The sequence below is a fragment of the Arvicola amphibius genome, chromosome 17 (genome assembly GCF_903992535.2).
Source record: "Arvicola amphibius chromosome 17, mArvAmp1.2, whole genome shotgun sequence".
NCBI lineage: Eukaryota > Metazoa > Chordata > Mammalia > Rodentia > Cricetidae > Arvicola > Arvicola amphibius.
The window spans coordinates 3,424,838-3,859,159 of record NC_052063.2 but is presented as its reverse complement, the minus strand read 5'-3'; the positions used below and the strand labels follow the sequence as shown (position 1 = coordinate 3,859,159).

General features: G+C 47.4%; 10 protein-coding genes across 38 annotated transcripts; 4 read left to right on the top strand and 6 right to left on the bottom strand.

Annotated features, from left to right (window-relative positions):
- Positions 1-40,632: 40,632 nt before the first annotated feature.
- On the top strand, positions 40,633-179,419 carry Stab2 (stabilin 2). 2 transcript variants are annotated; one of them, XM_038314950.1, is made up of 69 exons: positions 40,633-40,905; positions 44,477-44,610; positions 47,131-47,246; positions 56,969-57,054; positions 57,773-57,842; positions 60,776-60,871; positions 63,298-63,423; positions 63,768-63,964; positions 65,617-65,750; positions 71,316-71,449; positions 71,924-72,006; positions 72,670-72,819; positions 73,597-73,737; positions 74,548-74,604; positions 74,739-74,864; positions 78,045-78,098; positions 78,403-78,483; positions 79,483-79,635; positions 82,529-82,591; positions 85,272-85,358; positions 86,153-86,239; positions 88,044-88,155; positions 90,554-90,734; positions 92,722-92,818; positions 93,810-93,968; positions 99,624-99,719; positions 99,981-100,076; positions 102,400-102,447; positions 103,777-103,913; positions 104,309-104,423; positions 107,161-107,238; positions 118,444-118,542; positions 118,637-118,744; positions 120,108-120,239; positions 124,500-124,628; positions 126,024-126,080; positions 127,600-127,692; positions 128,834-129,029; positions 131,672-131,767; positions 133,944-133,989; positions 134,715-134,791; positions 137,117-137,242; positions 138,807-138,880; positions 139,877-139,948; positions 141,846-141,965; positions 143,670-143,717; positions 145,207-145,290; positions 146,499-146,645; positions 147,202-147,339; positions 148,413-148,469; positions 149,410-149,586; positions 150,852-150,941; positions 151,308-151,454; positions 153,614-153,670; positions 155,239-155,368; positions 159,029-159,178; positions 160,008-160,112; positions 161,537-161,644; positions 162,821-163,014; positions 163,958-164,099; positions 166,975-167,108; positions 169,500-169,665; positions 169,770-169,876; positions 171,265-171,384; positions 172,177-172,317; positions 173,303-173,410; positions 174,109-174,237; positions 176,433-176,549; positions 178,953-179,419. In XM_038314950.1, exons 1-69 carry the CDS (start codon positions 40,801-40,803, stop codon positions 179,007-179,009), a joined length of 7,677 nt encoding a protein of 2,558 aa, XP_038170878.1. In that variant the 5' UTR covers positions 40,633-40,800; the 3' UTR covers positions 179,010-179,419. The 2 variants fall into 2 exon arrangements, with proteins under 2 accessions (XP_038170878.1, XP_038170877.1); XM_038314949.1 differs by having other exon boundaries at positions 148,410-148,469.
- On the bottom strand, positions 113,348-116,845 carry LOC119803610 (activity-dependent neuroprotector homeobox protein 2-like). Its single transcript, XM_042054256.1, has 2 exons — positions 115,625-116,845; positions 113,348-115,591 (listed from the first exon to the last, which is right to left on the bottom strand). Exons 1-2 carry the CDS (start codon positions 116,816-116,818, stop codon positions 113,348-113,350), a joined length of 3,438 nt encoding a protein of 1,145 aa, XP_041910190.1. The 5' UTR covers positions 116,819-116,845.
- A 1,636-nt stretch (positions 179,420-181,055) lies between the features above and the next one.
- Nt5dc3 (5'-nucleotidase domain containing 3) lies at positions 181,056-231,009 on the bottom strand. The gene is made up of 14 exons (XM_038314943.1): positions 230,814-231,009; positions 210,529-210,713; positions 202,097-202,171; positions 201,390-201,445; positions 197,643-197,733; positions 196,445-196,582; positions 193,932-193,992; positions 193,392-193,494; positions 193,154-193,255; positions 191,295-191,376; positions 190,154-190,240; positions 188,819-188,959; positions 184,721-184,785; positions 181,056-182,695 (listed from the first exon to the last, which is right to left on the bottom strand). The coding sequence occupies exons 1-14, from the start codon at positions 231,007-231,009 to the stop codon at positions 182,443-182,445; spliced, it is 1,635 nt and encodes a 544-aa protein (XP_038170871.1). The 3' UTR covers positions 181,056-182,442.
- Positions 231,010-234,407: 3,398 nt separating this feature from the next.
- On the bottom strand, positions 234,408-285,620 carry LOC119803435 (tetratricopeptide repeat protein 41-like). 23 transcript variants are annotated; one of them, XM_038314742.1, is made up of 17 exons: positions 284,596-285,555; positions 281,329-282,295; positions 275,604-275,808; positions 271,018-271,232; positions 265,133-265,293; positions 263,722-264,163; positions 261,222-261,461; positions 259,674-259,872; positions 259,463-259,504; positions 257,494-257,672; positions 256,243-256,382; positions 249,667-249,838; positions 248,752-248,899; positions 244,598-244,750; positions 241,923-242,056; positions 235,217-235,343; positions 234,408-235,125 (listed from the first exon to the last, which is right to left on the bottom strand). In XM_038314742.1, exons 2-17 carry the CDS (start codon positions 282,119-282,121, stop codon positions 234,435-234,437), a joined length of 4,041 nt encoding a protein of 1,346 aa, XP_038170670.1. In that variant the 5' UTR covers positions 282,122-282,295; positions 284,596-285,555; the 3' UTR covers positions 234,408-234,434. The 23 variants fall into 23 exon arrangements, 20 of the variants coding, with proteins under 20 accessions (XP_038170670.1, XP_038170667.1, XP_038170668.1 ...); XM_038314739.1 differs by having other exon boundaries at positions 235,217-235,346; positions 284,596-285,553; XM_038314740.1 differs by having other exon boundaries at positions 235,217-235,346; positions 285,048-285,553.
- Positions 285,621-286,408: 788 nt separating this feature from the next.
- Positions 286,409-300,314, top strand: Hsp90b1 (heat shock protein 90 beta family member 1). Its single transcript, XM_038314532.2, is given in 19 exon segments — positions 286,409-286,438; positions 286,441-286,474; positions 287,400-287,502; positions 288,195-288,336; positions 288,695-288,811; positions 289,709-290,040; positions 292,796-292,907; positions 293,054-293,173; positions 294,498-294,614; positions 295,524-295,661; positions 295,746-295,823; positions 295,935-296,000; positions 296,509-296,778; positions 296,958-297,203; positions 297,664-297,800; positions 298,700-298,778; positions 298,868-299,023; positions 299,287-299,412; positions 300,009-300,314. Coding segments are annotated over 19 exon segments (2,418 nt in total). The 5' UTR covers positions 286,409-286,423; the 3' UTR covers positions 300,039-300,314.
- Positions 300,315-302,314: 2,000 nt separating this feature from the next.
- C17H12orf73 (chromosome 17 C12orf73 homolog) lies at positions 302,315-305,660 on the bottom strand. Its single transcript, XM_038314881.1, has 2 exons — positions 305,238-305,660; positions 302,315-302,980 (listed from the first exon to the last, which is right to left on the bottom strand). Exons 1-2 carry the CDS (start codon positions 305,343-305,345, stop codon positions 302,885-302,887), a joined length of 204 nt encoding a protein of 67 aa, XP_038170809.1. The 5' UTR covers positions 305,346-305,660; the 3' UTR covers positions 302,315-302,884.
- Positions 305,661-310,348: 4,688 nt separating this feature from the next.
- On the top strand, positions 310,349-331,734 carry Tdg (thymine DNA glycosylase). 4 transcript variants are annotated; one of them, XM_038314501.1, is made up of 10 exons: positions 310,349-310,438; positions 316,907-317,043; positions 319,372-319,613; positions 321,025-321,094; positions 323,757-323,892; positions 324,037-324,119; positions 324,203-324,297; positions 327,060-327,231; positions 327,718-327,843; positions 328,172-331,734. In XM_038314501.1, the coding sequence occupies exons 2-10, from the start codon at positions 316,956-316,958 to the stop codon at positions 328,288-328,290; spliced, it is 1,131 nt and encodes a 376-aa protein (XP_038170429.1). In that variant the 5' UTR covers positions 310,349-310,438; positions 316,907-316,955; the 3' UTR covers positions 328,291-331,734. The 4 variants fall into 4 exon arrangements, with proteins under 4 accessions (XP_038170429.1, XP_038170428.1, XP_038170427.1 ...); XM_038314500.1 differs by having other exon boundaries at positions 310,414-310,545; positions 328,175-331,734; XM_038314499.1 differs by having other exon boundaries at positions 310,414-310,545.
- Positions 331,735-332,229: 495 nt separating this feature from the next.
- On the bottom strand, positions 332,230-347,611 carry Glt8d2 (glycosyltransferase 8 domain containing 2). The gene is made up of 9 exons (XM_038314503.1): positions 347,593-347,611; positions 344,651-344,743; positions 341,957-342,128; positions 339,811-339,928; positions 337,991-338,075; positions 337,325-337,437; positions 335,507-335,673; positions 333,884-333,996; positions 332,230-332,627 (listed from the first exon to the last, which is right to left on the bottom strand). Exons 1-9 carry the CDS (start codon positions 347,609-347,611, stop codon positions 332,458-332,460), a joined length of 1,050 nt encoding a protein of 349 aa, XP_038170431.1. The 3' UTR covers positions 332,230-332,457.
- A 19,942-nt stretch (positions 347,612-367,553) lies between these two features.
- Hcfc2 (host cell factor C2) lies at positions 367,554-398,047 on the top strand. Of its 2 annotated transcripts, XM_038314938.1 has the most exons (14): positions 367,554-367,726; positions 369,153-369,301; positions 370,604-370,764; positions 373,961-374,169; positions 374,870-374,954; positions 376,678-376,784; positions 376,882-377,070; positions 380,760-380,927; positions 381,437-381,489; positions 385,934-386,108; positions 390,175-390,248; positions 392,225-392,359; positions 394,642-394,827; positions 395,320-398,047. In XM_038314938.1, the coding sequence occupies exons 1-14, from the start codon at positions 367,564-367,566 to the stop codon at positions 395,632-395,634; spliced, it is 2,169 nt and encodes a 722-aa protein (XP_038170866.1). In that variant the 5' UTR covers positions 367,554-367,563; the 3' UTR covers positions 395,635-398,047. The 2 variants fall into 2 exon arrangements, with proteins under 2 accessions (XP_038170866.1, XP_038170868.1); XM_038314940.1 differs by lacking the exons at positions 381,437-381,489; positions 385,934-386,108.
- Positions 398,048-405,533: 7,486 nt separating this feature from the next.
- On the bottom strand, positions 405,534-422,628 carry Nfyb (nuclear transcription factor Y subunit beta). 2 transcript variants are annotated; one of them, XM_038314798.2, is made up of 8 exons: positions 422,479-422,628; positions 420,136-420,219; positions 414,783-414,876; positions 413,035-413,165; positions 409,169-409,366; positions 408,184-408,265; positions 407,529-407,608; positions 405,534-407,247 (listed from the first exon to the last, which is right to left on the bottom strand). In XM_038314798.2, exons 2-8 carry the CDS (start codon positions 420,139-420,141, stop codon positions 407,215-407,217), a joined length of 624 nt encoding a protein of 207 aa, XP_038170726.1. In that variant the 5' UTR covers positions 420,142-420,219; positions 422,479-422,628; the 3' UTR covers positions 405,534-407,214. The 2 variants fall into 2 exon arrangements, with proteins under 2 accessions (XP_038170726.1, XP_038170727.1); XM_038314799.2 differs by lacking the exon at positions 422,479-422,628 and adding an exon at positions 421,904-422,077.
- Positions 422,629-434,322: the final 11,694 nt, after the last annotated feature.

Genomic DNA, 434,322 nt, shown 5'->3' with positions numbered 1-434,322 from the left:
AGGAGAGAGGAGAGGAGAGAGAGAGAGAGAGAGAGAGAGAGAGAGGGAGGGAGGGAGGGAGGGACGGAGGGAGGGAGGGAGGGAGAGGGAGAGAGAGAGAGAGAGAGAGAATAAACAAACAAATTCATTTAAAATACAAGTCAGATCAGGCACAACACAATTATAACAAAACACAAAGCCCTTAATGTCCCTAGACAGATCTGAAAGCTACAACCAATAACCGGAAGGAGAATTATGTCAATATCACGCTGACAGTATTGAAATTGTCTTTGGTCTGCCTGAGACAAACTCTTACCTCACAGACTCTGTCCCAGCCTTCTATTTATTTATTTATTTATTACGTGTTTTTGTTTGTTTTATTTACTTTATTTCTAGAAATTGCCATTACCTATAAACACGTGTGCCCTTCTGCACTGCGAATTTCTTTAGGGCAACACAACCCTGAAAGGCTAACAGCCTACACAACAGGGTCACAAGCACCGTGGCTCAGTCAACACACCAACTGCACAGCCTTGTATGAGCTCCCTGACCTCTCCGACATTAGATTTCCCGCCTGTAAGAATATATTAATCATTTAAAAATAATAGCAAATGTTTATAAATGTTTAAATGTCAGGCGGGGGAGCAGAGCGCAAGTGTTTTGCATGTCACATCTTAGTTCTCGCAAGAGCCTTTTGAGGGGGCAACTAATATATTTACCCCTATTTTACAGATGGAGTAGACTGAAGAAGAGAGATAGTTCGAACCCATAGGTGGTCCAGATGGCATTTAAACCCAAGGTGAGATGGTGACTAGCTCTTGCTTGGTATGGTAGTCCTACATTTGCAGTGCCCCTCAGACATCCCAGAAGAGGAAATGCTAATGCAAAATCAATATAAAGTCTGTCCCTTTAGTGTCTACAGCCAGAGTCCGTGCCATCCTCAATCCCAATTACACTCACTGCAATCCCCTTTTACATCCTGCCCATCCATCTCAAATCCAGCCCCCATTCTACTAAAGGTTTGCATGCTGTTGGGTATCCCCAAGCTTTACGGGAAAATACATTACACCGCCAGATCAGGATACTGCAGGAGGCCTCTCCTTTCGGCCTTTTCTCATGGGGTCCACAGAAATGACTCCCAAGAGGCTCACGGGCAAACCTCTGCCACCCTGCAATCACAAAAGAATAGGTTGGGGGTACAATGAGAACACACTGGCAAAGACAGTTTCATTCATTAACTAATGTCCGCCTCCACTTTACCAGGTTGTATCCATTACAGTGCACAGCTTTCTGTGTGTGATTCCAGACCTCAGTAAAGCAACTTAGAGAGCAAAAGACGGACCCTGGGGAGGTGGCTCAGCCATAAAGCTCTCGCAGCGTAAGCTTGAGGATCTAAGCTCAATACCCAATGCGCTCATAAAAATACCAACGCTTCAAATCCCAACACGAGGGAGGAGGAAATGGGAGGAGCCCCTAGGGTTTGCTGGCCAGTCTTTCTAGCTGGATCAGTGAGCTCCAGATCGAATGAGAGAATCTTTCTCAAAAAAAAAGTGAAGAACAATTGAGGAAGACCTTCAGTAGCAACCTCTGGCCCCGTACAGGTGCACACACATGTATGTACAAGGGCACACACACACACACACATCCACACAGAGGTGAAAACAAAGTTGACTTGTGGCTTCCACACTCTCATGAACACAAACGTACATGCACATGCACCCACACACATGTGCACAGACACACAAAAGAAGAATGAAAGGTACCCTTATCGTGATATTATACTGGATTCCCTAATTGTTGGAAAGTCTAAAGGAAATAAAGCAAATTATATGTAATTTTACAGTTAAAGTTTATGTTTTATATAGCACGAAGTTATCTGACTTATAGCTATCGTGTATATTAACATCATTTATAATAGCATATATTAGAAATATACATAATAAAATTATATGACTTGTGTGTATATAACAGAAACATGTATATTCAGATGTGCATGTATGTATAAAGCTGATGTATAATGAAACATAGTTGTACTATAAAAAGCAACCTTTAGCCTTCAATTAAAGCCATACTTCATGTTGACACGCTGCTCCATTGCAAAGTCCAACTTTTCCCTCCCACACAATCTAGGGAGATAGAAAGTGTGTTCAGTTACTTCAAAGGGCCACTTTCATCACCCCTTGAAATCTACCAGTGGGAATGAGGCCAGGTGAGGACATTTCCTTGGGTCCCACATTGGCTAATGATGCTCTATCCTTGGTAGAGGATGTATCCTTCTTATCCAATAGGCTTGTTTATTCTTGAAGAGGCTAGACAGTGTTCCGAGGACTCAGCTCTAGGGTAACTTCTGTTGGAAAACTGAACACTTCCTCCAGGATTCTTTAACCAAACTTGCAAAGCTGTCTTCAGATAGCAGTTAAGGAATAAGGAAGTTAATAACTGGAGTTAATGGGGGATCTTGGTCCCTACTTAAATTAAGGTCCTCCTGAGAGGTTTTGGTAAATTTGATTCTCTCCCTCCCATTACATTTCTGTGAGATTTTGTTTTAAGTTCAGGGGAAATGGCGCATGCCACACACCCTCCAGTGAAACCTTGGGAATTTATAAGGATGTGGATGCTGGGCTGGGGGTGAACTTGTCTGCCACAGGTTGGTAGCCACTGCTACCCCATCTGTTCATCATTCATTCCCCCACCTTTGGGTGAGGATCTGTTGACATTCTCTTAGGAAGACCCTCCGCTTTAGTAGGTTCCCATTCGCACTGAATTTGTTGACAGAATATGAAATTCTTCTATGGATACTTAATGAATTCTGGACGCAGTAGTAGTCTGAGTACTTTGTCACGAGTGAGGGACAGTGTGAACCTCATGACACTCACATTCCAGCAAAGAAAACCAGAACACAATTATGCATTTTGCTGCAGGGGGGTGAGGTCAGGCCCTCCCTGGTAGGGGCTTTCCTGAAAGACAAAGGGCTAAGGGAAAGACAGGGGCACAAGATAGCATGGGTTGAGACAGGGATAAGGACACAAGGCAGAGTTGGCAGCAGGTAGATATCATGGAGTCACACAGGTTTTCAGGAAACTTAGCTTCCACTCTGAGTGAGCTGGGCTCCAATGGAGCTTTTGGGGACCCAGGCATGATATGATTTGACTTCACTTCTTCACATAAAGAGTATTCATTCAGTGATCTGTGGGGTGTCAAGGCAGGGCATGGACAGGCTCTGAAAGGTGCTTTTTCCTAGGGAAAACTCTCCTCAATCCTTTGGGTGGAAACAGAATAAAACCTTCTAAATCCAGTTAGCCTGCCATAGTCCGTCATACTTTAAAATGAAGAGCTGGACACTGGCAAACTATTCCCAAACACACCTGTAGAGAAGGGCTCCAAGACCATTGTTTACAAATAAGTTTTGGCTTCTCATCGTTCTAAAGAAATCCACAAGGGACACCCTCTACCTCCACCACCCAAGTGCTGCTTGGCAGTATCTAGAAAGGCTTACTGTTGTCCTGACAGGCGGAGTGGGCACAACACTGCCATCTAGTGTATGGAGGCCAGAGATGCTGCTAAGCATTCTAAAGTGCATGGAACAGACACCCTTCACGCTCAACACACACACACACACACACACACACACACACACACACCAAAGAATTATCCAACTCAATACCAACAGTGTTGAGTCTAAAAGTTCTAGTCTGTTCTCAGATTTGCTGTTAGTGACTCTTAAACCTGCACAATCCATATGAAGTCAGGAAAACATACACCGAGTTTGATCATCTTTCTCTCTGGCTGGTGTTTGTAAAAGCAAATATTATGCTTGCTGTTTCACATTTCAGAACAACTTATGGTGGAGAAAAATGAAGAGTGGCCTATGTTCTCAAATTAAAGCAGATCACTAGGGAAGAGTGCGTGGAACGATGCTTCTGAGTCTGCAACTGGAGAAATTTAAATACATATTTAATTTATATATTAATTTAATTATATAAATTAACTTAATTTATATATATTTTTATATGTGTATATATATATATATATATATGAAAGTGTCATTCCAGAGAAACAAAAGTACCTGGTGCAGTCTGTGCTTTAGGGAGGAAAGTGTCTTTGAAACCCAACTGGCTGTATAATTGAGAATGAATGCGGAGCTGGGCTTTGTATTCCATTCCAGCACACTGGACTTGAATCTGAGCTTGCAATGCTAAATCGCTCAGCGCTCTGGCCCCTCATCAGTGAGGTGCAAATAAAGGTCTTTGATTGCTCCCGAGGACGGTTCAGAAAAAAAAAAGTTGTGAACTATAAACACAATGTTTTCAAACTGCCTGCTGTCCAGTGGGGGGATGGGTCATACACACGAACTGCAGTGGGGGGGACTGAGTCAATAAATTGCATTAAATAAAAGTGTTTCCTTGTAGTAAGAAAGTGAGGTTAGTGTACGATGCTTCATACAAAATAGAATGATTATGTATTTTAAAGGGTATTAATTTTCATTTCATCTGGAAAATAGAAATACTCTCTAGGTTTTCAGTTCACTGGTAATTTCACTTATAGAAAAACTAAATAATGTTTTGTTTCATTTTTGTGCTATAGCTAGGGTTGTGCAAAAGATGTAGAAGAGGTGTGTGTGTGTGCGCGCGCGCGCATGCGTGTGCATGCACACACGCATGCCTATTATACTGAGATTTTTGCTTGGGTATGTGGAATAGAGTATGTTGTAGGAGCCTGCTTGTTGGTTCCTTATTCCGGGGGTTTGGCTCAGCCCCGAAATAACCACACAGAAAATGTATTAATTAAATCACTGCTTGGCCCATTAGCTCTAGTATCTTGTTGGCTAACTCTTACATCTTAATTTAACCCATTTCTATTAATCTGTGTATCACCACGTGGCTGTGGCTTACTGGCTAAAGTTCCGGCATCTGTCTCCAGCAGGGCTCCATGGCTTCTCTCTCACTCTGCCTCCTTTCTCCCAGGATCAGTTTAGTTTCCCTGCCTGCCTGTATTCCCTGTGCAGGCCCAAGACAGTTTCTTTATTAATTAACCATTGTATTCACAGCATACAGAGGGGAATCCCACATCAAGAGTGCTTGGCAACTTATCTTTTTTGGGGGGAAGGAGTTGGTTTTGGTTTTTTGAGAAGAAATTTCTCTGTGTAGCTTTGGAGCCTGTCCTGGAACTCACTCTGTAGACCAGGCTGGCCTCGAACTCACAGAGATCCGCCTGCCTCTGCCTCATGAGTGCTGGGTTTAAAGGTGTGCCACCACTGCGGGTTTGGCAGCTTGTTTTAACAGAGATTTTTAAAGCTCATCGAAACAGGGGCTCAATAGTTGAGAGCACTTGTTGCTCTTGCATAGGACCTGTGTTTGGTTCCCAGTAACCATATGATCACAACCATCTCTAACTCCAGTTTCAGGTGATCTGATGATTTCTTTTGATCTCTGTGGGTACCAGACAACACATAGTACACACACATACATGTAAGCAAAACATTCATACACGTAAAATAAACTCAAATTTTTTAAAACACAAGATTACTTTTAAAGAAATCATTGCACCAAAAGTGTAATAGAGATCTTTGGAAATGTAAGAAATCTGTAAGTTAATGAGCAATTTAACATTTTACCATTGTAATTAAATGTGTAATGCAATCAATTTGTGGCTATCCAATCATTCAGAAAGTACTCTTATGACATGCTTTTTAGTTATGTTCTAAGAAAAATAATAACATTAAAGAAAAACTTCTTTTTGATTTTATACCAACTGATTTCTTTTCAAAGGCCTAACACACAGATTACACACACACGCACGCACACACACACACACACACACACACACACACGGCTTAGGAGGGGAGCACAGTGGAAAGTGCTCCAAATGTTCTGTTCCACGTAACTAAGAAGGCTCAAGTTCATACAACACTTTAGAAACTGGCTTGGACGTCCAGAGCAAAGCAGGGCTCTGGCAAATAAAGATAAACAACAAAGGGGAAAGAAACACCCTTGCGGGCTCAGCTAGCCTGGCCCCTGCTGGGTACGCTTGAAGGCACAGGCTCTTGTATGGCACAGGACTGTCGTCCATCCTGGGTGATGACATGGTGAGGGAGCAACCTGAGGACACATAGACATCCAAGCCTTACAACGGCTCTAGCTTAAGTTGTTTGTTTTGTTTTCTTTACATGGGAGCAAAAGCAATCTGTACTCAGAAGAACCCATAGTTTGCCAGTTTGAATTTTAATCTTTCCCCACACAAATGACATGCCATATGAGGCGGTGATGGTTTGGATCTGTAGTGTTTTGTGTACCGAGTCTCCACAGGCTGTCCCAATTTACCCCATGTGCCAGGGAGGGCATCCTGGGCACACACAGAGGAATCAAGGAATCTTGGGTATGCTTAGCAGCATTAGAGAACAAGACGAGGATCCTACCACTTCCAGCTCGCTTTCTGGAGATGCCAAGTGACTGCAAGAAAGAAATGCATGGTCACATTTTCTGAGTGTGTCCCTTTGTCCCCAAATCAGGGAGAGCTGCTTTCTGGGCCCCCTCGCACCCTCCTCTGCTCATACAAGCACAAGAGCCCCAAGCAAGCCCTCCTTTGAAATGCCAGCAGCATATACCCAACCCCACCCCTGAAGCCCCAGGCAGCCATCAACCTTGCCACTCGTCAGAATGACCGTAATGACACAGTGGAGCTGGACCCAGTCAACCTTGGCTGATCTGCATGTGTGACTCACTAAGTATGTCTGTCATCTGTCACAGTGCTGTCACCGGGCCATTCCCTGGCGGGGTGTGTCTCCATGAATGGCCCCTAAGGGGCAGAATGAACAGAAGTAAGGCTCCCAGGTCCGTCAACAGAGAAGACTGAATGTCAGTGTTGAAGGGTTACAGGATATCTCCCCGGGAAGGGTTTCCAGACTGGTTTTTATAGATGATTGGATGTTAATAGTGATGAAGATGAAGATGATGATGATGATGGAGATGATGGTGGTGATGATGATGATGGTGGTGGTGATAAATGAAGTCTGGCCCTGGTCGATATGACTCATGTATATTCTTGGTTTATTTTCAGTGATTTTTTTGAGGTAAAATACAATTATTACTAATAAGAGTAAATATTATCATCAATGTTTTTATTAATACATCATTAACCAGCATTTTACAAATGAATAAAATGTCAAACAATGTCATCGATATTTAGAGGCAGCCTTCAGAGACTGTAAGAAACCAGCCACTATTTTTGTCTTATGTTCCAGAATGTTCCATACACCGTTTAATTTTCAACAAAAATGACAGAAGACTCAAAATCATAGTCACATTGTTGTAACAGTATCAAGCTGCATTTAAGGTGAAATAATGTCTCAGCCCTCAGGCAGAATGGCACATGCCTTGACTTTTCTGCATTTATGGTAGTGTGGTTGCTAATCCAGTACATACTATGGAAAGTCGTCCCTGCATGAAGTTTCTGGTTTCAAAACATAGAGTGAGAAGAACAAAAGATAACTTAATTCAAGCCTTTGGGTGTGTTTGATCATGCATGCTGTTTTAACACCAGGATAAGCTGTAACATGACCTATTTTAAAGGAAATAGATAAACAAAGAAGCCATTTTCCCAATACTCTGGAACAAACTGTGTCCCCCAGATTCATGCACTGAAGAACCAGTGTGACAGTATTTGGAGAATTAGAGAATTCAGTTAAATTAAGTCATACACACAAGGTGAGAGGTCTAAACTTTCTCCTTTCACAAGCTGGGTCTAAGCTTCATTTCTTTTTAAAACAAAGGGCTATTAATCAAAACAACCCTGACAGCAAGGGAGGAAAAAAAACATGTACAAGGTCAGAGTCAGCTTCACAGACTCTCATAACCATGACCAAATAAGGTAGTTCCTGCAACCCCCTTGAAACTTACCCAAGTTTTCTAAAGATAAAGAACTAAAACCTCAGCCTATCAAAACTGTACTAATAATAACTGCTGCCTGCTCATATCATAATAAACCAATTATGTTTGAGATGACCTAACTGTTTCTGAAATCCCCCGAGCTGTGATTTAAAGGAGCCTGCACATTCCTATCAGGATCATCCACCACCATATTGTAAGGTGTCAACCCCGCATGCGAGCTAGAATAGAGGCTCTTTGTCCTTGCATGCTGTCTGAGTCTGGGGTCTTCCTTCAACATTTTCTCAGACCTTACAAGGGCCCTATTCCAATATTTCCTTCTCTTACAGAAAGAGGCGTGGGAGTGCCCCCTTCCTCTGTCCCTCCTTCCTTCTCTCCCCAACCGACCAACACCTCCACCTGAGACTCTAGCATCCATAAATGCGGGAAAGTAGGTTTCTGTTGTTCTAAACACACAGTCTATGGTACTTTGTTACCGCAGCTTGGGCAGCAGGTGTACCCAAGGTCACACAGCCGTCAAAGTCTAGAGCAGAATCTCATGCAGCTCCCTTCCTGAGTCAGGCTGCCACTGTTGATTCACACCCTGCAGCATCCGCTTTCCTTCCTGCTTCCGTGGAGAATTCTAGCTGAATTCTAACAGCCTGTGGTGCTCCTGTTCTTATTAGAGACTGGCTAAATCTGGTCTAGGTTGCAATGTGGAAATGAGATGGAATCGCAAGTCTACCGAAAGATTTCTTTGCAAAGAGGTAGGTGGGAAGAAATGGATTCTGTTCTACCACTAGGCATGAGCAAGCTAGCTCTTGGAAGCTAGGATTAGTTTGGGGATCATGAGTCACCCTGAGGAAGGGATGCTAAGGACCAGGGAGTGGCAAGACGGCATGAATCTGTGTCATGTCAACATCACACAGACCCTCTCTGGTGTCTCGTTGATGAACTGATTTGTTTTTCTTGTCCATGCTATTGTGGGCAGTGTTTTCTGTTACTTATAGTAGACATGCCAACTGAAAACATAATCCCTATAGGAAACCCCCAAACACAGCTGCCCACAGGCCTCCAAGGGGATGGGAATGACAAGTCCGGGACCTGAAAACCACTATAACAATGGCATCCCCTTCCCGACAGAGACAGTTCTTAGTGTCAGAGTCCTTTACACTAACAGGACAAGACAGCTTGGGCGCTTCTTACCCAGTGGGCTGATGCCATCTTGAACTTTTTTTTTTAACTTGTTCTCTTAAGGACAGCCTGGACAGAGCTCCAGGTTGGAACATTAGCTGAGTAAGACACAACCGTTTGCTGTGTGATATTTTGATCGCATTGTGACACTCCCAACACTGCCCATGAAGTTTGCTTTGAATGAGAGGGTGGAGCTACCTACTAGGGGGACCAAAATTAATCATAGAGGTTTTGGAGGAATGAGAATAGATAGAGAGACACAGGAAGTAGTAAGGCGGGGCTTGGAGAGGGTCTCAGCCCTTTTTGAATCCAGGAATGGCAGAGAGGAGGTAGCTAGCCACTTTCCCACTGCTTCTCCTATCCTTCAGATTCTGACCCCTCTATCTGACTCACCGCCAGTTTTTATTGATAAAGAATAATTAGCCGGGTGGTGGTGGCGCACGCCTTTAATCCCAGCACTTGGGAGGCAGAGGCAGGCGGATCTCTGTGAGTTTGAGGTCATCCTAGTCTACAGAGCTAGTTCCAGGACAGGCTTCAAAGCTAGAGAAACCCCATCTCGAAAAACAAACAACAACAAAAAAAGAATAATTAGATACACGCTTCAGCCCTTGGCTCCTGTTCAGCAGTGACTGGTAATCCTCACTACAGGCACCCGGATTCTCTCTCTCTCACACAATTGGCAGCTACCCAAACGTATACAGACTTTATATTTACTTCTAGCGTAACCTTAGCTTGTTATAAGCATGCTACAGATTTTGTTGAACAAATGGATTGATTGATTAATTAATTAGAATGTTTAATAAGTGTCCAACACAGGGCCACAAATATATACTGCTCATGCAAGATATCAAAAGAAGAAGACATAACGAAGGAGAAGAAGCCCAAATAAAAACACTTGAAAATCAATTGTGGGCTGGGCACTGGTGGCGCACGCCTTTAATCCCAGCACTCCAGAGGCAGAGGCAGGCAGAGCTCTGAGTTCAAGGCCAGCCTGGTCTACAGAGCTAGTTCCAGGACACTAGAGGTGAAGTCACTGATACACAGACCTCTGGAGGAAGCCTTTGTCCAAAACAACTGAAGTTCTTGTATTTAATTCCTCGATAATTTAGACAGGAGTTATCAGCTCGTATTTGAGACAGGTTCAAAGTCACACAGCCAGTAAGGGGCAGAGGCAAGATTTCAAATTTGTTCTTGTTAGATGACATCTTTTGTTCCTACCATTTGGTGTTTCCAAAGGAGGGTAAGAGTTGTGTCTTCTGATAAAAAAAAAAACCACAAATTATATTTAATAGTTTATGCTCTGATCTTACAGAAACCAATGTGTGTCTGGGTACTCAAATCAACGGGACAGATGTGATTTAAAGACAGGTGATCCTCAACCTGCCCCAAGCATCTCGACTTGCTGGGTACCCCAGTGAAAGACTCACAAGCTCTCCACCCGCTCATGTATTTTGCTCTTCTCCTTAGAAACCACAGACATTGGGCTCTGGCAGAGGTAGAAGGATTTCCATTAACAAATGAGGCTTCAACTTGACGGGACCCTTCCTCAGTACATAGTCCTGAGATATTAGCTTTCTTTATCTCCTCTACAAATGTCCCGGTACCTCAGTGTCAGAGCCCCTCCCAGCTAACAGCTTTTGTGGTTAATGATCATGCCCCCTGTGTCCCAGCTGATCCTGGCTTCTCAGGATAACGGTTGCCAGGTAAACACACAGCTTAAACAATGGCATGTTATCAACAGACAGGCGTTGAATTAGCCCAGTGAACCACAGGTCTGGGCTGGCAGCAGGGGACAGTGAGGGGTGGGAGATTGGAGACTGGAGCTCTGCAGACTTCTGGGGTCCTGCTGGAGTAGATTAGTGGGTCTGCGTTCTGCTGACAGGAGCCATTGAGGCTGTGAGATAGTACAGCCTGCAACTTGTGGATCCAAGTGTGTCTTTATGATACCCAGGTCTTTGAACAATGAGAAATCTGCTCCACTTGAGGGTGTTGAATTCACACCGCTGCTAAACATGTGTGCATTCCCTGCATCCTGCCCTATGGAAGGTGATCCACGAAAGTTCCCTCTGAGCTCAACCTTTTCCTTACCTTCTTAGATCATATCACCCTTAAGAACTTCCAGATTCTCCCCCCAGAGAACCACAGAGGGGATCTTGGTGGCGGGGTGGGGGTGGTGGTGTCTTTCTCTTAAAATAATTCTGGTTGGCTTGATTACTGTCAATGCATGAGCTTGGGGTACAAGTTTTTAAAATGTGTATTCTCAGCTTGATTTGAGCTTTAAAAGTACAAAGTCACATCTGGACACTGTTCATAATACAAATGATGAATCCTGGGATGGGTACTCCCCATCTCATTCCTCTTTGGAAGATCCTCTACAGCAAGAAGGTGACCCATGCCAGGACCTCAAATCGAAGACGTGCAGAGTTAGTCTCCCGGGGACAGCTCGTCGGAATCCGGCCTGTCAGCAGCACATGGCCCAGCTAACTTATGAAGAGTGTCATGTGAGATTATTTGGTATTCTGTAGCGGCAGTGGCCTACATTGGGGGCCAAGGAGTGCAGGACACTTCGGGGTCTGCCAGACTTTCATTCCCTCCAGATTGCCCCTGCCTCCCAGCAGGAGATGACCCGGGCTTGGAAGAGGTTAACTAGCACAAACAGCCTTCGTTTGTGGCGAGTGGGAAAACCCCATGTGCTGCCCCAGCATCCCTTTATGAGGCCCGTGGGGTGGGTCTGCTCTGTTGTTCCGTGGTTGGCACTGTGTAAATGCCCAGCGTGCTTCTGCTTGAGGGACTGGAAGGGCCCGTCTCCAGGACAGAGCCTAGGAAGAAGAAGAAAAAGCCCACCCCATGCCATCAGTACCCTCCCATGTCTACACCCGGGGGAAGTGAGGGGTGAAGGAGGGAGGGACAAAAGTTGGGGACAGAATGACTCCGGAGTACTGAATACAGGCGTTCACCTAGACCTAATTGGTTCAAATGCTCCGTTTCAGACCCCATCTGCTTATCTCAGGCGAAGTTTGGAGACCGGCTCCTGTCCTATTGTGAGTCCATCATTTTGCAAATCTATTCCTGTCTGAGCTCTCATTATAGCAGATGTCAGCGGAGGAATCCGAGCTGTCAGGGAGCCGCCAGCCATGAGAAAGAGCGGCAGAGGCAACAGGCCAGGCAAACAAAACAGTTGCCCCCACTGCAAACGTAAACAGCAACGTTTGTCACAATATTTTCCCACATTGCCCAACAATTCCAGGGAATGAGATTTCGAGAAGGAGAAAAGAGTCACAGTAGCAATACAGAAGCAGGGGACAGCCGTCAGATGCACTTTCTGTGGGACACCCTCTGGATGTCCCCTAGCCCTAAAAATCATCTTCCTCTGTAACAGAAATTAATTTATGTCTAGCCTCACGGGAGAGCTTATTGATGGGGTTAAGAATTTTGTTCCAGTTATCTTTTAGGCAGGGCAGCAACGAAAAGAGTTCAAGGCTTCTGTTGTTTGTTTTGTTGGGGTCCCCTCTCCCCAAGTCCTCTCCCTTTTCTTTTACAAATTCTGTGGCATCTTGGGTGTTGGTGAGCGGGAGTCATTGCCTTGCCTCATGCAAGGAGATTTGCTGGGACAGTTTCTTGCCAGCCACGCCCTCTGTTGAGTGTTAGGGTAAGCTGAAAGGCTGCCAGCAGTGGGATGCAACTAAGGGCTGCTGCCTCAAGGGAGAGCTCAATCAGGCTTTCTTGTCGACAGAAAGCAAAGAGCTGTGCTTGGGAACGAGACATATTGGGTCCCTGGGTTGTCTCCCAGCTCCTTAGCTCACGGGTTGGAGATGGTCTTTTTCGTTGCACTGGGTAAAGGGTGTAAAGCAGGGAACTATGAATAGTTAGCATTCATCAAAACATAGTCATTTCTGGAACCTTCTGCCGTCTGGGGTAGTGGACTATGCCTCTGTCTCCTAACTTCTGCAGTGTAGAAGCCATCTTTTCATTCCCAGCCTGAGGTAAAGCCCATCCTTAGCTCTGCTTCAGGAACGAAACCCTCACTACATCTGCAAATGAAGCTTCCAGTTACATGGATTCTTGTTGAAACAAGGCAGAAGAGAAATCACAGATAGGGTCTGCTGGCTCTTTCCTTTTAATCGACCCTCAGCTCTAAAAGCGGTTGTAACTTTGTGGTGGAGCACCTGACAAGTGTATGCGAGGCCCTGGCTTCAACAGTAAGTACCACAAAACAATTTCAGAAATAAACAAACTTCAGACAACAAAACAATTGTGGATTAAAATCTTGGTATAACTTAGACTGGTGTTTGCTGGGGGACATTGCTTGTGAGATCTAGAGATTAAGGTGAGACTGTAGTATAACAGTCTACCTAAACCACGCATCACCAAACACACCTTTAAATAATCCTTTATCGGCCATATGGAGCCCAGGGTCTGTGCGCTTGTTGGTGTCCAGAGGCCATGCTGCTACCCGAGCCATCCTGATCTGAGTGGTAGGGGCTTCCACCTGGAGCCAGGATGTCCACCAGTGGAGCTGCTGCATAGGGCCGTATCTCAGTCTGTGGCCCAGCTGCAGCTGGGGTCTGTGTTGAAGTCTGTGGCCGAGATTGCCACTGCACCTACAAGGAGGTTCAGAATCTGGGCTGCGGCCCGTGGCCCTGTTGGGGCCAATCTGGGTACCATGCTACAGCAGGGACCATACAGATCAGGGTGGCCTGTGCTGCCACCCAGGGCCACGGTGCCATCTAGGCCCAGGCTGGGTCCATGACCCCCATAGCCGCCAGGGTCTGGGTTGACACATGTGGTTACTGTTGCCACTGAGGGTCATGAGGATGCCCAGAGTCAGGTCAGACACCTGAGTCCAGGTTGATGTCCGAGGGCCGTGATGCAGCCGGGTCATGCAGATCGGAGAGGACTGTGCTGCTACTCAGTGTCATGGTGATGTCCGGGCCAGAGCTGCAGCTGAGGACCATGTCTGGGTCTGTGCCCCTACTACAGGCAGAGTCTGTGTTGATGTCTGAGGCTCCTGTTACCATTGAAGGCCACACGGATGCCTAAGGCATCTCTCAGACATAATCTATCTTTTTGCCATTCTGATATGACGGACATGATCCCATGGATCCTTTTTGACTCCCAGATCTATGCATCTGCCATTTGAGTGATACATTTGTTAAATTTTCATTACATGTTGCCCTACTGTGTGGGAGACTGCAGAAGCATGAGATGACTAGACTCCTCCGACACAGACCCAAGTCTTCAAAGTGGCCCCTATCAAGCCACCCCCACCCATGGCAAGTCAAAACAAGGCTCCAGTGACACCAGGGAACTGTGTTCCTACCCATGAATCCATGTCTGTTGCAGGAAGTTCAGCTTGCTCCTGGCAGACTGTGGCTCCTGTCCAGCAGATGTGACTGACAGAGTGAACTGGGAACTTCCTGGCTCCTTTTCAGAAGATGAATGACGGAAATGACCATTTAGCCAAGAAAGTTAACTTTGTTTAACCACGGCGTTTACATCCTCCAGCTCAGTAATGACTTTCCTGAGCTCGTCTGCCATCGTCCCGAACGACTAACTTTCTTAATTATCTCTTCATATCTTTTGTCAGGGCTTCATTCTGATGGGAGAGACTAATATGCATTGTGTCTCCAAAACTTGCTGTTAATCTGATTTTTACTGGGCTCAGTTGTACCCAGCAGCCTCTCTGCTCTTCATTACTGGTCTTACCCATCATGTTTTTAGTTCTTGCGGGGGTCTGCGTTTAGAAACTCTCTCTCTCTCTCTCTCTCTCTCTCTCTCTCTCTCTCTCTCATCTGTTTTCCACAGAGCATGTCCCCTGTGTGACCCCAGGCCCCTGTGAAAAGTGGAATCTGACACCAGGAGAGCTAAGGACCACAGCACACACTGTATTAGGGACAGTTCATATTTCTAAAGCTGTCTGTTAGAAGCAGTCTCTCAAAAAACATTGTTCATGGCACATATTTTAAATCAAAATGTGTGAAATTGGTGTTCCTAAGATCAGGGGCCCTCAGTAATGCTGCAACCCTTTAGTACAGTTCCACATGTCCCAGTGACCCTCAACCGTCAGCGTTATTTTTGTGGCTCCTTCCTAATTGTGATTTTGCCACTGCTGTGAGTTGTCATGTAAATATTTCTGGGGGTAGAAGTTTCCCAAAGGGGTCTCGAGAACCACTGCTGTCGATCAAAAGACGGAAACACGAGCAGCTTATTTTTGTTCGGCCACGCACCGTTTGTCAGGTTACAGACTTTCAAGTCCTGGGATTAGAGAAGATGTACATGTCATGTGCCCAGATATTCTACTCCAAGAGCCTTCGCCAAGAGAGCCAACACTGGCGTGTTTTTGAGCAAAGGCCTGCACTGTGTTGAGTCACTGCCGTGGTTTGAACACCAGCCCAGCTCTTCCTAACGGGTCTTCATGTCTCTTGGGCCTCAGTCCTTCACCTGAGAAATGGGATGATATGGTATCTGCTTCATAAGGTTTCTATGTAAATTAAGTAAAGCATATTAGTGCTTTATTCAATATAATATTCATTATATCCTGGGCATATAATGAATGTCAATAAATTTTTAAATTTTTAATTTGGTCAATAAAAATGTATTAAGGACCTATTGTCTCTGAAAATATTTATCTTTATGGAACACGTATTCTAGTGCGTGTCACTGTTACCTGGGATTCTGTCACTGGCATTTACATGTTTTTCCTCTGTCTGTCTTCATCTAAAGTCATTCTGAGGCTTTGGACTTCTGGCTTCTATGCTCTTCCTCTTGCTTTTTACTGCTGTGATTGTCTCTTCCTAATAGAATGAAAATTCCATGTTCTAGCAGAGAGGGGAGGGGAATGCTGGGAGAGTGGTAATTGATACTTTCTATTCAAGCAATTATGTCCCCAGTCCTTAACAAGCCCTTTAAAAACCCATCCCAGGGCGGAGGAGAGACTGTAGCATTCAGAGGGGATAGAGGCCAGCAGGACTCACATGGGCCCACAGGGACTGAAGGGCCATGCCCGGGACCTACAGGGGTCTGTACCAGGTCCTCTGCGTCTATGTGGCTGTTAGCTTTGGGTTTCTGTGGGACTCCTAACAGTGGGAGTGGGTGGATTTCTGACTCTTTCGCCTGTCCTTAGGGCTCTTCCTCCCATTGGGTTGCCTTATCCAGCTTCAGTGTGAGCATTTCTGCCTTGTCTTATTGTATTTTTTTTTTCATCTTTCGTTGTTATTCCTTGGAGGTCTGCCCTTTTCTGAAGGTACACTGGAAAGAGGGTTGATCTGGAGGAGAGGAGTGAGGGGGACCACTGGAGTGTACTGTGAGAGAAGAATCTATTTTCAGTAAAAAATAAATAAATAAATAAATAAATAAATAATAGAATCCATGGCTGGGGGCTGGAGGGATGGCTTGGTGGCAAAGAGCGCTGGCTGCTCGTGCAAACGTCCTGTCACATGCTTCCTTCCAGTGTTTCTTACCTGTCTCTGCCTGCGAAGATGGCAAGTCCACGAGCAGGCATCTATTATTTATCCATTGTTCATTTGCTCTTTGTCTCCCCCAGAGACTAGCGCAGTGCCTGCAACCCAGACTATGGAGATACTACTTACCGGGGGAATAAATAAGCAAATCAACCTAAAGAAAACACTCTTTGTGTGAAGCAAAGCTTGGTGCTTTGGGTTTATGTGCTCCTTAGCAAAGACAGTCTTTGTGACTCTAGCACTGATTAACAGGAAGAGTTAGAATCTTCTGGAAAAATCCACCAGTGTAGCTTTTATTTCAGAGAGCTTGATGAATATCCGTTATCTCAGAAAATGTTTGCCAGTAAGAGGAAAATCCGATGATCCTTAGCGAGTCCTTTGGGAAGAAACAAGGACTGTTTGGTTTCAAAGGCACCCAAGATACAGAAATAACCTGAGCCAACATTTCTAGAGTTGGTGGGCATCACACAGTGGCCTATGAGAGTTATACACTCTACAAACAAGAGGTCATGCTTCACCAACACAGAGAACCCCAAGCCTCTCCCAGATCTCTGCAAGGCACATTTGCTGAGGGGCAGGCAAGCAGGAGCCTGCAGGGGGGAATACAAGGCAAGAGGTGCCCTCCCCTCTACGTTCTGCCCATCCTGTAGCCGCTCCTTCTCAGCCTGGAGGAACCGTCTTAGATTCTCTTCTGATTGGTGGGATAAAATCAACTTAGGGATGAAAGTATTTTTTCAGCTACCAGTTCCAAGCTACAGTCTGTCACAGCAGGAATGTCACAGTGGCAGGAGCTAGAGGGGGTGGGCACATCTCAGCCACGCCCAGAAGAAAGACCAATAAACACATGCATTCCTATATGCCAGCCCATCACCTTCTCCACTCTCACAGAGCCCAGGGCCCAAATCCAGAGAACAGTGCCTCCCACAGTGGCTGGACCATCCGTTTCAATGAACGTGATCAAGTCAGTCTCCTATAGACACACCCACAACCAGTGTGGCCCAGACAACCCCCTCACTGAGACTCTGTATCCAGGTGACTCTAGATCAGCAGTCCCCAATATGTGTGTCACACCCCTTTGCTATCCTGCATATCAGATATTTACATTGCTATTTATAACAGTAGCAGAATCAGAGTTATGAAGTAGCAATGAAATAGTTTTATAGTTGGGAGTCACCAGAACACGAAGAACTGTATTATAGGGCTGCAGCTTTAGGAAGATTGAGAACTGTTCTAGATTGTGCCAAGTTGACAAACTGACCACTGAGGAACTAAAGCAGAGTCTTTGCAGCGATGCTCTCTGGCCACTGGGGTTCAGGATGGTTGAAAACAGGAGTAATAGGAACTGATCAAACACTAGCAACCCTCCAGTCTGGATTTTTCTCAGCCTTGAAAACAGTTAGATGATGTAAAGCCAACAGGCTCAAGGAAAACATGTAGTCAGTTTCCTGTTAGTTATGTGTGAAGGGTTTTACTTGGAAAAAGAGACCTTATGACTAATTCTATTGTAAGTCTGTAGCACTATGATTATTAGTTTTGTGAAGAAACTAAAAGAACAGATAGTCTCATAAAGAACAACATGATCAGCATTGCCAAATGCTATAGAAAAATGCAGATTGTACAGCAAAGATCACACAACACCTTGGTCCTAGCTTTTGAGATGATTTGGAGGCAGAAGCCATGATGAGTTAAAGCGAAGACGTGATGTAGGAAATCACCTCAGGGCTGTGCAGGTATTTTTTTCCAAGAGAATTTTAATAAAGAAGAAAGGAAGCACAAGGACAAATCCAACCAGCTCAGGGGGAAGGAGGCCAAGGATTTTGCTGAGGAAGTGAGAAGCCTGAGTATGCTACACTCCGAGCAGGGAATCCCTGCTGGAATAGAAGGGATGCTTAACACACTGTGCTTGTTTTCCCATTAATTCTCTAGCAGCATGCATCCCCAACTTCTTCTCTGTTATCTTCTACTTCAGAGGCTAGAAGCCTGGAAACAATATCTCCCAGAATCCCTTAGATTCCGCCAATAAGAGGACAGACCTGACAAGGAAGGGGCAGAAGCCAAGCAGAATGCCACTACTGTTTGACAAAAGGGAGTGAAGGAGTGACAGAAAATTTGCCCACTCCATTCGTTCCCCTGAGAATCGTCCCTATGGTGCTGCAGCAGCTGAGGTCTTTGGTGACAGTTTCCCATGCTTGCTGAAGATTCCATTTTCCTGAGAACTGGCTCTAGCTCTTTGACCCTGTCCACCCCTGCCTCCAGCTCTCCCAGTAGGTTTCATAAACCTGTAGCTCCCTACATTAGCCCTCCACCGGCTCAGAATGCTTTGAGTAGTTTCTGCTTTCCTAATCAGATCTCAGTGGAAACAAGGAGAATGGAGAAACGTGAGAAAGAAGGATGGTTGACAGAATGAGGTGTCTCGGGTAAACATGTGAACAGAAACGTACTGCATCCGAAAGTGTTCTTCTCACCCACAGAATAATCATGTGTACATTTATGGATCTCTTAAGAGATGTCAACTAATGACCTAAGGACTTTAAATTAATTTTCCCAAAGAATTTCACACGTTCTTTGTCTTATGTGCCTTATACTCTCATGATTATGATTATTATGATTATGATCTAATACGATGCCATGTTCTATCCTTCCGTCCTCCTCGCCTTGATGTTTTAAATTTGCCCCTTTTACTTTATTTTATTTCTATTTTATGTGTGTGGGAGTTTTGCCTGCGTGATGTCTGTGCTGACATTCACTTTGGGGCCTGACCCTATAAAACCCTCACATGAGAGATTCCATATAGGGCTATACCTGGAGTGACGCGGTCTCCCTGAGAGAGGACGCAGGGAACAGGCATCGGTAAACACCCTCCTGGCTACTGCCCTCAGCCAACACCTCTGTCCTACCACTCCTCCCGTGATTCTGCACTCTCTCCTTCAGGCCTCATGCAAAAGCAGGGCTCTTGCCCTCCTTGGGTCTTTATTTCTTCACGATGCCTCCAACTTCATGAAAAACTTATATTCAGTGCACACCTTTCGTTCAGGTGGTTTTCATCACAGGGGTCCCAGCCAGGAATTCGGAAAGATGCAAGGAAGATTTTCCTCCCCAGGGTGTCCGGCGTGTCCACCTCTAGCTATCTGCGGTGGTTTTAATTTAAACTAAATAAGATAGAAGAAGAAATCAAATGCTTCAGTCTTTCTCACTATCAACATCTCAAGTGCTCAAGAACGTTGTCGCTAACAGCCAACATAGTAGACAGCTCGGACACGGGGCAGTCTCACTAGTCTAGAAAGTTCTGTTGTGCTAAGCTTGGAGCTAGCAGAAAGCCCTCTATAGTATCTTACACACGTTCAAGTGTAATGTTCTGTGAAGGTCGCCTTTGTTTCAAATTCCATCTCAGTGAGCATTTTATTAAGTCATTCTCTAGAGAGCCAGGCATTGAATCCCCCGAGGGATTTTTTTAAAAAAAAAAAATCAGATATGGTTGCAAAAAGTTCCTACCTTGTGTGGGGAAACGGCTCTGAAGCTGAGCTCCTGATGCACACAAGACCTTGCTGTGATGCCTTGTACTGCCAAAATATAGTAAATAAATATGGGAAGTGGCTCTGTGCGCAGCGTTTCCTCTAACCTACGCTCTGCCTGTGAGTGTGGAATGGATGGCGAGCTCTGTCGTGGAGCTCCCTGCTGTGATGTCACGGCTGGGTGAAACTCCGTCCGCACCTTCGGAGGGAAGGGAGGCCTGTAGAGTTGTCTCTTCCTCGCCGCCTGCAGAAGGAACAGACTGACATGGCATCGCTCACTGCGGTGCAAAGAAAACTCGCCTAAAGGGCCTGTATATTCTTTCCTGGAGATATAGGTGAGAATAAAATCAAAGTGTTACTAACCTGAGTTGGCACCAGGCTTCATCCAGAGCCTGCATCTTGATGGAAACCTCAGGCAAAGGGCTCTCCTGCAAGAGGGAAAACCCAGTGTGGGAGGGGCACGGCCCTTTCCGTGTTCTGTAACATACTACAGTTGGGATTCCAGTAGGAAGACAGATGTAAGTTATCTTGATTCCATAACCAGTTTTCTAAGTGATGCATTCAGAGCAGCCACAGATTATAACACCTGACACTGTCGATATCTGTCGCTTTCACATTAAAAAGGAGCAACTGAGACTATTTCAGACGAATGCTTGCAAGCAAGAAAATGGTATTGGTCCAAGTTCGGGTCAACGGCATCTGAAGACAAAAAGCATGGTCCTATAGTAAAGAGTAGACGTGAAGAAAACTCAAAGGATGTAGAATTATCAAAAAGACCGCTGTAGCACATTTTTCTCCCACTAGTTTTGAAAGTCGCTGTAAATACATAGGTGATGACCTCTGACAGAACGAAGGCATCACTAACGACTGGTTATCTTGCTGTTTATACCGATTTCTGGTGTTGGGGCGATCTCTGGGATGGGGTGCCCAGGGGACCCTCCCCAAGGTCTGTGGTGGAGATGGCCTGTGCTCTGCTGCCACCTCGTGGCGGAGCGCTGTATACACACCTCTGGGAACAACCTAAAGAAAGGCTTTTACTCCTGGCAAATGGGGAATGTTTTAGGAGCAAAGAAATAAATTTCTAGGTTCTCATGACCATATCCCCTACTGACCCGTACGTGGAAAACTTCACAACGCAACCCGGATTCCCTTCAGGCCACGGAAACACGAAGGTGGCCTTACCCCCGCAGATCCGTTGTCTCCTATTGATGATCTCCCAGCGTTTGCTGAGCCGCACAATCCCTCCAGCCCCAGGTGCTCGCGTATCTAGATTGGTAACCACTAGTCGCTGTGCGTGCTTCACGAGCTCCCAAACCCTACTTTCCTTCCGTCGTTTATTCCATGCAGTTTTCAATCACATTGCCTCGTCTATCTTTCGTGGTAATTGTTAGGCTGGGTGTTTTTCGTTTGGTTGTTCTCTTGTGCGGCTTTATTTGGTTGGTTGGTTGGTTGGTTGGTTGGTTGGTTGGTTGGTTGGTTGGTTGGTTGGTTGGTTGGTTGGTTGGTTGGTTGGTTATCTACACAAACGCAGCTCCTTGGCACCTGTGAGATCCGTGCAAGCTTCTCAGCGCCCCCTGGTGGTGACATCTTAAGTAGCCGTACATGCGCGACCCCACCCAAGATACTGACAGGCTGGCGACCCACAGCATCTATTGAGGTTCTGTTCAAACATCACTTTCTCGTGAACGCATTTGTGAGTGTACATACTGTTTATATGTGTTCAGTCGTCTTAGGTTCTTCGGATTTTGCATCATGCCTAGCAGACGGATTCCTTATGCATTGGCGAGGGAAGGCTGGGGGGAAGATGGGATGGAGGTAGGAGGGGGAAAGACTTCCGTGAATAAAATAATCCGAACAGTTGGTGGTTAAGAGTGGTTGCTAAATCAGACTTTCTCTGTGTGGTCGATCGATGTGGAAACCCAGCTTTTCACTTAGAACTGAAGTAATAATTTTTTTCCTAAATTATCACCCAATACCTCGTTTGATATTCTAATCTCTAATGCATAAATGACTTCCAAATAAATTACGGAAGCTCTTAAATCTTTTTTAAAGTTTTAAAAATTCTACATGCTAGCCTCAGTTCCCCCTCCCTCTCCTTCTCCAGCTCCCCACCTCCCCCCATTCCCCCACATCCACTCCTCAGAGGGAGTAAGGCCTCCCTTGGGGAGTCATCAAAGTCTGGTATGCCTAGTTGAGGCAGGACCAAGCCCCTCCCACCTATAGCAAGGCTGAATAAGGTGTCCCACCATAGGGAATGGGCTCCAAAAAGCCAGTTCATACACCCCAGGATAAGTCTTGGTCCCACTGCCCCCCCCCCATAGATCAAACCACATAACTGTCATCCACGTTCAGAGGACTTAGTTCAGAACTAAGCAGGTTCCCGGGCTGTCAGTCCAGAGTCCGTGAGCTCCTGCTAGCTCAGGTCAGCTGTCTCTGGTTTTCTCAGTCATGATCTTGACCACCCCAGCCCCACCCCCGCTTATATGATCCCTCCTCCTTCTTTTCAGCTAAGCCCCAGGAGCATCTGAGAAGCTCCTCAATCTCCCTGACAGCAGGGATGGCTTTGGAGTTTTGTTTTTGCTTTTCATTTCTATTTCCGTTTGTTTCGCATTAGACATAGGCATTGCTCCCTCCCAGGGCCTGTTTTTCCTTCTCAAAGACAGCACGGACTCTTTAAGAAACGATATTATAAATCCCAGCACTCGGGAGGCAGAGGCAGGCGTATCTCTGTGAGTTCGAGACCAGTCTGGTCTACAAGAGCTAGCTCCAGGACAGGCTCTAAAGCTGCAGAGAAACCCTGTCTCGAAAAACCAAAAAAAAAAAAAGAAATGATATTATATGATAAGCCTGGTGTGCTAATGCCTGCCTATAATTCCACCACTCATGGAGCCGTGAAGTGGGCAGTGAGTTCAAGTCCGGCCCAGGCTACATAGTTAGTACCTGTCCCCAAAATAAAAACTATCATCCTGATGGACAAGTTTTATGGTTCTGTGATAGCAAAACTTCCTTTTTATTATTTCTTTCATTATATACATTGTATTTCTTTTGTTATACAATAAATATTTGTTATTTATTTTGTTATACAATATTTACTTGTAACAATTTTTACTTGTGATAAAATTATGTAATAAATATTTACTGGCAATAAAAACACCAAAGAATATGAAAAGGAAATGTCAAATCAGTTATAATCCCACCCACTGGTAATGCAGCACTGAGATTTTGAAGTGTCTCCTTTGATTTCAATCTTGTCTACGTCTAGTTCTATGTGTATAGGGAGGCAGCCAGGCAATGGGAGGACATGCCCTTTGGGCCTCTGAAGGGCATGTCACTTGAATCAAGACTTTTTAAAATGTAACCAACTCAAGGACTTTGTGAGACATAGCCTTGTCCTGTCACGATGAGCTGCAAACCCCATGACAAATGTCTTCCCAAAGAGACAGTCTGGGAAAGGCAGGCGGGGCTAGAGGAATGTACGAAGAATGTCACAGATATCAGACACCCACAAGCAAGGAACATCTTCCAGCAAGGGAGGCTCTCCAGTGGAATCCTTGGGGGAACCGGAGGCCTGGTGACCTGTGATTTCAGGTGTTCTTTCAGACCACCAACTCTGAGAAAAATCTGCTCAAACGGATGAAGGGAAGTAATCGGTACCAAAGAGCAAGTGCAAGGAGATTCAGTTCCAAGACAGCGTTACGAACTCATCCAGAGCCAGGCAGGGATATGAAGAAGGTGGATGGATAAGTGGGAACCAGCGGGTGTGTAATTTGGGTGAAGCTCCTCCAGAGGGCACCAGCCGTTCTTGTTCAGTGTGGTATCCCCCAGCATACAGTTCCTCGTTTGGCGTGTTGTAGCCAAAGTACTGACGAGAAACAGATGAATGCATATAAATAGGGAGACGAATAAATGAGGTGATGGGTGAATCTGGAACGTATGTGACCCCTTTATGGCAACTGTGCCGTTTTAGTGATCATTTTCACCCGTGAGCACAGCTCGACAGTCAAATGCTAGGGGACGGAAAAACCAGCCCGAGCTTTCGGGTATTTTCCCAAGTCTTATGACAGAAATGTGGCGATTATAAAATGTATCTGGGAAAGTCCACACAAAATTGTTCGAAACACAACAGTACCCTCTTCACTAATTGTGTGCCTTTTCTAGATAAGAAACTATCTAGAAAAGAAAGCCTGGCTGCTTTGTCAAAAGTCACCAGCCAATCAGTGGAAGACTGAAGATTACAGTTTTGCTAAAAATGCTCCTTGTACCAGATCTTCCTTGTTGGACTTTCTTTGGACCCGCCGCCCCCCCCCCAATAATGACAAGGAGATTTATAACTAATTATGAAAGCTTCACCTTAGCTTAGGTTTGTTTCTAATTAACTCTTAGAACTTAGATTAGCCCGTTTCTTGCCACATGGCTTTTGCCTCTTCTCCATCCCGTACGCCTGACTTGCTTCCCATCTGCTGGTGTCTGTCACCGTCTCTCTTCTTCCCAGAGCTCCTTTCTCTGCTGGGAAGTCCCGCCTAACCTCTCTTGTCTAATTGTTGACCATTTTGCTCTTCATTAAACCAGTCGGGTGCCATAGGCAGGCATGGTAAACAGTGACCCCATCTTCCCAGTTTGCTCAGCAACCGCTCCTCCTACATCTGATGAAGGAGATTCCGCAATTGAGATCCCCTCTTCCCAGGTGTATCAAGTTGACGGCCAAGATTTGCCGTCAGACGATTCAACATAATTCTGATAAAGGTACATATGAAACCATCTTCATGAGTGTGAGCTACCGTAGCTCCCACAAGCCAGCCTGAACCCCGTCTTGACTGACTCATCTTTTTTTTTCTCCTCAGCCTTCATGGGTCAGGCTTTGTTCGATGTTTTAAAAGGTACCCCGGCTTTATTACCCCAGAACCAGCCCCCTCCAAGGTAGATAAACACCAACACTAAGAATACTTAAGACCTCAGATCTTGACCTTAGACCGGTATAAGACGGGATAATGAATAAAATTCTCACCTCACAGCATGAGGCCCTGAGTTCAGATCCTTGGACCTCACATAAAAAAGCCAACCATGGGGGCTGGAGAGATGGCTCAGAGGTTAAGAGTTCAATTCCCAGCAACCACATGGTAGCTCACAAACATCTGTGATGAGATCTGGTGCCCTCTTCTGGCCTGCAAGTATACATGCAAGCAGAACACTGTATATGTAAAATATTTAAAAAAAAAAAAAAAAAAAAAGCCAACCATGGTCCTGTGCATCTAAAATCCCAGGACAGGCTGAGCACATGATAAGCCAGCCCATCTAGCCAACCAGCGAGCTCCAGGTTGACTGAGGGACCCTATCTTGAAGAATCAGACCTAGAGTAATAAAGGAATCGCATAGGCTTGACCTCTGACGAGTTCACGTGTGCTCACCCGCTCGTACACGCCCATGGATGCACACGCATATCCCCCTTGCCTGTGCCCATGGATGCACATGCATGTCCCCCTTGCCTGTCTCCCGGAACTGCACTTTTCAAACATTTTGGTCCTAGGAGCTTTCTCGCTTTTAAAAATCCCTAAATTGTACTTTTATACATTTTTGTCTCAAGTCTAATAAACTTGAATTTATATTTTTAAAATATATTTTTAAAATATATTTTTAAAATTCCGCCATGCTTTCCTCTAACCTCTGGAACCAAGCACCACACGTGTGCCTTATGTAAGCTCATTATGGTGTAGCCCAGAAGGGCCAACAGGTGCTTCTCTTCTGGAAGCTCCGAACCAGCGGGAGCTCAGGCCGAGCTAGCGAAACCGGTCCTTTAACTTCACGGGCCCCTTTCCGCAGAGCTGCGTGCACACCATTTGAAGCCCCGAGCTTGCCCCTTCGCCAGTGCCCCACACTGCGGAAACTCATCTGTGGGGCCAGAAATGTCGAGAGTTTGCCCCGCCCGCACGAGGTGGTGCATCCCTGTGATCTCAGCACTTGAGAAGCAGAGGCAGGATTTTCGGAGGTTAAAGGTCATCCCTGGCTACATAAGGGGCTTGAAGTCAATCTGGACTACATGACAACCTGCCCCTGCCCCGCAAAAAAACTAAAACCTCATTATCTGGAGCAGAGTTCCTATCTCAGGTTAAGGATGCTGTTTTCTTTCTGTCTCATTTCAGCAGCTGGAGGAGCCAAACTCTTACCCCTCTGGGCTGTAGTCAGACCGCTTGGTTGTCCGGCAGTTGGAAGCTGGCAGTGACTCCGTTTTCTGGGTGTCTCTCGTTGCCCGGCACGGTATTAACATGCGCAATGCTTTGTCTTCACAGGAACACGTTGCCAAAGATGCTTCGTTATCTTTATTCTACAGCGACAAGGGGAGTAGACAGAGAAGTCACTTGCCTTCCAGTACACGGTGGTAGAATGCAGTTTTCTGGCTCTGGAAAGAGGGACACTTGCCAGCCCCACCCACGGTTCCCTTCTCCTGGGACGTAGCTCCGTCCCACTGCACTCAACAGCAGCACGAGTTGTCAGAAAAGTAAAGATCCAAATAACTGTGCCGCTTGCTTCCAGAATGTTCTGAGACTCCATTCATCGGTGGGCTCTGACTACCCTGACAGTGAAGGGACCCTCTTCAGAACTCTTGACGGATCAAGGCACTTCCAAACATTACCTCCGGACACATCAACCCACATCTCTATAACCCAGTGCGTCCTTTCTAAGACCCCTTAAACACTACAAATCAGTTGCCTTGCCCAAACACTGTCCCTTGTATGGTGATACTCTTATGGTTTGAGTGTGAGCAGAGTCTTATGTTTGAGCACTTGGTCCCCAACTGATGGCATTTTGTGGGGGGAGGTTGTGGAACCTTTAAGAGATAGAGCCTCATTAAAGGAAGTAGGTTGCTGTATGACTTTTATTCTTTATTTTTTTTTTAAGGGGGCCACCACCTAACTTCCAAATAAATAACACACAGAGACTCATTCTTTGTTATGAATGCCTGTCTTAGCTTGGCTTGTTTCTAGCCAGTTTTTCTTAAATTATCCTGATGACCTTTTACCTCTGGGTTTTTATATCCTTCTCTATTTCTGTACACCTTTCTTTACGTCTTCTCCGTGGCTTGCTTTGTAGCTGGGTGGCTGGTCCCTGATGCCCTCTTCTCCTTGTTCTCTTTCTTCCTGTTTTTTTTTTCTCCTTCTATTTATTCTCTCTGCCTGCCAACCCCTCCTATCCTTGCTCCTGCCTTGCTATTGGCTGTTCAACTCTTATTGGGACCATCAGGTGTCTTAGACAGGCACAGTAACACAGCTTCACAGAGTTAAACAAATGCAGCGTAAACGAAAGTCACAGACCTGAAAATAACAACAGTAGGTCCCTGAGGGCTGGGCCTTGAGATTTTAGAGCCCAGTTCTGGCTCCCGTTCACCCTCCACCTCCTGGTTGTGCATGTGACCAGCTGCCCCTGGCTGCTGCCAGGCTGTGCCGCCACAATGCGCTGCACTTCCTGAAACTGGGGTTCGCAGCAAACCCTTCTTTCTTTAAATTGCTTGCATCAGGTATTTTTGTCACAACAATGAAAGTAACCAGTGCCACCGCTGCCATCTGTTCCTGGGGTGGGGCGGCGGTCTTACTCCAGAAACCACGGAATATGGATTTGATTGATGAGAAGATACACTTCAACAGTCTCTTCTAAAGGTTTCCCGTGTACCGGGTGTGTGTCCTGATATATATCCATAATCTCTCCAGGTCCCTTGAACAATTAAGCCTTCCTAAGGACCTGTGGGCAGTGACCCATCTGTGAGTGCATCTCCTCCTGTCTCTCGTCACTCTGTCTCTGGTTGACACCCAGAAGTGACCATCCTGGGCTAGTTCTTGTCACTGGAGACCTTGTCAGCGACCGTCATGCATGTGGACACAGCAGGGCTAATGAGCAGGGGATGAACAATGGCCAGTTCTCTAGATATCCCTGCCGGAAGTGTGTGTGCAGCTCCAAGTTTTGATTTTATGAGCAATTCTTTGGTGGTTAACCCTTATTGCCAACCTGACTGAAATTTAGACCCAGCCAGGAGGCTCACTTCGGAGTGTGTCTGTCAGGATCTTCCAGAGAGGAGTAACTCTGGGGAGACCCACCCTATAGGTCACTGATAGCATTCCCTGGGCCGGAGTCTCTGGCTGAAGAAAAGGGAAAAAGCGTGATCAAGGCCAGCATTCATCTCTCTTTGTTTCCTGAGTACGGATACGGTGTGGCCAGCTGCCTCAAGTCCCTGCCCTCACAGCCAGAGTCCCCCTCCTTACTGATACACTTTCTTTACCCTCAAATAGGGAACCACAACAAACCTTTCTTTCCCTTGGTTGCTTGTGTCTGGTATCTTGTTAAGGCGATGGGGAAAATATCCGATACAAACTTACTCAGTGAGTCAACACACAAAAGAAGCAAATCTTAATGTCTCAAGAGTTCTCTTCTTTAAGCTTTATTATCTCTTATGTACATTAATGTTGTGCCTGTGCTCATGCCTGGCGCCCAGAGATGACAGAGGAGTGTACCTGGTCCCCTGGGGCTAGATGTGTAGACGGCTGAAAAGACCTATGTGGGTGCTGGGGATCAAACCCGGGTCCTCTGGAAGAGCAGCAACCGCTCTTAACCACTGAGCCATCTCTCCAGCCCTCAGAATTCTTATCCTGTCAGAAACCTGTCATAATCTTTTGAATCTTTGACAGTTAGCTTTGTCTTTTCTACAAACACCACAATATAGAAAAACTCAAATTGGGCCATCTGTTGAAGTCTTTCTTTGGCATGTTCAATGTCACCAGTCCCATCAAAGTGATTACCTCGACGAGCATCCTTTCCTGAGTTCCCCCACGTCCCTGGTCTCTGCCTTTCAATGATTCATGTTATAGGAGTGGTACAGATTCTATCCCAAAGGCCTCTCTTAACCACTCCACTCATACATAAAACCTGTGCAGCCCATGAAGAAACGACCCCATATCTGTGAGCCTCCATTTTCCTGTCCGGACTACCAGAATGTGATTCCCTGTTCAGGGGACAGCGTCAGTGCTGCAGGAAGTTCCCAGCATGCATTATAACATTTGATCTCATCCCTGTGTCTTCCTTCATCCGAAGGAAGATCCAGGAGAGAAGACCTCAGAAGTAGGAGGAATAGATCAGGAAAAGCGTGAAGGACATTATTCAGAATCGTTTTAGGGGGAAATGGATGTGGGGCTCAGTTATCTAAAAATGAAGGGCTTGATGAAGCATGATTAATAAAAACTTCAAGACAGAAATTGGGGTTCAACCTGAAGGTCAGAACATCCAGCTACTATCTCTTCCCTCTACCTCAGTATGAAATGGCCATCCCGCCTTCAGGAATCTCAGAATGAGACTGGGAGCTGTCTCCTCCCGTTTTATAATCCTCTCTAGTGCTGGGATTAAGGGTGTGCACCACTACCTCCCAGTTTCTATGGAAATCTAGTATGGCTACCGGGATTAAAAGTGTGTGCCACCATTGCCTGGTCTGTAAGGCTGGCCAGTGTAGCTGTATTACTCTCTGACCTCCAGGCAAGCTTTCTTTATTAAGATACAAATGAAACACACTACAGCTTGCTCTTCTTGAAGACCCTGATAATGCCGGCCCCTCCCTGTCTTCACGGCCTCCCTCATCTCCACGCCATTTCTCATAGGCTTTCGTTCTCGTCAGAACGCTTCTGTGACTCGAAGATCGCCACACGCTGCTCCAGGTCCGGTGGAAGTAACCCAAAAGCTACATGAGGTAAACTTTTAAAAACTGTTGGCTATTTTCACACTTGTTGAAATGCATAATGTAACTGAGTGTAGTAAATGTTTTCTCACAGTGCCTACTTGAGCCAGAGCAAACTGATTTTGCTATTAACTGAAGGGAAGAGAATGCACATGAGGGTGCACATACACACACACACACACACATACACACACACATACACACACACACATACACACACACACACACACACACATACACACACACACACATACACACACACACACACACATACACACACACACACACACTCGGAATGAAGGAAGAAAAGAAAACCGCAGGTTTGTGGTGAAGAAGAACTGGGTTTCTTTCTTTCTCTGCCCCGAGCTAGCACCAGTGTTAATCTATAGGTAGACCTTGGTAGACAGAGGGAAGATGTTTCCTTTCTTCACAAAGAGTTCATTTACATGCAGTCATAAAAACTTAGAACCAAACCAGAATGTAAGAATTCACTGCCATCCACCCCATTATTGAACAAACAAAGGCTCCAGGACTCTAGGCGTTGAAACACCCAATCCAGTGTCCCATGGGACAGAATCTACTTTCAGATTCTGAGTTCCTCAAACAGAATCCTAGAAATCACTATTTCTCTGTCGGTCTTTGTTAGAGCATCTGGAAGAGGAGACACTGGGGGCGACTTGTGTTTGCAGCAATCTGAGAGCCAAAGTCCTGCTATGTGCACATTCAACATGTGCGTCACCAGAAAGGTAGCGTGTCCACTGAGCAGTGTGCCTACATGGATGCAGAGACTTCTTCAAACTGTGTGCATGCCCCTGTAGAGCCCACTTACAAACTCTGGCAGAATACACACACACACTTACACACTGTCTCTCTCTCTCTCTCTCTCTCTCTCTCTCTCTCTCTCTCTCTCTCTCACACACACACACACACTCACACTCTCTCTCACACACACACACACTCTCACATACACTCACACACACTCACACACACTCACACACACAACTCTTTCACACACACACATACACACACCTCCCCTCCCAGGGAACCCCAACCCTGCCCCGTTCAAAGACAGCTTCCTTTTGTTGACAGCAATTGTGCCAGCTGAGCGACTCTTTTGAGCCACACAACAAAAAGACATGCACAGAGGCAGCTTTCAAGACCTAATTTATGGTTAAGGCCACCCCTTCCCAGACAAGTAGGGTGGCTGTCAGCTGCCGGCCACATTCCAGGGCTGGGAGGCAGCGTGTGCCCTCTGCCCAGAGCCACCTCAGTGCCGCCCAATAAAGGCCGGGGCCTGCATCCCGCGGGCGACATTCCTGCGCAGCACTGCTGCACTTAATGTCTCAACCCATCCCATTGTTCTGCAGCCTTAATGAGGACTCTAGGACACCGTGTCTGTGACCGACAGCCACCGGGATGCCACAGCTCAGACACTCGAGTTATGTCCTCTGAGAGTTTTGGGCCATGAGCAGAAAAAGTATTTATTTTAAAATAAGAACACTCATAGTAAAGCCCACTTTACCGACAGGGGCATTTTGTTCATTCTCTTCTCGTCCTAATGAAAGGATATGTCAAACAGAACACCCACTTTGCAGACAGAAGCAAGTCTCACCACGCATGCTGGCTGGGGAAGGCTTCCATTTCTCGGCTGTGAAATGCCTATAAAAACCACATCTTCCTCCAAGGGCTGCCAGAAAGTTGAGTTAAACAATGCACGGTGGAGACTCGGTACCATACCCAGTCCCTCATATGAGCTCAATGAACGTTAGGTGTAATTACTCTTATCAGAATGTATCCAATTCTGGAAAAGCATCCAGGACAACTGTTTTATCCCTGCTATCTGGACCTCCTCTTTATCATGTATTCATCCTTTTCTCCAACACTTCCGGAAAAATAAATTATAACCAGATAGAGGTTTGAACATTGACTACCTGATGATAATATCTCACTTCCAGCTATTGTTACGGTTTTTGTTGCTAGCACTGCTATTATTACTGAGTAAGAAATTAACTACAGCACTCACGGAGATAAAAATCAACCAACGTTACCTATTTGATGACCCCACCTGTTTCTGCCTGTTTAGTTGAGGCAGGGTCTCATTATGTAGTGCTGACTAGCCTAGAACTCTTTGTAGCCCAGGCTGGCCTCAAACTCAGAGATCTGCCTTTCTCTGCCTTGTGAGTTCTGGGGTTCAAGCTAGGTAGCTACGTGCCTTCCTCTGCTATGAGACTTTAAGAGGAAAAAGAAAATGAAGCTTACGGGGTGGAGCGGGGGAGCGAGAGAAAACATGATCACAACTTAGCTCTGAAACAGGAGTTCATAAATTAACGCCCACAGGGAGAAACTACCCCCTACCCATTTTGTAAATAGTATTTTATTGAAACACAACCCATTCATTTGTCTTCATATTAGCTCTAGTTATCACATTACAAGAAAATGATGTAGCTTCCAGATACATTATGACCTATTAAGTCTACAATTTTACCCTCTGGTCCTTTACAGAGAGTTTGCTGACCTGAAGTCTGAAGAGAATGCAGTGGGTTAAGAGACAGCATCTGACCCTACGATACTGTGGTGACAGGAAACAGTCTTATTCATTTTTTTAGTGTTGTTTTGTTTTCTTTTTCAAAAATGAAATAACTGAATAAATGAAGAAACAGGAAACAGTTGAATGATTGTCATGGAGCCGTGACCACCTCATACTGGTGTGTGAGCTCTGTTACTGTCCTGGAGAATTGTTTAAACCATTGTTGGGAAAGAATGGGACATAAATATTGCTCGGAAATCAGACAATAATAATGAGTTCCGGCCAGTAGGCTCCAAGTGTTCTATGTTCTGTTCAAGTAGGAGGAGGGACAGGGGAAGCTGGTAACTGCAAAATGTACATTGGATTTTACATTAAGGTCATGTGGGGAATGGAGAGCGAAGGGGAAAGATTATCATCAAAGACTAAAGGATGCTCTTATTTCTAGAGAGCAAAGGAAGCAGGTCCACATGGTCCTCAATCCTGCTGAGCTTATTGATAGAATGAGAAAGTGGACCTCTGCATTCAGAGATCACTCACGAGCACATAGAGAGCAAAACCTAGACCAAAGCTGCTTAATATTTGCTTAGGATTTAGGATGGGTTGCACTATTGATGTTTAATGCATCTGTGAGCTAAAATTTCTACCAGTGTTCCTAGTCTGACAGCGTGTGCTCAGCCAAGTCCTCCATGGCATGGGGTAAGCCTAGCTTTATCTTTGTGTGCTACACCTATCCCCAAGAGTCTAGCACGTTGTTGCACAGGGTCCCCGAGCAAGACCAGATGAATGAATCGAGTCTGACGGCACAGGCTGTATTCCCAGCACTTGAGAGGCTGATGCGAGAGGATCTCTGTAAATCTGAGGTTAGGCTGGACTCCATAGTGAATCCCAGGGTTACAGAACAAGACCATACTAAGAACTAAAAAGACAGTTGAATGAGCAGTGGAGTGGTCAGCCAGTTGTCGGAAGATTAACTCAGTAAGAACACCATCGTCAAGTAAGAGATTTGGAGGGGGGATCTTTGTAGCATACAGAGGGAAATCCCACATCAGCTCTTGATTTGGAGGGGGGTCTTCACTCCCAGATCTGCCCCCATCATTTACTTTGGACACAGCATCTTCCTTCATGCCTTGCACGAACCTGACTTTCCTCTGAGAAGCTATCCCTTCCCCATTTTTAGCCATGCTGATGATCCTATTCCCGGTCCCATTGCCTGATACTATATTCCTTCCCTATAGATATTCTATCAGGCCACTTTAGAAAAAGGATAGTCGAACAAAAGCCTGTGGTTTTAATGTAATAGGTGTTTAATTTCTTGTTCTAATGGGTAGACTCCTAGCCAACAAATGAGCCTGGCCTTGGATCATTCCAATATCAGAGTTCCTTCTGTTTGACTAATCCACCAATTTTGCAACTGGCCTAGTTGGAGATCTCCACTTGCCTCGGCTTTCTGATTTGTAACATAAAGATATAATAGTGTGCTCCCTATGGGGACTTTGAGGGGATTAAATAATCCGGTGCAAAGGGCAGAATGCATAACAAACATGTGTGAACTCATTCCCAACAGTGCATCAGCTAGCCGGGCACTGAAGAAGACGTGCAGAAAGATGTCATCCCAGAACTGATGCTTCAGTGGGGAAAGACAGGTGGCAGCAAACAAGACACTAGCCACATGGTTTTACTTATATCTGTAAAAGAGATCTCTAAGTGAGCACTGTTTACAGGAGGATCGTAAAGAGTGGAGGGAGATGAAGCAGGATGCTACTACCATGACACAGGCAAGCAATCATGACGTTCTCATTCAAGGGTAGATAGTGGAGACGGGAAGAAGTTACAGGATTCATGATAGGATTCCACCAGTTAATGGTAGACTCGGTAACAGCTGCTGATATTTCTGATTTAAAAAAAGAGAGAGAGAGAAAAGCAACCTGAGCTGGGTATGATGGTGCACACCTGTAATCCCATACCTTGGAGCTAGATGCAAGAGGATGGATGCAAGAGCTTCCTGAGTTATATGAGGCTTGTTTAAAGCAAATGCTGGAGCAACTGGGTGGTAAATTTTCACTATTCCTGTGTGTTAAATGATCCCTGTCTGCCGTGGGCTGACATCCATACTGTTGGCTATTCCTGTGTGTTAAATAAGCCCTGACTGCTGTGGGCTGGCATGCATGCCAGGAAAGTGGTATAGGAATGGTTATGTGCCCACTGTCTACTGATTGACTAAATGACTGAATGAACGAGAAGAAGAAAAATACAGAAAGGGAGAGGGAGCGCTGGAGTTGAAAGAAACTTTGCCTACTTTACAATTTTGCCTACCGCAAGATCAGCTGACAGGCTTCCACAAAAAGGAAAAAATAAAAATCACACACACACAGAGAGAGAGGGGGGGGGTTCTGTGTGCAAGGATCTAAACTAACAGAGGAAAAGGAAGGGGCCTTGAGAGCAAGGACACACGTGCTGGACACATCCCCTGCTTAGGGAAGCTGACTCCTCAAAAAGCCAGGATCCCGTGAGAGTTCAGGAAATCCCCCAGCCATGTCAGCATCCCACAGCCACCCGATGCGTTGATTTACTAGGGTAGAGCATCATACTGAGGAACCGGACCAGCACAGGGCCAGACACAGGCAAGGACCTTTGTCCAAGGCGCCTTCATCCTGCTATGTGTTATAGGAGGCCTCACCCGCAGGCTGTGCCTTGGCCCCAGTGTGCATCCTACCCAAGACATTAGCTGAAACTGGCAGCCTCTGGAATCTTAGTCTGTGATACCTCATAATAATAATTCTCCTTAAAAAAAAAAAACAGCAGTTCCCCAAGAATAGTGATGAACTAAACACTTGTCTCTCTGTGAAGATGTACATTCTGGGATAGCTCCTAATAACACTTGACGCTAAACAAGTCTATGTTCAGATGTCTTTAGCTGACCTTTGACTCTGGAGAGGGCCTGCTCAGTTTGGTTGAGCCTCTGGAGGCTGGTGAAATACTGTGAGTAAAACCCCAGCATGGCAAGAACTCCTCAGCTTCAGTGCGTTCCCGTTATTTTGCCTGCTCAACATCCTAGGATACTTTCCCTTTGGTACCATCATTGTGAGGCGTTGAAGCAATCCCACCTGACTTGGAGGTGGATCATCAGGGCAATAGTCAGGCCAGGTGGCACACACCTTCAATCCAACCTACTCCGGATGTAGAGGCAAGAAGACCAGGAATGCCAGGTCACCCTCGACTATGTAGCATGCTTGCATTGGGCTGGATTCCAGCTACATTCAGGCCATAGGTCACATGATGGACATGCCTGCACAGGCATGACCCTTTACATAAAACTTGAAGCTTCAGGTGATCCAATCTGCCCATGTTATACCATGCAGGGACGGCAAAGCCAGTAGTCTGGCTAATGGGTTAGCAGTCTGAGTAAGCCATCACTCTCGGTCTGATACGCACTGATGAGAACGTTGGTCATAGTTGTTGTTTGGTTGTAAGGTCTCACTATACAGCCTTACTAGCCAACAGCTCTCTATGCAGACTGGCCTAAGAAAATAAGTATGCCTCAGGCGTGTCCAGCATCAACCACAGGTTCTCTGTGGCCATGCCTCCGTGTGACAACGAAGAGACAGCAGCCAGTTTGATTAAGCTTTACTGAATTATAACTGGATTATACGGGACACAGATCATTCTTAACTTAAACCCCAGATGCTAGAATGGTGGCTGCCTGCATTGGCAGAGTACCTGGCCAGGGTAAGAACACCAGGACATACGTTGCTACTACAACCCCACGTCACCTTACTGACCATGAATAAACATTCTATTTCCACAGGCCTTAATTGTCATACCTACCAAGCCAAGATCACACTCCTTGTCCATTCTGTTTTGCAAAATTGTAATAATATTTAAGTGAGACAGTATATACACACGTGTACTGGAAGCTATAATGAATGAGTGAATATGATTTATCCAGTTCCGTGTTCCCAGAAGCCAGCAGAGTGTGTGGCATTCTATAAATGTTTGCTCTGTGACTAAGTAGATATAAAAAAAAAAAAATCTATCCAGCCAGGCGGTGGTGGCGCACGCCTTTAATCCCAGCACTCGGGAGGCAGAGGCAGGCGGATCTCTGTGAGTTTGAGGCCAACCTGGTCTACAAGAGCTAGCTCCAGGACAGGCTCTAAAAAAAAAAAAAAAAAAAAAAAAAAAAAAAAAAAAAAAAAAAAAAAAAAAAAAAAGCTGCAGAGAAACCCTGTCTCGAAAAACCAAAAAAAGAGAAAAGAAAAAAAAATCTATCCAATAATCAGGCGAACACCTACTTATATCAGCCAAATAAAATGTTATTTGGAGTTTCACCTGAAGAAATCCTTAAACAGAGATGACTTCTGTTTAAACAAGGTGGAAACTATGTACCAATCTCAGTTTAGCTCGATGTGTCCTTTGATTTATAAAAACACAAGATATTCTCACCCAAACCTGGGAAAGAGGTGGGCAAAGAGAAAAAGAATGCAATACTAATCAGTAGGTCAGTACAAAAGAAGAGATTTTTTTCTAAAAAGAAATATAAGAATTTCTTTTTAATAAATTCTATATTTAAAATATAAAAAGCCAACATTTTGTTTCAATGTTATAATCAGATTTAAAGAAGACTATTTCATACTCTGGCCAAGATGCTGCGCTGCAAAGAATTCTTCATAATGAGCAGATACAAAGAACACCCAGGTGAACCTGACACCAAGCGTTTTACACCATTACATCGCTCTGAAATAGCCTTCTCAGCTAGCAATCTTCAAGAGAGAAAGTACCCTTCTCCCGCTGGGAGGGTCTCTTCGGTGCTGCCTGAAATCACGAGCTGGGATTCTGAAAACTGTATGTGGATTTGGAGTGTTCAACCCTAGCCAAAATGGACATTTTATCAGGGACCACAGATGTTATAGAAGGCTCTTGGCAGGGTAGACAGCATACCCAAATAGTTGCTGATGTTTTCTCCCGAGGGAACTTAAGGACTTCATTGTTAGCACTTCTGTGACAATGACCCTTCCCAAAGCACTGGCTACTTCTGAGAATGTTCTAGGCATCGTGAGATCTGTTGAGATTACTTGGTGAACTGGCTTTTCCCATTTTCTTTCATTGAGTGTGTGTGTGTGTGTGTGTGTGTGTGTGTGTGTGTTTGAACATGCACATTGATAATGTGGAGAGGTCAGAGGATAATCTTCAGTGTTATTCCTCAGGTGCTGTCCACCTCTGGTTTTCATTGTTGTTTTTATTTGTTGGTCCAGGCTCCCTTGCCAGCCTGGAGTTCACCCACTGAGCCCACCTTGCTGGCCAGCCAGCCCTAGAAATCCATCAGTCTCTGCCTCTCCCTGGGGTAACAGGCACTCACCACTGCCCCCAGCTTTTATCTTTATAGGTACTGGGCATGAAACTCAGGTCCTCTTGCTCATAAGGCAAACGCTTTACCAATGGGACTAGCCCAGTTTTTTTGGTTTTCTAAAGCGAGGTCCAAGAACTTTCGGCATCTGGCTACTATTCTCATGGTGTTTTTATTCTTTGGTTTAGCGAAAGCTGCCACGTTAAAACACAATTTAACCAAAGAATTTGCTATGCCCAGAAAGACCACCAAGAGACCAGATTCAATGCAAAAGTAAAGAGTCTTTTTATTATTATCCCAGCATGCTGGGATCGACTATCCTACGCAAAGGAAGGATGGCCACGAACCAGAGAAGGAGGCAGAAGCTGTTTTAAAGCCTGACTAAGGGGAGTTTCTGAGGAACTTAGGTCATTTTAGATATAATTGGCTTAAGCAGGCGGCAATTTTATTAGTACGTTTTAATGGGCTAGGGCTAGTTAGGGGCTAGTCAGGGCTAGGCCTGGACAAGTCCCAGGTCCTGTCCTTGAGCTGCTGACTGTGGCTCTGACTTAGCCTAGCACCATGTCCCAGCCCTCCTCCTTGCTATCATGGGGGTTGGTGATGGTCCTTTGTGGCTCTTTCCAAAACTGCCTGCTCAGCCTCAGGAAATTGAAACTTCGGCCTGAAGTGAAGACTGAGCAGCCTGTTATGGTATCTGCTTGGTCCTTTCAAATTAAACTCAACTTTTTTTGGTTTTTCAACAGTATTTCATTTCCTGCAAAGCAAAAGATGCTTTAGGTCCCCATGTGGACAGTGAGGTTTGATCTACTTCACAACTCTGTGGTCATCTCTTAATATCCAGAAGGAACTGGCTCAAATGCATGTGCAAAAGCAAACTGTTTCCTCAGTATAAACCTTGGAGTCCATACTGCCTGTTATTCAGATAATTCTGTGGATTCAGAGCCCTATCCACCTGTTACCATGGTGACCTCAAAGAAGGGATACAGTTAACACTCTGTCCCAGTCTCTTATCTGCAAAAGGGTGCTAATAGGAATTCTCTACACAAGGCTTACAGCGAATACTCGGTAAGTTAAATTCAGTTACCTGTGTTTAAGTAAATATCTAAGCTCACTAAGGTAAAAGTCAGATTAAGCTCATTAGGAAATGAGCCAAGTCAATGAGTTTACAATCAGAACAGTGATGAAAGCTACAAGTGAGTTTACCATGATGGCGGTGATGATGGTGGTGGTGGCGGTGATGATAAAATCATGATAGTGAGGGACCATGGCTGCCGTAACAGGGGACCTTTAGACTCTCACCAGCATCTCACAGTTTCTCCTCAAGTAACAGCCAAGTGCAAACGAAATCAACCAGGAAACCTCAAGACGTCCTCACCTTTTCCTACCCCCCTGGGAGCTCAGAGGTGGCTTCTCCGAGATTGTCCTGGACATCAGGGGTTTTGAAGGGTCCTCCTGGGAATTCTCGTGAGCAACCAAGTGGAAACTCACTGAGACACGGATAAAATAACTCCCCGCTTCTTATCGTTTGAACCCGTATTTAGTTCCAAAAGGTCCACGCTGGAACGTTATCAGTGACTGAAGCTCACTATAACGTTTTAAAAGTTTGGGGGGAGAAAGGTCACACAACCAAATCTATTGCATGAGTCTCCGGGTTAACTCAGTGTCTGATCTGCGCATGAGCCCAGATTTCATCCTTCCTGTCCAGGGTCTGTCTCGGATCCACCATGGTCTCCAGCAGGGCTAGAGATCTGTTTAATGTTCATGAGCGTGTAAGCAGCGGAAAGCACGGGAACAGCATTGACTCTGAAACCGGATTCAGGGTTGGGTTAGTTGTCCACCAGCACAGAGTCAAGACACTAGCTGTCCTCATTCGCTTTCTGCTGCAGTGATAACACCGTGACCAGAAGAAGCTTAGAGAGGGAAAGGGTTAGTTTCACCATATAGCTTATCATCAGTCATAAAAGGCTGTCGGGGGCAGGAACCTGGAGGCGGAAGCTGATGCAGAGGCCACTGAGGGGCGCTCTCACTGGCTTGCTCTTCCTGGCTTAGTTAGCCTGCTTTCTTATAGAACCCAAGACCACCTACCCAGGGTTGGCACTGCTCACTATGGCCTGGGCTCTCCCACATCAATCCTTAATCAAGAAAATGCCCACAGACTTGCCTACACCCCAATCTACTACAACCATCCTCTCAGTTAAGGTTCCCCGTTCCTATATGACTCTAACATGTGTCAAGCTGAAAAAAATAAAAAACACTATCATAGCTGCCTCACTCCTCCGCCCCAGTTTCTGTGTCTGGAAATGTAACGCCCCTACTATTCCACCAAGTATTGAGAGAACAAGCAAGCCAGTTCATTGAGAGAGCTAGAACGGCACACGGTGAGTTTCCAGAGTGTTTGTTGCTGTCGTTTTTATTCTTTTCAAAAATGGATTTCTGCTCCGGCCTTCATGGGGTATAGGAAAGAGGGGCACGGTGCCACTGCCCTCAAGAAATTTACAACTGGTATGGGAGAGAGACAGACAGGTATAGCGCAATATGCGTGACTGGGCTTTTGTGACACAGTGCACAAAAGTCAGGAGGCACAGGAGAGGATGTCTTCCTGAAAGAGACGGCATTAGACTCAGCCTTGAAGGGCTAGATTGGAGGAACAGGCTCAGTCAGTCACTCACTGCTTGAATAACCTTGAAGAGGAGAAGGGGTGAGATGAGAACCCAACCATCGGTACCAACATGAATTTTGACAGCCACAGGAGAATGAGGACACCATCATCTTCCAAGGCATGGGCCAGGCTTCTGGAACATTCTCTCCATACCTGGCCATGCCCACACATTCTCCCTACAGAAAATCTGAACCTATGTGTTGGAACAGACAGGCCCAGGATGACTCATCCAGCGGGGCAGCAGGCAGGTCCAGCAGGCATAGCAATAGGAGAGGGAACCCTCCATCCCTGGGAATTTCGCAGGGCACAGAAATCCAGTTGGGTCTCTGCCTCAGCCCCTTCAGGAAATCCTGTCAGTCAGCCAGGATTTATATACAGCTCAGAGTGGCCACTTCCACCAAGCTCCTGTGGACCGTCAGCCAGGCCTCAGCTACCTTTGCTTTCTGACCAGGGAAAGAAAGGAAAGGAATTAAAAGTAGACACAGACATGAGAAAGAGTTCCCCAGGCACTTAGCAAAGCAAAGTAAAATAGCTAAATTGCCCTGACCTGGCCCGGCATGGGAAGGAGCCAGCATTTGCTCAGCATGCTGCTGCCTTTAATCCCCCTCTTCCTGGGGTTGGCTGTGCAAAATACCTGCACCCCGGCTGAAGCCACAAGACCGGTAAGAGAAACTTTCCTGCATTTTTTTCCTTGTTAATTTTCACACTGTGCTTTAGATGGTTTTGTTTTCTCACATAATCTTGGGCAAAAAGCCATGCCTGGACTTCATAAAAATCAAAAGAAAACTTCCAAGACTAAGATTCTCAAGGTGAGATGCTGTCCTTCTGGGGTGGACTGAGTTGGCTCTTTCTCATCTGCTGTGCTGACTCTGCAGTTGGAATCTCTGAGTTTAGTCCTGACGTTTCTCTTTATGCAGAGCTGTGTGCTCTGGACCACCTGATCACTGTGGGTACCTCACACCCCATCTTCCCAAATGTACCAGCTAAGCGCAGCTATGGGCAGACGCCCAGGGGAATTCCAGGGTAGATTGATAGTGTCTTGTTGATGAAAGCAAGCATGAGAAACATTTCCAAAACCCATCAGGCACTGGCAACGTGCCTTCTGCCTTCCTCAGACTGTAGTGGAGGACCACGGTGACCTCTCTGGGGTACCTCGAGAGGATCACACTGGTACCGTCGCAGGATGAAGTTGAATCTCGGTGAGTAGAAACCTCAGGTGATTTGTTTTAAGATGGGTTTAGAGCGTCTGATCTCAGCAGCAGACGGGTGCCCTTTGAGGGCTCTTTCCAGAGAACATGGCAGATAACACAATGTGTGACCCTCTAGCTCGGGAGTTAGAGAAGGGTCCATCTGATCTGCCACTTCACAAGACAGCAGAGGAGGGGCCCAGGGCTGTCCACTACGCCAGCCTTAAGCAAGCGAGTTAACCCCTCCAAGTTTCCATCGCTCCCAAGACACAGCTCTGCCAATGGTAGAAAATGCTGCCACTGTTAACTTCAGTGTGGAGAGGGTTTGCTTCTGAATAGGCACTTGGCCTTGACTGCTGTTCAAAGCTGAGTTTCTTCTTCTGTTGGCTTAAGTTTATAAAAATGAGTCGTTCCATTTGAAAACAATAATTTGAAAGTCAGACAAATATGTCTTGCAAAAAAAAATATCTTGCAAATTTGCTATGTAGCTGAGGATGACCTTGAATGTCTGATCCTCCTGCCTCCACCTCTTGGGTGGCAGGATTCATAAATCCAACGGTTTTATGCAGTACTGGGGATTGAACCCGGGGCTTTGGGCATGCTGGGCCAGTATTCTATGAACTGGCCCGCATTCCCAGCCCAAAGAATGTCTTTAAAAGAGAATCAAATTGGACATATTTAGAAGGAAAAAAATCAACATGACCTCAACTTATCCATCTATCCAAAGAGAAACTCCAGTGTAAATGAAACCCTGCTTTTAGAAAAATTGAATCATGCCACAACACTTAAAGGGAGTGTTGTGTGTTCTACAAGTAACAGCCAGGGGCACACTGGGCAAATGGAAGATTTTTTAGTCAAAGTAGAGGTTGTTTATCTCTGTGTCATTTGGGTGCTTACGGAGAGGGCTAGTTCAGGAATCGAGAGGCTGATAGCTCATATGTGACCTTGGGCAAGTCGCTGAGTATTCCAAACTATCTTCAGTCCGCACCCCACCACCGCTGCAGTGAGAGCTGTGACCCTTGCCCTACTCCCTGGAGCAATGCAAATGATATCTTTGGGAGTCAGCACAGTCACACTGTGTTGGAAGGTGTCTTCCTCTGCAGACTTCCTACCTTCTGACAAATTTAGAGGCAGCAGTGATGTTTCCATCACCCCTAACGGGTGCTGTGATGACAAAGAAGTACGAGACACGGCCCTGTGCTGCCTGGAACTCTTAGAGAGCAAAGACTCACAACGGGGGCACTGGGTTTGCACCTCCACTGGCAGAGCATTTGCCTAGCCTCCGCAAGAACGCAGATTCTATCCCTGGATCCGCACACACTCGCTGTGACGGACCACACCAGTGCTTAGGAGGAAGGATCAGAAGTTCAAGGCCATCTTTGGCTACCTAGCCTGCGTGAGGTGGGGTGTGGTTATTTAGAACACTCTCTCAAAACTATAAACAATAACAAACTGCTGGAAGACCCAAAGAGAAGGAATGAGTGGGGTTTGTGGGAGAGACGGCGAAGAGACGCCCTTGAAGGATCTAGGACGGTTCGTTAGCCTAGGCAGGACATTCCTGTGAGGCCAGATCACCACCAGACTCTGAGGACAGACAGAAAAGAGTTCAGGAGCTGTTGACTGTTACTACGTTCATCCAGGCACAGGGTCAGGCAGCTTGCATCTGACATGTCCCAGAGAGTTAGCTAATGTCTCCCTTCAACAGCAAACGACAAAGAGTCAGAGCTCACTCAAGGCTGCAAGACGCAGAACTGGATCCAGACTCCACCTTGGGCTCTGAGGTTTTGTCTCCCGACTAAATTTGATAGAGAGATTAAGGAAGCTTGAATGATAGGGCGCTCTATGAAGGAGGGTCATCTCCAACATCAGGAGCAACAGGGGACCAAAGTCTGCCTGTATCATTCAGTAAGCAGTTAATGCTGGACCACATCATGTCATCAAATAGCTGCCCCTAACGTGCCTGTCTGATGTCCCCAGTGGGTTAATTTAATCAACACATGTTTGCTGGGCATCGCCGCCGTGTGTCCTGTCAACATTCTGAGGGCTCGGGCACAGCAATAAACATCCATGCTCTCGTGCTGCCTGCTTTCTAATTGTATTGAAATCTAAAAGCTACTGATCTCTCTAGAACAGAAACTGCCCCCCCACCCATAGCCCTTAGTACAGCGCTAGCCCCACAGCAGATATTCCTGGGGATGCAATTCGGAAATAGTGTCCTTGAAGACAATCGATCTATGAACAACAATTGGTCTTGAATAACCCCTACTGTCACACTAGCCCACTTGAAAGGGGTCCTCTGCAAGAGAGCTCAGGTTCCTCATTTTGATAAACATGAGTAGTAGTGGCATTCCCCTGCCTTGTAGGGCTCCAGGTTCCAGACGAGGCATGGGGCATGTGTTTAGCCCAAGCCATACTGCGTCCACACACTCAGCCATGGCAGATACTGCCCGCTGATCATTGATCCCAGCACTCATGGCAGATAAGTCATGTCAGTGTTCTGTTTAGCTTGGGTCTGTGGAAGAAAAGGGTCCCACCGGGGTGAATTTTAGGTTTAGCCAAACAGCAGGGAAATCAGTTTTTGATGAACTAAGTGCCCGTTGCTTCAAAAAAAAATAAAATTATTGTTCACAATTTACACCTCTTAGCAAGTCAATTTCTGGAGCATTTAAAAAAAAAAAAAAAAAAAAAAAAAAAAAAACAACCATTTGCCCAAGCAATTCTCAGCTTTGAGACTTCTTGGCTTTCCAAGCTCTGTCTCATAACTAAGTTTTGCCAAGGCTCCAAATCCTTCAGATAAGAAGTAAGCAAGCCTTTCAAACAAAATGTAGCAGTTCCAAAAGGCCAATCAAAGCCTAGGTGCTGACACTCCAGAATTCAAGCCGGATATGATGCCCTATGGAAGCTCTCACTACAAAGCCAGCTGATGCCAATCACCTCATTGCCACTCCTGGCTGTAGTGAGATGAAGCAGGTAGACAAGCAGTCACACCAGGTACGTCGCAAGGCTCTGGTAACAGGAACCGGTGTTCTCTGCTGCATTTGCACAGGCGAAAAGGTGTGACAAGAAGTCTTTTCTAACGATCAGGACAGAGTGCCAAGCCTGCTCAGCCAATTTTGCAGCCAAGTGTCCAGATGGTTATATCAAGATTACCAACGACTCTCTCGGGGTTCGAGACTGCAGGTACCCATTATGAGAAGATAGCCGTGTCTGTGTTTGGGTACCCTAAGAATTGTGACTCCCCATAGGAACATCTCACACACTGCAGGGTAGTTCCGGGATTTCTCTCTTACTCTAAGACTATACTGAGCCCTATTTAGGTAACTAATAATCTATGGTCTGGAGTTTGAATCTTTATAATTATTGACTCACGTTTAAATACAAAATTGTGCTGCAGATACACACTCTCCTTTGTCTTACCCTTCTATTTTTATGTTGGAGTCTAGGTTCATTTGGAAATGGTTCTATTATTAGGAGATGGCTCAGTTAACAAGTGAGCATGAGAAGCTGGGGTCAAACCCCCAGCACTCATTTAAAATACCAAGTGTAGCTAGGGTGCCTGTGACCTAGCATTGAAAAGCGGAGAAAGACGGGTCCCCGGACTGGTCTGGCAGCCTAGCCCAAATGGCAAGTTTCCAGGCCAGTGAGAGACCCTCTCTCAAGGGGACAAGGTGGAAAGTGACAGAGGAAAGCACCTGACATCCTGTCCTGGCCTCAGTTCATGAGCATTAGCATGCATACCTACACACTCGTGTGCACGCAACATACATACATACATACACACACACACACACACACACACACACACACACACACACACCATAGACAGATAGGCGGATAGACAGACAGACGAAAGAAAGAAAGAAAGAAAGAAAGAAAGAAAGAAAGAAAGAAAGGAAGAAAGAAAGAAAGAAAGAAAAAAAGACAAAACAGGATTCTAATTTGAACAACTGTAGGTTGCCTTGGCTACCTACATATCAAGATCCTGTCTCAAAAGCAAAATAAATTTCTTAAGCCTTGGGTCTGGTATTCATTTTGCTAAAAAGCTGTGAAGCCTGATACTAACTAGAACCCAAAGGTGTAAGATAGAAAATAGAAAAAGTTAGCATTGTTGGATTGTCTGTATTATGTTCCTGAAGGTCACTTCTGATCCAGAACTGTCACAATTCAAGGCCGGTCCTCTCAGAAGGGGACAAGTGTGTCTATGCAAACAGGTGTAACCAGGAGGCTCAAAGGCAACCATAATTCTTAATTTACTCAGCTAACCAACTTAGAAATTAGGCATTGTTCAATTAGTTAAGTTTTTAATTTATGTGTTATATGCACGTGTACATGTTTGTGAGTATTTGTGTGGTTTGAGTGTGTGTGTGTGTGTGTGTGTGTGTGTGTGGACAGAAGTTGACATTCATCAATTGCTATCCGTCTTGCATGTTGAGACAATGTCCCTCACAGAGGCTGGAGCTCACTGATTCAGCCGGGATAGCTGCCCAGCGAGCTCTAGGAAGCCTCTGGTCTCCAATCCCCCCAGCACTACGGTGTAGGGCACCACGGTGCCCAGCTTGTTATGTGGGTACAGGACATCCAGACTCAGTTCCTAATGTTTGCATGGCAGACACTTTACCCACTGAGCCATTTTCCAGACTAAGGAGATCATTTTTAATTCAAGAATGACAAATTACTGTTTTTTTAACACAAGTGAAATGAAACCTTAGCATTGTTATACAATGTTTTACATTCACGTCTGCCTAGTGTGATCACATCATGCTATAAAACCAGAGTTAATCGATAGAGACAACAATGTCGACTTGGAACTGTGTGGGTACAGTTTGCAAAGATGGGGGATTGTGGGTTATTGTTCTTGTCAAAGAGAAAGAGAGGATGCAGTGAGATGAATGGAAGTAATAGGTGTGCCTTCAGGGAGCCTGGCATCATGGGATTGCGGGTGTCCTGACCTCTAAGTGCCGATGTCATGGTATAGCAGGTGTATTGACTGCTAAGTGCTGACGTCATGGTGTGGCAGGTGTGCTCACCTCTAAGTGCTGACGTCATGGTGTGGCAGGTGTGCTGACCTCTAAGTGCTGACGTCATGGTGTGGCAGGTGTCCTGACCTCTAAGTGCTGATGTCATAGTGTGGCAGGTGTCCTGACCTCTAAGTGCTGATGTCATGGTGTGGCAAGTGAGCTGACCTCTAAGCTCATTGAATTGTATGCATTAAAAAGGTTCAGCATTTGTATGTTAATTATACCTCTATAAAGTGATTCCTTAAAACATCAAAAATATAAAGTAAAATAAAACAAAAGAGCCAATCAGGTTTTGTTTTTGTTTGTTTGTTTGTTCTAGCATAAATGAACGACAGGCCAGTCTTCCACTCTAAAATGAGCAGCATCCATGAAAAATATTGGTGTGCACAAGTGTGCAAGTGTGCGTGCGTGCGTGCGTGCGTGCATGCGTGCGTGCGTGCGTGCGTGTGTGTGTGTGTGTGTGTGTGTGTGTGTGGTAGTAATAATAGTAGCTGGGGTGCATACAACCAAGTGCTCTTCTTGACCCTTATTAGAAGAGTACAAAACATTCTATATAAGAAGCCATATAATTTTGACCTTGAACTTTGCTAGGCTCTTAATAGGAGAAGAGAGTCATAGCAAACATGCTCTCAATCAGGGAATTCCTGGGTTAACTGATGCATGTGCTTGCTAATTCTCCAAGGTATTCGATTGAGATCAGAGCATACTCTCTGTCTGTCCCTGGATGCCGACATATATGTAGGAAGGACTACCTACAACCTCAATGCTGCCCAGGCCACTGGGGCCCAGACTGCATGGGTAAGTGACACAATCTTCGGATTTTGAAACTTGCTTCTCCAATTTACAGAAATGTGACAGGAAGGAAGGCCAGTGAAAGAAGAATGTGTGTATGATTTTCGAGACATGTAAAAAATCTCTCTTTACCCATCAGCTTTTAGGCGGGAATCTGCTTGCTACAGTTAGTGAACTCTCTTCAAAGTAATCCCTTGGAACCAAGCCTACTGGCCTATTCCTATAGTTCCAGTACTCCAGAGACTGAGGCAAGAGAATCATGATTTCAAGGCTGACCTGAGCTGCAAAGCAAATTTTACACCAACCTAAGATATATAGCAAGATCCTGTCTCCAAAGAGAAAAGGAGAAAATTAAAGAACAAAAGAAAATAAAAATCTTTTGTAAGTCATAAAAAGATACAATTGAAAAAATATACATATATCATACACACATGTATCATGGAGATCATATGTTTATGTGTAGATATAACACATATGTATATGCATATATGAAAAGGCAATGTTCGAGGAAAAAACACTGGGCAGTTACGACACCAAACATAGCTTTTCTTAAGAAGCTTCATCACAGCGTCTCAAAGAATGTTGCCATTCTTTATCCATGATCAAAACCAGCCATGAAGCATTCTAAAATTTTACATCCAAAGATTTTATATATCAAAAACTATAATGTTGAAGTTAAAAGACCTAGTGTGAGAAACTGTGTAAAGGTAACTGTGTTTGGGGTTATAGGAAATCATATGCATACTGTTGGGGTGTTTTGATTGGTTGGTTGATTGGTTGATTTTGTTCATCAGTTTGATACAAGCTAGAGCCATCTGGAAAGAGTGGCTCTCAATTGACAAAATGCCTTCCACAGATCAGCCTATTATAGGCAAGCCTATGGGGAATTTCTTTGGTTGATAATTTAAGTGAGAGGGCCCAGCCTGCTATGGTCAATGCCGCCCCTGGACAGGTGATATTGGTTAGTACAGGAAAGCAGGCTGAGGATGCTAAGTGATACAGCAGGCTCCAAAGGCTCCTATGTTCCCATCTTGTCCTCTACCTAAAACAGAGCTTGTTAGGGAAAGAAGAGGGGAGAGGAATCTGGGGTGTCTCTGACTCCTCTCTTGTTTTTCCCACCTTCCCTAGTCAATGCCTGGAGTGTGTTTCTTTCCCTGGTCAGATAAAGCTTTGGGATTTAGACATCTCGGCCATTCTATGAGTTGCTCTAATCCAGCCTTACTCTGTATTCTAAATTCATTTCTATTCCCACGACAAAATACTCTAACAAAGAGCAACCTGGGGGAGAAAGGAGTTTACTTTATCTTAAAATTCCAGATTACACCCAGCATTGTGGGGAAGTCAAGGCAGAAACTCAAATAGTTAATTAAATATGCAGTCAGGAGCAGGAAGAGCTCTGTATGTGTTCGCTCGCTCATGCTCAGCTTTATTCCCCCGACTTAAACAGTTCAGGATCCCCTGCCTACAAGATAGTGTCACCCACAGGGTGCCAGCTCTTCCCACACTGGTAACTTCAGAAAATCCCCCCACAACAGACAAGCACAAAGGCCGAGTCGATGTGGACAGTCCCCCACTGATGCTCTCTTCCCAGGGAATCTACCCTGTGCCAAGTTGCAGTTATAGCCAGCATCAGACCCACCTATGGCACTGCGTACTTCCGGAACTCGAGTGCCGGAGACAGTTATCTTTACAGTACTTCCCGCGTTTTCAGGGTTCAAGGATGGCTTTTGGTGCCAAACATAACCATGCCTGTATCCACTTCTCATCGCCTTCCTGATGGACCAGGAAGAGCGTTTATATTCGCGTTTGCCTTTCTGTCTCATAAGAAGAGCTAAAACGCTGCCATTATTGACCGGACATGCAGTGGACAAGAACAAGCCTTGTCTGAGATGGAGCAGGAAAGTCAGTACGGCGTGTGCAGTGGAAAGATAACAGGCTATATCCAGGCTACGCGAGAGCATATTTAAAATAAATAAAACGGTGCCGTCCTCTGAACCTTGTATGTACTGCAGGCGTCCTCTACAACACGAGCTGCAAGCAGGACTCAGATCCTTAGCAGTTGTCATGGTATGCCATGTGCTGGCAAATATGGCAGGGTTCTCCACAAGGATCAACAGTGCTAAAAATAAATAAATAAATAAATAAAAATTCTTTTGTGAATGCTCAGGCATTTCCTCTGGAAGCAGATCGATGGCCAGAGAGGCTAACATGAAAATGGATGCCTACCATTACTTCTGTTGTTCACTAGTGAGGCCAAAGGGTACTTCCCTTTATCTTAAACATGCCAAGTGTCGCAAAAGGCTTCCTTCCTTCCCTCAGCTCAGGAAGAAGATAATTCCTTTCCTTTACCGCTTGCTTTACCATGTCCACTTGTGACCATGACAGGCCTGATCTTGACTATCGCTTTACACTTCCGCAAGGACAAGGCCAGTTTGGGACTGCTGACTCAGGTCCATCCCTCTAGTCTGAGGAAGCATGTTCCCATTCCCCCCACCCCGTGACCTTGTGGAGGCAGATGGGGTTCTCGCTTCCTTTACGACGTGACAAGAAGCACATCCACATCCATCCCCAGCATCTCTGGCTCACTGTGAGAAGTGCTTCTATCATTGTCTGGCTCTGGAGACAACTGATCAGTCCTGCAAGCTCAGAAAACACCAAAAGCAAAGTGGGGGGAAAAAACAAATCACCCATCATCTTCTAAAAATAAGAATAAGGCATGCATTCTCGCTGAGAGGAAAAATATCTTCCTAACAGAGGAGACGCTTTTACTTCAGTTCTATCTGATTCGCCCTAATTAAAATTGCTGCCACTTTTCCAAACATGTATATAGAGAATCATATTTTTAACTAGCAACTTAATCACATTTGAAAAGAATCTCGCTCTGTGGCACAGGCTATCCTACCCTCATTGTGTAGCCCAGGCTGGCCTTGAAGCCCAGGCAATCTTTGTGCCTCCACCTCCAGGCTGCTCAGCTTACAGACATGCACCGCCGCATTTGGCACCGGGTAGCTAATATCCTACCTGGCATGGAGTCCACCCCTTTTTGTAAATTTAGTCATGAATGCACAGGTTTTGTACAGCTCAAGTAGCAGACTCTGAACGTGGGCAGAGGAGTCACACGCATCAAAGCCTGGCCGTGATGCTAGCAATCCACTTCAAAGAGAAATGGCCTCTTCGAAATTTGGTTAGTTCTATGTGTATGCGTGTTCGTCTGTTATATGTGTTGTATGTGTGTGTTCATCTGTTAGAATTTATGCACACCACATGCGTGTAGGTGTCCACGGAGGCCAGAAGAGTGTGTTGGATCCCCCTGGAACTGGAGTTACAAGTGGTTGTGAGCCCCCAGGTAAGGGTTCTGGGAACAGAGCCCTGATCCTTTGCAGAAGCAATAAGCATTCTTAGCCGTGGAGCCATCTCTTTGGTCCCCAAAGGAGAAAGGATTTCAGTTTTTCTCTCTCCAGCTCAGCGTTGCTATATTCCATGAGACCAGTTTTTGCCCTGTTGTTTATACTCCCTAGTTCCCTTCCCACTCTATAGACCTTGCTAGGTGCCACACGCTTTGCAAATAATTAACAGATCTATGGGTCAAGAGCCATTCTCTTCTGCCACTTTGTATGAGCTCTGCGGGATAAATAATGCTAAGTTCACACGAGGAACTAAGCTCGCGTCTGTTTTCCAGGCAGACAGTTGCAGCTAGCGCTGGAATATCAGGACTTGTCTTCAGCTACTGCTGCACAATAAGCTAAAGCCGCCAGGGCTCAACAACCCCTTAGGAGATAAGGCTCCAGGGAGGCCCAGTCTCTTGCTGGGCAGGAAAGGCATTATCTTAGTTTAAGGCAACAGCCCAGCTGGTGGTTTGCTGACAGTTTACAATAAAAGCCTTGACCCAGAGGCCACCCACCAGCAGTGACCGAAGAGAACCGTGATAATGACCTAAAATTGTCTCATCAGCTACTTCAGCCCCACAAGACACCACAAATGTGCCCCTGAAGCGAATTCTATGCCTGCTCTCTCAGGCAGGGTTGCTGAGAACACCGATTTTGCTATCCTGTTCTCAGTGGGGCCCCCAGGTGAGGCGGAATGATTTCAGATGCAGAAAATAAATGCTTGCTTTTGCTTTAATAAGTAGTTTTTATGTGTCATTGAAAGATCCCACGTAGACTATCAAATGAGGGCTTTCTATACCCCCATATTTCTGCTACCTTTTTTCCAAAGCTCCTTTCAGGATTGGCCAACCCATCAAAAGCAAGTATTTATTGATCACCTACTGTATGCTGCTCATAGTCACACATAGGTTAGGCTTGCCTCTAGTCACATATGCCATAGTCCATAACCCTGCACATCACAGATGAGCAAGAGAGACTGACACTAATGTGTGAGGAATCAGTTGTAGAAGGATCCCAGGAGAGGAGGTCATGACCTTGAAGATCCTGCCCCATGCCCTGCTGCCTGCCTAACCACTTCCAAAAGGCCCCACCCCCTGGCACCATCACACTGAAGGGATTTGACACCGAAATCTGTGAGGGACACATTACCTAACAGCTGGATCAGGAGAAAGTTCCTACAGAGAAAAATGTCTCATTTCCTGCAGAGTGGTTGATGCTGGGGCTTTAGGAAAGCCCCTAGGGCACAAACATTACCACCTGGCCTTCATGCTCAACCCAGCTGAAAGCAAACATCCGGAAGGCCAATGGCCTGAGAAGGCCAATGGCCTGAGCAATGGAAGACCACTCATTAAAGACCGATCCTGACTGAGTCTCCTCTAGAAGCTTTGCCAGTCCCTTCTGTCCTGGCTAAACCTTATTTTACTTTCTCGTAAAAACACAAAGATAAACTATTACCGGCCGAGAAAGCCACACTAAGCATGCAACAAGCATTATATGAATCACACAACAAGCATTATATGAATCAATTAGCTGAGTCAGTGATTCGGAAAACCCCGTAAAACTAGGGAAAGGTCATAAGCAACCATGCAGAGAAGTCATCACAGACTGAAGTCGGAACCAGCCAGAGTCCTCTGAAAAGCTCACAGATATATGGCTTCGTTATCTGACCCCCTCTGTGCCTCAGTTTCCTTTTAGATAAAATGATAATAATAACCACTCCATGGTGTCTGCAGGGGATGGTGCATGCAATGTGCTTGTCATTCTGTTCAGGATCTAGAAGGAGAATAAGAACCATAATAATAATAATAATAATAATAATAATAATAATAATAAACCAAAGGCAAGGACTGGGAATGTGGATCAGTGTCAGAGGGCTTCCTAGCACGTACAAGGGCCTGAGTTCCACCTCGGTGCCAAAAACGTAGATGGATAGATGAGAGAGAGAGATGGACAATAAATGATAAATAACTACACAGATGCCTAATGATAGGTACATAGATGCTAGAGAGAGAGGATAGATATAGATAGATAGTAGATACATACATACATAATAGATATAGATAGATTATAGATAGATAGATAGATAGAAATAGATGATAGATGACAGATGATTGATAGATGATAAGTAAATAGATAGGTCGATCGATTGATTAACATAGATAGTGATAGGTAGATGATGGATATCAGGGGCATCATCAAATAGAAGCAGATGAATAAAGAAACCCTTTTAAAAACTGCATTTGGCTCCTGGCTGGTGCAGTTCTGATTTGTTAAATGGCTGATTAAACACTGAATGAAGTCTTTCCAGACACTCACATTGAGGCACAGTGATATCACAGCGCGCTTACCATGCGAGGATACAGAGACCAAAGGTGGGAAATGTTTAAATATACACACGTCGGGAGAAGAGTATAGCTTAGATGGTAGAGCGTGTGTCCGGTGTGAACAGGGCCCTGGAACTGGCCCTATGCACCACAATAAATACATAAACAACACTTCTGAGTCTGAGAACTGTTTCCAGGCCAGTGGTATAAACTACAGAAAAAGACACCGTGTTCACGGAAGAAAGATCAGTCACTTATGAGAACACTGGTTACCTTCTCCTAACCTGACACTGAGGCACACACCCATTCTAAGGCACATTTTTCTCATGGATTCGGCAGCCATAATTTACTTCCAGTAAAATTCTTCCCTAGCAGGATGTATTCACTTAGTCTTTTTTAAAAACTTATCTTTCTTTCCCCCTAGTGTGTGTGGTCTGCACTGGTGTCTGCATGGGTGAGCACAGCTACGTGGAGATGATGGAGATGTTGGGAGTCTCCCTCTGTTGCTCCCCACCACTAAGGCAGAGCCCCTCCGCTAATCCAGACATCACCGATGCAGATAGTCTAGCCAGCCAGTTTGCCCTGAGGCCGCTGTCTCTGTCTGCCGCGTGTACGGGTTCAAAGGATCTGAACTCCAGTCCTCACTCCTCGAGGCGAGGGCTTCTTCCACCGAGCCACCTCCCAGGTCCGGTTCTTCAGCTGTCATCTAGTGTGGTAGCCCACACCCTTCAGCTAAGGCGTTCAGACATTTTACGTAATCCGGCAGACTTGCATCCACTACCTTCTGTGCTTTATGCTGTGTGCACTCTGTTGCTTCGTCTCCTTTGCAACCCTTCTGATGATTATCTCCTATGACCTCGCTTTGTCTTCTCTATTGACGCGCCTGCTGTGCTGTTTATTTAGGGGAGTTAAGCGTTTGCTTCTCGGTATGTATGAAAACGCCGTTCATTTTCTGCAGTCTGCCTTCATACGACGCCACCCTGTGCCCAGGTCTCCACAGCATCACACTTCCGGCTCTGAATCCCAGGCTTGCTGCTCTGGTTTTCTGCCCCTTGCCGCAGTGTGCCAGAGCCCCCACAGCATGGCACAGCAATCTGGCCTTCACCGGCCATTCTTCAAATGGCTTAGAATACCAGGGAGGCGATTTTACACCTAAGCTCACAATGACACCTTCTTCCGGCATCTTTCATCCCTCTGTGTGGCTCTAGATCTCTGTTCACTTCTTCCTGGCCAGTTAATTACGTTTCTCTTTCAGCTTTTGTATAACTGGGGGAAAAAAAAGTCCCTGTCGTGCCTTTGTTCTTACAAATACTGTTGTTTTAGGTGGTGTGTTAGATTGGCAACAGTGGCTCTGTATTTTAAACATAAATATTCCACTGTCCTCTAGGTGGAAGCAAGTCCAACACACAGAAGCTGTTGTCGTGGTGATGACTCTTTTATCAACACATTGACTTTGACTGCGTGTAAGATGTTCTCCCTGATTTTAAGGAGTTCTGTGGTGGTGTGAGAGTTTCATCGTGTGGACTTTGCTCAGGGTTTTTTGTGTGCTGGGAACTGGATGTTAGCATCTCCATTATATCTGGGAAATGCAGACTTAAAATTTCCACATCTTCTCTCCTTTCCCCTGACGTAGTCCCGCAACTCATTCATGTTCCCTTGCTGTGTCCAGTATTTTCTCTGCTTCATTTTTGTCTTTACTGTTTGTCTGTGGGTCAAACATTTTATTGTTAGCGTTCAAGTAACCATGAATTGGAGAGGATTTGACTCAAAGGCTGTGCTTTTGCCTGGAAACTTTCGGCTCGGATTTTATTTACGTTTCTCCCTAACACACTTTTCCTTTCTGCCCCTCTTGAACATATGGAATAGAACTGTCATTTTCTCAGTCTTTGTCTGACACAGGCATCCTATCTGTTGGTTTTAATTAACTAGTTTTCTCTTCATTACTCATGCTTAGTTTTTATTGGCTTCAAATATTGTAAATTTTACTTTGGTATGGTGTACCATACCAAACTTCTATCTTTTATGTTTCTTAGATGTGGGGGGTATATATGTGTGTGTGAGAGTGTGGGTATGTGTTTATGTGTACATGTGTGTGTATGTTTGTGAGTGTGTGTGAATATGTGCGTAGGTATATATGTGTATAAGTATGTGTTTGTGGGGTGTATATGTGTATTGTGGGGAGGGGTGTGTGTGTCAGTGTGTGTGTGTGTGTGTGTGTGTGTGTGTGTTGAGCCACAATAAACATGTTGGGCTCAGAGAACAACTTTCAGGAATCCGTTTTCTCCCTCCACCATGTAGGTTCCAGAAATTAAACTCGGGCGCAGGCTTGGCGGCCAGCACTTCACCAGACCTCATACTTGTATTTTCTTAAGTTTTCTTTGCAGCCTTTAGCTCTGATGAAGCCCTGGCATCCTTAGCCGTGTCAGGGGGACATGGACTTATCCCAGAGCGGGAGAGACCTTATGCAAATTAGAAAAGGCCTGATGTGTATAACACACACATGCCCCGAGGGTTTTCCTGGTACCAGCTTAAGAAATCTCTGTGCCTCTTTCCTCTCCGTCTTCACCTTCAGCTGGTCTTCTTCAGGCAAAGTTAAAAGCTTTAGCAAGGCCTTGCTTTTACGATCTGGCCGTCCCTGTCCATTGAGGCCAGTGGAAACCAACTGTCCTCTCAAAATTAGGCTGTTTGGAATAAATCCTGAAAATATCCAATAGGGGTTTCTGCGGGCACCAGGCCGCTTACAGCCAGTGCTCAGCTGACTTGTAGAGCAACCTCAGCTGAGGCCCCACACCCTCTCCTCCCTGAGGCTCCACACCCTCTCCTCCCTGAGGCCCCACACCCTCTCCTCCCTGAGGCCCCAAACCCTCTCTCCTCCCGGAGACGGGTCTACGCACTCCTCTCTTATCTTTTCCTTTCCTCGATTTTTTTTCCTGAGCATTGTTAGCTGTTATCATGATAACCCTAAAGAAAGAAAATATCAGAGTGTCCACTCGGAGTCGTAGGTTTGCATTACTGTAACACTGCCAGGGGAACAGCCTGGAACCGAACCTCAGAGCCAGACGTGAGCTATGCGGAGGGTCAGCAAAGCTCAGCTGGGATCCCAGTTCAGAAGATTCCAGGGGCCAGGCCCAGGCTCCTCCTACAAGTCCCTCACATACCAGTAGCTGAACGGCCCAGACAAGCCTTTTCTTTCTCTTCTTTCCTTCCTTCCTTCTCTCCTTCCTCCCTCCCTTCCTTTCTTTCTTTCGATTTTTCTTCAAGGGATAGAGGTGACACTAATATACCAACATCTCATTTTCAAAAGTGACTGTCAATGTCGCATGGATCCTAGAGCTTCTTTTCCTCTCACCGTGCAAACATTTCTGCCACCTGTGTCGTGGTCCTGGCCTGTCTGGTTGCTGGATGAGGGACCATCGCAGTAACTTCCTGAGAGAGCCACTAGCATCTTACAGAGGGCCTTTCTCTGTGTTTAGAAGTCACTTTGCTTAAGGACTGCTTCTGTGGTCTGGATATTTGTGTCCTGCCCCTATGTGGCCATCTGGTTTTGTTACTAGAACAAAGCCTCTGAGGCAGCCTAACTGCATAAAAAAGAGAGGCTTGTTTAGCTGACAGATCTGGAGAGGAGGCACGGGGCTGCCAGGGGCTCGGTGGGCTCTGGTGAGAGCCATCTTAGCTGTATTGCAGCGTGGCAGGAGCTCACAGGGAAAAAAGAGATCACATGGAGAGATCAGAAGCCAAGGGCCAGTCTCAGTTTTTAGAAGAAAGACATCTTGCTATGTGATTCACATTGACCTTGAACTCACTGTGTAGGTCCAGGGGGCTTCCAGCTTGGGATCAGACCAACAGGATCTTCAGTTGTTGTTTTGTTGTTGTTGTTGTTGTTGTTGTTGTGGGCTTTTTTGTCCCCGGTTACTGTCACACTGAGTGGCACATGCTCATAGGTGCATGCCTTTGCAGCATGCCTTTATTTGCCCAGTCTGCAATGAATGAAGAAATCTCGTCTGTTTGATGATTCCAGAATGCCCAGGAGGAGCAGAGTCACCGTGCAATGGCAGAGGCACTTGCGACGAAGGCATGGAAGGAACTGGAAGCTGCTCCTGCCGAGTAAGTTCAGAGAGCTGCTCCACCCCTGACACGCTGCCTCCTCCTCCCTACCTCTAATCCACCTCCATTACAGCCCACACTAGAAGTCGCTGAGAGTAACAGTGTTAATAAATTAAATTTGCAATGTGAAACAAGACATCTGCCTGTAAACCCGAGGAATGATCCATGGAAGAACCTCCATTGAGGACACATGAGGTCACATCTATAAAACTATCTTATGAATCCATCTATGGGTGCAAAGTTGTCACTTCTTGATACTGTTAGCTGCTAAGCTACCCAGGGCCAACCACGAGCCTGTGGCCCTTGAAGGATTTCTTTATCTAACACAATTGACTCTTGTGAATCTCAAACTGGGAGAATTAAACACAGCTCCTTCTAAAGGGGATTGAGTTCATCTCCCTTCAGAACAGTCCTGGAAGTGTTTTTGTGCCACCCTTGGGTAAGATGGTGAGGGGCTGTTGGCATTTACCGTCTACTTATACATGGTTGGGCTGGCGGCGTTCTTCTCCAGGGCTCTAGACCTTTAGCAAAAGAAAATTTAGAAAACAAAACCAGAGCTGGACATACACAAAGGCTTCAAGTGGCCTGAGGAAAGAAAGGCCCAGAGGAAAGACAAATGCAGGCCAGACCATCAGTGGGTTGTCCAGAGGCTTTCTGGCTAGCATAGGAGTTCCTCGGGATGGCCTTGGGTCTGATGTCATCCACCTGTGCTTTGCAGGCTGGTTTTCGTGGGACAGCCTGTGAAACCTGTGAGGCTGACAACGTGTTTGGACCCAATTGTTCATCAGGTAGGTCTGAATTTTGTCCGTTTAATACATTGTGAGTGTTTCAAGTCCCCAGGGAGGGTTACTTCAGTTTTTAACAGGGGTTATTTCTGGCCTCCAGGAATGAATGGACTTGTGTTGTTTTAAGATGCTGGTTGTCTTAGCTTACCATTGCTGTAACAAAGAACACACAAGCGGAGTGTTAGCAAAGAGAAGGTTGGTTCAGCCCACAGTTTGGGAGGCAGAAAGTGTATATATACCACGCTTTCATTGCACAGTCTTGTGTTGATAAACAGCTAGGTCGGTTCCACATCCTTGCTCTGAGAGTGGAGCCGCAATAAACATGGCCGAGCAAGTGTCTTTGGGGTAGGACACAGAATCCGGGAATTCACCCAGGAAGGGGAATCACAGGGTTATATGGCACATCTCGTAAATTTTTTTGCAAGAAAAATCTATAAACACATAAATACTTCAGCCCCGTAAGTTCTTTGGCATGTCCCATAATATATTTCGCTGGCTGCGGAGAGGAGGCATCCTTGTTCTGATCCATGGGCTTGTTGAAGGCAAGACTCCACTGACTTTTTCTCTCCGGCAGCTTCTCCAGTGTTGACTGCAGGGGACACAGCTGTTGTCAGCCTCATGAACAAATAGGCATGAGAATGAATGATTGAGTGACCCAATGAATGAATGATTGAGTGACCCCAGTGACACTATCCTGACCCAGAAGCACAATTTCCAAAGGTGACAGGTAAAAGGATTGAAGCCCAGGCTATAGACCCTGGCGGAGCTCTGGCTCCAGGACTGCTATCTACCCCCTAGGGGTGACAACACAGCCATGCTCTTACTGCGTCCCATGGAAGCACATGTTAGGTGGGCGAAGGGATGAGTAACCATGGCAACTGGCAATGCCCCAACACAAGGCCCAAGGAGCTCGCAAACTCTTCGGGATGCCGGTGTGGTCCCACCCACTGGGGTGTTGGTCCCAGGAGGGTGCACTCCTGCCTGAAAGTGGGGCAGCTCTACCAGGGATCGTCTATTTTTAATCCTGACTTTTCCCTGCTGCCAGGATGCTCCTTTACCAGGCTGTTGTGATTCAGAGTTACATCAGCCAGCGGCTTTCATCTCTGCCGCCATCACCAGAGATACTCAGTGCCTTGTTCTTGTCGGGAACCCAATGCAAAACCTGCTTTCTCTGTGTAACCCCTAAATCAACCCTTACTGTGTGCCTGGCAGTCTAAAAAGAGGTTTCCCACCCACAATCTCCTCTAGTCCTCGGAGCACCTCTTGGAGCTGACGTCATTTACTGGGTAAAGGAGCAGAGGTGACAGAAGACCACGTGACTAGCACAGTATTCTCAGCACGGCAGTTTACTGGCTAATCGTGAAAAAAGGAAAGGAACAAACCAGATTCATCCTGTACACCTAGAAATCAAACGTGTAAAATGCAGTGGTGGATGGGCTGGCGGCAAACTGGGGACAGTGCCACATGATGCTCCTGCAAAGCTTGGGGAGGACCTGGTCAAGGAGAGGACCAGTTAGACCGTGAGCAGGATGTCAAGGATGGAGATGCGGACAAAGAACACTGAGGATTTGGTGCAATTTTTGGTGTTCAGAAAACTTTAAACTTAGCAGCTGCTGAGTTTCTAATTTTTTTTTTTTTTTTTTTTTTCTGTCATTAAGCAAGTACCTCTCTATAATTGGGACTCATTTGAGCTTATATGAAATGCACTCACCTGCATCAAAAACATGTACAGTAGGCAGAACAATGAACCCTACCCCACAAAGAGCCATGTCCTAATCCTGGAAGCTGAGAATACTATGTTAGACAAGTCTCCATCCTCAAAGGGCTCACAGTGCAAGGGCAGAAGCAAACAGCCAATCACAGCACAGCGTGATCCATGCTACCACCCAACACAACAGTGGGAGTGGCTAGGAAGAGATGGGGTGGGGGCAGACAGAGGTTACATGACAGAAGAAAATTAAGGTTGTGGTGGGGTCAGGGCTGCTAACGAGTCGGTTTGGTGGAACAAGATTGTTGATTGACAGGTGGGAGCAATCCGGTTAAGGGGGGTGTTATGGAGGTAACCATAGAGACAAAAGTGTGAGAAGGACTTGGTAGTTCGCCTGGAAGTGAAGAAAGGGGTCATGAGCCTGGAAATGTGGGATTTGTCTAGAATCTAGGGAAGGAAATAGAAGATTCCAGAAGAAACACAGTCTTTCCGCAACATTGATTTTAATCTGATGTGACATTTCGTATTTCCAACCTCCAGAACTATCAAGAGAATTTGGACTGTTTCAGGCTCCTCCCGGGATGGCTTGTCACAGTAGCAACAGAAACCTCACACAATGGGCTTTGTGGGCGTCTTGGTTTTAGTACTCTGGGGCTGGCTGGAGAGTAAACTGTAGAACAGATGAGCCACCAGCTGGGTGCTGAAGCGTTGACCGTTTCTATCGAAGCCCCTTCCTTGGTCATCCATGACCTGTCACTGGGCTGAGAAGCCATCTTTTTGAGCAGAAGACAGGACACAGTTATTCCGGGCCCTAGTGGGTTACTTTTCTTTTCTGACCCTTGCATTGCCCCTTGTCTTTCAAGAAGTATGATTTGCTTACAGAGATGTCAGATGCCAACAGGGGGAGCTCTTCTCTTCATGCCATTCCTGTTGTGGGGCTAGCCAAAGGTGAAGCCATCAGCTCAGTAGGGAAGAGAACCATGCTTGAAGATTCGCTTCCTTTCTTAACACTCCATTAGCGCAGGCGCTACGGTCCACCATACACACCGAAAATCCCAACTCGAATAAAAGAAAGACGAAGCCAAGATTCAAATTAGGGCCTCTCTGGAAGGTTCCTCCACCTTGTTGTACAGAGAGAGTCTCGGAAGGGCTGTCTGACCGTGACCCTTCCTGGGTCCTTAGGAGCCATCTCTGTGAGCTATGACCCTGCCCCATCTTCTGCCCACAGTGTGCAGCTGTGTCCACGGTGTGTGCAACAGTGGGCTCCACGGTGACGGGACCTGTGAGTGCTTCTCTGCGTACAGGGGACCCAGGTGTGACAAACGTAAGTGACTGTGGTTCCTCAGTGCTACCCCAGACCGAAGAGACGAGGGTGTTCCACGAGGGGGGGGGGGGACGGAGGATGGTGGAGGGTGCTGTGGCCAGAGCTGTGCTGTGGGAAGGCTGAACAGGAGGCAGCAAAAGGGGGAAGGGGGTGCAGAGGGAAATATTCAGGCTGGGGGGCCAAGAGGGGTTATCCCGGTAAGTTAGTCCGTAAAGGAGACAAAGTAAGCTCTCAGTTACAGAAACACATGAACAGCCACAAGCAACAGAACAGTTTCCTATGTGACTTACCCAAGGGCACCAGAATGGCAGATGGGATCCGTGGGAAATTATTTAAACAGTCTATGACGCCGGGTCCAGTTAGAAGATGAAGAGCAGGGGAGAGATAAACAGGGGGAGATAGTGGGAGAAGAGGAAAAAACCGCAGAGAACTCTAGGGGGCCTGGAGTCCTAAGGAAGGACCTGGAAGGAGGCAGCCATCCCCATGCCTTGTTAGACACGGTAGGACGGCAGACACGGAAGGCAGAGAAATTGGCTGTTTTGCCCAGGTCAGCATTGGTCCACAGTCTCCTGACAGTCACGGGCAGCCCTCTAGGGACCTGGTGAGAGAGGCTGGTGTGTCAGGGTGCAAGGGGCAGGTTCACCTAGAGTGTTCAGTGTCTCTGTGGGGAGGGGTGTGGGAGAGTGAGCACTGGGTCCATGCCAAGGATGCAGCATTACGGAGGGATGGTGCGCTCTGGATGCACCGCCTGGGCAGACATCCCACTGCAGCAAGGGCAAATACTACAGAGGCGCCACACTGAACCTTTCGCCCGGCGTCCCACAGCTACGCCTGGGACGTTAACACTATCGCGCCAGCGCCCTCTATTGGCAAAACTTAATTCTCTCTAGAAAGGCGAAATCCTTCCACCCCGCCTTTCACACCCCATCCCAAGCCTACCACAGCCCTATGCCAAAGCAGTTTACACAGGATGAATTGAAAGCCGAGATGTTTTTTAAAAATAAACAAATATTTAGCCTGTGACACTAGGCTCAGCCAGCGTATCATATGGGTTTTAGTCTCCTATGGAATAAAAAGGTTAGAAAAGTTTGGAATTCTACACTGGAACGGGGCTCTGTCTTCTCCACAGAGGAGACAGCTCTGCAAACCAGCGATTCCCACAGGCCCTCTGTGACCTCGATCAGCCTCCTTCCAAGCCCCACCCACCAGCGCCCAGTAGGAGCAGATGCCCCTCCCAGAAAGGCAGGTCACAGTCCAGAAAACCTCCCAAGAAAGAACACTGTCAAATTCACTTCCAAGCGAAAGATAATTTTTGTCTAATCAAAAGTTAAACAAGAGACTGGCACAAAAAAAATGTTTGCAATTCTCATGGCAGGTACATGTTTACTAATGTGAAGACCATGGCTGAGTTTTAAAAATAGACCCAGGAACAGCTAATGCTCAGAACAGCAATGACCACAGGGTGGAAAGGCCACAAGTAACTACGCCAACACATAAAGTCAGACTGAAGTCGGATAACCACTCTGGAGCGTGCTTTTGTTCGGTTTTGATTTCTTGCCCATTCTATTTCTCAGTTTGCACATGGATTATGACCATCTGTGGGCAGAGAGGAATGGCAAGGAAAGTATGGATTCCTGCCAGCTGGGGGAGGAGTGATGTGGCCTGACTTTTAGGAGTTTACCTTGAAGGGGGGATTCTGAGAATGGGTAGATAAGAACACATGAACCAATAAATCCAGGGAATAGCATTGTGTAAGAAGAAACAAGCTGGAAATAATCTAAATGTTGAACTTGGATGAATAAATTTTGCTACAACCTACACTAGTTAATGCCAACTTGTATATGAACTAAACACAAAAAAACTTCATGGGTTTAACATAATGGTCCTCAGGCCATGTACCAGGGCACCACATCAAAGCCATGAGTACTTCGGGATTATTTAAATTGTTGGGAGAAACAAGGAGAGTGGAAACACATACCTGACCCATGCCATAAGACCTGCTAGCCTGAGTTTGTTCATAATTCCATAGCTGATGCTACATTTTTTTTCATGACACAGTATCTTTGCCCAGCAACCCTGTTAGTGTTTGTTGGGGTTAAAAGTAAGTCCCAGAGCTGGGGAGGCAACTCCATGGGTCAGAGACCTTGCTGTGTAAGCATTGAGGACCTGACTTCAAACGCTCAGAGTTGGGTGTGGCTTGTGCACATAGAACTCCGGCACTGGGGGACCCAAAGACAGGAGGATAGTTGGGGCTTCCTGGCTACAAGCCTAGCTCCAAGTTCAGTGAGAGACCCTAATTCAAATAATATGACTACATAGCAAGTTTGCACAGTCTGAATCACAAGAGGTCCCGTGTCAAAACAAACAAGCAAACAAACCTTGCCTTCTCCTACCAATGGGAGGACTTCCATCGCTTTCCTATGCAGCCATCCCTGAGTGTGTGGCCCTGCTCTGCCCAGAGAACTCCAGATGCTCACCTTCCAGCCAAGAGGAAACCAAACTCAAATGCAAATGCCTTCCCGGTTACCAAGGCGACGGCCAACACTGCAAGCGTGAGTAGGAACCCACTCTGTGTTTCTGTATAGTTCAGAGAGAGATACACAGAGCTCTGGCCGAAAGCTCGGTGGTCTGCAAAGCTTGGCCGACGCTGCTTCTGTAACCAAGCACACACAGAGATGACGTCAGCACAGCATTCACGGTTACAGTCTCTGATGTTCCCGTGTGATCTGTTTGGTGGAGCAGGGTGGTCAAATGGGACAGAAGGCTGCATTTCCTCCTGAACACGGCCCAACTGCCTTTGTGCCTATGACACATTTGAGCCACCGTTCCCTGGCAGCGTGTTTCTCTCTCCTCCGCCTACGAGAGCGCTCACTCTCTTATCTCGTTGTCTCTCAAGCCATCAACCCGTGTTTAAAAAGCATCTGCCACCCTCACGCGAGTTGTACCTACCTGGGACCAAATCGGCACCGTTGCTCATGCCAAAAAGGCTACCGCGGGGATGGCCAAGTGTGTCTTCCAGTAGACCCCTGCCAAACAAACTTTGGAAACTGCTCTACAAAGTCTACGGTGTGCAAATACGATGGGCCTGGACAGGTGAGCTAAGAACACGTGGAATTGATGTGCAGTGCAATTTCTAATTGGTCTTAATGATAAAAACCTGGAGTCAATTAGAAGGGGTTAATGATGAAAGAGCAGAGAAGCAGAGTCCTTACCTCTACTGAGTCCTCAGACTGAATGCCTTGATCTCCTGTCTCCTCCTGCCTTTACTCGTCTCTCAACCCAGCCACTTGTCTCCTCCTCCCTAGTGTTGGGATTAAAGGCATAGGACTCCCAAGGACTGGGGTTAAAGGTGTGAGCCATCACCCACCTGATTCTATTTCTCTTTGAGACTGATCAGTTTCGTGTAGCCCAGGGTGGCTCTGAATTTACAGAGATCCGCCTGCCTCTGTCTCCCGGGTGCTGGGATTAAAGGTGTGCGCCACCACTGCCTGGCTTCTATGACTAACTAGTGTGGTTAGCTCCACACTCTGATCTTCAGGCAAGCTTTATTTGTTAAAGCAGAAACAAAATACCACAGCACTGACGTATGTGTTCAGGAATAGGGAAAGGAGCCCCAGTCCCCCAAACCACTGGACACTGTGTCTTTTGGGCCTTCCTGCTCTGGCCCCCATGCTCAGTTTGGTGTGCCTCTCTAGGCAGTCCTCACTGTGCTCAGGGCCCAGTTACAAGGCTTCCCTAAACGATCCATCTCTAAACTCCACATTCCCAGCCCCCGCCCAGGGTCTCTCCAAACCCCATCCCATGTAGGAACTGACAGGATACAGATAGAATTCAAAATTAGATCAGATTAGTTTAACCGAAGTTATACGGATCAGTCGACATCCACCTTCAATTCTCTGATCTTGGAATTGTCTTTTTAGATTCAGGGAGGCCCTGGGAGCCCAAAAGGATGGGAACTGAGCAAAAGCCAGCAGCATTGGCAGGTTGTAGGGACTGGGGGTATCCAAGGCAAGACACCATCCCTCTGAATTGTGTTATGACCTTGAGTGACTTAAACAAAATTGCCCTGACCTGGAACCTACCCTACTGAGGGAGAACAGTTGAAAGAGCCCTGCCCCCTGTAAGACCTGCCCATCAAGTATTTAGTGGATGCTGACTGTGGCCACACCCACCCATCGTGTCCATGTGGAGGATTGCTACACATGATGGAGAAAAAACTCAGTTTTTGCACAGAAGCAGAACATTGCATCGCCTCGGACTTTTTATCTTGGTGTTGTGCACATTTTGAATCGCAGCATTCTTTGTTGGATAAGGTGCGTGGCAGCATCTCGGTCCTAGTATGCCCCTTCTCTTCTCATGACAGCCAAAAGTTTCTCTAGAGACCGTCCAGGTCTCCTGCTCCACTGCAAACCAGTGTTCTAGAGGAATTGTGCCTCCCGTCTGAATGGCAACCTCTATAGACCTGCAAACTGTCTAAAGGGAATTGGGGGGAGGGGGTTAAGGTTCAGGAAACAATAAAACTAAAACTCCAAATTTTGCAGACAACAGTTATGAGCTTTCTAATAGGAAAGTTATAAAACCATGACTTAAATTTCTGGAAACTTTGACAAGGGTTTTGGGGAAGCTCACACTTCAGTCCTGTTTACTGTTAGCTTTTGTGGGAGAATATTGCATCGAGTTTAAAGAATACCGGCTGAGGAAAATAACCGGGGTCCAATTTGGTCTTCTCTCCCCGCCTCTTAAAGTCTCACTGCGAGTGTAAAGAGCATTACCGCGACTTTGTACCCGGAGTGGGGTGCAGCATGATCAACGTCTGTGAATCAAACAACCCGTGTCATAAGAATGCAAACTGCAGCATGGTCGCACCAGGCCAAGCCCGGTAAGTCTCCTCCATCACACTGGGTCTGTCCCAGAGGGCGAAAGTGGAAACCAGCCACTGTGGTAAGTTCCCTGAAGGAGAGGAAGCATTTCTTAATCGGCCCTATATCTACTCCATCGCAAGCAGTGGCAGCAATGAGCATAGTAAGCGTTCCCTAGAGCTGCTTAATCAATGAGTGTGTTGTTCGTTATTTCCTTCCTGATGATGATGAGAATGCTCTGAGCATTGACTTGGCCCAATATTTGGGTTTAAAGGAATCCCAAAGGAAACCACTATGCCTGGGGAAACAAATGGCTGTTGGGGTTACCGTAGTTAGACCACTAATGTACCCTTCTCTACCAGCCTTCCAGGGACAGGGCTTGTGGGTGATACAGAATAAGACTGGAAAAAAAGCAAATACGCGTGAGAGGTTATTTCCTGAACACAAAGTTTTAGAAGAAGTTTACCATCAGGAAAAACATTTGTTTGTAAATTCCCAAAGCAGGAGCAACTTTCATTGTGGGACAGGAATAATGAGGAGAGTTTAAAGACCTGAGGTTTAGTTGGGCATGGTAGCACCTGCTTTTACTCCCACTTGATAGTCAGAGGCAAACATATCTCTGTGAGTTTGCGGCCAGCCTTGTCTATAGAGCAAGTTCCAAGGAAGTCAGGGTGGCTTAATAAGACCCTGTCTCAAGAAAGAAAGAAGAAAAAATAGAGATAGGAAGGAAGGAAGGAAGGAAGGAAGGAAGGAAAGAAAGAAAGAAAGAGAAAGGAAGAAAGAAGGAAGGAAGGAAGGAAGGAAGGAAGGAAGGAAGGAAAGAAAGAAAGAAAGAAAGAAAGAAAGAGAAAGGAAGAAGGAAGGAAGGAAGGAAGGAAGGAAGGAAGGAAGGAAGGAAGGAAGGAAGGAAAGAAGGAAGAAAGGAAGGAAGAGAAGCAGGGAGAGAGAAAAAAACCAAAGAAAGAGACTTGCGGTTAAATTGTGGCTTTGGTACCTACCCAGTGTGTGCCCCTGGAAAGGGGCATCACGTGTTTGTGCACACAGAAGTGATGTCTACTCCACAGAGCAGCGGGGACAACATGAGAAAACACTGTTGTGCAAACCCTGAGCCGGGCTGTCGTGTTTTCGCCAGGAATTGAGCAGAAGCTAGCATCCACATCCTTCCCCCTCAGACGATCTCTCTACCACTTAGTTCTCACAGCCACCAGCTTGGTGAAGGACTGGTGTGCCCCACCTGTGACCTCAAAAACATGGCTACATTGAATCAGGCAACCAGGAAACTTTCTTTGCTTCCGGGGCCAGTCACTTCAGCTTTTTCCAGATTTATTCCTTTAAAATTGGGTCTTGAGTGTGCAGGGTTTTTTCCCAGATGAATTTTATGAGCATCACGCTCTCTGTAGATAAATACACTAGATGTGGATGGAGTGCCAGGCCGGGGTATCATGGCTCCTGAGCTTACCTCACAACTCCAGCACTTAACCTCCGGGAACTGACCGTTCTTAAGCCATAAAGTGGGGAGGACTGTGTCTCCTCTCAGAGCTGTGATGAGGACCAAATGAAAGTATCTTCCTTTTCCCTTAGGCAGAGACTAACGCAGAAATAACTCACACCAGCTAACCACAGGCATGCATTGAGGTACACCAGACCCCCAAGACTTGTGTGGACACATAGACACAAGTCTTCCTCAGAGTCTAAGGAAGTGAGAGATAACTAAACCAACTTGCTCATTTATTGCCCTGCTAGAAGGTCTGAGTAGACCGCCTAATAGAATCTCTCTCCTTCATGTTCATAAAGACAGAAATATACAGACTGAACAGTATAAACTTCCGCATAACCTGGGTTTAGGGTGTTCGGCAGAACTACAATGAATTTTAGGACGGTGCGTGTCGTTTGTCAGTCTTCCCAACCCTCCTCCTCCCCAGGAAAACAAGTCATCTTCACCTTAAAGAGGCCAAGATAGAAAGTCTGGCTGGGCAGGGCTGGAAAAAGGAGAAGCCGTTGGCCCTAGGGTGATGTACAATAGTTGAACTGGATTAAATAATTTGTTAAATTTATGCCTCCACACGGCAAGCTTATGCAGAATCTCAAACCACACTGTTAGTCACAGGAGGTCACCAGTTGGGAAGAAGGGGCTCAAATGTAGGCTTGGCCACTCACCGCTCAAGTCTTCTTGGAGAAGTCTGAACTCCAAACACAATCTCCTTACCTGATGAGAGAGCAAGAGACCACTTACACCTTCCCATGAAGAGCTGGCTCCATTTTTCCCCCTACGCTCTATTTTTATTATTACTAAAAGAGCAAATGGCGCCAGATGGGTATGGCTTCCCATTCTACTTCCCAGTGAGGGTAGGAAGTGAGGGGCAATAGGTAGAGGAGAGAAGCTTCCTCTGACATAATTCATTTCAGCTGAAAAGAAGCCAAGCTGGACAGAGACACGCTGAAAAGGCAGCGTGAAAACAGCAACTCCACACTCCCACCACACAAAAGCACAACAGTAGTGAACGTTAATGACAATCAGGTTCTTTTTGATCATTACATCCAATAGGAAGGGGGGCTAGCCTCAAAGCACTAATCCCATCGGTGTGGCTCCACCTTCATGACCTAATGTGTTCCCAGCTCCTAACATATCACTAGGGAGAGTTCAGCATGAGAATTTAGGGAGGACATAGCCAATCTGTCCAAGCACTGTTCTGTGCCATGTTATTCTTAACTGCATGCGTCCTGTCTTCTCTTCCATGTAGAAAAACCTCCAACATGTATGTACACCTGCTTCATCTGAGGTGGACACACACGGGTGCTGTGATGCTCAGCTGGTGTCTCTTCTCCTCTGGGATAGCCCCCCTGTCCTCCCCTGTGCTCATCCCTCAGGGCTCCCTGGGACACATCTACTCTAGCATTTCTGGACCAGATCTGTGATGAGCAATGAGCACACCTAGAGATATGGAAGCCCCCGGTCTCTGTTTCCTCCTTTGAAAATGGGGCTAAAGAGATGGATCAGTAATTGAGAGCACATGCGGCTCTTGCAGGGGCCCGAGCTCGGCTCCCAGGATCCGTATCTGGCAGCTCACAACCACTTGTAACTTCAGCTCCCAGGAATCTGACACCTCTGATATTATGAAACACTTCCCTCGAGTATAACACACCCACAGACACACAGAGACACTATACATACACACACACACACACACACACACACACACAAACACACAAGTTACACATTTAAAAGCTTAGTAAGTTATTAACAGCTCTCCTCTCCTATGTGGGTTGTGTTAAATTAGATAATACGGAATTCTTTTAGAAGCATGCCTGGCCTAGGAGTTATCGATAAATGCTAGTTATTACTATCACAAGGCTACATCATAGTCACCTTTGATGTTAGTGTCTATCACTGACTGAACATTGGGATGAATGAGCATTTGGAACAACTCATGAATCAATGAAGGAATAAAAGAAATGAAGGAAATAACCAACCTGAGACCCCTGGAAGAACTACACTAACTCAGCTTGCACAGTATCCAGAGTTACTTACGTCAGTGAATAACATAAAATGCGAATGACTTATAGGTGTTTTTAAAGCCTTAAGATAGTGGAAGATGTTTGTACTCAATAAAAAACCCGTTCCCCAAAGAGGGGAGTAGGTTCCACCTCTTTGTGCCACAGGGAAACCAAGACGATTCAAGTCAGAAAGCAATCACAAAGGCTTGGGCTTTGGCCTGAGGGTTAAAGTAAAAATTAAAAATAGTTACGTCTCCTACATTCCTCAGTGCTGAGGCCATTAAGACAGGATTCTCACTCCCCATGAAATAAACCATTGGCCTCATAAGGACTTGTGGAGAGAAACATCCTTAGGAGCTGGCAAGAGTTCCACATCATGTCCTGGCAATTGTCTTCAGATGCAGCCTGTGTGGCTTGTACCGAGACTAAACCTCTTCATTGAGGGCCAAATCACTCCAAAGAGGTATAATCTTTAAATTAGCTCCCACTCTTAATTAATGTGGTGTGGTCCTTTATGGTCAGATAAAGGGTCAGTAGTGCCAGGAGGGGAAGCAGGCAGAGGAAGAACGCAATAGCCCTTGAGAAGGGAATACGGTGTGATATTGTATCATTGTGTCAAAGAATTCCAAAAGCTGGGGCAGGAGGATTGAGAATTTGAGACTAGTCTGGACTCCATAGTGAGATCTTATTTAAAACATGTATCGATTTAGTGCTTCCAGGGCTGATGGTGGGCCCAATTTCTGTATATTGTCCTGTAAGGGAAGGGACATGCCGGCAACAGGTTTCTCTTTGGAGGAAATTGCTTTGAGGTTCAGCGATGGGTGGGCTGGAGAACAGAACAAGAGGACAGAAAGACCAGTTACAGGGCCAGGGTTGCAGTCTGGGTGCCGGAGGTCTGAGCGGTTTGTAGCACAGACTTGAAAATAGATGTTTTCCAAGAGCACAGCTGGGTACACAAGAGTGTAGTTATTCCCTGGGATATAGCCCCGAAGGCATCGCCTCTGTGTTTGGTGGGAACCTACCAGTACCTCTGCAGCTCCCGTTAGCTCTACTGTCTGGAAAGTTCCTCTCCCTCCTCCTGTTTGGTTTTGCTCCTCTCCCAGATCCTAGTCAATCTCACCTTCCTACACACTTTCTCGGTTTTAGCTGCCACTCAGAGCCTCCGCTCCTGATTCAGAGCCGAGTGCTACATTTTCAGGAATTTCCCAGACGTGTTGACACCTTGTTAGTAGTTTGAAATTAGCCAAGGTACAATGATAAACCATTGAGATTGCCAGATGCTGTCAATCAATGCTTTCCTGTCAGCCCCTCGAGAGACGACAATTAGACATTTGCCAGCATGCTGCAGCTAGCATATCTTCACAACTTCTTATGAGACTGAACTATTGCATCAAATCTCTATGGTTTCTCTGGCTCCTCAGACAGACAGACGACAGACAGACAGATATTTGACTCAGTTTCTACTTAGTGGCTGACTACTGATTAAGAATGTCCAACCCTGTTCTACACTCTGGAATGACCGCAGTGAACAAAGACACTCAAAGCCTGTGTTTTCACAGGGGAGGGAAGTAGATGTTTATCACATAACCAGACTGACCAGGGGGTTAAAGTGGGTTTACCCTCCTCGGTAAACCTGTTCTAGATAACCACACAAAGGCATGTCCATAGATTTGCCTCCAAGGTGACTCTATAGTCAATCAAGTTGGCAGTCAATTTTAATCACCAAGGTTGGCTTATTCTGCCCTGGAGCTCTTTAGTCTACATTTGTAGCAAGCATTACAAGTGATTCTTATGTGAATGGGGTTTGGACTGCACTTTGAAAGTTACTTCTATAAGGAACATGCAAAGTTATCTGGCATTTGTAAGTGTGTGTGTGTGTGTGTGTGTGTGTGTGTCTATTCTGGAAATGCAACTCTAAACCAGGTTCTGCCACTGACGGCTCCCTGAGTCTGTGTCTCTCCGGCCTCTCCAATCCTGTCCATTGTATGGATCTCCCCACCTGTGAAACCTGTGGAACAAAGCCCTGGGCTGAGTATCTCGGCTCTCGAAGGCTCCAAGGCCCTGAGAATGTGACTCTACCCTCTCTCCAGGTGCACTTGCCGGAAAGGTTACATGGGCGACGGCCTGACCTGCTATGGAAACATCATGGAGAGACTCAGAGAATTAAACATGGAACCCAGAGGAATGTGGCAAGGGAGGCTGACCTCTTTCATCTCCATCCTGGGTATGCATCCCCTGGGTGATGGAAACTGACTGGCTACACAGCTTGCAACGCTCAGAGCAGAATGCAAACGTAAGGTCCTGTGTTCAAATATTCTGCTTTTCAAGAGAGCATCAATGGAACACTCAGTCTAGTGTGGGCTCCCATGAACTGCCCTTGGATGGAACCAAGGGCTGTATCCTTATATGTGAGATAGGCAGCTCAGGCAGGCAGGGACTGTAGGGCCGTCCACAGGCCCTGTCACGCATTGCCCTTCCACAGCAGATCATCTGGAAAGACACAGCTAAGTCTCCTGGGAATATGTAAGGCCAGCACATCCAGTACCGTGTGCTCTTAGAGAACCTCTGTTAACCAAGGTCACCACAGAGCCGTTGAGAACAGAGAGAGACTGATTCTAGACCCATTGGCTTCTTTCACTTCCCATGTACCTCTGGCCCACGTGACATTTTTCTTCCACTGTGTGTTTGGACTCTTAAGACAGAACTTATGCCTGGCCACTGAGCAACCTGGGACCCTTCACTGTGCTGCTGCCCTCAGACAAGGGATTAAAAGGATTCAACGTGAGTAGCTAAAATAACCCCCTCTGAGATACCAATATAAATTGCCTTAGCAGGCAGCATCTTATTTAAATTGAGAAACCTCAATTACACTCAAGATGCCAGGTTCTTCTGCTTGCTTGGGTTGGAGTCTGTTACCTTTCTTTAATCACATTTGCATAAGCTCTGACTTGTTGATTTCCTTTGCTGCATTAGCTTTGACTGCTTGATGGTTTCCTGTGCTGCATTAGCTTTGACTGCTTGATGGTTTTCTTTACTACATAAGCTTTCCATTCTACATGCAGCAGGATTCCCTGGTTGAGATCATATCCTGAGGACATCACCTCTTTTATTCTGTTCAGCGTTTGGCATCAGACTTTTCTTCAACTTTGTATCTCTTTAAGCATAGGATTTTGCTGCAACATTACATTTCCTGGGGCTCCTTTTCACCTCAAACTGTGTGTTTGCAATTTTCCTTGTGGCACTTGCTCTTCTTCATTGTAGATCTGCATAAGAATGATTACTAGTACCCATAAGGCACAGTCAATGCTAAATCTCTGCTGCTAACACCATGAGTTCAGAACTCTTCGTTTTACCCTCCAGCAGAACTTTTAGACAAGGACAAAAGCAGCCACACTCTTTGCTCTTTTCCTTCCGACACCATCCCATCCGGCTCTCTCTTCTTAGCTGAAGGAGCTTCTGATGAACAACGAGGTGACTCGGTACTTTGTGAAGCTCCACATCATTGCGGGGCAAATGAGCACGGGGCAGATGAATGACACGGCCACCTTCTACACACTGACCGGAAAGTCGGGGGAAATCTTCAACAGGGATAAGGTCAGAATATCTCCGAGTTTTACTCCCATGACAGCACCAGGGCAGCAGCTGGGCCAGAGGGAGTCCGGGAAACTGTTACAGAAAGGGGATTATGGGGTCTGGTTTGGGTTTGGCTTGAGTTAGCTTTCCAGGCAACCATCATTTGGCTACGGCTGTTAACCCCACAGAGGTGAGGAAAAAGACCACTGACTCATCATCGTGGACAAATTATTAAAGCAAGTGACTAATTAAAGCAAGCTTTTTTTTGTTCATGTACATGGGATATCTCTCCCTAAAGGTGAGGTTCCTCAGGGTGTGGCAACCCCAACCATAAAATTATTTCACTGCTACCTCGTAACTGTAATTTTATTACTGTTGTGAATTGTGATGCGTATCTGGTATGTAGAATATCTGACATGTTACCCCTGTGAAAGGGTTGTTCGACTCCCAAAGGGGTCACAACCCACAGGTTGAAAGCCACCGTATTATAAAAAAAGATGCAATGCAACCAATTGAATTGTTACCCCCGGTGGAACTTGCAGCGTATTGGAGGAGGGCAGACACTGACTGACTTGCCCAAATTTTGCATGTGATATTTGTCAGTGATGTCATATACTATCTCACTTGAACTTAGTGGAAACGGTGCAAAGTGGGTCAAGCAGACATCTTCATCCTCATGTAGGATCATATGACTTATCCCAAGTCTCACGGCCAAGACCTTCTGAAATCTGATCCCAGAACTGTTCTTCCCAGAACGCATATTCATTTTATTTACCTTTTCTTTCTTTGATATTTTAGGACAGCCAACTAAAACTCAAACTTGACCGAGGCGAAAAGGTGAAAATTATCCAGGGAGACATAGCTGCTTCAAATGGGCTTATACACATCCTCGACAGAGCCATGGACAAGTTAGAGCCCACACTTGAGAGCAACCCTGAGGTGAGAGAAGTTAAGGACAGGTGAGGTCTGGAAATGGGACCAGGATTTATCCCTAGTGCTTGAACTGGTGTCTTGGAGCCCATTCTCTATGGAGGAATACCTTGTTCAGCCTAGATATAGAGGGGGAGGGCCCTGGTCCTGCTTCAAAGTGATGCTCCAGACTTTCTTGACTTCCCATGGGAAGCCTTACCCTTTCTGAAAAGTGGATGACAGGTAGGATGGGGGAAGGGTGGGGGAGGGAGTAAGAACAGGAATATCTATGTAAGATGAGAAAAGATTGTATTAAAAAAATAAAAAATATAAGTGAGGTCAGTCCATGTCCACCTTCTTTGCTGCCTGGGGAGTAACATCCAAGAAGAAAGTGTTTGCCAGCACTTAGCCTTCCTGTTCCAAGGAGGGCCTTGAGCTGCAAAAAGACAGTTTTCAGTAGACTTTTGAGTGCTTCTGCGGAGAGAATGGAAGACATTCTGGGGATGTTTTTATGGATTCTTTTAACCTTGCTTGTGGCCACATCAGACAACTCAGTCTGAGGCCCATAGTCCCAGCGGCTCACTCCTGTGTGTCATGGAGGGCAGCTGGAGTCGACGAATTTCTTCTTCCTGCCCTCCGCGGTGTGGCCAGAGACTTCTGTAGAGTGCACAGATTTGGACAACTGGTCAACCATACCAACAGCTGTCTAACCATGGCTGTAGGCTTGTCCTTTCAACATGCTCACCTTTCACGTTAGCCCTGCACCGTCTCCTAACACAGAGGTTCGTACTCCCCAAACCATTCTGTGATTTGACTCTTCTGCAAAATCTCTCTTTCCAGCAAACCATCATGAAAATACTACAGCCAAGGTTCAGCAGGTTCAGCTCTTTGCTAGAGGTATGCCCTCTACATTTCAAAAAAAGACTGGTTAAGTCCTTTGCAGAGATGCCTGCTTTAAACATTTTCTGATGGCTGCTTCAAGTATTATTTTGAATGAACAAAAAATATAAAATTTAATTTCTCCAATGCAGAAAACCAATGTTGGACACGTCCTAGATGAAGGTGGAGCTGGTGGTCCATACACCGTTTTCGTTCCAAGCAATGAAGCATTGGATAGCATGAAGGCGGGAACCATCGATTACCTCCTCTCTCCAGAGGTAGAGTAGCCACCCACTGATGCTCTGAATGCTGTCCATCCTGCGAGTCCCTGAACTAAGACCAAGTCAACAAGTAAATAAGGAAATCAGCAAATATTTTCAGTTCCATACATCTTAAAGTCACCCAGAGAATTACACCTTAGCGGGTCATTTAGGGTCTGGCTTAGACTAAACTTTCAAAGAACCAAGTGTTACTGTTAGATGCTCTAGCCTCTCTTTTCTTTTGATTTCTCTCTCTCTCTCTCTCTCTCTCTCTCTCTCTCTCTCTCTCTCTCTCTCTCTCTCTCTCTTTCTATCTCTCTCTCTCTTTCTATCTCTCTCTCTCTACTACTCTCTCTACTGTCTATCTCTCTTCTCTCTCCTCTCTCTTCCTCCTCTCATCGTCGTCTATCTTTCTCTCTCTGTCTCCAGGGATCCTTTTCTTGTCTACCTTAATTCTTCAGTGCTGCCATAGTTCCCCTTGAAAATGAGATTGTGAATGCCTTTCTATCAAGATCAGGGTTAATATGATTTGAAATCATCTCTCGGACCTAACAGGCAAGATCTGAAGAGATAAATAACTGGCTAAGGATTTTTTTCCCACTAAAATGACAAACAAACGGGAGGGTTTGATGGTTGCAAGTTTGTTCTGTGGGTTTCCAGAAACCACACTGCCAGCTCAGTACTGATGGCACAGAATGTAGGGAATGGGAACTGCCCAGTTCTTTAAAAGCAGTGATTCCCAGACTCCGGTGTAATCAGGAATCCCCTAGGGAACTTGTAAAACAAGCAAGTTCTGTAGTCTGATCCCAACCACTGTGACAAGTGGCACTAATGTGAGACTGAGGGACAGACCTGCGGAACAGAGCAGAACACACACACACACACACACACACACACACACACAAACACAGGCCGTCTCAGGCATGCTGCTGTGGTGAACCTGAAACCTATTCCCCTTTTGGTTTATTGATTCATGGATATAGTTCTTGCTACAATGTCTTCATGTACCAGCAAGGACATCTTGCAATAAAAATGCTAGGAGAAAAGACACAGACACACATGAAGACACACACACACACACACACACACACTGACCTTGCAGAGGACCCAAGGTCACTTCCTAGAACCCAGAGAGAGACAGCTCCCCTTCTCCATTTCATTCGACCCGGCACCCCAAGCCCAGGGAGTCCTCCACAGTTAAGATGGGGCTTCCCACGTTAATTAACCAATCAAGACAATCCTCCACAGGCTTGTCTTGAGACGGATCTCCCAGGTGGTTTTCGATTCAGCCACATTGACAACCAACACTGATCACAGAGAAATGAGAGTGCTCCTAAGAGAAGGAGCACGGGGCTTCTGAAAGCTCCCACACATCTCACCTCGAAGCATCCGTATGCTGGGTGACACCACTGACCCTATCCAGCTAGGGCTACAGCACACAACGACCGCAGATGGATTCCTATGTCCTTTCACGCCCTTGTCTTCCATATGACATGGGCCTAACCCTCATGAGACTTCAGAAGTGGATTCTCCCATTGAGAGACTCTTCCCGAGGAGAAGCAAAGCTATAGAAGAGATGCACACTAGTGCCTTTATTTTTCAGGAAAACCAAGCCTTAGCAATGAAGTAACTCATTCAAGGTCACACTGAAGCTAAACCAGTATTGTTACCCAGGCTTCTAAACTCAAGCTAAGTGCTCTTCCTGGCACACAACCTCTGTTTTTAATTTACTGATGCAAATGCTTGGAGGAAAGTGACGTGTGTGTCCCCAGTGTCCCCTATCTGAGCACAGAGTGACAGTAGCTCCACATGGGCACACATGATCCTGTCATTCAGGAACTGACCATCTAGTCTGGCTGGACACGGTTCAGCAATGTTCTCTCTGCACCATCCTCTTTGGCACCACACATTGAAGCCTGTAGCAATGCTGTTTTCTCTTGAAAGTCCCAGTGTCTGGGAACCGCAGAGTAGCTGAGACCCAGAGGCTGACTCGTTCAAGGTCCCATGGTGTCCCCCCACCCAAAGACCACAAAGCACCACGTCCAGAGCTGGTAACTGGCAGGAAGCTGGGCTTTCTTCCCGTAGCACAGCCCTGCATATCGCACCAGCAGCTTGTAGTTATGGCGGACCGATCATTCATCATCCACACCAGGATGCTTCTGAAAATGAGTAAAGCAGCCAAAGCATAAGTGTGAGCTAGAACTGAACCAGACCAACTGAGATGCGTGGTCATTGCTTGCAGGTAACTCCCTAGCACCATGACCAAAGTCAAATGCTAAGAAGAGGCTGAGTGAGGGGGGCCTCGGGTTCAGCCCGAGCCTTGATGCTATAAGAACATGTCCCAAGAAAGGACAATCTTCTGGAAGTCATTAGGCCCTTGGTCAATGATCTTGGCCTGTCCAAGCTGTGGTACAGACCTAGTAGAACTGGGAAGTTTCTTATGACCAGCTGAGTCAGGGCAGGGGTAGACACCACTGCCTCTACCTTCTGCCACAGGGAATGAGACCTTTGGCTCCTCCATTCTGTAGGCTCCCTCCAGTGCACCTGCCTGCAGTTCTCCTTGAGAGGGCCTGGATCCTAGCTGTGGCAGCGGTCGGGTTGCGCTGTCATGATTTGGTTTGGTTGGTTGTTTTCTTCCATTGTTGCTCAGGCATTTTGAAGCAATAGGAAACCTTGGAGATGTCTTGGAAGAAGGGTGATTTCTTTTGAGAGAATAGGTGATCAGGGTTCTTATAGCTGAACACTCCTAAAATATCAGTATGTGTCCTGAGAAGCAAATGTTGATTTATGGGGCAAGTGATGGATGTCATAGAATTCCAAAATGTGACCTAAGACATTCAGAGGGAAGGCTGAGCAGAGTGGCTGAGAGTGTGGTTCATATCCTGAGGAAGCTGTGTGACTTGGGTGTGTTTGATGCTCATTGTTATCACATGTAAAATGGGCTAACAGTGGGCTCTACTCACAGGGATGCTGGGTTAACATGAAATGTGTGTGCTATGTTCTTGGAACAGCCAAGAGATTTGATGAATGTCAGCTATTTGTGCGTGGAGTTTCTTATCTCCAGTTTCCTAATAAGGAAGTTGGGTCTTTGTCTTTTTATGATTAATATCCAAGGTCATTCATGTGAAAGACTTCAACAAGAAAGAAGCATGTAGAGTTTTCTTCATTGATTGATATAGGCTATTGGTTCCTTTGCAGGGCTCTCGGAAACTTCTGGAACTCGTAAGATACCACATTGTCGCGTTTACCCAGGTTGGCCCTATTCTTCCTCCTACTATTTTATCCCTGATTTTAAAGTACCCGTCCCAGTTTTGATTTCCAATATGTTGGGGCCAGAGAATTATTTGTGACTTGTATTAGCTCCAAGCAACCTTCAGTCTATAACTGTTGTCTGTGATATTTTTATCAAAGAAATCCTTAAAGCCACACAAATGCTCATGACATCCAAGTTCCCATTATTTCATCAACGGTTAAGGACTTTGTTGCAGCAAGGACTGTGAGAAATGGGAACACTGTGTGTTGCTGCCGATGACGTCCCAGTCTCTTCCCATTGCAGCTGGAAGTGGCCACTCTCATTTCGACACCCCACATCAGAACCATGGCCAATCAGTTGGTGCACTTTAACACAACCCGAAACGTAAGTGAGAAGCCCATGGCTGGTACTGACTCTCGAGCATTTACTCTGATAATTCCTCTACACTACCTCGCAGACACGAAGCCTTGTCTCATTAGGCAACATCTGGGGGGATGTCCAGGTGTGTGCAGGCACGTGGGTACACACATGGAGGACAGAGGGCCACCTTAGGTGTCATTCCATTGGCTTCCTCCTCTTTGAGATAAGGTCTCTCATTGGCCTGGAGTTCACCAAATAGGCCAGGGAGCCCCAGAAATCTGTCTTCACCTCCCCGGTGTTACAAGAGCATGCTACTGTGCCTAGCTTTTTAAAGCCGGGTCTTAGGGATCATGTCTTCCTACTGGAAAGCCATGTTTTGTTGAGACAGGGTCTCACTATGTAGCCCTGGCTGTCCTGGAACTCACTATGTAGATCAGGCTGGCCTCGAACTCACAGAGATCCTCCTGCTTCTGCCTCCCGAGTGCCTCGCCAATATATTTGACAAGTGATAGGCCTGAGATAGCCAAGGATAACTCTGAGGCTTCTGACCTGGGCAACGAGAATGAAGCCACCATTGATCTGCAGGGGGGCAGGCATGGGAAAGGTAGAACTCAGAAATCTTGACAAATTGACTCATTTTCTGTCCCCCTCCTACTAACTGAGAAGCAGCAGGATGTCTGTTCGTTGTCTGATGCCTCCACAGGGCCTAAAGCAGAGTTATCTGAGGTCAAAAAAATGTATTGAACAGACGAATCTTTGCTTGAGAACTAAGACGTAAAATAAACGTCTGTGTGGAGTGTAAGTAGACAGGCCTCTGGCCCACGTCAGCGTGCACAGGGACAGCCTTGCCCAGGAAGGGATTCAGTTCGCAAACGCAATCATTTGCTGACCGAGAGCCACCACTAGCAGCCTTCCCTCTGAGGAGAAATCAAGGGGTCCTAGAGATGCCTTTACCGGGCACCTCTGCCTGGGGATTACTCCAGCTCTCGCCATCTGAATGGAAGATGTCTCTGCTTCTTCCAGGGACGGATTCTGGTAAATGGTGTGGCAGTGGAAGAAACCGAGGTCGCTGCCAAAAACGGCCGAATTTACACACTGACCGGCGTCCTCGTTCCTCCCTCCATCGTCCCGATCCTTCCCCATCGATGTGACGAAACAAAGAGAGAAACGAGATTGGTAAGGGAACTCGGGAAATTTGGGAAGTTGGTGCTCGCACAGCCACTGAGAGCAGGCAGCATTCTGTGCTCACCGTTCTGAGCCGGCTAAAACCACCCCCTAAAGGTGGATCTCTATGAGGTCCTACGGGATTTCCACCAGAGATGGCCTGAGGTGTGCAGGGTTCTTTATGTGCCATAACAAATTACCTTAGCTGTCAGTCATTTATCAGTCACATTTATGGGTGCTAGAAATCTGAAATTAAATTATCTGCCAGGCCATCCTGTCCTTGGAGGCTCTGAGATCCCAGGACTCTTTGATTCTTTGAAGAGTGGCTTCATGTTTGTGTACTCTGAAGATCCCCCTGCCTCTGCCTCCCTGAAGCACGCTGCTTCACTAACTCCCAAGCTCCTGACAGTTCCCAGAAGCCCCGGGCACTCTTCATCTCGTAGCTAGCTATACACCCCATCCATCTCTGCCCTCACTTCGGGTAGCTTTGCTCCCCGTGTGTCTTCTCCTAGGTTTGTAAGAACAGTCACCGGATTTAGGGACTCCCCAGCCTGAATACATCTGTAGACTCTATTTCCAGACAAAGTCGCATTCTGAGGTTTGGGGGGACATGCATTGGAGGAGAGATGCTATTCTGCCTATTCAGTCATAGGGGTGAAATCTGGGCAGCGTTTTCCCCCTGGGGTGCAGGATGGGTCTCCTTCCTTTTTCTTCCACTGCCCCTGTCACCTGGGGACACCTGCTCATGGCCACCACTTTACCCTCTCCAGGGAGAACAGACAATAGAACCTTTGCAGGTGAATGCTCTGGCCGAGGGACTCGCTTGACTTTCTGTAATTTTTCTCCTCCAGATACCCGACTTTCTGCTTCTTCGTGAGCTTCTCGCCCTCTAATGACCTCTTCTAACTCAGTATCAGCTGTTTTGGCTCAGCAAGTTTTAATTAAAGCATCCTTACTACCAATATCGCTCCATGGGCAATCTCTAACTTAACTCCGGGACTAAAAAGCCCAAATTACAAAGAATCTTTCTTTGTAAGATATTTCAGTCGTGATAACTGATCTCACGGTATCTTTGTAGCATGGACACTGAACAAGGGAACAAGAGAAAAACACCTAAGCTTACTTTTTAATCTTTCTCCTCCTCATCCTTTCCTCTTTGAAACAGGGTCTCAGTATGTAACCCAGTCTGGCCTCGAACTCACAGTTTTCATGGATCTGATGCCAAGTGTTGGGATTCCAGGCATGAGCCAGCAAACCACCTTCCTGTCCTCTCTTGTAGGCTGAATGGTGACTGGCTTTCTGATCCCAGGGCTCTTGGTTTCTGCTGCATAAAGCCTAACCTCTGAAAGTCAGGGGCAGTCTGGGGACCGCTATGGCACTCAGACCAGCCCTTCTTAGGGAAGGTTGAAACATTTACTCTCCTGGCAGCAACCTGTTTGGTTCCTTCTTTGGAAATAATAACCATGGGCACATTGCCTGGCTTAAGCCAGAGAGAGTGGCCTCCCTCCTAACACAGATGTGAACCTATTGGAAAAACGGGGACCTGCAAAAGTGAGAAAGAGAATAGAACTTAATTATTTAATGTGCTCGTCAGAGTCTTCTGCCACAGGCATCTCTGTTTTTCCAGAGAAAGAAGTTTGTAGGACAAGGGCAGCCCCACAGCTGGCCGTGTTCTGCTTCTGTGTGCTCAAAACTTCTTCATCGTTCTCAGGGACAAACTCAAGATGTGGGCTTGAGTCACAACCCAAAGAATTGCGGTTTGATAGGAAAAAGAACTCTCCAAGAGCTGCCTAAGAATGAACCCTTCCTCCACTACTTAGCCCTCACCATTTTCTCTAGGTTTAAAGCCAGCCTTGCCTGCTGTGCTTAGCTCGGGGTGGTTTGGATTGGAAAGCTGTCTTAAAAGCCCAAGTGATTCCTCTGAAAAATACGTCTTTAGATCTATAAAGAGTATAAATAGTTGAAACTTCCTAAAATCTCCTGTTTAGACACACTTGGAGTATGGTGGCCCTCGGACATTTTATGTTTGGACTTTAGAAGTTTAATAAATAGCACTTTTAAAGTCAAGTCCCTGCGGGAAGCAGAATCTATCACAGATGGTTTAGAGGAATGCAAACAGGTGGATGCAAACGTAAGCAGAGATAAACAACCACAGCAACCATCTCACCCATGGCCAAAGAGTTAGGAGTGAGGTGCAGAGATACCTGTGAGAGTAGGAGAAGCTAAAGAAAATATGGAGGGTTGTAGAGATGGTGTGCCAACCAGTGCAGAGCTGCAGGGACCATGTGCCAACCAGTGCAGAGCTGCAGGGACCGTATGCCAACCAGTGCAGAGCTGCAGGGACCGTGTGCTGGCCAGTGTGGAGGCAAGGAGGAAATCCTTGATTTGTTCTCTTCCTGCAAGAAGCACCTGCTAGTGTCTCCAGTTGATCACAACCAGCCAGAAGTTGGTCACAGAGCCTTACAGAGGACAGACAGATCTGGACAGATCTGCAGACATGCATCTTGTCCCTTCCTTCCCAAATTAAGAACCAGTGGAGGCAAAGGCAAGAATGGGAAGGCTGAATTTTATTGTTCAGCTTTATGACTGCTAGGTGCCTGCTCTAAATCCCTGGGGTGGCTGAAGGGGCCCCTCCGGGGCAGGGGCTTCTCCATCAGAGAGATCAGAATGCTACCGCCTGTTCGCAGGCTGTTCTGCCCAGAGAGAGAAGGGAAACGTGGGGTATATCCAGATTCCACAACTCTCATCCAGTATTGGCTTCCCTCCTGCAACCCAGGAAGGAACTGGAGGGACAGTGGGAAAGCCCAAAGGAGCACTCTTTACAAGGAGGGAAGCCGACACCCTTGAAGGCTGTCTCCCCAAGGCCTCATGGGGACGCCTGTGCTGACGGCTGTCGCTCTTTCAGGGCACTTGTGTGAGCTGTTCCTTCATACGTTGGAGCAAATGTCCTGCTGACTCCGAGCCCATGGTGAGTGTGGTCAGACTGTTTCATGGGCAGCCTGGGCAAGCCCACTCTGTCCTGTCTCATCTTCTCTGCCCGCTTCCTCCTGGCTTTTACCACAGTTGCAGTGGGAGGAAGGGGCCCCACAGACCTGTTGGATACCTAGCTGGTCCTGGTTACGTTACTTAACCTCTCTATCCTAAGTTTCTTTCCCTGTAGATAACAACAGGGTTAAGTATAAATAAAATTCACAATAGCCAAGTGTAAGCAGCCTGTCTCAGAACTTCCTCTCTATTTCTCCCCCTCAAATAAAGCCCAGTGTTGGTATTTGCTCTTACCAATCATAATTCTAAATTATCATGAAAGACCACACACTTTCAGTCAGGTCAGAAAATAAGTCCCAGGTTAGGCATGGTATCCCGACTGTATATGATAGTATCTAATCCTGTGTACTTCAAAATGCTAAAACTAGATTTTTAAGACTAGATTTGTTTTCCTCACAAAGGGATAATAAGTAGATAAGGCAATAATGAAATTAATTAGCTTAAACATGTAATGTCACACATTTTTTTATTTATTATTTGCCCAAGAATGAAAACAGGGGCTGGAGAAATGGTTCAGCATAAAGAGCACTAACTGCTCTTCCAGGGCACAGGAACTCGGTTCTAGCACCCACATCAAGTGGTTCACAACCTCCTGTAACTCCGGCTCCAGGGGGTCCAACACCATTCTCTGGCCTCCAGGGGTACCCACATACAGAAACAAATAAAATTTTTTAATTAAAGGAATAAAGAGAAATGTCAGGAAATTACTTTGAAACTGTTTTAAGTTTTTTATGTTTAATTGAGTTCTTTACATATTTATTGAAGCTTGATCATATCTTAGAAACAGTGCTTGATTATGGGCAAAAAGATATTGTATTGGTTTGGGTTTTGCCTTAAGAAGTTCATTCATATATATGAATATATATATATATATATATAGCAATTATACAGTAATCTTTAATTACATACCAAGTACTCTGTTGGAAAAAGCAACATGACTGCATGTTCTAACACAAGGATGACATAAATTTCTGTCCTTTAAGAAGGACTTTCCCAAACAGATTCTTTCAACACTAGACTACATCATTATTGAAAATGATAAGATCTTTAATACACTCCTAGTAGAAAATGCTTAATACAGCAGAATATTAAACATAAATAGGTATGGGTGCTCAAGTGTTTGTTGTGCCTAATGAAGCTGTTTCCCACAAGTCCTTCGGGAAACTGTTAGCCAGGAAACAGGAGAAACACGTTGGTACCACAGCGACAGCTGGATGACAGACATTGTTGTACCCGCTCTATGCGGCAACCCTAGAGGATCTGTTACTTCTTCAGTTGCTGGGATAAAGTTCCTGGCAAGTCATTTCGGCTCACATCTCAAGGGGACACAGTTCCCCATGGAAGGGAGAGCTCAGCATGCTAGCTTCCTCCTTGTTGAGGAGTCTGGGGCCCTGATGCATGGACCGGTGCTGCCCCACTCAGGATAGATAAACTCAGTTTATCTAGACGTTTCCTCCCAGGCACGCCCAGGGTGTGTCTTCTGGGTGATGCTAGATCCTGTGGCTTTAATGATCAATATCGACCATCAAACTAGGAAGGACATACATTGTCAACATCGCTGCCGCTCGGCTGGGGAAACAAGGCGAGGTCACAGAGCCGAGGGCCCTGTGGTAGGATCAGGATTCTGTGTGTCCGACACCATTTACTTAGCCTCAGACTAAAGGGGTGGGGGAGGGAGAGAAAAAGAAATCGGCAAGAACCGTAAGAGCTCCTGAGATGGCCTTGATCCACCCTGGCTCGTTACCCAAAATATCCCTTTCCTCGTGATCTCAGGATGCATTTATGTAGATAAGATTTTAGGATCTTGTGGCCCTGGCATGATCCATTCTTCGGCAGAGCCTAAGACCCGGGAATAAACGACACAAAGATGTATCTAGTACAAAATCGGAGCCGAGAGTTAAATTCTTAGGGGGAGATTTGATATCAGCCTCGTTGTCCCATGTCAGCTGAAACAGCGGAGAACCCACAGAGACCATGGGATACTGAAGACGGAGCCGTGAGTCTAGCAGGGAGAAGCGGCTTAGTCTACCTGCTCCTCGATTTCTGTATATCTTAAAAAAGAAACATGAAAATCATTCACATGAATTGGCTAGCTGATGAGCCATATGCGCCGTGTCTAGCCTATTGTGGGCCCTTAAAAATGGGAGTTAGCACCAAAGATTTACAAATGAAAGGATGTATTTAATCAATCCCCAAATCTAAGAGTAAGTCTCAAGCTACTGATATATTTTTTCAGTTGGTGGATTTTTTTTTTCCACATAGAAGAGATCAATACTTCCTGGCTCCAGAATGCCCACATGAGCTTATGGTTGGCTGTAGAGCAGAGGGAGAAGCCAGACCGCATGCAGGATAAATCAGAGTGTTCAGTGATCGATTAGAGATGCCTGCCATAACATGAGAGAAGGTGAAAAGATCCTTGTGCCACGGATTGTTCAAAAAAAGAGGCTTCATGAACATGGCGGTCTGATTTGGACTCGGTGTGGCCTTGCTCTGGTACCAGTGGCACTTCAGAGCAGACTGGCTGGCACAGGAAGAGGTTGTGTAATGTCCAGGGCATGCCGGGATGCACACGACAGCGTTCTTACCCTCTGGCTTCCTCCCAGGTACTCTTCGCACGCAACTGTGTCTACAGGACCAGGACACAGAACCTGAAAAGTGGATGTGCCCAGTACTGTAATGCCACCATGAAGGTGAGGAGGGGACAGCCAGGGCTCCACCCAGGACACTAGGACTTGGGGAGCTCCAAGCCATGCCACCGAGCTCTAGAGTCTGCACGGTCACAAATGACCTGCGGGAATGTGGGATTTTCCTGAATGGTAATCAGAAAGCAGGCATGGTAGTGTGGTGGGGTTGCTACCTCCCTGAATCATGCCCTGAGTGCCCCTGCCTCTCAACATAGAGTCCATGCCCCTGACCCCTACGTGTGTGCCACCTTCCACCCAAGTCCCTGATCATGCATATTTGGCATTCTCTTCGGAATGCCCGTCCAGAAACACAGGGACTGACTCATCTTCCTGGTTTCCCTCTACCTAAGCCTCCTGTCATGACCCAGCAGGCCTGCCAACCGCCTCTACGTGCCACCAATCTGTCCCAGCATCTGTCTTCCTAGCATGTACTGTCCCTAGGAATGTTCTTTTATTTTCTGTTTGTTCGTGTGTTTATGAAATCAAACCCAAGGCCTTGCAAAGGCTAGGCAAGCAAGCGCTCAGGCACTGAAAGTTTCTCCAGCCCCGTTATTTCTCTGTTTCCTCTTCCATGTTGACTCTTCCCTCCTGTCGTATGTTCTCCATAAGCATGAGCCTTCGTCTGCCTCATTCTCCTGTTCGTTTGAGAGACATTCAACACACTGGCGGTAAAGCGCTAGCGAGTTCCTAAGAAGGGTTTGGCATTGTATCCCAGTAGTGGAAATCAAAACACCTCTCTTTTGAGAAATCCGTGCTCTCCTTGAGGTCCCCAAGGGCAGTGTGTGTGTTGTGTGTTCCAGATACCAAAATGCTGTAGCGGCTTCTTTGGGCCTGACTGCAACCCATGTCCGGGAGGCTTCTTGAATCCATGTTCTGGAAATGGGCAGGTGAGTATAGTCCCTGGTTCGCACTGTTTCATGTGTGCTGACCTTTCTGGAGTCATGCAGTAATGGTGAAAACTCCTAAGCCAAAAAGTGGCAGTGCTGGCCAGCGTTCCCAGGAATCAAGAGAATCGGAGCTGTTGCTGAAACAGGAGGTACCTGGTAGCCCAGGAGTCTGTCACTGGAGAGGGAAGGAAGGAGGGAGAATGTTGCTTAATCTTTGCCTCCCTAAAGTTCCCAAGAGATCTTGGACAACTCAAAACTCTCTGAACGTCGCTTTCCAAGCCTGTGGAAGATCCTAATGTCAAAGTTTTCCATGATACTTCAAAATAATAATAGCGTTGGCCAATGGCCGCTTTGTTGTTGTGTTTCAAACCCAACTTCAGGACCTAGTGAAATGTAAAAGCCGAAGCTTACCTTGTCTATTTGGAGGTCAAGACCAAAACTGAATGGTAAATTCATGTAGGAAAACTATAGTTCTGGGAATCTCATAGATCCGCATCTAAACCACTGCTCTTGCAAATGGAAAGACACGTGGGGGCGGGGTGTCTCACACAGAAAGTGGGAAGAGAGCAGCAGTGCTGCCTGGGGCCTGGTGGTTGTGGGAAGGTAGCCCACACCCAACTCTGATGTGCAGTAACCAATATCAACATGGTCTTGCCAGGGCTGGGCAGGTAGGTGTCGTAGTTAGGTTTTTATCACTGTGAAGAACAGACACCATGACCACGGTGACTCTTATATGGAAAACCTTTCATTGGGGTGGCTCGCTTACAGTTTTGGAGGTTCTGTCCATTATCATCATGGCGGGGAGCATGGCGGCAGGAGGCAGATGTAGTACTGGAGCTGAGAGTCCCACATCTTGACTCAGAGGCAGCAAGAAGTCAACTGACTTTGCTAGAGCAAAAGGGACCTCAAAGCCCGCCCCCACAGTGACACACTTCCTCCAACAAGGCCATACCTCCTAATAGTGCCACTCTCTTTGGGGGCCATTTTCTTTAAAGCTACCACAGTAAGCGAGCAAGTGAGATTTACAATGGAGAAAACACACTGAGCAAGCAAGGATGTAGAGAGAACAGAGCCGGACCTCGTCTGAAAGGCCTCTGCCTACTGACACCCCCTTAGCCTTAAGTGAAGGGTCTCACTTCTGTGATATGGCTCATTCTGAGGAGACATGAACAGTTCTATTCACCACAGAGAGAGTACTGGGGAGAAACAGAAGTCATCCAGGTCTGTCTTAACGAACCAGTGAGTTCACTGGGCTTACACCCGGAAGCAAGGGTGGCTGAGCAGCCACATCACAGCAAAGGCCCACCCCAGCCCTAGTGGTAACTCGAGAAAGCTGCGTCCACAGTGGACCTGCCTGCCCATCTCTTTGACCCCACTGAAGAGTCTCCGGCCTCAGCCAGTGTTCCCTGCTCACCTAACTCCCCAAGGCTCCCTGTGGGTCATAACCGTTTAGGCTTCTTGGTTCTCGTGTCTTGTGAGCTTCCTGAGCCATCTAGGTTTAGCTAACCTTCTCAGTGCTGAGTCTCGCTCCTTGCAGAATGTTTCAGTTCAGAGGAAACAGCTATACAGCACACCCTTGCACCTTGTCCCTTAAGGTTCTAAATCCTAGATCAGGATCCCCAAGCTGAGTGCTATTCTTACATCCTACGGGATAGCAAGATGACTCTGCCTCCTGCAAGGAGTGGGAAGTCACTTCTGGTGGGACCAAGCCTGAGTTCAAGTTCAAGCCATCAAGCAAAAGCATCTGCTTCTCCTTCTCTGCCACATGTATCCTAATGGCCCACGGGGCTGTCTTTGCTCTCAGTGCATAGATGGCCTCAGTGGCAACGGGACCTGCATCTGTGAGGATGGCTTCCAAGGCTCCAGGTGTCAGTTCTGCTCCGACCCCAACAGATATGGACCTCGGTGTAACAGAAGTAAGTGGGGCCTCTATCCTGTCCATGGGTTCGTGCTCATCCTGAGGATGCTGATGATGTGGTCTGCTGTCTTGTGGATTCTGCTTGTGGTTGTCATCATCCCAGCGTGGGTTTATTAAGTGATGCTTCCCAAACTATAGCATGTGCCAGACAGCTGGGCACGTGGGGCCGAGTTTCTGATTCTCTCTGGGATGAGTCGGAGAAAATACACTTTTAACAGCTTTGCCGGGGGGGGGGGGGGCTTCCTGGCAGTGCTGATCCAGCCACTACACTTTAGAAAGCACTTTCTGTGTTCATGAAGATGTAAAAAGAGTCTATTTCAAGAAACAGATCTGCTCCTTCTCAAATAATCCTTTTTTAAAATATTTATTTATTTATTCATTTATTTATTATGTATACAATATTCTGTCTGTGTGTCTGCCTGCACGCCAGAAGAGGGCACCAGACCCCATTAGAGATGGTTGTGAGCCACCATGTGGTTGCTGGGAATCGAACTCAGGACCTTTGGAAGAGCAGGCAATGCTCTTAACCTCTGAGCCATCTCTCCAGCCCCTCTCAAATAATCCTTACCCATCAGTGCCTCCATTTTAGAATCATGACTTTGGATGAGTCCACCCTCAAATAGCAAATGAAATAAAAGCGGAGGCACTAATAAGCATTTTATAAATTCATCACAACTTATATGTGGAAAGCTCTCCCAAGGACACGCCTAGCACATCGCACATACTGAAAACATGCTGGCTACTGTTGTGACCTCTTACTGTTTTGTTTTTGTTTTTTGTTTGCTTGTTTGTTTTGCTGTTATTATAACAGCCGTAACCACACCTCAGGGGCATAGGCATCAAAAAGTCTGTAGAACAAATAGAAAGTCCCACAGTAGACATATACAAATGTAGCCCTAACACTGCAGAAAAGGAGCCATTCTTTAAAATGACTTCATATGTATATTTAACTATATACATTTTTAGATGCCCGTTTCTAAGCTAAAATCAGAATGCAACAAAGTGAAAGGAATAGGCCAGAGCCTCCCATGGAGTCAGGCCAGCCAGAGTTAAATGCTCATTTCTAGTTTAGTGGCCGTGTGACCCGAGAAAGTGTTACAGTGTCTCCGTCGAGAAAATGAAGACAAGGTTGCAGAGTTGTCCTCACAGCCATGGGGATTGATTCCAGCACTCCTCATTGCCACTGAACTCCGCAGCTGCTCTAGTCCTCCACATAAAAAGCCCTTGTCTTTGCCTGGACCCTATACACAGCCTCACACATGAGTGCCCTCCAGGGGAGTCACCGTACAAATACTATAGAAACCACACACAAATGGGATGATGCCTGGCTATATTTTTTTAGACAATGGTGACAAGAGAAAGATATGGATACGTTTAGAACAGACATAAGGATTTTTTAAAATATTTTTGATCTGTGGGTCACAGATACAAAATCAGGAGCCAGGCAATGGTGGTGCACGCCTTTAATCCCAACACTTGGGAGGTAGAGGCAGGAGGATCTCTGTGAGTTCAAAGCCAGCCTGGTCTATAAAAGCTAGTTTCAGGGTAGGCTCCAAAGCTTCTGAGAAACCCTGTCTCAAAAAAAATCAATCAATCAATCAATCAATAAAAGCCAAGAATACATCACAGGTTGCTCACAGTATCAAGCCAGATCATAACTGGGGGCTTCTAGCGCAGAAATTATATCTACTAAATAATCAGTAGACCAAGTCACGTCTATTGCTACCCCCACTAGCTCCACACATTTGGTGTGAACACACACCCTTCCTTTACAGTGTATTTGACTGGGAACTCGCAGACCAATTGGACGGTTTGCTTCGGCTCTCTGGGCCTCTGCCTATGCATCTAAAATGTAGAACGTACTTACACTGTGACACAGAGGGTGGTTAGTGAGGTGGCGAGAAGCCAGTCCAGGACCTCAAATGGAGTCAGCCCAGATACCGGCCACTAATTATCACTAGGTTTGCTGTGATTCCAAGTGCAGAATGAACACCTGATCCCATCTGGAGTTATACAAACAGAAGAAATCTTGCCTAGTTATTCTCGAATGTTTTCAAAAAGTGAGAAACTCCTCAGCTAGCATCTCCAACCACAAAGTAGTTGGGAATTGGGTTCCTTGGCTCTTTTTGCCACATCACGAACCATCTTCTCCTCCATGCCCACACAGAGAGACACAGAGGGCACAATGGGAACCAATATGGCCCCGTCCTGGGGGCACCGTCAGCTCTCCAAGGCTGCCCCTGGCACCCCGAGAAATGCTGACGATCCTGAGTTCAACCCAGCTCTGATTCGACAGCACTGGGTGAGGGCAGAGACAGTCCCCACCCTCCACAGTACTGCGTTCCAACGGGAAACGGTCCTCCAAGCCCTGATCAGCCTGTCCCCTTCTCCTGCAGCCTGCCTGTGTGTCCACGGAGCGTGTGATAACCGCATAGACAGCGATGGAGCCTGCCTCTCGGGAACATGCCGAGAGGGCACTTCCGGGAGGTTCTGCGACAAGAAGCCCTCAGCCTGCGGGCCCTACGTACAGCTCTGTCACATCCATGCCACCTGTGAATACAACGAAGGGACAGCCAGGTAGGCGTGAGAAAGGAAGGCCATCGGCCACGCAAGGCAAGGCCCTGCGCCACCTGTGGGTGGAGCCAGCCCGGACCTCGTGCTTGATGAAGTCAGGCACGCTCTGCCTGGCTCTTGTGGGAGCTAAGACCGAGCGGAATCCAGCTTTTAACTTTCCCTTGTTTTGAAACGCACCAGCTATGTGACCTTCAGCAAGTTAGTTTACCTCTCTGAGCTTTATTCTCCTCACTGGTAGTGGTGAACCCTGCCTAACAACAGTGGCAGCAGTTAAAAGACTCAAATGTAAAAGCATGGTGTCCCGGCCTGGATCTGTCCTTATTATGAGCACATTTAAGAAAACAATGAAGGTCACGGGTGTACATATGACAATTTCTGCACTCCAAGGGGATTGCTGCAAGTGCCAGGCCAACCAGGGCTACAGCAAGACCTTGCTTTAAAAATCCGGAAAGGGGGGGTTAGAGAGGAGGTTTGGCAGGTAAGAGCGGTCGCTGCTCCTCCCCAGGAGTCAAGATGTGTTCCTAACACCCATGCCTGCAACTACAGCTCCAAGGGACCCACCACCATCTTTTGGCCACTAGAGGTGCATTCATGCATGTTGCATGTGTGTGTGAGAACACATACACACACACACAAATCATAACCTAAAAAAAACCTGTCAGTCAATGTTAAACCATCACAGAAAGAAGCAACAAAATGTCATGCTTTGAAGACATCTTTACTTCCCAAGGGTGTCAAGAGCAGCTCCCCTGTGAAGGGCATTCGGCATGAAGTCGAACGGTGGAAGGGACTGCCGTTCATTTCCTTAACTGTGTAAGAGCTAGAGTAGCTTTAGGGAGTAACAACTGCCCTCAGAAAGCTTGCTCTCCTCTGGTTCAGAGGCAATAACCACCTCCAGTACCCTGGAGGATACAGAGGCTGTCCGGAATCCCAGCCCTGTTCTGGCATGGTTCCTTAAGTTGTATTTGAATAGTTACTTTCTTGTTTCGGGGGACTGTCATCCTAAAGAGAAGACTTTGTGTCTTTCCTGTGGTTACATGATGTGTCTGCTTCAGGAACTGGGAACCATGGCAGTGTGTATGCCTAATATGGCCCGTGAGCATACCAGCCTGCCCGCAGCAGGCTATCTGCATGTTCTGCGTGACCTCAGGCAGCACAGAGACCTGTGTTGGAACAAATCAAACTCGCTCTGTGTGTGAATGCCAGACAAGTCACTTCCTCTTGGAAACTTGATCCTGGATGAATAGTCTATAGTTTTTTAAGCACATGTTGCTGAAGTTTCAGGGGGGCATGGAGGTTTGAGGGAAGCCACATGGTATCCCGGCCTCTCACAGGGCTTTCAATAGATTTGATCAAACCAATGAATGGATGAGCAAATGACCCACATTAGACAGCAAAATTATTATGGTAGAGTATTTTGGAAGGGATGTCTGAAAGCAGAATGAAACCAGAAATTGTCATATCACAGGAGGTACACATGAGTGTGTGTCTGTCCATCTGTCTGTCTGGGGGTGCTATGTGAAGGACCAGAGAAGGGGAGAGGGGTCTCACCTGTTAACATGTTCAAGTATCTTCAGACCTGTGCCACAGACAGTTTTTGTCTCTGCTGAAGCAGGGGAATAAAACTAGCGTGGAACAGGTTCTAAACAGTGCAGTTCAGGTCCGGTCAGAGCAGGCCAGCTGCCACCAGTGCACCCGATGGTGCCAGTGAACTCTGATGAGCTCCCTGCAAGTATTGGTGCCATTTTCCAAATGAGAAGATAGTGTCCCAGTCGTGAAGAGACTCAGGCAGGCCACACAATGGCTAAGGTAGAGTCCTGACTGCAGACCCCCCCCCCAAATCATCCATCCGTGCTTGCACCCAGGCTCTCTGCACAGAGCAAACCACTGTGGTCCCGGGCACATCAGGCTCCTCCCTAGCTGGCTGCATGCACCTGCATGGCCAGCACCGGGTATCCTGGGCTGACTGTGCGCATTCTGTCCTTCACAGCTGTGTCTGCAACGAGGGCTATGAAGGGGACGGAACCCTCTGTTCTAAGAAGGACCCTTGCATAGGATCAACCTCCAGAGGAGGCTGTAGTCCAAACGTGAGTGCCGTTTCTCAGAGCCAAGAGCCCTGGCTTTGGCTTCCTTTCATGTGGTTTGCTTTTTACAAGTAACACAGCAAGAAACCACTAAATGAAGTCACTCTGTGGATACCAAAGACGTTTCTTAAGGGAAACAAAATAACCTGCCGTGCTCCCATAGATAGTGGAAGGCAGTGACAGCTGCCAAAGCCTGTTGGGTTTTATACGGATGTGTGGTTCCAGCCACGATCAGGGTGGGTCTTGTCATCTCAGTTAACCTAATCTAGAAACTCCCTGGCAGACACACCCAGATGATGTCTCCTATGTGAATCTAGACGCTGTCAAGTTGGCAATGCTGCCCATCCCACCCCCAGATTAAGAGTTGTAGTATCACTTAGAGGGTCTTGGACCCTAGTATCACGGAGCCCTAGATTCGAGCTTCTCTCTGTAGCTGGGTGACGCCGGTGACCTGTTTCCCCATCTGTAAAATACAGATAATCACAGTGTCGTCCCCCAGAGCAGCGGTTCTCAACCCATGGGGTCATGACCCGTTTGGGGTCAAATGACCCTTCCACAGGGGTCGCATATGAGACATTTACATCACGGTTCATACCAGTGACAAACTTGCGGTTATGAAGAAGCATGGAAAATAATGTTATGGTTGGGAGCCGCCACGACATGGGGCACTGTTAATGGGTCCCAGCATTAGGAAGGTTGAGAACCGCTAACCTTCCTAACAAAGAAAGAGGATTCTTTGCTTCTGTAAATCAATAAAAGCCTTCTCTGGCTGAATCGGTAACACGAGGCAGTGAGTGGTGTAGCCCTTGGCTGACCAGGTCCAGGCATTTCCCTCGAAATCACCCAGCTGGTTTATTACATTTGTGTGAATAAGCATTGTCATCATTTCCATTGCTCGCCAGGCTTCTAGAACATTCTTCCAGATCCTTTCCAACACTGGGCCCCGTGAAGGGGGGCTACGGTTTCAAAGGTCTTGCCTTTGTTCTTCCTGCAGGCGGACTGCATCAGAACTGGCACAGGGGCACATGTCTGTGTGTGCCAGCAGGGCTGGACAGGGGACGGGAGAGACTGTGTGGCGATCAACAACTGCCTGCTACCTGGCACAGGCGGCTGCCATGACAATGCCACCTGCTTGTATGTAGGCCCCGGGCAGGTAGGTAATTTGAGGGAGAAAGAAAAGGGGGCGCAGAATTCCTGTTGTGAACCATAGCGGTTCTTAGTTCTGACGTTCCTATGACTTTTGCCCCCATTTGTGGTCGGGAGAGTGGGTGCGTTATCATGATGGGTCTGTGACGTTGGCATCATTGTGATAGCGTACAGCAGAGGAGCTGAGACACTGAGAGGTTAGTGACTTTGCTCTGCGGTACAGCAAATCGAGCTCGCTGTGAGTCATGCTGAGTCAGAATGCAGAGATGTCTCGGTCAACCCCCATGGACTGCATGCGTGTATCTAGAACACTCTAGAGCTTGTTACCAATTTTAGGTGGCTTCATTTCATGAAAGGAGGCAGAGGCTACTGCCTGGGAATTAATTAGGGAGTTACAGGGGGAAAGATACTAACTAAATTAAGATTGTAGGAATGGAGATGACAGGTGCCCACTTCCCATCCATTCCGCCTGCCCTCCTTCCCCCAAAAACAGTTTAGGCTCCATAAGGTCAAGGGAACACAAGACCCAGAAGAAAGAACCAGGATATACAGGATTTATGCTCTCTCTCTCTCTCTCTCTCTCTCTCTCTCTCTCTCTCTCTCTCTCTCTCTCTCTTGCACACACACACACACACATATACACACATGAATACAAACTCTCCACCATACACACACACTTTCCCTCCATACTTACACACACCACATGCACACATACTCTCCCCCATATATACACACACACATACATGCACACACACTCTCCCCCATACGCACACACACTCTCCCCCATACACACACACACACACACTCCCCCATATACACACGCGCGCACACACCTTTGAGTGATGACACAATTTCTCACATTTGTGAGACTTTTCCTGGACTTTGTTAAACCTATAGGTTATTTCATTGAGAAATGTATGTTCCCCATGAGGTTGGACACTGTGTGAGGCCTAACCTTGCTTCCTGTGATGACTCCAAGCCCTTCCCTCGTGATCCTTCTGCCTTAGAGGACACATTCCCTTACATGTGTTAGGAACTGGGGCATCATGGTGCTTGAATGGTGCTTGGTGAGATCTTGAAGCCAGAACATGCCCCTCGTTTGCTCTCAGACAGAACTCACCCACCCAGTGAAGTTCTGGCCTAGTCAGGGTGCCAGGAAAGGAGGTGCCAGGGAAGGAGGTACCAGGAAAGGAGGTGCCAGAGAAGGTCTCTAGGAGCCCCAGATGCTGTTCTTTCTCCTCCTCCCTCCTGGCTCCAGGAATAGGCATGTCTCCCCTGTGGAAGCTGTTCAGAGCTAACACATACGGGGTGATAAACGGGTGGCTGGTCCTGAACAGATGGAAGTACCAGGGCTCCTTGGAATCTCATCACCCCAAAGGGGTCTTCTTGGAGGTCTTTCTAGTGAGATCCCCTCAGAGGTGGCTAAAGGGTAGTGAGGGTGACCAGGAGACAGGGAATGGGACTATGCAGCCAGCAGCAGGGCACTACCCAGCCCAGGGAACCTTCTGGTCAGTGTCTATTCATAGCGCTGAGGGCTCATTATGCTCACCTCTTAATGTCTGAGACCGTGTCTTAGGCACCGTGCTAGTGCTGTGAAGAGACACCATAACTCAGGCAACTTAGAAAAGAAAACAATTAATGGGGTGGTTGTTGACAGTTTCAGAGGGTTAGTCCATGACTATCATGGTGGAGAACATGGCAACAGGCCAGCAGGCATGACGCTGGAGCAGCCGCTGAGAGCTTACATCTTATCTGCAAGTTGGAATCAGAGAGAGACTGGACCTGGCACGGGTTCTTTAAACCTCAAATCCCTCCCCCAGTGACATACCTCTTCCAACAAAGTCACACCCCCTCCAGCAAGGCCACACCTCCTAATCCTTCCCAAAACAGTTCCATCAACTAAGGACCAAGCATCCAGGTATCTGAGCCTTTGGGGACCATTCTCATTCAAAGAACCACAGACCACAATGGGTGTTTCTTAGGCAGTGACAACTAGGGGTGGGGAAAGTATAAGGACATATTTGGGTCACTGGGCAGTCTGGTTGCAACAGAAAATCCAGTTCCCTGTGCATTCCTGGTGAGAATTAAAAAATGGCATGGCCGTGGAAAACAGAATAGCAACTCTCCAGAAAATTAAAGATGGGATGGCCATATGAAACAATAATTCAACTGCACAAAAAGAATTAAAAGCAGGGACTCCAAGGTATACTTGTATTACCACACTGCTCAAAGCATGGTTCACAGTGATCAAAAGTTGAAGCAACAAGTAACAAAACCTCAGTCTTAGGAAGGAATCTCTGGCCCACGCCACAGCCTAGAAGAACTTGGAGACCTCAGTCAGAAGCAGCCTGGGGGACCGTGGCTCCTTTCCTATGGGATCCCTAGAGGAGTCGGATTTATAAAGGCAGAGGGTGGAAACGCAACTGCCTGGGCCCGGTGTGGGGGATGGAGTAGGTCATGAGCAGGGGATTTCAGTTGGTGGAGATGAGGAAAGTTCTGGAGCCACGCCAGTGATGGAGGAAGGACAGCAGTGTGAGTGTGGCTGACCGCTGGACCGGGAAATGAAAACTGCAATGGTGAGTTTTATCAGCCATGCTTTACCAAAAATCCTTAAGAAGATGAAGGAGAGGGGGAGTTCTATGGCTTGCACAGCTGTAACGACCGCATGCAGATGCGGGTGTGGTACGGTGCAGGGCTCACGGGGCCACAGGACGGCGGTCTGTCTGGCCCCAGCTTCTGCCCAGTCTCCTGGGTCAGATGTCCTCCAGCAGCTCCAGCCTTGCCCCTGCTCTCTTAGGCACAACAGCGTACATCTTGTGATCGCTTCTACCTAAACCCAGGATCCCTTTTCTCTTGTTGGCTCAAATTGATCACTCTTGTGGCCTCCTCATTCCTGTCAGCCCTGGTAGAAATCGGGCCCCATGGCCAGGGTCTGCGCAGGCAGAGACAAACTCAATCTTACGCTCTCTACTGGGGTCCTGGGCTGAGGGGGAAAACATGTTCTGTTGTATAAACCAGAAGAGAGAACAGTGGTGTCCCCGAAGTTATTTTCTAGAAAGAGAGAGCGGATGCCGGCAAACAAAATAAAACAGATGCTCACGTAAGCTTTGCACGCCTCTCTCACTCGTCTCTCTCCTTGTGAACTGAGTTGGTTGCGGGAGATGATCAAGGACTAGGGCCAAGGCCCACAAGTCACGCTAGGCAAAAGATCCCATGTAAGGTGGCGGACCCACACGAGTGACAAAGTGACGAGCGCTTTAAAAGCCACGCAGAGGGAGCACATGGTCTGCCTGTCGCACCGCGGTGTCCATTTACCCTTCTGATTTCTCTGACAGCAGAGCCAGCGCAGGGGTCTAGGGTGAAGGAGCTCTCAAATGAGCCCTCCGGAGGGTAATCATGGCAGAGCCCGCTGCAGACTCACGCCTCACCAAGCACTCAGCGGATGACTGCACCTTTGGTTCATTTGTGTCACCAGACTGCCTTTGAGAAGGGCAGAGAGAAGTGCCTTGGTGTCTGTATTCATTTTCTAGGCCTTGCCATAGCAAAAGTGTCACAATCTGGGCCTTGGAGAACAATAAACATATTGTCTCGTAATCTGGAGGCCTGAGATCAAAGTCAGCTGGTGCCTCCTTCTCAGGGACCATGGGGGAGCCTATCCCCTGCTACTGCCCTAGCCTGCTGGCCCTTTTTGGTAGCTCCAGCTCCGCATTCCCATGGCGTGCTCTCTGTGTGCACACGTCTCCTGCGTTCATGTTTTCACGTGGATGCTGGAGTCAGATGAGAGTCAGGGTCCTGGCTACTCCAACAGGACCTCACCTTAAATCACATGCAGGACAACTACCCTGTTTCTAAACAAGATCATGTTCTAGGGGCTGCAGGACTTTAACAGATGAATTGGAGGTTGAAGAAGAGACTCCAGTATCGACAGCGTCTATATCCTCTTCCTACAAACAAATGTTAAACATCCTGAGGGGAGATGGAGGAAAGAGGGGGCCTCTATGACATCTTTAGGAAATCAGATAAGCCCCACCTAAGAGGGCCTTCACTTGGTTGCAGTTGGTTTAAAAGGTTTTGGACACACTGAATGGATACTAACTTTAATTTCTGCGAACGTTGCTTTAAAGAGACAAGCCATGTCTGGACGAAAGGCATGGAGGAGTACTAGGGCTGGGGACACAGAGGTGCTGTGCTGACAGCAGGTGGAGGGAATTAAGCCTCTAGTTGATGAGCTTGTGGTCGACCATTATGCAGGGTGTGCTTGGCTTTCGTGTGGATATGAAACATTGTCCACACACATATAATGTACACGCTTGCCTCATAAAGCTCACAGAGCAGGTGACACTGTTGAAAACAAAATTCATACAGTGGAAGTTTTGTTCACTTCTTCCTCCAGCTGAAAGATCTTGTGTCAGCTCCCACTGGGGTGTATATATGCTTCCAAAGCCCACCCTAAACAGCCCTTCTCCAGTCAGTCAAACTTCCTCACACCGCTTCGTCTTCCTTGACAGCTTCCCTCAGCTTGAATGCCTTCCCCTGTTCGCTCGTCCTCCCTCAAGGCCCAGCAGGGTCCCACTTCTAAAAGAGCATCCTCAGAGACCATTCTAAGCCCGCCCACCCGCTCTGAGCAGTAGTCTAGTCCCAGACGCACCTTAGCAGCCAGTGACCCCACAAAGCCTGTGCTCCTTCTTTTTCAGTTTAAGATCGGACCTTTCTCGTTTATCTTTTAATGCACTTCTGCCTTTCTCTAGATTGGCTGCTCGTTCCACAATAACCCCAAAACAGCTGTCTTAACATTTAAACGAAACAGCTGTGCTGTTTAACTCAACTGAAGAAATTCTTTTAAAATCGTGTTTGAAATGTCAGGATATTGCATTTTTGTGGGAAACAGCTGGGGAGATAAGATGGGAAATTCATTACGAGCTGATGTTCCGGTTTTCCTTCTGGCCTTTTCTTTGCTCAGGTTGTTAGTTTATTTCCTTTACGCCGTAGTAATTGACTGCAGCTTCATCCGCTCATTGTCTGCCACAGACCTGAAAATGTTCTCCTTTTACTATGTCACTGTCATCGCTATACGTTATTAATTAGCTATTGATTCTCCCCACGGGGCAAGTGAGAGCACCCTGACTCCTGTAGCAGGGGACTAAGCCCTGAGGAAGGAGAGGCATTGACTAGCTACATGAAGCTACATCAGCTGCTGGGCTATGTGCTGTGGGTTGTCCATGCAGAAGTGATGCCCTGAATCCATCTACACAATGGGGAGACATTATTTTGAATTAAGCAGAGTGTCGTCAAGCTGGCAACAGCCTTGTCTATGGATCTCCACCAAGCTGATAAGCCACAGCTTGCTTAACCTTTCTCTCTAGGAACAGGGTCGGCTTTTCTATTGCGATAACCATTGAGTCTCAGCTCTCTTTATAGGCCTTTGTGAAGTCAAAGATTTTAAGAGAAAGTAAAAAGGACTGTGACTGAGCATCATAATGCTAATAGTAACCAATAATGTAGTAATCAAAGGCAGCTGACTATGTACAGTGACTAGCAGTCTGGAATCTAGTCTCTGTTCTTCAGGAGGGTTGCATGGCTGTGGTCTGCTTTTCAGTGTAGCGGGGCACAAGGCTTGAGAGAGCTTGCTTCAGTAATCCCTTCTGTGTTCCTGGAATTACAGAATGAATGTGAGTGCAAGAAAGGATTCCGAGGAAATGGGATTGATTGTGAGCCAGTCATTTCATGCTTGGAACAGGCAGAGAAATGTCACCCCCTGGTGAGTTACGTGTTGTTTCCTTCAGTTCTAAAAACACAGAAAACTCGTAAGAACAAAACTCAGGTTGTGTGGCCGCTTCTTGTGGCGAGCATAAGACCCCTGAGCAATCAATTTGAAGGATGTTGGCTCCTGGTTTCAGAGGTTTCAGTGAGTGGTCACCTGGCTGCATGGCCTCTGGGCCGCGTGTGGTGAGGCAGAGCATCGAGTGAGGAGCAGGGAGTGATCAAAGCAAGTCGTGATGTCCATCTTGGTTTCTCTCAGGCCACCTGTCAAGCCGATGCCTCTGGCGTGTGGAGCTGCGTTTGTCGAGAGGGCTATGAAGGAAATGGTCTCCTGTGCTATGGAAACGTGCTCGTGGTAAGTCCCTAGGGAGACCCTCCCGTGCAAAGCCAGAGAGGGCACACGGCAGGAAAATGAATGTCTCTGCAGACCCTTTGTCCAGGAGGTTCTACACGAGGACGCCTGGTTTTTCCAGACACCTCACATGTTCGGGGGGGGAGGGTGTCACTCGTTTTCACAGGCTGCAGCCGCTTATATTTGGCACTTTCGGCACACAGAGAAGACTTGACTTTTGCTTGCCAATCTTTCTCACAAACTTCCCGAGTGAGCAGCTGGCCTCCCTCTGCGGGGCTGTTTCCATTGGGTCTTATGACTCCCATGGGTACCCAGAACACCCTGGGTTTATCCATCCTGAATGAGGTTGACTGTGGGGGGGAGTCTGTGTGTGTGTGTGTGTGTGTGTGTGTGTGTGTGTGTGTGTGTGTGCGTATGCATGCGTGCGAGCATGTGCACACACAAGTGCCCTCTATGTACCAGGTGTCTTACGGGTCCTTAATGCAGCAGCTTCTCTTTTAAACCTCACAACAGCTATCTGGGATTAATGCCATTATGATACCCATTCCCCAGGTCCATAAGCTAAGTCTAAGCACACTTACTTGCCTGGAATGTTGGTATCTGTCTAAGTTCCACGCCCAACATTTAATCAAGAGTATAGCATGTTCTAGCCATGCAGTATGGGTCACACTGAACTGTCACTACCTCTCCATCTGTCCCACCCCACACTGGACTATAATTTCAAGTGGGGAGGAGTGTATTTCTGTCAGTTATCAAAATCCTGGGTTTCTACACCAGATAAATGAAAAAGAAATAGAAAGGAGGACGTGACTGCTCCTAGGTATGGTGTGTTGTAGAGCCAGAGGCAGACACCTGGGAGAGCCCAGACGGAGCCGGGCCATGTGAGGAGAGGACAATGAGAGCGGAGCCACCGACCAAGAGGGGTGGCTTGGCCCAAGAGGTAGAAGGTCCGAAAGGACCAGAGTGGCCAAAATGGCAGATTCCATAGGGAAGAGCCTCTGCAGGAAGGGCAGCCCAACCTCTGGGCTGGAGAGTTCAGAGTGGGGACAGGGTACGACAGCCAGAAGGACCCTGTAACAGCTGGGGACTGAGGGATGCTGGGAGACCTGGTGGTCACGTCAGCTTTGATATGTCAATAGGCCCCTCTGTTAGCAGTTTGTCCGGGTTTGTTAACATTTTTTTTCTCACCGTTGCTCTTCTCACGCACTCAGGTTCTTGTTCCTCTTCTCTGAAACCTTCCTTCCAGAAATTCCCTAGGACCTATAGCCTCCCAAACAAAAGCCACTCCAGAGCTAGTCCCCAGGCTCCTATGGCACCTCTCCCCACACACACTCACCCCTGCGATGTTCAGGAAGGTCCCACCCTTTGCCTCTCATAGGCATTCATTCATCAAGAAGCTGCCCCTACACCACACCTGGAGTTTGGGCCACATCTGCTGTCCGTGTCCCCAAACCCTCCAGCAGTTAAATTCCCCACCAAGTCCCTAACCTTCCTAGCAAACTAAAGTTCAAAGCCTCTGCTGTTCCTGCCTGGCCCTGCCCCGTCTTCACCCAGGCATGGCTCAGATCCCTCCAGAGAAGCTGTCTGTAGGCCATGGCAAAGTCACAGTGCGAGTCCAGGCACGTTAACCCCATGCCCCAGTTTTCAGCTCCACACTGGCTCTGAGTGGGCACTGTTTCCTGAGCTCAGGAAATCTCCTTGGGGTCTAGGTGGCTGTTTCTTACCAGCTAAGTTCTGATGTGGAAGAGCTTACATTGGAAAAGCTAGAGTTACCTCAGTCTAACAGGCAGTGTCCAAACCGCAGACCACAGGCCTCTGCACCCCGAGATAGCTATGATCCAAATTTTTTTTTTTTTTTGACTTTTCGAGACAGGGTTTCTCTGCAGCTTTTAGAGCCTGTCCTGGAGCTAGCTCTTGTAGACCAGGCTGGTCTCGAACTCACAGAGATCCGCCTGCCTCTGCCTCCCGAGTGCTGGGATTAAAGGCATGCGCCACCACCGCCCGGCTGATCCAAAATTTATAAAATTTATAGAAAACATTATCAGATCTGTTTTGCATTTTTTCTTTGTATTTACTCTTTGTTATGTAGTTTTCAAGTGTGAACCTTGTAGATAGCAACATTGCTCCGTGGTGTCCTCTGGAGGACAGTCAGGCCCCTGAGTGTGAAGGCCATTGCAGCACTTGCTCTCACAGCTCACGAGGGCGGGGAAGCCTGGCTCTACAGAGAGCACAGCTCTCGAGGGTGGGGGCAGGCTGTCCACCTCCCTGAGATGATGTTTCTGTGTTCTCTGCCCCTCTCCCACCCTCCCTTGAACAAATGAATAAGGAACTGTCGCGTCTCTCTGAAGCAGCTGCGTTTTACCAGTGGATAAACGTGAGTCCCTGCATTTGCACCTCCACATCGGTAACATAAATCGTTTTAGAGGACTGGAGTTTGTGTGGTAGGAAATGAAGGGGTGCTGCCTACACTTTAGAATCATGGGGCACCGCACCCCAGGAGACTCTGATCTGATAAGTCAGGGGCTTGGCCTGGACACTGGGGCTAACATGTATAGCCAAGCTGGGAAGTGATGGCCCGGGTTAAGCTGGGGCAGCTGAGTTACGCGCAGTTCAAATACATAAGGATGGTACTATCCACCATAGTTCTCTCTTTGAAAGCATAACACGATTCATGCCCTAGTGCACCAAGGTTTAGACCTACAGCTAACATCTTCATATATGCTTAGCTCTCTGCTCAACATGCTGGGAGAGCTTATTCTTCACCCCACTAGAGTATTGTATAAGGAATCCAGGCTCACCCTGCCCCAGTGTCTGACCTTGTCATACATCCTAACATACTGTCTCTTTAAATAAGTTTGTACCAAAATAGGTCTTGCCTAGCCAGCACTCCCTCAGAGAACAGCTCCCCATCCATTCCAGAACATTCCAGGGACCACTTGTTTCTACAGTGGAGGCTCTCCGTACAACTCTCTCCCTGCAGGCAATCAAGGGACTGGTTCCTCTCCGAGCAGGTTGGCTTCCCTCCAGCCACACATGCACAACGGTGTCGCCCCACACGCGATGCCAGCCCAGGAGCAGGCAGGACAGGGCACATTTCCCCCCAACCTGCTTTACTGCTGTAGTGTAGGATGCTTCACATCAGTTCCAGCATGAGTATCCAGCAGAAAACCAGCAAGTTCTCTAAACCAAGATTTAGTGTTTGGAGTTGGTTTTCATTTTTGGTTGATTTTTTTTCATACAATGGTTGAACATAGCAGTAGACTTTCTGGGCATGAATGAGACGCAGTTAAGTTTGACTCAGGCCCTCATTCTCCCTACTCTCCTCAAACGCTCACTCTAAAAACATCAAAGAACTCAGGTAGTTCTTTATGTGCATGCACGCACACACACACAACGCACATACATACACATCAAGGCTATTTAGCTGGCTTTTCATTCAGACTTACGATGACAAAGTATGACCCAATCAGGAAAGTCTGTATCATTATAAAAATCCACACATTAAAAAAAATTCTCAGAAAAATAATATAAGCCATCAGTCAATGACTGGGTGGGCTTGAGGAGGGAAAGCCTAGTGTCTTTCCAGCACTCTCTCCCTCTAGAATTACATCACATGGAAAGCCATCATCTCTGACGGCGGCGTAAGCCAGCCTAGCTAGTTTCTAACACTATTCGGGCCACTTTCTTTCCTCCCGTGACTCAGGATGCTTCCCTGCAATCCATGCTGTCTGCCACCCCGAATCTCACTGTCCTTGTGCCTTCCCGGCAAGCCATTGAAGACATGGACAAGAATGAGAGAACCTTCTGGTTGTCACGGAACAATATTCCAGCCCTAATAAAGTGGGTGTCATTTACCTTATTTTCCATGTTGTGTGACTGGCATCAGTGTAGAGAAACTACGTGACGCTTCCTGTCCTAGGATGTCCCTAGCCACCCTCCCCTGGGTCAGGGGACTTTACCTGTTAACAGCTGACTCTAAACCAAGCCCTGGGCTTTGCATATCATTTGGTTAACCCTGCCAACACCTCTGAGATAGGAGCTACAATTTATTCCCATTTGATAGATGTAACAGCAAGGCACAGAGTGGTTGATGACTAATTCCAGCTGAGCCTGAGCACTGCAGGGGAGAAGGTGAAGTCTGAGGGTGCTAGTCTGCCCCAGAGCTTGTTCTCCTGGTAAGTGACACCACCTGCTGCATGGATATTGACTGTGACCCTTATGATCTGATGCTGTAGATATCACACAGTACGAGGCACATACGGAGGGGCCGATCTGCAGAACCTGTCATCCTCCAACATGCTAGCAACATCTTTGCAAGGAAGCTTCCTTCACCTGGACAAGGCAGATGGGGTAAGAGCAATGTCATCCAGCTGTCTGGAGCACGGTACCTTTACTCAAGCTGTCCTTTCTCAATTTTTGCAATGGGAATTTACGGATATGAACACAGAGAGACTAGGAGCCTGTGTGAGCATCACCCAGTTGCAACAACGATCACACATGTACACACTTAAAAAACAAAAACAAAAGCAACACAGAAAAACAACTGGGCTACAGCAGTATATTCATTAATGTTCTCATCACTGTGATCAAGCATTTGAGAAAAGCAACTTAAGGTTTGTTCAGCTCAGAGTCTGAGGGGAAGTCATAATGTCAAGAGCTTAAGGCAGATGATCACACAGTCTATAGTCAGGAGAAATTAACGAGAGAGATTGGCTAGCTTTCTATTTTTTATGCAGTCCAGACTCCAGCCCATACACTAATGTTTCTGATATGTAAGGTAGGTTGTCCTACCTCGATTAACCTAGTTTTAAAAGTCCCTTGTAGACATTCACTGGGGCATTCCACAGTGATTCTAGATCCCACCAAATCGACAATCACTGTTAGCCATCACAAAAGGGAAATCAGTTTATTCAATGGAGTGCCACTGGGTATATCAGCCACACTCCAGCGCAGACCCCGTGCCCAGGAGTAGTGGACCAACACAAAATGAACCTTATGTTTCTTTTCAGGGGGTGCTTTTCATTTTGTTTGGCATCTTTTGTCTTATTGTCCTTTGTTTGTTTTAATTTTCATTTTTGTGTTTTGTGTGGGGCGGGGGGTAAGAGAGAAAGAACATAAAGTCAGGGAAGGAAGTGGGGAGAATCTGGGAGGACTTGAAGGGAAGGGAAAACATAATAAAGAATATATTGTATGAAAAAAAATTTAAGAAAAAAGACAAAAAGACTATCAGAAGCAGTGATCCAAAATGCAGACCATGGAGCTCCTCCTGACACGTCCTAGAAAGGGAAAAGGGCAGTCAGCGCCACAGCTTTGGTGCAGAGTTAAGTAAGACTGGTAACCCATAGCTCCTAGCAGAGTCATCACCAGTAACTGGATGTCATGTGAGTTAGCCGGACTGCAAGCCTGCAATAAGTGCCTACTCTGCACACACGTGCATCTTGAGCCCGGGCAGTGGCCACAGAAGAGTGAGACCTCAGAGAAACTGGTTTTCTGGCATTCCCGGAGTCTCTCAAGGACTCATGTGCCAATCTGAGGGGGAATTCTGGCTTAGTGGCTGCGAGTGATCAAATGTTAGTCTTCCCATGAGTGGATCAAAATGAGGGTTCTAGCAAGCAACTGGGGACAGCTGCCATCATGACTCATCAGCCATGGGCAGAAAAGGCTCAGAACGCCCCAGTTTACCTTTCAGCCTATGATAATTAGGAAAGAACCCACTGAGTTGAGTTTCAACATTAGGCTCATTGGCTAATGTAGATAGCAGAAAACTCTAACAAGGGCTTCCATAGATATTCTATAAACCTTCTTTTGTAAATCTTCAGAAATTCTAATGACATTCATATTATATTCTGAATTGTTTCAATAAAAAATATGAGATAAAGGTTTTGGGTACATATTTTGGGCATGTTGACCCATGCCTTTCACCCCAGCCCTGAGGAAAGCAGAGACAGGTGGCTCTCTGTGAGTCCAAGGTCAGCCTGATCTATATAACAAGTTCCAGGCCAGCCAGGGTTACACGGTGAGACCATATCTTTAAAAAAATGGATATTTTTTATAAAAGATAATGGTGCAAAGATGTAGCTAGTGATAAAAAAAAAAAAAACATTGTGGAGTATTGTGTCTACAAATCAAATAGGTGAGCCCAGCTTGGTGCTGTGGAACTGTGATCCCAGCTACTCCAGAGGCCAAGGCAGGAGGACTACAAGTTCAAGTCTTCCTGGGGGTATAGAGTAAGGTCATGGCCAGCCCTGGGCAACTTAGTGAGTCCCTGTTTTGAAATGAGAAGTAAAACATGGGTTGGAGACGTAGCTCAGTGAAAGAGCACTTGTGTGAAGTCCTACATTCAACCTCCGGTGCTCTCAGAAAATCCGTCTATTTGACCAGCTATTTGCTGGAAGAAGGGATTTGAATGTTGTCATCCCAGGAAGAAATAAATGATTTGGATGACAGAGATGAAATATCCTAACTAGATCACTGCCCGGTGTATATAACATACTGAAGTACCACAGTGCACACAAAAGGTAGACATCATAAATTGTTTTTTAATTTACAACATGCCTTTGTGTGTACTCACATAATGTGATTATTGTAGTCAGGCTAGTCCACTGGTGTTCCAAACCAACAATTTCCTTAGCAATGTTAACATCCACCCTGGCGTGTCACAGGCTATATAGGTACCAAGATAAATCAGTCAAGGCCCTGACTCTGAGGAGATAATCATCAAACACACATTTTTCTTAGGTTCATTCCTGTGTCTAACACAATAAAAAACATCCCCTTTAACACCACAAGATGTGACAGGCGGTCTGGTGTGTTTCCATGGCCTCTGTTCATGAAACGTGCTTGCTCAGGGTTAGGCAAGCATCCCTCCTCCCTAAGATCTAGGAGGAATTGCAAACCAAGGTCCTAGTGAGAAAAGAAAATGAAACCGAAACGATTAGCGCTCAATTGCTCTTGATTGGTAGACAGTCACTGTCTCTATGGCCCAAAACTCTGATGGTTACCGCTGCTCAAGAGGCAGGCACCCCAGAGGTGATGCAATTCCCCAAGGACACTCACCACCGCCCCCCAATTGTGCTTGTGGTTGCAGAATATCACCATTGAGGGGGCATCCATTGTGGACGGTGACAGTGCAGCCACAAACGGAGTGATCCACATCATCAACAAGGTAAAGATGCCCCTACCCATCAGGCAGAATTGCTTTCCCCTCTGTGATGGTTTATAGTGCTGTTTGGGGGCAAATAAAAAATACTTAGTCTTAATATCAAATGAACCTTAAGTGTGTTTCATCTTGGTTAGAACCTCATGAAGACTCTCTTCACTCAGTCAGACTCGGCTGTGCCTCATGCCAACTGCATCTGCAGCAGGGCTCCCATGGCATGTGGCCTTATATGCATACTTTCGCTTGTACATGGAAGCATCTTAAGAGGCACAAGCCTCACATCGAGAACGGAGGGGAGGGGAAAGCAACTGGCTACCACTATCCACTCTCCTCCCTGCACTATTGGATCCTAAAACCAAGGGGTACAGAAAGCCCTGAGAAAAAAATAGGAACGCACAGAAAAACTATCCTAAGATCGTCTTTCACCTAAGTCCCAATTCAATAGTGTTCACAGAATACTACAAGAAGACAAAAATGGGAAACGGGATTGTAAGCTAACCCAAAATTTTCAGTTACTACACTGAAAACTTTCAAATACACTGGAAACTTTCAGAAGGTGGAGGGCAAGGGAACAATTAATTAATTGCCTTTTAGTTAAAATTGCTCTCCCTTGGTACTTATATATTCAGTTTTTAAAAGCCATAGCTCAGCTATTTCTGTTCGAAAGAAAGGCTATTTGTGACTCTCTGTGTTTTTCAGTCTTTGCCATCCTTCAGCATGATCCAGAATCTTAAAACACAACACTGTTGAGCAGGAGATTCGGCGCTTATGGGAAATTATAACTCCATGTGATACCTAAAGTGACGTTGCTTCTCAGTATCTGTACTTTCTTAGTCTTAGCTTCCCAGAGTACTAAAATACCTTTATAAAAATTTCATTTAAAAAAAGAAACATAGCTGGGCGGTGGTGGCGCACACCTTTAATCCCAGCACTCGGGAGGCAGAGGCAGACAGATCTCTGTGAGTTCGAGGCCAGCCTGGTCTACAAGAGCTAGCTCCAGGACAGGCTCCAAAGCCACAGAAAAACCCTGTTTCGAAAAACAAACAAACAAAAAAGAAACATAAATTGGGCCGGGGAGATGGCTCAGTAGGTAAAGTGCTTGTCACACCAGCCTTGAAGAGCTGAATTCAGAGCTCTGGTATCTATGAAAAAAGCTGGGTACAGCTTCGTGGAACCTGCAAACCCAGCATAGGAGAGCAGAAACAGAAAGATCTTTAACCAGCCTGTCCAGCCAAAACACTGAGCTCTGGGCTCAGAGTACACAAACACACATATGCTCAGCTCTTCTCCCTTATGTTATTTTTATGAACACAACTTCCTTAGTAAGATGGCACCTCTTACTGAGCCCATTACCATTACCATGGGAGAGTAAATCCCAACCCTTCTGTGGCCTTCCCACACAGCCCGTGTCTACATAGGAAATGTTGAAGTGCTAGTCTGGGCTTGACCTCCTGTCTACCTGTATAAGCTAGTTGAAGTTAGATAGCCTACCTCCTGACTAGCTGTAGGACGTTGTTGAAGTTACATAGCCTCTCCGAACCTCATTCATCTTCCTTTGCGGGGATTACATAACACCCTCAACTTCAAGACTTGCTACTTAAAGACCCTCAGCATTCTTCCTTTGAAATCCTATGAGATTTTCTGTATGGCACTTATTTGACATAACTACCAATTGTCCTATAGTGATGCCTGTTTCCTGAGACCCTTTAGTGACTATATCCTGGGAGGGGTGTGGCCGCATCTCTGTGTCCCTCATCAGAACAAGCACCTTACCCTATATATGATAATTGGAATTTCTGAAGGTCCATTAGGTTCCAGACACTGTGCCAAGCATCACTCCCACCTGGTGTCCCTTTTATTTCTTACAACACTAAGATGGTGAGTGCTCTATCATTCTCGTGTCAACACCCCAAGTCACTGGGCTAAGGAAGAACTCACGGGAACATGAAAAGTTTATGATTGTTCTCCTCTTTGCCCCTGGATTGTGCAGTTCCCTGAAAAATCTCCTGTCAACTGGCACCGTGCCACCTTTGATAGCACCATTATGTACAGTTGTGTGGGCTGTGTGCTGCATAAAGGTACTTGGCCACAAGAAATCCAGCCCACAGTACTTTGCTTTGTGCCCATTAGAGTTGAAACAAAAACTGTCCTCAAGGGGTAGCTTTTATGAAGTCTGGCCTTCATAAATGTGTGACGTGAACCTGACCTTAGATGGTGCCTTAGGGTTTATAAGGCTGTGAGGAAACACCATGCCCAAAAGCAAGTTGGGGAGGAAAGGTCTTACACTTCCCTGTCACCGTTCATCACCAAAGGAAATCAGGACAGGAACCTGGAGCTGATGCAGAGGCCATGGAGGGGTGCTGCTGTCTTGCTTCTCATGGCTTTCTCAGCTTGCTTTCGTATAGAACCCAGGACCACCGCCCAGGGATGGCACCACCCACAATGGGATGGGCTTCCTCCATCGATTGATAATCAAGGAAATGCCTCACAGGCCTGACACAACCTGATCCTATTTTCTTAATTGAGGTTCCCTCTCCTCAGATGACCTTGTCAAGCTGACATAAAAACTATCCAGCACAGGTGGAACCGTTTATTCATGGTGAGGGGCTATCATGTCACCCACCTGTATGGATGCCAAAATTGCTACATAAGATGGGATGCAGCCATTCGTTATATGGGCAGAAACTACTACACCGTAGTCCCTTGCTCCTGGAGCTGCTTGGTCTGGCCACAAGGGAAACTGGGAAGTGTAATCTTTTAGCAAGGAACTATTATTCCTAACTCTAAGAGTATATAAAAACATACAGCAGGGACATTATAGCTGTTTTTGCTGAGAAGGGCTTTTGCTGGAGTGGGCAGTTCTGGGCCCACTGAGAAGGAGTCCTCTGGCTATATAGCAGGCAATCTTAACTTGATGGGTTGCAATGGGTCATGCAATTGCTGCCCTGCATTCTTGAAGAGACTTGGAAGATAACTAGAGAGCTGCAAGCAGATGACGTGGCAACAGAATTAAACCAAGTGATTTTCTGGGAAGGTTGTGGTTTCGGGAACAGAGGCAGGGGAAACAGAGCAGGTTCCTGAGAGGAAATGGACAGAGTTGATGTAGGCATCAAGGAGCAGTCCCACTGCCAGAGAAATGAGCACAAAGTTGATGTAGGGTGTCAGGGACTGGTCCCACTGCCAGGGAAATGAGCTAGACATAGCAGGGAGCTGCAGAGCATTGAAGAGAATAGGAGAAAATAGAGGACCAATGTAAAGAATTGTGTCAGGTCTGGGGTAGAAAGGATGAGGGTCCCCTTAGCCAGTTTCTCCACATCTAAAAGATCTGCAAATGTATCAGGAACAAACAGAGCTGCTGTAGGGTGAGAGTTATTTAGAGAGCTTACACGGAACATTTTATTTCGGTATAGGGTAAAATTCAGTAAAGAAAATTTTAAGGATTGGATAAAATATAAGTATGAGGATAATAAGGAAGAAAGAAGTGATCCACAGGATGAAGGTTTCAAAATTCAGAAATGTTCCTGCCTTCCTCTAATCTAGGCGCTGGAAACAATCTGTGTGTAATGAACCAGATAGTAAATATTAAATTTCCAGGCCCCCAATCTCTGTCACTACTCAGTTCTGCCTTTGTGATACAAAATAGCCCTCAGACAACATGCATAAGAAATTTCTGAGACTGGGTTCCAAAAACAACTTTATTTATTTTTTTGGCAGTGGTATAACAAATTTTAATTCACAGTAGATTCTCTGAAAATAGGTAGACAACAACAACAAAAAGATCTGAGCAGCCCTCGGGTTTGACAAGAGCGAGCCAATAGTCATAGAAGATTCACAACCACCTGAATGCATGTTACAAGCATTACATGCAAGTGCTGCGTTTCTGAAAATATAGCAACACTGTAATGCTTCCTGGAGCCCCGCACTCTGGGTACTTCACCTGAAGGGAGACAAGCTCCTCCTTTGCACAGCGAAAGGCAATGATCAACCTATCATTTCATTGCAGGCAGGTTAATCTCCTGGTCAAAGAACTACCCCTAGAAAGGCAGGCTCACCTAAACTATGCTAATGAAATATACATAAGAATTAATTCAAAAAATTTTTTAAAAAGAACTTATCCTTTGTAGTAGGAATCTAACTCAGGATAGTGAGTCAGCTATTACAAAACAGGTCCCTCCTTCCCATTGTAGTTTCTTATTCCAAGATAGGGCAGAAAAAAACAACACAGTAATGAGTTTTTTTAAAAAAAAAGTTTTAAAAGAAAAATTTTAAGTATCAAATGTCTTTTCTATCAAATACTATAAAATTTATATTTAGGACAAGGAATTAAGAGGTTTTTTGTCTCTCTTATTTTTTAAGTTTTGCAAATATTTTAATGCAAATATAAAAATATTTGCAAATATTTTGTTTCCTCAATAGTACTATTCCTAGTCTAGGAGTCTGATAGCCTGAGGCAATGGCCCTTCTCTCCTTGCAGCAGGGACTCCTTGCTCCCCTTCCTCCACTTCCTGTGCACCAATTCTTTTCAGACTTGTCAAGCGAGTAAGACTATGAGGTCAGACCCCAGCCAATAGGGAATAGACACAATCACCACCTTCCTCAGAATAAAAACCAAGTACACTGCCTCTGTCTGTGTGTGCTCTTCCTCCTGAGCACATCTTCTTCATCACAAGTAGTTTGTTTTGCCAGGAGGAAAAAAAAGGCAAAGATTCCAGACCTAAGTGGGCTGGTCTATGTTATTATGCACAACGTTGATGCCTTATATTGTGTAAAAAAAACACAAGGTTTGGTATCTGTAGAAGATACAACACAGTAATTCAACACAGATTCCTTAGCAATGCCTGCTACCTGGGGCAGAGGAAATGTCATCTTCCCAACTCTAACACATCGACTAGGTTTCTCCAGCCACAAAGACACAGCTCTAGCTCTACCCCTTTTACCATAAGCCTGAAACATGTAATCCATTCCAAGTAGTCTGCACAGAGGCAAGAATAGCATATATGTGTCCACAGTCCTTTCTTCCAACCTGTTTATGAGCAGTTCAAGCAAGAAAGAGTTCTGTGTCTGTGTTCTCGATTTCTAGTCTAAACGTGCTAAAAAAAATTGTCTTATCTTTTAATGGAGAGATGACTTGTCACTATAAAGTCCACACTGGAATGCAGTCCTGCCTCTACAAATTCTTGCTTTATAAAGGAATACTTATTGTGAACTGCTTACAAGACCCTAGGATAGGGATATTTTTAATAATGAAAACATTTATTTTTTCTATGAGTTGTATTCTTTAAAGCTTTCAGGACAAAACTGAAAATATAAATAAAAAGTATAATATTGAAAGCTAATATTAACAGAATTTAATGTTCAAATATGTATTCTTTGCCAGGCAATAGTGGTACACGCCTTTAATCCCAGCACTCGGGAGGCAGAGGCAGGCGAGCCTGGCCTATATAGTGAGTTCCAGAACAGCCAGGGCTGTTACACAGAGAAACCCTGCCTCAAAAAACAAACAAAAAAAGAAAATCAAAAACAAAAAAAAAAGAGCTAGAGACTGGAGAGATGGCTTAGTAGTTAAGAGCACTAGCTACTCTTCCAGAGGGCCCTGATTCAATTCCCAACAACCATATTGTGGCTCACAACCATCTATAATAGGATCTGATGCCCTCTTCTGTCATGCACATCACTCATATATAAAATAAAATATAAATTTTAAAACCTGTTCTTAGAAAGTCATACACATAGCAATGTTCTTTTCTCTAAATATAGCTGTCTCCTAGGTTGATGCTCAAAATACTCCAGAACAATACTCTTATTTTCAACCAGTCATTTACAAACAAGCAGAAATTTCCTAAAAGGAGAAAACAAGTATTTGTAGATTTCAGGTTTATATCATTTGATGGAAGCTACTAGGAGAATAAGCCATATATGGAATATCAAAACTTAATTCACAGGACAGGGGAGTGGTTACACTTAAGAGTCACTAGGAGACTGAACGACGGGAATCAGTACATCTAGAGTAACATTTGCTTCTTACCCCAAGTCTTCCTGAGCACCTGAAACATGCAGAAAAGCAACAGAAACCAACACAACAGAGCAAAGTCAGCTCAAACTACTGCCTGGAACTTTAAGCTGAGTTTTGTGGTTCACACTCAAAGCTCAGTCTGTGTTTAACATTTTTAAGTTGAGACGTATCAAAGCCTAGAAGTACTGAGGGTCTGTGGACTTCTATTGCTTTCAAACAAATATATCTTCTTGTTCCAAAAAACAAAGCCACATTAACTCTTTCCATCTTCAAGAATAAAGACAACAGTTCTACTTCTCTTCTGCTAGGATATGGTTTCTTATGGAAATACTCTTTAAGAAACTGCCTTTTTTTCTCATAGGAACAGTCTTTGTATTTTCTAGGATCTAATGCTAGGATGTGGAATAAATTATCATCATCAACCAGTCCATTCGTTGTACTTTCAACCCTTTGTCTCTTCAAAGGCATAGCACTAGTCCCTTCCTCTGAACCTGATGCTGCATCACCCTTTAGGACAGGCAAGGAAACTTTCTCATTCCCCTTCTCGTCTTCTGCCCCCAGATGGCCATCTTGCCACTTTCTCTTTACTGGACACTTAGAATCAGGAATCCTTTCCCCATTGACGAACTGCAGTTCACTCCCTGCAACAAAACCAGACCCAATTTGTCGGTCTAAGCTGTTGCCTTTGGGAGCACATTCACAATGCAGCAAATGCAGAGTGATGGCTGCTGTAGTTAAGCTTCCAGGGTAGACCCCACAACAGTGGACACACTTGAAGGCAGGAGAATTGAATCCTGTATAGGCTGTCGGCATAACATGGTGTCTGTCCTTCAAATGTAACATGTAGGTCTCGGTTATCGTGAATGTGCTCAAACAGAGGGGACAGGTCAGCTCTTGTTTGCTGAGAAGCTTAAGTACATCCTTAACCTGAGGCCTCACCTTAACATACAAGGGAACCAGTGATGTGGAATGTATCCCTGAGAGGATAGCCAGGCAGACTTCCTGTTCTCCCACCTTCTCTCTTGGCAGAGTGATGATGAAATCAAGATAGGGGAACAACAGATCGCCATTAGCATCCAGGCTCAACTGGAAGCCCCTGTTACTGTATTCCAAAGACAGCTTCCTCCTCCCATGGTGTTTAATTCTGCTATGCTCCAAGAAATCCTGCAGGCTGTGGAAAGCAAATGAGCAAAACAGGCACCCCAAGCCATGTGTGAGCAAGTGGTACATTAGCTCCTCCTCTGAGACCAAGCATTTGCAGGAGAGGCACCGCATGGCCTTCTCCATTGTCCACTTCAGAAATGGCGCACATACTGCCAGCTTTACTGGCTCATGCTTCTCACTGGAGTTGGACTCACTTGGTTTGTGAGCCACTTCAATGTGAGCCTGGTAGACATTGGACGGGAAGAATACATTGCAAACTGGGCAGGTTTTCCACTGCTTGGCCTGTCTGACAACCATATTCACATCGACCTCGGGTAAAGAGACCTGAACAAATATATTCTGGTCTGCAGTGTTTACCAGCCCCTGAGAGGAGGGCAAGCTGGGTAAAGCACTGGACATCTGTGGACCCACACTGGAGGACAGGGCTTGGTTGGGCACCTGGGATGGAGTGACAATCAGGATGCTAGCACCCTGAGGAATAATAGGCAGAGTGACAGGCACTGGGTCCAGCATGTAAATGGGTTTCCCATTAACCTGTGTCCCTGTCTGGAGGAGCTTCCTGAAAACAGTGCCTGACTTGGGGAACATGGTGTTCTGTGACGTTTCAGCTCTCACTGGCTGGCTCACTGGCGAGATGCCAGTGCCAACAGACTGACTAAACTGGAGCACACTGGGTCTAGCTGGTGGGCCTGCAGGAAGGACTCCTGATGTAACAGGCTGACCAAGCAGAGGAATACCAGAGCTCACATCCTGGTTCACAGGGACATCTGAGATCATCAGCTGTTTGGGAGACAGCAACCCAGATGATACCACTTGCTCTGCAGGGAGAACCCTAAAGGACACTGTCTGACAAGAGGGGCGAGCCTGTGCTGAGGCAGCCTGGTCTACATGGAGAACCCTGGGCTGGACTGCTGGGCCAGTGGGAAGGACCCCAGAAGCTGCTAGCTGTACAGGAATCACAGAAGCAGGGGACATCTGACCTTCAGGAAGGACTGACAATGAGACCACCTGACCCACAGAAATTGCTCCTGGTGATGTGGTCTGCAGAACCCCAGAACTGGCAGAAACACCAGAAGATAGGGTACCAGGCCTGATCTGTCTGCTTGTGGGCTCCACTGGCCTGCTTGCTGGCCTCACTGATCTCACCAGAGGTCTTGCTGGTTGACTTTCAGATCCCATGGGCTGTGTCAGGGATGAAAGCCCAGGTAGGATCACTTGACTCACTGGGAGATCGCTCATTCTAACAGACTTTTTCACAGGCCCAGGGGGCTGACTCACGGGTAGTGCAGGAAGGTTGATAGGCTTATTAGGTGAAGCCCTGCCTGAGGGGAGCACAGTCGAGGGAGCTGGAGACTGCAGTGTGAGGCTGATCTGGCCCACCGGTAGAGGGCTGGAGACAACAGCCATGTGGGACTGGGCAGCAGTAGGCACAGAATCAGTGAGGCTCCAGGAAGTGCCTGGGACCCCCACTGGTGGCTGTACCTGGGCAGTGGTCACAGGCTGGGCCAAGGTCACTGACTTCGCAATGGCTGGACTTGGAGTGTTCTTTGACACGGCAGGGCGGGACCGACGTGGCTTTGCCCGAGCAGTGGTGCGTGCAGCACTGCTGTTTGCTGGCCTGGCCAAGCCTGCCTGTGGCTTTGGAGCAACGGGCGCCTGCTTCTGAAGCCCAGGCCGCTTGTTGTGTTCTGAGATCACAGACCGCAGCTTATTTTCCAAGTCCTTGTGTAGATCTGATGTCAGAATATGGGACATCAGACCATCCTGGCTGCACACAGTGGCACCACACTTTTTACAATAGTATCTCCCAGCAGGTAGAGTGTTGGCTTCTGGCTGCGCCTGTTCTTCCTGACTCTGAAATCCAACGTAGGCACTAAGTAAGAACTGAAAATGGGTGAGCAGCACGTGCTTCTTCATGCTACCGAAGGTGGTATTGGAAAAGCTACACTTCAAACACGTGAACTGTTTTATGTAGCCCTTCAAGGGTTTCCCATCCTGGGTGCTCTGATCCTGCATGGCCATCTCGTGGAATAACGAGAAGTGCCTGCTCACCACACTGGGCCGTGAAACAAATGAGCAATCAGGGCACTGGATCTGCAGCTCTTGGTCGGCCTCGTCTTCGTGGCACCGATGCAGATGGTTTTTGAGAGAAGAGAACAAGTCTGCTGAGTACTGGCAGAGGCTACAGCAGTACGGCTTGGTTCGGTATCCCAGCTTCCGTCTGAAAAGCCCCCTGGGGGCCACATCAGGCCAGGAGGTATTGAGGAAGTACCTGTCCCCGGGGGCAAAGGCCTGAAGGGCCTGCAAGGACCCCTGGCAGCTCTGCAGCCCTACGTCCTGGAGAACGCTCTTCACCCACGGCCGCAGGATCCTGATGAAGTCCTGGCTGTCCACGGGAACTTGAAACATGGCGGAAGCGGTGCGCCCTGCAATAGGCGAGCCTCTGCTCAGTGCCACAGCTCCTCGGCCCGCACCCGCCTCCTACGGCCTCCCCGCCATGCCCTGCGGCCATGCCCTCCAGTCACACGACGGCCTAGCTCCGCCCTCCTCCACCCTCCAGTCACCGACAGGCTCACCTACCCTCCTCCTGTCACGCCGTGGTCTTGGCCTGCCCTCCCCCCCTGCCCTCCATTCACACTGCAGCCTCGCGCCCACCCTCCCCTGTCCTCCCGTGAGGGCCCCGCGCCCCGCCCTCCAGTCACATGATGGCCTCGCGCCTCCCCTCCTGTCACACGATGGCCTCGCCCCCACCCTCCAGTCACTCAATCGCCTCCAGCCACTCAATGGCCTCGAGCCTCCTCTCCTGTCACACGACGGCCTCGCGCCCGCCCTCCAGTCACACAGCAGCCTCGCGCCCGCCCTCCCGCCACTCAATGGCCTCGCGCCTCCTCTCCTGTCACACGACGGCCTCGCGCCCGCCCTCCCCTGCACCCCAGTCACGGATGGCCTTGGCCGAGCCCGCCCTCCTGTCACAGGATGGCTTCTTGCCTGCCCTCCTGTCACAGGACGGCTTCGCGCCCGCCCGCCAGCCACAGCCACACGAGGGCCCCGCCAGCCACAGCCACACGCTCACCTCCGGACACCGCCTGGCTCCGGAACCGAAGCCCGCTCCTCAGCCGGCTGTCAGCGCTGCTCACCAGCAGCAGTCCGTCTTCCCGTTCTTCCTGCACCGGCAGGCGCGAGAAGATGGCGAAGACCGCAACCCAAGAGCTTGGGAAGTGACGTTCCTTCATTTGCATACTCACACCCGGCAGCCAATGGCATGGCGAGTGCTTCAGGGCCTCGACTCCTCCCCTTCCGGTCTCAGTCTTCCTCCATCAGATGGCGGTCTGGGGGGAGGTCTTGGCTCACTTGTCTCTGTCGGGCGCCCCCCTGTTCTTTGCTGAGCTCTCCCGGGGCGACCGGGGGCCCCATCAGTGTCGGCGAGACTGCGGGGGAGGAGGAAACGAAAACGTGACCGCATTCAGGTTCTAGAAGGAGAACACTGGGAGGGAAAGGGAGAGGTCGCATAGCTGGGGAAAGGTCTCGGCAACAGCTCCTTTGCACATTTGCACGAGGCTCTGGGCTCCAGACCTGGATCGCGCGCGCGCGCGCGCACACACAGCCAGAAATCTCACTTTGTATGGAAAATGGTCCTGTCTTTTCTGCATTTTACCAAGCAACATGTTTTCTTATAAGGCAGATTCAGGTCACTGGCTTATAGTAGACTTTAAGGGTCCCAGGATAAGAAGCGAAGAATTCAGAGGCTAAGTTCATGAAAGTTAGAGGGGGGGTTCCTCAGGGAGAGCTAGAAAACCTTTTGCAAGAGAGGAAGTTTTCCCCAGATGGAGGGTAAAGTTAGGGAGAGCTTAAAAGTGAACGGGTATTTTCAATCCTCCCAGTGTGTGGTCACTTTGCATCCTGGAATAACTTGTTCTGAAAATTACCAAAAAGTTTTTAGTCAATTCAGCCCAAAGAAGCCAACAGGGCTTCTGTGTGGACAGCAAATGGTACCAAAATTTGCTAAATAGAATTTCGGGGCTTTCTGTTCCCAGGTTCTGGTGCCCCAAAGAAGTCTGACTGGCTCCCTTCCAAACCTCCTCACCCGTCTGGACCAGATGCCCGACTACTCCATCTTCCGAGGCTATATCATTGCAAGTACCATCTTCTCTGCATAACCGTTTATCTTGTGAAGCAGCCCCGGGGCCGGGCAGTGCCCTCACTGGCTGCTCTGTCTTTGCTTTGCAGCAATACAATCTGGCAAGCGCCATCGAGGCTGCAGACGCTTACACAGTGTTTGCTCCAAACAATAAAGCCATCGAGAGTTATATCAGGGAGAAGAAAGCCACGACTCTAGTAAGTGTCACCCGCCGCCTACGACGTTTTTCCCCTTAAGATTGACTTCTATTTGTAATGGGGTTGTGAGCGTGGGTGTGCGCATGCGAGTGTATACGTGTGGGTATATGTGTGTACATGTAGACTGTAGATAGAAACTGCACATTGGTTTCCCGGCTGCCCAGACCTTAATATTCATACAGAAACTATATTAATTATAACTCTGTTTGGCCAATGGCTCAAGCATATTTCTAGCTAGCTCTTATATCTTAAATTAATCTTTTTCTATTAATTGATGTATTGTCATGTGACTTGTAGCCTTACCAGTCCTCTGGCATCTTGCTTCTTGGGCAGCTCGCGAGGGTCTCTCTCTACCCCACCCCTCTACATCTGAGTTCTCAGTTTGATTGTCCCTCCTGACTTTATCCTGCCTTGCTATAGGTCAGTCAGCTTTATTATTAACCAATGAGAGTAATACATATTCAAAGTGTACAGAAGGATCGTCCCACAACAGAGAAAGAAAGAAACTAAAATATTTAACACCAAAAAAATTACCTAGTGTCCATGAAAGTATGTATTCCATTTTTATGTGAAAAAAAATTGTCCTTAACATCTCATTAGGGATATGAAAATATTAATTTGCATATTAAAGAATTATAATTGTCTATAATTACAGTCCAAATTAATTATGTAAGTGGAAACCACTTGAGCATTTGCAGATAGATTTTCTCCACAGTGTCATCTTTTAATGTCAGAAAAAATTACCCCTTTGCCACTGCAATTCTGGGTTTTTTTTGGGGGGGTTGGTATTTTTGGTCTTTTGAGACAGTCTCTATCTGGGTGACAGCTCTGGCTGTCCTGAAACTCACTCTGTAGACCAAACTTGCCTCAAAATTGCAGAGAGCATGCCAAGTGCTAGGACTAAAGGTCTGCTCCACTACCTCCCAGCACAACTTTTTTTTTTAATTTCAAACCTCTTTGCATTGATATAATTGATTGCAGTTATTTTGGATAGTGTTTTTGAAAGCATGTTTCTACTTGGGAATATTTTGTTTTAATGGTACTGAAATATTTGGAATAATTTTCATGTTCTTGTCGCTGATATTTTCTATTTTATTTAGAAGTGTATAATTTTTATGATATTCATTGCGAACGCTCCTTTTATGTTGAATTTTTGAAGCTGAAATCTTTGTAATATCAAAGAAATCATTTTCAAAATCTACTCGCTGCTTGGATCATGCCCGTCTAGGTGCTCTTGGCGGTCCTACCTGGCGATCCACAGCTTCCCTTATTGCCTAATACCTCTGTGCTCTGGTGTCTTGCACACGGACAGTGGAGCCGAGTGTAGTCCACTGGCTGACTTCTCCTTATGTGTGTGACACAGGAGGAAGACATTCTTCGGTACCACGTGGTCCTGGAGGAGAAGCTCCTGAAGAATGACTTGCACAACGGCATGCACCGAGAGACCATGCTGGGCTTCTCCTACCTCCTTGGCTTCTTTCTCCACAATGACCAGGTACATCTCAAAAAAAAAAAAAAAACAAACTCAAGAGCAGGTGTCTCAGCTACTCTCAACCCTCATCTCTTCCATACTGGAAGAATACCTCCAGTCCTCCTAAACCTTATCAACAAGGAAAGGTTTTGTTTCTGTTGAATCAGAAAGCAGTGGATAAAGGACATGCTCAGTCTCCCACTCACAGATCATGTGATCAGCCTCAGATAATCAGCCAAGCCCTACCAACTGCAGAGTCCAAACAGTAACAAGCAGTCAACCCAACAGAGAATCTTCAGTCTGCAAGATGGAAGGGAGGTTTGTTTCCCAAAAAAAAAAAAAAAACCAACCTTCCAGGGTGTGGCACTGGCTTCAGAAATTCAGGAGTCTAGTTGTAATGGTCTGCTCTGTCCCTTTAAGAGACAAGCCACGCCCACTCCCTCCCTGCCAAGGCAAGCTGATCTTAAGCTTCCAGCCTGAGTCCCTTCCTTTCCATCTCTGTCAGCTCTGTCTCTCCCTTCTCCCCACCTTTCCCCTTCCCCATCTATCTCCGTCTCTGTGTCTCTCTCTGTCTCTGTTCTCTCTCTGCTCTTCTCCCCTTTTCCCTTTTTCCCCCTCCATAACCAACTAAATAAATATCCAACCTCACTCTGCATGGTGTGCCTATCCATATCTCTGTCTCTTGCCAGCCGTGTGGCTCCCTGCCCAGAACCAGCCACCTTCAGAGACCTGTGGCATGGTCTCGTGGCGTGCCCATCCATCTATCTCTCCTCGTGGGACTGGCTGCCCCCTCGAGGTCTCTCACCTACCACACAGCTCCCTGCCTGGGATTCGCTGCCCCTCATGGCCACTGCAGCCACTTGGGGAACTGCACGGTCCCTGCCTGAGACTGGTTGCTCTCAAGACCCACGGCCTGCTGCCTACCTGTAGCCACTTGGGGATCCACAGCATTTCTACTTAAACCATAACACTAGTGATATGCATTAAGTCTTGCAGTCAAACAAATGAATATTAATATCACATAATCATTGGAATACATCCACCACCACAGTGTTATTCTAGTGATCACCTCACATGATGCCTATGTAGTTAAATGGTTAGCGTTCATAAAAAAGACTTCCTAAAACTAGTTATTATAGTTGTGATATAAAATTCTGTAGTTCAAATGCCGCATTTTAAAACTATGAAAATTTAACAAGAAACAATATAATTCTTAAATAAATTATCAGAAGAAAAATTTGTTGCCTGGTCTACCAAGTGAGTTTCAGGACAGCCAGGGATACACAGAGAAACCGTCTCAAAAAAAAAGTCAATGTGGAGCCAAGCATGGCATGTGCCTGGAAGCCTGGGATTATGGAGACAGTCTTAGTGAAGCTTTCTGTTGCTGTGATAAATGCCGTGACCAAAAACAATCTGGAGAAAGGGTTTTCTTTCACTTTATACTCTCAGGTAACAGAACAGCACTGAGAGAGGGCAAGGCAGGCTCTGGAGCAGAGGCCACAGAGAAGTGCTGCTTACCGGCTTGCTGCTGGCTTGCTCAGTTTGTTTTCTTACATACCCACGGACCACCTGCCCAGGATAGTACCACCCACAATGGGCTGGGCTCTCCCACATCAGTCATCAATCAAGAAAAGACCCCAAGTATGTGCCTACAGGCCAATCCTAAAAAGACATTTTCTTGGTTAGGAGTCTTCCAAATGACACTACCTTACATCACGTTTCTATAAAAACTAGCCAGCACAGAGGCCAAGGAAAAAGGATCACAAGTTTAAGAGAGTCCTAAGGTGACCCAAGTGTCATGGTTTGAATGAGAATGACCCCCATACACTCTTACATTTGGATGTTTGGTCCCTGATTAATGGAACTGTTTGGGAAGGATTAGAAGGTGTGGCCTTCTAGAATAGGTATGGCAGCAGGCTTTAAAGTTTCAAAAGCTCAAACCAGACCCAGCTTCTCTCTCTCTCTCTCTCTCTCTCTCTCTCTCTCTCTCTCTCTCTCTCTCTCTCTCCCTCCCCCTCCCCCTCCCATTCCCCCCTCCCCTCCCCCTCTCCTGCTGCCTGTGGGTCAGGATGTAAGCTCTCAGCTACTGCCCCAGTGCCGTGCCTGTCTGCTCCCCTCCATGATGAGTGTGGACTAACCCTCCAAAACTATAATCCAGCCCTCTCTTAAATGCTTCATTTTATAAGAGTTGCCCTGGCTGTGGTATCTCTTCACAGCAACAGAACAGTAATTAAGACACTCAGCTGCGTAGCATGGGGTTGTCAGAGGGAGATGGAGGGCAGCAGGAGAGTACAAGCACACTGTATTAGAATGAGCATTTAATGGTGCAGTCATAGAAGCAATAATATTATTTGATTCTTTAGCAAGGTAAAATCTTTGAAAATTTCTTTGCTGATGCCATCATTGAAATAAATAATTTTTATGTAAACTTTAAAAACTTTTATGTAAAAATCTAGCTAAATCCAGGTGCAGTGGCACATGCCTTTAATCCTAACACTTGGGAAGTAGAGGCACACAGATCTCTGTGAGTTCAAGGCCAGCCCGGTCTACAAAGTGAGTTCCAGGACAGCCAGAGCTATTATTCAGAGAAATCCTGTTTCAAAAAACCAAAATTAAAATTAAAAAAAACTATCCAAAAAATTTTATAAAGAACTTTTTTACTTTCTTCATTGCTTGTAGAATAATCTAATTCCAAACATTTATCTCTGACTTCATATCAGTGTTCAGAGTCTAGCAAAGACATTTTCCTTATAAATAAATTTATTTTTTTTTAAATATTCATTTATTTATTATGTATACAATATTCTGTCTGTGTGTATGCCTGAAGGCCAGAAGAGGGCACCAGACCTCATTGCAGATGGTTGTGAGCCACCATGTGGTTGCTGGGAATTGAACTCAGGACCTTTGGAAGAGCAGGCAATGCTCTTAACCTCTGAGCCATCTCTCCAGCCCCCCCTTTTTTACTTATTTATTTATTTATTTATTATGTATACAACATTCTGCCTCCATGCCAGAAGAGGGCGCCAGATCTCATTACAGATGGTTGTGAGCCACCATGCGATTGCTGGGAATTGAACTCAGGACTTTTGGAAGAGCAGGCGGTGCTCTTAACCACTGAGCCATCTCTCCAGCCCCAATAAATTTATTTTTTCAGAAATAGCAATGATCTTATTGATAGAAACTTTCCTTTTGTTATTTCTAGTCTTTCCTCTCTATTTCATGAGGTAGAGATGAATATTAATGCTGTCAATGGAGCTGCCGTCAGTGTTGTGACGTTCATTTTCTATTAGCCCAGAAATCTCCCGATTTGGAACAAACTTTAACAATAGAAGCACTGCTTCTGCTTTCTGTGGCCATGGCAGCAGAAGGAAAGTGCTTTCTAATTGAGTAGGTGTGTTTATATAAAATTTTCAACGAAACCCATAATTCTCTGCGTATATCTCATGGTGGAAACGATTCAGATCCTTTAAGTGCCAAACTAAGTAGGAACACATCAGACGTTCTGCTCTCGGGGTGTTCAAAAATAGCTCAACATCTTAGAGTTTGGAAATTTGTGCTGTCATCACTATTTGAGCCTAAATGAGTTTTCTCAGTGTTCGTTGACCTTGAAATGGAAGTGTGGAGCTCAGTCCTCACGTACCCCAACATCCAAACGGAGATCCCTTTGCTGCCAGCCAATCATATTCAGTAGCAATTTCAACAGTAAGGAGAGTTGATGATACCATTTGATACTTTTGTGAATTTTAAATCCTTATTGAAGACTGACACATTATGCTCCATGCACTAAGTTTTCTTCCTCCCCCATCTTCATTGTCATTTTCGCCTTCCTAGGAGCTGCTGGAAAATTAGCCACGAGATAGAGACACACGGAAAGGATGCACTGCCCTCCCTGTGTCTTGGTTAGGGGAGACGCCCATGCCTGTGGACCACACAGCACAGACGAGCGTGTCCATGAAGCCAGCTTATCAGCTGGCACAAGCCTGGGCTCTTAAGGCCACCATTTTTAAACAAACATAAACCAGTCAATCTGAGAGATGGGACATACCCTGGAGATGATGTACAGGACAATTTTCCTTTCACTAAGAGGAATGCTGAGGTTTGGGAAAGCCACTGGCCCCATACCACACAGCTTCAGAGGGCCAGTTTCAGGACTGTGATTCAGATTCCCCTTTTCCACGCCAGCCAAACCAAAATATCTCCTATTTTTGAGGGCCCCACTTCCTGTCTTCTGCGTGTCCCTGAATACCACCTTAATAAAACCATGTCCGATTCTCTCCTTCACAGCTGTACGTAAACGACGCTCCAATAAACTACAGCAACGTGGCCACAGATAAAGGAGTGATCCACGGTCTGGGGAAAGTCCTGGAAATTCAGAAGAACAGATGTGACGAAAACAACAGCAGCATTGTGAGAGTAAGTTATATCAACGGCCAGTGCTGAAAATAATCGGTTATGATTTTTTTTTTAATTTTTAAACAGGGGGCCGGGGAGATGCCCTGGTGGGTAAAGGTGCTTGCCACAGAGTCCAGGAACCTGAGCTCACTCCCCAAGACCCCTATTGTGACAGGAGCAATGTGAATTCTGCAAAATGTCCTCCACACATGTACAGCTGCACACACGTGCACACACCTACGCATGCGCGCGCGCACACACACAAAATGTAATAAAAATCTTTAAATAATAACAATCTTACTTAAGGGTTTCCTATGAGATGATCTCAATTTAACTCAAAACCTTCTCCTTCATTATGACTGGAGCGTTATGTAGAGCGCTGGCCCTCTACACGTACACGTGAGGCCCGAGTTCAATCCTGAGCACCAAAGAGGAGTCTGCTTTGTGAGCATCTCTGACCTACCAACAGAGAATACAGACACAGCCCAGAGCTCAGCAGGCTGTCATCTAATGGGATGGGTTGTGCCTAGCTTGAAGCCCCGGGTCTCCTGCAGAGGGAAACCATGCCAGGGAGAGGTCAGTGGTTCACCCGAGACAGCTACTGACTAAGGCTGGTGGACCAGAAGACGCGTGTGGAAATGAGCAAATTCAGTGTATCGCTGCAGGCTGTGCGACAGCGTAGTACCTGTCGGTGATAGGAGCAGCTGCTGGGGCTTATTAGGTATTTAACCCAGAAATCTACACACTTTACATGTGTTAACCCACGTGATCCTCGCAACACCCCAAAAAAGTAAGGACGTTGACTGTCTCCAGTCTACAGAAGGAAAATGAGCCGCAGGGAGGTTCTGTCACACAGTGGCAAGTGGCAGAGACAGGATTCAAATCTGGGCACCTTGGGCCTAGAAACAATTCACAAAGTGACACTTCACTGTCAGGCAGGAGCCAGTAGAGACACAGTGAGCAACCGTCTCCTCGTCTGGAAGGTAGCACTCAGAAGTTTCTGCCTTTCTGTCTTGTGTTCTCTATATGTGTTATTTCGGTGGCGGGTTCCAGATCTGCAGCCCCCAGCAGCACCATGCTTTGTCAAGGCAGGCTCTGTGTGGGACATTTTGTCTCTTCATCTGACCCAGGTCACTAAACAAGGCTTCCAGTACATCAGTCAATCGGGCTAGAGAATTCAGATTCAGGAGGACGGTGTCTCTGTGTTTTAAGAGACTATTGGATTCCTAGGATGCTGCAGATGAAAGCAGTGTTCAGACATGCAAGACCCGGAGCCAAGAGCCCGTCCCAGAGAACACTAGGGAGGCCGAGCAGATGCTCTAAAACCTGCAGCTCCAAACTCTTATTTGCAGCTTCATTTTGCACTGAAATTAACAACCTTGACGTGACCTCTTTGTCTCTATACTTCTTACCAAGGGAATTTGTGGGAAGTGTTCCCAGGAAGCAATCTGCCCACTTGGAACAAAACCACTTGTAAGTACAGTACTTTTATCTTATTTTTAAAAAAAAGTCTCCAGAGACGAGAGGCCAAACTGGAAAGCATGTATTTTCTTCTGCCCCTTCCCTCCCTGGGTTTATGTCTAGCTTTTTGTGCACTGTGCATTGTTTTAAGGAAAGGGGTTATTTTGGCTTCCAGGTGGAGGTTCTGGCCCCTGTGGGGGGGAACTCACAGCAGCAGGAGCCTGTGGCGGCTGGGCACACTGCAGAGACGGTCCAGAATCGGGGCTGGGGTAGCTTGGGCTCTGCTCACTTCCTTTTTTGTTAAGTCTCGCTTTACTTTTTATTAATTAAATTTATTCTTTGGCAGTTCCTTACCCCACCCTCTCTTACCCGTCAGCCCACACAAGCCAGTCTCTTGCCCACACTCTTTTGTATCGTGTCCCACTGAGTTTAACCAGGGCTGTTACTGTCACCATGGATGTGGGACTGTCTGCAGAGCCTGATGGGAACGTGTCTCCAGCAAGGGAGACAGAACCGAAGACAGTGACTCCCCTCATCTATCTAGTGGTTTCCCCGGGAAGAGTAGGGCCCCACGGGCTCCTCCCGCATCCTTGACTGCTGACAGGCCCAGTCTTGGGCAAGCCCAGTGCCGTGAGCTCATGGTTGCCATGGCTGTGTCATGCCTGGAGTATATGCTTTGAGCGCCCTTCTCCCGTTGGTATACGTCTCCATCGCCTTGAATACGGGATTGTGAGGAGCTAAGGGAAATTTAATTGATGGTGAAAATAGAAAGGGGCCCATAAACCACCATGCAATCCAAGAAAGCACTTTTCACTTTCTTCGTCTTTTTATACTAACTGGATAAGGGCAGCAGCAAGATGTTCTCCAAGTGATGACCATGTCCCGTAGCCAGCCTGGTACACCCCTCCCACCTGGCTCCCTTTTATAACTGAAGTCACAACTGACCTTCCCAAAGAAACAGGTGTAAACGTTAAAAAGGTAGACATGTCTTTAAATTTATTACCCATCTGTTTCTTATGGCTTCTTTTTATATAAAAGCTGCTTCCGCTAACAACCATGACAGAGAGCGAGTCTCTGTATAATTCATGGTAAACAGCGAATACCAAGTCTCTCACTTGGTTTTTAATTTGGTAGTATGCATTATAAATCTTTATGAGCAAACAATTCTTTCTTGGAGTTGGCAAACTATAAATCAATAAACAAATTAAAGCTTAAGTTGAATGAATATACAGGGCTGGAAGGATATTATTATCTGGCTTTTTTAAAAATTCCTCCAAATTTGATTTAGTCTTCTAGAAAAACATTCTTGGTGACCACTGCTTTACAGTATAACTTTGGGTTTTGCCCCTTGCCCTAGAGCGGACAGCAATGGGGTTCGCTTGTGTTCTTGTTTATGACGTAGCACCAAGAAGCCACAACCCACCCTTTCCAGAACACGTTAGGGGAAAAGGGTCACCCAGTTCCTCACTTAGAGGAATTGGCACACTCTCTTCCTAACTGAAGGGGTGACAAACTCCCTGCGACTTCACAGGGCGAGACCAGGAAGTGCATCTACACCATTTACTTCATGGGGAAGCGATCCGTCTTCCTGGGGTGCCAACCAAAGTGTGTGAGGACCGTCATTGTGAGTATGAGCGAGCCTTTGAGTGCCCAGGATCAGCGCCGTCATTTGTACACCCCTGAGTGCTTCAGCCGGGTTCTTCCCCACCTGCTCCTCATCTCCATCACCGCTGCCGTAGTGCCAGTGACAGGAAAATGTGGGAAAGCCCGCAAATCAGAAAGTGGGTAAAAGGCCAAGCCTCCGCTGGGTAATGAGGAAACTGGATGTAGAAGGTGAAGGGGCCAGCCCTTTTCTCACACACATTCTTCTGCCGTGACATTTAGCGCCATTAATTAGTCGATTAAATGTGACCAGGAGACAAAGGGCGTAGTCAGCAACGGAAGGCGAGGGCACTCGGTCATGCAGAAAATGGAACCCCAATACCAGGATCTCTGAATGTCACTTTGGAATGTTCTGGGAAATTCCTTATGACTTACTGTCCTGCTTCTTCCCCGGAGGATGAGCCCTCTTCTTCCATGGGCTTATACACTGCAGAGCACGGGACTAGAGAGAGTTGTATGTCTTACTGCACTTAAGAATAAAGGCAGCGAAGGCAAACAGACATCCAGTGGGGCTTCCCTGACTCACAAGAGGCTCTCGGAGAATGTGAAAGCATCCACTCTTTCTGTAGATGAAGTACCATCCAGCAGAAGGTCCCTGGTTTGGAGGTGTTGAAGGCTTGTTGGGTCCTCCCACCCCTCCAGGCTCACCTGTGTTAGTCGTTGTGCTGGGAGCCCCAGCCTATAATCCCAGGAAGTAGATGTTCAGCTCTCCAGGGCAGCACCAGCTAAATGAGGCCCTGTCACAACAACAACAGTAATAAACTTTCAATCTGGTCCAAACTGGCTTCGCACTGGCCACCCTCCTAAGTCCTAGGATGACAGGCGTGTACCACCAGCCAGGTCCCTTTGGATTGTTCTCCCTGCCTCCCCTCCTTGGCATTCTCCATTTTCATCTCACGACTTTTGATTTGTTTTTCCCCTTTCCTGCCTGCGGGGCTGGCAAGCGACCCAGGACATGGCGGAGCCCCACTCCGTCCTCAGAGGGCTCTGTCCCCTGTCCCTAAGAAACCCTGGAGTCTAGGAAACAGGCAGGTGCACACAGGATCCCAGGAGTCCCCAGAGCAGAAGATAAACACGCGCACCACCTTGTCCTTCCCTTTCAGACAAAAGCGTGCTGTGCTGGCTTCTTTGGCCCACAATGCCAAGCCTGCCCCAGGAAAGATCAGAATGTGTGCTCTGGGAACGGCTTCTGTCTGGACGGCGTGAATGGCGTCGGCACGTGCAAATGTGAGCAGGGCTTCAATGGGACGGCCTGCGAGACCTGCGCGGAGGGCAAGTATGGTGTCCACTGTGACCAAGGTGAGCACCGCCCCTGCCAGACCCTGGCCCCTCAGTCCTCCAGACTGGGCAGCAGTGTGGGGTGGAAGAGCAGCAGCTTCAGTACCCTCTGCCCAGCTTCTCCTCGGGCAGCGGCAATCACCCAGCATTATGTCTGCAAAGTGAAAGACTCTGTGAGCCAGTTATAGTAGTCTCAGGACTTGGAGAGCTAAGGCTAGAAATGCCCTGAGTCTGAGACCAGCTTGGGCTACAGTGAGAGTCGCTGATGTTTGTTTGTTTGAAGCCTGTGCTGTTTCATTAGTGTAGAGCAGTGTTCCGTCCAGTCACCGATCTGGATGTATCCACCGACCCCCAGTTGTTTGCTGACATTTCCAGCCCAACTGCGGCTCTCTGATTGCCTGTGTGTGCTAATCACCATGATTAAACTTTCTCCGTGGGCTCACTCAATAGTTAGTGGGGGAGGGTGACGACAGATTTGTCCCAAAGACTCACTTAACCCCAAAGGAATGTCACCTGCACTGGGGCTGCTGTACCCATCTCACAAATAAGGATATTAAGGCCAGGAACATGAATGAGTTTCCCCAAGGTCAGCTGATGAGAAGCTGACCTCAATTCTGGATACATACCTTTCTGGACCCCAAAGTCTGCCTCTTAAATCACACTGTCCTCTTTGAGAAGGTCACTCCTTGACCCACCACCAGCAAGCACATGCCTTGATGCTTAATCAGTTTGCGGCACGTCCTCCTGATTTTCCATGTCCAAGGACCCCGGGGAGAACTCTGATTAGATTAGAAGATAGCTCCTCATCCCTGCCCGTCCTGCAACCATTGTCTCTGCTGTCACTGTCTCTGCTGTCACTATCTCTGCTGTCATTGTTTTCAGCGACCTAAGTCAGACTCAGCTAATACATAACTGGGTGGCCGAAATCTGGCCGTATATCACCGAAGTCAGACTGCTGATCTACCTTCCAGCACTGTTTGGGAGACTTGCTTCCATTCAGGTAGAACTTCCTAACTTAGAGCTGTGGGGAACTCCCTGGTGTCCACCAAGACCCAGAGCTGAATGCTTTCGGTGAGGGGTGGTGTTCATAGCTTTCACCAAGTCTGTGTGTATTTGTTTGTTTGTGTATTCTTTTACAACCTCCTAAACACGTATCTATAATATTCTTTCATCAAGGTTCCCACCATTATCGTCTCTCTTCCCCTGCCCTTCCCACTGGAACCCCTCTTCTTCCCAAGGCCCCCCTCCTATTCTCATGTCTTGTTTTTATGAACCGTTGCATCTAATTAGGGTTGACTGCGTGAGATTGGGTCAATGGTTATTTACTTGAGCAAGGCCAATGTGCCAGTGGCTACCCTACGCTCCCGCTGTAACCTTTAACTCCCTTGGAAGGAGTGGGGCTTTACAAACTCCTGCCATCCCTGGGTGTTGATGAGCCCAGTGTCACACAGGTCCAGTGCAGGCAGCAGTGGCTGAACCGTGAACTATAACAGTGCCGATCTGAGTTCTTGGGCGCAGAACAGCCACATCATGTCCAGACAACAGTGATCACGGCACTCCTTCCCGCCGTGTCCTTCCCACCCCCTCTTCCATGCTGTGCCCTGAGCCTGGAAGGCATCTTAGCTGATTTTCAATGGTTGTGACAAAACGCCATGGCAAAGACAACTTACGAAAGAAAGTGTCTAACCTGGGGGCTCATGGTTCCAGAGGGTCATGACTATCATGTAAGGGAGCGTGGTAGCACACAAGCAGGTATAGCATTGGGGCATAGCCAAAAGCTTGCATCTGACCCACAAGCATGAGGCAGAGAGAGAGCTATCTGGGAACAGTATGGGATCTTGGAAACCCCTAAGACCATCCCCAGTGACATGCCTTCAAAAAGGCCCCACCTCCTCCAGCAAGGCCCCACCTCCTCCAGCAAGGCCACACCTCCTCCATAAGGCCACACCTCCTCCAACAAGGCCCCACTTCCTAAGCCTCCCAAAACAGTTCCACCAACTAGGGACCAAGCATTCAAATATATGAGCCTGTGGGAGCCAATTTTATTCAAACCACCACAGGTGTGATATATAAATGTGTTGATCAGGGCTGAACACTCAACAGTCACCTGTTCTCAGCACGTTAACCAATTACGAGCCTCTGCATTAACCAGTTAACTACTTCCCACTGTAAATAAATAAATGCTTTTCTGACCAGGACCTAGAGAAGCACTAATTCACGCCTATACACATAAATGTTTAGTGGGTGGTTTGACGCTATGTCCATTCAGCCAAACAGCAGTAAATAAGGTCCCCTCTAGAACCATTGTCTTCCCAGCTCTTGAGTTTGACCAGGTCTGTAATACCGTGCCTGAGCTTCTCTTGTGGAACAGGCCTAAGATCCAGTAAGAAATGTGCTGGTTTCTCCTTTAACAGTGGACATGATTGCTCTAGTGGTCACATCTTGCCTGGAGTGACAAAAACCTACAGAGTTTGGGGAGCCTTTGGGGCCTCCGTGACCAACAGCTCACAAGGAAGAACCCCACGCCATGGCTTTTAGAAGTAGCATTGTCCACTCTCTTTCTTAAATAGTATTTTTAAACTGGCTTACTGGGTACAGAGAAGTACACCCTGTAAGCGGTAAAGGGAATGGTGACCATGAGTCTGGTCATGTTTTCTACTCAGCGTGCGCTTGCGTCCACGGGCGGTGTAGCCAAGGACCCTCAGGAGACGGCTCCTGCGACTGTGAGGTCGGCTGGCGAGGCGTGCACTGCGACATCGGTAAGAGTGTCTCCTCCGCCGCGCTCTGTCCTCTGCCTGCCTCTCGGGAGAAACCCGTGTTCCTTTCTAAAGTAGAAACGGCACCATTTGTGAAATAAGGAAAAGCACAGAAAAGAAACTGAGGTACCGATGCCCAGTGCTGGAACCCCCATTAGTGATACTCTGTGTGACTTAGTGCAGAACCGTATTGTGCAGGACCAGACTACATATTTCATAACCTCCTTTCTCACTCCACAAGCACAACGGGCATTTTCCTCCGTGTGGATGCACGGAGATCAACGCCATTAATAATGCTGCTAGAAACCCAGTCGTTGTGTGCTTGTTCGCCACAGTGCAGACAAGCGACCTCACCCATGACAGACAGGCCAGCCATCTGGCCCTGAGTTGCATCCCCTCCCTAATTGCACTTTCTAAAACTAATCTGCTGCTATCATAAACAGTGTCACAAGGAGCATCTTTTATATGCCTCTTCCTACATTTACCTTGTTAATTCATGTGATCGGCTCTGAGGTGGCTGTCTGACACTAGCTGGTGTTCTCAGGGAGTTAGCTGCTCATTGTCAAATGGTCCAAGAGCAATGTATCACTCTCCCAACCTTAGGGTCTGATGGAGAACACATCGGCTCCAGTCTCCCATTGCAGTGAGGTTTTAGCTGTACCCCGTGGGGACAGTGAGGAGAGGCAAGGAATGGCTTCAAAGAGACAAGAGATCTGATAATGTTTAGAGATCCAAAAGGTTGCAGGACGTGAGAACAGAGGCAAAGAGGCGAACTGAATGAGAAGAATGAATGGGGCAGGCAAGAGCCAGCTCACTAAAAGTTAGATACATATGGCGTCCCAACTCAAGCTATTTGGGAGCCATTGAAGAGTTTTAAACATGGCTGCAGTGATATCTTACTTGTATTTAAGAGAAATCAACCAGGCAGCAGATTAAAGAAAATGACCCCGGAAGCCAGCATTAAAGGCCTTGTTGTCCCTTCTGAGACAGGAACTAGAAAGAAGATCACAAGTGCCCACCAGCCCTGCGAGGGCTCCAGTGACGTGGCTTGTCTGAGGGACTGTCATTGCAAAGCGCCAGGAGAAGGCAGAGCTATAGAAATACCACAGTGGGGAATCTGAGGGACTGCGGCTAGGGGGACATCCCAGAGCAGGCATCAGATGTTGGGGTGCAGAATCAGGATTCAGTCTGGAAGAGGGCACATGGGAGGGTGGGACCACATAAGCAGGAAGACATTCCAAGCAAATCACTAGAATAAATGCAATGCTTTCCCCTTAAGTTTCTCAGAGCGCAGTGCATGAAAAACCAAGCTCATTTAAAAGGATAGGGAACAGCCTAGAAGCTACGGCAACTTTCCAAGGGGCAATCCCTGTAACAGTGTAATTCCTAAATAAGGCAGCAGCAGGGATTTGATGTGGACAATGCCCCTGGGGGTCAAATGAAGCAGAGACTGGTGGATGCAGGACCTGAGAGGATGGTGCCCCTGAGGGTCAAATGAAGCCGAGACTGGTGGATGCAGGATCTGAGGATGGTGCCCAGACCATGACTTGGGCAGCAGCATGGACAGTGGTTAGTTAGGGAAGGGGACAGCTAGACCACTCAGCCTAGGAGCCACCCTTTCTCTTTCATGCCCGCCCTGCACTGACATCATCTCTGTATATTCTATTACCCACATCTCTGGAATCTCTCTTCCACCTTCACCCCGTCCCCAGAAGCCTTGTGATCCAGCTCTCTGCCTTCCATCCTAGGTCCCATCCCTCTCCTTTCTATCCTCCACATAACTGCAAGAAGGAACTTTCCAGAACATACATAAAACAGGTAACGTTTCTCAGCCCACTCCACCCCCAGGACTTCTTGACAACTTTCTTTGGCTTTTCATCACCTACAGAACAAGATTCAGAGTCCTTACCAGGAGCATTCAAAGGCCAGGCACCAGCCGGCATCTACCTGGTTAGCGAGTATTAGCGCCTACCCCATACAGAGTGAACATCCATCTGAGAGACCCCGTCATAGTGTAAATGACCTTCAGGGTTGTCTCTGGGCTCCGTGGAGCCAACATGAAAAGTGTTTACACAGTGGCAAGGATTTACATAGTTAAAAGTCAGTTCAAGGAACTCAATCTACTCCTACTACTGGGGACTATAGCAAGAATTCACAAACAATTGGTCTTATTTTTCAGAGATCACGAAAGACAACTGCAATGGGACCTGCCACACCAGTGCCAAGTAGGTATCCTCTGACCTCTAGGGACAGTACAAACTCAGTAGTTCTCACCTCAGGCCCTACCCTGGGGGAAGTGTTTCCACAACATCCCTGAACAAAATGTAGGATCCATTTAAGAGAAACTGAATGTCTCCGAAGAAACCACCATGAGTTGGCCAGATCCAGCATGTTCCATGAGCAGCCACTGACTTACCTAGCACACTGACAAGAATGCCAGTTGTCACCCAGCCCATGCCACAAGGGCTCTTTCAAAGAGAGGGTGTCACTTGCAGTAAACATTGTCCCAGTCCATCGTCTAATGCCGCTTCCTATGGGCACATAAGCCTGGTAACTGGGGTTAGACCGGAACCCACAGTCATCCTGCATCACTGTCCCTTGTCACATGACCTGGAGCCAATCCTTTACTTCCTCCCTGCCTCAGCGTCTTCCCTCACAAATGGCTCTAATAATCACACTGCCTTTCAGGGGCTGTTGTGTTACCTGTGGACAACATGAAGCCCAAAGCTCAGCCAGTCACATGGGTAGCACTGTGAAGACGAGTAACCATGCCTCGTAGGCATACCGTGTGGTTTGCCTGGAGTGGCTGTGGTGGGAATCGTGCCAGGAACCAATTGTCCCCTCAGGCCTTTGGCAGAGCCTCTGAGTGCTTCATAGAGTTGGTAGCCTGGGTGCTGGGCTGAGGGACGTGGTGTTTCTCTGAAAACGTCATTTGCCCTTTCCACTACAGCTGCCTTCTCGATCCAGACGGCAAAGCCTCGTGCAAATGTGCGGCAGGATTCCAAGGGAATGGAACATTCTGCACAGGCAGGTGGAGCAGGATCTGCAGAGGGTCTGTGTGGGCTGAGAGACACAACTGGGTCTCAGGAGCTGGTGCCAGCCACCGGTGGTGACTCACATGTGACTGACGGTGCCCAGCTCTGCATGGCTGGGGCATGTTGGTTTGGGATGGGCAGGCAATTGCATCTGTTTTCCACGTGCATCTGAGCAGTCATGCACAACCCTGAGAGCAACTGGAGTCAGCTCCTGGCTTTGAAAGTTATAAATTTGATTGATCAAGGGTGTGTGGAGCCATCAGAACTCAGGAGTGGGTCAGTAAAGGGTTTAAGCCCTGTTTCTTCCTCCTGCCAGACTGGTAACTTTGCATGGGCGTCTAGCTACCCTGAGCCCCTCTGCTCATTTGTAAGCATAAAACCACCTTCCAATTACAGTGCTACAAAGGATGAAATGACCTCACTGAGGACAGCGGCAGAGTAGGGCAGGGGTCAGAGGTCAGACCGTTGCTGCGTCATTAGACCTCTGAGTTTGAACTGCAACGCTAACTGTCATTGTTACTTCAGGGTGTTGCTTGGCTGTGCTCATCAAGAGTCGTTTCCCTGGGTAGTCGCACATGATCCAGATCGTGCCTGTAAAGTGCTGAGAGACGTGAGCTACTGTCCTTAGGGTCATACCGCATACGTAGCACTGGAAAAGAGGAAACTCAGCAGTGTTTCCGTCCCCTGGCACCGGGACAAAGGCTGCTCTCAGCCTGAAGTAGAGGAACTTGGAACTTCTCTTTGCAGTGAACAGTGGTGACCACAGACTCATGGACGTTCAAGGTGCTGAGAATAAGTGACAGCTGGGTGCTCAGCCCTAAACAGAACATGTATAGCACCCCATCTGAGGCTCAGGGGACCCTGAGAGGGAGCAGAGAGAATGTAAGAGCCAGAGGCTAGTGAGAGGGGCCTGGAGATGCTGTGTTCTGAGAAAGAGTGGCCATTCTAATCATGATCTCAGCTTCGGTTCCTCGCACTGGGTCTGCCCAAGGCTGGACCTGTTCTCTCCCAACTGGGGGGTGGGGAGGAGCTCAGAGGGCCCCTCTCATTGCTGAACTATTGGCTGTTTGTAGTTCTGAGATAGGGGCAGTCCTTGTCTTCAATTGGGCATCTGCTGATGAGCCTACCAAGCTCCAGTGGAGAACTCCAAGCCTGTGGTCACATGGACAGCCTGGTTAAACTCAGTAGTTAGAGAGCAAAAAGATAGGAATGTGAGAAATGGACTCATGAGGAGTCAGGGGCTAACAGGGGTGGAAGGGAGACAGGAGAGAGCAGGGGTGAGGTTATTACGCAGGATGCATTATTAATTACACAGTGGGATGCTGTTAATAAAGTTACAGTGAAAAGTAGTAAAAACGGAACAGCCCTTGGGGTTGACCTTTGGCCTACTGTCACATGAACAGGCTCTCTCTCTCTCTCTCTCTCTCTCTCTCTCTCTCTCTTTCTCTCTCTTCTATCTTCTATCTTCTCTCTCTCTTCTATCTTCTCTCTCTCTTCTATCTTCTCTCTCTCTCTCTCTCTCTCACACACACACACACACACACACACACACACACGCACGCATACACACGCACCAGAAGCTCTTAGCATCATTTTTCTCTTGAGCACCTTCTCCTGGGTGCTTTGGCCCGGATTGAGGCAGAGCGCTTACTTTTCTGGACCGTGTTAGCCTCAGGAACTCTCAGAGGGCTCAGGCTGCCCCGACCCTGAGGCCACACGTCTCCTGCAGAGGAAGTAAACAGCTGCTAGAAAAAAAAAAACCCGCTGGAAAAGACAAGCAGGGACTTTTTCTCTTGCCCTCTGTCTTACCTGGTTACTGCTGACGTAGCGACCAATGCTTGCACAGCACTGTTCATCACTGAAGAGTCAGGACAGGAACCCAAACAAGGCAGGAACCTGGAGGCAGGAGCTGACGCAGACGTCACGGAGGGGCACTGCTCACTGACTTGCTCCCCGTGGCTTGTTCAGCCTGTTTTCTTATAGAACCCCGGACCAGGAGCCCAGGGATAGAACCACCCACCCACAATGGGCTGGGCCCTTCCCCATCAATCACTAATTAAGGAAAAGCTCTACAGGCTTGCTTACAGCCTGATCTTATGGAGACATTTTTTTGATCAATGTTCCCTCCTCTCTGATGAACATAGCTTATGTCAACTTGATATAAAACTAGACAGCACACTCTCGCTGAGTAATCAACCACATTGGTTCAATGCCTTCTGGAGTTGTTCCTCGGGCTCCTTTTATCAATGACATAGATTTAAAAAAAAACAAAAACAAAAAAACACCTGACTCCTCCTGTATGTCTCCTCTTCTACAGCCATCAATGCCTGTGAGGTCAGCAACGGAGGATGCTCTGCCAAGGCCGACTGTAAAAGAACCACCCCAGGAAACCGGGTGTGTGTGTGCAAGGCGGGCTATACTGGTGACGGCATTGTGTGCCTCGGTAGGTGCTCATCCCTTGTCCATCTGGTGGAAATAGTGTCAGAGCCCTGTTAAAATGTTCTGCTGTAGGAGCTCCTGCTGTTAAGACCGCTGCTGGGGTCCTAATGAGGTAGGCCTTGGCAGAAAAGCCCAAGGGTGTAGAAACGATGGACCCACAGGAGTGTAGGCATGTGCTGCCAAAGAAGTCACTTTGGGTGGAGGGAGAGAGCTCTTCGAGCTAAAAGTTCTCATAGCTACTTTCATTGATTTACAATGTTGCACATCTTAATTTTGAAAATTGCAAAAGGCTAGGGGGTGTGTATCTAAGGGCAGGGACTCTTAAACTATTTTTGCATTACCCCATTTTCTTATATACCTAAATGTTTTTAACAAAAACAGAATAGTGTCTCGTGATGCACAGTATTTAGACCTAACGCTGCTAACAGAATAATTCCCTGACAGTCGGTGTGGCTTAAAGCATGCTTGGCCACGGGCACACAGCTCTGCTCTAGAGGCGTGCCCTAGGAACTGTCTGAGTCTCAACTCACCACAACGGGCTGCGGCGGTCATGCTTTCTCTCGCTAATAGTAGTCCACTGCTCACTTTCTCCTCTGCTCTCTTTGAACGTTTTCACATTTCTCGTTAGTCATTTGAGACTCCGCTGCATAAGTCATGTTGATTTGTCCCCAGTAACCGAGTACGTGTTTCCTGAGAGTAAGGGCAGCCTGGTATGTAACCGCTCACAGTTCCTGACTTCAGTGAACTGAGTATCACTGTAATACTTTTTCTCATTATATCTACACTCCTATTTTATCAACTGTCCCAGTACTTCTCTAATGTGCGGTCTTTGGAGGACTGAGTGTCGCATTTGGTGTCTTAGCTCTTTGGCCTGTTTCTTTGATACTGTGTCTTTTATTTGGGGTTTGAGGGTTTTTTTTTTCATTATTAGATTCCACTTGTGTATTCCAGACCAAAATATCACAAGAATCACGTACCGTTTGCAGGCTGTCACAAGTCTCAGGGTTTCCATCAAGCCTTTGTTTATGATACAAATCTGACCACTGGGTCCAAGTGCTACCGAGCTATCCTCTGCAAAGTCATTCCCCTTTGCCACCGTTAGCAGATGGGAAGAAGCTTAAATGTGGAGCAGTCTGGTCTTCCTCTGAGCGTCTGTCGCTGAGTCTTCTCTAGCCCAGTCTTCGATGATGGTTGTTTCAGCCCAGGGCTCCTCGTGTGTTGCACCAGTGGACTGGGTGCTAAGAGTCTCCCTCAAAACATGCCTATTCATCCCACAGAGGGGCAGATTTAAGCCCACAGATGGCGCCTCTGCTAGAATTAGCCCAACCCAGGACCGGCAGGGGAAGGGGAGCAGCAGGGAAAGGGGAGCGGTTTTGAGAAACCATTCTCCCCACCCCACCACCACCTGAGTTACTTCTGCCTCTGAAGTTCCAGAACTGAGTCCCTTGACACCTGCTGCTCTTTCCCAGTTATCCAAGCCATCTCCAATCCCCGGGGAGTTCCTCAAAATGCCTCCTCGTGGCACTGAAGCCTGACACTCTCAACACATGTTGGTTTTTGTTTTAAAGAAATAAACCCGTGTTTGGAGAACAACGGCGGCTGTGACAAGAACGCAGAGTGCACGCAGACGGGGCCCAATCAAGTGAGTTGCCTCCTGGAGGGTCTTCCCTCCTGCGCCCTAAGACCCAGGCCTAAGGGAAGAATCCAGGACAGACCTTGGACCAGCTACAGCCAGAAACACTGCAGGACACACAAAGAAAGCACAGGAGACAATCTGGGGGAAAGATAAATGACGGGGGGGGGGGGGGTGAGGGGACTAGGGAAGGGGCTTTCTAAAAGTCGGGTATACTCGCCTGCAAGCCCTCCGTGATCCTCGAAGCACTTGGAAGTTTTAGTTTTACCAAAAATGTTCTCAAGCTCAAAAATTGAGCTTTCTGATACCCAGACTTGGTCCCTTTTTGGGGGGGGGGAAGAGGGAGGAGGCTCCAGGCTGTGCCCGATCCCAACTCCCTGTAAAGAGCACCCCCTTCCTCAAGCTCCCAGCTGCCTTCCTTGCCCATAGAACGGGTGTACTGGCTTGTGTTTCTGTGTACAGACTGTGAATGGGTGTGAAGGCTATATTCCCGTGTACAGACTGTGAACGGGTGTGAAGGCTTGTGTTCCCGTGTACAAACTGTGAACGGGTGTGAAGGCTTGTGTTCCCGTGTACAGACTGTGAACAGGTGTGATGGTTTGTGTTCCCGTGTACAGACTGTGAACAGTGTGATGGCTGTGTTCCCATGTATAGACTGTGAACAGGTGTGATGGCTGTGTTCCCGTGTATAGCCTGTGAGCTGCGACGCCTTCCCCTCAGCACATGCTAGCACTGGTGTCTGAGTTCGTTCTTGGTGGAGACAAAGCAATGTCACAGCTTAACTTTCTTCCCCTCGAACCTCTCTCTACCAATCAAAAAAAAAAAAAAAGCAGGTATCTTGGCAATGAGGATGGGATGTCCATGAGATCTAGTGCTCAGGTGTACTAGACTAGGTATTAAAAAACACTAGTCTTCTCATGCTGCCGTTCTACAGTCAGATTCAAGTCTGAGCTCCGGTGCGCCAGCCTGCCTGTTAAATGACTCTCTGCCTCTGCTCCTGAACAGGCCATCTGTAACTGCTTGCCAAAGTTCACCGGAGATGGGAAGGCCTGCACACTCATCAACGTCTGCTTAACCGTGAGTTCCAGAGCTGCCGGGCCCTTTCTTCTCCCCTTGCAGTCTCAGGGCTGTTTCTGGGTCGTGAGGCTCACTTTTCCTCCTGCGTACCGTTGTCATCCTGGGAGAGCGAAATAACAGACCCCACAGCCTGCCCCCTTGGCTACAAGATTCTGAAGGGAGGGATCTAGGTATGCAGAGCTGGCCCAGAATTCACCTGATGCAAGTATTTCCAAACCAGCATGATTAGTTTCCCAAAGTACTGGGAGTGCTAAGCATTCAGGAGTCAGAACAAGCCTTAGCATCTGCTCGGAATCTGGCTCCCTAGCCACAGCGACTGGGCGGCAGGATGTTGATATGTTGCCTGAGTTTATTTATTGCTTTTTCCTTTATGTACCAAATGGGTCGGAAGAGAAGGGCAGTTCAGACTGACCCTGGCAAGCTCCAGACGTTACAGTGCAGAAAGCTGAACAACTTGGTTCCTCTCTAACGAGTCCCATCTCCAGAGCCTCGCGTCTCTGTTGCTCAGAGCCATGCCAGCCAGCGTTGGCTGTGTAAGAACAACAGAAATTTTAATGTGAATCCTTCCAGTTTTTAAGTGACAGTAATTCCTCAAAGGAAATGGCAAAAAATCTTTAAACAAAGTAGTTGCGGAACCATGAATTTCTCCTCAAGTCCTACCACCAAGAGCCAGGCAACAGGGCCTTCCGTGAGGGACTTCTCTGTTCCAACCCATCTGTCCCTTCAGTGCCACCACAACAGAGTCCTGGAGACCCGGTCCACGTTTAATCCTCACACTCCAGGATCAAGATGCCACCTGAGTGTAGGGGAAATGAGGAAGGGCAAGAGACAGAGGAAGGTGGATGGAGAGATGGGGGAGAGAGGATACCAGCCTCCACCGGAGGGGAAGAAGCTCCGTGAGGCACACAGCGCTAGGGCTGGTGCTGGTTTCAGGGTGAAGGCTGTATGAAGACAGGAAGGAGTGGGTATGTGGTCAGAGAACAGGTACCCAGAACTACATAGAGCAAGTGCCCTCAAAGTGAGCGATTACCTGGGGCCCCTATGCCTCTGGAGTGGACAGACATCAAGAGGGGCATGACAAGAAAGGGCTCTCCTGTGTGATCTTGGAGTATGCTGGGAAGTGCAGCTGTCAAAGTCTGAGGTCACTGGCCAGAAGCTTCATGTCCCCTGGAGATGGCATTTCTAAGAGCAAATAGAAGCATATCTCCTTGGGGAAGATTCTGGGGTGCTGCCCATCATCAAACTCAGCAAGTATCTTTGGAAAAGAGTGTGGGGGAAAGATTTCCCAACAGGGGCGGGAGGTGTGTGTTGAGCATCTCCTCTGTTCTTCACTGGAGCTCCTCTTCCTGGCTCCATGCTCCTTCCTCCCTGGCATCTGCTCTGGTTCAGAGCCCAGGCCTGCCGCCGTGGAGGCTCACTCTGGCTGTGTTTGGAATTTAGCCTCCTCTTCCACATCTTAAGATCTCTTGAGAGCAAAGCAATGGGTTCTGTTTTATATTACCTTTCTGTCATCTTTCTGTGACCAAATCAGAGTTTAGTCTATATGGCAGTTGTCAAACATGATGGGTACTTATCCACAGAGGGCTAGAGATCTGGTCCTGGATTCATGGCCAGCTACCAACATACTAGAAAGCAAGTTCGGGAAAGGCATTGAAAGTGGATCAAAGTTGGAGAGTAAGACAAAATGTGTGTGTGTGTGTGTGTGTGTGTGTGTGTGTGTGTGTGTGTGTGTGTTGTTAGGGATTGAGCCCAGATCTTTACACATACCAGACTAGTATTCTACCCACATCCCTCAAAATATAAATTTCATCACAAAATTGCTTAGCAAATATTAACAAAGTTGGTAAATTTACCGGTCTAATTGAGCCTCTCCTCCATCTCTTGGCAATTTTACCAGAACAATGGCGGCTGCAGCCCATTTGCCACCTGCACCCACACTGGACAAGATGAGAGGATATGCACCTGCAAGCAGAACTACACAGGGGACGGATTCGTCTGCCGCAGCAGCATCTACGGGGTAACACTCAGTCTCCCGGCAGTAAACCCCACGTCCCAAATGGCTGAGAGTCCAGGTTGCCATGAGAAGAGCTTTACCTACCCAGGGAAACTCCTGTGGCCTGGGAAGGGAGCGGCGTCACGGTTAAGGCCAACAGAGCTCTGGAGTCAGAGAGCCCTGGGTTTGGACTCAGCTCTGCAGGGAGTAGCCCTGTGACGCGGGGCGGGGCTAGTGATGTCACTCTTCTGTGCATCACTCGGGGTCTGGGGAAGAAAATGATAGGGACAGCAGTTCTCACAGAACAGAATATGGTGGTGGATGTCAGGAGCACAGAGCAGGCAGCAACGCCAGGGTTGGCGTGTCAATAGACATGTGTACGGGTGTACAGAGTGTGGTGACTGTGTTTGTCATGTATATGATGTAACGTGAGTGTGGGTGTAGGGTACGTGGTGTGGCATGTGTATACTCTATGTGGTGACTGTGTGATATACTATGTGTAGTGTGTGGATGTGTGGCACATGTGTGTGTGTGTGGTGCATTTGTAGTATTGATATATGTGTGGTGTACATGTGTTGCATGCAGTGGATGGTATGAGTGGTTTGTATTTCATGTGTGTGGTATATGTGTGTGTGTAAAGTATGGAGTGTGGTATGTGGAGTATATATGTGTGTGATGTATGGCGTGTGTATGGTGTATGGTATATCTGTGGTGTATGATATGTGTAGTATATGGTGTATGTATGTATGATGTATTTGTGGTGTATGATGTATGTGTATATAATATGGTGTGCATGTCAGTGTATGTTATGTATGATGTATTTATGGTGTATGATGTGTGTGTATGTGATATGGTGTACATGTCTGTGTATGTTGTGTATGATGTATTTGTGGTACATGGCATATGTCGCGTATGATGGGTGTGTGTATGTGTGCATGATATATGGGAGAGTGTGTGGTGGGGTTTATTCTCTGGCATATTGTGTGTATGTGTGTGTATGTGTTTATGGTATATATGTTGTATACTGGGCATGTGGCAGATGATGTGTATGTGTAGGTTATGGAATGTATATTTGTGGGGTGTCTTGTGTGTATATATGTGTATGGTGTCTGGGATGTATGAGGGGGTGTGAATGTATGGGGTGTGGTATATGGAGTATACGTGTGTGCTGTATTTGTGGTATGCATGTGGTAGGTGTGAGTGTATGAGTATTTGTATGTGGCATATGGGGGTATGTGGGTATATGTGTGGTGTTGTGTGGTATGCATGGGTGTATGGGTATGTGTTTTTGTGCGTGTGAGGTATATCTGTGGTGGGGAGTGCATGTGTGCACACATGCCATTTGCCCTCATCTGCCTATACTGCAGATAGAGGAAGAGGCAGTGTGATACTTCCTGGTTTCTACATATTATAAACATATAAAATTGTTAAAGAGGGGCCAAAGCATTCTGATTGGTCAAACATTCTTGTTGTCAGGGAGGCCAGTTCTGCCATAAATAATAACCGTCCTTTACAAGATTTCAACTATATTTGGTATATTTGATATGCCTGTACAGTTCTGTGCATTGAGGTATGGTAGGCTCTTTCTTTTGTAAATGGGATAAGATTGCAGAAAGGAGCTGGGACTTGGTCACCCTCAGGGAGCTGTCCAGTGGACAGATTGTCCCTACAGCCCTATATTCCTGTTGTGAGCCACAGCCTGAGTGACGGTTCCGTCCTCATTCGCAGGAACTTCCTAAGAACCCGACAACGTCACAGTACTTTTTCCAGTTGCAGGTAAGAACTGTCTGTCTGCTGAGACGTGTGCCAGGCCTGCACGCAAGATCCACATCTAGAATGTGTGTGCATGTAAATTTCCGTGTATATGTGTTTATATTGACTTATATATGTAAGTATGCACATGTATGCATACAAATATCAACATGCCAGGCCTCCAGCAAGACATGATAAAGCTGTAGCCTCTGAAGTCATGGGGGGCAGAAGACAGTCCAGAACTAGGCTTTATGACAGCAGCCCAGCTGTTGGCATTGGTGAAGTCTGCCGTAGGTACAGTCAGTCACACAGCCATGAACAGCTGTTGGCCATTGGTGAACTCTGCCGTAGGTACAGTCAGCCACACAACCATTAACAGCTGTTGGCCATTGGTGAAGTCTGCCATAGGTACAGTCAGTCACACAGCCGTTAACATTTGCAACTCTTGTCACATCTAAACGTCTAAAGGGCACAGTAAAAGTACAACAGGAAAGATTAAGGAACACGTCATCTAGGCCTCTCACCACAAGGGGGGCTTGCTCTGTGTGAGTCACCAAGGAGTGGGTTGTTCACACGATAGCATCGTGGCCTAGGAACATGTTTCTCAGAACATCGTTAAGTGACAGTGATTGTGTATGAAATGTCTATCATAGCAGTGGAGAAAGAGACATTATTGGGTGTGTGAGTTACCTGTCCATAGCTATCACACCTGACAGAACAACCCGGGGGAGGAAAGCTTTTGCAAGGCTCCATGTTTCTGGGTTGTTGTGAGTCAGAACGTCATAGTGTCAGGAACATGTGGTGGAGGACCCTGGTCTTGGTGGACAAGAGGTAGAGAACACAGGCTAGGCAGACCCAGCCTGGAAGAGCAGGGCAGAATACAGCCCTCTGTTCAGTCCATCGCCACCTCCCCGAGGAAGTAACCCTTCCTTTAGGTCAGACCCCAGAGTCTCCCCAGTCTGTGAAAACAGCCTCTCAGGTACACCCAGAAGTGCGCTTCTCGGTCACCTGGGGACTCCTTAACCCAAAAGTGGACAGTCACAGTTAACTCTCTCAGTGCACAACTGGTCAGGTAAGAGCACGCTGATCCTCTGGGAACTGAAGAGGAAGGCGTGAGGAGCTGGAAGCAAACACAACAGCAGCCCTACAATCCTGGGTGGCAAGAAGACGGACAGCCTGTTAAATGAGTCATCTTGCTTAGCAGTCTTGGGATTATCACAGCGTGTAACCGTAACCGTCATGTGGAGGGGAGAAGCAGGAGCCATCTTTGACAGGGGTCATGGGGGAGTTGTCACCTTCTAGCTACTATGCTTCCAGAATCATTTATCTGACAGTCACATGTTAAATTTACAATTAGAAAAAAATATGATTTTGATGGCATAGAATCCAGGTTTACTTTGGGAAAAACACTGGCTCTGGCATGTCTTTGAGCCTCGGCCTGTGTCCATGAGAGAGGAAGCCACTAAGTTGGTCTGCAAAAGAGTGACATGTGGCCCCACCTGTCTTGCTGCAGGAGCATGCTGTCCGAGAGCTGGCTGGACCTGGCCCCTTCACCGTGTTTGCGCCTTCATCTGCTTCCTTCAATCAGGAGTCTAGGGTAAGCAGCAAGCTGGGACTGGAGAAGGGCTTGTAGAAAGGCATGGCCTAGAGCCCGCCATGGTGATGTGTGTGGGCAAGAGATTTAGTCTCAGGTAGAGCTGAGCAGCAATAGAAGGGGCTGCTTCTGTGTGAAGACCCCGGCAGGCCTGTGGGCTTGGGGCACCACTGGCCAGAGACTTTGTAAAGGCCTAGACAATATAGGAAACTGGGGAAGTCTCAAGTCATCAAGGGATCCAAACTCTCTAAAGACTGAAAAAAAGGGGGTGCAGAAACAATTCAGGGTCAAAGGGATTTAAATTGGCCTTGACCTGCAGGAATTACCAGAACCCTCGCTGCTCTGGTTCACTGTGCCCCTGGCGGGTAGTCTATATACACTATTACAGCTGACTAACATCGATACAGATAACCACACTCAGAACGGGGCCTGGTCTACATGTATTCCGTCTCTCCTCATGTCAGATTTGCAGCTGAGCGCCATCTCCATTTCACAGTGAAGAACCCTGAGGGATGCAATGCTGGCATCCCGTGGCTGGAGGGTGGCTGAGGAGGGACTTGTTCCTAGCCTCTGCACACGCTGCCCCTCTCTCTATACATAGATTTTTAGGTATCAGAAAATCAAAGGCACGGGGATAATGTTTAAATCAATTTGACCTTTGGTTATTTTAACTTAAGGCCTCAAAGGAGTAAGACAAAGTTTTGTGAGGTTGTTGATGTTGACGGGGTTTCTCTGTGTAGCCCTGGCTGTCCTGGAACTCACTCTGTAGACCAGGCTGGCCTCAATCCACCTGCCTCTGCCTCCCGAGTGCTGGAATCCAAGGTGGGCACCACCACTGCCTGGAGTCCTGTGAGCTTTTTATTACAGCAACTTCATAATTGTACTCGTTGTGTTTTGAATCCAAATAGAAATGTGCCACAGCCTCTCCAACCCTGAAGACTAACCCTGCCTCCTCTCTAGGAGGGCAACCCCTATGGTCTCTCCTAGCATATTTCCCAAGAAAATTATTTTCTGTGGAACATGGTAGGACACTGGTGTCCAACGAGCAGTGCTGTGACTGACAGCTGGCTCAGAGGCCCCTCCCACCTACAGTTCTCACCCCCTTACCTAACTCGACACTAGCTCCTCAGAGTGTGGGAAACAGGAGAGCAGAAAGAAGGTTCTAGCAGCAGGCTCCCTCCTCTGGCCAACCTCCCTGGCCTCTTTTCCAGATTAAAGACTGGGATGCGCAGGGCCTCATGTCCCAGGTTCTCCGGTACCACGTGGTTGCCTGCCAACAGCTGCTGCTGGAAAACCTCAAAGTGACCACGAGCGCCGTGACCCTCCAAGGCGAGCCGATCGCCATCTCTGTCTCTCAGGTAAGAGCAGCCACTTCAGGAAGGTGCTGTCCTCGTCCTCCCAAGTGACAGCAGCAGCGGTAAGAGCCAACTGCCGAGTGATTCCTGCGCAGGGCAATGCTGAGCAGCCCCGTGACGTGAATAGCATCATTGTCCCCGATTTCCAAATACGGAACCTGAGCTCAGAAAGGTTAAGTAGCTTGTTCAAAGTCACATAGCAAAAAGACAGTTGAACTGGAATTCGGACTCAGGGGCAAGGCAGCTCCAGACAGCACAGATGCAGTGGAGGATGGGTGACTCCAAGACACGCTGGTGTGGGCTGTGTATTCTGTGAGCTTTCAGAACTCTGTTGAAATGAGCAGCTAGCCAGGTTGGCTGGCTATACGCTATCCACTGTTACCCTCGCGGGTAAAGACTGCAGCCTTGCCTCCATTGTCCTTCTAGGACCGTAATAAATACGTGCTTACGTGGCGTGGACCATCAGGCTCTGCCCCTGATGACGAGCGCTGGCTCTGCGGGGAAGGAGTCTGTGCAGGCTCTCTGTGCTCATGACTTTGCTGTTTCCGCTGATCTTCAGGGTACCGTGTTCATAAACAAGGCGAAGGTCCTGTCTGGTGACATGATCAGCACCAATGGTGTCATCCACATCATAGACAGACTGCTGTCTCCCCAGAACTTGCTCGTCACCCCCAAAGATGCTTCAGGCAGGGTTCTGGTAGGTACCCCACCATCACCCTCCAGCAGGTGATGCCAGTGTTGTCAGCTCAGCTCTGGTTGAAGGCATCACTTGGGAGCACCGTCGTCCATAGGTGGATTCTAGCTGGGGGCAGTGGTGTGTGCCACAGTCCCAGCTACTCGGCAGCTTTGAGTAGGAGGGCCGTTTGAGCCCAGGAGTTCCATGCCAGCCTTGACAATGTAGTAAAACCCTATCTCCTGACAATGTTTTTAAAAAATAATTCACTTTATGTTTCCTTTAGTGTCCACAGGGAAAATGGTCTTATATAGACTTGGAGAAGGAAAGGGGAGAAATGGGAGGGGAAAGAGGGAAGGGAATGTGTGGATAATTAGATATCCCTAAAGCTAAGCCTGGCATAAAACTTCTTGGTGGACAGAAAGAACAATTTTAACTATTTGTTCATTTATTTGCTTCTTTCTTTTTTTTTTTTTTTTTGGTACTAAGGAATTGAACCTAGGGTTTTTACTTGGTAGGCAAATGCCTTCTCCCTGAAGTACAAAATCATCCTTTTTTCATTTTTTATTTTGAGACAAGGTCTTATTAATTTGGTTAGGCTAGTCTTAAACTCACGGTGCCTGTGGGCTTCTAGCTGCAAGAGAGTCTGGAAAATGTTGTATCCAGCTTTCCAGCCTCTGCAGTGCCGAAAAGCATGGGCAGGAGAAAGCCACTGTGGTTGCTAATAAGCCAGTGGAGAGCCCGGCCCTGCTGTGACCACTGGTGTATGCAGTTGGGTTCTTACAGCACTTGGTAAACTGTCCAAAGTGAGCATGTCCATCCTACAGATGTGTCCCAAGGTAGCCGTAAGCGTGGCCCTTCACGAAATAACAAACTTCCTTAGGATATTAGATTGGTTTTTGTATCTCTGTCTCCTGAGTAAGAGTGCTACCTCAAGAAGGCCCCCCTCCTCCAGTCATAGAAGATGTGGTGTCCAGTTTTCCCTGCACGGTTCTCAAGGATGGACTTTGTAGACAGCGATGTCATGTCACAAAGTCAAACGGTTGGGCACACTTGGAAGATGAGAGGTTTTATTTCCTTCCTTATCTTTGCAGCAGAATCTTACTACAGTGGCAGTGAACCATAGCTACACCAGATTCAGCAAGTTAATACAGGTAAACTCTGAGGGGAAGAGCACTTGGGGACAGCCCGCCTGAAACCCTGGTTTGTTAGGTCTGCTTGTGTTTATATCTGCAAGAGGCGCTCCATACTGACCAGTCCCCAAAGAGCTCCAAGAACCTTGGTTCCCCACAAAGCACAGTCCATAATCTCTACATTAGGTCCTCAATTCCCCAAAAGAGCTGAGTGTCAGATTCTCTAGGGAGCTGGTTAGAAGTGGGGGTTCAACTTGTTCAAAATGAAAAACCCAATGATTTTTTTTTGTATTATGGAAGGAAAGAACCAGCTCCTCCTATGAGTGGCCCTCTGACCTCCGCACGTACCTTCCAGGAAATAAATAAATGTAGTATTTTTTAAATGAGACTATCCAAGAATGTTGCAACTGAGTAATCCTTGTCCTCCTGGCCACCCCCAGAACTACAGTCGCCCTCTACCTGTTCAGCAGGGTCTGGTTGGACAGTTTTAGAGCAAACTATCCAACCTGTCAAGGGCTCGACAGAGGTCATAAAGCCTACTTCACAGGGGAAAATTAGTATATGTGATGTTCCCATACCACATAAGGCTCTCAAAATGATTTCTCCTGTTCATCTTGACATTTCTTTGGGATAAATTTTATCTCAAAATGATATAGGCAAACGTACATGTCTCGATATTGTATAGGATTTTTAATGAAATGTGAGAAAAATAAAAACTAGTCTTGAGAAGTTAAAATATTTGGACAGAAGTAGTATCAAAAATAAGATAGTCATTGAAGTTTACTTTCCTACTAACAGAAACTTAGAGCTGACTCCCTGGGTTGCTTTTTAAGGAAATGGGGTTCAGAGTGGCTGGGGTGCAGCGCTCTAGCTCCTGGCTGTGTTACTCTGACAAGCCGCGGTCCAGGCCATGAAGAGACACAGCACGTGCACTATAAGGAATACGGCATCTCTGTTTCAGGACTCGGGCTTGCTGAGCGTCATCACTGACCCCATCCACACCCCAGTCACCCTCTTCTGGCCCACGGACAAAGCCCTCCAAGCCCTACCCCCAGAGCAGCGGGACTTCCTGTTCGATCAAGACAACAAGGACAAGCTGAAGGAGTACCTGAAGTTCCACGTGATCCGGGACTCCAAGGTAGTTTCTTAAATGTCCCAGGAGAGATACAGTCACGCAGCCTCGCAGGGAGCCCCACGGCTGCAGGTCCTCCATGGGGAGGAGGAATCTTCAGCTCCGCTGCCCTCTTTAATGGTGTGCTCTCTTCACATGTCGGAATGGCTGCTGACAAAGGTCCCCCCGAGCTTCTCCAGGTGTTCTGCCACTCCTGATTCCAACATCCCTAAACAGACAGCTGGCTCATCCTAATGTTATCAGCTGTCAGCCCTGTGAACTAGTCAGCTGTCCTGGAGAAGCCAGATCGTGTAGGGACATGGCAGTCACTGCATCCTCAGTGAGGACTCTTGTTACTCTGAGATGAAGCCATCCACTCCCTGACTTCAGTTCCCTCAGTGTCCAGGTGACTTCCTGGGTCTGCATAACGAATTGCCACAGGCTAGACGCTCTGGAACTGCAGAAGTTCCTTCCCTCCCAGCAGTGGAGGCTAGACCTCTGCCATCAGCTTATTCTAGGGGTTCTGAAGGAAAGACTGTACCCTGAGTCTCCCACGGCTGCTGGTGTTTCCTGGCAATCTCTGGCTTCCCTTAGCTTGCGGGTACATCCATGCAATTTGCCCCCATCTCCCCACAGCCACTTTCCCTGTGTCCCAGTGCTCCCACCCCCTGATGTTCTCTTCTAACGAGGACATCATTTGTATTAAGGGCCCACCCGACTCCAGGGTAATTTCATCTTGCCTAACTATTAACTGTATTTGCAGAGACCTTGCTTCCAAATAAAGTCACATTCTAAGGTTCTTGGGGTCAAGATTTTATATCATTTTGATATTTTGTATTTTCTTGAAACAGGGTCTCACTAGGTAGTCCTGGCTAGCTTGGAACACACTGAATAGACAAGACTATGCTAGAGTTGAACTAGAGATCTGCCTGCCTCTGCCTCCTGAATGTTGGGATTAAAAGTGTGTGCTACCATGGCTAACTCATATAACTTTGAAAGGAGCACATTTCAGGACAAAAAGATGCCCTGAACCATTTCCCGGCTAACTCCACTCATCCTTTCCTTGGCTCCATGTGTCTGGATCACCTCTTCCAGGCTGCCCAAGCACAGATGCCCTCTCACGAGAAGGCACTTCCACCTCTAGGAAGCCAGAGTTGCCCTAACCTCTGACTGCATGCACTGCGCTTCAGCGGAGTTGTAACAACAGGAAATCTTCCCCTGGAACTTGGTTCGCTTGCCAGGCTCCCTTCAGTCCCAGTGCAGGTGTTAACATGGCTGCCTCTCTCCCTCAGGCTTTGGCTTCAGACCTGCCCAGGTCTGCCTCCTGGAAGACACTGCAAGGTTCAGAGCTGAGTGTAACGTGTGGAACTGGCCGTGACGTCGTAAGTGTCATGGGATGGGGGTATCAGGGGGCATGAAAGCTGTTCTCCAACCGTTCCCATTTTGAGAGGCATTTGGGTGTCTCGGGGTGTGTTTAGGGAGGTTGGGTTTTGTCAGCAAGCTCCTTTTCGCCCACTGTCTTTAGGGGTGGCTATGAAACACCTGGTTCACCCTGGCATTCCAGCCCCTCGTGACAGGTGCAGGAAACCCCCTGCATGTTTGCTTATTTATTTTAGTTCTTTCTGAGCCTTACAGGAGCTGGGCCACATTCTACACTGTGGGAAGAAGAGAAGTTTGAAGGGATTGTTGATCGATCTCTCTCTCTCTCTCTCTCTCTCTCTCTCTCTCTCTCTCTCTCTCTCTCTCAGGGCGAGCTCTTTCTAAACGGACAACAGTGCAGGATCATCCAGCGAGGACTCTTGTTTGACCTGGGCGTGGCCTATGGCATCGACTGCCTGCTAACAAATCCCACCCTGGGGGGCCGGTGTGATACTTTCACTACCTTTAATATCTCGGTCAGTCCTAAAGTTACCAAAATCGGGAAAGAACCTTGGGCCAGAGACCAGCCCTGGGGATCCTATGTGGCTCTAAGGAGGGGAGGGGCCATGATGAGACCAGGTCCCAAAACACCCAAGGGCCAATTGGTGACATTCTTCAATGCCACCAAGAATCAGCCAGCATCTGCTCAGCCAGTTTCTGGCCCTGAATATTCTTGCTTCCCTTCACAGCATCCACCCATGATGGCTTCATCACTAAGGAGACAGTGCTGGGATGCCAGACGTTAGCCTTCTAGTGTAGCATTCGTTTTCAGACACATCCATCACTTATTCGTTCAGGATACATCTTTCTAAATTCCTGCCAGGTTACGTCATACTTGGCAATTAACCAACATGGTTCAGTCTGATATATAATACGGGCCCTGTACACCTCCATTGACCAACATGGTTCAGTCTTAATATATAATATGGGTCCTCTATACCTCCATTAACGAGCATGGTTCAGTCTGATATATAATACAGGCCCTGTACACCTCCATTAACCAACATTGTAGTGAGGAGCAGATGGGCTGCGTTCCTGCCGCCCGGCACCCACACGGCTAGCTTTATACCTGAAATAACAACACACAAACTATATTCATTTAAACACTGCCTGGCCCATTAGTTTCAGCCTCTTACTCACATCTAAGGGCAGGCCTATTAAATGGGCCAAGGCAGTTTCTGTATTAAGGAATGAAATCAACACAAACAGAAGACTCTCCCACATCACAACATGGCTCAGCCTGATATATAATATGGGCCCCGTACACCTGCAGCGCTGAATGAGCCCGTGTCGTGGGCCCTCCACCACACAACATGCGTTTGCCTTCACTCATCCAGCCAGTGCCCCTGGGTGAATCTGGCTCTGAGCTGCTGTGTGGGGTACTGAGAGTAGTCACTACCAACTCCCCTACAGACTTGGAAACAGGCAACGTGACTCCACAGCAGGGCTGTCACTGCTCAGTGCCAGTGTCTGGCATCGCTTAGACAATTTAGTAAATGCCCCACAATTTTAGGATCCCAGCCTAAAAAGGAGATGAACAAAGTTTTACTTCCTGTTTTAGGAGCTGTGACCGTCTTAACTCCTCAAGTGTGTCCGTACTGTCTTCCAGCTAATTAGTTTCTTTTGCCAAATCCCCAAAGATCAAATGGCAGCAAGTATTGTCCCTGAGCTACACCTTATATAAAAAAAGTTCAGAATGTATCAGTGATTGGTCAAAGGTCTCACTACTGACTTAAAATGCAGTTCCCTGCGCCCCCCACCCCCACTGCAGTCTGCCCACACCGTACTGCCTGGCCCAGCTCTGTATGTCAGTGGACCCCTTTCAAACGGGCATCTAAGACAGACCTCCAGAATTCTCCAGGGCTAAGTGAAGTGTGTGCCTTTGTATAATCCTATTGTAGTGTAGTGAGGAGCAGTGGGCTGTGCTCCCGCCGCCCTGCTCCCGGCCGCCTGGCTGGCTTATGCCCCGAAATAACAACACACAAATTGTATTCTTTTAAACACTGACTGGCCCATTAGTTTCAGCCTCTTACTCACATCTTGACTAACCCATATCTAATAATCTATGTAACACCACAAGTGGTATCTTACCGGGAAAGATTCAGCATGTCTGACCTGGTGGCTGGCTCCATCGCATCTGTCTCACTTAGGAGAGGCGTGGCCTCAGACTGAGCCATCTACCTCACTTCCTTCTTCCTGTTCTGTCGACTCCACCCACCTAAGGGCCGGCCAATCAAATGGACCAGGCAGTTTCTTTATTAATTAACCAATGAAATCATCAGATAGATAGAAGACACACCTACATCATTGTAGCCATATCTTCATCAAGATGGTGTGTCTGTGTGTCTGTGTGTGTGTGTGCGCGCACATGTATTTATGTGCATCTGCAGTTGCATGTAAAAGCCAGCGGCCAGCCGTAGACTGCTCAGGAGTTATCCACCTTGTTTTTTGAGACCTGGCTGTATAAGTGATTCCTGGGACTTGAACTCAGGTCCTCCTGCTCGTGCAGCAGGCACTTTGCCAGCTAAGCTGTCTCCCTGGCCCCAGGTTAAGTTCTCACCCAGACGTCAGCCAGGCACATTTCCTCATGATCACCAATATCCTTGGTATTAAAGTTTCTCATCTTGCACACTAGGGGGACTGTGGGAGCTGTGTCTCTACTCCCAGATGCCCACCGTGGAGCAAACCAAAGGTAATTATGAATATGACGTCTGGAGGTCTGTGGGGATGTCCGTTCTCAGACAGGAACAGACTCATTCAGGGTGGTGTGGCCATAGACTGTGTGTCTCGTCTTCAGACCTCAGTCTTCTGGTGGGGGAGGTATGTGTGACGGGGTCTACGAGTGTGTTTCTGATGGTGCGAGGTAAGTGTTCTCTACCCAGGTAACCTGTAATTTCCCTGCCCATCTTTTAGGAACTCTCTTGAAAAATGGAATTACACATACTTAGAAGAGAGTAGAACATTATTGGAATTATAGAAATAGTGGGTATTGTAGCTGTTTGTGCTGGAGATGTGTGCAGGATGAGAGAATGAGTCTCCGAGAAAGAGGACACCCGGGCCCCAGCCACACAGAGAAGCAAAGCTAGGACTAAAGGCCAGAAAGCCACGTGGGGTAGCAGCTAAGAGCCTCAGTCTTGGAGTCCCTGGGCATGGGGCCAGGGAACAGATTCCAGTAATCCCTGCCAAATTACATAGCCTGCCGATATTGTCTCCATAGAACAAAGTGAACTGGCAAGTCCCTGTGTAGTCACTAGGAAAACACCAGTTTCAGGCAGAGGCACGGCTAAGCGGTTGCACAGAGTACGTGCTTGTGAAGCTGTCTTTATCACTTATTCTAGATCAGAGCTCGAGTTCAGTCCTCGCAAGCACACGCGATAGTCAAGGCCTCCCCACTAGCAAAGCACCTACAGAAACCTGTCTTCACAGCTGCAGAAAGGTGCAGTCAATACAGTACTTGCTTAAGAAGCTTGAGAACCTGAGTTCAAATCCCCAGCACTCACATAAAAGGTCAGAAGCATGAGCTGGTACCTGTAATCCCAGTACTAGGAGCTGGAGGCAGGAGGGTCCCCAGGACTCAGTGTACGGCCACTGAGTCAGTGAGCTCGAGCTTCAGTGAGAGACCCCATCTCAAAACTTAAGATGGAGGACAGAAAAGAGGAAGCCCACATCAGCCTCTTCCCTACACACATACATACACCATACATACATACATACACACATACACACATACACACATACACACATACACATACACACATCCCCCCACACACATGTCCCCCCACACACATGTCTCCCACACACATCACACACATACACATGTCACATGCAGACACACGTCACACATGCACACGCGCACATGTCCCCCCTATACACACATCACACACATACACACATCACACACATCACACGCACATGTCCCCCCTACACACACATCCCTCACACACATCACACACACATACACACATCACACGAAGACATACACAGAGTGAATCTCACTCCCTCCTTGAAGATTTGTTGATACGAATCTGCTCTCCACGTCATCTCCAAGCAATCATTCCATTTTCAAACAGCTCAAGGGTGAGAAATTCTGTTCAGGGCCCCTATTCTGCCCCCCTCACTACACTCTTGGCCTGCCTTGAAAATCCCACTTTCAGCCTAGGTAGTGCCAAGATCCTCCCCACAGGGGGCGCTAGACCCCAAGAGCCCAGCCCCGGTGGGGAGGGGCGTAAGGCCTCCACTGCACCTCTCCTCTCCCTCTAGGGCGTGAAGCAGAAGTGTCTCTACAACCCACTGCCTTTCGGGAGGAACTTGGAAGGCTGCCGGCAGCTGTGCACCCTGGTCATCCGGCTCCCCAGGTGCTGCAAGGGTTACTTCCTGCCACACTGTCAGGGTGAGAGCACCCCTTCTCCTTGCCATTCTAAAGGGGCACGGGCAGGCTGTGCTTTTAAAGGTGCCAGGTTCTAAGGAGGGTGGGGAAACACCACCCTCACACTTCCCAGGCCCACCCCTCTCCCTCCGTCTCCGTATTTTGTATTTTACTGGGATCCTACTGCACATCCACTTTAATGACTAAAACCAAACTTCAGCTGAGTCTGACAGCACAGCCTGGAATCCCAGCTGGTCAGGAGCCTGAAGCAGGGGGCCACAAGTCCAGGGCCAGCCTGAACGACAGAGTCCATGCAAGGACAGCCCGAGCAACCTACACCCTGTCTCAAAATAAAAAAGGCAGCTTGGGAAGCAGATTCCTAGTAGAGCATATGCCAGCATGTATAAGGCTGAATTTCCAGTACTGCAGAAATGATAATAAATAAATAAATAAATGATAATGGCAATAAAATTAGAATACTGACATTTCCCCTGGTGGTTTAAAATGCATGCCATATTATCTGTTGCTGGTTTCTATGCAATGTCCTTATGTTGGGAAGAATGTCTGTAGAAGGCCTTTGACATGATCCTATCTTTGAACAGTGATGTACTAACAGGGATTCGTGGGTCATGATCTCCTCTAAGTCCGCAGTTACAGGGTGTCTCCTTGTCAAAGGGAGTTTGTTCTCAACTTGATAGAACTTCTAGTGACGAATCCATCAGCAGCAATGCTTAATGAGGCCCACAAGGCTCACCCCACCTGCTGGACTTTGCTCTAGGTAGGCACACGGTTAAAGGCTCACTTGTACCAGAGTCTCCATAGCGATCCTGATGCCAGCCCCTTTAATGGATGAGAAGTAGGAGCTCAGGAATTAAGTAAGCCCAAGGACCCAGACTCCAGAAGCCGTGATGTTCTTCCTGCCATGTGTACCCCACTCATGCTCTAGACTGTAGACATCCTATAGACACTATAGGAATGAGCTGGGCTGAATCCAGCCACCCGGCTCCCAGCCTGGATCTCTGAGATGTAAAGCACTACTAAAAGACCTTTAGGCCCTGGGCGGTGGTGGTGCATGCCTTTAATCCCAGCACTCAGGAGGCAGAGGCAGGCAGATCTCTGTAAGTTCAAGACTAGCCTGGTCTACAGAGCGAGTTCAAGGACAGCCAGGGCTATACAGAGAAATCCTCTCTGGAGAAACAAACAAACAAACAAAAAAGACAGTTACTGCTTTGGAAAAGGACTGGGTTCCTTTTCCAACATACTGTTGGGAGAAGGGTCGCTTATTCATCCCGGCCTCCCAGCCACGAAATAACCACACAGAAAACCATATTATTTGCTGTACTGTTTGACCAATAGCTTAAGTGTATTTCTGGCTAAACTCGTATCCTAAACTAACCCATCTCCATTATTCTGTATATCACCATGTGGCTGTGGCTTTACCTGCTAAAGTTCCCAACGTCTGTCTCTGTGGCTCCATGGCTTCTCTCTGACTCTGTCTCCTTTCTCCCGGCATGCCATTTAGTTCCCCCCCCCCCACCTAAGTTATGCCCTATCAACAGGCCAAAGCAGTTTCTTTATTCATTCACCAATAAAAGCAACACACAGACAGAAGGACCTCCCACACGACCATATACATCAGGCATCTTACAACTGCCTGTAACTACAGGTCCAAGGGATCCAGCATCATTTTCTGGCTTCCTCAAGTCTTTGCATGCTGTGGTATATATAAACAAACGTATACACATAAATAAAAATAAATAATATATTTTTTAAAGATCATTAGAAAATTTAAATCTGCTTTCCCTGAAAAATTTTAAGACTCTCAGATGTCAGAGCTGCAGCTCAATTGGTAGAATTCTCTTTTTTCTTTTTTTTAATTGATTTTATTGAGCTATACATATTTCTCTGCTCCCCTCCATCTTCTCCTCTCCCCTTCAACCCTCTCCCATGGACCCCATACTCCCAATTTACTCAGGAGATCTTCTCTTTTTTTACGTTCCATGTAGATTACATCCATGTATGTCTCTCTTAGGGTCCTCATTGTTGTCTAAGTTCTCTGGGATTATGATTTGTGGGCTAGTTTTCTTTACTTTATGTCTAAAAGTCACTTACGAGTGAATACATATGATTTTTGTCTTTCTGGGTCTGGATTACCTCACTCAATATGATGTTTTCTAGCTCCATTTGCCTACAAATTTCAAGACAACATTATTTTTTCTGCTGTGTAGTACTCCATTGTGTAAATGTATCACATTTTCCTTATCCATTCTTTGGTTGAGGGGCATTTAGGTTGTTTCCAGGTTCTGGCTATGACAAACAATGCTGCTATGAACATAGTTGAGCACATGTCCTTGTGGCACGATTGAGCATCCTTTGGGTATATACCCAAAAATGGTATTCCTGGGTCTTGAGGAAGGTTGTTTCCTAATTTTCTAAGAAATCACCATACTGATATCCAAAGAGTCTGTGCCAATTTGTATTCCTACCAGCAGTGCAGGAGTATTCCCTTTTCCCCACAACCTCTCCAGCATAAGTTGTCACCAGTGTTTTTGATCTTGGCCATTCTTACAGGTGTAAGATGGAATGTCAGAGTTGTTTTAATTTGCATTTCTCTGATGACTAAGGATGTTGAGCATTTCCTTAAGTGTCGTTCAGCCATTTTAGATTCCTCTATTGAGAGTTTTCTGTTTAGGTTTGTACTCCATTTTTTATTGGATTATTTGTTCTTATCTTCCACTTGTTTGGTTAGAGTTACTCTGACATATTTTATGCTATTTGTGGTTATTGTGAAGGGTGATATTTCTCTGATTTCTATCTCAGCCCATTTATCATCTGTGTAAAGGAGGGCTACTGATTTTTTTTTTAGTTAATCTTGTATCCTGCTACATTACTGAAAGTGTTTATGAGTTGTAGAAGTTCCTTGGTAGAATTTTGGGGGTCACTTATGTAAACTATCATATCATCAGCAAATAGTGAGAGTTTGACTTCTTTTTTTCCAATTTGTATCCCCTTGATCTCTTTTTGTTGTCTTATTGCTCTAGCTAGGACCACAAGAACTATATTGAATAGATATGGAGAGACTGGACAACCTTGTCTTGTTCCTAATTTTAGTGGAATCGTTATGAGTTTCTCTCCATTTAGTGTGATGTTGGCTGTTGGCTGTTGGCTTCCTGTATATTGCCTTTATTATGTTTAGGTATATTCCTTGTATCCCTGCTCTCTCCAAGACCTTTACCATGAAGGGCTGTTGTATTTTGTTGAAAGCTTTTCCAGCATCTAATGAGATGATCGTGTGTTTTCTTATTTTCAGTTTGTGTATATGGTGGATTATGTTGCCATCTGACCCTCTCAGAAATGACGTGGTATAGGGCAAGCTAGAAGGTATCACTGTCATCGGCACCGTCACCACCATCATTCAGAGTGACAAAACATTAAGGCTCTGATGGGTTCATGACTTGGCCCAGATCTACTCAAAGCCAGGTCTCCTGACTCCCATTACAGCATGCCGTTCAGCCCATGACCGTGCCAAGGCAGAATCACATCAGACACATGAGACTCGGGTCCCAGATGCCAGTGCCTGCCCTGTGTGTGCACTGAGATGTCAGAACCGACCGTGTGTTAACGGCAGTGCTGCACTGCCCTGGACCGGGAGACTGTGGTCACCACTGTCTCATTTTCTTCCAGCCTGCCCTGGAGGACCGGATACACCGTGTAATAACCGGGGTGTCTGCCGTGATCTGTACTCGACCGCAGGACAGTGCCAGTGCAACACCGGTTTCAACGGGACAGCCTGCGAGCTGTGCTGGCCGGGGAGATTTGGGCCAGACTGCCAGCGTATGTGGCCACTCGCCTGTATTAGCCTCTCTGTAGCTGTATGTTCCCCATCCTCATCCGTGACTTTCCCTTTCCCCCATCCACCTGTTCTGTGTGCTTTTTCCCTCCTTGTAGGTAGTCCTAGTATGCATCCCCAGCGGGCCTGGCCCACGAGAAAGAGTAAGAGTAGGTGGGGAAAGGGAAGGGCAGGAGGAGACAAAGCCTGAGAGTCACCCGGAGCCAGGGCACACGGGAAACTCTAGACCAGAGGACATGACTCAGCGACTGTTCTAAGTGTGACAGGCCACGCGGCCAGTGAGAGGCTGGAACCCGAGAACTGTTGGGAACAGATGGGCTCCAACTGCCCTGTGGAGTATACGCTGTAGGGGAGCAAGTGCAGAGACAGGGCCACCTCTGGGGAGGCTGACGCAGCTGCAGCCCCGGAGGACTTGGGCTGGCACAGCCATACTAAGGTGGTAAGCAGAATTGGCGCGTGGTTTCAAATTTTCTCCTTAAATAGATAAGCAAGAAGCCCCCAATGAAGCTGTCACTTCCATCTGTTCTGTGATGTGCCCATGGCACTCTGCTTCTGTGACGACAGCATTTGGGACATTTGTTATCCCACATTCGGGAGCTGTTTAGGCCTCTGTAAGGCCTTATCTGCTGTGACTTCCCTGTGCTCCCATTGCGTAGCAGAGCCTGGCCTGTGGGTCTGTTATTTTTGGAATTGGGGGAAACAGTGTCTATGGTAGAGGATGCACACTGACTTCGCCCAGAGGCAGGAAGGCAGTGGGGCTGAGCAGACATTGCTGCAGGTCACTAACGCCAGACACTCTGGTTTCTCTTACAGCCTGTGGCTGCTCAGAGCACGGACAGTGTGACGAGGGAATCGCCGGCTCTGGACAGTGCTTCTGTGAAGCAGGGTGGACAGGCCGCTTCTGTGACACTCTCACAGGTCTGCTGAGGGAGTGGCCAGCCACGCGCAGCCCCTGGCTACAGGGGACCCTCTTGAGGGAGTGCAAGTGAGGTTGGAACTGAGTGGTAGCTGAGAAAATGCCAGTGTGGGTGCTTCCACTTCACCTGTGGGTGCTCCCACTTCACCTGTGGGTGCTCCCCTTTACCCGTGGGTGCTCCCCTTCACCCGTGGTGCTCCCCCTTTACCCGTGGGTGCTCCCCCTTCACCTGTGGGTGCTCCCACTTCACCTGTGGGTGCTCCCCCCTTTACCCGTGGGTGTTCCCCTTCTACCTGTGGGTGCTCCCCTTCACCTGTGAGTGCTCCCCTTTACCCGTGGGTGCTCCCCTTCACCCGTGGGTGCTCCCCCTTCTACCTGTGGGTGCTCCCACTTCACCCGCAGGTGTTCCCACTTCACTGTAAACAGTGGTTTTAACTGTGGGCTGGAGCTGGGGAGGTTGCTGGTTCAGAAAATACTTAGTGAAAAGATTTTACTCCAATCTAAAAGCCATGCAGAGAGAACGGCTCATTATGGTGGAACTCAGCCAAGTGAGTGGTGACAGAAATCAAGTGGTCTCAGGACAGCTCAGTCTTTGGACTCCTGAGACCAGGACATGGGCCCTGATTCCCCTACTTGCTGCGTGAATGGCGTTGGACAGCCCGCCCTCACCTTGCTCGAACATACATACTGTGCCCTGTGCAAGGGAAGGGTGCCGGGTGACTCTTAAGCTCCTGTGTTTGTGTCACCACATCAAATGCAGTCACTTCCATCAGCATGTGGTCATCGTCACCATCACCATAATCTTGATCCATGTTTTTTTGTTTTAAGAAACTGAAGCCTCTATGTTCTGAAAGGCCTAAGATGTGAAGGCCAAGTTATTCTGCCTAAATGAATGACCTTTCCTCCTCCCCGGAGTCTTGCGAGGGCTTCAGCAGCTCCAACAGTATGGCCAACTGTGCTTCCAACCCTGCCCACTCTGTCGCTCAGCTTCAGGATGCCTCTGCGCACCACAGCCCCATCTGATCGCCACTGTGCCACACGTCTCCCCCGGCTCAGTGGTGCCCTTGGAAATTTCTGTTCCAATTTAACCTTCTCTGGCAGCCCAAGTTCTTAGGGCAAAAGAGTCTATTGCGCAGGTTCATCCCTGCTTGCAAGTTTGGAGGATTAAAGTTCAAATAGTTGCCTCTAAGGCAACCTGTGCATTATAATCTGAACTGCTCGGTAGACGTAGCTCAGAATCTCCAGGGTAGGCGGGTCCTCAGCTAATCATCCCTGTCTTTCCACCATTTATGAAATGTCTGAAAAGACCATGAAAAAACCATGAAAAAAAAAAGAAATGTCTGAAAAGAGCCCCGGGAAAACTGCATAGGGGAAGCTGATGCTGTACAATGGGGTGCAGGGTGAAGGGCGGCCTCTTTCTTTGCAGTTGTGTTTCCAGTCTGCATACCTCCTTGTTCTGTGCATGCCACATGTATGGAGAACAACACATGTGTGTGTAACCTGAATTATGAAGGTGACGGAATCACGTGCACAGGTGAGTCCTCTTTGCTTCCCTGGGGCCAGCAGCCAGCACAGGAGGGGAGCGGAGTGTGACCACTGCTGGGCTCTGTCGCCTCTTCTCCTGCCTGCTGGGGCCCCTGCAACAACACCTGTCCTCTTTAGGACTTGGTGTCATCAATAATTTGCTCACAGTAGCCCTGCCTACCTCCCAAGCCATGGTTTTAAAATTTTAAATTGCTTAGCAAAACAAGGTATCCTGTCTTTTATAGTATTTTTCTAACTCAAAAAGTAGTCGGTCTTGCTTTAGAATTTCAGAAACTGATTACAGCATTAGGATGAAAGAGTTAAGACTGGAGACCGCGTATCCTCTGGAGACCGCGTATCCTCTGGCCCCAGTTGTCTCTCAGTGAGAATGGACCCGGAGCCTTTCAGTGCTAGGCAAGCATGCTGCAGCCAAGTCATACCAGCACCCGAGTGTCACCCCACAGTGGCCAGGAGTGTGCTGCGCACACACACATATGCACACATGCATGTGCACATGCACACACACCACACACACTGTCGGAGTCTGCTTTCTGCTGCCATGATAAACACTCTGACTAGAGACAACTTAGGTGGGAAAAGTTTATCTGGCTTACATTTTGAGCCACAGTCTATCACTGAGGGAAGGCAGGACAGGAGCTCAAGTGGGACAGAAGCAAAAGCCGTGGAGGAATGTTACCCCCTCACTGGCTTCTGCTAGTCGGCTCTCTCGTACAGCCCAGACTCACCTGCCTAGGGACGGCGGCACCGCCCATAGTGGGCCATGCTGGGCCTTCCTCTAGTCATCATCAATCCAGACGATCCCTTACAGACAGGCATGGGTCAGTCTGATCTGGATCTGAACAACCCGTCAACTGAGAACCCCTCAAATAACTCTAGGCTGTGTCAAGTTAGCCAGGACACGGACACACACACACACACACAAAAGAGGGTGAGGTAGGGAGGGAGGAGAGAGTTTTAGCATCAAAACCCCCAATGTATTCTGAAAATCTGTATCAAAGCTGTCCTATGAGAATGTGACAAGCCTGTCAAGAGTCTAAGGACAAGAGTCATATACCAGCTAGCAGAGAGCTCACAGAACAGGGAGACCAGAGACGCGCACACATGAGGTAAAGGCCTCTGACAGCACGGACAGTGGCACATGAAACCTCTACGCTTTCTCTTGCAGCTGTGGATTTCTGCAAACAGAACAACGGGGGCTGTGCAAAGGCTGCCAAGTGCTCTCAGCAGGGCACACGAGTCTCCTGCAGCTGCAAGAAGGGCTACCAGGGGGATGGCTATAGCTGCACTGAGGTAGACCCCTGTGCAGATGGCATCAACGGTGGATGCCACGAGCACGCCACCTGCAGGATGACTGGCCCAGTGAGTGAGTCGCACTTCCCCGGGGGACATCTGGGCCCTGGTGTCCTCAGCTACCTGACCTCTGCTACACTATGTTCCCACCTTGGTCTCTTTCTCGTAAAAGTCAGTGTTGGTGCAATTTTGTACCCTCAGCAGAAGAGGACATTAGCATCAAATTCGGTGAAATCCCTGTAAAGTCTGTTGTTTAGTTGATAGGACTGTACCAACATCACTCAGACGCTCACGTCAGGGAAGCTGATGGGCTATAGAGCAGAGGTTCTCAACCTGTGGGTCACAGTCCCTCTGCGGGTTACATTTCAGATGTCCTGCAAATCAATATTTACATTATGATTCATAACAACAGCAACATTAGTTGCAATGAAATAACCTTATGGTTGGGGTCACCACAACATGAGGAACTGGTGGCCTGTCTGCATTCCAGGAATATGTGCACAAGTAGAGAAAAGGGGTGGTACTTAGCGTCAGTACACAGCCCCGGCACAGCATGAGAAAGGCCACGAGCAGAGACAGGGCCTATGTGTTGGAATAATGGTCAAGAGTTGCTTCCTGCAGGGTGCTAGGGAGGGAGGGGCTCTCTGAGAAAGCAGCATTTATGCTAGGAATGATGACGGCCTTTGGTCATGAGCCTGCACAGAGCGAGACAGCCTTTATTCTTACTGGCACAGGGCCCAGCACATTGCCTTTGTGAACCGCTTCTGTGATGGATGGGTGTCCTCTCGTAGGTGGGATCCTGGGCTGGATGGGTGTCCTCTCGTAGGTGGGATCCTGGGCTGGATGGGTGTCCTCTCGTAGGTGGGATCCTGGGCTGGATGGGTGTCCTCTCGTAGGTGGGATCCTGGGCTGGATGGGTGTCCTCTCGTAGGTGGGATCCTAGGCTGGATGGGTGTCCTCTTGTACGTGGGACCCTGAGGGTTTTTCATCTGTTCTCCCCTCCTCTCCTCAGGGCAGGCACAAGTGTGAATGTAAGAGTCACTATGTGGGGGACGGAGTGGACTGTGAGCCTGAACAGCTACCACTGGACCGCTGCTTACAGGACAACGGACAGTGCCACCCAGATGCTAACTGTGCAGACCTCCACTTCCAGGGTCAGTGTGGCTGGGGCACTCGCCCAGTGCACCTTTCTCTTCGGGCTTGGGTGAGCAGTGTGTGCAGGGGACAAAAGAAAGATGAAATAAAGCAGAAACTAAAGAATCCGACACATTATCCAGACACCACCGCCTCCCTCCCCCCCTCGAGGCAGGAGAATCGACTCACAATTGGAACTTGAAGGCTAGAACTCAAGGGGCCCAAAGGCCCTTCCCAGTGCTTTCCCTTCCAATGATGCTTAGCACCCTCAGAACCATTGGCCGGCATCAAATCTGGGAGGCGCAGCTTAGGGTGGTCTATAACGAAGAGGCTGTCACTTGCAGCAACAACTTAACACTTACCAGCTGCTCGCTCCTCACACGGTGACCAGCATAGACCATATGCGCCTCTGAGGATGGCTCCAATGATGTAGAATAAACTCGCAGGTTAATAAAGCCCACAGCGGAAAGTAGAAAAGCCATAGTGCAGAGGCCCAGCGGCTAGGCCGTGTTGAAACCCGCAGGAAAATCACCAGAAGCCAGTTCAGAGCCAGAGAGAGCGGGACTTAAGGGATTTCAAAAGGGACCCAAACTACTGTGCCCTGTGTCCTAGCAGTATTGACTGGAGATCTCTGCACGGTTGGCTCGCCTTTACAGGCAAAGTAAACTTAAAGGGTTTTTGTTGGGGGTGGTTCTTGCATATCTCAATAGCAACTACGGATTTAACACTTGTCTCCACCAAACCCTGAGGTATGCCTCAAATCCCTCCTAGAGTAAGACAAAGGAGGTCTCTATATTCAGGGACATGGAAGTCATAGACTGTTCCTCCAAGAAGAGACCCAGCACAGTGGGGAAACTTAAATAAATGTAAGATAAGGGGGAAACATAGTAAAATGGAAGAAAAAATCTTACCCTATGTCCCTGTAGCTGTAATAAACTCAAGAATAGAAAGAATAAAGCTGAAAGCAGGGGCCCAGAAATCCTAGCTATTTGCACGCCCGTATCTACAGCAACAGCGTACAGAACAGCTAGAAGGTAGAAGGTAGAAGCAGCAAGAGTTTCTGTGGGTGGATAGCAAATGGAGCAGAGCTGTGCAAAGGGCAGCATCCACCAGAGCACACAACAAATTCTGATAGGTGCTACAATGGGGGTAACTAGCCTTGGCGCATTACATCGAGTGACACCATGCGACACAGAAAGACAGCCAGCCTGTGAGTCAGCTGTCTGAGAAACCTAAGCCAGGTAGATTCATGGGGGTGGGGAGAACAGAAGAGGGGCTCCCCCAGGAAGAGGGGGGACGGTGGGGAGCGGCTGTAGACAGCAGAAGAGGGGCTTCCCCAGGAAGAGGGGGGACGGTGGGGAACGGCTGTAGACAGCAGAAGAGGGGCTCCCCCAGGAAGAGGGGGGACGGTGGGGAGCGGCTGTAGACAGCAGAAGAGGGGCTCCCCCAGGAAGAGGGGGACGGTGGGGAGCGGCTGTTAGCAGAGACTTTGCTGGAATTACAGAAATGGACTGTGAGTGGGGATCAGAGTGATGTCTGCCCGACAGTGTACAGGTAAAAGTTGTACACTTAAAATTGTCAAGCCAGGCGGTGGTGGCGCACGCCTTTAGTCCCATCACCGTGGAGGCAGAGGCAGGCAGATCTCTGTGAGTTCAAGACCAGCCTGGTCTACAAGAGCTAGCTCCAGGACAGGTTCCAAAGTCACAGAGAAACCCTGTTTCGAAAAACCAAAAAAAAAAAAGCAAATTTTATGTTATACATGTATCACAATTTTTAAAACAGAGAGGGTGGGCATGATAATACATGCCTTTAATCCCAGCTTTCAGGAGGCAGAAGTAGATAGATTTCTGTGAGCTTGAGGTCAGCCTGATCTTTATAGAAACTTTCAGGTCAGGCAAGACTACATAATGAGACCCTGTCTCAAAAAAAGAAAAACAAAAAACAAAAAATCAACAACAACAGGAACAACCATAAAAAGAAAACCACATGTTTTTCAGACAGAGAAGAGGTCTGTCTGGGTGAGCTGAGAGATGTTCTCCAGACCTAGGGACTACAGACCCAGCAGACGCCGGCACTGGTCACACCTAGAGAAGGCAGGGGAGGCTGTGTGCTCCAGAAAACTAGCCAGTGAGGGGAGATGGGTGAGGGGAGACAGCCCAGGCGGTCGCCATTGTGCAGTGTGTGTGCAGTACCTGAAGAAGCCAGAAGAGGGCGTTGGGTCTCCTGGGACTGGAGTTACAAACAGTTGTGAGCTGCTGCGTGAACTACAATTCATAAAAACTCAGAGAAATTGGGGTTCAACCTGAAGGTCAGAAGGAAAAACACCAGCTAGTGGCTCTTACCTCTACCTGCCTCCAGGAATCTCAGAGAGACTGTGTCTGAAAGCTGTCTCCTCCCGTCTTATAATCCTCTCTTGGGCTGGAATTAAAGGTGTGCATCACTGGGATTAAAGGCATGCACTCCCCAGTTTCTATGGCAACTAGTGTGATTACTGGGATTAACGGTGTGTGTCACCACTGCCTGGTCTGTAAGGCTGATCAGGGCGGCTGTTTTACTCTCCGATCTTCAGGCAAGCTTTCTTTATTAAACTGCAGGTGGAGTGCCACCACAGCTGTGTGGGCACTGCTCTGAAAAGGTGGCCAGTGTTCTTAACTGCCAAGGCATCTCTCCAGCCCTGTTTATGTGATTAAAAAGAATAAATATTTCAGCTGACTTACCTCAACATAACTTGAAGGGGAAGTGGCTTCCCAGGGTACCCTGTGCTATAGTTGGGAGAAATGGCTTTCCAGAGCATCCTGAGCTACAGTTGGCATCTACCTTGAAGTCCTTCTAAGTCTTTTGTCTGGATCCCTGCCAGCCGAGTGGACTGACTGCGTAATCTCCCTCCTGTTCTAGACACGACCGTTGGGGTGTTCCATCTGCGCTCCCCACTGGGCCAGTACAAACTGACCTTTGACAAAGCCAAAGAGGCCTGTGCCAACGAAGCCGCATCCATGGCCACCTACAACCAGCTCTCCTATGCCCAGAAGGTGGGTCCCCAGCTAAGCAGATACTTCAGGCAGAGCCAGCAGGGAGGGTGTGCCGGGGAAAGCTGGGGTGGCTGACTCCTTGGAGGTCAGCACGGGAGTCTCTCGCAGCAATGGTGAGAGCCCATCATATCTAAAGTCAGGCATCTACCGTGTGTCCAATACTGTGTTGGGTGACGTGTTGGCATTCTTACCGCATCCCTGGAGTTGGTGTCCCTTCTGTTCACACATAGAGAAACTGGGACTCAGAAAGGTTAAATGTGACATCCAGTGTCACCCAGAGGTGGTCCATCCAGGAGGCAGAGTGAACTGCTCACACCATAGCTGGATGCCAGGAAGGCTAGTAACCACAGCCTAGGCAGGGCATCCTTGAGCCAACAAAGCCTTTAGGGTCCTGGGGAACTCGTCAAAGAAGGGCTGGGTCTGCAGGCTTCCACCCCAGCAGGAGGAACAGCACTCTGGTCAGGCTGCTCTCAGCCTCTAGCCCACGGAAGCTGCCTGTGGGTGATTCTCACAAGACACAGATGGAGGAAATGGCCAGAGGTCTGATCGTAGGTCCCTTCCTTCAGCCTCCATCACAACCAAAGCTGGCCACCTTTCTTCGTGTCTTCCTGAGGAACAAAGCCCTTGATGCCAGGATTTGGCTTCTGATGGGTCTGGATCTGTGTGTGTGTGTGTGTGTGTGTGTGTGTGTGTGTGTGTGTGTGTGTGTGTGTACAGGACTATGATAGTGTGGAATGCAGAAGGAGCTCAACTTTAGGTTACTGAGAGATCTAGGATAAACTGAGTGCATTTGAATCTCTGAAGAGCTGACTTTGAGCAACTTGTTTTGTTTTGCCTCAGTCATCTTTTTAAAATATTTTTTGAGAATTTAATACATAAATACCACATTTACATCATTTTCACCCTTTCCTCCCCACCAGAACTCTTCCCATGTTTCCCACACTCCTTCTCAATTTCATGACCTCTTCTTTAACACACACACACATGCACACATACACACACACATGCACACATACACACATGCGTGCACACACACGCGTGCACACTCTGCTGAGTCCATTTGTGTTGCTCCTATGTGTATTTGTTTAGAGACAACCATATGGGACTGGGAAACCTATCAGGGATCTCATCCCTGGAGAAAACCGATTCTTCCTCTCTCAGAAGCCATTGCCTGCCTGTGGCTCTTCACAGCGGGATGGGGCCTTGTGGAAATCTTTTCATTCCCATTATCGCGTTAACTGGTGTTACCGTCATGCGTGTCTCGTCTGGGCAGCCATATTGTTGTATGTTCCCTGTCGTACACAGAAGACTCTTCTCTCTCAGCAGGTGTGCTGCTCCTCCGGCTCCTTAGAGTCTCCTGCTACCCTTTCCACTCAGCCTCAGGTACAGGAGCCGTGTTGCAGATGCATCAGCTGATGCTGGGCACCCCGCAGTCACGCGCTGTCTGTGTCTTGACCAGTTGTAGATCTCTGTGATGGGCTCCATCTGTAAAAAGAAGCTCCTGTAGTCAGGGGCGAGAGCTGCACTTCTCTGTGAGCATAAGGACAAGCAGTTAGGAATTGCGCTGACTTAGGGGAATGGCATGGCACTCTCCTCTAGTGTGCACAGCCTCAGCAGCCACAGGTACCTAAGTTTGCAGCACCAGGCAGTGAATTCCCCCTAGCGAGCAGCTAAAGCCCAACTAGGCGGCTGTTGGCTACCTCCAAGACAGACGTGCATCTCTGCCCGGGAGAGACCTTGCCGTGCTAGTTGTTGGGTTTGTAAGCTTCGTAGCAGGGGGGACTGTTGGGCAGCTCCCATGGCGCCTTCAACACTGTAAGAGCTAGGCCTCAGGAAGGAGGCCTGCAGTAGATCCAGCTGGAGTCTTCCAAGTCCAAAGTGCAGAGTCTTCAGCAACAGGCTCAGCTGCGGGCTCTGGGAGACAGCCAAGAGTAACCACCACATTGTTTGGGAAGCCTTCTGGGCCCTACTGATGGTCACCTGGAAGAGGAATTTTTCCATGCTATGGTTCTGGGGGTGAACACTATCGCCCCCATTTGATAAGTGTTTTACAATTACAGCTACACGGGGTGATGACGGTGATGGTGGTGGTGGTAATGATTAGATTTCTGTAATCAGTTAAGAGTTTTGTCCATTTATAAGCAGAAGAATTTGACCTGGGGTGAATGGCTGGTCAGGTGAATTCCTTCTCAGGAGACTAGTGAGCATGAAAGGCCTGGAGACCTAGAGAGAATACCACGGTCACTCACCCAGTGGCTCGATGAACAAAAGTTTAGTGGCCTCCTGTATCCCAGGCAATGGTTTGCAGTCTGTGTAGGGTCAGAATTGCCCAGATGATTCCACAGCAAACAAGACCTCATAACTAACCCAGTCATTACCCCGTCTCTGCAGGCCAGCTATCACCTCTGCTCAGCCGGCTGGCTGGAGAGTGGGCGGGTTGCCTACCCCACGACCTACGCCTCTCAGAAGTGTGGCTCAAACGTTGTGGGGATAGTGGACTACGGAAACAGGCCCAACAGGAGTGAAATGTGGGATGTCTTCTGTTACCGGATGAAAGGTCATTGTCCCTGAGCACCTCCGCCTGGCCAGCCAGTCCCCAGGAGTGCAGGGTGGCCCAGGCCTCACCTCACTGGGCATGGCCCCTGTGCCTCTCCCTTACAGATGTGAACTGCACCTGCAAGGTGGGCTATGTGGGCGACGGCTTCTCGTGCAGTGGGAACATGCTGCAGGTCCTCATGTCCTTGTCCTCCCTCACGGACTTCCTGGCAGTACGTATCCTGCCTCTTTGGCTCCACTCCAGCAGGGAGGCTTGCCGCAAGCAGCCGATGATGACGTGAGACCTTGAGAGAAGCCAAAGCCCACAGTTGAGATTGAGAGCACAGGCCTCATGGGAGGAGGGGGGCACCATAGCAACCTCATGGGGTGGTTGTGACCTTTAAAGGAATTGATATTTTGACACTGTGAGCACATGAAAACCTCTGGGTTCATCAGTGCAACATGGGTGTTGCCTGTGTTTGCATCTTGCACAGTTTAAGAAACTGATCAAACAAAAAAAAATAGCATAACTCTTTTTTATACCTTGAGCACATATTCTGAACAAATGGACACAGTCTTGTCTTTCCACGGCATCAGAATTCGCTAACAGTGAATTCACAAGCGATGTCACCTTTATTGGCTGCAATTTACTATGCAATCCTCTGTGTCCTGGATAAGATGACCACTGGCAACCACAGGTTCTTTGATTCCACTATCGATTTACTCCCACTAACTCTCGGGCCACCTAGTATCCCTCACACAGTAACATACACACACACACACACACACACACACGCGCGCGCGCTAACTCTCGGGCCATCTGTTATACCTCACACAGTAACATACACACATACACCAGTGACAGAATGGCTATAAAAACGGTTAAAGAGGCCACACATTCATAGAGGCCATATGGAAGAGGACTGACTCAATGCCCAGTCACCCCAAGTGGTTAGATATTCAAAGAGTCTGGAGAACAGCCTGGGGGCTCAGGGCAGGTGAGGCTCAGGGTTGGGCACGTCTGGCTGAACTGCAACCGAACGGCCCTCTGCCAGCAGCGGTGAGTACGCTGAGCTGAGGTCCTAGAACAGTCTGGGGTTCTCTGCCATCGACCACGAGACCATGCACCGTGCCAAATGGTTGGACGACAGATGTGCGAGGACCGGTGTTAGGTGTCCCTCCTTTTATGGGTGCGAGGACCGGTGTCAGGTGTCCCTCCTTTTATGGGTGAGGAGGCTGCATCTTCATCAGTCTGGGATGTGGAATAAGTTTATAGGCAGTTCTCACGTGTGAGAATGAGCCGTTCGTTCATCAGCCCATGCTCCACGGCTCCAGACAGATGGCAGTGTCTTTGCGCACGTGTGGGATGCAGCACCGCCCTGCCTCTGCATTCAGGACTGGGTGGGAACTCTGCCTCACAGAGTGGAGCAGGACAGAGCATCTCAGGCAGATTTCTGAGAAGAGGAGAAGCCATCCTAACGCTCTCGCAAAGGCCAGCGAGAGGAAGCGCAAAGGAAGCCAGCCTTTAGCCCAGAGGCACTGTGTCCCCCCCCAGCTCCCCCAGCCTACCCAACTCCCACACCATGGTGGCCCATCTGACCACTTCCCTTCTGCTCCCCAGGAGGTGCTGGCTTATTCCAACAGCTCAGCCCGAGGCCGGGCATTTCTGGAACACCTGACTGACCTGTCCATCCGTGGCACCCTATTCGTGCCACAGAACAGTGGGCTCATGGAAAATAAGGTGAGTGGCGTTCGTGGTGCCTGCACTTTTAGACGGAATGTGTTATGGCACCACTACAGCATATCACGAATCACTCCAGCACACGAGAGCGCATGTCTCTCATTTACTGGGGAAGTGACGGTACAGGACCCTGCCTGAGCAAAGAAACAATCCCTACCCCAGATACAGAGGGGTGCCGTACCCCATCAGCACACACAGATGATGAGCAGCTGTTACTTCCGATCTCAGCAGCCCCGGCTGGCCTGTTGGTGGCTCTGCCCTGCAGGTTCTCAGCACCAAGCAGACTAACTCAGTCACGGCAGGGAGCAAGGGTGCTGCATGCAAACCTATGATTGCTGGTGCAAGTCAGTCCTCTGGTCATGTTTGCTAACGAGACACCAGCTGACAGGTCACAAGGCTGAGCCCAAAGTCAGGGAAGGAAATAAGGGGCCCGAGGCAAGGATTCAGGGAAGGAAGAGGAATCAGGCCCTGGTGCAATGAGTCCAAGACACCAATCTTCTCATGATGTGGTCCAAAGAGGAGAAGTGGACTTGTTCAACCTCCCTTCCCCACCCCCCAGCGGCAAACCAGCCGGCTGTGAGCTCCAGGCACTCCCCAGTCACAGGACTAAAGAGCACCACCTGTCTGGCTCCAGGCCGGCTCTGAACCCCTCCAGGTGACTTGCTGTAGAGAATGAAGATGATGTGCTAGTTACATGTGAGCTTTAGGAAGGACCCCTAAGAAAAATGTGCCATTTCCAGCCATCGCTCAGAATTAAGACTGTTCGTCTGCTTCCCCCCTCCACCCCCGTAGAGCCTGTCTGGGCGCGACATCGAGCACCACCTCACTAACGTCAGTATCTCTTTCTACGATGACCTCACCAATGGCACCGTTCTGAGGACTAGGCTGGGAAGCCAGCTGCTCATCACCTCCAGGCAGGACCAGCTCCACCAAGTATGAAAAACCTTCTGGGTTTCAGAGAGCTGGAGAAAATACATGCAAAGCTCCTGGCACGCAGTAGACACTCAATAGGCGGAACTATTATAATATGAAAGTCATCTTCAAATCCACAGATCAGGGCGGTATGGCTGTGACATTACATACGAACAGGCCACCCAGAACCTTGGCAACAGACTGGCCCCAGGGGTGGGTTAATCAGGAATGAGAAACAAAACTGTTTTGAAGATGCCTCTCTCTTCAGTCTCAGGCATTAACTTGTCAGCTTCCAAGTCAAACGGCCCTGGGACGAATTATTCTACCCAACTTCCCTAAGCTCCGTTTCCTCGTTTGATAAGTAGGAATGAGAAGCATCAGTGTTTGTGGTGGTGACCGTGATGGGCACAGTGTCCGTGAACTCAGATCCACTCAGGGCTGTCGGGGGATGTGTGGAGACTAGCATCTGGCGTGATTAGCCCTAGAGGAGGTGCTTTAGTCGAGTTCTTGAGCATCCTTGCGCAGCCGCAGCCGAGCCACCTGAACCTATCAGGAGGTGGTAACTCCGCAGGTGGGATGTGGAGCCTCAGTTCCACCTACACCACAAGCTAGTGCTCACACCGGGATTAACAGAAAACTCCCCCTAGAGGTGCTGTGTGAGCCGGAGCGGGAGCCCTGCTGGAGTGACGGTGGGCAGGCCATTTCCTTCTGATAGCTCCTCTCCCACACAGAGGGTTGGGGAATAAACCCAAAGGTCTCTGCAGCCCTCAGAGCAGCTTGTCGGGTGGCACAAAGTCAGCAGGTGTTTGATGGTAATCAGGGAGGCCAGGCTGAAACTTCAGCCTGAGGCATCAGAACCCTGCGGGGAACGGCCTCTGTGGGGAAAGGGGGAAGAGGTCCCAGGCTGAAGCTTCAGCCCTGAGTCATGGGACCCTGTGGGAACCGCCTCTGTGGGAAAGGGGGAAGAGGACCCAGGCCTCACACGCCCCGCTTCTCTTTTCCCTAGGAGACCAGGTTTGTGGATGGAAGAGCCATTCTGCAGTGGGACATCATTGCCTCCAACGGGCTCATTCATGTCATTTCTGAGCCTTTGAAAGCCCCCCATGTGCCAGCAGTGAGTATTCAGGTTCCTGGCGAGGAGCCAGGAAGCTCCAGTGTCAAACGTGCATTCCCCAACATGCATGCCCGCCAGCTTCCAGTCCCACTAGTTTCTTGATCAAAAGAGAAAGATGAGTCGGGGGGAACCAGAAATTATAAACTGATCTCTGAGCGTCTCTGAGCCCATTTTCTCATCTACCCAGTGTGTGCAGACGGGTTCACGGCAGTTCTCTGACCTGGGAGACTGCAGGAAGAAACACTGAGTCCCCTTAGAGCAGCTCCTGGCACAGCCCACAGGCTCCCCAAAGGCTGGCTGTGGTTATTGTTAGTATCCTAACATTTTCTCGGGGGCACACGAGATGAGCTGCTAGCTACTAGAAAGTTCCACAGCATGGTGGCTGTGCATATATGCTCCAAACCAGATAGGTGTTAAAGCCCACTGTGCCTCTAGAAAGCTGTGTGGTTTGGGCAAGTACTTAGCATCTCTTTGCCTTAGTTCCCCATATAAAAATGGGGGAAATGACTGTCCATATCTCTGTAGGTTATTGTAAGTAATAGTTCTTGGCAGCAATGAGGACTGGAATCATGTTAATTTGGCATTGTTTTAATGAATCACTCCAAGGTGCCCAGGCAAGCAAGAATAGGGTGAACTCAGACATACTCTCTGGGGAAATCACCAGCTTAAGAACTGACCTCTTTCCTTTCCGTGTACAGAGCCCTGCCCACACTAGCCTGGGGACAGGCGTAGTCTGTGCTGTCATCCTGGTCACCGGTGCAATTGCTCTGGTCGCCTATTCTTACTTCCGACTAAACCAGAGAACAACTGGCTTCCAGCGTTTTGAGGTAAAAGAGAAAGCTGAGCCAGCAGTGATGGGCCGCCTCTCCTCTGCTCTGCACATGCAGGCCACACACACCTGTAATCCCAGTGCTCAGCAGGCAGGTGCAGCAGGATCATGAGTTCTGGGCTAGCCAGGGGTACACCACAACTTCATGGCCAGCTATGCAGTGAGATTATGTTAAAATAAACAAACAGACAATGAAAACAAAAGCAAACCGAGCTTTGCAACCACGAGGACCCGAGTTCAACTCTCGGGTTCCATATAATAAAAGCAGGTTCAGTGGTGTGTGCTTGTAAAACCAGCACTGGGGGGAGAAAGAGAAGGTCTCTGAGATTCACTGGCTATCCGGTCTAGCTGAGGTAGCAAGTTCCAGGTTCAGTGAGTGGACAAGTCTTAAAGAACAGATAATACCTGAGATTGTCCTCTGACCTCCACATACATGGACACACGTTGGCCCTTGTACACCTGCACATGCACAAACACAAAACCATGACACCAGGATGTCTAAGACTGTGAGGTTTACAAAGAGCACACATTTATTGGCTTGGGGCTCTGGAGCCTGGGAAGCCCAAGGTCAGGGCTGGCACAGCTTGGCTTCTGACAAGGGCCTCACGCCACCTCAGCTCACAGGAAGCTGGAATGCAGGGAGGCGCATGCAGAAGTGGCAGGACATCAGGGACAGCCTCACTTGGCACCAAGCCCATCGTGGTGACTTATGCCAGGCTTTACCTCGCACAGGTGGCAGTCACACCTGCCATCCGCCCATCAGGAGGAACACAGCTCATCAGGCCCATTCCAATGGCCAGCTCCGGGGATGGGGCTCCCTCAAATGTGTCCTCACCCAGGAGCTGGTATTTGGTTATAAGCAACTAGAATAACTACCCCACCCCATGCTCCTGCTTCCTGGGAGGAGTCTCAGATAAGTGCCCACCATGGTAGTCGTGGGCATCGGGACTGGCCCCGAAAGCTGGGGATCGGGTTCTAGCACCTCTCCGCATAGCCAGCGCACCCCACTCCATCCTATTTGCAGAGCTGAGTTGACCTCGTCAGCAAGCTCCTGAGATGACCGGGGGCGGCCCTATGTGTCAGCCAGTCTTCTGTTACTCAGGTTATGTGGAAGAAAAGTTTAGCTCATGGTTCCAGTCCATGGTGACTTGGCTTTTGGATCTGTGGGGAGACAGCACCTCACGGGAGAGTACTCACCTCACGCATGGTGGCTGGGAGGCAAAGAGAGAGGACGAAGAGGGCCAGGCTTCCCAAGTCCCCTTCATGGGCATACCCCTCAATTACCAGACTTCATCCCACTAGGCCCCACCTCGTAAAGGTCCCACTGACTCCCAAGAATGCCCAGGGATAGGGTCCAGTCTTGAACCAAGAGCCTTTGTGAGACACTTATCAAACCACAGTACCCCGAGAACTGGGCTGGGCAGAAGTGCAGCCATGGAGCGGCCTTCCTCTTGCTCTTTGTACCCTTCCCCGGTCTCCTCCACACTCAGGAACAGCTGTGCAGTAGCCTCAGGTAATAGCCCACGCCTCCCAGAAGACAGCTGGCCTATCTAGAAGCTCAGAGGCTTCTATACTATACTATAACCAAAACACCACGAGCTAGACCACTTCCAGTTGGCAGAGCTGTTCAGCTCACAGACCTGAAAGCCGGGTAATGGGAGGTCACGTGGCCTTCCTGGTAAGGGCTTTCCTGCTACAGAGGACTCTCCCAAGTTCTCAACACAGTGCTGAGGATCCTAGGGTGATGGAGCCAGGTCCTGGCCTGAGCCTGTTAAAGCCACCGCCCCACTGAATTATGCTTTGCCCTGCTGTTCCCTGTACCCAGAACCACCACCCCACAGGTCCTGCCTACAAACACCACGGCAGAACCAAGTCCCCTGCCCTCCTAAGAGCTCAAAATGCATGTTCAGGTGAGAACAAACCATCATGTGTAGCACATGTATGATCCAAGTTCAGGGATGGCCACACGTCTCCAGGGTAACAGGCTCATCGGTGCGTATGGCAGAACTAGCAGCGGAAGCCATGGGAACATTTCCCGGGGGTGGAAATGTCTTATGGGTCGCTTTGGGAGACACACCTGGGCAGACACGTACGCTGTCACGTGGGCCCAGTGCCTTCTATCACGTGTCAATCATCTCAACAGTGCCTTGGGGACAGTCCTGCCTCTCAGCCTTGTGATTCCTTTCTTAACAGTCAGAAGAGGACATCGATGTCTTGGCCTTTGGCAAACAGCACCCCGAGAACGTCGCAAACCCTGTGTATGAGAGCTCATCCTCAGCAGCCCCCGAGTCCTCCTGTGACCCCTTCCCAGTGAGTTTGAGCTTTCCTCTAGGGAAGGGTTCAGTGGGGGGTGCAGGATGCAGGGGTACAGGATGCTGGGGTGAAAGATGCTGGGATGCAGGATGCCGGGGTGCAGGATGCTGGGGTGCAGGATGCTGGGGTGAAAGATGCTGGGGTGGGTGCAGGATGCCGGGGTGCATGATGCTGGGGTGAAAGATGCTGGGGTGGGTGCAGGATGCCAGGGTGCAGGATGCTGCCTTCCAGGGAATGCAGTGGGGCTGCACCCCAGGAAGAGCCACCTGTTTAGAGTGCATCTCAGACAGCAAGCCTGGGGCCAGTTTTCTGTTCAGAGGGCCCTGCCTTTGTGTAGCTGGCAGAAGCCTCAAACTGGTGACTGCCTAGCCCGCCTCCCGGCCTGGTGGGATGCCACTGCGGAAGGGAAGCTGGCCTGCAGGAGGGGCTTCCCTTAGCTTTGCTCACAGCTGCTCAGTTCTGCCTTGGGCAGAGCCGCTTCTTGCTTAGGGAGACCTCTAACAACGGTGGTGCTCTGGTCTAGTCTTCCAAGAGGGGACTAAGTTAGTGAGGCTTGAGCTCGGACGCGGCAACTCTGACTCTACCCAGGGCAACCCATTCACAGGAAATGGGAGCGGTAGCCTGCCTGCTGTTTTCTGTCAGTTCTGGGCTAGGAAGTGAGGGGAAGGCATTTTAAGAATTTAAGAGCATCCTTGCCTGATAGGCATGCCACACAAGCTGACCATGTTCTTTGGGTCAAGGCAACAAGTGAATCTTGGCGTCTATGGGTTAGCAGCCCTGTATAGTATTAACCAAAGCCAGATGGCTGTTGTCAGTTCAGTGCTTAGAACATATATTTCTCCCACAAATCACAGTATAGTTTATTTAAAAAAATAACTCTGGAAGTCCCATTAAATCAAACACATATAGTATTTATCTATTTTCTTATTGAGACAAGGTCTCGCTGTGCTAGCCGGGAACTATGTAGGACAGGCTGTCCAGAACTCATAGAGGTTCACCTCCTTCTGCTCCCAAGGGCTGGAATCAGAGGCTGTGCCACCACACCTGGCTGTGTAGTTGAGTTTATAGGTTGTCGCTGAACACTACAAGGTTTTCTTGTGAAACTGCTTTAAGATTATTTACTGTGATAGGTGTAAACCATGAGTCAGTATTCTGTGGCTGGTAATGTGTATGGTAGCAGTCTGGATTATCTTTGCAATAGGTTGAAAAATAACCACATGGCAAATCTTGTTTTATTTTTTAACCATGTAAAGACTGTGTTCAGATTTCAGCAGTGGGCTCTGTTGGATTATGTTTATTGACTAGCACGGGTTTGTTCCTGTTGGCACCATCATTTAAAAAGCTTATGGCGGGCCGGGCGGTGGTGGCGCACGCCTTTAATCCCAGCACTCGGGAGGCAGAGGCAGGCGGATCTCTGTGAGTTCGAGACCAGCCTGGTCTACAAGAGCTAGTTCCAGGACAGGCTCCAAAGCCACAGAGAAACCCTGTCTCGAAAAAAAAAAAAAAAAAAAAAAAAAAGCTTATGGCGGGTGGGGTGTTAAGCTGCTCCATGCATGCCATACCTCCCCGTATGTTGCCTTCTCCTAGGCACTGTCAGCTTTCCACATGACAGAGTCACCTGGAGCAAAGGGAACGCATTCTAGAAGCAGGGTTCAGCTAGATCCAGTCAGAACGAGTGGTCAGAAAGTTCCAGTAAAGGACCCCTGAGCCCAGGACACCAACAGGCTACATCTTCTGACTTTAATATTGGAGAGGGGGCACCTGTCCCATCTTTCTACATCCCAAACACCCTTGAGAAACCTTTGCTAACGTAGTGTGCTGCTTGTCAAAACCTCGGTGCCGCTCAGAGCTGATGACAGCAAGCAGCTTAGCAGGGCTCTCTGGCAGGGGGCGGGGCGTTCGTGCTGTCACCTGTGTATGAAACTTTTATCATTTTAATCACCACTGGCTCACCCTCACACCTTGCTAGTGAAGCAGATATCCCTACGGTGCTGTTAGAGGAACCAACATCGTGGAGGACCTCACAGGCAGCTCAAGCAGCAGAGCCTGTGCGGGCTCCAGCATGTGCCGCCCTGACCAGCACCGCCTTCCACACCCTGCACTGAGCTGACCAGCAACCCCTTCCACACCCCGCACTGAGCTGACCAGCACCCCCTTCCACACCCCGCACTGAGCTGACCAGCACCCCCTTCCACACCCTGCACTGAGGCATCAGTATACCAGAAGCCTCCCGTAATGCGTACACCTAACACATGGCCTAACACATGGCATAACACACGGCCTAACACACCGCATGCTTTCGGCCCCAGGGCAGAGCAGTGTTTCCCAGGGGACAGCTGCAGGAGCAACAGCCCCACCCCGGTGTCACAGCCCTCAACAGTGACACCCTCTGCTTTCCAGGATGCTGAGGAACAGGAGGTAGAGAGCAGCGACCCCCTGGGGGCACTGAGGCCCTGATGTGAGCAGCCAACCAACAGCCAGTGCCACGTGAACCCCTGAGCCAGCACGGCTCCACTGTGGATTCTCAACACCAGCTGTCTCTTGGATCATTTACTGTTTTAACTATGATAGAGTCAGAAACCATACCTCACCTCTCTGGTTAATAGAGGGCTGTTTCCATGGGCAAGGTGCCACGTTCCCATGACCATCCAGAGGGACCTCTACCTCCTCTGAGTCTGTTGTTCTTGGGCATTACAGATGGCCTTGCTCTGTTCCGCCTTATCTTTCAGGTAACTGTGATCCTGTAGTATTTTCCTGTTACTGTAAGTGCCTAAGGCAGGGCTTCACCTCGTGAACTTTGTATCCCAGTACCCAGAAGTACCTGCCACAAGGATGTGCTCAATAAATATTATAGAACAAAATAAAAAGTCATTGTGTGCCTAGGAGGGGTCAAGCTATGAAAGCAAACTACTTATTGAGGCTAATTAGGCTAATTAGAGCCCTTCAATTGGCCAGCGTTTCTCTCATGAATTCTTTAGTTTTGTTTCCTTGCATTTACCTTAAGATCTTATAAACTCTCTCAACTCCAGTCCTCTGCAGAGGATAATTTATCGCTACCTTTGGGACAACATGTCATGAAGGAGCCATGCCACATTTCTAGGAATCGCCCCAAAACAAGTGTAGGGCAGATTAACTAGTGGCTCCATGACATCCATGGACACGGGGACACGGGGGCACAGATGAGGGCTCACTCAGCACTGAGAGAGTTAAGTGCCAGTACAGATGCTAAATCTATACACATACACATGTAAGACGTGAGAACAAGGCATTTGAAATATTTATAAACTCATCCAAGTTTTTTGTTTGTTTTTACATAGGGTTTCTCTGTATAGCCCTGGCTATCCTGGAACTAGCTCTTGTAGACCAGGCTGGCTTTGAACTCAGATTATCTGCCTGCCTCTGCCTCCTGGGTGCTGGGATTAAAGGTCTGCACCACCACCAGCTGGCACAAATTTTCTTAATATATTCCTCAGCACGTCCCAGCTTCCCAGGTAAACAAACACAAGCAAGCAGGTGAACCACCATTTCTTGTTCTCCAATATGTTGCACACCCAACCACCCCCACATCTGCATCCCCCACCCCTGCTGCCTGCCCGAGACAGAGCTGACACAGTTTCTGTCTGAAATCTCCAATTTCAAACCCCAGAAACAAGCTACATTTCACCCTTTATCAATACCCTTTTGTGGGTCCACTAGATTGCTTCTTTTGGAGTGCTGGGCATCACACTCGGGGCCTCAAGCATGCTGGGTAAGCACTCTACCAGGGAGCTGTGGTCCCAACCCTAGGATTATTTTTTGATCTTTGATTTCCTTTAGTAGAATAACTTCAACTCCTGGGGCAATCCAGGTTTTACGGCTGACTTAAGTACACAGCTGACAGTGTACCAACAAACCAGGAGACACAACTCAAGCTTTTATTTGGCTGTGAGTTCATTATCACAACATATACAATCAACACGTAGAATAAATAGCAAACACATTCCAAATAAATAGTAAACCTACATCACATTTATCATGCCTGATAGCACACAGGCACAATCTATCATTCCTCTACACAAGAACTACATTGGAGCCCAGGCTCGTAACAGAAGACACAGGAGCGCTGTGGGAGAAGGATGGAAATACATGTTTCATGCAGGAAGGTCTTACGTGGGGTTCTGCCTGGAGCAGCATCTAAGAAGGGAAGGCGCAGGCCAGTCGGTAGGGTGGGCGTTTTTCTCTTCTCTTGTTCCCCAGTGTTAACCACCAAAGGGTTTTGGCAGCTGGCATCTAATGCCCACAGGTGACGCTCAGCACTGGTCAGCACTGTCAGGATCTCAAAAGGAGGCCCCTGGGGCATCCGGAGCAGCATGCAATCCTTCTGAGATCCTGACAGTGCTGAGCATCACCTGCTGGCATTAGATGCCAGCTGCCAAAACCCCCGGCGGCTAACACTGGGAACACGTGAACAGAAAAATGCTTATCCTATCTAAAAAAAAAAAAAAAAAAAAAAAAAAAAAAAAATCAGAATGCTCAACCCCAGTGTTTAGAACACAACACAGGAGGAGGGGCCTGGAGGGTCACCTCTGTCACGGTGTTCAACACAACAAACAGCCACGATCCCCATGGTAATACATGGCATCACAGTGGATGCTGGGTAACCCATTCAGCTTCTGTATTGGGGCAGGGCCTATGAAAGGCCAGAGAGCAGTCTGTCAGCAGCTAGTTACCATAGTAAAGGTACTGAAGAGCGAGCACTTGCCACAAGCCTCCTTCATTCGTGCCATTCTTGAGATTTAACATGTGTCACACCACAGTTGCACGACTGTAATCCAACACTCAGGAGACTGAGGCAGGAGGATTGAGTCCAAGGCCAGCCTGGGCTCCATCGCAAAACCCTAACTGGAAGGGGTGGGGATGAAAGGGGTGGGGAGGGGGAGGGGAAGGAAGAGCAGCTATGGCGGCAGTAGCACGGCAGAAGCTTTAAATGAGACAAGGCTAATCAAGCTAAAAGCACAGGACTGGGTGTCATCTCCCCCAACAGCAGCCATTCCTGTGGCTTTCAAAGCATCAGATACGTTCAAAGACACTGAAAAGCAGATGTAATAAAGGATTCCTTTCCCCAGAGCACGGAGAGAGGAAGAGATGCCCCCCCTTGTGAGCTTGGCTCTCAGCATGAACTGTGAAATTCCACCAGCGAGCTGCCTGTCCCAAGTGCCCTAGCATACAGGCTTGCACTGGCCACAGACTGAGCCCCACGGCCTTGCTTCTTGTCGTCTTCTACGATGTCCAGCCCGCCAGCTGAAAGGCAGTTTTAACTAGAGCTGCCATCCCCTCACCCACTCCTGGGGAAGGCGGGAATCTGGCTGGCCATCACCCCTTCGCCAGCTCGAGGCAGACAAAGCAGATTCACACTGAGGACAAATGATTCTTGTTCTTCCTCAACAAAGTCATCCCGGGAGGCTCTGATCTCCTGGAGCAGTGTGTGTAGATGTCTGCAAAAGCCTAGAGTCAGAAGACCGGGGACCTGGCGGCAGGTGTCACCGTGCCCTCGCAGTCCCCACGGCTCTGCTTGTAAACAACCAAGAAATGTCTCACAGAACCACGGCGTGTCCTCTCTTGACCTGCTGCACACAGACAGCATCCAGAGGGCTCACTTGTCTCAAAAGGCTTGGCGTTGGTTCCACAGTAAACAAGGCTGCATCCGTGTTCCAATGCTGTGCGGAGGAGGGCAGAACCAAGCAGCCAGCTCCTGTCTCTACCTGGACAGGACAGTATTCGTGGTAAGGTAGAAAAAATACAAAAGGTGTTGTCTGACTCTTTGGGAAAGCAGCTCTCAGGCCCACTGGGCCCTTTGTGAGGCCGCTGAGGCCGTGGCTGCACCTGGCTTTTTCCGCGGGCAGACACAGGATTACTTGGCCTGAGCCTCCTGCAGAAGGGGGGCTTTGAAGGCAGAGGGGCTGTCCGACCATGCGGGGAGCTCGTGTTGCAGGGGAGTCCTCCTGGGGTAGAACGTGTGGTGGACATCATAGTTGAGGAGGCAGCTCAAGGACGCCATGTAGATGTCTGCGAACCTCGACAGGCGCCTCAGGAAGTAGGTCGGGTTCTGGTCTGTGCGGAACAAGCTCCCGAACTGGGCGTTGAAGAAGCCTTTGGTCATTTCTCTGAAAGTGTCAAGAAATAAAAACAAAGCAGCAGAGAAAGGTTTTTAAGTGGTTTTTCTTAACTGCTTGCGTAAAAATATATTTAAAGCAAAAAGCTACTGGGAAGAAAAAGTAGCCAGTTAGCAAAGAGCAGACCTAATAACCTAATTCCCGGAGAAACTGTGAGCCAGGTATGGGGCCCACGCCTGCAACCTCAGTCCCAGGACCCGGGGCTGAAGTCAGATCGGGAAGCCAGCCTAGGCTACACAGCGAGACCCTGTCCTACAAAACAAAGAAATCACAGAACATCTCTCAGGCCTTCTCTCAGCTAGCTGGTCACATTCTCCACTTACACCAGTTAAAATACTACTCTGAGGCTGGAGTGTGAATGCATGCTCCTCCAGACACACGCTGTGTGCCGATCAGAGCCGGCAGAGCAGTTCTGGAGGTATCGAGACAAATAATTCTGCATGTTCCTAGGCCAAGAACTAAGCAAGGAAATAAAATGCTGTAAGCCCTCAGGTCTTCTCATGCAAGAGTTATGGATTATTATGTTAATTACCACCCTCCGTGACAGACCCCCAAAGTGCTCTGCGCGGCTCCCTCCAAGCCTAGCCCGCAGCACCCACAGTCACTCAGCCCAAGGCGGGAGGCCTCTGCAGCCAGACTCTGTGTGTTCTCATCTCAGTCAACGTTCCAGAAAAATGGATCAGTGCCAATTGAACGGCGTAACACAGGTTACAGATATAGCAGAAGTCTCTCTTGCACAACTGTGCATGAAAACCTCTCAGTAGTTAGTAGTTAACAACTCCAGTTGTCATCAGAGAATGACAGAGGCAATGACCAAATGGCCACAGCTGTTAAAACCCCAACCAGGTCTCTGCAGATGAACTACATAGATGGCAACATCTCATGGAGATGAAAGGGGAGGAGCTGGAGAGACGGCTTGGTGGTTAAGAGCACTTTTAGTTCTACAGAGGATCCCCAACGCCCACCATGGCAGCCCACAACTGTCTGTAACACCGGTTCTAGGGGACATGATGTCCTCTTTGACCTCCATTGGCACAAGGCATGGATGAGATGCACAGACATATGTAAACAAAACACTCCTGCACATGAAAACAATCTAAAGAAAAATAATAACAAGAGAGAAGAGAAACAAAAACAAAAGGATGTGTAGATAGCACAGGTGTGGAGCCGACGGGCGATCCCTGCCAGATGAAGCGCTTCTTTAATGAGCCATTGTAGGTTCCTGAAAGTGTGTAACCCATGTGCTGTGGACTGCAGGCCTTCAGAGACAGGTCCTGAAGTCAATCCCATTGTCCCCCTCTCCTACTTTCCTCTGCTCCACATTTTTATAGCAAAAGAATCAGGTCAGAATAAGCCCAAGCCAGCCAACGGGCTGAGGAAGAGGCAGGATGGGACTTAATGCAGGCTTGGCTTCTGCAAAGCCTTCAACATCCCTTGTCAAGTCCCTGCCATTACTCATGGACCAGAACCCCTGAGACAACCCCTTTCCACATCTTGGGCTATACCAGGGCATAGGATACCCACATACAATTGGCAGAGAGTGTGAAAGCACCCATTGTAGGGGAGCACAGGTGTCACCATGGCTCCTACGAACAACTGTTCCCTTGGGGCACACTCATGACATTTCTGACAACAGGAAGGCTTTCTGGACCAAGAAAGGCTGGGAGTACTCCTGAAACAGCAGGCTGAGGATTCCTATGTTCAGGGCCCACCCCCAACACAGTGCCAACAGCCATGCATCACCAGCTACCAACAACCTGGCACTAGTCACAGGGAGAAGAAAAGCAAAGCCATGGCCCCCAGGGTTTCCAGTGGCAAGGGCAGAGGACAGATGGAGCTCACAGCTGGCCCTGAAGAAACACCTCATGTCACCATCCTACAGAACTGGTCCTGGAGACTCAACAGTCACCGTCACACCTAGGAGCTAGAACGGGATACCTCCAGACATCACCTCGGATGCACAGAGCACAGCAAGGGTAGGGTGGCATTCACAGGGAGTGGATATAATGCCCTTACCTCATCTCCTTCCTCTCCTTCTTCCACTCCTGCAGAACCAGCTGGGAGTCAGCATCTCTGTGGACCTGCAGGGACAGAAGCCAACTGTTTCCAGGGCTTTGGTTTCAGAGCATTTCTTAATAGGTAACTTTTCATGAAAGAATCTTAGTCCTTAAGTCTAATAGGCAGGCACCTGTGTGAAGTAATGCGCTCTCCCAAGTGACGCACAGAGAAGCTTCAGTTCTCTACTATTAGTAGCCTGGCCTAGGGCTGAGATATCTCAACAGATCAAGACGCCTGCCCCCAAGTCTGGTGATCTGGTTCCATTCCTAATGGAAAGAGAACCAACTCGTGCAAGATGTCCTCTGAACTCACACAAATGAGGTGGCGTGTGCACACACACACACAGACACACATATACAACACTAAATCTAAGAAGAACATATTATAGCAAACTAAGATGTAAAATTATGAAGACATGAAACCATTACTAAAGGTTACATATAACACAATACATATATATCCACATATGATATGTGAGTCATGCCCGTTACACCCATGTATTACATGTTAAATACACATTACATGGTATCTTCTGTCCCTCCTCCCCGAGTAGGAAAACAATGGCTGAGGAGGGGCATGGTGTGTGTCGTGGGAACACACTCACTCAGTCATGTGGATGGAGTGTTCTTATTTACCGAAGCCGATGTCTTCACTGACTACCTCACTTATGGTGAATGCACGCTGTAAGAAACGTGGCAGTACATCCTTAGATCCTAAGCCCACGACATCTGGAAATTAGCACTGAAATGTTTCACTTACACAAGACAACGGGACTCAGATGCTCTTCATTTTTATATCCCTAATGTCACATTAGCTTTGATGAAAAGGAGACGTGACGGACTTTCTGGTGAGCCAGAATATGAGCAAATGGCTAAAGGAAAGTGACAGATGACTCCCTGCGAGCCAGGAGGTGGCACCTCACCAAGGTTCTCACCTCTAATAGCAACAGTGAAGCCAGCGGCAGGGCACTCACGTGTGCTGCTACCTCAGTTCGTGACCGTGGGGCAAACTTGGGGCTCAGAGAGCCAACCCCTCCTGTTTGTCACAACTGCCCAGCTCAACCATCAGCCAGTCAAAACCTGTTCCAACTGAGCCCCAGATTTCCTGCCTGATATCTGTCCAGAGCCCTGAGCTCTCCTATGGCACCAGGTACCGAGCCAGCACCTCTGAGCTTTGATGGGGTACTACAGACACATTTTTAATGAGTGGTCCCATTTATTTTAGTTTTCTATTTTAGTGTGCGAGTGTTTCGCCTGTATGTATGTCTGCATCACACGCATGCTACCCTCCCGAGACTCTCTCCATCACTTAGGCATGAGCTGTCTCCGCTCCTGCGCCCACGTCACCAGCGTCTACTCATGCTTGCCCCCCGTCCAAGGCCCCTGCAGAGGTCTACAGACCCCAGCTGTCACCATAGTCATGACCACTTTAAATGTCTTTCATGAGCAAGGAAATTACTCTTTATAAAAGTCATTTTTCCGAAACCAAAAGTTATATTCTTCTGCTTAATTCATCAGACTTAACGCCATATGATGCTCTGCTACTCTTCCCCAAATTAAACCCAATCTCACAGGACACATTTTCCTAATAATGACCTGCCTATTCTGAAAATAACCATCACAGAAAGTTCTAGAAGCATAAGGCATCAGATCAATGGAAAAATGGTGGTCCGGGTAGGGCAGTGAGGAAAGATATGTTACCCACACCAACAGAACTCTTTGGTGCATCAGAACTTGAAGGGATGCAGCAGACAGGTAAAGACCAAAGAGCTGCACAGAGGCCAGTGTAAGGCCAGCACTGGGATTTCCTGCTAAGCTCAAGGAATCATGGGACATAGGCAGACTGTGCTCTCAGGCTTACCCCAGAGTTTGGAGAGGAAGAAATGAACGTGAGACCTGAACCTTACGTCAGACCCCACGTCTACCTGGCTCCACACTGCAGACTACTCTGTAAAGGACAAGCAACCTTAGCTCCGAGCCCTGGTCTCCTCTCCTATAACATCAGGGGAGAAATAGATACGCCAATTCCCTTTTCTTCCTTCCCTAGTCTGTCTTGTGTGATGCATTCTGTATGTCACAGGAATATGTTAATGCTACCATTCTCTCAGCTAGCAAGCATTTTCCATAAGTCAGAGTGAAAACCTCGTTCCAGAGACATCTGTACTCAGCCAGCACATGCAGGTCACACACACAGGTCACACGTGCATATGCAGTCACTACAGCCAGCACACATGGGTCACACGCGCATATGCGGTCACTACAGCCAGCACACGCAGGTCACACGTGCATATGCTGTCACTACAGCCAGCACACGCAGGTCACACGTGCATATGCAGTCACTACAGCCAGCACACGCAGGTCACACGTGCATATGCAGTCACTACAGCCAGCACACTCAGGTCACACGTGCATATGCAGTCACTACAGCCAGCACACGCAGGTCACATGCATATGCAGTCACTACAGCCAGCACACGCAGGTCACATGTGCATTCGATCAGATGCTCAGTCACAGAAGAAATACAAGTTAGGCAGAAGCCATCTTCTTATCCTCAGAGGGAGGGTTGTTCCCAGACCCCATGACCTAAAATTGTGGGCACTAACAAAACACAAACACACACGCACACACACACTGTTTTTCCTATATGTGCATACCTACAACAAAAATCAATTAATAAATTAGGCACAAAATGAGATTAATAACTAATGATAAAGAAATAGCTTTAACAATATACTATGAACATTATTTAAAACTTACGCATTGTTTATTTCCTAAATTTTCCATTTCATATTTTTTGACCACATAACCATAGGCAACTAAAACAAAAACACAGCATCCAAGTAAAACTATCACGGAGTCTTAGCGCCACCTGACAACCACTAAGGCAGAAGCACTTCAGGGTGGTGCTGGGCAGTCCAGACTGAAGCAGACACATCACTAACCTCTCAAAACCCAGCTTCCTTATTCTAAAAGGTCCCTGCACACACGGGACAGCCGTGACTGAAGGCTGTGCCCCACACAAGCTCTTGGCACGATGGCGGACACATAAGGAGCAGCTGCTACCATGTGACACAGACACAGAGTCGGCAGCATTAGCCCAGACTCGACATCCAATATTTTTAGAAAACCACCTCACAGCACACACGGTAAAGAAAGCAAAACAAAACCCCAGTCAGAAGAGCCAAGAGCCAAGGTCTCAAGAATCTCCAGGAACCCAGGCCTGGAGGACGTGCGGGGCCCCATGCACTGGAATGTGTATCCCGGGAGAGAGGACAGGCCTACCCTGCCTCTCCTCGAAGCTTGGCAGCAGAATCTGTAGGCAGCGGGCCATGGCCAGAGGCTGCAGGTGTGCGAGCCAAGAGTGGCCATCTGCGCCATTCAACCTAAGCCTCTCAGTCATTCACAAGGCACGGCTGTCAAGCTGCACAAAGGGAGACAGGTGGCTCCGGAGATGGGGTGGGAGGAGCAAAGGCAGTCACAGGTACAGCCGAGGGGCGGGGCGGGGCGGCAGCTCGGGCTAGGAAATGAGTGTAACAAAAGCATCCCACCAAACCGCCCCAAACTGGCTGCATGACTTGCCACTGAACTCTAGAAAGCAGATAATCACAGTGCCACTGGAGGCTGGCCCAGGATCCCAACTTGCTCTGTGACTCTTTGGTGACTAGACTGGCATGTTGATTCCCAAGGACCCTTCATTTTACAGATGGGGAAACTGCGGCCAGGGCAGGGGAATCCCCAGGTAATCTGCAGGCAGGGAGGATGGCTTAACTGAGTGGGGACCAGGGAGCGGGTTTTCACCAACAGAGGAACAAAAGTAGCACCTACCGTTAAGACCCGGCAGCGGCTCCAAACGGCTCCCAGGAACATTTGTTAAGGTCCCGTCCAGGGGAAAGGACAAAATAACCACCAGCAACGCTACAGTATGCCAAGGACAGCTTAGACCTTATGCTTCATAATTACACAGAAAATACAGGGCATGCTTTGGATCAGAGACAGTCCTGAAGCTTACAAGGGAAAGGAGAGAGAGAAAAGACAACAGCAAAAGCAACAGCCCAACCTGCATCTGCTCCAGGAGACCTGTCAAGGTCTGCAGCCAGGTCATTGTCTGAATGTACTGCTCCGTGTTCATGATTTTGAGCTCGGACCGCAGCTCGGGGATGATGGCTCCAGTGCGCCAGCCATGCTTCAGGGTCAGATCCTGATCACAGAGGTCAGAGGATGCCACATCAGTGCCTCAGGACACAACAATGTATCCCCTCTCCCAGACAAGGGAGGCAGCGCTTGGTCACTCTTGAATTGCAACGGTTAGTTATTAACCAGGTTAGATGTGGTGAATTACACTTCATTTAAGATCAATTTGGCCCCAGGCTTTGACCACTTCGGGAGAAAGTTTCTGCTCTGGAAATCATGGCTGTGACTCACAGCTACTTCAGAGATTAGGGGGCAAGTTGGGGTGGGGGTGGCATGGAACCACTAACCATGGTCTGTGGAAAAACAAAAAACAAAAAAAAAGCCAAAAAACAAACAAAACAAAACACGGTCTGCAAGGTCAGAGACTAGAAAAGGCTCGCTCCAAATGCTTCAAATGGTCCTCATTCAAGCTGAGTCAGGTGCCCCTGCAATCATAGCACCCCACTGCCCAGCCTAAGCCAAGGTTTCCAGGACACGCTGAGCTACACACAGGACTGGGAATGGAGATCGGTGGCAGACCATTGCCTAGCATGTACCAGGCCCTGGGCTCAATCCCCAGCACTGGACACTTGTGGGGAGTGCCCGTTATTCAATACTGCTGCACCCCCCAGACCTGTGGGGGACATCCATGTACCAGGCCCTCTGGGCTATGGGGAACCACAGAACCTCAAGCCTGAAGTGGTCAGATGATACAAGCACACTGGGATATATCTTTATTCTACATATCATAACGGGTTCAAGGTATCAGTTTCGTTTAAAAAAAAAAAATGACCGGCCCAAGGGCTGCGCGACACCTCCTCTAGCCCTGGCCATGCCAGCTTCTACTCCTCAGAGGTGACTGACTAGGAAGAAGCCCTGCTGGCTATGTGCATTCGTGTGCAGTCTTGAAGCTCTTTGATATGTTGATACAAGAGACAGAAAGGTTCCTGGCATTTCGTGCTTATCATAGTGCTCTATATGGAAGGAATTTGCTTATTAAATCTGTGAGCACATTTCTACTTTCCATCATTTCGAAGAGAACAATAAAGGCTATCTTCTTCACAACTCCGGTCTTTCCTGATTTGTCAAAGTGAGCCACTCAAAACTGTGAGCCCCCCTCCAACTCCTAGTGCCTAAGGAAAACATAAAGATGACGTCACTACCTCCACCCCTACTAGGCGAAAGAAATGACAGTCCCCACTGAGGGAAGAAGACTCCTCACCGCCAGGTCACTGTATATGTGGTCACCAAAATACAGCACTTTGGATCCCCTCCATCCAGTGAGCTTCAAAAACTCATACAGATTGCCCTGAAACGGAAGGAGGAGGTAGGTCACTGTATGTCGGAAACACAGCAGCCGAGTCTGCAATACCTATGCTTTAAAACTTGTAAAAGATGTTTTTAACGCCCCCCCCCCCTAAGATTTGTTGTACATACCAACGTAGAAAGCTAAAAGCACACTCAGGGAAAGTTGTTTAGACCTTTCTTTGATGCCAAATGTACTCTGAAAAAATTACACTGTCAGGCATGATGACCCCCACATTCAGGAGGCAGAGTCAGGTGGAGCTCTGTGAGTTCAAGGCCAGCCTGGCTGACATATGCCAGGCTAGCCAGGACTACATAGCAATACTGTCTCAAAAACAACGACAACATTTCAGGCTACATAAGCGTCTTTGCAATGATCTTGACGCTACCCAAGCATGCTGGGACCATCATTCCGCACAAGCGACTTTTAATTCTGTTGTGACAACCTCAGTTGATTCCTTCTGCCGGTGAGCACTGGCGGCGTCACCGCTCCGTAGGCGCTCTCCCGGGGCGTTCTATCAGCCACAAGCAAATCTTCTGAGTTATGAGAAGTAAAATTGCCTGAATTAAAACTCGTTTTTCAAGGCCTGGAGAGTACACTCAATGGTAAATCTAGCAGGCTGTTACAAACCCACCAAGAATGTTGAGTAAAGAAAAACAATTCCCACAACATAAAAATGATGGTCAGCACAGCCCAGCCTCCTGACAGCCTTACAGGATGATGTCAGAGGGTTTAAAACCACACAAGGAATGTCGGATGAATAATACACCAAGATTAATGGCCCTCAGAGAGAGCTCTCCGAGGTTTACTGCCGACACTTTACATTTTATAGAGGGTAATGCTTTAAATAATATTTTTTAAAACGGTCAACTTTGAGTTAGTGTGAATACCAGTACACGGAACTGCATTGACTCTGGTCTAAGTTTTACCATTTAATTATAAGCAGCCGGTCAAGGGATGGACCGTGCCAAGCGCCTGGACAGGCTCAGTATGGGCGGCCCTGTGCGCGCAGACACAAAGCAAAGCAGCCAAAAGGAGCCGGGGAAGGCGCAGATACCTGCTTGTAGATCTGGCCTTTCTGGAGCTTGTGGATTTTATCCCAGAGTAAGACACCTTTCTCATTCACCTTCCGGAAAGGTCTAACAACAGAAAAGGGAAGCATTACTAGAACACGTGGCAACAGCAAAGGCTGTCCACTCCACGGAATGCTAACCAGGGACTCATGGAGAACATGAAGCAGCTCTTGGACCCCGAACCTCACTGCACCCCCTGAACCAGGGCACCCCATCCCACACTATGCAGACCCCACCACGGACCCACTACCCACAAGTAGGTGATGAAGAATAAGGAAAAAATGAAGAAGAAAATAATCCTAGGGCCAACCACCCTTGGCAAGCACAAGCCCTTTTAGCCAGGTTTCCCTAGGACATCTGGCAGGGCAGAGAGCATCTGCTTCTTGGGGGAAGACTGCAGGGACACCGCTGCCACCCTGGGTCAGACGCCAGGCAGAGGGCAGGGGCACTAGCTATGATGGGACTGGGAGTGTGGCTGGCCCCGTCCCTCACCCCGAGGGCAAGCCCATGGGACTCAGGGTCCTTTTGGGGCAACTGTTTCCCCAGTCACAGAAATAGAAACTTCCTGTAGGTATCGAAACCAAATTTCCCTTTTCTAAGGAACATGAAGATCTTTGTGCACTTTTATTTATATGTCTTTTCTTTAATCCTGTGAGCAATCTCTCGTGTGACATCATACTCCTAAACACACTAGCAGTAAGACAGCAAGCTGGCTGCTTATCCTCGCCAAATCCGTCATCTTTAGTGGCTGCTTAACATTTCCTCACATGGATATTCTGAATGAACGAGTCATCCTCAACGGTTGGGCTTCTATAAATAACGGAAGGAACGGGAATGTTTCAGCTGTTACTGCAGACATCCAGAACAAGGGGAAGAAGGTGCTGGGCCGTGAGTCCCTCCCAGGAAGAGCCGGGGCCCTGACCCCCCTCTCCCCTGCCACTGTGGATCCCCCTGGGTGAAGGGAGGCCCAGCTTTCCCAGGAATCCTGTGTGAGGGCCCTGAAGCAACATGGTGAGCGTGCCGCTTCTGATCCACTCAAGATTCTGGCCTGCATTCTCATTCTCTCTGCTTGGCTTTGGGGCTTGCCTCTTCTTCCGGGAGCCACTGTGAAACTGAGCAGCCCCCAAGGAGTGTACACTTGCTGCACTAATTTCAGGTACCACATTAGGGTGCTTGGACCCACCACAGCAAATGCTGCTGGTCACCAGCTACAGACCAGGAAAGGCCATGCAAACCTTCCCAAACTAGTGCCTTAGACAGAAACTATTCTTAGAATGCTACCACAAGAATCCTCAACAATGTGGGTCTCTAGAAGTAGGGGCCACCTATCTGTCCCCAGGATAAATGACATTTTAGCACTCTTGTGCTGTTCCCAACTCCTCCTCGTTACCTCGCAAGACTCCGGAGGCAGGGCAGGGGGTAAGGGGAGAGATATTACATAAGACATGGTTGAACCTTTTCCTGGATAGCAGAGAAGTCTGCAAAATCCAGCTGCAATTTTAGATGCACCAATTAGCTTTATTTCAAGAGGCGCCACCAGGCAGTCTGGCATTGGTAGTGCTCTCTTACACATCACAAGGCATCTGGAGCCAAAGACCTACTTGGCTGGGTGGTATTAATCCTTGTTGCCCATCGTAGTCTATCAGTTTCTTAAAGCCTGACCCCCATGACCACAGCAACCCACGCTGAGTTGAGAATGCTGTCAGTGCCTGCCCACTCTTCCCAAAGGTTACAAATCAGAGCTGTGCCTCGGATGCTTGGGATCTTATAACTGTATTTCACTAAAGCACGTTCTTCCCTTATTCACAGAATACCATCAAGCCCCCCGACAGACGGGCCTTACCTCCTCTTATCGTTGAAGAAGTTGGGTTTCTCGGCCTGAACTATGACCACATCGAAGAGGTCCCGCCAGTCCTTCCCCACGATGTACCGCATCCCTTTGTCTCTGGAACAAGGCAGCCAGGTGAGCTGACACCAAAGGGATGAACTTTTTAAATGTCTTGCAAACTACTCCTTCCCAGCTGCGAAGATGGATGGCGTCTGAGCCATGAGCCAGCGGCTGGCGAGGGGACTGAACTTACACGAAGCTGCTGGGGCTGTTGGTGATGAGGAACATCTTCTTGCCATGGTCAGCCAACTTAGCCAGCACTGCACGGGTCTGCTCGGCGTAACAGATGTACTTCTCTAAGGATGGGGGAGAAGTTTGCGCGGTCAGGATGAAATCAGGCGCTCTGGAGGCGCTTACAGGGTGGGTGCCTGGGCTAAGCAGTGTCCTAGGCACAGTGGGGAATCTCAAGGATGTCTCAAGGCAGGTTGAGTGAGGGATGTGAGTACCAGATGTTTGGGAAACAAAGACTGTGTGCGCATGTGCGTGCGCACACACACACACACACACACACACACACACACACTGAAACAGGATAATGTGGCACAGCGGCCATCACCTCTCTTAGAATAAGGCTGGCAGACACCAAGCTCTAGAACAGAGAGGAGACACCTTCACTTCCAGAATCAGAGTCCTTAGACAACACCCAGGAGACGCCTGTGGTCCCTGTCCAGCCCCTAGGGCGTGAAGTTTAAAAGCCCATACAGCAGTGCAGCTAACCCCACTGAGTACATACCAATGTCCGCTTCGATGGCCCGGTACATGATCCCCTTGATGTGGACATCCCGTATGGAGTCCTGTCAAAGGCAGATTCGTCATCAGTGAAAGGGGAGCTCGAGTGGGCCCCGGTGGGGCAGCGTCAGCCCTCACCTCCGTCTTAGGAGCCTGCCGCCCCACGTGCTACGCATCTCAACACCAGCCCATTGAGCCCGGGTGGCACTTTAGGGAAAGCTGTGTTCCCACGGTGGCAGGGGCTGCTGCCAATGCAAGTTCAAAAAGCCTCTCTTTAAAGAGGTCATTTGTGTAATTCTGAATGAAGTCCCACGTGACAAAGAGTCGTTTACATGCAGGATGGCGAACAGATCGGCAGCAGACAGCCTCTGCAGGAAGGGGCCCCTGGCCTGCAACTCTACGTGCAAACAGTTCTAAGGCAGGACATCCTCTCTGGATGCCACCAGTAGGGCAAGAAGCTGCCCCGTCACTGCCACCGGGCAGCAGCAGGTCTAACTGGCAAACACAAGAAACGGGAAGACAAAAAAATCCATTGTAGGCTCAGGGCTGTGCCGGCATGGCCTTGCCAGGTGTCACTGAAGGGTTCCGCTTGAGGGGTGGGGACCATGCAGCAGGCCCTTTGTAGACTCCTGAAGGGCCCAGGGAACGTTCTGGCTTCATGAGCAGGGGTGTATGCCTTATAGTGTTAGCGCGCTTCGGTCAGAGTGGGCCACTCTGCGCGACATTCTGAATCTCAGCCACCTGCAGCCTAAGCCTGTTCTGATTCCACACAACACGGAAGACGATGGGTCAATGCACGCTAAACTGCCTGGGTTAAAAACCTAGGCCCTGCAGTTAACTAGCTGCGTGGCCTTGGACAAGACACTCAAGTTCTCGGAGGCACCGATGATAATAGAAACACCTCCGGGTACCAAACACAAAGACGTAATGAGCTAATGCAAAACACTCCAATCAGAGCCTAGAACATCAGAAACTCTACACAGGCGTTTGCTATTGGTGGTAGGAATCCTTGCAGTAAAACTCAGCCTTCACATAACATTGTTCCTCTATTACAAATTAGTCTGAAATAGAACATGTCTGTATGCTCAAAAGGAGAGTTAAAAAAAAAGCTAAGCATTTAAACTTAGCCCAATTCTGCTGAGAAACTACAATGCATCCTTCAACTTTAAAACCCAGAGATCAGGACAATCAAAGATGGTTTTTTTTGTTTGTCAATTATTGTGTTTATATGGATTTCAGTTGTGTGCATGTGTTACTTGCATTTTTTTCTTTGTTTTTATTGTCTATTCTGTTTTGCTGTTGTGATCTGTTTGCCTCTAGAGATAGAAAAAAAAGGAGGCGCTGGGTGAGCGGGGAGGTGGGAGAGATATTGGAAGGCATTGGGGAAGGGAAACCATGATAGGAATATATTATATGAAAAAAATAAAAGAAAGTGTGGCTATGGCAGGTACAGCGATGCGAGCCTGTAACCCCAGAACCCAGGATGCAGGCGCAAGCAGTTCTCTGCGGGTTCAAGGCCAGCATGGCCTGCACAGCAAGCTCCAGGACAGCCAGGGCTACATAGTGAGATCCTTATAGCCCAAAAAATTGTGGCTATACGAACACATAGTAGATAAATGAAATGGAATTATTGTTTCAGAACACAACATATACACACAAACACACACATGTGCACACATGTATATATTTTTAATAATCACATTTCCATGAAATTAATAATGTTTGGAACATTACTATGTGCAAGTTATCGTGCTGCTTTATGTATGTCACTCAGACCCCGAATAATCTTGACAGGCAGGTACCAAAATGTTCATTTACTAAGAAACTGAAATATAATAAAAGTAAATAAATAAAATGTTTTAAAGAAAACTATATTTTAAAAATGTAAAAGTACTCTATTATTATCTGTCAAATAATATATGAACGTATTTTTAGTTACTGAGAAACTGACACAGATTAATACATAGAGTTCTATAAACATGTAACTATGAGCACAAGCTTATAGAACATGTACATATGAATCTGAGTGTTTGTATCTGTCTGTTGCCCTCCAGTGGGATTCTGAAACAGCTTCTGCGGGCCTCAGTGAGTCATGTGGAGCCTTTGTGGATATGAGAAAAAGGTGCTCTGTTAACCAGTCCTCCAGCTCTCCTCACCCCCCGGACATTCTCATGGGACACAGTGTATCCCCTAAAGGTGTGCAATGATGATCTGGCATTGGAAAAGATTTTAAAAGAGCTCCCTCTGGGTGATGGCAGCCTCACAGCTGAAGCACGGGGCACTGAAGAGGAGACAGGCTCAGGGGATTCAAAGTCCAGGTCCTGGCAGGCACCGTCTGTGTTAGACCATGCTGTCCTGGTTATTCTGAAGCAGCCCTGACCCTTTATGACGAACACTGTCAATCACAGATACTGGTGACCCCAGAGAAGTACCACCCGAACTCCCCACCCGGACGCAGCTGGCCTGATCCAGGAAGACACAGAGCCACTGCCCTGAACTCCCGCCCTCTGCCTTCACCTTGACATCTTTGTACAGGTGCACGGGCTCGTAGTCAATGTTGTTCTTCAGGAAGTGCTCGTTCACACACGACAGCAGGGTCATCTCGGGCAGTGAGAAGATATCCATGAACTGCTTCATGGTGTTCCCGTGAGAACTCTGCGGGCGGAAGTCAGGCTGAGCGATGCAGAACCATCTCACGTGGTGACAAGCAGCGAGAGGCTGCCCGGAGGCCAGGGGGTCCCAGCGATCCACACTTGGCTCCCCCTGCACATGGGGAGCTTCAACGGTGAGCACCTAAAGTGCTCCCTTGTTCCTGGGCCTCCAGAGGTGATTCTCCCTCCCTCCCTCCTTCCCTTCTGTTCTCCCTTCTCTTCCCTCCCAGGAGGTGAGAAAAGCCTGGATCATGCCCAGCAAAGGCAGCTGAGCAGACCTCAGTCTCAGAAAGCTTCAGCCTGTCTCAGGACAGCCACGCCGGCTCCTTAGGCAACCTCTAGGGACTCACACCAAAACGTGGAGCCACGCTTGCAGGGATATGGGGACTGAGAAGACAAAAAAAGCCTCCACCAGAGGGGATCGTCAAGAGCCAACAGTCTCTCTCTCTCTCTCTCTCTCTCTCTCTCTCTCTCTCTCTCTCTCTCTCTCTCTTTCTCTCTCTCTCTCCCTCTCTCCCCTCCCTCTCTCTCTCTCTCCCTCTCTCCCTCTCTCCCTCTCTCCCTCTCCCTCTCTCTCATCTACACTCTCTCCAGACCCCAGCTCAGGGTCCCATTGATCACACACATGCTAGGCAAGCCCAAACATTAAGTTTCTTTAGCTACAAGTGCCCCGCTCCCCAAAGCACCTGTGCTTAAGATTTGGCTCTTTCTAGGTGGTGCTATTGAGAAGCAATTGGGTCAGAGGCTGTTAACTTCATCCGCAGGGTAATCTCTTGACCAGCTCACAGCTGACTGACTAGTAAGAAGCAGGGCCCAGCTGTAGGAAGCAGATGTAGCTCAGCCCCCAAACCCCACCTTTCTCCCTCTTTCTGCTTCCCCCTTTCCTCCACCCCACCCTTCTTAACGATGCTCTGCCTCACTGCAGACCTGGGAGCATCAGAGCAGTGACCTCCGAATCCAGAAGCCTAGCTAAGTCCTTCCTCCCTAAGATGTTTCTCCAGCCGTAAAACTGCCGATCAAAGGGGAAAGGCGGCTGCTTCTGACAACCCGGCGGCTGTCCTCACCTTTCCGTAAAAGTCACTCATCTGCTCCAAGGGCACATGGGATCCCTCATACATGTCGATGACTTCCTCATCGGGGACAACGCTGAGGCCTCTGAAACAAACACAGGTGGTGTCGTTACAGGGCTCGACTGGAGAGAGCAACGTCTGACTTCCGCACACTGATGGGGTTTCTCCACTATGGCAGGAGACCTGCTGGAGGCAAAATATGACACAGGACACAGCAGCAGCTACGAGCAGCAGACGGGATGCTACTGCCAGGCTTCTGTCGGAAACAAGAGCCAGATTTACAGCAATAACTAACCCTACATGACATCTCCAACACGCCGAGCAGGATTTCACCTGGGCACCCAGCTACCTGTCACCTGTCCTAGGAGTTACTGCTCTTCCCGCAGGAATGGTTACATGCCTCCCTCCCATTATCGAAAGCATCGCATCAGGGTTAAATCCGATCTCCATGGCTTTCAACCCACAGCGATGCCACGCTTCCCAAGCAAGGACTTGCTTCAGGGGGCAATTTTTCACACATCTGAGCAGAGAAAGCTTGTTTCTGTCTCTAACTCATTCTTCTTCCCCAACACTGAGTGCTGAGGTGGAAAAAGTCATGCAAGAGGCTGAGTGGATTACAGGCACGCCCTGCAGCAGGAGCTCAGTGAGAGGAGCGCCAGGTGACGCGGAGCGCCCGCTCCCCTCTGCGCACATCCACTCTCTGCCTGACCTGGAACTTGCGAATCAGTCCGGTTCCTGCATATCCGGGGGAAACGTCACCCACTCACCCAGAGCTGCCCATCTCAGAAGGCTGCTCTTCCGCCCTTCTCCAGGGTTGAGCACTTGAGAATCAGAACCGGTAATTAGGAAACCACAGAGGGCCTCGCTGCCTTCCACAGGAGCAAGTCAATCAGCAGAAGTGCCAACAGGCTGATGAGGTGCAAAGCAACCCGACCTTAAGAGGTGTGCGGTGCAGTCTGTGCTTTGACGTGTGATGTCTTCCAGTCTCCACATTAGGGCTAAACGCACGGAGCGCACTCGCTGACAGCTGACATTTTGCCTGACTGACCCATCACAACTTTGAGAACAAAAACAAAACAAAACGTGCTGTGCTCCAGCAATCAGATAAGACCTTGGAACAAACCAGCTCATTCTAGACTGACCTTGGAGAACAGCCACGACAGAACCACACAAGGAAAGAAAGCAGCAAAACCAAGAGGGGATTCGATGAGGTGAAGGTCGGTTACACACACATGCACACACACACACAAACCCCAGCAAGCAAAATCATGGGGGGAATCTATGGAGGTGAGGGTCAGTGAGACACACAGGGGATTCGATGGGGTGAGGGTCAGTCACACACACACACACACACAGAGCAAGCAAAATCAGGAGGGGATCCAATGAGGTGAGGGTCTCTTTCTCTCTCTTTCTCTCTCTCTCTCTCTCTCTCTCTCTCTCTCTCTCTCTCTCTCTCTCTCTCTCTCTCTCTCACACACACACACACACACACACACACACACACACACACACACACCCAAGGGTGTAACCTGTGGCAGAGTTCAGAACTGAGGAAGACTGGAGCCGCTGCTTTCTTCCCACATGGTTCTCACCTGGTTGAGGGACCTAGGTGCGGCGCGTTTGCCTGCCTGTCCTGCTGCATTTCAACACACTTCCTCTTCACAACCAGCCTCACACTGCACACACAACCAGGCTGGAGCTGGCCAGTTTACAGAGACACCAAGGCTCCCAGAGCCTTGCTGAGACCCATGACGCGGGGCAGCAGAGCTGGGGTTCACGAGGGGAAGTCAGTGTGACCCCCAAGACAGGCACATGACACCGCACCCTGGAGGCTCACTCTGCTCTGGTGGCAGAGAGTTTGCTGGAACTTACACCTGAGTGTCCCTTCTTAAACACCTCACCTGGTTCCCCCTGCTGAGCCCTGATGTCTGACCCTTACACAATGGCCGGGGACACACAAACAAAAGGGTTAACAGGAGTGGGTGGGTGGGGGTCAAGACGGGATGGGAAGGACCTGGGAAGGAGCAAGGAAAGAGCAGGACCACTTCAGGCTGGGAGGGGGAAACAGCACAGGCAGCGGGCCGTAGATGCAGGCAGGAATGGGAAGCCAAGAAGTAGGGAGAGGAGCTTGAGGCTGGGCCACACCGTCCTGGGGAAAGCGGAGCAGAGACCTGCTGTTTTCACCCAGTTCACCCACTCCCATCACCTGACGTCACAGCAGGCACAGGGCCCACCTTGTGTGAAGGACAGGAAGCTCCTCCACTCTCCAGACCCGCGGCTGCGTTGAGAACACAGTAGCACACCTGTGCTGGTTTTCAGTCACTTGCGACTAAGACTCTTAACAAATCCAGGCACTTAAGAACCTGTGTAGACGCAGCCGAGAGATGGTAGTTGAATTAAAGACTTCAGCTTCAGTCTACAAGCACAGTCAGCCCTCAGGGTCCGAGACGGAGGTTGTTGAGCACTCAGGTGAACAGCACTGGGGAACGCCCGTGAGGGCCAGGAGAGAAGGGACGCTGTGCGTGAGGCCAGGAAGGACATAGAGATGTGGGGACAAAAGGGACCATCTGGTGAGGAGTTTCAGAACACTGGTGGCTTCTGGGACGACTGATCTGGGTCTGATCCCTGGAACCAACTCCACAGAGTTGTGCCCTCACAAAGCCTGTCCCGAGACAAGCAGCCACACTGGAGAAGACAAGAGGGCAGAGTCCATTTTTTAAACAAGAAAAAAAAAAAGCATTTTAATTATTGGAAAATAACCGTGTTTGGCACATGACATCTTGAAAAAGCAGAGGTATCTGGGTCAAAAGTGAAGCAAATAAACCAGGCACACGCCTTTACTCCCAGCACTCGGGAGGCAGAGTCAGGTAGGTCTCTGTGAGTTCAAGGCCAGACTCAGCTACAGAGCGAGTACCAGGATAGGCTCAAAGTTACTACGTTTAAGGGAAAAAAAGCAAACCCTGAACAAGGAAGGAAATCGAGGTACACGTTTCTGCCTATGAATCCACACAAGGAAGACTACTGTTACAACGTCTAATGGGGGCAGGAGACCATGACTGGAGCAGATGGGCACAGTGCCCAAAAGTCAAACCCTCACCTGCCACAGCAGGGCAGTGTCCATACCTAACAAATCCACAAACATGACCACGCTGTCTAGGAATTCTGTGCACAAGCATGTATACAGACACACACTGAAGGACAACACAGTTCTGAAGAGCCTACAGTGCTGGGGTGGAGGGGGACAGGGCTGCTGGCCCTGGCGCCTTTGCTGGTGCTCGAGTCTACCTGCAGGCCTGCTTTACTCCGACAGAGTTTATGAGACAACAGTCTAAACTATAGCATGGAATAAGACACACTAAAACCAGGCCGACCACTCCCAGAACCCCTCCCCAATAAGAAAACATCGACAGCCAAAACCCTTCATTTTAAGTCAGAGATTTCTTCTACCTAAACAAAGTGCTTCTATGAGTTCTAAAAAAGAAGAAAAAGAGTCAATATCGGGTTCCCTAATCGTCACAGAATGAGATACTCCATCACCCACACCCGTGTGGCTTCTCACCCACCCTCGGCTCCTGAGGGCATCCCTACAGAGAAACCCTCAGTGCCTGCACGAGCCAGGCCTCGGCGTGTATTCCTGAACAAGTCACACGTGGCCACTTCCCTCGTCCCTGGTCGGTGAACGGAGCCTGCAATGCAAAGCCCCTGGGTTACACCTGGGAATGAGAGGCCACTTCCTCTTACCTGTAGACGGTTCCCATCTGGATGTAATGAAAAGCATCGATCTTCATCAACACTGCCTTTAAAGACAGAAACATGTGCACACGTGTGAACAACAATTTGCATACAAGATAAACAGAACAAGGGTCATTATAAATCCCATCAATATTGCGTTTCCCTAACACGAGCATTAGGAGGGTTCTCAACCTTTAATACAGTTCTTCATGTTGTGGTGGCCCCCAACCATGAATTTATTTTCGTTGTTGCTTCATAACTGTAATTTTGCTACTGTTATGAGCTGTAATGTAAATATCTGTGTTTTCCTGTGGTCTTAGGTGACCCCTGGGAAAGGGTTGTTCAACCCCCAAAGGGGTCGGGACTCATAGGTTGAGAAACACTGCATGCATGGTTTCTAAAAGCCTTGCTTATTAACTGAGGTGCGTTTTAAGGAAATGGCAAATGGGAAAAGAAAAGGGAATAAGGTATGGCGGCTGGCTGCCCCCCACCACCACCAGCGTTAACCCGCTCTCCCCACCGGCGCCTGAGGTGCGCGCCTTCCTAACGCCTCCCTCTCCCGATTGGCTCTACCAAATATATTTGAATAATTTCATCCCGCAGCCCTGAAGAACTGCAGTCCGACCCATCTACCATGGAAAGTGCTAGGGGTTTTATTAAGCAGCTCTTTGCTTCCAACACCGTGAAACGGCAGAAAATCAGGAGATCAGACTCACCCGCTGGACGTCGTAATGGAGCCCACGGATGGCGAAGTTTGGGTCGTACTCGTACTTCCTGATCTCCGCGGGGTACTGAGGGGACAGAGGACACGGGATGAGCAGAACATGAAAGAAGAGGACACGCGTGGGGATACGCTCCTGGGATCGAAGCATTTAGGAAGTGGGGCAGAAGGGTCAGGAGTTCAAAGTTATTCTCAGCTACACACGGAGTTCAAGGCTAGCTTGGGCTACCTCCGTCCCTGGCTTTAAAAAAAATAAAACAGGAAAGGAGAGCAGGGCAGTAAGTTCAGGATGGCACAGATCGGCCATGTACGACGGCCCGGGAGTCGTTAACACTTTGGTGAGAAAGCGATGCCCATAGGGACAGACCACAGCTTGGGCCTCTGCTTCTCCATCCTGCCCTGGGCTCCATTGGTCCAGGCTGAAATCAGACCCTTGATCCCACTTGCACGCCATCAGGTGGAGCCCTGCAAGGCCAACCCTAACTTTCAGCCTCACGGGATCTGGCATCACCACGGAGACAAACCTCTGGGCACATCCGAGGGCCTTCTAGATTGGGCTAACAAGGAGCGGAGACCACCCTAGATAGGGGCAGCACCATCCCATGGCGTTATATAAAGATTAAGCGAACTGGGCATGTGGAATAGTCCTTTACACTGAGTGAATGTATGTCGCTGTGATTGGTTTAATAAAGTAGCTGACTGGACAATAGCTGGGTAGGATAAGGTCAGGCAGGAAAGCCAGACCAGGAGGACTCTGGGAGGAAGGAGGGCGGAGTCTGGAGTGGCGAGCAGACACAGATGTGCACGCCGTACTGAGAAAAGGTACCAAGCCACGTGGCAAAGCATAGATAAGAAATATGGGTTAATTTAAGTGTAAGAGTTAGCTAGTAACAAGCCTGAGCTATCAACCGAGCATTTATAATTAGTATTAAACAGGTCCTCTTGGTCCTGCTTCAAGGTTTCTCTGCCACTATGGACTGGGCCCTCAAACTGTAAGTCGAAATAAACCCTCCCTTCCTTATTTCTGTCAACTTCACGTTACCATGATGGGGTTTCCTTGGCATCCAAATGAGGTCTTTGGGGGAAGCCTCCATACAACTGACTTGTTACTGTTCTCACCCGACTGTGCTGGCTGGGGACCCCCAGAGCTACTGTCCCAGGGGACTTTCTGAGCCTGTGGCCTCATCCACTTCTGCTGTTCTGAGAACACACAGAGCCTCTAAAGACAGCCTGGTCTCTGCTCTTCCCTAATTGCATACTCTTGCTCACATTATACAAAAATGCCAGTCCCTCCTCTACACTACATGAGAATCCAGGTACATTCTCCCCTCGGCCCAGACCTGAGAGCACCCTTTGTCGGCTTCTGCTGCCTGGAGGTGCTGCCACGTCCATTTTGCAGAAATAAAAGCAGGACAGGCATCACCCCAGCGAGCCTGCCAGGCCACACGGCTGCTGGCTTTCTGGAACCCCCAAGAACCACCTGCCTGAAGGGGCATGGCAAGTTTCAAGTCAGCCTGCAACAGCAGTGACTTGAATGTCACATTTGGGCTCATTTATCTCACACCTGTATGCCTGCCAAGAAATCCCCAACCTGATATTTCTCCTCGTGGGTGTTCTCAGACTTCTGAACACCCTGTACAGTTCTGCATATTTATTGAGATACTTGCCAAAGCCCACACTAACCCAGCCAGGGGGATGTGGCTCTGCTCCGTGAATGAAGGCCAAAACTGTAGCCTACGGCCGGGTCAGGAAGATGTGCTTAAAGAGTCGTGAGCGTCTCTCAGCTGAGCTGCGCTAACCTCACTGCCCATCGTGAGGGAGACTCTGAGGACCGGAGCCAAAGCGTTTGTCCAGGGTCACGAAGCAGCACAGTGGCTGAGCCAGCACTGGGACCTGGTCCACCCTAACCTACTTAATCTATTCTGAATCAGCCCAGCACCATGTCTTAGTTGGGGTTTCTCTTGCCACCTAAAACACCACGACCAAAAGCAACGTGGAGAGGAAAGGGTTCTTGTAACTCTCAGGCCGTGCTCCATTGCTGAGGGAAGTCAGGGCAGGAGTTCAAGGCAGAAACAGAGCAGAGGCCATGAGGGGTGGTGCTTACTGGCTTGCTCAGCCTCTTTTGTCATAGCACCCAGGACCACACACCCAGAGTTGGAACTCAAATCAATAAGCCGGGCCCTCCAGCATCAACCAAAAATCAAGAAAATGCCCTACAGACTTTCCTACAGGCAACCTGATAGAGGCATTTTCTCTAGTGAGTTTCCTTTTCCCTGACACCTAGCTGTGTCAAGGTGATAAAAAAAAAAACAACCAGGACAGCCCCTCTCCTGGAAGCTTACCACTCCCCTGTTCCAGCAGCAGCTACCAACTCAGAAGCTCAACAAGCTGGCTAGACACCGCATTTCCATAGTAACAGAATAGTCAATGGCCTCAAAGACAGACAGAAAAGCCTCCGCAGGACAATGGCTTCAGGAAGAACGTGAACATCCTGATAAAGTCCAAAGTTGCCCTGTACAGAACAGCCCTGGTGACATTAATACCTCAGTGCAGCAGAGGACTCAGGCATCCCTCATAGGCGCTTGGGTACCCATGGGTAATTCCTACTGCCCTGGAGCCTGGCTGTGTTCCACCTCTGTGGCTAACAGCAGCTCTCTGAATGGCTAATAATTTCTACAGTGCCACTGGGAGTCTCAGAACGCCTGTAAATGTTCTGGTTTTTCAAAGCTTTTAGTCTGGTGTTTTGCGTGGCCTGGATTATGAGTCTAACTGAAAACAGAACTCTTTCCAACCTCAAGAAACGGACAGCAAAGATAGCACAGCCTCCATGGCGCGCTGGCCCCAAACAAGGTGCTCATCCCTGCAGAGTGCACGCCCCTGTACCGCAAGCACTTGCTGAACACATACGTGGTGACAGGCACTGTGTCAGGGACTGAGAAAGCTGCGGAGAACACACTGGCAGTGTCTGTCCCCAGGAAGTTCTACCCTACCCTGGGAGCCATGCCACAAAGAAGCGTACGTTCACGGAGCACCACGCCTCGCAATGACCCATGCCCAGCCCATGCCCAGGGTGAGGGCCAGACAGCTGGCAGGGAAGAGCAGCAAGACCTGTGCTGTCTGGGGGCAAGAGAGGAGGTAGCCCAGGCAGGCCTAGCGAAAACTCATCTTCAGGAATGGAAAGACAGACAGCCCAGGGAAGTGTCTGTTGCTCTTACGTGCATTTATTTTAAAAATAAACGAAAATTAAGAAGCGGGAAACTGGGGGGATGATTCCGGTTCACTCAGTTCCCAGCACCCACATCCAACGGCTCCAACCCTTTATCTCCAAGGGATGCAACGTCCTTTTCTAGCCGCCGTGAACACCCACTCCCACGTGCAGAGACGCACAGATACAGATAAATAAGCTATCAAGTGAATGACAAACATAAGGGCATGGAGAGAGGAAGGCTGCTGGGCTCTTGGAGGTGATGACTGCTCACGCTAGACCAGTGGCTTCAGGAGAGCTAAGAAGCACGTGGGAGCCAGGCAGGGGTGACGCGAACCTTTAATGCTGGGCAGGTAGAGCTCTGAGTCCGAGGCTAGAGTGAGTTTCTGGACAGCCTGGGCTACACAGGGAAACCCTGTGTCAAGGGCAGGGGGACACAGACATGGGGTCAGATCACACAAGCACTCACAGACACGGAGTGACTTCTGCCCTAGAGGACAGCACCCTAAGAGGAGTCACTGTGCCGTGGAGAAGCCTAAACATTCACCCTCTGCAGCTGATGAAAGTCAACACTCAGTAAAATGTCTCCGGTAGTGATGACAACCGCCCTTGGCCTCTGGGCCTCAAAACCCAGGATCCGGATCCATACACCATGAGGAAAACCAACAAACCAACCCAGCAGAGACACACTCTGCAGCGCGCCTCAGCGGTGCACGCCATCCCGAGTGTTGACGTACATGCGTGCGTGCGTGCGTGCGTGCGTGCATGCGTGCTACCATCCCTAAAACCAACCCAGCAGACACACACCCTGCAGAGCGCCTCAGCGGTGCATGCCATCACGAGTGTAGACGTGCGTGCGTGCGTGCGTGCGTGCGTGCGTGCGTGCGTGCGTGTGTGCTACCATCCCTAAAGCCAGCCCAGAAGAGACACACTCTGCAGAGCGCCTCAGCGGTGCATGGCATCCCAAGTGAGGATAAACTGTGGGATCCCGCGGGTGCTCGGCAACAGGAAGACACCAGAGAGCAGTCCATGCTAGCATCAAATCTTCCACGTAACAAGGTCCAGCAGGAACAGGATGTTACAGAATGGGGTACAGACAGAATTCGGTATTATTCCACGACTTTTCTATGTGCTAAGTCTTAAACAGTCTTAAAGTGTGAGGAGTCATAGGATGCTGGGTTTTGGATCTGAGCAAGGAGGTGAATGCTGGTGCCCCTTAACAAGAAGAGGGGGATCAGCGAGGTGGCTCAGCGGGTAAGGGTACCTGCTGCCAAGCCTGATAACCTGAGTTCAACCCCTAAGACCATGTGGTAGAAAGAGAACACTGACTTCCGAAAGTTGTCCTGACCTGCATGCACATGTACACACACACACACACACACACACACACACACACACACACACCTACCAAATAAATAAAAATACAATTTTTAATTTTTTTGGTGGGGGTGGTTGTTGTTTTTCAAGACAGGGGTTCTCCAGATAACAGCTTAGCTGTTCTGGAACTCTCTTTGTAGTCCAGACCTGCCTCCTCGAACTCACAGAGGGTCACCTGCCTCTGCCTCCTGAGTGCTGGGATTAAAGGCATAGGCTACCTTAAATAAACGAGATGGAGGCTGGGAAGACGGCCCTGGCTTAGTGAGCTAAACACTTGCCTTGCCAGCTGGAGGACCTGAGTGTGAACCCCAGAACACACGTGTGGCAGGCTGACGAGGTAGCTCGCTCCACCAAGTGCTTGCTTCTCAAGCATGAGGGTCTGCAGTAGGATCCCGACACTCGGGCCCTCATCTGCAACCCCAGCTCTGGGGGGACAGAGACAGGGGGTGCTGGGGGCTGAACCCCAGCCAGCCCAGCTAAGCCAGTAAAGCTCCAAACTCAGACACACCCAGTCTTAAAATCTATGGCAGAAAGTACTAAGGGAAGACACCCAGCATTGACCTCTGGCTTTTACACACATGTGCACACATATATACACACATATATGCACATGCACAGAATTTAAGAATAAGTAAAATAAAATAATAAATATAAAAAGCCAGACATCGTGGCTTATACTCCCAATGGTGAGGAAGCAATGGCAGAAGCCAGACATCGTGGTACATGCCTATACTCCCAACGGTGAGGAAGCAATGGCAGGGAGATTCCTGGGGCTCACTGCCCAGCCAACCTGACCTGATAGGGAAGCGCAGGACCAGCGAGAGACCCAATCCTAAAGTAAAATAAGATAGGAAGCCTGGGGGTGCAGCTCAATGAGAAGAGAGCTTGCCTGAGCTCAGTCCCAGCACCCATAACTGGGTGTGATGGCACACACCTGTAATTCCAGCACTTGGGACGTGGAGGCAGGAAGGTGAGAAGTTCGAGGCCACACAGCAGGCTTGAGGCCGGGCGGTGACCTGTAGTGGTTTGCATGGGAATGGCCCCCACAGGCTCATATACTTGAGAGCTTAATCGCCAATTAGTGGAACTGTTTGGGAAGGATTAGGAGGTGTGGCCTTGCTGGAGGAGGTGGGCTTTGAGGCTTCAGAAGTCCATGCCAGGCCCAGTGTGTCTGTCTGTCTGCCTGCCTGCCTGCCTGCCTCCCTGCAGATCAGGCTGTAAAGCGCTCAGCTCCTTCTTCAGCACCATAGCTTTCTGCTTTCTGCCGTGATAATGGACTAAGCCTCTGCGACTGTAAACAAGTCCCCATTAAATGCTTCCTGGGTCGTGATGGTGTCTCTTTACAGAGAAAGAACCGTGACCAAGATAGACCCTGCCTGGACAGAATTCCAGAGAACAACTCAGACTCTCTCACAGTGTGTGTGTTTGTGTGTACATGCGTGCACACGAGAGCAAGCTCGCACACCACACATACACACACACACACATAAGAAGGCACCAACAAATGTGTGTGTGATGTTGGAAGATGACAGGAGCCCTCTTAACACCCCGCTGCTCATTAGTGGACATATAAAAGGAAAGTATAGAGTTATTACTCAATTTTTTATTTCTATCATTATAAAAAAATTCTCATTTTAAAAGAAAATTTAAAGGTATTTCTTAAAGGAGCTGAACGTTTTATATTTGCTTTCTGACAGGAGGCTAAATTTCAAACTGTCTGTTCTAACCCTCGTGTATCCGCAAGGCAGATGTCTTCCCAGCCCTGTGAGCTCATGAGGTTTTGGCAACAAGAATGGCACAGAACTAACCCAACGCTTCTGGGAAGAAGGACTTGTTTATAACGAGAGCAAGAGAAAAATCTGCATCTGCATCACTGGCTCTATTAATATGCCTGATATAATTAGTAATTATAACGATTCTTTTATCAAAGCAACAAACAGTTACAATGGGATCTCACTCATCTCCAATCTGGTGGCTTTTCAAGCATGATCCCACCTTCTCCTTTACCTCCTAGCTCAGTTCAGCCCCCAGATGTCATTCAAGTTTTATTCTCATGAGTTATGGCCTTCGTGAGGCCTTTCATTTTCATGCCAACCACAACAAAAACACCAAGGCAGAAATGCATGAGAGCTCCGAAGGGCAGCATGGAGAGGTAGAGAGGAAGCCCCTGACCGGACGGACCTGAGCGCAGAGCTATTGTGCCTCCTGCTCCTGTGGTCTCTAAGGCTGAGAACGGAAGCAGGCGGGCTGTGGAGAGAAACAATGGCACTGGCCCTAGTTCGTGCTGGGTGTCTTCTCGACACCAAACGTCTGTAACACAGCTCACACTCAATGACCACAGCAACACCCCGAGGGAGCCGCTGTTCTTGAACCTGTCTTCTACGGGAAGCCAAGTCCAGAGATGCGGCAGATAGATGGATCTGGACCACGAAGGAGGCTACCATGCATTCAGCAGGAGACCACGAGCTCTCAGCATTCGGCCGGAAGTGGGGGACAGTACCGACAGGAAGCTAGGACAGGATCCCATGTTCCAGGTGACAGCAAGCTCGGAGCACACCACAGCGGGCCAGCACAAAGGCAGCAGCCATGCGGAGCCATCCCCTAGTGTCTGCTGAGGGACAGTGGCAGGTGGGAAGCAGGGGCAGAGCTACCTGGCTACTCGGGGCCTGTTCCCGTTGGAGGAGAACAGACGGAGAAATGTGGCTGACAAAAAGTGTAAAACCAGAAGAACGTTGCCGCTTGGGCTTAGCGACAAGAGTAGGGCATTTTTGCCCCTTCTCCATTATAGATCAGGACAGCGTAACTGTGTAAATCCACTGAGAAACCAAAGTAAAGAGAGGCTGTGCCCAACACCAGGACCTAGACAAAGGGGACTTTGGCCCCTCCGATCAAGTATCTAGTAGCAGGGGGATGGTTTCTCCACACTGGTCACACTTTGTCACGTCTGAGAGGGGACAAACTGCAGATTTCACAACCTCGGTTTCCAGGTTACTCACTGCACCCCAGGTCACCTCTGCTGGCCCACCAGACCAAAATCACACCCCTTTGGCTGTTTCCCCCAGCTCCCTGAAAAAGCTACCCCCACTATTGGCTGTGCCTCCTTCGCCCTCTGCTCTGGTGTCCTCGGGAGGTCTACCAGATGGCTCACCACTGACCATCCCAGTGCCTGACTCCCTCTAGAACAATGTCTGTGTCAGCCCATTACCCTTCCTGCATCCCCAGCGAGGATGCAGGGGGAGAAACAAATGGGGGAGGGAACGCATGGGCAGAAGAGCTCAACAGTGAACACCACCAAGGACAGAATGCTCAGCACACAGGGAGCTCCCAAATCACAGCAAAGCCCTGGGGAGGCGGGCTCTGGCTGGAGACAGAGGTCACAGTCACATTTCTGGTGTAGCATAGGGGTTTAAAGGGCATGCTTCTGATTCCAGAACTTGAGGGGTGGAGCTTGCTGACTGACAGGCTAGCCTAATTGGTGAGCTCCTGGCCAATCAGAGGCCCTGTCTTAAGAGAGATGGGCAATATTCCTGAGGATGACACTCAAGGTTGTTCTCTGACTCCCATCTGTATACACACTTGCACACATCCATGCGCTTGCACACTCACGAGCACTCATGCATGCATGCACACACACACGTGGGCACACATACATACAGTCAGGTTCTAGATAAGTAAGAGTCACTTGGAACACTGGAATGGACCAGAAACTGCCCATTCCCCTGCAGCCACTCACCCCAGGACTTCTAAACAAGAGCAGGGCCTGGCGTGACTGCACGGGGCTGTTTACTCATCAGACGTCAAAGGGGTCAAAGGGAAAGAGGACAGGAAGGTCTCCATGGCCTTACTCTGTGTTCATTGATGAGCAGGTCCCGTGCGGCGTTGAAGATGAGCGTGTGGAGGTGCTTGGAGTAGAACACCAGGGTGTAATCATAATCAAAGCCGTATATCTCGATGTCCGAGAGGCTCATCTCGTTGTTGGAGAAAATGGCATCTGGGTTCAGCAAGTTGTTCATGATGGAAGGAACCAATTCTAGGAGCAAAACAGAATCCGTTATCTCATGGCAGAGGTAAGAGCTGAAGGGCTTCTAAACCAAAGGAGCAGTTTACACACTCATGAGATGTCCAGAACAGGCAGATCCAAGTCCGGGGACACAACTCATCAGGAGAGCGCTGCAGAGAAGGGGAGAGGAGGAGAAGGAGCAGGGAAAGGTAGGTCCCTGGGCACAGAGGACAGATTAGTGGCTGTGTCAGCTGGGTGGGGAAGTGACTGTTGCTGGTGCAGAATTCCTTTCCAGTAGTGAAAATATTCTCAGTTTGATTGTGATAATAGCCATGGCAGAAGGCCTTGTATGGATATACCAAAAGCCATGGGTGGGGGTTCTGGGAGTGTTCATGTGAGTTCAGAGGAATCAACATCACATCTCGATGAAACTGTGACTGAGAAAAAACATGTGCTTCAATGTCCCAAGAGATTGGCTTTTTTTTAATGTATGCTGGTTACAGATTTTATAAGTATACATCATGGAATTTAAGTACATTTCACTATGGGGGGGGAGAGAGAGAGAAGAAAACTATCATTCAATGTATTGGCTACCAATGTTTTTCCATATATATCCTATAAGGCTGACCTTACTGCACACACAAGCCTGTATGGCAGTCTCCGTAGTTCATATTCAATCACAAGCTCACAGTATTGCAGACTCTGAGAATATGACCTTATGCTGCTACATAAAACCTCGATATATGCATTACATGGGTATGCCATAACCGACCCAACACTTGACTCATTTAATTTCTTTCTATTAATAATAACACCTTTGTGGTGAGCATGTGACTTCAGCTGGCTTATCAGAGGTGGGATCACCCCACATACCCTCGGGGTCCACTGGACACAAAAGCAGTTCTGCAGTCTTTCTGTGGAAGGTCTCTCCATATGAGGGACTGCTATTACATCACTTTTACTCTTCCTTGAAGGGATTTTGAAGGTTCTTTCTACCTTACAATGTCATGAGTTCTTCAAAGAGACCCTTACCACAGTCCAAGCTGCGAGGCCGGGGCTGTGGACCAGCGGCAGAGTGTTTGCTCGGCACGCACAAGGCCATTTGGTCCCCAAGCACGGAAAAAATAATCTTAAGATGAAGGAGAGAATGCCAGTGACTTTATTTCTGCATTATGTTGGAATACTTTCCTATTTTTATGCCCCTAGAAAATAATTCACCTTTAGCCATGGATCACTACCACCTATGATTTTTAACAAGAATAGATTCAGAAGGTAGGAGACCGGCAGTCGATAGTGCCAAAAGCCGTGTCCACACCGAGCCTCCACCCTCATGACCTCATTTCCAGACACCATAGAAGTCTGAAGACGGCGTCCTGCAGCCATGTTGGTGGCTTTCACAGCGCGTAATGGAGAATGTGGTTTTGCTTTCATTCCCACCCCAAATGACAGGAGACAGAACGCATCTCAAGGTCATCAGATGTACTGAGACACTGCGGTGCAGCAGGCATTAGCTGCTCTGTGGTCTGATGACGCTGGGGAAATCAACCGACCAGTGAGATCTCGGGCTCAGGGGCTCCCTGAGGGATCTTCAGGGGCACCAAGGACCAGACACTGCGCAGTGTGTTATAAGAGACAGAAAGGACATACACTGATCCAGATAGCCACTAGCAGGTACTGGACGGTGGCCTCCAGAACTAACCTAGGGACAAGCACAGACTGTCCTATACTGCTAAGAGGATATGCAAGTGCATTCCTCCACCTTCTACCATCTTATGGGTCAGACTTTGCTTGAACCAGCTCACAGGGCACCAAGCACTGGAGGGAGCGGCTTTCTGGAGCTGAGGGCAAAAACCACCACACAATCACACCAAATTCAGCCTGTGTGGATTCCATGACTCAGGTCAAGCCTATCATAACAGCTGTTGACTCACTACGTCACACAGGCTGGTCCCAAAGCCCTGGGCTCAAGTGGTCCTTTAGCCAGGGCCTCCCAAACAGCTGGGACTATGAGTGCACACCACAGAGCCGCAGCTGGCAGCCAGTAGTTACTAAGCGCCTGTTGTCATGTCCTGTATGCAACCCCAAAGACTTGTTCCATTTAATCCTTTTAGCTATCCCATGGCATGCATACTGCATTATCTCCATTTTACATGGGTATGATCGAGGTACAGGGAACTCATAATTTCCTGAAGGGCACTCAACTACCCAACAATAAGACAAGCATTTAACCTGAGAAGTCTGGCTGCAGAATCTGCGTTTTTAACTCCCTGCCCCCAGATCACGGGGATCTGGCTGCAATGGTGACGATGCATGTTCTTCTAAAATAAACAGGAGGACTGGCCAGGTGGCTCAGCAGATAGGAACCCTTGCCAAAAGCCCTGAAGACTTGTGTGTGATCCCTGAAACCCACGTGGCAGAAGGAGAGAACTTAGTCATCTCTGACTCTGCAGGGGTGTGTCTGCTCCTGACAGCCCCCCCCCCAAGTCAATATTTTTAAAAACAAAGACATAACTAAATAAAGTAGAGCCCACCCACTATTTTTCTTTCTATGAACAGCAGCATGGTATCTACCAGGGGCCACCCAGGTAATAAGAGATGCTCACCTTACCTAGCGATGGCTCCAGTCACGGGACCAGACCCCCAGTAGGGCAGAATCCCTGCTACAGCCCTGGGAGCTAGACCCCTTGGGAAACCCAGCAGAAGTTAGACACAGACCTGCAAACAGTGCCAGATGGTAACCCCCAAGTCTTTACACCCCACGGTTTCCAGGCCAGTGACAATGAATGCAGGATTTTGCTCACGCTGCATTTCATACATGGCTTCCCAGCAAGCAACACGTTTTTATCAGTGTCCCTCATGAAAAACAACAAGGCAATTAATTGCCTTGGGTTTCAGGGTGACAGAGGTGGCGGGTGGCTCTTTCATTCATAAATGTGGCCCGGGTCTGAGGAAAGCAAATAAAGTGGCCTTTGAAGAAAACAGGAGGGGACAGTTCACAAGCTCTGATCCTGCAATGTGACCAGGGCTGCCCTGGGCGCTGCTATTTTCTGAGTGTGACAGGCTCATCCAGATGACGTAGGTAAAGCAGGTTTGCTTATGAAGGAACCGAAAGCTCCCCTTTCACAAATGACCTTTGAGTGGGAGGCTCCAACAGCTGGCTTGGATTAAGGCATGTATTTATAAAAAGCCCTGGCAAGGAAGCCCATCCGCTTTTTCACAACCTGAAACGGTGCCGTAGTGCAGGGGGAAATCCCCACAGGTCAGCTCCCTAGGGCTGGACACCACACAAGTGCCGCCACTCAACACCTGGCTGTGGCATATGCTGTCTTCAACACAGGCACAAGGCGAAGCGTCAGAAACCTAAAGGGATCCCAGCTCCTCTATAAGTCACCAAAAACATGATGTCACGAATACAGTGGCCCTCCTAGTCATGAAACTAACTCTGCAAAAGTAAAACCAGAAGCCAGGTGGTAGTGGCACACACCTTTAGTCCCAGTACTCCTGAGGCAGAGGCAGGTGGATCTCTGTGAGTTTGAGGCCAGCCTGGTCTACAGGGTGAGTTCCAGGGCTGTTACACAGAGAAACTTTGTCAAAAAAAAAAAAAAAACCTAAACCAAAAAAACAAAATAAATAGTAACAGGAGCAGGTGTGGATTGAGGAAGTGAATTCCTTTTACACACACAGAGAACAGCAAGATGAACAACCGGTGCTGGGGAGTGGAGAGGCAGCTCTGAAGCCACGGGCAGCTCTGAGCTCCATGAGCCACTGTGAGCTGAAAGCTGTGTCCCCCAGCAGACAATGTGGGGTCTTCAGAGGCCCCAGCATACTAGGTGGCTTCTGGTTCTCTATCTGCTAATGGATTCCACAAAGCACTGGGAAACAGCTGATGGCAATACCAACACTCCAGGAGCTGAGGTAGCCTGAACTACAGTGGCGGAACCCGATCAAAGAAGAAGAAAGAAAGAGGGGGAGGAGGGGAAGAGGGGGAGGAGGAGGAGGAGGAGGAGGAGGAGGAGGAGGAGGAGGAGGAGGAGGAGGAGGAGGAGGAGGAGGAGGAGGAGAAGGAGAAGGAGAAGGAGAAGGAGAAGGAGAAGGAGAAGAAGAAGAAGAAGAAGAAGAAGAAGAAGTTGTTGTTGTTACAGGCATTCTGTTTTGATTTGGGCTTGTGGTTTCTTGTTGTACTATGGTAAAATAGCACTCAAACAAAATTTATTATCCTAATTATTAAGTGTGGTTGGGTAGCTTTAAATACATTCACTCCTGGGTTCCCATCACAGCCATCCAGCTCCAGAGCTATCTGGCAACACGGAAACACCACACTCACTGGGTCTCACCCCACCCCCACCCCCACCCTACCGTGTCTCCAAGAGTCTGCCTGGTCCTCAGCATCTTTCCTTCACATAATGCCCTCGGGTTTACCCATGGTGATGTGCCCACCATCTCCTCCCCCTCTCCTTTTCCTTATTGTTACGTTTACCCCCGCAGCGCCCGCGTGGAGGTCAGAGAGTGACTAATGACGTCGATTCCCTTCTTCCGCCAGTGGCCCCGGAATCTACCTCAGGCCACGACGACGCTCGGCAGCACAAATGCCTTTCCCCACTGAGCCATCTCCAGTCCCATGGTGTACTGACAAACTTTCGTACTGTTTTCTTAGCAGCTTTGCCGTTCTTCTGATTTGCTTTTGTATTTGTTTTTCAAGACAGGGTTTCTCTGTGGCTTTGGAGCCTGTCCTGGAACTAGCTCTTGTAGACCAGGCTGGCCTCGAACTCACAGAGATCTGCCTGCCTCTGCCTCCCGAGTGTTGGTATTAAAGGCATGTGCCACCACTGCCTGGCCTGACTTGCTTTTTAAAGACCCCCTCAGAATAGCATTCCTTGACTAAATTCTATCTTTACTGCTGACAGGAAAAGAAAATGAATGAAGGCAAAATTTAGGTAAAGTCCAATATCTTCCCTCTATTCAAGCAACTCTTTAAACCCCGTAAAGATCTGAGCTGGGGAAGTCAACTTTAGCCAACCTTGCTTGCCCCCCCCCTTTATATTCACAAATGCTAAATGCCTCTCCATTAATAAAAAGGGTTCAGTCAGGCAAAGCTATTGCTGTCACTGAGTAAATGTGGAGCGTGTGTCAAGTAGAAATCTACCATGGCCTGGGTTGTATCAAGGGATTTCCTCACATATCTGAAAGGCGCGGTGACTGTCACTCAACCATTGGGCAGTGCCCAGAGAGTTGTAAAGGTTGACCAAGTGGGTATTGGGGAGCTGTCCCAGTCAGTCAAAGTGACTGCCATACAAGCAAGGAAGCTGACTCCCCAGTACTCATGTAAAAAGCTGGAAGCGACAGTGTTTGAAACCCCAGCAAGGCATGCAGACAGAAAGAGAAGTGGATCCCAAAAACTCATGGCTAGTCTATCTGGACCAACATGTTCTGGGATCAGGGAGAGACGCTGCCTCAAAATTTAAGGCAGAAGGAGATCAAGGAAGATCTCTGGGTGCTGACCTCGGGTCTCCTCGGGCAAGCACACACATACATGTCTCAAACAGCCACATAAGCATACACAAAATGGGAGTAAGCAAGAGAGGGAGAGGGAGAGACAGACAGAGAGAAATAAGCAAGCAAGTTACTTCTTCCTGGCCGTGTCCTGGGGACCAAGCAGGAATGTGCTGGGAAGGTGAGCTGGACAAATGAAGGTCCTGTGACAGCCGGGCTAAGCAACGCTTGTGGGCTCGGCTCTTGGTGCTCAGCCAGTGTGGTTTCACGGTCTCCAACCTGCGCCTGTCCAGTCGGGTGGGTGCAGGGGTGAGGGTGGGGGGCAGAGTACTAATTTCTCCCCTTTCTCTTCCATTCCTGGTTCTGCCCAGCCCTGCCCACCAGTTCCTGAGAAGGCACAAGTGGTACCCATCACTTCCAATGCAGCCTGTGGCACATGTGACAGCAATGTCTCAAGACACAGAAGCTGGACGGCTGAGCCACCACATGGGAGTGGGCTGACCTAAGGACTTGGCATCAAAGAGAAATGAACACTAGACGAGATGTCCGTAAGAACAGCTGACCAGGGCCTCCGGTTCACCCAGGACAGCCCACTCTGAGAAACTTGACCCACTGAGTGCACAGGGCATGTGAGGTCTGTCTGGTTCCGGTCTCCAGGGGGAATGTACAGGAGCGGCCCAGGACAGTGAGGAGCTCAGAGTAGGCACAGGACATCCCTCTGACCACTGTCTTGTATGTCCCCCTGCCGGGCAGGGGCATTTCTGGGTCTGTTCAGTAATTTCGAAGAAGAACCATTGTTTGTTTTGTTTTGTTTTGTTTTGTTTATTCTTCCAAGCCTGGGCCTGAGGAAACAAAAATCTGGAGGAGCAAGGGATCCCTACCAAGGAGCTGTCAGGTGAGAAGCAGGGGGAGCACCCAGTGACATCACTTCAAAGCCAGGACCACAGCCTTGTGACATTTTCATGACACAGCCCATAAAATGTCTTCTCTTGGTTCATTTTATCTTTGTGGTGCCAGGAATCTCGTGCATATGTAAAGCCCTGTACCTCACCTTCTCCTCAAAAGTATTTTTTTTTTTTGCTTAAACTAAGTCAGCTGAAGTTTTTAATTGCTTTTCAAGGATATTCAGCTGCTCAAAGTTCTTACTGCCTTAAATGCTTAAACTTTAGCTCTGCATTAAAGGTATCCCCACCTCTCCGATCTTAAACTTCCCTCCCATACTGACATCGGCGGGCTAGGTGCCCTGTGGCCTGTGACTCCTCCACACACTGTTTGTACCAGATCGCATTATAGACGACTGGGCTGGGAACTGAACCCAGGTCCTCTGGAAGAGCAGCCAGTGCTCCTAACCTCCGAGCCATCTCTTCAGCTCAAAGTCTGCCTTTCTATGTGTCCTACATGGAGAGAATGTTGAGAAAGTTGTCCTCACACAGAACTTTGCAAACCATACACCATGTGAAACAGACTTTTAAAAAAAAAATTAAATATTAAAAGGTATGAAAATTTATGAATAGCATAACTTTCCAAGTATCAATTTTTTTTTAAATCCAAAGAGTATGTTGAAAAGCAAAGTATCGACAGATTTATAAACTAGGGGCATACTAGACAAAAAAAAACCAGAAATGTCCTTAATAAATTTTAAAATCTCCAGAAAAGACATTAAATAGCTAATCGACAAATGTTCAACCATCTTTAAAAAGGTAAATGAAAACATCTGGGCACAGTTAACAACTGCGCTCTCTGACAGGCAGACGCACATGTTCTACTGTGTTGGTTCACATACATGTTTTTCAATGGTAACCAGGTAGTCCTTAGCAAAAAAAAAAATAATAATAAAAATAAAACATCATTTTCCTCTCGTCTAGGGCAGTGGTTCTCAACCTATGGGCTGCAACCCCTTTGGGAAGTCAAATAACCATTTCCCAGGGGGTTGCATTTCAGATATCCTGCGTATCAGATTACATTATGATTCATGACAGTAGCAAAAGTACGGTTATGAAATAATAACAAAAGTAATTCTGTGGTTGGGGGTCACCATTAAAGGATTGCAGCATTAGGAGGGTTGAGGGCCGCTGATCTAGGATGCTCTTATTCCTAGTGCTGTCTGGAAGAACTCTGCTTTCGGTAACAAAGGAGGCAGAGACGGTGCTGGTGTTGGTGCTGGGGCCTAGGGACTGGCTCCAGGCAGTTTCAGCACAGAAATCGGCGCCTGGCAAACCCTCTGGCAGATAGCCAGCCATCGGCACCAAGAACGCCGTAACCTTTGACCCACACTCTGGCTTTCCAGGAAATCTCTGCTAGGGAAATACTCAGAGATGCAGATAAAGATGCACACGTGAAGATATTGTGGCAGTGACTCCAATAAGGCACAAACTGGGGAGACAGGCTCATCTCAGACACTAAGCTCAGGAGCCCAAAGCACGTTATTATCAAGACATGACCAAACAGGGGGTCTGGAGCCCAGTGGACAACTCTCAAGTTCAAATGAGCAGGAGCCACAATCCCAGAAACATGACGATGACATTTTCTTGATGGAATGTTATGATTTCACTTTATTTATGAATAAATTTACACAAATGGTTTAGTTATGCCAGGCATGGTATTGCATGTTTGCAAGACCAGCACTGGGGAGGCTAAGACAGAAGGATCGAGAGTTCCAGAGAGAGAGAGCCTGTCTCCAAATGTCAAGGGCCAAGACGATAACTCATTGGCTCAGTGTTTACCTGGCATCAAGGTTTGACCTTAGCACCACACATAAAACAAAGTTATTCAGCTATGCTTTTTATTATTATTATTATTTTGGTCATATGCCAGATTTAAGCTCTTTCTGGGGCATTGGGGACAGAAGAAGAATATATAAACTCAAAAAGCCTTGGAGAAGAAACAGAACCTTTTCTCCTAGTGAATTTTATCAGTTACAAAAAGCAGACGGAGTCTCTTACTTTCCCAATATACCACCTGGCTCTCTGTGGACTGCCACAGTGCCCAGAGGACTAAGCTCTCCTAGTGGGCAGTAGTCACACGCACTCAACACTCTGTGGGAGCCACTGTGTAAAGTCAAGGCCATGGACTGCACTTAGTTCAGGGCTCTAGCTACTATGCCCATCCACAGAGGAGGGAAGCAGGGATTGTATAAGATTAGCAGTTCAGGGCCCATCATATTCTGTGGTAGGCAGTGTGCCGGGGCTTGAATGGACCGTCCCCTATAGGCTGGCACACTTCATCCCCGGTTGGTGGCACTAGTTGAAGAGGTTTAGGATCGTGGACTTGCTGGAGAAGTAAGTCACTGAGGTGGGCTTTGAGATTCAAGGCCTCCAGTCTCTTTCTCTGCTTTGTGCTTGTGGTTGAGATGCGATCTCTTGGCTTCCTGTTCTGTTGCCTCGGCCGTGCCTCCCCTTTAAGATGCATTCTTATCCCTCTAAGTCAAAATAAACTCTTTTTCCTATTTAAGTTGCCTTGGTCATAGTATTTTAAAGGAATGAATGCACAATTATTTCAAAGATTTTATTTTTTATTTTGGGTTTTAATTGTTTGAGACAGTGTCTTTCCATGTAGCCCTGACTGAACCGGACCTCACTAGTACATACCAGGCTAGCCTCAAACTCACAGAGTGCTGTGATTAAAGGCATGAGTCACCAAGTCTGGCCCACAATATATTTCTATATTCATAAATCAACCAAAGATTTACGATAGGTGTTCCTTGGCTTATAAAAGGAGAACATCCTATAGCCCAAGATAAGTTAAAAATATCATAGTTGAATGTATTTGGCCAGTCAGAAGAGTGGCTCACTGGTAGGATATCTTCAAACCACTTATAAGGTTTATAACAAGGTGTGGGATCAACCCCCAGGATTGGCCCTCCTAGAGGGCCAGGAGCATTTAATACATTTAACCTATTGATAGCTCAGCCTGGCCTACATCTGTGTAGCCTAAGAACACTTAATGTCTTAGTTAGGGTTTCTATTGCTGTGAAGAGACACCAGGACCATGGCAACATTTAATTGGGGTGACTCACAGTTTGAGAGGTTCAGTCCATTATCATCATGGCAGGGAGCATGGCAGTGTGCAGGCAGACATGGTGCTGGCTACATTTGATCAAGAGGCAACAGGAGGTGGTCTCTGTGTCACACTGAGCAAAGCTGGGGCACAAAGACCTCAAAGCCCACCTCCAACAGTGACACACTTCCTCTAATAAGGCCACACCTCACACCTACTTCAACAAAGCCACACCTACTTCAACAAAGCCACACCTACTTCAACAAGGCCACACCTACTTCAACAAAGCCACACCTACTTCAACAAGGCTACCCTCCTAATAGTGCCACCCCCTTTGGGATGGGGAGGTAGGGGACCGCAATTACATTCAAACTACCAGACTTGGGTCAGATTACAACTAAATAAAAATCACCCAACAAGCATACTGTAAAGGGTGGGCTGTTTCTTTCACTAACCCTGCTAGTGCATCTCAGCCCTTAAAAGAAACTCACTTCGACAGGGTCACGCACACAAATTCCAGCTCCTTCCAGGCCGCAGCCCCAGCAGCTGCAGTTGCTGATCCAAGGCAAGACACCTGACTCACGGTCCCGCCCACCTCTTGGCACGGGTACTTGCCTCAGAAAACGAGCAAACCAGGCCAGAAGCCTTTCTAGATCTCTGCTTTGACTTCATAGCTTTGCTGAGGTGAAACCGTGTGCAATCGGCTGCGTATCCAGCATGGAAGTCCAAAGAGATAAGGAGCACCCCCTCAACCTGGGAGGCCGCAGCTCTCCCTCCCTCTGCCCCTGCTGAATTTTGCGGTCAGATTTCTACACTCATCTCTGGAGCGTCTTGCAAATGAGGTCATCCAATAAGCAGTGTTTTTTTTTTTATATATATATAACCTGGTTTTCCTACTTGCGAACCTTACAGGGTTTTTAGCACCTACAGAGCTCCTGTGTGTCAGCACTAGACAAGGAATGAGACAAGAGTTATTAGCTATAAAGCACGGGCTATGGGTGGAGGAAATCAGCGCACACCACACTGACAAGGGAAGGACACAAAGGGCTGGCTATGGAAGGAGGGACAATGTAGATGTTACTTATATTCTATTAATCTAAAGAGAAATTTTTCCTTTTCAACCAGGATTTTGCATCATCTCCAGGGACAAGCAATCCATGACAAATAGAATTACTCATCTAAAAAAATTGCTAATGCACATGACATTTATACTACTCCCACTGAAAGTTAAAACTGTTCCTTATTACTCTGTAATATCTGTAATTCCCACTGCTCCATAGAAATCCATCACACTTCCTCAAGTTCCAGAAATAAAACCACATACAACTGCACTGAAATAAGATTAAATATAATGGTTTGATGACAAATTAATCTTAAGGTAAGTCATTTAATAAAAAGTAAAATTAACTGTTCAAGAGCAAAGATACTTAGCTGCAAGGGGCAGAGCTTCTTAGGAGAAAACAGAGCCAAAGATACCCAAAGATGAAAACACATGGCAGGCTTGTCACTAGGGTACAGGGCAGACAGAAAAGGGCTGAACGATAGTACCTTTCCTAGGTCACACACACAGGAACCTCGCCATCACTGTCTCCGTGAACATGGGTGTTCCAAGAGGGAAATTCCCAATCTACAGGAAAAACAAGAGCAACCAAGATAAAGGAGCAGGGCTGGAGTCAAGTTAGCAAACCACTAAGTGTGCGCAAATGCCAACACAGTAAGTTCTTTATAAACTTCTATCCGTTCTTTTTTCTACTCTGTTGTGGAATGATCTTGTTGTACACTGCGAAGATGTGCCCAGGCACCTTCTGATTGGTTTAATAAAGAGCTAAGTGGCCAATAGCTAGGCAGGAGAGGTAGGCAGGACTTCTAGGGAGAGAAAGAACTCAGGGAAGAATATGAGGTGCTCGGGATGCAGAGCAGGTCAGATGTACAGTATGGAAGAGAGGTAACAAGCCATATATATGGCAGAATGTAGATTAATATAAATGGGTTAAGTTTTAAGAGCTGGGTGGGAACAACCCTAAGCTAAGGCCGAGCATTCATAATTAATAAGAAGCCTCTGTCATTATTTGGGAGCTAGGTCGGATACATTTGGTACTCCAATAGACAGAGAGGTCATACCAGCCAGTGCCACTGCTACTGATAGTGCCACAGCTTAGCCCAGCAACTTGCCAGAGCTAGGCCAGATAAACATAGCTCCTGGGCAGTGCCCATGGACCTAAGGCTCAGCTCTCACAGACCCAAGGGGGACAGAGCGAGCAGCCAGAGCCATGTGCTAAGCAGAGTCACAGAAGGAGCCTACACACTCATGGAAGGAGCCTGCAGAAGTACAGAAGTCTTTGTGATATTCGTCAACATTTTCTGGGAGCCTTAGTGCACCAACAGTTTATGCTCACTATGTGCAACACCCCCTTCCTGTCCAGTCGATTGCACGGTGGGTAGCCTGGCCCTTTAAGGCGACATGTCATGCAAAAAAAAAGCCAGAGTCAATGCGAGAAAACCCGCTAAACAGGTATGGTATGCTTGAAAATATCCCAGCTGATATGAGGAACCTTATCTTTGGCACTGAAGTGGCTCTGGAGAAGCCTGGGGTGGACTCGGAAGCTGAGGAGGAAAAGTGAGGAGCCAGCGCAACTGTGCAAAGGGTTCGGGAGGTGCTTTTACTGCCAATGCCATTCCTGGCAGGTCCTCTAGAGAGCTGCAGGTTTGGAGACAAGGTGAAAGGTCTCAAGCTGTGCTGGAACTATATTGGTTTGCTGCTGGGAAAAGGCATCAAACGCCTGAGTTGAGGGACTTTCCATGCCCAAGGGTTTTCATCTTTCTGCCCTCATAACACTAAATTGTAGCAGACAAAACAACAGCTAATTAAAGTCATCCCTCTGTGATCCCTGTGACTCAAAGAGGGGAGAAGGCAGGGCTGCACTTCAAAGAGCATCCTAGGCTACCCAGGTGGGCCTACTGTAATTGCAGAATTCGTGTAAGAGAAAATGGAAGCCTGGCTGGAGTTGGGCAGTAAGGTGTGAGGAGGCTTCGATTTTCAAAATGAAAAGGACTACAAAGAACACCAGAATTCCTGGGCAGGGATGGCTCACACCTTTGATCCCAGCACTCAGGAGGCAGAGGCAGGCAGATCTCTGAGTTCGAGGCCATCCTGGTTTACAGAGCGACTTCCAGGACAGCCAGGGCTACAAAAAGAAACCCTGTCTCACAAACTCAAAAGGTGGAGGAGGGGTGGGGTAGAAGACCAGAAGCTTCCAGAAGCTAAAAGGGCAGGGATATATTCTTCCCTGAGCCAGAAGAGAAGGCAGCCTTGCTACCAGCTTGAATTTAGCCTGGGGATCTGCCTCAGAGCTGTGAGAACACATGTGTTAGCCCGGCAATGTGCAGACTATGACTGGGAACAAGAGCCAAGGCCAGAGGCTGGCTGCTGCCTTCACTCTCTCCAGCCTCAGCATATGGTGGCATTTCCCAGAGGCTGTGTGACGTCTGCACTACAGCAGGCTAAATGCAGAAGCAACGGGAGAATCCAGAACTCTTGTATGCATCTACACATCACAGAAATTTGCAAAATATGAAGCTATGCTGATACTCTAAACTTTTTTATTTTGGGAAAAACACTTTCTAACCAAAGAAGCCAGGCCAGGCGGTGGTGGCGCATACCTTTAACCCCAACACTCAGGAGGCAGGAGGATCTCTGAGTACGAGGCCTGTTGTAGAATATTATTTTAAGATGTGTTACATTTGTTTATGCTGTGGAACATTTGTTTTAATGATGCAAAGATGCTGCTGTCTTTTCTGTTGCATTTGTTTAACTCTATGAAGCTTTGATTCTTTGCCTCTCTGAAACACCTGATGGTCAATTAAAGAGCTGAACAGCCAATAGCCAGGCAAGAGAAAAGACAGGCAGGGCTGGCAGGTAGAGAAAGAAAACAGACGGGGAAATCTGGGAGGAAAGGAAGAAGGGACGAGAGAAGACTCCAGGGACCAGCCACCCAGCTACACAGAAAGCCACGGAGTAAGACTTAAAAAAGGTATGTAGGATAAAGATAAAAGCCCAGAGGCAAAAGATAGGGGGATAATTTAAGAAAAGCTGACTAGAAACAAGCCAAGCTAAGGCTGGGCATTTATAGGTAAGAATAAGCCTCCGTGTGTGATTTATTTGGAAGCCGGGTGGCAGGACCTCCAAAAAAGCCAAAAGAGTAAAACAAACAACATTTTGACTTTCCAATGTGGGGCGATGTTGGGGGATAAAGACTCCTGGCCCCTTGACTTTCTTTGCCTGCCTCAGACCCTTCGCCTGCTGGAGTGAACGGAGCAAAACACCTGTGCCTGCAGCTGCTCTGAGCACGAGACCCTGATGGCAGGGGAGTGGGTTCTGGTGAGGCCTGCAGCTGAAAAGATCCCGAGAGCTGGGCGTGGCTATCAGTTAAGGATCCCTATATAAGCTTCCCTGGAGCACAATAAAGTGGGCATTCTTGTGTGAAGGATGACCCGTGTCCATGTCTCTCTCTGCGCGTGTGTTTTTAAGTCTCCAACTTAGTTCCTGGCTCGTGGACCAACCTGTAGTGGCACGGGCGCTACAGGCGTAGTACTGTAGAGCATAGAGCAGATGTTGTGCTTTACAGGACAATAGTAAAAGAAAATCTATCAACAACAAAGGCCAGCCTGGTCTACAGAGTGTCAGGACACCCAGGGCTACACTGAGAAGCCCTGCCCCCAAAAAAACAAAAAATAAAAAGCCATTTATGTTAACAGGTAGCAATTTATTGTCACATTAAACAAATCACTAGGTACATTTTTTTAAACCTCTCCATTTTAATTTCAATATGCCTATAAGTAAAACTGTACTCTCCAGCCTCAGCCCCCACCCCACCCCGTGCTCTCCAGCCTCACCCCTAACTAGTACCTCCCCTCACTTTGGTTTATCACTCTTGACTTCAGACTCAGGGACAGACAGGTAATCTACAGCATAACTGTGTTTAAAAAAAAAATCACCTTTAAAAGCCGGGCGGTGGTGGCGCACGCCTTTAATCCCAGCACTCGGGAGGCAGAGGTAGGCAGAGCTCTGAGTTCGAGGCCAGCCTAGTCTACAAGAGCTAGTTCCAGGACAGACGCTAGAAACTACAGGGAAACCCTGTCTCGAAAAACCAAAAAAAAAAAAAAAAAAAAATCACCTTTAATTAGTATCTGTCTGTCATCTGAGTCTACTGTGGTGGGAAAAGCCTGTAATCCCAACACTTAGGCTAAGGCAGGAGGATCCTGAGTTTAAGGACAGCTTATGCCATATGGCTTTAAGAACCCCACCTCCATTTTCTTGGAATTGTGAATCTTGCTACACACCCTGCCTTTACAGTAGGTTTTGGGGACCCAAACCCTGTCCTCACACTTACAAAGCAAGCTCTTTAACTGCTGGGCCATCCCTTCCACTTAAGGATACATCCACCGCCTGTCTTTTGCTGCTGAGAGTCAAGACTCTGAAATCACTGACAGTAGCTGAATGATCTACATAGAATTAGGGCTGGGAATGGGACTCAGCTGAGAGTGCTTGCCTAGAATGCACAAAGTTAATCCCAAGCATTTAGAGGAGACAGCAAAATCAGGAGTTCAGAGGTCATTCTTGACTCTACAGAGAGTTCAAGGCTGGCCTAGGCTACAAGAGACCCAGAAAAAAAAAAAATCTGGAGTGAATTTGCTTCTTTCACTAAGGAATACGTCCTGAGAAGTGTAGCGGAGAAGATAAAATGCTAAGGGAGATTAACTGGTAATTCCGCTAACAGCCTTGGAGGTCAAAAGAATTAAATTCTAAAAATTAATATTTCAGGTGGTGGCACACGCATTCAATTCCAACACTTGGGAGGCAGAGGCAGGGAGAGTTCTGTGAGTTCAAGGCCAGCCTGGTCCAGGGCTAACAAACAAACAAATCAGCACTTCTCGGCCTTGGTGGCACCGATCATCTGAGAAAGAAGCTTGTCTGCAGACATTCCTGGTCTGGAAATGCAATCCACTTGGCAGAGTGCTTCCGTAACATGAACGAAGCCCTGGGCTGGATCCAGCGTCCACAACCCAGCTAGGTACAAGCTCAATCTAGACCGGTCCCGGTACTGGCTCGGCCACCAGCTCTCAATCCATGGTGTGAGTCTTTCTACGTGTTAAGAATAACAGAAAACCAAATCAGCATTGGGACCTGGGGTGATACGATTCAGGAAACCAATGAGCTCACACATGAAATGCCCTGTGTGTACAACTGCCAAGGAGGTGTGATTTAGGAGAGCAAATGTGCCTGCTTATCCAAAGACGGAGTACAAGGAGTCTCCAGATTCCTACGGGCTCCTGACTCCATCGTCTGCCATTCCTAACTGCATTAAGAAAGCACAATCTGGCTGGACAATGGCGCATCATCCAGCATTAGTAACATGCATTCTTACTAAACATATTATTAGAGATTCCAAAGTACAGAACCCCCAAAATGGAGCTACTAATGCCAAACCGGGGCTTCAAGATCAAGTTTATTCAGGAAGCAAAATATCAACATCTTTTCTCTTGGACACTCGTGGCTTTTAAAGGCTCTGGCGTGCTTCTAAAGCTAGAACTAAAAAGCCCGGCTATAAAAAAAAAAAAAAACTGGTGTGTGAATTTTTTTTCTCCATTTTAACAGTTGTATTTCTCAAAAGATTGTAAGACACAATCCTAGAGATGCTAGTCTAAACTAACAAGATGTTAGTCTTGTAAGTTATTCACCTTAAGGAATGTGTGTGTGTGTCATTAGTTATAATATAGCACCTTATATATGGCAAGAATTATCTTTATGTCTTATGTTTATTTTGGACCTGCTCTGCTTGCATCAATCCCTGCTCTGCTTGCATCAATCCCTGCTAAGTACCGAAATTGTGTGTGTGCACGTGTGTATGGTGTATGTCTGTGTGCAGGTGTCTGTGGGTGCATGCCCCATGTGTACTCATGCAGAGGCCAGAGGGGCATGTCAAGTGCCCTGTTCTGTCAACTCTGTCTTACTGCCTTCAGACAGGGTCTCTTACTGAACCTGGAGCTCTCTGTGTTTTCTGTTTGGGCTTTTTCCTGCACACCTGTCTGGCCAGCAAACCCCAGAAACCCTCCTGTCTGTCTCCCCTGCTAGCTGGTGGTACAGTGAGGTGCCACCATGCCCAGCTTCTGTGGGTTCTGGGGATTAGAACTCAGGGCCCCATGCTTGTGCAGAAGCTCTCAACTGAACTGGCTCCCCAATCCCCACAAATACCTAATTTCTGATGGATTATCAAACTCTTTCAACCCAGAACTGCGAATAAGCCTTTCTGTGTCTCTGAATATAGCTTCTATCACTTCACAGTAATCCCCAGCTTTGCTGCCTGTTCTTCTTCCACTACAGCCCTGCCAAGGGGGCAAGTATTCTAATCAGCCCAGCTCTCTGATTAACTCCTTAGGGAGGGAAGGGAGAGAGGGGAGGGAAAGAGGGGAAGGAGGGAGGGAGGGAGGGAGGGAAGGGAAAGAGGGGAGGGAGGGAGGGAGGGAGGGAGAGAGGGAGGGAGGGAAGAAAGAAGGGAGGAAAATAACAAACCCACAAGTTATCCAAACCCAAAGCTGGTGCTGCCTCTCTGAGGAAAGACCGCCTCTATTCTGGAGACAAGCAAACAGGCCAATTACCTGAACACATTGAGAAGTCCAGAGTTCCACCAAAATACAATACGTAGACAACAGGAACAGACCTCACACAAATACATCCAGCCCTTGGCAGGTCAGTCACACCAGTGGTTTATCAGAACTCTAGTCCAGGGGACCTTGAGCCCAGCACCACTGATGCTCGAAGCCACAAAGCTCTTTATTATGAAAATATTGCGCTGGTCTCTACCCACCACAGGCCGGCGGCACTGCCCCTACCCCCAGTGAGAGAAATAAAATGATCTCCAGACTTAACCTGGTGTCCCCAGGGGCAAAGCCGCCCCCTCTGCATCCTGCTGAAGACCAGCATCTAGAGTCTTGCTAGGGCTTATGCTGTGACATTCCAAAGAACTTTCTGAGCTGACTTCCAGATGGGATGCTAGGACGTACAGGGGTAGCCATGAGGATAGCTAGATTAAATGTCTCCAGTAAAAACAAAATATGGGAATAAATTCCAGCGGGATGCTTTCCAATGTGACCAGTCCTGGAAACTGTCACAAAAAAAAAAAAAAAAAAAAAAAAAAAAAAAAAAAACCAAGGAAGTCTGATAAACTGTGTGAGTCAACGGAGCCTAACGAAACAACTAGGTGTAGCGTGCAATCCTGGATGGGGCCCCAGGACAGAAAGGGATGTTAGGTACAGACAAAGGAAGAAGGGAAGGAGAGAAGGAACAAAAAGGGCTCGGAATGGAAGACAGCTTTATACGGGTTTCTCTGTACACTTGTACTGACCTGAAAATGTTTTGTTTTTGTTTTTTAACAAATTTCAATTAAAATGGAAAGAAAAGACTGGGGAAGAAGGCATTAAAACAAAGCCTAAAGCCACAGCCCTTGCCGGGCAGGTATCTGAGTGATTGTACCCGAAGGAACTGTCTGGATTACGGAAAGGGATCAAGTGACCAGAAAATGAAAATCTTTTGTCATGGGGCTGGAGAGATGGCTCAGAGGTTAAGAGCACTGACTGCTCTTCCAAAGGTCCTGAGTTCAATTCCCAGCAACCACATGGTGGTTCACAACCCATCTGTAATGAGATCTGGCGCCTGCAGACATACATGACATACATGGAGGCTGAACACTGTGTACATAATAAATAAATAAATCTTAAAAAAAAGAAAAAAAGAAAATCTTTTGTCAGAATCAGGAAGTGGAAAGGTAAAAACTCTCTCCTGAGGGGATAACTGAGGAGCGGGAGGGGCTCTTGCATGCCCATCAGCCCTCATCTGCCCTGTCAGCGGCTGTCACTTATCCCTCCCTCTACCAGGTTCTACACCCACGTACGCCTGGTCCACAGCTCGGCACAGGCAGGCGGGTGAACAGATGCTGGACCCCACCGCCCAGACTCAGGAACCTGAGAATCTATAACCTTAAAGTCGGCTGCTGGGTACTTAACACATGCTCACTGAAAGGTCACGGACACCAGCCGGAGGAGGGTAGCGAAGCTGAGTACCCAAATGAGACAAAGAAGTCAGAGTCAAACTTGAAAGTCCCTGAGTTTTCAGGGGCGACAGAGGAACTATTTGTGAATGTGCTGTGGGCACGGAGAAGGGACCTGCACACTGTGTGCCCACAGTGAGGGGACCTGCGCGCCGTGTACCCACAGTGAGGGGACCTGCGCACCGTGTACCCTCAGTGAGGGGACCTGTGCACCGTGTACCCACAGTGAGGAGACCTGCACACCGAGTGCGTACCCGTTGTGAGGGGACCTGTGTGTGCACCGTGTACCTGTAGTACCTAAGTCACCTCCTCCACCCCCTACAGTGGCTACCATCTGCTGAGCTTCAGAAAGGAGGATGGGTGGGGGGCAAGGAGAAAAGAACAAACTTGCCAGGAATAGTGGCTCCCACCTGGGAGGATAACGCAGGGGACTTTAAGGCCCATCTGAAAGAACTTGCCTGGCCTAGATGATCTTCTCCATATCTTCTGTCTCTAAGATCTGTAAATCCTAACCACTCCAAAGCAAATCTTTCGGCCGCACCACATAGCAGCTTCGAAATCCAACTCTTGGCAAAGGAAAACCAGAAACAATAAGCCACTATTCCATAGAAGTCCACATCGCTGACACACTGGAAAATTATTCCAAGTGGGTTTTGCTTGAACTGACCTCTGGCCAAAAGATGCAAACGGATCTTAGAAATCCTACAAAATGCACCTTCACCAACCCTCCCAGGGCCATCCTCCCCAACCGCCTCCCCGCAAAAGAATCAATATATTAAATCCTGAGTCTCCTCTGATAGCTTCAGTGTCTATGGCTCACTGCCCCTTTACTCCAGGTTCCAAATGATCGCCAGCTGGGAAGAAACACAAAGCAACAGACAGGACAATAGATTCCCGACTCTGGGTCAAAACCAGTCTTTGGTCAGGTCCCTTTCTTGCACTCAAGTCTTTCCTTTGCCACCTACACAATGGACGCGACCCCCTCCTCTGGAGGCTGCGGGAGATGAGGGACGCTATAAATGCCTGACACTAGTATAGTCTGGTTCCTCTCTCCATTCCTCCCGGCTTCCTACGGGAGCTCCTTCTCGGCTCACTTGGCCTCGCAGAGGGCCGTGGATAACCAGACCCTCACACCCACTTCCAACAAAATATTTCACCCTACTCCATCCCGCTGCACCAAGGAAACCGGCTCAGCCTCCTGACCCAGCCGCCTGCGCCGGAGCCTGTCTAGGACAGCGTGGCAGCTGGCTGGGCTGCCACTACCATTCCCAGGGTGAATGACAACACCTAACGGTGTTTGGGATAACATCTTCCGACTGACGCTCTTGGAACTCTCGCGGCGGCCCAGAGCACCTCCGAGGCCCACTCCTGGCTGAGCAATCCCCAGGTATGAAGCAGCTTTCCGGGCAGGGGAAAGACAGGGAAGCAAGAGTTGCCAAGTTCTGGACTCCGTCTCCGCGGGAACCGCGCGGCAGAGGTAGGGTGCGGGGTCCGAGGGTCCCCGAGCGAGCGGTGCAGGCTGGGGCTCGCACTCACTCACCGTCCGTGCTCCTCTTCGCCTCGTGGTAGCGCGCCCACAGGTAGCGTTTCATGTCCACGGCGGCCGGGGCGGTGCACAGGCGCCGAGCGCAGCCCGCGCGCGGCCGTCCCCGAGCTGCAGCTCCGCTGCCGCCCCGCAGCCCCGCCGCCGCCGCCCTCGCCCCGGCCCCGCGGGCCACCGCGGCCACTGTGGCCATGCCGGCTCCGAACTGCCGGAGGCACGGACAGCCGGCGTCGGGAGAGAACCGGACGCGAGCCCGCGACGCCTGCCTCTGTGCTAGCAGCCTCCCGGCCCAGGAGCCAGCCTCTGAAGGGCGGGCGGGACCTAGGCGGAGTCGGAGGCGGGGCCTGGAGACGTGGGCGGGGTCTAGGCGGAGGCGGGGCCAGGGGCTGGGCTTGGAGCCGCGGGGTGGGTGGGGCCTGGGGCTGAGTCAGGGACCGGGCCTGGCTGGACCGAGGGAGGCCGGGACTGAGTGGGACAGTCCTTGATTGAGTCAGAGGCGGAGTCAGGGGCGAAGCCTTGGAGAAACGGGGTGGGCGGGGCCTTAGATGCCTGGGCTCGGCTCCCGGTCTGCTGCGGTCACTTCCTGACCCCGCCAGGCGTGGGGGTGGCAGGGCAGTGGCACTTGAGACCGCATGGACTAGGATGATGGTCTCCGACCCTGTCGCCGCCCGCAGGACTCCGCGCTTCCTTCCTCTTGCCTTCCGTGGCGGCCCCCCGATTATGGTTGCACTGATAGGCACCCCTCAGTAGGCACTCCAGCCCGGGTTCCAGCCTCTGGAAGGTGACCTCACTCCGCATCAAGGGCATCTGCAGGTCTTCTGGATCTCAGGTACCTGTCTGAGACGTCCTGAAGCCCATCCAAACCTGCCGAGGTCCCACACAAAGTCTAAAGTCGCCTGCAAGATCCCACCCCTGAAAATTCCAAGTATAAAGCACACTCAAATTTCCCTTTCGGTGCACGGCCTCTGGAAAGCCAGATTCCCACCTCCAAGACGTCCTCTGGTCATGATTTAAGGCTCCTGCCCACGCTCACAACACCCTTGGTGCCTGCTCAGCTCACCTGCTTAACTGCACTTGTTCCATGCCTTTAGCTCCCACTAAAAGCCAATAAACAGCAGCCGCCCCACCAGGCGCCATTTCTGTGTGCCCTGAGTCAGACGTGGCTCCTGCGTCCACCCGAGACCTGCCTGGAACGCACTGAGCCCTAGGAATTCCCAAACTACCCCCATGGTGACCACAGAGTAGGAGGTAAATCAGAGGGACCAACTGGCATTTGTGAAGTAGATGGGGGCACAAAGCGTAGGCTGCGAGAGTAAGGTGGTTCAGGGAGGAAGATGACCCTTAAGCTAGTTCCTGGCTGATAATAAAAAGTCATCAATGGGAGGCTTCCAGGGTAATTTATCTCTACAGTTTTCTCAGCTATCTTTTAAGATAAGCACCATGTCTCTCATTTTATACATAGTGAAATTGAGACACCGCAGAAGTAAAGTTGCTCACCCAAAGCCACGGAGCTGAATCCCCTCTTCCGTGAGTTTCCTAGGAACGATGTTGGTTGGGCGGTAGGGATGAGGGTCGCTAGAAAGTAATCCTTAACTATTACAGGTTAATGTTTGACAAATCATTGATAGTAAAATGCTCAAATAGATATAGTATTAAATCCAAGGGCTCTGATACTTAAAGCTTTATGACTTGAGGGCATTTCAGTTTCTATTTTTTCTTATTGTATTAATAAAAAGTTTTGGTGACAACAATCATCAATTTTACTTAGATGGAAAAAAATTTAAATTCACAATAGATAAACCATAGAAATGTAAAAATAAAGTTAGAATTGGTAAGATTGCATATATATAATATATATTAGAATATAGTACTATGGAGTCAAGATTGTTTTACTTCCCATAGAAATCTGAATCCCTTAGAACCTGCTTTTTTTTTTTTTTTTTTTTTTTTTTTTTTTTTTTTTTTTTTAACTAAAATCAGACACAACATTATAAGGGACTAAGAAAACTGAATCCCCAGACATGGATAATGACCACTCCTAACTGTTTAAAAGAAAATATTTGATTAAAGAATCCAAAACAGATGCTAAGGAGGTAAGCTTAGTCTGTAAAGAGCTTGCTGTGTACATACCAGGACCTGAGTTAGTTAGACTTGCTGTGTGCACACCAGGACCTGAGTTAGTTAGAGCTTGCTGTGTGCACACCAGGACCTGAGTTAGTTAGAGCTTGCTGTGTACACACCAGGACCTGAGTTAGAGCTTGCTGTGTGCACACCAGGACCTGAGTTAGTTAGACTTGCTGTGTGCACACCAGGACCTGAGTTAGTTAGAGCTTGCTGTGTGCACACCAGGACCTGAGTTAGTTAGAGCTTGCTGTGTACACACCAGGACCTGAGTTAGAGCTTGCTGTGTGCACACCAGGACCTGAGTTAGTTAGACTTGCTGTGTGCACACCAGGATCTGAGTTAGTTAGACTTGCTGTGTGCACACCAGGACCTGAGTTAGTTAGAGCTTGCTGTGTGCACACCAGGACCTGAGTTAGTTAGAGCTTGCTGTGTACACACCAGGACCTGAGTTAGAGCTTGCTGTGTGCACACCAGGACCTGAGTTAGTTAGACTTGCTGTGTGCACACCAGGACCTGAGTTAGTTAGAGCTTGCTGTGTGCACACCAGGACCTGAGTTAGTTAGAGCTTGCTGTGTGCACACCAGTACCTGAGTTAGAGCTTGCTGTGTGCACACCAGGACCTGAGTTAGTTAGACTTGCTGTGTGCACACCAGGATCTGAGTTAGTTAGACTTGCTGTGTGCACACCAGGACCTGAGTTAGAGCTTGCTGTGTGCACACCAGGACCTGAGTTAGTTAGACTTGCTGTGTGCACACCAGGACCTGAGTTAGAGCTTGCTGTGTGCACACCAGGACCTGAGTTAGTTAGACTTGCTGTGTGCACACCAGGATCTGAGTTAGTTAGACTTGCTGTGTGCACACCAGGACCTGAGTTAGAGCTTGCTGTGTGCACACCAGTACCTGAGTTAGAGCTTGCTGTGTGCACACCAGGACCTGAGTTAGTTAGACTTGCTGTGTGCACACCAGGACCTGAGTTAGAGCTTGCTGTGTGCACACCAGGACCTGAGTTAGTTAGACTTGCTGTGTGCACACCAGGATCTGAGTTAGTTAGACTTGCTGTGTGCACACCAGGACCTGAGTTAGAGCTTGCTGTGTGCACACCAGGACCTGAGTTAGTTAGACTTGCTGTGTGCACACCAGGATCTGAGTTAGTTAGACTTGCTGTGTGCACACCAGGACCTGAGTTAGTTAGAGCTTGCTGTGAATGCACCGCCATAAAAAGCCAGGTGTGACAGCCTGTTCCTATGACCTCCGCAAGGAAAGCAGAGACAGTAGGCTCCCTGGAGCTCACTGGCCAGCCAGGCTAGTAGAATCTGTGAGCTCTAGATACAGTGAGATCTGGTCTCAAAAAAATAAGGCGGGAAAGTGATTGAGGAAGACACCGGCATTGGCCTCTGGCCTACACACACGCATGTACTCATATGTGCCACAAACACACATATAGAACTTCAAGAGAAATGAGAAAAACTTCAATACAAAAGAGCCCAGATGATGTTTATTCTTTGTCGGTGTCATTTGAGGTCTTCAGCCATTTTGCTTCGATTAGAGGTCGTCTTGGGAACGCAGGCTTCCGAGGAGTGAAGACGTACTGTGGGCTGTGGAAAAGCCATTTTTCTGATACAAGCTCAGCTATGGAATCCCAGGGGCTGTTTGTACTAAGAGGTGCTCGCGGGGATTGGCGGTAGATTGCAGTCATGAGGCTTTCTCCAGTCTCACATTTAGCAGAAAAAACCCTTTGCCTTGAAAGTCTGACTAAGCCATTCTTTCCACCCGGAAATAACGTCTTCATGGGACAGCCTTTCTTTCTCCTTGGAGTTTGCTTTCTTGGACCATTCCATATGGTCCAACTATTTTGAGTATTCTGTGCCTTCTGTTGGGTCTTTTCCCCAGCAGAGGCACTGAGAATTGGAGTCAAGGTCTTCTTTTTTCCTTTGCTACGAGCACATTTGGGTTTATCTGCAACCGGAGGAGGTGCCGGCTCTGTGCTATTAGCTCTCTGCAACTTACTTATGCTGTTCATACACAGGGCGGTGTTCACCGTGTCAGAGCTCTGAGCGCTCCAGAAGTTTAATTTAGACAAGTTTTCCCGGAATAAAGAGCGGTTCCTGGTACCATTCGGGTATAGCTGGCTTGTGCCTTGAGGCCAACACCTCCTGCCTCGGAACTTCTGGATTTCCCTTAGAAGGCTGCAAAAGACCAAAACATGTCAAATGGCTGTGGATTAACACAAACAGTCAGAAAGTCGGCTTCTTTTTGAGACATGCAACAGGAACTCACTCCAGTATTCCCAGGGTTGAAGTGTGGGAAGACCCCAGGTGAGTTGCCCTTAAATCAAGTGACCTATACAAATAGCCGACTGCCTCCAACATGGCATGATGGGAGAAGTCACCTGACAACAGTTGGCCTGCTGGGTAGACAGAGGGAAAAGGGGACGTTAGAATTTTTAATTTCCATCTGTATACATTGATAAGAGACTGAAGAACATTTGTAAAGGCAGCATTAGAATGCCACCTCTCATCACACCCTGTCAAAAGCAATTTCACTTGTGTCTTGCATGAAGAAACAATAGGAGAGGACATTGGGCCAGGAAAGAAGGGACAGAGGCTGACTTCCACTCTTTAGAAATTCATGTTGACGCCATGAGAGGAGGAGGAGACAGGAAGAGGGGGAAGAGAAGGGAAGGGAAGATGGGACCAGGTCAAAGCCTTAAGTTAAAGAGACAGTCAGTGCAACTGGAGCCCTCAGGAGAGTCTGGAGAACAGCTCAGTGTAGAGTGTTTGCCCAGCATGCACCAAGCCCTGCATTCCACTCTCATCACACACGCATGCATGCACACACGCATGCACACACACACGCACACACACACACGCATGCACACACACACGCACATGCACACACACGCACGCACACGCATGCACACATGTACACACACACACCTTCACTGAGCCTTTGACAGTTGTAGATCTAGATAGCTCTAGATTAGACAAACACTAACACTGCAGCCTCAAAAGTTCTGTGAAGACGAATCTTACCAGTGTGTTTCTCTCAGGTCAGGTGACATGGGTTACATTAGAAAAACGTGCCCAACACGCTTTCTTGATTACACCTTCATTGTGAAGCTGGGGCCAGTAGGACACGGATCTGGACATGTGATAAAGGGACTGCTGGGGATGTCCTCACATCCACGAGCATCAACATGTGACCAGGAGCCTGTGCCCAGTACCAGGCACGTCAGTCTGTTAGTCCAGCAACTGTTGACAGAGGTTTCTGTCCCACCCAGTCCCACAGCCGTTCAGTTCCAAAGAATCACACAGAGGTCTACATTAATTATAAACTGGTTGGCCTATTAGCTCAGGCTTCTTATTAACTCTTTCTTACGTCTGAAATTAGCCCATAATTCTTGTCTGTGTTAGCCATGTGGCTTGGTACCTTTGTCAGTGAGGCGTTCTCATCTTGCTTCCTCTGCATCAGGGTGACAACTGCAGACTGATTCTTTGCTCTTCCCAGAATTCTCCTGTTTTCGTTGCCCCGCCTCTACTTCCTGCCTGGTCGCCCCGCCTATACTTCCTGCCTGGCTACTGGCCAATCCGCGTTTTATTAAAATACAAGTAGCAAATCCTTACAGGGTACCAGCAAACGAGCTATGCCGCCATCGCCTGTCTTCCTTTTCCAGTTAGTCTTCTACACAGCGCACATATACCTGTGGCTCAAACACGAAAACGTACCCAAGTGTGAAGTAAGAAGTGTCTCCCTTCCCTATGCCTCTGTAAGCAGTGCTGTGGGCTTCCAGTGTGCCCATTCTGCGTATCTCTTAGACATGGTCTGTTTCCTGGTGGGACAACCCGCCTGCCCCTGATGAGGCCCCTTCACTCTGAATTGTAATGGACATCATTGACTCCTACGTGCAATCATCCTCTCTGCGGCTCTATTTTCTAAGCCACGCCTGCAGCTTTTCCTGTAGTGTTTGGGGGTTGTCTACTTAGCCCTCTGCAGATATGTCCTTGCTTTCAAATTCTTCCACGATTCTCTGCGATGATTCCAGCCGCCCTCTCAAGACCAGTAGTGTGCCCATTCGAGTTTCTCAGTTGTGATGGCTGAGTTCTGGGGACTTCAGTTGGCCTTAAAGGGTAAATGGGGAAACAGAGAGCTCCCTGTGGTCCTGGTAAGCCAGGACCCGCTGGGAGAGATGCTCTGGCCACCCCCCTTCAGATCCTGCAGACGCAGAGCCTTCCCCAGGAAGCTCTTGGTTGGTGACACGGGAGCGGCTTGACTCCTTCATGGCCGACTGCCCAGGCTTCTTCCACATCCACGCCTGACCCCCAGGACCCAAGGCAGATCCATAGCTACGGTTTTGACCTCAGTGTCCTTTGATACAACCTGATCCTCTCTGTCAGCAGGTAAATGTCCAGGATCAGGCATCCTGGCCTTGGCCTAGTTCTGGAGCTGGGACCAACTCTGGGTTAGCTTGGTTAGTCCTCTTGACCCAGTGAATGTGAATTACTGAGGAATTTCTGGGTCTTCTCCCACAGCCAACTTGCCCTGGGCAGGAAAGGAACCTAACACCTAGTTGCTTGTTTCCGCTGGTGATTTTATCTCATTAAATCCTTGGAACAGCCCTATGGGCAGATATGATTACGCCCTTTCAGACAATAAGGAAATGGAGGCAGTGATGTCCATGCGTCCAGAAAATAGTGCCGCTGGGATTCTCAGCCCCCATGATTCCGAACATAACTCCCCCAGCAAGAAGGAGAACACTAACCTCCGTTACTATTACTTAGGGGATCCAAAATAATCAACACTAAGCCTGAGAGATGGCTCACTGGGGAAAGACATTCGCCACCACACTTGATCACCTGAGTCCGATCCCCAAGACCAAGATAATGGAGGAGAGAACTGACCCCTGCCAGCCGTCCCCTGACCCCTACAGACCCAAGGCATCAACGATATTCTTTTTTCTTTTTCTTTTTCTTTTTTTTTTTTTTTTTTTGACAGAGTTTTTCTGTGTAGCCCTGGAAATGTAGACCAGGCTGGCTTTGAACCCACAGAGATCTGCTTACCTCTGCCTCCCAAGTACTGGTCACTGCCACCAGGCCAATAAATGCATTTTTGAAAAATAGTAATATCCCCAGGAAAGGGCCCATCTGTGTGGTCCATCTGGGAGGAGACCCTTACCAGGGTCCTTCCCTTCCTCTGCAAGGACCTGCTGTCCATCACCCACGACACACTAAATGCCTGCAGCTAGCAGCTCTTCTCCTCCACAGACACACTTCTGCTCCCCAACAGCTGGGTGCTAGCATGCTCCAGAGCCAGCCTGGTTCGTGACTCTAATTGAGTCATCTGATTAAGTACCAACTAACAGATAAGCCCTGGCATCAAAACTAATTGCTTCCTGTGAAAAATAGACCAAATGCTTTAGAAAGCTGCCATCCCATGAGTTGCTGAAACAACCCACCGTTCCCAAGTATGAGCAGGTGAGGCAACTATAAAAGACAGGACATCAGGTGGCAGCCTCAGAGGATCTGGCACAGGAACTAAACCATGCTTGCTCTCACTCTTTAGAAACCCAAACTGGAATTTGTGGGCCAAAAGATGAGATCCGCTTCCAATCCAAGGGTCCACTCTTAACAGTGGAGAGAGATCAAACATAGCCTTTAGAGATTTGCAGAAGAGTGGGTATTTCTACCTAAGTTAAATCTAAAAGTTAAGGTTTGTCTGGGTTACTAACTATTGTATCAAAGGATCAACTTCTGTCGGCAGAGGGTTCTGGCTGAGGTGAGAATTCTGAAATTGGATGAAGGAAAGAGACTGGCTGGCTCTCCCTACGGGGAGTCACCCACTGACCGAGATGGCTGACATTTCCTTTTAAAGAGAAGCCCAGTGAGGAGGAGGTAGCATTGTGTTCATCTGTCATTCTTCATCCAAAATAAACCTCTCCGCACAGAGCGCTCAGCTGGCACAATGGAAAATGAATGGCTCATTTCTGTTCTTTTCTCCTGCTGCAATGGTTTCTCAATAGCGAATTTACAGCGTTGATCAAAGTGTTCCTGCCAGAGGGGGCCGGGAACAGAGCTCACAGAGGGACCCCTGGCGCAGTTGGCAAGCCTGCTGACGTCTCTGGGGTCTATGGCTTTATTATGCTAAGGCTTGCACTTGAAGCTGGAGCTGTGAAGGAGGGATGAACAAAAGAGATTCAGTTTAGTAGCAAGTGCCTTGAGCAAGTGATCTGGAGGTGGAAGATGAAGAGCCCGCACGCCACTGCCTACAGGTGCGACATTTTGACATCTAAACCTTACTGTTACAGTCTCATGCAAGAAAACTGTGATTATAAAATAAATCTTAATCATCAAAACTTACTGGAAGGCCCCCTTTGCATACCCTGTTGAAGATTAACCTGTATTCAACTTGTTGACCTATTGTCATAAGATGCCCAAACACGTGAGCTAGCAATTATCATTGTTAATATGCAAACTAACATAGAGTCTAGAAGGTCAACTGAAGATGATTGCTTCCAGTGGGGGAAAGAATGATTTGACTTGTTTCTTTCAATATTGCTAGCTGGGAGCAGCACCATCGTCTCAAAGGAATAACCCGGGGCACACACCCAGCAGTCCCCGCTGTATCTATGACCCCTCAATACAGGGAGCATGCCGACAGAATAAATGCCAAGTCCCCCGCCCCTGAGAATTCTCAGTCTGAGAAGTCAAAAAGAGTGATGGGAACCGGTCCTTGAGCTCTGCGGTGGTCCTGACTCAAAGCGTAATTCAGGCCTATTACGTTAGATTTCGGTGAAGGCTTTGCCAGGGGATGACTCGTCCTAACACTCACTGCCCTGGGTAAGATCACCAATCCTTGCCCTGGCTTCAGAGGAACGCGACCTGTCAGACTCATGCCCCTCCCCCATTGCTCCTACACACCAACCATAGGGACCTTTTCAGTTCCATGGCCTCAAATATTCTGTTCCACTCCTGGACCTTCCTTACTGAGCAACTTCCCATCCTGCACCTCCTGTTCCAGCCACACTTCCTGAGGTGCATCCCCTGCCTGGCCCATCCACCAGATGATCCCCTGGCATGCTTGGATTTTCCCAGAATAATACTTTCCTGGCTGTGCTTACGGTGTTCCATATTACTACAACATTGTGTCAGCTGTGGTCTCCAAGTAGCGCCGCAAAATTTAAGCTAAACAACTGCGTGCTTAGTTATATGACGGCCTTTTTTCCAATAAGGTGAGCTCAGCTGACGGCACAGCTGGTCCCCATCTGTCTTGTACATGCCGTTTCCCCAGCAACCAAAACAGAGATTGACAGGTAAAGGGCACAGTAAATATTTGTTGAATTAATTATTAATAATGACTGAACAATTGAAATATAAAAAAGTAGCACTAGAGAGATGGCTCAGCAGTTGAGAGCACTGGCTGCTCTTCCAGAGGTCCTGAGATCAACTCCAGGCAACCACACGGTGGCTCACAGACAGCTATAAGTGGGATCTGGTGCCCTCTTCTGGTGTGAAGTTGCACATGCAAATAGAGCACTTCAATGCATAAAATCAATTTTAAAATCTTTTTTTAAAAGAATATAAGAAGTAATTAGCAGTCAAATCCCTGTAGTAACCATCCACTGAAACTGTTCATTCACACATACACCCCTAAATCCATTCATAAAACTGTGTTCACACACAAACACACACACATCACACAAACACACACACATACACACCCCTAAATACATCCATGAAACTATGTGTTCATGCACGCACACACACGCATACACATACACATCCCTAAATCCATCCACTGAAACTGTTCACACACACACACACACACACACACACACACGCACTCACGCACGCACACGCGTGCGCACTCCCACACAAATCTCTCCATGAAAACATTCTTTTGCTGCTCATATAGATACACACACGCACACACACACACAAATCTCTCCATGAAAACATTCTTTTGCTGCTCACATAGATATTTCGGGATTTTTTTTTTCTCTTCAGCAGGTGACCAATTTGGTGCAATCATTTTTTTACTGCTTTTTTAAACAAAACATGAAAAATGGCATTGAAAACCATCTTTCTCTTTGCCGGGTTGGAGATTAAAGCTGGATTCTCATGAAGGCAAAGCAAGGACTACAACCCTAGCCCTGGGCCTCGCTTGCTTGTTAGTTTGCTGAGACAAGCTCTCACGGTGGTGTCACACTGTGAACTTCAGTCCTCCTGTTCCCTTCTTGAAAATGCTGGGACTGTAGGGGTGCACCACACCCCGGGCTGGGAAAGAATGTTCGAAGATCTGCGAACGGAAGGCAAACAGACGACAACAGAAACTGAAGGTGCCTGACCAGTAGGATGCGGTGGTTTGAACGAGAATGGCTCCCTCAGGCTCACGTTGGAAGGCTTGGTACCCAGGTGTTAGAACAATCTGGTAGAATCAGGAGGTGTGTCCCTGGAGGTGAGCTCTGAGGGTTGCAAAGCCCACACCAGGCCCAGTCTCTGTCTCTGTCTCAGACTGAGAATCAAACGTAAGCTCTTAGATGCTCTTCCAGTGCCCTGCTTGCCTGTCTGGGGCCGTGCTCCCCACCGCGATGGTCACGGGCTGGAAGCAAGTCTCTGATCAAACGCTCTCTTTGGTAGGTTGCCTTGGTCTCTTTGCAGCAACAGAAAAGGTAACTAGGATGGTGGTCAGTAAAGGCTCTTGCTGCCAGTCTGCCAACTGAATTCGGTCCTCTGAAGACACATGGTAGAAGGGGAGAACTCATTCTTAAAATTTTCCTTTGACCTCTACATGCATGCTGTCACACACACACACACACACACACACACACACACACACACACTAAATACGTAAATATAATTTTAAATTTTGTTTTAAAGAAGCAAGTATATAGAGCAGAGATTGCCTCAATGAAGACATTTTTAAGACAAGCAATCAGGCAGATGTCTCGGGGAAACACTGCCACTTCCTGAACAGATGGAGCAATTACCCAGTTTACACAAGGTGTCGCTGAGGCTTAAGCTCAGCTGCTTCCTGATGGGCTTGCAGGTGGCCATGGTGTCTGAGGTCTCCTTGATTTTTATTACTTGTTTATAGTATTCAGTTACTTGCTTCCTTTGTGATCTAGAAAACAGAAATTCAGTTAAGGTTTTACACTGAAGAAACAGGGTACGTACTCGTTCAGCAAACATTCTCCAAATGCTGGCCTGAGGATGGGGGAGCAGAGAAAAGTTAAAGTGGCCGTCAGCTTCTCACAGTTAGTTGAGAGAGTGGGAAAAGAAGCCGGATCCACATAAGTAACAACCCTTCATATATAGCCAAGGATGATCTTGAACACCTGACTCCCTTCCTGGGCTCTGGGATTGTAGGCCATGTACCACTCCACAGAGCAGAGATCTGCTAGGGATTGAACCAAAACCTCAGTGCACATTAATTAGGCAGGCATTCTCCCAGCTTAGCCTCATCCTTGCCATTATTATGATAATGATGATGATTATTACTAAAAATCAATAATAATATTGCAGTGCTGAGTATCAAAGCGAGGACCTCTGTGGTGGTTTGAATGAGAATGGCCCCCATAGGTTTGAACACTTGGTCCCCAGTCAGTGGAACTGTGTGAGAAGGATTAGGAGGTGTGGCCTTCCCGGAGGAGGTGCGTCACTGAGAGAGGGCTTTGAGGTTTCAAAGGCTGGAGCCATTCTCCTACTTTTGGATGGAGATGTGAGCCGTCAACTCTTCCTTCTGCCACGCTTCTGCTCACCACCATGGTTTCTACCCTCTGGAACCCCAAGGCCAACTGAAGACTCTCTTTCATACGTTGCCTCGGTCACGGCGATAGAAAGATGGCCGCGCACATGCTCACCCGCACCCCCTTGGACATGAGCGACACCCCTAGCCCAGGGCTTTGGGCTGTAATGTTGGAAAACCTCCAAGAAGATGCTCGGATCACAATGACTGAAGCCCGGGTAGACGCTGGAGGCCGCACTGGAGCAGGGAGACAGGGAGACAGTTAGACCAGCGTCGAGCCTCTGAGATATTCTACTGCTTACCTCACCAAACGGCAAGTGGATGAGATCCCAAGACAGTGAACACCTGTCCAACTGCACTGTTACTGGGCAACAGAGACGACGCCTGAGTCCAGCGGTGAGACACAGCCCACACCTCGCCCCTGGAGTCCCTCCCTTATGTGGATTCGTCTTCCCATGTCAGCTAGAAAGGGCAGGGGCTGGTTTCTACCCAGGTACTATAGATTACTGTTAGGCCTCAGAGAAACCCAGGACAAATGGCTGAGCTGTCCGTTAACATATCAAAGCAGGCGCTGGCTGCCAGATTCTCCCAGCATTGCAAGTACCTGTTACAGAGTCCTGGCTCCTCAGCATCTCACCCCAGCCCCTGCCCTAAACCTCTCCAGCTCCTGAGCTTCCCTTCCCAGCTCTTCTTCCCTATATCTTCTCAGCCATTTTGGCTTTGTGCCCTCTTGGCTTCTTTCTTGGTCCCTCGTTTTTGGCTCCTGGTGCCCCCACTCTTGCCCTCTCTTCTCTCTTGGCCTGGTTCAGTCTGCTGGCCATGTTCAGGCTGGGCCCTTCCGGATGCCTGTGGCTGTTCTCTCCCTCATATCTACAATAAAACCTCCTCAACCGTACCTAGGAGCAGCCATACCCTCGTTTGCATTCAGTAACCAGTAGGCATTCATGCGCTGAGGAGAGAGGAGGGGAATTGGTCTTAGAGAAAGCAAAAGACTGAGGTAGAAAAGGTCACCAGGACACAGGGAGAGGAGGAGAGAGGAGCTCCAAACCCAAGACTTGGTGACTTCACAACTGAGCAGAGCCTCCCTGGATATTCAGAAGGCTGGCTTTGCTACAAAATGGCAAGGCTGGGGCCCAGGAAATCTGCAGTTGACTCTCAGGCTTCGCAGAGAAACTCTTCCTACACCAGGGTCCTGTGAGGATCTCCACACCTCTTCTACACCTCAGTATGTGTGGAGCTGAGGATGGAGCCACATCTCAAAGGCGGCAGGAGTTGGGGACAGCAGGCGAGCATGACCCGAGACATGGGTGGCTCGGCCTTGAACACACAGACACACAGAACAGTGGGATAGGGTCTCGCAGACAGCAGCCAGGGCCTAGACCTGTGCAGAAGCCCTAGGGAAAGATACCCACTCACAAGCCCTGTCAGGGACACTGGGGAGCACTCACTGTGAGCACACTGAGTCCTTGTTTCCTCTCCTGCTGCCTAGGCCGCCACTCTCTGGGCCTAGAGTTTCCAGAATGCCTTGTGGCAGGTGCCCTGACACACAGCAGGACATAGTCCTCAGGGAGGGCACATTCCCCACTAGAGACAAAGAGGCAGGATGCCCCAGAGAGGTCAGGGCACAGCCCAGACCCTGGGGGAATGGGAGGAGGACAGTTCCTTGAAGCAGTCCCCAGACCCTGGGGAATGGGAGGAGGACACTTCCTTGAAGCAATCCACCCTGGGGGAATGGGAGGCTGGACACCTTCCTTGAAGCAGTCCCCAGACCCTGGGGAATGGGAGGAGGACACCTTCCTTGAAGCAGTCCCCAGACCCTGGGGGAATGGGAGGAGGACACCTTCCTTGAAGCAGTCCCCAGACCCTGGGGGAATGGGAGGAGGACACCTTCCTTGAAGCAGTCCCCTAGAAACTCACTTTTCCTTATCTCCCAGTGCAAAAAACAGCAGATCTGCTAAAAATTCCATAATTTCTCCAACTTGTATGTTTTTATCGCCAAACAGACGTCTTCTGATATTTAAACACTCTTGAAGCTTCAGTTTTGCAAGAGGCACATTTCCTGTAGCCAACCTGAGAATGAGACACAGGCCTTACCAGCTTTACCAGGCATGGAGAAAGCTTACAGTAAATGGCCCACGTTCCCTGGGCTAGCAACATTTCTCATAAAAATCCTTTCACATATAGAGAGATCTGTCCAGAAAGAGATGTATAACAGGAACCTCAAAAGCCCTCAGAAGTGATGTGTGTGCGTGTGTTCATGTGTGTGTGCGCGCGTGCGTGCATGAATGTGTGTGTGTGTGTGTGTGTGTGTGTGTATGTGTGTGTGTGTGTACACACACTCACCCCTGTAGCTTCAGGAGGGGGCAGTGCTACAGAATAAACCCAAAACCTTGTACATGCTAGTACGAGCTCTAGCCCTGAGCTGCATCTGCCTGTCCTCAGAAATACCTTTATAAAGAAACCAGAGTGCCCAGGCATAGCGGGTCATGCCTATAATCCCAGCATTTGAGAGGCTGAGGCAAGAGGATCATGAGTTCAAGGCCAGCCTAGGTTACATAGTCAATTGCAGGCCAGCCTGGGTTATCTGGCAAAATCTTAACTCAAAAAAAAAAAAAAATTCCAAAAAAGAAAGAAACTAAAACACCTCTCAGCCTCTGCACTACAGTGCTGTGGGATAGTTGTACACCGTGTGAAGATGCATTGCTGTGATTGGTTTAATAAACAGCTGACCGGCCATTAGCTAGGCAGGAGATACAGGCAGGACTTCCAGGGACAGAGAGGCTCTGGGAAGGTGGAGAGGCCAGCCTAAGCTATAGGCCAAGCTTTCCTAATTGATAAGAAATCTCTGTGTCATTATTTGGGAGATGGTGGGATAGAGAAAGACTTGCTTTATTTGGTGCCCAACATGCCGCATGCAAATCCACATAGGGCCTGAGAAAGCTGAAAAAGGAAGTTCCGGGTAAGCTTGGTGCTTACAGCGTACATGGATACAGCTCTTTTAAGAGGCCCTCTCACCAATTCTCACCTGAATGAGGCTTATGAGCAGGGGGAAGGGCACTACTTGGTGGTGGGAAACTAGATGGAAGTGCCTACTGGAGCTGAGGCAAATTGACAGGCTCCAGGCCAGGGCCTGCAGGTACCAGGCTCCACTCTCACCAACGTGAAGGGGTGGAGCCAGCTACCAGGCCGTGTGCTAAATGGAGCCCTGATGCGGAGGGCCTAACTGCTGCTCAAATGGTCCAAGAAGGCTGCAGACCTGCAAAAAGTCAGGTCTATGTCAAGAGAAGGGAAGAAGGGGAGAGGGGAGGAGAACTTGAGGAAATGGGATAGTTGAGATGGAGGAAGGACAGAGACATTTTGATTGAGGGAGCCATTATGCAAGAAACTTGGCATTAGAGAAGTCCCCAGGGATCCACAAAGATGACCTCAGCTAAGACCCTAAGCAATAGAGGAGAGAGGGCCCTAATTGGCCTTGCCCTGTAGTCAGACTGATGAATATCTTAAATATCACCACAGAACCTTCATCCACCAACTGATGGAAACAAAGGCATCGAAGCACTGGACTGAGATCCTAAAGTCCAGTTGAAGAGTGGGAGGAGTGATAATATGAGCAAAGAAGTCAAGACCATGATGGGTTCACCCACTGAAACAATCTACCTGAGCTAATGGGAGCTCACCAACTCCAGACGGACAGGGAAAGAACCAGCATAGGACCAAACTAGGCCCTCGGAACATAGGTGACAGTTGTATGGCTGGGGCAGACTGCGGGGCACTGGCAGTGGCACCAGGATTTATCCCTATTGCTTGTACTGGCTTTTTAGAACCCATCCTCTTTGGATGGATACCTTGTTCAGTCTGGATATAGTAGGAAGGGCCTTGGACCTTCCCCAAAGCAATGTGACTTACCCTCTCTGAGGAGTGGATGGGGAGTGGGGGGGGCAGGAGAAGGGAATGGGAGGAGGGGAAGGAGTGGAAACTGGGATTGGTATATAAAATGAACATAAAAGATAGTTTGTTTTCTTTTAAAAAATAAAATAAAAAGTTAGGTCTAGACCAAGAAAACTGCTAAATGGGTAGGGTATGCTTTAAAATGTGCTTAGATGCTGAAGGAAGAGAGGAAAATGGGCATGCGGCTATATAGACAGTCATAAAAAATAGTTTAAAAGCAATAATGTTCATTCAGTCCGTAAAGAAAGAGTAAAGTGATATAAAAAGGATAAGTCACGCAAGGATGGGAAATATAACACAGGGAGTTTGGACCTTATATGGTGCTTTGTTAATTTTGAATTTTTTGAGTGCTATTGAGCAGAAAGAAGCAGCTCCTGAGAGTTTGGGTTGTGGGAGGAACTGCCGAACTAAACCAGCCTACGTGTATACTCTAGGGATGGCCTAACTTTAGAATGGAAGTCTCATTTGTGGCAAAGTTAGCCGCTGGGCAGAGAAACTGCCCTTGCCTCAACTGCTGACTGTATGCTGTCCAAACTGGACCAGCAGGATGCAAAAGATGGCAGTTGCTGAACTTTGCCATAACAAGGTATAACGTCCTCCAAAATTCCTGCTTCACAGAAAAGTCTGTCAGATACTTTAGGCCCATAGGTCAAAGATGGATTCCCCAACATTACTAAGGAACCTTGGGTGACTGTCCAGGCAGCCAGATGTCTCTGTTGTTTCTATAGTTTTGGAAGTTGCTTGCTCTGTACTTCCTGTTTACTCAGGTAGTTTTATATCCTTCTCAGATCTCTGATGGAGTTGAAGATGAGATAGTTATAGTTTTCCTTGTTACCAAATTCAAAAAAAAAAGAAACTTACACAAGAGATGTAAAGTTTATAAGACTGAGAAACATAAAAGCTTAAGTTGTTTGTCTAAGATTTTTTTTAAAGTCCAGAAAGGTATTCTTAGGATGGTAATACAAGTTATGATAGAAAATGGGTTAGGAATAAAACTTCAGACTAAGAGAGGATAAATAATAGAGTTCTTTCTCTGAATTTGCCAATACAAATGGACTAGACATTGTGAATGTAATATTTGCTTGATAATTGTTCTTATTTACATAATTTTACTATGTTAGAGTTAAAAACCTCTCTTATTTAGACAAAAGGGGAGACGTGTTGTGGGATGTTAGTATACACGCGAAGATGTGTTGCTGTGATTGGTGCAATAAAAAAACTGAATGGCCAATAACTAGGCAGGAGGTATAGGCAGGAGTTCTTGGGACAAAGAGGATTCTTGGAAGAGAAAGGTGGAGATGCCAAGAGATGCAGAGCAAGCAGGATGTACAGGAGGAGAGGTAACAGCCACAAGTCATGTGGCAGAACATAAATTAATATGAACGGGTTAATTTAAGTTATAAGAGCTAGTTAGAGACAAGCCTAAGCTATAAGCCAAGCTTTCATAATTAATAAGAAGTCTCCATGTCATTATTTGGGAGCTGGTGGGACAGAGAAAGACTTGTTATACCATAGACATTTGGGGAGGGTAATTTCTTATTGTGGGTCTGCCTTACACATTGTAGGCAGCGTCCCTGGCCTCTGCTTCTAGATGGCAATTAAAATCCTTCTGCCGGTCATGTTAACAAAAAAAGGTATCCAGATATTGCCAAAAGTGCCTTGAGAAGGGTCCCAGACCATCCATGACTGAGACCTACTATGCTGGGAGATGAACACGCCAATGCCCAACCTTTGACCCCAACAATGAGTTAGGTGTTAGGCATGGCAACAGGTACAGGTCAAACATAAAACATATATATATATATATATATATATATATATATATATATATATATATGTTGAGGTAGGGTCTCATGTTAGCCTAGACTAGCTCTGAACTCTCTATAAAGCTGAGGATGACCCTGAGTTCTCATCTGCTTGTCTTTGCCTCCCAAGGGCAAGGATTACAGACATGCATCATTGTGCCCAATTTATGCTGTTCTGGGAATCGAACACAGACTTCCTGCATGCAAGGGAAGCACTCTAGCAACTGAGCTGCATGCCTAGCCCCTGTGCATATTAATAAAAAGAATAGGAGCTAATGCATAAAGCAAGAAAAACTAAGAAAAAAAAATCACACTCACATGAGAACACCTTCAGTATATTTCATGGTAGCTTGTTCGCGGGGGCTGTCAGTCACGAACTTGGAGATTTCGGTAGCGTATTCCAAAATGTGGTTTTCTTTAAAGAATTCCTCAGGTGCTGATTTTGCCAGGTTATTCATCACTTTGACTACAGGCGATAAAAGAATATAATACTTAAGGTTTTAGCTACGGAAGAGTCAAAGTATCAACAGGCCTAGCATGTGATATCATTCTTTCATCGTACCAAGAACCAGGGTTTTTTCTGGACAAACCGACCCCTGACCACACTGAATAGGATTTGTTCCCATATCAAGCATCTGGATGCGTGTGGCAGTCAAAGGGCCAAGGAGCGAAGACAGTAGTTTGAACCTGAAGACTGGATCTTCAGGTTGTTGTGGTGTGTGTGGGAGAGGTGACATAGGCACGCACGCACACACACACACACAGAGAGAGAGAGAGAGAGAGAGAGAGAGAGAGAGAGAGAGAGAGAGAGAGAGAGAGAGAGAAGAGCCAGAGGATAGCTCTAAGTTTCATTCCTCAGGTGCCACCCACAAATTTTTGGTTTGTTTTCTGTGACAGGGTCTCTCTGTGGCCTGGGACTCACGAACAAGTAAGGCCGGCTGGCCAGAGAGCCTTCAGGGATTCACCTGCCTCTGCTTCCTCAGCAATGGGGTGACAAGCATGTGCCCCCACCAAGTTCACCTTTTCACATGGGTTCTGCCTTGACCTCCTAAGTGCTGGGGTTAGAGAGATGCACCATGGTTGGCAATGGGAAGTGGGTTGTTTGTTTGTTTGTTTGTTTGTTTGTTTGTTTGTTTAAAAAGCACCTGGCCCTTCTGCTTCCCAGGGAGAGAAGGCCCCTGGCGTTGCTCTCTGAATTTCAGGAGTGGAGTAGCCTCTGAAGGTGCCCCGTACCTTTCTGCTTCATCAGTTCCTGGCTGCTTTTTAAGTCACTGAGCGTAAACCGCAGCAGATTTGACCACGCTTTCAGAAAATAAGAGAGCCCTTTCTGAGTCATCCCGATTTCAAGGTACAATTCTCCCACGGCGTTCTGAGCTTTGAGGAGCATTTCTGTCGTGGATGGGTTCTGTGCAAAACGACAAAGGGAACCGCTCCTGAAAACAGGCTGCGGTCAGTGGCTACAGCCCCCGGCCGTCACTCTTCGGGGGACAAACCGCTATGATGAAATCTTTACTGGGAGACCCGTGAAGCTGAGAAGCCATTTGGGACGTTTTCAGCGATGATTACTTAGTGGCAACACGACAATGCCTTACGTGTGTCCCGGGTTCCCCGGAAGGGGTGATCCCGCATGCAAATGCGAGGCTGGGAACGCTGCTTGAACTCAGTGTAACTCAGAGCTGGTACTTCCTGTCTGACACCTTTTACCGTAAATTCTGCTTACTGCCTGTAAGGAAGAAGTTGTCGTGGCCCATTTTAGGTTTGAGATGAGCTTAGGCCTCATCAGAATCACAGAGAAGCGGGAGGCCTGCCTAAACCCCTCTCCTCACTGACCCCTCTCCCCCGTCTTGTCTCAGAACTCTAAAGCTTGGAGTTACAGGTGTCCTCACTATGTGACTGAGTCCATGGCCAGAAAAGGAGGCAAGCCCCAAATGGTTCATTAGATAAGCCTGTCTGTGTGCCCTCCAAGGAGATGAATGTGGGAAGGGAGAGAGGACAGACATTTCTGGGGACCGGAGACTTTCAAAACTGCTGTTGTGTCCCAAATCATCATCCAGCCATTTGTGTCATTGTCCCGTGCCGTGTCCCTCTCCCTAGAATTGTATATGTAAAACTGCTTTGTTTTCACGGCCTCTTGAATGTGTTGTCTGATTACCAATAGGCCTAGCATATTTATTTCACTAGCTGAAACTTCAAATACTTAAACCACTTACTTCTCAGTCAAAACCCTAGTGGTTTTTTTGTTTGTTTGTTTGTTTGTTTGTTTGTTGTTTTTGTTTTTCGAGACAGGGTTTCTCTGTAGTTTTGGAGCCTATCCTGGAACTAGCTCTTGTAGACCAGGCTGGTCTTGAACTCACAGAAATCTGCCTGCCTCTGCCTCCCAAGTGAAAACCGAGTGAGGTACCCACCACAGAAAACTACTTGGACACGGATTCAAGACAATAGAAAGTCTTTATCAGCTGGCCGACAACTACACAGGGTGTTCAGGACCCTAGAATAGTCCCGGGCCCCTCTCAGGCTGAGCACAAAAACCACATCCTGCCTTGACACGCCTCAATTAGCAAGAACAGTTAGCCAGAAGCAGAACTGCAGAAGCCCCAAAGCAAGAGGCATGGGTGCATGGGGACTCGCCCAGAGCTATGGACTTGGGTGACTTAGGTCTTTGGCAGGAGTTGCCACCTACATTCCAGGTTCCGGGGCCTGGATGACTCCATTGCGGCCTCAGTTTGCTAAGGTCTGGAGCTCTGTTGCACTATCGGTGCGCAGAAGACACTAGACAGATGGACACTGAATGTAGCCTGGCCGTGGAGTACGAGCGTGTGTGAGGAATTAAGTCAATCCCAAGTACGGTTCCTAAATCCATATGGGGACCCATATGGTAGGAAAGAACTGATCCCTAGTGGTGTGTGACAGACATACATACAAACAAACAAACATGCATGTAATAAAAAAAAAAATTAGAACACACTGGTTAGTTAAGTCTACTAAATGTCCAGTCCAAGCATGAGCATTAATTGAGTCATCTTAATGCTAGCATCTTATTTCAGAAAACGTAATATGAATATGTATCAGTGTGTTTAATAACTAAAAAACAGCATACAATGGAAGGCGTGATCCATGTCATATATGTTCATGTATGTTCTGCTGTACCACAGTGTTAGCCTACAAAATGGTTGACAGAGCCTGGCTCCATAATGTGAGGGGTTTTTTTGTTCTTGTTTTTGTTTGCTGAGAATGATGGGTAAGTATCAGAAGTTGAAGTTTCACGGCCTGGCGACACAGGCACGACTGGCTAGAGGAATGGGGAGCGGCATAACTCAGGGTTACGCGTCATTCTAGCCCCAGGCAGTCCCTGAGGGCTTAGGAGGGGACACTGCTCCTGTGCTCCTTAACCATGATATTTGAAGTTCCCGGCTCTGTCAGCAGAAGAGCCAAGTCATGCCAGTGTGAAGTGCCCCTCCTTCAAGACTGGGTCCTCACTAGTCTGGCCTTCTATTCTGTCTCAAGTCAAAGCCTTCCCTGAGAGTGCCTTAAATATTTGTTAGGATTAGCCTGAAAGTAACAAAATCCATAAATTATAAACGCCTCAGTTTCTCTCCAGTGTAAATAAGGAACTAGGTGACCTAGAGCTGCAGACATTAATGATCTCGGATATTCTGGCTCTTGTTATCTCATCACGGGACCCTTCCTGACCTCATTCTCAAGTACACATCTCAGTCTAAAATAGCTAGATAGCCCACCTCCAGCTGTCAGGCCACAACTCAAATAGCAGGAAGAAAGGCAGGCAGAGGACTGAACACGTCCTCTCAGAGTCCCTGCTGAAACCCTTCCGCCAGTGTGACCGCTTTAGGAGGGGAGCCTGGGGACACTGGGAATGGTCCCCAGTGTGGATGGCATTAGGATAGGAGCCTGGGGACCCTGGGAATGGCCCCCAGTGTGACAGCTTAGGAGGGGAGCCTGGGGACACTGGGAATGGTCCCCAGTGTGATGGCGTTAGGATAGGAGCCTGGGGACACTGGGAATGGTCCCCAGTGTGATGGCATTAGGATAGGAGCCTGGGGACACTGGGAATGGCCCCCAGTGTGGATGGCATTAGGATAGGAGCCTGGGGACACTGGGAATGGTCCCCAGTGTGATGGCGTTAGGATAGGAGCCTGGGGACACTGGGAATGGCCCCCAGTGTGGATGGCATTAGGATAGGAGCCTGGGGACACTGGGAATGGTCCCAGTGTGACGGCGTTAGGAGGGGAGCCTGGGGATGTTGGGAATGGGAGCCTTCAGGAAGGGTGTCCTAGTTAGAGTTACCACTGTTGTATGAAACGCCATGGCCAAAGCAAATAAATATTTGTTAGGATTGGCCTCAAAGAAACAAAACCCCCATGTTAACAAACAAAAAGTAAGGAACAAGGTGGGAAGGAAAGGGTTGATTTGGCTTACACTTCCACAGCACTGTCCATCATGGAAGGAAGTCAGGACAGGAACTCCAAGAGGACAGGAACCAGGAGGCCAGAGCTGATGCAGAGGCCATGGGGGTGGGGGGGGTGGGGGTGATGCTGCTTACTGGCTTGCTCAACCTGCTTTCATATAGAACCCAAAGACCACCAGCACACGGAGGGGGCGGGGCCCTCCTCCACTGATCACTTATTAGGAAAATGCCTACAGCTGGATCCTGTGGAGGCATTTCTCTCAACTAAGATTCCTTTCCTTTAGATAGCTCTAGCTTGTGTCGAGTTGGCATGAATCTAGCGAGAAAAACAAGGGGGTGAGTGACCTTCTAAAGGACGCCCCAAAGTCCCCTCGCCCCTTTCCTCTACTTGGAAACACAGCAAGGACGTGACTGTCTGTGAACGGGGATGCAGACCCTCACCTGACACGGGCTCCATGGCAGTCCCAGGCCATGAAGTGTCTGCCCCTACCGCACTCAAGCTGTGACTGCCCGGGGAAAACTGAAGGCATTCTCATGACACACTTGCGCCCCCGACACACGTGTGCCCCCTACACACTTGTGCCCCTTTCTTTGGCTATCAGGTTATGGAGATGATAGTCTCCAAGAACCTCATGCTGGCGGGGAGGGGTGTGAAACCTTGGTGTCAGCCAGAGGGAGAGGGTTCTGGGAAAGAATGCCAAGTCAGTGATGGGCAAGACCGCATCTTCTCTAGAACTGCTTAGGAATGCCGTGGGCTCTCGGTAACTCTAAGCCTCATGTCAGGAGCCCAAAGATGAACTTGAAGTGACTGGACTTCTCAATTGTTCCTCTCCCCAGTCTGAGCACACTGGGTGAGTCTCCTTTCTCTGATCTTTGCCATTTCTTGCCTCATTAGTTGGCATGCTGAGGATGAATAGGTGAAATGAGCTTAAAAGGGCTTTGGTCCTAGAAGCTATAGTAATGTGTGTGTGTGTGTGTGTGTGTGTGTGTGTGTGTGTGTGTGTGAAGAAGTTGGACTAAAACACGGCTAAAATCTTCACCTCCTGGAAACTGCTCATCATCTCTGTGAACACTGCACCCAGCTTGGGAATGTGCCCCACTGCCACACCAACCCCAGTAGAATCTGTGTACCAAGTTCCTCAGACTGAGGCATTAGACTCCAAAGGGAGGAGGTCTTCTGGAACCGGTTGTGGAACTCTCTAGCCAGACAGAAATTATTGAGCCATAGTTCTCATGGCAGTCTCTCTGCTTCTGTTTCCTTTTAATATTTACAAGATGTTCCTGATAGCGTGAGCTGAGAAGAAGCTACCCCCTTGAATTGGAGTCACTGGCCATGACCCCTTTTCTAAGAGATTCAACACTTTGCTTTATAATCATTTACATAGTTACAAAATAATACTTTGATAAAATATCCTCCCAACAATATACGAATTTGTATGGCTGTGTGTGGGTAGATGAGGTTGGCTTTGACCTTGTGATATAGAAAATATTGCTTACGTATAGTTTTAAATTGAACTCTAAGGAACTTGATCTGGACCTCGGAGTCATCCATTAACTATAAGTGATTTTTTTTGTATCTTGTTCTGTTTGGTGATTACGATGTTATTTGTTCTATTTGTAATTGATTCTTTGAACCCACTGTCTAGGAAATGTAACACCTGATTGATTTTGTGCCTTCTCGTGCCAGGTGATTATGATAACTTGTTCTTTGTAACTGCTTCACTGAACACATCTTTTAAGAATTGTAATACCTGTTCTTCTTATATAAAAACCCTTGAGAGCTGCAAAACACACTCAGATTCACACTGCCTCTGTGTTTGCTTCTGTTTGTCACTGCCGAATCCTAACCCACCTAGTCTTTGAGAAACCACGTCCCACAAGACCCCTTACCCGGCTGGGGTGGTCAGTGGCACTCAGCTTCAGGAAGCCTGGGATGTAATCCGCTTCCACACAGGCACCAGTTACTCCAGCAGAGGCGGGGCAGCTCCTGGGACGTCACAGTCTGTGCTGCTCATCAGTTTGCCTCTTCCTTTGTTTAAACTGTTATATTTATTTACGTTTATGTGAATCGTCTGTGTGAACTATGACATATAGGCACAGGTGCCCATGGAAGCTAGAAGGGGGTGTCAGATCCCCTGGAACTAGAGTTACAGGCGGCATGGGTGCTGGGAACCGAACCCCAGCCCTCTGAAAGAGCAGTGAGCACTCTTAACTACTAAGCCATCTCTCCAGCCCCTCCGTTTAAAAGGCAATCTTATTGTCAGGCATAGAGGCGCACGCCTTTACTCCCATTACTTGGGAGGCAGAGGCAGGCGGATCTCTGTGAATCCAAGGCTGGCCTGGTCTACATGGTGACTATCTGGGACAGCTAGGACTACAGAGAGAGAGACCTTGTCTCAAAAAACAAACAAAAAAATTGTATTACATTTGCATGTATGTGCGCATATACATGCATGTACGTGTGTGCACCAGGACATACATGGGTGGTCAGAGGGCAGCTTGCCTTGCAGGAGACAGTTCTCCCTTCCATATGGGAGTCCCGGGGATTAAACTCAGGTCATCAGGCTTGGCTGCAAAAGCCTCTACCCACTGAGCCATCTCTCTGGCCGCAGCCTCTTCTTTCAAAATTCAAATTAACCCTGCTTCCACTCTTCTCCCTCTGTCAGGCCTCCCCTGAGGGCAGACAAGGTTAAGCTCCTTCCGCAGGACCTGCCTCTGGCTTCAGTCTGCACGTCCGTCCCACACTACAGCCTCCTCCGAGGCTGCTGCACAACCTGCCCCTCTGCTAGGTTCATTTCCTGCCTCACATACACATGCCTACCCTGGGTCGAGCTTGACCTGAACCTCCTTCTCTTCTAACATTTTGTCTTCTTCCTTGAAGCTTCTCAGACGGGCCCCCGTGTGTGCAGCCTCCCCACTTGCCATGAGAGGCTGTCACAGACACTCACTTTGCCAGACCAGGGGCATCTGTTGTCAGTCCTGATCTCCATGTCACTTTATAGGGGGACATTACGAGTACACGTTTCATTACATTCAGTAAAGCCAAAAGTTCATGGTTCAGAATAAACAAAATCAAGAAACAATCAGACATTCCCCCTACGTCTCCAGGAAAAGCGACAAGTCTCAGGCCACTGTGATTCCGTTTCCTCCCACAGTGACACCTGTCTGTGGGGGTCATTCTCGAAGGAGTCCTGTTTAGTGGAGCTTGGGGTTACAGATGCACAGCTGAGGTGTGGGTGGAAACTGCAGCCTCCTCCTTGGTGAACAAACCCGCGGACTCTCCCCTACGTGGACAGTGCGTTATAAAGTTACAAAGGGACAAAGGTTGATGGTTCTGGAAAGCCCGCCAAAGGGATGAAGCTCGAGGGAGCTAATGTTCACTCTACCTGCAGTAGCATGTCCTCCACGCTCAGGAACAGCTTCTCCGCCTCACCGACCTTGCCCATGAGCTTCAGGAAACTCCCGATGAAGAGTATCATCCTGCTTTTGTCGGCAACAGTCACCTGGGAGAGGTTGCATTCCAGGACTAGAAAAGGAAGACAAGCAAATTGGCCTGAAGCACCCTGGGAAGGAACAAGCCCCCTGTGCCCAGTCAGGGCTCCACAGCTGCGTCTCTTGTGCCTTGGGGCGGGGGGGCTGATTGTTTTGTTTTTGTTTGTGACAAGTTCTTTTTGGCTTTTGGAGATGACATCTCACTCCATAGCACAAGTGAACTTTGAACTCACAACCACCTACCAGATGCAGAAGGCCAAAGTCAAAGCTGTTTGTCCAAAGCAGTTGCAAAGCAAAGGGACTGGGGTTAGAAGAAAGAGCGGAATCAGGAGATGGAGGCCCCAGAACCTGTTTAGAACAGGGGAGATGTGAGGAAGAGTAGGGGAAGGATGTGGGGATTTCACCGTCTGGCGGGGAGTAGACGGTCCAGATGTCTGTCAAGGGTTCAGATTGGAACAGCTACCGCTGCGCAGGAAAATTTCTAGAAAGAGCTGTGTCTGGCTGTGAACGAAAACCTCCTGGAAGGAGTCTGTGTCCACAGAGACTGAGGGACCAATTGGAATTTCAGTACCGTGGAGAGATGGGATTTTGCAGGTTCTGGGGACGGGGCTGTAGAGGGAGGGAGTGCTTGCCTGACTTGCTCAAGGCTCTGGCTGATTTTCCAGAACTACAAAATACACAAAGAAATGCTAGTGGTATCATGAAAGGCAGATAAACTCCAGCCCCCAAAAGGAGAGGAGGGTTGAGGAAGGCCTTAGGGGTGGGACTTCAGGAAGTACAGAAAAGATAAAGCTATAGAAAACTTCCACAGAGAGCAGAGAGAGAGAAGACATTTCAACATTAGCACCTTATCCGGCTCCTTCTTTACCGAGGCCCTGGTCTTAAACTCTGAGGAGGAGGAGTCAGACAGACCAATGGAGCAGGGCTCTGACTTTGGGATATTTTCCATCCCAGAATAAGAGACTTAACAGCTGTGTTGCTGGTGTGCTTGAGAGCATGGGTCAGCTGCCCCTAAGAGCGTGGGTCAGCTGTGCCTGAGAGCGTGGGTCAGAACCACCATTGCTAGCGTACTTGAGGGCATGGGTCAGAACCACCATTGCTAGTGTACCTGAGAGCGTGGGTCAGCTGCACTGTGGCTGGCGTACCTGAGAGCATGGGTCGCTTCTTTATTTTCTGGTACTGTTCTGCTTCTATCTTGGCAACGGAGAGCAGGAAAGCCTCAGACATGTCACAGCCGGCTTCCAGCAGCACATCCCAGTAGTGGACAAGGTGCAGTCTGGTCCACAAACTCGGGTTGTGGATTTTTGATATGAAATCTGTGATGCTTGTGACACACATGAACATTTCAGAACTCATCCTTGAAGGGAGCTGTTCTTTTACTTCCCATCTTTCACTAGCCTAGCCATAACCTCCCCCCAACCTCAGCAGGATCTCATGTATTCCAGACCAAGGAGGGCACTGAGCTTCTGAACTTCCTGCCTCCATCTCCCAAACGCTGGGATTACATATATGTGCCACCATGCCCGGTTTAAGCAGCCAAACACAGGACTTTGTATGTGACAGGAGTCCTAGCTGGGCAAACATTCTACCAATTTGTTGGTGGTGGCTGTTCTTTTGTTTCCTGGCCACCCAGACCCGAAATAATCACCCCGAACTGTATTAATTACAACACTTCTTGGCCTATTAGCTCAGGTTTCTTATTGGCTAGCTCTTATATCTTGAATTAACCCATCTCTATTAATCTGTGCATCACCATAAGGTCATGGCCTACCGGCAAGGTTCTAAAGACATCTGTCTCCTGCAGCGGCTACATGGCTTTTCACTGACTCCGCCTTCTTTCTCCCAGCATTCAGTTTAGTCCCCCAGCTCTATTTTGCCCCGCCACAGGCCCAAAGTAGTTTCTTTTTTTTTTTTTTTTTTTTTTGGTTTTTTGAGACAGGGTTTCCCTGTAGTTTCTAGAACCTGTCCTGGAACTAGCTCTTGTAGACCAGGCTGGCCTCGAACTCAGAGATCCGCCTGCCTCTGCCTCCCGAGTGCTGGGATTAAAGGCGTGCGCCACCACCGCCCGGCCCAAAGTAGTTTCTTTATTAACCAATGATAATAAGACATGTTCACAGCATACAGAGGGAAATCCCACATCACCAGCTGAGCTATATTCCCATGACATACAAGCATCTGTGTATGTGTGCACATGTGTGCATATGTGTGTGTGCACATGTGTGTGCACATGTGTGTGCATGCATGTGTGTGCATGCATGTGTGTGTATGTCCCACAAAGTTTAACTAGGGTTGCTCGCATAAGCACAAGTGGCAGGAACATGGGCACCTTATCAATGACTATACCACTGAAAAAAAAATGACATCCCTCCCCCAAAACCATTGACTGCCGAAAGCCTGAGGGAAGACAGAGACCACCCTACCATCCTCCCCCCCAATTTATAAAGAGATGTTGATGGCCCCAACCTTGTACAGACACCACAGGTGCACAGAGTGCTTGTACAATGGCTACATGGTGCCCAGATGTGCTCTGGCTACCCATGTCCCCATCCTTGGCCCTTACATCCTTTTTCCCCTCCCTCCCTTACTATCCCCAGAGCCTTGTAGGACAGCCAGTCCCATCCACTTCTTGAAGCTTTTTGGCTGTCACCAGATAATTATGAGCCTTTTTCTCTTCCGTAGTAAGAGTCAGTTCTCCCCAACTACCCTGGCTCTACCTCCCAGACAAGGGGGTGCCTCCAACTCGTGTGCTTGCAGTTTCACACGAAGCATGGTCCCCCGAGGATGGTAACTGTCTGGCTCCACATCTTACCCCTCCGCCAATGTGTGGAAACTGAGAAGGGCTTAGTGCTGGGTCTTAGTCGAGAGCTAGAACAGGGCCAGGGGCCAGAGGCAGGTGAGACCTCAATAAACTGAGTTAATGCGTCAGGACACAGGAGGGAAGTTGAGAAAGGAAGGGAGAAAGGACAGCCAAGAAAAGCAAGGACAAGAATCCCACCACCAGCATGGCCCGCCGGCCACCAGCATGGCCCACTGGCCACCAGCATGACCCCACTGGCCACCAGCATGGCCCCACCGGCCACCAGCATGGCCCCACCGGCCACCAGCATGGCCCACCTTCGATCCTGTCCAGCTGTTGCCTTTGTCTCTATAGAATGCCTGGAAGAACACACACGGGACTGAAGGAGGAGAATGCGGTAGTGACGGACAGATCATCCTGGGGGGATTCCACATGCAGGTCCCACACATGAATAAATGAACGCTTTGCACAGGGAAGCCATGTTGCTAAAGTGACGTCAACATCCCATCTGAAGCTAGCAGGACTTACCCGGGGCTGGTGACAAAGCTGCATAGGCCTTCCCAACAGCCGCTCATCTTCATGTGCCATGGCAACTCCTGATATGCTCTCCAGAAGACGGTTTGCCGCTGGAAGTACCTTATCAAGACCTGGTGGAAGTGCGCCTTCTTGTGGTTTACCATGTTCTGGGGCACGTGTGCGCTGCTCTCTCTGACCGGAGTGATTACACCTATTTCAAAACCAATTGCAGCCTCACAGTTCCAACTTTCTTAGGGTATGGAAACGCTATCGCAAAAATATGACAACTCGGGGCTGGAGAGATGGCTCAGTGGTTAGGAGCATTGCCTGCTCTTCCAAAGGTCCTGAGTTCAATTCCCAGCAACCACATGGTGGCTCACAACCATCTGTAATGAGATCTGGTGCCCTCTGGGGCGTTTGGGCCATTTCGTCAAAAGTGTGCACATATGTTCTGGTGACAATGAGATGCTTATGAGACCCATGGAAGAAACAGAAGACTCTCCCCCGCCCCCTCGCTACACAGTGAAGGCTTTTCTGTGGGTGACACATTGAGAAAGTAAGGTAGGAAGTGGGAGAGAAAATAAATGGGGCAGATAATAGTCTGAGTCCAGACTTGGAAGTGTTAAGCACAAAGGCTAAAATTACCAATATTTTGGGCTGGGGTGTAGCTCATTGTAGACTGTGTGCTTAACACACACGGGCTCTGGATCCAATGCCCAGCACACATGGAAAAGGATGAGGTTACGGGATGCTGCAGATAACACCGAATTTCATTTGTTCTTTTTACAAAATAGCCTCATGAGGAAGAGAAGGCTAAGAATCCTCCAATGACAAGGGAAGCTACTTAAAAAACAGAGACCAGGGGACTGCTCTCCTCCAACTACACAGGGATGGGAGGGAAGGTCTGGCCTGCGCTCACACACTGTAGCACACTTCTGGGGACAGACTGAGCCTCGAACACCTGAGACCTAGTGAGCCTCATACACTACACTGACAACTGCTGACCTTCGGAGAACAAAGGCTCATTACGTCTGCCTTCGGACTGAGGGCCTGGAACTCTAATCCAGGTTGAGAAATGCCAGAGGAGAATCATCTTAAATGTTGCATGGCCACACGGTCATACAGTCCCAACCAGCAAAGGACCTAGAAAACTGTCATTCAAACAGCTGGCTGCCCCGGAGATTATGGAGGTAACAGATGTGATGCTATGCTTATACGAGCTCTTATTGCCCTCAAGGTAAATATCACCATTATCCTTATTTTGCAAGTGAGAAACAGAGTTTAAAGGAGCTAAGCACATTGCATAAGATCTATCGGTTCTGTAAGATTCCAGAATCATCACTTGTAATTAAAAAATCATTTTTAGAAGATGACATGGTAGTTTTCCGGAAGGAGCTGAGAGGGACCAGTCTGCTCCCTGAGGGAAACCCCTGGAGTGCTCAGTCACTGAAGTCAGAGGTCTCCTTTAATTTATGCAACTGGGGTCCTGCATATTCCACCAGAGGAATGCCGACGCTCCCTCCCTTTGGCCCCGGGGCATCCTCATGTGCGGTTCCTCACCCAGCAGCTTGTGTTCCACTGCACACCGCAGGGACTGGTGCCAGAAGCAGAGGAGGCCGTTGGGTTTCTCCTGGATCCAGTGCTTGGAGGCATTGCGGAAGGCTGCCCAGTGCACCGAGGTCACTTTTTGGTGGTTCCTGTAGCCCAGCATGTCCAAAATCTGGAGCAGCTCATCCTCAGCCAGCCCGCAGTGTGAGATGCACAGCAAACACAGCACATCTGCCACCCAGCCACTCAACCCTGCGCAGCCGAAATGGTGGGGACAGAAACACAGGAGAGTGTGAGTCAGTGAGAGTGGGCATGGCTCCCTCAACCAAGATATATACTGACAAAGGAGTGCGCAAGTGACCAAAGTCACCCAGGAGGAGGTGCTGAGAGGGGATCTGAGCCCAGCCTACCTTCAGAGCCCATGGCGTTACCCACCGGGTAACAGCCAACTCTGGGACAGGTGCGATCACCCTACTGAGCATGCCGCCCAGTGGTGCCAGTTCTGATGCAGGTACCTGCAGAAGTGTTTCCTTCACACCCACGGGTACCACCAAACGGCCCTTCAGCGTCTGTCCTGTCTCTGGTTTTCTATCTGCCAGCTAGAGTAAAACCAGATGGCGGAGAAACGAAGCACCATGATCCACTGCCTTCTCTAGAATGAAGGAACCTGAATCACCTGCTGTCTCCGGGTAGAGGTGGGTCTAAAGCCCAGCTGATGAAGCTTCCCCTGACCTTGACTGAACTCAGCCAGGCTGTTCCTAGACCTGTGGTGGAGCTCCCCAGACCAGTCGGGATGGCTGGCCGGTGCTGGGAAGCTGCAGTCCCTGGAAGAAGAAGCCTGGGCTTTACTGCGCAGTCCAGGGACGGGGTTGCACAGACTGGGTCCGATGGCCTGTGTGACTCTTCTAGGGGACCCCACTTCCACCTCTGCGGAGGTGGGGGATGGTACGGTAAGCTTGAAATCCATTCCTCGATAGAAATGCAAACCGCAGAGCAGAAGATTGGGTGGGACACGTCACAGAGCGTAGCGGTAATCAATGCATCCTGTACTCCCCATCCGCCTCTCCATGCCCATTCCAGTCTAGGCTCCACGAGGGAAGGGAAGACTGATGTAGTTGAAACAACACGAGGAAAGCCTGTTTCAAACCAGACTTTACAGGCCTACCGCACAGACAAAGGCTGGAGAGGAAAAAAAAAAAAACTTCCAAAGTCTGCTTGGAATTCTAGAATACGTCGTTTACCACAAACAATCGACTCACAAGATGAGCTAACAGTGCTACTGGCTTTTTTTTCCCACCTAGGAAGAAAGCTGTTGCGGAACGGAGAAAGATTTAGGGGAGAGCTGATAGGAAGTCAAGACTCAAGAAGTCGGGTGTGGGGGCACACGCTTTTAGTCCTAGAACCTGGGGGGCAAAAGCAGGTGGAACTCTGTGAGCTGTAGTCCAGCCTGGTCTACATGGCAAGTTCCAGGCCAGCCAGAACTACATAGAGGGAGCTTGTCTCAGAAACAAAACAAAAGCCGAGTTGAGGCTTTCCGTGTGAGGATGAGGGACTGTACCAGCAGGGGGCAGCAGAGACAGACTAACCAATGTGGATGAGGGACTGTACCAGCAGGGGGCAGCAGAGACAGACTAACCAAGAAAAGACACTGCGCTCCTTGGAGAAGCCAACCCAAGGAGGTTCACCTGGGATCGTTTCCACAGCAGAAGACTGTGCAGGGCAATGACAACAAAAGACACCCGGGCACCAAGGTTCCATCCAAGGGAAGCATGGAATGTATTAGGATTCTTGCCAGACTTAAGAGGCCCCATTGGCTGGAGACATGGAGAGTATACCTGAACTACTAGATAAGCTTGTGCCAAAAGTACAACCGTGGATCAAGAGAGCGGTTTATATTGAGCCCTGAAAAGCCCTAGATTTGTGCCTAATACAGTTCTCTTTATGGTCAACATGTACCTCTTTAGGCAGAGTCACCACATTTGGCCATAAGAAGATGAGTTAAATATGAATTTTAGATGAACTAATTTTTAGTACCGATAAGCCCCCATGCAACATCTGGGACATATTTATTCTGAGAAGTGCTTGTTATTTTTCTAGAATCCAATAAGTGATCGAGTGCGTCCCACGCAGTATCAGAGACATGTTTCTATTCGTAATATTATTTTTTAAAGATTTATTTATTATCGGTATGAGTCTGCGTGAGTTTATGTGCACCATGCGAATGCAGGTGCCTGCAGAGGCCAGAAGGGTCTCCAGGAAATGGAGTTGGAGTAACTGTGAGCTGCCTGAAGTGCATGCTGGAACCCAAACTCGGGTCCTCCGCTGAGCATTTCTCCGGCCCCTGGAATACCACTCTTTTCTTTTTATATCCCCCAAAATATTATTTGCTATCGATCTGGAATTCAAATCCAATTAAGTCCTGTGTTTCCTCTGACAATTAAGTCTGTGTTCCCTCCCGAGACCCTTCTCCTGAGCGAGCGGACGCCCACCAAGACATCCAAACTGCCCAAACCTTTTCCTGCAGCCACCGTGTCTGATTTCGCCTCTTTGTGCTTCAGATTCCAACCGTAATCTTCAACCCAGCGTTTCAGAATCAGCTCCCAGAGCTCCGGGATGGAGGCCACCTCTAGGTACTCCCTCAGACACTGGAACTCATTGCGGTAGATCCTGCACTCCTGCAGCTCGCTGGCGATGATGGTGAGCTTTAGGGGGTTCAGGTTCGGCTTCTTCCTCAGAATGGGTTTGCTGTGCCCAAAGTGCTCTCTGTCAGGCGTGGAGAGATGCTGTCTGAAGATGCTGAACTTCGTGTCTTCGTCCCCCGTGCCCGAGAACTCCACAATCCGCACATCAGGGCGGGTGCACAGCGATTTGCAGGACAGGCTGGAGGAGACGGTGCTCAGAATGAATTTGCAGTGAGGGGGGAGGGAGCGTGGCAGCCACGAGAAGTCTTTCGCCTGTGGGAGACATCTGAAAACTTGAAAGACCTTAAAAGTACGTTGCTGATGGTTTTCACACTTAGAGAGGATGGGATATTGGGTGTGAGTACAGGGCCAGGGCGGGTTACGTCACCAAGAGTGACTCGGATAGAAAACCATTTGGTAGTAAGAAATACAAATTCATACAGAGTAAAACTATTTGACCGATACATCTATGCTGAATCTAACAGTGCAAATCTGGACTCTTAAAAACAGGTTCCTACAAACAACTTAATAAAATCTCAAACCTCTGAAGAATCACCCACAGTGACATCTAACAAAGGAACTCTAGCAAAGGGCAAACTGAACCTGCTTAGTAAAATAAGAAAACCCTGTTATATTTTTTTAAAAAAAGTTACTTTTTGCAATAAAACTATCATGAGTTAAACACCTAATATGATCTTTTCTTGATTGTTGTTAAATTTTTAATTACACTTTCATTTCCTTGTGTGCACATGTATAGGTGCAGGCAGGTGCCGTGGCACGTGTGGAGGTCAGAGGACAGCTTTGGGGGTCATCTCTCTCCTATCTGTGGACCCCAGATATTCAGCTCAGGTTGTCAGCCATGGCAGCAGGCATCCTTCCCACTGAGCCATCCCACTGGCTCTGTGTGTCTGGATTCGGATCCCACCACTTCATTATCTTTGAGCCATAGACAACACCTAGCATCTCTTTGACCTCTCTCCCACCAAGGATGATGAGTAGTCTCTTTCTGGATGTCTGTGTATACTACAGACCTTTGATTCTGAGACAAAAAGAGTACTTTGCTACATTTAAATCTGGTACCCGCCCATGGTAATGCCTGGTAAATATATGTCTAATAAAATACAAGGCAATATTTAAAGTCAATGATGGATATACCTAGGAACACAACGCAATAGAAACATATTAAACATAAAAATTGGGGGCTTTTTTCATAAAGGAAGTGTAATTTTTAAGAGCTGTTACCTTCTGACCTGAAATCCCATAAATGCCAATCAGCTCTTCAATCCCATCGAGTACAAGCACGCATGGCTTCAAGCTGATGGAGGCAAGGAACACTTCTACAAGAAGCGGAAAGACCAAGACATTCGAGTCTTCATTAAGGAAGTCCATTTCAATCTGGGGACCTACAATACAGAAATCTCAAATTAGGTGAGAACGTTCCGGTCACGGCTAGGATGTGCTGATGGGCTGGGGGGCAGGGAGGCTGAGCATTGAGTGCTGCTCACAGCTGTGCAGTGGACACGGGCACGGGCGTGCCTGGCTGGCTTCCTCGAGACATTCAGGCCAAAGCGGTTGGTGGCATTTGTCACCAGGTGTCTCCAGTACATTTTCAGGATTCCATATGAAAATAGCATGTGTTTGTGCGTGTGTGTGTGCGTGTGTTTGTGCGTGTGTGCGTGCGTGTGTATGTGTGTCTGGAGGCCAGGGGTAAGTGTCTGGTGTGTCCTCCTCAATTACTCTCCACCTCAGCTTTTGAGACAGGGTCTCTCTCTGAAACTGAAGCTCACTGCTGCCGCACCAGCTGACGGGTGAGCTCCACAGACCCCTCCTATCTCCACCTTCCCAGGAGTCCAAAGTTCTATGGGAGTTTGATACAAAACCATCACAATGAAGGAAAGCTCTGAGCAGAAGACATTCTAGTAGGCATAACTATTTTTTCTTAAAATTATGTTAAAGATAAAGATAGTAATAAATTATGTTAAATAAATTATGTTAAAGATAAAGATAGAAATTGATCCTAGATAGTTCCCTTTGTTGGAAAGACCCAATCTGTCTCTATGAAAGGTCTGATTTAAATGTTGATATCTCAAATTAAAATTTTAATTTAATTGAAATTTAGTTTAAATTCCCATTTAGTGACTTACCAGTAGGCAGACTTGGTTGCTCTCTGTGTGTATGCATGCTCCTGTGTGTGTGTTCACGTGTGTGGAGGCATCATTCAACACAAGTTTGCTCGGAATCTTCTACGCCTGCACCAGGCACTAGGTATATCAATGACCAATAAAACAGACATGACCTCTAAACTCACAGGGCTTGCAGAGGGAGACAAACACTAAAACAAACAATACTGGGACCTTCGTGAGTCACCTGGGGAATGAAGAAGGAGAAGTCCCATCCACAGGCAGCACCATCAGGTGCGGCTGGGACTACATTGGCTGTCAGTCAGGGAGCCCATCAGCCCGCTTACAGAGGGGTGGCCCGTGAACAGACGCTTAAGGAATGAGTTCATCAGCCGAGGAAATCGAGATTAGTGAATGAACACAGCGATGGGTCTACTCCAAAGAAAGCAAACTTGTGCAGCAGAGGGCAAGAAGCCAAGCCAGGAAGTGATCTTGGCCCAGGGCACAAAGCCCGTCACCAAGCTGAGGCTGTCTGCCCATTTATCCATCAACTCATGGGCAGGTTCTCCTGACAGCCGTGCGGAGCGATACTAGCGAAGATCAAGATCTTCCAAAAGACTTTCCTTCGCTGCCTCTCGGAGGCCACGCGGGGCAGCACTGAGTTTCAAAGTCAATCGGAGTCCCAGCTTCGACTCTACCCACGTGTCGCTTGGTGATGCTGCCACTCTGAGCCCTGGTCTCCTTGTGAGGATGCTAACGCTAGTTAAGGGCCTAGAACAAGGTGCTGACTAAGCTCTTAACCCAATGCCCGGTGCTCAGGGAGTCTTCAATCTGTAGAACTCGCCTTTTGGGACTGCCACTCGATACTATGGAACGTGGTGGAAAGGAATTGCATCAAGAACAAAGCTTGAGGGCTGGAGAGATGGCTCAGAGGTTAAGAGCATTGCCTGCTCTTCCAAAGGTCCTGAGTTCAATTCCCAGCAACCACATGGTGGCTCACAACCATCTGCAATGGGGTCTGGTGCCCTCTTCTGGCCTACAGGCATACACACAGACAGAATACTGTATACATAATAAATAGATAAATATTAAAAAAAAAAAAACCCTCAATGTAAAAAAAAAAAAAAAAAAAGAACAAAGCTTGAGAAGGGACGCCAGCTGCTAGCAAGGTGGGAGGGGACAGGATATCAGGAGTTCCTGAGAGTGGCCGTTCGCCTCCACCAGATACTTTGTCCTGGAAGGCCCAAGCTGGGGCCAGAAAAACAGACGGGTCACACATGGCAGTTGTTGTCCCAGGGAGGAAGAGTCCCTGCTCACATCTCACTGAGAAACCGCTTGCAGGTGCAGAGAACAGGGGTGCGTCTCGGGAAACCGGGCCGAAGTGGCTGAACCTGCAGCGTGCGCTGGCGCTCTCTCAGCCGCACGTCTGAGCCCACGCCCACCTCATCCCGGAAACCAGCTGAGCAGTGAAGCGCGTGCAGCCCTGAAAACGCCGCACAGCCTCGACTCTAATCAGGCTGCAGAGGCTACCGGGCAGACTCCCAGGGCAGCCTCTCTGCGCCCGTACCTAGAAAGGGAGGGGGAGGGTCTCCTTCCCTTAATCGTGCACCCTGCTGCTTCTTTCTCCAACCCAGGGAGGAATACTAATCCTACTAACAAATAACCGCAGCAGCAAAATAATAGTAGGGGCAGGGTGCCGGGTACCATTGTCAGTCCTTCCACGTTTACCTTTCCTCTCGCACGCAGCCTTAGGGGGTAGGTTTACTGGTGAGAAACTGGGAAGAGAGCTTGAGTAAACAGTAAACTACTCAGGAGCGCTCAGGCTCAGCCGGTGGGTCAAGTCCAAAGTCTCCTCTCCCGCCCCGCCCCGCCCCCCCCCCACTCCACGCTCCCACCCCCGCCTCACACGGAGCTCACACGGAGAGCTGTCTGGTTTACCCAGGCTTTTCTGAATCCGTCCTGCCGCCGCCAGACTAAAAGGCTGCTCGTCTGAAAGACAGCAGCTGTTTTTATTGGGCCTTTCCTGAGTCCCAAGACACGCTCGTTAAAATAACAGCTCACTTCGGGGATAAAATCATAATTGGGTGTGTTCAGCCAAGCTTACATCATCAGCTGCCTGGCCCAGGCGAACACCTAGGGGATGTGCCAGAATAGACCTAGGAGCCTACTGAGACGGTCGGTCACACCTGCTTCTGCTGACTCTGATGTAACCTGCTTTCCGGCCCCGGGAAGTGCAACCAGAAAGAACTCAGCTGTCCACACTCACCCTGCCCCCACGTGGATTGTATGAACGCTTCCAAAGACACTGTGAGGGACCTCAGATTTACTCAGGACCTAGGAGCACACACGGGTGGACACACGGGTGGACGGCAAGAGATGAGCAGTGTCACCAGCAGGCACAGTCAGCCTCATGTGAATACCCGCACAGTGCAGACACAGAACACTTGTACCCACTACTGTTTATCAGTGCTTACGGGACGCCAGGCTTACACCGCACCCGAATGCCTTTGTCTTGTACTTTATCCTAGCTAAGCCTCTTAAATGCCTAAAAGATACTTTTCCTTTGATACCCACATTTGTACACATAGAAAAACAAAGCTGGGTATGGCAGGCTTGTGATTGGAGTACTTGGGGAGCTGGGAATTCAAGGCCAACCTTGACCACACAACAAAATTGAGACCGCCCTGAGCTACAGAAGACCTGTCTCAAAAAATAAAAATAAACAAAAAAAACAACTAGGAACCAAGCCACAGGAAGTTAAAATAACTTACCCAAGGCCATAGGACTAGTAAGTCGTAGGTGTAGGTTTGAATACAGTTCTCAGGGTCTCAGGACAGGCTGAATTTAGCACAGGCCTCCTGACTGCTCTCACTGTGGGAACAACACACCCTGCATCCACAGCAGAACCCTTGACTTCCTCCAAACCTGCTTTCCCTCCCCCATCCCACGGGCACTGCCTGTCTCGGTGAGCGGCCCTTGTCTTTCATTTAGTTCCTTAAAACCCAGAAACAGGAATTGTCCTCAGTTTCCCCTTTCCTTCAACCCACATCCAGTTCTTCAGCAACTTCTCAAACTACCCACAACCCTCAACCAACATGTCCGTCATCTTGCTAGGACCCGTTCAATAACCAATGATAAGTGTCCCTCCCTGTCTGCGGGCTGGCTTCCCTGCGTCCATTTCCCATGCAGCGAGTAGTGCCATCCCCTGCTTAGAACCTCCACTACGTTCTAGCTACAAATAACAGAACGCACACCTGACGTTCTGCCCTACACAACTCCCTCCCAAATGAAGCAGCTCTGGGCTCACTTCCTGCTTTGTCTGAGAGACAGCTCTGGAACTATAGCATGACTTGACCTTTCCCCTTTGCCTGAAATGTCCTCCCTTCTGGTTTCTATCTGGTTAGCCTCTACTGAGATGAGGAGGAGGCTACCTGTCCCGGCAGCGTCATCCCTTCCGTGGGGAGGGGCTAGTCTTCCAAACCTGCCTGATATTTTATGCGGCCAACTCCTTGAACGGTGGTGGAAGCACAGGCCTCCGGTTTGGAGGGACAGGCATGCCTCTTCCACTCCCCCCCTTTCCTCTGGCCCAGCCGTTCTCAACGTGGGGGTCGAGACCCCTTTGGGCAGTCAACCCACCTTCCACTGGGTTGCGTATCCGATAGTTAACATTACAGTTCGTCACAGCAGCAAAATCACAGTTATGAAGTAGCAACAAAAATAATTTCATGTTCCACACAACACGGGGAAGTGTGTGCTAAGACCCCAGCGTCAGGGCAGGTGAGGACCCTGATCCAGCCCCAGGCAGAGGCGGGCCTTTCTAGAACAGCCTCTGAGAGGAAAGACTCTATTTCCTCCAGGCACCACAGGGATGAACGCTGCTTGCTACTCAATCAAGAGACACGGAGTTGACTATCACCAGGAAGGAGAGAAGCTCTAGGAAGAGAGAAGCAGGATATGGGGGTGAAGCCATAGGATTTACTCAAGACAAGAGAAGGCCAGTCCCAAGGGAACTGTTTCTTTCTCTTTCTTTTCGTTTTTGGTCTTCGTTTTGTCTTTTGTTTTACAAGACAGGGTTTCTCTGTAGAACTTGCTTTGTAGACCAGGTTGTCCTGGAACTCACAGAGATCTGCTTCCCTCTGAGGGCTGGGACAGAAAGGAGTGGGCGGCGACACCTGGCCCAAGAACTGCTCACTTCTAATTCAGATGGCACTTTAACAATTTTTACATGAATTATCCTTTGAGTCATGATTTTATTTTCATGGGAAAAGGACACAACATTTTTAATGATTTTTCTTTTTTATATTAAGGTTCACGCTTGTGTCAGAATCAATTTTTTTTTTCTGGTCTTATGAACTTTTGGGTTTTAGTTTGACAGGTGACCTGAGGTGATTAAAGCAGTCATATTGTTATTTATAAAAAGTAAAAGTGGGGGCTGGAGAGATGGCTCAGCAGTTAAGGGCACTGGCTGCTCTTCCACAGGTGGGTTCAATTCCCAGCATCCACAAGGCCACTCACAACTGTCTATAACCCCAGTTTCAGGAAACTCTGACACTCTTACACAAACATACATGCAGGAAAAACATCAATGTACATAAGATAAAAATGAATATATTATTATTATTATTATTAATTTTGGTTTTTCAAGACAGGGTTTCTCTGTAGCTTTGGAGCCTGTGAACTAGCTCTTGTAGACCAGGCTGGCCTCGAACTCACAGAGATCCGCCTGCCTCAGCCTCCCGAGTGCTGGGATTAAAGGTGTGCACTACCACTGCCCGGCAATAAATTATTATTTTTTTTAAGTAAGAGTGATGTGCAGAAAGACTAGCAGGGGGGCAGGGAGGAGGGTTTGTGCTGTCCCCCCTGCCTATGAGGCTGGCTCTGTTACCATGGGGAGGCAGGGAGGAGGGCTTGTGCTGTCCCCTGCCCGTGAGGCTGGCTCCGTTACCGTGGGGGGGGGCAGGGAGGGGGGCTCATGCTGTCCCCTGCCCGTGAGGCTGACTCCGTTACCGTGGGCTCTGTGCTGCAGCTCCATGATGAAGTAGTGGATCACGGTCATGATGTCACTGCTTTCGCACGTGCTTCCCACAAAGTATGGGATCATCAACACTCCGGGATGTTTGTTTCTGAAGTCACTGACCCAGTTGGCGATGAGAGTGGATTTCCCACAGCCGCGTTCCCCCGACAAGAGCAAAATCGACTTGTAAGTCGGAAGGGAATTTACTCTGAAAAACAGAAGGGTAAGTGGCAGGCATGGATATTTACCAAGAAAGGGAAGGAGAGGAGACATTTTCCCTCTAAGAGAGGTGATGCTCTGGCCTAAGTCGGGAGGCTTCAGGAGGCTTCAATCACTCCTCCTCCGACCTGCAGCTTTGTACGACACGAGGTTAGTAGAGTAGAGACGGGAACTTCGGAAGGCTCCTGGCTAGACAGACCCTAGGACTGTCCAACGTGAGCGTCAAGTACGGTCAAGGGCTCAAGGTCTAGAGAGAAAAGGTTACCACCCCGGTCCGCCATCCTGTCTGTCTGCTCTGTCCATCCCGCTGCCACCAGGCTGTCCTTGTGACGTAAGTCACACTGGAAGACGAGGAGAAAGAGGAGCGCGCCACACAGGAACGCTCGCTCATCTGCTCTGAAACCCACAGACTGGAATTCCGAGGAACCCGCCACCGGCATTGCTGACTGGGAAGTACTTGCACTTTTGCCAGAGTGTGTGAACTAGCAACGTTGCCTAAACAACTGTTGTGTTCTGGTGCTTAGTTGTCACTGTATACGCAGAGGTACCTCTGGCCTGTGAATATCGTGACAGAGACTCTAGCCTTGTGACTTACACCTACTTTATTTTTTTTTACTTCTTTCTTTTTCAGACAGGATCTCACATTGTTCAGGCTGGCCTCGAACTTTCTAAGTAGCCAAGGACGGTCTTGAACTCCTGACCCTCCCTTCTCACCTCCCCGGTGCTGGGATCATGGGCATGCACCATCACCTCAGACTGGTGATTAGGAAAGATTCGTGTGTATCAGCTAGGGTTAATGGTGCTGACTTGTAATCTCTGCTACTTGGGATCCTGAGGCTGAAGGATCGATCACAAGTTGAAGGCCATCCTAGATACTATAGTGAGACCCTGTTTCAAGAAAAATAAGGAAAAAATGCCTGGGGGTGGGTATATAGTCCAGTAGTAGAGTGCTTGCCTATCATACATGAGGTCCCAGTCATACAGAATATGTGTGTGCCTGTGCTGTGTGCGCGTGCGTGTGTGTGTGCGCGCGCCTGTGCACATGTGTGTGCGTGCGCACGTGTTTGTGTGTGTGACGATTTTCCACTGACAGTGAATATCAGGATGGATTATCTTACTGACTGGAACAGCCCCTGACAACAAATGACTGACTGACTGACTGAAACGGAGCACGGAAACCAGAAGTCAAGTTGGCGGTGTCAGAGGACAGCTTAAAAGGCTGAAATAGGGCTGGAGAGACGGCTCAGCGGTGAAGAGCACTGACTGCGCTTCCAGAGGACCCGGGTTTGATTCCCAGCATCCACATGGCAGCTCGCAGCTGTCTGTAACTCCAGTTCCAGAGAATCTGACATTGTTGTACCAATGTGCATAAAATAAAAACTCTCACGTGGGTCACTAAAAACCCGCCACTTTGCAATAATTTTGTCTTCATCGATATAAATTGGGAATCAATGCTCTATTACTTAAATTTCTTCATTAATAATTTCCTTTCTTTTTATTTATTTATTATTTATTATTATTTGGGGGGTCGGAGACAGAGTTTCTTTGTGTAGCCCTGGCCTGGCAGTCCTGGAACTCACTCTGTAGACCAGGCTGGCCTCGAACTCACAGAGATCCGCCTGCCTCTTCCTCCCGAGTGCTGGGATGAAAGGCGTGCACCACCACTGCCAGGTTTTCACTGGTAACTTTCAAAACTGGGATTTGATTTTGAGTCCTTCTTCTACCTCTGCCATCAGCCAGGGCAAGCTTGTTGAAATATGTCATCTAGGTGACCTGTGAGACCAGACAGCCATCGGTTGGTCTCCATCCCCGCCCTTTCCCTGCCTGGCATCTCTGCTGTTTCTCTAGCCTTGGGGCTTCTGTATTTACAGTTCTGTCTGGAATGTTCTTCCAGGTCATGTTTCCACGTTTGCATAGCGGCTGCCTCACTCATTAGTTACCCACACATCACTTCATCACCCAGGGCCTTCCCTCGCCCTATCTGCCGGCCCCGTTCATTTCAGTTTGCTCCACTGGCCCTTGAAGACATGGAGCACACTACACACTTCACACATGCTGCTTAGTCAGTCCCTGTGCCCAGGATCCAATGCCGCAGGGGCGGGGATTTTGGCTCTTTTGTTCACTGTAATATCCCGTGAGTCTGAAAACTGTGTGTGACACCAAGCAGGTCAAATCAACGAGTACAAACACATATGAGATGCATCTGTGTAAACAGAGACAGAGTCGTCATGGACGACAAATGGAAACCTTCTTACTAAATCTCTATTGCTAGAAGGCTGATGTATGACCTGGCATGGCGGCACATGCTTATGTCAGTACTCGGGAGACACGGACGGGAAGATGGCCAGAAGTTTAGGGCCGACCTAGACCACAGAGTGAGTTTGAGGCCAGCCAGGGCTACACAGAGAGATTGAGTCTGAAGGAGTCAGAAGTAAAGAAAGAAGTTGGTATTGAGGTCATGCTTTACACCTTAGAACAAGGAACATTCTTGTATTGACTTACACACAGTGTTCAGGAACACGCAGTACGGGGCAGTGATCCAGATGGTAAAGCAAACAGAGACCTAGGTGTTTCCACACAGTTAAAAGACTAACTAATCATTGCGCTCTTAATGGGTCCAATTTAAATTCTTCAATTACAACAACAACAAAAAAAACAATGACCTATTCAAAAACAATAAAACACTGAGAATCTACAAAGCAAAAATGTTAGTTTTAAAGTACACTGCTGATTTCATTATACAAGGATATATAACCATCACCGCTACTTAACTCCAAAACGCATCCAGTATCCCCAAAAACCTCTGTCCCCTTAATAGTCGCCCTCCTTTCTGTCCCCACTCTCTCTCAGCAGAAACACCCTGACTCTCTGCTTCTGCCGACTCACCTATACAAGCCTAACATTGTTAACCTATGTATTCGCCTACAGTCTTAAAAGCGTCGGCTGACTCTCACGCTGCCCTGCCGTAACCTAGCACGGGTACCCAGATCCACCAGAAAGTTCGGTGGTCGCGCTGAGGGGCCTGCCATGGGAGTATTGAGCCTAGGATAGGAACTAGGATAGGAAGGCCTGCCGGTGCCATCCCGGCTACTGCAGCCTTGTTCCAAATCACAAAACTCTTACAGAATAAAGGAGACCTACAGGAAGAGCTAGAGGAGGAGCTGAAAATAATGTTCTACGGAGGCTTCCTGTCTTTAGAAACGAGACTTGGAGGGATGCCATCCATAACCCCAGCCTTCTATGCTACCTCATCCATCGGCGCCTGTGGGTGGGAAGCGGGTCTATGAGCACCACTGGTGGAAGAGATGAGGGGGCTGGCTGTTCTGTGCAGGACACCTGATAAACCAAAAATGACTGCATGCATCGCGTGTAATAAGCTGATTCCTTATCAACCCAAGTAACCCTAATAAGTGCTTGGTGAACATATCGATACAATTTATACTGACATAGGTGGAAGCTCTTTATAAATGGCATAATATCGTTCATTTCCCTTAGTTTCTTTTGCTTACGGTCATTCCACAATCCTCAGGGATCCATTAAGCAAATGTTGATGAATGAGACTGAAAAGGACCGCTCCTCGGCCCTTCAGAGCCCCCCTTTCACCTCAAGAGCATGTGAAATACAGAAAAGCTTCAAAAAAGCAGAATGGCTAGCTTTGGAGCCTGTCCTAGAACTAGATCTTGTAGACCAGGCTGGCCTCGAACTCACAGAGATCCGCCTGCCTCAGCCTCCCGAGTGCTGGGATTAAAGGTGTGCACCATCACCGCCCGGCTTCTGAAGCACAGCTTCTACGGTATTTTTCTTTTTTTATTCTTCCTTTAACCAAATTTTTAATTTAAATTTTTGCAATTTTTAAATATTAAAATATAATTACATAATTTCCCCTCCCTCTCATCCCATGCTCCCCATCCTCTTAAGTTTATAACCTCTTTTCCCTTCATTATTATTGTATTATATTTATATGTATATACATGCATAAATATGTAAGTATAACCTGCCGAGTCTGCTTAGTGCTGCTCATACGTACTGTGACTTCAGGGCTGGCCACTGGATTAGATAACTAATTAGAAGGCTCCCCCCAGGGACTAAATCTCCATCTCTCAGCAGTAATTAGCGGCTTGGAGTTCTTTGTCTGTGAGTGAGGTCCCCCGGGGATGCCCCTCTTCCACATTAGAATGTCTCCTGGTGTCACGGTTCAGGGCTGGTTGCGGCAGCCATACCGCTGAGGCACTGCCTGGGTAGACTCTCACAGGGTCTTTCTGACAGAAACTTACTGGAAAAGGAGGCCAGAGAGTCTGGATTTGGAGGCTCACATTTACCTTAGCCCCGTAAAATAAATGAGGATTTAGGAACCTCTTACCTGAGGATGGAGTCTAGGCCCGAACCTGCGGGAGCATTGCCGGAGTCAAGCCCGGGAGCACTGTCGGAGTCAAGCCCGGTATCTTTTAAGGCAAATTTTTCCAGGATTTCGAAGGTCCTGTTGGACTCCTTGGAGATCACAAAGACTTGCTTGCACTTCTCAGCGAAGTCTTCATGATACAAACGCTCAAGACTGTGTTTGTAGTCTCGACGGTGAAAAAGAGAAGCCAGGTATTAGATTCGTAGTTTCGCATCTTCGGTTCTGTGTGCCTCTTCTAAATGCCCAGGAAGGGAACCCGCCCTTCCGTGTGTCTGTACCGCTCTCTCTCTATGGTTGTGCCATATTTTATAGCCCAACGTATATAATAGTGAAAACAACCATAGTCCAGGGGTTCTCAACCTTCCGAATGCTGCAGCCCCTTAACACAGTTCCTCACGGTGTGGCAACCCCCGACCATAAAATTACTTCGTTGCTACTTCATAACTGTCATTTTTCCTCTGCTATGAATCATAGTATAAATATCCGATATGCAACCTCCCCAAAGGGTCACGGCCCACAGCTTGGAAACCACTGCCATGGGCAGACCATGTAACCTTCCTCGTGCCATTTGTACACGGAATCCAACTTTCATGACCTGAGAGCAGCAAGGGTTAAAAGCAAACTTAGACTTGATACATACATTCTGTTTTCTAGTCAAACTGCTAGCTAGTACAGAGGTTCAGTTTTCAGGCATGTGTGTACATGTATGTCCTCCAGGGCAGAGATTGGGGAGTATAGCTTTTTCTTCTTCAGGTAAAATGTTCCAACATGGACGATAGCCACAGGCATAGATGCAGCCTTGCCATGAGGTAGTCTTCTAAATTCTGGTAAATATGGAGGGCAAGACAACTAGAAGATCTCTAATGCTCATTCCGGCTCCAATTTGCTTCAGTTCCAAACCCACTGCCTGGTTAGGGTCAGGGCATTCTGGCCTACCAAAATACCCTCCTGTCTTTGAAGAGATGTATATTCCCAAACTTATTCTGCTTGCAGACGTGTGAGGTGGGGAATGAAGGAGAGTATCAATAAACGAAACAAAACATAGTTGGTCTGGTAGATTCCCAAAAGACACACCTTGTACTTCCATGACTAACTGAGCTTTCCTGGGGTTGAGATTCAGCCCAGAATAGACTTAGAAACCAGTTTGGCCAAGACCAGCTCTAAGATCCAAGAGCTTCAACAGAATTTAGGAGGACCTTACAAGTCTCCTGAATTAACATTAACCCACCACTGCATCAGTTTCTCTGTGAATAGTAGAAGTGCTTGACATTCATTTTGAAAGCTAGCTTACAAAGAAAGGGGTCTGTACAGCATTTCCATCCATGTGTCATGGAGCTTCTAAGAGTCGAGTCCACGCTGAAACAAGCTGATCAGCGTGAGGATGAGGAAGGGTCTGAGAACGAGAATATAAAAATGTAGATTCCAAAAATAGGAATGTAGAAATAAAAAAATATAAAGTTGTAAGCCTAGGAGAATGAGAACAGACGGTCAGCAGCTTTCTCAGCAGCTGGAGGATAAACTATTAACAGTGGGTTACTCCGCTTTACAACAAGGCCAGAGCATCTCTCTGCACAATGAGAGCTAGCCCACGGATATGAGCTGAGTCAACATTTAGGAAATAGATAAATGACCTCTGGGTTATGCATTACCCTTGCTATGTGAAACTGGCAGCATCAAAGGGGAGAGCACAGGGCTTCAGAAAACACTACCTGGAAGTACCAAGGAAGACAATAGAATAAGTACAAACACTGGTTTAACTGAGAAGCTCTGTTAATGGAGACGGTAAAGTAGGACAATCTGTATCTGAGTTTTACCTTGAGATTGTAAAAATTTCTTTGCTCAGACCTAATGCTTGGTGCCCCTACTATAAAAAGGTGGGTTCAAGCCAGGTGGTGATGGCGCACACCTTTAATCCCAGCAGTTGGGAGGCAGAGGCAGGCGGATCTCTGTGAGTTCGAGGCCAGCCTGGTCTACAAGAGCTAGTTCCAGGGTAGGCTCCAAAGCCACAGAGAAACCCTGTCTCGAAAAAAATAAAAACAAAAACAAAAGTGGGTTCAGAAATCGGCCTCTGCCACAGTCTTACAAAAACAAACAAACAAACAAACAAACAAACAAACAAACATCTCTGGCTGTGGTCTCAGCTAGTTGATAAGCTTTTTGTGCCCATGGAGATTTTTTATTTTATTTTTTTAAATTTTTTTCCTGGATTCTGATTTCTGGACTAAGTTTGCTTCTGGGTTACTAGACTTTGGGGGTCTATCTCCATTTTTGCATGACCCCCCCGGACCCAAGAGATGACATGTGCAGCTGACCCAGCCACCACACGTGCCTGCACATACATGAAGACGCGCACACACACACACACACACACACACACACACACACACGTATATACCGACAACTCTACATTGCTTTTCAGCGGCTACCAGCTGACCAAATGGCTTTCTATGGCCCTGGCTGTAGACTATGAGAGCCTCACTCCACTTGAGTTATTCTTAAAGGGGCCCAAAGATCCACAAGGAAAGAATTTAACACCTGCTTCCAAAACATTTTTATAATTTATATAATATAAATAATTTACATTTCTATTATTGAATTATACATTTATAATTTATATAATATAAACAATTGATATTATAGAACCCATTATGAATCTTCTTATTCATTTAGTGTATATAAATCCATTTAAGAACAAAGCCTGGGGGCTGAAGAGATGGCTCAGCAGTTAAGAGTGCATACTGCTCTTGCCAAAGGCTTGAGTTCAGTTCCAAGCACCCCCTCAGGTGGGTCACAATTACCTTAATTTCAGCTCCGACACCTTCTGGGGTCAGAGAGCACCTGAACTCATGTGCACATACCCCCACATGCGTACTCACACATACGTACATACATGTAATTTGAAACTAAGAACGAAACAAGAAGAAAGTCTAAAGTAAGCTAATCTTTCGATAATATTCAAAACCAAGGGCTAATGAGGCCCAACAAGACCTGAATTTATCCCTGAAAGAAGGAGAAAAGCAATTCCTCGGTGCTACCCTCCGGCCTCCACATGCCCGCTGCAGCACAAGTGCCCTCTACATGCACATCAAATGCATGCATGCATATCCAGAACATCAAAAACTAACATAAATCCCGTAACGAAATAATGTGGCCTTAATCCAGACATAGAGAAAAGCCCAATTCTTTTACATACTAGCGACTGTTAATCGGGTAGGTTTCAGATTGGGATCAATAAAGGAATATTAACTAATATGAGCCACGGTTTGAGCTCTAGTCGGATGCAGGTACTCTTCTGATCCCATCTGTTGTCATTCATCCTTTGTAAGAATTTCCTGGGCTAACACGTTCTGGGCACTGTTTAGATGCTTCGCTTTTTTTAAAAAAATTACTTTTAAGCCGGGCGGTGATGGCGCACGCCTTTAATCCCAGCACTCGGGAGGCAGAGGCAGGCGGATCTCTGTGAGTTCGAGGCCAACCTGGTCTACAAGAGCTAGTTCCAGGACAGGCTCTAAAAAAGCTGCAGAGAAACCCTATCTCGAAAAACCAAAAAAAAAGAAAAAAGAAAAAAAAAATTACTTTTATACAAGAAACCAGTGCTTATCAACAGTAACTTGCAAACTCAACAGCTTGGAACTGGAAGCTCTAGGACCTAGCACAGGCCTGGACCGAGAGTCCGAAACCCTGTCCCCAGTTCTCACTCTTCAGCTCATGACTGCTCTTCCAGATGTAAGATTAGCTCCGCAGAACATCACATATTTTTTTGGCCCCAGTGACTGAGTCAAATACAAACATATGACCCAGCTCAGGTGCTCAGAGACAGGGGACCCCACTCTAAGACTCAGCGTCAATCCTTCTGGCTTTGAACCTGGAGCTGCTGCAGTCAGTTTTCCTTCCATAACGGGGAATTCAAGGCATTGAGCCCACATCAGCACAGCAGATCCCAGCTGAGACCCAAGCCCAGGGCTACCATTTGAGCACCAGGATGAAGCCTACAGGAACCAGAGCTAAGCCCTGCCTCTGCAATTCTGTAAGCAAGTTTTAATGCAATAGGATGGAACGGGGCCCAAACTCTGCGAGCCTCCTTTTCTTTTTTTTTTTTTTTTTTTTTTGTTTTTCGAGACAGGGTTTCCCTGTAGTTTCTAGAGCCTGTCCTGGAACTAGCTCTTGTAGACCAGGCTGGCCTCGAACTCACAGAGATCCGCCTGCCTCTGCCTCCCGAGTGCTGGGATTAAAGGCGTGCGCCACCACCGCCCGGCAAGCCTCCTTTTCTATTGAAATCACTTACAACCAAAAGACTGACGGACTGACGATGTTCTTTTCTGGGGTCCCTCATGGTTTGGCTGACAAACAGCTTCACATCACCAGCACTTAGAGCCACCACGTCCCCACCTGTTCCTAATCACGTCATAAGGTCTCTTGACTCTCTGGTCCCAGACAGGATCTGAGAATGCACCATCTACTGTGGCGTTGTATGCCCACATTCACTAGCCCTTACATTAGAAACTGCAACATTTGTGCATCGTTCCTTGAGCGTGTGACCAAACATAGTCATCTTCTTACCCGTAAACATACCACATGCATGTGGACATTCCTCCTTTCGTGCTATTTGACGAGTTTTCCGTCCCGAAGCCTGTCTGGGTGAAGAACCCCTGCTGCACTCTTAAGGGCTGCTGGCTTTTCAATCGTCCACGTGCACATTCACAGGACATTATTTTCAGAACACTAACATAACCATTGTTTTGAGGCGATATGATGTGGGGCAGGGCTTCTCACTTTAGCTTGCATGCAAATCTCCTAGTCAGCTCCCTAAAGTGCAAATTCTAATCCAGCAGACCCGGAATGGAATATTAGTTCGTTCGTGGATTCCACGGAGTAGTAAATGATCCGCAGATAAGGATGTGAGAATCAGAGGGGCCTGACCCAAAGACCTGGATGGGTCCCTTAGGAGTCATGTGTCACTGGGAAGACACTTAACCATGGCACAGCCGTTTTCACGTGCTCATCGGCCAGACCAGAAGGTTATCCTTCAAGAGCTACACCTTAAAGGTTAAATGTGACACTATGCACACATCACTAGACAATAAAGGATCCTTTCCTAACTGTGGCACACTGGCATTTAGGACCAGACAGCTGGCATCGTGGAGGTCTATCCTGTGCAGTTACGTCCCCAGCCTCTACCCTCTAGACACAGGGCGCTTTTCTTCACTTATGATAACCACGATTCTCTGCAGATGAGACCAGAGGGGACAAAAATCGAGCCTGGGTGAAAACGCCCCTCTAGACCTACACGCGGATGCCAGTGTTCTGGGTCTTCTCTGCTCTAACTTCTAATAATCTCCAGATGCGTGAAGAGCTCTTCCCGTCAGTGCCAAGAGTCTGCTTGCAGAGCACTCAGGTTCAGTTCCCAGCATCCATTGCTAGACCACAGCTGCTTAGAACTCTAGTCCCAGGGGTTCTGACACTTTCTTCTGACCTCCTCAGGCTCCTGCATGTACACAGTGTGTATGCGTGCACTCAGGCGCATGCACAAACACACACACACACACACACACACACGCACGCACGCACGCACGCACGCACGCACAGACGCATGCGCACATTAAATTTTTTTTTAAATTCCTTCTCCAGAAGACCCAGGAGACACTGATTGCTGACAGCGGACCTGGCCATCTCTACACTTACTGACCTATGTTTTCCATGATCGTAGGGGCTGGGTAGAGCTTTTCCACAACAGCTGACCAGTCCTTGAAAACCATCTCCCCCAACTCGTCCAGGTCTCTGTAGAATCTGACCTGAAGCCCTTTACCAATGATCTTAGCCTTCAGTTTCCCAACTCTCAGCTTTTCCTCTTGGCTCATCAGAGAAGCTGGGGACCGCTCTTCCTCCTCCTCCTCCTCGCTGAAAGTCCTCAGCAGCAAGTTCGAGGTCCGGAAGTAGAAGAACTGAAATGGGGATTCCTTCCGAAACGCCGCCTGCATGATCTCAAACTCTGTCAGGCTGCAGGTGGGAGTCTGCAGGACCCAAGGGTAGCCATTTTTGGCAGCAATGTACAGATTTTGTTCCCCCTTGGTCAGACTTGTGAAGTCCTTGACCTTGGTGAACATGAAGGGAGTGTAGCCAGGCAGGAAGTCCCCGTAGGTCTGCCCCAGCAGGCAGATGAAGAAGGGGAAGCAGCTCTCCACGTAGTCAAGGCACAGCTTCAGGTTTTGTGAGTGGAGACAGGCATGCTGGCGGACCAGGTTGGCGGTGAAGGACTTCCGGACCTTCACAGCGGACCACCTCAGGTCCACAGCTTTGAAGTAGGTGCCCCGGGGGCTGCAGAAGTCATTAAGTCGCGGGAAGATGATGTTGGCCAAGAAGTCTCTCTCTTCTTGGAAGTCGTCTAGAGTGGAGCAGATGTACGGTCGGATGGGTTTCTGGAGTTTTAAGATGGGTTGGCTGCTGTACCTCGCTCCAGGTTCTCTTGACTTTGGGTTCATTTTAGCAGCTTAGGGGTGACGTCGCACTTGGAACAAGACAAATTGTAGCCTGGCTCAATGGCCAAGGTCCATAGCTTGAGTCTCCTCCTCAGCTGTCCTATTAACAACCAGTTAGCTTTGCTGAAGTCGCGTCTTGAATTAATTGTGTCCTGAGGAAGAGATGCCGCAGTCAATCTAGTTTAAGGAAGGGCAGAGAAGGGCAAACAGATTTATTTTAGGATGACCGACAGTTTGTGTCCTCCCCTCACTCCCCACAAACCTTTACCTGAAGAACTAACAACGCGTAAGACAAAGGACACAGAGCTTCCCTCCTTCCCCAGAGTCCAGCCCACCTTCCCAGGTCCTCCGAACCAACCGCTACTTCTGCCTCATAGAAAGATAAAAACCAAGGCAGGGTGACAGAGAGAAAAGGAAGGCAAGTCCACAAATGGACTCTAGGAGTCAGGAACTGCAACAGCCAAGAGGGCTCATGATGGGGCCAGAGCAAGAACGAATATAGGTATGAAGTGGAGGACAGCGTGGGAGGAAAACAGGCCAAAGACCAAGATCAAGAATGTGGCGGGTGGCCAAGCAAAGTCTGTATCCTGGAACACGTTTGGGCTCTGTAGCTCCATCTTCAGTTCTACAAGCTCACATCCACCCCACCTACTGGAATTAAATCCCACTGAGCTAATGGAAAACACTCCAATGAAGCCACAGCTATATACCTGCAAGGGCTAAACATAGTTACAAAAACTACTTCACCGTTCGAGCTTTTTCTCCATACACCTTACTTCCAGGCTAAATATTACTTTTTAAATTATATTTATTCCTTTATGGTAAAACATGTCAGAAGCATAAAAGAGTTCCTAAGATTGCCTAACAACATTTAAGCCCATGCCTTTTTTTAAAAACGTAGGAACTCTCTGCATTGGATTGCTTCAATAATCCCACGAGAGAGAGAGACCACCACCCTACCACACAGATCAAGAAGCAAAAATTTGGACAGGATAAGCAACATGTCCAAAGTGATACTTTATAATTAGATTATTATTATTATTATTATTATTATTATTATTATTATTATTATTGAGGGTGGGGGTGTGTGTGTGCCACAGCAAGCAGGAAGACGTCAGAGGACGACTTTGGAGAGTTGGTCGTCTGCTTCCACCACATGGGTTCCGGGGAATGAGCTCAGATTAGCAAACTTGGTAACAAGTGCCTTTACCCACTGGATCATCACAGGAGCCTGGATATCAAGATTTACCCACAGGGCAGGCCGACTCAGAATGTGTTCATTACAATGTCTCCACATTATAGAGGATAGACCTGAAGTGTCAGGAGACTGTAAATCAGTCTCCTGCCCATGAAAACAACTGCCCGTGGGGCTTGGAGGGAAAGCTCAGTGGTTAAGAGCACTGGCTGGCTCTTCCAGAGGTCCTGAGTTTAACATATATATATGAGGGAGCTATTCATACCCCCAACTGTATTCCCCTTTGCCTATCTGGATTTTCTCCTTCGAGTTTTAACTGGAAGTCAGGGACCAATGGCCTTAGAGCTGCCTCAAGAACTATGACGAAAGTCAACCAAGGCAGCCCATTGACAGTAGTAGCCATAAACACAAGCGTTAAAGAGAACTAGCCAGAGTGATGGTGCACTGCCTTTAAACCCCAGCAACTGGGAGGCAGCGGCGAGTGGAGGCCCAGACTTGTCTACACAGTGAGTTCCAGGACAGCCAGGGCTGGAGAGATGGCTCCGTGGATAAGAAACACTTGCTCGTGAAGAGGACCAGGGTTCAGTTTCCCAGCACCCAGAGGGTGGCTCACTAGGAAGCAAGAGAATCAGATCCAAAGGTAAGGAGCTTAAAAACCCCATCCAGTATGGCGCTGGGGGAAAGACAGAGCCAAATGGAAACTAGAGATGGGTCAGAGGACAAAAGTCAGAAAAACAGACAACTCACTTGGACCCAAGAAACTCGTGTGTGTGTGTTGGTGTGTGTGTGTGTGTGTGTGTGTGTTCCTCTATCCTCTCACTGAACCCGGAGTTTGTTATTTTGACTAAGTTGTCTGGCCGGAGAGATCTGTCCCTACCCTCACCACCCCACCCCCAGACCTGGGGCTACAGACCAGCGTCAGACCATTACGCAAGGACTGAGGACTCCTAACTCAGGGTCATAGTGCAAGTGGGGCAATCATTTTATCCGCTGGGCCTCTCCTCGGATACCCGTTTGTTTTACAGGGAACTCAGCCAGCAAGCGCAAAGGATCAAAAAGCAAAGTTGAGTCAGATGAGGGCCGACCACCTCTTCTGTGAGCTCTCTCTCTCTCTCTCTCTCTCTCTCTCTCTCATCTGCAGAAACTTCTCCCCACAAACAGCAGTTTTATTTTGGAGGACAAATCTCATTCTCAGTTCCTCCAGGTGCAGCCCCAATCTGCCCCCAGCCCCCCACTGGCCAGTTAAGATGTATTTGTCTGCAGTTTCAAAATAGATGCTTACTTGCTCGATTAAAAAAAAAAAAAAAGTGATGTTGGGCTGTCAAACGCAGAAAACGGACATCTTTTCTGAAAACAGAAAGGAAATAAGATCCTGGTATGTGCTATACAAGCAGAGAGGCATAAAACCTGCGTCTTAGGCTTCTCTGAGCTTCGGTAAAGGTAGGTAAATCAGGCAGATGTAAATAAGGCATCGCCACATTATGTAAACACCAAACCGCAGATTCAAGATCAGCAAGTCTGAATTCCGGAAGTCGACAAAGGGACACTGTCACTGAAAAGCCAGCCTTCAGGAATTTGGATGCTCAGAAAACAACTCCAGTTTTCTTGGAGGAAGCGGTGATGGAGCAGGTGTGTCAGAGACACACATGCTGGTGGAAAATGTGTTAAAAATAAGTCTAAAGAGTTTAGAAAACATTTCAGAATACACAAGCTGGCGTTAGGGACTTCCCTCACCAGAAAGAGCCCCTTTGCTGTCTTTCGGAAGGCGGAAAGAGGTTTCTACGAAGTTTCAAAGCCACGGTCCAGGCTATTTGCAAGCCCTGCGGCTTTTGCTCTCAAGTATCAGCAAATGTCCCTTTCCTGTTCTGTGCTAGCCCTGGGACTTCACCAGCGCGCGGTGCACCTGATTCGTGGAGAGGCTGTGGGACTGCCAGGTCGTTCTTTGGTATTTATGGGGATGTCAAAGGAGCTTGCGTCCTTAAAGCTTCTCCCTCGTCAGGATTGGGAAATCCAGTCATCCTCTACTGCAAACCAAGCCAAGAAAGGTCAGGAGATGCGGGCAGCGAAACGCCAGGTGGAGCTGAAGGCTCCAGGAGCCCGGAGTGACGCACTGGAAGGCCGACCTGGAAACCCGCGTGCCACCACCGGCCAGAGGCGGAGCCCAGAATTCAGGGCTGGTCCTCTGGCTGGGGCCACGCGGGGCGGCTTTCCAGGCCCGCCTCTGAAGATTGTGTGCATTAGAGTCCTGAAACAAGCATAGACCTAATCTGTAATGAGATGGAAGTCCTAGATCTCTCAGCACACAATTCCCCGAAGACACGAGACAGGAGCGTGAGCAAAGACCAAACTACGCCAAACTGGCTTAGATGCCAAAGACTACGATTCCCAGCAGTCATAAGTCTAGCGCGTTGCATGCCGGGAACTGTAGTTTCTCCCCCACCATCCACACGCACCCGGGAGGGTATTCAACCCCCTACATATTCCTCTATTTCGAAAAACAACGCCGAACAGAGAGGTGACGGCGAACGTATGGCTGAAATGGCTCCCAACGTGACTCCCGTCGCAGACAGGAAAAGGATAAAAAACGCGTTGTCTTGGCTACCGTTTCCCCCTAGTCACGGAATAAACGTTCTGTAGGAGCCGGAAGTGGTTCCCCGGGACCTCTAGGAAAGGACAGACGTGCTCTGCGCTTACGTTCATTGGATGGTTTTCCTCGGAGGCCAAGGCTTCCCAGGCCAAGGGGTGGCCCGGCGTGTGAGGGGCCCGCGGAGCCATCCGATTGGAGGAAAGCTGCTGGCCAAGCCCAATCGGAAGGAGCCACGCTTCGGGCATCGGGCACCGCACCTGGACAGTTCCGATTGGTGGGCTGGGGTCCCCCCCCCGCGTGCCCCCATTGGGTGCCGAGAGTGCGTGGTGAGGCGCGATTGGTGTGTTCGTGTTTCCCGTCCCCCGCCCGCAGGCAGCGGGGTGAAAAAGCGGCCCGACCTGCGCGCGGTTTAGTGGGCGGATCGACCGCGCGGCTGGAGGTGTGAGGACCTGAGGACTCGGGGTGGGGGGGCGGAGGCGGCTCCTGCGACCGAAGAGGACTTGCGACTCTCCGTCCGCGCACCATGAGGGTCCTGTGGGGTGTTTGGGCCTCTGCTGCGTCCTGCTGACCTTCGGTGAGTGATCGGGCATCAGCGGGGTGCCCCCCCCACCTTCGGCGCGACCGCTTCCCCCGAACGTTCTGGGTGGCGTTGAGCCTGGGAGGGGGCCGCCAGGAGCTGCAGAGGGTCCAGGGGGCCGTCTCCCTTCTTCTAAGGAGACTCGGGTGATGATGATGCTTGCCCCGAGACTTCTAGGGAGAGGCCACTCGGAGCCGGGGCATTTAAATGCCTTACGGATGAAGCTGGAGCGCTCCCCTAAGTCTCACTGGCGGGGCGCGGCCTCTTGGACTCTCCACCCGGGGGGAGCCTTGCGCGGGCACCTCCCTAAAGACTTTTGTCATCAGATCCGACCTTTGACCACCCCATCCTGAGGACCCCTGACCCCTGCCCTCCGATTCTTCGGAAGTGTGTTTCCGTTTCCCGACGCAGGGCTTGCAAGCGTGGGGCCTCGGGCCAGCGTCGTGGCGGTGGCCCCGTGTCCGATCCCGATGTGCTAGGAGCGCAGTCCTTGACACGTCTTCCCCCTGGGACCGGATTTCGGTTCCCCTCTCCAGAAGTTGCACAAACCCTGTTTGCATTCTGACCTGCGATAACTAAGGGAAGCCCACGGTTCAGCTTAGCCAGTGTAGAGGCCTCCACGCTGTCTGCAACACGTGTGGGTGTCGGTGGGGCCTGTGTCACTCACTGCCTCGTTTCGGAGGAACGCTGGACAGAAGTGATAACTGCCTGGTCTTCCCGAGTCTTCTGGGGGTCTTGAGTATTTACATTTAAACCTCAGAGCACTAACTCGGCTTGATACTGGTTATTAAATTCAGTACATCCCCCACATCCTGTTGAATTTTGTTAACTTTAACTATTGCCCCGTTTGGTCTTGTTCTTTGAACGGAGGAGAGGAAGCAGTAGTGTTTGAGAGTTTTTTTTTTTTAACCTCCTTCCTCAGGGTTCGTTAGAGCTGATGATGAAGTCGATGTAGATGGGACAGTGGAAGAGGACCTGGGTAAAAGCCGAGAAGGCTCAAGGACAGATGATGAAGTCGTGCAGAGGTCAGTGCACTTGAAACTGTGTTGATAAGCCCTGGAAGTCTGGGACACAGGGGCTGCTTTTCTCCCTGCTCCAAACTGAGGAACAGCCAGTTGCCAGTGATACAAAGTAATCAGGAATTCTTAGGAGGACCCAGCTATCTGCCTACAGTAGTCTCTGCCGCCGCCAGGAGCGACTGCTGAGTCAAGGAGGGAAGGGGAGTGAAGTGCTGGGGAGAAGCCTAGCGTCTGAAGATAGATGGTCAGGATGCTGCAGGCTGTACAGCTCATGCTGGGAACTCTCTAGAAAACGACGAAAGACTTGACATTGGCTTAGCTCATTTGTTGAAAAACTTAGACCAGTAACTTTGAAATACACGTTCTACAATGGGTGAACAGTGTTTTAAATTTTGACCTGTTAGGGATTAGTGACCGTACTATAAAATGCTCACTGTGAGATCAGCCATACATGAGAAACTTGCTTCTCAGTAGAGGATAGCTGGGTTTGTTTTCCTGGGAATTTTAAGAACTATTTCCAACCGAGTGTTAAACGACCCATTTCTGTCATGAAAATGAGCTGTTAACGTTAGTGACATTTTATAAAGGCTTACATTTCACCCTTTAGCGAGACAGTCTTCAGAGGCCACTATGTCCTGACTGGAGACTCTCTTAAGAATGAACGTTAAGTATTTGCTTATCTGCTTTGATTTCCTTAGGGAGGAAGAAGCTATTCAGCTGGACGGGTTAAATGCATCCCAGATCAGAGAACTTAGAGAGAAGTCTGAGAAGTTTGCCTTCCAAGCTGAAGTTAACAGGATGATGAAACTGATCATCAATTCACTGTACAAAAATAAAGAGGTGGGTGTCACAGGCTGAGGACACAGTTTGTGAAGATTTGAGTGCATGGTGATTGTAAAGTTTAAATGCACAATAGGAATGACTAAGAGTCGCTGCTGTTGGGGAGGGGTAGACGCTTTCTCAGCCTTGCCTTCTAGTTCGGAACATGCTTACGGCCTGCTGCCTCGGGGCAGTCACAGGCCCAGCTCTGAGCTGTGGCCATGGAGGTGGGAGGAGAATGTATTCCCCTGTGGATGCCACAGTGAGGACAGTGAAGCCGTCCTGTACCGCAGAGTTTGTCTTTTCTTGTCTTGGGGGAGAAATGAGGACTTTGGCATGGAAATTGGAGGGTTAATCTCAGTGTTAATCTGACTTCTAGATTTTCCTGAGAGAACTGATTTCAAATGCTTCTGATGCTTTAGACAAGATTAGGCTCATCTCTCTGACTGATGAGAATGCACTTGCAGGAAATGAAGAGTTAACAGTCAAGATTAAGGTAAGCTTCCTTCAACTGTTTCCTTTTTTAAGAGGATGCTCAGAAGCCAGGCTCTCCATCCATTGGGTACAGTGGGTATAATATTCTATTATACAGTGGAAAATAACTTGCTAGTCACGGTGGGTTTGGTTGGAAGTCTTAGGGCTGCTTGTGGGACAAATCTGACATTGCCTATTCTTGTTAGACGTTTTGGAATATAGTCATGCTAGTTATGTTGTGAATGCTTGTCTACGATGGCAGTGATCACTGTAACAGGGTCTTATGGCTCCTGAAACCAAAAATGGATACTACCTGGCCCTTGAGGAGAAGACAGCCAAGTTCTGGGCTTAGTCACTCCACAGGCTGACTGAGCAGCCATCTGGAGCATCTAGATCTGGTTGCCACGGTGCACAGGGTCGCACATCAATTAAAGCCTCAGCCTGAAAGTCACACTCCACTCCCACTTGTAAATTGACTGGGCAGAAATGATCACGTGGCCAGTGGATGGATGGATGCATGCACATCCTACCAGGCTCCGGGGGCGGCCAGGACTATTCAGAGAAGAACATTGGTGATCACAAATCCCTGAATCGGGCATCATTCAAATTTAGTCCTTTTGTTTCTGTGAAATAGTTTTCCTGGGATTTTATCTTCAAATTGTTTGATTTGGATTAGTATCTGTTCTCTGACATTTAAACAAGTCTCTGCCTATTTTTCCTAAACACACTGCACTTAAAAATGTAAAGAAATGTGCTTTTAAGGGGTGTTTTTGAAAAACGTCATAAAGTAGACCGTGAAGTGGTACATCTCTATCTAGAGTTGGTTGGCACCAAGCTGGTAACTCCTCCATGAGAGCCTGGCATTGGCATGATGTGAATATTAAGGAGCCTGACTTTCTGGTTCTTTTCTTGCTTTTAGTGTGATAAAGAGAAGAACCTGCTGCATGTCACAGACACTGGTGTAGGAATGACCAGAGAGGAGTTGGTTAAAAACCTCGGCACCATAGCCAAATCTGGAACAAGCGAGTTTCTAAACAAAATGACAGAGGCACAAGAAGATGGCCAGTCCACTTCTGAGCTGATCGGCCAGTTTGGTGTCGGTTTTTATTCTGCCTTCCTTGTAGCAGATAAGGTCATTGTCACATCAAAACACAACAATGATACCCAGCACATCTGGGAATCAGATTCCAATGAATTCTCTGTAATTGCTGACCCACGAGGAAACACACTAGGACGGGGGACAACAATCACGTGAGTATCACTGGTTCGGACACTAATAGAATGGGGATCCCGATTCTCGAGTTAAAGCTTTCTAAGCACATGGTTTATTGCGAGCCCTGGCTTTCTAGCTCATAAAATGAGGAAATTGCTGTCACATTGGAAGTAAGACTTGAGATGTTCAGAGGTCTGGGTACCAAAGGTTAAGGTTGCTATGGTACACAGAGAGCACAAATAGGAAGTGAGCTCTCCCGAGGGAGAAGCTGACAGGAGACCTCACAAAAGGGGTAGCTCTGTTGGTTTTCCAGATTGGAGGAGGAGGTTAAGTTGTTGGAAGAAGCCTGGATAATAGCGAGTGTGGTAGATGCTCGTGGAGGAAGAGACTGGCAAGATTATCAGGGTACTAACTCTGTAATGATGCCTCAGCCTGACCTTTGACCTCAGGTACGTCAGGACAGTTTCACAGCACAGTGGTTGGTTAGTAAAGCAAATGAAGCTATACAACAGGTCTGGTTTCTTTCCCTTGGTAAGATTTTGTTTTTTCTAGTCCTACATCACCAGTCGCTCACACTCGTGAATGCCAGGTACGCTTTGGGGTTCAAATGGGAAATAGGGTAGATATCACACAGGGCTCAGGCTCATTAGGGTATGAAAGATAATTTAGGAGTGACAAGGAAGAAAGCATGCTAAGGGATGCCCACATTCAGGAAGAGTTATCAGAGACTTTCGGAATGCTGGCGTTAGCTTTAGATACTCTAGACAGCAAGCAGGCTGTGTTTGAAGGCTCCAGGAGCAATGCAGGACGGTCCAGCTGAAGAATGGGGAGTCCAGAATGACTAACGGGGAAGAAGGGAGAGAAGACATCAGCCAGTTCGTATTGTTTCTGCTCTCACCCCTCAGTCAGCTGCTCTGAGCCTGAGGAGGTCTGTGGGAGCTCAGTGATGAGGTCAGAAAATCTGCATCCCTCCTGGTCACCATGTTCTTCCTCAGCTTTGAAAGCCAGATTTGGCTCGTACACATCATATTCCCTCAGCACATAAATGTTAGTGTGCGAGTGGGGGGAGGGGACTGCTCCTGGCCCACACTCCATTCTCAGCAGTGCAGCATCTTACAAAGCACAGAATCCCTCTGCCTGCAGACACCAAGTCCAATAAACAGGGCATTCATTTGATAGCGCCTGTGCGCCCTGCCATATTCTCAGTTACCTGGCTACTCCACTTTTAGTGTGGTGTAAGCGCTGTCTAAGTGGTGATACTATGTTGTTTAGGGAGCAGTGACAGCCTGGGTGGTGATACTGTGTTGTTTAGGGAGCGGTGACAGGAAATTGGTCAGTACACGATCAGTACAGAGCCAGCCATACATAAACAGCCCTGCAGGACTGACTGTAGCCCGGATCAGCAGTGCTGTGACATTTTCAGCCTGTGGCGCCTCCTTTAGTCCTGCTTCACTTCCTGTGCATGTCTCAGCCCGTCTACTGGTTTATCCCCTTCTGTCCCAAGAATATAACTCGGGTCTTGAGGCTTAGAGGCAAGCACCTTTGCTGTGCCATCTTGTCAGCCTGAAAACTGACTCTTAACACTTCGTCTTAATCGTCTAAGCAACAGCTTCCAGTTGCTGCCAGAACTTTCCAACTTCACCAAGACACAGTATATGTGACCAGAGACTTGTTACTCTTGAAAGCCTGCATCATGTCCTGTTGGTAGTAGGAGCCTCTAGATCGTGTAGCCCTGGCTGTCCTGGAACTGTAGACCAGGCTAACCTCAAAATCAGAGACTGCCTGCCTCTGCCTCCCAAGTGCTGGGATTAAAAGCATACACCCCCGCCCCCAAGCTTTGCCTTTTTGCCAGGTGAATCTGCTGTGTTTGCAGTCTGCCATGACTTGTTTCTGATAGGTGGGGGGGGGATAGGGGAAATGAGCATAGCTAAAGTAGCGCTGGCGCCAGTAGAGCTTTGTAGAGCACTGTGCAGTATGGCGGCTACCAGTCACGTGTCTGTTGAGTGCTCAAGAGTGTGGCCTCCCTTTCCCTCTCCCTCTCTGTTTTGGGTGGGGGTGTGGTTGTACACATGCTTGTGGATGGGAGCCAGAAAACAGCCTTAAGTCTCCTCCGTCAGGAACTTTTTCTCCTTTGAGACAGTTGTAGTGGAGCTTGATTAGGTTGGTGTGGGTGGTCAGCTCCAGGGGTCCTGCGCTAGGTGACAAGTGCACCCCACTGCTCCCAGCTTTTGATGGGTGCCAGGGCTCGAACTCAGGTCTTCAAGCTTGCAACAAGCACTGTACTAGCATGTTTTTACTTAGGAATATTAATCATTTGGTTCTAGAATGACACTCTACGTCTATGAAAGTAACTGTTACTGTTTCTCACCTTAAGAAATGAAAATTTCCGGGCTAGAGAGATGGCTCCATGGTTAAGAGCATTGCCTGCTCTTCCAGAGGTCCTGAGTTCAATTCCCAGCAACCACATGGTGGCTCATAACCATCTGTAATAAGATCTGGTGCCCTCTTCTGGCCTGCAGGCATACACACAGATAGAATACTGTATACATAATAAATACATATTTAAAAAAAGAAATAAAGAAATGAAAATTTCCAACATCATCAGAATTTTTGCTTTCTAATGAAAACACTTGTCCACCTGAGGGAACAGGGGGACGTTCCCGTCCCCCCCCCATATGTTATGTTTAGCTCACAGCCTTCTCATGGGGAGGGGGTTCTTACTGCCTGTAACAGGGCAATAACAGAGTTCGAGCCAGTCTGGGCAAGCTGCATCTGATGGCGTTCTCCTTTCAGTCTTGTCTTGAAGGAAGAAGCATCTGATTACCTTGAATTGGACACAATTAAAAATCTCGTCCGAAAGTATTCTCAGTTCATCAACTTCCCCATCTACGTGTGGAGTAGCAAGGTCAGTCTGAAGAAAGGTCACGCATAATCTTGACAGACAGGGATGTATGTTGTGTGGAGATCTTTATTTTACAGTGTTTTCTGCTCTGTAGACGATCGGGATTAAACCAGCAGGTTTAAACGTAGTTGTACTTTCTATACCAACAGACCGAGACTGTGGAGGAGCCCCTGGAGGAAGATGAGGCAGCAAAAGAAGAGAAGGAAGAGTCTGATGACGAAGCTGCAGTAGAGGAGGAGGAAGAAGAGAAGAAACCAAAGACTAAGAAAGTGAGCCTGGCTCTCAGCCTCAGTGTTAGGGTCTGCAGGAGGAGAGCTTCCACCCGCAAGTACAGGCTTAAGAAGCTTCCGTCTTTAAAAACTGATTGGTTTTTATTTTGCGTGTATGGGTGGTTTGCTTGCATGTATATAGGCACTACTGCATGCTTGGTACCCATGCAGGCCAGAAGAGATCCTCTGAAACGGGCGATAGAGAGGGTTGTGAGCAACAGGGTAGAGACTGGGAATCCGCTCCCCAGTCAGTCAGTGCTCACCACAGCCACCTTTCCAGCCCTAGAAGCTTCATTCTGGGTGGGGGTTTTGGATGGTCGATTGGGCTTCTTGAAACTGGGTCACAGTGCTGGATAGCTGCTAAAGGTATGCATTACCCAGCTGGGCGGTGGTAGCACCTTTAATCCCAGCACTTGGGAGGCAGAGGCAGCCGGATCTCTGTGAGTTCGAGGGCAGCCTGGGCTACACTGAGAAACCCTGTCTTGAAAAACCAAAAGAAAAGAAAAAGAAAAAGGTAACTCATTACCATGCATGGCACAGGCTCTTCATTTAAAAAAAAAAAAAAAAAAAAAAAAAAAGAGTCTGGTTTTCTACATGGCTCTACTATTAAAAACAAGGCCTTTGTGTGCTATGTGTTATCTTGGAATGTATATAGTTGCAAATCCTATGCATAAACCTTCTGACTTTTTGTATTAAGTCTGTCTTCTATGTTCTGATTCTTAAGATCCTGTAAGCTTTCTGTGTCCTCTTTAGCATGTTGTGATCAATTATCAAAACATTTTCTTAACTGATTAGGAGCAGAGACAGTAGAAGTGTTGCTGGAGATTGTTGACTTTCTGGTGTAGGCTGCTTTCCTTCTGTTGTTAATTCTGGGCTCGTTACTGAGGGAGAGACTTTGCTTTTAGCCTGTGATCCCAGCAATGGAAAGGCTGGGGCAAGAGGGTCTTGGTTTGAGGCTAATCCAGGTCACAATGCCATAACTTACCTATAAAAACCAAGAGACCCGGGGGCTGGAGAAATGGCTCAGCGGTTAAGAGCATTGCCTGCTCTTCCAAAGGTCCTGAGTTCAATTCCCAGCAACTACATGGTGGCTCACAACCATCTGTAATGAGGTCTGGTGCCCTCTTCTGGTTTGCAGGCATACATGACAGACAGAATATTGTATACATAATAAATTAATAAATATTTTTTTAAAAAGCCAAGAGACCCTTGCTTTTAAATAAGCTTATTATATTAGTAGGACCCATATGAGATAGCAAATTATGGTCACTTGTAGGTTAACCATTGAGTACTAAAAGAAACTTACCAAATATCTTAACTTTAGGTTGAGAAAACTGTTTGGGATTGGGAGCTTATGAATGATATCAAACCAATATGGCAGAGACCATCAAAAGAAGTAGAAGAAGATGAATACAAAGCTTTCTACAAATCATTTTCAAAGGTAAAATCTATGTTATTAATGAGTTGTACAAAATTATCAGCATATTTGTTAATTTAAATATGGTGTGTGACTACAATAAGGATTTCCATCCCTATTTTTCCCAATAAGATAATGCAAAAAAAAATTTTATAACAGCCATATGTCTACTGCAAGAGTATGGAGGCCAACAGTCATGAAATTTAAATTAAATTAAAATTTTTAAATTAAAATTAAATTAATTTTTCTGACTTTGCAGTCAAAATCCTGTTCAAATTTCACATGAACCTGGGAGAGTGGCATCTGGTTAGGAGTAGTCTCTGGGAGTAGTTCATTTCATTCCAAGACACAGCATCTTTGTTGATGAAGCAGTACAAAATCCAAGAGTTATTCTAAACACTTAAGACTAAACTATTTATCTTTACGGTGTGTGTGTGCGCGCGCGCAGTGAGTCATCTACAGGTCTCACCAGATAACTGAGAAACGTTATAGAAACATTAAGAGCCATTTACATAGGTAGGCGTTTGAGTTCCAACATAAAACAGGACCTAAGTTACTGAATGGCTTTAATATGACCTTGAAAGAGTTCATGTGTCATACAGAATCTGTTTCTCTAGGGTCTTTTACTGACACATTACTTTGACTCCTAAGAATATAAAACTAGAATTAGTTTTATTCTAGTCCCTGTGCTGAAGAACTTGGCATGGCATGAGATGTAATGTCTGCTTTGCTGTCGTCCGCAGTGCTGTTATTAGCAGTCCTCATCCAAAAAGCCCTTACGGAGTCAGCATTAGCCATTCTCTCGGGGCCCGCTCCACACTTCCTGGTTTGGTTTGGTGAGGGGCTGTGTCTGCTAAATGCGTGGGGGTGACAGCGTGCAAGCCTTTGCACTGCTGCTTCCTGTGGCGTGAATAACCAAAGGGCTTTCCACAGGAGAGTGACGACCCCATGGCTTATATCCACTTCACTGCAGAAGGGGAGGTCACCTTCAAATCAATCCTATTTGTGCCTACGTCTGCTCCTCGTGGTCTGTTTGATGAATACGGATCCAAGAAGAGCGATTATATTAAGGTCAGTGGGCTTTTAAGTATTGTCAACTAAGTTTAAGATTTAAAAGTATGATGTCAGAAAGGTGACTTGCTGTGTCCCCATCAGCTGTACGTGCGCCGAGTGTTCATCACAGATGACTTTCACGATATGATGCCCAAGTACCTGAACTTCGTCAAGGGTGTTGTAAGTATCTGAAGGTTGGGTGCGTGGGCCTAGAGCAGCAGGAGTCTAGCAGGATTGAGTCTTTTGTATGGAGTTGTGTTGGTTACTCAGTGGGCATCTTGCTCTCTGTAGGTGGATTCGGATGATCTCCCCCTCAATGTTTCCCGTGAGACTCTTCAGCAGCATAAACTACTCAAGGTGAGGACTTGGAGCTGGGTTCCTTGCCCTGTAGTCGGAGTGCGAGGATGTTCTGTGAGGAAAACAGCCTGACTGCTTAGGTGGCCTTTGGCCATCCAGAAGGACCAGCAGGCGTAACAGTGCTGCCTGTCATCTCAGCTGCTTGTAGGGAAAAGCAGGAAGGTCATGAGGTGAAGCTCCATCTCACAAAAGGAGCTTTTTTCTTTCACTTTGGGTATGTTGGGGCTCACAGCTGACACATGTCCCCAACACTGAGTACAGCAGAATTGAAAGGCTTACGTGCACACCTCCTGTCTGGTCCCTGTAAGACCCTCAGCACGGCCCTTTCCCACCAGTGTTGCAGCACTGAGGGCTGGGGGGGGGGGTGAACATTACCAACACTGTCGCTAATCCTAACTCCCTCTGATGGAGTGCCGGGTGCCGCTGTCCCTCCGTCAGTGGCGGTCAGTGGTGCTGCTGTCTCAGTTGCTGCTCTCCTGGTCTCTAACCAGATTGCCATTTTCTGTAGGTGATAAGGAAGAAGCTTGTCCGTAAGACTCTGGACATGATCAAGAAGATTGCAGATGAGAAGTACAATGACACCTTCTGGAAAGAGTTCGGCACCAACATCAAGCTTGGTGTGATCGAAGACCACTCAAATCGGACCCGGCTCGCTAAGCTTCTTAGGTTCCAGTCTTCTCACCACGCAACTGACATTACTAGTTTAGATCAGTACGTGGAGAGAATGAAGGAAAAACAGGACAAAATCTACTTCATGGCTGGGTCAAGCAGGAAGGAGGTGAGATGAGATGCCGCTGCGGGGCCAGTGCTGGGGGAGACGATCATGGCTTAGCTTCACACGGCCACTAGAGGAAGGACACTCGCCTCAGTCCTTGTCTTACATGGTAGTAATGCTGTAGACGCATGCAGCTAATCTGCCAGGGCAGAACTCTAAACACGCTTCCTTGAATTTTATAGGCCGAATCTTCCCCATTTGTTGAGAGACTTCTGAAGAAGGGCTATGAAGTCATTTACCTCACGGAGCCCGTGGATGAGTACTGCATTCAGGCCCTTCCCGAGTTTGACGGGAAGAGGTTCCAGAACGTGGCCAAAGAAGGCGTGAAGTTTGATGAGAGTGAGAAAAGCAAGGAGAACCGGGAGGCAACAGAGAAGGAGTACGAGCCTCTGCTCAGCTGGATGAAGGACAAGGCCCTTAAGGACAAGGTACTTTGCCATGGGCAGACTTCAGCACCTACACTCGGGAGTCAGCCACAAACTCGTCCACACCTGCTGCCACGGTGACCACTAGCCCTGCAGAGCATGGTACTCGTAGCCTCAGGTGCTCGGGTACCAACAGGAAACACAGTGTGGCTCAGTGACCTCTTCATCTGCTGTGCCTAAAACCCGGGGTTCGGGCCCTAGCCCCGCACAGCAGCAGTAGAGTAAGATTTAGTACAGGCTGGAATGAGCTTGCAACTTAGAGAAGTTTGTATTGTTGAGTACTGATTTTACTGATTTTGCACTAAATTTTTACAGATTTAAGTTTAAATCTGTAACTTAAAAAAAAACACAGATTAAGGCAGTGTCACTCAAGGATTCCTGGTCTGAGTCCCTGTCATCTGGGATGGTGGATGCATTGCCTGCCTGCTGGTGCTCACTCGGGTCTCACGTTTCTCATCCTAAGATTGAAAAGGCCGTGGTATCACAGCGTCTCACAGAGTCCCCCTGTGCTCTTGTGGCCAGCCAGTATGGATGGTCTGGCAACATGGAGAGGATTATGAAGGCACAAGCATACCAGACAGGCAAGGACATCTCTACAAAGTAAGTGACTGGGGAATGTCCCTACCATGGTGCCAACTCTTGTCCTCTTAGGTGCAAATGTACATTTTTCTGATCTGCTCCGTGTCTCATCGGGTTAAGAATAACATCCATAGGTCAGGTGATGGTGGCATAGGCCTTGATCCCAGCGCTGGTCTGCAGAGCGCGTTCTATCCAGGGCAGCCATAGCTACACAGGGAAGCCCTGTCTGGGGCGGGGTGGTGTCCACGTTTACGTCATGCCTCGCCAGTGGTTTCGGTCTCTCTGTAATGGTCCTGGTTGTCCGAGAACTCACTTTGTAGACCAAGCTGGCCTTGAACTTAGAAAACTCCACCATGCCCAGCTGTAAAGAACAGTCTTTATCTCACATTGTAACCCCATTTAAAACACAACTGTCCACCCGGCACCCGCTGCAGTGCACTCTGGCAGCTCCTGTCTTCATGGCCGTCAGACGAGCAGGGGACTCATCAGATTCTGCCCTGATGGATGTGTGATCAGTCCTCTGGCCTAGGAGTTGCAGAAATCTTTGAAGTCATCAGGAAAATGCTAATGAGCCTGAGAATGTACAGAACACACTGCAAACTTTTTGTTTGGTGTTAATTAAAAAGTGAATCTTTGGGGGCTCATATATACGTAAGCAGCACCCGTTACCGTACGACTTGGTTAAGGTATTAGGGGATGAAGAAGAAATTAAACCAGTCCTTTATCCCAGCAGAGCTTGGTTACTTGGGAGTCATCATTAAATAGTTCCTTTTATTTATTTATTTTTTTTTTAACCTAACCATGGCCACTCCTCCTGTTAGGAGAAGCAATAGTGTTTTCTGTAATTAAAGTTAGAATATATTAGGCATGTGGACCCTAAAATTGGTGTCTTAACCAATGCTCATCTTGTCTCTGAACAGTTACTATGCCAGTCAGAAGAAAACGTTTGAAATTAATCCCAGACACCCGCTCATCAAAGACATGCTGCGGCGGGTTAAGGTGAGTGGCGGTGTGCCCTCTCCTGCCTGCCTAACCTGGGCTGCAGTATAACTCAGAATACTAACGCTGATCAAACGTGCTTCTCTCAGGAAGATGAAGATGACAAGACTGTCTTGGACCTTGCTGTAGTTTTGTTTGAAACAGCAACACTTCGGTCAGGGTACCTTCTACCAGACACCAAGGCGTATGGAGACAGAATAGAAAGAATGCTTCGCCTCAGTCTCAACGTTGACCCTGAAGCACAGGTTTGTGTCCGTGGCTCTTCCACAAGTTTTAAGTGGTACTGTTGCAGAAGCTTTAGTTTTCTGTGTAAGAAGTAACTTACACCGTGTCTGAACCCCTAGAGTAATGTGAAATGGAGGACACATCCCTGTGTTTTCCTTTCTGGTAGTTTCCCCGCTAACAAAGATTTACTACAGTTCTTGTTAAAACTCCCATTAGAATCTTAAACTGAAGAGCAAAATGAAATGGATGGAAGGCATTTACAGGTCACGGATGTCGCCTTTAGGTAGAAGAAGAGCCAGAGGAAGAGCCTGAAGACGCAGCAGACGACACGGCAGAAGACACAGAGCAGGACGAAGAGGAAGAGGTGGATGCAGGCACGGAAGAGGAAGAAGAACAGGAGACAGCAAAGGTCTGAGGGAGAGTGGGGCTGGACTGAGGCTAGCAAATAGACTTGTAATAGCCAGTCACACTGCAGCAAGCCCATGTAGAGTGGGCTTGTGATTCCTTTATTTTATCCAGCCATTCACAAGATCTTTGTAAACAGATTGATCACACAGAGTGCTGCCCCCTGTGAGGAACACTGGGGGAGTGGGGGACGCTGAGATAGGCTATCTCTGTAACCCTGTGCCGCTGCTTCCCAAGTGCTAGGAGTCAAGATGCACACTACCGTGCCTGGCTAACATTAGGTATTTTTAAGTTTTGATTATTTAGATTTAGACATTGATATTGGTGGGTTTTAAGTTATTTGGCCAGTAAACAACTACAAACACAAAATAGTATGAGCCAGGCGGTGGTGGCACTTGGGAGGCAGAGGCAGGCGGATCTCTGAGTTCGAGGCCATCCTGGTCTATAATAACTAATTCCAGGACAGGCACCAAAGCTACAGAGAAACCTTGTCTCGAAAAAAACCATAAAAATAAAAAATAATATGAACAGTTTAAATGTGAGCATTCTGTAAGGGTTAGTGGCTAGTCTGTGAATGTCTTCCGGTTTTTGTTTTCTCAGGACTCTACAGCAGAGAAGGACGAACTGTAAACTACACTCTCACCACGGGCCCTGTGCTGAGAGGGAAGTGAAATGTTAGTCGTTTCTTTTCAGAGACTTGTTTGGGATGCTCCCCCACGCCCCTTCTCCCCTGCACTGTAAATGTTGGGGTTATGGGTCACAGGAAGAAGTGGGTTTTTTAGTTGAGTTTATTTTGTTTTGGTTTTTTTTTTTTTTAACATTCCTCATGAATGTAAATTTGTACTATTTAACTGACTATTGGTGTAAAATCTTGTCATGTGTATAAAATAAAAAAGGTCCCAAATACCCACTGCCTGTTTTCATGACACAAGGCAGGAATTCTCTGATACTTTTTCTTCTTCCTGCCTGCTGGGTTTGTTCCGGTTTGGTGTGTTTTCAGATCATCTTTCTTACTTAACAAAGTGGAATACATGCAAATAATTCCCTCCAGAGAACATGTTTTGAATGTCAGCTAGACTTTGCAACAGCCTTCCGGAATTCGGACAGGAAGGGAAACTGAATACTATCTTCAGAGGTCATGGAACACTTAGATTGAGAAGTCCTCGCAGGTTAGAGGAAGTTGCCTAGAAACCTAGGCCTTTAAATGGGTGGTGGGGATCAAGTGGGTCCTTAAATACAGTGAGGGCCACAGTATAATTAAGTCACTTGCCAGTGTTTGGAACATGCTTGCACAGGCATTCCAGCTGGCCTCCCGAGCACTAGGATGAAAGGTGCACATACCGTGGTAATTTTACGTTAGCTGAGCATGGTGGTACACTTGAGACAGGAGGATCTCTGAGCCCAGTAGGGCATAGATAGCCAGTGCCAGGAATAAACAGACCCTGCCAAAACCTTTAAACATTGCTGTCAGTGTTTGCTTTGCCTGAATGTGTGCCCATGGAAGCAAGGCAGGCAGATCTTGAATTCAGGGTCAGCCTAATATACTTATTAAATTCCAGAACCAGACAAGGTTACATAATGAGACACTGTCTCATAGAAAACTCCCCTTCAGCACCCTAGTCTGCTCATTAGGGTGGCTTACAAAGACAGTCTGGGGCTGGAGAAATGGCTGCAAACAACTTGTTGCTTATAAAAGACCAACATTCAGTTCCCAGAACCCATCTGGTGGCTCAAAACAATCTATAACTCATATTCCAAGGAATCTGACACCTGCCCTCCAGGGGCAATTCACATGTCCATACATTCATGCAACTTGTGTAAAATTTACTTTGGGCTGGAGCAATGGTTCGACAGAGGACCAGGTTTGGTCCTCGGTACCCACATGGCCTCACAACCATATGTAACTGCAGTTCAGGGTATCTGATGCCCTCTCCTGGCTTCTGAGGGAACTAGGCATGCACGTGGTACACAGACAAACATGCAGGCAATGCATCCATACATTAAAAAAAAAAAAAACGGGTCGGTTGTTGAATAAATTATCTTGTTCTATATTTATAAATTGAGCAAAATCTTTTTTTTTTTTTTTTTTGGTTTTTCGAGACAGGGTTTCTCTGTGGCTTTGGAGCCTGTCCTGGAACTCGCTCTGTAGACCAGGCTGGTCTCGAACTCACAGAGATCCACCTGCCTCTGCCTCCCGAGTGCTGGGATTAAAGGCGTGCGCCACCATCACCCGGCTTTGAGCAAAATCTTAAAACGAGTTCATTTCCTAGAACCAGTGGTAGAAATCTAGGCGGCAGGAGATGTGGTATCAGCTCTGAAGGGCAACACTGGAAGTGCAGTGTGAGCAGGACCTTGTTCTGAGACTAGAATCCTTCCTTTCCTCATCCAAGCTTCGGGTGCAGCCTTCAAATACTTGGTGTTCTTGGCCGGCAGTTCCAACGCTCCAGTCTCTGTCTTCACACAATGTCCTTCCTGTGTCTGTTCTCGTGGCATTAAGACTGGTCTCCGCATCAGGCCCACCCTCATGGCCCCAATCCTACACTCCCAGGCACTGAGAGTTGAGGTCAACGTTTTTTAGGGACACAGTTCAACTGCACATTCATTTTTAAATGTATAAAGAAAATGCCAATTTTAGCCGGGCGGTGGTGGCGCACGCCTTTAATCCCAGCACTCGGGAGGCAGAGGCAGGCGGATCTCTGTGAGTTCGAGGCCAGCCTGGTCTACAAGAGCTAGGTCCAGGACAGGCTCTAAAAAAGCTGCAGAGAAACCCTGTCTTGAAAAACCAAAAAAAAAAAAAAAAAAAAAAAAAAAAAAAAAAATGCCAATTTTTGTTCATTTCTCAAATTTTGGGGATCTAAGCACCTTGACAAGTTGTTACTGATGTTGCAATTCCATTAGGCACACAATTCCAAAGAACTCTGAATATTTTATACAGTTTAGTACAAATACTACTTCTCAATGTTTAGACCCTATAAGCATTATCACTGACTTACTTTTCTAATTTATAACTTGCCATTATAACCAAGCTCATTCAGAGAAAGAATAATGGCAGAAGACATTGCAAATGCTCCATCTCATCTTCCCGGGCAAATGCACGAAGCTGAAGCTTAGGCAGCTCTTATGAGTGCGGTCCTTCATGCCTGCAATTCTACCTTTTGGGAAGTGGGGGCTGGAGGACTGTCCTGAGATCAGCATGGGCTACACAGCAAGACCTTGTTGCAGAGGCTAGCCTGATGTGCACAGTGAGCTCCAGGTGAGCCAAGGATGCATAGTGAGACTAGAAAATACTGACCAAAAAAAAAAAAAGAAAGAAAATACTGACCAAATCATAATACAAGATCTACCTTATCAGTTCCTATCACCCAGCATTTGTTCTTGGATTAAATGTTTGAAGAAGTAGTTTTACTCAATACATTTAAAAATATATATAGAAAGTGTTAATCGCAGAATTCTTGGCAGAGCTGTATTTTAAGTTTCTACTGTTGTGAAACCCGAGGTTCGTGGTGTCTCTCTCTCAGTCCCAAGAGCTCCGTTCTGAGTTCTCCAGGCTTTGGTGGGATCTCAGGTATCGTCTATAAAAATAAAAACAAGAGCCAAAAGACAGTTGCTACCACATTCTGAGACAAGAGTTCAAGGTGATCTGAAAGGCGTGAGAAAACAAAACGCCTTGTGCATGCTACTCAACAACAGACCGTGAGGAGGACCCCGATCCATCTACATTTCTTGCTGCCTGTGTGTTTATGAAGTCATCTGGCAATGTCTCAAATCCTACAGTACTCACAGGATACATCCAATTGACTCACAATTTCAAATGAGAATTTCAACATTTGGAAACTCATTCCTGCAGGACTTGCTGCTCTCTATCATGCTCCAAGCCCATAAAATGACAATGGTAGTTACTGTATTCAAAAGAGTGGCCATCGTGCAAAACGCATAAAGCAATGAGCAAAACATACACAGTTCTGCCTTTGAGGAAGGCAGAAAGAGGCACGGGAGCAGCATGTGTGGCTGAGTTTGATTCCCAGTACCACAAAAGAAAAAAACAGTGGTTTTCAACACAGTATGATCAAAGCTATAAGTCTATCACAACAGAATTTTAGAATCTTTTCACTGCCTCAAAAGAAACTCCTATCTCATTCCCAGTTCCCCACGCAAGCCACTTCTGTCCACATATATTTGCCCATCGTATATCATGTAATCTTTTGCATGTCAACGTTCATTCATGTAGAATCACTGAATAATTGATATTCCTCTCTATAGATGTATCATGTTTTATACAGGTATCTGCATTGTTCCCACCTATGAACATGAACAAGGTCAAACATCCATATGATGGTGTATGTCTTGGTGTTTGTTGGGTGGAAGCCTAGAAGGGGAATTGCCGGGACATACACTGTTGGAGGAACTGCCAGGCTGGGTTTCAAAGCAGCTCCCGACTTTATATTTCCCCAACTCCTCCATGTCCTTCCAACTGTTTTATGTCGGACATCACATCAGTGGTTCTGACTGCATTTCTCAAGTGGTTAAGGACAATGAGCATCTTTTCATGAGCTTATGGGCCGAGATGACTTCTGAACATAGGTATGAAGGAAGATGAGGAAGCCATCTTGCAGGTATCTACGAGTTTTAGAGGCTGATGGGATCACAAAGGCAGAGGACCTGAGCCATGACTGTGTCTTCGTGTTCAAGGAAAAGCACTGGAACATCAGATACAGCATTCCAGAGGATAGAAGGCTAGCTTGTGGGAGGCAGAGGGGGACATAAAGACTCCACTGGCCTCCACTCTGGGGAGAGTTCTGAGAAGAACGACCTGACCTGATTCAAGGATAAAAAGATGCTGATGGAGAGACCAGGAGTGGATGTCAGAAGACGGTCAGGAAGCTCCTGAACATGGTAGGCACAATGGCAGCTCAAAAAGTGGGCAGGATGTGGATGGATCTTTCATATTCCCCCAATGGGATTTGTTGAAGCATGCAGTGACTTATGAGGACTCCGGGGTTTCAGTCTAAATAGCTACAAGACGACAGCTGTCATTTCTGCTGTCCTTACACTGGACAACCAAAAGCATCCTTAACTGTTCCCCGCAAGTCTGCATTGAGTGCCAACCCTGGGCAGCCATCACGGTCTCTCCTCTGCTCTCTCCCTAAATCTTTTAGTTTTTGTAACAGTGGTGGCTGGAATAATTCAAAAGGACATAAATTCCTTAAATACTAGGAAAACACACAGCATTCTATAGCAGCCAGTCACCTGGGCCTTTAAGTCTATCAGGAAAGATGCCCTACTGCCAACGTGACCACCCAACCCGACTGATGTGGCCTAGGACCCTTAGTACGCTCATTTTTGAGACTGTGCTTTTTGTGTTGCTTTCTCCCTGAGTGCAGGTAGCTGCTGGTAACAACCCTTGTACACGTCCGGTAGTAATGAGATGAATCAAGTCAACCTCAGAGGATCAAAGTCTAGGCATTATTTCCTTGGTTAAAGAGCTGCTGAGAACTATTCCTGCAGACGACAGACACAAAACTGCATTTCCGTGGCAACTTCTTGCCACTTTCTGTCTCCACTAAGTTTCTTGACGTTCCACTATCATCCCTCCCCCACCCAGGACAGGGTGTCTTTCTGTAGACCCAACGGTCTCCGGATTCTCTCTGTAGACCAGGCTGGCTCACGCTATCTCTTAAAGACACAGCCTTTAAGTGTTAAGAGTGAGCTGTTAGAGCGCTGTTTAACCGAACACCCCGAACGCTCTACACGTCAAGAGGAGCCGAGCAAATGAACGGGCAGAATGCTGGGGTGTCGCCCCAGGATGGGCACGAGCCCCGCAGCACTCACCAGGTCAGGCCGGTAGTACCAGTGCACCACCTGGGCCCCGGCGCACATGGCCAGGAGGCTGGAGGAGAGCATTTTCACGTAGGCGGACCAGGGCACGCCCCCGGGCATGGTGGAGAGCTGGCAGGGAAGGGCGCGGCGTTACAGGGGTGGGTGGGTGGCTCCTAGACTGGGCGATGGTTGGGGCACCCGGGGTGCAACCCGCGAGGCTCCCTCCGCGGTGACCGGCGAGCGGCGCTGCACCCGCTCGGCTGAGCAGGTGGAGGGCGGGCCTGGTGTGTCCTCACCCTTCGGCCTGTCAGGGAGCAGCTACTGCCCCTCGCTCCCGCCCCGCACCACGCAAGCCGGTGCGCAGGGCGACCCGAGCTTCCCTCAAGCCCCGGAGCGCACCGTCAGGGGGCCGGACCCAAAATGCAAAGGCACCGGCGCTACGCCCGAGCGGAAAAAAAAAAACCAGGGCAATGCGCGCGCAGGCGCATTCGTGTGCTTCTGGCGGAAGTGAGGCGCTGAGGTTTTTTTTGTTTTTTTGTTTTTTTTTTTTCGGTTTTTGTTTTGATCGCTTCCACGCTTTAGCCAGCCTGCTTGTGGTCACTATTCCCATCCTGTCGTTTGCCTTCCCTGGCCGTTGTGTGGTATTTACGGCATCATTTCTCCTTTCGCACAAAGGAAGCGGCACGACCTTGTCCCCCTCCCATAGTTAGTAGGAGGGATTTCGCAGCTGCACCCGTAGTGCTCCTACCAGAGGTCACGCTCTTGAGCCATTTTTTTTTTCAATTTATGGGTCGAGAACTCATGGGTCAACCTGGGGGTACCATATTTACATTGTAATTCATAATTGTAGCAAATTACAGTTAAGTAGCAATGACATAATCGATGGTTGGGGTCACCACAACGTGAGGGATTATATTAAAGGGTCAGAGCATTAGGAAGGTTGAGAACACTGCTCTAGAGAAAGATCAAAGGTCTATTCTCCCTGGTTCTGAAGGTCTGTGGAACTTTACAGAGTCACGCCCAAGCATGGTGCCTTTGAGAGACGGTGTTTCTGGAAAAGAGACCTCAATCTATGCAACTTAATCTATGAGTATTTAAAGATCGTCCACTGTGTATGGATCCATTTTTTTCTTTTTCTTCTTTTTTTCCTTTGTTTTATATTCCAACCACAGTTTTCCCTCCCGCCCCTCCGTGGATTCATTTTTGTTAAGCAAACTGCAAGAATTAATTCTGAAGAATTAAGGTGGCATTGTGTAACGTGAATCGTGAGACCATGTTTACAATTTTATCCCTGAAAACGGCTCAATGAGTGAGGAGCTTTTTTGCTAAATCTAACCCAATTTTGCTCTCCCGACCCTACATGGTGGAAGCAGAGGGCCAGACCCACGAATTGTTCTCTTACACACACACACACACACACACACACACTTTTTTCCCACGGTAATTGTAAGGTCCTGTATCTGATCAGGACACCCAAGACCATGTTCACTGCACCAAGATTTCTTTGCCCAAGAAGGACAGAAGGTAGAGAATAAGAAACAAAGACAGGAGATAGAAGATGAGGAAGAAATGGGAAGGGAACGGGAGAGAAAGTGAAGGATTATTTTGTGGGGAGGGAGGACAGACCGACTACAAAGGACTGCCTCTGGATAGAGAGGAGACAGACACGACCCATAGGCAAATGGAAGTTTATAAAGCTAAAAGGGGAAACCCAGTGTTAGGATGAGTTGGTGTGTTTTGAATGGGCATGTTACTTAGGTGATCCAAAGGGGGCTTCTGATTACTGGACATCAATACTTTGACAGCTGAACCTTGGTAGTCAGCATCAGAAGGAGGAAGTGGCCAAATAAGGGAATAGACCTTGGTGGCTAGCTTTAGGAATGTAATCTAACAGTTTTTAGCAAGGCAGTGGGAATGGGGGAGAAGGGCCAGGCCTTTCAGAGCCATATTTGCCATGCTCAGGCTGGCTAGAGTTCCTTCAAAGACTTGGAAGTCAGAAGAGGGTGTTGAATATTCTGAAACTGGAGTTGCAGGTGGCTGGGAACCACCATCTGTGTGCTGGGAACAAACCCCAGTCCTCTGCAAGAACAGTATGTGTTCTTTGAATAATTTATTTTTATTTTATGTGCATTGGTGTTTTGCCTGCATGTCTGTCTGTATGAGGGTGTCAGATCTTGGAGTTGCAGACAGTTGTTAGCTGTCACATGGGTGCTGGAAAGTGAACCTGGGTCCTCCTGAAGAGACGTCAGTGATCTTAACTGCTGAGCCATCTCTCCAGCCCCAATGTGTGCTTTTAACTCTCCAGCTCAACCTGAGCATTTGTTTATCAGACTGCTTCTTTAAAAGTATGCTATTCTGTATACAAGCCTTTTATCACATACATTCTGTAAATATCTTCTTCCAATCTATGCTTTGGTTATTCCTTAGTAGAATAAAGAGAAGCTTTTAGTTTAAATAAATTTCAAACTTATTAAACCACACCCCATTTTGAGACAAGTCCCTCTATGTAATTCTGGCTACCCAGTCCTGGCTAAACAGGAATTTGATATGTAGACCAGAGTGGCCTCAAACTCACAGAGCTCTCCCGCGTCTGTCCCCCTCATACTGAGATTAAAGGTGTGTGCCACCATATCCAGCCTTTTTTTTTAAATTTTTTTTATTTTTTTAATTTTTTTATTTTTTAATTTTTTTCAGCCTTTTTGAAAGATACATTTTTCAAAAATAATTTTTAATTACAAGCACATGAGGATATGTGGGTATACGCAGGGGAGCAGTTGCCTGTGGGATCCAGAAGTTTGGAGCTAGAAGTAGTTGCAAGCTGCCAAAGCAAATCCTTCAAATTCCTCCACAAGAGCCCTACCTACCTTTAAAAAGCTGAACTATTTTTTTTTTTAAACAGGGCCCCAGACCTTAGAAGGCCTGCAGACCTTAGCACAATTGGCTCCATGATGGAAGTACCAGTCAGGCTGTAAAACTCAGCCTGTAGACAGCACCACCTACCAGAACTACAACTAAGGCTTCAACCTCAGAGGGTCATGGTTCAGGAAAAGTCTCAGATGTATCAACTTGCTTTTCAGGTTCTGTAGTTCTGTTCCTGGCCAACCATTCTTGTTAGCCGAAGTACATCAAGTCAGAACATGGATTTTATGCTTAAAACCTCACACTGAGGAAGGCTCAGGGCTACATTGGGATCTGAACACCAGTTTAGCTGCCAGCCAGCTAATAAAGACTTTCTATTGACTTAAACCCATGTCCAAGCAGTCTTCTCTGGTGAATTACATCCCCCCAACTCCCAGTTTTTCTAGCCCAAAAGGCCTTTCTTTCCTAAGCACAAATTTTATATTTATTTTATGTACATATGTTTTGCCTGCTGTTGGAAGCTGCAGACCCTCAGACCCTGAACTTTCTGTGACCCCTTGCCTACTGGAGTAAGCAACTTGTTTTTTCTATGCTTGCAGCTGCTCTGAGCACGGAATCCTCTTGAGTTAGCTTCTGGTTGGTTTGCAGCTGAAAAATCCCAAGCTAGGGTGTGGCCACCAGTCAAGGAGAGCACTGTATACGCTGCCTTGGAACATAACAAAATTGGCATTCTTGATTCAAGAGTGACCCGTGTCTCTGCGTGTTCTTTACTCCCCAGACCCTTGCCCTACTGTGGTTCCATCCAGGTGGTACAGGCACCACAGCCTGCAGGTTTGTCTGTGCACACTACTTTTGTGCCTAGTGTTTCTGGAAGTGAGAAGAGTGTGTCAATTTCCCCTGAAACTGGAATAAGAGACAGTTGTGAGCCACCAAATGGGTACTGTGAATCAAAACCAGAACACCTGGAAGAGCAGCTAGTGCTCTTAACTGCTGAGTTATTTGTCCAGCTACTGCTGACAGGCCTCTCTCTCTCTCTCTCTCTCTCTCTCTCTCTCTCCTCTCTCATCTCTCTCTCTCTCCTCTCTCTCTCTGTCTCTCTCTGTGTGTGTGTGTGTGTGTGTGTGTGAGTGAGTGTGTGGTCTCCCCTTCCTCTCCCTCCCCCCTTTTGGTTTTCTTGAGGCAGGGTTTTTCTGTAACAGCCCTGGCTATCCTGGAACTCACTTGAACACCTCAAGCTCAGAGATTAGCCTGACTCTGTTCCCACTGAGCGGTGGCATTAAAGGAATGACCCCCACTACCTGTCAGCTTTTATGAAAATATCCCAGAATAAAAGACACATGGAGCACAAACCCATGACCCTCTCTGGGCTCACGTATCACAGAAAGAAGTCTTTGTAAATTGACACATGAACCTCTGTTTTGGCACAAACGTGGCAAATCTAATTCACATCCATGTTTCTCATCATGTAACCTGAAGAAACAGGAAAGCTTATCACTAGAAGAGTAGTCTAAGGGAGTCTCGCGCTAACAACCGTGACAGACGTCAAGAAACAAAAACCCATTCAGAGAACCCCCAAAGCCACGTGTGGTGACACACGACTGTAATCCCAATCAGTACTCAAGAGACTGACTTAGGTTGTTGAGGCCAGCAAAGTTCTAAGCCAGGCAGGGGTGCAGTGAGATCGTCTCAAAAACCAAGAACCGCTGAGAAGTAAAAAGTGGGATTGGTGTATAGATCGAGAGAAGCCACGATGCACGCAGCGTCATGGACTTAAAAAGTTAGTGTTCGCCCAGCTACTAAGAGCCTCGCTTTACAGATTCATAAACTGAGGCCCAAACGGCAGTGGCCTCCAACTCTTAGCTTTTCCATTTCCAAACAGAAATCCCCCACTCCCCATCACAGTTACTGACAATAAAGGCGGTTTTCTTGTTGTCTTAGTTAAGGTACAGTTTAAATTTATTATTATTATTACTATGATGGTTGTGTTTTGTTTTTGCCCTGGGTGTCCTGGAACTCACGCTGTAGATCAGGCTGGCCTCGAACTCAGATCGGCCTGCTTTTGCCTCCTGAAAATGACAGGCCGAGCACAAAATTTGGTGTCGAAAGCCATGAAGTTGCCACCAAGCCTAAGCGTCCACCCACACATCCCAAAGCCGGACCGGAAACTCAGCGCCCACAACAGCTGACGTCAGCCCAGCGCTCCCCAGCCACCTTGGGTCCTCCACGTTTCCCGAAAGGCTACGCGGCGGCCGGCGTCACGTGACGGCGCGCCGCCGCCTCCTCTTCGGAGGGAGCCGGAAGTGCGCCCGGTGAGCTAGCGCCGCGTCCGTCCGCCGGCCGCCCCCGATCGCGTGGTGAGTCCTCCGCGCGCGCGCCGAGCGGCAGAGCGGGCGCCCGAGGGCCCCGGCACGAGCGGCCGCACCCTGAGCGGCGCCGCCATGGACGCGGAGGGCGCGCGCAGGTAACGCGGACGCTCGCGGCTGGGGTCGGCCCGGGGGCCGCGGCCCGCACAAAGGCCGGCCTGCGCGTGCGCTCTGGGGCCCGCCTCGCCCCTCCCTTCCCTTCCCCTCCCCCAGCCCGAGGGGGTCCGCCGGGCCCGGGTACCCGCGAGCTTTAAAAGGCGGCGCGCGCGGCCGCAGCCCCCGTACGCGGTTCTGCACCCTGGGTCGCCGGGAACCGTGATGATGCAGCGGGGGCGCGCTTGACGGGGTCGCCGGGTGGATATTCTCGCTCGTGGAGTGTGCGTGTGTAACGTGCAAGGAAAGCGATCCAGACATTGTACCTCTCCGGTGGCCCTGAGAAGATGATGTCACGGGGGTGTTGCCCAAGTATAGGTCTGGAGATTTAGACTGCTTTTTGTTACTGTTGTTTTTGTTTTTCGAGACAGGGTTCCTCTGCAGCTTTGGAGCCTGTCCTGGAACTAGCTCTTGTGGACCAGGCTGGCTTCGAACTCACAGAGATCCGCCTGCCTCTGCCTCCCGAGTGCTGGGGTTAAAGGTTTGCGCCACCACCGCCCGGCTGAGATAAGAAAAACAAGATGTCAGGGCCTCAGCGGATAAACTGATGCTTAACTATTAGGCCTGGTGAAGAATTAGCGTGCCTGTCTCCGTAGCGAATCGGACAATGAACTTAGCAAGACATTCATCCTCTCTTCAGCCAGCCTCCCCCACAGTGCTGTCTTACATCTCTGTGAGCGGGTCGTGGGGGCTGATGGCAGATCGCGAGACTGAAGAGAAAGCCTGGCTTACAGCTGAAAGACTCAAGGACGCACTGTAGAGGGGTCTTTCCTGACAGGGCCTGTAGATCTGTCTGTCCTCAACTCTGTTCCTCGACAGTTTACCAGCTGCAGGGTCCCAGTGGCCTGCTGATGAAAGGAATGTCTGTCCCAGCTCAATTTTCAGAGGGGTTTGTAGAACTGATGGATTGAATCAGTCTCATAAATAAGAGCTAAATGAACGGGACAGTGAAGCATTAACAAAACAAGGCATAGTCTTATACAGAAGTGCAGGAAAACCTGAAGACAGGAAGGCTGTGGCCGTTTTCATATGAAAGCTTGTCCCCGGGAAGAGGGGAACTAACTACTCAATTTCAGACTGATGCTGTGTTTGGGGTGTGTGTGTGTTGAGAAACCACAGACTGCTGTAGGAATCGGTCCTGGGAACGGGGAGGAGAGTGAAGAAGGGGCCTAAGAGAGAAAGCAGTTTGAGAAGGAAAGAGGCCAGGGAGCAGTTGAAACCAACAGATAAGGGAAGAAAAGAACCGGCCTCTTTCATGGAGCTTTTGAGATTGACACAGAATGGCAGGTCTAGGTCCTGTAACAGTTCATCACCTTCTTCCTGCACTAGAACCACCTAGATAACACAGCCCGATCTGTCCTTAGTGTGTTTGCTCAAGAGTGTGGTGGTACTGTCAGCAGTCGGCTGCCGGAGGCCTTTCCTTTGCAGGATCTCGGCCGGCACTGCACAGAAGAATGCAGGATGAGAAAGGGCAAAGCAGATGTAGTAAGCCTGGCAGGTAGTGGTGAGGGTTGTATGAAAGCACTTTTTATTATTTTACTTCTAGCGTTTACTGTGTTCCCACGCGTGCGTGTATTCCCGCATGCCTATGTGTATGTGGGGATGCCCAGGCGCCACAGCCCAAATATGGAGGTCAGAGGGCAATTTACTGGAGCTTGTTTTCTTCTTCCACCTTGTGGGTTCCAGATATCAGACTCAATTTACCATTCTTGGTAGCAAGGATCTTTGTCTGCTGAACCATGTCCCTGGCCCAAGCATGGTGGGGTGGTGCTTAGTTTAAAAGGGTAGCACACACCTAAGACATGGGTACAGCTTCTCAGAAGGTGTCTTCAGTGCCTGTGTATAAAATTCTGTGTCTTTCTACTACATAGCTGAAGGGATATCATTTACAGCAAGGTTTAAAGACTAAATGAAAAAAGATATGCACACGTGTCTTAGTTACTGTTCTGTTGCCGGGAATGGACACCATGACCAGCTTTTATAAAAGAAAGCATTTAATTGGGGCTTGCTTAGGGTTTCATAGAGTTAGTCCATGATGTATCCTGGGCCCAGTGTAGGCTTTTGAAACCTCAGAGCCCACCCACAGCGATACACCTCCTCCAACAAGGCCACACCTCCTAATCCTTCCCAAACAGTTCATCACCTGGGAACTAAGCCTGCAAATACGAGCCTATGGGGCCATCATTGTTTAAGCTTGCAGGTAAAATCCTAGTGGTTTTATGAGGTGTGTTGCGATTTCAGGATGCGAGAGGAGTATAATACAGTCAAAGCCAAACAGACACTCTGGGCCTGATTAAGCTTAGTTTGCTGTTTTTAATATCTTACTTGTGATGTCCTTAGATAGGCAATCCCTGTAGGAAATTGTGGGTTTTATCAATGTGTTGATGTTCTGATTCACAGCCAAACTCTGGAATAAGACTTTGCCTTCTCGTGTCCTTTAATTTTTCTATCCATCCTTCTCTGGGCAGGGTCCCAGTCCTGGGGGTGGGGGAGAACCTGCTAAGCACTGGCATTCACCTTTCTCTGCTTTCTGATCAGCACCATGGATCTCACTGCCACGCCCTCCCCAGCCTGGTGCACTGCATTCTTCTAAACTGGGCGTAGGGAGAAGCTCTTCTTCCGTTAAGGTGCCTTTTTTCAGGTATTGGCCACACTGACCAGGAAAGGAACAAGTACAAGGTCTGTTCAGATCGCAACAGATTTAGTCCTGCTTAGTGTAGAGGCTGCTGAATCTAATTCATCATTAGCATAGTGGGGGGGCTCGACAGTGGGGATCACGACTCAGTTCTCCCTGTTGTTGCCCCTCTCCTGGAGACAGCATCCAGGAACACTGCAGAAGTCTATTCCAGGGAGTAGTCTGTGTGTGCGTGTGTGCAGGGCACTAGAAAAATGGTCCAGCAGTTAAGAACACTTGCTGCTCTTGCAGGTGACATGAGTTTCTCTCCCATCACGCACACGGTCACTCACAGTTGCCAGTAGCTCCAATTATGGGGCGCTGACTCCCTTCTGACCTCCACAGCATAACTGCACGTAAACTCGCGCACACAAGCAAGGCACACATAAGCCTTTTAAAAATTAAAAAAGTTTAAACAACTTGAAGCGAGTTTGTGTCACTTGCTATTTCAACTCCTGCTTAATAACAGAATATTAGATTATCCAGAACTCTGGTTTTCTACTTTAATTCCTGCTCAATAATAGAGTATAGATTATCCAGAACTCTGGTTTTCTACTTTAATTCCTGCTCAATAATAGAGTATAGATTATCCAGAACTCTGGTTTTCTACTTTAATTCCTGCTCAATAATAGAATCTTAGAGTATCCAGCACTCTGGTTTTCTACCTTAACCCTGCTCAGTAATAGAGTATAGATTATCCATAACTCTGGTTTGCTAGCACTCAGATTTAATAAGGCTTTTGTGTGTATGTACTTAGGTTCTTGTGTTCTTCTGCCAAGTAATAAGAATGTTGTATAGGCAGAGGCAGGCAGATCTCTATAAGGTTGAGGGCCAGCCTGGAGGTCAGCCAGGGCTACACAGAGAAACCGTGTCTTGAACAAAAGAACACAACAAAAGAACTGCACAGTTCTGGGAGACGGCTTACTTGGTAAAGTGTTTGCTGCAGTGCCCGTGTGAAAATCTGGGTGTGTGGTTGTGTGCCTGTCTTCCTAGCACTGGGGTGGCAGAGACAAGAGTATCTGTGGTTCGTTGGCCAGTTGGTCTGGCCAGTCTTGGAGCTTCAGGTTCCGTGAGAGGCCCTGGCTCAAAAACTAAGAGAGAGTCATCGAGCGCCATACCTGATCTTGACTGCTGGCCTCCACATGCACCCACAGAGAAAATGTTATATTCCACCTTCCTTTCCTTTTGGGTGCTAGGAAACTAGCCACATGATGCTAAATTCAGGCATGATCACACATGCCTATAACCCCAGTACTTGAGAAATAGAGACAGTAGGAGCAGGAATTCAAGTTCATCTTGAGCTGTGTAGAACTGAGTCCAGCTGGGACATGAGACCTTGTCTCAAACCCACACAGATATTTTAAATAGGAGCTGAAGATATGGTTCAGTGGTTAGAGCACTGGCTGCCCTTCCAGAGGTCCTGAGTCAGTTCCCAGCAACCACATGGTGGCTTACACCATCTATAATGAGATCTAGTGCCCGCTTCTGGCGTGTGGGCATACATGGAAGCAGAATGTTGCACACATAATAAATAAATAAATAAATAAATAAATAAATAAATCTTTTTTAAAAAGGTACTAGCTGCTCTACCAGAGGTCCTGAGTTCAATCCCAGCAACCATATGGTGGCTCACAATAATCTGTAATGAGACCCTCTTCTGGATTGCAGCAGTACATACAGACAGAATACTACACATAATCTTTTAAAAAATGTTTTAAATATCAGTTTTTCTGTAGTTTTACATGATCCCATTTAGCTGCATAGTGTTTTCTCATGCTTATGATGATAGTTTACTGAGTCTTTATATAACTTGAGAAAATACTTAAATTATTTATGAATAGAAATATATTTAAATATAAAATATATTTAAAGAAAAGAGTTTGGGGTTGGAGAGATAGTTTAATAGTTAAGAAGACCTGGATTTGATTCCCAGCATGCATCTGGTGGCTGACAACTATTCATAACTTGAGTCCCAGGACTCTGACCCCTTCTGACCTCCACAGGCACTGCACGCACATGGAGTACATAGGTGAAGATAGTACTCACATAAAAGTAACCTTTAAGATGGTTGTGTGAGGGAGTTTGTGTGTGTGCACGCATGCACATGCTTGCCACACACACCCATGCACGTGCTTGCTTTTGCCTTTTTGGTTTTTGAGACAGGATTTCACTGTTTAGCCCTGGCCTTCAACTCACAGAGATCCGCCTGCCTCTGCCTCCTGAGTGCTGGGATTAAAGGCGTGCACCACCACCTCCTGGCTCTGCACGCATGTGCGTGTGTGCACATTTTAAAGAAATAAAATTTAAAGAGATAGTTACTATTTTTCCTCACTGGTGCTGAACCTTTGAAGACAAAGCCCTATTCACTACGATTGGGCTCCTGTTGTCTTTGGTTTTGTTTTTTTGTTTTTTTCCCCCAAGAAAGAAAGGCTTTTGGATATTGCTTCATTTGAAGGCTTAGGTTTGGGGTGGGTTTTGGTTTTTCACTTGATTTCTGTATTGAGTCAGGGTCTGTCTGTAGCTGGCATTCACAGTCCTGCTTTCTCCTCACCAGGGTTGGGATAACAGGTGCACATTTCCTTGCCCAGCAAGGCCTGCATACTTTACTTTTAATGAAGTGTAAGTCTTGTTCAGAAGATAGTCCAGAGGTGTCTGTTTCTTCACTTAAACAGATACTTGTAATCCACCTCTACTGTCCAGGAACTGATAGGCAACAACTAAAACAAGCCAACAATAATAAAAACCAAGTCCAATGGATACATTAAAAAAGCACATAAACATCCAGGTAGTGGTGGCACACACCTTTAATCCCAGCACCTGGTAGGCTGTAGCCAGGGCTACTCAGAAAAACCTTGTCTCACACACACACACATACACACACACACACACAAACCAGAAGAAAACCTGTTATGCTGTTAGGATGGGGAAATCTTTGTGCCAAGATGGGGACTAGTGCTTATGGGGATATAAGTAGTACTTGTGAATATTTTTAATTCATATGGATTGATGGATTGATAGTCCTTCAAGACTATCTACTAGAAAGTTGCTGCGATCTAGTTTCAGAGAGCGTATAGGCGACTTGACAGGACTGGCAGGCTTCAGTGGCACATCCGGTCACTTCACAGTGAGAGTCAGTGTTTGTGTAGTGAACGCTTGGTAAACATCAGGGAGCAGCGCACCCTGGGGGCGGGGGGGAGGTCAGCTTTCCTCCTCGCCTATTACCTTTGAATAATGACTACAGTCTGGCTATAAAATACCTGGATACTGAGGATTTGTCCACCCGATCGTGTAAAGTCACAGCTTGTACCCAACTGTTCTTTCAGCTATTCTCTGTTTGTCCACCCGATCGTGTAAACTCACAGCTTGTCCCGACTGTTCTTTCAGCTATCATCACGTAAACTCACAGCTTGTCCCGACTGTTCTTTCAGCTATCACGTGAACTCACAGCTTGTCCCGACTGTTCTTTCAGCTATCACATAAACTCACAGCTTGTCCCGACTGTTCTTTCAGCTATCACGTGAACTCACAGCTTGCCCCGACTGTTCTTTCAGCTATCACGTGAACTCACAGCTTGCCCCGACTGTTCTTTCAGCTATCACGTGAACTCACAGCTTGTCCGACTGTTCTTTCAGCTGTTCTCTGGAGCAAGGTCAGGGTTTTCACTCCTTTCCAGTTCAACAAATGATGTCCGAAGCTCCCAACATGGCGGTGACGACTGACCAGCAGATGCCAGCAGAAGCTCCTGCCCAGGAACCTGAACCTGTACCAGGTAGTTCTTAGCATGCCTCCTCCCTTGGTAAAGCAGTAGTAAACACATGTTCCACATCTGCACACTAAGTGCTGAACAGGGACTCAAAATGGCGACCTGAGACCTTACGTCACTAGCATCTGTCTTGGGCTCAGAGGCAGCAGAGCACCAACACGAGCTCTAAAAGTTGGCAAAGTGGCATTCCGTGAGTGACAGAGAAGAGAAGGTGCCGCTGAGGGGGCAGAGTTGAGGCATGGCAGCCAAACCTGAGCGGTTGTGTGGATTCTGAAGTAGAGAAGGAAATGGTGGATAGTGGGGCCAGATGAGGCGGCCAGGCTTGTGTGCCCCGAAGCAGTGGAGAGCCGTTGAGAGTGGGAGCAAGGAAGTGACGTAAATGGCATTTTAAAGTCAGTCTGGAGGGTAGATTAAGAGCAAGACAGGCTTGACGGTGGGGAGTGGATTATAGACTGTTTATATAACCTGAGGAAGATAGGAAGAAAATTGGGGAACGTAGGGAAAGTTGGGAAATACTTGAGGTAGAATTGCTAGTCTAGAGTTACTGTATTTCATGTAAATGCCGAAGGAAGAGGAGAAGCCCGAAAGTACCTGTCGTGGTCCAGTACATGATTATAGTGACATACTTGACGCTGGGTGACATTACTATATTTATGTGTGCTTTTGCCTGTTTGTGTGTCTACACACATGTGTACCTGGCGCCCACAGAGGCCAGAAGAGGGCATCAGATCCCTGGAACTGAGGTGGCAGGCAGTTGTGAGATGCCATGCGGGTGCTGAAAACTAAACTCAGGTCCTCTGGAGGAACAGCTGATCTGCTCTTTACCAGTGAGATATATTCCCCGCCCCTAGTGACATTTTTTAAAAGTGTGGAGTTTTTTTTGGTGTGTGTGTGTTGTTCTATGTGTATGGGTGTTTTACATGCCTATCTGGTGCCTTCGGAGGCTAGAAGAGGGTGTGAGATCCCTTGGAACTGGAGTTACAGGCGGTTGTGAGCTGCCGTGCGAGTGCCGGGTCTCCTGCAAGAGCGGTCAGTGCTCTTAACCACTGAGCATCTCTCCAGCCCTGAGAAGGGTTTTGTGCACAGCTCTGCAGGTTCAGGGGCATGGCACCAGCATCTGCTCAGCTCTGGGGAAGACCTTGTGGCAGCTGGCACACAGTGGCAGAGTGTGTGTGAGAGAGAATCACATCCCCCACAAGAGCCCCAGAGACAGGGATCTGATAGCGCCTTCTGAGGGTTCCTCCAGCTAACCAGGGGCCTGAAAGGTCCCACAGCTCCCGAGGACTAAACATCAAACACAGGAACTCTTGGTGGACAAACTCAAGCATTATCAAAGTGCTGCTGGTTACAGGAAGTGCCACACACTGGGATGAAGCATTAGAAGAGAGGCCAGGAGGTTGAGGGGATGGAGATGGCGTAGTGGTGGCAGTATCTACACAAGGAATGTGCTCACAGTTGGTGCATCGCTCCAGGGCTGCACCTCACGTATTGACTGGAGCTGCCTCAGGAGACAGTTAGTGCTGTCAGAGACGCTTGACTGTCGTGACTATCAGGCAGAAGTGACAGGTGGTGACACACTCTAATGGACAGAGTAGCCCTCAGCACACACTGTTCAGTCTCAGTGTCAGTAGTGAGTTAAAAGCTCTGTCTGTGAGGACAGGGCCTCACTGTAGACCAGACTGGCCTTGAACTCACAGAAATTCTTTGCCTGCTTCTGCCTCTTGAGTGCTGGTATTAAAGATGTGCATCACCTTGTCCAGCCTTGTTCAAAAATTTGCTTAATTAATTATTCATGTACTGATAGAATTCCTATGAAGAGGTTCCCTGGGGAAACCAAGTGAGACTGTATAGGAAATTAGTCTGTGGCTCACATACTGTAGGAGCCCGCTTGTGTTCCCGGCTGCTCAGACTCCGGAAATAGCCACACAGAAACTATATTATTTGTAATACTGTTTGACCAATAGCTTAAGTGTATTTCTGGCTAACTCTTATATCCTAAACGAATGCATCTCCATTAATCTGTGTATTGCCATGGGGCTGTGGCTTACCGGCAAAGGGCAGTGACTCCCCGACTCTGCCTTCTTTCTCCCAGCAGTCAGTGTAGTTTTCTCCGCCTAGCTCTGTTCTGCCCTGCTCTTCTATAGCTCAAAGCAGCATCTTTATTAAGCAATGGTGTTCACAGCATAGAGAGGGGATCCCACTCAGTTACATGTGTCTGGATGGAGAGGAAAGGGGGAACACATTGCAGAAGCCAGTGTTGGGAAAATCAGATAGCATGGGTGTTCATGGGTGGCTGCTGTGGAGTTCCACATTCTGGAAATCCCTGTGTTTCAGAGGCTCCAAAGAGAAGGAAAAGAAAAACCAGAGCATCAGAACCCCAGGACCCCGTGGAACCCAAAAAACCTGCTGAGTCAAAAAGATCTGGCAAGTCCACAAAGTCAAAAGAGAAGCAAGAGAAGATCACAGACACATTTAAAGTGAAGAGAAAAGTGGACCGCTTCAACGGGGTTTCTGAAGCCGAGCTGCTGACCAAGACGCTGCCTGACATCTTGACCTTCAATCTGGACATTGTGATCGTAAGAGTCTTTGTCCTTCCTGACAGTAAATATCACTAGAGGATTAACTTCGCGGTGGTCACTACAAATCACATTCTTCTGAACAGAAGGTTTCTGAGACCCTTCTGGGGCTGAGTGGTGTTACCTTCGTGAGGTTGTGTTGCGTGGGGTGAATAAGAGGTGAGCCTGAGATCGGGGCTGCCTGCGTTCACACCTCCCAACAAGGCAAGGCCCTGGGCAAGCCTTCATCTTTACAGTCTTATCACTGGAGAAGCCTGAGTTTTTCCCTCTCAGGGTCTCACTGAATGAAATAATCGTGTGAACCACTTAGGTTGCATGATAGTTGGTAGTTCTCGGTAAATGACGGTACTGGAGTGGTTCTGCTTCCTGATGTTTTGAGGTAGACTCACTGTGTAGCCCTGGCTGGCCTCAAACTCGCAACCACCCTTGGTACCTCTGACTCTGTTACAAGCCTGTGCCACACATCTAGCCTGACAGTCGTTTGAGCCTAGGTCTGTAACTGTGAGAAGCTAGAACCGAATGAACGTCAGTGGACAGCGGTGTAGGCAGTCTGTAGAGTGAGTGACTGTTTGGGAGGCTGGCAGGACGTGGCTCAGACAGCATGCTGGAAGATCCACCTCTTCCCTGACTAAAAGCAGCCTTTTGAAAATAGCAAATTTTAGAAAGAAGTTTCTGTATGCTGCAGTAATTATCATCAGTTCCATTTTAGCTGGCACTCCTGTATGAAAGTCCGAAGGCTTAAGCCTGACTTCTTGTTTTCTTTTTTAGCATGTTATTATAGTGCAATATACCAGGCTTCATTGTGTTTTATATGTATATGATGTACTTTGCGTTCACCACCCAGTTACCCTCTTGTCCTTCCTTCCCTGACCTTTTTTCTTATTAAATGGTCTACCTTTTCTTTCTTTCTTTTCTTTTTCTGTTTTTTTTTTGAGACAGAGTTTCTCTGTGTAGTCCTGACTGTTCTTTAACTTGCTCTGTAGACCAAGCTGCCCTTGAACTCAGAGATGCTCCTGCCTCTGCCTCCCTAAAGTCATGTGCCATCATAGCCCAGCTTTCTTTTTTTCTCTTTTTTCCTTTTCTTTTATTCTCGTATCTAGACCACGGTTTCCTCTCCCTCCCCTCTTCCCAGCTTCCCCCCCCCCACCAGATCCAGCTCTCCCTCCGTCCCGTCAGAAAAGGGCAGGCCTCCTAGAGGGCATCAACCAGATGTGGCATAACAAGCTACCTTCAGATCAGGCACAGGCCATCATGCCTAGGCTGGACAGGGCAGCACAGCACGAGGGAAGGGGCCTACAAGTAGGCCAAAGAGTCAGACAGCCCCCGCTCATTTATTTTTTAATAGAGACTTTTTTAAAGGAAGAACATAAGTCCTATCTCTACAGATAAAACTGTTTATTTTGTTTTGTAGATTGGCATCAACCCAGGACTGATGGCTGCGTACAAAGGGCACCACTACCCTGGGCCTGGGAACCATTTCTGTAAGTTCTACTTCCACTTTAGAATGAGCTGTTCTTATTAGGATTGATGGGCTGACTTTATGAGAATGGTACAAATCAGATTTACTCAGATTTCATATTTCTCTGCATATTCATGAAGATCAAGGCTCCAAAATGGTCTGTCACTCTTCACATTCGACATACTAGAGAGCAGAGGGTGTGGAAAAGTACTTTCTGCAGTTTTTTGTGGAGGTGGGAATGAAACACAGGACCTTGAGCGTGCTAAGCTGTATATTATATTCTACAACTGGCTAACCCGTACTTTCTCTTCGCTCAATGTTTTCAGGGTTTTATTCATTTGTTATTATTACTACTATTTTAAAATTGAGACCATCTCTTTGCGTAATCCTGGCTGTTCAGGAACTATTGTATAGACAAGTTGGCTTGAACTCACAGAAACCCCTGCCTTTGCTTCCCAAGTGCTGGGATTAAAGGCGTGCACTACCATGCCTGGCCTTGATTTTTTTTTTTTTTTTTTTTTTTTTTGGTTTTTCGAGACAGGGTTTCTCTGCAGCTTTAGAGCCTGTCCTGGAACTAGCTCTTGTAGACCAGGCTGGTCTCGAACTCACAGAGATCCGCCTGCCTCTGCCTCCCGAGTGCTGGGGTTAAAGGCGTGCGCCACCACTGCCCGGCTCCTTGATTTTTTTTTTTTTTAAGAGGTGTTTACGCGTGCGTGTGTGCGTGCGTGCGTGTATGTTTATTCCATAGATACAGTAACAGTGGTACTTTGTTGTGACTGTGTAGACCAGTGGTTCTAATCTGTGGGTCACAACACCTATGGCAGACCTCTAGCTCCAAAAATATTTATATCAAAATTCATAGCAGTTGCAAAATTATAATTATGAAGTATTAGCAAAAATAATTTTATGGTTGGGGAACACCACAGTGTTTAGAATCACCAGTGTACACGAAAGCATTGGTGTCCCAGGTTCCGTGAGTGTTGTTTCCTTAGGGCGATGGAGAGTGTCGATCGTGGCGCTGGAGGGGCGGCTCGGAGGGTAGGGCATTGGCTGCTCTTCCAGAGCACCCGGGTTAGAATCCTAGCACCGCATGGTGGCTCACAACTGCCTGCAACTACAGTTTAAGGGGACCCGATACTCCCTTTGGCACTAACCCCACATGTGGTGCACAACACCCTAGGAGAAACACCTGTTACAGTTGTTTTTATTTTATTTTTTTGTTGTGTGACACAAACTCAGAGTGATTTGGTAAGAGGGAGCCTCACTGAGAAAAGCCACCACCAGATTGGGCTGTGGGGAGTTTTCTTGATTAATGACTACTATGGGAAGGTCCAGATCTCTGTGAGTGATCCCACCCCAGGCAGGTGGTCCTGAGTGTGTAAGAAAGCAGGCTGAGCAAGCCAGTAAGGAGCATCCTCCATGGCCTCTGCGTCACTGAGTCCTGCTCTGACTCCCTCCAGTGATGGGGTTGGACCTGAGAGATGTAAGTTGAAATGAACCCTCTCCTCCTCCAATTGCATTTGGTCACAGCAGTAGGAACCCTGACTAAGACACACCCATACACATAAAAAACATTCTTAAAGAAATCCATTGCTTGTTAGATATCAGTTATATATAAAAATGCTTTGACCGAGACATTCTCTAAAGACAGTTCCTATAGAAGATGATAGCAGTGAGGGCTCATTCTTCCCTAGTGAGCTGGCACTGCTACTACTGTGTGCCCTGCCTATGTAAGACGTCCATACGTGTTGCTCTGCATATGTAAGACGTCCGTACGTGTTGCTCTGCATATGGAAGATGTTTGTACATGTTGCTCTGCCTATTTAAGACGTCCGTACGTGTTGCTCTGCATATGTAAGACGTCCGTACGTGTTGCTCTGCATATGGAAGATGTTTGTACATGTTGCTCTGCATATGTAAGATGATCGTATGTGTTGCTCTGCGTATGTAAGACATCCGTACGTGTTGCTCTGTGTATGTATGACATCCGTACATGTTGCTCTGCATATGGAAGACATCCGTACGTGTTGCTCTGCATATGGAAGACATCCGTACGTGTTGCTCTGCATATGTAAGACGTCCGTACGTGTTGCTCTGCCTATGTAAGACGTCCGTATGTGTTGCTCTGCCTATGTAAGACATCCGTACGTGTTGCTCTGCATATGGAAGATGTTCACCAGACACTTCACCACTGCTTACTAGAGCAGTGCATGTCCTCAAGAAACACTCCTTATCAAAGTTAAGATTCCAGATGTTTAGGCTATAAGTCATAATGTACTTTTGAAACTAGCACCATATTGTCCCTGTTATTTTTTTTTTTTTTTCAATTCTGAGAAAGAATGTTTTAGTTTCCTCTGCTCTCAGGGTGTTTTAGTCTAGCCTCTAGGGCAGTCCAAAGGCAGATGGTGGCATTACCAGTAACTGGGTAGAACACGGTTTGAAGCTGTGTGTGCAAAGAAGATACTAGTTTCTTGTAGGAAAGTAATGGTTATTAACATCATAGAGATTAGCATGGTATCTAGCTTGCTGTCATTATTCAGTATGGGATTAGAGCTGGGTTACAATTTTTAATATATCGTAAGTCCTTTAAAATCTCCTTCCAGTTGTAGTGTAGACTACTCCATCAGTTTTTTGGTAAAAGCTTTCTGCCTTTTGTGGAAGTGACAGAGTCCTCTTTTTCCCAGGGAAGTGTCTGTTCATGTCAGGACTGAGTGAGGTTCAGCTGAACCACATGGATGACCACACCCTACCCGGGAAGTATGGCATTGGGTTCACCAACATGGTGGAGAGGACGACGCCAGGCAGCAAGGATCTGTCCAGGTAGCTGTAGAGCAGGAGCTTATGGTGGTGCGGGCTCCCGTGGACTAGGGACATTGGGGCATGACGGTCATTGAGAGCTGCCTGAAGGTAGCACGCTGTGTACACTCTGTGTTTGTGTTCCTCTGCTTCTTGTTTCAATTTTAGTAAGGAATTCCGGGAAGGAGGACGAATCTTAGTGCAGAAACTGCAGAAATACCAGCCACGAATAGCGGTGTTTAATGGAAAATGTAAGATTTACTTCTACAGTTTTATATTTTCTCTATGCTAATGTCAAGGGCAGTGTTAAATATGTTTGTCTTTTTCATTTTAGGTATTTATGAAATTTTCAGTAAGGAAGTTTTTGGAGTAAAGGTTAAGAACTTAGAATTTGGGCTTCAGCCCCACAAGATCCCAGACACAGAAACCGTAAGTCCTCCGAGCACATTGGAGAACAGGGCTTCTGGCCAGTTGTCCTCGTTGTTCAGACATGGTCATTTTGTCATGAGAAAAGCCCTGTTCTAGTAAATAATATCAGCTTACATGTCCAGATGCGATGAGAGTTTTATTTAAAAGTATTTGTCAGCTAAATGTCAGAGGACCTGGCCCACAGGACATTCAGAATATCATCAATGGCGGTTACTTAAGAATTTAGATGTACATATAAACACAAGCCTCATTGGTAAGATTAACTCCTTCATTTGTATATTTAAGACATGCTAGACAAACATCCAGCCACCCTTCTGCTGGCTACTGTCACATAATCTCATATCATGAGACAGCCCTGTGCTTTTTTTAGCATTTATTTATTTTTTATGTGCATGGGTGTTTTGCTTGCATATATGTCTGTGTGCATGTGTGCAGTCCTAATGGAGGCCAGAAGAGGACACCAGATTTCCTGGGACTGGAGATACAGTTGTCAGCCACCACGTGGATGTTGAGAACTGAGCCCTGGGTCTTCTGTAAGAGCGGTCAGTGCTCTTAACCACTGATTACCTTCACTCCCATACAGTGATTTTCAAACTGGTTTCCACAGAGTCTCTGCTGCAGACATGCGTTCTGGCTCTGTCTAGTACTTAAGAGTATAGGCGTTTGGCTGTCTTTGCTGCAGACATGTGCTCTGGCTCTGTCTAGTACTAAGAGCACAGGCGTCTGGCTGTCTTGTTTTATTTTGTGCTGAGCCTAGGTCTTTGTGCGCATCGGGCAGTTACTGAACCATTTAGCTATACCCTGGCCCTCTAACATAGATTTCATACGGCGCTCTTTTATTATTCAGTGTCTGGGGGTGGGGAGGCTGGTATTGGGGATTGAACCTAGGTTTCTCACATTCCAGGCAAGTGCTCTGCTACTGAGCTATGTCCACAGCCTTCTTTTTACTTTTTGTTTTGAGATAGTCTCAGTAAGTTGCCCCAAGTCGTCTTCAGATTGCTCTACAGTTGTGGCTGGCCTTGAATTGCCATCCTCCTGAGGAGAGGATGGGATTATAAACCTGTGCTACCAGGCCTGCCCTGTACACAGCTTTTTTAAAACCTCATGCTGTACACCGAGGCCGAGGCAGGAGGATCTCTGTGAGTTTGAGGCCAGCCTGGTCTACAAAGCAAGGTCCAGGACAGCCAGAGCTGTTTTACAGCTTAATTCTATATATATATTAGCAGTTAAGAAAATGCCTCATGGGCCTGGCAGGATGGTCATTTTCTGCTAAGCCTGACAGCCTGAGTTCAGTTCCTAGACACGTGTGTGGGAGGAGAGAACTGCCTCCCACGTGTTGTCTGTCCTCTGACCCCACTTGTACATGCTACATGCCTGTCCCTCACACCCAAAATAAGAAAGTGCCTCTTGTGCAAGGCCTCAGGCTGGTCTGATCTGGATCATTCTTCAGGGGAACCTGCATCTTCCCAGGTGATTCTAGATCTGGGTCAGTGACAGCCAAGTAACTATGGCAACTGTGGCAGTCCTCTCGGTGGCCCTGCACTTAGTGTACTCTTTACCACGAAATAAGAAGCTGTTGATGTTTATAGTGATTTAGCTCAAAGAGAAAACAACTTACTCTTTTCTTTTACTTTGTGTGGGTGTGGTGGGGGTGTTGAGGGTGGGTCTCACTTTGTAGATCAGGCTGTGCCTCTGCCTTCTGAGTGCTCGGATTAAAGCACTGTCATACCCAGCCAGTCTACTCTGGGTCGTTTTTTTTAAAGATTTATTTATTATGTATACAACATATTTATTATGTATATACAACATGCCTCGATGTGTGCCCACACGCCAGAGGAGTGCGCCAGATCTCAGTACAGATGGTTGTGAGCCACCATGTGGTTGCTGGGAATTGAACTCAGGACCTCTGGAAGAGCAGCCAGTGCTCTTAACCTCTGAGCCATCTCTCCAGCCCTACTCTGGGTCATTTAATTGAAGAATGTTTTGAGAATGTGCTGTTATAAAGCATGCTAACATATCAATTAGGAGTTTCTTTAAACATGCTATAATTAAAGAAAAGTAATTATATGATGAGGAAACCTCAAAGAAAAATATTTATATAATAAAGAAACCAACTTTAAAAATCTCCATAAATACAGTAGTGCATTGTCTCACTTATGTGTAGAGAGGACAAAGCAACTTCTGTTCTTTGAAGGACAGTTTGTCAACAACCAAAATGCTAAATGTGTCTTTCCCTGTAGCTGTCTAGGAGCATTCCCTGGAGTTAGTGATAGGGGAAGGCCAACAACCTGAACTGCAGGGTTGTGGTTAGTAGGTTAGAGGAGGCCAACAGCCTGAACTGCAGGGCTCTGGTTAGTAGGTTAGAGGAGGCCTTTTCTGCCTTGCCCTGTGGTCAGAGCATCCCTGAGATGCACTGGTGAGAGAAAGCAGAGCTCATTGTGCTCGATGTTTATTAAAGGATGCCTGGATGCCTCTGGTCACCCACGGACACGTTGGGAACTCAGGAGTGACGCCCCAGCCGAGGGAACTAGGGGATAGAGACAGCCGGGAGGGGCTCCACCGTGAATGCTGCACTCTTTTGTTCCTTTCGAATTGTGAGATACGGGTTTACTGTAATGACAAGACTTGAGAGGAATGCTGGGGGAGCCATCTTTTTTAAGTACCAAGTTATTAAGCCAACTAAAGCTAAGTTTTTCTAACCGCAGTATGAGTAGATTCAGTCAAATGTTAAAATCTGACACTTGAAACCTTGTCGATCCCAGCTCTGCTACGTCATGCCGTCCTCCAGTGCCAGGTGTGCGCAGTTCCCGCGCGCTCAGGACAAGGTGCACTACTACATTAAGCTGAAGGACCTGAGAGACCAGCTGAAGGGCATCGAGCGGAACACGGACATTCAGGAGGTCCAGTACACGTTTGACCTGCAGCTTGCACAAGGTTTGTTCCCTTCCCTCCCTATGAATTTTCGTGTGTACAGAACAGAAGGGAAGTTGTGGACTTAAAGCAGGAGGAAGAGAAATTACAACCAGATGCTCTGGTGATGGGTTCTAGTGTCTGTTCACATCTTCTCATACCATGGCTTCCCCTGTTCTAAGGAGCACCTCCCTGCCTCCCTGTTTCCGAGCTAATTAGCATGTTACGAAAAATTTTAAGAAAAATAGCAAGTGGGGCTGGAGAGATGGGTGGCTCAGCTGTTTGCTCTTGTAGATCAGGTTTGGTTCTCAGAACCCACTTCAGGCAGTCAGCCCCCTGAGACTCCAGTTCCACAGGATCCATTGCCCTCTGGCTCCTTGGTCACCTGCATGCACATGGGCTCATGCCACTCACACGCACATGAGTAAAAATAAATCTTTATGTGACTGAGCTGAATTCGCATAGGAAACTCCACACAGCCCCAGTTCACTTTCTCCCACCTTCCCACAGAGGATGCGAAGAAGATGGCTGTCAAGGAAGAGAAGTATGACCCGGGCTACGAGGCAGCGTACGGCAGTGCGTACAGCGGAAACCCCTGTGATAGTGAACCCTGCAGCCTTCCTTCCAATGGGCTAAGTATGTTCTCTCCAGGTTTGTTCCTTCCAGAGGACTGGGAGGTGATGGGAATGTAACAGAAACAAAGTAATTGTTGGTGGTGTAGGAACCCTAATATAAAATTGTAATTAAGTGACTAAAGATTTTCACATCACTTTCCTAACATAGCTTCTAAACCAACGCATTTCCATCTACTTCTCTGAATAACAAATGATCTGAAAATCTAGAAATTTACCATTGATTTGAAAAACTTGCTTAGTATTTTAATAATTCTTTAATGCCCTTTAAAAATCTCCCAATGAGATCAGTTGAAACTTGACAGTGACCTAAGGTTTTTTTCCCTTCCCAGCAGCCAACAGTGCAGAGCTGAGAGGAGAAGCAGCTCCCGGCGACATTCCAAATGGGCAGTGGATGGCACAGCCATTCACAGACTGTGGGACACAAGAGCAGGAAGCAAGCCATGCTTGATGGCAGTGCTTCTCAGCTCTGCCTGGTGCTGCAGTTTTAATGCAGTCGGCAGGGCCTAGAGCCTCGGTCTCCTGAAGACTTAGAATAGTTCCTTACGCTAGGGTGTAATTCTGTGTGGAGCAGCTGTATGGACGGTAGAGTCAACTAACTGTATGAGCCTATGTAGTTTGGAAGGAAAGAATGGGCTGTTTTGTACCTGAGTTTTGTATTTGAATTACCCATCATTCCAGCTTTTTATATACTATATTTCATTTATGAAGAAATGGGTTTTCTTTGGGAAGTCAGTTTGATGTAATTTTAAAACCCAATAGTCTGAATATTTATAGCTGATTCTTGACTGTGCATACCTGTGTATGCCCTTATCCCTTTAAAGCCTCAGAAGGGCATGCTAGTAAGAATCAGAGTAGGAAAAGGCAGATGTGCTGATACCCACGTAAGAAGCTAACCCACCCCCGGTGGAGTCTGGCTAGTTTCGGGAGCCGGGGTTGTAGTCACTCTCTACAAATGGTGTGTATGGCAGTTGCTTAGTATTAGAAACAGAGTGTAGCCTGGCCGTGGGGCCTGAGCCCTGCCTTTGGCCTCTCACTCCTGGGTGCTGGTCCTCTGAGAGGCAGAAACTGTTTGCTGAGCTGAGAGTTCCTGAGAACACAGTAGACCTTTTACAGTTTGCCGATTGTGTATTTTACTGAATTTCCCCATCAGTGTTTATCGCTCTTCTGATTTTATCCGTGATAAGAAATGAACTTTCAGGGTGAGCAACACGGTGCTGGAGGTCTTTGATAATTCTTTTTAAACTGGTGCTATGTGTACATGGGATGTACTAAGATTTTAGTCAATGATTTAAAAATTACTGTCACTGCATGTTACTGTGGACTAAGTGAACCTCATGAAAAGGCTGACTTCCAACTTGTTTCCTTTTGTAAATGTGTTTACACCACCTCTACTTTAGTCCAAAGCTCTTTTTCTACCATAACTCTGGGCCATAATTTGTGGAGTGTCTGTCCTCTGTGTACTGTTGTACCCCTGTGGTCTGTTGTGCATTTTCTATGGTGCTACAAATCGTCTAGCCCGATAGGGCTGGTGGATATAAAACTGCGTATTCAGAAATGCCTCTTGCATTCATCCTGATCGCTTATGAATATTCTGACTTGATGCGTACGTACCCAAGGAGCACGCTGGTTTGCAGTATGAAATGTCCGTGAGCTTTTATTATATTCCACAGTCCGTCTTTCTATTAATAAGAGAAGCAGTTTCTTGTGAATCATAACATGCCTTTTAGCTGTAGCAATGATGGGTTTTATTTTTTCTTAAGTCTTGATCAAGCTGTGTATGAGTCATGTTATTTATTTTTTTCACAAATAAAGATTTATGACAATCATAAGCGTTACACACAGCTCAGAATCGTCCTGTGGCAGAGCAGAGAACTCAAGGCTCTGCTAGCTGCTCTCCTCTCTTCCTTTCAGCCAGGAAGACTCAAGTCTGACAGAGGTGGTGGCCTGGACAGCTGCAGTTCTGTTTCTCAGACTGGTACCAGGGTCAAACCCAGGTGAGGTGTAGCACACCCTCTGCCCTATGGCTCTTATCTAACAAGTAGGAAGAGCCAAGGAATTTGGTTTAAAACTGAGCGACAGTTGGCAATTACATGAAATGACCTGAACAAGGCTCCTCTAAGCTAAGGCATGTTTTTAACCTTGATAAAATAGTGACCCTAACCAAATCAGAAGGTGGTTAGATTTTTCCAGACAATGAATGCAGAGGTGACCTCTCCAGCCCCCTCTTTCCTGTGAGCTGTATCTCACTCCTACTCTCAGGCCAGGCTTCTGCTCTGGCTTGCTGCACGAGGGAACCGCGTCTGTCCCAGAAAGGACGCAGATTGTCTCTCAGAACTAGCAGGACCTTGACATGGGAAACCTAGGCGAGAACCCCAAGGACAGGTCTCAAAAAAGCAGAGTTGGACAGGACAGTAGGTGAAAGCCTCTTTAGTTTTGAGCTTTAGGGCGAGAATGTATTTTCAGAGCAATAACACACAGAGAACAGATACTCCACAAATTATGAATGAAGTTACGGGAGAAGACGAGCTTTTGACTAAAGAGGAGGTGGTGAACACATTCACAAAAGAAAACAAGTCGGAAGTCAAGGAATCGGCAGCATCTCTGGGCTTTAGTCTGAACCAGGTTTCTGCGAGCTTCCAGAACCTTTGCTTTCCTCTCCTGGCAATCTTGCTTATGCTTCTTGCGTTGTTCTTCCCTGGTGTGGACATGGCTGTTTGTAAGTTCTCCCGTGGAAGCTACACTGCTCGTGAACTCTGCTCGCACACTCCTTCAGATCGCCCCAAGGTTTCAGCTTTCCCCCGTGTGGCTTGTAGTTGAGGGGACGAGACAAGCCTGCCTGGAGATCAAACGCGGGTTTCTTACTAGAGCCTAGAGTCTGGTGCTTCAGCGTCAGCTTGACTGGGGTAGTAACTGCAGTAGAATTCCTCTCTGTGTTCCAACTTAGGGGCCCTGAACACAGCCTGGCCTTTCGAGGCACTCCCAGGCGGGGTCACGTAGAGACTGTTGTTCTGAGGTCTTAGAGTGGTGTCACTTCTTTCCTGGGAATGACCCTGGAAGTTAGAAGCTCCATGGACTGTCTTGTGCCTCTTTCTTGCTTTGGTGACATAACTGGTTCCTTCATTTGCTCCTCTCAGTTAATTTGTATCTCTGTCTCAGCACAGGAGACTGCAGAAGACTGATTCTCATGCTGATTTTTACTCCCCCCCCCCCCCCCCCCCCCCCGTTTCTGGAATCAGGTGGGCTTTCAAGGCTCTTAACTTGTCTGCCCTCAGGGTAGCCCAGAGGCCCAGCCTTTTGGCTAAATTTTGCAGGTCACTGTACTTGAAGGAGTCCAGCTCCTCTGCAGAGGGGCCAGTCATCACGTTCTGCAATCCCGGCGTCGCTCAGAAAAACAGCCAGACTACTCAAACAGCACCGTTCAAAACTGGCGGCTGAGTCATGTGACGCAAAGATGTTCTGCACTGCTGTTTACGTGGACACTTTGTGCAGGTGCTCTCAAGTGCCTTGCGTCAGGGATCAGGATCAACTGAGTCACTGTTTTCATGGGACGTAAAGCATGGACTATGAATTGCTTCGGTAATAACTGTTGTAGCTTTACCATAGGCTTCCTTGTATAGAGAAGTCCCTTTAAATTATGACTGGAGAATGGGTGAGGGATGAGTAGTAAATGCGGATGTCTCCTGCACATGGCAGCATGGGAGTTTTTCACTAATGAGACTTTAAATTCACATGAAGTCTTCATGGCTTGACAATAAATGTTAAGAACGGCCACACTTAAGGTGCAGACTTTCCTGTAGCAAGACTCAATGGTGTTCTTCCTTGCTTTAGGCCTCTGTTGTATTTAACTGGTAGAGTGATGCATGAGAAAAATCATAAAAACTTGAATATTTTATTTGTACAGATATCTTTTTTGGTTGGGTTTTTCGAGACAAGGTTTCTCTGTGTAGCCCTAGCTGTCCTAGAATTCACTCTGTAGACTATACTGGTCTCCAACTCAACAGTGATTCTGCCTCTGCCTGCTGGGATCAAAGGCATGCACTACCACCTGACAATATCTACAATTTTTAGTTTTTAATTTTTATACAAGACAAAACTGGCAACTTTAAAAAATTGAAAAGCCTTTAGCCAGGCATGGTGGCACGTGCCTTTAATTCCAGTACGAAGGAGGCAGAACATATAGCTCTTCTGAGTTTGAGGCCAGCCTGGTTGATAAGTAGGTTCTAAGCCAGCAGGGCTACATATAGAGAGACCCCATCTTAAAACCAAAACAAACAAGAACAGCTACAAAAATACCTAATTGAAAAATTAGACTTTTAAAGTTTTTGATGTAATTGTCATCAAGTCAAGATCAGCCTGGTACACAGAGAGACCCTATCTCAGAACACCAGAAAGGGGTGGAGGGAGGTGGTAACCAGCCAGTTGTAATTATCACTTGAACTTCGAGAAATTAGGTCCGCCTGTGTGGTACGTGGTTCAGTTTGTACACAGTGGCTTTTTCCTTACATTGTAGGTCATGGTATCAGAGGTGCTACTACTCATAAAGAACAGCGTTAGAGCAGGATACCAAGGGGCAGTTTCATCTTTATCCAGGGCATATTTTAAGTGTTGGAGTATGTCATCTATTGTGATTGAGTTTGAAAATCCCTGCAGGGTCAGGAACAAACCAGCTTTCCCATAAGTCATTGTGAACACTAGGGAAGTCCCAGGGCTTATGTCTTCCATTCCAGTGGAGTAGTTTAGCTTCCTGCAGAAAGTGCTCCGAATATCTTGCATCAGGGTTCCAGCCTTCAGTGTGCAGAGGAAGACAGGCTTGTTAGTGAGTACAGTTTATATGGAACATTGGATACAGGCTCACAGTAAAAGTCCCTCCGTTAGTCACACCTCTGCTAACCTCTCCGGGGTGGTACTACAGCCACACGGCTGATAAATAAACCAAAAGGTTAGAAAGTGACCGTGGCTCAACACTGCCATTCCTCGGAGTAGTCTACCGTACTTTGAGAAGGTCATGCAGATAACTTACAAAAGATACATATTCTTGCCAGGCGGTGGTGACACATGCCTTTTAATCCCAGCACTTTAATTCACATAGATATACAAGGCAATGAACATGAAATTTAAAAAAAAAGCTGGGTGGTGGCACACACCTTCAATCCCAGCAGAGGCAGGTTGGCCTTGAACTCACTGAGATCCTCCTGTCTCTGCCTTCCAAATGCTGGCTGGGATTAAAGGTGTGCACCACCACCGCCTGGCATGTCAAGTGCTTTTATCCACTGAGCCATATCCCAGCCCAGCTTCCCACAGCTGTTCTTAGAATTACTGACCTCCGCTTTGGTAGTATTTTGTGTGTATAGAAATGATGAGATTTGACCTAATAGCATTAAAGTGCCAACTATTTAAGGTCATTTGTACACTATTACACACCAGTAGGTTCTGTCTGCAGTGTTTTGTAGAACATTGCAGAGTGGAAATTCTATGCCAAACATCAGTCCATAAGCTTTTTTTTAATCTTTTCTTTCTTTGGTTTTTCAAGACAGGGTGGGTTTCTCTGTAGCTTTGGAGCCTGTCCTGGAACTCACTCTGTAGACCAGGCTGGCTTCAAACTCACAGAAATCCACCTGCCTCTGTCGCCCAAGTGCTGGGATCAAAGGCATGCGCCACCACCACCCAGCTTTTTTTTTTTTTTAATTTCATGTTCATTGCCTGTATATCTGTGTGAAGGTGTCAGACAGATCCCCTGGAACTAGAATTACAGTTTTAAGCTGCCATGTAGGTACTGAGACTCGAACCTGGGTCCTCTTAAAGAGCAGTCGGTGCTCTTAACTGCTGAGCCACCTCTCCAGCCCAGGTTCATAAGCTTTCCATGAATCCTAGAGTGTACCATCTTGCAGCTAAAGATAGCAGCTGTATTTGCAGATTCTGAGCCTGAGAGTTGAGGTGGGGTGGCCAAGGTCACCCCAGGGGTTTGAAGCCTTAGGCTATAGGTAGCCTGGTGGCAGTCACTGGGTACAATATACACTCCCTTGCTTCCTGGCGGTACTTACCCAGGTGCCGTATGTGCCACAGAGGGTTGATGGTGGAATACTTGCCATGAAACACAATCAGCATTGGGGAGGTAGCTACTCCTCCTCCCAGGGAGCTGCTGTAGAGGTTTTCTCTAAGAAGTGAGATAGAAAGAGAAAACAAGTAAATGCTAATACGGCCCTTCAGAACAAGATGTAAGGTTTTCCTCTTTCACTTTCCCCCAACTTTTCATTTTTAGCTTGGGATCTTTGTTGTTAGAAACAGCCTCGTGTAGAGCAAAGGCCGTGAAGTCTCTAGTTGAGGACAACCTCGGATCACGCGCCTTCACTTGCAGGTGCTGGGGCGAAGGCGTGCACCACCACACCCACCTTCCAATGTGTGCACCGCCACACCCACCTTCCAATGTGTGCACCACCACACCCACCTTCCAATGTGCATTTTGTTGTTTTTTTTTTTTTAATTTTTAAAATTATCAAACTTTTAAAATACAGAAAACCAGAGGCCTCCCATACACATCACGTAGCGTCACAGTCTCCCATGGATACGATCCAGAGTCACACTCTTCCGTGTGTGCCACCTAAGGTCACACTCATGCATTTCACCCAGATTCCCAGTGTTAATTCTTGTTACTATCTTGTCACTCTCAAGGATTTTATGACAGGCACAGAAGATCAAATTCTGATCCTGTATCATTTTTTAACTACTCACAGGTTCGGTGTTAGGATGGTATTAAGTAAGATACAGATAAAGGGGCTGGAGAGATGGCTCAACAGTTAGGAGCACTGGCGCCTTTACAGAAGACCCAGGTTCAAGATTCCCAGCTCCCAAATGGTGACTCTTATCCATCTGTGACTCAAGGGATCCAACACCCTTTTCTGGCCTCCAGGAAGACCAGATAAGCTTGTGGTGCACAGATGTTCACGAAGGAGGGAGACAGACCACCATACAAAAAAATAAAAAAAGCTTTGTCTAAAAAAAAAAAATGTAGAAAGAAAATGAGCCAGGCATAGTGGCACTTCCCTTTAATTCCAACACTCGCAAGGCAGAGAGGCAGTTAGATCTTTGGGAGCTTGAAGTCAGCCTGGTCTACAGAGCAAGTTCCAGTATAGCCATGGCTTCACAGAGAAACCCTTTCTTCAAAAGTATCAAATATAGTATTTTTTTAAATTCAGTTTCTATGAAATTAACCTTAAAAGTAGATCTATGGCCAGGTGTGGTGGTAATCCCAGCATATCAGAGGTAAGAAGCTGGCCTGGTTTCATAGCAAGTTCCAGGCCAGCAGGCCAGGGCTACCGAGTGAGACCCTGTCCCCCTCAAAAAAGGAAACCTATAAAAGAATCTCAAAATAAATGAAGTTTCCTCGGTGGAAAAGACTGAAGACACATTGCTAAGCAACCTACTAGGGAAATAGAGGGAATGAATCCCTTATTTCACTGCATCTCCCTGCTTCAGATTCTATCATTTGGGGAAAGATTGTCACCCGTGCCCCTTTTCCTGGTCAACAGGTTCTATGAAAATCTGCCCTCAGATCCCACCCCCCCCCCCCTCTCTCATTGAGCTATGCAAAGATTAGCCGAGCTGTTTGTTTTCAGCTGGGAACAGTAGTGGCAGAGAAAACACCCTCCTCCCTCCTCCCCACATACTCCACATTCTTCTGCATCCACTTTTCCAGCTGCTTGGTGATGCGCTGGTGTTTCCATTCCGTCATGTTGGCGACAATCACGCCAGGATTGAAAGAGCAGGTGCTGGGGCTGATGCCAAGGTCCTTGATGGCCTTCTTCCGGTAGTCCAGATAGCCCATGTAAGTGTTCTGCAAAAGAGCAGGGTGGAGCCCTCTGTTTCTGGGAAACGGGTATGCTCTCAAAGCAGCTGTTCAGTGTCCCTGGGCTTCCTCCTTCTGTGCCGCTGCCGGTTTCTTTTGGTGTGTTTTGTTGTTTGAGGCAGGATCTCACTCTGTAGCTCTGGCTGTCCCGGGACTGGACATGTAGCCCAGACTGGCTTCAAAACTACAACAGAGAGCCACCTACCTCTGCCTCTCCAGTGCTGGGATTAAAGGCACGTGCCACCGTGCCCAGCGTGTTTTTAAAGTTGTGTGTGCGTGCGTATGCATGCACACCACCGTGCATGAGTACACGACAAAGGACAGGCTTCTAGGGCTAGTGTTTTTCACGGCTCTTCTGTTTTCATCTCATTTCTAACCTCTGAATACTGAGTTCCCGCCTCTCTCCAGCACCTGTTGCTTTCTTTTCTGACACCATTGGCAGCTCAGCCTGTTTGAGGGCGCTAAATTCCATCTCTCTAGCCTTCCAGCTGCCACATCTGCCTAGTTGGGGTTGTATTTTTGTTTTGTTTTTGTTTTTCAAGACAGGATTTCTCTGCCTAACAGTCCTGGCTGTCTCGGAACGCACCTTGTAGACCAGGCTGGCCTGGCTCTCAGAGATCTGCCTGCCCATGCCCCTGGCCTTGCCTTCGTGATGCTTAAGCAGCTCCAACAGGCAGCATGTACCAAGTCCTGTTAAGCTGGCTCCATGCCACATGCCTGCCTCAGGGGATAGTGTTTCTATCCTTCTTGGTATTAAGGCAGAAGCCCAGAGTCATTAGACCAGACTTAGCCCCTCCTCATCCAAATCAATACCGTTTGTCCCAGCTTCAGGATCCCTCCTGACCCAAGCCAGTTCCAGCACTCAGTGTGGCCTTCCCATTCCTGCCCACAAGTGCTACTCATTGTTCCCTTTTTTTTTTTTTTTTTTTTTTTTTTTTTTTTTTTTGGTTTTTCGAGACAGGGTTTCTCTGTAGCTTTGGAGCCTGTCCTGGAACTAGCTCTTGTAGATCAGGCTGGCCTTGAACTCACAGAGATCCGCCTGCCTCTGCCTCCCGAGTGCTGGGATTAAAGGCATGCGCCACTGCCGCCCGGCTCATTGTTCCCTTTTAAAATGATTTTATCAGCCGGGCAGTAGTGGCGCACACCTTTAATCCCAGCACTCGGGAGGCAGAGGCAGAGACATGTATGCACCATGTGTGTTTCTGGTACCCAAGGAAGCCAGAAGAGGGCGTTGGTCTCCTGGCACTGGAGTTACATATAGTCGTGAGTCTCTGTGTGGGTCCTGGGAGCCCAGTAACACAGCCTGTGTGGTGATAGCAACACGACAGCTATCATTTTTTAGAACATTCGCTGTATCCCATTGTAGTGGACACTTGGCAGCTCACCATAGCAGCTCACAAACACAACAGGATAGATAGTGTCCATGCCATGTTTCAGGTTAGGAAAAGTGAGACTTAAGGGTTATAGAAATTGGCCCGAGTGAGTGGGAAAGAACGGAGCCCCTCACCCCATCCCCATCCCCTGAAGTTCCCGCTCGCTTTGGATGGGTAGCGTGTGATCATCTTGAATTGTGGAGGAGGAATAGAGGGCCACAGCCAGAGGAGAAGGGGAGGGAGGATGTCTAAGAGAGCATGCCCACCTGCAGCCCCACAAGCCGGTTGTTATCTTGAGCAGAAGGCAAATCACAGTCATCCGAGAAGGCTGCTGCGTGGCCCAGAGCCAGGGTGGTGTCGTAGAGTTCCTGGATGTCGCCTGCATTCGGAAGGATCCTAAATCAAAACAGCAAGGACCTCGGGGCAAGACGGAACCTCAGCTTAACTCCTGGCTTCAGTAGAACAAAGAGTACAGGTCCCTCTTTGCCCATGCATGGCAGTGTTCTGAGGACAGCTCATGCCCTCTGAGGAAGCCATGTGAAACGTCCAGGCGGGTGCTGGCCAGGTCTGTGGCTGGCAGTTTCTGAACGCTGATCTGACATGTGGACGAGAACAAATATAATGTGCACACAGCCACGGCCACTGCCAGGTGCCTTAGTGACACTGTATTTCTGTGTATTTCAGGAATGCATAGAAGAGACTACTAAGGTAATCACTATAGACTTGGCAATCAGAGCAAGACCCTCAGCAAGCTTCTCGATTATTCAGGGAGTATCAAAAACCCTGCTTGCAAAATATCCCCAGTTTTACAGACATGCTGTATTCGCGTTACAAAGTGTTTGAAGTCAGCTAGCTATGTGGGAAATGAAAAAGTATGTCATTCTCTATAGAGCTGGGCCCTCCCAAGAGTTCTTGGCAGTGAGTGGGTGTACCTTGTACGATGACGTCATCGTCCAAATAGATGACTTTCTCGTGCTGATGGATGAGCAGAGGGAGATAGAATCGAACGAAGTTCAGCTGTTAAAAACAAGGGAAGCAGGTGGGTCGAGGCATCTGGCTCAAGGCTGTGTGGTACCTACAAGTCAGCTCTGGTTAGCCCAAGTGTGGACTGGAATACGCAGGCTGAAGGGATGGCTCGCCCAGGCTTTAGCATCTGATCCTCTGGTTCTGGGGATGAGGCCAGGCTGGCCCAGAGAAGCTCTCCTAGATCCAGGCCCCACTCTCTGAAGCAGTGACCACTTCCCTTCCAGGGACAGCTGCAATGGGAGTCTCCAGTGCCCCCTAATCAATCTTTTAGGATCCAGACTTCCTGCTTTCTCTACCTTGTCAATTAGATAACTCTCAACTAATTTCTCTTCCCCCACCTGCTTCTCTTCCTCTCCCTCCCCCCTCCTTCTGTCCCCTTCTACACACACACACACCAAACTAAGCCTTTTTAACCACTTGATCCAGAAAACAGAAACATGAGTTTGTAGGGTTTTCCTTAGTGACGTTCCGTTTTCGTAACCAGCCAACAATAGATCATATCACAGAAAAGCCTTAGAATTTGATCAGAAAGGATGGATTTACATGAACTACATACAAGAGGTGGCCAGTTTCTGCAGATTGCCCTCAGAACCTGCTTTGGACTGGAAGCATGAGGACCTGGGCTTGATACGCACTTGGTACCCGGTACCCACATGCAAAGATAATGCTGGCCTGAACCCCCAGTGCTTGCTGGGGTCCACTGGCACACAAGCATATAATACACAAACACACACACACACACACACACACACACACACACACACACACTGCTCTTCATGAAGGAGATGGAATCTTTGTGGGCACTCTTGGAAGAAAAATAACCCTCACAGCTAGAAAAGCATGGGTGTCTCCTAAAATATGATGTGGCCATCAACTGAGGCTCATAGCTGTCACATGGCTAGCTTTCTTTGGCTTTTGGAAGAATAAGAGCTATCTAAAGATTAGGTACAGAGGATACAGTGAGCAAGTGCTTGGGAATGCTTTAGCTGGCCTCGCTCCCTGGTCCACCCCCACCCCTACCCATAGTCCTCTTCACACACAAATGTAGCCTACATTTTTGCAACTGGTTTCTTTTATCGTGCTTATATAAACCATCTTAAACCCTCCCCGGAGCAGGTGGCTGCTAAGTTATAAATAAGCAAAGCTTTGTGGGGCTCTAGCACGTGAATCTGAAACATCTTATGTGCGCACCAGATGGTGCACTGGCAGGTTTGGTCAGCATGACACAAGCTAGAGTTGTCAGGGAGGAAGGAGCCACAGTTTCGGGAAATGCCTCCACGAGATGCAGCTCTAGGGCATTTTCTTAGTCAGTGATCAATGGGGAGGGCCACCCCATTGTGGGTGGTTACATCCCTGGGCTGGTGGTCCCCGGTTCTATAAAAAAGCAAGTTGAGTAAGCAACCCCCCTTCATGGCCTCTGCATCAGCTCCTGCCTCCAGGTTCCTGTCCTGACTTCCTTCTGTGACAGACAGTGCTGTGGAGTGTAAACTGAATGAACTAACCTTTCCTCCCGACTTGCCTTTTGGTCCTGGTTTTTCTCTGTGGACCCTAAGGCAGAGGGCTAGGGCTCTACGGTATATGTGAACTGGGGACTGTCCCCACCGTGTACATGGCTCTTGCTTATGGCATACGTGAAGTCGGGACTGTCCCCACCATGTGCATGGCTCTTACTTACGGCATACGTGAACTTGGGACTGTTCCCACCGTGTGCATGGCTCTTACTCACAGGCTGGAGCAGCTCTGGCCTCGATGAGTCTGGTCTAATCTTCCCCTTGAGGACTATAGGGTTGAACTCCACAATTTTGAAGTTTATTTCTCTCAGTTTAGAATGTTCGATCCATTTTCTAAAGAGATGACCAAAAACCTCTAGTACACACTTCCAGTCTTTCCTCAATTTATTTGCATGCCAACCCCGGGGGCTAGTCTGCTGTGGCCTTCAGAAGTTAAAAGAGTGTCTGCAAACGGCTTTCATGCTGTAAATCCTTCTGATTGCTTCTCCATCTGGTCTACCTTCCAGTCGCCCCTTTCCCACCCCAGATCCCATAACTCTGCCAAGGAAATTAACAAGACAGTAATAGCCAAGTATATCCCCACATCAGAAATCCACCTGGGGATCTGGAGTAACAAGACATGTCCCTTATCAAGCAGCCCTGTACCCGCCAGCCCAACAGCCACATGTTACCAGTGAGAGACAGGCAGCACATGCCGCGCCAGCTCGTGTAGCTGTCCTGCGGTCGTCTTGTTCCCGCCTTTGCTCACCCTTCTTCTGTCCCTCCACCTACTCCGCCTCCCCCATCACTCAGCCTCACAGGGTGTATCTCTCTCATCGGATTCATTACGAGAATATAATGGCAGAAATAATTTCAAAACAGACTTGGCAATGACCCAAGCCACAGATGGCAACATTTGCTGTGGATCACAAATTGGCAGAAGAGGCCTGGGAGTCAGGAGCTCAGCCGCTCTCGGTGGGAACGTGACAGTTGTCAAAGGAAGTACATTTTCTTGTGGAGATTTCCTGAGATGCCCAGTGGGCTCCTACGTTCCACTCTTGTGTTCTACTTCCACGAGAACTGGTTTGAAAATGTGTAAACATGGGGGAGGGGGAAGGCCAACAGCCAGGAGCTGGGAGACGGCCCTCTTTGTTGACCGTTTCTATGTATGAATTGTGTGGTCTGTTCCTTCTTGGCTGGCTGGTTTGTTTAGCTTGGAGAATGTCTCACTGGGCAGCCCAGTCTGGTCTCTAATTTCCAACCCTCGTTCCTCAGCCTCTCGAGCACGAGGAGGACAGTGTTGGCTCTTGATGACCGTGTTGTTTAAGGACCTGGGATGGAATTCTGGGCCTTGGTGTCTGTTCATAGTTTATGCTTATTTTTCCACTAGGCTTAAACTTGAATTTTTTTGCAACAATTCTTAACCTTAATTTTTTTTGCAACAATTCTTCATATCTATAAGCCATACTTTTTACTAATCGATTTTATAACTAATCCTATTCACTGTTCTTCATTATTCAGAAGTTCTTGGGTTATACAGACAAGTCTATCAGCTTTTTCTTTTAATTCCTGGGCTTGAGGACCAAGATTACACAGTTATCCTGCATTTCTAAAAACACATTTAAAGTTTGATTTTTTTGTTAATTTCTTCTTACTCTCTGGTTCATTTTTTTTTTAGTATGGCAGGATATTGGAAGAATAAGTTCAAAGTTATAGTATAACCTATAAAGTTATATCGCTGTAAGTTTGTAGTTCAGCCATTACAGGTCAAGTGTGATTCAATGGTAGGGTCTGTGTTTAATCTGTGAGAGTCATGGAGTAAATCTCTGGTCTCTTCCCCAAAACTAGCTAGTGAGGGTTATACAAATATTTTCCCAGGTTAGGAAAAGAGGGAAAATGGAAAGAACACTTGTTCTCCCTCCTCCGCTGGGACTGATCCAGGTCCTCACTCAGGCACTGAGATTGGCTGGTCTTCCCTCTGCCTTCCCTCTGTAGCCCCCAGTGATCCTCCCGGCTCCACCTCCTCAGTAGAGGTTCACAGGCCTTCCTCAGCTTGGCGAAGAACAAATACTTGAAAGATTTTCCAGTAAGCTGCGTCAGGACTGGGGTTCTTTAGTCCACTAGAGGGTTCACATCTACAGAAGTAGCTGTTGTCCTACTTAATAATGAGCCTTTGCGGGCTCATCTGGAAATGCATTAGTCAAGCCACAAATAAGCCCAGGATTTCCTCTCAATAATTCTATGATAGTTATCAATCTAGAAGAAAAGGGAGGAGGAGGAGGAAGAGAAGGAAGGAGAGAAGGTGAAGGTGGTAAGGGCCCATCTACAGAGAAAAAAGAACATTGAAAGAAAATAAAACATTCCAAAAACAGTACAAATTACCTTATTCGAGACAGCGTGTTTCGTAGTCCAACGACATAGAACACAATGTTGGCATCGGTGTTGCTGTAGATGCTGTTAATGGCAGCCATAGCTGCACCCATCCTCCCTGGGGCCGCACAGATCACCACTGGAATCTCCTCTTCCATATCATCGGGAGATTCAGAATCATCACCTAAAAAAACCCATCAAAATCAGCGACTCAGAGCACAAGGAACGTCACAGGAAAGACTCTGACTGCTAGTCGGCAGTGTTGGAGAGGACGGTCCTCCAAAATCCAGGCAGGCTCTCCTCCGTTTCCTGGACACTAGTGTGGAAATCTCAGCTGGCACATGGCCAAACACCAAAACTAACTTTACTATTCCCTTGCTGCAAAATGCGATCTAGTCGGATGAATGGGATGTTGTTCTAAGTAATGTGTGCATCTGCAGAGTCTGCATCCCAGAGCGGTGCTTCTGCCTCCCTTTGCACCCTCCTCCCTCCCCTGGCATGATGGTATGACGTGGTGGAGAGCCCTCTTTGCTTGAGAATGCCCGAAGACTGCAGAACCATAGGTATGAAGGATTTTGATCTGGAAGGCTATGGAATCTACCCATCAGAGTTTTAAGTGAAGACAGGGCAATCTTCTAAGTCCCTATTACTTGGGAGCTCTTTTTCAGAAGCCAGTGCACAGCCTCACACACACATAAAGAATAGCAGAGCCTCACGGGCCCAGCAGTCAGAACCAACTCTCCCAAATCAGGACTTGTCTGGGCTCTACTGCTGTGGTTGCTCTGTTGCTCTTTACTCCTCAGTGAAGACTCTCAAATGCCAGCAGCAAGAGGAAGGAGTAACGAAGGCGCCTGACCGGCCCTCATGATGAATAACTGATCGTTCTTCAGCATCAAAAGAGGCAAAACACCAATACTACATCATATCTTGGTGCCGCCGTGCAACCTGGTTGTGAATGAAGATTAGCCAGTCTGTGTACGCCTGCGTTCTATGGAGCTCCATTCTGCTTTCTGGACAGTTTCACAAAACCTCTCTCCTAGGCCCAAGGCAGTTCTGGCTGATATTTAATTCAATAAACACTGACCGAGCAAATTACTAGGTATATTTTATAATAACTTAATAAACATTACATGGCTTCATCTTGTTATATGTTTTCCTTCTATCCACTTCTGTTTCTGCTACTAGAAAAAGAAAGTTGTTTTCGTGACGTATGTCCTGAGTTGAGAGAATCTCATAATATACTTTGAAGGGAAAAAGAATATAAAATTCTTAGCTGGGTGTCTTGGTACACGTGGAAACAGAGGTAGGTGGACCTTTGTGGGTTTGAAGGCAGCTTGGGCTATATAGTGAATTCCAGGCCAGCTAGGGCTGCATAGTGAAACCCTGTCAATAAATAAATAATTTTTTCTGGTTTTTGATCACACACTTATACAAATTTATCTGTGTCACCTATGAAATTATAAGTGACTTCAATTTTGTTAGTGTTTCTTACATTTTTTCAAATTCTCTAAGTAGCCATGAATTATTTTTTATAAACAAAATGATGTTTTAGAGGCAGTATCTCACAGCCCATGGCAGCCTCAAACCTATGGTACAAGGATGATGTTTTGCCCCACTTCCCAAAAGGCTAGATTACTGCATCCAGTTTTAAAAAGCACAACAAAAGCAGACTTGCTTACAGACTGTTCACTTAGGGGTAAGCTGTCACCACACAGCCAAGTCAGGTGATCTAATTGACATGAAGGCCTGGCTGTGCCACTTCACCGCAGCAGTTCTTTGGCAATACCAAACTCCTCGCGATTTCCTCAACACCAGGTGTGTGCATGCATGTGTGTGTCTGAATATGTGCATCTGTGAATGTGTGTGTATGTCGCTGTGTATTTCTGTGTGTCTGTATGTGTGTGTGTGTGTCTGTGTTTCTATATATGTGTTTCTGTGTGTCTGTATGTATCTGTGCATGTGTGTGTGTGTGTGTGTCTGTGCACGCACATGAGTGCAGGTGCCCATGGATGCCAGAAGAGGGCAGCATATCCCCTGGCACAGAAGCTTGAGAGCTGCTGACTGTAGGTTCTGGGGACCAGTCGTAGTTTTCTCCACCACCGAGCCTCTCTCCAGCCCTCTGAAGAGTCATTTTAAGTTGAGCTATTGGACGCCGTTTCCGGACTAACGGGAATAGATGAGCAGGAAGAGGAGGAGGGAAGGGACAATTCTCAAAATGTGGGAGAGATCCAAAGGGACAGGGTGCCGAGCCACCCCTCAAGGTGGATCCAAGAACCAAGAGCACGAGCACCAGCTTGGAGCTTCTAAGAAACTTTCTGTGATGCTCAGCCTCAGGTGGGATCTAGTCGTGAGCTTTTCTTTTGTTTGTTCGAGACAGGTCTCACTTTGTAACTCAGATTGGCGCCGAACTCACTAGGTAGCCCAGGCTAGCCTCAAACTCACAACCCTACTACCTCAACCTCTGGAAGCTGGGATCACAGGTGTGTTCTAACAAGTCCTCCATGTGACATTTACACAGATTACAATTTAAGCAGCACTGGTCATTCCAGAGCGTAACCGAGCTGCCGCCCTAGGGAAGCTATTTTACAAATGAGCCCTTAGGAGCTAACCACGCTGTTATCTGCCCCCCAAACACTGACAGAACCTGTTGGATGATACTGAAACCACCCTCTTAGGTATCTTTTGGCAGAACCCATGCGTGCTCACCAGCTTCAGGCTTGAGTACAGCTCCCTTGTGAACCTTCTTGTACAGAATCCCACAGAGGGTCAGGGCCAGAAGGAATAGCAGCACTTGGTTAACTGAAATGAAGAAGAAACACATCAAAGGCTGATCTGTCAACCTCAAACCACTAAAAAAAGAAATCCAGAATAGTGGCTGGGCAGCCATGCAGAAGTCATGGCAGTCTGGGGCAGCCATACAGAGGACACAGCAGCTTGGACAGACATAGAGAGGATACAGCAGCTTGGGCAGCCATACAGAGGACGTGGCAGTCTAGGGCTGAGCACACACAGCAATGGAGTACTATGGCCAGGCTCAACGAGCAAGGAAGAGCCAGGCCCAGGCAGTCTCATGACAAAGGCCTTGAAACCAGTCACCACAAGAGGCTGCCTTGCAGCTTCATTTCTAGACTGCCTTTCACGAGCTATTGCTAATTCTGAACAAGCTTAAAGCGGTAGAAGCTAGTAGCGTTTCAATTGGTTCAAAGGCCCGTCCAAGGCGAGGGGCAGACGACCCTGGCTCTGGGTCAGGACCTCAGTGCTGTGAGTTCTGGGTCTCCAGCTGTTCCACATTAGTGATGTTGTTAGCTCTTAGGACTTACCCAGAAACAGGAGGGGGCAGGGCAGAACACACATTGCCGGTTGTTGGTAAAATGACTGGGGGGCATGTGTGTTCACAGAGCTAAGCAATAGCAGGTCATGTGTGAAAAAACCAGTCTCTGATTGCAATGTTGCAGGCAAGCAACAAACGGTACTCAAAACTGGTTTGGTTTTTCGAGACAGGGTTTCTCTGTGGCTTTGGAGTCTGTCCTGGAACTAGCTCTTGTAGACCAGGCTGGCCTCGAACTCACAGAGATCCGCCTGCCTCTGCCTCCCGAGTGCTGGGATTAAAGGCGTGTGCCACTGCCGCCCGGCTAAAACTGAACATTCTTCTAATTGAATATATTTTATGAATCATCTTTTTGTGGCAGGGTGTGTGTGTGTGTGTGTGTGTGTATACACATATATATATTCCCATTTACAGAAAGGATGTATATTATAAAATATACCTACAAATACTAAACATAAGTGAGTTTAAAGAAGACCTCTAAAGCAATGTGGAAGACAGAATGAACACAGATGGGGAGATGGGACTTTGCCAAGGACAGGCACAAGCGTGAAGTGTAGGGCATGCTGGGAGAGTCAGGTGCGTGACCCAGGCTTATGACCCTGCAATCACCAGGCAGAGGCAGGAGGATCACAGGGAGTCCAAGTCAGCTTGAGTTAACACTATAACTCTGTTGTGGGGAAGAGACGGAGCTGGGATAGGAAATCAGATTCAAACCTCATTTTTATTCACCTCCCCGCTGTGAAAACTTAACTCTTCCCCAAGCCTCTGAGGGCTTCTCCGATACAAATAAAAATAATAAAAATTGAAAATATCTCTCTAAAGGTAATTACTGGCTTTATGCTAGTTTACCTTTGACCCTTAGGCGCTTGTGTTCATATTTGTAGGAGAAATGACCTAGAGAGTCTTAGACACCTTCCCAAACTACATGGAGCCCCTGTTGGTGGTTCAGTCTGGCTGAGGTGCAAGCTTCCCGCTGCCCTTCCCCCCTCTTGGGGGAGATTCAGCCGTGGATAGCCACAGGCCAGGAAAAAGTAAAAAGGTCTCAGGTCTCAGGAGATCTGGTGACTATTCACCTACCACTGTGTTTAGAGCGGTGACCCCCATACCTGACCCTCCCATGGCTGTTACCACTGACAAAGTTGCCAGAAGGAAAGGATGCTTCGGTTAAGTATGTCCCATGCAATATTTGGAACATAGAGCATAAATAAACATACACTCATTTATATGAAGTTCACATCTAATTAAATCAGGCAACTCTAGAGTCATAGTGTAAGACTTTAAGACAATTCTGAAGCCATTTCTGACAATTCTGAATCCTCTCAGCCTCCGTGCCTTAGTGCTCCCCCTCCTCCCCTGGGAACCAAGGACCTAACAGCTACACATGCACGTACTCAGCTCCTGAACAATTACCCATATACGTATGTTTTGATTCAGTCCCCTGGGAAACGGGGTCAAAATGACCTCTTACCTCATCTGATCTGGCAACAGCTCTCCAGCCAATTATTGGTAATAGCCCTTTCGACTAAGCCAATCACAACCCCCCTTGCTTCTATGACCTTCTCCTTTAAAAGTAGCCTGTACCAGCTAGTTGGGGTCTCTCGGCTTCCCGAATGCTGAGGGACCCTGTCATGTCAGAATTAATAAAATCCTCATGCTTTTGCATTGGCTGTGGTGTGAGGGGTGGTCTCTGGGGGGTGACTCCTCCTTGGTGTTTGGACTCTAGAGTCCAACAATAGTAACAGCATTAGGTAATAACGTTCTATCTAAAATCAGGAGAATAGAGGAGTTTGAAAGGTCTAGAGATTGGCTGTGTCTCTTTAAGAATAAGAATGGAGCCGTACAAATACTTAGGCATGAACGAGAATACTCATTTAGAGTGAGGAAATGATTGTAATATCTTTAAAAAGATATGATCCAGGCCAGGCGGTGTGGCACATACTTTTAATCCCAGCACTGGGATTTGCAGGCCAGCCTGGTCGGTCTACAGAGCTAGTTACAGGATAGCCAGGTCTACCTGTAGAAACCCTGTCTTGAAAAAAAAAAAAACCAATGTGTATGTGTTACATATATAAAAATTATGTCTATATGATCCATGATTATATGACCAATGGTAAATCCATTTATAGCCAAACTCAACAACATCACGCAGGAATCCTCAAATGACCATGCCAAAATTGCTTGTGGGAAAATGGTCTATGAAAATCAGAGACAGAGAGAGCGAGAGAGAGAGAGAGAGAGCAAGAGAGAGCAAGCGCGCACACACCATTAGAACACGCCTCTGAAACATCTTCATGCGTCTTTTCACAAGTTCAGTTCTTACTTTTGCGTAGAAGAGCCATGTGTATCCACCTGGATAACAACCAGGACCTGCGGATTGAAGAGTTAAAAAAAAGTCATTGTTGGGACCATTTGGAGTCCTGGCCTTCAGCTGCTCTTCCCTGCTAGAGCCTTCTGATTGGAGTTACTAAAAGCTGTGCCTTCCCTAGAGGATCAGAGGATGGGGTTCTCACCTGTTGGCCCACTTGACTGCTGGGTATTTAAGCCTCCGTGGTGCTATTGAATAAAGGACTTTTTACCAGTGATTAAATGTTAGTGTGTGTGTGTGTGTCTGTCTCTGTGTGCGTTTCCTCAACCTCCAGCCCCTTGCCCGAAGCTCACAAACTGTATTGTAGCACAGAGTGCAGATGGGGGCGTGGTGCACTGCAGTCATAAAAAAAAAAAACAATCAGCCGGGCAGTGGTGGCGCATGCCTTTAATTCCAGCACTCGGGAGGCAGAGGCAGGCGGATCTCTGTGAGTTCGAGACCAGCCTGGTCTACAAGAGTTAGTTCCAGGACAGGCTCCAAAGCCACGGAGAAACCCTGTCTCGAAAAACAAACAAACAAAAAAAAAAACCTTCACATGAGCTCTGTTGCACGACATCTTTCTCTTGTGTGCTGCTTTTGTTTTGTTTTGGTTTTTTCGAGACAGGGTTTCTCTGTGGCTTTGGAGCCTATCCTGGAACTAGCTCTTGTAGACCAGGCTGGTCTCGAACTCACAGAGATCCGCCTGCCTCTGCCTCCCGAGTGCTGGGATTAAAGGCATGCGCCACCACCGCCCGACTTTTTTTTTTTTTTGGTTATAGTAAGAAATCTTTGAACACAGGAGACACATATGCATTTCTGGGGCTGAAGGGATGGCATGCAACGGAGCGTATCAAAGGAAGTGATGGGAACAAAGCGATAAATAGTGATCAGGCGGGATCGTGACACGCCACTAACGATTAACTGGGATCGTGACACGCCACTAACGATTAACTGGGATCGTGACACGCCACAAATGATTAGTGGAATTCATAAACACACGCTCAATATATAAACTAAAATTTCATCTAAGCAAAAAGTATGGGACCATCATACAAATGAGCTTTGTGAGGATTAAGCAGGACGATCACAGAGCACTCATTATATGTCATGTGGCCAACAGAAGCCTCGTTAGTAAGAGGCACTGGCTGGGTGATCCTGGGAAATCACTCCACTGGTCTCGAGTCCCAGCATGACGAGGAAAGCAGACAATTCTATCAGACCTAACAATCTGGAACTTTAATGGTGCTTCTTGCAAATAAACTGACCGAGATCAAAAGGCCCAGTCTTGTCCATAAGCACCGCCAAGTCGATCCATAGATTAACATACCCACTAACAAAACTACAGGGTGCTTCCTAAGGACTAGGAAAAGTTATCCTAAAACCCACACAGAAGTACCAGGTGCCCCATGGAGCCAAAGCATCCGTGAACAAGATTGTCATATGTCCTAATGTCAAATTATATTCCCAAACCACAGACACCAAGACACTGTGACGCAAACTAGACACACACAGAGTCAACTCATTTTCCAGAAAGGCACCAACTTAACGTGGAGAGCGTTCACCCGTCAGCCACGCTCAGTCAAAACATCTCTTTTGCTGTTCAAGATAAAAATAACAGACATAGCCGGGCGGTGGTGGCGCACGCCTTTAATCCCAGCACTCGGGAGGCAGAGGCAGGCGGATCTCTGTGAGTTCGAGACCAGCCTGGTCTACAAGAGCTAGTTCCAGGATAGGCTCCAAAGCCACAGAGAAACCCTGTCTCGAAAAACCAAAAAAAAAAAAAAAAATAACAGACATAGAAAAACAAAACAACAAAATAATAGACATACAGATGAAAGGAGAAAACCCAGTCCCCAGAGCTGTCCTCTGACCACAGCCAGGCTGTGGCACATTCAGGGGTTGGGGCTTTAGTTCTCCTGCAGAGTCCCTGGTGCTCAGTTCCCAGCACCCACCTGGCAGGTCCGGGAAGTCCAAGTCCAATAATCCAGTGCCCTCTGCTGGCCCCTGCTGGCAATGCATTTATATACTATATTTACACACATGTAGGCAAAACACTTATACATGCAATATCAAAATAAATCTATTAAAAACCATGTAGAGGAGGCAGAGGCCTGAGTCCAGCAGTCTAAGGCTAAATGCAAGGTCTAAGACTGTGGTAGAGAATGTATATTAAACATTTTATTTTATTATTTTTAATTCCAGGCATACACATGACTCCAGTAGCCATGGAGGTCTTTGGATTCTCTGGGAGCTGTTGCCACAGGTACTCTAAAGTCACCTGACATGGAACTAACACGTGTTACATGTGGTGGTTTGAATTAGGGGCTCCCCATATTCTCCGACATTTGAACATTTGGTTCCCGATTATGATGCTGTTCCATGGTTCAGGAGGTATGGCCTTGTTGGAGAAAGTATGTTACTAAGGGCAGGATTCGGGGTTTTAAAGCCTTATGACATTCTGTGTGCTCTGTAGCAGGCTTTCTTTGGATCGCCAGCCCCCAAATCATTACACGGTGGCTTATTGTTAATTATGAATTCTCAGCCTTAGCTTACGCTTGTTTCTAGTTTTCTCTTTAACTTAAATTGACCCATATTATTAACCTGTGTGCTGCCGTGAGGCTCGTTGATCTCATCCGCATACTGTCCACCCTGCTTCCTCCATGTCTGCCTGGTTTGGTTGGTTGGCTGGCTCCCCTTGTCTCTCCGTCCACCAGCCCTGCATATCCGTCCTGTGTCTAGCTACTGACTGTTCAGCTCTTTATGAGACCATTTCATGTGCTTTAAGGCAGGCCGGATGAAACAAATACAATGTATCTTTACTTAAATGAGGCATAAACAAATACAACACAGTTTTACTTAAAATGTAACAGCTTTACTTAAATATTCTATTCCACAAGCGTGCTCTCGCTCTGCTTCATGCTCATGGTTCAAGATGTGAGCTCTCCGCTTGTGTTCCTGCCATCATCCCTGCCACTTCCTGCCAGCGTGGACTCGTAAGCTCTCTGAACTCTAAGCCCAAACTCTTTCTTCCACAGGTTGCCTCGGCCATGACGTTTCATCACAGCATCTGAACAGTCACTAATACACTCTGCAAGAACAATATGTGCCCTTAGCCACTGAGCCATCTCTCCAACCCCTGTGGTAGCTAGTCTTGATTGCCAGCTTGGCATGATTTAGAAATCACCTAGGAGACACACCTCTATAGCTGTGCGGGTGTCTGCAGAGAGGCTCAGCCGAGGCAGAAAGACCCTCATGGGCCAGGGTCCCAAACAGGACAAAAAGGATAAAGAAGGAGAAGCACCAGATTCATGGCCCTCTGCTGCCTCCCCGGTCCATTCCTGTCCCACTGCCTTTCCTGTTATGAGGGTCTGTGCCCCATGAACCAAAATTAACCCTTTCTTCCTTGATTTGCTTTTGTTGGGTGTTCTGTCTCCATGGCAAGAAAAGTAACACTGGAACGGAGCCTGTGAGGGCACTGTCTGGGTTATCAAGTCCTGGATACTAGAAGATTTCATGAGACACATCCCTCAGTGGTGTGCCCATTCCCCTCCTCCTTCACAGACTCTGTGATGTCCCTCATTTTCCCACCTTTCCGGAGGTGAAAGTTTAGTCTCTCTACTGTCTCCATCTTCTGATTTTAATTAATTAATTTTTGGTTTTTGATACATAGATTCTCTGTAGTTTTTGGAGCCTGTCCTGGAACTTGATCCATAGACCAAGCTGGCCTTGAACTCACTGAGATCTGCTTGTCTCTGCCTCCCAAGTGCTGGTATTAAAGGCGTGTGCCAGCACCAGTCGGCCTGTCCCCGTCTTTGTGGTTATTTTGGTTTGGTTTTGGTTTTTTGAGATAGGTTTTTTTTTTTTTTTTTGTGTAGCTCTGGCTGTCCTGGAACTCGCTTTGTATACCAAGCTGGTCTTGAATTCATAGAGCTCTGCCTGCCTCTGCCTCCCAAGTGTTAGGATTAACGATGTGCACCACCACTGCCCAGCTCAGTCCCCACCTATTTATCTCTCCACTCCTGAACTTTAACATGAAGATGGAAGACAATCCAAGTCGATGATTTCTTTCCTTCTCTTCTCTTCCTCCTGAATAAACCCCTCCATGTTTAAATCTTCACAGTTTTAAATACTATTTACATGACAGCTACCTTCACATTTCTGACCCCAGCTCAAACCTCCCATAGGGACTCTTGACATCGTTGCTCGAAGGCATCCATGTGTTCCAATAGGAGCTCCTGCTACTTCCCCAGAGCACACATTTCCCAGTCTTCCCCAAACCAGTTCTCCACAACCTCGCTTTTATAACTGTTCCAACCAAAAGCAAACGATGGTATTTTCAGCCCCTCTCTCTGTATCTATGTGGAGATTGATGACATAACCTTTTGGTTCTGCTTTCAGAATACATCCAGAATTATCGCAGCCCTCCAGAATGCATCCACCCTGGCTGACAGACATCATCTTTTGACTGCCCTGTAGTACACAGTCTTACAGAAGTTCTGCCTTATCGCCCTCCAGCAGATCTACAGCCGAGCAGATGTGCCGAGCCTGAGTCACGCTGTGCCCGCGCTGCTCGGCTTCTGCCTGAAACCCTCCCGGGCCTTCCAGGCTCCTGGGCAAGAGCGAGGATGCGGACAGTACCACACGATCACCCTGGCCTCCTTGCCAGGCAGACGCCAGCGTCAGGGTCCTTCCATCTGTCACAAGTCCCCCCCCCCCCAATCTGGAGTGTTCTTCACACACTTGCCACCTCTCCACCCTCCAACTCTTATTAAAACAGGCCAGATGCCATAGCTCTTACTTCATGTCCTCAGTGGTCATCTCTAGCCACTAGGCTGCCCCCTGCATCTGTCCCCTTCCCCAGTCTGCTCCCCCTAATGAAACATCAGAAGCCTCATGAAACTGGGACTTGTGTCTCTTTGCTCCTTGACTTGTGTTTAGCCCCTAGCAATATAAATCTCTCAAACACACCAGTGGGCCCGGATGACTCTGCAGCCCTGTTACAGGACAGACAGAGAGCCTGCGTGTTCCTCATGAACTCAGCACCACGGGGCCCTGCAGAGGCTCCTTCGGGTGCACCCCGGCATTTCCTTCGACTTCTCATCCCTCGCTGGAGCCATCACCGGCTCTGGTGAATTGCACCATCTAACTGGTACTTAGTTTCTCTCTCCCATCCTGCCTCATCTCACCCCCTCACCGGCTCTGCAGTGCCTCCCATTCAGCCTTCCGGCCCCCTCCCCTTACCCAATAAATTGCCAACTTAACCACCACGTGGGCCTTTTTTCGTTGCCTGATAACTATGTACAGTCAATGTGAAACGCACATGAAGCCTCAACAGCCTCGTTCTATTTTCTTTGTTTCACTTGAAACAGTTCGAGTTTACACACGTTAAAAGACTAACATACCCATGGGCGTTTCACCAGCTTGCTAGCCAGGCATTGCATTTGCTCGGTGGCCCTACCCGCAAGCATGCATACTTTGAAGCTGCAGGCATTGGACAACAGCAGCACCCCGAGTATGTCAGCATGCCTCTTTTCAATTGATTGTTTTTTGAGGCAGGGTTTCTCTGTGTATCCCTGGCTCTCCTGATACTCACTTTGTAGACCAGGCTGGCCTTGAACTCAGTGAGATCCTCCTGCCTTTACCTCCTGAGGGCTGGGATTAAAGGCCTGCACCACCAGGCTTGGCTCAGCGTGCCTTCTTTTAAAAAAATGAGGGTAGGGTGTGGGCAGGGGAGATGGTTCTGTGGTTAAGAGTGCTGGCCACACAAGCCTGGAGTTCTGAGTTCAAACCCCTTGCTCCTATGTAAAAAGCCAGGTATGACCACATGTGCCCACCACTCCAGTGTTATGGGGCAGAGAGAGAAGGGTGGGTGGGCTTAGAGGTACTGTCTCAAGGGAACCAGGAGGAAAAACAGAGGACACCTGACACCTTCCTTTGGCTTCTACATGTGCAAACATGGACCCATACACATGTGTACACACACTCACATATACACAAAAACAAAGGCATACTAAAATGCTATCAAAGACATCCTACAGAATCAAAATGCTGTGATCACATCTAAGAAAAATAACATTAATAACGTCATCCAATAAACAGTCCATACTTAAATCCCTTAATTCCAGTCTGCTGTTCTATAGCTTGGCTTGCTTTCTTTTGTTCTTTGTACTCTTTTAATTGGTGCCATTTTCACTGCTTTTTCATTTGTTTTGGAGAACACAAGACTGTGAGCATGCTTTAGAACCATACTGAATGACTTGTGGCACTGGGTGGACGGACACAGTGCCACTAAACAGCAACAGGTGTGGCTAGATGGGAGAAATAACACGTAACATCCGACAACACGGGATAGCTACAGTTGACGACACAGAGCTGAACATTTCCAACAGCTAATGATGGCCAATGTTTCCAATACAAAGGAGTGACAGGTATGCCGGCCGAGGTGGTGTGCACCTTTAATCCCAGCACTCGGGAGAAGCAGCAAGGGGGATCTCTGTGAGTTCGAAGCCAGTGGGTTCCAGAACAGCCAGGGCTACATAGAGAGACCCTGTCTCAGGAAAAAAAAAAAAAAGCAACAACAGGTGTCTGATGTGATAGAAATACCAGTGTAGCCAGCGAGTCACTCTACGCTTGAAACGCCACACTGCATCACATAAAAATAGTTATCTGAGCCGGGCGGTGGTGGCGCACGCCTTTAATCCCAGCACTCGGGAGGCAGAGGCAGGCGGATCTCTGTGAGTTCAAGGCCAGCCTGGTCTACAAGAGCTAGTTCCAGGACAGGCTCCAAAAAAGCTGCAGAGAAACCCTGTCTCGAAAAACCAAAAAAAAGAAAAAAGAAAAAAAAATAGTTATCTGTCAGCTTTAAAAATGAGCCTACCTCTCCCACCTAGCTCTTGTCATTCCATTCTTGCTTAAAACCCCTCATGGGTACCCCCGAAGATTAAGGTAACTGAGCCCTGGTGTCACGCCTCTGACCAGGCTGCACAGCCCACCGTCAGTCCCCATCAGCCAGCCTCTTAGCACCAACTATACTGTTTCTTGTCTTCAGACTTTGATCAAGCAGCAATCTACCCGGAAAGACCCTTCCTCACCTCCTTCAGGCAGCGGCTGCTTGGCCTGGTGCCCTCCCAGGATCCATGCCATCTGTGAACTCTCCACACTATTTTCTTTCTTTCTTTGCCCTTTTGGCATTTCGAGACAGGTCTCCCTGTGTGGCTCTGGCTGTCTTGGAACTCACTCTGTAGACCAGGTTGGCCTCAAACTCAGCAATCCGCCTGCCTCTGCCTCCTGAGTGCTGGGATTAAAGGTCTGCGCCACCAATACCCCCCAAGCCTTCCAACTGACTTTCTAAAACCATGCTGTGACTGTCTCCTTTCATGATGGCTGAAGACAGGCGTGTGACTCCCCTCAGGGTCTGCCTGTCCTGTCACGGAATAGTTTGAATGAACAACAGGAAAGAGAAAGCAAGGGTAAGAGGCTCTTGTCACTCTGCTTGTTACTCACTGAAAGAAAGAAGTTGGCATATCAGAGATGAGCCTGTGGTCCCATTCTAAGGATGCAGGCAGGGGGTTCTGGAAGGAAGCCCCACAGCTTTCGCCCCATAAGCTTTTCTAGGCTGAACGACTTCCAAGTCACGCTCTTCCTGTGGTAACAACAGTCAACCCTCCAGTGCAGAAAAGCCTGTCGGCCTGTCTCCAGACAGCCAGAGGTAGAGTTGGGAGTTTCTAGTGCCCATGATGGGACAAGGGATTCCCGAGGCAAGGTACTGGCCAGTGACGGCTTCAAAGAGAAGAAAGAAGGTAGAGGGCTGTGACACTGAAAGTGTTTTTCTACCTCTCAGTCCTTCAGGTGGGTCTGTGGAGCTCCTACCCCATGGGACAATGTCCTTCTGAACAGCCTTTGAAAAACTGACCTTAAGGAAACAACCACAGAAACGATGTTCCTTGGGATCGAGAAATGAAAACCGTGGCTTACTAAATACGACGTTTTCTCTGACAGGAAAGAAGAGCTAGAGAAAAGAGCGCTGGGGGTAGTGTTTGGGCAGAGGAACGAGGACAGCAGGGCCCTGCGGAGAAGAGGAACAGCTGGAGCCACCAGAACATCACAGGGAGAACGTGTCAAGAACAGGAACCTGTCCAGGACAGGAGGTGTGGTCGTTCCTGTCACCCACACTGCCATTGTCTGCTCTGCCAGGGAAGTGGAGCACCCTGAGCCTCACTTCCCTGCAGACCCTGTGGGTCACATGTTACATTAGATCACTTTATTTCCACTTTACGGATGAGGAAATGTAGGCACGTGCAACATGATGTGACCAGACCAAGCTTATAAAGCTCCTCCCCGGCACACGGTCCATGCGCTCACTGCTGTAGGGCGCAGCTCTGGTGTTGGCTGTATCAGAGGGAGGACTAGGATTCTGTTATGTAACACAAAAAGGATATTGCACCAAAGCACAATACCAAAACATTTTGAGAAAAAATGCAGAGGCAAGACCAACCCACAGCGTCACATTGGCTAGCGGGCTGCATGGACCAAACCCGGCAGGACTGATCTCCGCAGCATATTCAAACATTTAGACAGATTCTATGGTCTCTCTTTTAAGCTCTGTGTTTACTACCCTGCCTTAACTTCTAACAAGTTATCAACGAGGGTCTGCTGGACTTATCCGAGATATCGTATGTACCGCTAAAGGGAACGCGAGACAGTTTTTGGAAGTTAAACCAAACACTGAGTCCTGTTCCACAACAAACCCACAGGATCCTACGGCTGCCAGCTATCTCCCTTACTGGGGATGGAGGACCCAAAAGAGTTTCTGAGGACAGATTCCAAAAACATGAATCATAACTCAGCTAGGTCATTTTGGCTCAGAAACAGACTCACATTAAACGCTAGCATCGATCTCTTGTACTAACTCACTCCTGATCTCCATCCTTAAAGTCAGATGCAAACAAAAACAAACAAACATCATACTATTAGGGCAGGGGTGGGAGGGTATGGGGATAAACTCTGCTCTGCAAAACAACCCACGATGTGAAAAGCTTATCCGCTGAACATTTTGGATTTGTCTTGAGAGCAAAGCTTCTGGTAGGATGGTACCGTTACAAAGAAGGGAACTTTCAGAGGCAAAGTCTGTGAAGGGGCAGTCTGTCGTCTCTGATGTATGTCTTTGAGTCCACAACAAAACAAACAAGCCCTGTAGAGAGAGCCGTCAAAACGGGAAGAGTACCTCGCATGTAAATTGCTCTACTTACCTGATGGGTGATGAGGAAGGCTTTGGGCTCCCTGGTCCAAACCGGGGCGGGGCGGAGCGTTGGAATTAGGCTGGTCTCGCAGGGGCTGCTAAACTTCGCTTCTGCAGCTTCTAAGATCCCATTGGAAATCCCAAGGGGCCGAGGAGCCTGGAGGCCAATACACTGTTTCCAAGAGAGTGCCTCGGCTCTCCACACCCACCTCTGCTTGCGTTGACTTTGAAGGGCTCGAGTTTCTTCCAGCCCTCCTTCAGTGGCTGGGAATCCAAGCCTCGTTCCCCAAAGGCTGTTCCCGAAATCACTTCCAGATGCGCTCCGGAGGCAGGTCGGCTGGCTGGCGCAGACTTCCTCTCTCGGCTTTCTCTTTGCTGTCTGCATGTAAAACTCTCTCCAAGGCAAGGCTGTTCTGGAGTAAAAGAGTCAACTCCAGAGAAAAGCAAACGCTCGCAATGTGAATTTATGCCACGATATATCTAATGTAAAATTCAAGAGAAAGCAATAGTCAAACTCGTGAGAATCTTTTGGTTCTCCTGTACATTGAAATGTTACGATGGCAAATCAAAAAGCAAACTGCAGTCGCCTCCTGAGGCGGCAATGAAGACAGAAGTTTCCAGATAGAGTTGCATTTCTACCTGAAGTGGAGGGGAATCAGACAGGGGTAGACTTGGCCACAACCTCTCTAGCTCTGTAGTTTGGCGGGTAATCCCCAGACCCAGGAATGGTACCAAGCGCTTTGCCAGTGGCCAGGGAACATATTTCACAATGGCCCCCTCTCCAGCTGCAGTAAAGAGCTCCTTTCTGGCTGCCTCCATTGCAAACAGTCCTTTCCTTCATAAATATGAGGCAACTCACATTGTAATTTCAGATTTCCAAGACCCCTCAGTAAGAGCTGGGGTAGAGAGGATCATGGGGTTGGGGCTGTGTTGTGTGATTTTTTTTTTAAATTTTCTTTTGGCTTTTTGAGGGGCCCCTCACCCAGCTCTCAAATGAATCTCTCTCTCTCTCTCTCTCTCTCTCTCTCTCTCTCTCCCCTCTCTCCCTCCCTCTCTCTTTCTCTCTCTCATACAGTCATATACACACATATACACAGAGGCTTATTATTACTTATGAATGCCCAGCTTTACCTTGGTTTATTTCTTTCAAGTTTTTCTTAAATTATTTCGACTACCTTTTGCCTCTGGGCTTTTATCTTTCTCTATTTCTGTATACCTTTTTTTCCTTCTTACTCCATGGCTGGCTGGGTGGCTGACCCCTGACATCCTCCTCTCCTTGTTCTCTTGCTCCTCCTCTTCCTCAGGTCTCCTAGTCTCTGTATTTATCCTCCCTGTTCGCCAGCCCCACCTATCCTTGCTCGTGCCTGGCTGTTGGTCATTTATCTCTTTATTAGGGCCATCAGGTGTTTTAGACAGGCTCAGTAACACAGCTTTACAGAGCTAAATAAATACAATGTAAACAAAAGTCACACACCTGAAAATATTCCTCAACAGGGGTGGAACAGTACCATGTTGGGTCTGCTTAGGACTGAGCTCTCTAGGGCAGCTGTAATGGCTACATTGTTTGGGTAGACTGGACTAACTGCCAACCTATAGGGAGGTATCCCACGCCTGGCACTGGGGTTTTCCTTTGATAACCCTGCCTTCTGGGAGCAGCATTTTCCACTCATGAGGGTAGCAGATGTGGTAGAGTGGTCCTCAGACGTCCCAAGCTCGACACAGAGCACCTTAAGCTGATGCCTGTCCAGTTCAGTTCGTTCCCAAGGTCCCTTATCTTCCTCGTCTCTCATCTACTGATGCCTGATCAGCCTGCTGCCTAGCAAGTGGGTGATACGCTCTTAAAAGTGAGCTTCAAAACTAAGATATGACGGTCTTCGTAGAACCTACTTCCTACTCAAGTTAACTGAAATCTCTCTGATCACTGTTTTTGAACCCTTTCCCGATCCTAATGTCTCTGACTCCAGCCCTTTTCCTTTCTGTTTCTGCTGTGCCCCACTTTGAGGACACTAGAGGTTTCTTATCCATGACCCATGTTTCCTTGTTGTCTCCCTGGATTCCTTCCTTATGAAGTAAATAAGACGGGAAAGAGAGACAGGCTATCAATGACATGCGAATTGTGCAGTGCACCCGGTGTGGACTTTGGAGCTCAGTTGTTATATTTCCATACTATTGCACGTTTTCAGTTTCTCCGTCTATTAGGAGTTTGGTTAGGTCTATCCTTCCTAACAGAACTGAGGGCTAGCATGTATCATGCATGCCAGGTGGTGGTGAACACCTTTAGTCCCACTCGGGAGGCAGAGGCAGGCAGATTTCTGAATTTGAGGCCAGCCTGACCTACAGAGCGAGTTCCAGGACAGCCAGGGCTACACAGAGAAACTCTGTCTCAAAAACCAACCAAACAAACAAACAAAGCACCCTGCATGTAAAATACTCAGAAAAGCCTGATAAACGGAAATCAGTATTGTTGGTGCTTTCAAATCATATTTAAATGGAAATTTGATGATATTTAGTTAATTTAATAATAGTTTATTAAATAGTTTACTAAATGGAGAGATGGCTCAGCGGTTAAGAACACCGTGGGCTCTTCCAAAGGTCCTGCGTTCAATTCCCAGCAACCACTTGGTGGCTCACAACCCTCTGTAATGAGATCTGGTGCCCTCTTGAGGAAGAGACCTGGTCTGTGGTCCTCATCAACTTAGACCATGAAACCCAATATAGAAAAGTTTAACAGAACCACCATATATGGCTGTCCATGCATGCTTCAGTATTGCCAGGGCATAAATTTCATTCAAATTCCATGATGACCTGATAGTACACAGACATAAACTATGTACTGATTAATATAATAAACTATGTACTGATTTCCTAGTCAAATTTACACATCGCCATTTATGCTGTGCATTAGATTCCTAGAATATGATCACCTTACGGCTGTAAGTTTGTACTCTCCGACAGACATCTTCCTGTGTTTTCTACCTTCTCGGTCCCATTGTTCTATTCTCAGTTTCTTTAACTTTGACATTTTTAGTTTCTCTATGTAAGCTGTTTGTTTGTTTACTTGTTTTCTTCGAGACAGAGTTTCTATGTGTAGCTCTGACTGTCCTAAAATTCACTTTGAAGACCAGGCTGGCCTTGAACTCACAGAGATCCACCTCCCTCTGCCTCCTGAGTGCTGCAATTAAAGGTGTGTGCCACTATCACCTGGCTATAAGTTTTTATAGTATTTGTCTTTCTTAGTCTGGTTTATTTCACTTAAATTGTTTAGGTTCATCCATGTTGCTGCAAATGTTAGGATCTTTTTTTTTTATGGCTGTCATGGTCTATTATACATGTGTACCATGATCTCTGTGTCCTGCCATCCATTACTGGACACTTAGATTGTCTCTGTAGCTCATCTATTGTGTGTGCAGTCTTCTAATGAGTACAGGAACACATTTATCTCTTCATGGTCTTCCAGTGAGAACGGGGACACGCCTGTCTCTTCATGGGAGCGGTGAGGTAGAAGAGTGCTTACCTAACAGATGTGAGGCATTCAGTCCAGAACCAGAACCAAAACCAAAACAGGCATTTCACTGAGATACTGATTTCTTTTTCTTTTTTCTTTCTTTCTTTCTTTTTCTTTCTCTCTCTCTCTCTCTCTCTTTCTTTTGGATGTAAACCCAGAAGTGGGGTGGCTGGATCGTAGTGTAATTTTATTTTCAAAATTTTAAATCTTACTATTTACTTAATATGTGTGCGTGCACATGCGCACACACGTGCATGCATGCTCACGCATCCTCTATTGCAAATGTAGACATCAGTTGTAACTCATGGGAGGGCTCAGTTCTCTCCTTCTACACTGTGAGTTCCGGGGACCAAACTGTCATTAGGCCTAGCATCAGGCCCTTTTACCTACTGAGGCGTCTTACCAAGCCTCCGTTTTTAACTTTTTTTTTAAAGAAGCATCCATACTATTTTCTATAGTGCTTGTACCAATTTTATTATTGATACTGAATAAAGAAACCCTAAGGTATGAAATAGGAAAAGAATTATACCAGTAAGCTATTTGTAACTCTCTACGAATGTGCTGGCTGCTTTGCCCTGTGATTTATTTCTTCTGGTGGAAACGCCATGATGCTACAGCCTCTGCGGTGTGCTGCAGCTAAGGGAGGCATTTCCGTGGAAGTCTACGGTCTGGAGCTTCCTAGAAAGCTCCTGCTTTTCTGGCAAAGGACCATTTGGAGCCCTGCCCTTTCTTCCTGTCTGCAATCCAGCCAGCCTCGATGCTGGAAGTGGGGCAGTGACTTTTCTTGTCCAGGGATCAAAGGCCCGCGGGTGCTGCTGCAGATGGCCACCCACACTGGGCTCACAGATTACCGTTGAGCAGGTCGGCATCCTGACGGGACACAGATGGCTCGCTGCAATCTAGGAACAGCAGAGATGTGTAAAAAGGACTGTCTGCTCCACGCCGTGGTGCAGATCTTTAGTCCCAGCACTCAGGAGGCAGAGGCAGGCTGATCTCTGTGAGTTCAAGGACAGCCCACTCTACAAAATGAGTTCCAGGGTAGCCAGGGCTACGCGGAGAGACCTCCCTCCCCATCTCAAAAGAAATAAGTAAATAAAAATGAATGAATTAACTAAAAAGGACACTGTTTGAAAGTGTAGTTAGGGTTAGGGACATAAAATTAAGAGAGAGCATAGCACCCTGGGGTTGGCAGCAACCGGGAGCCACTGTCACCTGTACCTCTAGGCCATAGGCTCCAGCTCCTGTATTTCAGTTTTTTAAAGATTTATTTATGTATCATGTACAGTGTTCTGCCTACATGTATTCCTGCACGCCAAAAGAGAGTACCAGATCTCACTATAGATGGTTGTGAGCCACTATGTGGTTGCTGAGAGCGGAACTCAGGACCTCTGGAAGAGCAGTCAGTGTTCTTAATCTCTGAGCCATCTCTCCAGCTTGGTTTTTCTTTTTTAAACTAAATTTAAAAAAAACTATCATAGGGCTGGAGTATTGTGGGATACTTTACTCTTTTGGCTTTTTTGAGGGGCCCACGACCCGGTTCCCAAGCAAAACACACGGAGGCTTATTCTTACTTATGAACGCCCGGCCTTAGCGTGGCTGGTTTCTTTCCAGCTTTTCTTATGTTGTATTATCCCGACTACCTTTTGCCTGTGGGCTTTTATCTTTCTCTATTTCTGTATAGCTTATTTTACTTCCTTCTCCGTGACTGACTGGGTGGCCAGGTGGCCGGGTGACTGGGTTGCTGGCCCCTATGTTCTCCTCTCCTTCTCTCTTGTTGCTGCTCCTCGTTCTCCTTCTATCTATTCTATCTGCCTGCCAGCCCTGCCTAGACTTGCTCCTGCCTCACTATTGGGCATCCAGTTATTTATTAGGACCATCAGGTGTCTTAGACAGGCAAAAGACCACCGATTTACAGAGTTAAACAAATGCAGTGTAAACAAAAGTCACACACCTTGAAATAATATTCGTGGTTAGAGCACTTCTTGCTCTAACAGAGTTTGATACTCAGCACCCTCATTGGCAGCTCACAACTACTTAGAGCACCAGTTCCCAGAGATCTGTTGCTCTTTCCTGGCCTCTGAGGGTACCTGCAACACACACATGCACATAAATACATGCATGTGCGTGCACACACACACACACACACACACACACACAGACGGGCTCCAAAGCTACAGAGAAACCCTTGTCTCAAAAAAACCAAACAAACAAAAAAGAAAATAACAATCATTGTAATAAATAAGCTATATAATCCAGTTACATTATAGTCTATATCATTTAGGTATGCTCATGTATTCTCTATGATATCATACCATAATCCTATCATACCTCACACCATTTACTTAATGATGCCTTTTTCTCAGGACATAGGCTCATGGCTAAACATGATAATATCTGCCCTTCATGTTATTGTTTTTTAAACAGTTTATTTTTATTTTATGTGCACTGGTGTTATGCCTTCATATATGTCTGTGTGAGGAAGCCGGATCCCCTGGAACTGGAGTTCCAGACAGTTGTGAGCTGCCATGTGGTTGCTGGGAATTGAACCTGGGTCCTCAGGAAGAGCAGTCAGTGCTCTTACCCACTGAGCCATCTCCCCAGCCCCTTGTGTGCACGTTTAACTTGTGGTCCTATTAATCATTAAACTATGTATCTGGGCCATTATTCTTTTAGTGGAAAGTCAGATATTTATCATTTCTTCTTGCCAACCAGATTGGCCTTTGCTGAGTCATTTTAAAAACATCTTAGTTGATATCTGTTCATTATTTTTGACAGTTTCATGCCTGTATATGTTTTGACAATGACTGTGTCCCCTCTACCTTCTTGTCTTCTTTCCCTCTCCTCCTGGACCCTTCCTTCTTCCCAGCTAGTCAGTCCCTATTCTGTTTTTAGATCTCACGAGTGTGTCCCACTGAATTTAATTAGGGTTCCTTATGAATACCAGCAGGAGGGTTTTATAACTCACCGAAGCTGTGGTTACACCTCTTAAGACCTGCAGTGGACCTACCAATGCCTTCACGAACAGCGGGGCAGAGGATGAAGCCCACCCCTCCCTGAGGAGCTGTGGGCAGTTAGTGGGTGCGATAATATCTCCCACAGCCAATAAAGGGAGGGAGGATTTCATAGTAGTCAATGAATCACTGCACCGGGTCAAGCTGGTGGATTTGTTGTTGTTTTTGGTGGTGGTTTCTCTGCCTTTGTTTCTCATGTCTGGTCCTCAAGATCACACACAGGAGGTGGAATGATGTTAGAAGCTCAATCTCTCTTGCTTGGTGGACCTCAGTTGTGGGTTTTTCCTCTTGGCAGCTTGAGCTTCAAGGCTCTGGGCTCTTTCCCGCTACCCGCTGAGGAGGCAACAATGGCTTCTGCACCCACGCCTTGGCCCTGGTTCCTTGCCTCTCACGTGCTGCAACTGGCTTTCTCCCTCAGTTCTTTAGTCAAAGCCTCTGCTCTGGTAACTGGGTGAGATCCCCCATGGCCTGGAGCTCAGCCTTGCGCTTCCTTCTCCAGGTCTTGGCTACAGCGCTGAGACCATGTTGGAGCCTATGAGCTGGAAACAGACTTCTCAGCTGCTCTCTGTGTCCCTCATCTTGAGAACAGTGCTTGTACCTGTGAAGACTCTGTTCTTGAGCCCACCTGCTAGCAGTCCCCAGATCATAAACTCCTCAGCTGGGACCTTACAGATTACACTCAGCTATCTGCCACCCTTGGGCTCTAGTCTCTTGCTGTACAAGGACTCTTCAATGCTCTGTAGCTAAGGAATAGGATTAGAAACAATGGTAATATAATAAAGATGATGGTAGGAATTATAATATGACTGATTGACGACTGTGTGCCAGGCATTGCCTAAGTACAGCACATGTTCTTGTTCTCATGGCAACAGTTGGAAAGAGTAATAGAGTGTCTGTGTTCTCTGCCCCTCCTCACTTGTTCCTCCCGCTTCTCCTCCACCGAAAGGGTTTTACACTAGGCCAATAACAACCTCCTAATGCGCAAATCCGACAGACGGTTCCTCCTCCTCCTGAACTCAGCACGGCTTCTGAAGGAAATGGAACACCAATAGACAGGGAGGTCAAAAGGGAACGTGGTGATGGCTGATATTTAAGAGAAGCCACAGGCGAAGGAAGGTTCATAAAGGTGGAAGTGGTTTTCAAAGCCAAACCGATAGAGCAAGTCCCCAGCTCCCTTTTGCCGTCTGCTATAACCTTTAAATGCTGTCTTCCTGAGGGCATCGTCACTAAGACTCCTCCTCTGCCCTCTCTAAGCTTTTCCTCCTAAACGGTGCCTACACTGGTATCCTGCTCGGCTGACGCCTTGGTTCCAGAATTCTATACTCCAGAACTGTGAGGCAATTCGGACAGTTCTACTGTTTTGTTTGTTTGTTTGTTTCTCTGTGTAGCTCTGGCTGTCCTAGAACTCGCTCTATAGACCAGGCTGGCCTCAAACTCAGAACTCAGAGATCTGCCTGCCTCTACCTCCTGAGTATGAAGGTTAAAGGTGTGTACCACCATCGCCTTTTATTCTTTTTAAAAATTTTATTTTGTGAGTATGGGTGTTTTGCCTGGAAGTTCGTCTGTGAATACTTTGATGTGGCAGGCCTGAGAAACAGACTCTCTCCCAGTTAACACTGGGTTTGCAACTTTTAATCCCCCCTTAGTCTTTTTGTCAAAGAATAAAAACAACAGCAACAACAAGGTATCATATAAGCACTGAAGTCTCAGAAAAAATACAATTCCTTAAACACTTAGTGTTCAAGGAAAACTTACTTTTTTTACCTTGTAGTGATATTTTGTTTTGTTTTAAATCTTACTAATAAAGCTTGCCTTGACTATCAGAGTGCAGAGCTAAGCCACTAGTTAGCCATAGATGCCAGACGATGGTGGGGCACACCTTTAATCCCAGCATTTGGGAGACAGAAGCGGACAGATCTCTGTGAGTTTGAGGCCACCCTGAGCTATACGAGATTGAAGCTGTCTAAAAGAGGAACAGAGTTCACACAAAGATGATCCCAGAATTTGGGATCATACACCTTTAACCCCAGCACTGCGGAGATGGAGACAGAAGTGATAAGGTTGGGCAGAGAGGAAAATAAGGGAGAAGGAGACAGGAGCTCAGTGCAGTCTGAGCATGCAGTCTGAGCATGCAGTCTGAGCATGCAGTCTGAGGATTTGTAGAGATAGGTTCACCCCTTTGGTCTGAGCATTGGTAGAGTTAAGAACTCTGTAGTGACTGCCTGCTCTGCTTCTCTGGTCCTTCAGCTTTCACCCCCTAATATCTGACTGTGTTTTTATTATTAAGAACAATTAGAATCCATGTGTTTTGTTCCAGTCCCCTCACGTTTAAGAGTTACATGACAAATAAAAACATAAACACTCATTGCATCTTTTATATTTTCTCAGACATCTTCCTCTAGTTTCTGTATTCCTTGGGGGTCATTTTATAAAACTGGCTTAAAGAATAATTAATTCATGACAGGCTGTCTCAGAGAAATACAGGCAAAGCATGTAGGTCCTGAGTTCAATCCACAACATGAGAGAGGGAGGGAGGGAGAGAAGGGGCACAACAAAGCATGACTGTAATGTGTAGAAATGAAAATGACAGTAAGCTTTAATGAAAAGTGAAATTCTCTAAGTTAGGTAAGCTATTCTTAATGTTCTGAGCACGTAGTACTTGATAGTCTCAGTTCTAATTGGTCCCCCACAGAGTACAGTTTATGACTTTTCTTGTGTATTGTACAGGTGAGGCCCAGTCCCAGGATTGTTCATCTGCAGCCTGTTATGGCTGCACTACTGTTAAGGCAGGCCTCTTCAGGTGGATGAGAACTAAGAGAGGCACACTTAGCTTTGCGGGAGGTGAGGGGTGTGTGAGGCAGCTTGGATGAGAGAAACAGAACTGTAAGAGGTAAGGGAACAGGTGTTCCCTACAGTACCATCTTGATAAGCTGAGCTAGAGATTTCAATTGCTTTAAGTGGTTTACTCATTACAGAGAAACCCCCGACTCAAAAACAAACAAACAAACAAACAAATAAATAAAAAGTGTTTTACTCTTTACTTTGTGATTTCCGTATTGAACTGAACTGCAAGGCATTTAGGGTGTAAGGGCTGTAGACGTCCACTGTCAAAGGCAATACGTTTAGTGGTTAAGGCTGGAAGCCATGAAAATGGAAACGGAAGCCTGTTGAGTCCTGCCTCGGGTCCTTTCCTGTGTGTACCAGAGCAAGTTTCTGCAGGCATAAGCCTCATTTTCCCCCAACCTCAACAGGGAAATACCTAGCTTCCTGAACAGTCGGAAAGATCCTGAGTTACTACAGAGAAAGTAATTTAGGATGGACAACCTGTCAGCTGTTAGCTAGCAGCGCAGAGGTGACCCGCTGTGATGTTAATCTTGTCAGCCTGATACTATCTAGATTTACCTGAGGGCCTAGCCTGTGGGCAGGCCTAGGTGGGATTATCTAGATTGGGTTAATTAGGGTGGCGATAAACACCAGGGGAACCGTTCCCTGGACTAAATAATGAGAAAGGCAGCTGGGTCCCAGCATCAGTGGCTCTCGGCAGATGAAACGTGACCAGCCACCTCCTGCCAAGCCTCCTCGCTACGTCGGGCTTCTCTGTGGGTCAAAACGAATCCTTTTTCCTTCCACCGTTTCATTTTTTTTTGGTCGGGGTAGTTAATCACAGCAATAAGACACCTGCTTCCGTTTGATAAACGGAGCCAGATCACCTTTGAGGCTAACTGTTGCTATCTAGACCAGACAGCTCCCAATCTGATCAGAGATGGAGCCCGGGGCCATTCGCCCCTGCAGCCTGTGAGACCACAGCTTTGCCCCAGGCCCTCCCCGAGCCCCGGCACTTGGGACCTCCGTGACAGCCGTCTAGAGGGCGCGACACGCCCACGCGGAAGATGCTCAGAGTGGACTTGGAGGACAAGGCGGTCCCTCCTCCGCGGAGACCCCGCGGGAAAGCCACGGCAGAGGAGGGGCAGGCAGGGCCGGTGCACGGGAGGGGCTCCCCATCCCGGCGGCGCCCCAAGGGCCAGCCACGTCGCCGCGGGCTGGGGTAGGCGGGGCCCGCGGGGTGGGCGGGGCCCGCGGGTCACGTGCCGGGCCTCCCGCGCGCACCGCTGGAGGCGGTGCCCGGCCTCCCCGCGAGCCGTGGGGCCCGTGGCGCGCGGGGCATTGTGGGCCGAGGGGCGGGGGTTGGGAAGATGGCGGCTCCCAGCCTCCTCAACTGGAGGCGGGTTTCCTCCTTCACCGGGCCGGTGCCCCGCGCCCGGCACGGACACCGAGCCGTAGCCATCCGGGAGCTGATGATCATCTTCGGCGGGGGCAACGAGGGCATCGCGGACGAGCTGCACGTCTACAACACCGGTAGGCGGCGGCTCGGCGACCCCGCCTCGGGGACGGCGGCAGCGGCGGCGGAGCTGGGGGAGGGGAGGCGCGGCGGACTCGGGGCTGACAGCTGTCACCGCCGGGGTCGCGGCTCCCTCGGCCGGTTGGGGCAGGCGGTCGGTGGGGAGAGCTCGTCCGGCTGGCTGGATGGCTGGGTGGGCGGCAGCCCGAGCTGGCAGCGTGCCGGAGGGAGGCTCGGTTTCCCCGGGCTCGCCGGCCGACATGGAGACACCCCGGCCCATCCGTGCCCGCGGACCCGAGAGTGGGACGGCGGGTTCCACAGTCTGGGCTTCTCCCCCGTCCCGCCACCCAGGGCTGGTCACTTCGGGGGACCGAGATCCCGGCCACTGTCAAACACAGAAGGCACCCCGAGCCGGGCCTCGGCGGTCTTTGCCTTCCCCGCTCTCCTTCGGGAGAGGATTGAGGGGCGGGGAGGTCTTCGGTCCTCGGTATCTGGCGGAAGCCGGCGAGACTTTTTCTAAACTGGCAGGGAAGGGATTTGCGGTTGATGGGTGTCTGTGCTTGGCTGGGCTGGACTGGTCCTCGCCAAAGAGGACGGTCTCAGCTGAGGCACCGCTACAGAGCGTGAAGTGTCGCTGGTCAGGGCGACAAGCCTTTACCACCATGCAGGGTAGAAATTTATTTTTCCCACTAGTAAGTAGTCTAGCAATCATCGGAAACTAGTAAGTAACCATACCGAGTTTGGGGTCGATCTAGTTCCCAACCACATAACTTTTCTTTGATGAAACAACTTGAATACAGTAGTCCTCTAAAGGCCAAATTCGGTAGGAGAAATTTTGTTACTTTTGGTCCTCTTTGCTACCACCCCTAATACTCCAGCATCAAAAGTTTATGAAGTATTTGGTTTGGTATACTGTAAATACCATGGACTTAGAAGTTACACCTGTTTAGACTCTTGCTTTGCTAGTTGTTCAGAATCAGTATTAAAAGTTACCAAGCCTTTCTAAATCTGAGGTTTTCCATGTCTGTAATGGCGAGGACACCTATCAGGATTTTTCTAGGCGCCGAGTGATGCAAATCAGGGCTTTCAACAGAAACATTAGTGACATTTTGGCACAGGTGAGTTTTGGCCGTAGAGACCACCTCGTATAGTATAATATGCTTGCTGGCATCCTCAGGCTCAGCTCACGGCTTGGTAGCAGCCCCTCCTTTCCGAAAGTCGTGACAACTAAATATGATTGTGGACATTGCAAAGTCGGTACCCTCTGGGGAGCAAAAGAATCCCCTTTGAAGGCTACTGGAATATAGGCTAAGGATAGGTATGTATGTATATATACGCGTATATTTTGATTAGATGTATATATTCTTGATGATCTAATTATGAAATTAATGGAATGTTAGCTATTGTTTGTTATAATTGACTTTAATATTTTTTGGTAACTAGTTACAAATCAGTGGTTCCTACCAGCTGTCAGAGGAGACATCCCTCCAGGCTGCGCAGCCCATGGATTTGTCTGTGATGGCACTAGAATACTAGTGTTTGGGGGCATGGTTGAATATGGAAGATACAGCAATGAGCTATATGAGCTACAAGTAAGTGTGTTTGACATTTGTTATCTCAGTCTGAAGTGCCTAATGAAATTGTCAGAAGTTTTAAAAAGAGATTACAAAATGTTTTATTAGCATGGGTACAGTAACAGATGCTCCACACTTTGTAGCTTCCAAGATGATGTTTCCACTTCACTGTGTCTGGTGACATTTACAGCTTAAAGATCCCTGACCTTTAGCAGTGCCTGTACTGCCACAGGCATAGGCTTCTGTGTGTGAGTGCAGTGGTCCTTTAGCCTACAACACCGGCACCCTCGGATTGCTGAACAGACTGCTGGGTCCTGCCTCTGGTGTTTGCCGGGACCTGGGCATTTGCGTGTCTAACCCAGAGCATGCTGTGAAAGCATGTGCCTCGGTATGAGAGGCATGGCTTCCTTTAGCAGCAGCAGTGACCCCACCCACACAGTCATGCCGAGAGGCCACGGCTTCATATGGCCTTCCAGATTTGATTTGCTTGTTAAACCGGAGCTTGTTCTTGGCGACTCTTCTTGATAGGTTCCAAGGGCCCTGATTAGGAGGGTGTCTGCCACTGGCAGATGTGATTTGGTTGTACGTATTTCCAAGCAAACCACTATTTCAAATAGAGAAGATTCAGAGCTTGATTTGTTAAATGAACTTTGTTTTAAAATTATTTCATGAACTTTGATTTGCTATTAAAGGTTAAATATTTAGCATGCATAGATTACCTAATATATAAAAGTTAGATTTCATGAATTACATCTTATCTTAAAGTTCTGTATGTAGATACTTATTCTTTTTTCACTTGGAAGAATTTATTATTATTATAAACTTAGTGTATCATTATGGAAACGTGTGTGTATAGAAGATTCATTTGAATGTCCGTACACACACACACACACACACACACACACACACTGCTTGCTCTGTGACACAAATTTCACATAACCTGGGCTGCCCTTAAAACTCACTTGGTAGCCAAGGATAGCTTTCACCTCCTGGTCCTCTTGCCTCACAGATTCTGGGGTTACCACAGCCAGCCTTCCCAGGATAAACCTGTTAATTTCAGAAGTTAGCCAGTACTCTGGGCATAGTGTTGCATGACTTTTTTCTAGCACTTGGAAGGCAGAGGCATGCACGTCTCTTAGAGTTTTAGGCCAGCCTAGAAGTGTCATGAAACTCACTGTGTGTAGAGAGTTCATAATGAGACCGAGTCTCAGTGTTACCACGTTTGTCCTTCATCCCCAGAGGCGTTCACGGGTGGCTTACTGTTGATAGCACTAACATAGACACGCTGCCTGCTTTCATATGGATGTCTTCTCTTGTTAGGCAAGTCGTTGGCTATGGAGAAAAGTGAAACCCCAGCCTCCTCCTTCCGGTTTACCTCCTTGTCCTCGTCTCGGACATAGTTTCTCTTTATATGGTAACAAATGCTATCTGTTTGGTGGTCTGGCAAATGAGAGTGAAGATTCCAATAACAATGTCCCCAGGTATGCTTTTGATGATTTAGGTTAAAATATTTTATCTTTAGTTCTTCTACAAGGCTTAAGGTTATGTTTTCATATTGAAAACTGACAATAAACACATACGTACGTATTTGTGTGTTTTTCAGTCCCTTGAGAATATGTTTTCAAACTGTCTTTTCTAATCAGAAATCATCTTAAATTGATACTTGTGCAATTGCTTATGCCAGTATATTTGTATGTCTTGCACAGCCCCAAACAATAACGTGGTTATTTTAAATGTGTTTTCTCTGAAAACTTGGTGTGTAGTATGGCTATTAAGTAAAAGCCGTTGTCCTCATGCTTCATGCAGTCTATGAAGGTGTACTGCATGAGCAAGACTGTTTTCCTTTTCCCAGAGAATGAATCACTGTCTCTTTCCTTTTGTACGTTTCTATAGATGTCTTGCTTTTTATTTTTCTAATACTTACTTGTTTGTTTGTTTGTTTGTTTGTTTATTTCAAAATAGGGTTTCCCTGTGTAGACCAGGCTGGCCTGGAACTCGGAGATCCACTTGCCTCTGTATCCCTGGGTGCTGGGATTAAAGGCATGTGCTGCCACGCCAGGCATAAGGGTTTGTTTGTGTGTTTAATTATGTGTCTATGTGGGTGTTCGTGTGTTAGATATGTGCTTGTGTGTGTGGGTGTTCAGTGAGGCCAGAAGTGTCGGCTCTCCTTGGAGCCGGGGTTCCAGGCAGTTGTGGGCCAGCTGCAGTGGGTGCTGGCACTGAACTCATGCTCTTTGAAAGAGTAGGATGTGCTCTTGATTACTGAGCCATTTCTCCAGTCCCTAAACTTTGAAAGTTTATGTTCTAAACTGTTTTGTTTTTTTTTTCTCTCTCATACTTGAGTAGAAAGTTAGTAGGAAATTGAATTAGTTGTTATAAAAGTCATTTTGGAATTGGGAGCTAGCTCAGCAGGTTAAGCTCTTGCCATCAAGTGTGAGGACCTTGGGTGTGGATCTCTAGAGCCCACATGAAGATGAAGTGTGTGCAGTGGCCAGCATGAACTCCCAGCTGACAGGAGGCAGAAACAGAAACCTTCTGGGGAAGACTAGACAAAACAAAGGCAAACTAGACAAACAAGTTCCAGGTTCAGGGACAGACCGCCTCAGTTACAAAAGGTTGAATGATTGAGAAAACCACCTGATGTCATCCCCTTGCTTACATGTGCACACGTATGTGCACACATGCATCATACCACGTGTACATGGATTTACAAAGAAACAAAAGTCATTTCATTAAAAAAATCTTTTTAAGAAAAGAAGCTGTTTAGGACAAGTTCATTAATGGTTTCTAAATTAAAGACACTGTCTAGGACTTTGCTGTGACATTACAAACAAACCCTCATGCCTAGTGTGGCAGCACATGTTCTTAATCCCAGCACCCAAGGATACAGTGTGCTGAATATTGCAAAGCAGTGCTTATTCCAGATAACAGTGTCTTTAAGGTGTTTGCCAAAATGCTGTTCATAAGAATCATTGGTTAGCCGGGCGGTGGTGGCGCACGCCTTTAATCCCAGCACTTGGGAGGCAGAGGCAGGCGGATCTCTGTGAGTTCGAGGCCAGCCTGGTCTACAAGAGCTAGTTCCAGGCCAGGCTCTAAAAAAAAAAGCTGCAGAGAAACCCTGTCTCGAAAAACCCAAAAAATAAAAAGAATCATTGGTTATCTAGTGTGATGATGGAGGGTCATCTGTCTATGTGTTACTTTCATTGGTTAATAAAGTAACTGCCTTGGCCCTTTAATAGGACAGAAAATTAGGTAGGCGGAGTAGACAGAACAGAATGCTGGGAGGAAAAAGGCAATGAGGCAGTCCCCATGACTCTCCTCTCTGAGACAGAAGCAGGTTAGGATCTTTCCTGGTAAGCCACCACCTCGTGGTACTACACAGATTACTAAATATGAGTTAAAGCAAGATGTGAGAATTAGCCAATAAGAGGCTGAAACGAATGGGCCAGGCAGTGTTTAAATGAATACAGTTTGTGTGTTGTTATTTCGGGTGTAAACTAGCCGGGAGCTGGGTGGTGGGACGCAGCCCGCTGCTCCTTCTACACTAGTGCTGTGTAGTAAACTAATGATGCAAAATTACTTTTATTGTGCTCAAAAACTCTGTAAGTAAGGAAATCACATGGCACAAAGTGATGGCTGGACTCTTCAGTGGGAGAGCTTGAGCGGTTATCCCCACATCTGGGAGTCAGCTGAGGCGGCTGAAGGACGGAGTCAGTGGGGCTCTCACCTCATATGCTTGTGGATGGCTTTCGAGACCGGATCTCGTATGGCCCTAGCAGACTTTGGACTAAGTAGCCAAGAGTAACTGAGCTTCTGATCATCCTGTTGTACTGAGCACTGAGATTATAGGGACGTGCCGCCATGTTTGGTATATACATTGCTAAAGACTGAAACTTGGGCTTCCTGCATGCTGGGTAGGCATTCTACCAGCTGAGCTGCGTACCCAGAACATGGAGTGGCCTTTCAGTGTGTGGTTGAGAGTTCCACAAGCAGAATTATAGTAAGAATCTAATATGTGTGTGTGTGTGAGAGAGAGAATATGGCCTTTCACAAGCCAGCCGTGGCACCTTGTTCAGAGCATCACAGACCAGACTAAAATACCGGGGAGAGGAACCTCATGTCCTGACAGGCTGTGTTCTAAGACTGTCACCGTTGTATTGACAGATGTTTTCCATCTTCACCCTGGACACAGTAGAGTGATAAATCTGTGTGAAATGAATGTCTGGAAGTTCTGCTTGCTTTAGTGCCCTTGTGATTTTTTTTTTACAATAAGCATATGATGGACATTTTTTCTTCTTGAGAATGTTTGTGTGTGTCTTCTGTGTGTTTGCGTGGGTTTCTTGCCCAGTGTGCTGCAGATGCCCACAGAGGACAGTAGAGGGCATCAGGTCCTCTGTAACTGAGTTCCAGGTGCTTGTAGCCACTAGCCTTCAGCACTAAGAACCCACTTTAGTCCTCTGCCGGAGCAGTAAGCTCTTTTAGCTGCTCTCAGGCCCCCTTTTTCTTTTCTTCTTTTTTGACATAGGATGTCTGGTTCATACTGACCTGGAATTCATGGTCCTTCTGCTGAGATTACAGACACATGCCACTGTGTGACCAATATATATTTATGAATTGAAATAAAAAGCAAAACATATATATCATCTGAATGTTTTCATTTCTTCTGTGCTGTCTTAGGTATTTAAATGACTTCTATGAGTTGGAACTACAGCATGGTTCTGGTGTCGTGGGCTGGAGCATTCCAGCCACGAAAGGCACTATACCTTCTCCAAGAGAATCCCACACTGCTGTTGTATATTGTAAAAAAGACTCCGGGAGTCCTAAGATGTATGTGTTTGGTGGAATGTGTGGTGCTCGCCTGGATGACCTATGGCAGCTTGATTTAGGTAATCTTAATTTGATTCAGGAATTTCTTAGGATTGGTAAAGGAAAAATTTAAATTTTTATTTGTTTTTGTAAATATTTATTATAGTCAGCATTTACAGTCTCAGGAACAGCTGAGACATGATCAGTCACTTTGAACAATTGAATGCTCAATTTATGGTAGTAAATTTTCTGTGTTTCCTTTAGCACCACCATAGATCCTGGTTGTCTAGAATGGTCCACATACATGCCTACGGTCCTCTGTAATTGTTAGTGGGACCGTCTTTCACCCTGAGAGGTATCTGGTTGGGTTACTAATTTCTGTGGTTGTCCTCCCTGTCTATGGGAAGTGTGACTTTCACAGAATTGCTAACCGGTGGGAGACCTGAGGGCAGCTCTCTGAAAGTGAATAATTGAAAATGTGCTTCTCATTTTTGACTGTCTTATAAATTTATTTAATATGGTTAAATCAAAAGTATTATTTGTCATTTAAAATTAGTGATACTTTAAGCACAGCTCTTCAGTAGAAATGTTAAATTCAATGTGAGTAGATTTCTGATTGGATGTGCTTGTGGTCTGGGAATGTTTAAGATGAATTCAGATAACTGATTTGAAACGTTTTTGCTTTTTTTGGTAAGTACTTTTTTTATTTTTTAAGTGTGTAAATTGAGGTGATTTGCTATTATTAGATCAAGTTCCTGATTTTCTTATTTTTATTTCTAGATACTATGTCATGGTCAAAACCAGAAACTAAGGGGACAGTGCCACTTCCACGGAGCCTTCATACAGCCAGTGTTATAGGAAACAAGTATGGCTTCCTTTTCTTGTTTGCCTTTGGCTTTATTTTTACCAGCTTGAAAGACTGATACAGAGAGAAGTAAAGATGGTCCTTCCTTAGAAGTAGATTAGCAGACTAATAATACCTTGTTGTGCTGATCACAGCTACAGTAATTTGTCCGTGGGAGCTGGAACACCTGTACCTCGACTTCTTTCAGTACTGTCTGGGTTACCTATCTAGCTTCTTCTCTGTGCCTTTCCTGGTATGGGACGACCTAAGTGTCAGCAGGTGTTGCCAAGCTACTTTGTTCTCTCTGGTTAGATTCCCAGCGTCTGCACGGGGCTCACATCCCTCAGAAACTCCAGTCCCAGGGAATCGGAGACACCAGGCATACATATGGTGTATATGCACATATGCAGACAAAACACGCATAGAAACGAAATAAAATGTTTTTTAAAAAATTTCAGAAAAGATGTTTGCCGCTCTAATTGGTGGTGTGGGCCTAGGAGAGCAGGGCCTGAAAGTCTCATACAATAGCCAACTTTATTTGGAGCATTGGACAGTTTACACTCTGAGGTTAAAAAGAGTCACATGAGTAAGGTGTTCAGTCAGAAGGACACATGTGGCAAAACCATGTTTTTCCATAGAGGCATATGAATAACAGGAGCTGGAATTAAACGCCTATCTGCTACACCTGGGAGGAGCATGAAAACACACTCCAAGAACAATTCTGTATTTGAACAAACTGAGGTCACCAGACTCTGGTCTTGTTTTTGTGGAGTTTTTCCACAAGCACTCAGAATTCTCACACTGCTCCATTCTCGGACAGTGTTCCGGCAAGGACCTCAGACTGCTGGGGAAAGTTTAAGGTGGTCTGCTCTGTTTTTAACAGTGCTGGAGTTGGAACCGCGCACTTAACACATCTCAGTGTCCTACCAACACTCAGAACTGCATCACCAAACCTTTTTCCTTTGAAGACCAAGTCTCACTAAGTTGCCCAGGCAGACCTCAAAGTTGTGATCTTCCTGCTTCAGCCTCCCTGGGAAGCTGGACTTGTAAGCCTGCTCCACCATGCTTGTTCCCGCACAGCTGGGGCTCCAGGCGTTCATAGCCAGAGCAGGCTTAAATTATCATGTTTAAGTAACGGCAGTGACCCAAAGTTAAGTGAAATTTCATCTTTTTTGATCACTGTCTTAGTTACTTTTCTGTTGATATGTTGAAAATACCCTAACAAAAGCAATTTAGGAAGGAAGGGCTAATTGGGCTTACAGTTGCAGGTGAAAGCCCAGCGTTTGGGAGACCTCTGTGCATGTGCAGTCAGAAAGCAGAGATGGATGGGTGCCCGCGCTCTTCCTCAGCATATTATATAGTTGAGACAGTGTTCACTTACCCTTCCTCGACAGAGTGTTGTTTTGGTTCAGTTCTGCTTTATAGAGTTGTCGGGTTTATTGTTGTTGAGACAGGCTCTTGTTCCATTCCCCAGTGTGGCCTTACACTCATGAGCTCCGAGCATCCTCTTTCCTAGCTTCCCAAGTCCTGCGGCTTCAGATGTGTACCACCCTTGCTTACAATGGTAAGCTCTTTTATGAAAGACCATTTGTTCATTTTGTCTGTACAGTGCTCCCTTTACAATGTAGAAGGTGAGGAGTTCTGAAGCTTTTAAGCCTGCAAATAAGCTCATTCTTCTGTTTCCTATCCAGACAGTAAAATTGATGCACTTATTTTAAGTTCTTGGTTCTCTTCTGTCACGCAGGATGTACATTTTTGGTGGATGGGTTCCCCACAAGGGGGAGAATCCTGAGAATTCACCTAATGATTGCGAGTGGAGATGTACGAGCTCATTTTCTTACCTGAATCTAGGTGAGTCTTGAGACACTCCCGTTGATGTAATAAAGTAATGTTTGCTCTTTGTTGCTTAAGAGTAATAACTGAGTCATGGAAATTTCTCTCTTTTTAGATACAGCAGAGTGGACCACTCTAGTGTCAGATTCTCAGGAAGACAAAAAAAATTCAAGGCCAAGACCACGCGCCGGACACTGCGCCGTTGCGGTGGGCACTCGGCTGTACTTCTGGAGCGGAAGAGACGGCTACAGAAAGGCCCTCAACAGCCAGGTGTGCTGCAAGGACCTCTGGTATCTCGATACTGGTGCGTAAGGGTGCGCGGAGGAGTTCTTCATATAGACACTCGGCATCTGCCTTTAAATACTGAAAAGGAATCCTTACAATTAGAAATCACTGGGAGGAATATGTAACGCTCCCCACTTGGAAGGAGGATTTTCCTTCCTCTCGAGTGTAGGATGGATTTAAAGATTCCTTTCCAGGGCACGGAAGGAGAAAACTGTTCTTTTCTAACAAGCAGACCTCACAAGCTCATCTAGAAGTGATCATTGTTATCAGTAGTGCTAAATTCTATTCATATCATTTACACCCTGATAAATATGTGCTGAGAGCTGGGAAGTGGTGGTGACACCTTTAATTCCAGTACTCAAGAGGCAGAGGCAGACGAATCTCTGAGTTTGAGGCCAGGCTGGCCTACAAGAGCTAGTTCCAGGACAGCCAGGGCTACACAGAAAAGCCCTGTATCTAACCCTCTCCCCTCCCCCAAAAAATATGGCAAGAAACACTCCACCCCTGTGGTACTTTCCTACAAATCTGTAACCCCAATATAATGGTGCAGAAGTACCAGACAGCCTCAGATAAAAGGGCATTTTAGATCATTTGCTAATAGTTACAGCAGAAGTTTTAAAGTGGGGACCTGCAGTAGGTCTCACCAGGTTCTCACACATGCTGTCCAGTCTGACAGCATGAACATTTAAATGCTATATTCTGAAGGTCTCTGCAAGATTGGAAGAATACCTAACTAACCGAAATATATCTTTATATATCTAGAAAACCTAACTAACATGACTGCAATTTTGACCATTATAGATGACTCTCTATTGACCTATATTTTTAATTATACATTAAATGAACTACACAAACACAATACCTTAATCAAGATCAGAAATACATATACATATAACAAAATCGACCTTAAATTTGTACCAATAAACCAAATCTATACCAGTGTAAATTATTTATATCTATATCATATCCACCTTTAAATGTAAAAGAATATTTATGAACAATATTTAAGAATATGGGTGTAATTAAATCACTGTTTAGCTTTAGCTTCTTTTTTTTTTTTTTTTTTTTTTTTTTTTTGGTTTTTCGAGACAGGGTTTCCCTGTAGTTTCTAGAGCCTGTCCTGGAACTAGCTCTTGTAGACCAGGCTGGCCTCGAACTCAGAGATCCGCCTGCTTCTGCCTCCCGAGTGCTGGGATTAAAGGCGTGCGCCACCACCGCCTGGCTAGCTTTAGCTTCTTATTGGCTAAGTTTTAATTTAATTTAATCCATTTCTATTAATTTGTGTATTGCCACGTGCCAGTGACTTACTGGGTAAAATTTCCAGCATCTGTCTCTGGTGGATCTATGGCATCTCTCTGACTCTGTTTTCTTCCTCCCAGAATTCAGCTCTGTCTTCTCCACCTACCTAAGTTCTGCCCTATCAGGCCAAAGCAGTTTCTGTATTCATTAGCCACTACAAGCAACACACAGAGGGGACTCCCACACCAAGGACAGGCTCCAAAGCTAGGAAAAAGTACGGATGCCTGTGACTGGAATTGTCTTCCTTATCTTTTCTAGGTTTCCGTTTTGAGGTTTTTTTTTTTTTTTTTTTTTTTTTTTTTAACATGACCTTTTCCCTTCCCCCTGCCTCTAGAAGCATTTGGAATTTTTTTCCCTGTTCCTGAAATTTAAAATTTTTATGATGCTGGTGGTTTGTTTCTGTTCATTTAGACAGAGTCTTCCAAACTAGCCTATGAGGCCTCAAATGCACAGCCCTCCTGCCTTAGGTATGCACCACCATCCACTCCTTGCTTGCTTCTTTGTCCTTTTCTTTTTAAAGGAAATTTTGTTTTGATTTTTAAAAATGATTTGTAGGAATATGTGTCTGAATTTTAGTGTGTGCAGGGGGCATGGGAGCTGCAGACGGTTGCGACTCACCTGACCCATGTGCTGGGACAGAAGCTCGGGCTCTCTGGGGAAACACCGGTGCTGCAGCCTCTCTTAAGCCCCAATACCTGGTTTTCATCACTGTGATGAGTACTCAGGGGCCCCTCAGTCTGGAAACTCGTGGTCTTTAGTGTGTTAGAGTTTATTTCAGGATTTAGATTTTTAAAAGTTCTCTCCATGTCCTCCACTTTAATATCTGGTCTACTTCCTGGACTTTCCCAAATGTTTGCTTTAATTCAGCTATGGGCTGCCATCCTTTGAGGGATATAAACTGCTTGGGTTGCTGAAGGGGTGGTGGGGGACTTTACATGAGAATTGTTGAAGGAATAGGCCTCACTGTCTCCTGACTCACTTTGAAGCATGGAGGTAAGCCTAGGGAAAATACACTAACAAAGAGTACTGCTGTATTTCCACAAAACCAGTTTAGGGAATAGGCTTGGACTGGCTGTGGCATCTTGGCCATATGTTGTTATCATCAGTAAAAAGATACATTTGAGGTTGAAGTGATGGCTCAGCAGATAAGAGCACAGGCTACTCTTCCAGAGGACCAGAGTTAATTCCCAGCATCCAACCATCTGTCACTCCAGGTCCAGGGGATCCAACACTTTCTCCTGGTCTCTGTGTGCCAGGCATGCACACGACACACAGATACACATGAAGGCAAGACACCTATATATAGAGAGTAATGATTAAGATACTTTAATGAGATATTTAAAAAATGAAGTAGATATTGGACTTGCACTGGACAGCTGAGAAATCACAAAGATGAATTTTCTTAACTAACTGTCCAAAGCTAGGGACATACTTCCTCTCAGTTGTGAAGCTTGCTGACATCCTTCGTATACACGGAAGACTGGACCAGCAATATTGTCATCAGATACAACATCAGATACTTTTTTTTTTTTTTTTTTTTTTTTTTTTTTTTTTTTTTTTTTTTTTTTTTGGTTTTTCGAGACAGGGTTTCTCTGTGGCTTTTTTTTAGAGCCTGTCCTGGAACTAGCTCTTGTAGACCAGGCTGGTCTCGAACTCACAGAGATCCGCCTGCCTCTGCCTCCCGAGTGCTGGGATTAAAGGCGTGCGCCACCATTGCCCGGCTTGTTTTTGTTTTTTGAGGCAGGGTTTCTCTGTGTAGCCCTGGCTGGCCTGGAACTCACTCTGAAACCCAGACTGACCTCAAACTCAGATTCACCTGCCTCTGCCTCTCAAGTATTGAGTTTAAAGGCGTGTGCCACCGCCACCTGGCTATAATTTCAAATCTTAGAAGATCTGTTACTTGTTGTGGAAATATTAGCAATATTTTTTTATGTTACTGACATTTTATACCAAGGATATGTGTTTTGGGTAGTACTAATTTTGTTAAAGGGTAAAAAATTCATGTTCCAAAATATATCCAAGTCATCTTTGCTAAGAGCAGTATTTCTAGCATGTATGCTGTTGGTTAAAAATCAGTTTTTTAAATTAAAAAATTAAAATTCATGAAGGTAAAACACAAAGCAATAATTGTATAACACCCAGTCTCACCCCTCAGCCTTTTAGACATGATTAGGTGTATTCAGGGGAGATTTTCGGCCTTCTAATTCTAATGACGTAAGTAGTTTGGTATTGAGTTGTTTTATTTGTAGAAGAAATTGAATAAAATCAGAGCTTCAAACTACTTTGGTTTGTATGTCTTCAAGTATCTTCAGCAAACAGGTGTTTTCAAGCTCCTGCCCACCAAAACTGTTGGCAGACTGTGGTTCCAATTGAAACTAAAGGCTCTATCTATATAATGTTTTTCCTTAGAGAAACCGCCAGCACCATCCCAAGTCCAGCTGATCAAAGCTACTACCAACTCTTTCCACGTCAAGTGGGACGAAGTGCCGACAGTCGAGGGCTATCTCTTGCAGTTGAATACTGACTTGCCGTACCAAGCTGCATCACCTGATTCTTCAGCAGCACCAAATATGCTAGGTAAAATAAGTGTCATGCTTAAAGAATGCACGTCTGCTTGTGTGCTTTCTAAAAACATACTGTGAAAGCCCCATGATGATGCTTGGTTCAGGAAACTGCATGAGTTTTAAGATGCCCTGGCACATGGCTGGCAAACCAGCTTGCCTGAGCATGAGCTCTGAAGCCTGCGGCTCTCTCACTCTGTCATAGCGGAGCTCAGAAAGGTCAGCGTGCTTGCCTGCAGCTCATTCTGTGGACTTAGAATCTTCAGTCTTGAGTTCCAGACATGTTTTCAGTTAGCTTCAGAAATACTTCACTGGTTTCCAGAAGTGTTTTTAACTGAACAGGCCCCTGGAAAGCAACAAAATTTGTTACAGTCTTCAGCAACTATTAAGTAACTATTAAGAAAGCAGATACACTTGGATAAAGATGGTATTTTAATCTTTAATGTGTAAATGTAAAACTATTGACAACGTAGTTTATGGATGCCAATGAAGAGCATATCAGTGTGAACTTTCTCATTCCTACAGGAGTCAGGATGGACCCTCAGAGACAAGGCAGTAATAGCATCCTTCAGAACAGTGTAAGTGGAAGCTCCTGTGCTGACAGTGAATACTCGTGGGCTAGCCAGCTTGTGCCGAGGGTTTTTGCATATTCTCTGGATAAGGGTCATTACTCCTTGCTCCATTTGAGAATCAGCTCTGAACTGTCACAGGCCTGGGGATGAGGCTCAGTGTTAGAGTGCTTGGTGGCAAACACAAGACCCTGGATTCTGTCTCTAGCACCACAAAAATAAAAGGAGAAAAGCCATTCTATGATAGAAGCCTGAATTGAAATCCGTGTTGAAGAGACACCTAGTTTCACTGCCTATAGCGCTGGATGCTGTTCTATTTGGGTTGATCCTTATGAGCCAGGTGTGGTGGTGTGTAACATGAGGCCTGCTTGTTGGGGTTTCTGTCCTGCCCAGTTCCCACAGCCGTTTAGCCCCAAAGAAAATCACACAGAAGTCTCCGTAAGTAATAAACTGATTGGCTCATTAGCTCAGGCTTCTTATTAACTCTTGTAATTTATATTAACCCATTATTCTAGTGTATGTTAGCCACATAGCTCAGTACCTTTTTCAGCGGGGTAGGCCACATCTTCCTTCTTCCATGTCTGGGAGGAACTTCCTTCTTCCCAGAATACTCTTGTTTTCATTGCCCCGCCTCTACTTCCTGTCTGGTTGTCCTGACTATACTTCTGCCTGGCTACTGGCCAATCAGTGTTTATTTAAAACATAATTGACAGAATACAGAATTGTCCACACCAGCTGTGTATCTGCAATCCCAGAGCTTGAGAGGTTGAGCCAGGTCGAGGCCAGCCTCAACCATACTGTTGAGCTAGCCTCAACTACACAAAACCCTGTCTCAACCAAAGCAAAGTATTTTAAGTTTATATTGTGATATTCTTAGATGTCATATATATATATATATATATATTGTGAATCTATAAAATATAATTTAAGTATATTTATATATTTTATTTACCAAAGACTATATCAGTAGCTAAGCTGAACAACTTGTGTAAAGTTACTTGTTCCTTAGGAGGTGGTCATGGTAAGTATTTGTGGACGTTAATGGCTCAACTTATTAAAATTCATTATTTTCATCTGGGAAACTGCTGTTGCTATCAGTGGATCCTTTCCATGGAAAGGGATGAGGTATAGTCCTGTTTTGAGCGTGACTGAGGACAAAGAATGTGAGAAAATATTGTGGTTATCGAGGAAGGAGATATTACAAGTTGTGCTCATACTTTGTGAGTAGCCTATTTTAGAAAATAAACTACATTTACATTATAATATACATGTGCCATGAGTATTGTATGTGATGTGTGTGTATATACATCATAAGCTGAATGGTATTGCATGCATGGCTTGTGATAAGACAATGGTGCCTGCCTTGCCCTCCCTGTTCTTGGATCGTGCTAAAAACAACTCCTTTAAACAATTCTCGCTTTCTTTTGGTATCTAACTATGCACGCTTGAATGAAATCCTAGCTGGGTGTGGTAGCCAGCCTGTAATCCCAGCATTCAGTAAGCAGAGGCAGGTGGATCTCTGTGAGTTTGAGGCCAGCCTGGTCTACAGAGTGAGTTCCAGGACAGCCAGAGCTACATAGTGAGACTCAAAAAATAAAAGAACAACAACAATAAATAAAATTCTTATTTTGCTAAGCTTTTACTTTCTCGCTTTTGATTGCGTATCTTCAATAAAAAGATAAGGAAGCTTGGAGTGGTGGTAAGTGCTTGAAATCCCAGAACTAGGAAGCAGGGACAGGAGGATTCTTGCCGGCTAGCCAGCCAAGCCTCCTTGGCAGACTCTAGGCCAGTGGAGGACTCTTATCTCAAAAAACAAGGTGATAGCATGCCTGAAGAACTGCAGCTGAGGTGTCCTCTGGTCTCCACACATGTGTGCCTATATTTTCACACACGGACATACATATACAGAAAAGCTAATGGAAGATGAAAATTTGATGACGTCCCTCTCCACATTTTCCACTTCTCTCCAGCCTTGAAGTATTTTTAGTGGAGTTCAGTTTGAACTTGATGTCCGTGTTAGGATGACGAAGTATCTGTAGATGAGCCGTGCAGTGCCCATTAGTGCTGTCCGTCACATACAGCTCTGCTTTTCCTGCTGTTATCTGCCTCCCTTTTTAGTTTTCTTTTTTCCTTTCCTGTAATTAATTCAGTAATCAAATCCCACCATCTAAAGCAATTTCTTTTCCTCTTTTTTTTTTTTTTTTTTTTTTTTTCCCGAAGCCCTTCTTCATCCTCTGGTCCAGGGTCTCTTAAGCTTTTTCAAATCACAATCTTTTTTTTTTTTTTTTTTTTTTTTTTTTCCAAGAAAATTTTGTACAATCCAATGTGGAAGTATTTAAAATAATTATAGGAATAAAATATTTGCTAGTAATAATTCATAGAGAAGTATATTGTGTGTGTATGCAAGTGTACATTTGTATGATCACGTAGAAGGCCGAGGTTAACACGAGGAATCCCCCCTCAATCGCCCTGCACCGTATATTTAAGACGGCATCCACCTGAACCTAGGTGTTGTAAATCCAGCTGGACTGGCCGGCCAGAAAGGCCCAGGCTCCCTCCTGTCCCCACTCCTCAGCACTGGGATCACAGGCATGCCCCACCGCAGTGCAGCCTTTCACACGGATTTTTATTTGGGTACTGGGTCCTCTATTTGTGCTGAAAGTGTTTTATCAACTGAGTCGCCTCCCCGGCCTGAGAAATTGCTGTAAAGTAACGATGTGGTTTATATGCAGTTTTACTGTTACTAAAGATAAAGCAAGTTTGCATACTGATTAGGTGGTTGTGCTTTGTTAACTGAAGGATTTAGAACATCTTCAATGTTTTTGAAAACTGATGACTATTTTGATTTTATTATTATAAATGCTGAGAATGGCTCTTCACACAGATAATATAGACAAAGTGGCAGAAATATGTTTAGGTCCATTCCATACATTGTGGAAATTCCTTGTGAGCTAAAATAAAATTCATGTAATGGTTTTTGTAAAATTTAAGTCAGTAACTCAACAACAATTTAAAAAGAAATCAAATATCTTGAGGACAGCAAGATGGCTCAGGGAGTGTAAAAATACACACACACACACACACATACATACAAAAACACACACACTCACAAGTAAAACAACAGCAACACTGGAGTATTTAAAGATAAATGATGATGATGTCCTGATAACCTGGACCGCCATAAAGTTTAAATGTGTCCATTATAGTATATCTAGGGAGGCAAGTTAAAATGTCGCTAATACAGTCCCTGTCTCTCCCTTCTTCCATCCTCCCCTTTCTCTTTCCTCTCCTCTTCCCTGGACCCCATCTTCTCTGCCCCAGCTTCCCATGTAGCCAGAATTACAATCCCAGATCACCAGGTTCAACATTAGGAAGGTTTCTGATCAAATGTTTAATAGTAAATAATACTGACATACAGCATTGTTGAATCTTTATATGTAAAACTCAGTCATACAGAATAATTCATTTGCTGAAATTTTTAGGAATCATCAGATCTTTCAGCTATGTGTCTAAAGTGTCTAAAATCTTTTTTAAGGATTGAATAGGGGTTGCTAACAAAATGGTTCAGTGAGTCAAGAACTTGCTATGCGTGTCTGACCACCAGAGCTCAATCCCTGGACCTACATAGCATAGAACACTGACTCCATAAAGCTGCCCTCTGACCACACATGTGTATCATGGCACGTGTGCACCCTCACACACTATACACACTGTCAATTAGCAGATCATTAATGCAGGGTGATGGAGGAGCACACCTTTAATTCCAGCACTCGGGAGGCAGAAGCAGGTGGATCTCTGTGAGTTCCCGGACAGCCAGGACTGTTACACAGAGAAACCCTGTCTCCAAAAACAAAAAATTGTTAATAAAAATGCTAAACTGAGTGGTGTTCATGACCTCACCTGTGCCACATAAATATTTGCTTGTAATACTAGCCTCCATTTGAAAATGGTAAACTAAAAATATAATCTTTGGAACAAGGAGATTAAGTAAAAAAAAAAATCTTAAAACTACTAGGTTAAAGAGTGATTATAAAAATTAGGGATGTGGGCCGGGGGGTGGTGGCGCACGCCTTTAATCCCAGCACTCGGGAGGCACAGGCAGGCCTGGTCTACAAGAGCGAGTTCCAGGACAGGCTCCAAAGCTACAGAGAAACCCTGTCTCGAAAAAGAAATTAGGGATATAGTTATATATATTAAATATTTTGCATTTTGGTGAGTTTTTGTTTCTGTTGTTGTTTTGAGAATCTTATTTCCTAGCCTAGGCTAGCCTATATCACTGGAGCCTTCTGCCCCATCTCTCAAATTACCTGGGATTACAGGTGTGTACCACTACTCCCTGTTGGTGAATTTACTTCTCCAAATGTACTTGAAATTATTTTGCTTGTTTTTTTAAATATTGACTTATATTTTATTGAATATTACTTGCTATGATGAACTATTTTATTTCTTGTAGGTTAGTGATACAGTAAACAGTGCAAAAACTGAGCACACAGCCATGAAGGGGACCTCACTGAAAAGCAAACCAGACTTCAGAGCAGCCGACTCTAATGCTGGCTTGCATTCGCCTTTGGCGCCTAATGCTCCTCATAGCAACAGCTGTGTGACAGATGTGCTCTGGAAGAGTGAAGGTACAAGGTCACCTTTCCATAAAGCCCGACCTTTAGAGCCCTGGGAGGGCTGGAGAGTCCCTGAGAAAGCAGACACTGGGCCTCGCCGTGTAGTTGTGACTGGCCTGGAACTAACAGACCATCTGCCTCTGCCTCTAAGTGCTGGACTAAAGGCCGGGGCTTACACGACGTGGTTATTCACGTTCTTCACAGTCAGGGAATTGTTGTGGACATTGATTTTGGTCAGTGTGGTCAGTGTGGCTGTCCTTGTGCCTGTTCTGTCACTTTGTAGCTGTATGAGGTTGTTTATTCATCTTGTTCCTGTTTCCACGATGCTGAAATCTGGGCTTGATGAAGAGTTGTCATTTAGTAATACTTGCGTTGCAGGTATCTGAATTACAGTAACTCAGTAGTGGGGACTGTTAATCACTTGCATTCATAAGACAGCTCATACTTTGTTTATTTTTTATTTGATTATTCTGTTGTATTTTGTTTTTTTATGTTTTTAATTTTCGTTTTTTAAACAGGATCTCACTCTGTAGCCCATACTAGCTGTCCTCATTATTGTAGCCTGGGCTGACCCAAAATTGTGGTCCTTCTGCCTCGGTCTATAAAGTGATGAGATCGTAGGCATGATCCACCATGCCTGGTTATATTCAGGTGCCACTGAGATACATATCAAATACTGCTTGTGATTTCAATATCTAAAATTATTTTATGAATTTTATTCTGGACTGGGTGGTGGTGATGCACACATTTAATCCCAGCACTCAGGGAAGCAGAGGCAGGTGAATCTCTGTGAGTTCAGGGCCAGCCAGGGCTACACAGAGAAACCCTGTCTCGAAAAAAAAAAAAACCAAATAAATAAAAATTATTCTGGTATATCCTTGGACTAGAAATGTAGCTTTTTAATTTTAAGATGTTGTGATAGCTATTCTAAATCTAATTGTTCAGAGATTCAGATATAACAGAATAAACATTTTTATTTCCATTTTGAACAGTAGATAAAAATACTACAAAAAGGTTATTTCCTATACTGTTCTCATTGCTCTGCTTACACAAAAGGAGCACTTTTATTTATTTTCCTTCCTTTTTGCTTGTTTGGCTTTTATTCTATTTTTTGTTTTGTTTATTTTTAGAGACAGGGTTTTTCCGTTTAGCCCTGGCTGTCCTGGAACCAGGTCTGTAGACCAGGCTGGCCTCAAACTCACAGGGATCTGCCTGATGCTGTCTCCCAAGTGCTGGGATTCAAGGCATATGCCACAGTCACCTGACTTTTACTTTTTCTTTTGAGATAGGCTCACTGTGTATCCCAGACTAACTTATCCCAGGCTATCTGGCCTCAAGCTCCTAGTGATTCTCCTGCTTCACCCTTGCATGTGCTGGGATATAGGTGTGTTCTACTACACATGGAAGGGTCACTTTCTTTCTTGATGTAAAAGTATTCTTTGGTATAGATCAACTTGGTCCTAAACTTATATAGTTTAAAATTTCTTATTTGTAATTTTCTGTCTTACATACAAAGAAGTTTATATGCTGGAAACAAACTCAAGCTTGAGATTTCCACATCCTCAGTAAAATGGTTCCTGAGCAGATAGTAAAGGGCAGTGCTGGGCGTCGTAGACACCCGTGTCAGTCTCGGTGACAGGGACATGACACTGTTTGCAGAGTGGGAGACCTGCCAGCGTGTTTTCAGGAGGAACGGAGTGGTATGATTAGATTTGCTCTCACTGAAAGAAACCTCTGACTGTACCAGAGGAAGAGATGCTTTAGGCAATAGCTGAAAGATTGGGTAGGGCTTCTTTTAGTCCTCTCAGATGGATGTACATAAAGACAGACAGTGGCAAGACAGAATAGAGAAAAACATTTAAGAGGCTCTTAGAAAAGTTTATTAATTAGACTTGACAGCTGTTGGTTATGAGAGCAAAAAGCAAATCAAATAAGATGTTTTAGTTGAACATCAGAATGAACACTGACCTCGTCAAAATGAAAATGGCAGGAGCAGGAATCCATCTATGAACTGAACTGAGGTCCTGGGTAGTTCAGTGTGTAGGTGTGGAGTCTTGGAGGCGGCTCTCAGCTGTACATACAAGTGTAGAGGCCATCTAAAATGTACGCTCCACAGGAGCAGAGGCTTTGTTGACATGTTCACTGCGGGATTCCCAACAGCCAGTGCTGTACCGGGTTATACGTGCTTGACTGCTGAGTGACTTGTGTTTGCAGCGCGGGTGCCTGCAGAGAAGGATGCTCAGTTTAGGAACACCATATAGAAGCATCACTGAAGGCCACCCAGCTGAAGACACCGAGAAAAGATAAATGTTGGGAAGGGGGTTGGTTTTGTTTAAGATGGGCATTATACTTTGTGACTCTTTGTATACATGTGTTTACTAGATGAAGTCTTCTTCCTTCACCATCACAGAAATAAGCACAGTGCCCTACAGGAAGTCTTGAGTATTGTGGGGTAAATGAATATTACTCATAGGCATCACTGCATATCTTCCACCATGGCAGAGAAGACAGAAAATGAGCAGGACCACACATGTATTTCAGTTTAGGATTTCAGGGTGCGCACACACACCCTGAAACTGAGTGACAAAGTCATTTGCTCCATAGCTTAGTAGTAAACAATGTCAGTTTAGAGTGGAGAAAAGCAGAGATGTCAGACGTCCATGACAGGTCCAGTGGCTAATCCATTTCAGTGCTGTGTGCAGAACTTGTGTGTGAGAGACTCTGAAAACTGAAAACCAAGAAGCACACAACAAGCCAGGCGGTGGTGGTGCACGCCTTTAATCCCAGCACTCAGGAGACAGAGGCAGGAGGATCTCTGAGTTCGAGGCCAGCCTGGTCTACAGAGTGAGTTCCAGGACAGTCAGAGAGATGCATAGAGAAATTCTGTCTTGATAAACCAAATACATACACAGACACAAAGTTTTTTTTTCTTTGACTTTTTTTTGGGGGGGGAAGATAAGATCTCACTATGTAGCCTGATGTAACTTGAGATCCTCCTGCCTCAGCCTTCTGAATACTGAGACTGTAGATGTGGATTGCTGCATCCAACTGTAGCTCTTATTAACCTCGGTTTAAACAAGGCTTTGTTGCCTCCCATGTTAGGAATTGAGCCCAGGGTCATCCTTGTGCTACACTGAGGTACATCCCTCATCCCAGTATATTCCTTGCTTCTTTAGATGTTAAATCAGCACACACTAAGGTGCAGCTTATCTCCTCTACTGTGAATAAATTCAACAAACTTTTTCCTTTAGGAAAGATTAGTCCAGGGGCTGGAGAGATGGCTCAGAGGTTAAGAGCACCAGATGCCCTTCCAGAGGTCCTGAGTTCAATTTCCAGCAACCATCTGTAGTGAGATCTGGTGTCCTCTTCCAACCTTCATGCACACAAGCAGGCAGAATACTGTACACATGACAGTAGATGAATCTTAAAGACTAGTGCAGGGTCAGCAGTCCTCCGAGCCCGGCCGACTGCTGACTTTGTCACTGCTTCTCGTGTCCCTGGACCTGGGCTTCATCCTTGGCAAACGTCCTCTTTCACATTAGCCGCCGTGAACCCTTATGAAAGGAACATTGTGATTAGTTTGATTGATTATTGATATCTCTGGCTGTATTTCCCAGGTTATTGTGTGCGTGTGTGTGTTTCTGTGAGAGAGTGATTGTGTACACGCGTGCATGTATCCACAGATGTGCATGTGTGTGCATGCAAAGGCTAGAGACACCTTGTGTTTCTCTCTCAGTCATTCTCCACCCTGTATTTTGAGATAGGGTCTCTAATTTGTACGTGAAGCTTGCTAATTTAGCTACGCTGGCTAACCAACAAGCCCCAGAGATCTGCCTCTCTCTGCCTCCCCAGCACTGGGATAATAGCATCACGCACAGGTTTTTACATGGGTTCCGGGATTGAACTCACTGAGCTATCTCCCAAGCTTCCCAGTTTTTGATTCTTCTAATCATGGTAAATATGCACACTATGGACTATATCGGAGTGTTTGGTGCACTAAATACCCTGTATGTTTACGAACTGTCTTTTAATATGTCTGAGTGATTATTTAATACTAAAGTGATGGTTTGGTTTTCAGTTGATGAAATATGTGCTCTGCCTGCAACTAAGATCAGCCGTGTAGAGGTGCATGCTGCAGCAGCGCCGTTTTCTGTAAGTATGGTCTGCTGGTGATGCCTGTCACAGGTGAGGATGTGTGTTTGAATACAGAGGCTCCCGGGTCTCGTGTAGTGAGGAATTGATGTAAATTCAGAAGTAGGGTGCTAAGAAGGAAATGTTCATAATATATTTAGTGAAAAAAAGATGGCTACAATAATAATGCCTATTTTGTCCCAGTTTGGATGTAAAAATTCGTTTAATACACATATTTCATACTGAGTATACCATCTCACACTGCACTCACAGTTGCTAGGTGACTATCTCTGGGGTGTGAGGCCACAGATAATTTTAATGAGGCCACAGATAATTTTAATATTCTTCCCCATGCTTTCTCTATTGTATGAATATACATACATACATGTGCATTAATGTAAGTTACATTAATGGTTAAAAGAATTTGTTAAGGGAACAGAAGTACTTGGATAACTACTTCATAGGAGACAACAGCACATTGCTATAATAGGTTGACATACATGTAGACTAACCCAAAATTCAGACATTGAGTTGTTTTATGGATGGTCATAATGGATCTGCATATTGCCAAACTTTAGTGCTTGGCTACATGTCTTGATACACTAGGATTGCCTTATTTAGATAAAAATGAGGATCATGCATCTTACTGTTTTTAGGGTTAATAAAACGGTCATTTCACTTTATTGCTGCAATTTTATTTGATTTCTTGCTTGTCTTTTAGAAACTTTTTTTTTGGTTTTTCGAGACAGGGTTTCTCTGTGGCTTTGGAGCCTGTCCTGGAACTAGCTCTTGTAGACCAGGCTGGTCTCGAACTCACAGAGATCCACCTGCCTCTGCCTCCCGAGTGCTGGGATTAAAGGCGTGCGCCACCACCGCCCGGCGTCTTTTAGAAACTTTAAGAATTTTCCATAATTTTTTTCTTTTCTTTCTTTCTTTCTTTTTTTTTTTTTGGATTTTGATCATGTGTTCATTGGTTTTCACCTTTCCAGAACATGAAGTCTGTGTTTGCAGACTCTTCTCAGGGAAGGGTTATTAAATGGGAAGATTTCCCTCTGAGTCTGTCCTGTGACATATCAGTCATAGTTGCGTTGTTCCTTCAGTCGCAGTCAGCAGGTGCTCCGAAATGGTCACTGAGGCCTTGTTACAGCGCAGCGGAGGGAGCCGAGCTCAGAGCTGCTCCCAGCCCGAGTCACAGGAAACGTCAGCGTGTGCGTGCACGCTGCCGTTGTGCACTTAAGTCAGAAATAAACACCGAAGTGCACTTTGGTTTTGAGCTTCTGGGAACAATGTCCCATTTAAAAGAAGATGGTTTTAAAAGGTTAGTTCCAGGGGTAAGGATAATGCACCACCAAAGGTAGCTGAAGTTGGAGAAGGTCTGTTTCTGAAGCAGAGAGAGGCGTGCAGCAGCTTACTCTACTCTTTTAGTACATAGCAAAACATACTCACGTCACGTTTTAGTTTTGAACCTTTTAGGTTTGGAGAAGCACAGATATTTCACATACAAAGATCACTGGATCTCTGCTTGTTGGTTTTGAACCTAGAAAAAAAAGCCAACTTGGAATGGAGCTTCCTACCTGTTTCTGTTGGAGCAGATAGTAGCATTCTCTGAAGGGATTATGCTTTCTGAGGGTCTCTGAAATGACAGCTGGCATTTTAACCTGCCACTGACCGGGAAACAAGCTAACTGCAGCCAGGTTAATAGTAGCGGGCTCCTGCGGAGAGTCCCTGTTACTCCGTGGTGAACTGCAGCCAGGTTAATAGTAGCGGGCTCCTGCGGAGAGTCCCTGTTACCCCGTGGTGAACTGGCATCCCCATCCCATTTTTAGTTGGCCCAGTCTGTTGAGACGGTGTTCATTCTGAGCTAATGTTCATCATGAGCTGGTAATGTGTGCTCTTCACCCGTGAACGCTCTTGTAGATCACCATGTGAGATTACACAAGTCTTGACATTTCTGTACTCAATAAGGTCTTCATAAATTTTCCTTTCTCTAAAATTAGAAAGAGACACCTTCAAATCCAGTGGCCATTTTGAAAACAGAACATCAATGGTGTGATGTGGGAATTTTTAAAAACAACACCGCTTTGGTGAGCCAGTTTTACTTGCTACCAAAAGGAAAACAAAGTATGTCAAAGGTAACTGTTGGTGTTTTTTTTTACATTTTGAGGGCTGAGGATATAACTGGCAGGATGCATGTCTAGCATGTGTTTAAGTTTGGCTACAATTCCTAACACTTCAAAAAGCAAGCTAAATATACAGAAAGTGAATTATGAACCTTGAGAATGAGATTATTTTTAATAACCCTGATTCAGGTCATTTGAGGGAAGGAAATTGAGATCTTTCCAAGGTGTATTATTGAGAGCTCTGTATATATAATCATCTTTTGTAAATATGACATCATCATTTCATTTAAAAAAATACTTTGCCAGGTGGTGGTGGCACACACCTTTAATCCCAGCACTCAGGAAGCAGAGACAACCTGGTTCACAAAGTGAGTTTCAGAACAGCCAAGGATACAAAGAGAGACCGTTTTAGAAAAAGCAAAAGACAAACAACCACAACAAGAAAACCTGCTTCAAGCTGGGCATGATAGCACACATGCTCAGTAGGCAGAGGCAGCAGATCTCTGTGAGTTTGAAACCAGCTGAGTCTACATAGTTCCAGGACAGCCAGGGTTACATAGGGAAAGTCTGTCTCAAAAAAAAAAAGCTGTACCCAATTGATAAGGGGTACCCCAACCACCCTATATATCACATTCTCTCTCTCTCTCTCTCTCTTTCTCTCTCTCTCTCTCTCTGTCTCACACACACACACACACACACACACACACACACATCACACACATAAAATCACATTATCATGTACATATACATATCATTTATCAGTTTAGTTTCTCTAGCAAAGCTTTTGGCATTCTTCCCTCTTTTTCACACTGAATATTTTTAATCATTTTATTTTATTATTGTTATTATTTAGTTTTTGGGACAGGGTTTTCCTGTATAGCTTTGGCTGTCCTAGAACTGGCTCTGTAAACCTGGCTGGCTGGCCTCAAACTCACAGAGGTCTGCCTGCCTGTGGCTCCAAAGTGTCACCTGGCGAATATTTTCAGTTCTTGATTTTAAAAAAGTCTAGTAAACCAGTAAACCATCATTACTTTTTTTTTTTTTTTTTTTTTTTTGGTTTTTCAAGACAGGGTTTCCCTGTAGTTTCTAGAGCCTGTCCTGGAACTAGCCCTTGTAGACCAGGCTGGCCTTGAACTCAGAGATCCGCCTGCCTCTGCCTCCCGAGTGCTGGGATTAAAGGCGTGCGCCACCACCGCCCGGCCCATCATTACTTTTATGGCTACTGAAATCCCTGGCTGGAGATGAATCTGTGTCCATATAAGGTTATATCCATCATAAAGCATGCTAGCTACCTAATTTTTCTTTAAGAACAAAAGAGCAGCCGGGCGGCGGTGGCGCACGCCTTTAATCCCAGCACTCGGGAGGCAGAGGCAGGCGGATCTCTGTGAGTTCGAGGCCAGCCTGGTCTACAAGGGCTAGTTCCAGGACAGGCTCCAAAGCTACAGAGAAACCCTGTCTCGAAAAACCAAAAAAAAAAAAAAAAAAAAAAAAGAACAAAAGAGCAAAATCTGCAGCTAGTAAACTTGAGTTTGAGTTTCTAGTTCCAGTATTCCTCAGTGTGAACAGAAGCAAGTCAGTTGTCTGACCTCTCTGAGGCCTGGTATCTTCCTGTACAGTAGAGATGAGCAGGCTTGAGACGGGATGCTCTACTGCCACTCTGGTACCACTGTGTGCTGAAGTTAGGGAGAGCAGATGCCAGATGTTTGAAAGGTACAGATGTTAGGGTATTGCCACCCAGGAGCATAGCATTATTTAACATCTGTTCAGTGTCCTGAACTCACAGAGATCCGCCTGCCTCTGCTTCCCAAGTGCTGGGATTAAAGGCGTGCGCCACCACCGCCCGCCCTTAGTCACTCCTTCTCTGCAGGCTTGCTTCCCTGTCTCTAAAGGCATTGCTCCTAGGAAGACGATTGCGTGACAGACAGCAGGTCTGAACTTCTTCTCCAAGTCAAGTTCACATGGGGATGGGGATTTGTTTTGTTTGTTGTGGTATCACTTCTGGTTTTTTGTTTTAGTTTTCCCTGCCTCTCCTGTAAAGAATTCCCTTGCCTTTCCCCTTATAGTCCGGGGCTCAGATCATCTTCCCATTGGATAGGAATCTGATTCAGGAAGGACCTTAATGGGTTCTGTAGTGGAGTTTTACCCTTGGAGTAAGAGAGGGAAATACATGATGGAATTGGACCCCTCAAATACAGCTCTTTCTTCAAAAGTTTTGTTGTTTAATAACAAGTAATTATAACTTTGTAATAATAAATGTACCTTCTTTTCTGACTTGTGTATCCCTTACATTTTAGGTAGGAAATGCAGACGTGCCTGACTACAGTTTACTAAAGAAACAGGATCTTGTTCCTGGAACAGTTTATAAATTCAGGGTTGCTGCAATCAATGGTTGTGGAATAGGCCCTTTCAGCAAAATCAGTGAATTTAAAACGTGTATCCCTGGTTTTCCTGGAGCTCCTTCTACAGTCCGAATTTCCAAGGTAATCTGTCAGATCCAGTGAGACTTGTCAGTGGTGCAAATGATTTGAAACTCCTGTGTTTACAAATTTTTACTAGCACTTGTGGAAGATACCTCAGAGAGGTGGGTTAAATGTGTAAATATATGTTTTGGGAGCCATGCATGGTATTTTTCAACTCCAAATTACAAGCAAGTAGAGTTTCAGCATGAAGCCACAGGGCTGGAGATCAGTTTGTATTGTCTTGTTTCCATCAGGCAGAGCTCATGGAGAGTTTGAAGTTTTAGAACATACAAAGTTGATTGTATTTTATAAGTATCTCTTGCTCTTTGTTAAGGAAGAAAACCCCTTCTGGGGGACACAATAGACAGTGTGGACACTTCAGTCTCACTTCGTGAAGTGTGTAAACTGTACAGTAAAGTTGCAGTCAGCGGTTGCGATACCCAGTGCAGTGACAGAGGGCAGGCTCTGTTCCAAGACAGGATAAGTGATACAGAGTCACCTGTTCTTCTCCAGAATGTCGAAGGGATCCACCTTTCCTGGGAGCCTCCAACTTCACCTTCTGGAAACATTTTGGAATACTCAGCCTACTTGGCTATCCGCACAGCACAGGTGCAGGATAATCCAGGCCAGCTTGTGTTCATGAGGATCTACTGTGGCCTGAAAACCTCATGTGTCGTGACTTCTGGGCAGCTTGCGAATGCACACATTGACTACACATCTAGACCTGCTATTGTGTTCCGGATATCGGCCAAGAATGAAAAGGGCTACGGACCAGCCACACAAGTTCGGTGGCTTCAAGGTAACAACAAGAAGGCTCCTTTGAGTTGAGTTGTTTTTTTATTAATGCTGTTGTGATGGTTATTTATTAGTAACTGGTTATGAAGATGTGTTCTTTGAGAGTATTCTCTGACTGTATTTCTAGCAGTTATGAATTTGAGTTTGTAAGTTGTTCTTCAAATGTATTTGTTCACTTCTAGATCCCAATAAAAATAGAAAGAAGCAAAGACTGAAAATTAGTATATGGATTCTTCCTTACCCACATAGCTACTCATAAAGAAAAAATAGCAAAGATAAAAGCTGTAAGGTGCATTGCCCCTTGTCTTTTATGAAGGCTCTGTAACTCAGTCAACCCTGCAGCTTCTGAGGTGAGTCTAGGAAGTGGCTGTTATAGGCCTTGCTGTGGCGAAGGTGGGCCCCATGGTCAGTGCCCTCCAGCTCTGCCCAGGAGCAGGTGCTTTTCCACCAGCTGCTGCCCAGTGCACAGGTTTTATGCACTGACCTCAGTAGCCACTTTATTCCCTTATTATAGTTCTCACAAGCTTAAGAAATTAAAAGGAAAAGACAAGTTCAGGAACTCTGTTTTTATTTCCTGAGAACCATAGCACGCTATGAAAATGATAGTGGCTAGTCTTCTATATAGGACCACTATATCTGAATATATCTTCAGCTAAAGCACTCAATCTGTCTGGCCCTTAATGTCTTCACTAGCAGGTGAGGGGCTCAGAAGAGTTTCTGTGAAGGTCCCTTTCAGCGCTAAACTTGTTTCCCCTAGACGCTGGGTGCAGCCCGCACACAGTGCTTGTCAGCAGTCTTCCTGGCTGTCTGTCTGTGCTGTCCTCACGTCATTAGAAAGCAGAGCGAGTCCTTTCTTGAAGAAGTAAGCACCTTAATAGGACACAAATTTTTAAATAGTGTTTTAAACATTTGTAAGATTTTTGTAAATGCTCTAGATGTTTTATTTTTGCATTATTTTTACCTCAAAATTGTTTACGCTTTTTTATACCAGAAATAAAAGCATTAGACAGCCAGTCCAGGCTGCTGACCACCGAGAGATGCAGATAACCCTGTGACCATTGGCTGCAGGTGACTTACTTTACACCTTCTCGAGTCTCAGTTTGACCGCATAGTCAGTTTGGAAATGAGTATGTGTAGAGCAGTAACTGCAGAAGCTGTTTCAGGCTGAGAGCTGCCGTAACTGTAGGAGCGCAGGTCTAGGTAACTTGTTTTGCCACACAATCTCAGTGCCAGTCTAGAGTGGCTGAGCAGCTGTGCCCTCCAACTTCACATATGATATGCCCAGTGAAGATGAATCTAATTGTGAAGAATTGATATATATGCCAGTTACTAACTTAAAGTGTATAGAATATTTTAATATATAATTTTGTAAAGACTGGGATTTTTATACTACAGTATTTGTAATTAATGCGTCTCACTAATTAAATTTCTCTTGAAGAAAATATGCAAATTGTTAGACACACGAGTGGTCTCTGAGTTCTGGCGATAAAGACAAATGCACTACTCTGGTGTTCGTAGGAGACCTTTCTGGGGCACATGCATCCTTAGTCATTAGATGGGTACTTTCCAAGCAGTGTTTCCAAGGAGCGCCTCTGGTTGGTCATCTAGCCGCTCCCGTGGGGAGGGCTTCACTCCACCTTCATTTCATGTGTGTGCTGTGCTTTGGGCAGTGCTTGCTTTTTGCACTAGTAGACTTTGAACTTACCTCATTGTTATGTTTATAGTCTTTGTGTAGCTTCCATGTGTTTGATAAAAGCTGAACATGTCTTAACCAAAGTTACATGGTATGTATGCAGATTTGCACATAGGGAGTGGCAGGCTTTGTTGTACGCGTGTGCTCAGCTTAGAATAGCCAGTTACAGGAAGTGTATGCTTCAAGCCCAGTTACTTTACTAGAAAATCTTGTCTTTCAATCTCTATTCTCTGCATTAACAGTTTACATCTTGAAACATTTATCTTATTGTTGAGGAATAAAACTGATGTAAAGCAGACTAGAATGTTGGTTTTGTGTGTGCACTTTTTAAAAAATCTATTTAGTATGTGACATAGTTTATTTTGCTTAAAGAAATCTTCTATTCTAGACCAGGAGACAAATAGGAGCCCATGGTTCTAACATACAGTTTGCTTCTTTGACAAAAGAGCGGCCTTTATATACCAAGCGATTTGTTAAAATAATAAATCTTTTTTCCTTGAGAATTGCCCTTTTTGTATCTTTTTCTGTATTGGCCTACTTCCTTCAGCCTAAGTCATTTTTGTTTGTGTGACGGGACTGGTGACTGAAGTGCCCCAGCAGGTGTGTGTGGCTCTGGTGTTAGCGGTCATACCGGCGCAGGCACGGAGCTCACGAGCACACGCACACGGTGAGCTGTGGTCTGCATCATGCAGACTTCGTTTTCTTTTCCCACCATCTCCTCCTCCTTCCTCTTTTTTTCCCCTTAGTGCTGGGGATTGAACTTGGGGCCCAGACAACTAGGCTGGTGCTCTACAACCAAGCTTATTAAGAGGATCTACATTAAGTTAAATTTCTTTCTTTCCTCTGCGAGTTGCATAACAGTCTGTGTCACAAGCCTCTTTTCTGTGTTCCGGACTTTGGCTCACATATGAAGTAAAAATACTGCATGCTCTTAGAATTATGTTTTCTAAAATACTGTATTGACTTTATTTTAGCTTAGCAAATTATTTTGGCAATTTAACTAGAAATAAGTTATATATAAACTCAATCTGAATTTAAAGATTAAAATAATCTAATTGCATGTATGAGGCACTTTTGCCCTGTAATCCAATTACATGTATAATCATCTGTAGAGAAGTAAAACTGTTGATCAGTTATTTCAAAGACTTGTAGACTAGCAAAGGTGGGTTCTGCTTGAGCGTGTGCTGTAACAGGACTTTTACTTTAAAGTGATCGCACTTGCAACATGAAGACCGTTTGCTCCATTCTGTCGGGAGTGAGTGGTCAGTGTTTGGAGCTCCTGTAGTCATCTACTCCCCATGCAGAGACTGCAAGGGCTTGGCTTTGCCGTCTGAGGTGGGACTGTTATTTCCTAGGACTGATTATAGGCAGTTCTCTGTATTGTGTACCAATGATATGGAAAATAAATGCCCCTTTTCTATAAACAATTAGAAATGTTATTATTTCTTTTGAATGATGCAGAGAGTAGTGGTGGCAGAGCCAGTCTGTGGGATGCTGACGTATCTTCACTTGAACACAAAGGTAGTCTCAACTGAAGATGGCCGGTCTAGACACTGAAGTTAGATAGTGCTCAGGAGTCATTTTCTCCAAGATTGGATCCCCACTTGTGCACCGCCGCCCCCCCCCCCCCCCGTGTTACAGTTGTGCTGGCCTGTGTGCAGGTGAACAGACAGATGCTCCAAGAACAGTCTAGACTTGTCTCACCTCTGGTTCACAGCAGCCAGGCTCTACCCTGCTACTCCATTGAGATGGCTCTAACAAGAATCAGGCACAATGCTGCATTTTCCGGATCTAGGAGGCTCGCTCCTTGCACCACATCTTGGCACACAGCCCCTCGGGATTTTCAGTTCCCCATGCCTGTGGCGGCTCATCTGTCGCTCTTACTCTGTGTCCTGTCTGTAGTCCACACTCCCACTCCTGCCATTTCTATGACCTTGACTAGCCTGACCACGCGTTCCCTGGCCTCCTCCACCTTCAGGGAGCTCCAGCTGTTGCACTAAGGCTTCTTTCTTCACAGTCTCAAAAATGTTGTCCCTTAGTTGTTAGCATTGTCCCTTTCTGGACTCTAATGACGGGTGTTTGCACAGAGACTGGGTTTTCATGCTCTTCCATCCTGGGCCGTTAATAGCACGTAAATAACTGAACAGGCGAGTGAAGACATTCGCCACCCTTGGAGTCTTCCGTTCCCCAGTCTCAAGCCATGATCGGAACGAGTGGTTCAGGGAGAGTGGTTGTAGTGTATTTATGATACTGGGGAAATGGACATTTCAGCTTTGTCTTGCCTTCCCCTGCACTGGGTTCCTAACTAAGGAAACTACAAGATAAATAACGGGTTTAGGAGGGAGGTGCTAGATCTCAAAGAGGAGGGTCTAATCTTAAATTGTTTGAGGATGTAATGAGATTGGTGGGCATAGAGAAGATCAAAATGATCTAGAAATCTGTTAGACCTAAAAATCTCTTGGTTTTTGTCATCTTTTTGTATATTTTTTTGTTTTGAGACAGGGTCTCACTGTGTAGCCCTGGCTGTCCTCGAACTTCCAGAAATCTTCCTGCCTCTGCCTCCTGAGTGCTGAGATTGAAGATGTGCGCTACCACACGGGGCAGAAATTAGTCATTTATTCTGACACCAGACAGCTAGGTAGTAAGCACAGAGAGCGGCTGGCTCAGAACTGCACTCCTGCTGCTCTGGGGCGGGCGGGCGGGCCAGTGTGGTCTTGTAAGCTTGCGGGCATGCTGCTGCTGCGTTTCATTCTATGGCCTAGGCTGACTTGGAACTCCCGGCAGTCCCCTGCCTCTGCCTCTCAAGTGCTGGCTTACAGGCCTGAGTCACCGCACTTAGTTTAAGGTTCTTACTCACAGGGAAGCAAGATGCCCTTGGCTTCCTTCCTTCAGGTCTAGTTAGAATTACAAGTCTCTGTCCTTGTGTATTTCTCTAACTACAATGTGTTACTCTGATCATGCATGGAAAGACAGACTGTAACGTCCTGGGAGAAATAAAAACAGGTCTGTACACGGAATGAAAGCTGTGAAATCTCAGGACAGTTAACCTCCTGGTTCCAAACGGCTCTTCACCTCCCCATCCGTGTGCTGCTTCTGTCCTTGGCAGAACTAAAATTTAAGAGAAAGAAAATGTATACTTGGGAGGTCTCCTGATCCTACCAGGTTGATCTACTAAAACAAAGCGTGGCGGGTGCTTGGCAGAGTTTGGAAGCTCCCAGTGTTTGATGCATCCCAATTGTCCATTCCAGTTCAGTGTGACGAGATTCTGGGTTGTGCAGCCAGCTAGGTGTATGTGTACACGTGTGTTGTTGATGGAATAGCCACAGCAGCTCTTGCAACTTGCTGATGAGTTAGCTGCTGGTGTTAGGAATAGAGCTGAGTCTTGCTGCCATGACTAGTCTGCCCTGAACCACTCCATAAACCAAACAGAGAAAAACAGCTGATGGGTTCAGTACTTCAAGAGCTCTTTTGTTTTTCAGATTTCTGAATTGAAGACCAGAATTTTTTTTTTAAATATTTATTTACTTATTATTGTGTATACAGTGTTCTGCCTACATGTATGCCTGCAAGCCAGAAGAGGGCACCAGATTTCATTGCAGATGGTTGTGAGCCACCATGTGGTTGCTGGGAATTGAACTCAAGACCTCTGGAAAAGCAAGCAGTGCTCTTAACCACTGAGCCATCTCTCCAGCTCGAAGACCAGAATTTTTAGTGAATTCCCTGAACTAGGAGAAATTGTACCTTAACTGCTGCAAGCCCATAAAATGGCACAGATGGGGTGATGTTGGCAGACAGTCTCTAGAAATAGGTGATGTTGACATTTTTTGCACACACAGAAGGAAGCTGTCCTTGATGAAGATAAGGAGGCAGTTGAGAATGGCTCTGTGTTGCCCAGGTTGTAGAAACACTTAGCCCACAAGTGCACAATCAGGAGAAGTGCCTAGGCAACAGCATTCAGTAAGGAGTTGTACCCTTTACCTTGCCAGAACCCCAGGCTAGCTCAGACCTTGTGTAGTCCAGGCTGACCCTGAACTTGCAGCCCCACTACGCAGGGTTCATTATCTGCTTTACAGAAAGAATTATACACAGTGAGAAAAATTCTCATGCAGAGATGAGGTGGTGGCTGTGGGCTGGTATGGAAGGGCAGGGTTGTAGTACTGTAAACTCACTGGCTCTTTGCCTGCTTCCATGAAGAATTGTCCACACTTGGTTGTCTTGTATGTTACGGTCTTGCCCCTTTATTGTTGGCTGCCTCTCATTTGCACAGCGGTGACTGAAGTAGCTGTGCCGTGTTTGGTGGAGTATTGTCACACAGTGCATGCCAACTGTAAACCGTCTGGGTGAAGAAGTAAAACGACGAGACTCAGGCTTCATTTAGGAAGCAGAGCGCTCCTAACGGTAGAAATCCCTCTGCCCCGTTCCCTCTCTTCATACACACCATACAGTGTAAATGCTCTGGATTTGTTTCTACTAATTATTTCTGTGCTTTTACTTGTAGCTCTCTCATACATGTGTATGTTCTAAATAAAATGTTTAGATTTACCTGGTTTTGGACTTGTTTTTAAAAGTAATCATGATGTATGTATTCTCCTGTGACGTACTTTTCTGGTATTTTTTAAAAAATTTACATCCATGTTTATGCACATGCCTGTATTTCATGTTTCGTTGCTATATAATATTCCATTGTATTACTGCCCTACAGTTTTATCTGCTCTTCTGTTTACCAGGGTTGGGTTTATTGCTTTCAGTTTTCTCTGTTGAAGACAATGCTGCTGTGGACATTCTGCCCATTTGCAATGTAAACTCTGTGCTCCTTGCCGTATTCAGTGTTGAGAACATAACTGACACAGGACAGGTGACTCAATAAATAAATGTTTGAGGAACGTGATGCTTCTCGTACCCATCTCCTTGCACGTCCAGTTCTTCTCGGACAGCTGTTCTCATGACACCACAGTGTAAGTATTGTCCTGGTGTGTGGCCGGGCCCGCATGTGCATGCTTTGAGTCTTTAAGTCTCCACTTTGGTTTCACACGTGGGAAGTACGCAGCGTGTGCTGTAGCTCTGAGCGCCTCAGTTTTTAAGAATGTAAGAGGTTCAGAGATGATCGATTTGCATGCCGCAGCTTGCAGAAGTCACTACTAAGCTGGGCTCCCAGTGTTGTCACTGGCAACACGGCCTGAGGTCCTGGACACCTTGGCAACCCTTGTTCTTGGCTGTGTAGTATCGGCCAGCTGGATGCCTATTATACAGTATCTCATGGTGGGTTTAACTGGCATTCCTCCATTACTGATGGGTTCATTTTCCCATATGTGGTCCTCTTCTGTGAACAGTGATTAGTGTCTTTTGATCACGTTTGATAAGTTGTCTTTCATTGATGCCTATGGTTTCTATGTATGTTCTGGATGTCAGTACTTTGCCTATGGTTCACACATTTCCTACCAAGTCCGTGCATTGTCTTCTGTAGTTGTGTTGAGTATGCTAATCAACTTGGAGAAAACTCCCATCTTTTCCTTGTGCCTTCCCGGTCAGAAGCACTATATGTCTTTCCAGTGATTATGCCTTCTGTTTGTTTGTTTCGAGACAGGAGTTTCTGTGTGTTCCTGGCTGTCCTGGAACTCACTCTGTAGACCAGGCTAGCCTTGAGCTCAGAGATCCGCCTGCCTCTGCCTCCCGAGTGCTGGGATTAAAGGCATGCGCCACCACTGCCCAGTCTAAATTCTTGATTTAGTGCAGGAATTACAAGGCCTGTGGCGTTGACACCCAGCACTACAGGGTGTTTAAAGTCTACACAGAAGTCGGGAAACACAGACCTGTACAGCAGCACTTGCAGTTCTGGGGAATCCACTTACAGATGAGAAAACGTAAGAGTAACGGGGCCGCTCACTGGCCTGGGAGCTTGTCTTCACTGCCCTAGTGCTGGAACCAGGCACGCACTACCTCTCCAGCTTTACAGGACTCTTGTGAACTGAACATGCATGATTGGCGAGCATGGGATCAATTAACCATCTCCCCAGCCCCAAGGAAGGAGTTTCCAAGTTATTTTCGCCAGAGTAAGAAGCAGAACTGGCATTTCATCAACCTTGCATGCTCTCATTTGCTGATTGCTTTCCAGAGTATTTGTGTTTTAAATTGGGGGAGTGGGGATGTGTAAAGTGCAGAGCCTGGCGGGGAACTGAGTTGTCTCATCTCCTAGATCTAGAGTTACAGATGCTTGTGAGCTGCCCGGTGTGTGTGTGTGTGTGTGGGTGGGCGCGCGTGTGCTGGGAACCAAACTTGAGTCCTCTGCAAGAATACTGAGTAGTCCTAACCACTGAGCACTCTCTCTAGCCCCTGGTGTTTTTATTGTTGCCAGCCTCACAAGTGTGGGGCCTTTTGGCAGTGTGCCACCAATCTCACCTGGTTTCCTAAAAGCCCAGCGATGAGGGTTATTTGTGTGTGGAGCCTTGCTGGCGATGAGACAGGCGCTGCGTCTGCTTGTCCTTGCCCAGAACCGTTACTGCATTTGTGTGAATGTGTGGGTGTGACTGAGGTCAGAAGACAGCCCCCGTAAGCCTGCGCTCTTCCCTAACTCAGTCCCCAGAAACATGTTTCAACTGACTGCTAACTATTCAACACTCAGAACTACCTTTCTTTCATAGACTCTCAGATTAAGTACAGAAAGCAAGGACTTTAAGACACAAACTTGCTTCTGCCAGCAGCAGTACCTGACTTACATCTAAAAGGGGCAAGGCAAAGACGGAGGAATGCACACTAATGCATGATGTGCCTGAGCTGCTGCTCTGTAGCCCATCCATGCAGTGCTGATGGGAGCCGTGTGAACAAGGAAGGGAGGCAGAGTACACTCCGGCGTGACTCTAGACCAGAGCGTAACACACCCTGTCATCTGCAGGTGTGACTCTAGACCAGAGCAGTAACACACTCCCTGTCATCTGCAGGTGTGACTCTAGACCAGAAATGGGACGACTTGGATGCTCCTAAATCCCCTCTCCACAAAGCACTGGACAAGAGCCATGTACCCCACACTATCTAGAACCCTCTGAAAGAACCAGAGTAGCCTAGGTCTGAGTGACTAGAGGCCTTTTTTCCCCCTCCAGTTTCTCAAGACGGGATTTCTCTGAGTCTGTCCGGAACTCACTTTGTAGACCAGGCTGGCCTTGAATTCGTTTCTGCCTGCCTCTGCCTTGCCTCCTTGCTGGGTTTAAAGCTGTGCACCACCACTGTCTGGTGGCATATTTCATCAAGTATATAAATTCCTTGGTGATAAAGCACAACTTCCTCAACTATATATATTTATATCTCGCAAATGATAAGATTGTGTATTTTTTAAAATTACACGTATTTATTGTGTGTGCATGAAAGACTGGGGGACAGAACTCATGTCAGTCTTGGCAGCAAGCGCACTTACCCACTGCCACCCTGCCAGCCTTTTGTTGCTTCCTTCTCCCTGCTCCACTACAGCCATCTGAGATAGACCTCGTAAGTATTTACAACTGGAATATTAGATGTTACTGGGTTTCTTTTGCTCACCAAGGCAATAAGGCACGTTTTTTTCACAAAAGGAAAATGCTGCATACATATTACATGAAGGAGAGAAATAAATACTAGTAACTTGTACACCACTGCACCAAACACCCAAATCAGGAAAGTTTAACTCCTTCATGACACCTGTAACTTAAATCACTAAAACCTTAAGTCACTTTTAACCAAAAAAGAAGTATTTAAAAAATTGTAAAATACAATTTTTGGCTTGAGGATGCTATCAGATGTGAGTCAGGACAAACATGAACCCAGCACTGCTGAACGTGAAGGACGTGTATCGGGCACACACAGCCTGGTCCCTTCCCTGCGTGGTAAGGAGATACAACCCGGAGTCGACCTGCTTTTGCCCCAAAAGGTACCCCTCACAATCAGGTTCACAGTCCTGTTTTGATGTTATGTTGTAAACTTGAAAATGGTCATTTCTTTTTTATTTTCACTTTTAACCTCTGAGTAGCTGTCGAGATGGTCTGATGCCCAAGGTCTCACACTGTCGGTAAGGCAGCGACGATGTCTAGGTAAGACGCACAACAAAAGTGACCCCCATCCCCACCCCCACCGTGGAGCAAAACCTTCCCTCTCTCTGTGTCTGGTAACCCAGCAGTTCTAAGAATTTATTTCAAAAAAAGTTACGATTTATACAAGATTCAGTGAAGGGCTATTTATAACTATAAAAAGATGAAAAGAGTCAAAATCTCCAGTAGGCGATTAAATAAATTAATCATGATTTAGTCATACAACAGAATAAAAACCCAGTAAACATGATGCGGAAGGCCATTCACAACCCGGGAAGATGTTCACAATATACTGTTAAGTGAAAAAGCTGGTTACAAACAGTGTGCACAACATAAGCCCATTTTTATAAAAATATACATATTTAGCAAAGTAAAAGAACAGATGATTTATCAAAATATTAACATTGGTTATTTCAACACAGTAGGGTGACTTGACTTTGCTTAACCATCCTCTCCCTTTCTTTTCTATGTGCATTTTCTACCATAAAGCTATTATTGAAAAGGGGGTACAGGAGGGGAAGAGTTGTCTCTGAAAAGCCTGCTATGTTCTCCAAGACTCCTGGCAAAGTGGCTGTTACCCTTCGGCTTGTATCCAGGAAACTGCTCTCCTTCCTCCATTAGAGTTCCCACAAATTTCCTTCTGGACAAACTGGACAATAAGCCATTTTTTTGATAGAGACAAAACTACCATCACATGCACAAAAATTTAAAGTAATCATTACTAGAAAGCATAGATAAGAAAATAAGTCTTTACTTTAAAAGGGAACCCAAGCACACACTAGCTGTACAAAGCTGTATCCTCTCCTGTTCACTGTACAGCATGACAGCAACTACGAGGCTCCGTGCTGCTCCTCAGCAGTCTCCAGGGCTCTCCTGCATGTTCACTCATCCGTGTAAACCGCCTGCACAGAACCACACCTCAAGGAGCCTGACCTTTCCGTGCAAAAGGTGATATGACCTTATCGCGAACTAAGACCCCCTCTTCTGAAGAGGACGCTGTAATACTTTTAAGAAAGGGACTACTTCCCTGGGCGGTGGTGGTGCACACGTTTAATCCCAGCTCTCGGGAGGCAGAGGCAGGCGGATCTCTGTGAGTTCGAGGCCAGCTTGGTTTTCTGAGCTAGTTCCAGGACAGGCTCCAAAGCTACGCAGAGAAACTGTCTTAAGGGCTGTAGGACTATGTCAAACGGAAATGAATTCTAACACATAATAACTAACACTACCTGAACAGGTTACGGACAGCGATGGGCACCAAGTTTATATATAGGCCAGACAACACTTGCTTCTGCATCCAACTTCATGATTCAATTACATTGAAAAAAGATACTGCTTAAGCTATTACTGTTTTACCAAAAAAAAATTAATTTCAATAAATAAATGCAAAAGTCTAGCTAGGTTATCATGCAAGATAGTATATAGCCAAGACAAACTCAAAATTTTAATAAAGGCAACTTGCATTCAAAATGAACTCTACCCTCATATTTTATTAAAAGGGCAAACATCATGAATTAACCCAGCTGCTTACTTGAATTACAAAATAACATGATTCAATATGAAAATAAGAAACTGTCTACAAGTAATCTCTGACAGGAATAAATTGCAATATACAATGCATACAGGCGTCATACAGAGCAACAAACTCTCATACAAAACAAAAATATTTTAATACCTTTGAAGTCCAATTTTTTTCTTTAAAATTATCCATGAAAAAGATTCTCAAGTCAGAATTAACACCTCAATGAGTCAAGCATCAGGAAGCTACATTACAGCTGCTTACTGTACAAACAGGCGCCCTGGCCCTCTCTTCCTCCCGAGGCCAGTTCCAGACTCGGTCGGACTCTCCACAGCCTTTTCCACCACTTCTTCAGATCACGAAAACTGAATCTGCTGGACACCAGAAATCTAGGATTGCAAAATGTAAATTACGGTATCTCAAAGTTTAAAGTACTATGCCCCGGACGGATCTGCTTCCCACAGTTAGCCCCCACCCGCCCCTTGGAGCTGCGCCAGCTATCTTCTCTACAACGCGAGCACCTGAGCATTCTGACAGTAATTAATATTTTGAGAAAACAATTTTATTACATCCTTAAAAGTAAGTTGAAATTTTGGTGATTAAGCAAAACCAGTGATTATAGTGACTACAGGCTGTGTCTGAAGCGTCTGAAATGCAGACGGCACCGTACCTGTTGGTAGGATGTTGTGTACACCATGACATTCTGTTGTTGGCCGTCTGCGGTTATTAAGCCAGCTGGTAACTGGTTAGCTAAAGAAAGAGAAGAAAAAAAATTAAAGGGAAAATAATCTTACATTCTTGGCCTTAACCTTAATTTCAAGTCATTAATGTCCCACTACAGTTCTCCCATATATGCAGAATATAATCCTATGTAAAATCACAAACTTTGTATTTTCTTTTTAAAAGTCTCCACAAAAATAAAAGTCACATTTTTGTCCTATTGTGCCTTCCAGTTCAACCGCATGCCTCTCTAGACTGTAGTTAGCAACAGGGACTCTATGCTTGGCCCCAGACTCACCACAGGGCGTGGCCAGAGAACACAGAGAGCAGCAGGCACTGTGGGAGTGACATTTCCCGTGCTAACGTTTATATCACACAGGTTTGTTATAAGCCATAGTTCTCTCCGTGTCCTCTCAGAAGCTATGAAAATGACTGGGAATTATCGCTGAAAAGTCACGGTGTCCTCCCAGTTAAAATCTCCACGTTTCCCTCACTGACTTCACACAAGGACATGAACTTGTAGAGGTCATTTAGAAAAGTTCCTGACAAGTTGCTCAGCGCCTGACTCCCAGCCCACCCCCAACAACAGCTTGTGAAATGCTTACTGAAGGCTTCTTCTGTGAGCTCCTCGCTTAGCCCGTCAGTAGCCGAGACGGCTCCACCAATGCCCTTCTCTCCTTTCATGGCCTAGGGAATAAAGAAGCCAAAACAAGGGTTCACATCTGAACTGTTTCTAAACGAGAACGTGATGTCCAGAACTGGAAACTTAAGTTGATTGACTATAACAGTCTTTTATTAACCCTTTATGGCATGTTCCTGTGTGTTGTCGGTGTGGACAGCCAGCTGGGAAATACTGGGAAGCTCCAAGCATACTGTTTAATATCCTTAAATGCAAATTAGTTTAAACCAGAGACATCAAAAGTCCACCTGCTCTCCAGGTCTGTGGTACTCTTCAGCATCAAAGAAAGTATTGTGGGAAATACTTGAAAGAATATTGTGGACTCTCCATTTTCCCACTTAAATTATTCCATGCAAAAGCCACCAAGTTCCAGGGACTAAAGACACAATCACAGAGTCCTCATGATCCACTAGGAGCTGGTGTGTGCCAGTGCTGGGAGGCTGGTAGGAGGGTCCTGGGGACTTACTGGCCAGCCAGCCCAGCCAGGTACGGGGCTTCTGACGCAGTGAGACCTGTCACAAAAACTAAGGTGCCAAGTGCTAGACAGCAGACGTGGCTCGTGCGTGCGTACATACAAGGAGACAGTCAGTGAGAAGTCTCACACTGGCCAGCGACTCCTAAGTTAAACCCAGCAGCACTGCCCAGCACTCAGTCTTCAGTAATCCTGCAGTGGAAGTCTCGTCACGGACGGGGAACCAGAGCCTGAGCTACTTCAGCGGTCTGCCGCCTGCAGCACGAACCCAGAACCCCTCTCATCACAGCTCACCTGCTGAAGTTCACAATAAACAGCAACATACTCTGATTTAATGCAGCAAACGCTGCTGGAAGTGTCACGTACTTGGCTGTAGAGCATTTAAGGGACATAGAGACGCTGAGTGGAGGGCGCCGCCGCCGTCCTCAGCATAGCTCACCTCTCTGAACTTCTGAAGGTACAGCTTGAGGGGCTCCACATAGCTGTCGAAGCCCAGGGTGGACATGGCGAAAAGAATGTCCTCCCCATTGATGGTCTTCCGCTTCTCCTGGTGGCAGCGCTCGCTTGCTTCAGACGTGATGAAGCTGATGAACTCACTCACGCATTCCTGAACACATTCTTTGGCATCTTTTGCAATCTGAAGAAGAAAAATAAAACATAGGTGAATTTGTAGAAATTAAGTATTACCTTCTTAATACCTGTGAGAACAAAGCTACACACCAACCACACGTACTGACAGACATCTTTCGAGACATGGTCTCATGTAGCCCAGGCTGGGCACTCTCTATGTAGCCAAGGGTAACCTGAACCTTTGATCTTCCTGCCTCTACCTCTCAAGGGCTGGAACCATGCCCAGCTATAAAAGCCCAGGGCTCCTGTATGCGGGGCCAGCACTCTAGCAACTGTGCCACACTCCCTGCGCTGAGGATGGTTGGGCTTCAGTCCCTTAAATATTAACAATGTTGGCACCAGCCGACTCGGACTCAGAATAAACAGTACAAAAACGGACATAAAAATGAGAGGAACTTCTGCAACTACTCAAAGCCAGAACAGAGATGGTTAAGAGCCGCTGCTATGTATACTGAGCAGCTCCCATCCCACAGGGATGCCTGCACTGAGCACACGGAGGGCCAAGACTCAGGGAACACTTCTCAGCATTCCATGAATAAGGACATACAAAATAAACACCCCCTCCCCCAAAAAACCCTGGACTGACGTTTTAAGAGTACTGGCTGCTCTTCCAGAAGACATGGGTTCCATTTCTAGCACCCACATGGTGGCTCACAACCATCTAACTCCAGTTCCAGGAGATCTGACTCCTTTTCTGGCTACCTCAGGCACCAGGTATGTACTAGGTACACAGATATACATTCGGGCAAAACACTAATGCACACAAATAAAATGCTAAAAAAAAAAAAGTTCAGAAAATACAAAATCTGAATTCACAGAATAATGTGGGAGTTCCCTCTGTGTGCTGTGATTACCATTAATGAACGAAGAAACTGCCTTGGCCTGTTGATAGGGCAGAACTTAGGTGGGCGGGGAGGACTGGACTGAATGTTGGAAGAAGAAGGTAGGCCACAACATTGTGGTGAAACACAGGGTAATAGAGATGGGTTAAATTAACATGTAAGAGTTAGCCAATAAGAAGCTAGAGCTAATGGCCACACAGTGTTTTAAATAATACAGTTTCTGTGTGGTTATTTCAGAGCTAAGCTAGTAGGGTGGTCAGGACAAACAAGCACCTCCTCCAATAACAGAAAACTTAACTCTTAGAAAATGTCAGGTTTGGGTTCTTTTTTTTTTTTTTTTTTTTTTTTTTGTTTTTTCGAGACAGGGTTTCCCTGTAGTTACTAGAGCCTGTCCTGGAACTAGCTCTTGTAGACCAGGCTGGCCTCGAACTCAGAGATCCGCCTGCCTCTGCCTCCCGAGTGCTGGGATTAAAGGCGTGCGCCACCACCGCCCGGCTCAGGTTTGGGTTCTGAGGGCTGCCTACAACAGCACACACCCTCCACATCATTATGAAGAATGAGAATTCTTCTCTTCAAGCTCTGGGGTCTGCTGGGCATGGTGGTAAATGCTTTTCATTCTTGAGAGGCAGAAGTATGCAAAGGCCAGCCTGGGCCACACGACAAGTTCCAGGCCACGCATAGCTTCGCAGTAAGACCCTGTGTGTCTCAATACATACACACAAGCATACATATAAAATAAAGGTCTGGGGTCTAATGATGAAAACAAAATAGATCAAGCAATTCTAGAGCCACTTACAGCAGTAGCCGACTCTCAGATTCCTCCTTGAAAAATCACTGTGGTTGGGTCCTATCAAGATGGCTCAGTAGGTAAAGGTGCTTGCAGCCAAACCTGGCCACCTGAGTTTTTGGTCCCCAGGGCCCAAATGATGGAAACAAAGAACTGAACCATAAGTTGTCCCCTACCCTTTATACATGTTTGGTAGTATGTGTACATATATGCAGCTGTGCACACACGAGCACACACACACTCCTCTCTACATACATACACATACTGTCATTTACCTCCATGTCCATTCTGTGCGGTGCAGAAGTAAACGGGTTGCATAATGGACTGGGCAGAAACAAAAGGACGCAAGCTAAGTGTCTGACTCTGTCTCCTTCCATGTGAAGCCACGTCCACGACTCCCTAGCATTTATGTATGTGCATGTATGGGGCAGAAACAAAAGGACGCAAGCTAAGTGTCTGACTCTGTCTCCTTCCACGTGAAGCCACGTCCACGACTCCCGAGCATTTATGTGTGTGCATGTATGCTATATAATACATTACATATTATAGCAGAACCATGCCATCACTGTCCTCCTCACACCAGGCCTCTAAATTATGGTGGTTTAGTTGTGGCGTGACTCCTTCCAAAGCAGCCACATTTCAGCTGTTGGTGGCCCAGATGGCTGGAGTTCTGATAAGAGACTGAGCAGGCATGAGCTACTTAAAAGCAAATCCAGAACAACTGCTCTGCCCTGAAACATAAGTAGGAATATCTCAGATCAGAACTTACAGTGTGAGTAACGTATTATCCATATATGTCTTTGAAAGTTTTACTTCAAAAGAACGTTTATAAAAATAATGGAAAAGGTTAATATAAATATGCATATATATTCTATATAAAGCAATATATAACGTAGGAAATTTACCTCAGACAAAATGATAAGCTGAGTGATAAGGTTTTATGATACAAGGTCTCATCATGTGGCCAACACTGGTATGGAACTTGCTATGTGGCCCTTGAACTCTTGGCAATCCTCCTGCCTCGGCTCCCGAAATGCTAGAATTAAAAGCAAGTGCCACCACACCTGGCTGAGGAGTCTAAGACGTATGTGTGTGTGCGTGCGTGTGTGCGTGCGTGCACCAACTGAGGTGTGTATCGCCTCTATTTGTATAAAATGTAAACATCTGTTTCCAAATACCAAGGTGTCCTGGAACTCATACAGCTCCAGTCCAGTGCCACCTCGGTCACTGGCACTCTGGGAGTGTATGGAGTGTATACGGGGGTGACTGGCACTCACTCTGGGTGTATGTATGGAGTGTATTCGGGGGTGACTGGCACTCTGGGCGTGTATGGAGTGTATACGGGGTGACTGGCACTCTGGGCGTGTGTATGGAGTGTATACGGGGGGTGACTGGCACTCACTCTGGGCGTGTATGGAGTGTATACGGGGGTGACTGGCACTCACTCTGGGTGTGTGTATGGAGTGTATACGGGGGTGACTGGCACTGGGTGTGTGTATGGAGTGTATACAGGGGTGACTGGCACTCACTCTGGGCGTGTATGGAGTGTATACGGGGGTGACTGGCACTGGGTGTGTGTATGGAGTGTATACGGGGGTGACTGGCACTGGGTGTGTGTATGGAGTGTATACAGGGGTGACTGGCACTCACTCTGGGCGTGTATGGAGTGTATACGGGGGTGACTGGCACTCACTCTGGGTGTGTATGGAGTGTATACGGGGGTGACTGGCACTCACTCTGGGTGTGTATGGAGTGTATACGGGGGTGACTGGCACTCACTCTGGGCGTGTATGTAGTGTATACGGGGGTGACTGGCACTCACTCTGGGTGTATGTATGGAGTGTATGAGGGGGGTGGCGGGATGACTTAAGACAGGTACTGTGTCAGCCACGTCGTCACCAACAAATATTTGATGTGCTAAAAGGCTGGGGGTGGAAATCAATAGCTCACTACTGATTGGATTATGTATCCATGTGTGGCTTCCAGTTTCCACTCCCTCTCCCTCCCCCTGGAAAGAAAAGCCAGACAAAGTCTCCTCTACGTTACCTTTCCTGTTTGAGGTATGGCATTTTTCATTATCCTAGCCACATTTGCAATTGGAAGATAAATATCTTGTTCTCTGAAACTTTCTTTTGAACCATTTGTATCTTCATGATCATTCATGCTGTCCTCAGTATCTAAAGAAAGTTTTTTAAGAATTAGGTTTAGGGACTGGAGAGATGGCTCAGCGGTTAAGAGCACTTACTGCTCTTGCAGAGGACCCGGGTTCGGTTCTCAGCACCCACATCAGGCAGCTCACAACCGCCTGTAACTCCAGTTCCCTCTGCCTCCACAGGCAATTGCACACACATGGTGCACATAGGTTCACCCAGGCACAAACACACAAGTAAAAAGAATCGTTTAAACACTACTCATATTTTCCCTCCACCTTGGAAAGACAATCTCATGATCTAAAGCAAGAGCCTTGTGGCTCATCACCCGATGCTCCTCAAAGACCATGCTAACCGTGTTTTCCACATTTCCTCATCTCAAACCCAGTGCCTAGAATTCTTTTGTCTTTGCTGTCATGTAAACCCCACCACCCATTCTTCAAGAGGCTCCATCAGCCCTTATGGCACCTTGCAGAAAGCCCTCCCCTTCCGGGCAGCGCCGTGGCTGGCTCTGCTCCCTGTGACAGTGGTGCTGTCCTCTCCCTTCCCACTTCCCTCTTGAGCCTTCCCGGTGCCAGGACCAGCTCTGTGTGCCCGGGACTTGGTTCACAGAGCAGATGCTCACCTCTAGGGGAAGGAACTCAGTGAGACGTGTTTGACAGGCACCCATGAGGTCTTGGGCTCGATCCCCAGCACTGGCAGAGCCAAGCCTCATTCACTGCCTAACTTAGCTATAAAACTCAGTTTGCAACCTACGCTCCTTAAATATTACTAGACTAAGTTTATGTTTATCCAAAACCAAGTTTCTATAGACTTGCATATGTAAAGTTTATAAAATATAAAACTCCTAGCCAGCACTTACATAAACCTGTTCATATAAATTTTATATTAAAGTCTATAGATTTAAAAAATTAAGACTTGAATATTACTGACCCAACTGGAAAATAATATAGTATCTAGTAACACTAATCCCTTCAGAGCTCCTAAAAAAATACATGTTAATTTTACAAATTAAAATGCCACAAAAGCAAACTATTCCTGATGATGCGCATAAGCATTCCCCTTACTGCTCAGAGGGAGTCAGTGCTAAAGTCTGACACTCTGTAGAGCTCCCTTTTAGAGAACTCTGCCTAGGCTTTGCCACTCTCCCAGAGTGTGTCTAATAAAGACAGCAGTGTGTGCTTCTACAACAGGTTGACTTTTGGGATACTTGGACTGGAGCAAGGGTCTTAGGGGAAGATCTCAGAGCACTGAGTTCTATCCAGCCGATGCCTTCCTCTCCTCTCCCTTCTTCTCTTCCCCACTTCTCTTTCATTTGAGACAGGGTTTCTCTGTGTAGCCCTGGCTGTCCCAAAACACACTATGTAGACCAGGCTGGCCTTTGCCACTTGAGTGCTGGGTTAAAGCTCTACTCGCACTACCATACCTGGCCATAACTTTTTGAGACAGGGTCTCATCAAGCTGATTAGGCCGGTCCTGAACTTGTAGCCCTCCTGCTCCAGCCTCCCAGAAAGGAGGGAATATAGACTGTGTGCCTAGACTCGACCATCATTTAGATTTCCAGGGAACCACGGCATGCAGTTGTTCACTGTGCTGTCAAGACTCTGGTGCCCTAGGGTGTCTGGTTCTAGCTGTGCGTCTTACCATCGTGAGGCTGTATAACATAGTGGCTTCCTCCAATGTAATCCGCGGAAATGCCCAGTTGAGAAGCGTCTGTGGTAGAGCTATCGCCATCCATCTAAGGAGACAAAGTCTGTTAGTGCTCTTCAGAAAACAATCATTCGAATTTTTAGTTTACCTTACTGAAGAAAGTTTCTCAATAATCTGCTAACTACTCAACATTCCTGTCTACCTTCCATATGTAATAAGTGTAAAATCAATAAACAAACAAAATGAATCTAAAGTACACGCCTCTTGCTTTTCAACTACTACATAATGCTCAAATACAGAGCAGTCAGCCTTAACTCACACTTTCTCCTTGGAACACCAGATCAAGCGAGCACAGCAGTCCCTGGGCAGTGGGCCAGCCCTGTCCCTTCCAGACGCCCAGCACAGCCTAAGGACAGGCCACCCTTTGCTCCTGCTGCACTCCTCCCTACCACCTGAAAGTAAGTGCCCCCCCTTTTTCCAGCAGGGTCCCGTCACACAGACAGCTGAACACAAGGGCATCTTGCCTTGACCCAAACCTGAGAAGATGGGCATATGCTGCCACCGCAAGCATTACCTCAGGTTCTGAATGAGCTCATCACCTCTGAGTGATTTCTCTTCCCCTAGCTCCACAATTTTTTTTGATTCTTTAAACAAAAGAAATATTTAAGAGACCTGAATACAGACATAGAAAAAGCACAAACACAGACAAGAAGAAGCCTTACAGTGACTCTTTGTGCCGTGGAGGCCTGAGGTCAACCTCAGGTGTCATTCCTCAGGGCAGACACCTTGTTCTATGGACGGTCTCTCACAGGCCTGCAACTAGCCAATCAGGCTTGGGTGTCTGTTTCCAACACAGGTGCATACGCTGACAGGCAGGCAGGCACATGCGTACACCACGCACACACGCTGCGCTGTTTCATATGTGTGCTGGAGACTGAACTTAGGTCCTCATGTAGCAGGTGCTGAGTCAACTACGCTCTTCCTCAGCCCCAACCTGTCTTATTTTGCTTAGGGATATGAGAAACAAAATCACTAAGAGAAAAAAATCGGGGGAGGGGGCATTAGCCCTGAACAGATTCCATTTAATTTTACCACCAGCAGATCCAGAAGGTTTTCTGCTTTGCAAATACTAAACACGGAAGGACTGGCCTGTGTGTATGGAGAACCTAAGGCTGCATTATCTACATGGCAAGCATGTGGAGTCTAACTAGCACACTGAGCTAAGGCCTAGAAGTCAGCACTGACTGCAGCCACCCACTCCTCATAGAGTACATTCTCCATCGCTGTGGGTTTTTTCTAAACCAACGCACCAGGCTGATTTCCAAGTTTTCAACATGGCATGTTTCCCATGCATCTGTTGGCTTTGCCATCTAATTCCATTGTAGACAGATAAATTTCTGTAACTTATAACTGTTTAAAGGAGCCTCTGTCTATGGAGATGTATGGTCACACTCATTTCTATATACATGGGCCAGTACTGCCCCCCATCTTACACTAGCACCTGGCACCCACCACCCCAACAGAAAGGCTATGTCTTTGATCATAAATGCTTTCAGGGCTATGACAATGGACCTACTGGCCATGGAGAGATGCTCTACTAGAACAGCTGAGGGTTCACTGTTTTAAAGGAAAAATTAGACCAAAAGATTTGATTCAGAACCCACAGCTGGAACTAGATCTTGACTACTGAAATTCTTGGCTGAGTGAATGTTCTCAGGATACTAGCCTTAACGCCCTGGGGAAGAGACTTCTAAGAGCTAGGTGGACTAGAGATGAATTAATTTATAAATACAACCAAAGACACTAGAGCGAAAGGCCCGACGCCTGCCATCGTGCTGTCCTGACCGCCTGCACTCCTCTCTTCCAGGCCGTCAGAATGAGCACGACAGGGCTGCGAAAACAGTGCCTGGCATGCAGTTCCTGCAGCACTGGCTTGCAGTTCCTGCAGCACTAGCTTGCAGTTCCTGCAGCACTGGCTTGCCGCATCCTCTTCTCAAGTCTTTGGTTCTCTAAGTTTTAGCCTTCCTGTCACTTCACGCCTTCTGTTCCTCACCTCTACCTATCTAGCATTAAACCCCACCACTCCTTCCCTGCTGGAATTCCTTCATTTATCCTGTTCTGGGACCTGTAACGTTCACTCCGATCCACCAGTGCAGCAGCACTGCTGGGATAAGCAGCCTCAGCCCTGCTGCCAGCTGCCCTGCTGTATGTAAGGAAGTGGGGAAAGCTTGTTGTTATAAAGGCTAAAAGGTTGTTTTTCTATGGAATTTTTATGAAAGAGAACAGATGAAAGTCAGCCAACAAATATTTCACTGAGTGAGTACTTAGTGTTTACTGGTCCACACTGTGTGGCCACCTAACAACAAATAACAGATAAGGGCTCTGTCCTCGTCCTGCAGAGAAAACAAGTCTTATGTAAGCTGGGGCAGGGTGAGGGAATAGAGAGCAGTCCACGGGCTCCCAGTTCACGGGCTCCGCAATTGCCCAATCTGAATTTCCTGCTCCTCACTGGCCATGAGACCTTCAACAAGGTGGATGAACAGACGACTTATGCTCGCAGGGCTTCCCTATCTGTAAATACCGAGCACAGTGAAACGGTCATGTTCCATGTTATGTATTTACATAAATTACGACAACCAATCAGCCAACTGCTAATGTTGTCGGCGATGAGAAAAGCAAAGAGGTTTTGCTGGTGACCGTACTTCAAAAGGGTTCCTTCCACTAGTCTGAAGGGCCAGGAAAAGAAAGCTCCATTAGGAGGTGGCATTTAGCTATCGGTGGTGGCGCACACCTTTAATCCCAGCACTCAGGAGGCAGAGGCAGGCGGATCTCTGAGTTTGAGGCTAGAGCGAGTTCCAGGACACACGGGAAACAAAGAAACGTCTTGAAAAACCAAACAACAACATAAGGATATGGCATTTAAACTGAAACTGTAAGAATAGAAATCAGGCCCAAAGGGAGTGGGGGGAGGGCGTGCAATGATGTTTCAGAAAGAAACAGAGAAACACACACACACACACACACACACACACACACACACACAAACACCCCTAAGCTGCTCCCCTGTGGACAAGAGCCGTCAAAGGGCGAGTTCTAGCACAAGACTCTCGTCCAGTACAGAAAATGGCCTGGTGGGAGCAGGACTAGAGCCACAGACAGAAGGGTCTGCAACACTGCTGTTACAGCGGGAAGGGAGGTGAGCCCTGCACGTGCACAGGACAGAGTGACCGCACAGCACTTCTGCCTGGCTGCAGAGAGCTTAAGGGAGAGCAATGCTGGAATCCGCACCAGGAGACGCGTGGCTGTAGAAGCAGAGGGCAGGAAAGGGACGGAAAGGCCAGGGACGCAAGCATAAGGCAACAAGGGGCCTAGTTGGCCAGGACTGGACACCTTCTAGGCCTGGGGAACTGAATTCAGACATCTCATTACTATGCTATCCAGCTGAATTGATAATGCTGTTCTTTAAAGATGACACGATAATGCATTTTTATTACTTTTATTCTGATTTTAAAGTAGCACTATTCAAACCAGACTAATCACTTGCTAATACAGTAAGCACTGGTAAACAGTGTCTTCTTTAACATGTGTGTTTATTGAGCACTGCTAACTACCTCAGAGATGTTCACGGCCCTATGCAGCAGCTTAAGATTCTTAGCCACAGGCCAGCAAGATGCTCAGCAGGCACACAGGGAAGGAGAAACCGCATTCACAGAGACCTTGACCTCCACGTCCGGCCATGGCATGAATATTCACGCCATCACCAACACACACACACTAACCAAATTCAATTTTTAAAAAGGGGGAGATGAGGGTGTGGACCTGCCTGAGCTGACGTAGTAAGTGGGGCGCACACCTAGAGCCCCCGTGTTCTTTACAGACACGGTCCTGGTCACTTTTCCTGTAGTGCACAGGCCTGACTTTCCATGTACCTCTCTCTTCATTCTCTGGCTACTGATTATGTAACGAAAGCACTCAAGCTGCTCCAGAACAGTGGTTCAGGATGTGCTCTGGAGTTCGGGACCAGTGTGCCCTTTGGGCTTGTCTGAGGTGGGGGCAGCTCCCACTAACTACAGTGTTGGTCAACGGTCACATCTATCCTCTATAGAAAGAGCCGGGGTTGCTGGGACAGGTTACCGTGCAAAAGGCCTGAGCAGAGGCATGGTGCTTCCCACGAGCACACCAGCCTCAGCCGCTTGTAATTATGCCTTTTCAAACAGCTTGGCTCTTGCTCTTTCCTCTCATACAGACCTAACCTCTTCCCAGCTGTCTTTTCTGCAGGGTGAGAAACACTATCAGGATTCCTCACCTCCTCTATTTGCAGCCCTGTCTGCCTTCCTCACTCTCCCGACACACACGCGTGCCCTCACAGCTGTGGCACACCCTCCCACTCCCTGTCTGGCTCTGGCTCTCACGGCGTCACGTGGTCCTTACGAAGCTTTTCACTCCCAGGTTCTTAAACACCAAGGTGCCAACAAAACCCCTTGGAAAGCTGCCTTTCCAGATCTACCACTGCAGACTGACCCCACTGCCCAATTCCCTCCCGAGACTTCCAGAGTGACTCTCTTACTCTGTCCCCTGTTAGCTTCAATCCAAGGTTACTGTTGGTTCTTTCCTCTCTACTCTTCTAATGAACTCATTAAATAGTACCTCCACTCTCATAAATACCAAAGTTACAATCACAGTTTTGCCTGCTATGTAAGCAACCATCAATGAACACTAGGACACAGGAATTTAATTCATCTCCCTATCTGGCGACTCTAAAGAGCACCAGTCTCCTGGTCTAGGTTAACTAATCAGCACCAGCTCCGTTCCCACATTTCTATCCGAATGGATCACTACCCAGCCCAGCTTTGCACACTATCAAGGTGAACTCCCCAAAACAGCTTCCACAAGGTCTCTGGCATCAAATCCAAACGTCCCCTTCTACTGAGAAAACTCTTAGCACTAGCCTATGCCTGAGGGACGACCAAATGCAGGTCTCCCTTTGAGAGTGAAGCCTGTGAAACCCCAATCTGGGACAAGTACCTGCCTCCATCTCCAAGCCTCTGACGCACCAGTGACACCCATCTGTCAGGCTGTGCTGGGCCGGGGAGGACCCCTCCTGACATTTCCAGATAAACCGCATCCCCCTTCTTCACCCCTGTCCATCCGGCACATAACCCCACCAGATGAACAGACAGCCCAGAGACCAGTGCTGAGGGGCCGTAGGGGCCAGTGAGCAAGTCCCATAGCTGACCAGAGGCAAAAGGGATGAGCACAGGCACTGTCTGTCTAGACCTCTAAGGCTCGTTATACAGCCCTCTCCTTTTATTTCATACAGAATTAACCAAAATGGTCAGATACTTACTGTCATGAAACACTGTCAGAACTGTGTATTGGAGGTGCTCTCAAACACCTGTCAAAAGGTGGTGGATCCTTGCCCAATTTTAACCTAAAAGACAAACATGTCTTAGTAAAAGTGCACAGTCTACAGGCTTTCTTAAAATTAGAGACAGAGCTCATCTTACCTCCTAGACTTACTCAATGGAGGGTCTACAGGGAGGTTATGTTTCTAACATAACCCTTAGTTTCCAAGACACGGTTTCCCAGTAGCTATGGAGCCTGTCCTGGAACTCACTCTGTAGCCCAGGCTGGCCTCGAACTCATAGAGACCCGCCTGCCTCTGCCTCCCGGGTGCTGGGATTAAAAGCGTGTGCTACCACTGCCTGATCTGAATTTAACGATATTCATCATAATACTCCAAATAAGGGGCCAAATTATATATATATTAACACCAAGGACAGAAATACCCCATCTGTTAACTTCAATTTTTGATGATGGAAGAAAAAAAATTATGTCAAACTGTAATGAATTTATCTTATGTTAGAAATAAAGACACACACCACCCAAAGGGCCCACCAAAACAAAAAACAAAAACAAAAACAAAAACAACAAAAAAAAAATCACAGGGCCCTTCTTTGTAGTTTTGGAGCGCCATCACTGTGAACTAAAATGGCATCGAGACAGCACTTCGGTCTCACTGTAAGGCAAAAATAACTGAGTAAAACAGAACCAGTGACAGAACTGGCACCCTTCCTATTTACCGTTCCCTCCCCCCTTTTGTCAAACAATTAAAGGGGGGGCATTGCAAAACAAAAATCCTTCCAGTGTTAATGGTTAAAGGAAGAATACTGGTTTCCACTGAAGCATGGGATGTAGTAAATAGCAGGGGAAGAAACTGGGGCTGTTGAGTTGAATTCTGAAAACGGCATTAAAGGGACCAGACAGCCAAGACTGCCTAACATATTAGACTCTTAAAAGTAATTTGTATCATCCTTCCAAATTATGTCTTTTTTCTGGATCCAAAACTGCTCTTGTAGCTTTCAAGTGTTTGAACACGTAAACACAGGAGCCGGGTATGTGTAAGGAATACTGCTTAGAAAGGGTGTGGGGAGAGCCCTTACCTAACACAAGTAACCCAAATAGTTGGCTAAGTATATATTTAGGTTGAGTCCATTAAGAATAAAATCACGCTGTCACTTCGCATGGAAAACATTTTCCTAGGGGCAGGTTATAATCTGTAATAGCTCAAGGGAATGCATACATCTGCTTTAATGTTTGAGAAATGCAAATCTGCATCCAAGAAAAGCAGTCTTCCCTTCCTCCAACCTCCATTCTTTGGCATCGACAACCGCAGTTTCGTATCGATAGAAACCTTAAATTAAGCTACAAGAGCAGTGCAGAGGAGGAATTTGCCTTTTAAAGGAATCCTGATAAAACTCTCAACACTTCATCCGTAAATCTCCTGCTTATTAATGCCACTACTACTGGCGAGTTGAGCCATCACTTTCGGCTGCCGATCTAGTTTCCGAACTGAGAGGTGAAGCCACCCCGGTGATTTGTGACACGATCCACAAAACTAGGGTCCTCAGGGTTAGCGGGATGCCATATTTTAAAGGTCGCCTGCTACCTAACCTTGCCTAAATCAAACAGACCTGTTGTAGCACTTTGCGCCAGAAAAACGATCTGTGGGTGCTCGGTAATTCTTTGTTCTCGCAGACCCTCCCGCGCCCCCACCCCCCACCAAGCACGAGTGCCTGAAACCACCGTGCAAACCTCCGAGGTTCCCATCCCACCTTCGGGGCAAGTCCGGGGCGCGCCAGCCGCCAGATGGCTGCATGCTGGAGGCGCGGAGCGGGCCGGGGGAGCGCCAGGCCGCTCGCTGCTCGGCTCGCAGGTGCCCGGGCGGCCGAGCTGAGCGCATCCCCCGCCGCCCGCACCCAACAGCCACCGCCACCGCCGCCGCCGGGATGCGGGAGACAAAAAGCGGCCGCTCCGGGGCGCCGCGCTCGCCCGGGCCGCCTTCCCTCCCTCCCTCCCTCCCCGCCCGCCCGCTCGCCCAACAAAATGGAGCCGGCCCGGGGGCTGCCGCCGCGAGAGCCCCGCAGCCGCCCGGCCCGGCCCAGCTCGGCCGAGCTCGCGGCCCCGCGCACAAAGCGCCCGCCGCCCCGCGCCCAGCCCGGCCGGGCCCGAAGCACAGCGGCGGCCTCGCCCCGGAGGCCCGGCCCTCCCGGAGGCTGCGGCCGGAGAGCGGCCCCCCGACCGACGCGGCGTTGGGCGGCGGGGACGGCGCCGGGAGGAGACGGACATTTCATTCGAGCTAAAGTGGAGTCGGTTTAGGAGCGATCATTGGCCGAAGCGAGACACAAACCTCCAATGCAGCCCTGGTTGGCTCCCGTCTCCAATCGGCTGTTTGGTTGGACAGAAAATGGCTGCGAAGGAACCAGTCCCAGCGCGGAGCTCCACTTCCAGGACTCGGCCTCCCCTCCCTCCGCCGCGGGCCGCTTCCCTCTGCGCGACACCCTCCCTCCGCGACGCCCGCGCCCGAGGCCACGCCCCGGCCACGCCCCCTCCCGGACGCGCCACGCCCCCAAGCCCGCGAGCCAGCGGAGCGGCTCGTCCGGGAAAAGCGCGCGCGCGCGCGAGCATGGGCGCACCCCGCGGTTTCTCGGGGCGCTCTGTAACTCCCTGCTGCAGGGATCCCGGGGAGCCCGGCGTCTGCACCCGCGTTCTCGCCGAGCTACCGGGGAGGGTCGGTGGTGAGCCGGCTCACTCCGGCCTCTTTTCGTTTTCCTGTTCCTTCTGCCCCACGTGCCAGCAGCGTCTCGCCCGCTTTAGTTCTGCCCGGAGGGGATCGACACCGGAGCTACCCTTCCGGAATGCCATGATCACCTCGTGTTTTCTTAGTGTCCTTCCAAGCGTCCGCAGGCACACTGCGTTCCCTCTCGGTCACTGAACACGACTGTTAGTTTTTCAGGTTTCGTCTTAGCGCACCATCCCCCACCTTCCTCCAAGTTTCAGGTCGGCCAGTTCATCAGATCACCGCTCTGGCCTTAAGATGCTGCTTTTTTTTTTTTTTTTTTCTTGCTAGGACTGCTGACTTAGTGGCTTGCTACCCTATGTGCCTGTTTCCCAACCAGTTGAGAGTGGGCTGCAGAAACTTATGGGCTCTGCGCAGTCAAGGGCTTCCCGGTCGGCTTCACTGAAACCTGGATCGAATGTTCCTTGGCTTCTGTGCACCCTTAGGGTGGAGATCCAAACACCCTGCGCGGCCCAGCACTGCAGGATGCCTGCCCCCGGAGCTGGGGATCTGTTTACTTTGTGAACGATGCCTGGCACATTAACTTTATAGCTTTACTTATTTAAGAATCTGGGAAAGAATCTAGGACCTTCAAGTATAAGTAAGCAAGAAAATCGAGAGTTCCAGGCCAGCCAGAGCTACACAGCAAGACCGTCTTTAAAGATAGACAGTAGTAACAATGAATAAAATCCTGGTGTTGTGCCTTAATGCCTTTAATCCCAGTACTGGGGAGACACATACGGGAAGACTGGAAATCACAGGCCGTCTTTGGCTCATTAGTATGTTCACAGTCAGTCCAGGACTCTATCTCAAAATGGGGGAGGGGGAAAGTATGTGTGGATATATATTACATATAAGTAAACCAGGCGGTGGTGGCCCACGCTTTTAATCCCAGCACTTGGGAAGCAGAGAGAGATAGGTGAATCTTTGTGTGAGTTTGAGGCTAACCTGGTATACAGAGCGAGTTTCAGGACTCCTGGGCTGATTCACAGAGAATCCCTATCTCGAAAAGGCAAACATGTAAGTGTGTGTGCGTAAAAATTACAGAAAGGTTGAGAAAGATGTTGTTTATTTGAGCTCCTACTATATCTAGAACATATAAATATTTCTCAGGTAAATAAGAAAGCAAGAAAAAAAAAGTTGCCTTAGCACAGTTAATAAAAACCCAGAGACAGATATTGGGGTTCAACCTGAAGGTCAGAAAAGGAAAGCAGCCAGTCACTAGCTCTTTCCTTGACCAAAATGACGATCCTGCCTCCAGGAGTCTCAGAATGAAACTGTGTCTGAGGGCTGTTTCTTCCCCTTTTATATTCCTCTCTAGGGCTGGGATTAAAGGCGTGTACCACTACCACCCCGTTTCTATGGCAAACTAGTGTGGCTACTGGGATTAAAGTTGTGTGTCACCACTACCTGATCTGTAAGGCTAACCGGGGTGGCTGTTTTACTCTCTGATCTTCAGGCTCGCTTTATTAGTTAAAATACAAATGAAATAATTACTACAGTTTGCTAAGTTAGTCATTCCAAAATGAGCAGGAGACACTGGCTGTCTTTGATCTGATGGACTACCTGACTTGAAATCCAGGACCCCTTCTTACTGGCCAGATTTACTCCTCTGTTATTTCTGTATAATAGGAATAATACTAACTACTAGGATTGGTTGCAATTTATACATACAAAGACCCAAAATGTTCGTCCGCACTACTACGTGTACTACGGTAATACACCTGCAGTGCATCCATACTACTATGTGTACTACGGTAATACACCTGAAGTGCTGAGCCTGCACTACAGGACCATTAGCAAGCCAGGCAAGAGCCTGGAGATTTAAACACACAAAGACACACAGACAGAGACACGGGTTATCCTTGAAACAAGAATGCCCCCTTTATTGTGTACCAGAGCCGCTTATATATGGATCCTTAACTGATCCTTAACTGCCATGCCCCAGCCAAACCCACCAGAAACCACTCCCCTGCCATCAGGAACTCCTGAGGGGCTCGTGCTCAGAGCAGCTGCAAACACGGGAAATCAAGTTGCTTAGAGGAAAATTAGGGTCTGAGGTCAACAGCTCCCAACACCAAAAAAGCGCTAATTCTAAGATTTTTGTTTGGTCAGTTTGTTTTTTGAGATGTTTCAGTGTAGTCCAAGCTGGCTTTAAACACAAGATCCCCTGGCCCTGCCCCTGCCTCCTGAGTAACTGAGACCATAGAGTGAATAGACTGAAAGATAGAAATAGATTCGTGTAGATATTCATATATATATATATGCATGTATGTATATATGGATCTTTTGATTATATACACATTCGTATGTGATAAAATAAATTCCATATAGACGTATAGGATTTATTAGAATGGATTACAGGCTGTGGTTCAGCTAATCCGACAATGGCTTTCTCTGTATGGAAAGTCCACAAACCCAGTAGTTGTCTAGCCCACAAGGCTGGATGCCTAAGCTCGTCTTCAGTGCACACTGGAATCCTGAAGAAGCAGGCTCTAATGCCAGCCAAGGAATGGACTTGCTAGCAAGATTGAGGGCAAGCAGGCAAAAAGCAAGCTTCCTTCTTCCCTGTCCTTTACATAGGCTGCCAACAGAAAACTTGATCCATATTTAAAGTGGGTCTTCCCACCTCAGAAGATCCAAATTTGGGGTGGGTCTTCCCACTTCAAATGAGCCAATCAAGAGAAATCCCGCACGGGTGTGCCCAGACACTTGTGATTTACTCCCAGTCTAGTCAGGTTGAGTAGCCACCACAGCATCTGTCATAGCATGCTCTCTGTTTCAAACCCCGATTCTACTCCTGCCTCTCTTCTCAGTCCTTTTTGTTTTGTTTTCGTTTAGTTTGGGCTTTTTCAAGACTGAGTTCCTCCATGTGTAGCTCTGGCTGTCTTGAAACCTGCTTTTTAGACCAGGTTGGCCTTGAACTCACAGAGATCCACCTGCCTCCCAAGTACTAGGATTAAGGTGTGCACCACCGCTGCCTAGCTTTCAGTCATTTTTATGAAGCCTGGAAGGATATGACTTGTGCTTCTTTCTCCTAGCTCAGCTATACTATACCCCTAGCCCCACCTCACCAGCCGCTGAAGCCCCTAGCCTTGACATAAATACACACACACACACACACCCAGACACACGATTTTACCTGGAGATTCTAAGTGGTCTTTTTTTAAAAAAATAATTTATTTTTTTTTTAAATATTTATTTATTTATTATGTATACAATATTCTGTCTGTGTGTATGCCTGAAGGCCAGAAGAGGGCACCAGACCTCATTGCAGATGGTTGTGAGCCACCATGTGGTTGCTGGGAATTGAACTCAGGACCTTTGGAAGAGCAGGCAATGCTCTTAACCACTGAGCCATCTCTCCAGCCCCCTAATTTATTATTTTTAATTGAGCTATACATTTCCCCACACTTCCCTTCCTTCCTTCCTTTCTCCCCTCTCCCCTCCCACCAACACACCATGTTCCCGGTTTACTCAAGAGATCTTGTCTTTTTCTCTTTCCTATGCAGATTATTGTATGTCTCTCTTAGGGTCTTTGTTGTTGTCTACGTTCTCTAGGGTTGTGGACTGTAGACTGGTTTTTCTTTGTTTACATCTAAAAGTCACTTATAATTGACTAAATGCTCTATTTGTCTTTCTGGGTCTGTCTGGGTTATCTCACTCAGTATGATTTTTTTTTTCCAGTTCTGTCCATTTGCCTGCAAATTTCAAGATGTCATTATTTTTTGTGGCTGTGTAGTTCTCTATTGTAAATATGTCACATTTTCCTTATCCATTCTTTGGTTGAGGGGCATCTAGGTTGTTTCCAGGTTCTGGCTATTACAAATGATTCTGCTATGAACATAGTTGAGCAAATGTCCTTGTGGTACGATTGAGCATCCTTTGGGTATATGCCCAAGAGTGGTATTGCCGGGTCTTGAGGGAGATTAACTCCTAATTTTCTGAGAAATTTCCATACTGGTTTGCAAAGTGGCTGTACAAGTTTGCACTCCCACCAACAATGCAGGAGTGTTCCCTTTACCCCACAACCTCCCCGGCATAAATTGTCATCAGTGTTTTTGAACTTGACTATTCTTACAGGTGTAAAATGTAATCTCAGAGTTGTTTTGATTTGTATTTCTCTGATGGCTAAGGATGTTGAGCATTTCCTTAGGTGTCTTTCAGCCATTTGAGATTCCTCTACTCTCTGTTTCTCTTTTTTAGGTCTATACCCCATTTAAAAAAAATGATTATTTGTTCTTTTTGTGTTTTGTTTCTTGAGTTCTTTGTATATTTTGGAGATCAGTCCTTTGCTTGATTCAGGGTTGGTGAAGATCTTTTCCCATTCTATAGGCTGCCGTTTGGTCTTATTGACTGTGTCCTTTGCTTTACAGAAGCCTCTCAGTTTCAGGAAATCCCATTTATTAATTGTTTCTCTCAGTGTCGGTGCTGCTGGGGTTATATTTAGGAAGTGGTCTCCTGTGCCAGTGTGTTCAAGTGTACTTCCCACTTTCTCTTCCATCGGGTTCAGTGTGGTTGGTTTTATGTTGAGGTCTTTGATCCATCTGTACTTGAGTTTTGTGCATGGTGATAGATATGGGTCTATTTTCATTCTTCTACATGTTGATATCCAGTTATGCCAGCACCACTTGTTAAATATGCTTTCTTTTTTTTTTTTTTTTACATTTTATAAGTTTAGTTTCTTTGTCAAAAATCAGGTGTTTGTAGGTGTGTGGATTGATATCTGGGTCTTTGATTCAGTTCCATTGGTCCTCCTGTCTGTTTTTATGCCAATACCAGGCTGTTTTCAGTACTGTAGCTCTGTAGCAGAGTTTGAAGTCAGGGATGGTGATGCCTCCAGAAGTTTCTCTATTGTACAGGATTGTTTTCTAAGGGACCCTTTTTACCTCTAAGTCCTCTCTCTCTTCAAAGAGAGACTTTCCCCATTCTTCCAGATATCTAAAGTGGCCTTAGTTCTGGAGCATAGTAGCACATTCCTGTAATTTCAAATTTCAACACCAGCCGGGCAGTGTTGGCGCACACCTTTAATCCAGCACTCGGGAGGCAGAGGCAGGCAGATCTCTGTGAGTTCGAGGCCGGGTTGGTCTACAGAGAGAGTTCCAGGGCAGGCTCCATAGCTACAGAGAAATCCTGTCTCGAAAAACAAAACAAAAAAAAAATCAAATTTCAACACCAAGGAAACGAAGATAGGAGGACTTCTGTAAGTTTGAGGCCAGCCTTTGCCGTCTCCTTCTGTCTCCCTCTCTGTACCAAATCAACAACAAAATAATGTTAAAAATAATGCTAAAAGGAATCCACCTCCTAAAGCTTCCACCTTCCCCAATAACATTCCTCAAGGTCAAGCCTTGAACGTTAAGTTAGGGGAGACACTTAAGCTCCCATTACAGTCAGTACCAATAGCAGTTCCTCCACTCTCTCCTTCCCTGACCTTGCAGGAACTTCAGCAAAAGCTGGGTCCTGCTGCCTGGGAGTGAGGTTGGGGAGTCCCCCACCCCGTCCCACCCCCAGCCTTATGCCGAGCACAGCCCAGCTGAGAGCTGAGGTTAGGGCCCTCTTAATAAACCCAGAGCCACAGCCACATGCAAATTATTTCCCCACAGAGACTGAGATGGTGTTTGCTGTTTTCCCACAGTTAGGGATGACTTGTTACACAGTACTAAATAATCAGTACAAGCCAATGACTTACCAATTTGAAATGGCCGAATTGGTATGGCATGAACCAAAATAGCATGCTACCGACTAAAAGTGGTTGTAAGGATTTTTTTTTGGGGGGGGGTGTTGGTTTTTTTGTGGGGGGCTCACTTTGTAGCTTAGGTTGGTCTCAATCTGGAGGTCCCCCAGCCCCATCTTCCTAAATGCTAGGATTACAGGTATACACACACCAAACCCAACATCTACTTTCCCGTTTACTAATCTGTATGTGTGTAATGTTCCCCTGCCGTGGCACATGTGTGGAGGTCAGAGGTCAGTTCCCTCCTTCCAGCATGTGGATTCCAAGGCTCAAACTGCCTTTAGCAGATGAACGCCCCTCGCTGGCCACGAACTATTTCCTAATGGAGGGACTGTCTTAGTCCAGCCTGCTGTAACCGATCTCTGAGATTCAGTAACTCATAGTGAACAGAGTGACTGGCTCATTGCTCTGGAGGCTGGGAGTCCGGAATCAAAGGATATATATGTTGCATCTGGGGCATCCAGTAAGCACCTCCGTTTATCTCATGGCCCACAAGTGTGGCGCGGGGGTGGGGGGATGGAGAGAAAGGGGAGACACAGAGACGTGTTTCTAACAAGCTCACTCTGGAGATGATCACATTAGCATTTGTGAGAAGAGACCTCAGGACCCTATTCACCTCTTAAAGACTGTTGCTCTTAGCCCTGTGGTGTTGGGGATTAAGTTCTGATGCCTGAACTTTGGGGATCACTTTTAAGCCAAAGCAGTGGAGTTTACGGACGGGGGGGGGGGGGGGGGGGGGGGGGAGGAAGGAGAAAGAGAGAGAGAGAGGGGGGGGGAGGGAGGGAGAAAGGGAGAGAGGGAGAGAGGGAGAGAAGGAGAGAGGGAGAGAGAGAGGGAGTAGTGCCTGGGCTGGTATTACACTTTAGTGGTAGAACACTCTAGCCCAAAAGGGAACAGTGAACAGCAATGACATTTGTCCTTGGATCGCCGGCTTGGTAGCGATCTGGAGTAGGGTTTAGATTGGAATCCTGCCACCCTTTACCAGCTGAGTACTCTGGGGTCCACAGGCTACACAAAAAAACCCATGCCACTCAAAATCCCTCCCTACTGCTTCCGGGGCATCTCCCTGTCTCTCCCAGATGCCCCCCTGAGACTCTATGATGACTGTCAGTCAATTAGTTGCTAACTCAGCCTCCTGACCCAAGGTTAATTTTATTAATTAATGGGAATGCAAACTCAGGGTTCACAGTGTGATCTAATCTCCCCCAACACTTTACAGCGAAGTTCCCTTTTCATTCTGAAATATTGTACTCACGGGAGAGGCCTCAAATATTCAAGGTAGAGCCATTAAACATCCCAGGTGTGTCACGGTACCTGAACTAGGAGGCATGTTTAGAGGCCTCCAGTTCCTGCCGTAATTCTCCCTGTGTCTCCTCCCCACCAGGTTCAGCTTGCCTCAGCAACCCCTCCCTTCTAGATCCATTCCCTGGACTCCTTATTAAAGTTTACTGCTCTCTTGTTCCTTCCCTCGGGGCACCGCTAATCCACAGTGTTAATTATCACGAAGCGCATCAATTACTTCCATAACTGGTTAAACTAGGTGATCCTTACTGGATGGCACCGTTCTGCTGTGGTAGAGAAATATTTATAAAGATTACACTGCCTAAGTACTCAGCTATTCTTAGTTTTAACAGCCTCTTCGGTCATAACTGGCTCAATCACGGCAACAAACGACTTAGCGGTTTTGAGTTGTCTTTCCGTGAGCCGGCACCACTCTGCCCTGGCTGTTGCCTAAGGCTTCACAACAACTGGGCAGAGGGGGTGAAGAAGTCCCATTTGAAGAAATAAAGGAAGGCTTTTATTATTCATGCAACAAGTTTCTGTTCCTTAGGTCTGATGTAAACTGTGACCTCCATCTGCATGTTTGTATATCCTTGCCTTGCTCCTTCCCTTCCCTTGTGTTTAACAGTGTCTAACAGCCAACTCTTTGGCCCCCATGAAGCAGGAAACCTGAAGGACCATCTCACCTTTAGGCAAGTCATTTCTCTGTGGGTCCTGCATGTCCAGCTTTTATAGCATACCATGAAGCAGTCTAGACAAGAGCAGTTTCTTCCCAAATGACTAACAAACTCCATAAGGAGCCTCTTTGATGCCTATCTTCCTCTTAAAGTAGATTGGTGCTGCCAGGAGCAGATGTGTCTCACTGTCATGAAAAGTCCTAAATTCATTAAACATTTTAAATGCCATATTCTGTAGTCTATGAAAGGTTTGAATAATACCCATCTATCCAAAATAACATTTCTGTATATTTAGAAAATCTAACTAACATGACTATAACCTTGACTATTACAGATGATTATTAATCTATATTTCTTTTTTTTTTCTTCTTTTTTTGGTTTTTCGAGACAGGGTTTCTCTGCAGCTTTTTTAGAGCCTGTCCTGGAACTAGCTCTTGTAGACCAGGCTGGCCTCGAACTCACAGAGATCCGCCTGCCTCTGCCTCCCGAGTGCTGGGATTAAAGGCGTGCGCCACCACCGCCCGGCTAATCTATATTTCTTAATTATACATTATATTTTAAAGAAGCTGTACAAACACAATACCTTAATCAAAAGCAGAAATATACATATAACAAAATTGACCTTAAATTTTTATCAATAAACTAAGATCCATACCAATGCAAATCTCTATAGCATATCCCCCTTTAAATGTAAACAAACAATTTAAAGACAATACTTGGGAATATTGGCATAGTTCTCTCCATACTTCTTCCTGCTTTTTGTTGGGTGAAGTAATTTTTGGGGGTGTTCATGGTGACCTTTCAGGGGTCTTGGTCCATCAAACCACATTAATCTCGCTGTGCTCAACAGCTCAGCATCCTTTCATAGTTAGTTATGGCACTTGTATTCCCGCTGCAATGCTATCTCTAAGTTAAACATCTTAAGCTTTTGAGAATTCCACTTGTTATTCAGTTGGTTTCTGCCATTCTAACCACACAGCCCCAGTGAGCCCAGTTATCCAAAATTCATATTATATGTGAAATTGACACAAGTTTTCCAAGTATGGTACCTGACGTCACCAGTCAAGATAATCAGCTCAGAAGAGCGGGTTTGGGCCAAACATGGTCCATCCATCCTTCTTGTTTTTGGTTTGTTTTTGTTTTGAGAAAGGTTGTCCAGGTTAGCCTCAAGTTCACTGTGCAGGTAGGAATGCCCTTGAACTTGTGGATCTCTTGCTTATATCCCCTGGGTGCAGGGATTACAGGCCTGAGTCACCTCATCCAGTTTAAGTGGTGCTGAGGTCAGCTCAGGGTTTCGTGAGTGTTAGGTATCGTGGTTTTAGTAGGAATGGCCCCCATAGACTCACAGATATTGAATGCGTGGCCCACAGCGAGGGGCACTATGAAGAGGCGTGGTCTCGTTGGAGGAAGTGTGTCGCTGTGGGGGTGGGCTTTGAGGTCTTCCATGATCAAACTACACTCAGTGTGGGACACAGTCTCCTGCTGCCTTCAGATTGAGAATAGCTGTTATTCCCCGTGAAGTAAGGGCTCCACGTTACAAGGGAGAAAACGGGCAAAGCCAACATCTAGTTCATGACAGACTTTTCAACTCAGGTCCAAGCCTCATCTCCATTTACGAGGGCTAGAATATGTTCTTGGCACGAAAGCCGAACCTCCCTTTAACATATTTTCCAGAAAATACTTGAAATCAAAATGGCTGTAACTGGAAACCTATCTCTCGGTTCCTTGGTTACGTAAGCATCCGTCCTGAGATTTCCATAGGAACTAACTGTGTAATGACTGACTCATTCCTTCCTGGAACTCCAAAAGAGGTTCAGGCTGCTCCTCTGCCAGAAACAGGCCTTGGGACAGACCCGTTCCAGAAGAGATACAGCAAACATGTATCTGATGGCTGGAGAGTTGGCTCAGCAGTTAAGAGCACTGGCCGCTCTTCCAGAGGATCCGGGTTAAATTCCAAACACCCACATGGCAGCTCACAACTGTCTGTAACTCCCCTTCCAGGGGATCTAACAGCCTCACACAGACATCCATGCAGGCAAAACACCTATACACATAAAATAAAAGTAATTAAAAAAGCCGGGCGGTGGTGGCGCATGCCTTTAATCCCAGCACTCGGGAGGCAGAGGCAGGAGGATCTCTGAGTTCGAGGCCAGCCTGGTCTACAAGAGCTAGTTCCAGGACAGGCTCTAGAAACTACAGGGAAACCCTGTCTCAAAAAACCAAAAAAAAAAAAAAATAATAATTAAAAAAAATGTATCAATAGCTGGGAATGTAACTCCATGGTATAGTGCCTGCCTCAAAGACACTCTAGTTGATCCCCAGCACTGGGAAAAAGAAAATGTCTATCTGAACACAAAATGATAAAAGAAAGTCTCAAGGATCCTCTTCCAGGCCTTGGCAGACTGCCCGTTTCTGTATCTACAGTGTTGCTTTGGCATGGCCATTGTGGACTGTGTACTATTTATGGCGTCTGCCTGCTGTGGAGGCAACAGCAGGGCGGGATGGAAGGTAGAGACTGCTCCCCGGTTGTCTCTTTAAGGAAGTCTGTGACCTCGGCCAAGGACAGAGCTTAAAGAACCTGGGAGTCACACACCAGTTTTCAGGCCGGCCACACGGGAAGCCCTTCCAAGCCCATCAGAGAACATTCTGGTCCTCTGCAATCAGCCTTATCCTGAGCTCCATCAGCACGACAGCTCATTTTCCGCCCCGCTGTCCCCACCCTGCTCTACCGCTCTTCATTTTCAGAAATCTCATTTTTGGTTTTCCAGGTGCACAGCCCAGATCATCAATACCATCTCTATCCCCTCCCCCACCCCCTTGCAGCGCACATCCACCTGGGCAATTCGCCCTGTTTCCACCAACTTCTACCGCGGGTTCGGCCGGCAGAGGCAGTAACTCAGCCAGGTTGATGCCCGGAAGAACCCAAGATGGGGGTGTTGGTTTGCCTGGCTCCTGTTCCCCTGGCACACCACCTCCCTCTACCAAAGGCCACGGTCAGGCCTCCTTCGTTCTACCGTGACCCATGGATTCTGAACTTGTTCTCTCCAGGTTCTTCCAGATGCCAGAGGCTAATGGTTTCCTGCCGTTTCTAACCTTCCTTCTAAAGGATTCGACTGTGCTTCCCAAACCTTGATCACACTTCGTACATGCTCACTGTATGTAAATTGTTAATGGCAAGAAACTGCCCTGAATGTAGGACCTTAAAAAGCATTTATAATCAAATGTCTTTTAGCAGCTTTTGCTCCTTCCTCAGCCATCAAACAATTTAAAGTCAACACAATAATAGAGAGTATCTAGACTCTCTGTGTATTTTCCATCTTTATGTGGCTTTATTTTAACCTCTATTTCTTTTATTTTTATTTTCAATTTTTGACTTTTTAAGACAGGGTTTCTCTGTTGCTTTGGAGCCTGTCCTGAAACTCACTCACTCTGTAGACCAGGCTGTCCTTGAGCTCACAGAGATCTGCCTGCCTTTGCCTCCCAAGGTGTGCACCACCACACACAACTACTCTCTTTGTTTCTTTTTATTTTAAGGACTTTATCCTCTTTCCTTTTCTCTCCCAAGTCTACACATTTTTTTTTTTTTTGGTTTTTCGAGACAGGGTTTCTCTGCAGCTTTAGAGCCTATCCTGGAGCTAGCTCTTGTAGACCAGGCTGGTCTCGAACTCACAGAGATCCTCCTGTCTCTGCCTCCCGAGTGCTAGGATTAAAGGCGTGCGCCAC

Coding starts and splice junctions, on each gene's coding strand:
- Stab2 (XM_038314949.1), top strand. CDS start 40,801: ATGGGAAGGAGCCAGCATTTGCTCAGCATGCTGCTGCCTTTAATCCCC. Junction 74,605..74,738: donor GGTTCAGCTCTTTGCTAGAG/GTATGCCCTCTA, acceptor TCTCCAATGCAG/AAAACCAATGTTGGACACGT. Junction 103,914..104,308: donor AATATTCCAGCCCTAATAAA/GTGGGTGTCATT, acceptor CTGATGCTGTAG/ATATCACACAGTACGAGGCA.
- LOC119803610 (XM_042054256.1), bottom strand. CDS start 116,818: ATGTTTCAAGTTCCCGTGGACAGCCAGGACTTCATCAGGATCCTGCGG. Junction 115,592..115,624: donor GCGATCTCCCAGTGAGTCAA/GTGATCCTACCT, acceptor TCCCTGACACAG/CCCATGGGATCTGAAAGTCA.
- Nt5dc3 (XM_038314943.1), bottom strand. CDS start 231,009: ATGGCCACAGTGGCCGCGGTGGCCCGCGGGGCCGGGGCGAGGGCGGCG. Junction 193,256..193,391: donor AACAGCCCCAGCAGCTTCGT/GTAAGTTCAGTC, acceptor GCCTTGTTCCAG/AGACAAAGGGATGCGGTACA. Junction 188,960..190,153: donor ACATATACAGTGACCTGGCG/GTGAGGAGTCTT, acceptor CTCTGTGATCAG/GATCTGACCCTGAAGCATGG.
- LOC119803435 (XM_038314739.1), bottom strand. CDS start 282,121: ATGAACCCAAAGTCAAGAGAACCTGGAGCGAGGTACAGCAGCCAACCC. Junction 275,809..281,328: donor TACGATCATGGAAAACATAG/GTCAGTAAGTGT, acceptor TTCACCGTCGAG/ACTACAAACACAGTCTTGAG. Junction 244,751..248,751: donor TATACTGAAGGTGTTCTCAT/GTGAGTGTGATT, acceptor TCTCATTCTCAG/GTTGGCTACAGGAAATGTGC.
- C17H12orf73 (XM_038314881.1), bottom strand. CDS start 305,345: ATGCCCGGGGGCGTGCCCTGGTCCGCCTACGTGAAAATGCTCTCCTCC. Junction 302,981..305,237: donor GGTACTACCGGCCTGACCTG/GTGAGTGCTGCG, acceptor TTATTTTTATAG/ACGATACCTGAGATCCCACC.
- Tdg (XM_038314499.1), top strand. CDS start 310,523: ATGGACGCGGAGGGCGCGCGCAG. Junction 319,614..321,024: donor TCAATCTGGACATTGTGATC/GTAAGAGTCTTT, acceptor TTTGTTTTGTAG/ATTGGCATCAACCCAGGACT. Junction 324,120..324,202: donor AGCGGTGTTTAATGGAAAAT/GTAAGATTTACT, acceptor TTTTCATTTTAG/GTATTTATGAAATTTTCAGT.
- Glt8d2 (XM_038314503.1), bottom strand. Junction 342,129..344,650: donor TGTACTCAAGCCTGAAGCTG/GTGAGCACGCAT, acceptor GGGTTTTTTTAG/GTGATGATTCTGAATCTCCC. Junction 338,076..339,810: donor GGCCAGAGCTGCTCCAGCCT/GTGAGTAAGAGC, acceptor TGTTTTTAACAG/CTGAACTTCGTTCGATTCTA.
- Hcfc2 (XM_038314938.1), top strand. CDS start 367,564: ATGGCGGCTCCCAGCCTCCTCAACTGGAGGCGGGTTTCCTCCTTCACC. Junction 370,765..373,960: donor TCCAATAACAATGTCCCCAG/GTATGCTTTTGA, acceptor GTGCTGTCTTAG/GTATTTAAATGACTTCTATG. Junction 394,828..395,319: donor CTACAGTCCGAATTTCCAAG/GTAATCTGTCAG, acceptor GTTCTTCTCCAG/AATGTCGAAGGGATCCACCT.
- Nfyb (XM_038314798.2), bottom strand. Junction 413,166..414,782: donor TGTTATACAGCCTCACGATG/GTAAGACGCACA, acceptor AACTTTCTTTAG/ATACTGAGGACAGCATGAAT. Junction 408,266..409,168: donor ACCTTCAGAAGTTCAGAGAG/GTGAGCTATGCT, acceptor TTTATTCCCTAG/GCCATGAAAGGAGAGAAGGG.